The sequence below is a fragment of the Ruditapes philippinarum genome, unplaced genomic scaffold (assembly GCF_026571515.1).
Source record: "Ruditapes philippinarum isolate M1 unplaced genomic scaffold, ASM2657151v2 ctg202_1_1_1_1, whole genome shotgun sequence".
NCBI lineage: Eukaryota > Metazoa > Mollusca > Bivalvia > Venerida > Veneridae > Ruditapes > Ruditapes philippinarum.
Genome location: NW_026857221.1, coordinates 15,248 through 591,963, shown reverse-complemented (window position 1 = coordinate 591,963; position 576,716 = coordinate 15,248). Strand labels below are relative to the sequence as shown.

Genomic DNA, 576,716 nt, shown 5'->3' with positions numbered 1-576,716 from the left:
AAAACAGGAACTATAGCTTTTCAAATTCAAAAAATTGTCATTAAAGTATTATAACATTTAACAATCATAAACACTGCATAAACATAAGCTTTCATTCTCTAATCCCAAAAATATACACGTGTATGTAATTGTAATCATTCACATGATACAATGTATTATAACAAAATTTAATCATTAACATAACTTTTCTTCTCTTAGATAATGATACAGCAGTCATTCAATAAATAAATATACACAACAAAAACATGTATAGGCACATAATGGAAATTTAAGTGCACAAAATAGGTGTATAAATAACACAGACATATCTCTATATGTGTATATAACAACTGTACTATATCAAATATCTGATAATAAAAACCCTGATTTTAAATAAAAATTTTGGAATTTTTTCAAAGTTAAAATGAAACTATAGAACAAAAAGAAAACATTATTTACACAGCATATCAAAGAAATTATAGCAAATCTTTACTATATTCAAAAATTTCATTTTGAATAAAAGCTGGATGGTTGTTTTTCTTTTCTTTTATTTTTTTAGATAGGTGGGTATATAAAATGCCAGTCAAAAAGGAATGTAAAAGAAATTACGGCAAGTAGCTGGATGACTTATAATATGTTACAGAGGATTTTACCCACCTACCAGATCATTAGGAAACCTGTATATTATATATCTATAAATGATATATTGAGAAAAATTGATGAAATAAAATGCATATTTTCCTTTTCACTGCAATGAAACATTTTTTCCATATTTTCACTGGTATCTTGCCAGACTATTTTTTTTCTAAATTCAAATAATACACAAAATTTTGGTGGAATGTCAAAGAAATAAACAGAAAATTCAAGTTTTTCTTTAAAAAAACGGGACTTATTTTCATCTTTTGGTATGAAAATTATCATTTTTCACTTGTAGCTAATGCCATTCTAAACTTTTTATTTTCATAACACTCTATGTAAATAAGTCAGATACATGTATTTATAGAATAAAACTTGAATCCTCTATTTATTTAACTCTCATCTTGATCATTTTACACTTAAGCAATGATTAAAATCCCTGTAGATTTTAATAAAATATAAAAAGTAAATTGATATGTTTATATAGCAACCTCATTTCTTCAATACATGATTTATACAAAAATACTTCATATAAGTATATCTTATCAAAATTTAACTGTTTTTCATTACACAAATAAAATTCCTGTCATACACTGTTCACAAACCATCTTTCATGTAAAACTTTTCATTTTTCAAAATCTTGATCTTGAATAACATATACTCTGATGGTGTATGCCTTTTAATATGATACTAAACCAATTGTGACATATTTCAAAATGGAAATGTTTCAAAATGGTGACATGTTATAAATTGTGACATGATGTTAAAACCTGTGAATTTATTAAAAATTGTGACATGTTTCAAAGTGATGAGTGAAAAATGTATGCCTTAATGATTACACAACTTCCCAGTATTTTATGATACATCAAATATTGGGTCACATGATCCAGTGTCTTATGATACATCAGTTATCGATCATGTGTCCCAGTATTTTATGATACATCAAATATTGGTTCACATGTTCCAGTATTTTATGATACATCAAATATTGGTTCACATGTTCCAGTATTTTATGATACATCAATTATTGAGTCACATGTCCCAGTATTTTATGATACATCAATTATTGGGTCATATGTCCCAGTATTTTATGATACATCAATTATTGGATCATATGTCCTAGTATTTTATGATACATCAAATATTGGATCATATGTCCTAGTATTTTATGAAACATCAATTATTAGGTTACATGTCCCAGTATTTTATGATACATCAAGTACTGGGTCACATGTTCCAGTATTTTATCATACATCAAATATTGAGTCACATGTGGGTCATATGTCCCAGTATTTTATGAAACATCAATTATTAGGTTACATGTCCCAATATTTTATGATACATCAATTTTTGGGTCACATGTCCCAGTATTTTATGAAACATAAGTTACTGGGTCATATGTCCCAGTATTTTATGATACATCAATTATTGGATCATATGTCCCAGTATTTTATGATACATCAAATATTGGATCATATGTCCTAGTATTTTATGAAACATCAATTATTAGGTTACATGTCCCAGTATTTTATGATACATCAATTATTGGATCATATGTCCCAGTATTTTATGATACATCAATTATTGGATCATATGTCCCAGTATCTTATGAAACATCAATTATTAGGTTGCATGTCCCAGTATTTTATGATACATCAATTATTGAGTCACATGTCCCAGTATTTTATGATACATCAATTATTGGGTCATATGTCCCAGTATTTTATGATACATCAATTATTGGATCATATGTCCCAGTATTTTATGATACATCAAATATTGGATCATATGTCCTAGTATTTTATGAAACATCAATTATTAGGTTACATGTCCCAGTATTTTATGATACATCAATTATTGGATCATATGTCCCAGTATTTTATGATACATCAATTATTGGATCATATGTCCCAGTATCTTATGAAACATCAATTATTAGGTTGCATGTCCCAGTATTTTATGATACATCAATTATTGAGTCACATGTCCCAGTATTTTATAACACATCAAATAGTGGGTCACATGTTTCAATACATGTCTTTTATGATACATCAATTATTATTGGGTCATATGTCCTAGTATTTTATGCCAGTTATTTGGTTACATGTCCGATATGTCAGTTATTGGGTTACATGTCTGATATATCAGTTATTGGGCCTGTTGAGTCACACCATGGATATCTTGTAAACAAGACTGGTCATCATATCCAAACTCTTTGAAGATTTTTCCCAACAAAATCACATATGCTCGGAACGGAACCTCATACCTCTTCATTTCTTCTTCAATCTGTGGATTATGAAAAATAAACAAGATTTGCATAAAGATACATTATATTGCTACAATCTTTCCTTTTATACATGAATCAGTTAACCAGTTAATATGTTTAGTGTCATTTATAAATTATATTGATACAAAAATAAAGTATACCAAATTTTGCCTGCTCAGACTTGCTGAATTACATTATGCTTTTATTTCTAGAAATATTTTTCATAGGATATCAATATAAAGATAAAGATGGGACAGTAATGTTCAGCCTCCTTAATCCCCAGCTATATAATCACCAAAACTGCATTAACACTTTTAAATGGTTCACATCAGGGAGGAGGGTGGCAAACATGTAAGACGGCCTGAGAGATTCAAATAATGACAACGAAAGCCTTCTGTTCAAATCTTGGCACAGGATGCTATTCAGTTGGTTTTTAGACAGACAAAGGGGCAGCATGACAATGAGACAAACAGACAAGGAAAATCAGTACCCTACAACCACTAATTAATGATCACATAAATTGTATATTTTAACTGGAATCTTACTGGCAAATATAACAAAAATACTAAGTTTTCCCATACTGTTTTACATCTTTTTCGACAAATTTTGAAAATAACTTGCAAGTAAAAACTTAATCAAAGTGTGACAGAGGCACCAATGCCTCTGCAGCCTGAGTGAGTACAATAGCTCTCCCTATTCTACAAAAAGTCAACAAGGAAAGGCTGTGTAATAATTTATCAGTATAACATTACCTCATCATCCTTTTCTTTTTCACCTTTTGCCAGATTTGTCATCAAAGTCTCTTTATAAGGTGATGCCATCAAACCAGTCTGTAACACACATACAAATATTAACATTAATAATTCAAGAAAATTCTTGTATATCAACCCTTAACCTGCTTAAACTGAAAGTGGTTAGCTTATGCTACCAGTATAGAGCTCTGATTTACCAGAAGCCCCTGGTTTACACAAATGTACCAACAGAGGTCTCAGATTTACACAAATGTACCAAAAGACGCCCCTCATTTTCACAAAAGTACCTAACCATGATAAATATACCAGTATGTAACATTCATCTTATGACTGAATTTAGGAAAATTTCTTGAACGGGGCTTGAAACCCCACAATAAAATACTTAGTAATTTTTTTGTTTAATCAAATGTAACATGAAGGAAAAGGAAATAAAATTTAAAATTTGATTTTTCATAAAAAATCTTTGACTTGACTGTTTACAAAAAAATTATCAATTTTTAATCTGAATAACAATTTTTTCAACCTTTACATCAATTTCTGGCAAATTAGGGGTTTTTTAAATTTTTTCTAAGCTGCCTTGCAAGCGTTGACACTGCACTACTTAATTTTAGGCCAACTTTTTACTCCCTTTCATTCTAAGTTTTATTTCCCAGAAATTTCCCAAAAATACCAGTCCCGAAAAGTCAAACTAAAATATAATATCCAAACATATTATTGCTTAATTGTCCTTCAAAGAAAAACAGTAAAAGAAAGCCCAAAAACTAAATGCCCCACAAGGAAGACACTCATATTCAGAGTCAAATTTTTCCTTTCCCAAAACAGAAAATTTCAATTTAACTTTAAACATAAAATTTTAATTTAAGTTTTGTCCATTTCAAAAATTTAAAAAAAAAAATATTATAATTAATCAGAAATGACAAGGAAGAGCTAAAGATTCATAAAAATATTTTAAATTTATTGAAAAAATAAATAAAAATTTTTTGTATTTTTTAACCCAAAATTTTGTCAGAAAATTTCCTGTGAAGTAAACCGTTTCAGGTATCATGTTCTCACCAAACTGTTAACAGTTCATCAATCAATGATGAATTTGTAAAATAAACTTATTCAGATTTGACATTTAAACAGTCCATTGTTGATATAGGGGCATTTTCATAAAATCAAAGCACTTAAAAGTACTGATGGAAGACAATTTTCCAATTTCGAAACATTATCCATTCATACTTTTTAATTCACAAAACTTTAACTGTAAATGTAACTGATAAGCTGCAGTACTTATCAGGAAAATATTCTAACTAAACAAAGTCTTTGTATGTGTTTGAAACAACTATAATGAGCATTGTAGTATTTGCTGTTTTAAAAAAAAATTGTGTTTTTTTTAGTATTTCTATGAAACAGTATTCCAGAAATTGATTATAAACTTCTTCAACAATATTTGAAAGTTATATGTTCTTACTTATTAAGATGACATGGAACTTTATTGTGTACTGTACTTCTTGAGTCTATGCGAGGTAAATTAAATAAAATAATAGTAAAATTGAAAAGCCAACAGTACACAGTCTGGTAAGGCATCATAGATGTGTAGACTGGTTCGACACTTTATTGATGGCCCAAGAAAGTCATTATCATTTTGAGCATAGAGATAAACAAACCTTTTCAGCCATAGACCACCCACAGTAGCAGATTTGTCTTTTTTATCAACATTGTTGTCTTTCTCATCTTGTAGAACATCTTTTAATTTCCTGTACTTTTCCTTGTTTGTTACATATTTTTCTTCAATTTTCTGCAAAGGATAAAGACTCTTTTTTAAAAGTTTTAATGATGCTACAAATGATAAATGGGGTTTTTATAAACATAATAACATACCTTCAAAATGCTGTCAAAAAAGCTTACATTAATATTAAAAGTTTACAAGAAAAAAGACTAGAAATGTGTCCATAGGACACGAATGCCCCCACATGCCACTGTTTTGTCAATCTTATGATTCTAGGTCAAATATTTTTTGGACTACATGTGCCACAAGTTGAAAACTAAAAATCTTTTACTAAGTAAAGGGCAAGAACTTTACAAATACTGAATAAATCCACAAGGAAACCCCAAGGTGCATAAGTACACATGCGGACCAACATTCTTGTAAACTTTCAGGCCTACAAGTCAAATACTTTTTGAGCTATGCATGAACAAGTTGAAAATTGCAAATTTATACTACTGTAAGTCAAGGGCAATAACTCTTAACAAAACTGAAAAAAATCCACATGCAAAGTCCCAGGTGCATAGTTTAACAGTGATGTTGATCATTATTCCTGTAATTTAGTGATGTTGATCATTATTCCTGTAAAGTGGGTTGATTCTAACTCAAGCACTCAAGGAACAAATAACAACATAATGAAACGGTTTTTACTAAGTCAAGGGAAATAACTCTACAAATACTGGATAAATCCACAAGCGAAACCCCAGGTGCACAACTACATTATGCTGAGCAACCTTCCCGTAAGGTTTAATGACTCCAGATTCAAATACTTTTTGAGTTACCTTGCGACACAAAGTTTAAAAATTGCAAATTTTTACTAAATCAAGGGCAATAAACTCTAGAAATACTGAATAAATCCACACAAAAATAACCCAGGTGCCAAAACTGCACATGCTGATCAACTTTCCCTGTTAAGTTTCATGACTCTAGGTCAAAATACTTTTTAAGTTATGTGGCGACACAAAAAAAGAAAAAGAACGGAATGGATGACGGACGGGGAAACAAGGCCGCCAATAAAAGTGGGGGCACAATAATGATTTGATGAAAAATATTTTTCCTCATTCAAAGGACTTAGTGCTGTGAGAAACAGAAGTGAATGTAGGGACTGACAAATTTGAAAAGAAAGTAAAACGTCAACTTAAATATTCTCCACCTGAAAAAATTTGGGAAAGCATTAATTCTTGCAAAAAACCAATAATGAATATCTATGCTTTAATTAATAAGTCAGAATGATTACTTGGTTTAAAACCCTCTCCTTTTATAATGCTTGTAAGAAGATATTTTAATTTTTTTTCATCACAAATTCAGTCTTTGATGAAAAAGTATACACAGTCACCATTAACTCATAATACTCAAACTGAAGAGGTTGTCTCATGTAGTGAACGATCCCTTCTACTAATCATTGAATAACTAAAGTATATTTTACTCTACCTTTATATTTCCAAGCATGTCATCTTTTGTCATTGAGAACTGAGCTCCCATTGATGCTACAATGAAAAGAAACATTTTTACTAAAATTCTGTTGCGAAACTAAAAATAATTTCCCCTCTTAAATGTTTCCACTCATGAATATAACTTTACAATGTGACTTTTTTGTCCTTTCTTTTTGTAAATAATTTCACTATCCAGCTTTAATTGTTAGATAATTAAGTCATAACAAATCTAGTCTGCAAATTTAGCAGTAGCCTGCTAGCCCATTGCTAGTAAAACTTTGTTTGCGTCAAAACACAGACTAACGGGCTGAAAAAATTAGCACCAATCCTTTATTTTTTTAAAAAAAATTTTAAATAAATATAATTTTATCAATGATTCAAAAAATTTGTATTAAAATTATTTTATGTTTTATTTTTTCACCAGGAAAGTTAAAAAATTAGGGGCTTTTAAAAAGCTATTAAAACAGATAACTTTTGTAGGCTAGTACATTTCCCAACGGCCTGAATATTTGGGTTTTTGTGATCAAAAATTTTTTAGCGCCCAAGCCAGGTCATTTGTCACAAACGACATTAATGGTGATAATTAATTGAAAATTTTAAACCCCTGTTTTTATTTAAAAATAAATGACCGGGTCACAAAAACCAAACAAAGGGGTTTGCGCCCCAGCAGGCCCAGCCACCTTCACACGGTTTTAATCCAGCGGGCCCCAAAACCCTTAGTCTTTTTTGTCGGAAAAAATGAGTCTAAAAATATTTTATACCAGGCAAGTGCAAAGCCCTGCGCCCGCTTGTCCTGTTTGATTCCCTAAAAAACTACAGTTTAAAAATAACGATAAACGGGATTCTTTACACCAGCCTCTTTCTTACTAATTCACGCGGGTGCTTTGTGATGCAAAACAGGATGTTTCGGCCCCCAAACCAAAATTGGCCCCTGTGCAAAAATTGGCCCTTTACGTTTGGGGCCATTTCGCAGACGTTTTGGCCCTTTTTTTTTAACTTTAAAAAGGATTTTTTTTACTTAAAACTCCTGTAAAAATTGTATTAATCTATTATCACTCAAGACAATTAATTAACATCTTTATTTCTTAATTTAATAAATTAATAAGTTTTTCAAAATTAATTAACAATAAACTATTGTGATAAATGCATTTGTTCAATGTTAATAATTCTTAAAGCAATTTTTCTTAATTTAAAGACAGTTGACAAAACTGCAATAACAATGTTAAAATTTAAATACAACTGCACCTCAAAAATCATTATCTTTAGATCTCTATTGATTATTTTACAGCTATTTATTTAACTATTTATATTAATATTTATTTTTTATTTTTTCAAGGTGTAACAAATTAATTATTTATAGCTTATTGCTATCTAGCGGTTAGTAATATCAAATTGTTGTGTATCGCTGAAACTCATCACTTACTATTAATTTAATAGTTGTTGATAATAAATGTTTGTTTCATGTATTGTTCTGTGTCTTGCTTTTTCAATTGTTCAAATTAAAAAAGTGCTTGTTGATAATAAGCTTATAAAAATCTGTTTCAGTGTTCGATATACTATGTTTTGTTTTACAAAAGTTTTGTTCTGTTCTGTTTGTTTTGTTTGTTTTGAAACAAACAACAGAAATTGGGAGGTCGTCGTTGGGGAAGTTTTCATTTGCTGGTTCCCCTTTCCCTTTTTGGGAGACTGAGTAATTTCCTAGCATCCCCTACCCTAAAAAACCCGGGCAACGGATTTTAAAAAGGAAAAACACGTGCAACAACCCCCCAATTTTAAAATCGGTTCCGGGGAAAGAGGAAAAAACAACAAAAAAAATTGTAATTGCAAATTTACATTTTACTACACGTATCATTTTAATCATGCACGATTAATAAATCGATTTTTCCCAAAGATCAGATTTTCCTTTTGTAAATTTCAAATTTTATAAAGGTTTTGCGATAGTAAAAACGAAAAAAATTTTTTTTAAAAAAAAACAAAATTAACTAAATTAGATCACAAGAACAAAACACTATTTTTATATTATTTCCCCTAAAATTATCATGATTTATTGTAAATACCAAATTTTACATCAAAAATAACTCAAACCTTTATTCACTCCCCCACGGGTTTAAACAGGGATCGGGAAATCCAAATTTTCCAAAAATCTTTAAAAATCTTGTAAAGCACCCGACAAATTTGGTAATTGATCAATTTTCCCCCGGGGGCTAAGCTAAAGCCCGTTTCCAAAGATACCTACTTTTCTGTCCAAAATTAGACGAAAGAACACCGGAAAATTTGGACGGGGGCTGCTTTTTCCAGTCCAACCACGAAAATGCATTTTTTTGCCGACGTCCCCAATTTGAAGTTTTGGGGGGAAAAAAAAAGTTTCAAAAAACGGTTAATTTCCTGAAAAGAGAAATTTTTATGCAAAGGTTTCCCAATTTTATACTTTTAAAGTCGAACACAAGTCTAAATATTTTCCCCTTTAAATTTTTAAAACGTTTAAAATTATTGAAAGCCATATTGGGAAAACGGTGTCATGGTAAAAAAACCCAAAATTGTAAATTTCCATGGTGTAACACAGGTATCGGCGGCAATCGATTGTATTTGCCAACCTTTATTATACAATTTGTTTATGTTTTTTTTATATGAATTATTGCAGGAATAACTCTTTTATTCACACACAAATATTTCAGCATTAAAAAGAGAATGTGAAAAGGAAATTCTGATAACCTTACTTAGAAAATAAATAGTTTATGATGTCCGATGTCAGATCATACTGCATTTAAGTCCGTTTAAATTGTCAAATTAGATATTATTAAGTTGGATTTTTTTAACATCTGTGATCATTAGGTGAAATTTCTGAACTACCTTTTTATTTTATAACCCTGCCATGATTTCCCACATACGAAAATACAATGTAAGTGTAGGTACATCTTAATGAATTATAATTATACTATACATGATGAAGCAAAGAAGAATTTCAATTTATATTATACTCCATATCAATTTCTAGTTTATTATCTTTAAAAGAAATTGAGGACGGTTGTGTAGGGGAAGAAGTTCAAAACAACCAAAAATAACTTTAAAATTCTGAAAAAAAAAATTCTTAAACTTTCAAATTATGAAATGGAATTTCAGACAGTCCTCAGTAAAATACAATTGTCGCACAGATATGACGGGGTTTATGATAAAAACGCAGCAAGCAGAAATTTAGTGACCGTTATTTAGACGTTGAATAGCATAACAATGTAAGACAGATGGGAGAAATGTTAGAACGACTGTCGCAAAAGGACACCAAAACCTCTGATACCAATTTAAAATTCCATGTTATCTAGTTCCCGCTTTTCATTGAACGGCACCTCGAATGTGTCACATTGAAAGTTCCATGATTACCGTCGTATTATGTACACATCTGTGGATGTTGATTGAAAATTTCAACATTATTATGTTTAAGTGATCAATTCTGTTTAAACCGGCGAAAGGGAGCACTTGCACCTACCAGCCGTCTTTGGCACTCATGTGTATTTATGTTTCGATTTTGCAGTTTCAGGCGTTTTTGGTGGGTTTTTTTTAGGGTGGATACATGTATGTGGATAAGTTTTTTCTGTTTAATTTACATTTCTTTGCTTGCTTGCCGAACCTTGTATTGATAATCATTATCTGCTACGGTTCGGTATACATGTATACAATATCGATGATAAACAAGATGAACAAGGAAAGGCGACGTTCAATGAACGCAACCCCCACACGACCCAGGAACAAGAACCATTGGCAAGGATCCCAGGAGGATCCTAAATTAAAACGGGACAGGGCGCAAGGGAGAGCACGGTCAGGCTTATCACTAAAATGTAACTGAGAAGGAAATCAAAGAAAATAAATAAATGAATGATTAATAGGACCACTAAGTTAACGGGCACAGGGGAAGGGGATAAGAAATTCGAAGATAGAGTAGACAGTACAAATTTGAAATAAATCGCATGTATGCGTTAAGACAGGTACAATCTAATATTTTTTCTAGGAGAAGTTAGTACTAAAATTTATATTCTATTGATCTTTAGAGGACATGGAAGTTACTTTCAGGTTTAAGCAGTAAAAATCAGTCCAAACTATCGATAGTGTTGCCGGTAGATTTTCCGTGCGTAAAAATGACAGTTAAAATTAGGCGTAACGGTTTGACAGTAAGAAAAAAAAAAGTCTGTAAAATGGGTCAAACCGTTCACGCCAAATTAATTAGGCTACTACTTTACAAAATACAATATTGAATATAGCTCTTCCATTTATTATCCAATTTTGGAAATTTAAAGTTTATTTTGAAGAAAAATACTTGTTTAATTCAAATATCTAATTTATTTTTTAAAGGTACAGTTTATCTGTCCGCAATGATGATTAAAAAATTAACTTGACGAAATCCGTGGTAAATTTACATTTTTTTATATAAAAAGCAGGTATTTGAAATTTATTATTATAGTAACATTATATTTTCAATTTCAAAATAAAAAAGAAGCCGATGTAAGTTATTCACAGATGATTAAAGATGCAATATTTAATATTTATTGGGTTATGTTGTCAAATTTGTTAATGCGCAATTGTTTTACGGGTAATATGTTTTGCGGGCTTTACAATTTGCTCAACACGTGAAGAAAATTTATTCATTTTTTAGTACAAAATATTGCCGAGATTTTAAAATTGCCATATTCATAGAATATTTAAATTTCATTCATCATTTATATCATTATTATTTTTTGTAAATCTGTTTTCAAAAGTCGGTGCAGTGAAGTAGACAATCATCATAACAGTTTTAAAAGTACTCTCGTGTGGCTGTCTCAATTCCGGCCTTTTTAATGTCACTCGTATATTTTAATTACTAGTATTCTTTTTATTTGAATGCCTGTAGAAAGATATAATTTCTGATATTTTTTAATGTAACGCTAGAAAAACATTAAAAATCTGTACAGTTTGAGTCAGAATTATGTGAAATAAAAGTAACTTTTGATGATTTTTTACACATCTCTTAAATTTCTTTGAAGTTTAATTACTTTTGAAGGGGGTAATTACCAGGTAACAAGTGATTATTGAAAAAGTTTATTTTCAAACTTTCATTACCAGGTTACATGTGATACTTGCAACACTCAATCTTCAAAAACAAATAGAAATGGAATTTATATTTTGTATGTGCGCGGTCTTTAACTACAGTCCATGGTATGTGTGATAAGAAAATGATTCTGAAGAGGATATATATAAATACAATGTAATTTCTTTATTAACATTTATAAATGAAATAGAAAATATACAACTAAATTTGTATAGCCCTTTCTTTGAAAAATAATGAAATAAACATATGACAAATAAATCAATTGATGTGAATTGTAAAGGATAACTATGAAAAAAATCTGATTCAAAATAAAGAAAAATATTATAAAACAGCTGTTCTGTATGCCAATAAAAGTTTCTTCCTTGCCAATCTAATGAATTAATTTATATATGAACGCTTGTCTAGAATGATCTGAAAATATATTTAATACACTAATTAGAAGAATATTTACTATATTTATACTTATATACAGGTAATCAAATAAAAAATGTACAAATCATTTGGAAATAATTCACAGAAATAAAAACAAATTTCAAACATGAATTTCTTTAAAAGTTTTTAAGCAATCGAGAAACTTTTTTTTTGCAATGCACACATTAAACCATGTGAAAAAGAATTATCTTAATCTGAATCACCGTAATAATTAGTGCTTGAAGTAAAAGGGCGTCAAAGTGTAGAGAGTGTGCCTAAACAATAGGCGAACATGTTTTTAATTAGGTACTTTTTAAACTAAGCATTGCATCGTTCTATCGGCATATTTTCATATATTAATACTTTAGCGGCACAAAATAATACTGTATCAATACATTCATATGTGTATAATTTTTCACAAAGCTGCAATAACATCACATACTCTTGTGAAAATATGTCATATTTCGCACTCCTTGCGTTCCGCCATCTCTCATTCTGTCCACCTTTATCGGATGTGCGATTCCGCGCATGCGCGCAACGAGACATTTAGCTAAATGAAAGTGTCCGATCCTTGTAATGTAAATCCATGACTCCTGCAAACAGGACGTTTCGCCCTCAAAGTGAAACTAGCCCAATATCAGACATTAAATGTTTTAATGCGATGTCATATCTTTAGTACTAGCAAGACGTTTCAGCCATTTTTCGCAAGAACTCTGATTTAATATTTGTGGCAAAATACGTATATTGAAAGTCCATTATTAATTTTTAATATATAATATTTTACCATTATTAGCTGGACTTTTTTTTTTTGAAAAAAAAAAAGTAGAGGTATATTGTTATAGTCGCGGCGGCGTTGCCGTCCGCAAACTTGTACCTAGATCATAACTTTTTTATTTCTTGGTGTATTGTCTTCATACTTGGCCACAACACCCCTTCGGACAAGACCTTTCAGTAGACCACACTAACCTTAACCTTCATCCATAAATGACATTGACCTTCAAGGTTAAAGTCCAAATTTTGCTTGTTCATGCTGTTATTGGCTGTAACTTTGTTATTTTTGAATGGATTGTCTTCAAACTTGAACATAATAATCTTCAAGGATATCCCTTAAAAATAACCCAACAGACTTTGACCTTCCCTCATAAATGTTCTTGACTTTGAAGGTCAAATTATTGAAATGTTCATGTTTTTGGCTATTATTGGCTGTAACTTTGTTATTTTTGAATGGATTGTCTTCAAACTTGAACATAATAATCTTCAAGGATAACCCTTAAAAATAACCAGACAGACCTTGACCTTCACTCATTAATGACCTTGACTTTAATGAAATTATTGAAATTTTCATTGTTTTGTCTGTAACTGGCTGTAACTTTGCTATTATTGAAGGGATAAACTTCATATTATAACAGAACATACTTAAGGACAAGACCTTGTTGTTTATCGTGACTTCACCACGTGACACCACCACGTGACTTCACCACGTGACTCCACCACATTACTCCACAACGTGACTACCACGGTGCTCCACCACGGTGACTCCACCACGTGACACCACCACATGACTACCACGGTGCTCCACCATGTGACTCCACCACGTGACTACCACCACGTGACTCCACCACATGACTCCACCACGTGGACTTCACCCACGTGAATGCCCCATGACTACCACGTGACTCCACCACGTGACTTCACCACTATTTATCTATTTATAGAATATTCTATTTATAGAATTGTGTGTTTCTATTTATAGAATTTTCTATTTATAGAATTGCGTGTCTCTATTTATATATATATATAAATTAGTATATTTATATATACAAAATATATAGACAAAACTAATGTGACAAGACAGAATGATTAATTTTATAAAAAGGAAACGTTAAGATTTTGTTCAAACATTTCTTTGTTTGCTTTTAGAGAAAGTAAAAAGTCGACCGTTGCCCCCGCCCGGCGGTGGCTCTTGTTTAATATGGAATTGGGCAAAGCCTATGGACGGGGAAGTCGGTAAAAAAAATCATTCATTTTTCCGGTTAAAATTAAATTAAAGGTGTTATTTGGTATTTCATGCACTGCTTCCATTTTCACTCAGAATACTTCACTGTCCTGACCTTTGACTTTTATTTGTTATTGGCGGCGCCTAACTAGAACTGACACTGAAAATTTCATTGATAGGTATAGAATTCTATATATTCTTTAATTGTGTTTTTATTTGATTTTCTTTTAAATATACATGTGTAGTCTATAGCCAGGCAAGCCAAAGCCTGGGCCTGCTTGGCAGTCCCGGCCTTTGACATCCCCGTGAAAGAAGCATAATATCGTCTGAAAATAATAATTATACCCCCGCACAACAAAGTTGTAAGGGGGGTATACTGGAATCAGCTTGTCCGTCCGGCTGTCCGTCGGTTTTTTCTTGTCCGCCCAATAAGTTAAGATTCCTTTGACCCTTAGTCTTCATATTTGGCATGGAGGTTAGTCATGATTAGTAGATAACCCCTATTGATTTTGAGGTCACTAGGTCAAAGGTCAAGGTCACAGGGGCCTTGACTTCAAAAAGCTTGTCCGCCCAATAACTTTAGATTCCTTTGAGGCTTTGACCTACAGTCGTCATATTTGGCATAGAGGTTAGTCATGATTAGTAGATGACCCCTATTGATTTTGAGGTCACTAGGTCAAAGGTCAAGGTCACAGGGGCCTTGACTTCCAAAAGCTTGTCCGCCCAATAACTTAAGATTCCTTTGACCCACAGTCTTCATATTTGGAATGGAGGTTAGTCATGATTAGTAGATGACCCCTATTGATTTTTAGGTCACCAGGTCAAAGGTCAAGGTCACAGGGACATCAAAAAGTTTGTCTGCCCAATAACTTTAGATTTCTTTGACCCACAGTCTTCATATTTGGCATGGATGTTGATCATGATTAGTAGATGACCCCTATTGATTTTGAGGTCACTGGATCAAAGGTCAAGGTCATAGGGACTTTGACTTCAAAAAGTTTGTCCACCCATTAACTTAAGATTCCTTTGACCCACAGTCTTCATATTTGGCATGGATGTTGATCATGACTATAAGGTGACCCCTATTGATTTTGAGGTCACTTGGTCAAAGGTCAAGATCACAGGGACCTTGACAAAAAAAAAGCTTTTCTTCTCAATTGCTAAAGAATGTCCTGTCCGCAATGTATTGATTTTGACATTTTCACATTTGAAGCATGTAGAATACATAACTTAGCAATGCACTGGCTTAGTAACCTCAGATTTGGTAGGGAGGTTGTTCTTGAGCTCTAAATGGCCACTGTTGATTCTGACAAAGTGGTATGCAGGGGTATTCACGCTGTGATAGTGGCAGTTCTAGTTTGATTTAATAAAATATACTTTGAAATAGTGTTTAGTTTCGGACTCAAAAATCACTGTCGATAATCATACCACCACAATCGATTGTCTGCCGATAGTATAATCGAGTTTTGCATTTATTGGGACCGTTTTTTATTAAGATTCCAATTCTTGTAAACAGTAGTAATTGTAATTCAAAACAAACAACACAACACTTAATACAACTTTATGAAGGATCAAATCCAAATATTCAAGGGTCAGCATATTTTAAGTATTATTGATCTAAATTTATACAGTTTATTTATCACCTTGTATCAACCACATGACTGTCATAAGGAAAAGTTTGAAATTGTGAAATTTTGTTGTTTTTATTTATTTCTATATTATAATTTTTTTTTACAAATTAAGATATATTCAGCATAGTCAGACCTTTGTGGTTGAGCTTTGTGCCATTTGTTTAGCTTCTTGAATTTTAGAATTGATGAGCATTCTAGCATTTGCCAACTCCAAGTGATCTGGATTTTTGTTTGATGTCTATCAATTGCACTATGCTTTAAATTTGTGATGTAAGATTCTAAGAAGTGCAGTTCTTATTTGCTTTACGATGACATGTATAAAATAATTTACATTGTCCATCAACAACTTTCAATTCCAACCATTTAAATTGTTATATAACCAAGTTTCCATGAATGTTTTTTCTTTGCTTTTTTTTTGAGAATGTTTAGTGCCAGAAAATCCTAGGTTAAATAGGCTTTTTCAGCGATAGTCTAATGAATTGCTAGTCAACAGCACATCAAAGATGGGACTTGCCCACGTAAACGCTAAAGCCCCAGTCACATTAGAGCTTAAGACCAGTGAAGACCAGTTCACGATCACCAGTGACCCATGGTCGCGGACAATCTTTAAAACGTCTTATGACGGTCATCGATGATCTTTGACAGTCCCAGGTTATCTTATTTAGGTCCCACGACCAATTTCAGTCGTAGAGAGGTTTTTGAGCTTGGTGATCGCATGTTTTGTCACGGGTAGTCGTAAGTAATCCCAGGCAATCTTGAGACCATCGTACGTTTACTTATGACCCGTCATGCGATTGTCAATGATGACTTGTCTTACGGTACTCGCAAAAGTAAATTTATCTGTGCAAAAATGGTTTCGGTCGAAGACAATCGCTGATGATCGTCAGTTTTACAAGTCGCCGGTGGTCGCAAGTAATCGTAAGCTCTAGTGTGACTGGGGTTTAAATGGACATCAATTCAAATATGCTGCGAATCTTGAACAATGAAAATTACCAAAACAGTTGCATAGTATTCTGAAAAAACATTGTTATGATTTTAAATCGGCGGAAAATAAAAGATCTTACAATACTTGTAGAAAGGTGTTGGTAATTAACAATAAAATTAGCCACCTGCAAAAAAATACCTTAAAATAATAAAAAGACCGATGAAATATATATAAAAGACCGATGAAATTAGAATTTCCGCAGTCCAATCTTCATACGAAAGTCTGACAAATCAGCACACATACACCAATTAATAAAGATTATTATATACACATTATATGCCGTGTTTATTGATGAGCGGACGACTTCAGTTATACGTCTCCCTAACAAAAGCAAACTACGAGTCAGTGTACTCATCAATGAATAGCTTAAACCGTTTTAATGCGGATAATTTGTCACGCCTACTATACCTGTAGGCGGGGCTAATTGCTTTGTCAATGCGAAATTCTTGCGTTGGCATTTATTGATTGACAAACAGTAAAATTTCCATGCATCCATCTGAAATTATCATGGGTCAAAAATGAAATGTGAGCTGATTTTTTCAAACGAGTGCATTTCAGAATTTTCACGATCAAGAACACATAAATAATAGATTTTTAAAAAGGACTATTGATTGTCATCGACTTCGGGGTGGTCTGATTAGTTTTCAATTTTCAGTGATAATCGGGACAATACTACATGTACTTTGAAAATCAAAAAAAAAAATTTGGGCCGATTTAACCAATTTTTGGGCTGCATTGGCCAACTAGAAATAATGTGGGGCTGGATTGACCAATATTGGGACCGGATTGAATTTGGTCCGGGTAAACTTGGGGCTGGGTTGACTGTAATTTTTCATAATACCTATATATAAAATATTTGAATCAGTTTATATTTATGAATATATATCAAAATCAACTTTTACAAACTGAAAAAGTAGCAAGATTTTAGCTTTATTTTAATTGGTGATGTGGAATATCAGTGAAAACTACAAAGTCTTATAAGATAACTTTAATAATTGAATGAAAATATTTGTTAATTATTATTTTGAGGTAATGATTGATTATAAATCAAAATATAAAGGTTACTTATAAGTTAACCTATAGCTCTTCAGCGCTTCTTATGTAAAATTCTTCCAAGTATAATTTTCAATAACCGTAAATTATACCATACCCAGACTATGGTATAATTTTCATCGAAGTAGTAAGTGTTTCTGGGCGGAGCTATAGGTAAAAACAGATACACCATTGGTGCGTTGGCGATTTCTGGGTTTGCGTAAATTATACCATAATCACGTGATCTTTCTTATGCAACCTCACTTGACTTCGTCTCGTGAGGTTAAGGCATAAGAAAGGTCACGTGATTATGGTATAATTTATGCAAACCCAGAAATCGTCAACGCAGCAATGGTATATCTATTACTTATTGTTGAATACACGTAATTTTTAATGATAAATATATTTTATTGGACTATTTTCTGTTAAAAAAAGCACACGTTTTATTCATTAATCCAGAGTCTTTCAAATTTGAAAGACCCTGATTATTCTATTTCAAAAATATATTTATATATATAAATGCATAATTTTTTATTTTTAGCTCACCTGTCACAAAGTGACAGGGTGAGCTGTTGTGATCGCTTTTCGTCCAGCGTCCGTCCGGCGTCCATAAACTTTTACTTTAAATGACATCTCCTCATAAACCACTAGGCCAATTTCATCCAAACTTCACAGGAATGTTCCTTTGGTGGTCACCTTTAAAAATTGTTCAAAGAATTTAATTCCATGCAGAACTCTGGTTGCCATGGCAACCGAAAGAAGAAACTTTAAATATCTTCTTTTAAAAAACCCTAAGAGCTAGAGCTTAGATATTTGGCATGAAACATCTTCTAGTGAGTGTCTACCAAGTTTGTTCAAATAAAAGCCCTGGGGTCAAAATTGGCCCCGCCCCAGGGGGTCATTGATTTTCCCTATATGCATATAGTAAAAACTTAAAAAATCTTCTTTTAAAGAACCCAAAGAGCTAGAGCTAAGATATTTAGCATGAAACATGTTCTAATGAGTGTCTACCAAGTTTGTTCAAATAAAAGCCCTGGGGTCAAAATTGGCCCCGCCCCAGGGGGTCATTGATTTTCCCTATATGCATATAGTAAAAACTTAAAAAATCTTCTTTTAAAGAACTCAAAGAGCTAGAGCTAAGATATTTAGCATCAAACATGTTCTAATAGGTGTCTACCAAGTTTGTTCAAATAAAAGCCCTGGGGTCAAAATTGGCCCTGCCCCGGGGGTCATTGATTTTCCTTATATGTGTATAGCAAAAACTTAAAAAATCTTCTTTGAAAAAACCCAAATAGCTAGAGTTTAGATATTAAGCATGAAACATCTTCTAGTGAGTGTCTACAAAGTTTGTTCAAATAAAAGCCCTGGGGTCAAAATTGGCCCCGCCCCGGGGGTCATTGATTTTCCTTATATGTGTATAGCAAAAACTTAAAATCTTCTTTGAAAAAACCCAAATAGCTAGAGTTTAGATATTAAGCATGAAACATCTTCTAGTAAGTGTCTACAAAGTTTGTTCAAATAAAAGCCCTGGGGTCAAAACTGGCCCCGCCCCAGGGGTGTCATTGTTTTTAACTATATGTGTATAGTAAAAACTTAAAAAAATCTTCTTTTAAAAAGCCCAATGAGCTAGAGCTTAGATGTTTAGCATGAAACATCTTTTTATGGGTGTGTGTGGGGGGAGGGCTATATACAGGTGAGCGACCTCAGGGCCATCATGGCCCTCTTGTTTTTTAAGTCTGATAGATTTTGTTTAATTTTTGGAATTCTAAGATAATTATTGTATAAAACATAGTTACATATTAAAATGAAACTTATTTTGAAATATTTTACATAGGGCCGTTTTGGTAAAGGGCCGACATGCTGTGGACGAAACGTCTTGGGTTCTTTGGGGCCGGAACATCTTGGTGCCGAATTGACTCAAAATCTCACTCCTGAGCTGTTTATTTTTTGCTTGAAAGCAAAATTATCTTAAAGCATTTGCCTGCATCATGAAGAAACTAAAAATGCTTAAATGCCCTTAGAAAGTCCTTGGATAATCACTTCATGGGCTGAATAGTAAAATTTCAGAGATACTTAAGATTTAGTTATTAAATTTCAGCCAAATTTGACAGAAATGTTAAAGGTTAAAGTATATCTATAATCTACAGGGTTTACATTATTAATAGATTGACGATCCATATCATTGGTTGACACTGTGTTAAAATTGGTAATGAGTTGTAGATTAAAATATTCCCCTTGGCCGAATTGATCGCTTTTGTTGACACATCTCTTGCCTCAGATAAAAATGGAAACCCTGTATTAGGTATTATATATATATGTGAAGAATTTTTTTAAAGATATTTTTCTATTGATACAGAAAGAGGTATAGAACTGGTTTGTCCTTGAAATTTGATGAAAGATTCTCACCACTGACTTTTCGTCCATTACTTGCCCACTTCAGTGACGATTCGCCTCACTTCAATATAATTATTTTAAATGCCCTTTAAATTATGATTATCAAAATTTAGAAATGATAAGATAACATGTAAAAGTTTATTTTGGTTTATTAGTGAAATAAAGTGTTCTTTATCTTTATATTAACCATTTTAATTGACTATTTTAACTGTTGGGTTATCCATATTAAAAACCGATAAAGATTCTCCACAGTTCAGTTACATTTCGTCCCAATTTTATAATCATTAGGGGCGTCTGTGGCCGAGTGGTTAAGGTCGTTGACTTCAAACCACTTGCCCCTCTCCGCTGTGGGTTCGAATCCCAACATGGATTCTTTCATGTGAGGAAGCTATCCAGCTAGCTTACCGAACGTCGGTGGTTCTATTTAGGTGCTCGTTCGTGCCTGAAATAATGCACGGAAGGGCACCTGAGGTCTTCCTCCACCAGTAAAGCTGGAAGTCGCTAAATAACCTATACTGTGTCAGTGTGACGTTAAACCCAATCAAACAAAAACAAATTATAATCATTACTGTTATTTATGCACATGTTTCTGAAAGAAAAGAAAATGAAAAATTAAATATACAGTTTGTAATGTAAGCTATTGAGACAAAATGACAGCATTGCTACATTGAATACTTTCAGACTTATGAAGTGAGGGTTGCACAATAGACAGTGAGACAGTGATCTGTTGCGATGGATATTGAAGAGAAAGCATTGAGGAAGAGGAGACGCTCGGTGAGAAATCTGCGTCGTACATCCGTAGTTATGCCACTCAATCTTGACACATTGGATGAAAATGTTGAAGATGATTCATCAAAAGGTATTAAAAGATGTTTTCTTGTATTGTCATGGCCAAATATAAAAATATGTATAGTTTGGAGAGTCTGACTGACCCTTATTTTTGCCCCCACCCTTGACTTTCTGATAATGATTGTTTGGGTACATACTTTTGAGAACATTTTTCAGTGCAGCATTGATTGGCATCATTGTAACACTTTGGTTTAAGTTAGTCACATCTCATTAACCACTTATAAAATGATGTTTGCTTTTAACTTCACACACTAATTTGAATGTATAATAATTACTAATAGGATGTCACTTTCATAGATCCATAACTCTAGCATGGATTTTGATGGGGTTATTGCCCTTTTTGAACTTAGACAATTCTTGGTAATAGTTTGCATGCAACATCAGTCTTCTAAAATACTGAAAATATTCACTTCTTAATACATGTCTATGGGATCATAATTAGGCCTGTAAGTCTATCATGAATTTTAACTGAATTATAGCCCTTTTTTGAATTTTGAAAATTCTTGATTAATGTTTTGCATGCAATATCATCTTTAAAAATATTGTAGGCATTTACTTTAAACTTTATACATCACTTTGGGATCATAATTAGAGGTCACAATCCAAGGTCCTTAATCCTAGCATGGACTTTGATTGAAGACAGTTGACTCATACAGGCATCAGTATCACACTTTGGTAAAGTTTTTGCACGCAAGTTGTTATCTCAAAAACTACTGAAGGGCATTGGTTGAAACATTTATTTGAGAGCACAATAGGTGGTCACTATTCAAGGCCCATAAATGGATTTTGACAGAATTACAGTCCTTTTTTTACTTAGAAATTTCTACAGTATTCAGGCTCTTGTTTTACTATCAAGCACTGAGATTAGATGAGCACACTGTCCTACTGAAAGCTCTTGTTAGACTTACATCTGTAGGAATAAACAACACTTCTTGTGCTAAACTTCAATAATCAGAGCTTAGATTCTTAGTATGAGGATTGCCAAGAGAATTTCTACAAATGACAAAAAAGTCATGAAATCATAATAATACAACTGACCTTATAGTTTAAACTGACCTTTGATTACATTTTCCTCTTAATAAGGTAAGCCCATTTGATCGAGCATCTTGTTTACAGGTTTTTTATATTTTTTTCAGAAATTCAGTCTAATGGGAACCAGGCGGTGTTTGGTAGTATGTGGTGTGAGAGCTTGGAACCAGTTGTTAAGAAGCGCAGGCGTAGATCCAGTCTATTGGTTGGACTGGTACCAAGACTGAATGACCCTGATGTAGAAGAGAATGTAGAAAACCACATTTTAAATACCCAGAATGCATACATTACAAAAACATATCGAGACCAGACATTAGATAATATTGAAGAACCCATAACAAAAACAAACAGTTTGACCAACAGTAGAGAGACTTTAAAAACTGAAGTCTCTTCATCATCATATGATGCTAATTACTATAACAGTAGCCTTTCAAAATCGTGTGATGATGAGAGGTCTGATGGCTATAGTGAACCTGTAACCAGAACAAACAGTTTGAGTGAGAACTTAGATACATCAAATGAAAATGCACTAGTTAAACAAAGGAGTTCAGGGTCATGTGAAAACAGCAATGAAAGTGAAGAGCAAGAGCTCAATGAAAAAGAAAATACTTTAAAAAGAGAAGATGGGGAGAAATTTAATGACTCTCAAATACTAGATGAGTCCTTTACTGACATAAACATTGAAATTCAGGGAGATAACTCTGCAGAAAAAATATCTCTTAATGCGTCAGACTTAAGTAATATCACGCCTCCATCTGAATGCAGTCTATCAAATGTATCGTCATTTTCTATGTCACCTGAATATACAGGTACATACCAAAAATACTGTGAAGGGAATAACACATACACAGAAAACAATACTGATGAGAAAACAGTTTGTAATACAAAAATGGCATGTGATGCTGAAGAGGATGAAAGCTCGTCTTATACCAGGCCTGCTTATACCAATGTTAATGGCAAGTCTTTAAACGAATCTCCAGGAATAGACCGCATGTCAGATTCCTCTCAATCTGATAAAGAAAACAGTGTTGTTAATGAAAATACCAGTATGAATGTCACTCCACAAGGGGATTTTACTGACAATGTTTCACCGGGATTCATGTCTATGTGTAAAGCTTTTGCAGGTAAAGTTGTGAACTTTGTGAAAACCAGTCCATCTTTTTTGACTGGTGGGTTCCTGGATAGCAGTAATACAACAAATGTGTGTGCATCACCAGATTTAAACAAAAATTCCAGTCACAACTTGGTGTGCAATGAACTTAGAAAACATGCTGTAAAGTCTGATGTTAACAAATCACTTGATCAGTTAGGATCAGAAATTGATAAGGAATATCAAGGATTTAAAAACACTGAAACTGGTGCAGATTGTAAGGGTGATAACAGTGCTGGAAATACTGGTAAAGAAACAAATACAACATTTGAACAATCTTTAAGCTGTAAGAAGTCAACAATTGAAAAACCTCTAAGTGCAAGAAAGTCAGTGAATCAGTGTAGGCCTGGTTCTGCTAAAAAAACAAGAGACAGAAAATTGTTCTTTGATACCTACAATGCTGTAATGGATGTGTTAAGCAGTGACAAAAGGAAAAGCTCTGTGACTGTAGAGAACAAACATGAGATTGGTGAAGCAGGCACTTCATATAATAGAATCATTGTTGGAGAACCTGCACATGCATCAGTAAAACCAAGCTGTTCTAGTATATCAGATATGAACTCTCCTGATGCTCCTGGTGATGAATTAGATGACACTTCTTCAAGGGTTTATAATGAAAATGTTGAATTTGCTGTCACTCAACAGTTTGATATAACTAACCAGGAATCTTTAAAAGAATATGAAAGTACTGAACAAAAAATAAACACTGCTGATGAAATTAAAGTTGGCAATTCTGATGCCAGTAAAACAATATTAGATAATGTCAGTAAAGATACTGGTGAGGTTTGCAAGGTGTTTGAGGATAAAACTGATCTAAATAATGCTTGGAGTAGAAACATACCTGAAAGGAAAAGTGTAAGGAATGAATGTCAAGATGAATTGAAAACTATTCCTGAAATTGAAGAAGAGAATTCTTGTGAAAATGTAGCTAAAAATGAATTAAATACAGATATTTGTGTCATTGAAAACACCCATGTAATAGAAAAAGAGAAGAGGCGAAAAAGAAGAGCTTTAGATATTCCTATTATTGAAAACAGTGAGATAATCAAATCAGCTGAAAATGAAAAAGACATAATGTTGGAAAGTGGTGAAAAAATGGGTGAAAACCACATAAAAATAAATGAAACACCTAAAGAGAATTTGGTAACAAGTCCTGAGCATTTAAATTGCTTTGTAGCAGATAAAGATTGCTTGATAGATACTCAAAAACACATTGATGCTGAATGTATTAATATGGAAAGTCAAGTTGAAGTGGGAAAGAAAACTAAGAAAAGTTTGGCCAAAGTTAGAAAAAGTAGAAGGCAGTCTTTTGGGATTCAAAACTATGGTGCGAATGCTGAAGGAATTTCAACTGGTGCCCAGGACAGTACTGGGACAGATATAAATGTTGCTAGAATTCCTTCGAGAGATGCTGATGAAGTTGATGGAATAAATGAAAAACATGATATAGAATGCCATACTAACATAGAGAACAGGGTAGCAGCACTTGATCTTGGAAATGAGAATACAGCAGATACAAATGATAATAACAATGTATGCAACTTAGAAAATAATGTGCTCTCAGTAGATTTAGAACCCTCAGGTAAAAGTGAGATTGAAAAGAAAGACACAGATTTAAATGGCTATATGGAAAAAAAGAAAAGAGGAAGGAGAAGAAAGTCAGCAAATTTAAATGAGATTTTGAAGAGGGGAAGGTCTAAGAAAGTTTTGATTGAAGCAGTTGTAGATGAAGCAGAAGAGTCTGGTATGAGTCCAAAAGACATAGTTGAAACAAGTAATGTCTCTGAACTAACCGATGAAATATCTCAAGTCCAAATCATTGATAGTGATAAGAGGGATATTCCAGTGGAAAGTGAGATAACTGTTGAAAGTTTAGTTTTACCTGAAGATGACATAAATGATGTGAAGCAAAATGTTGAACCGACACGAAAAAGGCGAAGATCGGCAGAAGCAGCTTCATTGAAATTGCAAATGATAAATTCAGACCAGAGTCCTTCAAGTTCTGAAAGTTTAACTGCCATTAAAGGGAAAAGAGGCAGAAGAAAATCAGCTGATGCTGCAAATTTGAAAGTTCACATAGATATGACTAAGGAAACTATTTTTAACACAACTGATAATAGTAGCCCAAATTTTGAAGAGTCAACAGTTACCAAACGGGGTAAAAAACGAAAATATAAGGAAGATTCCGCTGAGGAATTAGAAAAGATTTACAAAAATAAGAACTTTGTGAAGCCTGAAGAAAAGAAGCCTTGGCATACAATATTAGAGAGTCCAAAAAATTTGTCTGAAGGATTTGGAAAGAAGAGGCTTCAGAGACATATAGACTTTGAGGCACCTTCTCAGATGAAACTTCGACGAAGATTACAAAAAGCCGTTAAGAATGGTTGGGATCCGAAGAAGAGAGTAAGGATGGAATTGGAAGATGAGTTTGTGAAAGTTAAATTAGTAAAACTGTGGTCAGAGTTAGATGATGATAATGAAGATGACTCGGAATCTTTGCAGAATAAACTGAGAAGTATTGTAGAAACCAACTAATACAAAAATAAAAGAAAACATATATGACAATAACCAAACACTCGTGTTATGAAATAAAATGGTGTTAAAAAAATATAAATTTGTTACGATAAATCATCTGTTTAAATGAATGTAAATTTTAAGCAAAAAAGAATCATTTTTCATTCGGGAAAAATTCATGTTTGTACTTCAGGACAGACTTTTCTTTTTTGTGAAAGAAAATTTCATAGAAGTAATTAAGTTTGCTTGTGGGAGAAAAAAACATACAAAACATGCATCACTATCTGTTATGAACAGGAATTGAGGTGATAATATGAAGGGCAGTAGCATGTACATGGTGATACATGAACTACATTTTGTGATTCAATCACAATATTAATATTAATATTTAAATAAATATTTCAAATAAAGTAATAGAATCACATAATAAGATCATGTATTGATCAAGTAAATACTGTCCTGTAATGTAGACCTTCCTTCACTAAATGTTTACTTAAAATCTTAAATACACAAAGTATAGTCATTGCACTGTTTGGGTTTCATTTTTGTTGAAAATCATTTTAATTAACTTTTAAGCTTGTGTTTATTTTACATGTTAAAGTGGCATTATAATTTATTCCCATAACCTTACTCTTCACCTTTGTTTCTCCATGTCTGGAGCAAGTTCGGTTATGATAAAAGTGCATTAATGTACTTGTATGTACTTTTTGATCAAGAACATATGAGCTGCGTCATGACAAAACCAACATAATGCATTTTCGACCAGCATGGATCCAGACCAGCCTGCGCATCCGTGCAGTCTGATCAGGATCCATGCTGTTCGCTTACAAACCCTATAACAAGTAAAGAAACTGATAGTGAACAGCATGGATCCTGATCAGGCTGCGCGGATGTGCAGGCTGGTCTGGATCCATGTTGGTCGCAAACGCATTGCGTTGGTTTTGTCGTGACGCGGCTCATGTATATTCTTAAAGTGGTTATATATACTGATATTTTCCAGAGAGAGATATTTTACATTTAAATTTCTGAACTGGTTAGATTTTTCTTAACTTACCAGAAAAGTGCATTTAATGATTTATTGTTTGTTCGAAAATGACTGTTTATAAACTTGAATACAGTATTTTTACAGTAAGTAAAGGTTATTCATAGATTACTAGTACACCTATCTTTTGTATTCTGCAAAAATGACTCATTTTAGAAGATTAAAGGTTAATGTAATTGAGTATCAATCTTTTATTTGTATGATTTATACTTATATTTAATTAAATTTTGTTTCTATCTGATTTTCTCTATAATTTTCTACTAGTGAACTGTGGTAACTGTAGAAACTGTTTATTTATTATTTTTTTCTGTTGAAGTTACCTCCCTTTACATGTAACTTTTAAAAACTTGAAACAGTATTAAATGTAACTGATATGATCCCTATTACTGAGTGGGTTTTTTTTTTAAATTTTTTTCCTTATGTCTGTTCTGCTCTGTTTCTTTTATTCCTACCCTTGTACTATTATTGAATGTTAAATGCACATTTACTTTAGTACATGTTTGTTTTTAGTTTTATGTATAAACTAAGTTACAGCACAATGATTGTAATTAGATATTATAAAGTTGTGAACATATATTTGTGTATTATTTACTTGATTATATAGCATGTAACAGTGTATATAATATCATATAAAGATTAAATTACTTTATTGTAGAAAATATTGATCTGTTGTGGTGTAACCTCAAACTAAATGTATATATTAGGTGCCTATAAATATCCAAACTTTCCATATAGATTGATAGTGACCTTGATTTAAGCATTTTAGTTTAAATGTTGACCTTGATTTAAGCATTTTAGATATTATGTCAGTTTGTACAATTGTTAGTTTATATGCCGATTTTTGCAAATGCTTGGTCATATCAAAGTGATCGGTCGACCTAACAAGTTCTTTTGGAAATTCTCTGCAATTGACCCACTTCTTATCCCACACAAATTCTGAATCACCTGTGAGAGACAAATAACCATTAGACTCAATGTCAGAGATTTATTTTATGGAAAATTTTAGCCATGCTCGAGGATTGAACCAGCAACTCTGAGTCTTTCCCTGTTGAGTAAGTAGCGGGCAGGAACATTATAGACCTTTTTAAGGCCATTTGACATCTAGTGCCACTTGAATAAATTTGAGCCGCGTCACAACAAAACCAACATAATGGGTTTGCGACCAGCATGGATCCAGACCAGCCTGCGCATCCGCACAGTCTGATCAGGATCCATGCTGTTCGCTTACAAACCCTATAACACGTAGAGAAACTGATAGCCAACGGCATGGATCCTGACCAGACTGCACGGATGCGCAGGCTGGTCTGGATCCATGCTGGTCGCAAACCCATTTTGTTGGTTTTGTCATGACGCGGCTCATTTGACTTTTTATACCATGCCGGACAATGACAGGAATCAGTCTTTGCATTTCATTTGTCTGGGGCATAACTCAAAAACTGTTACAGATATCAGATTGAAACTTCATAGATGGATAGATCTTATGATGGTAAAGTTCAGTACCTAAGAATCATAACACTATTTTGCGTAATTTTACAGTATTAATACAGCACTCTGTCGTTTGATACTATTTTTTTATCCGGCTCATCATTCAAAAAGTATTGGGAGATATCAGCATAACACCTTATATAAGTGAATTTATCTTTCTAATGAGAAGTGCTGTGTATAATAACTATGAATTTTGCACACACAAAAATTGGAGTCATTGCCCTTTGTAATTGTGCAAATTTTATTTTATCTCGAAAGAATTTAAAATATCAGCCGGAATTTCATAGATGAATAAGTCTCACTTAGGAGTTCAGTGCCTAAGACCATACAAGTATCATGAATAACATTGGTGTTACTGTCTTAAGTAATTTCCATACTTATTTTATGTATGGTGCTTACATGTAGCTCAAAAGTATTGAAGGCAACAACTTGAAAACCTTATCAATAAGTAGGTCTCCTGAAGGAGAAGTACGGTGCCAAAAAACTTAATTTTCTTTTGCCTTTGGTATTTATCGCCCTATATAATCATGGCCTGGGCGTAGCATAGAAACTATTTAAGGCATTTACTTAGGAACTTTATAGATGGGTCGATCTCATGGAGAAGAATTGCATAATCACAGAACCATAATTTACTCTGTTTTACATGATTTGTGATTTTCTTGCCTTAAGTGCAAACATTTTTGTCCATAGTATAACTTAAAAAAATAATAGAGATATCAACCTCAAACTTCGTATATTAGATGAATTAATCTCATTGAGGAAAGAAGACTGTCCAAGAGCATTTTTTTGCCCTGAGATTTTTTCAGTCAGTATGATGTACATGTGCATATTAACATAATTATATTTAAAACACGAAACTTCATAATGCCCTACTTTTGGCATGTGTTAGAATATTTTCAACAATGCCAAGACCTGATTCAGACCCCATATATTTTATAACATCGGAGAAGAGCGTTATAGCAGAAGCGGATCTGATCTTGTCGCTTGGACGAGTCATTATCGTTGCAACCGATGTTAGGATTAAGTTACATAAGATATTCATTACGGAAGAGATATTTTATATATTCAAACAGTGAAATGTCAGTTTTTTATTTCACTGATATATTTCTATAAACTACCGAAAAGCATGTAATAAAATATATTCATTACGGAAGAAATATTTTATTTCACTATTGTACTGTTGTTCCTTTATTTAATCATTGGAATGAAGGAAATATGATATATACATTCCACAAGAGGATGTGCGTATTTTAAATATTTTTTTGTTAAAATTTAAGTTTTATAATCAATTGTATGTTGAGAAAGCAGAGAGAACAGCATGTGATCCCATTTCTATCTGGTTAGTTTCTGCTTATTTCGGACTTCTGCCTTAAGAATTTTGTTAGGGTTTGTGTTGGGTGATTTTTTTCTTCAAATATTCAGGTAAATATTTAGACAGTTCGAAGTAAGGAGACTGTAACTATCGAACGCCCTTACTTTATTAAGGGTGCGTTTTCCAGTTCATTGCGTTGAATTCTGACATCACTCGGGGTATTCGTGCGTTTTCAGGTTAATTACGTTAAATTTTGACATCTCTCGGGGTATTCGTACGTTTTCGGGTTCATTGCGTTGTTTAAATTTATGAACTGGAAATATATATGAGCCGCGTCACGACAAAACCAACATAATGGGTTTGCGGCCATCATGGATCCAGACCAGCCTGCGCATCCGCGCAGTCTTATCAGGATCCATGCTGTTCGCTATCAGTTTCTCTACTTGTAATAGAGTTGGTAAACCCTGATCAGACTGCGCGGATGCACAGGCTGGTCCGGATCCATGCTGGTCGCAAACGGACTATGTTGGTTTTTTCGTGACGCGGCTCATATATTGATAGGCCGAAAGATGCTTATTATCTTTTAAATCTGAGTAGACTTGTTGTTACCGTCCAAACCTATTTTATTGTGAATGTAAAATGGTGCTTGGGTCAGACTTGAACAGTTCTTGGTCTGACATGTAAACACGTACGTGTTCACTGACATGTGTTTTACATATATGAAATATATAGAGGATACTCAATTCCCAACACTTAAAAGTGCTGGACTCAGTGATTCCGAAGGACCAGCAAAATATAACAACAAGCCGGTGTTACATAGCCATTAAACACCGCTGAGACCGATATTATTTCTAAAATTATACAAGTGAAGCGTGTGCAACCATCTAAAGTAAATAAATTCTGATTTCACAGAATCGAAAACAAATGTTTTATAAAGTGAGAGGGTTATCTAGATATTTGGTCGTTGTTCATAATTATTACGTCACATATTGGTGTTGACATAAACAACAATACGGCCATTCATCACAACATCCCGTCAATATGAAAACTAATTGACAGAAATTATATAAATTATATTGGCAAGTCAATAGCCGCATTTCTTCCCTTAACTTAATATAAAGATGACATTTATAGATATAAAAACAACCCACTAACTGATTGATTGGCTAATTTTATTACTTTGTATTTTTATTACAAGTGGTTATCCTGGCTAGTATTTGCGGATTGACATTGTTTTTGTGTCCCCCTTTTTGTATTTGTCCGATGTTTAGCTTATTGTATGTCTACATTTATAATAGCAGCCCAAAATGAACTGCCGCTGCACTCGTATTAAATTTGTTTTTTCATTAGTTTTTTTTTCTATGAAAGATTCATAATTGAATGAATCCGGCTGAAATGTCGCTAATTTATTTCAAAACAATCATAAAACCAGTTTTATCAATAAATTGATTATTGGACATTTACCTTTAATTATTTAGCAATTGCATGTTTCGGCCGTTTCCGTCATCATTCGTTCCGAAGATTAGGTGTCCCGAATGAACATTTTGATGCATACAGGATTTTTACTTACCAGCCAGTTTTATGTGCACCAGATTGAATAATTTCAACATAGAAATACCTGGAAGCTGTATATTATGTATTGGGAGGAAAACAAGAATAAGATCGGTCAAAAACTGTATAAAATGGGTTCATGCACGCTATCTTGATTTGGCGAGTTTTGCTTTAATCTGTGAATGGAACCGTCCTGTTTTTCATTTGGAACAACCTACTGAAAGTTTAAGGTAATTCAATGTAGAAACACAGCAAATGTGCTTCCTGTTACATAAAGCATAGTAAGAATGTACGACTGTGCATTATGGCATTTTTCTTGCGTTTTGTGTTCTACAAAAATGTTTGACGCTAAAAGGCTTTGTAATTTATCACTCAGGCCTACCGACCTTTTGGGTTATATTCCTGCAGCCGTGCATTATTTTACAAATTGATATGATATATTTCCTAATTGTATCAAATTTGTGATTATTCATACGTCTTGAAGCTGCTTGCTTAGTGTATAATATTATGCTGCATAAACAAATGATAAGGTACACAACATTTTTAGTTAATAACAGTTTATATTGTAATGTAACTTAAATGTTCCTGGTATATGATACCTTACTAATAATGTTGGAGCCAATGGGAAAAGAGATTTGTTGTAGATTTTTTCGGGGGAAAAGTATGATCGTATGAAAAAGAATCTGAATAAATAATCATACAGATGTCTTCCGCGTTCAGTTTAGACATTGTTAATTTTAGTTAGATTGTGTAGAAAGCTATAATCTTTTAGAAACGCTATCAAATTCTTTTCTGAAACTATTCAGTACCAAGCAATAAGTATAAAGTTCCTTGTTTAGGGTATCAACAACTAACCCACGATATAGGGTTTTAACCCATGCGGCCAACAATCCCTTATATTACTAGTCCGGCGTGAATACCACTCGGTCATGTATATAATTAAGCAAAAACTAGTTTGTAACTACTGCGCATACGCCTATATTTTTAGAAATTTTTAAAAACAATATTTCTCTTCATTTTTTGAAAAAGATGGAAGCGTTTAGATATGACAATATGACTGATAAATTCTTCTGCGCGAATGTTTTAACGTTGGTTATAACTTGAAATAAAAAAAAAACGTCATTAAATGATAAACAAAAACATTTTTAAGTCATAAATCATTGTCAGTTTTCTGATATATAATATTTTGATTCTGATCGAAGTATAGTTGATTTTTTTTCTGTTTTGATGTTAACATAATTTCGCCCTCAGAATTTGTGTGTGGACATTTATACTTGTTGAAGTATTTAAACTTAAAGGAGTGTAGGTCCTATTCTGTCAGATGATATGGGTTAGTACGGTCAGATTTCATAAAACTATTGCAATAAGATGGTAATATAAAGGCAAAAATGACTGGTTTCCATGACAACGGTTTTTTTATGATGTACATAACATCCCTAACATTTAAATCAACATTATGTGAAAATTGTTGAATTTTATTAGGTAATGAAATATGAGTGGTTAAAGACGGAACAGCCGTTCTTTATCATGTAATGAACAAAAGAATGGTTTAAATGTAAATGAAAATGTTTATGTAACATCGATATAAAATAGTAAAGAATGACAATTCGCATAGAATAAGCCAAATCCAATTTAGGTTTTTAACTATACACCATAAAATGCACCAATATTACTTCCTATGTAAGAACATATAATGTAATCAAAGTATGCAATATCCAAGGTCTAAGTGCAGTATCTATAAGACTTGGACTTTAAAATGTCAGCTTTTATATTATTGTAAATATATTCTTAATGATATCGTGAAAGTTCATTTCTAACAATGAAATGAAATAAGCTACGAATATTTTACACGTTAATTGAAATATATCAAATTTTGAATTTTACTGAATAAATTAGCTTTTTGTCAATTGTCACCTCGGAACGCTGAGAACATGATTTCGAGTCCTGCTGTACTCACAAGTGTACTTTGCTAACTGTACTCACAAGTTTACTTTGTTAAGGGCAGCCAGTTCCTGAAGTAGATTTTGATCTTAGTTTTTTAATAATCACTATCAACACCATAAGACTTAATTTTAGGGTTGACAAAAATTGCCCCCCCCCCCCCCTCCATGGTAATCGTAGACACGAGGAGCACCACCGGACTGCTAAAGTTACATGTATGGCATGCTGATAGTATCGTAAGTAAACGCGGCAGTTAGGAACAAAAGGTTCTCAGTAAATGGCCTAAACTTATCGATCTGATCATTTTTTTATGTATTACTAAATGTACATGTTTGTTTGAAACATAAGCCTTTTAAGCAGTGACGGTGTTAAACGTTTGCCAGCAGTATAGTCGCACACTTGTTATCTATACTATTGGTTGTTTAAGGTCTCACCTCAGTACGAATATTCTCAGCCCGTTACAGTCTAGAAACCAGTTCAATTTTGAAGTACCCCATTAATTATTCCTAGTTTCCTTGGTCATCTTTTGTAAGTGATGTATTTTTTTGTAATATCTTTTGACTTTTAAAAGTTGTTTTGTGTGTATTCTTCAGGACCTAATTTCTAGGCGGAAGAATTCAATAAATATGTTCTAAGCGCAAGTAGACATGACTTTTTAAACTGGACAATTTCAGGGTTGGCCCAACACAATAAAAAATTGAGAAAACAACGAGATGGCTGCTATTATATATTTCTGGCCTCATATAACTTTAAATAGTGTTATATATATATATATATATATATATATATATATATATATATATATATATATATATATATATATATATATATATATATATATATATATATATATATATATATATATATATATATATATATATATATTATATCATATTACTTAAACAGGGATTTTGGCATCAAATGACATGACTGATTTAGTATAGAACATAGAGATAATTGAGTGGGCCGACACCGGAGTTTTAGCATTTTGATACTGAAACAACCTATGTGAGTAGTTCTAAATACACACATTTTTTTACAGAAAGTTGTAAAGGTAAATGTTAAAAGATAATATGAGAGGTGAATAATGGCATACGTTTGCCATCAGCAATTTTTTAAGAAGCTTGATAGAACGCTCGTCGTGCAACGATCTCCTCCGTTCATCTTACCGGCTGTCTGTAATACAACACAAAACATTTTTGTACATTCTTGTTATTTAATATATTCATATACATATTATATCAGCATAAAGATAGATGTATATATGACAAATGTATGCAATTATAATAATTAATTAACATTCAGCACGTTCTTGTATATATCATAAAATAATAATACTCTGTGTTATAAAATAATAACAATGGCTGTTTGTTTTAACATTCATCATATAGATATATGTTCTCCTAAACTAAAGATCTGTCTTGCACTCGTAATTTATAAAATATAACAAACATTTATACAATAACAAATTGAGGGCTTGCTGCAAAATGGCTGTAACTCATTCTTTTTTTAAGTTAAAACAACTTTTTTGCACAAAATCTTGAAAGGTAAACATATCAACTTTACAAAACAGACCACTTCGAAACTTCAAAATTATGTAAATGATTCAAGCGATTTCAAGGAACTATATTGTGAAATGTAGTACAAAAAATTGTCCGTTATTCATGTAGACCAATTCACTAATACGACAGTCATATTGTGTGGTCATATTTCAAAAAATTACTTCGTTTAAATCTTCATAAGAGTTATATTTACATTCAGTATATTGTGTGTATTTTCTCAAAGGTTTTTTACATATTAACCTTAAAATAGATATAAATGCTACACAAAAAATCATGATAGAACATAAAACCTCACGTTTTAGGATAATTGCGCCTATAATTTTATGACGAAATAAAAACCCGCTTTATTGTTAAGTTTTATTATTAGAAACTGTATACCGACACACCTATACAGATGACTCAAATATGCTGGTCAATATTTCGAAATAAAAAAGATAAGATATATTAATATATAAGATAATACTCAACAGTAATAATGTTAACAATTAACCTGCTAAGTGACTGACGTTCCCGCCAGTGTACAACCAGGCCAGCCTATACATCCTTGCAACTTGACCAGGTTCCATACTGATGAACGCTTATTTTTTTGTATAATTATATATTGAAATCCCTAAATTATTGAATGGATTGTTCCAAAATAAAAGTTAGACGCATCCATTACATGAATCTGGTATTATAAAAGTAAATAACTTGTTTGAGTGGCATATCGAAGATACAAACAAATATCTAATACAATAGGGATATTTCCATACAAACAAAAAGTAGCCACAAAAAACTTAACAATTATCATAAAATGAATATATCTCAAACTCTGCATGTACAACAATTTTTAACAACTCTAAGTGCCAAATGTAACAAATCAATTACGGAAGGATCAGAAAGGAAATGACAAGTGTTGGCAACACTATTAAATTTACTGAATACCCCTTGAAAAATGCAGCACCTATACTTTGTAAAACTGCATTGTAACTAAAATCAAGCAGACGACATTGTACCAGATCTTAAAATATTTAAACTTCCTGAATGTATGGTGTTATATCAGACGACAATAATTGGCTAATACATGTTCATGTATATACAAAATATAATTAATAGCTGATTAAACTTTGATTTATTAATTGACTTAATAATAATGTGCATATACAATGTATACTTAAAAATTCTGACATGTTAACATGATAAAAGTGACTTTATATATACATAATGAATTATTTTCTGTTTGATTATAACTTTTAAATTTGCATCGTCATCAATAACAGATGCAATGTTGCGTATTAACAGAAACAGGACAAATCGAAGATTGATCGCAAAACTGTTGTAAATCCTTCTTTATTTTATATAAGTTACTACAGTTTTGCAGTCAACCCTCGACATATATAATCACATGTTTCTATAATTAAAGGTATACATCAAAGATTTAAAGTGATTGATTACATCTAAATCAAATACAAATATCAATGAAACATAAAATATACATAATGCTATTAGCTATACGTGTAAATACTGTTTAAAACATATTTGCCCAGGCTTTCTTGCATCAAGTTTGATAGAATCAATCATAAAACTTTCACATGCAAAACAACGAAGATCTATATGAGATGATCTTCAAATTTTGTTTATAAAGTTGACAATTTTCGATATGATGTATATATAAAGATAGGATAACGTTTCACTAAAAACATTACAAAAGAATATAAACGGAATTATTACACGCACGTGCATAGTACATGTAAATAATTCATGACATTTACAAAAAACATACAATGGCACAATAATGGTACCTATCCGACACCATAGTATTTAAAACGCACTTTAAATGACTATGGTATACACTCATGGCCATGCCTCTAATAACTGATTTCATAATCGTTATGCAAACATCACAACATAATATTGTCACAGCAGTTACCTAAATAAAGAATGCTGTCGTTGAGGTGCTACTAATTCACATCACAAGTTCAAACAAAGGCGTGTCAGAAGGAACACCTTAGAGATGTATACAATATCAGTCCTTGAAGTGCCTATTATGGTCGTTGTGATACGCCTGCGTCAAGATTTAGTTTAAACACTCCCGCGCCCAAAAAAAAGCACTCTCTATGAAAATGGTATAGAATTTGTATTTGTATAATGAAGGGCAATGCGGCATTTTTGTAAGTTAATAGAAATATGTTATATAGCACTTTTATCTTCTTTAATTGATGTAAACAAGTGCAGTAGTCCCCGTGGTGACACCATGTAGCGTGAAATACTCCACGTGCTAGTGTTTGTCTTATGTTCTGTACCTGTTTCTTCTTTGAGTAGCTCTCTGAAATTATAGTAAAATACTGATGTATAATCAAATAAATGAAACAGAATCCACATGAAAGTAACATAACTTATAAAAGTATCATGATTTTATAGTTCAGCTTCAAGTTGCACCTTTCATGCGAATAATTTGCAGTAGGGTCGGAAGTCAATTTTATGCTTTCAGATGTATTTGCTTACTCGGCAAGTAACTCTTCTTATGAAAGTTACAAGGCGTGCAGAAGATAAATCAACGGACATAAATTTGCAACAGATAAAATTTGATCCGGCTCAGACGAATTTCTTGGGAGAAAAAAAAAAGATTAGAAAGTTCATTATAAATAATTAACTAATGCCCAGCTAGGACCGTCAGTGATTGGCCTTTGCCTCCAGTAAAGTGCCATACCAACCTTACACTACTTGTTACGTTTTACCATGAGCTAAATATATGTACATGTTTAATATTGAACTCCCTTAAACGTTAAATGAACTACCCCAAATTAAATACAGGACACATTCATTACATAAATTCTGCAGAATAAGGGTTAAATGGCGCAATAACCCTCCAGTTTTTACATTTTTTTAATATTTTATATTGTGGACACCATTAAGGGCGCGTTTGAGGATGCAATACGTCTCTATTATAACATAGACGAGACGTTAAATAGCATGTGTGCTGAAAAAATGAGATTTTTTTATTTTTCATTCTGTACTAACTACTATGCGCTTACTACTAAAATTACAAAAGTCAGTGAAGCAAAAGTGGGTTTATGAACAAGATAAAGTATAGAGCAATCAATCCTCATTCCTGAATACAATTAATATAAACTCGGTTGTCAAATTTCACGTAGTATTTTTTTTTTTTTTTTTGAAAAGAGCTTCAAAAATGTCATTATATGAAATGTCAGCCATGCAGAAAATATTTTAATGTTTCACCGTGCGAACATTTTGGACAGCTGTTTTAAATAAGTTTGCAATTAAATGAATAAAAATAAACTGAATTACCTACAACTGGGGAAAATATTGTATATATTTAAACCAAGCCTAATAATATTTTACGTGGTATACCTTGTTTAAAGACCCATTATGCTTAAGAAATGCTATTTTTATTTATTAAAAGCTTTTTATTTTTTTGCGTTCTTTAATATCCAAAATTATTGAATAATTCTAATTTACCTGAAATCATCTAGCTTTATTGACCTTTTTCTAGCACATTTAGTATTAGAAATTATTTATGGCAAACTTCAAGTTAATTTTGCTACCAATACATAGTTTTTTTCACAATACCGTACTTTGTTTTGTATAAAAACATTAACACATGCTTTAAATCATTAAAACGTTTTAAACCCAATGTTGTAGTTTCATAGAATGCGAAAAAAATTTTATTGATTGTTGTCTTTATTGAGATCGGTATATGAAATTAAATCTTCTAGACAAAAGTCGGAAATATCACACATGCATCAAACAGGACAGATTAGAAAGATTTGTTTTTTTTGTTTTAGGCACTCAAACAGTTTAGGATAGGATCGAAAACGAAATGAATTGCTCAAAGTGAGAAAAAAATCAACTAAAAACTCATGCTTTATATAGAAAACATTTTTACTGCTTTTACTATTAGAGAAATTATATATGCAAGCAGTTCCAAGAGTAAAATGACATCAACATAGTTGTTTATCTGACGGACAAATACACGTGACTCTGTTTTGTATTAAAATAAACATTAACGACTGCTATTACCAGTCAAAACATTTTACACAATGGGTGTAAGGTTTTACATTACAATCGTAAAGATTTTATGTGATTGTTTGGTGCATTTTTTGTCAATAGCTTAATGTAACATTTCGAAACTTAATAGACAAACAAAACGTCGGTAATATCACACGATGACAGTCGTGAGAAACAGGACAGATAGAAAGATTTGTTTTTGTGTTTGATTTTACGGCACATCAACACAGTTTAGGTCATATGGATCCGAAAACGAAAATGAATTTGGCTTCAAAGTGAGAAAAAAACTTCCAACTCAAAACCACCTCATCTGCTGGAGCTATGAGGTACAAAGACTCCAGTTGTTCAAACCCATTTTGTCGCATCTTATATACAATCACACAGGGACAAACGGTGGCTGCTATTCTGATGTCTTAACTCTAAATGGCAATCCCTCAGCCACAAGGGATAGGGGAGGATTCAACGGGCTACTGTTAAATATACATATAATGTAAAGCAATATTTACATTAAACATTGTTACAAATACCATCAAATTGTACAAATAATACTATAGTTATTGGGCATGGCAGAAAATAAAATTGATCGATTAGTACATAAACCGTAAACATGGCCTCCGTGACCGAGGTCCTCAGGTCACTGACATAGCACAACTTAAGTCTGACCCATTACTAACTTCAAAGATGTTTGCTCTGAAAAACGCTTCAATCGTTACATTGGTTAAAGACCATCTTACAGTGAAAAGGTCCCCCTTCATTCTATTTATACCATTGGCATCAAAAACGAACTACTTTGCTCCTTAATTTCTATATATGTACTTTCTATTTTATGACAAAGTATGACATCCACTATGACGAAAGTGACCTTGACATTGCCCTACAAACCGACACTGTTGAAACAAGCTGTTTTACTTTTTTTACGAATTATAAAACCAAATACAAAATAAAACGGGGAAACAAGTCTAAAACCTAAATTGTGCCAGCTAGAGTTCTTAGGTTAATACTGAAAATCAGGCTGAATAACAATAAATACTGCAAACTAAGTTAACTCAAAACCCCTTTTCTTGCCTAATCCCACATCGCCAATACACTACATGTAAAGTTTACGCCACCATTCGTTCATAAAAAAGAAAAATGGTTGATAAAAAAAGAAAAATGGGTGTTTCACGAAATGTTCTCACCAAATACTCACGGAAATACTGTTATTTATAATCTATCAATATTTATTTCAGTGTCAATATTATGATATGCGTTCATACAGTGACATGAAATGACTGCTTTATATTAATACATCGTCAAATAAATTAGCGTTTGCTCATAAAACTGGACGTACTGATTAATAAACACCGCAGTGATTGTCACAGACTGACCAATACTTGTCGAACCTCTACTTGTTTTTTAGCGTTCAAGGTATTTTTTCTCTATTTGGACATCCTAGATACTTTCAAATTGTAGCTGACACGTGATCAGTCAGTCAATAATTATTAAGCCTCGTGATAGAAATAAGCAGATTAGAGTTTGACAGCAGCAACGAAACAAATAAGAAAAACATTCCTTGTACATCATGTACCTCGTGAAATGTATATAGAATTGTCAAATTCATATATTTTAATTATAATATTCTATGAATAAAATTTGAATAAATAACGGACCCTTGTTAGCTTTAATTCCGCGGTTAAGTGATATACTGAGTATGTACTTCATGATGTTGACAGTAATTTACTTTATTGTCGCCTAATTTCCATATTGCTTACATTTTGTTAGCAGACGATATAAAGCGTTCTTAATTTAGTATACCTGACGTATGACTCATATTAATTCTAAGAAATTGACTTGTTCATTGATGGAATGAAATAGTATGTGGCCTTTTAATAAGTATTCAAATGACGACAAACAGGGAATGGAACGCACACATGGCAGACCATAGGGCATTTAGGTAAATTTATTGCGTCGCTTTCTAAAATGGAATCGAACGCCCCTGGTATTCCGACACGGGGTTAAAAGACGGCGACCATGATAACCCTTTATTAGTTTCAACTGATACTGATGAAAAGTTGTCGCCATTTCACCGTTATTTTTAATAGTTTACGCTTTCTATATAATCATGGACACAAAGTCAAGAAAGCTAATGTCTGTTTCAACTGCATCATTAAACATTGAAGGTTCGACTGAACATTAACAATTATCTGATCAAGTTACAGAATAACAAAACAGACCTCAAATCACATGGTATGTGTTTGATGTGCGAGGTCATCTGTAATTTTAGTAATTGCACACCATAGTGCGTTGACTATAATGTCAACCCCTTAAGGTATATATGGTGGGGTTTGATGACCAAAAGATCTTTATCTTCTGTACCGTCTTTCGCTTCGTTTGATTAACCCTATGGTCACTTTAAAATTATTTAAGACACTCATTTACCTGAAGTATGATACAAAAACTGTTGTTTATATAAGTATTGTACCGATTATAAGGTTGTTTACTTAACTAAAACATGTCACTCACATGTTGGAATTATGAACGCAAAGATTTAAGCATCAAGAATGGTTTGGTTTACTGGAATTTACAATATCACCCATATACTATAAATACGTACCTAGTACATATTGAAATCAACGTCCTCATTTCTGTCACCGTCACCTCGAGTTAATGCATCGTTCAACTCATATGCCGTCGGATAGGCCTTTGAATCACGTGACCGCCGAGTTTCCTCTTTAATACTTTTAGAAAAGTTTCTTTCATTCATATGCTGGTTTTCGTTCCGTCTGAAATCACGTGGTGGGTAGAACTGGTACCCGCTTGTACCATCTAATGGGCGGTTTGCTCTAGGATTTTCTGAATGGTACCCAGCAAAACTGTCGGTTGAAACATCACTGTTGGCAGGTTGCCGTCTTAACCCCTCTCTAGGATAATACATATACTGCGGATTAGGCGGGGGTTGTTTATTTTTCTTTACTTTTTTATTCTTTTTCTTTCCCTTCTTCTTTCGCGGAGACTTCGATCTTGCTCTATCATACCCTGGTACCGACCTTGACCTTGCGTGAGGATTGTACATTGTGAATGGCGCATAGCCACCGTGTCGTGGAGGCTGGACATAATAATCATAACCATATGGTGGAATTACATCAGGAGGCGGACCATATCTGTATGGTGATGGCTGTACACCATATTTAACTTCATAAGCATCACGCCGGCTCACTCGTTCTCCCTTACGTCTGTCGTCGTAGTCTGTTGGTGGGGTGGATGGCCTTTGTCTATTCAACACTCTAATTTCAGAATCACTCGAGTCGTCAGCGTTCGGTATTCTTTTCGGTTCTGTTTCTTCGCCATTTACTTGCCCCGTTGGTGTTTTTGACCGCGAGCCTCGAGAGCCGGAAGAATTAGACCTTGACCTGCTTCCAGCAGACCCACCTCTTGGTCGGCGAACATATATCGGTGGAGCCATCATTGGCGGAGGTCCACCGGGCGGCATCATATACGGCTGAGGTCGAAATCTTGGTGGTGGTGGTGAGAAAAACCTCGGTCTGGCGAACATGGGAGGTGGTGGAGGCCCATAAAACACTGGCATATGTGGGGGTGGTCTTGGGGGACCAGCAACATACTGTTGACGCGGAAGACGAACGTAAATTGGTTGTGGGGCAGGTATTACCCTTGGAGCCTGACGCTGTGCGGTACTATGTGGATATCCGTTTATAATAGTAGGTGCCTGTCTCTCACTAGGGGCCGACTGAGTAACATCAATATTCTCCTTGTTACGATTACCACCAAGTTTAGCAATATTATATTTCTTTACTTCTGCGCTGTTACTGCTGTAGAAATATCCCTGTGTTGATACAGGTTCGAAGAATTCAGGGCCTGCAGCCACATGAGCTATTGGTTCACCAGGTATGAGTCTCATAGAGGTACCGTTTGACACTCCATTTTGCATATTTGATGTAGGCGTGAATGCTGATCCATTTGAAATCCGATTTAAAGTTGATCCTGCATCGAGAAGAGGGTCAGTGGTACCGTTTGATACAACAGTTTGTTGTACAGGTCTACTTGACTTAATTGTTCCATTTTGTTTATAGTTTTTCCCAGCAATTGACGCATATTTGACTAAGTTAAGCGCGTCCTGAGCTGAAGCACAAATAAAACCATGGCATTCCAACACTTTTCTTCCTTGGGTACGACGGGTCATTGCGGTAAATATGGCCGGACGCTTAGCATTTTCTCCACCCGCCAAAGGGTCATTTAGAGATACGAACTTTGCACCCTTTTCACCGGTTGCCGTATTAATAGTTGACACGCACCTGACTGCTGCACAAAGACTTAAGGAAGAAACAGGAAACTGAACTACCTGATCAGAGTCATTCAAATATTGTAATTGAATACATTCATTAGTGATAGAAACAAACGCGTCTATTCCTTCTATACTCGTATCATCGTCCGAGTCGACCGGATAACGTTCCCTCAGTGGTCCCTGGATGGCATCAAGTCCAGCCACTGTGTCCAGGGGAACAGCGCTTCCTATATACAACACTCGTAACCTTATCATTGGGCTATTACTGTTTAAAATCACCATTATGACTTCCTTTTTAGTTATAAAAATCACACAAGTATTTTCTCATAAGAATAAGGAAGTTTTACAACCTGTTTAACAATGAATTACTCCGCTGAATTAATCCGCATCATACCACTATTAAACCGACTTGTTCACATTCCGATACAGAAATTAACTGAATCAAAGATCAATATCTTATTTTCACTAAATGTACCCGTGAAAATCACTGTATAAAGTGAACAACCTTGCTCTCTCCAATAGAAGAAACGCGACACCGAAATTGTTGAATGTCACTAGTGCGTTCATGTATGATACCGTCAAACGATTTTTCCTCAATCTGTCAATTGTAACTCGATTATTGTACATTATTCCATCCTCAAAATCTACCTGGCCCAATTCCTTATCATCACTGTTGCACAAAATATAAAATTATTCAACTATGTCAACTTTTTGAACCGTAGAATTTTCTTAATCAGTCCTGTGTTATTATGAACCCATATCGAGCAGATATTTGTATGTAAATATATACTATTTTTGATCGTCCGTGCAGCCATGCGCAAAGCTTCTTTTCAAAACCGGTTTTGTTCTATTGTACTTCTAAAATTACAATTATTGCTTTTTCAGCGACGAGAGGTATCCTTAAGGGTATTTCAAAAAGTGTTTCAAACGTTTTTAATAGCACATAATCCTGTATGAAATCTTTTATCTCGCGTCTGGTTACCTCAAGGTATAACGTTATTTTGTTAGGTTGTATATATAAATGCAACAATAATTGTTTGTTATCGATTACCAATATTGTTTTACTGACATAATCGATCAGCGCATGTATAACATGATCTATTTATACAACGAGAATCCCTCTGGTCACCCTCCAATAATCATCTTTAACCACGACCGAATGTCAGATTTTGATGCAGTAAATTTAAATTATGACATCAGTGAATAGTGTATGCGTAAAAACCTACGTTTTTACGCTTTAAAGTATACGCTCATACTAGTAAAAGTACCAAATGATCAAAAGTACGGAATGTTTTGTTGTTGTTTTTTTCTTTAGTTAAAAAGCAGGCGAGCATTGAAAACTCGAGGAATGACTAAAGAAAGCGAGCTTTGATTTAGATGTATTATTAAAGAAAAAAGAGAAGATGTATCGATTGTAAATGATATTCTATTTAATGTATTTAACAACTATAAATCAGTTTAAATATCAAGTCTCTCAGATATTGGATTTTAATAATAATGTAGTTTTTTTAATTGCGCATTGGCTGGTTATTTAAACGTTTTTTATATTTCCGAAAATTTTATCTATTTCTCCGTTAATTTCGTATTAAATCTTTCAAAGAAAACTGTAACAAATGAAATTAAAAAGACAACGCATCTTTCACTGCTAATAATGTTAATTGACTTATTTATTACATCTTAATTATATACTTCTGAAACATATAAAACATTTATATAAGAATCTGAGACAATTCCATCCTCTTCGTTGTGTTCTTCTCACAGTTGATCTGTCCATGAAATTCAAGGCTCAATAAAACGCTTTATTTAATATTTTAATAATGGGAACATCGGAGTCTGAACTTATCTCACGTACAATTTTTCTTTTTATTTCATATAAGGCTTTTCACATTACTACCAACCTGTTAACCTTCAATTTTGGTGTTCCATGTACGTGGCTTGTATTCTATAAGTTCCCTGACTCATCAAAGACATATGAGCCGCGCCATGACAAAACCAACATAGTGCGTTTGGGACCAGCATGGATCCAGACCAGCCTGCGCATTCGCGCAGTCTGATCAGGATCCATGCTGTTCGCTTACCAAATCTATTACAAGTACTGATCAGACTGCGCGGATGCGCAGGCTGGTCTGGATCCATGCTGGTCGCAAACGCACTATGTTGGTTTTGTTGTAATGCGGCTCATATGTTTTATAGTACAACTATGTATGTATAATTTGTGAGTAAAGCATTCAGGTTTTTCTTTGCAGAAATATAGAATCTTTGATTTCTTCTAGTAGACTTCCTCTTATGACGTCCATTATAAGTTAGACAGGAAGTAACGTCACATAGTTTGGTGCAAATATAAATAATATTGACGTGTTTGCTTTTAATGTTGCTATATGAAAATACGTACAATGGATAAAAAAATTACAGAACTGTATTCATTATTTACTGAACACTTGTGAAATCCTAAAAGAATGAGTTTTAAAAAATTGTCTATTGTAACTTAATACAAAATATTATAGAGATCAAATCAATAAAGGATTCAATTTTACATGATTAAAAAATCTGTCTAAAGCATATTATGAGCGCATTATTATAGAAAAATAAAACTATTAGAATCCGGATACCTACAGAAACGTTCTTTGGTGTTCTATTGTTTTAAATACATGTATAATCGGAAAGGAACAACTTTACGTGCTAATACAAGGGAAATAATCTGTACAGGTGGACATTAAACAACGGAGGCGGTTATCCTTCTTGCTTTAAAAATAAGGAACGTATCAGAAAAACAACAAACTAAAGATAAGTAGAACTGTTCGATAACATTGCTGCTGTTTTAAATAAGAGCAAAATATGTACAGAATTTGTAATTCATTTGTTTGGAAAACGGAAGACAATCTTTGACTTTACAACTAAATTTCTTTTGCTGATATGTAGTCAACATAATCTCCCAAATTTTAGACAGATCTATGTACTGTGTTTCAGATAGTATTTATTATATGATAATTGTTTTGGTAATAAATATATCGTAAACTGTTTGTCATGAAACTGCAAAGAAAGCCAAACTGCCAAAATATGTGCCAATACGGTTGAAAAAAAATCATATTATTATTTTTACAAACCACACACAGAGGAACCTTATATCCTCGACCAGTACTGTTTATTAATGGGCAATATTGACCTGACACATTTGAGTATTCAGTGACATTATAGCGGTATTTATCGTATTTTTATTTATACTTTGCAAAACCTTGAACACTATGTTTATCTTTTTTGTGATACGCCAATAATTGAACTTGATGTAAAACATAAATACATAATTATATTTATCAAAATTATGAAAATAAGAAGAACAAGAGCTGTCACAGGAGACAGCGAAGCTCGACTAATAAAATACTGGACGCAGTAAGGAGGACAAAACTATGAACGAAAAATCAATTATGTATAATTATGTATTAAGTTATAGTAAAACAATAACATTTGTTAACATAAATTCCAAGATCAAGGGGAATAATTCTAGAAATAGTCACGCTAGAGTTATGAACCTTGTCACACGACATGTGTGTAATGATAAGAAATATATATTTGAAGTTTGAAGTAGATACCTTAAAAAGTAAAGAAGTTATAATATTTCTCAAAGAAAATCCTAAGTACAACTATGTATGTATAATTTGTGAGTAAAGCATTAAGGTTTTTCTTTGCAGAAATGTAGAATCTTTGATTTCTTCTAGTAGACTTCCTCTTATGACGTCGATTATAAGTTAGACAGGAAGTTATAATATTTCTCAAAGAAAATCTTAAGTTCAAAGAGAGATAAATCTGTAATTATTGCTTCAAGAGTTATGAACATTGTAACATAAAATGTAATTGATGATAAGGAATAATATTTGAAGTTTGAGTTAGATACCTTTAAAACTAAAAAAGTTATAGTAAAAAAAATTACAATTTTCTAGTAAAAAAAGTTTATGGGGAGATAATTCTTGCAATATTGGTGCTAGAGTTATGAACCTTGTCACATAAGATGTGGATGCTGATAAGGTACATATATTTGAAGTATGAAGTTGATCTCTTTAGAAATAAATAAGTAACAGTAAAAATAATATTTTTTAAGGAAAATTCTATGTTCAAGGGGAGATAAATCTAAAAATATTGGTGCTAGAGTTATGAACCTTGTCACATAAGATGGGGATGATGATAAGGTACATATATTTGAAGTATGAAGTTGATCCCTTTAGAAATAAATAAGTAACAATAAAAAAATAATATTTTTTAAGGACAATTCTAAGTTCAAGGGGAGATAAATCTAAAAATATTGGTGCTAGAGTTATGAACCTTGTCACATAAGATGTGGATGATGATAAGGAACATATATTTGAAGTTTGAAGTTGATACCTTAAGAAATGACAAAGTTATAGTGAAAAATATTTTACTGCACCAAAACTTTAATCTGAAATCTGGACGAGACGCCGGGGCCAGTAGGACAGCTCTCCATATACTTCGTATAGTCGAGCTAAAAACGGACATCAGAGGTTACACAATCTATCCATTCATGCTTCATTTAATTTGAAAGAAGAAAAAAAACAATTAAAAAAAACATTTTAAACATATATTGTCGAGAATTCGAACTTGCAACGTTGCGAATACAGTTGTGTCGTACTTCAGTAAGTATGAATTAAGGTGTCTATTAAAGTATAATGTTGTTCTAGCAATAAAATAAATAATTAACGGAAACTAACGAATCTCCTCTCGAAAATTGATTAGTCTCAGGTCAATATTGACAGGGTTCGGGCGCTAACAATGGTTAGACTATAATTATACAAATAATGAGCGCAAAACTGAATAATAAAAGGGAGGTAACTGCGTAGAAAACGCAAACTGATTTAACATTAATTAATGGCCTAATATACGAAATTCACGTGGACGATATGAAAAAAAGCCAAAGAAAATACTCTCAGTGCTCTTAAATCTTAATGCCACTAATTCAAGGTAACACACTAAGAAAAGTAAAGTTCGAGTCGGTGGGTAACCGGCGCAAGAGTATGTCGTCTGGACCTCAAAGTTAAGAGGCATGTCTATATTCATTACACCGTCGCTCCCAGTACATGTTCATTGTCGTTATTTGTTGTTTTTTTTTTTTGCAGAAACAAAATACTTTAAACCATATCTAGCATTCAAACGCTGTATATTTAATTAAACGCGAGTATTCAAAAGTAATTGGATGCCGTTGGTTTCATGACTCATCATTCCGGCGTCCAGATTCCCGGTGCAACTTGAGTTGTTTTGGAGGAGTATTTTCTTTATTTTCCTTTTTTTTTCAATTTTGCAACCTGAGCTTGAAATGAGCCGTGTCACGACAAAACCAACATAATGGGTTTGCGACCAGCATGGATCCAGACCATGATCAGGATCCATGCTGTTCGCTTACAGATCCTATTACAAGTAAAGAAACTGATAGCGAACAGTATGGATCCTGATCAGACTGCGCGGATGCGCAGGCTGGTCTGGATCCATGCTGGTCGCAAACGCACTATGTTGGTTTTGTCGTGTCGTGGCTCAAATAGTCATAATCAAAATAGCCGGAAAGTACTCTCTTCATAGCGTTCATCGATCATTATCCGGCGACAAAAATGAGCTTGGCTATATCATGGTCTTAATCCGGGTGATTGAAAACTAACATCCCTTTAAAATAATAGTACCTTTCAAAAAGCTTAAACATTGTAAATTTTTCATTATGAACAACTCGAAAAAAGAGAGACTTTTCATTATTATGACATTATAATGACATCCCGGCATATTGAACGTCATTCATACATTACAGTAGATGAATAAGTAGATTTCAAATAACGATAAAAAAGGGTGAAACTACCTATAAATACGTAAGATTAACGCTCGAAGAAACATAATGGTAGTGTTCAACCCATCAAATTATTAAGTATACAAAAAAACACCAAAAAAATCAGTGAATCATGGAGATTTTGTTAAGTACACCGCCCGGAATGATGTATTTTATCTGATAATTGTTTTATGACAGGGAAATAAACCATTTCTGCTCGAAAACAATTTTGTACACATATGTAGACATATGCAATATTTTTACTTTAATACTTCACTTGCATCCCATCTCCAAACTCAATCAAATCATCTCTCGGACTTTTCCCGCCAAACTTCGAATTGTTATGTATAATCGTCGAGATGCTCCAATTGCCTCAACCTCTAAACGTCGGTTACTTCCCTTGCAGTATCTTATATTACAGTGAACGAACAATGAGGGGGAGACAACTACATGGAGTTTGTTTCTACATAATATGCTAGCATGTCACCGTGCATTTTTGACAAATCCTGATTCTTTATACAGTCGTACATTCCATACAAAAATAATGTAACTGAAACAGCTTCCGGAAAAAATAAAAGATAGGTGCAAAAGAAATGCTACTTGTCATGCACTGCACATATTATAAACAGTTTCCCCAGTTTTCGCTATACCCGTAGTGAAAAACAATGGTATATCAGGATAAAGAAATCTTTAAGTAAAATAATTAGAAGAAACTCTAGATAAAACAATTAGCAGCATATGCACTGAAATGCTTCAATATATGAGCCGCGTCACGACAAAACCAACATAATGGGTTTGCGACCAGCATAGATCCAGACCAGCCTGCGCATCCGCGCAGTCTGATCAGGATCCATGCTTTTCGCTATCAGTTTCTCTACTTGTTATAGACTTTGTAAGCAAACAGCATGGATCCTGATCAGACTGCGCAGATGCGCAGGCTGGTCTGAATCCATGCTGGTCGCAAACGCATTATGTTGGTTTTGTCGTGACGCTGCTAATATCATTATGTATAGAAAATAATTCCCCTCAATGACCCCTCGTTCACAGCCATGTTTATTGTTAAAAGTATAAGGATATTATATCTGCAAGTAAAGATATATATGTATTACAGCGGTATTGTATAATTGTATATTTAACTAGCCTACTATAGTTTCTTTGATCACTGTATTTGTTCACCACAATCCGATTAAAATTCTTTTACACAGTCTTGTATTCATTTCCTTGTTTAAATGTTAAATCTTCGTACATAAATGCGGTCGAAAAGTAGAATATTACCCACTTTTCTAATTGTTTAAGGGTAACTCCGAAAATTCTGTTTTTCAAAAGTAAACAAATACTTTGGTGACGATAATCTTTGCTTGTAAATCAAAGACCGGGAAGATGTAAAAAGGTATACAGTAGGCATATCAACAAAAGAGTTTACGCTTAAATCTACTTATGCCTGACAAAGATACAAATGTATTCTAAAAAAACATTGACAAAATGACGCGGTTGAATGAGAAACAATTTCACCCTATGCAATATCTGATCTTCACAATTGTCACCATCAATGGTCCTTTAGGAGCATAATTAAAGTATGTTACGCGAAATGGTCATGTTAATATATAATGGGTCACAAATTGACAATATACGATTTACCTTTGTATCTTATAAATTATTTCCTGGCATAAAAATCACTCTCAAGTTGACCAGTACTTTTCTCATACAATGCAACAGACGTCATGACTCGAGGAGACCCGAACCCAAAGCCCATTGGATGGGCGACAAGAACCATAACAAATGATTACATGTATATGAGCCGTGTCACGACAAAACCAACGTAATGCGTTTGCGACCAGCATGGATCCAGATCAGCCTGCGCATCCGTGCAGTCTGATCAGGATCCATGCTGTTCGCTATCAATTTCTCTATTTGTTCTGGATCCATGCTGGTCGCAAACCCATTATGTTGGTTTTGTCGTGACACGGCTCATATTTCGCTGCTCCTAACTTTATTTCCCGTCTTTAACTATCTGTTTCAATGTAATTGCAAGATTTTTTGAATTCAGGGTATCAATGTTAATTACCTAATCACATCATAAAATATAGCTTGACATTTTTCTAACCTGAAACTTTGGAATATTTATTGTTAGTCGAAAACGTAAGGTTTGAGTTACTATGTTTTATAATTGCTTGAAACATCTACATACATCATTTTTAATATACGACAAAGACCATTCAAACTACTGTTGTCAAAGCGGGAAGATTTCATATCCCATTTATTTAAGAAAACATTTTTTTGGTTTTTAAAAAAGGTAGATGTAACTTGACACGACTTTTCGGAAGTTGACACTGTGTTTATCCTCCAAATATTTCAAATATTCAACATTCATGATACGCGTTGCTTGGTCGAGTATATAGTTAATATAGTAGTTACCATAATCGTTTGAAAATTTTGGCCTATAAAAAATAAGATGTTAAACAAAATGATATTAAAGTGTTAATTTTTAGAGTTTTAGATCCATTTTGAGATTGTTAGCCTGGTCAATTTTTAGGTTTTTGTTTACACCTTTCTAACAATAACTTCGCAATATAGTGTCACCTTCTCAACATGAGTAAGAGGCGGAGAATGACCGGTCGTATTGTACAGTTTAACGTCTAGGAAAGTTTTTGTCCGGCAGATGTGACATTTGTCACGACAAAACCAACATAGTGCGTTTGCGATCAGCATGGATCCAGACCAGCCTGCGCATCCGTGCAGTCTTATCAGGATCCATGCTGTTCGCTTTCAGTTTCTCTACTTGTAAAATAGTTGGTAAGCGAACAGCATGGATCCTGATCAGACTGCGCGGATGCGCAGGCTGGTCTGGATTCATTCTGGTCGCAAACGCACTATGTTGGTTTTGTCGTGACACGGCTCATTTCCATACACACGAGTATATAATCAAAGCACAGAAGGCGCTGAATTTGTTTGGGTCTCAGAATGTCAGAAAGGTGGAGGTTGTGAGATTATAAACTAATTTGTTTTTGTATAGTGCCACTAATGCTTTCCAGTGTTTTAACTGTAGTAAATTTGCTATAAGACTAATTGCAACACTGATAGTCAATTCAATGTATATTTGACTTAAAAAAAATAAAAAAATAAATTGAGTTGTCTCAACTGGGATTTGAACTTCAGACCTCTCGATTCATAAACAAGCATGCAAACCCCTCGGCCACGGTGAAATTATATGTTAAGGCCTGAAGGAAACCATATTATTCTAAATTAAGGCTTGTAACTCTTATTATTTCGACGCTAAACCTGTTGTTTAACACAGATGTAAATAATCATGGAGCTTACTGTAAGCATGTATATCTATAAAGAATGAAACAATATTAGAAATCTTCGACCATTCGGGAACTACTTTGCTTGAAAATTAATGCGCCTGTCATTTGACAATCTTTACGCATTTATCTCCCCTGAATTTTTCGGCGTTAGTGTACATATAAAGGGAAGTAACCGCTTCAAAAAAGTGGACTACTTTAGGCATTTGCAATTAACAGCATTAGGCTCTGAAATTTCGCTACCATTATTTGTTTGGTCTGACGACCCAAACAAATAAAAACTCAGTTGAGAAATTTTAGCCTATAAAAATGATAATGATCATAACTGTATGATTTATAGAAATTGAGCTGTAAACATATCGATTACATTCCAACGATAATATTTTCCAACTTTCTGTTAGGGTATGATAATTTGATGATAATCAGTTGGGGGTTGGGGCGGGTAATTGATAGTTTCATATGTACTGGTAGTCTAACTCTATTTATCTTTATAAGATCAAATTTGTAAACTTGATAAAATACAAAGCCCAAATTGACATGAAAAAAAATTTATATACAAATTAAAACCACTTATAATAATTATCAAACCAATGAAGCTAAGAAAAAATTTAGACATAAAGATTTAATGCTATTTCATATATTATCAAGAGAACATTTCTAAACACATATCCCGAAAATTACTGTAAGGAGTTTTATTGCGTTTTCTTTTATATGTAACTTGATAATGTTGTTTTTTTTTGTGTTTTTTTCTTTCTTTCTTTTTTTTTTCTTTTTTTTTTTTTGGGGGGGGGGGGGGGTGTAGATGTAAGGACTAACTTATGTATGTAAAACGTTTCCATATTTAAGGTAGGTAGTATGTATCATCTAAAAAGCATGCGCAACGAGCGAATGACGTCAGTTGGGTGTGTACTACCGATATACAATACTTAATGGATAGTTCATAAAGAGAAAAAAAAATTATTATAAACTATTTGAACGAGAAATGAAAAAAGAATATATAGAATGATTTATGCGTTAGTTATAATTAAATAATTTTTGACGCTGTACGAAATAAAATGACATCACTGTTTTGTAATGACGTACATCGAACTTAACGTGTTTCAGACTGGATTGGTCTTTAAGGCCCAATATACAAGTAATAGAAACGAGGCTATCTGATTTGTACGAGGGGCATTCTCTGGAGTGCTGCACTCCAGTTAACGCACTGTGCATGAACGAGTATATGTATACTATTTAACTCTGACCACATTTTCAACAGAAAGGCACCCAAACTATGATACAAGTAATATATAAATCTCATATGATCGATTCTACACGCCAAATTGTCCAAATTCTTAATATTATATCACTGCTCATTTCATGAACGTGTCCAAAATCATAAGGGCGAAACCCTATCGCCCTAGATCATTCCAAGACCTAAATGGCTCATAGGTTTACAATAGGCTGAGCCTTCTTTAACATTAGGACTTACTAGCAATATGTCACCTTTTGTATACAAATGGTATGATATCAAAACAGGTTTCTGTCTTTTAATGACTTGTGCTATAAATGTAAGTAATTCTAGGAAATATTCTTGACCAAAATATCGTAATCAGATTTGAAAAATTTCCTTGCGTTGAAATGATGAATAAGACTTGTCCATATTTATTTTTATAAACTGTATCTTTACATTTATATATATGTTTAATGTATTGTCATCATAAATTTTACATTATAATTATTAGTATTTATAACGTATTCAAGTGGTTAATATTAATTAATAGTGACATTATGCCCATTCAAGGGTATAAATGAGTGCACAAGTGTATGTCAAAATAAGGTTTCATGTTGCCATAATTCCTTTTTAATATAAAAATTCATTTTACATTAACAATAAACAACGCATGGATTCAAACGAAATTTTCGTAAATATCCATTAGAATTTACTTGTAACGTCCATTTCATAAAAAGAGAGGGGCAGTCTTTTTATATTTCAGGACAGATTTAAATTTTATCCTAAACATTTTCCAATATGAACTGTTGGTCAATCACCATTTTAACAGTCAATACTTTTAAATATATAGTCAGTTCAGCTCAACTTGACTATGAAAATTTGAGCATAATGTCACTTTAATAATTTCAAGATGTAATAAAAAATATAGAAGTATTTTCGTAAATATATATACTAGTATATCAGGTTGTCAACTAAAATATCATGAAAATTTCAGGCATCAATAAACATGTAAGACATGTACACAGTCAGCGTTCATTTTTTTCATTATCATCAAGAACAAAAAGAATCTCATGACTTCCCCCTCAGCAATTAAAGAACTAGAACTGGGCACTGGATTCTTGAAGAGAACATTTGCCTGCATCAAAACTCTAACTTCAATCCCAGAGTTCCAGCATTTCGAAAAACTCAATTATCCATGGTAACTGATTAATTGTTTTTAAGTTTTCTCACAAATAATTATAAGTTGAAAAATCCATGCAATTCTTCAACTACAATAGTTATGTTCGTTACATGCAGGTCATTTTCCCTGTCTCCATAATCTTTTAAAAAATACAAATTAATATGCAGTATCGTTTATTTGTAATATGGCGATTGTGAATTTTACTCTGATACTAGGCTATCAGCTTAAATTACACCTGTCACCAGTAACACTTGTTTGCTAAGCAATCATATTTTTCATAAGATTTACACTATGTTAAGGTTCGAAACATTCCCTGAAAAACCATCATTACAATACATCATTCATTTTCAACAATATCGGCATGGTGTATGCAAAGCCTTTTCTGATAAAAATATTTAAAATTTGATATATACATGTATATGAATTTATAAACACTTGAAACTGTCCTTCAGCACATGTAAACAGCAGGTAAAATCTTTTTTATATCCTCATTCATTCTTGCTTTCTTTCTTTCTTCACAGTAAAAAGGAATATCCAATAACATATTATATAACAAACAACCAACTAATAGGTAAATCTTGATTTAAGTTTCTTCGTCTGCATGCATGAACAAATCCAATCTCCATCATAAAAGTGGTTTTATGTGTCCCCAAGGCTGAAGAGAAGCTGTTATGATCTGTACTATAATTTATGGAACACTGAACACGCTCACTTTAATATTGCAAATAACTTACATATATGAACACATCTCTCTCCTTTATAGACATATTGATCATCTACATGTACAAAAATGATAGCACTTTGGATAAATGAACGAGGCTCGCTCTGTATTTATTAGTACGGTTTACATCTGTGATTACATTAATGATACGACTTACGTATGTCAACGCCTCGAGCTTCTTAATCGATTATTTCTACCGCCTTCGTCCGAGGAGCCTGATGAACTACTACTGTATCGAGGGTTAGATTTTGTTGTCGGCCTGTCGTACAGCATTGCTGAATGTAGGTCGTATGCTGTCGGGTAATTATAACCATGATGCTCTCGTGATATTCTATTATCAGCATGCATTCTGCGTGAGAAAGCTCTCTCGTTCAGGTGCATCTCCCTCGGAGACCCAGCTTGTTGGAAGAACTCTATATTCGGGGGTGGTGGGGGAGGGTAATCATACATGTCACGTCTAGACATGCGTGTTGCTGCTATGTCACTTTTTGGACGTCCGATTCCCTCCCACTTAGGTTGATAAGTGCCCTTTTTAGGAGCGCGTATTTCTGAATTATACCGGCCGATCGGAGAAGCCGAACGTGCACGGGATCGAACTACCATCGGAGGCTGGGAAATAAATCTCGGCGGCGGAGGTGGAGGAGCAATCACTCTCTTGGTGTACATTCTCTGTGGTTGTCGGACCATCATTGGTTGTGGCGGTGGAGGGGATCTGATAAGTACCGGCCTTTGCATCATGACTGGTTGTGGTGGTGGTGGAGCGATGTGTCGTATTGCGTAATTTGGGCGAGGAGGTGGACCATTCATATACATTGGTCTAAATACTGGTACTGGGGCGGGAACCGGAGCTTCAATATATGTTGGTCTGATATGCTCCTCACTACGTCGTGTTTGACGAACATTGTGTGTGACCTCCATATTGCCATCACCTTTCGGTTTAAGGTTGCTTTTATCGAAAGTTATATAGATAGTTTCTGGTTCCGGAACCGATTCTCTCGATTGTTGTATCTGGTAATGCCTTGATTCCAAATTACTTTCATTAGTATCAATGCGGACAGTTTCAATGTCCGGCTGTCTGTATGACTGTGGCTCGTAATTTACTGTAGAACCATGCTCACCATCACTGTAACCATTGGCAATTCCCGATTTTACAACGATGACGTCATTTCCGTGTGTTGATGTTTCAACCCTTTGACCATGTTGTTTTCGAAAAGCCATGTTAGCTGTAGCTGAAGCATTAACGAGATGTAGTGCATCCCTGGTTGAGTTGCAGATAAACATGTGACATTCTGCTATTTGTCTTCCTTTTGTACGTCGAATGATAGCGGCAAAGATGGCAGGGTGGCTAGACTCTTGTTGTATATTATTAACAGGGACAAACTTTCGTACTTGTTGCCCTGTGCTGCCATCAATAACGTTTACAGCGCGAACACCTGCGCATATACTTAACTTCTCTAATGGGAACTGGACAACCTCGCCGGAGGAGACATAACGCATTTCAAGAGCTGTAGGAAGTACACATAATGTAGCGTCAACACCCGACACTTCCTCGAGATTCTGAGGATACCGTTGTCTTAACGGTTCCTGAACGGCGTCTAATCCTTTCAAAGTTTCTACAGGGGGAGCACTACCAATATATAGAACACGGCATTCATACATTGTTGGTTCTTGTCCTAAAACTACCATCTTCTAAAAGTATCGGGGTTAGACCAAAATCTTTAATCTTAAATCCAGGTGTTACAATAACAATCCAGTTCCGACTACCACATAACAATACTGCATTCAAGATCAGTCGGCGGTGAAATTTGAACTACCTCTTGGCTTAAAACGTTAAACCGAAATCCTGCAGTTTATTTCTGCACTACACTGTTGCATTAATCCATTCAATGGAATCAAAGTTTAAAAAATCCGATGAAAGTTTATATGTTAACTTGTAATTTTAACTTTGCTAAACATTCTCATGATATAACCGGTTTAAAATGTAACTTATTTTACACGCAGCGGGCCACAGCCCATCAGATACTTTCATCTAACTAAACACTCCCAATATCCATAAATGATCGCTTCACACCCGACTTCACACTCGGGTTAAAAAGAAACTACATTTACAGTAGCTTTCTACACAACGTTCGGAAATCGATTAAAATTTTATACGGGTGGGTGAAAACGGTGACAATGTACACAACAATGTCAGGTTGATAATTACCTTTGGTGGTGAAATTATCACAGTTCTTATTTTCTCGCCTACATCGACTTGTTTGTTGTTTAAAGTATTAATACTGGGGAAGGAATTGCTTGAAACATTTGTGTTATGTTGTTTTTCTTGGACCCATTCGGAATAATGCCAATGAGATTGTATTATCTTAATTAAAGATGGACCGAAAGAAGCAATTGGGTCGCGTATTTGTAGTTATATATCTTCAGCTTGAGTTTCATAATAATTGACTCTTTAAACTTACCTCATCTCCAGATCCGTATTACCTAACGTTACATACCGGTATGTTGTAAATCATCTTCAACAATTATAACTACTGCTTTTGTTGTTGTTGTTGTTGTTGATGATGATGATGATGATGATGATGATGATGGTGGTGGTGGTGGTGATGATGATGGAGGTGGTGGTTGTGGTGGTGGTGGTGCTACTGCTGCTGCTATATCTCGCTGGTGAAAGTTTGTATTTCATTAAACGTATAGGATGTTTCATCAAGTGGAAAACGACAAATGTAAAGTAAATTAGTGAGATACTTAAACTATTTAAACAACAAAAGCGATATCATTATTATACAGAGGGGATTGAAATTGTTTTTCAATATGACCTATGTCTAGAAGACGCTTCTTATCTGCAACACAAACAATGTATATTAAATTTCATAGGAAAGTTAGATTTATATTACACTCTGGTATATTAAAATCATCTTGCTTTTATTGTCAATAAAAGTTACGATGAAATCGAGTTAAATTTTTGCTATAAGCATTTCATTTCGAGGCATTGCTATGAAGTTCTATGGTCTACGGACATAATTGTGTCATGTTAACATTTATATTTCATTCTACGAATAAGAAAATGTATATTGTGTAAAAAAAACTTTTATTTTTTAATTCGTTTCTTTATTCAACCATGTCATGCAATGATAGTATATCAATAAAATGATATGGAATGACTCAATGTTAACAATGGTGTCCCAACACACCTTGATTAAATAAAATAAATATATGTAGATAAAAGAAGGTGCCCTGTGCAGTTATTTCTAAAATCTTTTATGATAACATGTATAATTTATACGTGAATATTATTGCCATACATTGTTTGTATGTATATATTGTTTGTATATGTCTAAATGGCTGTACCATACATACGACGAAATAAACCTTCTGTTTTGTTCTGTTCTGCTAAACCATTGCATACAATACATTTGTAATATATAGATCACGGTTTACAAATAATTATGTTTGTTTATAGCGAGATTAAATGCCAAAATTCTACAACCATTGTGTGTATGACAACGTTACGAAATGTCTGTGCTGAATTTATTCATTGACTAACGTAAATCAATATTTATATTAATACATTGACCGCTATAGTGACCTACCTTACAACAAGACATACAGAACCATCTACCGCAAACTTACTGTTACATGACCGTGATAAAATAAACATTGTGAATCGAAATTATAAAATAAAAATATATCAAAAGAGGGTCGCAAAGAATGTTCAGGTCACCGGAAAATGACGGTCTGCAGAACTACTTTATGGCGAAACTCCAGAAAAAAATGTTGTTCGGTGAACCACACCATTGCAAACTATATAACTAAACGGGCTTAACGACGCGTTCTTTCGCGTGTATGAACTTTTTAAAAACAAAGCTGTACAAAGAACTCATAGATCAGGATCAAATTCATATTTAAAAATTTCTTCAATTTTTACGCTTCAAACTATAGGTTTTCAAGAATTGTGTTTAAAATATATCACTGAAAGATTGACAAATAGTTATTATAGTGATCTCCACATTATACGTGACAATTTGTATTGTATATCCTGAATTTATCTAAAAGTGAGCGGGTCTTATTGCAAATCAACAGTTTGTCTAAAATGTATCAGCTAAATATAATCAAAGTAAAATAAAGTTAAGGAAACAACAGGACCATTTTATTCTGATCCTCATGTTTCTATTGTGATCTAATTTCGAATTACTTGACAGTATTCTTTCGGTCACAGTAAAGTATAAAGTTAATTGGAGTTTGACATTGAATATATCACAAACAGTTCATTAACGAGTTAAAATTGATGCATGAAGTGGTGAAAAATTATTTCTATCTAAATTTCATAAGAAATTGCACAAGAAGATAAGGTAATACTACCACTCAGTAAAAATCAACATCTTTGGAGTGCAACCACTCACTGTGCCACAGCAAAAGCAGCCAATTGCAGCTTACATTAGTTTGTACTATACCTGTTTGTGTCGTTGTATACAGTTGCAATTACATGTAAGTGCTTGGGTCCGCTGCTTATGTAACTGTCAATACATGGTTCTGTTAATATATCTGTCCGTTAAGCTCAATATTTAGAACGTTGGAATGTGAATAGGGCGACCCGAGTTCGATTCCCAGACGGCGCAGGTTACTCTCGTTGTGATTGATCATGAAATCCTTTCTACGGTCTATGCTCTGACATATACAAAAGTAATCAGTTCCTTGCGAAAATGAAAGCAACTTGTACTGGTAAACTACTTGACAGCATGCCCAGGAACGATGAGGTGACTGAACTGTGCTCTGGTAAATTCAATGTGACTTACTGTCGTGATCCGGAGTGAAAATTATAAACACCGAAACCTCTGTTGATATAGGATATTACTGCTGCTTATGGTTATTGTTTGTCACTTCTTATAATTTATGGCACAAGTAATAGCTATTTTTTAATATGTCTAGGAACGCGATACTGCATGTTGTTTATAAGTGTTGATGAGAGTTTTAAGTGACCGGTATTGTTGCATATACGTTAAAAAGCAGCACTGTTGCCAGTAGCTTTGAGTGTCTTTGTGTGTACACGTAACGGGAGTTTTGCTTATGTACATGGCGTTTACTAGTAGCTAACAATAAGCAGTTGTCCTGCTTAAAGCTTTAAAGAGAGCGATGTTGTTGCCTCATGTCGAATGTTGCCAGTTGCTTCATTTAGCCGAGCCAAAAGTATCTTGTTTGAAACGTAATTTGCCTAAGTCAAAGCAACTGACGCTTACAAGACTATAAAGTGAATTGGTCTATAATGGAGGTTCTGTAAAACAATGAATAATTACTCTAATAGTAATACCTGGAAGTTGTGAAGTATGAGATATATGACGGGATATTTCATATATTTATATAGCAGATTAATACAATCTATCATTGGGTTAGATAGACGATAGGGAAATCCCAACCCGAGGGCGCTATGTTCTTTCGGGAACGAGCCTTGGTGAATTCCCGATGGAACCGATTCCCCGAGGGTTGGTATTTCCCTTTCCTCTACATAACCCAATGATTAATTATTTTTCTCACTCACCTGGACACACAAAAAACTTTATATTAAATCAATGAAACTACTTTCCATGCGCATTACAACCTTGTTTGAAAAGCGGGCTTGACTTTCTATGGTTGACAAAAAGCACTTTACCGTTCTCAAAAAAAAATCTATTTATCCAGTTAATGTGTCAAAATATAATTGAAATTAAATTCCAATGAGAAGCAAAATTATAATGATAAAACATTAATGTTAAAGGTGATTAGTGTTTATGATACTTCAATGGTTGACAAAAAGCCTTTTACCGTTTGCGGAGATTTTTCCACTTTTTTAGTTATTTTGGCAAAATATTCAATTAAAGTTAATTGAAATGAGTTTCGTCATCAAGAAGCATCGTTATCATTACAATAAAAACATGAATGTTTTCTAGGCAAAGTGTTAAAATATCAGTTTTTACACAGAATTTCGCGAAATTTTAAGGTTACACATCGATTAGGGAAATTTCGGAAGCATTGAAGCATGAAATATATTATCAATTTATTTTTATTCCGTTAATAATTAAAAAGACATGTGTCATTTTTTATATATTTGGCCCTCACGTCTCATTTTTGTCAAAACATGAGTGAGTATCGCAAATGTGTAGGAATGCGTAAATAAGTGATGCACGGGAGTGTGAGATAAGCCCATGTGAGATTAGATATTCCAGCACCGCTATTATTAGTATCTCTATCTGGTTAGTAAGAAAATAAAATGTTCTGGGACAAAATATTATTAATATTCATATAAATGTTCTTCTACATCACTTAATACTTGATCGACATTTATTTTTCAAGCAACAATCAAAAAAAAATCTGAATGATACACCTCTAAATTGTTATTATCAATATTTGAATTTATTATGGAAAATAATCCCATTGTAGACCTATCCACTTAAAAAAAACTATTTGTTGGTAGTTGCAGTTTGATAATCTGGGGCAAGTTCGCATGCATATTTATATTAGTGGCATGGCAATGTCCACCGTATCCCCCATGACGTCACCAAAGGGCGACAAGTTGAATCCTATCCTAAATTAATAATTAAAGTGTCTTCACATGTATCAAAAAGCTACTTCTCAGCAAGATAAAAAGTTTACGATATTTTGTATTGGTTTGCAGATCTAGATCAACATCGATAAAGTTAACCAGGTACGTTCTGCATTTGTTTGCGACACTGTCACATGTTCGTCGATTGATTTCTGGTAATCAATAAAAAAAAATCTTCCATTACACGATCTATTGACAACTGGAAGTGTTAACGTTGAGTAGATTTAAGTGGAGCCAAAAATTCAATACACTAAATATATCTTGTATATGAACACAAACTTGAATATAAGTTGCAGCTCAAAAAGAATGTTTGTTGCGTTCATTGAGCGCCGCCTTTCCTTGTTGATCTTGTTTATCATATTGTTTACAAACTGTCTTTTTCTAGCTTAAGTTTTGGTTAACAGCGTGCAATCTTTTCTTCCTGGTTACATTGTCACTTAAGACTATATCATATTAATTGATATGTTGTTGATCAAATATTGCTGAAGTCTGGAGTGCCGAGAAATACCGGGTATATATATGCTGGTGAAATTGTATAACTAAATCATTTAAACTACCGAAAGAAATCCTGATAAAAATGTCCGTCCGAAAGTCGCATGTGATAATAATTAAATGGACGTATCAACAATCGTAGTATTTGATGAATTATACACAGACACTTGGGGTGTGGAGCTGAAAACGCCTTTAAATTCCAAATAAAATGCATATTTGTCAATCCCAGCACATGCACTGATCATATACAATGTATATCAAAAAACTGAAAATAAGCCGTTTTGAAAAAAATTCATATTTCAACGTCTATGATTATAAATTATTATTATAAAAAATGCAAAAAAGATTGGAGCCATATGTATGTACAAGATCAAGATACTCATTTAATAACCGTTTTTATATTAATTTAAACAACATAATCAACCAATATGTAATTGGCATATCGCCAAAAACATTATTCCGTGTCACGTGCATGTCATACATGCATTAAATGTAAAAAAAAAATAGGTACAGGTATATAATTAAGTACCTTATCACCATACGTGACAGTGTTATCTCGTCTCGGAGTTGCCAAAAAACCCAAACCACAACTGTACAGCCATTTATTGATGTTTTATGAAATACACCATCAAGAAGATCAATGTTAAAATAGCTTATGTACAGTTCAAAACTATTACTAATAATGGAAAAATGTATGATAACAAACAAATTTGATGAATTTATATCCCCTGCAAAATATTGGTTATTATACAAACCACAACAAGTGAACAAGAGATCCTGGTTTCTTTTCTCTTAATAAAGTAATGTTTTGTCAAAATAAGTAATATATATACCATTGCTGCGGTTTGCGTAAATTATACCATAATGAATATGTATATGTATAACAAAGTTTTAGCAATTTTAGCAAAAAGCAATTTAAATTAACCTTGAAGATCAATGTTATTTCAATGTCAAGTTCACAAATTGATTAATATGCCGTTTATGTCATAAATGTTGTCTTGTCCGAGCATAAATAAAATCCGTCAATAACAAATTTATTGCCAATTTAGCAAAATTCAATAATTTGACAGGCAATTAATATGCGCCTCTCCTTTTTTATTGAATGTTCCTAAAAGATTTTGATTGAAATCCAATCAGTAGTTGTCGAGAAATGACCTGGAAACGAAATTGGACGGATGGAAGGACGAACGGACGGAAGGACAGGGGCAGCGCTTAAACAATATCCCCTCTCGATTCCATTTGCGTGGGATTAAACGACATTTTTAACTTAACAACAATTAAGAACCAAAAAGATTGATACCATACCTGCAATGCAATAAAACATTGAAAAAAATAAAATCAATGAACAAGGTGACAAAAAATGTACAAATATTATGAACAGAGAATATGCCCCTGTTCGTTTATTAAATTCCATCACTCCCATAGTCACATGAAGGAAAATGTAAAACTGTTTCATCATATTTTATTGCTTTTTTTTCTTTCTATACAAAAACAGATACAATGTACACATGTATACATGCAAACATAAGACAATACATTATCAAATAAATGTACAGTATTTTTATAGATGCTGCAGTTGTTCATGAAAAGCAAAAGGGTCGGACCACAGGTTTGAGTTGACCCTTTTCATGTAAAACAACATATCACATGGTAGTAAAATGAATAACGAGGAGTGATGATAATAATGTATAAATGTTTCACAATAATATGAGCGTCCATAATGTGCAAATTAATTGTATGTTTCTCGATAAAAAAATCATACCAATCCTTAATTGAAATAAATAGGAATGGCTAAACCTACTAAAATCGCAATAGAATATTTAGATTGTGAATGTTGTAGACCAGTTTGTCATAATATTCGTTAAAAAACATAGATTTTTTAATAAAAACTATCTCCAGATATGAAAAACAATAGGGTTTTTTTTATTTCATTTTTCGCTACCATTATTAAAGGTATAGCTCTGTTGAAGTCTTAATTCGTATACATTTATTTGTATACGTAAATAAATATTTTCAAATGTAATTGTTAAAAAACTAAAGAGATAAAAGGTACAGCAAAATTTGTAAATATTTGAAATATCCACAAAAGTAAGTTGACTCACCGTAGATCTAAAAATCTATGTACAGAATATGTTAACTGCAAAAATCATAGGCCTATCATTGATTGAACGTACAAGTATCTGCATGTATATAGTTTTTCACAAAAAAATGTGTCAGTATTTATCATTTGAATAAACTAAAAATATGTTGATTTTTATACATTCCTAATACTACATTTCATAACAATGATAACAAAATGATAAACTTGGAAACGTTATCAAAAAAATGAATAAACAATTTATGTATTATGATAATTCTCTTTTATGAGTTGCTATGTAATGTTTTAGAAGGAGAAAAAAAACGATTTCTGTATTATATACCTCATGTTTGTATCATGTATGATTCAATGAGCGAAAATAAACTTTAAAGGGACTCCACTGAGATTTTTTGACATGATGGGACTGGAAATATTTTTTTGAGATTATTACTTCACTTCATGTAAATCTATACTAATAACTTATGTGCAAAATTTCAGATCATTAGCTCGCTCCGTTTTTCCAGAATAATAATTATTATAGTGAAAAATGACCAAAATTGAAAAGCGTTTAAACGCTTTTCACTCAAATCGGACTGAGAATAGCACAACCATAATTATGATTTTCAATCTATTTCTAGAATATTTCTTGGTTATATTTCATTTATATTTCTGTTTTAAGTGCTCATGTTTATCTATGTGAAAAATCAAAATTTTATGTTTTAAGGCTTATAAACCTCAGTGGAGCTCCTTTAACTTTGATAAAAAAATTGTCTTTTTTTCTTTTTCATCAGTAGATCTACCTAATCTCCAATAGACGAGTACGAGTATCCACCCCTGTTAGCCTTCCTACTCGACAGTAAGAAAAGCGCGGCCGTGATGAATGACGTCACAACTGTGATGATAGCGAGGGCGAAACCAGCGCTGTTTGTCGTGTTGCTGTGTTTGTTTTTCTCACTAAACACGATAACAGCAGACAACACCAGAAATCCTTCAAAAATAAACGCACACAATAATGCAGTAATCCTTGAAAAATAACATACAAGATAATGCAGTTATCCTTGTAAAATAAACACAGCAGATAATAACGAAAGTTCTTGGGGAAAAAAAATAAACACAACAGTTAAAACCAGAAGTCTCGGCAGTAAACCACATTGAATTAACCAGAGCAGAGTCAGCCACCACATCGTTTCTGGGCAGGCTGTCAAGCAGTTTGCCAGTAATAATTGCCTTCATTTTCGCAAGGAACTGATTACTTCTGTACATGCCAGTGCAGAGGTACAGTGCGAATGACCGTAGAAAGGATTTCATGATCAATCACAACGAAAGTAACATGCGCGGTCCGATTCACATTCCAACGTTCTACCTAATGAGCTACCCGGGTAGCTATTTCAACAGAACCATGTTTTACAGTTATATTAGCAGGGGTTTCAAGTACTTACATCTAATTACAACTGTATAAAACGACACAAACAGGTATAGAACAAAATGAGCCGTGTCACGACAAAACCAACATAATGGGTTTGCGACCAGCATGGATCCAGACCAGTGTTCGCTATCAGTTTCTCGACTTGTAAAATGGTTGGTAAGCGAACAGCATGGACCCTGATCAGACTGCGCGGATGCGCAGGCTGGTCTTGATCCATGCTGGTCGCAAACCCATTATGTTGGTTTTGTCGTGACGCGGCTCAAATCATCTCTCAAGAACAGACTGATCAAACCTTTTCTGCAATGTTCTCTTTAAAAAATCTTTCTTTTCACTGCTCTTGACGAATATCCCTTTTTCCATTGTTTTTTTCAATATTATATTGATCACCAAAATCAAATATTTCTCTGAGTAACATTGTATTTGATATTGAAACTATGACTTGCTCACCGCAAATAGCTTATCATCCAATCGGTATAAAACGTTAACTTATACTTGCTAAAGCACCATGTGTTCAGTGTGTACACCAACAGAAATTTGTGTACAGATCTCATTTGGCTACATTTGCACTCAGGACTGACATTCATGCAATAATTTGCTTAAACAATTAACCTACCTCCAATCAAAGCAGTGACTATAGATGCAAAGGCGCTCTTTTTTCTTGATACATCGCCCAGAGTTCGACCTCCAAATACCATAGAAATAAACAGTGCTAGTGTAGCCAGTATCATCAAAGCCTGAACTGCGTGAATCCAACCTGCGTAAAAATTAAAAATATAAGGATGATGATAATGTCAACAATATATTTCGCTAGCAACACTAGTTTCTCTAATAATTTTATATTGATTATCTGGAGTATTACGCGTTACATGGTCCATTCTATTCGAATGTTTTTATAGAAGAATCGCTAATTTACAGATCAGATCTCGAAGAACGTGTGTTGGGTTTTAAGTCACACAAACAAGACAAATTACAGCTTTACTGGTAAAAAAGTTTAATTGAAATCTATTTCAGGCCTCAACAGACGGTAGGATTTTGAAGTACAACACCAATTAAAACTAAGATGTACAAGCAAATCTTAATGTGTTAAGGCTACTAGTTCTTGAATTCGTAAACCTTAAGTCTAGATGTAAGGGATAGGACATGTTCTATTCGTACAGATTTGTACAGGCATCCTGCAATGACAAGTAACAGATTACCAAATAATCTTCTGATAATGGGTGTAATGAATTAAATTTCAGAACAATTAGGGCTAATAGGTAAACATAGTAGAACGATGGGGTAAAAATTATGTTGAAAAACTCTTCAGGAGACCCAAAGTTGTGGTATGTTCGAATCCCAAATTGTTCCGAAAATGATTATGTCACGGTATTTTTTAGACCTGAGCATTATTTGGGACACGAGCGGGAACCCGGTGAAAAAGATAACTATATATTTACCAGATTTTTTTCAAGCAATTGAATGGTCTTACATGAATAGTTGTATTTCTGAACAAAAAAATCAAGCTGATCACCTTCTGACGGTACAACGCAATTTGTTTTGTCATTTCTCACTGTACAGTTTGTCCAAAGGCCAGCATGGATTGTTTGCCGTCCCTGCTTCAGATAGGACCAATACGGTAATACGGTACTGATCAAACATAACATCCAGGTATACACGCTTAAACCCAAACCGACGTATAACGCACTCATAATGCAAATCTGCAGTAAAATATATCAAATATATTTAAAAAGAGAGATCATACTTAACAAAAAATAAATAAGTGAAACTCGTATGCTATTTCATCGTCAGATATATAATAAATTAACATTTATCATTTTATCTCGTGTTATGTTACATGATACCGTGGGTATCCGACGATGCTGCTATTTATAAATGACAAGAACAGGGAATACCGCATGTTTTATCTAAACGTCATTTTGCATGGTGTTTTAATGACCTTTTTATTTTGTACCGTGGTAATGCTATATCATGTTGTAATACTGGGTTGGGTTCCATATTAAGTCCTAGACTGTTTAGAAACAGACAAATTTGCGTTTAAAAAAATATTCTTACTTATGACTCCTATTCTATGACTCCTTCAGTTTTTAAATAACAATGCAGATGGACTTTTTTTTTTACAAATTGCGGATTAAAGTGCGCGCCGTTGTATTTCTTTACTTTTTCTCAGCAAGTTGACTGTAATCAAAGTACAAAGTCTTTGATTAAAGATAAAAGTTGTTACTTGAACGTTTTAAAAGTCCTAAAGTTGGACATACTATGAATCACAGCCCAGGTTTTCGTGAGATAAACACGGCTGGTTCATAAATTCTAACTTAAATTTGCGTGCAGATCAAATAAAGGAACTACATTTCAAGTGAATCTTTGAACTAATAAAATCACTGCAGGTAAGGTAACAAACAATTCATGCGACACTCTTACTGTGAAAACCGTTATCAATACAAAAAATTGAACCTTCAATAAAACTGTGTGAATGATTTAAGTCCTTGTACCGAAGACATCTAAATTATTTATACAATCTCAAACCATATCTTTCACATAAAAATTAAAATGAAATGATTGGACAAAACGGTACCTGACTTTCAGTATGTGCATGTGTAGTAATTAAGTATTCAATTCAATTTGTAAATTTTATAATGGGTTAATTCACCAACAAGTAGATTAAGGACGAACACTATAAACAGATTTATATACATAAAGCTTGCGTTTACTGGGTATGCCCCGCCTTAACATTTAACATATAATTAATAATAAATTTTCAGTGAGCTGTTATTGAATGACATTAACATAACATTGTTTTTTTATTTTGTAGACTTCTGAAGTTTACATTCAGTTCTGTTAGTGTAGTATAGTTGTGTTTGATTTTCCTGTCTCAAGAGATATTCTTTCTGTACCATGATATGTATGAACATAGACAAAATGCTGGCACATTTACAACACTGGTCTCCCAAATGGTGAGGTAGATAAAAGCAAATGTGTGACTAACACCCCCATTCCCCGCCCCGCCCGCCTTCCCCTACACACACTTACTCAATAAAAAAAACTTGGTATCGTTATGATAAAACCTAAAAACGATGAAAAAATATTTTTAGATATAATCTGGGACATACGATATAATACATGCATATGACATAATTTACAATAGAAAATATATTACATACTGGAAACAGTTCATACAAACTAGCAATGTTATGCATGCTTAACCTTCTTAAAGCATAATGATTTTTGTGAAGAAAAAAACCCAATTAATACAAAAGAAAAACGAAAGGTCGACAAAACCTCTTCACGTGTTATGTATAATGCCTATCCAATAATTAAATGATATTATAATAATAACACTGGAATCGCTTCGTCTCAAGGTCACATTGAAACCGAAAACAGGTTTACACTAAAAGTTTTGTACCTTAGAAAACTAAATGTCAACTTAAATAGCTGAGATCTATCGACATTGTTTCACAATCCGCATGAAGTTAATTGTACAATTACTTTGATATCATATCACTGGTTACTTATTTGAATTTGTCTAAAAATTAACAACATAAAACATACCTGTAGATACTAGCCTGCAAATATAAAACACAAATCTTTTTCTTAACCTTCAATGAACAAGGAAGTGTAAATATAGTGTTACGTAAATATAAGGGGAAGTTATTGTATAAAATATAAAGCAGTATATAAGTGTCTACGTTCAAGATAAATCATACGAAAAAAGTAAAACGCATGCTTATGAGTATGGTTCCTTCCTTACTTCACAAATCTCGCATAATTTTACCGGATAAAAAGACGACTAAGGTAATTTTCATGTTCATTGTTACCGAAACAAAATTGCACGCTACGGACTGGTGCAATCAAATTTTCGCAGTTTAAGACCAGCCTGCATGTTTTCTCTTTTGACGCGCTGTGCGTTCTTTGAGGTTTCCTTTTTCACTATTTTATCGTTACGTTCTGTGAGGCCCTAAAATGTCGCCCCTACTGTCAAGCATAAATGTTATATTTTTCATCCTTGAAGATCATTCAACATGGCATTATTGTTGGGTTTATGAGTACAAGTGTTTCATGAGTTGTTTTGTATCGTTCAACCCCGTCCTTTGCCGTTATTATTCCACTTCCTTTTTCCTTTTATATAGCAATTTAATGCTTATATAACTACTTGAACACGCAAACATTTAGTTTTAATGATGCATCTCTATCCACGTAGATCGCGTATCCACATAAATTTTACATTTTCACACGTATAGTTCATGTTTTCATTTATATTTAATCTTCACTTTAATATAATAGTGAAGAGCCATCTTGCTTCAATTTGGTCTGCGCAACATCAAAGTGATTTTTATATTACTGAGTGGCGACATATGTACGCCGAATTTTATTATATTTTTAGTCATAATTATGTTTTCATGTGCCTTTTTTCTGTGATAATGCAAAACTACTGTGATAATATAGCATACAAATGTTAATATACCGAAATCCAGTGAGTATTATTCCCACTTGCATCTACTAAATCTATTGTGAAAACCTACCTAGAAATTCTAAGATTAATTCGCAGTTTATCTCATTGTCTATTTTTTTTTGAGAAATGAATGTCTCTCTGGTTTCATCTTGTTTCCATATATTTGGTTAACAGGACCCCATTGGAAATAAGCACACCAGCTTAATTAATGGGCTATCCATGTAACCATAGATCACTATTAGCAAAACCATTGTATTGAAATTTAATATTATTTTTTATTTATTTATTTATTTATTTATTTATTTATTTATTTATTTATTTATTTATTTATTTATGTATTTATGTATTTATTTTTTTTTCTTTAAAAATCTATGTTAAACTATTTAGTTTTTATGTATCATGTCTATCAGTAACTTTAAACAATATTCTGTGCTAATTATTATTCTGACTTGTTGTAGTCATAATCTGAACTGTGATTTTTTTTTTAAATAATTTTATCCAATGCCTCATCTGATTTCAGCCATTAACTTAATGAAACGATATTTTAATTTGTTAAACTGTTATTTTATATATATGTACATGTATATCCTTTTTATGTAAATGTGATCTATGTTGTTGCAAAAATAAAACAAATAAATAAAAGTGCTATTTACTACGCAATGGAGGAAATGAAAAGTAACAGTCAACTGTATAGGAATCTTTATCATTTACTTGTGCAGCTTTTACCATTTAGCAAAAAATTTAAGTATGTTATTTAATGATATTTAAATAAGCTCTCAAATAGTGATTTTATTCTTTTCTGTTGTCAAGAAAATAATACAGATACAGGTGTACTTTCATATTACTTATTAGTCTGTCAATAAATTAAAATAATTATATAATTTGTAAGCGAGCAGGAATAAATTCAAGTCAAGTCAAGTCAAGTAAATTTTATTTATAAGTCGGATACATCAACAATAAACATAAGCTCTGATGAGCTTTTTACACCGACTACAATAATATAAAACACGTGTTTAAGATATGATAAATGACAAAAATGGTTATGATAAAATAAGACAAATAGCATTGCATTAACAAATAGAGTATACAAACAGCACTGTACTAGCATTCATCAATAGCATACAAAAGTAAGAGGTAATACATATTAGATCTAATAAAAAAACCATTAATATACATACTAAAAGTTAAGATCACACATCACAGCTTATATAAGACACATAAACATTTAAGCAGAGGAACATCAGGCATACATACCTGAATTAGTAAATTATAATTACTAAAGTTACTTCCCTTTATTTCAAGCGCGCCATTTGTACGAGGAATTTTTTTATCATGAGGTAAAGGCCATCTAATCTTTGATTTCGATCATATCAGGTGAAAAGTAATATCACCGACATTTAATGTAGTGATGAAGGTTTCGTTGTGTCTTGATGTAAATTTAGATGATGTACTACGTGGCTTTTATCGTGCCAATTTTAACTGTATTTTACTTGTATCGACTGTTAACAAGCTCATCAGGATCTGAGTTTACTGACAATTCAATAGATGCTTTTATATCAGGTGGGTATTTACTTACACAAAGAAATAAGATTATCATCTCTTTTTAATAGCAAGTAATTTGTCATTTGCAAACATCATTCATGAATCAATAGTTGTGTTTGATTTTTATAAACCATGAATAGTTAAATGCCACTTTTTATTAGATATTTTGTTGTCACGGTTCAGAACTGTTTACTAATTTGGGGAGAAGATGTGGCATTAAAGCTTTGGACTAGACCCTTTATGAAACACATTTGAAACATATATGTGTTTAACATGTTTTTACTGGCAAATACATTTTTCACAATTAATACTTGTAGAGTCGCCGTACCAGTGCTCAACCAGTTTTTCACAAAATTACATAAAAACTCTTTCAGAATAAAAAGTTTGCTGGGAAAATTATTTTTGTTACAAAGCTGGCCCTTTCAAACTCACAATAAGCTTAAGCGTTTTAATTACACAGATCAGGATACAATTTACCACAGAGTTGTATATAGGGTATAAAACTACTATATTTTTCAGGCAACCAAACCAGTGCTCGACCAGGTGGTTTTATCTCTATCAGAACTTTTATTTTTTTAAAACAGATATGACTTTTTATGTTCAACAATTCTATTTCAAAAATATTTTGAAACATTTATGTTTGAGGGTCTATAAATGTTAATATGAGAGCAAATATGATACGAAGGAAATGCTATACATTGACAAATAGTGTTTATAAGAGTTTTGGTATTTACATATACTGGGGTGTTTGAGATTACTTATTCTCATATTTTTCTTTACTAAAATCACTCTGCAAACATAGTTAAGTGTGATAATTGGTGTAATATACAAATGGTTTACGCTTTCAGTGGTGTGTTCCTGATTTGTTTCCGTACAGCTGCCATATTTGTTTACATGTTCATAGCCCCTGCCTTTTATGGAAAGCAAGGTCTTGATAATTTTTGAGCACATTTCCTATGGGAAATCATTTGGAATCATAAGAGTAAAGGCAATTTAACAAAGTATTGTCCACATTTGCCCTAAATTATCATTATTTTAGTGTTTTAAATAGTTTTTACTGCTACTTTTATTATAGAATTGCATTTTGTACTGTTAAATATTGTCTGCAAAATGGCAAAACTTCTACCAAACTTGGAGTACTTGTACATGGTGTAGAGGTTACAAGTCAGGTACAAATAGCACACACAAACTCCCAGGGTTTTTCCACTTTAATGCATAAATCGTAAACAAATAGAAGTATTGGTCGAGCATTGGGCTGGTCGAGCACAGGTACTGTGACTCTATACTATTCAATTGAATAAAATCATTAATTTCAACATTGTTCATAGCTTGATTTAAATTTTCGAGCTACATTAATTTCAACATTGTTCATAGCTTGATTTAAATTTTCAAGATGTAGATAACATCTATCTATGTCTGAAATTTCCTCAAAAAAATTGGATTGTATTTTATTTTCCACATTTGACGTAAAAATCATTAATCATAATTATGATGAAAAAAAAATGATGCCATACCTAAATAATTCTTGTTTTATTATTATATCTATCAATTTAGATTGTTAAGATTTAATATTTTGTTTTAGATGATGCAGTAGAAAAGAAAGATGAGCCAAAGGAAAGATCCAATAAGTACAAGAAAGATTACACGGTTGAAGGTAGACAGATTCTCATATTGTATGGTACCGAATATGGATGTAGTGAAGAAATTGCTAAATTACTTTATGATAGGTATGCCATAATACAGCAGATATTTCTCCAGTTAGCTATATGAAACTTTATCAAACAAAATGTAATGTTAAACCAAAAGGACATTTTAATTGATATTTTCTTAAAGGGTATTGTATATATACTGCATGTTTTATATTTTTAGACCTAATATGAATATATAAATACGCAGATGATAATTACATCTTAAAGAATTTATACTTAAATTATGCTTTATATGTACTTAATGTTCAATTATTCATGATAAAATCAAAATAATACAGTATAAATATAAAGATATGGCATGGGTTGTCAATTTGTATAATCTTCTTTGAAACAATGTCAAGAAAATGTCATTAAAGCAAGCCACTTCTTTCAAGTAATCTTTTATTCATTGACATGCATATAGTGTAAAGCTAACATTTATGGCCCTTTTACAGTTTTACACTAAGTTTTGAAAAGGCAAGTGACGTCAGAATGTATTCATTGCTGTGTTTTACCATTGTTTTACCATTTTATGGAGTTGCAAAAGTCCCATGGGTATGTGATAAAAAGAAATATATGTAGTACTTGTAGTTATTTTACATAGAAAACAAGGGAAGTAATGTGAAAAATACATGTATTGAATATACTTTTCCAGGATAAAAGATTTGAATGCAGTTAACAGTGAATTATGTTTGCAACCCAGAGTGATAAATATCCGAGATTATCAAATGCTAGATTTCAGCAGGGAACAATTATGTTTTATTGTGATTTCCACCAGTGGGGATGGTAAGTTATAAACACAATGTTAGCCCTGTGGTTCCAATAAACTCATTACAATATCTTCATCACTTTTTTTATTCAAATCAATTATATATCTCTAAATATTGGATCAATATAAATCCAATTACCTTTTGAAATATAACAGTTGTAATATGTAACAGTAGAGAACTGTTTTCTTGGGTTTTGTATGTGAAAGGCACTGTAGAAGCATTATTTTACCCTTCCCCTGCTGAAATCATACATGTAGTGATAAGTCTTATCAAATTTTATAACTTCATGTTGATACTCCCAAAATTGATGATGGACTGTCCAAAAAATGAAATTTGGGCAAGTCCATTTAAGAAATTGAGCAGATAATTGGGTATGATTTAATGCCCTGATTGAAGTGGATGATATGTCTCATGCCCTCTTGTGTTACTTTTATTCTATAGACCACTTTGATAACATAATGTGACATGAGATAATACCACTTGTGTCAGGTCACGTTGAGTTAAATAACAAGTAGGTGTATCACTATTTCATTTGAGACGCTTTTAAACTTTTCATTCTTAATGATTCTTTAAGGTGGCTTGAAATTTGTTCAAGAACTGAATAGTTGAAAGTTTTATTGTATCAATAAAAAAAAAGTCTTCAATTTCAGTCAGTTACTGAGATGTTTTCTTTGTTTAAGGTGTGCCACCAACGGAGGCAAGACCATTTTATGAACATTTACTGTCTACAGATATACCTGTTGACCATTTGAAGTTCTCACTACTTGCCCTCGGTGACTCAAACTATCCTCAATTCTGTAAGACTGGGAGGACAGTTCATGAAAGGTAGGATAAATTTTATATGTAATTATGAGTGTCACACTTGATTATTTAGTTTATACAAAATTTATTTTACATGTACATGTAGTTTGATTGTGTAGAAAGCTTTAAAAGTATTACCATACTCTCACATCTGTTCTTGGAATCAACCAATACCAAGCAATGAGTGGAAAGTTTCTTGCGCAAGGAAATGATAACTCACCCATGGTGGGGTTTGAACCCACGCAGCTAGAGATCCTGAGCTAACTAGTCTGATTTGTTAATCACTCAGCCATGACGCCACTTCTTGATTCGTTATAGTTACATTATAATGCAGTTCTCTGTGGGAGGGGGAGGGGATAGAAAAGTTGACTAATCTTCAGTCTTTTCAGATTCTCCATACATTGTACATACACATTTTGTAAATATAGTATACTGCAGAACAGTATTTTTTTACAAAGTATAAGAAGTGTTACAATATCTGTACAATCATGTTGGAGAATTATAATGAATGATGTTTCATTTAATCACATGAGAAAACATGATAATTCCTTCCCTTACAAAATGTTTCTATTTTTAATGTGCCACTCACTGTATCAGAAATTTACAAATATTATCCTTTCAGTTTAAGTACTATATTAACTGGTGATTTTTTCATAAGGATACTTACAGATTTTGCTTAAACTTACAGGGATGAACAACCTTAAGGTGTAGATGGTAGTAAAGGAAGGAATTTTTGCTGCAACCAAATTTTACAGAATTATGGCCCTTTGTTGATTTTTTCACTATGTACTATGTAGAAATTTTGTGAATGCAACTCCTCTTAAACCAGATGGCAGATTTTGCTTAATCTTCCAGGGATAAACAACCTTAATGTGTAGATGGCAGTAAAGGAAGGAATTTTTGCTGCAACCAAATTTAACAGAATTATGGCCCTTTGTTGATTTTTTCATTATATACTATGTAGAAATTTTGTGAACGCAACTCCTCTTAAACCGGATGGCAGATTTTGCTTAAACTTCCAGGGATTAACAACCTTAATGTGTAGATGGTAGTAAAGGAAGGAATTTTTGCTGCGACCAAATTTAACAGAATTATGGCCCTTTGTTGATTTTTAGTTTTTAACTTGTGGCACATCATAGTAGTCCAAAAAATATTTGACCTAGAGTCATAAGATTGACAGAACAGTGGCGTGTGGGGGCATCCGTGTCCTATGGACACATTTCTAGTTTTTAATCTTTTAACTTGCACCCATGGACATAGCTTTAAACATAATACATGAACTTATATTCTTTATTAGTCCCCTACCAGTTTAACCTTGAAATATGGGTAGATGACAGTCTCGAAATTATGCACATCTTTTTCTTTTCTTCCTGTATTGAAAATTCTGGTGTCTATGGCAACAAATAGACTGAATTTCAAGATTTCTGATTTGAATCTTTATGCTTTTTCACTATAAGTTTTTTTATTTCTTAAGGTGTTTACTTCAAACTTTAAATATAAGTTTCTGGTCATCAACCACATCATATGTGGCAAGGTTGACAACTCTAGCACAAAAATTATCAGAATTGCCTCCCTTGAACTTAGAATCTTTATGAAAAAAATGTTGTCGTTTTTAAATAACTTGTTTATTTCTTAATGTATCAATTTCAAACTTCATATATATGTTTTATATTATCACTGAACATTTGTGAGAAGGTTAAATACTATAGCAATACTATTTCTAGAATTATGTCCCCCTTGAACTTAGATTTTTTTCAAATAATTGGTATTTTTTACTCGAACTTCTTCATTCCTTATAGGATTTACTTTAAAATCCCACATCATAATAATATGACAAGTTTATAAATCTAGATCCATATTTCCAGAATTATCTCCTTCTTAAACTTTGAATTTTTCTTATTAATTCTTTAAATTTCTTATTTAATTCTTATATCATGGATTTCTTCATCAAATTCAAAATAAACATTCATTATCAACACCTACATTATATTTTTGTTTTTAATTTTCATCTTTGTTACTTACTATACATTATAGTTAATGCTATAGTTGAAAATTGTTATTTTTTTTACTTATCTTCTTTGTGACTATAAATGGTATCTTTAAACTTAAAGTAAAACTCGCATCAATGTTCATAAATCTAGCATCTTTATTTCAAAGAGTTATCTCCTCTTTAAGAATTTTGTATTAAAATATGTTATATTTTGGTAACAGGGATGTTTAAAAAAATAACTTAAGAGTCTCCTTCAGTCTGTCTGTCTGTCTGTCTGTTTATAAACACTGTTTCCTGAGATCATTTTTAAAGATTTTTTCCAACAAATTTACTTAAAATAGAGAAAAGTTGAATCATTAGTTATACTTTATTCATCCTGAGAAAATTGGACCTTTTGATTATCTGTTGTATAAACATAATTTCCTTACAAGGCAGGGAAACTTAACACATTACTATTATATAGACAAACTTAGAACTCAAAAGATTTAAGTTCATTTATGACATTCATTCACTGGTAAAATTGAATGGCCAATGTCCCATCAGAATGTTGCTTGGGTTCTAACTGGAAGGGGACTTATGGATTGCTTGCAATACTATGATAATTGCTTGTTGTATATATTCTAGGATGTTACACCTGGGTGCTGACAGTGTAATAGATAGGCAGGATGTAGACATGGAAGATTGGTCTGTTATAAACAAGTGGATAGATTCAGTCACTGTATACATACCATCAGCTAGCCTTAACATATCACTGGACTATATACAACATAAACATATCTCTGAAGAACTGTTTTCTAGAAACACACCTTTTATGGCTATATTAAAAGTAATTTCTTAACAAAATTTTATTATATTGATTTGGATGATTAAATCATGTTTGAATCAGCTATATAGATACATAAATTTACATGTACATAGAGCATTACATTGTTATGTCAATGTCCTTTGTTGTTTGCTTGATTGTATTTTATCATTTACTTCTGATGCAGACCTTTAATACAGGACAAACATACTTTCTATAGTAAATTTTTTAACTAACTAACTAATTACAATCGTGATTTGCTCTGATATTAAAGCTGCATGCCTCTAAATGGGTAAAAAATATTTCAAGAAAATCAAACTTTGGAAAAATGTATCAAGGTTTTAAGAATAAAAAGAAGATTCAAGTAATTATTTATATACAGTTTATGTGTAATTATGTCTCCCAAAATTTTTGGGAGACATATTGTTTTTGCCTTCGCCGTCCGTCCGTCTGTCCGTCCGTTGGTTGTCCATCCGTCTGCATTAAGCTTGTCTGCCCTTCACAGGTCAAACTACTTTTGGGATTTCTACCAAACTTTACAGGAGTGATCAGTACCATCCATAGTTGTGCACATCACCGGCATGTTCCGTTTTGTGCACAAAATGGCTGCCAGAGCTAAAAATAAAAAAAATCTTGTCCGGCCTTCACTGGTGGGATTTCAACCAAACTTTACAGAAGTGATCAGTACCATCCTTAGTTGTGCCTAATACTGGCATGTTCCGCTTTGCTGTACAAAATGGCCATCAGAGCTATAAATAGAAAAATCTTTCACAGGTCAAGCTATTGGTGGGATTTCAATGAAACTTCACATGAGTGACCATACATAGTTTTGGGAGACATATGTTTTTGTGACAAAAACCCTTCTAGTTAATGACTGATTTTGCAGCAAATTGTATTTATTACCTTATTTGTTCTACGTGACTAATGCAGTAAGGGCTATGTTTGCATATTTTGAACTCTTTTTTTGTTTTACCTTTACGGAGTAGTGGCGACATATAGGGATCACTTCTCCGTCATCTGTCTGTCCGTCAGTCTGTCCTTCCGTCACAAAACTTATGGCTATCATGAGGCGACACATGTCATCACTTCAGATGGCCCTTGTGGTAATTTACTTGGATTTTGCAATGTTTTACTTTTAAATACATTTTCAAAATTTTCATAAAAATTAGCATTAATCTAGAGGCATGCTGCTTTAATCATACAATTCCTTCACAGAAATTACTTAAAGTAGTTATATATGTTGTATTTTATTCGTGAAGTGGTCTACTTGTTCATCTGTGAAGCTTTTATAATAGTTTACTAAGAAGTATGTACATCCCTTCATAAGTTTAATCATATTCTAGTCTCAAGTTTGTTCATATTCTAGTTGTAGATTTATTTTACTAACATTTTTCTTCATTTTACCTCAGACCAAACGTTTACTGACTGTCTGTGATGGTGAAAATGATAAAGAAACAATACATTGTGAGTTCGACATCACTGGAAGTGGCCTTACATGGACTTCAGGTATTTTACCAGCTTGTAATAGTATGTACTGGTGGGTGTTTATGTGGTCGGTAAAGTGAACGAATTCCAAAAATGGAAAGGATATAGATGATATTGAATGAGCATCGGTTCAATACTGAATTTATTGAACGAGTTCAATGAAATTATGTTATGTGAGCCTCTGGCAAGTGCATCTTTCATTGACACGCCTATAGTGTAACACTAACTTTATACACTATAACATTTTACACTATGTATAATGCAAATAACGTCACATCAAAATATATGTACAGGCGTGTAATACAATTTTTATAGAGTTGCAAAATAAGCACAGGTATATATGTGATAAAATTGAATGTTTGATTGTAAGCTTTAAAGGGACTCAACTGGAGTTTTTTGACATGACAGGAATGAATATATTTTATCAAGATTAATGTTCCATCGGATATAGGTGTAGGCCGAAAACTTTTGTACAAAGTTTTAAGTGATTTGCGCATGCAATTTTTTAGAATAATTATTCTGATTGTGAAAAATTGCCCAAAATTGAAAAATGTTGCAACACTTTTCACTCAAATGGGGACGATAATAGCACAAAATATCCTCTGCATATCTTTCTATATATATACACGACCAAGCTGATCTGTGTGAGGAATGGAATTCTCTTTTTCAAAATTTTGGATCACAGTGGAGTTCCTTTAAGTAATCAAAGTTAAATGTTTGATCTTTGACCCTGTCATACCTTAGACATAGAAATGGAAACCAGTGATCACCTTCTGTTGGTTTCAGCATACATTGTCAGGTTATTATCTCCCTTCTCTTATTCTCTGATACTGACATGCAAAGACTTTAGGTTAAAACCTTGATTAGATATTAATTGATAAAAAAGTTTCTATTTACCATCAAAATCCTTTAAGGGCTTGCCAGATGACTCACAATGACATACTATAATGCTTAACGCTCTCTCTTTTCTGCCACGGAAGCATACATATTTAAACATTTGGCAGGGTGTCATTGATAGAACTTTATATATTTCTCACATATGCATCAGTTGAAAATGGACTTGGAATGTAATTATATTTTTCTTATTACAGTATTGAAAGTACTAAATATATGTGTTCACCTCTGTTACACTTTTAATTCTTTTGAATTGAAACCCTGTTCATTCTTTGTAAATTGAAATTACTTCTTGTAAGCCGATGTATAAACAATTAATAAATTGGCATTAGTTGAACCAAAGTGTTCACATACCTGTTTTCTTTTTTATCAAGGTGATGCATTAGGAATATATCCACAAAATAATCCTTCAGAGGTGAATTATCTTATACAGTGTATGCATTGTACTGGTAATGAGAAAGTGACCAAGCCTTCATGGGCTTATCAGCAAAATGATGATACAACTGAATGTACGTATTAGGTTAAACAGACTTGGGTAATATATACATTTCAAGTGACGTAATGCTCATATTTGTGCCCCCACTTTAGTGGCGGGCATTTAGATTTACCCTTGTCCGTCAGTCCGTCCATCCGGACGAACAAACATTTAATTATTATGAGCTTCATTCCGTAGTTAAACAAAGAACAAAAACTCATATAATTCAAATTAAGAGCTATTTTTTTGTTTTTATGAGCTTATTTTGCTTATGGACGTTGGTCCAGGTGGTGTTTATGACCTGATTTGCCTCATAAACATCAAAAGTTGGTATGTCCGTTCTTCCGTCTGTCCGTTCTCTTTTGTGACGCATGTAACTCAAAAAGGATTTGACTGAGAGTCATGAAACTTTACAGGAATGCTGATCAGCATGTGTAGTTTTGCACCTGGGTATTTTCGTCTGGATATTTAAAGTATTTTTAGAGTTATTGCCCTTGTCTTAGTAATATTTTGCAATTTTCAACTTGTGTCGCATGTAACTCAAAAAGTATTTGACCTAGAGTCATGAAACTTTACAGGAATGTTGATCAGCATGTGTAGTTGTGCACCTGGATATTTTCGTCTGGATTTATTTAGTATTTTTAGAGTTATTGCCCTTGACTTAGAAAATTTTTGCAATTTTCAACTTGTGTCGCATGTAACTCAAAAAGGATTTGACATAGAGTCATTAAACCTTAAAAGGTTGCTCAGCATATTTAGTTTTGCACTTGGGGTTTCGCTTGTTGATTTATCCAGTATTTGTAGAGTTATTTCCCTTGACTTAGTAAAAACTGTTTCATTATGTTGTTATTTGATCCTTGAGTGCTTGTGTTAGAATCAACCAACTTTACAGGAATAATGATCAACATCACTAAATTACAAGAATAATGATTCACAACACTGTGAATTTATGCACCTGGGACTTTGCATGTGGATTTTTTTTTAGTTTTGTTAAAGATATTGCCTTTGACTTACAGTAGTATAAATTTGCAATTTTCAACTTGTTCATGCATAGCTCAAAAAGTATTTCACTTGTAGGCCTGAAAGTTTACAAGAATGTTGGTCAGCATGTGTACTTATGCACCTTGGGGTTTGCTTGTAGATTCATTCAGTATTTGTAAAGTTCTTGCCCTTTACTTAGTAAAAGATTTTTAGTTTTCAAAAAATATTTGACCTAGAGTCATAAGATTGACAGAACATTGGCGCGGTGGGGGCACCCGTGTCCTATGGACACATTTCTAGTTTTCTAGTATCACATGATCGTACAGGACCAGTATTTACCATTTACTTGAAATTTTATTTCATTTTTTTCATTTTACCATCTGGAGGTCAATGGCTTTAATAAATGATGAGTAAATGATACTTGTCGGTATGAACACATGCACCATTCATTGCACAGGAAAATTAAACAAAAACATAAAACTCGTTTGTTTAATAAAATATTTCTATATACAACAAACACATACTTAAGTCTAAAACTTGTTATAGTTATTGTTCAATTAATCTTTAATACACTGAATATCTCCATCTTTCAGTCTGTACAAAACAAATCATCATTTTAGGGAAATTTAAAAATAAATACTGACTGAATAGGAAACAGTGCAGACCATGATCAGATGACACAGTTAGCTTAACAGACTGGCTGATATTGGTCTGCACTGGTAGCATGGATATAGTCAGTTGCCACCAGAAGGCTTTTAAAGTTTTAATCAATACAGTATGGGCTCTTACAGATTCATGCTATATACATGTATGTTATGATAAAATAGTAACAAGAAAATTGTTGTCTTATGAAGAGATAAAATTATTAGAGCTATCATAAGGCACTTAAACTCCACACAGATGATTACTTGATATTATCAGTCAAAATCTTGCGGAAACTCTATTAGTAATGGGATACGATTTGGTGATGAAAATAGTAAATTCAGTCAAATTTTCCATATGATATTGTACTGTTATACAGTATGGGATCTTACAGATTCAAGCTATATACATGTATGTTATGAAACAAATAAAAGATTAAAGTCACAATACTTCAATTTCTTATAGAAATATGCTTTAAAATAGTTAAATGCAGCATTATAATATGGCATAAAATATACAAAGTATAACATATGTTAGTATAATATATATAATAATAAACATGGTGATTGGTAAAAAAAATAAAACTCTAACTGCAATCCCATTTTGATTTTCTCTCTCTTATATTTTTTTTTTCTTTTCTGGTTTTGTTTCTTTTTTTTCTTTTTTGTTGTTGTTGCATTACTTTACTACATTTTTCTTTGAATACACAATCACAATATTAATATTACCGCTTCTTTTTTTACATTTTACTTCTGTGTATCTATACATCAATAAAAAATACAATACATACAATTTGATCAATGAAGCATAAATTCACCTTTGCACTTTATGTTAAATGATGAACATTAAAAAGTAAAAAATTATTTTGTCCTGAAAAATATTTAAATGTTTTGATTCTGATGTATTTAACAAGTTAGTGGTCATATCCTTGTATGTCTTTTTACACCCTTTTATTAATTTGATAAAAATTTTTATCACTGTCATCGTACTATTTTTAAAATCTGCTTAACAAAGGACTACTTTCAAGACACCAAAACATTACAGCATAAGGTCTATTAAATTTTCTCCAGTATAATCTTTACTTTCTTTTACAGTCACACCTACTCTATGATAACAAAAACTGTCGTTCCATTCCCCAAGAGAAACCCATATCAACCCCAGTGTTTTTTCCACTGGGGGTCTTCAATTCCTACTGATCCTATTTCATCTCTCCCTGCCAGGTTTAAAATCGTAGAACTACATTTTGCGACTGTCAATACTTAGATTGAATGACTGTTTGTTGTGACATGACCAAGGATAACTGAATATTTGCCACCATTGGGGAATCCTTTTTTTAACTGTAATTTCAGATTACCATTTCAAAGTCCATGAATTTTGTTGTTTCCAGGTATCTGTAAATGTTACTGCAAGTTTTTCCCTGAGATGGGGACTGAGCCATGAACAATATCCATCTACCTTCACTTTGTTCTTTGGGGAGAGTGAGTGTGGGCGAGAATGAAATGAAACTGTATTGTTTTACTGTTATGTAAAACGGCAAGTGGAACTTTTGGAAAAGGGTTTATTTCCCAGGGGTGGGGTTTAAAAACTAAGTTGTATTGTTTGAATCTCCATATTGATGTCTATTCTTTTTAAAGAGTATTATAGAAAAATCGCTGCAAATATTTTTATTTTTGGGGTTTTAAAAAAGATACCAAAAATACAACAATTTTTCTATTGGGGATAAAATTTTTTCCCATAAATTTTCTGGGGGTAGAAAAATTTCTTTGCAAACTGCCCCTTATTCTTTTGTTCAGCCGGCTTTTTTATTCTTTCTGCTCAATTTCCAAATACTTCTCACCCCTAAGGACTTTCTTGATACCTTGATTTGGTTCAAAGATTACTCATCAATGTCACTGATTGTTGGTAGTTGTGATATTATATTTTTATTATCTGAATCAGTTGTTGAGCTCTCTTAAGTTCAGTAAACAGTTGGTCAGTTTTTTCTTGTGTTGAATTGAGATGTTTCAGAGTAGCAGCTGATGCTTGAAGTGATTTGTTGATGTCATCACATGTTGTTTCTGTTGTTTTTCAACTTTTTAGTTGTTGTCTTGTTGGATTGTTTGTAGCAGTATCTTTAAGCGTCCTTTTTTCAAGTTCATCTAATCTCTTGTTTATCTCTTTTCTTAAGTTTTCAATTTCTGCTTAAAGCATCTTGAAGAGAAAGTGTTGATGTTAGCAAACCTCTTTGTTTCAGGTCACCTGTAATCTTGGAGCATTTGTTAGTCCCAATGTGTTAATATCTTTCAGAGCTACCTTGAACTCAGTGCTGTCTACAATCTGTCCTGATATATCTGGTATGTAGTCAACATGGCAGGATGTTGGTGTATGTTCAAGGGTCACACATACATTACATATAAGAGCATTATGGTCATGACAGTAGAATTTGATCACTTCTTTCCTGTGTTTAGTACAAGGCTTTGTAAGATCACCAGTCTGTAGACTGGAAGTAGATTTTGATGATCTTTGGAGTTTTTGTTTTTGTGGCATGTGATCTTTATCTAAAAGTTGGTGATGGCGTAGTGGTTTTTTTGGTAGTCTGTGAGTTTTGAAGCAAGATGGACATAAGTGTTCCTCAAACAATCTACACAGTAAACCAAAGGGCAGGAAGCCTTATATCAGCTCTGTCACATATTTCACAATAAATGTCAAAATCTTCAGCACCACCTTGAGTTAGTGTAGATGAGAATTTCTGGGATGCCTTTTTACCAGGAACAGCCATTATTCACCTGAAATACACAAATAGCATACAGTTATTTATGACCAGCAGTGAAATTGCCAGAAGAAATTTAACATTGAGGGATATTGCCCAATATAATATGTTACCACCTGATCTAAGCTTTCATGTAAACTTCAAGTTATTTGTTGAAATCATGATTTCAGATTATTTTATCACCTAGGAAACTGCTTTCACATTAATTATAGCAAAAACTTTTATGCTTACCTTTACCCCATCTAGAAGAAGTTACATTGAAAATCAGGAAAAATGTGGGTGGGGTACAGGAAAATTATTGTCAAGGTTATTGTAGGTCAATGTTATTATGTTCATAAATAAGATATTGTTAAGTTGAATTTTATTAACTTCAAAAACATAGATGTTAAATAAGATTATAAACTCACCATTTATCCCGCTAATGCTATGATATTTTAAATACACAAAGTTTAGAAAATGTTTCTCATTTGACAAGTGAATACCAGTGTAGTCTATCCACTTTTACTGAAAACTTACAAAATCAGTTAGTAAAGATTAGGTTATTGATTCACAAGCTAAAACTTGTTCAATATTTGAACAAGTATGTTGTACAAAGGAATTTCACCTTTTGTAAATGCTATAAATTTTACATTTTATGTTATCTTGCTGTTGATAGCAAAATAAATATCTTTCTTCACAAGCCTTGCAAGGATAGCTCTTGAAATGAGATTTATCTTCGCTATAAAATCATAAATGGAGATATAACAACATGTTTTGTCTCATACAATAAAAGTGTGACGAATTTTATACAATATTTTTATTGAATTTTTCTTGATATATTTTTGTCTTTTTTATGAGTATTTCCACATCCAGTAGGAGTGCAATTTTTTTCTTCACAAAAAATTGCAAACTTCTCCACATGAAAATTTTTCAAAAGTGAGTCTATCAGTGAGTAGCATTAAACAAATTGTCATAAATCAAATTGTCAAAAAAATATAATAAATGTCATAATCCAAATTGTCACAGAACATATCATTATGAATGAAATTGCCACAGAATATAATGTCATATAAATAAAATTGTCACAGAATATAATGTCCAGATCCAAATTTTCAAAGAATATGATGTCATAATCCAAATTGTCACAGAATGTCATGTCATAATCCAAATTGTCATAGAACATATCATTCTGATTAAAATTGTCACAGAATATAAAGTCATATAAATAAAATTGTCACATAATATAATGTCCAGATCCAAATTTTCAAAGAATATAACATCATAATCCAAATTGTCACAGAATATTATGTCCAGATCCAAATTGTCACAGAATATGATCATGCTGAATATCTCAAATGGACTGTTCCATCTTTCAGTCTGGACAAAACAAATCATCATTTTAGGGAAATTTTGAAATAAATACTAACAGAATAGGAAACAGTGCAGACCATGATCATATGACGCAGTTAAAACAACTGACTGGCTGATCTTGGTCTGCACTGGTTGCTTGGATATAATCAGTTGCCACCAACAGGCTTTTAAACTTTTAATCAAAACAGTTTGTGAACTTACAGATTCATACTATATAATCATGTATGTTTTGATAAAATAGAAAGTAGTGTTTTAAACAGCAATATTGTAGTCAAACTAACAGATACATTAAATTTTATTAAAGCTATCATAAGGCACTTATATTTCACACAGATGATCACCTTATATCATTAGTCAAAATAATCACATTTCCCCTAAACTCTGTAATGGGATTAGATCTAGCGCTGAAATTGTAAATTCAGTAAACATTTTCTTATAAATTTGAACAGTTGTATATGATTTATGAATATTTATACATTTCTTTAATTTGAATATTATATTTTACAAAGGTGTGATTTCCAGAAATTTTGTTTACTTATTTTGAGGTTAGCAGCATCCAATCAGGTTATAAAAATTTCTATACATCAATGTTGACTAAAAACAGATTATGAATAAAGCGTGTCATAAAAATTGGTTTTTAATGTAATTAAAAAAAAATTAAGATGTATAATCATTTTAGTGTACATGAAAGTGGCATAAAATTTACAAAGTGTCACATGGGTTATTATAATTTATATATATAATATAGATACATTTATAAGATAAGCAGAGGGGAAAAACCTGTAATTTATACATATATCATATATATACTGTCCAAGTTTTTCTTACCATGTAGCAAGGGATTGACCAATATAAGATACATGGTTGATTATAGTAAAAAAACAAAACTCTTGCTTCAATCCCACTACTATTATTTTCTCTCTCTGATTTTTCTTTCTCTTATTTTGCAAATTTGCAACATTTTTCTTGTAAACAAATTCACTATATTTATATAACATCTTTATTTTTGTAAAATGTTACTGCTGTGTATCAAGTCATCAATTAAGAATAAAATTATCTTTTATAATACTAATACATAAAATTCCAAAAATTGATTAGTGCAGCATATTTTTTAGTTTGACAGAACAGTGGCGCGGTGGGGGCACCCGTGTCCTATGGACACATTTCTAGTTTTCATTGTCAAAACAAGGTGATTTGATTGTATATTTCAAATATTGACTGTTATTGACCAACAGTTAATATTGAAAAGTGTTTAGGTTAAAATATAAATCTGTCTAAAATATATAAAGACTCTTTTTATACATAGAATGTTACAGGTAAATTCCAATGGAAATTTAAATAAATTTCCTTGGACCTTGTGAGTTATTTATAGTTCATACAAAGTTACGGCAATATTATTTTGAATTTCACCCGTTAATTCACCATATACCCTTGGCATAATGTCTCTTTCAGTTTAAAAATTTGTCACAATTAGTTGAAGCGAAATTTCTTTATGAATGTATGAAGTACATATGATTGAAATTTGAGCTGAGGATATTACTATGCGATCTGACAGAAGCATTGTTGCTAAAAGATGTGACAGAGATAAATGTCAATATTGTGACTCACAATTTTTAGCATGTATTATATATGTGGGAGAGCTTTCATACTTTGGCATGTGGATATCTGTGTCTCACTTTTGGTTAAGTTTTTCATTCCACCTCACTTATTTCCTATACCTTTAGAGGTATTGCTATAAAACTGTTAATATTTTAATGACGATCATTCCTTCTTCCAGGCAGTAACTTATAATAGATGAGCAAATAGACAGCTCTAAGACTTGTTCATTTACTTATTTGCTTAGAGTAGCCACAACTATCAAAAGATCATTACATTTGATACTGTACCTTTATTTTTTACAACATTTTTATGTGAATAGTAACTTTACAATTAAAATAATTAAAATGAAACCCTATTCAGTATTATAACTTTTGCAGATTTCATATTAATCTGTTTTCAGGTGAGTCTACATTGACATCTATTCTTACAAAGTATTATGATCTTAAATCTGTGAAACTTGAATTACTGAAAGCTTTAAAATTCAACGTCACTGAATCAGAAGAAAGGACAAAGATAGATAATTTGATTAACAAAGATGTAAGTATTTTTCTCAGATATATGATCGAGTTTTGATGTTTCTGTCTCCCTCAATGACTTATCATTAAACATAGGAGACTGTTAGCAATAAGCACCATGCCAAGTTTGGTAGACTAAATGACTCTTCACTGTAAGATAACACAGAAACAGTAATATGATGGTCCAACCAGTTACAATGATAACATGGACAAGTTAGTCCTAAAGTCATCCATTAAATGCTAACCTCTAAGCAAGTAAAAAGAACAATTAAACTCACAAAACCAGACATTGTTGGGACTGAAATAGTAAAGTACTACATTTGTATTACAGTGATATTTGATATGACATGCCAGTGATTAAACCTATGTCAGTTATTAAACCTGCAACCTCCTCATACATTTTCACATGTCAAGCAATCAAATTAGTTATTTTCTATAATTCATTGTTTATAATGACTCACATTTTTTAGGGATTGATTTGTTTTCTGTGTTACAGACATCTCAGGCCAGTGAGCATGTACAGAACTATTTGAAAGAAAGAGAAGTAGCTGATGTTCTAGCTGATTTCAAATCACACTCACTACCAGTGACTGACCTGTTAAAGTGCATGAAATCCCTACAACCACGATACTACTCTATTTCTTCATCACCTAAAAAGGTAAAGTTTTATGATAATCAGTTATTAAAAGTTTGATAGAATGGAATCTTTGTTTAATTGGGTTTTACGTCACACAGACACATTATAGGTCATATGGCAACGTTCAAGCTTTACTGGTGGAGGAAGACCTCAGGTGCCATTCCGTGTGTTATTTCAGGCATGAACGGGAACCAGAATGGAATCTATCCCATTTGATAATAAAATAAAATGTTACAATTTAAAATGTATGGACGGTGTCATGAAATGCTTATAGTCAAAATGAAAGTCTTTCTTTTCATTTATTTGTACTCTTACCAAATAATGTTAATTAATAATGCTATGTATTGTTATTGGCCATTTGACTGTGAAATATGTATACTGTGAACACATGAGCACAATTAAACTTAAATTGAATGTGATTGTTTGTATTGAAAAGGTGCTAGATTGCCAAGCCGAGCACATTTTCTTTAAATATCTATTATATCTAATATTAAATCTAAACAGTTTTCAAAATTGGTTTGATCCTTCGAGTGACATGTATAATTTTCATCTTCCTTGTAAAGCTCAATGCAACCAAAATTTCTGTTTGCTTAAAATATTTTTTATCATGTGAGTGTATATTTCAGTCTGACTTATATATCTTGGCTTTTTTATACCACAGAATTGTAACAAAGTTTGTGTTACTGCTGCTGTAGTGAGGTACAAGACTTTAGGAAGACCAAGGACGGGTGTTACTACTACGTTCCTTAATGACAGATGTGAAATTGATGATTGTTGTCCGATTTTTATGAGTCGCAATCCAGATTTTAGACTGCCTGCTGACAGTCAGATTCCGATCATTCTGATTGGACCTGGAACAGGCATTGCACCTTTTATTGCTTTTATCCAAGAAAGAGGCAAGTATATATTATTTTTATTACTCTATTTATATATTATATACTGCAAACTAAATGATCCCAGTTTTTCTCTTGAGTTAAATATATATCAAGTAAGTTAAATTGTATCATGTTTATAAAGATAATAAATACATTTGTGTATGTGCATGATACTGAAATATACTATATGTAGTAGTTAAATGATTTTTTGAAATCTGCAGGAAATATTTTTTTGAAATGGGTAGTAAAATTCTTCCAACAAATATGAATATATGGTCGGGATAAGTTTTGATTTCTTTTAAATATTTGGGATTAGTGAGCATTTCCACATGGAAAATGCTTTAAAACTTCTGAAGTTGTGATTTCGCAAATATTTTGACATGCAAAAATATACACTTATACAGGAAGTTTTCTAAGAAAATTTGGTCAGATGTGTTGTATAATATAGCTAGAGATCAATTCAACGAATTAGATTGTATATTCTTACATGACTGATATTTTTATCTTGATGTTTAATATAGAAATGGAGGCATCAAGTGCAGCAACATGGTTGTATTTTGGATGTAGACATAAAGACAAAGATTATCTGTATAAATCACAGCTTGGTAAGTTTTTACATCTTTACATTGTGCTTGTTTCACTCATGCAATACAATTTGTTGTTTTATTTAATTTTTGTCAAGTCCTGCTTGTGGTGAAACTTTAAATTTTTGTGTTTAAATGTTGAATTCTGCTTAAGCCAGTGCTAGGGGGCGTGGACGGTAACCTGCACTTTCCATTACCGTCCATGAACAGGCTCAATCAAACGGAGCTAACATTTAACAATATTTGCCGTGTTGGGCTTTCTTTAAGGATTCTGTTTTTCACTATTTAAATCATATCGTATTTCAACCTTGCCGAAGGAAACTCTTTTGAATGTTGTTTAAAGTTTAAAAGAAATTTTCAAAATAATTTTCTTATTTGTTTTCATTTGTACTTTATTTAAAACAATGTTTTTATTGTGTGTTTTTACAGAGAAATGGAATTTGGATGGCACTATTCGTTTATCTGTTGCATTCTCAAGAGATCAAGATCAGAAAATTTATGTTCAAGATCTTCTTCAAAGAGATGCAGAGGAAATATGGCGTCTAATTAACAAGGTTTACATTATAGTCAAAATATTTCTACATTTATTTAAACCCTATAATAAGATGTTGAAGGTAATGTGTTCACCCTGTACGGAGCTTCTAGTCTTGATACATGCGTCTCATAATATCATGACCAATCATGGTATTCAGTAATCCCAAAATTTTTTGATAATAAATTTTTTTAAATTGTAAAAAAAGGGGGACAAAACGCACAAAAATTAAAATTTGGGGGGTTTGTGAAACATAAATTTAGGGATCAAAACTTTTCGGTACCAGTGTATAGCAAAATTTTATTTAAAACACCCCCATTTTGGGTGCTAAAAGTCACTTAAATACTAACAAACTCTCCCCAATTTAAAACCAGGATAGCAATCTTAACAGTGAACTAAGGGATTAACAAATATCGTCACATCATCTCATTTTATGCTATATGTGTCCATGAATAAGAATGGACATAAGTGACCAATAATGTTTTAGGAAAGGATATTGGTCATTAATGTGCACACATGTAGCAGTTGACCTTAATTGTCTGTTTGTCCAAATAAAGAAAACATAAAGAGAAACACGTTTAAACCTTACAATTTCTGATTTCAGGAAAATGCAAGTATATTTGTATGTGGAGATGCTAAGCACATGGCACACGATGTTCATCTGACACTAACGAATATTGTAACAGAAAAGGGGAGTCTTGACAAATCAAAGGCAGCTATTTATTTGAAAGAAATGGAAGAAAACAGTCGGTATGAGAAGGACGTTTGGGTAGTTTAATATAATATGTATATGAAGATATTTTTATATGAGATTTTATTGCATGTTTTAGATGTTATAGAAAAGGGGGGAAAAGCGCTTTAATAATGAAAATTAATGAGCAATGTTTAAGTCAAATTTTTACTTTTAGAATATCTCTTTGAAAATCAACTGATTCTATAATAATGCAAAGAATAAAGAAAATTATCATAAACGTTTTGCAATACTTGCTAATGTTAACATTAAAGACAAAAGGCAGATTTCTGTCAAAGACTAATGCCATTTTAAATTTTGCTGCGTTGAGCGGTTTATTAAGGTCTCCGTTATCGTTTAATCTATTTTATGAAAAAATACTCTTAATTTTAAGATGCTATTTCTGTAAAGTTTTGTTCTATTTTTTTCTAGAATGTTAAGTATCACTATTATTTGCTGTGGCTATGGTAAGGCAAATTACTCCTCTGTAAACTTGAAAGTAATATGTTTGCCCTTTTAATTTCCTCCAATACATTTGTTTTTTATTTTTCGAAAAAAGAATTTAATCATAGGTTAAATATTTTTCACATACCATGGCAGGAATTTTTATGATCCATTTCATGCGCACTTCACATGTCAATATTGTTAAAGTACCAACCGACATGCGAAAACTTATTTACTTATAATATTATACTCTTAGTCATCTTAAATCATCTTAAAAAAAAGTTATCAAAATAAAGTAGCACCTTAAAAATATAACATGGAGTAGCACCTTAAAATATAAACATGGAGTATAAAATAAAATGTGAAGTAGTACCCTTAGATTAATATTTAAACATTTTCCTATTATCCCACTTTGTCGCCGGTATCGTTGATTCTTCACTAGAAGAGCTTTAGCTCGTTATAGGTGCTGGTCAGCGTGGCTCTTTCCTTGGCGCTTCAACATGTTCCACTCTCCTCTCCATCCTTTGGATCAGGACCATCCTTTTTGTCTTCTTCAATAACTCTCTTCTCCTGAGGAAACAATACACCTAAGATGTCTGACTCACCATCATTGACCGTAACCTTAAGATTTAGGGGCTCTCACTGATCACCCGATTCCCCTGCCCCTGCAACTCAGGATCTTTGGTACGGGACCTTCCTCTTTGTATTCCTCAATAACTCTCTTCTCCTTTGGTAACAATACACCTAAGATGTCTTTCTCACCAACATTAACTGTAACCTTAAGATTAAGGGGATCTTGTTGATCTGATCACCTGTTTCCTGCCCCTGCAACTCAAACATACTCAAAGTGTCATGGATGGCTGACATTTCAGTAACTAAATCTGGCGTAGAGCTGGAGGTTCTTAAACAGCTCCGCACTGCAACTGAAAGTGGAGAAAGGGGCGCATAACTCGTACCTCTCTTCTCACCGCACTTCTTCCTCTTGAAATGCTCTAGAGACCTTTCCTTAGACAGAATTACATAATCTGCCGCTCCAAGTACATAATGCGACTGGTTGAACACCAGATACCTCACATCCTTTCCATCAACATTCTGCTCACATGTCTCTGGTAAGATGTTACATGGTTTTCCGGGGTCTTTCGGTCCCAGCACCGGAAAACACTGCCTACAGTTATGGGCACACTCGCCCAGCCTCAAGTGATACTTGGTGATATAAGCCTCAATTCTCCTCTTCACATCGATCACAGCCTTCCCCTCCTTATGCATACAACGCAAACACTGGCAAGCCCTCCCATAGAGCCTCATTTTCCTACCCTGCTGTATTTCCTGTGCTGTTCTAAATTCCATTGTTTGCCTGCAGAATACAATAAAAGAATTGCATTTGCAAATATAACGGCTGTAGTTGTCTTCCCTTCATCATCTGTTATGTCTTCTGTTATCGGAAGATAGGGTGATCTTACTGGTTTTGTTTCAAATGTGTTGTAAATTTCTATAATTTCTGTGTTGTTATTGTTTGTCAATTTCTTTGCATCATTCTTTGTCATTTGATGTACATTTTCTAAATGTTTTATGAGGTAGTGTCTTCTTTTAAGTTAAACTCTGCACCCAGTTATAACGCATGTGTATATTTTATTTTCGCAATAAATATCCAAAATCTAATGAAGTAAATATGGAATGAATAGCGATTTTTATAATGTTTGTATACCGTTGCACGTGATTTTCGTGGATTTGCATTGGCAATTATTTAACCCCTAAGCAATTTATGGTACCATTGCACAGAATTTTTGCATGGATGGTCAGCAGTCAATTATCAAATTTTACAAACATTGTCACCATGGCATGATTTTTTTCATGGCAATTAAAACAACAGTTCCGCAATACCGGGGTATATGATACATTTTAAACCCTTCTATTACTGCATGGTCTGTTTGCTCCAAATCTTCTCGTTTCTCTATCATCTTCTCTTTCCATTCCTGACCTGTTTTCTTCTCCTCGACTCTTTCCTTCTGTGTTTCTCTATCGTTTCCACTTACTCTTTCGAAATCTCTTTTCTTCTTATCCTTATTCTCCATCTCTCTTCTCCTTCGTTCCTCTTCGTCCTTTTGTGTCGACCTTGCCGCCTCCTCCATTAATTCCTGTACCGCCTTTCCACTCCTTGCAATCACCTCTTCTGCCTTTGTAAGCTCCTCCATCGTTTTCCCCATACACCTTTTCGCCCTAGTATTCTGTTGTACCGCTTCCCCAATTTTAGTAACCATTTTCATTCCAATTTCCTTCCACTATGCCGCCGGTATCGTTGATTCTTCACTAGAAGAGCTTGAGCTCATTCTAGGTGCTGGCCAGCATGGCTCTTTCCTCTGTGCTTCGACATGTTCCACTTTCCTTTCTGTCCTTTGGATCTTTGGTACGGGACCTTCTTTTTCGGCTTCTTCAATAACTCTATTCTTCCGTGGTAACAATACACCTAAGTAGTCTTCCTCGCCATCATTGACTGTAACTTTAAGATTTCGGGGTTCTTGCTGATCACCTGATTCCTATCCCTGCAACTCAGACATACTCAAAGTGTCAAGGATAGCTGACATTTCAGGTCCTAAATCCGGCATAGAGCTGGAGGTTCCTAAACAGCTCCACACAGCAACTGATTGTGGAGATTGGGGCTCATAACTTGTTCCTCTTTTCTCACCGCCCTCCTTCCTCGTGAAATGCTCTAGAGACTTCTCCTAAGAGAGAATTACATAATCTGCAGCTCCAAGGACATAATACGACTGGTTGAACACTAGATACCTCACATCCTTTCCATCAACATTCTGCTCACTCGTAACCCTTACACGTCTGTGGTAAGACGTTACATAGTTTTCCAGGGTCTTTCAATCCCAGCACCGAAAAACACAGCCTACAGTAATGGGCACACTCGTCCAGCCTCAAGTGATACTTGGTGATATGAGCCTCAATTCTCCTCTTAACATCGATCACGGCCTTCCCTTCCTTATGCAAACAACGCAAACACTGGTTAGCCTCCTATAGTGCCTTGACTTCCTATCCTGCTCTTTTTCCTGTGCTGTTCTAAGATCCATTGTTTGCCTGCAAAATGCTATAAAAAATTGCATTAGCGAATATATCGGCTGTAGTTGTCTTCTCTTCATCATCTGATATGTCTTCTGTTATCGGAAGATAGGGTGATCTAACTGGTTTTGTTTCAAATGTGTTGTAAATTTCTATAATTTCTGTGTTGTTATTGTAGACAGCTTCTTTGCATCATTCTTTGTCATTTGATGTACATTTTCTAAATGTTTTATGAGGTAGTGTCTTCTTTTAAGTTGAACTCTGCACCCAGTTATAACGCATGTGTATATTTTATTTTCTGAAGAATGTATTTCTTTAACATGTCATTGCAAGGATTTATAATTGCTGTAAAAGTGTTGAGTCAACAGAATTTAAATTTACAATAGTACATCTTGAATAGATTATTTCGCAATAAATATCCAAAATCTAATGAAGTAATGTGGAATGAAAAGCGATTTTTATAATGTTTGTATACCGTTGCACGTGATTTTCGTGGATTTGCATTAGCAATTATTAAATCCCTAAGCAATTTATGGTACCATTCCACAGAATTTTCGCATGGATGGTCAGCAGTCAATTATCAATTTTTTACAAACATTGTCATCATGACATGGTTTTTTTCATGGCAATTAAAACAACAATTCAGCAATATATGATACATTTTAAAACCTTCTGTTACTGCATAGTCTGTTGCTCCAAATCTTCTCCTCTCCCTTTCTGGATCATCTTCTTTTTCCATTCCTGACCTGTTTCTTTTTCAAAAATAGAAAAATTTTGTTAACTTTTGGCTACTTTTTACTCAAAATATCCTGGAAATTTGTCTGCAAGTTTGTTTTGATGATTTCTAGGTCAAGTTTGAATATAGGTCACCTGGGGGTAAACTAGAACTCCGCGAGTTGGATGGGTCGCCTTGTGAACCGTAAATCTATCAGTTAGGCATTTTTTTCTTTAATATAGGTTTTTTTTAAAAAAATGCTATTGTAATGTACATGTACCTTTAACTATAGTTACATTTGAACTGTGTATTATCAGAAATAAAAATACCATGGAAAGGTTTTCACTGATAGATCAAATGAAGGACTCTGTGATGGACAATTTCTCAATCATTATGGATTACAGTTTACTGTCTTGATCAATTGGATCATTGTATGTGATTTTTTAGCTGTTCTGATTTGTTCAAAGACTGAGTACATCTGATTGAGTACTTATATCTCTCCTTTTATAAGTTAACATTTTTACTTTAATTAAAGTAACCAAGCAAATGTCAGAATTTACTTGGCAGAGATTTTATATACACAGAGGACTGTTATCACTGTTATCATTTTTCTAGTCATTAATATATCCTCTGGTTTGTCTAAGTACCATGTTTGCATTATGGATGTTGTGAGAGGTGATAGGCTGCTCTGTTTGAATAATGCTGTTCCTTGTTGAGCTGTTCTTTCTGTTTTATCTCTTGAAATCACTTACTTTGGTTTGATCTAACAGACCTTTATTATCTCACAATAGCAGGATTAAGACGTTGGTTTGATTGCTGTTGAGGGACTGACTTTGAACCAGTTTTTTGTCTAAACTGCTATCCAGACAGGTTTGTGATGACTGTAGTAAGACTCCAAAACACCAACAGATTTGTAACTATTAAAGTTGACAAATATTAATCAATTGTAGTGTTGTTGTTTGTGGTAACACCTTTAAAATTTGAATAAACTGGTATTTCTTCATTAGTAAACACAGTCGCTGGTAAGTAGTATTGTCTGTGTTGAAGTCTTTTATGATAATAGACTTCTGTGAACTACAAAATGATTTCAACTTTTGTTCAACAGTATACTAAAATTGTTTCCATCTTTGATTTGGTGGACAATATAGACTCAAAATGTTAATTGAGTGAGGCTGCAAATCACTAATAAAAGTCATTTAACCACAGCAGCACTAACACCTCAACATTCACTTGATGTTATGGTTTAGTTACTACAATAGACCCATTTGGTGTTCTCTGAACTGAACTGAAAAATCCTTTCTATGTAGAGTGCGTCTTGTCTTTTTCACATAGTTTGGATTCTGTGAATATGAGAATATCAGGTCTTGAAAAGTTTTATTCAGAGACAATATCATTCAAATGAAGTTTTACAGACTAACATATCATGACATTATCTGCTGGCAGTGTATACATAGGTGTGTAGCACTTTTGAAAATGACAGCGTGCTGCTAGTCGTTCCATTTGTTCCTTTACATCTGCAGATACTGTTATTTTTTAAGAAAAAATACGTAATCGATTCATGGCGATGACCCGACTCAAGGAAACATAATGAACAAAAGGTCGTTTTTATTTGGGTAACTGTACTACTACATCCTGTAAAATGTCTCCCTGACCTCTCTTGAAAATGCGTATAAGTGTTTGATTTTTTCTTATTTGGAATTGTTCTTTAATCTTCCAGACCATTTCTAGTTTCATGAGCAAATCAGCAAATTTTTCGACTATACTAGAATTTTCACTTCTTATGGTTGGAAATTCAGCCATTTCATCAAGGAATTTACTAATTAATCTTCTTTTTCCTACATATTTTCTTTCCATTCTTTCTTTTGCCTTTTCATAGGCGATGGCAGTGTGGCCAAGCCCTTGAATTGCTTCTAAAACTTCACCTTTCAACTATTGTGTCATTTGCAGAAATTTGTATTCCCCACTAGACTCAGTACTGTCTATACATGCAGTGAATGCGGCTTTCCAAATTGATAGTCCTTTTTCTTACCATTAATCTCAGGAATTTGTACTCGCTTCATTTGAGTTTTCAAGTCATTATCCAATTGTTTTTTAGTTCCTTTTGTCTTATCCGAGCTTTTATTCATCCTTTTTACTAATAACTTTATGATACTGATTGACACTTTCATTGTAAGATTCTTCTATAGTGTCTATTTCTTTCATGGTTAAGGGCATTTCTTTTGTCTTTTCTTGATTCTTATACTCTAATGCTAACACATTTAAACTATTTACAACTTCATCCATTTCACTTTCAACAGCATCCAATGACTCTTTTCCCATATCTCTTATCTCTCTTATTGACATGTCTTTGTCTGTAGTACAATCCTTTAATTTATTCCTGGTTCTAGTGAATTTAGTTTTATTCTTTGTTTTCCTCATTTTTATTCCATTATAGTTGATTCTTGAGCATGGGACAATTCATCGTCTGTTACGTCGTCTTTTTTAGCCAAGATTTTCACAATGAATCTAATGTTTATACGTGATAAATGTTCATTTGTTTTTGGTACGAAAATATTCGAGTCCGAATACCAAGTCCGATTTTTTCGTTATCACTCACATTTCAGTAAAGTACATCTATTTTCACCTATATACACTTGTTCTAACCTCCCTCTGCTACCATTTTTGTAAACTATAAACTATAATGCCGAATAGAATAAACGACTTATTGTCTATTTTCTTCTTTTTATTTTTATTGTACGAAACGTATATAAAACGTACAAACTGCACTGTAGCTCCGGAGTATATTCGAATCACACAAATGAGCGGAAACTACAGAAAAGAATGAACGAAAAGAATTAACCGAAAAGAGCATTATATAAACCAGAACGGGTCCTTGTTTTAAGTAAAATTTAAAATACAATTATCTTCAGCACACTTTTCCTTCTGTTTCTTTTGAGTATTCTCCCTGAGTTTATTTTCTCTGGTTTTAATCTTGATTGCCTCCTTTTGTCAAGTTCAGTTAACACGAAAAAGCAGAAGCAATTGCCATCACTCCAAATATTGGTGATGAGGACTATTGTGTCACTTTTTTAAATTTAATTCTCTGCACACTACGCTCTCAATGATAAGCCTGATCTGTTGTGTGTCTTGTCTTAAAGATATACTATGCTCATCCTTTAGTTAAATATTTTCATCAAAGAAATTTATTGAAAGCTATGAAATTCTAATTTAATATGACAAATTTTAATAAAATGAATAAACTAATGAAGGAAAGCATAAGAGGTATCAACAAAAATCTTTGTAGGTCTTTGCCTAATTCAGGAACTATCGCACTTTGAACTTTGTCCAGGTACATTACTCTGAAACTACAAGTGGTGTTCTTTTCTTTGTCAAAAATCTATTCGGGGGAGCATCACCCAGTTCAAACTGGGCTCTTCTTTCAGTAATGCAACTCCCCCTTTTTCCAGTCATAAATGAGGCTCCATCTGATAAAAAAAAAATTGGAAACATCAAGTCCAGAGTCTTGGAGCTCCTTCAAAAGCAATGATGTGATAGACTTAGCATCAGCACTACTGTGATCAGCCAGTATGTTCTTGCAGCTAAGAAACATAGTTTGAAATAGACCTATGCATGGCCCCACAGCAAGACTGCAAGTGACATACACTACGGTATTTATAAATGTAATCATTCTACAAATATTTTTTTTATTTAATTGTCATACCCTTTGGTCTTCAATATAATGACATTTTTGTTAAAATATTGTAATGACATCCATGTCTACTGATGTGAAAGGCGCACCAGGAGAGAGTCTGTCTTCAGGCATAACTGACATGATCTGAGATCCTGCTTTTCCACGAAGTTTCCTGAATTTTACACACATAAATAGATCATAGTGCGGACCAAACACTTGATTCGGACGATCCAAAAACCTCTTGACCCAATGGCACCTTCGGTAAAGTGCCATCTTTGGTGTTGAATGTAGTGTTGTCAGAGAATATTTTGACATGCACGTTAATTAAATGTTTACAGAACGTGTATATACCAATTTCGCATAATCTTAATTCAAGAATATTAATGTGCGATTTTTATGCCCCAACAAAGTGGGGGCATATAGCGTTGCACTTGTCCGTCCGTACGTACGTCTGTCCGTCCGTACATCCCGAAATCTTGTGAACGTAACTCCTCTTAAACCGGATGGCAGATTTTGCTTAACCTTTTCCCTTATATAAGCGTGTTTCGACGGCTTTTTGCCCCCCCCCCCTTTTGAGGCCTTAAACAATGAAAAAATGACCTATTTAGACCCCAAACACTGTTTTTCGTTTGAGAAATGTCGTTAAAAAAGTGACCACTTTTTCGGCGCCGTCCCCCATCCAAATGTTACATCAGGGGGTTCAGGGGGTTGCCAGAAGGGGGATGTGCCCCCTTCTGTTTAGGGGGGGGGTTGAAGGGGGGGCCGGAGTCTCCCTCATCTCCAAGAAAATTTTGGACATGTGACAGGCTAAAATGGCCGATCTTAGGGTAACTAGAAACCGACGTTGAAAAGCCTTTTACTCTATCTCAATTCATTGAGAAGTTGCAGCACTTTGAAATCAGTTTTGATGGGAAAAAAAACAATGCAAAATAGTGATTTTTGGCAATTTTGAGACGTCCCCCCGTTGCCATGGTAACAGGAAATTTACGATTGAGCATGCTGTTACAGAGGCTATGGTCTAGTCAACATTTGTGCCAAGTTTCATCAGCATTGAAGCATTTTTCAGTTTCATAGCAGTTTGAACTTGTTACAGGAGGCTTTTCAATGAAAATGGCCATTTTTCGCAATATGCTTATGGGGTAAAAGGTTAAACTTCCAGGGATGAACAACCTTAATGTGTAGATGGCACTGCCAGTGACTGTTTCTTTAAATGTCTTTAAGCCTATTCCTTGTTTTTGTGTATACGGCCTTCGCACGTGACTCATCTTCAACTCAATTTATTAATCGTCCTTATTTCTATTTATTTATTAAAATCTAAGCGGTATTATTTATCGATCATTATTATACTTTGTTTAAATAACAAAACCTTCAATTAATGTATGTTTAAATTTATTTTTAAGCATATCTGAATAAGGTTCTTCTACTGAAAACTGTTAATTTAATTAAACTTTTATACAAAAACGAAAAACAAAAGCCATGGATCCTTAACTGTTCCTGTTGTTGTAGGTTTGGTAATCATGTGTCTTTGCCCATACCCGTTTGTGTAAAAAAGGTTTTTTAGTTAATAATGTTGTTCTTAAATTCGTTTGTGTTCATTAAATGCTGTTGTTTAATTGGTTTTCGAGTCTCATAAGATTTTTGTGTTCACTTGACAATTGCCCCAAATAAATTCGTCGCAGAGGGTTTGCTTATACACAAGGGTCGATAATAGATCTCTCATTTTTAGCATCCATGAATCGTGTGAATGAAATATGCCAGCATCTTGAAAGTGTTCCCCATAAGCTCCCATAATTCTGAAGATACAGTCACACTTTCGTATCCGGTCCATAACTTTGTAGTTTATCAAAGGAATTTGAAATTACTTGGCATAAATGTTTGTTATAATAAGACGATGTGTCATGCGCAACAACCGGACCCCTACCTCCAGGGTCAAGGCCGCTCATTCAAGGTCAACATTGTCTATTTGAGGGTATATGTCATGTCCGGTCCATAACTTTCTTATCTTTGAAGGGAATTTGTAAATACTTGACACAATTGTTCACAATAATGAGACAATGTGTCGTGCGCAACAACCGGTCACCTACCTCCAAAGGGAAGGTCACACTTGCAGGTCAAAGATTAACATAGTCTGTTATAGGGTTTATTTTGTGTCCAGTCTATAACTTTTTTCATAGATAAAAGGATTTTGAAAATACTTGGCACAAAGAGTCACATTGATAAGGCAATGTGTTTGCGCAAGACCTGCATCCCTACCTCCAATTTCAAGGTCAAAAAGTAACATAGTCTGTTTCAGGGTATATTTTATGTCAGGTCTATAACTTCTTTATAGGTCAATAGATTTTGAAAATGCTTGGCACAAACAGTCACAATAATAAAATGATGTGTCATGCACGACACCTGCACTCCTACCTTCAGGGTCAATGTCACACTTAGAGGTCAAAGATTAACATAGTCTGTTATAGGGTTTATTATGTGTCCGGTCTATAACTTCTTCATAGATCAGGGGATTTTGTAAATACTTGGCACAAATGTTCACAATAATGAGACGTTGTGTCATGTGCAATAACCAGTCGCCTACACTAATGTCAAGCAAAGATTAATATAGTCTGGTATAAGGTGCTTTATGAGTTCGGTCTTACAAGGTCACACTTACAATTAAGATACCATAGTCTTTGTATCTGAAAACATACAGTGCACTAGTTCAGTGATTCCAGTTTCTTTCACTGACCATTTCAAATTATTTTTTCTGTTTTCTAAGTGGTTTGTATAATTTTGTTTGAAATATTGATAACCACATAAATGTATTTCTATTGACGCATACGGTACATAGGAGTTATTTCATTTTATTTCATTATTAAATGAATTTATTTTTGCATTTGCAGATCTAGCATTGATCAAAATTTTTGACTGAAAGTCCTGATCCATACCTCAATCTTTTGAAATAGCACAATTTTATGCTTCATATAATACTTCCCTAAGGCAGAGGACTTTGGTAACTCTGTTACAAATTCTTTTTTATATTATTTTAGTACGGGGACTAGCCTGGCATATAGAACCGTGCATTCTTTGCATAGCTTAATTGAACGCCTTATTGAAGCGTTTTAATTGCCACCGTAATTGTTCTTCAACTTTGGGAGCTTGTATTGGCGTTTGTGTTTTAATGCCACAATTTTGCTTTATCCTCCTTTGGTTGGCTGTTTAGACTTTGTAAGCCAAGTTCTTCGCCCGTCTCTTCATTACCTTCCACTCTTTTCCAAATTGAAATTCAAGGACTTTTCCAGGACCTTCCTGGATTTTCAAGGAGGCCAAATTCGATATTACAACTTTTTAAGATCTGTTTTAAGAGACTTTTCAAGGGCAGGGGTTATCGTGATAACCCATCACAGTTGCTATGTGCAGACGATTTCCGATACTTTATGTCATATTGGTAACCTGATAGGAGTATTGCCCATCTTTGCAAACGGGAGGCTGCTAAGGTATGTACTCTTGTAGTACCAAATATTGTTGCCAACGCTGTATGATCAGTTAAAAGTGTAAAGTTACGTCCATAGAGATATCGGTTTCTCTGTTCCATCGAACATGACATGGGAGATAACTGCACCAAGACCGTATGCCGAAGAGTTACATGCTGAAATCACAAGCTTTCTTTCATCATAATGAACAAGTACGCCTGTATCTGAAAGTTCTTCTTTGGAGCAATCAAATGCTTCTTGGCACTTAACTGACCATTCCCATATTTCTCCTTTACGTAACAATGTATATAATGGATGAAGCATTTTGGTCAAGTTGGGCATGAATGAACAATAATAATTCAAGAGTCCCAGGTAAGATTTTTTTCCCCATCTGTAGGCACGGGCGTCATGAAACACATTTGTTTACGTTCAACTTAATGTTGTAAACATGAAGTCATCGCAACACCTTCTGAGGTCGCTATAGGTGGACCTCATCAGATGAAGCTGTAGTAAGGATGTGATCTATACGGCACACAGCCCCAGAAATACCAGCTAGTACGGTGTCCATTTCTGACTGAAATACCGCAGTAGCAGAACTCCATAGGCTAAACGATTATATTTGTACAATCCCATATGTGTGTTGATTGTTAGTAAATCCCTGGAGTTCTTGTCAAGTTCAAGCTGAGCGTATGCATGCGTAGGATCCAATTTGGTGATTTTTTTCCCCAGCAAGTTTGGCGAACATATCATCAACATTTGGTAGTGGATATTGGTCTTCACTTATTTCCCTATTAATTAATGTTTCAAATATCCGAATACTTTTGTTTAATAAAAAGTCTAAGTAAGTATCTTCTCCGGGCACTAGTATTCAACTGCACCTGACCCAACATGGTCAATGAGTCAGAAATCAAAGTTTTGATTTCAGGAATTTTACCTATATGAGGTTAAAGTAATTTTGCCAAAGACAAAATAGAAATCATACCTGCCGTTACCAGATTTTGAGTGTCCCTTAACAACTTGTCAGTAGTTTGAACCCTTCGGTTAGTTGCTAATTCACCCCTGATTTCTTCATTTACTTTTGGGGGAGTCATGAAAGTATAATTTGATGGTACTTTGTATTTTGATACTAAATCATTGATTCAACACATCTGAGTGCTCGAGTCATTAATCAATTAAGCCAGTGATTCTGAAATTGGTTCACCTCTATCAGGGGCTTTAATCTTGGCTTGCGGCCAGATATCAGACTCGTTCTCAGTATTGTCATCTTCAAAAACAGAACTTTCATAATTATTTGAAACGGAATTTGCTTCGGAAGTAACTTCCCAAGCATTGAAAAAAGTACTTTCAATTTCATTATCGCAGATTTCATGATTTTGAACGGATTCAGAACCTACCTTCTGTATTGGAAGTCTTCAGTCCTTAGACAGATTTCAACTGATTTACATTTTCTGCCGGTTATTAATGTTTGGCTGAGAAGGCTGCAAAATGACAATATCGTTGCCTTTGTTATTTTCTTCGGGACTGTCAACATGTGGTTGATCATGTGACTTGTCATTACGCTTCGGTCTAGTCCGGACTTGACGTCTTTTGTTACTTTTGTCATAATAGATTTTACTGTTTCTGATTTCGGAGAATTGTTAGGGGAAAAACCCGAAAAACTCTTGTCGGAGGAAGAACCTCCAAAAAGTGACAAGACATCATCTTGCCTATCACTTCTCTTTCGCATTGACATCGTCAGCGCTATGTCAAAAATAAATGGGCGAGGAAAAGAAAGCTCGAGACAACTCATAGCTAAAACAAAAACAAATAGTTTAAAAACACAAAAAGAAAGAAAAAATCAAATTTCAAAACTTTCCAGCCCGATAAAGGAAACAAAAAAGCCTTCACAAGGCCACGTGGTCATTTACCAAAAGTGATATGCTTGTATATGAGAGCTGAAGGCCATTGAAAATAATGAGGAAAGGATCTACTATTCATGCAGATAAATGCCGTGAAATAATATCAATGTATGGGAAAATGTTAGCTAATTGATGTGATGTCCCTGAATGATAATGCTTATATCAGTCGCATTGATACTGAAAAATTTGATCAGATACTCTTCACTTATATGGCAAGTTGTTACCATAATGAGAAATTGTGGATTATAATGTCATAGACACTGACAAACCTAGTCCTGTTTAAAAATCAGTATCTGTTTAAATCTTGTCTGCTGTAAATTCAGTTACTGAATGTTGTGTTGATGCTTTTCTTGTTTTGTTGTTATCCTTGTACCAGTTAATATGATCAATTCGAACTTCAGTACTTTTGTCAACTAATTTGGGTTTAACATAATTATTGTATAGTGCAGGTTTCATGTGGCATCAACTTGATTCACATTGTTCATTCAATGAAATTTTCATCAAAAATATTAAGCGGTGTTTCTATTAACTTCTCTTTGCTGATGCTTTCAAGTTGATGACTGTTAACACCCAGTTTAACTGGTGCATTGAGTGCCAATGTTCTTCGAAAGGGTGGTATTCCATCAGGAGTAGGAACATTTATTGCATATACCATATGTAGGGTTGGCACTGGAGTTCTCCCTAGCTAAGGGTTTTCTGCCCTAAGTGGCGAAAGCAAACCAACACGATCCAAGTGTGTACGGTTTAATACTGAAAATACAGTAAAAAAATCTTATAATATAATAGTCAAACTATGACTTTTAATAACAATTAAGTCTACTGTAATGCAGTATAGCATTATTCTAAAATACCATGAAACCCAATATCTATATAATACCAGCTATTATGAGCTATTAATACGAGCTATTAACCGTACAATCTATTACAAGTGCGAAAACTAAAGTACGAACCTTTTGGGTACGAAACCATATAAGATGTTTGATAAGGATTTCTACTCCAAATTTACAATAAATGTTAACAGAGAATAAAAGGCAAGATGTGTGGGGAATAAATACATACACTGTTGTGGTGTACAACTTGCACAAATGACAAAAAACCCAGCCTGAAAAGACTGAAACACATGAACGTTAAGAACACGTTGTCTCGTATAAAACTCTTACGAATAGACACAGCGTACCGGACGGATAACCGGTAACATACCGCCAAAACTGAACGGTCATAGACACCTAAATTAGATATTTCTCACACTCCCCCCTGTTATTTGTCAAAATAACACTTAACAAAAAATACCTAAAAATTTGAACACGAAATTTTATATAACAAGAGTATGAATAAACATTACATATTTCAACAGATTTTGTTTTTATCCAAAAATAAAATAATCAGGAGACCTGCATTAACAATGTAATCCTAAATTGTAATAATTATTGTGAAACTGAACACTGTCACTTTATAATACATCAGTTCCATATATCTGAATCATTTATCACTTCACAAGTAGAACTAATTCTACTATTGGTCTATTGTAGTAAGTCCTCTTACTGTCTTTCATAACACAAACCTCAACCTTGCGATACGACCATCCTGACTTGGAAAGGTTTTTGTAACCCTAGCTAAAGGCCAAAAAATTACGTGCAACTTCTGAATCTTTGAGAAGAACAATATCGCCCACCTTGAGAGGGTCCTGGTCTTTATGGCAAACTCTACGACCCTGTAAAGTTTGAAGGTATTCTCTCCGCCAACGGACCAAAAACTTACAGGCAAGGTGCTGTACTTGCTTCCATTGTTTTTGTACAGATCCTTAATGTCTATATTGCTTGGAGGGGTTAGATCACACTCTAAATTTTGAGTGAGAAGTAAGGAGGGGCTTAACACCTCAGGGATATCTGGATCATTAGATACAGGGACAATAGGTCGAGAATTGATGATCGCAGACACTTCGGCCATTAGAGTAACTGAAACATCATGTGTCAAAGTCTTAGCTTCAAGTAACATTGCCTCAAGGATGCGGCAGGCGACACCTATCATCCGCTCCCAGACCCCTCCCATATGTGAACTATGGGGGCTATTGAAAACCCACTGACAATCATGAGATTGCAAGAAGCCTTGAGTTTTCTCATCTTCAACATTTATAACTTCAATATTGAGAAGACTAGTTGAACCAACAAAAGTTGATCCACGATAAGATCGGAACTGTCTGACCTTACCACGCAAAGAGATAAACCTACGGAGGGCATTAATAAATGCAGATGACGACATTTCAGCGATAACCTCTATATGAACGGCACGAATAGTTAGACATGTAAACAAAACTGCCCATCTTTTGGAAGCTGCATGCCCACCCCTAGTGCGTCTAGCAACGACTTCCCCGGGATCAAATGCATCAACCCCAACATAACTAAAGGGCGGAGCCTGTTCTACTCTTTCAATAGGCAATTCAGACATTTTCTGACATTCAAAACTACCTCTTAGCCTTTTACACAATACACAGTCACGGATGACAGTAGAAACCAAACGTTTCCCTCAAGTTATCCAAAAGCCAACTGACCTAACTGCGCCTTCGGTAAAGGATCTACCTTGGTGATGTATCAACTTATGGTAATGTTCTACCAAAAGTCGAGAGAGGTGGTGCTTACCAGGTAAGACTATAGGGTTTTTTTCTAGTTTGGGCAGTTTACTCCTATTGAGGCGACCACCAACATGAAGTAAACCATCAGAACCAAGCTTAGGATCTAGAGACAAAATGCTACTATCTCTATGTAGGGCCTTGTCTTCTGAAGCTTTAACTCCTTACTGTAAACTTCGTGCTGGACCTTACTTAACAGGTGAAATTTGACCTCATCCCTAAACTTAACATCCTTCAGCTTCAGGACAAAGATGCCATCCTTTACAGGGTATCCTTTTGTGGTATGATATTATAATGTGCCTAAGAGTTGACACAACTCTGACCAATCTCTCAAAAGATGAGAACTTATCCACAATGCTTGCAAGTGACTTCCCTACAATAACTTTGGTTGACAGAATGCAAACTTCAGGGCGAATTTCCTTGTCGTGCTCGGGACTAAGGAGTGGAAAGTACTCGGGTGTGAAAACCTGCCCTGGTAAAGGTAATCTTGGGCCTTGTAACCAAGAACCTTGTTTCAATTGCTCAACGCTTGCACCTCTGCTTCCTATATCTGCAGGGTTTAACTTAAAGGGAACATAGTTCCACTGTCTTGAATTGCTAACATGAAGAATTTTCTGAACACGATTACTAACATACTAATAGAATCGCCTAGATTTGTTACAGATGTAACCAAGAACTACTCTACTGTCTGTGTAAATTTTTACATTACCTAAATCAACGTCCAATTGCTCACTAACAGTCTGATATATTTGAGTAGCTAACACTGCAGCACACAACTCTAACCTTGGGGTACTGTGACCTTTTTCAGGGGCAAGCTTACTCTTTCCTAACACAAAACCTATCTGACACTGGCCAATGGATGAGTATCCTACAACATATGCAACAGCTGATACAGCACTTTCTGATGCATCTGCAAAAATATGCAACTCAAGTCTAGACATTTGACTAAGTGAGCCGACAAAATAACTTCTACGAATGTCGAGAGATGCGACATCTGCTAATCTGCATCTCAAACTTTCCCATTTCTTAGCAATATCTAGAGGAATAGGATCATCCCATTCTACCTTGGTAGATATTATCTCTCGAAGGATTAATCTTCCTTCCTTCCAGTACTACTGGGGCCAAAATTCAAGCGGATCAAAAAGACTATTAATTGTCGACAAAATACCTCTCTTTGTAACAGGCTGAACTGACATGTCCACATGAATTGATCATTCTCAATATTCCAAACGATACCTAGACTGCACTGACTTGGTAAACAACCATACTCAAGATCAACATCCTTCAGACCTTTCCCTAAGTCATTTACAGAAAATTGCTTCAAAACTTCAGGTTCATGAGACACAATCTTGTGGAGGCGCAACTTGCTAGAGCTCAAATCTCTCTGAGTTCTTTTTAACAAGTCTACAGCTTTTTCTACAGAGGGTTGAGAAGATAGCCCATCATCTACATAGAAGTCCCTATTTACAAATACTCTAATATCTTCATCAGAATTGTCAACAGATTTTCTAAGGCAGTAGGTGGCTATAGCTGGCGAAGGGCTGTTGCCGAATACATGCTTAGCCATTTGATACTCGACCAATACGTTAGTGGGGTCATTGTCCTTAAACCAAAAAAAATCTGAGATAATTTCTATGGATCTAAAGGAATAGAACATCTGCTCTATGTCTGCTACCACAGCAATCTAATTCTTTCTGAATCTCAATAAAACACCTATCAAGCTATTGGTAAGGTCGGGACCTTGTAGGAGGACGGAATTTAGTGAGACACGCTCTAACTTGGCTGATGAGTCAAATACAACTCGGATTTGGTTGGGTTTCCTAGGGTGGTAAACACCAAATATCGGTAAGTACCAGCATTCGTCATATGGACCTAACTTGGGGGCCAATTCAGCATGACCATTGCTGAATAGTTTATCCATGAACTCAAAAAAGTGAGCTTTCTTAACAGGATCTTTCTTAAGACCTTTGAGTGTCTCAGGACCTTTGAGAAGAGTGTTGGTCCTTTTAACAACCTGTTTCTTATTGTTGGGTAAACGGTGCCTACCTGAGCGAAGAGTCAATGGGGCTATCCAGCCTCCATCTGGATTTTTATGAACCTGCTCATCCATGATACGTAAGAATTCTCGATCATCGACTGAGAGAGAGACTTTATCGTCAGTAGGAGTTTGACCAAACAACGGATCATGCACGGACAAAGGGTGATCACAACAAGGCTGAAACAGAGATGCTCTGCCATCCTCGTGTACATACGTTTTGTTTACATTCACAACATCCTGAGCATGGATTTGACCAAGACATAGCTCACCAACAACGACCCAACCCAGACCTAATCGCTGAGCAAAGGGCGTTCCTGGAGGGCCTAATACCTGGTCAAATACATGATGCGCTTCAATAACATCTCGCCCTAACAATAACATAATTTCAGACTGAGCATCAAACTCTGGTATTTGATCAGAAATGTGTTTCAAATGATCATGATGTCTAGCATTAGCTGGTGTGCAAATTTCATTGTTATCGTTAGGTATATGAGAACACTCTATCAGAGTAGGCAGATTATAAGTGCAAGAACCATCAAGTGATTGAACCACTATGTTGCTAGCCCTGCGGCCGCTGACAACCATACTACCGTTACATGTTTGTATTAAATACTCATGATTTTGACCACAAATGCCTAACATAGGGAACAGGACTTTGTTAATCTACAATACCGTAACTTTTTACAACATTTTCATTATTGTTTTGTGAAAACACATTTACAAGTACAATTTTTGAACATGATTTTCCCCCACTAGAGTCACAAATCTCAGCACAAGAAGTTGTCACTGTCACGTTTTCCTTTGAGGATCTTGGGCTTCTTTTGTCTTATGGTCATCTGCAGATGAATCGGGTTAATATTAAAACTTGGAGCATTTTCATTCATGTGACACTCACTAGCCCTGTGTTGACTAGAATAACACTTAAAACACAAATGTTTCTCAAAGAGAAACTTTTTCTTTTCATCTTGAGACATTCCTTTGAAAACTCGGCACTTTTCCAACTTATGTGAAGTTCTGTGAATTGGACATTCATCATCTATTACCGTGGTTTTCCTATCAGAAACAGGTCGTACGAACTACGTGTGGGTCTTGCAGTCGCGGTTGCAACCGATAAAGGAGCATCAAAGTTGAAGCTTGGGTCATTTCTGATTCTACTTTGCTTTCGGACAAACTTTGCAAATTCACTAAAAGGAGGAAAGGCTACATTGAATGATTGTTTATATTTTGTGGCTGTAGTCATCCATTTCTCTTGCAAGAAATGCGGAAGCTTGCTCACGATTAGATTTACCCCTATAGCAGCATCAAAGTATGCCAGAATTGACGAATACTTAGGATCACATTTAAGACCTTCAATTTCAGACAATATATCAGAAAGATCATACAACTATGGAGACGTTCTTGCAGATATTTTGGGGAATGATGACAATTTTGTCATAGTGGCGTGGTAAACATTCTCAGGAGTGCCAAATCGTTCATCTAGCCTTTCCCAAATTTTACGCAGATCTTCTGTTGGATTATATTTAAAGGCAGCATCCAAGAAGTTGCTTGACTCTTGGAACTGGACCCTAACCATTTGATAAGCAAATCTGTTTCCTCACTTGGGTTCGCATCTATTTCTTTCATCACTGACTTTGTTTCCATGAATGGTAAGTTTCTGGTTTTTCGTTAAACACAGTCATTCTAGTCATTAACAAATCTTTCTTCAGTAAATATTTGGTAAAGTCATTTCCAGAACTTGATGGTTGGAAACTTACAGCTTCCGGATTCAAAGACTTCTCTTGTTTACTTTTGAAATAAATGCTGCTGTTCTAATCTTTGGGTCTGCAATAGGTATATCATTCAATTTGGATGCTAAATCTGCATCACTATCTGATAACTGTTCTAGCTCAACTATAGCCAAGTCCAACTCCTCCTTATCCTTCAACAATTGCATTTCTATATGAAGTTCTTGTTTCCTCCTTGTTGATTTAGCTGCTTCCTTTTTCTCCTTCTCTTCCAGAGCGACACGCTGGAGTTCCAATCAGGCTGCATTTTCAGCATATGCTACCTTTGCTTTAGCTGCGTTTAATCTTGCACGAGAAGATTTACTTGTTTTTGAAGATTTTGAGGACAGATCAGACTTTAAACCTTTAAGAAAATCCATAAATGCATTTGCAGCCTTTCGTTTGTCTGCAATATCTGCTGTCACTAATGATTTTTTAGAAAGGCTGTATTCAGTACCGGTTCGAGACAGATATCTTAAGAACTCTGTTGCTTTGCTATCAAAAACTGAATAATATTGAATAGTTTAGATTTGACTAATTTCAAGTGTAAGGAGTTAATATCTTGTGTCAGGGTTTCATTATCTGAGATGAATTTTTCTAAATTTTCCCAGTGTTCTTTTATCTTTACTTCATACCTTTTAACAGTCTCTGCATAGGCCTCCATTGCCTTAGATGTTAATTTCTTGATGCGTTCCGGCTTTGTTGATTTCATTCACGATAACGACGGCTGATGTAGACACATCTACAGAAGTGGTGTAGGAATACACTAGTGAATAATGCTCAACAGTACTGTAGCATTAGTGTACAAAACAGTTATTAAACTTTTCTGCCCTAAGTGGCGAAAGCAAACCAACACGATCCAAGTGTGTACGGTTTAATACTGAAAAATACAGTAAAAAAATCTTATAATATAATAGTCAAATTATGACTTTTAAGAACATTTAATCCACTGTATTGCAGTATAGCATTATTCTAAAATACCATGAAACCCAATATCTATATAATACCAGCTATTATGAGCTATTAATACGAGCTATTAATCGTACAAGCTATTACAAGTGCGAGAACTAAAGTACGAACCTTTTGGGTACGAAACCATATAAAATGTTTGATAAGGATTTCTACTCCAAATTTACAATAAATGTTAACAGAGAATAAAAGGCAAGATGTGTAGGGAAAAAATACAACTTGCACAAATGACAAAAAACCCAGCCTGAAAAGACTGAAACACATGAACGTTAAGAACACGTTGTCTCGTATAAAACTCTTACAAATAGACTCAGCGTACCGGACGGATATCCGGTAACATACCGCCAAAACTGAACGGTCATAGACACCTAAATTAGATATTCCTCGCAAAGGGTGATCCATCAATGAAGTAACAAACCTGCAGAAAGTCTTTATAGCCCATTAACATTTAAGTAGCTCACGAATTATAAAATAGTATGTAATAACTGGAAGGATACATTTTTCGTATAAAGTATGAGTATGTCTCTTTATGGAACTTGTCAGGATTGATTTTCTTTATCAATTTGGCTTAACTAATTTAGCTTTAGTAATTAACCATGAATGGTCTGGTCAATTTTACAGACTTTTTTTTCATACTGTCAAACAGTTACTTTAGCCTTCTCCTGTCCAAATGTTATCTCGATGTTTCTTTGAGAAATCTGTATCGATGGATTTCAACTTTTAAACATTAATGAAATATGAAATTCCAGTTAAGCACACCAAAGATTTTAAAGATATTAAAATCCTTTAGATTCTATGACCTTAGTCAAGCTCTCGTTATCCCTCGTCCTTTGGAATATATTGAAATTTATATACTGCTCTCAACACGGACAGTCTTCATCTTTCATTCCATGTTCATTGCTGATTGAATCTTTTAGGAATTTGTCGGGGTATTTTGTACATCCAAATACAATACACTGCTTACCAGCATTTTTTGTTAATATATTTATTAAATTTATCATTAAAATCACAATTCATCAGGCGTTTGCCGTCCGGCATCCGTCCGTCCTTCTGAAACTTTTACTTCAACTGACATCTCATAAACCGCTAAGTCAATTTCATCTAAACTTCACAGGAATGTTCCTTTGCTGATCACCGTTAAAAGAATTGCATTCCATGAAGAACTCTGGTTGCCAAGCAAACGAAAGAAAACACTTTAATATCTTCTTTTAAAAAATTTAAAGAGCTAGATCAAAGATATTTGGCATTAAACATCTTCTAGTGAGTGTCTACCAAGTTTGTTCAAATGAAATCAGTTAGGTCAAAATTGACCCCGGCCTGATTTGCCTTACATGTATATTTTAAAAACATAAAAACACAAAGAAATTGAGCTTAGATATTATGCTTGAAAAAAGGCGACATATAATGGTTACTTTTATCGGCGTTGTCGGTGTCGCAGTGGCGGCGTCTCCTAAGGCTTGTCAGGAGCATAAATAAGTCAAAACGTTATTGAGAACATTTTACCTGGACCTTTGAGGTTGCAACCAGGATGCCGAGTTCTGCACATCATGCCATAATGGGAATCATTTCTGCCAAGTTATTTCCTTTTTTCAGAGGTTTAAAATTATTATGGAGCAGACCCAAAATAAAGACTTTTTAACGTTTGACCTTTAAGTCTGACCTTGACCTTAGGGGTAGCAACCCAATTATTGCACTCTAATTATTGTCTCATAATGGTGATCACTTGTACCAAGTTATTTAAAAACAATTTCGTTATGGAGCAGACACTAAATGTAGACATTTCAACACTTGACCTTTAAATGTCACCTTGACCTTGGGGGTAGCAATTCAAATCTTGAACTCTGCATATCGTCTCATAATGGTGATCACTTGTGCCAAGTTATTTTAATTTTTTGCGGCAGTTTAAAAGTTATGGAGTGAACACGAAATGTACTTTTTAATACTTTTTCGTGTGACTTTGACCTTTGGGTAACAGCCCAATTATTGTGCTCTGCACATCGTCTCATAATGGTGATCACTTGTGCCAAAAATTTATTTACAATTGATACAGCTGATTATCTACAGCTATGAGCTCGGAAAATATTGGTATCTATATCTGCATCTTTCATAACCATTTTTAACCACCTACCTATTGTATCTTTTGTTACCTTTTTATATGGCCTACAAAAGAGCAGTTTCTGTATTTCTTAGATTCTTTGTATCATTGAGATAAAGTTTTAGTAGGCTTGCTAATCATAATCTTTTGTCCGTGTATTCTTTAAACATCAATTCTTTTAAATGGTATTAGGTCTGGATTGCTTCAAAAGATCACCGAATCTAATTTTTACATGATGTGTAGAAAACTCTATGCTCCTAATATCTATGCAATGCAAAGATTGTAATCTTTGTCCTGATAAAAGACAAGACAGCATAACAACAGTTAATATCAGCTGTTTCAAATTATTTACACTAGCCGAAGCAAGATAATCAAGTACCTTTGAAGCATCCCAAGTAACATTTTACCTAGGCAGAGCTGGTCGTAATATAAACACACCTCTCATAAATCTTTTCACAAGGAAATGTTGACCAGCATTTTCTCCTAACAAAATAAATGAATTTATGGCTAAACGAGCCGTACACAAAGCACTGTAACCAAGTCCTTTCTTATAAAGCATTGCCAAAAATTCTAAAATATTTACATTTGGTGAAATGGAATTAATGTCCCTTTCAACACAAAAAGACATCCATTTCTGGAAATAACTCTTATATTGCTTGATTGTTGTATTTCTCCATGAATGCAGTATGATTTCTGTAACATCATCTGATAGTCCCTGTTCTTTATGTTGTTGCCAGAGATACGGAACACAGCTAAATGATTTTTGTCAGTAGGGGTTGTGGGTACTGATTGTTGGGTAATGTTAGTAGATCTTCCTGTACTGGAAGAAGATAAGGACATGTTATTGTCATTTTCAGTAGCTGCGGGAACCACACTTGCGTTGGCAATACCGGTGATACTAAAACAGCCTCTGCTTCTTCTTGTTGTATTTTCTGTAGAGCTTGACTGATACAACTAAATGGAGGAAATAAATAGTTCAAATTAGAAGTCCATGATTGTAAAATGCATATACAGCTATTGCATTAGGGTCATCCCTCCAAGAATAGTACCGAGACAATTGACAATTTATTATGTTTGCAAATGGATCAATGCCAGGATTCCCATAAAGCTTACAAATCATTTAAAATACATTTTTGTTCAACATCCATTCGGTATCTAAATTAAAACCCCGTGACTCTGAATCTGCAGATACATTATTTGAACCTTTAATATGTTCACAGGAGAGCCATTTCTCTCTTTCTATAGCAAACAACCAACTTTGACGAGTTATATCATTGAGATTGTATTTCTTAGACTCTTGTTCATTGATGCAGATGACTGTAACTGTATTATCAGATCTTATTCGTATATACTAATTGCGCATTTCTTTGCAGAATGATTGAAGTGCCAACAAAACAGCCTAATTGATATGATTTGTACGCACTCTTTCATCCCATTGACCACCTGTTGCTAGGTCATTCATAACACTACCCCACCCCTCTTTGCTTGAATCCGTAAAGATCACAGTATCAGGCTTTGTGCTATTCACTGTTTTTTTCACATGTAGGTAGATTAGATATCCACCATTGAATATCACTTTTACACTCTTCATTCAAATGAACAGTTACATCAAAGTTCCCTTTATTGACCCTCAAAGCCTCATTTTTCGTAATATCTAACCGTTTGTAATATATACAGCATGTGGCGCCGCAAGAGAGCTTGCCACCTATTTCCCTATTACTTGAGATAATACTTTGATAGTACAAGTAGTCATTGATAATATAAAAGCACAGCGGGTTCTTCATATGTATCCCTATTTAGCAGAGTATCGTCAATGTAAAATACATTTAAAAATGATCTTTTCCTAAGTTTAGTGGAAACACATTTTAATAGTTTCGTGTAGTACCGAGGTCCTAAATTCAGACAATTTGGGAGGCAAGTATACTGGTAACATACCTCATTGAAAAAGAATATCAGATGTTTTCTATATGGTTTTTTCACATTGACACTGTAGAATGCGTCCTTTAAATCACAAATAGCAAAGAAAGATCCTGGTTTCATTAATATTATAGCTGACTGCAATGTTTCCATTTTAAAATGCTTTGCGTCAATAATGTAATTCAATCGTTTTAAATTTAAACTCAATCGAATGGTTCCATCTTTTGTATATCTTATAAGCAAGTTTGAAATAAAAACCAACATATTTGCTTAGTTGTGTATCAGAAACCTTTTCAATCACCTGTTTACACAAAAGTACATTTATTTCAGTTTGAATTAGCAAACATTTTTCGGAATTAAATGGTATAGGATTAGGAATAACGTTTTGACACTGTAATTCAAGAAAAGGTATTTCTATTCCTTTAACGGTATTGATAATCCAAGGCTCAGACGAAATATTTTCCCAAGATGAAACAAAATTCCATATTTTACTAGCTATAAAGTTATTAGGTGTATTCTTAATGTTAAAATTATGTAAAATGCTAATCTCTGGTTCCTCACAATTTAATGTATCTGGATTATTTATTTCTACCCGTTTTCCTCCGTCTTGTACTTTGACTTCTGGAAACGACGTTTGCCTAAAAAAAGGCTTCTTGTACAATTGTTGTTTCCCTTTTTTGGAGTTTGAGTAAGGGTGACTGCGATGCTTGTTGAAACTTCCTCTTTCTAACCTTATTGTAAATTTTGATGACACAGCCTTTGTGTCATTTATCTCTTTTATTTTCTTGCCCAGTTCGTCCCAAAATATCCTCTTAGTGGATGGTTCGTTGTCTGTGCTACACAGTCGAAATTTAAACTCCTGATACATTCCAGACTTGAAATTCTCTCTTCATATTTGAGTAAGCTCTGTGAATGCTGCCGATAGACAGACTTATGCATTTGTGCATTATTTCGTTTTTATTTCTTTTTAGCTCACCTGAGCACAAAGTGCTCAAGGGTGAGCTTTTGTCATCACTCTGCGTGCGTCCGTGCGTCGTGCGTCCTTCAAAAAATGGCGTCAAACTTTTCAAACAACATCTCCTCCTAAACCACATGGCTAATTGCAACCAAACTTTACAGAAATGATCCTTAGGTGGACCCCTTTCAAAGTTCAAAAATTTAAATTCCATTAAAAACTCTGGTTGCCATGGCAACCAATAGGAAAAACTTAAAAAATTCTATTTTAAAAAATCCTAAGAGCTAGAGCTTAGATATTTGGCATGAAACATCTTCTAATGAGTGTCTACCAAGTTTGTTCAAATCAAAGCCCTGGGAACAAAATTGGCCCCGCCCCAGGGGGTCATTGATTTTCCCTATATGCATATAGTAAAAACTTAAAAAATCTTCTTTTAAAGAACTCAAAGAGCTAGAGCTAAGATATTTAGCATGAAACATGTACTAATTGGTGTCTACCAAGTTTGTTCAAATAAAAGCCCTGGGGTCAAATTGGCCCCGCCCCGGGGGTCATAGATTTTCCTTATATGTGTATAGCAAAAACTTAAAAAACTTCTTTGAAAAAACCCAAATAGCTGGACTTTAGATATTAAGCATGAAACATCTTCTAGTAAGTGTCTACAAAGTTTGTTCAAATAAAAGCCCTGGGGTCAAAATTGGCCCCGCCCCGGGGGTCATTGATTTTCCTTATATGTGTATAGCAAAAACTTAAAAAATCTTTTTTGAAAAAAACCCAAATAGCTGGAGTTTAGATATTAAGCATGAAACATCTTCTAGTGAGTGTCTACAAAGTTTGTTCAAATAAAAGCTCTGGGGTCAAAACTGGCCCCGCCCCAGGAGTGTCATTGTTTTTAACTATATGTGTATAGTAAAAACTTAAAAATCTTCTTTTAAAAAAAAGAGCATTGATGTTTAGCATGAAACATCTTCTTATTGGTGTCTACCAAGTTTGTTCAAATACAAGCCCCTGGATTAAAATTGGCCCTGACGGGGGGGGGGAGTAGATCATTGTTTTTCATTATATATGAGTAGTAAAAACTTAACATTGTGAAACATCTTCTAATAGGTGTCTTCTAAGTTTGTTCAAATAAAAGCCCTAGGGTTTAAACTGGCCCCGCTCCGGGTGCCTTTATACAGGTGAGCGACCTGAGGGCCATCATGGCCCTCTTGTTTTGTTTTGTTAGGTATTTAACAACACATGAGCACGCTGTTAGAATTAAGCCCTGGTTTTTGATAAATTCATGTCTTTATTTCTCAGATTTTGATGGGCATCTTTCCATAGTTCAATGTTAACCTTAGGAACACTCATATTAATAACATTTGCAGGTCTGTGAAATTTTTCAAGTATGTCTTTTTTATCTTTCTTGGAAAAGTTTTTTTCTAAGAGACAAATTGATATTACTGGCAAGTTTTCGTGGATTTTGTCAGTGACATTGTCGCTTTCATTGTAGAGTTTAATCATTGAGCGTAAATCTTCACAGTCACTTGTGTCTCTCCTCTGAAGAAACGTCATCTAATTCATATGACGCCGGAGCATTTGAGGAAGATATACATGTATTCCTTACTTGTTTGGATTCATTGCCACTTTCATCACTCACAGTCATTTTGTCATTTATTGTTTTTGGTGCAATGCCTGGACTGTCTTTAAAAGCAATGTTTGCTGGTAAAGCATAGCTTGCAATATACCAGCAGGCATACTTTGGCCCGATATAGTGGGGATACATTGCCCCTGTTTGTTGGGGATACTTTGCCCCTGATCGGTGGGAATACTTTGACCCGCAAGCTCAGCAATATCTGACGGACAAGATGATTCATGTTGAGAATTAACACTTTCCATTTTTAAATTAAAATATTTTGTCACAAGTTTTCTCACAATTTCTTATAAAATCCGTTATCTTTGAAAGTCATGTAAGACATAAAATCCAAAAAATGTTATTAAAAAAATCTTCCCTAAAATATTTGCACACTTTTATTTTCAAACACAATATTCCAAATATATAACCACTACATTGTACATGATATCACAAATCTTTAATTAATTAATCTTATAAGCCACCGCTATTTATAACTGTTTCTTTTAATGAACCTACTTGTAAAAAGGGAATTGACCTGTCTCTCTCCTGTTAGTTCTCAGCATGTATATAGATGTAGTCCAATATACATGACACAGCATCAAGATCATGGTCTGTTAAAGGTCAAGAAGTACACATTGATGTCTGCTGCAGAAGGAGATTTATCTGTTCTTCAGACTGCGTTATTCTCTTTTAAATTCGTCCTAGAAAATTTCAGTTCGTGTTTTTCTTCACCTGTCATTGGAATGTCAGTCTTTGGGACTTCGTTTTGCAATTTGACTTTCTTGATATCACTTTGCCCAGTTATTGAATAGTGTGTTGTTTCATCCATCCCGAGATTGTGTTTTCTATTATGTTCAAGTCAATACTTATGATTTTGAAAGAGGTCTGACATTTCATTGTTGTTTTTTTATCAGATTTTTCTGGCTGTCTGTTACACTAGTCTCTTGTATAGCAGATATTGTCGTTTTCGCATTCTCTATTTTTAATTTTAAAAATAATTAATTTACTGCAAGAATTTTCTTTAATACACGTATTTGCTGTGCAATCACAATTTACTAATAAGTTACTGTCTTCAAGAATGACTAAATAGTCTTCTGATATGCTTGTTTCTCTCCTTTGTCTATGTGTTCCTAATCGAACTCCTGACTTTGCTTATTTTCCTTCTTACAAACTATTGGATAGTCTTCTTCTAGATCAATTTTATAGTCTCTTCATTTTTGCTTTCATAATAGTCTAAGATTGATTGCGCAACTCTACAGTCAGTTTTCTGATCCTCTGTTTTCTGTGTTACTGGACATTCTACACTTATTCTGATTTCCTCAGGATTCTTCTTCGATGGTGTCACAATTGGCGAGATCCATGGAGTTGGTTCATTTTCTACCTTTTCAGTTCCCTTTCTTCACACATCTTCACATATTCTTCATGCACTCTATACATCTCCTTTTGCGTAGATTTTAATTCCTCCCTGTTAACAGAAAAATAACATATGTTATAACAATTAAATATCAAACCTAAAAACACAATAAAAATCTTACATTCACATGTCAAATTTCAATTTGGACGCAACTGTTCATCATTTTTTTAAGCAAACACTGCAGACAAAGATCAAACAGCACTGAAGTAAATGGTGATCTTGTTCTGCAATGGTTGAATGGATAGAATGATAGAATCAGTTGCCCCAAGGAGGCTAATGGTTTCAATGTATAGGGCGCAAATTATGCAAACTCAGTCATTAAGAAATGTCCTCATTCAATAATTTTGTAATTTCTTTTTCGACTTTATTACACAGATTAAATGGTGTTCTTCGGTATCTTTGAGCAACCGGTTTTACATATCCATTAATATGTAGTTTCACTGTCTTGTCTTTAAGTTTTCCTATCCCTTTGAAAAGATTTGGATATGTGTCTTGCTTCACACCCTCTTATTTTTTTCTTGTATTTGGTTTACTATTTCAATGATATTTAGATTGCATGCTGCTTGGTAACTGATAAGGCTTCCATGTCTGCCATGTACAATATAGAGTGTATCGACACTGATTATTTTTTGTTTTTCAATGGCAAGTTTGCATTTCCGATTATTTTCAAAGGTGATGGGCTGCCATATGGTAATAATTTAGACAAATTTTAATAATTTAGGCAAATTTCTGTTTGACAGTTCAGATTTACCAATTATGCTATATATATTTTCACCAAGAATATTCACCGGAGCGCCAGTGTCCAAATACATAATACATTCACTTGCTCGTCGTTGACTTTTTTTTTTTTGGGGGGGGGGGCATTTAGATTTACCCGTCCATCCGTTCTCTTTTGTGCCGCACGTTGCTCAAAAAGCATTTGACCTTGAGTCATGAAACATTATAGAAATGTTGATCAGCATGTGTAGTTGTGCACCTGGGTATTTTCGTGTGGATATATTAAGTATTTTTTTAAAGTTATTGCCCTTGACTAAATAAAAATTTACAATTTTCAACTTGTATCGCACGTAACTCAAAAAGTATTTGACCTAGTGTCATGAAACTTTATTGGAATGTTGATTGGCATGTGTAGTTGTGCACCTGGATATTTTTGTATGGATATATTTAATATTTTTAGAGTTATTGCCCTTGACTTAGTAAATATTTGCAATTTTCAACTTGTGTCGCACATATCTCAAAAAGTATTTGACCTAGAGTCATGAAACTTTACAAGATAGTTGATCAGCATGTGTAGTTGTGTACCTGGAGATTTTTTTGTGGACATGTTTAGTATTTTAGCTCACCAGAGCCGAAGGCACAGGTCGAGCTATTAGTATCAAAGGAGGATACTCCGTCGTCCGTCGTCATGCGTCAACAATCGTCTTCTTCTCTGAAACTGCTGGGCAGATTTACCTAAAATTTGGTCTGTAGCATCCTTTTGACAGTCACACGTAAATTTGCTCATGTCATTTCAATTGGCCCCTTTTAGGGGTCAACAGAGCTAAAATAGATAAACCTTTAGACATCTTCTAATACAGAACTAAAGGATGGATGATCACCAAACTTTGTCTGTAGCATTCTCGGGTAGTATTTTATCATGTTTGCTCTTATTAATTTGAGTGGCCCCTTTAAGGGGTCTATAGGGCTAAAAATAGGAAAAACCTTTAGACATCTTCTTCTACAGAACTAATGGATGGATGATCACTAAACTTTGTCTGTAGCATTCTTGGGTAGTCTTTTATCAAGTTTGATCATATTAATTTGATTGGTATCTTTTAGGGGCCACTATAGCCAAAAATAGAAATACATTTAAACGTCTCCTTCTACAGACTTAATTGATGGATGATCACCAAACTGTGTCTGAATTATTCTTAAGTTGTCTTTTATCAAGTATGCTCATATTAATTTGATTGGCTCCTATTAGGGGCCGCTAAAGCAAAAATAGAAATATCTTTAAACGTCTGCTTCTATAGAATTAATTGATGGGTGATCACCAAATTTTGTTTGTAGCATTCTTTGCTTGTATTTAATCAAATTTGCTCATATTTATTTGATAAGACTCTTTTAGGGTTCTCAACAGCAAATAATAGAAAAACCTTTAGACATTGTCTTCTACATAACTAATTGATGGATGATTAAACTTTGTCTGTAGCATTCTTAGGTAGTCTTTTATCAAGTGTGCTCATATTAATTTGATCGGCCATATTTTTGGGCCGCAATAGCTAAAATTAGAAATATCTTTAAACGTCTGCTTCTACAAAACTAATTAATGGATGATCACCAAATTTTGTTTGTAGCATTCTTTGGTAGTCTTTTATCAAGTTTGCACATATTAAGCGGCCGCTTAAGTTAAAAAATGTTAGGAGCAACTATATCTAAAATGCCTTTGACCATGGCATTTTTTCAAATTATAGTTTAAAAATGAATGGAAAATAACTCATGTTGGAATGTTTCCATAAATGTGTTCATGCAAACATGTGAACTCCCAAATTTGAGTGGGAGACACCCTCTTTCTCCTGTGACATTTTTAAATATTTTTCTAAGAATAAGGGGTGTTTTCAAAAAAATAAAGAATCTCCCTCCTTTCCATTTCAAAATTTCCTGTCAATTAAAAAATCTCCCTCTTTTTGAAGTAAATTCTTCCTCTTGAGCATTGAAAAAGTTCACATGTATGTACATGTTATGCATTAAAAAAGATTGAATGTGTAAATGTCATGACCTGTTTCCTTTACAGAGATCTTGAGGAAGTGATTTAAGGTCATGTGCTTTGTATCTTTCTGTTTGTGCCCTAGAATTTCGATGGACATTGCATCATTCTAAGGTTCATTTGTAGGTCTAAGTAATTTTCTCCAAGGCCTAAAGAAATGTTTCATTTGTTTCTCGTACCGTACTAAGTTTGTGAAAGCACAGTTCAATATATTATTAGTTATAAAGATTTTTGACAGGTTATATGGCCCTATATAAACGGCTGTTTGTAAATATAACCAGAGTTGCTAGGCGAGGGTTATATTGCAAACAACCGTTTATAAACGGCAATATAACCTGTCAGAAATATTTATAACGAATTTATAATACAGCAAGCATCATTTTTAGAGGAATCAAGCGAGAGTTCTTTATTAATCGACAGCAGCCGTGTATATAAAACTATATAAACGTCATGATTATCAAATGAAAAGTGATGTTACAAACATGCAGTATTATAAAACTATATAAAAGTCATGATTATCCGATTCCATTGAAAAACAACGTTACGAACATGCAGTATTTTAATATTTACATTGGTATTCCTCATTTAACACATATATGTAACAGTTTATTGATTTTCCTCATTGAATACAGTTTAAGTAACTGAAAATGTATTCATGTCTTCAATGAAACACTGTATAACATTACAATTATATTTCTAAGTATAGTATAAATTGTTACAACTGTACATCCTCGTTGAATATTGAACACTGTATTTAACACTACAATGGTAGTCCTTGTTGATGATTGAACACTTTATTTAACACTTCAATGGTATTCCACGTTGAACACAACAACTGAAGAGTTCTGGGATAAATGCTTTTAAATAGAAGTCATTCAAATGAGGCACCATATGATTTATGAAGAAATCTTTATCAGCAAAGATTCTTTCCACTGATATTCCCACACATGTCCAAACAACAAAATCGCACCACTTCCGTCCACTTATTCCAAGTTGCCCTTGAACCTGATAATAATAATTGTGAGTTTGTTTCAAAGTAACCTTTCCATCACGCAAAACACAAAAGAACTTTGAATCAGTTGCACACTCTTCTGGTGTTTTCATTCTCCAGCTTAAAGAAGATGGACATTTAATTTCAAGTAAACCATTGTGGCTTTCACAGTGAGTACAGTTAATAAATCCATCTGGACTTGCCCCAAGATGGGGATAATCCGGTGTCACTAGCAGTCCACATTTTTTCACAGTAAGTCCAGGATGTGATTTTCTCATAAATTTTTCGTAATGTTTCCTAGCCACATTTTCATGACTCTTTCCATATTTTGTATGGATGGTATCAAATGTTCTGTATTTTAAAATGTCTTTCAATGTGGAATCTGGTTTTGTACATTTCTTTAATTTACAAATTCTTCCAAAGTTTGACGCTGTTAGCCTCTCTTCTCTCGCGGTTGCCCATAAATCTGACCCACTTTGATTTCTAGTGAGGCATTCAATACTGACACATTCACTTGATGTAATTTTCAATGAGTCAAAGTATGTACAAATGTACTAAAGAACTGTCTTTCCATAACTCCTTCCAGATTCACCTTATCACTATAATTAAATTTTATGTCATGCAGTTTTGGAAGAAAAATCTGATCTGATTTTAACTCAAAGTTCTTCAGCCACCATGCATTTGAATTAAGACTTAGAAGCTTGTCCTTGAACTTTTCAACATCTACTGGATTTTTTATGTCATATACAGGAATTAGCATTTTTTTCCTAATACTTTCTTTACCGTGAACTACCTTCTTAAATGTAGGGTCCTGTGACTTTTTAGGTGTCAGTTTCCTCTTCCGTGGATTGCTCCATGTACATTTCATTGATGTGGGTGCCAATTTTCCATCCCGTTTCTTCTCGGTAATGTCTGCAATGGCATAAAAGAGGGCCGTGACATTGTTACAGCCTTTACCTTCCCTAAATAAATAAAAAAAAAAAGAATATATTTTGTCAGATATATAATATTAACCACCTTAACTGAAACATCATGATAAATTTTAAAAAGCTATCTCATCAATAACAATTGAAATGTTATGTGCTCAAATGAAATTTCCAAATTTCCCCCACTTACATAAAATGTTCATAGTAGATATAAACTGTGAAATGGGCGGCAGTCGTAGTGCCAAAATGTATGTATTTCTCAATTAACTTAAACTATTAACAGCGTTTTTCCCCCTTATAATATAACTAAAACCAGAAAATACACTGTTCCGAATAGAAAATTGACAGCAAATATTCCTGACTGATAAATTCCTAAAATATTTTATTAACTATGAAAATTTCCTTAAAAAATCGACAAATTTAAAGGAAAACAAAACAGTAATTTTTTGGATGCTTCCATGTTGATAAATGATATAAGTAACGATAAAAACCAAGTATGAGCACATGAGTGATATTCGTCTCAGTTCATTTCATACTTTTAGTGTTTCACACCTAAACATTATTTATGTACAATTGTTTTCAGTTTCTTTTTCAATCTCAAGTGGATAAAAATCATTAAAGTTAATAATACATAGTTTTAAAGTGCATAATTTTCATGTCTCCCTGTGTCATGATAAAAATGTTCCCAATGAATATTTTGCAAAATTCCCAATTTGAGTCAAACCGAAGGATCTTTTCCCCATTCGGTCCTGTACCGGCATCATTCCCAAAGCAGGGAAAAAAACACTGATCAGTAAAAGTGGTTGAATCATACACCTACCCGCCACTTAAAGTTTTTTAAAAAAAATACATGTAAGAGGTCTGAAGCCAAATTTAAAATTGACCAAATTTTTTTATGTTTCATCTGTGTCCCAAAATAAAAATTTACAAAAAATTTCCCTTGCAAATAGGGGACAATTTATAGTGTACAGATTAAATATAATTAAACGCGCAGTGCAACTACTTTCTGGGAATTAAACATCCATCATTTTTGACAGCATAACCCATACATTGTAGTCTGGACACTGTTTCTTATTTGTTGTTGGCATTGAAGAAATACCTTTACATTTAACAAAACAGTGACTTTGGTTTTCATCTGTCTCATTTACCTGAAAAAATAAATGTTTATCAATTTTTCACTGATTTCATGTAAATTTGATGATAATTTGTTTAAAACAAGTCCATCATACAATCATAGAGGAAAAATAATGATGTTCGGCCATTTTTATTTTGACAACGTTTTGGATAGGTTTATCAAAATTAAATTCACCTTAATTAGTTTTTGTGAGAAGATTAACTGCTTTGTTATTTACCAGGGATTTTTTTAGCTTATTTTATAACGGATATTCGGTCATAAAATATTATATATATTTTCAAATAAAAATATGTATTATTTTCCTAATCCACAGGGAAAAAATCCCAATTGAGTAACACAATAAAAATATTGAATAAAACAATATAAAATCTTGGGAAATAAGGCCAGGGCTTTTGAAATTCCCAATTTCTTAGGTATGGGTCATATTCCCAAAATCCTGGTAACTGGTAAAACAACCGGTTAATTTACAAGTATAATAATTATTAAAAAATACTGTCGTAATCTAACTACAGGTGGAAATTGACCCACAGATATGTCAATTAAACCTGTAACCGTTATACTGAGAATCTGGGTCAGCACGGCCCTAAAATGTAATTGGCCCATATTCAAACTCAGCAATGGTAAACAAATAGGTTGGATGCACAAGTGTTTCCCCTAAAGGCGTGTTCAACCGCTCATATTCTCTTTTTCGAGTGTCCTGAATGTCCGATTCATGAGCCTTATAAACATTCCCAATGTCCAGCTTACAAGCATCTTTCACCCGCTCTATTAAGTCAGACTTATTTCCCGACACACGTTGTCCAACACTACGTAGGTACTCCTTTAGTTCGTTGATTTTACAAGTGTTTAACGTTTCATTTTTCCACGCATCAACAACTCTATTGTCTTCCTCCTCCTCTATAAAACAGGAAGTACATGTAGTCCCCGGAAGTAGAATAAGACATATCAGGGGACGTAATCAACGCATCGCTAAGGGCGATAACCTTGTTACGGGAAAGGGCTATTGGGACACACTGTTGAACCTGATGTTTCATGTGCATGGGATATTGTCACTGTGTAACAGATAGGTGATTGTTTTTCACTGAGACCCATTTACAGTATCTGTTGTATATAATATATTGATAATATATAGAATAGCCTGACCGATAGACCTGTAATTGTCTGATTAGCCTGAACAGCTGCATAACCACTTTCCCTGATCTTTTTTTCTTTCATAAGGCAATATTCAAATAATTTTTCAATAGAGAAACACTCAAAATAATAAATCAAATGTTAATAAATTAGAATTTATTTCATAAATGTAGATATGGCTGAAATTAATTTTCATCTTATTTTGCTTAATAATCTTTTTAATTTAGCATTGTACATTAAGGACCAAAACTTAAGTTTAAGTGAACTCATGTCAACTTTAGAAGTATTTCTTGCTTGTCTTTATGTAATTTTGCCATTTTTTATTCTTTGTGCTATTTTAGTATCAGTTTCAATTATTTCTATTCAGAAGCACATTTTGCAAACTTGGTAATCACTTGTTGAAAGTAATTTTGCACTGTTTCATTCAATGTATGTAAAGTCGTTTTAATGTTCACTAAATACATTTCATCAAACAACCTTTTGCCTTTTTCCTCTTTGTAGTTAAAGTTACAATTTTTCCCATTTCTATTAGAGAGTAAGATAATTAACATGAAATGTTAACTTTCTGGTCGAGTTGACTAGTATACCTATGTTATCTTAAATAAATATTGACGGGTAGTGTTATCCTGACAATTAAATAATTAGATAATTAAAAAAATAGAAAGATCGCAATTTTGAAAAACAGTCCTAGGCAAATTTTATCACAAGTTAATGAATGGATGATCACCAAACTTGGTTCCTATCATTTTTACTATAAAGCAAAAAACAATCAGTGTCGGGATACCTTAAACTAGAGAGGCAAGTTGAAGTTGACCTGGACTTGTCTGTCTACAAGTTTATTTGAAAAAAATATTTCTATAATCACTGATAAACAGTTGTTTCTGGTGAGCGATTCGGGGCCATCATGGTCCACTTGTTAGAGGTATTGCCCTTGCCTTCGTAAAGATTTACGATTTTCAACTTGTGTCGCACGTAACTCAAAAAATTATTTGATCTAGTGTCATAAAACTTTACAGGAATATTGCTCAACATGAGAAGTTGTGCACCTGGGGTTTCACTTGTGGATTTATTCTGTTTTGTCAGATTTATTGCCCTTGGCATAGTGAAAACCGTTCCATTATGTTGTTGTTGTGTTATTTGTTCCTCGATTGCTTGAGTTAGAATCAACCAATTTTACAGGAATAATGATCAACATCACTGTGAAGCTATGCACGTAAGGTTTTGCATGTGGATTTTTTTCAGTTTTGTTATAGTTATTGCCCTTGACTTAGTATAAATTTGCAATTTTCAACTTGTTCATGCATAAGTCAAAAAAATTTTAACCTGTAGGTCTGAAAGTTTACAAGAATGTTGGTCAGCCATGTACTTATGTACCTTAGGGTTTGCTTGTGGATTTTTTCAGTATTTGTTAAGTTCTTGGCCTTGACTTAGTAAACGATTTTTAGTTTTCAACTTGTGGCACATGCAGCCTAAAATTACTGACCTAAAGTCATAAGATTGACAAAACAGTGGAGGGTGGGGGCACCCGTGTCCTATGGACATATTTCTAGTTACATTTGATTTTGGTGTTTTCGACACATTGGACTTTAAAGCGTAGCAATAATCGTCATCTGATAAACAAGAATCAGTTTTAGTTTCTTATAATACCTTCTTGTCTGAATGTACTAGGCTTTGAGGTTTGATATTTGGTATGTGTTATAATCTATAGGTACTTTACCAAAGTTGTTCAAATTTGCCTCTTGTGTCAAAACTAGCCCCGCCCCGGGGGTCATAGGTTTTCTTTACATGTATATAATAAAAACTTTAAAAAATCATCTTCTCTAATTGACAAAGGCTAGAGGTTAGACATTTTGCATTAAACATTGTGTAGTAAACCTCTAGCAAGGTTGTACAAATTATAGCCTTGGGTCAAAATTGGCCCCGCCCCTGGGGATCTTTGATTTTCAGTCATTATATCATAAAGTAAAAAATTAAAAATCTTATTGTCTGAAGGTACTAATCTGATAATAACAGATAGGTAAGTGATCTATGCATTATGGCAATATGTATAGAAAAAAAATTGTGTTCCTACATTACTATTTAGTGTTGTATTTATGCGATGGCATGGCATTTTTTACAAATGCAATCTTGTTTCGGCATACTATCATGAAGTAATTGGGCTTTTTACAAAAGTTGCAAGTTTTGCCACGGGCTGGACATTGTCTATTGTGAGGGTATCTTCCCCCACAATTTCTGCATTTGGTAGTTTCAATATTTCTTGGGCAAAACTGTTGACCGCCTTCTGTAGGTCTTCTTGCGCCTCTTCGTCCACGATATGGTGCGTCTTGTGAATGTTTGACCTTATTTATGGCTGCCGGTTTAGGAGATTCCATAGCAGCAGCTTGCTCATTTGAAATTTCCGATGAGCGTCCTAGTGAAATGATGTCAGTCAGTGTTTTGCAATTGTCACGGAGGGCTCTTCGATGCTGTCTACTAGATTTGCAGTTTTGAATTATTTGTTGTAATATTTCTTCAGTGTCTCCGCAATTCTGTGACATATTCATCTAGTGATTGGCTCTAACTTTGATTACAGGCCCTAAATTTATAGATTTCCATTTGTTTATTTACTTTAAGGGCGAAATAGTCCGTGAGTGGAGGTATACCAGCCAAGATGTGTTTATGCTTCAACCTTTATAAATTATTTTTAATCTATTCTTCACTTTTCATCTCGTTGCCAATGATATATCTTCAGGGTGTAAACATAATGATCTAATAGAAACATGTGTGTACCATTTTGGTCAGTAACAATCTATAGTAACACAATCTGTTTTTTCGTTACAGATTCAATGAAAGTTTTTATATTAGGTAGAACTTCTATGGCTCTTTCTAATTAGTCCCCTACCGGTTTACCGGAGGGGACTTTAGGTTTACCCTCCGTCCGTCTGTCCGTCCGTCTGTCCGTCCGAGCAGACGAGAGCTCCATTATGAGGTTTAGGTTTATGTACAGGCACTCTGTATGGGGTTCATTCCGTAGAGACATGTATAATGTGGTTAAAAATGCTCTTATGGGGTTAAAAAAATTTGCTCTTGTGGGGTTAAGAGATCAAAGGAATAACCCCACAAACAAGTCTGCTAAGTATGTCCGTCCGTCTGTCTGTCAGTCCGTCAGTCCGTCCACAAAACTGGATCCCGCGATAACTTGAAAAGTACTGAAAATATTTTTATGAAACTTGGTATATGGATAGATGGCAGTATGGAGATTATGCACGTCTTTTTCTTTACTTCCTATGTTGAAAATTCTGGTTGCTATGGCAACAAATATGCTGAAAATATGGCAAATTTTACACATAAACTGGATCCCGCGATAACGCAAAAAGTACTGGAAATATTTTTATGAAACTTGACACATGAGTAGATGGCAGTCTTGAAATTATGCACGTCTTTTTCTTTTCTTCCTATATTGAAAATTCTGGTTGCTATGGCAACAAATATGCTGAAAATATGGCAAATTTTACACATAAACTGGATCCAGTGATAACGCAAAAAGTACTGGAAATATTTTTATGAAACTTGACATATGGGTAGATGGCAGTCTTGAAATTATGCACGTCTTTTTCTTTTCTTCCTATGTTGAAAATTCTGGTTGCTATGGCAACACATAGACTGAAAATATGGCAAATTTTACACATAAACTGAATCCAGTGAAAACTCAAAAAGTACTGGAAATATTTTTATGAAACTTGACATATGGTAGATAGCAGTTTTGAGATTATGCATGTCTTATCTGTTCTTCCTATTTTGAAAAAATATCAGTTGCCTTGGCAACAAATAGGCTTAAAACATGGCAAATATAACAATATTTGTGATTAGTCAAAAAGAGCTGAAAATTTTTATGAAATTGCATCTTTAATTCAAGAGTTATCTCCTCTTTAAGAATTTTGCTTTTAAAATGTTATATTTTGGTAACAGGGATGTTTCAAATATTAACTTTAGAGTGTCCTTCAGTCCGTCTGTCTGTCTTTTCATAAAAACTGTTTCCTGTGATCACTTTTAAAGAACTTTTCCAACAAATTTACTTAAAATAGAGAAAAATTGAAACACTAGTGAATGGCCAATGGCCCATCAGAATGTTGATGGGGTTCTAACCGGTAGGGGACTTATGGATTGCTTGCAATACTATGATAATTGCTTGTTCACCAATGTTCTCCACCCAGCGTACCTGACAAAATATAAGGATATAAACATTGCTTAGTGACTTTTTCATAATCATGTTTTCTAACTGGAGAATCCACAAATAAAGTGTGCAAGGATGTTAATTTATGCGAAATGTCCCATTCCGTATCTCTAACTCCTTGATGGAAACAATTATGCATGGTATGTAAGCTACACTAACCAATATCTAAATACTTTTTACGATTTACTGATTTCTGTAAGATATCAAAAGTTGCCAAGTTCACATTTGGTTAACTGAACGATATTACTAAGTCTTTTTTATTTTCAATGCAATTTTCAAAACTCTGAACTAAAGCACAACTATGCCCTAAATAGTCTTATGTGAAGAAACGACTGGTTGCACAATTATGATCCCAAAATCTCACCCAAATATCCAGTTGTTTCTTCTGTAATTCTCGATTCAACGGTTCATCAAATAGCAGTACATACTCAGTACCTTTAACTTTGTTCTCTAACAATGAATTAAGATATGATGCAATCCCATAACATGCTAAAATACACTGACTTTGTTTGTGCTAAACTCATACTTTTAACAATTTCTGAATCACTGAACATTTTTTTTGAAAAACAAAATCTGTTTCATCATTTGATGAAATGAGTTGCCATCACTGATTCAAGCACCACCAGACTCTTGCATTTAAAACTTCAGTCGTTCTAATAAATGAAGAAATTGTGCATGTTTCCGTTTTCTTTGCATGCAAAGAAACATCATCTGTGACTGCTGCAGCAGAGCTATTACTAGTACGGAAATAACAGTTAAATGTCTGTGTATTAGGAGAATTTAAAGATGACAAGTTGTGCTTATGTTTTTCCCATTTTGGTGTGATATAAGGGCTGCCCTTCCCATTGAAGATATATCATTATTTTGGTTACAAGCCTTACAATATACTGATTTGTGATCATTTGATTTGTGCAGCCACAGCTTGAAGTGTTCCTCTTGGTTGTGGCTCTTCTCTGGCTTCAGTTTGTAATTTGCAAGTTTATAGTTGACTGTATGTTGACAATATCGTAAATCTCGAAATTCAGGCCAATAATAGATAATGACTTTAAGTTCAGCAGACATTTTCACAAAAAATCTTACGACAATTTTTTGTCGTAAGAGAAATCTTACGATAAATCTCCTTTTCACAAAAAAATCTTAAGAAAATCTTAAGTGCAAAATCTGTCGTAACTTTACGATAGGTCTTCCCCGTTCGTAAGTGTAATTTTTTCTCTCTTAAGGGTAAAATATCATGTATCTCTTACCTAAACTGAATAAAAAACAACAAAAAGTTGGAGGACAACTAAATATTAAGCAAACAGTATGCTATAAATAACACAAATTGAGGTATAATTAATTTTCAACATATACATTTGTGACGTCATGACTTGATGACGTCACGATGGAGAGGGTTATGAATAGTTTAAAATAATGTGAACTATACTGTAGACTTGTATTAGAAAACTTATTATTTGTACAATTGGTGAGTTCGATTTCATTGCCAGCATGTACTAGTGGTACCTTTTTATTTATTAATAACATAGTATACCTTCTTTCTGAATCTTTTAGATATATATAATTATCTTCAAGTTTGAATCATTTTTTGTTCTTATTGAAATTTGATTGTGTTCAATAGATATTTCAAGCTCTTGATTACTTGATTTTAAAACCGGAATCAAATATAGAGCATGCACATCACTATCAAATGAACGTTGCTAGGGATGTTTTTGTCGTAAGATTTATCGTTAGTGAATTTTTTATCTTAAGATAAAATTTTAACTTACGAGTGACTTTGTGAAAATGACTTAAGATTTAACTTACGATTATCGTAAGTGAAAAACTTAAGATAAATCGTAAGATTTTTTGTGAAAATGTCTGCTGAGCGACTGATGCTCTTCCGATTTCCTGATGAAAATGTAAAAAGCATGATGCTGATGAAGACGAAATGTAATAATGATCGCTGAAACGCTTGAATTGCGTGTGTAAAAGCGGAGCTCCATAATAATTACTCTTCAGCAGGATTTTAATTCTTTCGTACCCAAACTTTTTCGTACTTTTTCCCGGAGTTTTCCTGGTTTTGGTCAGTTTTCGCGAAATTCAAGACATTTTTAAGTCCGGGCTTTTTCAAATTCCCGACTTTCTCCCGATTTCCCGGTTCCGTAGGAACCCACATGCAAACACTATGCAAGTTCCTTTTATGAGAAATCTGGGATCTCCCGATTGCTCAGAGTTGCCGTTTTGTAACAAATCCAGGTCCCGTTTCATTGTTGTTGTGGTTTCAGTGATCGTTTGCAGTTATACTGTTTTGCTCCTCGGTCTTTGGTGTAATATCCCTGTTTCCTTTTTCCAATAAAAGCTCAAATAGGTTTGTGTGGTTCCTGTCTTCTTCATTTCAGCCGTAGCATGATGCCAATATAGACTGAAAAGAAAATGGGACCATACGTAAAAATTATAATTAAACTTTTATAATCTAGAATCTCATCTATAAACTGACAATGTCTTTCACTTCTTCCACTCAATATAATAGTTTAAAAAAGTTATCCATTTTAGCAAGAAGCGTTAAATATCTTCAAAAAATCATAGCATATATTTGAGAAATATGATATTCACTTTATACATTCTCAGTGTATTATAGTTATGACACTTAATATAATAACTTCAACTTGCGAAACGTGGTATCCATTTCATCATAAAACCGAATTTTTGTTAAATTTCGAAGCATATATTTGAAAAATGTGATATCCATTTCATCAAAAACAACTTTTTTATACAACGTTCAATTTTTGTCATTCAAAGATTGTGTTATTTTTAACAATCATATTCTTCAGTTTGTACCTAATCTCTTCTCCCATAATCATCCCAAAAACCCTGACCATAATCATCCCAAAAACCCTGAATTACAATAAACTGACAACTAAACCAGGAATTCTATGATTTTGGCTGAATAATTGAGTTTCTTTTTCTCAGAGTTTGAATATACGTCTAACTTTAACAGCTTAAGTCTCGTAATAACTGACATGACTGCTGCATCCCTAATCTTTTGGGGCCTTTAAGGGGGTTAATATTAGCAAATAAATTGATATACATAAACATATCTTTAATGATAATAAAGTTTAAGTAAGATTTTTCACATTTACTAAAATATCTTTATAACAATAATTTCTTTTTACTTAAATTCCTTTTTAAGAACCATAACTAATAATCCTTGGCTACTTATATATCCTAATATACAGTATATACATAACTAAATATACAATTGGCATACATGAAAACAACAAAATGCATTTTTTCACTGGTTTGTGCATTTTTTGAAAAGTTGCCTTTATACAATATAGTGAACTACACCAAAATTGAAAATGAGATGACATCGCTTCTATCTAAGTCCATATTCTATTTTCTATATTTGATATTTTATTTACAATACTCGTACATTCCATAATCTATAATGATTGTGATAAACTATTGTTCATTCAATTCTTTGTGTGGTCTCCTTCATAAACACTTAATTTTAAAACAACTTTACGATTCCATAATCAATTACATGAAATTAGATGGCCGCCATTTTGTTAGCTACATGACCATCGGCCATTACGTACTGAATCTGAAAGTCTGTGAATTCCAATCAAAATTATTTTTTAAAAATGAGCAAATGATCTAATTTTCATGCAGATAAATGCTGTGCAAAAATATCAATGACTGTAAGCTAATTGATGTGAAATGTCAAATCCTTGTGATATCCCTGAATGATAATTCATAATTCTTCTACTATTGGATGTAGACCACAGTCTGAAGGCTCTTGTATGGGAAGGTGGGCAGAGAAGGGTCATCTATAGAAATTTTCAGGAGATTGTCAAGTGAGGGGAGAGACAGACAGTTTCTGGGTGAAGTTTTTTTTTATTTTGCTTGAAGAAGCCCCTCTCACAATCAGATGTTGACACAGGCAGAATAAGGAATCTCTGGACAGCCTCTGCAGCAGCAGGATAACTAGACTTGTTGTTGATTGCTAAATTGGCACATGAAGTAGAATCAGTCACTGTTTGGTTGCTTGGATCGGACCCTAAAGCTCTAAAGTAATAGACAAAGCCCAGAAGTTCATTCCTTCTCCTTGAAAACCAACTTTGCACAAATAGTCTGACATATTGTCAATATCTGATCCAACAGAAGAAATTGGGGGGTGAAAAGATTCCCAAGGGCTTTCATAACAGCTGAATCCTCATTGTCTGCAAATCTGGAATGACGACTGGCGACCATTGAGTTCAGTATAGGGTTTTTAATGAAATCTCTAGAATTATCATCAACATCATTTACGGTTCCAAAGGCTTGTAGCAAAGCCATGTGTTCCTTTTACAACGGTTTGATAAATCGTGTGTATAGGGTCAAAATGTGTGTCGCCCCTGCTAGTTAACATAGACTTAAATATGAGTAGACATTTTGAATTCTTCTCGGCAACTACTGGTCCTAGGGTTTATATATTTAGCACATTGTATATAACTAGACTATTGTATATACTAGACTACACTCATAGTTATATAAATCATGTCCAAGATGTTGTAAATTACTACGGCAAGTCACTTTTGCTACATTTTCATGTATATAAGACAGACTGAAAAAAGTTTCTCCTCAGAAAGTACAATAAAAGCGCTTTGAATTGGGCATAAAGGATCATTTTGTGGTTTTTCTTTAAGTTATATCAGTCATTTACCAAGTGGAAATAATTGCTCGTCTCAAGGTGACTTTTTACATTGACTTGAATATTAACATGTAGGAGCGTAACATTTATCTCATAAGCACTGCAACATTTTCAATTTTGTTTTTTGGGTTTTTATATGGACTCATTATTTGACATGTAAGCTCACTACCTGGCCCTCTTCATTGGTCGTGAAATAAATTACGCCCAAATGGTGAAAATTGGATTCGCTCTGATGTCGCTTTATTTATGTGAGAATATAAACTTATGCAGCGTCAGTGGTTCTGCTCAGTTGCCCACTCAAACCTGCATTAATGCTCAAAGGGGCATCTGAGTTATTCCTTTACCCGCTACCAGTAAAGCTGGAAAATGCTTTTAAATCTTCTAGTGGGATAGCTTGTCACAAATATTATATACTAGGATTGTAGCTTAACCTTCCTCAAAAGTAATATTAATCATGCCCGACGTCAAAGATGACCCTGCCTATATAATGAGATTGTCAGAGCTTAGATAAATATCACGGGGCATCCACTTGAGGTTCCATATGAAACGTATATAAATCATGGTCCGGGTCAGTTTGCCCCACCTTATCTGTCTTTATGTTTACATAGTCTTTCCGATGATCCTTTCTTTGATTTGTTCGGTGCTCTGTTTGTGAACGCAACTTTCCCTTGTTTATCTTTCCTTTCGTGTTTTATATTGGAAAGCACTTTTAAAAGTTCCTGACGGAAACTACATCTCAATGACTTATATTTGCATTAAAGAATTATAACATATTCTAACATAACAATGAATCACATGTGAAATATCGGGGGTCATCTATACATTCTTTGTTTATGCTTTTTAGGGAGTGGGGGTTGTTTTTTTTTGTTGTTGTTTTTTTTTTGTTTTTTGTTGGGGTTTTTTTTGTGTTCTCTTTTGTCTTTTTGTACACATGCGCATAAATACATAAAATGTATGAAAAGAAAATACTTTGGAAAAATAAAATGATAAAACTTCTACATAGTGTCATTTGTTTATTCATTTTATGCTCGTCGGCATCATATATTTGTTGTTTACATTAAAGGTCTGATGTTGACCTTAGACATACCGGTTCCTGGCTTTTTAAGCTGGACTTTTTTTGGAAAAAATGGAGGTATTGTTGCAGTCATGCCGGCGTTCCCGTTGCCGTCCGCAAACTCTAATAGCCTTAATCGTAACTTTTTTAAGTTCCAGGTGTATTGTCTTCATACTTGGCCACAATAACCTTTGGGACAAGACCTTCAAGTAGACAAGCCTTGACCCTCTTTCAAAATGACCTTGACTTTCAAGGTCAAATGTTTTTTGGCGATTTTTTTCTATTAGTGTCTATAACTGTATTATTTTTTAATGGATAGTCTTGAAACTTGTAAACACAATAATCTTTTAGGATGGACCTTCTGATTGACTAGACAGACTTTCACCTTCACTCATACGTGACTTTGATCTTAAAGGTCAAATGAAGTTTTTAAAATTGACTGTAACTTTGTAATTGATAATAAATAGACTTTCTTCATACTTTGACAAAAACAACCTTTTGGAAAAGACCTTCTAAAAGGCTGAACTGACCTTGACCTTGATCTTTAAATGGCCTTGAGCGTCAAGGTCAGAGTTTTGAATTTTGTTTTAGTTGTCTTTATTTTGTTATTTTTGTAGGATTTGATCAATTCAGTGGAAATAGGAAATGAAAACAGGGTAAAAGGGTGCAGAGATTTCTGCACAATTTTTTATTGCTGTCTCTAGAATATGATATTTGTTTAAACCGTGTGTGTCAAAAGAGAATAAGAACAATTTTGCAATCTAAATTTCATAAATACAAGTTTTTAACCAAACCTTGAAAAGGAAATTATGCATAAATCACTAACCTGTTTAGTTCTTATTATCAGATAAGGAGTTCACCACAAATATTTGTTCATAATAAAGCACATGTTAAATGTAGTGTCAATAAAATTGGCTTTAAATTTGAAATAAATCAGTAGACTATTTCCATACTTGGACAAAACAACATTTTGGACAAGACATTTTGAAAGATTGAACTGACCTTGACCTTATCGTATTGACTTTGGTTAAGTTGTCATAAGTTTGTTGTTTTATGTACGAATTTCATTCATATGTCGACAAAACAACTATTGTGACCAAGCTTTCATGTGGAATAAGTTAGATATGACATTGGCCGTTAAATGTCCTTGACCTTGAAATAATTAAATGTATATTATATTTTCTTAAATTTGTCATTTATCTATTGAAAGGATTTATGGCCCCTGATTTAGCAATAAATTTTGACGCATTACTCCAAAAGTGTAACAGCTATGCTTTTACTCACCATAAATTGTACAAAGTTTTGTTTGAAAAAGAAAACAATGGATATATTGGTGTATCTATAGAAACATTTCTAGTTGAACATTGCTTAATATACAACAGATAGATAGCCACTTGCAGGGAAAAGATTTTCCTGATGAAGTACCAGAACATAACATAAAAAAACTTGTTACATCGATTAAGATATAAGGAGGTTCTCCGAATGTCTTTCAGGCGTGTTGATGGTCTTCTTGCCTAGGTTCGATGCTCAAATGGCTTACTATATGGTCTCCACCAAATAAAAAAGTGCTAACATTTTTACTTTAAAGCGGTCATCAGCTTTTCCAAAGGTTAAATATGTTACTTTTAGATCAATTGGTTCATGTAATTGCCACATCAAAAGAATTTAGGTGGAAAATGAAATTTGCCATCGATAAAATACGTAAAGAATAAGGAAACCCCTCATTACCTATAATCTACTGGTCTGATCTCTATATGTAAAAAAACATGTCCCCGATGTTCTATTTTTAGAAACGAACGTCACTGGCGCGTTATGAATAGCTCTCGGGACGCTGTTTTACAGGCTACAGTGTTACGGTACACTTTTCCAAAATAAAATTATTGATATACTTAGTTTGAAACAACACTGAATTGTTTTCCCAGATAAAAACAAAAGCTCGGGGCTGCTTTAACCCAACATACACACCAATAATCGTGGCACTTGCATGCAATATAATAGTAGTCGTAGTGTATCTAAACATGTTTGTACTGTTTATTCAAGTAAGAAGTACAATTTATACATGAATCATATAAATAAATAATTTACATAACACAGGAGATTTTACATATCATATAATGTCAATGGATTTAAATGTCAAAATAAGATGCTGGTGGGTTGTTTCTGGTTGGAATTCGTCTACATATAAGTGTTGAACAGCATTGTCCAGATCTAGGTGACAACAACGCACACCCACTGGGCACGCTTCTATGCACAGGACATCTGGAAATAGAAATATTTTGAAAATTTATTTTTAGGATAGAGTGCCATTGATTTTCGTTATTATTAATATTGTTCAGTTTTTCAAGGTAAATAAATTGACAAGAACGACAAAATAGAGAGAAATAGAATCCCTAAAGAAAGTCCAAGCTAAACAAAGATTATTGTCTGTAGTTAAAAAACACTGGTACTTCGAAGGATGGATCTTTGTACATATACTTATAAGAAAATTCATTTAGATGTATTCTGATGGAAAAAAAACATGCTCTCCAGCTTAACTATTTGGCATGTATCATTTCAAAGTGAACATATATAAAAGTATTATTATAACCCACGGTTCAGTTTACTCAAGTTCAGCTCGCATATATGAAGAAACAATATCTTAATTTACCTTTGTTTGCAGATAAATTGGCCACTGCTTTGGCAAATACACTTTCTCTCACAACCATCAAATAACGTGTCGCCTTCCATATATCGCCTATTTCTGTACTGACAAAAACCTAAACAAATACGATATGTATTGGTAATCAGGCACTTTCTGCCGAGTGTTAAGTCTGTATTAATATATGAACAAATAGATCTGTTATGTGGGCGCTGCGATTACAGCTAAAACATAATCACACATGTTTTAACATCATGTAATTACTAGTAATTTATAATTCTTCCAAGATGACTCTAACAATTCACACGTAAATAAACGGCCAATTAACATCAGTACAGTAACAAAACAGTATCACATTGTACTAAACATTAAATGAGATTCAACTAAAGATGAAAAAGGATAAACAATGTATAAACTGTTGAAGAAAGTTGGTTCGAATCCCGACAAGGACTTTGGATTCTATCATGTAAGGAATCTATCTAGCAAGCATACGGAACGTCGGTAGTTCTACTCAGGTGCTCATTCATGCATGAAATAATGTACGTAGGGGCACAACAAGTTAAGCTGAAAGTCGACATGACCTTTTCTGGGTTGGTGCGACGTAAAACTCAACCAAATAAAGTGTTAATGGCACAGAAATAAATACATATTTTTACAATCTTTCCAAGTGCAGATTTCAGCTCTATTATGTTGTCAAAGTGGATTTAAGCATTTAAATGCTTATCACTTGACGTAAATTGCAGCAGACGTGAAATTATATCTGATGCAAACAAAGTATTATTTTGACTTCCACACAAAAATTATTTCAGAAAAAAGACGGCACATCTATATGACGACTTGGACATCAACAATGAAAAGCTTTTTAAAAATGAAAATATTGTCATTTTTTAGACTTAAAGGGTGTTTTAGAAGTTGAATTAGTCAATCGTTGAAGGTTTTGCAAAATTGAACACTGTTATTTTATGAAAAATCTACATCTATTTTAAAAATTTAAAAAATTATTCTTCATAAAAACTACATAAAACATCTGTGTTTTTGGATTATGTTAATCTAAAAAACAAATCAAGGACATACCTTAAATGTATTGTTTTTACCCTCTTTTTCTGGATAAACGAAAATTTTTAACGGGTTTTACTGATTACATCTTTGGGGGTTAGAGTGTCAAAATTGAGGCGAAAATAACCCCCGTTTTTTTCAAAACTTTGTAAAAGTCCATTTTGGGTGTTGCTATTGTAGGGAAATGTTTGGGTTCCCTCTTGGCATTATTGTATCTTCTTTTGGACCTTCTTTTAAACTCCCGAGGGGAATTTTAAATTAAAAGGGTTTTACTATTTTTTGTTTGGGGTGTAAAATTTGTTAGTAGGGAAAAATTTCCCAAATTTATTTGGGGCTCTTTTTTGGGCGGGATAATATTTCCCGGTTGTTTATAGTAATTTTGTAGTTTTTAAACGGAAAAAATTTGTTTGATCATCAAGCATTTTTCAAATTTTTGGGAAGTTCGGGCCTATGTGGGGTCCTTTTTCATTAAACGTTTGGGGAAACGTTTTGTAATTTTGCCCTTGTTACTTCAACACCTATCACTTTCTCTTTATCGGGAGATGCCTGTTTGTTTCTCAACTTATTTCGATGATTAAACATCTTTTTCAACAAGGACATTTCAGTTTTTCCTATTTGTTGAATTTTTGATAATACTCTAGAACTTGTGAACACATGGTTCCCATTGGCAACGGTTGCATGGCGACAGTCTGGCACGAAACAACAATTGTCTATATTACTTTGACGCATTGTGCATCCAATAGGAAGGGCTTTATATTCCTTACATCTGAAAATAAAGTACACATGTAACAGTTATGTTAATCTTATAAATGTTTTTGCAGAGTTGGACTATTACTTTAGATCTCATAGATTAAATCCGGTTAGAATTTAGTGCCGTTAGTTAGAACATACAACAACTTAAAAGTATTGAGAATATATAATACATCACGTAAGATGATTATTCAATTTAACTACCAACGAGACTAATTGTACGGCTATAATTGTTATCTGAAGTTGATTTTAAAATCAAGCAGGTGGTAATTTATTGAATACTAGCATAAATTACTCATTAGCATTAAATATACTCTATTGAATAAATGAACCATGGTGCAATTGTTATTCAGTTTAATGACAATAAATATGCTCGGGACAATAGTTTATATGTTTCATAATTTTCACAGTTAGAATAGAAGACAAGACACAAGATTACATATACTGTTTTTGATAATCAATTTTTGTATCTCTATCACCAAAATACTTAACGTTTTATCTTGAATTTCAAATAAGTCATGTACATTATGAATAATCGTATTCCCATATATACGGTACAGAAAGATCTTAATTAACATAGAATTAACGTACATACAATTGTTCCAGTTATTTCCACTTCCTTAAAAGGTTGACAATGTGGTAAGATCTGATTGTAAAGCAATTATTAAGTGACAATTATTGTACCTGAATCACGACTTGTTATGTAATATGATTTCATTTCCCTCAAACTAAATGTTTTGATTTTCTATTTCTTTGTCATCCCAAAAAAAAACAAAAAATTTTTAAATTGGGGGAAAAAATAGACATCAGTGTCCTCGGTTTAAAATTTTTTTCTTTTTTCTCATTTAAATTACATTGATTAAAGGGGAATTGATGAAAAGGCTTTTTAATTTTTAATCCCTTCAGGGTTTTTAAATTTGTTATTTTAAAATAACTTTAAATTCCTTCACCACTTGTAAAAATTTAGTTTTCTCTCACCTTTCTACAATTTAAAAGATTCCCCCGTGCAAACGTTCTCAAAATACACATGTAGGGGTTACAACCCCCATTCGCAAAAGCTTTATTTTTGTTTAAAGGGCTTGTTTTATATTTACATACTCCCACTGGAACAAAATAAAATGTATAACTTGGGTTATTTCAGATCCACAAACGATAATAGATAAAGCAAGCAGATATTCTACAAAATGCATTTTATATATGAAAAAGATGTTTTTAAAAGTTTAAAATAGATAGAAGATATCTTTGCATAAATTTCATTTTAGGTTAATAAATGTATCATTTTGCGCGTTGCAAATGTTTTATCTTTTTTACGCTTTGCAAATTTTCTATTATTAAAACTGTCATTACATATGTTTTGGAATTTCTTAACTTTAAAAAGATAACAATGTAAATTAAACATAAAAATGTTGCTTGTAGTTCTGGTATTTCTTCGGATATGGCTTCTCTTTGCCTGCCGACAACTGATATACAATGAACATTTTGACTTTGACACAAAAAATATTATAATATATCACTAATATTGTGAATGAAAAGTAAAACATTACTAAACCTGTAACAAGGTAACTGTTATCTGATACAAAATCTTTAGTCTGTATTATAACTTGTCTGTGACCGTGATGGTTTCTGAGGTTGTTCTTTCCTGTCACATTATTTATTTCGTTGTGCTGTTCGTCTTTGTTAATAGATTCAATATTAATATCCTTCTTAACTGTGAATAATCTTATAGGACCGAATCTCGAAAATATGATTGCCAACTTTTCAGTTTCCGTTGCATTAGCTACTTCTGAGTTTCCAAAATGGGTTTCATTGATTCCCCTTTTTTAGCTTTTTATCCCCTTTTTTTTCAAAGTGAGAAAAATTTTTTTTGCTTTTTGGGATACGGAGGGTTTGGGGGTAACTTTTGGAAAAATTTTTGTTGCCTTGGGGTTTCTTTTTACCCAAAAATTGGCGGGAAAGTTGTAGGTGTAGCTGTTGCTATGTCAGTTGTTGTAATAAATGTGTCACTATTTATATAAGTTGTATTATTTTCAATGTTATCCATGTAAGTTGCATTGTAAAAATGTTCACTTTTTGTTATATAGTCTATATGCTTCGTATTTATATAATTGGTATAATTTTCTGTATTGTTTATTGCTTCAGTGTTGTTTGTATGTTCTAGGACTGTAAAAATCTCAGTGATGTTACATTTTGGCACCCAACAGCAGTTGTCTACTGACGATAACTTTAGAGCACATCCGGGTTCAATGTCAGTATATTCACGACATCTGTAATTTGTAAAAACAAGTTATAGTTGTCTATGTCATCTTGTGTATAATTTTAATTTTTGAATTTAAGGCAAAATAATGAACCCATTATGGCCTGTTTACAACACGTCTGAACAGAAATAGTCACCATACATAAAGCATGAAGATGTCATTTGTTGGCAACATTCAAAAAAACCCTTTAAACGGGGGTTTTGTTTTCCTTTTTTCAGGAATTTTCGTTAGTTCATTTCATTGGGGTTTTGTTGTATTGGCCTTTAATAAATTTTTTGTTTTTTTAAATTTTAAATTTAAAATTTTAATTTTATTCCCAAGGCAAAATTATCCCGGGGAGTTAAAATTTTAAATTATAAACTTAAAGTGGTAATTATGCCCAAAACAAGGGGGGTGTAATAAAAGAGACAAGGTTTTTAAAAGCCAAAAAAAAGGGGATTCCCCTTTTTCAGCTTTAATTTTTATTTGCTTTAACAATTCATTTATGTGTTTAAGGAAATTTTTTTTTTTTTCCAAACATTTTTTAACCCCTTGGGAAAAATTTTTTGGCTTTTAACCCCTTCCAAAATTTAATTTTAAAGGAAAAATTGGACAAATTTTTTAATAAATTTTTGGGAAGGAAATTTGAAAAATTTTGTTTTCCAAAAATAAATGGTGGGTTGCCTTTTTGCCAAAATAAAAAAGGCCAAAATTTAAAATTTTGGGAATTCAGGCCAAAATTGACAAAAAACAAAAAGAAGCTTTTTCCTTTTTTAAATTTTTGGGCAGGGGAAAAAAAAAGCCAAAGGAAAAATTTTGAAAAGGCTTTAAACGGGGGATTAAAGTTTGGGCAAAAGAAACCCAAAAAATTAAATCATTGCAAAAAGTTTTAAAACCAAATTTTTCAAAAGAAAAAATTGGCCTACATTTAATTTTTTTTTAATTTTCTTTTTCCCCTTTTTTTTTAAAAACCCTTTTAAATTTCCAAAATATTTTGGAAATTTTTTCCAAAAAAATTTTCCCTTCTTTTTTTGGCATCCTCGTCCCCCTTTTTTTGTGATAGTTCCTTTAAATTTTTTCACCTTTTTCCCTCAACCCTTAAAAACCAAAGTAAAATTTTTTTTTTAAAAATTCAAAAAAATTAAAACAAACCTTTTTGGGCTGTTCAACTTATTTGTTTGTTATATTCCTCCAGGTTATGAACATTAAAGTTTGAAATTAAGAATTATCGGCAATTTATTGATTATTTGGGGGGTTTGATACAAACTAAATGACCGTCGTGCCATAAATTGGATGTCGTTGGTAATGTCGTAAACTAGGACAACCTGTTGTTTACATCACGGTCAAAAAGATTTCAGGCAATAGTACATGTCATGTCCAATATCAAGGTGAGAAAGGTGCCGCGCCGGTCGTATTTGTAGTTTTCCAAATGTAGCAGAATTGTACGAAATGGGACTGATTTACTGGTCGTATTACGGAATAACGGGGTGGTCTCAAAATACGGGTTCAGGGCGACCATTAAAATAAAGAATAAAAAAATCGGGTCTTTTAAAAATTCGTTCGTATTAGCGGGTTGGTTCTCGAAAACGGGGTGGTCGTAAAGCGGGTTTTTTAAACTGTATAATGGAATACTTCATCATTTTATGGAATACTAAGTTAATGACATTTGAATTTACCTTTTACAGACGTTTTCACGTTGGATGCGCTTGTTGTGGTTAAAACTTTATAATTAGGATAATCATTGCTGACACTGTTGTTTTGGTTGGTGTTATTGTTGTTGATATAGTCGCTACTGTTAGAAGTGGTACTGATATCACTATTGTTACTAACATTTGACATTCTGACATCGCTGCTGTCGGACGTATTATTGATTTTGTTAATATGATGGTCGTTCATGTTACTTGTATTATTATTGTTTCCATCTTTTGTTCCATTATTATTCCTGTTAACTCCGGTATCACTATTGTTATCATTTTTATTGTTTTCATTATTACCACTGATGTTATTTTTTTCATTATTTTTGTTATTATTTCCGTTATCACTAGTGTTACTGTTATTACTGTTTGTGGTGCTTTATTGTAACTTCCGTTATTACCGCCGGTAATGATTGTATATGGCACTGTGACGGCACTACAGTCCGGTTGACGGCAGCATTCCTCGCCAATAGGTAACTTCAACACGCAACCATGTGGTAATTGATGATATACTGGACATCTAAATATCATTAGAGAAAAGAAGTTAATTGTTAACTTGCAACCATGTGGTAATTGATGATATACTGAACATCTTAATTATTGTAGAAAAAAGTAAATTGTTTACTTGCAACCATTTTCTTTAGGGAAATCTGAATTTCCGAATAGTAACAAATCAATGATAATTCTAGAAATATAACTTAGAGCAACACGTATTTTACTTTTTGATAACTATTTATGCAGCTAAATATACTATACTCATATGCAACAATAATTTTTATTTTTTTACTGAAGTTGATATGATATCAAATTATGTCTTGTTTTTACCGTGTTTTACATTTGTAATGGCCTGTATCTATATTTAGACAAGTGCATGTGAACTCACAGCCATCTGACCAGTTACCATGGTGAAATGACCCCTTGTAATAACAACCACTCCCTTTCGCTGAAATAAACATTTCACATAATTCAAAACATTTTAGTTCTTAATGGAATCAAGTTAATCAACTTAAAAATGCTGATATAGTTTAGAATTTAGGAAAACGTTTTTGTTTTCTTTCTTTCTTTCTTTTTCTTTTTTTTAATTACGTCAAATAAAAGATAATTTCATGCAATTATGGTTTCCAGCTTCTAAATGTTGCCTATTGACTTAAGTTGAGATTTTATGTTTACATAAGAAGATTTGAACTTTTACAAAATAAGATAAGCTTTATTCTTCAAGTAAAGTAACTCGAAAATACTTACTAATATTTTTCGACTGGACGACCGATAATATGATAGTTAATGCTAGAACTACACATGTTAATTTCAAACTTTGCATCCTGCAAGAAACAAAACAATTATTTAAAAAAAAAACGTTCTGTGAATTCCAGCAATAAAAAAATGTTCAAAAATTAGTTTTGAAGATCTTTGCTCATAAGAGCCAAATTGTACTTGTTTAAGCAAACAAACGATACTTTAAAATTGAACATAATACAATGATCGTTATCAAAGAAAAGGATATATTCATGCAAAAAGAAAAATTACATAAACAATTACATCATCCATCCCTTGTCATTTACAAATCAACATCTTCTATGATTTACAAACAATTCATCATTTGCAAACCTATTTAAATAATCATAATTTAATTAGCAAGCACTTACTCCATTTCTTTATACAGTGCATGTATATACAACTATAAATCGTCGTATGGTAGATCAAAATATGAGTACACATTTATTTTAAAGGGACTCTACTGAAGCGTTTGACACAACAAGAACTAACAACAAGAACTAGAAAAAAAATTATCGAGACATGTACCATTAATTATTTGATAAAAGTCCGAACCAATCATTCATACTAAATTTCATATCATTTACTTGCATCTATTCTCTTGAAAAGTCAATTTTTATTGTGCAAAGTGACCAAAAAAATGAAAACGTTTTTTACACGAATAAAAGAATGAAACAATTTTAACTGTTTAGGATTTAACTCTGAGTGTTTTCTAATTATCGTATGCATACTTTTATTCTTTTCTTTTCTACATACGTATACAATATGCTCATGAAATATGGGGAAAATACACTAAAACATACGCTTTTAAAAATATCCATGAGTTATTGAAAAAATACTAAGATACACAAGCCAAAAGAAACTTGAGCATGCGATCTCTAAATATCCACGAGCGCATGCGATCTCTAAATATCCACGAGCGAATTATGTGTACTAATGATATAAGAAACATCTAAATATATAATAAATATCGATCACTGTTTGTCCAAAAATATAGATAAAAAACATATACGACCACTAGATATTCATCAACAATATAAAATATTATTGTTCCGAGTACACTATTCTTCAACCATCTACTGAGAGGGAAAAAACATAAATATGCGATCACTACATACCCAACTAAAGAATCAACATAAATATAATAATATAACAGCTTTATCTACGTACCATATATAAGACTACAGTATTATCAAAATAGTTCCGTTTTAGCGAAAAGTAAACAAAGCATTAAAATATGCCACAATACTATTTTTTTCACAAAAAATAAAATAAAAAAAGCGTAAACAATAACTCCTTCTAACAAAGAAAAATACTAAACTACTTCCCTATGCACATACATGTTTAACGTTACGTTTGTCACCTTTTATACTTCACGATGTTTTGTGTCATTAATATTATAATAAAATTTATAAAACACTACGATTGAGGATGAATGATGATAAGTGTGTTATAAGGTCCTAGAAACAAATAGTCCTTTGTCTAAATTTATATTTACATACATAACAACACGCTGATATCAAAACGTATCCGCCGTTCTCCTGTAAATAAAAACCTGTAAATAATTTGCTTAGCATAAACTTGAAAACACATCTGAAGTCTGGACAAATTATAAATTATTAATTGTTAAAATGTAATTTATATATGCACATTTATATTTATCATTTTCAAAAAAAAACGTTCTTTTACATTGGAGATTATTATGGTATATTCAAATAAGTTTATTTTAGTTGAAATTATTTGGCCTTGAATTAATCAAACACATCATAAGTTCGTTATTAAATTATTCAAATTCACAGTACCTGTCCTTAATTTCTCTATCCAATTCTATAAATAATAACTTCATGCGCGGCTATTCAATACATTGTTTAAAATAATTGATATATTTTACGTAAGATCAGTTGCGAAGTATTGATTACTTTTACCAGTTTGAGGTATCAATTTCAGTAAAGCAAAAAAAAAACAAAACTTTAAACCTATCCATCTTAATTGAGCATGTAAAAATAGTTGTTGTTTTTTTTTCTTCTTGTGACTTTGAAAAAAAATCACGTTCAATGTAAGTACTCCGCACAAAATTATGGGAGGAGTTCGAAATTGATACAATGCATCATGATTAGGAGAATATCAATCAAATAAGGTTAAATTCTTCGTTAATGAATTTCCTAAATATATTTATATCAAACAAGCATAAACTATTTCCATATAATGTGTAAATAACATAGTTCAGTGCGAGTTTAGTTGTTAATCGTTTATTTACAATCGGTTCCCACCTATCGTTTACAAGAAGAAGACATCCGCCCTTCTTGTTCATGGAATTTATGACGACCTTTGTAAAAGTTACCCTAAGTATAAACATATGTATTATAACTCGATTGTGAAACAAGGTCTTACAGCTTATATGAATCATGGCCCAGGCCTGTTCCTGATCCTTACCAGTATTGTTGCCATATGAACAAATATGCCCGCCTGTAACCAGAGTTAGGGGCTCCAAATCACGATCCCTGGGTTAAAATGCGTCTGTCCATCCGTGTGTCCGAGTGTATCAATCTGCTCGCTTATTCAGTCACAGTGTTGCTGGAGCATTTTTAGCTCTAAGATAAGCTTTTCCCATTGTTTCTGATATTATAGGTCAGTTACATTCCTGACTTTTTTTTCACAATTAGAAATTATGCACTTCAGGAAAAATATTTCAATATTTTCCGTGACAACTGCTTCAGTGTCAGAAAGGCCAAATTAACATTCAAATCAGAAAAACTGACCATAATGAGATATTTTTCATCAATGAAAGCGACTAAATTTGGTTTTAATTTACTATAAGCTGTAAGTCATTAGCTCGACTAGTAAAGAATTATTGTGTGGCCATACATAAATTATATGAACATTGGCTACACTGGTAAAGTATCATTGTGTGGTTCTACATAGAATATACATGTATTATAAGCATGTGCTGTAATTTGCCAATAAAGAATTGTGTGGTCATACATAGGCTATAAAATCTGATAAATATTTGTCTTTTTGCCAGTTATATAATGGTAAATTCAGTGCAAAAAGTGTAAAAAAAAACGCATGTATATGGTATAGTTTAAAATTTACATTTCAAGTATGATTCAGAATGTATTAGTTAAATATCGTTCCAAATGAATACAAATAGGATTTTAGAAAAAGCAAACCATTTTAGTTTAAAGTGTTTGTAAAGAACATATAGATGTATTTATTCATTATTTGTTATTGTAGCTTCATTTTCATGATAATGAGAAAATGAAATATAATGTAAGTAATAATTAATGACGTATTTGGAAGGAAATCACGCATTTTTATGACGTCGGAAATAACGTCAATCAACCGCATTATATTAAAATTATTTCTCTATCGTCATTATTTAATAGCATGTTATTTTGTGTAAGCATGTTAGAGATTACAGATGTACAAAATTTTCTGTTTATAGTACTGAAGTTTGATATTCTAAAGGATCAAATATTTCATGCTTAAACTCACGGTAAATATTATTCTAGACAATGATATTAAATAGTTAATATTAAAATCTTCCCTCGGAAGCAATGAAATTAACAATATATGAAAATTACAGACTCTGATTCTGTTCATGAGGGATAATGTAACTATGCAATATCTCTCAGGCCACCTAGCACCATTCCATACCCCATAACCTTTTTAGGAGGCATGAAATTCTCCATAACCTTTTTAGGAGACATGAAATTCTCCATAACCTTTTTAGGAGGTATGCAATTCCCCGTATACCTATCGTTTTCGGAGACATGACATTTCCCGTATTCCTACCTTTCTCACTCCCGTATACCTATATTTTACGAAGGCATGCCATTCCCCGTATAGATACATTTGTCAGAGGCATGCCATTCCCAATATACCTATTTTTCAGAGACACGCCTACTCTGGTCCTTTCAGTTCCTTTTTCTGAGACATACCTTTACCGTATATTCTTATGCATGTTTTCTGTATTTTATACTTTTTTCTCCAAAGGCATGTTTGTCTCTGTATACTATACTAGTCTATATCTTTTTCAGATATCAACTGTCATTTTCATCTCGTAGAATATTGCAATAACCAATGATTTATATAGTTGAGGTACACGTACTGTGTTTTATAATGACGCTGCATTATAGTGCCCGGAACATTTCATTGTTGATTCGTCCAGATTTTCTGACGCATGGCTGCGAAAAGAATAAGACGAGCTACTTAATATTCTATTATCGAAGTGAGAACTTTAAAATATTACCATTCGACCGTTTGAAGTATAACTCATTAATATTCATTTGATATTTATAACCGACACTTTTATGGCATTGTTGTTTCATTGAAATGTTATATTTGTTAACGTAGCGTTCGTTAGCTAGCTGTACATAATTAACATTCTGCTCTAACGGTTTGGCAATAGATCATCGTGTCCTTTAAAATGCTTTTAAAAAATCCAAGATAATATTGGATAGGTATAAAATATGTCATTTTAAATCTCTGAAAATACCAATAAAATATGAGTGATCAATGTACAAAGTACGATCTGATCTTTAATAAAAAAATTAAGTAATCTATTTCGATATTAATGTTAAAGCTTTTGCTTTATTTACTTCTTATTCTTAACTATTTATACGTTTTACACTTTATTGCTTTGTTGCTGCTGCTGCTGCTGCTGCTGCTGCTGCTGCTGCTGCTGCTGATAATGATGATGATGATGCTTTTCTTCAGTAAAAGAAGTAGGGTACCGTCAGCCGTGTCGCCTTTACTCAATGAGGCATCACGGTGTGCAGTACCCTCCCTTAATTATCGCCCGTCAACCAAAGTAGGGCCTCACCAAGGATACCAAAAAGAAAATAAAGAAACCGTCACGAAGTCGGATGAAGTATTTTCTTCTTTCTGTTTTCCTTAGTGCCGAGAATCTTCTATTAGTGTCCTGTGTTTTCTCATTGCCTTGCACACTCCGGGAAAAAATTGACAATCAATATATATTTGCAAACACATTACTTTCCTCCTATCTGCGTTTTATAACATTTCTCTCTAAAAAAGACAAGTTTATGTGGAAAAATGAGGGCAATGCGTAAATGTCTTTAGTCACAAAGACGAAATGAACTCATTTGTTTATCTGGAATGACTTACAAATGTTATTTAACATGTATTTTTTTACGAGGGCGGGGGAGTAAGCGTTAAATAGCTGTGTAATTTGCAATTCATCTTCATAAAACCTAGACCATTCAAGTTGGCATTTAACAACTTTTGAATCGATGATAAACAATGACAGAACGCATGCACTACAGTCTAAACAGTTCAACTTAAATATATAAATGTTTAATATTCAGTTCACTCACCTTCTCATTAATATATGCACGTACTAAAGTAATGTGTAGGACACATATATCGTGTAACTTTACCGCGTTACGTTGTATAGCGGTAACGCGGTAAAGTTATTTCTTCACGTTAATATGAGAGAGTGACCACTGACCAGTACTTGATTGTTTTGTTGAAAACTAATCAATGAAAATGAATAGTATGTTTATATAGAGGTAAGTAGGGTTACAGTCGTCAGGAGGTGTATGAATTAAAAAATCTTAATAATTTAGAAATTTAGGATATGTTTAATTGCAATGTTGCAAAACGTGTAGTTAAGTAGTACTACATTTTTTTGAAAGGTTTCAAAACGTGTAGTTACGCTGTAATACATTTTGTACTTCTAATGCATCAATATCACTAGTGATAGTCATAAGTTGAAAATAAATTGTTGAACTTAGGGGAGGATGACCGGAGAACTTCATTTGCGTCAACTTGCATATCAAATGAAATAATTTATTATTTGCATTTTCTGATAGTCAATGCATAGCAACGTTGCTCCTTGCTCATTTTAAGGGGGTAGGTAGAAAATGAACATTTAAAAATCTGTGCGTTTGTTCGTTTTTACTATTGCGATTGTAATGTACAAGTAGTTGTCAATCAAGCTTGCGTTATAAAAATATTGACAAGTTTTCACGAGGAAAATGTGAAAGAATCAGTGAATGAAAGTCCGTTTATCAACTTTACCGTTATAATTCGTGGCGCATTTGATATACAATGTATATTTTTGGCGCTTATGGTAATTTCCAGTCCTTTCCGTCAAAATGCGGAGTTATAATGAAGAATAGCCGGGGATTGTGTCATTTCTTGAGTGGCTAATTAGCGCAATTGCAATTCACCACTTATATTTTTAATCTACGTCAATACTATATTAGGGGAGTTGTTAAGGTGTCTGTGTTTCCAGAATTTTGTACTTTCACAACAGCAGGTGTCAAGTGCCGTGTGGAAGCCGTAAAAAGTTGCCCCGTACTTCACTTCAGTGTTGTTATATTTTCTGGTCCTTCGGGATCATTGATGCCAACACTATAAAGTGTTGAGAATTGAGTACCGCTCAAGCCGGTGCTAGGGGGCGTGAGGGATGTTGCACTTATTCATTATCCCTCATGTACAGACTCAATCAAACCGAGTCTGCAATTCTTATGTTATTTTGTTGTGATTAATGCTTCCGAGGGATCACTTTGTTTCCAGAATTTTGTCTCTTAAAACATTGATCATGGGTTCGAGTCGACTATGTTTTTTTTCCATAAAACACGAGTATAGGTAAGTTCCAGAAGACTGATTTTAGAGTGTTTCAAACAACTCAAAGCTGCCATCATGATCTAACTAAATGAATATGCTTTAAATAAGTCAGATTGGTTTATACAAATTTATTTTAGTTCGATTGTGTTGGAAGCTATAAGCTTATTGAAACACTCTCGAATCCGTTCCTGGAACCAACCAGTACTAAGCAATGAATGTAAAGTTTCTTGCTCAAGGAAACAACGGCTTGCCCCTGACAGGGTTTGAACCCACGCGGTCAGCAATCCTTAGATTACTAGTCCGATGCGTTAACCACTCGACCACGCCGCCACTTAAAATAAGTCTTTCAAAAAAATGTAGTACTACTTAACTACACGTTTTGCAACATTGCAATTAAACATATCCTAAATTTCTAAATTAAGTAACCAATTATTAAGATTTTTAATTCATACACCTCCTGACGAATGTAACCCTACTTACCTCTATATAAACATACTATTCATTTTCATTGATTAGTTTTCAACAAAACAATCAAGCACTGGTCAGTGGTCACTCTCTCATATTAACGTGAAGAAATAACTTTACCGCGTTACCGCTATACAACGTAACGCGGTAAAGTTACACGATATAAACTTAAATAAGTCAGATTGAGAATATTATATGAAAAAGAGTGGGTCTTTTTTCTCTCTGGGATACTGACAGTGGTCAATATTATTCAGGTTTCTGAGAAGGAGGAGACACATTGTGTCTTTACACGAACCATTATTTAAAAGAAAAAGAATGCGTGTAAACAAAACAAGTATATAACATAATGACTAAGAAATTATTTTTCAGCAGGAGTAAATATGGATACATAGAAAAGTGGTCACTTTTTGTATAGAATGATGACAGTTGTCCCAGTATTTTATTTCGATACAATGGACGTAATTTCGGATAAACGGGCGGACAAAGCGATTTCATTTAGCACAACTTCAGGACACAATAAAAAGTTTGCAAAAGTTCAAAAGTGTTAAGGTCAATTTCTATTAAGTTGGATAAGGTTAACTATTTGTGCAGTTTTACAGAAAAAGCTGTCTCTTGTAAATACTTTAAGTATGACAATAAAGTCCGTATTCTTTAATGAAAATGACTCTAGGAAGTGTTACCACCGCTCCTAAACAATCTGAGTATTGTTAAAGCACGCACTAGCAAAGCAAATATTTCAGTACTTCATCTGAGTATTGTTATATCTTTTCTGCTCCTTCGGATCGGTATCACTAATCCTTTACTTTCACTTATTGAAGATTGAATACCATATAAGCCACGGCGGTGCTAGGGGCGTTAGAGATGTTGCACTTTTTCATTATCTCATGAACAGACTCAAGCAAACAATAAAGCATAATGTAATGTATTATATTAAAGTAAGTTTAGCCTCTGTAAAAGTTCAAGTCTGTCAATAGACTTGAACAAAAGTTAACTTTTAAGACCGGCATTTTGGTCAATTGAAAAAGACGGTCGCGGTAACATCAAAATTATAGAGAATTTTCTACTAATGCTTCCAGTAGGTAAGAATCAGTTAAAGATCGATTAGATAGGGGTCAATATTCCAATGGTTTCATAGGGGAGATCATTTTTCTTAAGAGGGAGTCAGAAGCTATCGTTTTTTTTAAAAAATGGTTACTTTTCCTTTAGAGTAATGATCGGGTGGTCATTATTCTATGGTAGTAATTTACTTCGTTTCACTGATATAGACCGGAATATTAAGTTAAAAGTGTTTGAAAAGTTTTAAACTTAACAGTTTGGATTAAGAAATAATATCGGTCTTAGCGGCTTTTATCGGCTATTTAACGGCGGTTTGGAGTTTTGATTCATAGGGATTGACCGCTTGTTGTTACTTTTTTCGCAACAAAACGACAAAAACCGGTGTTGAATAGCCGATAAACACCTCTCAGACCGGTATTATTTCGATTCTAACAAGATAAAATGAGGAAAAATTACTAATGTTAATTTTTCAAGCGGATATTACTTCCGGTGCCGATTTTCGTATAACGTTGTTCGATTTCTCACCCTACAGTTGCAAAGATATAGAAATTATTAAACAAAAGAAATAATAAGTAAAAAAGTTTTCAAAAATAAAAACTTACGTCTCAGACTGGATTGTATTGTGTTTACAACAGTGTTTTTTTTTTAAATTATTCTTGCATTTTTGAAATGACGTCATTCTGATGAATGAGTTGTATACTTAGGGAGGACGTCGTTTCTTTTCTTCTTTGTCTATAGAGACAAAATCACGAGGAGTATTAGAATTACTAATAATTCGTTGTAGTACGTTGAGCTAATAACTTGATTTTAAATAAGTACCTTTGTCGGTGCTGTTTCTGCTGCTGTTAAATAAGAAAAAAATCTAGAAAAGTACATGTATGCATGGTTTTGAAAGCAATTTAAGTTCCAAGAAAAGAATATTTTCAGTATATCTTTTCAGTTTATCCAGCCTAAGTCTAAGCATTCATATTACAATGATTACATGTACCGGTTTTGAATGAAACCAACGATTATAACATAACATGTCATAATTAAATTCTCATAGCAACAATGCAATTGAAAAAAGCAGGGTTGGTGGAAGGAATGTACAGCATCTTGATTACAGTTCAATCTTCAACATTTAACGAATTAAAGATGAAAATGTTGTAACATGTGAAAAGATGTGCGTGAAACATGCATTAAATATACTTAGAAAAGAATGGAAGTGCCCATATGGTTTATTACCACAATATATATGCAATTGGTGAACATATAAGATAGATACAGTTGCCATTGTCATTACAAACATAGACCAAAAACATGATTTTGCAAACATGTATGAATTGCTATCAAAAATAAATACTTTTAAGAATCTTCCACGTGCAATATCAAGAATAATATTTATAACTAATCGTGTAACTATCATACAAAACACGCGTACTTTTTACAAAACCTTTATAATATATTCTTTTTGAAATACCCTGGTCAAGTCAAGTAACATGTATTTTAAAGTCGGATAAACAACATAAACTTTATAATGAACTTCAAGACATTTTTTTAATTTTAAATCTAGGCCTTTATTTATATTTATCTACATTGTAAACGGACAATTTAATAATAGAAGCAATAGAAAACAAATGTTGTTCCTTTAACCCATTACTTAATGAGCATTTTGTGAAAAATGGCTGTTTTCATTGAAAAGTCTCCCGTTACAAGTTCAAATTGCTATTATACTATAAAAAATGCTTCAGTACTAATCAAACTTGGCACAAATGTTGACTGGACCATTGCCCTTGCAACAACATGCTCAGGCTTAAATTTTCTGTTACCATGGCAACGTGGGGACATCTCAAATCTGCCAAAAATCACTATTTTGCGTTGATTTTTTCCATCAAAATTTATTTCAAAGTGCTGCAACTTCTCAATGGATTGAGATAGTCAAATGCTTTTCAGCGTTGGTTACACGTTACCTTATGATCAATCTGGGGTAAGTTTTAGCCTCTTACAAGTCCAAAATATTCTTGGCGATGAATTGGGACTGCCGCCTCCCTTCAAACCCACCAAACAGAAGGGGGCACATCCTCCTTCTGGCAACCCCCTGATGTATCTTTTGGATGGGGGGCCGCGCCGAAAAAGTGGTCACTTTTTGTAACAACATTTCTCAAACAAAAACAAGTGTTGGGGCCTAAATAAGTCATTTTTTCACCAATTGAGACAAAAAAAGGGGGGTGAAAAAGGCGTTTAAAGGTGTGTATATCGCGTAATGGGTTAAACTGGCTACTTATAGTTTTTGATTTAAAACATATTCAGATGGATGACAAGATAGTGGTGTTTAACCTGATATGAAAATAATTTAGTGTATAATAACCTAAACTTCCGGAGCGAGTGCAGTGCGAAAATGGAAGACGCAGAGGAACAGCAAACTCTGGTATGTTTTGATATTATATAACCATTTTTTACCAATCAGAATTTAGTTTTAGGATTTTTTCTATAGTAACATTATGTATATTATTTTTGAAATATGTGTCAACCTCTTGAAATAGCATGTAGCGTCATTGATGTATTCGTCCTTAAAATATTTCGTACCTTATTTTAATTGTGCTCCAATTTTTTATGTTATTGTTTGTGTATTAAATTTAAAAAAATCAAACAAGTGACATTGCTATTTTCATAACTTCTTAACATTCATGTTCGCTATTATTGAAGCCAGAATGGCAGGGTTCTCGGGGACGCTTATTTCGGCGTCCCGGTACGCATGTTTATTACAGCTGGACGCAAATATTTCAGAGCAAGGATTCCACGTACGCTTAATTTTGCCTGGGGACGCATAAACGATTGTTTACAACCACAAATACACAAATACGTCAGCGCGTGTCAGTCTATAGGTAGGCGGTCCTATGCATATCGACCCGTGAAGCGATTAGCCAATCAGCGATAACGCTTCCGATCATTATCACGCAATAGTGATTAGACAAATGTATACACACGCTGTACAGTACATGTAATTACCAGATATAACACGAGGTGATAATTTTATGTCTTTGATCAACAGTTGATTGGAAATTAGCAAATTTTACCGACAAAAGGATAAAATTATCGACTATTTATGCCGCAAGTTTAAAGACTGTTTTCTCAAATGACAAATGAGTGTAATTTTGAATGATTGTCGAATATTTTCGGCATTTTCTAGGCACAATTTCGCTTTAGTTTCATTCTTGCAAAAACTTTCTATAAGAGTATCATGAATTTAAGATATTGTGCCGAAATGCCAGGACTACAAACCAAACTACGCTTTTATTCTATCCGAAAATTGATCCCGAACATCGGCAATTTCACGTTCGCCAGAAACCCTAAAATTTCGCAAAAATTCTCAGTTTCCAAGCCAAACATGCGAATGAATTGTTCCTTTATTATTTAATCAACATTAAATCTTTAAATATCGATCTTCAATTTGCCCCCTTTTGAAGATATTTGCCAAAATAATTGTCGATCGGATGAATCTCTTACACACTGTGTGAAGCTGTACACGATTTTCCTATTCATTCCGCTAAACGCTGCCTATATACATTTACGTTTTTTTTTACTAATATAAACTTTTTGTCTTTAGAGTGGACTTATTTAACCAGAATAAAATTTGATTTGGTATAAAAGTGAAGAAAAAAACGATTTCCATTTGTTGATGCATTATAATGAAATAATTTCATAATAAATATTAACAAAACAATAATTATACTATGTAGTTCAGAGTTTCTTTTGAATAACTATAAACATTGGAAGTCTCTTGAAGATTCAAAATATCAGCAATGCTATTGTGAGCATTGAATGACTAATCTGTAAACATATTAATTGCAATGCGCTTTTGGACTCCAACTTTTTCAGGGTTGGGAGTCCATGGACTCCATGTTTTAAAGTCCTAGTGAGAACCCTGGAATGGCTTATTAACCTTTTCGAAAGTCAGTGGCTAGCCTAGTTCTGGCTTCCAAAACTTTATTAAAGTTTATATCAATAAGCCACTATTTAAACATGGTTTCCCTTCATATGATGCAGCTTTAAAGTTTTGGATACGACCCATTATGAAACCTTACAAGAATAAGACACATCGGTACCTTGTTTAAATTTGGAAATATCCTTTTCCTAATTAATTCTTGCACATTATCTCATGAAAATATCATTTCAGCGTAGTTCTAGGCTATCTAAATTATTAGAATATTAATACTGTCAGTAAAATTGCATATCAAACTGCGAAACATCAATTATAACGGTTGATGTTGACCATGACACTTAGGAGTTATACGAGACCTGATATGACGTAATTCAGGGAACCGCTTCGAGTACTGGCATGCGATATATTTACATGTAGAATATCTTTCTTGACATGACATGTCATTTCAATGCTCAAGATTTTATATTTTTTGTGCCCCCACGTTAGTGGCGGGTATTTAGATTTACCCTTGTCCATCCGTCTGTCCGTCCGTCCTTCCGTCCGTCCTTCCGTCCGTCCGTCCGTCCGTTCACTTTTGTGTCGCACGTAACTCAAAAAGTATTTGACATAGAGTCATGAAACTTTACAGGAATGTTGATCAGCATGTGTAGTTGTGCACCTGGGTATTTTCGTCTGGATATTTTTAGTATTTTCAGAGTTATTGCCCTTGACTTAGTAAAATTTTGCAATTTTCAACTTGTGTCGCACGTAACTCAAAAAGTATTTGACCTAGAGTCATGAAACTTTACAGGAATGTTGATCAGCATGTGTAGTTGTGCACCTGGGTATTTTAGTCTGGATATTTTTAGTTTTTTCAGAGTTATTGCCCTTGACTTAGTAAAATTTTGCAATTTTCAACTTGTGTCGCAAGTAACTCAAAAAGTATTTCACCTAGAGTCATGTAACTTTACAGGAATATTGATCAGCATGTGCAGTTGTGTACCAGGTATTTTCGTCTGGATTTATATAGTATTTTTAGAGTTATTGCCCTTCACTTAGAAAATTTTTGCAATTTTCAACTTAAGTCGCAAGTTTCTCAAAAAGGATTTGACATAGTCATTAAACCTTATGGGCAGGTTGCTCAGCATATTTTAGATTTGCACCTGGGGTTTCCCTTGTGGATTTATCCAGTATTTGTAGAGTTATTTCCCTTGACTTAGTAAAAAGATTGACAGAACAGTGGCGCGGTGGGGGCACCCGTGTCCTATGGACACATTTCTAGTTTTTATTTTACAGTACTAAAATAAAACAGCAGATTGTAAGTCAGGAAATCACCTTTATAATTTTGGAGAAAAAAGTATTTTTGTCAAAAGATAAAAAAAATTAAAAGCGCAATTCATGGCATTATCTTTACCGTTGAAGCATATTTAAATGATCCGAGGTCAATCTAGTACTTGTGTAGTCACATGATCAAACATTTTGGCAAAATGGCGGCAAATTGGCGAACATTGCACCTATAGGTAATTATTAGGTAGTTTCGGTTCGAAATAAGTTTTGAAATTGGCTTATTAACAGATTATATATAGTTTTATCAGCATATGTTTCACTTTACTCAGTTGAGTGCTTCATGAATAAATATGAGTCTGCTAGATTCCTGGCAAGATTATCATACATGTGACAAAATTAATGAAATGGGCCAAAATTAGATTTTTCGACTCAAATTTCAACATGTTTTTGACACATTTGGCATAAAGAACCTACATGTCAATGACAAGTGTTGTTATGATCTTATTTATGATCAATATTAATTTATTTTACAACAAAAAAAAGTCACATTTCGTCATTTACATTTTGCACAGTTATATTTGTAAAACAGTTAAGTCTTGTTTCAGACATACAATAAATCAAAACACATAAATGAAAAATGCAAGTTTTGGCATTTTCAGCAACAGGCAACAATGTGACATGTATAAAGTCATTTCTTAGTATATTAAAAGTAAAGCTATTTGAAAATGTTGATAACTATTTACGATCATAAGACTCTGACAGTGAAATAAATTAACACAAGATAAATAAAAATCAAAATAAAATCTTTTTCTTCTTTAAGTAAGAATTGTTCTGTGAATTTAATCCACATTTTTGCCTGAACGATTGTGTAATTCTTAAACAAAAAAACAAAACAAAAAATACCGACTTGCTATAATCAGTTTAGTTAGACATGGTTTTGTTGCATCTCAACAGGTTTTTGAATAATCCATTTTAAATGATTCTGCCAAACTTTAATCTTTATCAGTGTGACAGTAATGAAAGAAAACCAAAGGTGGTGCTGACTTTAATACATAAGGCACAAATGTGACTATCTACACATCTAAATCACAAATTTGTTGTTTATCTGCTTTAGAATGCTTTAAGGCATGACACTTGATTTCACAAGGTGTCAAAAACAGAAGACGGACAAAACCCCACATGTTGAAACCCCACACCTAAAAATTTTATAGAGTGGACAAAACCCCATCATGAATTTTATAGAGTCGACAAAACCACACACCTTTGAATATATAGAATGGACATAATTATGCTGTTGGATGAAACCACTGACCATACAGTACAGAATCATCTATCTATCTGTGTTTGATATGTGAAAGTAAGTGAGCCAGTGAACATGTTTCTCGGAAATATTCCAATTAAAGATGGAAAAGTGCACATAATTGTGCAAGAAGTGATCACATGTCTTAAAAGATAGGGTCTTGAAGAAGGAAATTAGTTTTTAGTAAGGTCCCTAACGTTACATATTTGTTTTGATTTTCATTTGTACACTTTTGCGATATTTTTTACCATTTTAACGAAATAACCACACAGTCTTATCAAAAGATCTTTATAAATACCTTTGATCAAAAATTTTATCAATTTAAATTGATTAATTCCCAGTAAATACAAGATGAGATGGAGTTTATAGGCTATCAAAAGAAACCTTACGACTTTTTTGAAGGGCATCATACATTTTTCACTTTGGTTAAACGCTGACAGTACAGTGCTAATTGGTTAATTAGAGAATAACACTCATGTTTACTTTATCCACTACCAACAATGCATAACCCATGTTTAGTAAAAATTGTCCACGTAATCAAGCATGTGTCAGACCAATAGTGTTGTTCAGCTTCTATATAAGTAAAGCTCTGATTGGGCAATGATAGTCCACAGCCCAGAATAAGGGCGTTTACAACTCTCCGCGCAGCACTACTGTATAATAATCTTAAAGACCAATTTTTTTTTGTAAAATTGATTTTTCTTTGCTGTTAAAAAAGAGCCAAAGGGGATAAGTGCAGAAAATTTGTGCCGACTCCCTCGCGATGAGCCCTGAACATTATTTATTTGTACATGTATTAAAGATTGAAAGTAAGTAATCATTTGGAAACTCTAATGCATGGTATAGATAAGTAATTGTTTTGGTTTTTTAGCAATCTTGTAAACATTTACAAAAAAATTGTAAACATGGAAGCCTTATTTATTAGCAACAGATGGAATATGAATTTCCTTGTTTCCATGGTAACTATTAAATGGAATAAAATAGTAAAAATATGGGTATGATGTTTCAATGTAGACATGAGTAGAAAAACTTTTACAAGAAGTCTATGATTCTAAATCAAGTTCAACACATTAATATATTTACAATAGCTTTAGGCAGTGCTTAAACCTAAGTTAACCTTCTTTATTTCTCTCTATTAGGTAAACTGCATGTTTATATATAGACAGTAACAATTAAATAGACCAAATATAACATGATGAATTGTTTCATCAAGTAATTGATTAATCAATAAAATAAACGAATTATTTTAATAATTTATATTTTTTAATATTTCATTTATTTATTCAATCAATGAAAACTGTATTTATGTACCGTTATACATATTCTGAAAAAAAAATTTAAAAGATAAATTATATTGTATTGTATTATTTTAATCAAAAATGAATATTCAATGCAATTTATACAATATAGATAGTACATTGTATGGCTTATGAGAAGTGTAATTGATAACAGACAAGTTATAAGTGATAATAATATTCCATATAATAACATGGATGCTTCTTACAAATGAATAAAAAGATATAAAATAAAAATTTTATATATATTCAACACTATCATTCTTGTTGTGCCTATCTGAAAACTGTTCCTGAATCAGTAAAAATGCCTGACTTTATTGTATTAGACAAATGAGAATATTCAAAGAAAGTTGATGAAAACACAAGACTTGTATATTTTTAACCAGAACACTACCAATTTCTACATCAGGAAGTTATTTAATATGAACATACAACCTTCCTTGTTAAAATTGAATATTTCAAAGAAAATTTTTGAGCAGAACAGAATGATCTTAACATTTATTCAGATTTGCACATACCAGTACATCATCTTGTTTATACATAATATACATGTATGTCAACATGAGTTACAATAAGAAAAGACTTGTGTTTAACAGTATTAATGTTAGAAATTTGGTACATAAATATTAAAACAATAATATGGAATAAGGAGTTAGAACAAGTATCAGAATTATCATTCTACAGATTATAAAGAATTTCTAAAAGCAAGGGCATTTTTGATGAACAGTGATTATTGTATGAGCTCAATTTTATCATTAGAATTCAATGATAATGATAAAAGGAACACTTTTACAAATACAAATAGTCAAGTGAAAATATCAACAATTAAATAAAAGAAAAATATCAGCAAATTAAAAACATGATAACTATGTGTGGCCCACGTCAAACATAAGACAGTGTCATACAACTACCTACATTACGCATGCTCTCTCTGGCATTCTACACATTTTCTGGATCACCCCATTATAGCTTGCCCATTGTCAGTTGTTTCCATTTGTCTGTTCCTTATTTGTTTCTGGCATTATTAAATTCAAATTTCTCGAGATAAAGTCATCATGTCACCAAATATTAGAAATGGACTTAATTTATTTAAACCTATACATAACAAAGTGACAAAATTGACATGCACTGGGAATTCAGGGCTATTTTTAAAAATGAGAATTTTAAGGTAATTATAGGTAAATGTTTTATAAATGACTTTATATAATAAATATTTTAAGTAATTTATACTTTTATGGATAATGTAATGTGTAGTTAAATATACTGGCTTTGTCAGGGAATTATGGAATGGCCCTGATATGTTTGGAATGGACATTTCGTCATTTCTGTCAGTCAATGTAGCTAAAATGGTTCTAATGGTTCAAGTATTTCTAGAGTTTTATTCACATAGTGTTAAGAGGTATTCTAGCACTAAAAGGAGTTTATTATTGCCTAATGGTTGAGTCTATTAATGCTGGCTAGCTGTTAATTACACTTGTTGAAACATTTAACCTACTTAACTAAGTCCTCAGCCTAAGGGGTAAAATAATTGAACTTTATATTTTATATATTTTCTTAAATATGCAACTTGCTACCACATATATAGAAATAATTCATATGCATACTCAAACCCTGGCTTTAACTACAATAATGCCCCCACCCCCAAGGGACTTGGATGGGGGTGGGGACATTTTAATGTAACCATATTGAATATGTATGGTTCTATTAAATTATAAACACAGTTGACATACACCCGTACCTAAATGACTCTGTATCTTTATTGGAGACAGACTGTAATGATAATAAAATGATAATAAATATCAATGTTAAGTTTCAGTGTTATCTACACATATGTTGACAACACAGATATTGTAACATACTGTGTAACATATACTTGTCAACCTGTGAACCAGTTTTAAAAGTTATAATGACATTTCAATCTAGAAATTAACTAATTACTTGTAGAGTATGGACAAGTTATCCAGATCTAAATTAGGAACCTGATATCCATCTACCTGATACATAGTTTAATGTAATAATAAATTTAAAATAGACTTGCTTTTACCATTCCTTTCAGGTAATAACAGAAGAATATTCAGTTATTTATATTTTGTTGCTTTAGTAAAGATAATTCACGTTTTCTGGAGACAATTATGTTGTAATGAAAGAACATGGTTCTTATTTAACTTGCATTTTATTTGCTGAATGCTAATATACTGTGAAGTGGTGTTATAATTTTTGTTACTGAAGGGTATCACGTTCCTGTTAAGATACATCACTGCATCTCAAATGCAAAGTTATCAAGGGGCAGGACGTGAAGTGGTTGCACACTAATGGTTCAAGCGAGCAAATTACTTGCAAACTTGACAAAATGGCGAACACGGCGTAATTTTTTGAAACGGGTGAACGAATTATTGCCAGGCAAATGGGTTTCTTTTTTTTATTTTGAAGTTCATTAGTATGTCTATTCCATAATGCAATATATATTCCACACTCGGTTAAAGGTTTCAGCATCATAGATTTTGTTTTGATGAAGTTATTGAAGATATAAACTGATCATGTAGATATTTTGAAATTTGACATGTGACTGTTCTGGTCAGTTTTTCTCCCAATTTATTCGAATTTGTAAGTTTTGAACTGCATTTAACAATAACGAAATATGTTTCTGTCAATGCTGTACAAGTGGTTTAGTTCGCAAGTCCATAGATAACGTTCAATACACAAAAATATCTTGTTCAAGCACATTTTGGTTGCTGACTTACATGTATGCTTAAGCTTTTTTGGTTGCAAACATATTTTGTTATTGTTAAATGCAGTTCAAAACTTGCCTGGCAAAAATTTGTTCACCTGTTTCAAAATATCACACCATGTTTGCCATTTTGTCAAGTTTGCACTTGAACCAAGTGTGCAACCACTTCACGTCCTGCCCCTTGGTTATAGACGATGAACACTGTCTTTATATGTACCCACCTTGATGCAAGGAGTACATAGGTTTATAATTCTGATCATCAGGAATTCTTGTTAACTATTTATTTCAATACTGAGTTTCAAAATGATTTTTATGCTTCCTGAATTTTGTTCTAAGTAATAATGGTATTTACATATAAATAGTTGCTGATTTGTTCATCTATCACTTTCTGTTACTTTCCCTTTTGTCATTGTGTTACTATATCTTCAAATGAAATCAGATACATGTATGTAGTTTATTTGTGGAGACATTGAAGCTAAAATTATAAATTTTAACTTACTTTGTAAATACATATATTTATGTGTACCTGTTGGTATTCTTTTTAATATGGAGCTGATATGTACAATTATGTGACTTATTTATATATGATTGATATTCAAATACATGTATGTATTGCATGTATTGGCAAGTCTAATGTTAAAAGGTAACTTGCGATATAACTTGAGCTTGTTAAATACAAAAGTCTAAATATCGTCATTATGTTTCAGGAACGAGAACTTCGCTGGTTATTAGAAGAGCAGGTACATAAAGATCTTGTAGAAGTTCATCATACTCTCTTGGTAGGACATTTTTTGTGCCATTGTTTTGTATGTTTGTGTATAAATAAGTTATCTAAGTAGTAAAGTACTGTGTTCTGTGTCGTCAACTTTCCCCCCTAGGTATAAATTATAGCAAGTTTACTAAGACTCCTCAGGTTTGAGTAATGTTGAAGGTAGAGAATTGCACCCATGGGTCTTTGTTTATACCTACATTATACAGACATTAATAGAATTTTTTGCCTTAAAAATGTATATATTTAATGGAAGTCCCAGAGAGCCGTGCTAAACACCAAAAATACACTTTTGATTGAGAGCCAATTTTCCATTGATAATTTGAAACTATCTCAAGTCTGTTTATAAAGGAGGTTGCTGAATTAAATACCAATATATCACAAAGTTATTCATCTTATTGAGAAGTGAAGTGTGTGACAGCCATAACACCATAACATTCTTGCATTTATTTTTTTAGTCATTGCCTCTGACAGACAAGGATTTGCTCTGCATTAAGTGCTCTTGTTTTTCTGTCTGTTTTAGAGTTTGTTTTATTTCAAGAAGAAAGATATAACTCTATATTGAATATCTTTGTTTAGTGTAACTGATTTCTTCTTCAGGAATGCAGTCGAAGATTTCCATACAGAATGGGGTTTGGTGAGTTTTACAAATCATCAACTATAGAAATTAGTTTTTGTTAATATATTATTATTCAATCTTGTAATTTATTGAGCTCTCTGTAATAATAGAAATGTCATTGTTAATCATGTTTATCATCCCTGTCTCTAAGGCTTACATTGTTCAATTTATGTCAACTGGTTTGAGTACTTTGTTCAAACAGTTAACTGTTAGCCATTTTAAATTTTATATCCGAGTCCTAAATAATAAGCATTGAAGAAAAGAAAAATCTGGGTTTTTTGAAAGAAGCGGTTTGTCAGGTTTGGAAATTTTCTTTATGCATATGGAACCCAAAGAGTAAAATTCAAATCAAAGATGTAATTTTCATGGGTCACTGCTTAGAAAAGTTCTGTGTTTCAAAGATGAAATTTTAAGTAAAAACTTTAATCAGTTTGAGAATCATATTTTAACCAACTTATGGAAAATTAAAGAAATACACTTAAACTCTGTTTGCTTGAACTCAGATCACTCAAATACCTCTTTATTCGAACACATTGACAAAATTCCTATATAATATTTATTGTTCTACCTCGGATCACTCGAACAGCGATCACTTGAACTTTTAAAAGCTGATCTCTGGTCGCTTTGGCCGAAATATAGTGAAAATCACACCTCTTTGGTCAAACATAGAAAGACACGGGTTGACATGTAATTGAAAAATGTTTATTGTCTTGCAAGTTTATGAATGTAACTTATTGTTGGCCACAGATCTTAAGATGAGGTTAAATATTTTCTTAATAATGAAGGAAGATTTTTATTTATAAATTTTTAAGTTTGAATTATGAAAAAAAAGAAATTATGTCAAACTTGCTACTTGAAGAATTCTCTATCTGTTGATTTAAATTACAGCAATTTACTATTCAGGTACAATGGTACGATGTTACACAATAAGTTGCCCAATGTAGCTCTTATTGAATTATAAACAACATCTAGAACTATCTTCTGAACTTGTTGAAAATATATTTCCAAACATTTCCTAAGACAAGATTAGACAAGTATAAGGATTTATCATTTGCTCCTCTTTGCTGGGGCCGGTTCAAAACTTACCAAGGACTTTCATTTTATTTCTTCTATTTGCCAATGCTGTCAAAAATTTTGATTCTGCCCTGATATTCCAATCTCTTTAAAAAAAGCTCTTCATTTTTAGCTGGACTATTTGAAGAATAGGGAGTGCAATTGTACTGGCCCTGTGGATAAGTTTTTCTATGTACTAGTTGGTATTTCCAAAACTACTGAAGGGACTTCACACACTTGTTTGAGAGCGTAATAAGAGGCCACTTTCCAAGGCCCGTAACTAACTTGATTTTGACAGAAAATAGTCCCTATTTGAACTTTTAAAATTTTACCTTATTTAACTGTCAAGCAATGAGAAAAGCATGCTGTCCAAACATAAGCTCTTGTTCTTTATCAGTAAGTAATTTGATTTGATAACCAATAAACAAAACAATTGAATGTAAATATTTGGATCAGATCTGTGACGGGAAATATGATCAATATGCTAGTATGCTCAACAATTTATTCCATACCTTTAAACTGGGATAATTGATACATTAAACTCTGGTAATCTATACATTAAATAGAAAGTTACCCTCTTTGTTTACTCACACTGTTTCTATTTGAGCAGGAAATTTGTTTTCTAGTGTCGCTCATGAAATGTTATGGATCGTGAAAAATGATAGTCGGTGCTAATTGGCTTAGACAGGAAACACATGTCAATCAATATTGTTTGTCTTTTCGTGCTAATTGTAACTGTAGAGTGACAAACAGTAATTGTTCCCTTGTTTTTAGTTCGCAACTACAACACAAAAACTTGCAGTTTCTTTCATCATAAAGAATTCAGGAAAAATACTACATGTTGTTTTTGTACAAGGACCATTCATGGCTAAATCTACTAACACCTTTAAACTTTTAAAGGTCTCTGATCAAAAAGAAAATGTTCCTTGTGTTGATAAGGTTATGGATGGTTGTAATAGGACTTGAGTGGTTTTTGTAATTGCTTATGTTAAACATTTATGTTTACTTGTTGTAGGCATGCAATTCCTTTACTCCTTGAGGTAATTAATCCTTAACATGCTCAATATCTTAAATGAAAGTCTGCACAATTCCATTTGCCATTTTCTAGGAAACTTTCAAAATATGTTCTTGGTGAATAGTAAACAGTGCAGGCCTCAATCAGAGAATATACTTGTGTCGGCTGATCTTGGTTTGCACTAGTTGCATAGGTAAATTCATTTCCTGCAAGCAAGGGTTAAGATGCGTTTATAGAATAAGGTCAATGTTTACATCCGTGCAGTCTGGCCAGCTATATACTGATGAACGTTCAATTTTGGAATTTTGATATTAAAATCCCAATTCAAAGCAGGGCGAAATTGGCAGGGCAAGTGTTCAGAATCCTTACTTTGACCGTTGGTTTGCTGTCATGATGTGACTCCTTTAAAGCAAAAGAAATATCAAATTGTTGTTCTTTGTTATAAGCCTGAGTAACTCTTCTGCATGATACAGAATGAATGAGGACAATTGTTTATGTGTTGTTGTACCAATCACATAGTCATAACATAACATAGCAACATGAATCCTTAATTCCTGACTTAACAAATACATGTATTTTTCATTTTATAATGTAGATGACAGAACAGTTGTGAAACCACAGCGCAATCTTCTATCAAATCCAAGGTAAATTTTTAGCCACTTTTTTTTCTGGCCAAATTAAATCTACAGTGTTTTGTCTAAAATCCATAGGAATAAAACTGATTTTAAAGGGACTCCACTGAGGCTTTTTGACAATATGGGACTGAAAATATTTTTTCCAGATAAATGTACCATTTGATGTAGGTTTAGACCACTAATCTTTGTGCAAAATTTCAGATCATTCTCGCACTTCGTTTTTCCAGAATAATTATTCAAATTGTAAAAAAGTGACCCAAAATGAAAAGTGTTTAAACGCTTTTCACTCAAATCGGGCTAAGAAAGGCATAAAGTATGGATTTTAAATTTATTCCAAAGTATTTTTCTTAACTATCTGTGCATATATTTCTGTTAAAAATGCCCCAGCTCATTTATGTAAGCTATTCAAATGTATTGTTTTTAGGTTTTTAAACTTCAGTGGAGTCCCTTTAATACTGTGCAATATAGCAAAGGTTTCATCTTCAAAAATAAAATTAAAATAAATAAAATTAAATAACCAAAACAACCAAGACAAACTGGACTAATCTGATACTATTCAGCAATATCATCTGCCAGTTTTTATCACTAACTACTAATAGATATAATGTTTCTACCAATGATAAAGTGACAGCATAATGAATTGCTGATTCCTACATAGTTTACCATAACAGCTTGTTGAGACATTTGTGGACACAGGTTAGTACTAGTTAAAAATCTAGGAATGGTCATGTAAATATTCCATTTTGGAGAACTTTAACACTGTTCAAATGTATTATTCCCAGTTAAATAGCAGTGATTTTTCTCACTTAATTGGGAAGAGGCCTTAGCCTCTTGATTTTGGGAAAACTTATCGCTAAAATTTTTGATTTGGGAAGTAAAAAAGCTGGTTTAAGTTAAGATTTTGGAAAACTGCATGATTTTAAAGAAAATTTCAATTGGGAAGAGGCCTTTTTTCGGAGTCTGTTATATAAGTAGGAAAATCTGGAATAGAGGTAACTGTAAAACTGAAAGAAAATAGTGAAACAAATTTATTCTATATCTCTGTTGCTTTTTGATATATTCCAAGCATTTTTCAATTTTTCACTTGTGAATGTTAATATTAAACATTGTAAGGAAGCAGTTTGTTTGGTCTGCATGATTTATAATGTTGTGCATATTACAACATTACTATATAAGTAGGTGTCTCAACGTATAATATCAGTCTGAACCAGTCTGAAAACAAATTTGTTTTTGTTTTACTTGAGATAAGATAATGTTGGTGATATGCACTTTGCATTAACAATTGATTTATGATCAGATTTATTGTCAGAAACAGTGTTAGGTTATCCTGAAATTGCTTCATTTTACATCCCCATTTAGCCAATGGATTTGGCATTGATGCGAGGTAGAGAATAATTAGTGAAGTAATTGTCATTTGTAGTGTCTATTTTACAATTCACAATGAGGCTTAAGTGATATCTCTGTTAGTAATGAAACCTCTCTCGAATTATTTACCATGTTAATTGTAAACCTGTTGGATTTGTGTAATGACTTTGCTCAGCTTTTAATTTTGGTACAGTTCATTTGAATATTAAAGTGACATTATGCACATTCAAGGGTACTTTATAAGTATACAGTGAGTGAACAGGTGAGGGTCAAAATAAGTTTACATTTTGCCATAATTCCTTTCAATTTTATAATTTTCGTCACATATATGTTAAATAAATCACTTGGCCGAAGGAAATTTCTATAAATAACCATCGGAATTTACCGATATCATAACATACAATTTATAAAATGATTGAGGCAGTCTTTTTATATTTTAGGCAGATTTATATTTTATCCTAAAAATATTTAATACCAACTGTTTAGCAATTACCATTAAAACAGTCAATCTGTTAAAATAGATAATTAATTCAGCTCAACATGAAATGAAAAATATGGTTATTATGTCACTACAAGACATTTCAGTTTTAAAATACAAAACATTAAGTTCTAGTGTAGAAGCCTGGTCATACTGCACAGCTGTGTAGGTTGGCCTGGCACTATACTGGTGGTAAAGGCTAGTTACCAACAGTTCCAGCTAGTTTAGGGGTAAGTGGTTTTATGTATATGTAAAATGTTGATATTTTTATTTCACACAGCAACACGGGCCAAATTAAATGTGTTGTCACTCTCCTGGGAGATAGTCTATGTGATGCTGTAAGTATTTGTCATTTGTTTATTTTGTATTCTAATATTAAAGGGACTCCACTGAAACTTTTTGACATGAACAGCCTGGAAATAATTTTTTAAGATTAATGTTCCATTTGATTAGGTCTACACAAATAACTTCTGTGTAAAATTTCAAATAATTTGCTCACTGTTTTTTTTTTTTTCAGAAAAATTATTTCAGAAATTGTGAAAAATGAAACGAAATTGAAAAGTGTCGCAATGCTATTCCTTCAAATTTGGTTAAAAATTGCACAAAAATATGATCTTTAATTTATTTCTGAGTATATTCCTTAATTGTTCAATGCATATCTTTCTGTTCTTATTTCCCCAGAAATTCAAAGTTTTTAGACTTTTGGACCTCAGTGGAGTTCCTTTAAAGAGATAAAATATATCTTAATTAATTGGAGTTACTTCACACATTAGATTCTACCTATACCTTTGTAAGCATAAATCTGTTTTGAGTGTGTATGTTAAAAAAAGATAATGACTATGTATGGTACTGATACAGATTAAGCAATGTTTGATTTGGTTACAAAGTGAATCTGATATTGTTATGGTCATATAGCAACTCTCTATAGCTCTTCTTGTAGAGGAATACCATTGGTGCCACAAACAACCCACCAAACCCCTCCCCCTCAAAAAAAAAATGTAAAACAAAAAAATGTTTAATGAACATAGTATATCTGTGTAATGAATATAGTATATCTGTGTAATGAACATAGTATATCTGTGTAATGAATATAGTATATCTGTGTAATGAACATAGTATATCTGTGTAATGAATATAGTATATCTGTGTAATGAATATAGTATATCTGTGTAATGAATATAGTATATCTGTGTAATGAACATAGTATATCTGTGTAATGAATATAGTATATCTGTGTAATGAACATAGTATATCTGTGTAATGAATATAGTATATCTGTGTAATGAATATAGTATATCTGTGTAATGAACATAGTATATCTGTGTAATGAATATAGTATATCTGTGTAATGAATATAGTATATCTGTGTAATGAATATAGTATATCTGTGTAATGAATATAGTATATCTGTGTAATGAATATAGTATATCTGTGTAATGAACATAGTATATCTGTGTAATGAATATAGTATATCTGTGTAATGAACATAGTATATCTGTGTAATGAACATAGTATATCTGTGTAATGAATATAGTATATCTGTGTAATGAATATAGTATATCTGTGTAATGAATATAGTATATCTGTGTAATGAATATAGTATATCTGTGTAATGAATATAGTATATCTGTGTAATGAACATAGTATATCTGTGTAATGAACATAGTATATCTGTGTAATGAATATAGTATATCTGTGTAATGAACATAGTATATCTGTGTAATGAATATAGTATATCTGTGTAATGAATATAGTATATCTGTGGAATGAACATAGTGTATTTGTGTTGAGGATTATTATTACTAGCTAACTAAGAAACAATTTGTTACAAGAGCTTGGCTGAGCATAATTTACTTAAAGACAAGAAAAACAGATTTAAAAAAAAATCACTTTTGAATCACTGAACAAAATGTACCCCACCCATTCAGCAGATACATGTTACAATATTTCAGGAATAAGAATTAACAAATTGCACTTTTCATCCTATTTTATGTGAATATTATGTTATTTTAGTTTTCTTTTATTGAGAAAAGATGTCATATGACACTTTGTTTACAGTTCAAATTTCTGTCTGCAAGATGTAATAATTACATGATTTACTGAATGCTGTATTTGGATTTCTTTCTTGTTTGTCTTAGAAATATCTTTGATACAATATGATTGATTAAAACAAAAAAAAGAGAAAGTAATATGTCTTGGAACATTAAAGAAACCTGTTATAAAGAAAAATTGATTAATTTCAGTAAATAAATTTGTATCTGCACATCCCTATAGTTCAGTTGTTATGTTAAATTTTACCTTACTGAACGTGATTGATAGACTTCTTGTATTAGGGATTGGTCTGTGGTTGATTAATTTTGAATGTCCTATAATCCATTTGTAGAAAGTTTGGCTGTACACTGTTTAAGGGATTTCATTGACAAATACCAAATATGTGTAGCATTAGAATAATGAAATAATGGGTTATGAAATAATGGGTTATGTAGTAATGGATTATGGAGTAACAGGTTATGAAGTAATGGGTTATGAAATAATGGGTTATGTAGTAATGGGTTATGAAATAATGGGTTATGTAGTAATGGATATAATGAAGTAATTAGTAATGTAGTAATGAGTAATGAAGTATTAGGGTAAGGAAATAAGAAGTAATGTAGTAATGGATATTAAAGTATTAGGTAAATAAATGTAGTAATGAACATGGCTGAGTGGTTACAGTCGTTGACTTCAAACCACTTGCCCCTCACCCCTGTGGGTTTGAATCCCAACATGAGTTTCGGATTCTTCCATGTGAGGAAGCTATCCAGCTAGCCTACAGAAAGTCAGTTCGTGTCTGAAAAAAATGCACAAAAGGGCACCTGAGGTCTTCCTCCGCCAGTAATGCTTGAAATTCACCATATGACCTATTTAGTATGATATTGTTTCAAGTATCTAATATAGATATTACAACTATTTAATAAATTCAAAAATTATTGACTATTTATGTTTTCAGGATATAAGCTTCAAACATAAATCAGGGAAAGATAATCATATATACAAAACTAAAATTGGACCAGACGGTCAATGGAGCCTTCAACAGGTATGCTCTTTTTACTCTCGGCTATTTATTATATCTATAAAACCTAGACAAAAACTTAACAAAAAACAATTGTCGAAAATGTTAAAAAAAGATACTTATTAGAAATGCTAAAACAAAACATAAAATTTGAGAGTAATTTGATACACTTATATCTCTCTGATAATTGTTATGTAAGTGTTATCATATCATCATTGAAAGAAAAGGGTTATGCTTCTGATGATTTTTTATGCAAACAATATTAAAATGTTACGTAAAATTCCTACAATTAATGTAATTGGTCTGCTCATTGTTTGTATTTGGATGGGAAAGGATATAAAAATATTAATATTAGTTTATTGATCTCTCATCTTTATGTTTAAATTATTGTTAAACGTTACAATATATTCAGTTTTGTTTAGACCTGTTTATTTTAGTTGAAAAAAGTGCTCAAATCTTATCTAAGTATTTTTTAAAGTCTTCTGCATGCACAATATAACACTCGGGTATCATACTGATGAACATGAACTATTATAGCAATAGTCATAACTATCATCATCACTTTTTTGAGGAGATAAACTGCAGGAATATGTAGGCTGGCCTGGCTCTATACTGGTTAAACTGCTGGGATGTCAAGGCTGGCCTTACTCTATTCTGATCAAACAATTTTTGTGCCCCCACTTTAGTGGTGGGCATTTAGATTTACCCTTGTCTGTCCGTCTGTCTGTTCTCTTTTGTGTCGCACGTAACTCAAAAAGTATTTGACCTAGAGTCATGAAACTTTACAGGAATTTTGATCAGCATGTGTAGTTGTGCACCTGGGTATTTTCATTTGGATATTTTTTTAGTATTTTCAGAGTTATTGCCCTTGACTTAGTAAAATTTTGCAATTTTCAACTTGTGTCGCACGTAACTCAAAAAGTATTTGACCTACAGTCATGAAACTTTACAGGAATGTTGATCATCATGTGTAGTTGTGCACCTGGGTATTTTCATCTGGATATCTTTAGTATTTTCAGAGTTATTGCCCTTGACTGTGTAAAATTTTGCAATTTTCAACTTGTGTCGCATGTAACTCAAAAAGTATTTGACCTAGAGTCATGAAACTTTACAGGAATGTTGATCAGCATGTGTAGTTGTGCACCTTGGTATTTTCGTCTGAATTTATTTAGTATTTTTAGAGTTATTGCCCTTGACTTAGTAAAATTTTTGCAATTTTCAACTTGTGTCGCATGTAATTCAAAAAGTATTTGACCTAGAGTTATTAAACCTTATGGGAAGGTTGCTCAGCATATTTAGTTTTGCACCTGGGGTTTTGTTTGTGGATTTATCCAGTATTTGTAGAGTTAGATCCCTTGACTTAGTAAAAACCGTTTCATTATGTTGTTATTTGTTCCTTGAGTGCTTGAGTTAGAATCAACGAACTTTAAAGGAATAATGATCAACATCACTAAATTACAGGAATAATGATTCACATCACTGTGAAGCTATGCACCTGGGACTTTGCATGTGGATTTTTTTCAGTTTTGTTAGAGTTATTGCCCTTGACTTACAGTAGTATAAATTTGAAATTTTCAACTTGTTCATGCATAGCTCAAAAAGTATTTCACTTGTAGGCCTGAAAGTTTACAAGAATGTTCGTCAGCATGTGTACTTATGCATCTTGGGGTTTGCTTGTGGATTTATTCAGTATTTGTAAAGTTCTTGCCCTTTACTTAGTAAAAGATTTTTAGTTTTCAAAAAATATTTGACCTAGAGTCATAAGATTGTCAGAACAGTGGCGCGGTGGGGGCACCCGTGTCCTATGGACACATTTCTAGTTTTTATTCTTTTTCATTTGCATTTAGATTCAGGATGCAGCCAATCATCTGGGAGAAGCATTATCTATATTCCATTGCCACGGTGATGATCATAAGTATACATCTGCTCGAGAAGTCATCTTGGTAAATATATTATGACAATCTGTTTATTAATCTTTGTCATATTTGATCACATATGAGTGTTGTATTTTATGACATCATAAAATCATGATATTACCTGGCTTTGCATACAATATGTAAATGAGATTGATTGATCATGTGTGAAACCTGTGTTTTTGTAGCAAATGACTGGCAGTTTACTTTTCTCTTTATTGTGTGTAACTGTATATTATATATTTATAAGCTGAATATTTACACTTTACTTTGAAAACTTAATCATTTGATTGAATAAAATACTAGTGGACTTTACAGAGACATATAGGGGGATAAGAACAAATTATCCATGATATAAATTGTATGATTGTATTGTGCCCTTTTCTGTTAAACACAGCCGGAAAAGAATCTAACTAATAGTGATACATTGATCGTAAAAATCAAATAGAATTGATGAATTAATTTATAGAAAGAAAAACAAAATTAATTAATTGATATTTAGAATCCAAATAGAACAAAATTGATTTTTAAAATTGTAACAAAATTGTTAAATTTACTTTAAAGGAACTCCATCGTGGTCCAGAAACAAATTTTAATTGTCACATAGATCAGCTGGTGTACTTGAAACAGAAAGATATTCAAAATATAATTTAAGAAATACGTATAGTCATAAATTCATTGAAAATTATATTTTTGTACTTTCTGCTTTTTATACCAATTTAAGTGAAAAGTGTTTTCAATTTTGTTAATTTTCGCAGTTAGAAAAATTATTCTGGAAAAATGGAGCGAGTGAATGATCTGAAATTTAGCACAAAAGTTATTGGTCTAGACTTACATCAAATGAAACATAAATCTCTAAAAAATTATTTCCAGTCCCGTCATGTCAAAAAACCTCAGTGGAGTACCTTTAAATCAATTATGTAAATGATTGATTCATGGCAACCTTTATAATGTACTTAAAAAAAAATAAGAATATAAACAGTCAAATGAAACAATTCAGTGAGGTTTATTCATTAATCTTGGTAAGAAATGATCAGGAGAAGAACTGATTCTAGATATCAGTTTAATGACTGTATTGTCCCTGTTTCTGGTGAAACAAAACTGAAGTACATCTAATGCTGTAATTGACTTTCCTATTTAAAAGGTTGCTAATGGCAAGTTTAAAAATAATTCTTGTACAGAAATAAAGTGATTTTATAGAGACACAGATGTCTCCAGTCTGGATCATAAAATAGCCTGTCTTTGATTTTGTGATATAAACCCATTACAGGAAAATTTTATGTGCTTTTTATACAATTTTGTAGAAATTTTCATCAATTTTGTGCTAGAAATGCATATCTGATGTAGAATTAATGTCATTTAGTTGTATAATATGGTGAATGTTGTTAGTGACATGCTAATGTATTCACAGGTTTTAGAAGATCTCCTTAAATTGCTCACATCTGGGAGGACATGTCTCTCCTTTCCCAAGAGAAAATCTATAGAAGAATTAGTGAAAAATACATCTATGGTAAGTTATAATTCTCTACATTTTTGGTCTTGAGAATTGCATGTTTGTACCTATCTTAAAGTTAAAGTCATTGACTTCAAACCATTTGCTCCTCACCGCTGTGGGTTCAAATCCAGACAGGGACTTTGGATTCTTTCATATGAGGAAGCTATCTAGTTAGTTGACTGAACTTCAGTGGTTTTACTCAGGTGCCTGTTCAAGCCTGAAATAAGGAACGAAAGGGCACCTGAGGTCTTCTTACACCAGTAAAGCTGGAACATTGCCATATTACCTATATTGTGTCGGTGTGACGTAAAATCCAATCAAACAAACTTATCTGAGGTTTGGTTGCTCATTCTCAGTTGTTTTAACCGGATCATACCTGACCTGGCGTTATAATTAATGTATATTTTATACAATGTCATCCTTGTTAAAGTGACATGCTGCTTATTCAAGGAAATATGGTGAGTGAACAGGTGCAAGTCAAAATAAGTTTATATTTTACAAAAATTACTTTCAATTTTATAATTTACTTCAAATGATCAAGAAAACAGCTTATAAAGCCAAAGGAAATTTCTGTAACTATCCATCAAAATTTACCTGTAATGTTATATTTGTAAAAGAGTGGGTATATTTTATCCTTAATATTTTCCAATATCAGTTGTTACTCAATCACCATTATGATAGTCAATCTTTTGAAATATATAGTCAATTCAGCTTAACTTGATAATGAAAAAGTGAGCATAATGTCACTTTAATGTATACATGTATGATTGTCAATATTGTCAAGCACTACATGTTTTTCCACAACCTTTGCGTATAACCCATTGTTTCTCAGTTTTTGTCCTGTTAAAATATACAGTTTTAAAACCTTTTGTACCAGTCCAGGACATATGATTTATTTGCTTTTTGCACTAAACCCTATCTTGTAAGCTTTTAATAAATGGGTAAATTTTTAGTTTGTATTTATCAATATTGAAGGTGTGAAATACAGATAGGCTAAGGCAGGCCTCGACACTAACTTTTTTAGGAGGTGGTAAGCCGGACCACTAGATTTGAAATTTAGGTGGTCCTTCCGTAAGTCAGGTGGTCAGTTATTATAACCATATTATTATTTTATTGTTTTTGAATTTTGACTCTTTGACTGCAGATTTAGAAAAAATGCTTTGAATTGATGACAAAGATGTATAATTACCTTTTACAGTAAAGAAAACAGATATATTTAAATATATATTTTTTCATCTAATTAGAAATGTAGGAGAGCAAGTCAGTAAAGTAAAGTTATCTGGTTTTTTTTTTATCTCATTCAAAAACACATAATAGGGTTCGTATTTATGTTATTTTTATATTGAAACGACTACTCCCTCAACTTAAGTTAGGGAATAGTGAAACCATTAATTTTGTGTCTGCCTTATTTTCTTACTGTTATTCAAATACTCATTGCTGATACATGGTATGTCTAACTCTTATAATCATGATCAATTATCTTTTATAGATTAACATTTTTAATAAAGCTATTAAATTATCTAATTCTTGTCTTTAAAAACAAAGAAATAACTAAAGGATAAAAAAATAATAATACCAACGTTAAATATAACTATACTCAAATGAGCCTTGCACCAACCAGATAATTCAACTGGTCCAACGGACCAGTGTCTTTTAAAATTAGGTGGTCCTTGCCAAAATCAGGTGGTGTCGGACCAACTGACCACCGCTAATGTTGAGGCCTGTAAGGGATTACCATATGAAACAATAGCATAGCCAAACATCAGAATAGAATGTCAACTTGCACACATTTGCAAGAGCAACTGCCATATATTTGTGGATCAGGCAAGTGCTGCTTGAAATAAAGTGTGACCTATTACTTTTCAAGCTTTAAACCTGTACATGTTTAAGTTAAAAGAAATTAAGATGTGCCTTGTTTTTGTTTTCAGCAAAATTTCCAGCCACCTGTGCCAAACGATGTAGCTGTCAGTTTTTATGTGCATTCCTCAAAACTCATTCTTGCCATTTATCATTTATATCATGCCGCCCCCAACTATATAGAAATAGTGAGTAGACATCAGGTAAGTGTTTATTATTGACTAGTTGTAAACATTACCTCCCTTGATTTGTGTAAAGGAACATCCACTGGCCCGTCACTGCTTTGGGTTCAAATACCACCAGGCATTTTGGATTCTTTCATGTGAGGAAGCTATACAGCTAGCTGACAAAACGTTCTACTCAGGTGCCCAGTCATGCCTGACATTATAAGTGGAGGGGAACTCAAGGTCTTCCTTCAACAGTATAGCTGGAAAGTTGGCATATTATGTTGACTGCGTTGTTGTGACTTGAAACCCAATAAAAAATATTTTTTAAAAATTGGGTAATGAACATGTAATACTTTGAATACATAATTGTATATTATAAGTTGGATGGATTGCAATAGAGTGTAAAGAATTAACCTGACAGCCTTTAGGTTTGGTCTACATTCACAAATCTAAAATCTGTATTGAATTCATAGACAAGTGACTTTGGCCACTAGAATTCAATTTTTACTAGTAATCCAGGGGTTGGTTGGTTTGATCCTCAGCCAAGAGAATTATTTCCTGTGACACTTGATCACGGACATTTAGTCTAATGGCCATTTGTCTCTCACCAATGATTAACAAATTATTTGGGATTACTAGCCTGTCATTTAAGGAGAACTTGGTAATTACTTGTTAATTATCCAGGAAAGCCGGTGAGGTGTATCAGGTGCTGAGATATAAACAAAATGTATTAAATTGGTGTTAAACAAACAAATATAAGTAGATTTATTAAGCTTCATTGAGAGATATTAATTGAGGGGTATGTAAAAATTTAAAATTAAATTTATTGTCAAAACTTTGTATTAGTAAGTACAAGAGTGTACAAATTAGAGATTGTAGTTATAGTAAGATGTTGACTGGTGTATGATTACAGGTAGAATGTACAGTACAATGGTTAAATGAAGCAGTGGTATTGTTTACACTAGCTATACAACAATGTCAACAACTTTATGATAAGGTAAGCAATGGTTGTTCACACTAGCTATACAACAATGTCAACAACTGTATGATAAGGTAAGCAATGGTTGTTTACACTAGCTATACAACAATGTCAACAACTTTATGATAAGGTAAGCAATGGTTGTTTACTCTAGCTATACAACAATGTCAACAACTTTATGATAAGGTAAGCTATGGTTGTTTACACTAGCTATACAACAATGTCAACAACTTTATGATAAGGTAAGCAATGGTTGTTTACACTAGCTATACAACAATGTCAACAAACTTTATGATAAGGTAAGCTATGGTTGTTTACACTAGCTATACAACAATGTCAACAACTTCATGATAAGGTAAGCAATGGTTGTTTTACACTAGCTATACAACAATGTCAACAACTTTATGATAAGGTAAGCAATGGTTGTTTACTCTAGCAATATACAACAATGTCAACAACTTTATGATAAGGTAAGCAATGGTTGTTACACTAGCTATACAATAATGTCAAAACTTTATGATAAGGTAAGCTATGGTTGTTTACTCTAGCTATACAACAATGTCAACAACTTTATGATAAGGTAAGCAATAGTTGTTTTACACTAGCTATACAATAATGTCAACAACTTTATGATAAGGTAAGCTATGGTTGTTTACTCTAGCTATACAACAATGTCAACAACTTTATGATAAAGGTAAGCTATGGTTGTTTACACTAGCTATACAATAATGTCAACAACTTTATGATAAGGTAAGCTATGGTTGTTTACTCTAGCTATACAAAAAATGTCAACAACTTTATGATAAGGTAAGCAATGGTTGTTTACACTAGCTATAAAACAATGTCAACAACTTTATGATAAGGTAAGCTTATGGTTGTTTACACTAGCTATACAACAATGTCAACAACTTTTAAAGTTTATGATAAGGTAAGCAATGGTTGTTTCACACTAGCTATACAACAATGTCAACAACTTTATGATAAGGTAAGCTATGGTTGTTTACACTAGCTATACAACAATGTTCAACAACTTTATGATAAGGTAAGCTATGGTTGTTTACTCTAGCTATACAACAATGTCAACAACTTTATGATAAGGTAAGCTATGGTTGTTCACACTAGCTATACAACAATGTCAACAACTTTATGATAAGGTAAGCTATGGTTGTTCACACTAGCTATACAACAATGTCAACAACTTTATGATAAGGTAAGCAATGGTTGTTTACACTAGCTATACAACAATGTTCAACAACTTTATGATAAGGTAAGCAATGGTTGTTTACACTAGCTATACAACAATGTCAACAACTTTATGATAAGGTAAGCTATGGTTGTTTACACTAGCTATACAATAATGTCAACAACTTTATGATAAGGTAAGCAATGGTTGTTTACACTAGCTATACAACAATGTCAACAACTTTATGATAAGGTAAGCAATGGTTGTTTACACTAGCTATACAACAATGTCAACAACTTTATGATAAGGTAAGCAATGGTTGTTTACACTAGCTATACAACAATGTCAACAACTTTATGATAAGGTAAGCAATGGTTGTTTACACTAGCTATACAATAATGTCAACAACTTTATGATAAGGTAAGCAATGGTTGTTTACACTAGCTATACAACAATGTCAACAACTTTATGATAAGGTAAGCAATGGTTGTTTACTCTAGCTATACAACAATGTCAACAACTTTATGATAAGGTAAGCAATGGTTGTTTACACTAGCTATACAATAATGTCAACAACTTTATGATAAGGTAAGCTATGGTTGTTTACTCTAGCTATACAACAATGTCAACAACTTTATGATAAGGTAAGCAATGGTTGTTTACACTAGCTATACAACAATGTCAACAACTTTATGATAAGGTAAGCAATGGTTGTTTACACTAGCTATACAATAATGTCAACAACTTCATGATAAGGTAAGTCATTGGAGGACTGCTAGTGATGTGGGAAAACAGCCATTAGTGACATAGTTACAGTAATCTCTTTAGTTTGGTAAAACTGTCAGCATAATTGTCATTTACCTCAAGTCTGAGTTACAACTTTATGTTTATGTTTGTTAATTTAACAGTTCTAGAGAGTATGCCTTGAACATACTCTCTAGAACTGTTAAATTAACAAACATAAACAAGACATTGGCTTTATTTTATAACCAATTAAAGCAGTTTACAATACAATATTGATTTACAAAGTTTGACAACTGACATGATTGGGTAAAAATAAGAGAACCATAGTTGCTTCCCTTGATAAGCCCAAACTAGAAGAATAAATAAGATTAAGATTAATATATTGAGAGGCATTTACTCTTTCATGATATTAATGTTCACAAACTTTTTACATATCTGTGTTTGTTGAATATCATAAGTAGTATGCATATATGAATTGTTTGTAAATAATAAAGTTCCCAACGAAAAATGGCATTTTTTTCCTTGAAGAGTTAACTGAATTACTTTAAAGAGTTAATTGAATAACTTTAAAGAGTTAATTGAATAACTTTAAAGAGTTAATTGAATAACTTTAAATAGTTAATTGAATAACTTTAAAAGAGTTAACTGAATAACTTAAAAGAGTTAACTGAATAACTTTAAAGAGTTAATAGAATAACTTTGAATAGTTAATTGAATAACTTTACAGAGTTAATTGAATAACTTTACAGAGTTAATTGAATGTATTTAAAGGATTAAATGAATAAACTATGTTAATTACAGATTAGAGCAGTTATGTTATCAAACCCACGGAAATCATCCTGACACCATGGATGTATTTAGAAACAAAAGTACAGACAGATATGGACAGTGCGATGACAATATATACAAGAGAAAAGAAAACACAGTAAACTACACATGCTGATAATTTTGTGATATATTTATACAAATCAGTGAGATATGAATGAGACTTAAAAAACCTGTTGACGCACCACGCTAAATATTGTTGTATTCCGGTATAAACTGGTCAAGGCACTTGAATTATTAAGTTCTTAAATCTCACCTTTTCACCCAACGAAATGAACTTTAAAACGTCTAATTCATCTCTTCCCAATGATTTATATACGATAATGAATGAAAATTTTAAGAATCAGCAAAATAAGTGATATTTTTCTACTTTGTGATCATGATTTCTGCAAGGGACCAGAGGTACTGCTCCAACACTTGAGTGAGTTAATTGCATTAAATATAACATGTATATCAGCCATTGTATATCACATACAGTAAAAACCCGCTAATGAGACCAATGAAGGGACTTTACAAATCTGGTCTTAATAGCGGGTTGGTCTCATTAATGAGTTTGGCCAAACAAAAAACTAGGCAATATATTAAGGGATACCATGTACTGTACACATGTTTAATTCTGGGCTAACCTATTTCAAATGAGAATATATTAATCATGCACTATTATTTTTTATTTCCATTTATTTTCTTTTACTTTTTAACATTATAAAAATTTTTAACTTTTTTAGAGGTACAAAATGTATTATAAATGTCTTTAAACACAAACATATTTTTACATTCTTGTTAAAAGAATGACACGACTTACTCTATTAAATCACCATTTTACTACAAAGCACACCGAACAATTAACCTTTAATTATTTTCACAGTTTTCATCGCCGATAACAACTTCAAAAACCTAATCGTATTTGTTTAAAATTATGGAACGAAAGAGATAATGATAGCAGCAACACCTCTAAAAAACTTATTGAAAGTTTTCTGTTCAATACTTTGCGTTTTAATCCACCAGTTATGACATTAAAGGTGTGAAATTAAGAAATTATCGACAACATTATTGATCATTTCCGGGTTTGATACAAAGTAACCTTGACCTCTGCCGTAAACTGGATGTCGTTAAATGTCGTAAAACTAGGACAACTGTTGTTTACATCACGTGTCAAAAAGATTTCAGCAATATACACGAATGTCAATATCAAGGTGAGAAAGTGCCCGCGGTCGTATTAATTGGTTTCCAAATGTACAGAATTTACGAAATGGGACTGAATTTACTGGTCGCATTACGGAATAACGGGGTGGTCTCAAAATCGGGGTTAGCGACCATTAAAATAAAGAATAAAAAATTCGGGTCTTTAAAAAATCGTTCGTATTAGCGGGTTGGTCTCGAAAACGGGGTGGTCGTAAAGCGGGTTTTTACTGTATATACAATTCAGTGAGATATAAGATTTTTCAAGTGAGATCTTACATATATGTGTATCAATCACTATATAATATTGTTGTATATTTTATACTGAGCAATGAGATATTAGATTTTACTAGTGAGATATTACCTATATCACTCACTGTATATCACATTTTCGTATATTTTATATGATTGAACAAGATATTAGATTTTACTAGTGAGATATAACTCATATTATTCACTGTTTATCACTGTGTAAAATTACTCTTTTACATCAAACAGCAATGATATGAAAAAGAAAGCCTAGGTTTGTCCATAAATATGGAATATATCTAATCTTACACACCTCCTCTATTGTTTGTGACAGGTCTATATTTTTCGGATAGACCTGTTTAACAAAAGAAAATCCGTTATGAGGTCTATCTTTTGCACGTGCACAGGTCTGTTCAAGTCAGACAGACCCGGTCATGAAAAGCACGTGAAAAAATAGACCTGCCTATGCACAGGCAAAGAAAACGTGAAACGAAATCAAAAAAATAAAAATTGAAATAAAATGTAAATGATTAACATGATGTTCCTGTCTTACAAACAAACTCGGGATACACTTTTTAAACAAGATATTGTTTATTGAATGCACTAAGCAATTATTCCAGCATCCCTATATTTAATCTTTGAATAAAAATAATGGATAGCATATGAAAGTTAGGTCACATTTAACATTTAATTAATTGCGTCATTTTTCAAAGAAAAGAGATATGTAAGTGGTTCTTCTGTCATTTAGTTCACAATATAACAAAAATGGACGCTTCTCTATGAAACTATAGTAGTAATCACAGCATACTTATTACGAGTTTGAATCACCTAATCCAAAACATCTTAACATTTCTAGAAAATTCACAATACATAAAATTTGTACCTAAAATTCATACCGAAAAAAAAATACCAAACGTATGTCCGATTCACAACTTTTCACCATTTCATGTACGCTTCGCATTTGAAACCGCAGCTACCCACCCTGGTAGTATTCCCACCCGCGGGATCAATCAGATTGTTAAATCCCTGTTAACCCACGCCCCCTCTCTTTTATCATGTTTTTTTATTAAACCGGAGAAAATCAAAACTGATTTACCCTGAAAACCTTCGAAGCCAGGGCTTGTTTCAAAGAATGATACACAACAACGTTAAAGGAATTTTATATTGACAGAATCCAAATCTTGCTTATAGTGACATGCATATACAAGTATACTTAACGTGGAGGCACATCTTCCATTAGTATTTCAAATATCGATAGAAACGATAGAAATGTATTATTCGTATATCATTAAAAAATTCTTGAAAAAAAAAGAAATGAATATTATAAGTGATTTATTATGAAAAAGTTATGATGAACGATCATATTTTATTCTAGAACACTTCATAATCTGCTACATAAAATATAATTTCGGTTCATGTATCATACACTTGCCAACAATATACATATGTAAGTCATTCGTGGTCTGCTAGGTATCCGGACATTGCCCTTCGGACAGTTGCCTCCTCGGAAGTTTGCCCCCTTATGCAGTGGAAGCCATATGCCCCCCTCATATCTTTGGAAGAGGCGGACAGTTGCCCCCCTCCCTGTTTTCAAAAAAGTAAAATATTCAATTGTTTGCTACTAACATTCATCGCCTATTGTCGATATTTCATTGTGCTTAAAACTGCATCAAGAAAATCAATATTGAGAAATTTTAAGGAAGGTAAAAACATTCAAGGCCCAAGTTATATTTTTCATGTGGTTTAAGACTGATTTTGCAGTATTTTATTACAATATTTCTTCTGCGTTAGTAACGCAGTACGGGCTACTTTTGCATATGTTGACACTTTTTGGTAATTTTCTTGGATTGTAAGTGCCAATTGTAATATGTCAATTATTATATTTGTTTACCTTACAATATTTTACTTTTAAATACATTTCCAAAATTTTCATGAAAATTAAAATGGATCTGGAGGCGTGTTGCTTTAAATACACAAAAACTCACGCGCAAATTTGTGAAATTCAAAATAGCATCCATAAATAAATGAACTATAATGTTTACATTGACATACAAAAAAATATATACATGTACACGAGATGACCTCTGGCAAGTGACAAGTCGCAACAGCAAAAAAAGTGGGAGCAAACGTCCGAGGGGGCACCTGTCCGGATTTAAATGTCATAGAATTTGTAATGTCCGATACTAAATACTATCAACATAATTATTCATACTTTAGCATACCTTCCATTACAGACCTATTCACTTTATTATTGACAAACTGCTGATTTAGCTTTTTGATTATTATTTTAAAGGGAAAAGCAAAATATATATTGTATTTAAGAAGAACGTTGATAAAAGCTTACCTCTATATGCGTTGTGTTAAAAAATAATATTTGTGCATTGCATCAAATGCTTCAGATCAGCCATAGCGCAAGCCAGTATAGTTTTACGGTGTGTAAGTTGGATATCGGCCTCGTACATCGATCTTTCTGTTTAGGAAAGACCTGGTCACGAATTTCATGAAACACCTCGAGCGCTACGCGCTCTCGGTGTCACATGAAATTCGTGACCAGGTCTTTCCTTAACAGAAAGACCTCGTACTCGGTCGATATCCTATACTTAAACAATATATTTTCACTGGAACACTAATTACTCTTTGATATTTAATCAGTATTTACCTACTTTAATATATCCATATTTAGAGAGAAATTCATTTACTGCATGTTTAATAGTTAATTTTCAATGTTTTCAATTTCTAACAAGATTTTTATTATACATGGAAGATAAAAGAGGGATGTTGAATTTAACTGTTCGATCAAAGAGCACCTTATTGTATTATCTAAATCTTATTGGCCTAAGATATTTTGACCTTTGACCCTTTTAATTAGGACCAGGAAAGCTATTTGTTAAGTGTATTGTAAATAATGTTTTGTTTTGTTTCTAATACGTGTTTATATGAAACCTGGACAATTCCTCTCCAGGATGATTCCCTCTCAAATATTTTGAGCAACTTTTGACAACCCGGACAATTCTGCTCCTGTTATTTTGACAGCACTGACAATTCCCCTTTGTGTAGAGGTTAATAAATCGAGGGCTGCTGTTTTTATTTGGCTGATGATAATTTGTCAGTTGATGTTGTTGATTGTTTTCATTTAAAGCCCTATCATAAATAATTTCTGAACAAAATAGGTCTCTTAATAAAGGAGAATTGTTTGAGTTGCCAAAAATAAATGAAATCGTAATCACCTGGAAGGGAATTTGTTGAGATTCCTGTATGTACATGTGTTAAAACATGTGTTAATTCTGTGATATTATTAATTATGATGTATAGATAAATGTATATAATTTTAATGAAAGGGACCAATACAGTTTATTATGTTTAAAGCATTTAAATGATATATTGTAATTTATTTTCTTGTTTATATATCAACAGTTTTATTTTGTCTCAAAAACAAAAACACTTGTTATAAATGCAATATACCTCCGATTAAGATGCATATCTACATGTATTTTGTTTTATTCTGGATTCATTTAAGATTTTGGTTTGAATATTGAATATTCAAGACAAAACTGTTGTACTTTGATGAACTTAAAACCCTTTTCTCTGTGTTATGTTTGTAAATTTCTTTTTAGTCCTTACTTAAGTCACAAAAGTCAAGAGAGGTGATCATATGACCAATACACCCTCAGATATTTAGCTTCAGAAAGGAGAAAGTCTTTTTTAAAAATAAAAAAACATATTTTTTTATAATATTTTTTTTGCAAAATTTGAACTGAGCGTGAATTAATATCAAACTTCATTAGGTTAGTCTCATTTAAAGTCTCATATTTAGCATACAAATGTATGTGTTAAAGAATTTCTTTACACTGTATTTTCAGACCTCCCATCATTTGCAACGTCTTGAATACTGATTGAAATGAATCAGTAATGTTGTACAATACCATTTCATTTGCACCCTTTGAAAACTTTGTCCCTTTCCATCAATGTCTTTTCTTGTCTTTTACTTTGACTTATGCATTTTATTCACAGCTTAAAGAAATGTAGTTTTTCTGGTTGGGTTGTCTTTATGACTTCACCATAATCTGACGGCCCAGATCCTCTGGAATAAGGTAATGCCTTCACCGTTTCAGTGAAGGCTGACATGGTATTATTGAGGGTTGAAATGCATAAACTCATGTCTATGTTGTTTCCTTGTTGACGTAGTGGCAATCAAGATCGTTCTCTTTCTGTGTCAATGCTAGGTCCCGGAGATTCATTTGTTTTTTCTTTATGTGCATTTTCTTTGTAAAGAGCTTTCAAAGTACTTTTGTTCATGGATGCTGGAACATTAATTCCTAAATTACTTAAATGTTCTCTGTATTCTTTTACGCCCCAGTTGTGTGGCGATGACATATCACAAGATTTTCTTCTCCATGTTCTGGTATTCAATGCCATTTTTGTCCGATATTTAAATCAGACTCCCTTTTAAAAATTTTTATAAACCTCAGTAAAATAGCAATAAATCCTGTATAAGAAAAGGACTATATGGAATTTAGGTAGTCAATGTTTGTATATTCAATGTTTTTTACAGTAAACTATATCGATTAATTCCGTTATTTGTAAAATATTTTTCTAAATTAATGTGCGTGTAAACAAAGAGCTCTGTGGAAAATTAATAATCAATGTTGAACATTCTAGAATTTATTATTCAGTTTTCAAATATTCCTAACACAGTCGTTGCTGTAGTATGCTAGTGTGGCTTTCTCTATCTAAATGTAATTCTTAATGTTACCTATACTCCTCTCTTTGGTAATTCACATTACCTTAAGTTCATCATCTTTGTCTAATTTTGGCCTTGACCATCTTCTGTAGAGCTTTCTTAGGTTTGTTGGTAGCCCTAGCAATGGCATCTAAAACTCCAAAGAGCTAGAGCTATTTAGCATGAAACCTGAGTAGTCTAGGCAAGTTTTGTGACAGACAGACAGACAGACAACTGAGTAGTGATCTCTAAATGTCACCACTGCTCTGTAGAGCTGACAAAAAAAAGCAGACAATATATCCTAAACCAGTGCAACAGTTTTCATATATTTGCAACTAACTAACTTAAACGTGATGCTTTGAATCCCGTGTATTGTACATATGGGTCAGGGTAGCGGTCCCTAATTGTCCACACACAACATGATGGGATTACCATCCAGACACCTTCCCCGAGTCGCCCATTCCTCCACAATGTGAACTGCCGGTATGCTGCATGTCTATTGGCTTTACACAGGTGACAGTTCATCTGGATAAACCAATATCTCCCTACGATAGAGTCTTGCTAAAGAAAGAACTCCTTCATCTAGCATGTACTGTTCTATGTCCTGAAACGTCACGTTCATCTGGATATACCAATATCTCCCTACGATAGAGTCGTGCTAAACAAAGAACTCCTTCATCTAGGATGTACTGATCTATGTCCTGAAACGTCAGGTTCATCTGGATAAACCAATATCTCCCTACGATAGAGTCGTGTTAAAGAAAGGACTCCTTCATCTAGGATGTACTGTTCTATGTCCTAAAACGTCACATTCATCCGGATAAACCAATATCTCCCTACGATAGAGTTTTGCTAAAGAAAGAACTCCTTCCTCTAGCATGTACTGTTCTATGTCCTGAAACGTCACGTTCATCTGGATATACCAATATCTCCCTACGATAAAGTCTTGCTAAAGAAAGAACTCCTTCATCTAGGATGTACTGTTCTATGTCCTGAAACGTCACATTCATCTGGATATACCAATATCTCCCTACGATAGAGTCTTGCTAAAGAAAGAACTCCTTCATCTAGGATGTACTGTTCTATGTCCTGAAACGTCACATTCATCTGGATACACCAATATCTCCCTACGATAAAGTCTTGCTAAAGAAAGAACTCCTTCATCTAGGATGTACTGTTCTATGTCCTGAAACGTCACATTCATCTGGATAAACCAATTTCTCCCTACGATAAAGTCTTGCTAAAGAAAGAACTCCTTCATCTAGGATGTACTGTTCTATGTCCTGAAACGTCACATTAATCTGGATATACCAGTATCTCCCTACGATAGAGTCGTGCTAAAGAAAGAACTCCTTCATCTAGGATGTACTGTTCTATGTCCTGAAACGTCACATTCATCTGGATAAACCAATATCTCCCTACGATAAAGTCTTGCTAAAGAAAGAACTCCTTCATCTAGGATGTACTGTTCTATGTCCTGAAACGTCACATTCATCTGGATATACCAGTATCTCCCTATGATAGAGTCGTGCTAAAGAAAGAACTCCTTCATCTAGGATGTACTGTTCTATGTCCTGAAACGTCACATTCATCTGGATAAACCAATATCTCCCTACGATAAAGTCTTGCTAAAGAAAGAACTCCTTCATCTAGGATGTACTGTTCTATGTCCTGAAACGTCACGTTCATCTGGATATACCAATATCTCCCTACGATAGAGTCATGCTTAAGAAAGAACTCCTTCATCTAGGATGTACTGTTCTATGTCCTGAAACGTCAAGTTCATCTGGATAAACCAATATCTCCCTACGATAAAGTCTTGCTAAAGAAAGAACTCCTTCATCTAGGATGTACTGTTCTATGTCCTGAAACGTCACGTTCATCTGGATATACCAATATCTCCCTACAATAAAGTCTTGCTAAAGAAAGAACTCCTTCATCTAGGATGTACTGTTCTATGTCCTGAAACGTCACGTTCATCTGGATATACCAATATCTCCCTAAGATAGAGTCATGCTAAAGAAAGAACTCCTTCATCTAGGATGTACTGTTCTATGTTCTGAAACGTCACTTTCATCTGGATTAAGCAATTTCTCCCTACGATAAAGTCTTGCTAAAGAAAGAACTCCTTCCTCTAGCATGTACTGTTCTATGTCCTGAAACGTCACTTTCATCTGGATAAACCAATTTCTCCCTACGATAAAGTCTTGCTAAAGAAAGAACTCCTTCATCTAGGATGTACTGTTCTATGTCCTAAAACGTCACATTCATCTGGATAAACCAATATCTCCCTACGATAAAGTTTTGCTAAAGAAAGAACTCCTTCATCTAGGATGTACTGTTCTATGTCCTGAAACGTCACTTTCATCTGGATAAACCAATATCTCCCTACGATAAAGTCGTGCTAAAGAAAGAACTCCTTCATCTAGGATGTACTGTTCTATGTCCTGAAACAAGTATTGCTTATTCATTTCACAATATCAAAATGTCAGTTTGGAAATTAAATAAATTTTATGACATGGTTTACAAAAAGAGACATAGAATCGAAAATAAATGTAGTAAACCCTGTCTTTGCAGCGTCTTGGAACTACCAAAGATGTTTATGTAACAGCTCTAATGTTTATTTACATCCAGTGTGTGCATAAAGAAACCATTTAATAAACATGTAACTTTATTTGTTTATCTAGAATTTTTTTTTATTTCATAATGTCTATGAGTTACTTTTGAAGTAAGTTACTTACTGGCAATTGACTTAATCAATACTCCGGAGTGTATCCACAACACACACGTTCTTCCACTGTTGGCATGTCCCTGCACTTACTGCAACAGCACCATGAAGGACTTGGACTTCCTGGTTGGGGATGAGATCCTGCGGGTTGGGCTGGCTCTATCCTGTCCAGAATGTCTAAAATAAGACCTGGCTGGCGGTCTACTGCCATACAAAGAATTTCCTTTACTTTATCTCCTCCCAAACTTTCCACGAGTCCCTGAAGTATTAATTACATGTAAAAGCAGAGTATTTAACCAGAAAAAAAATCAGTAACCGCAAGTTATTTTTCCATTATATATATTATAATATATCAGAATAACATTCATCAGTAATTATCTTTCTTAGCTCGACTATATGAAGTATATGGAGAGCTTTCCTTCTTGCCCTGGCGTCCGTGTCCAGATTTCAGATTAAAGTTTTGGTGCAGTAAAATATTTTGCACTTTAACTTTGTCATTTCTTAAGGTATCAACTTCAATTCCTTATCATCAACCACATTTTTTGAGACAAGGTTCATAACTCTAACACCAATATTTTCAGATTTATCTCCCCCGGAACTTAGAATTTTTTTTTACTGTTACTTCTTATTTCTTAAGGGAAAAACTTCATACTCAAATATATGTACCTTATTATCATCCATATCTTATGTGACAAGGTTCATAACTCTAGCATCAATATTTTCATATTTATCTCCCCTTGAACTAAAAAATATTATTTTTTACTGTTTCTTGTTTATTTCTTAAGGGATCAACTGCATACTTCAAATATATGTACCTTATCATTAACCACATGTTATGTGACAAGGTTCATAACTCTAACACCAATATTGATTGATTCGTTTGCGTTTGGCTTCAATCGGTTTGTTACTATGAGCCCCTCTCCAGACCCTCCTTGGCAAAATATCCACCCATATTAAGGTCGCTTGCGGGAAGGCCTCACGAAGGTAGCTAACTTCTGACTCCATTATTCTTTTAAGCTTTATTAAAGAAAGACTCGTTAAATCATTACCACCAAGATGGATGATGATGACAGATGGTGGAGATGATAATAAGACTTGTGTCTGCACTGAATGTCTGAATGATGCCCATCTCAGCCCTCTAACACCCCACCAGGCTATGGTCTTGCCTTGTATACTTAAGTTGACCTTTCCAGTCGACTCAGCCCGTTATCCAGCCCAAAACGAGATGGAATCACCGACCACCCAGATGTCGGCGTTATCCTGCAGGAACCTGCTATCTTCCCCACCAATATCCTCTGTCTCTGGTCTCGAGCCACGTGCCACCACGTGCTCCGTGTCTCCAACACAAGCTTCCTCTGGCGCTGCGCTTTCGCCCCCTTGTAGTTGGCAGATCATTTCGTTGGCATTCGTCACTGACCGCTCTACCCTGAGTCGCTACTCTTCCTCGTCCGGCACCTCATCGCATGCCTCTACCTCGTGGCGTATTTAATAATTACGAAGAATTGTTAATGCAAATTTTTCCTCTGTCCAAGCGTGTTGAGCTGTCGATTAAAACTAGCTAACTGAGAGCGTTTGCTATATCAATTTTACTACTTGAAACCGTTTCCTTAACACACCTACATAACATGCAATCATTTTAACGGGAACCAAACGTATGAATGAAGCGGAATGTGTATATAAAAAACGGAAAGATCGCATGGTTATTTCTCAAGCTAAATAAATGAAATTATTTTGTATAAAAATAATTTCATTTATTTAGCTTGAGAAATAATATGTGATTGACTTTGGGCGCACAATATGTTTCCAAACCTTCATAGTACGTCTGAAGCAGTTTTCTTTGATCAGCAGTAACAGGCCAGGTTGAAAAAAATTTGGCGACCCTTCTCACCAACCCATAGAATAAAGTAGTTGCACTGAGCTTCCTCCGTTTTCTTTTCTAGTGGCCCTCCAAACATAAAATCTCAATGTTTTTTCAATTTTTTGAAGATGTTTGGAATGTCTCTAGCTTCCGAGTTCAATCACGTATTTGTTTGTGAATTTTTCTTTTAACAATGGTTCTAGATTAGAAAAAGTATTTAATTTCTTAAAATTTGATAATTATTATAAAGAATTTAATCATTTTATTCTGACACCATGTTTTATGTTTGTTTGTTTGGTGTGGATGCGGAGAATATGAGATGTTGATTCTTAGACTGTCTAACAATTAAATGAAAGCTGTCTTTTTCTAATATTTGTAATGAAAGCTAGTAGCTGCTTTTTAAACCCTCTTGGGGCCCAATGTTCTAAAGGTGATTTTTTGGTTGAGGGGCCCTTTGGGCCCCGCCCCGTCCTTTTTCCCCCCCCAAACCCTGTCCCGTGCACCCGTAAAACCCCCCAATTTTTTACACAAAACAACATGATTCCCCAAAAACACAGGGCCCAAATTTTTTTTAAAAAACTTTGCAGGGATTTTCTTCCAGAAGTTTTTCTTTTTTCAAAAAAATTTAAAACCCCCAAAACTTTTTGAGTTTTATCCCAAAAAAGTTGCCCAAAAAGAAAGGCACACCCCTGTTTTTGCGGGGTTTGGGGAAAGCATTTTCTTAACCCCCCCCTCCCCCAACACCCCCCCAATCCTCAAAATCAAACCCAAAAATTTTCCCCAACATTTGTTAAAGGGCGATTTTTAACCCTTAGCACAGTTTAAAAAAATTCTAAAATTTTAAAAAAACTTTCATGCAATGTTACTTATCATAAGGATCTTATCAAATGAATAAAGCGTATAAATACTAGAAATAATTACTATAAAAATACTAATTAAAAAGGCAATGTATGTTCCAGTAAAAGAAATATAATTTACTGGTTCATTAAAAAGAAATGCAAAAAGAAAACGTAATAATTTACCTTCTTATAATCTCGTCTCTTCTTGCCGACTTTTTTGACATTTTCCCCAGACTTTAAGAATGCTTGAATTGATAACAGTTGCTTAAAAACGGCTTGCGGACGACCCTTGAATGTTCCATCTATATACCATGTCCCCCTTGGCTTGTTGAAGAAGGTCCAATTGACAGTCTAATAGCGTAAATGACAATATCTTCGTTCTCTTGCTGGTATTCTCACACAATGAAATCGTTCACCCAAACTCTCCAAAAAAATCGTTCACCTTAAATTCTCCAAGAACTGCTTGTCTACCTGCAAATATGTAATAATTAATTTGTTACATAGAACCAAATGAAAAAAATTTTAAATAAGGGAACTAAAGTTAAACTTCACTCAGAAATAAATTGTACAAAGTATTTTGCAAACCCTTTTATTTTTCCAATATTTAAAAGTAAAATTATTTTTTTAAACTTCAAAAATCTTTTTGCCCACGGGGTTCTTCAGGTCTCATTTTTTTGTCGGGCCCCCTTTTTAAACATAGTTCAAAAAGACCCGTCTCCCCCCTTGGTTTTTAAAAAACGGAGGTTGTTTTCCCTGCCCTGAGGGCTTTTTATGGGGGGTTAAATAAATTTTTCAAATAGTTTCTTATTTTGGCTGCCCAAACGTTTCCCCCCATTGGCAAAAAAACTACATTTCCAGTCGATTGCCCCCCCCCAATTTAAAACTGTCGGGTTTATTCCCCCCCAAAATGGAATACCCCTTTTGGATGACACTAGCTTCAAATTTCCCACCCCCAACCCCGGAACCATTGGTTTGACAATTTCATATTTTGATAGTGTCTATGTTCTCGTTTACGTCTTAATCAGGAGTTTTTGGGAACGATAGTCCATTGTCAGATATTCAATGTCCTAAATCTCTTGAAAAATGGTTGGTGTTCCCCTTACTGGGATTTCAAATGGTACACTTTAAAATTGTCGATTTCTTTTCAGCAATTAGTTGTGGGATTATCTGAAGTTCTGATATGTCATCAACATCAGGGGAGCATTCAATACATGTAAAGTCACTACCATCGTGACGGCTTTTCTGGTAGTCTTCAAACTTATACCTAAACACACGTATATTTGGACAGGGTCACAATCGTCTCAATGTCTGCCTGTCCCCCATAATTCATCATGTATATATAGTAAAAAACTTAAAAAAATCTTCGTGTGAAAATCCTAAAGACCTAAAGCTTAGAAATGTTTTTGGCATGAAACATGTTCTCGTGTATGTCTACCATGTTTGTTGAAATAAAACCCCTAGGGTCAAAATTGGCCCTGGCCCAGGGGATCAAGGTAGACAGTTTAAATGTTTATTTTCCCTCTCTTTTATAATCATCATTTTATTTGCTCTGACCGCTCACTTAGTGACAGGCTGAACTGTTAAATAAAATGGCTGCCAGAGTTAAAATTAGAAAACAACAACATCTTAACAACATCTAAACACTGGTTCAGTTTTGAAATAATTTTACACAAAAATTTCCTTGGTGAAGTGTACAAAATTTTTTTCAGATTTAGCTGTCCCTTGTTTTCAAATTGTGCTTCTGGGGTGAAAAGGGGCTACACTTTGACCTTTTGTCTTACTTCTCGGGTGAGCGATCCAGGGCCCTCTGGGCCCTCTTGTTTTCTGATCCTTTGGTTAAAGGGCCACTTAGTCTTGCCAGTGTAAGCAAAATTGGCATGTAGCTATTTCAAGCTAATTTAATGATCCTTTTATTGTGACAGTATTCATTGTTACTCAAACCACACACCTGCAAACACTGATGTATCTTTTAGGACCACTACTGATTATATAATAGCCCTAGCAGTATAAACATCCTGGCTTGAACATACCTGAAAATGACTTTATCAATCTTCCAAATGACAGGTTTTGATTTACTTTGCCAATCTTATCTTTCTTCTGTGGCTTAAATGTGACACCTTACATCAGATTAGTTCACCTTTTATTTCTTTATATCTACGGTATATTTGTTCTGGTTTCATTTCATTGGATTCTTAAATTATCTTTGAGTAAAAACAAATTCAAAATGGACTTAAACACTAACACGGCATAGAAATGACCTTGATCTATAACTTGTCAAAATGTGCAGAAAATTCTCTCTGTTGCTTGTAAGTAATAATGTAGAAATGTAGTGATAAAATAGTAAACAGTGACATATTTTGCATTTTAAATTTGATTCTGAATACCTGTACTTATACAATTTTTTAAATGTTTGGTTAAATCTTGTGAAGATGTAAATCCAAAATAATTAAAGATGCGTTTCTAGTCTCTGTAACAGCATCATTCTCTGAGGGGTTTTGGTCATGTGATTGAATCTGCTCATTTCTGGTGATTCCAGTTATATAGATACATAATGTAGTTATATAGATAACCAATTTGTCATTTTAAGCTCATCTGTTTCAATGAAAAAATTGAACTATTATGAATGCTGCCTTGTGTTGCAAAGACTTCAATGTAGCACGTTATTCTGTCATTTTAAAAGTTATCAACATGAAACTTGGAATACTTGCTTATCATGATGAAAACTATAATTGAGCAGCGTCACGACAAAACCAACATAATGGGTTTGCGACCAGCATAGATCCAGACCAGCCTCCGCACATCCCACGTGCAGTCTGAATAGGATCCACAATACTGTTCGCCTTATACCAAACTCTCTTACCCAAGTAGAGAAACTGATAAATCCAAAGCGGATCCTAATTAGCTGCTTTTCAGATCGTAGGCTGGTTGGATCCCATGCTGGCGCAAACGCACTTATGTTTGGTTTTGTTCATGACGCGGACTTAACAATTATTTTTTGTTAAATATATTTGATGTATTTGAAATCCATTCATATTTAGTTTTCTATATTATGATCTCATTTTACCACCACCAAGTGTGTTGAGAATGAAATATTGTCAGATTTTTATGTAAGAAAAGTACTTTTGATTAAATAAATCGGACAAGTTAGACTCGCAGGACATAACTAATATTTTAGGGATTTCTTTTTTTGTATTTTTTTTAAAAAGAGGAGAAACAAAAATAGAAATAAAAATAGCATTATTGCATTCTCATGGCATTAGATTTTTATGTATGCAAATATTTTGTTGTTTACTTTGTTATGGAAACATTTTATTTTGTTGTCAATTGTTGATAACAGTAATTCAAAGCAATGGGAAATGTTCTTTGGGCCTCTCTGTTTACATTAATAGAAAAAAAACTTTCTGGATGAAATTTATTTAAGGCATTATGTTCAATCTAAGCAATCATTAGTTTATATCTGTCAGATCTCTGTCTTTAATGTGCAGTACATTTTAATTTTACAATCATTTCTTATTTGCATTAGAACTTAAAAAAATCAATTAATATTCAATTAGTTACGTACCAATCTTTTATGATTAAACATGTGGTGTCAATCAATCTTTAGAAAGATACAGTAGATAAAATTTTATATACATATACAAATATTCTACAAAGATTATTAAATGTTATATATTTTGTAGCTTGTCTTGAAAAATAGTGAGTTACTTCCCTTGAAAATAAGGTACATGTACATGTAATAAGTAAACTCTTTAGTTAAAAGTTGAGAATTTTCATCAATTTCTTCACTATTCAATATTTCAAGTGTTTAAGTAGCATTTCATTACTCATAACCAAAACATTTTGTCTTTACTTCTGTTTTATTAATTTAAAGTAATTATTTTTTGAAAACTTTTAGATTTATAATTATGTATATCATGCTATACAGTATTGTTTGATTTTTTCTTTTTGTTAAAATTTTAAAATAACCCGCAATAATGATTTGCCTTTTTCCACCAGATTCTAAATTTTGGGTTTACTATTTTCCCTATTTATAAACCTTTTTAGAAAAAACAAAGTAAAAGGGGGAAAGTCAAAAGACTTACCCCCGAATTAAAAATATTTTAAAATTTTTTTTTGCCCAAAACTTAGGAAAAAAACAAAACTTTTACATTTTCGGCTTATAAAATAAAATGCAACCCGGTTGGGTTAATCCCGTTGTGTACATAGTGCATCATGGAGCTGTAACAGTAAAAGTTTATTTGTAGCGGGAAATTGCCGAGTTCTGGATAAGGGCTATCTTATAATGTAGATAGATACAATGTCCATTGTACAAAATTTTTCAGGGGTAATGAACAACAATTATTTTTAATACTTAAATGTAAATAAATTTTTGTTAACCCGTTTACAGAAATTTATATTAAATTTAATGTAATAATTTTAAATTTTATGAAATTTTGTCAGAAAGAAAAAAAATAAAAAAAAGAAGAAAATTTTAAAACTTTGTTAAATTTTATGCCAAACCCTAATAAATGTATTTGTTTATTTTTCCTGTTTTGGGAAGTTTAATCCCCCCTTGATATTTTTGAAGTATTTTTTTAAGGGAAAGGTTAAAAGTGAAATAGTTTAAATGTGTTTTATAATTTTTTACCAAAAAACCCCGGTTTCAAATTTTCCCTTTTTATAAAGGTTTTTACTTTCAAAAAACCCCTAAAATTTCTTTAATGTTTAAAAAAATAGTAAAGGGTCTTTAACTTTACCTCGGGTTTTCATAAATTCAAATTTAAATTTTCGTTGGGAAGTTTGTAAATTTTAAAAACGGGAAAGGGGAAATTTGGGTTTTAAAAATTAAAATTCTTATTTTAGAGCATGGTAGGTGATCATTTTTTGAGGCTCATATCTCTTTCATGAAATTTGACTGAATTAAGGTCCTTTTTAAACTTAGAAAATTCTACATTATACTTGCTCTTGTTTTACTACCAAGCACTGAGAATAGTGGAGCAGGCTTTCCTACTCGGCTTTTGTAATTAAATAAACTAGAATAGAAAGTTAAAAATTTGAAGATGAATTTCATTTAATAAACCAAATACCAGAGACATTGGTTTATCAATAAAGATGGTTTAAAAAAAAAACTGAAAGTGGTTAGATTTCAACATGAAAAAGGCCACTTTATCACATACCCTTGGCCCTTTGGCGACTCAATAAAAATGGAGTGCATATATTTTGACATAACATTTGCATTATACAAACATAGTGTAAAGATGCGCTAAATATTACCATTATACTATAGGCACGTCAATGAAATATGACTTCAAATCACTTGCCGCTCACCGCTGTGGGTTCGAATCCCGACAGTGACTTTGGATTTTTCATGTGAGGAAGCTATCCAGCTAGCTTACAGAACGTCCGTGGTTCTACTCAGGTGCCTGTTTGTGCCTGAAATAATGCACGGAAGGGCACCCGAGGTCTTCCTCCACCAGTAAAGCTGGAACGTCGCGATATGACCTATACTGTGTCGCTGTGACGTAAAACCCAAAACAAACAAACAAACTCTCCCAGTATTGGCTAGGTGTGTCATTGATAACATGGAATATGAGAAAGTCATTCAGGTAACTTACAGAGGAACCAGTCTCAGAGAGGGTCACATGTCCTTCCACCAGTAAAGGTAAAAGTTGATCAAACAATAGTGAAAATGTAACATTAGACCTGTCCGTGTACAGCACACTCCACTTATCTCAGTGCTGGATAGTTAAATAAGAGCCCGGTTTGAACGAGGTGATGCTCCCCGAATAGGTTTTGGACACAGGAAAGTACACCTCTTGTAGTTTCAGAGTTATGTCCCTGGATAAAGTTCAAAGTGCAATAATTCCAAAATTAGGCAAGGAAGAGTATCACTTCTTGTGTACTGCACATTTATTGATTGAGATCTATCTACCTACAAAGTTTTATGTTGATATCTCTTATAGTTTTAGAGTTATGTCCCGAACAAGATTTTTCTAAAAGGGGAGATAATTAAGAAATGGGGCTAGACAGAGTTACGGTTCTTTTGCACTGCACTTCTACCCAATGAGATCTACCTACCTACAAAGTTTCATCCTGATATCACTTATAATCTTAGAGTTATATTCCGGACAAAATTCAAAGTGTAAAAAAAAGAAAAGAGCAATAACTCCAAAATTAGGCAAGGCAGAATTATGGTTCTTGTGCACTGTACATCTACTGATTGAGATCTATCTACCTACAAAGTTTCATGTTGATATCTCTTACAGTTTTAGAGTTACATCCCGGACAAGAATTTTCTAAAAAGGGAGATAATTTAAAAAATGGGGCCATAACAGAGTTATGGTTCTTTTGCACTGCACTTCTACCCAATGAGATCTGTTTCATGTTGATATCTCTTAAAATTTTAGAGTTATGTTTGGACAAAGTTAAAGGTGCAAACATGAACAAAGGACAATAAATTAGACAAGGCAGAGTTATAATATTTGTGCACTGCACATCTACCCATTGAGATCTATCTACCTACAAAGTTTCATGTTGATATCTCTTATAGTTTTAGAGTAATACCCTAGACAAGATTTTTCTAAAAGGGGAGATAATTCAAAAACAGGGCATAATATAGTTATGGTTCTTTGACACTGCACTCTGGCACAATGCCCTCTACCACTGTGTGAAGTTTAAACAAAATATCCCTAAGGGTTTTCAAGTTACGCTCCGGACAAGTCAATGAACGGACAGAAGGACAGACAAGGCGACAACTATATGCTCTCCATTCGGGGAGCATAATAAAAGCAATATAGAAAATGGGGCATAATTCTACAAATGTGCTATAAATTATTGAGCAAGAGACCTTAAAGAAAAGGTTAACCAATGCCAAAGCTAATACAGACTATAAGAATCTTACACTGGCTGCTGGTACAGACTGGAATATCTAGCTTGAGGTAACTGTTTACGGTGGTAACGAGGCTCTGCCAGTTACCCCTTACATGGGAGTTGTAAGACAGGTTTTTCTAGCACCGGTGTAAACAGAAAATTCATAATCCTGTCTTATATGCAAGAAAAGAGGATAATGCCAATACTTTTGAAAAATTGACTTAATAAACTAATGTGAATATTACTAGGAAACTATTTTCACGGTATAAAACGAAAGCACTGTACCCCGTCTTGCAAACCTATACAATTTATTGTTTACCATGTCTTGCACTTCTTATTTCCCATCACTGTACCAAAGTTTCTTTTCTGACTTGTATCTTTCTTGCAATAACAGGTACATGTAGTAAGTAGAATTTTTTGGTTTATACAGAATTTATTTTAGTTCGATTGTGTAGGAAGCTATAAGCTTATAGACACACTTTCGAATCCGTTCCTGGAACCAACCAGTACTGAGCAATGAGTGTAAAGTTTCTTGCTCAAGGAAACAATGACTTGCCCCTAATGGGGTTTGAACCCAAACAGCTAGTGATCATTAGATTACTAGTCTGACGCGTTAACCACTCAGCCATGCCGCCACTTTTAGAAGACTTGTTAATTCACTATGATTTTTGCAAACATGTGAAGTATGCAAAAAATTAACTTCAAATATAGAAATAATAAAACAAAATAATTATGTATTTAAAACCTTTATTATTTCCCACAGTATGATTTCACTTTTACACTGACATGCCTTGTGATAACTTAAAAATTTTGTTAAAACCAAAGTAAAGAATGAAATATAAGACTGAAAGTTTCAATTAATCTGTTAATCTTCGATACTCCACTGTGTTACTTCTGCATTAAAATTGGCATGTTAATAGTCGTACACACATAAATTTTATAAATAGGATTTATATTTTATAATATCGTCAGACTATATGGAATAATGATCTAACAAGTGATTTTTTAACCAATGGACCTTTCCAGTTTATAACAGTGAAAAATTTAGCTCCCATTTTTTTTCTCTATACATTATTGGATCAACTGCTCACTAAACCATATGTTCTTTTGTATAAAGCATGTCAACCAGTGACTGTGTAATATGCCAAGGGAAGCAACTCTACATGATTGTAATTAACCAATTCATAAAATTGTAAACACTGGAAAGGTCCATTGAAATATATAAAGCAGGTATATAGAAGCTACATAACAATCGTTAAAATTTTACTTTATCTGTAATGATACTATACCCATATAAACAAACACCAGACATATTCCAGCTCGAATACCACATTTATTAAAACAACACAAACTATTTCAAACATGATTTTAGAGTAATGTTTAGGCCTGCTCAAAATGCAAAAGTAAAAAAAAAAGAAAATTAGCTCTCATTCAGTTAATACAACTAAAAATCATTCTAAATGTCCAAATGAAATCCTCAAATATTTACAGCATTTTAGGTATAATAATGTTCATTTAATGATAATTGGTCAAATTTGAGTTGTCTTTCTTGATGAGAAATGAAGTATTAATTGTCTCCCTTGGTCCATTTTATGGATGTTCATGTCCATGTAGCCAGTCTTTTTCTCCATGTGCCTTCAACATGTGCTCAGCAAATCTGAAATCATAAACATATAAATTTAAAAGTGCATAAAAATGTTGAGTCAAGTATAAATACATATAGAGATGTTGAAGATAGATACTTTATTTCCTTCAAATTGTACATGAAGAGCTGAACATATATACAAACATATAACTACAAAAATTAACAAAACAGTTTAACAGCTAGATACAATAATAACATGTACTGTAAACATAAAGCAATATCAATTTACAGAAAACAGCAATTCAGAAATCAATATTTACCATATTTCAGAAGCATACTCATATTTAAGGTAAATAGATAAATATGTAAGCTATAATAACAGACACATAAATAATTATTGATTGATTGAATAAAGGATAGAAATGTATCACAATGTCAGCTCTGTATTACAGCTTTAAAGAATTTGTCAGGATGCTTGTAATTGAATGTCAGTCAATGACACATAGATTAATATATGTTGTAAAACTTGTAAACAGAAACATCAAAATTGACATTCCAATTACACCAGTATGAGGCCAAGCTGCACACACTTTACTTTTTAATGTTTTGATACAATTTCAAATTGACTTCAAACCATTTTCCCCTCTCGAACCCCAACAAGGACCTTGGATTCATTCATTTGAGCTAGCTATCCAGCTAGCTTATGGAATGTCAGTGGTTCTACTCAGGAGGGAAATCCGAGGTCTACCTGAAAAGTCTCCATTTGACCTTTAAAGTGTTGATATGACGTTACTTTAAAAATCAACCTAAAATCCTTTTCATTGATATCTTTTACATAACAATTTAATGATCAAAATTAAAGTATGACAAATACATTTAGCAGGGTAAAGGCTAAGCATAATGTTAATGTGTAAAAATTAAAACTTTAATCTTTGATTTATCCCTCCTCATCAAATCTACAAGTTCCTACTGAAGACAACCAAAATATTGGCTCCATGCAAAATGGACTACCTCATGGCAGTTTGTCTAAAGGATAAATTAAATCTGGGTAGTAAGACCAGTGATATGATGTGAAGTCTACTTATAAATAAAATTTTGGTACCTTACTTGCTTTTCTGGAAACTGCACAAAACAGATATTTATTACACTTACTCGTTAGTGACAAAATATAAGTAAAGAGATTTGTATACCGGTAATTTATATCAATGGGTAAGGGATAGAATTTACAGGGCCTGTTTACTGGTGGTTCCTATTGTGTGTGTTGTTTGTTTTTTGTTGTTTTTTTTTAATTAAATATAACACCTTGTGTCATATTATGCCTAATACTATAAGAGGGGACTGTTTTTAATAAAATCCCTATTCTCATTCATATTCTCTCATTGGCTATTTAATTAAAGAGAAAGTTTAGAGTGTAATTAACAGTGATTAATAGTAACTGATCAGAAAGATTGTCACTTTTACTTTAGGGTTTAGAGCATCATAAGTTGAAAAGTTATAATAACATAAATATCTTACTCTTGGTGACATTCCAGAGATGTGTCACGCTTCACTGACTCCATATGAGCTAACTTGTATAGCACCTGTAATATAATAAATTTTCTATCAAAGCACTGAACTGACTGTCCAAGATAGAAATTTCTCAAAGCACAAGTAATGGTATTAACATATTTGTCACAAATTGCAAAAGGGGCTAGGGTTTTGATGCCAAACGCTCAACTGCTACGCAAATGCTGCACAATAAAAAGTAATTCAAATCTAAAATCATCATTGCTGTGTATCTTTTAACTATTTTTCAAACTGACATCCGAATTGCAAAATATATCATTTAGTACAAAACACAATAATAAACTTTATGTACACATGTAGAGATGCATTGTTACATGTGCACAGTTCAGTTCTTAAAAGTATATATGACTTTTCATCCAGTCAGAATTCCAGAAATTTACTTGCTTCATTTTATAACCAGTCAACAATCTTTATATCTAATAATATATTGAATTAAAAGACTTAACTATATAGTATAGGGTGCACAAAAGTTGACAGCTCAAAACACACTACCAGCAAATCAAACTAAAATGAGCCGCGTCATGACAATACCAACAAAATGGGTTTGCGACCAGCATGGATCCAGACCAGCCTGCGCATCCGCGCAGTCTGATCAGGATCCATGCTGTTCGCTATCAGTTTCTCTACTTGTTATAGGGTTGGTAAGCGATGTTGGTTTTGTCGTGACACGGCTCAAATATCTTCAACATACTTACCACAAAGACTAGAGAATGTAGTAGCACTGTGTAGAAGAACGCAAATGTACGAGCTGTCTTGTTTCCCATGATAAACTTGCCCTGAAATATAAAATATATATTTATTTATCTGTGAAATATTTGTTATTCATCTAATATTAAAGGCAAACTAACTAGTTAATAGTAAGATAATAAATGAGGTAATGCCGCAGAAATATTAATTTTTACTTCTTTTGGAAGGCCAAACATGAAGTTCAAGTTTAAATAATGGCTTTAGAATAAGTTATAGATTCTTGATACTTGAAGAATGCAGTAATTTGTCATAGAAGTAGAAAAAAGTAAACAAAGTAGTATTTTGACTTCCATACAAAATACTAAATCACTTTAACTGAACTAATTGCCAAAAGGCAACAAAACAAATAGATGTTTCTGGTTCTAGGTCAAGTAATTTTTTAGAAACTACACAAAAAATAACAATAAAAACTTCTGAGAAATAAATAAAAGCATTTCTTAGGCATAATGGGCCTTTAATTGTTCATCTGTCAACATAAATATGCCAGCATAGTATTCCACCTCTTTGAGTGATAATTAATTGCACAGTTTGAAATTAATTAAATATTTTAACATTGCATCAGTTTATTTCAATACTAACTGGACTGCGCATTGATTCCAATTTTTACTAACCATTTGTCACAGAATTTATTATGAACAGGAATGTAAACAGCCATATGTCTACTCACTTTGATTATTTTATCATAAAAATAACTTATCCAATTCAATATTATTCAGCATATTCTTATTGATTTTCTTTCTTTTTTATCAAGAATGAAATTAGATATGATATGAATTTTTCTACATATTATGATACATGGTTTATCATTTAATAGATTTTTTAATTAATCACTCAGGATGTCATTTGGCTTTTCTGATTATATATACGTGTAAGTGTATTTGTAGATCTGAATGATGCATTATTCTACAATCTAACACCATCCACACTACCCCCTTATCAAACAGATAGGGTAGTCAAGTGCATATTTTACATTATATGCAGGACATAAATATGGAATGATTGTACATTATATGACATCAGATATGACATCAACTAACCAAATGACATCAGGAAAATTACTTTTTACGCCATTAATGTAGTTCAAAATATTTTTATCAATTCTCCTTTTTAATTAATAGCATATTGGAATGGAAATAGATATAAATTTTTCTTGCATTGTAGTATAAATGCATGGTTTATCATTCAAATGCTTCGTAATTTATCATGAAGACATTGGCCTTTGTGAATATATTCCTGTGCATTTGAACTCAAACCATAAATGCACTCAAAATTTATATCTATTTCATGAACAACATATTCAAAGTTTGTTTTGATACTATTGTAAGAGTGAATTTTAAGTGTACAGTTAAATAATAAATTTAACATACCATACTGAGAGTTATTTTATCATACGGTTTGAGATTCATATAGCGCTTAATCTTCTCCTGAAACATCAAAATCAAAACAGAAATGTATCTAAGATCTTAGTTTGGATCAAATGATTAAACCATTTATTAAACCATTTAATCTATGAATACATTAAATTGCCATTATATGTTTAGCTCTTAACTTTTCAACAGAATTTACAATTTATAAGAAGTGTATTAAAATTACATCATAATTATATAATAACATTTTAAGATTTAAAAGTCAAGACTAAAAAAAAATTGTTTCAATTTCACCGAAGATTGACTGCACATGAATTACGACAAAATCATCCATTTCAATCATTTTAAATTCATGACACAATTTAAATATAAAGGGAGGTAATAACAAACCTTCCTGTTAAATGATGAGAATGGGTCGAGACGTTCCTCGTACTGGGTAGAATACTTGGTCAGTGTTCCATCGTCATGGTGACTGCCAGACTGAAATATAAAGGTATCAATCTTAGTCTACATGTATACAATTTGTAATTGATATGATGGTACAACATTAACTAATACCCCTAATATTGGTGTGCATAAGTTAATATATGATGGTTCAATTACTATAACATTAGTTTAGTTTTGTGTATACAAATTCATTTTAGTTCAATTGTGTTGGAAGCTATGATAAAGCTTATCAAAACACTCTCAAATCCGTTCCTGGAACCAACCAGTACTAGTAAGCAATGTATGCAGTTTCTTGCCCAAGGAAACATTACGGCTTATAAATATAACATTGGTCCACGTAACTGGCTTTTCTGGATAACTATACAGTAATTACCTAGTTTTTATTTGTTTGGGTCGTCAGACCAAACAAATAATGGTAGCGAAATTTCAGAGTCTAATGTTCTTAATTGCAAATGCCGAAAGTAGTCCACTTTTTTGAAGCGGTTACTTCCCTTTTGTATGTACACTAAAGCCGAAAAATTCAGGGGAGATCACTGCGTAAAGATGGTCAAAGACAGGCGCATCAATTTTCAAGCAAAGTAATTCCCGAATGGTCGAAGATTTCTAATATTGTTTTCTGGTATTTTCTGATCGAAAATAACTAAATACAAAGCGGACATTCAATCTCTGACACAGAAGTTTATGACAAACCTAACAACAAGTAGTTCTCAAAACAGCTTAAAACTAGCGATTTAAAAGAAAGAAATATTTTATTTTGTTACAAGTATCCAACAAATTACAACGCATTTAAAGTTAAACAATAGCGTTGGCTTATAGAATTGTCAATAAATGCACAATCACAAATTACGCGGATGAATATGATTTTATCAATGAAAATACTATTTTTAGCCATGTAGATTACCGAATACTACACAAACCGAGTAGTGGAATATATAGATTCTACATGTCGGACTGTTTGGGCGAGAGGATTTTCGCTAAAATATTTACTGCAATTTTAAACAACAGGTTTACCCTGAACAAAATACCTCGAAATTAATAAGGATTACAAACCTGAATGCAATGGAAGTTCTAAATTTAGAATGACTTGATATTATTCAGACATTCTGTGTATAACTTCTCCGTGGTACAGTGGTAACGCGCTCGCTTTGTGAGTGAGAGGTCTCGAGTTCGAATCCCAGTCGAGGAAATTTTTTTTTTGTTAAATTCTTTTTTTAATTATTTTTGTTAAGGAAGTTAGTAGCCATGATTTACAAGGATAAAGTGTGGCTGTCGTAAAAAAAGTACATAAATGATTTTTTGATGCAACTCTAGTTATGCAGAATTCCGTATGTGCCTTACAAAATGAATTATAATACATAAAAATAAACTTATACAGGAAAATGCATACATATATACAGTACGATTTAGATTGCAAAGATCAGAAAATACCAAAGAACTTGAAGCCCTTTGATTCTTTATAAATATACATGCTTATAGTAAGCTTCATGATTATTTACATCTGTGTTAAACAACAGTTAAAAGTCGTTACAAGCCCTAATTTAGAATAATATGGTTTTCTTCAGGCCGTTCACATATAAATTTAACCGTGGCTGAAGGGTTTTCAGGCTCGCTTAGGAAGCGAGAGGTCTGGAGTTCAAATCCCAGTAAAGGTAAATCATTTTTTTAAATTGTTAAAGTCAAATAAACATTGGATTGAATATCAGTGTTGCAATTAGTCTTATAGCCAATTTACTACAATTAAAACGCTGGAAAGCATTGGTGGCACTAAACATATAATCTCACAACCTGCACCTTTCTTACATTCTGAGACCCAAACAAATTCAGCGCCTTCTGTGCTTTGATTTTGTATGTGACCTGCTACTGAAGTAATTTCTGGATCAGCAGTGAGAGACAAATGACCAATAGGATTCAATGACAGAGATCAACTGTCACAAAGAATTTTTGTCTTTTCTTGTCTGAGAATCACACAAGTGACCGATGAATTACAGTACTGATGCTCTCCCTTTTATGCTAAGGGGGACTTTTGGTGCAGCTTACAGATGATTTTAAAGTTTTGGTGTACTCAAAAGCTTACAGATAACTTTAAAGTTTTGGTGCATTCAAGAGCTTACAAATGATTTTAAAGTCTTGGTGCATTTCCAAAGCCAGCAGACACTTTTGAAGTTTTGTGTATTTAAAAGGCTTACAGATGATTTTTAAAATTTTGGTATATTCAAAGGCTTACAGATGATTTTAAAGTTTTTGTGTACTCAGAAGCTTACAGATGATTTTAAAGTTTTGGTGTACCCAAAAGCTTACAGATGATTTTAAAGTTTTGGTGTATCCAAAAGCTTACAGATGATTTTAAAGTGTTGATGTATTCAAAAGCTTACAGATGATTTTAAAGTTTTAGTTTATTCAAAAGCTTACAGATGATTTTAAAGTTTTGGTGTATTCAAAAGCTTAAATTGTAGATAGCATTGATATGCAAGAAAGATGTAAACTTACATGTGCTGGTAATGTATTAGATTACAGTACAGTTTTTTAAAGACAATTAGTGAATTCAAAATGATACAGATGTTTCCTGAAAATACATACACTTCTGATTAATGCTAACTTGAGTGAATTTTTATTTCCCTTTTTCCATCTTTTTGTCTTTCATTTCATTCTTTTAAAACTATTACAAATGTTTATTATATACTTATAAATGAAATATTGATAAAATAAAATGCGTATTTTCATTTTCTGTATTTTCACTGTAAAAATTTATTTTTCACTGCAGTGAAACATATTTTCCGTATTTTCACTGGTCTCTTGCCGGACTACTTTCTTTTAAATTCTGCCAGTACACAAAATTTAAGGGAAAGTCTTTCCAATTTTATTGCAAAAAAGAGAAAAAAGTATATAATAAACAGAAAATTCAAGTTTTTTCTATAAATACATGATTTATTTTCATCTTGTGGCATGAAAATTACCATATTTCACTCGTGGCTACTGCCACTCATGAAATATTTATTTTCATACCACTCGATGAAAATAAATCATGTATTTATAGAAAAAACTTGAATATCCTCTATTTATGGTACATGTAACAGTGTGTAGCTAACAGTGACACATGTCTTCAAAACATTTTTTTTTTCTAATAGAATAATATACTTATGTAATTACATTTTAAGTTTACTAAAATTTATATAATATGACTTAAAAGATAAAATGATCAGTGTAAGCTGGAACGTCGATGTCACTGGCGGAACTTTTTTGTCATAACCTTTAACTTAATGACAAAATGGAAAAATGAAAATATTTGAGAGATAGGCTGTCAGTCTTACATCCTGAACTGTCTTCACAAGAAATTATTTTCTGCATTTTTATGCTAGTTAATTATGCACATTTTAATGCATAAACCCTTCAAAATGCTACAGTGATTTTATGACTGTTTTGCAAAATTTTGATTGATTTATAATAAAATTATATCTTTCGTGATTTATATACGCGTGATTTACATTTTAATGTAATTATTCTCAAAACATGAAATTAGAAATAAAAATCACGTTTATGTAACTTTACTTTGCATCAGATTTTTTTTTTGAAGATGATTTTTTATATCATTATTAACATTTTCGCAAAATTTTGACTTTAATCCCTAAAACTTAAAATATTTCTTAAAATGATTGATGTAAAGAAAATTAATGTAATACTATTTCATTCTGTCAATAACTTGCTTTAATGCAATTAAGTGAAATATAATTATACATATTAAAATGTTATTCCAATTTTTACTGTCTAGCTGTTGGTTATAAATCTAACAAAAGCCACTAAAATGGTGGACATTTGATGTATTTTAATGTAAATACTAGTACATTTGTATTTGGAAAAATTTCAAATTTAAGTTTATGTTTTTTTTATTTACTTTGAGTACAACACTAACAGAATTTCCACATAAAATCTTTACCTTATTCATAATGTAATTTATATACATGTCCAACAAACTTTGACTGTTCAGTTTTAAAGGGCTTATTGTAAAAGATTTATGAAGGTTTGTTACTTTAAATTAAAAAGTCTTACATTTGAAATAGACACAAATCTCAAACTTGATAAGCACACAAGGTTCAAGGTCAAGGTCATTTTGAAGGTCAGAAGTCACACAAATTGACAGCATAGCATGCCTAAATAATACTAGCATAGCATGCCTAAATAATACTTTACGAAAAGAAAGGTTAAAAAACAAGGTTTATTTTTTGATGCCTTATTTTATATCAACATCATATTTATTTAAGGAAACTTAATTTGCCGCGTTATAAATAGACATAGATAATTTAAGAAACAGCCATTAAACAAAACTTTCTTCAAGAAGAACTTTATACTTAAATTTAATTAGATTTCTCCTGTTTATAGCATAACTGTTTACAATTAAAATCACATAATGGTGACATAAATTAACTAAAATAAACAAACTAGCCTAAAAACAACATAATGTTGCCAGCAAAACTTTAACAATATAGATATTAAACTTTATAAAAGGACATAATTTCTGTCAAAATACACTAGAAACACAGCTGTTACAACTTTGCATGACTTCAAAACTGATGAAAATTAATGTGGTTTTCTGTGCTGAAAATTTGACATAATTTGACATAATATTGTATTATAAATGTTTCCTTTCAATATGACAGACAGACTGAGCATAAACAAAGGTCTTGTTATATGAAATATAAATTAATATGATAGGTAAGTAAATCTAAAATATAGTGAATGAATCGATATCTCCATACAGATCAAACTAAACATGAACACCATAGATATCTAGTAATTTACATACATGTACATACAAGTACTGGCCATACTTTCGTAAATTCAAATATTTTAAATCTAACATAATCTTTAGCAAACTTAATTACATCTCAACTAAACCAAACTAACAGAATCTCAAGTAAACATAGTTCAGTGAAAAAAAGTTCAGTGAAAAGCAATATTTTATTTCTAAAAAACAGAAAGGCACATTATGCCTCAGAAAAGAATCCTTTTTCATCTTTTAAAAAGGGCAAAGATGATATAATTATTTTTAAGTATGTTAGATTCTTAGAGTTTAAAAATTGTAACACTGAATGCCAGATTATTTGTCATATAAGTAACTAAGTGTAAACAAAGTAGTATTTTGACTTCCATGAAATTTTAAATTCTAAATCACTATTACTATACTAATTCAAAGAAAGCAACAGAAGCAAAATATTATTCAGGTTATTATCCTACTATAAAGTGTTTTATCTTTCTAGACATGGATATATTTTTATTTACCTTGGTAGAGTAACCTGCGGACTGTAAGTAACGAACTTTCTCGTACAGTTTAACGTTGTCCGAGCGAAGCTTGTCAATCTCATTCTGTAACATCGTAATCTGTTGTTGTTGTCCGATCGTTTGCTGAAATAATTATTTATTAAAATAAACTTACTTCCTGTCAACTGACATATACAGTGTTGATATGACTCAAAATCTAACCAAACTTTTCTGTACAACCTGGGACTTCTACACCTTTCAAAAATGTTTTACCATTCTTTTTGCATGAAAATCAAATTTCACTTGTTTTAAGAAATATTGTTTAATATTTTTAACTGAAAGATTGTGATTTATAAATCTTATTTTTGTTATAATGTGTGTTGTAATTTTTTTTTATAAACAAGTTGGCAAAATAGGATATTTAATACAGACAAAAATTAAAGATGGTCCTTCATGTGGTAAAAGATGGGGATTTAGGAGACTTAAGCAAGTTCCCATAAGACAACAGGCGATAAATTGTAAATAAAGATTAATTATAAGATAAATTGTACAAATGACATTCAAGCTGCACGTTTCCAGATGAGCCAAAATATTTCAAGAAAATCAAAGTACAAAGATTTTTAAAAAACAATTAAAAAGTTACATGTTATTTGGGATTAATTACTGGTTTTGCAGTGGGCTATATTTGCATATTTTGATTTCACAAGTACTGGATAGTTCTATAGAGCATCCTCAGGAGAAGTACAACAAGAGCTGTCCGTAAGACAGCGCGCTCGACTTTTTTATTGCTTGCCAATAAAAAAAGTTTTTGCAGTAAAAGGCAATACAAGAATCTCTGTATTTTTAAAGTGAACTAGTTGTTTGATACCCTTGAATATTACAACAATGTTTATATGACATAATTTATGGTAAAGTGAACAAGTGGATAGGAATGAATTTTTTTAGATTTTTTAAGTTTTTTAGTGCTTGCCTATAATACAAAACATTGACAGTTAAGGGCCATAATTCAAATAAAATCTTTGACAGAATTACCTTCTCCTGGACATGTTTGGGAATCATGATTGTAAACAAGTATTCCAACTTTCAAATTAATATCTCAAACAGTTCAGTCAAAAAGTGGACTGGTACTAAAAACTTAACCAAGATTCTAAGTCGATAAAAGGCCTTAATTTTTAAAACAAATCCTTGACAGAGTTTACCTTCTCTTGCGTACAGATGGGGGTAATGATGTGAAATAGCATTAAAAGTTTCAAAGCAATATCTCAAAGGGTTAAGGCAATAAGTGGATTTTACCCATATTCAATGTATTTTCTAAGTCAAAAAGGGGCATAATTCTGTCAAAAACCTTGACAGAGTTATGTCCTCTTGTCTGTTGATGAAGGTCGTGATGGTAAACAAGTATGGTCAGTTTAAAAGCAATACCTCCAATGGTTTTGAAATAAAGTGAGGTGGTACAAAAAACTTAACCAAGCTCAATACACTTTCTAAGTCAAAAAAGGGCCATAATTCTGTCAAAAACCTTGACAGAGTTATGTACTCTTGTCTGTAGATGGAGGTTATGATGGTGAACAAGTATGGTAAGTTTCAAAGCCATACTTGTAATACTTCTGAAATAAAGTGGGGTGGTACGAAAAACTTAACCAAGGTGTGACGCCAACGCCGACGCCGACGCCGACGCCGACGCCGGGGCGAGTAGGATAGCTCCCCTTTTCATAGAAAAGTCGAGCTAAAAACGCAGAAAGCTTTCTTGTGTATCAAGAATAAAACAAACTGGCACACTCTAACTCACAACTCTCTAACAAGCCTATCAAGATAAAGTTGTATCAAGAATGTAAGTATATTTACTGCTTCAAGTTCCTGGGCTCGCACCCTGTACCTCTCTCTCTGACTCTGTACTATGGGCAGCAAGGAGTCGGCGGCGGATTTGGAGCCGTCAGGTGACTGTGGTGGTGCTGCTGTAATATATCAAACATCCATTATGTGGTGTATACATGATCTCTTTTATGAAATGTATTACTTCTACGATTTTCACGAAATAAGAGCTGCCACTTTGACTTATGCTTAGAACTAAATGCAATTTATCTAAATGAAATAATAATGAGAACAGAACTGGTGCTAATAGTCTGTCACATCAGTATCTAAACATTGAAACTTTTTAGGATTGTAATTAAGAAAATATATTGACAGCTGCAGATTATTCAAACATATCAGACATAAAAAAGATAAAACTGTGAAAACAACATAATAAGTATTCATAATAATTATGATATAATAAATAAACTTTCAATATTTTAAACTGAATCCCAAGTATGTTTACAGTTGTAATTGTCTTTAAGTACTGTAGTATTTCAAAGTCAAGGCCACATACCTGATGTAGTGACTTCTTTCACAGCGGAAGCAACCATCTCGGCCCCAGGGGTTATAGACTCGACTCCCTCCCCCTCACCACGGAACATTGACGACAGTGCATTGACGTTACGGAGGTCCTCTTCTAGCTGACTAATCAAAAGTTTTTGCTCTTGAACAGTGGTTCCCAGCTCAACATATTCTGTCTGTAGCTGCTGGTACTTGGCTGTAAACATAAACAAATAATTTTTCAAAAAATATGGCCCTCAAATCTGATTTGCTTTTTTAAATAGTTTGCATATTTCACTTCTCTTATGTGTCACATATCTTTTTTATCTGAAACTTATTAATTAATATTCTATTTTACATGAGCATGGATTATATTTCAAGGTGAAATGTAAGGAATTTGAAATTTAAATCTTAAACACTAGTTTCATAAATTAAATAGACCAAAGGTGACAGTAATATATTCATGCTTTTAATGCAATTATATTCCATACTTTTGAAACTAAAGAAAAAATTTCTTTATTCATACTATGAGTTTAATCACTATGTAAGTTGCATTTTTTTGTATGTGTTTGAACAAGCACACATTTAACTTTAGGTAGTAAGTGAAATCTCATTCATTTATATGGATTATTAATTTTAAACATTGACAGTGTTATACTGAAAGTTTTACAAAAAAAAGCCAAGAAAGTGGACATTGCTAGCATTGACCTGATGACATTGACCTTTCAGCATCAACCTTTAGCATTGATCTGATTGCAATGACCTTTTAGCATTGACATTTTACAGCTGATAGTTCTCAAAACAGGGTTACAATCATTTATAATTAAAGTCTAGGCATTAGTTTTAAACAGAAAATACATGTATTTTTGAATAACTTCATACAATATTACACAATTATTAATTAGTGAGCCATTCAATATGATGTGATATTCACCAATTTATGTCATATTGACCAAGGTGATATGTCATATTGACCAAGATGGTAGCCAAGGTCAATATGACATATCACAGGTGATTATCACATCATATTAAATGGATCATTAGTCAATAACTGTTTTATTATATCATCTGCTAAAGATAAAAAAGTAAAGGTCTTTTCATTCAAACACAAGAAAAAGATGCATGTTACAGGATGATGTCAGATGTTAAATGGCTACAAACAAAAGTAATAAATGTACTTATCATTGAGGTGTAACTTTTAACTTAATAATTTTTATACTAGTAGTATTATTTTAAAATAGTTAGATTTGAATCAAGAAATATGCCGTAAAGAACAAAATGAAAAAATTAATTTGTATGCACTTGGGCAGTTAATGGTCTACGCTGTATGGTCATTGAATACCAGTCTTATTCTATTTTTAAATTGGAAAAATTCAGCCATAAAATATGACACTTCAGACTGTGAAATACCGGTACTTACAGATTGTGAATATGATTCATGTAGTTGCGTGGACAACTTTATTTGCTGTATGGTCATTGAATATGAGCCTGATTCTATTTTTAGATTGAGAAAATCCAAATCAGTCAGTAAATATGACACTGCACCCAGTGAGTATGATTTTTTATAATTTGTTCTTTTGATTACTGTTTGGACCAATGAGATTGCAGCTATTTTTAGATCTTATAATAAATTGTAATGAATTTTCTTCTGAAATGAAATCTTGACTTTGTAAATTCAAAACTGCTGAATGTAATATTTTATGGGAAAAAAATGTAATTTGATAAAAATAAATTTCTGTCAATATATTTTCTTAATTTCATTTTTTTTAAAGTAACAGCAATAACAACAGGTGTGTGAAAGGGATACAGCCTGGTCAGTATGTAACATAAATGTGCGAACTCTATAAATGATCAGACTTTATATTATTGGCTAAGAACTTAATTTTAGTATTTTGATACTCAGAAATCAAAGAATGGACTGTTCTAAATTAAAAGAACTGCCTATAACTTCACAATAAAAATTCACCAGGGCTTAAAGATATACAGTTTAACAACTCTCTTAGAATTAAGAAAAGAACACATTTTGAACACGCATTCATTCTGATTCAAATTTTTACAAACGTTTTTTATTTTCTTTTTGACCATTATTATCATAATTTTCTTACATAATTATGAGACACAACATTATTTATATGCATGAATTAAAAATAAGTTGTTATTTAACCTGTAATTAATTTCCTGAATTTATTACCTCACAAACTGTCCCCATGACAACCATACTTATAAATTTACATGAAAATTGAATTTGAAATTTTCTATAAAATGAAAGCTTTATACACAAAATAAGAACAAGAATAACTTAAAGTTTTTTTTTGTTTTTTTTTAAATATCTATATTAATTTACAAAACAATAGATTTGAAATTATTAGGAAAACGATATCAGCTAATATAAAAAAATACTACCCGAGTTGAAAATAAAGATTTTATTTTACAGTTAATATTCATAATGAAAATTATTAATACTTCTTTAAATGCACGGAATTTATCACTCAAAATTCATGTAAAATTTTACATTTTTATTGTTTGGAATCGATGTATTAAATATGTATTCGCTTAAAAAAAATTGTTTACAAGTCACAAATGTAATAAAATATTTTATATATTGTATCATATTAGATCAGGTTTAAAAACATAATTGGTTTCAGTAACTTTTGATTTATGCAATTTTTTTGTGATACTAATTTTCATGAAAATGTTCCGTCTTGAGAGAGTTAATTTATTTGTTTCAACAAAATGACGCAAATGAAGATAAGTTGACATAAAACTTCATTTCATCTAGTTTTGAAAGTAGTTATTGACACATATACAATAACTGTATTGTTTTTGGTAATTAAAAACATAACTTTTAAATTATAATTAATTATACAACTTATCAAAACTGCATATTCTGGTGAACACTGGCTTCCATTTTTGTGGTCAAATATTTTGAAATAATTAAAATTATGGTCACCACAGTTAAAATAAATTTACATGTTACAGTGAATTAAACTGATTGTACATTTGATTTGTTTGTATGACGTTTTTTGTTGCTGTCTTTTCTCATTTTGGGGGACAATTTAATAATTGTTGCTTTACATTTTTGGAATTTTACATAAAATCTATTTTATTTAATTTTTCAGAAGAATCTTAATTTTTAAAAATAATATTATATTGATTTTTTAGATTTAAAGCTAATCAGTGTGAAAAGTTTGGTTGTTTTATTGAATCTTACTAAGATCATTATCAGATTAGTTGATTCAGTTTTTATAACAATAGTTCAAGAAGTATGTATATATTTCATTACACTTAAACCATAACCTGCTGAATTTCTTAAAATGAAATTTTCCATCTTCTATTTTTGGAACGATCCATTTTCAGATTTTGGGATATTTAAGATGTAAATTTAATTTAATCAGTCAACAGTATTGAGCCTGATCTGAGTCTGCACGGACATACAGGCTGGCCTGGCTCTATACTTGTACAACAGAGGCTAAACATGTCACCTTAATGCAGAAATAATAAAATAATACTAATAATAAAGAGTTTATTTAAAGTGGCAACACAGTTGGGGGCATGCCCTGTCTTCCCTGTGAGCCTCTATGCAGTAACAGGTTAACTCCTATAAAATAATATAAAGAGATAACCCATTACTGCATCAAGGTGACGATCATCTTCAGTTCTAGCAAAACAAATGAGTATAGAGATTATTTAAATAAAATATTCCACAATTGTTTCTCTGTTGCGAATTAAATTATAGCTAATATATCTAAATTAACATGTATTTATTAAAATAATAATACAATAATATAAGTGTTGTTTTGGCAAAGGACAGAAGTGTGAGTTAATTACTTTTATGTCAATATTTTCTTTTTTTTAAAATTCCAATCCAAAAGAATTGTTTACGTTCAAGTATTGTTAAATCTCATATAAAACAAAACAATACCAAGAAACGATCGGTTCTGTTTAGAATTTACAAGTTGGTACAGAAATTAAAAACTATAATCCAAATTAATACCAGAAAACAAATTTCATTTATGTATTCAATAAGCATACCTTTAGATTAATTAATTAGCGTACCTTTAGTTTAATTATATTTTATGATGAATTTTTAAATGAAACAAATTTTCTATTATTAATAATTTGCTCTAAAGATCAATAACTCTGCTTCGGAAAATTGAGCCAAGTTTTTTCTGAACAGTCAAAGGAAGAGTTCTTGATTTGGTATAGAACAGGAAATTATATTAATCTGCTCCTATTAAATATACTTAAATAATTATTATGTTTTTTAAATTATATTTTTATCTCTTTTTTATGCACATTCCATGTAATGATTGTTAACAATGTTTAAGCAATGATCGCAGTTAAAAAAAAATTGTTGACAAATTTTTTACAGAAAAATTTTTTTGTAACAAACATGATGTTCGCTTTTTGAAAGTTTTAAATTTTTAAATTTTACCGTGTGGTAAAGCTCAAATGCATGATTAAATCTTTCATAAAGAAAATGCCCCATAAAATAAAGTCAAGATTAACTTACAATGTTTAAAACTTCATGATTTGAATAATTTTCATTTCTCACAATCACCATAGCAATTGATAAAAAATTTTTTTGTTACAAAAATTCTGAAATAGTTTATACAATCACTGTGGAATGTAAATCAGCCATTGAACAATAAAAATGGGGAAGTCATCGTGATTTTTGTGTTTTTTACTCGGAAAACTACAAAATATTTGTGATGTATCAGGTACAAGACAATGAAATAAACCAAACTGAAATAAAAGGCATATAATCAATTTGTATCCATCAATTATCAGATGTGACCAGAATTAACAAATTACACCCCCACATTTGTACTACCAGACCAGTTAAATCATTTAAAATAAATCATCTATGTCTACATTCAAGTTTCACGAAATATTCTTCAAATTTTAATATTATATTTTGTAGAAACATTTTATAATGAATTCAAGGGAACTCCACTTAGGTTTTTTTGACATAACGGGACTGAGATTTATGTACCATTTGATGTAGGTCTTGACCAATAAATTGTATTCAGTTGTTCAATCACTAACCTTATTTTAAATGTTAAAAAATGAGCATTTAAATGCCTTAAGCTTAAATCAGGATAAGAATTGCACAAATTTTCAATTTAATTATTAGTTAATTTGTTAATTATTTTTTGTATATCTTCCTGTTTTAAGTGCCCATTAGTTGATCTATGTACAAATGTATTAGTTTTAAATTATATATTTTGGCTTCAGGACCTCATTGGAATTCCTTTATCATTTTATGAACTATTGTTATTTTCTAAAGGTTTGAAAAAGATAGGGAGAGCATCCAAATGAAACACTATTGTTTATCAGATAAGAATATTTTTTAATAATAAATATTTAACCATGTTTTAAGGGTAAAACATATTCTATATAAAATAAATCTTTTGGTATATCAACACCAAAGTGATTGTTGTATGTACATGACTGTATATATAGATATGGTTAGTCTGTCTACACACAATTATATGTCTGAAAAAAAAAATCACTTTATTTGTAATTTCCTATTGATATCACATAAGAAAACATTCAAGGTTATTTTCTGTTATCATTTTTTTTCTCAATATTATTATCTTCATTTTCTCAATGTGTAAAGATAATAAAAGTAAGATGAAAGCGGAAAAGAAAATTAATATTAATTAAATTACAAACAATTTTGAAAATTTATTGCATGATTTTAAAGAGAAAGTCTAAGACACTTACCAGTGAAAATGGCATTTAGACAATTATAATAATTATATTGTAAATTATATACCATTCTGGTGGCATGTATATAGGTGTGTTGTGACGGCAGGTGGCCCTCCCAGGATTATAATTATGTTAATATAATATAGTATGTTGACATATAACTTATTATATGTTATTTATCATTGATTTATCCTTACAGTATATGTAATACTAGCTTACATAAACAATGAATTTTTATGTCTGACAAAAAAAAACAACAACAACAAAACACACAATGAAATATGAGATTTTTTTTTTCCCATGCAAAATAAATATGATATATGTTGAAAAATAGTACCATAGCATAATCCTGGTTAATTGTTTCTTTTATTTTCAAATTTATATAATGTATCAAAATGATGCTAGTTTTAGTTATGATGTTCAATTTATAATAATTTTCACTCCAAGAACAATTCAAATATACGGAAAATAAAAAAATATATATATATTATGTTTATGGCTTCAAAACACCAGTAAATATAATGTTGTTTGTTTAGTTAGGCTGTTTTTTTTTCCTTTACACAAAATAAGCAATATCATTTTTTATATCAAAATATATTTGACGCTTGGAAAAAGACAAGAAGTTAAAGACTGTTTACAGGCAATGGTAAAATGTTTCGGCCAATTTGACTAAATTTTAAGACAAATATCAATTGATATAATTAAATGGCATGTAAAATAGAACTTTGTCGTATCTTGTTTCTATGACAACAATACAAACCATTTTTAAAAAAAAAGTTGTTCTTTTGATTAAATGATATAAATCACTATTTAAAACAAAAGTAAAAGGAGGTATATAGGCTGTAAATGAATATCAATTTTTATTCACAAAACTGAAACTGAGTTGTTTTTGTATGCAGAAAATAATATTCATGCAAATAATAATGTTGAGACAAATTTAAATTATAACTGAAATTTCCTATCATTTATAATGCAAGCTTCATGACCAACATAGAGATGATTTGAGCCGCGTCACGACAAAACCAACATAGTGGGTTTGCGACCAGCATGGATCCAGACCAGCCTGCGCATCCGTGCAGTCTGATCAGGATCCATGCTTTTCGCTTACCATCTCTATTACAAGTGAAGAAACTGACAGTGAACAGCATGGATTCTGATCAGACTGCGCAGGCTGGTCTGGATCCATGCTGGTCGCAAACGCATTACGTTGGTTTTGTCATGGCGAGGCTCATTTGAATAAGACTGACTAGAGGTTATGACCTCTAGGCCTGATGTCTGGCCAGATTCTATATACATCTATTTGTATTATATTATATGTTTCTCATTCATATAAATAATGTTAAATTTAGATTCTTGTATTTTGGAAACTCTATAAAACAGATATCTGTGTAGTATTAAATCCTTTTTTTTATATGAATTGTAAATGGGTAGACACTGTGGCAATAATATAAATTTATATGTGCTCAATCATGGTCTTTGAAAAAGAATAGAAATTTGCTCCATTTATCATGAAATAATATGTCAATTTAGCATTATAACAATCCTTTTTCTTAAATAATTACATTTATTTTCAAAACATATCTTTTGGTGGGTATTTTCAGTTTTGTTTTGTTCTTAAATATAAAAAAATTGATGGATTTATCTTTAACTTAGTACCACATTAATTTCATATAACTTTTAATAACTTTTTTTATTTGCTACAAAAAGTTCAATGTTTATTGCCGAACTTTTTTAAAATGCTTGTTCAGCAGACGCTCAGTTTCACTTACCTATAAATATTTGACACTTTGCCAAACGCCTTTCAGAAATTATAAAAAATGAACGAATAAATCAAACTGTCTTACCCTATCCATTAAATTCCTGCATTGCTAAATATGGAAATCCCTGGATTGACAAGCAAAGCTCAAAATCTATGGGTCGGACAATATTTCACGAACGACTTTGACCCAAAATTGTCACTTTCTATCAACCATTTGGTAAACAGCCATTTGTTCATTAAAGTATAAATGTTCGTTAACGTACAATGAAAATTAATTAAAGCTATCCTAGCTTGACAGTGTAAGAAGTATATTTGACGTTTTAATTGCGACAAGTGACATAATTTTATCAATTAAGTGAATGTGGCAATTTAACGACTTTAAACATTTGGTGGTATGTTTTAATTTTGTAACTTATGTCTGCATATGCAATGACGATGTACCGTTTCTAATGGCAGACAGGAAAAAAAACATGCAGGGCCATAAAAATCACAATGTGTTTTTTGGTAAATGGAAAATAGAATGCATATGCCAAGAAGGCTTCAGAATTTCTTAATTGTTTGTTTTGACAAATATAAGACAATGTTTGGGTGGTGAACGCTGGGACATTTAATAACAGGGCATGCAGTGTAAAATAGTACAACAACATCTGTGAGCCTCAGTTTGAGAAACCTTACTACCCAATGTTCCAACTATAGAAAACTAGAACACATCTAGTTATATTGTTGTCAAATAAAATATATCTTTCCCAAAAATTTAATTTCCAAAAGGAAGGGGGGTTTAAATTGTCACCCAAAAATAATAAAAATATTGTATGAAGATTAAAAATACAAATGTTTTAAACAAGAATATATCATTAACTTCAGAAACCATATGATTATTATTCCGCCCCTGTATTAAATATAGTAAAAAAAGTTGGTTTTAATCATCTAATATAAAAACTATTCTTTGTATTTAAAAAATTTAATTCAAATTTGGGCTTCTTTTATTAAATTTAGAAAATAGTCTTTCCTGTTTAAATTTAAAATATAGCCCAAAAAGTATCCCCTGTATTAAATATAGAAACAAAATATCCTTGTTTAAAATATAGTAAAACAATTGCTCCTGTATTAAATAGAGAAAAACATTGTCTTATCTAAATTTAAGTAACAACAATCTGCTCCTGTATCTAAATATAGTAACAACAATATGCTACTTATCTAAATATAGTAACAACAATCTGCTCCTGTGGTGATGTCTAAAATGTGCCGGATATGGGTTTATATACCTCTCTAAGAATAAAGGCTATTTTACCAGATAATGGTGAATTTCTCTCTAAGAATGAAGGCTCTTGTACCAGGTATTGGTTTATATCTCTTTCAGTGAAGGCTATTGTACCAGAAATTGGAATGAAGGCCATTGTACCAGATATTGGAATGAAGGCTATTGTACCAGAAATTTGTATATAATTAAGAGTGAAGGCTTTGTTTTTTTGTTTGCTGATTGGGTTTCACGTCACACTGACACAGTATAGGTCATATGGTGACATTCCAGCTTTACTGATGGAGGAAGACGTCAGGTGCACTCCCTTGCATTATTTCAGGCATGAACGGGAACCCGAGTAGAACCACCAAGCTGGATAGCTTCCTCACATGAAAGAATCCAAAGTCCCTGTTCGGATTCAAACCCACAGCAGTGAGGGGCAAGTGGTTTGAAGTCAACAACCTTAACCGCTCGGCCACAGATGCCCCTAAGAGAGAAGGCTATTGTACAAGAAATTGATTTGTACCAAATATTGGTTTATATCTCCAAGAGAGATGGCTATTGTATTTGTACCATAAATTGGTTTATATCTCTAATAGGGAAGGCTATTGTATTTGTACAATATATTGGTTTATATCTCTAAGAGAGAAGGCTTTTGTATTTGTACAATATATTGGTTTATATCTCTAAGAGAGAAGGCTATTGTATTTGTACAATATATTGGTTTATATCTCGAATAGGGAAGGCTATTGTATTTGTACAATATATTGGTTTATATCTCTAAGAGGGAAGGCTTTTGTATTTGTACAATATATTGGTTTATATCTCGAATAGGGAAGGCTATTGTATTTGTACAATATATTGGTTTATATCTCTAAGAGAGAAGGCTATTGTATTTGTACAAAAAAAGATAAGGCTATAATTGTATTTGTACAATATATTGGTTTATATCTCTAAGAGAGAAGGCTATTGTATTTGTACAAAAAAAGATAAGGCTATAATTGTATTTGTACAATATATTGGTTTATATCTCTAAGAGAGAAGGCTATTGTATTTGTACCATATATTGGTTTATATCTCTAAGAGAGAAGGCTAGTGTACCAATCTGAGTTTAAAACATAATTAATTACAGCTGAAGTGCAAATGATGGAAAATTAAATCTTTTTTTTTCAAGTACTCCAATGTTTCTAGAAATTGGCAAAAACAGAAAATTCTTAAGAAATCTATGACTGTCATAAGAGTTTACCAATTCAACTTGTATAAATTACACAAAACAGTTACAGCGGAAATTGTGAATTTATAGCAAAATGTTACATTGCACTAAATTGGGAGATTTTCTATTATAAAACAAAATAATTAGCATAAATTATTTTTTATATAGAGTTGATTATCTGACATATATTCCTATCTTTAACTGTTTTCACCACAAATGTCAAACACTATAATACCACCTAAAAATTAAAAAATCTCCACAGAAAAAACACACACTTATTTGCGTGTACTAATTGAATATTTTGAATGATATTAAAGAGCGTATGACATGGGCTAAATTTAATGGCTGACACTGAATAGGTGACAAAGTAAATGTATAAATTACTTACAAAACAGAGGTATATTGTGCGGATAATGGGAACATTTTTGACAAATACTGCTGAAAAATTATTTATTTAATATGCATGTTATGATATAAGATGGCACTTGAAGCGTGCGGACCAGTCAATCTGACAGAACAGTTTTCCGCCAAATTTTTACAGATTTATAGCAAAAACTCACAAATTTCTTGTTTTATTTGACGGAATATAACAACAGGCAAAGATTTGAACAAACACTAATTGCATGGAAATATACAAAACATAAATGACTTGAAATTAATTTTGTTCTACATTTTTTTTTTGTATTTACAACTCGTGATTTCATTTGTATTTCACAAGTTAATAAAACACTTAAGGTCATAATCATGTCAGAAATCAAGTATATTCTGAATTTCTGATCTCAAAAAATATATTTTCATTACCTAGTTTAGCGCAATAACAAGCTCAAGGGCACCAAGTGCAAAACGTCTTTTTTTAAATTTTGGTTGGGCTTTAATTAAGTCACACCTTTAACTGTTAAGGTCATATGGTGAAGTTTCAACCTTTATTGGTAAAGTAAGAATCTCAGATGCCCTCTGCATAATTTGGACACCTGTTTAAACATCTGGTTTCTGTAATGTATCCAGACAGCTTCGTCACATGGAGGGGGGTGGGGGGGGGGGTGTAAAGAGGTTCACCTGCCTTTTAAGGCACTTGGTGTACCAACACCTTAGGTGTTACTGATAAGCCACTTTAAAAATGCAGCAAAATAAAAGCCTATAATAGCTTATCAGTAAAAAGTTCAACAGATATAATATTGGTGCTGCCTTTAAACCTATCAAATTACTGTGTTCACTGAAAGGCTCCATTTCTTTTGAATTTGTCTCGACCATTTCACGATGGACCCAGTATTAACCATTCTTTTCCGCTTGAACTGAAAAATGTTAACCCTTTGCCACCAGTATAGAGCTAGGCTAGTCTGTACATCCATACAATCCTTAACCAGACTCTAACTGTTGACTGACAAACTCTAGCTTTACACCGATGGCATAATTTGTCATAATGGTTACAATCATTATTTATGTCTTGAAATTACCTGTAGTAAGACTTAACTTTAAAGTTATGTCTCAACATCAAAACAGCAAATAGTTTTTGTACAAAAAAAATATAATCAGTGTTATCATTATTATTGACAGGTCATTGGGTCATTAGACTTAGATTTACTGCTTGGTCACCAGCCCTAAGATTAATGTTTGTTTAACAGTGTTCTTGATTTATCACTAACTAGACTGAAGATTTTTTATTGGTTACCAGTCTCAGAATTTTCAATTGGTCACCAGCCTCCAGATTAATGATTGGTCATCAGCTCTGGATTCATTTATTCATCACCAGCCTGCTGATTACTGATTGATTACAAATATCAACATTATAAATTGGTCACCAGGCTTAGAATTATTGCATGGTCACCAGTTTTCATCAGTTCTGAATTCATCCAGTCAGAAGATAATTTATTAGCTACCAATCTAAGAATTATCAGGTGGTCACCAGGCTTACAATTATTCTTTGGTCACCAGTCTTAAGATTACTGATTGGTTGCCACTTCTGGATTTATTTATTACTCACCAGCCTGAAGATTACTCAATGGTTACCTGTCTAAGAATAACTAGTTGGTCACCGGGCTTAGAATTATTGGTTGGTTACCAGTTAGATTTTTTTTTTCTAATGATAAAATGATAAAAGAAGAGATAAACAAAGATAACATAATAAATTTATTTTATTTGAAATAAGCACCTGGAAAGGTTACACAGAGAGAAAGAGAGGTACATTAATTTGTAGATATACATTATTACACTTGTACATACTCAACACTGGTCATGTTCCCTCCACCCACTCTATGTCAGCCATGTTTTACCAAAATCTTCTCAATATTACTATATGTATATGCACTATTATAAATATTATAGTGGTAGCTGTTAACTAATTCTACGACCTGACAGAAATGAGCCGCGCCATGACAAAACCAACATAGTGCGTTTGCTACCAGCATGGATCCAGACCATCATGTCATCGCAGTCTGGTCAGGATCCATGCTGTTCCCTATCAGTTTCTCTACTTGTAATAGTGCTTGTTGGCGAACAGCATGGATCCAGACCAGCCTGCGCATCCAGGATGCGCAGGCTGGTCTGGGTCCATGCTGGTTGCAAATGCACTATGTTGGTTTTGTAATGGCGCGGCTCAAATAATCTTTGAGCAAAAGTACACAGTCTATCTACTGACATCAATACAGCGCCACTTTCATTTCTTATAACATTCAAATTTATTAAATCATCAATTTACTCGATATACAACTACAAGTATTTCAGAAAACCATAAAAAATACATGTACTTTTATCTAAAAATTATATTCATCTATTCTTGTTTCATTTTAAAGGAAATGAAAAAAAAGTAATTTACAAATTGTACAAACTGATTTTTTCTAATGAACAATCTAAACATTAATGTAACTGTGTATTGATTTACTCATTTTTCATATGATAAGTGAAAATGAGATATTGAAAAGTATCCGTTAATATTTGAGAATTTTAGAAAACATGGCTGCAGGAACATGACCTAATTATGAACACGAATATTTATCGACTAGACATACAGATTGACACAAACCCTTTGAAAATTCCAAATACCATTTAAAATACTCATTAAATTCTGTAAAATAAACAAAAAACAAAACAATAACTACCTATTTCATCCAAAAGTTATGGTAAATTAAAATGTTAGGTATCATTAATAAAACATACAAAATTTTCTTTCATTAACAACCTATTAGAAAGAGAAGAAAAAATATCCAAGTAATAAATTCTGTTAATATACTGTTAGTTTATATAAAATTTGTTTTCATAACAAAAACAAAATTCCATATTTTTTTTATAAAATAAAAAAAAAACTGAAACAAAACAAAAATATAAGTAAGAAAAATGGTAAACATTGTGGAACATATTCCAACATTAAAATTTCTGATTAAAATACTGATTACTAATATATTGAGCTTAAAATTAATCAAACAGAACTATAGTATGTCAAATATAAATCATCTGAACTGTGTCTGTATTGTTCTAATACATAAAAGTTTTGAGTCAAATTTATAGCACTACCAAGGCTTTTTATCAACAACGATAAAATCAAAGATATTTCGTTTGCACTGTAAGGTGTAAGAGTGAACAAATTAAAAAGCAAAGAATTAAAACATTTTTTTTAAAGAAATAGATTTACTTTCTATATCTATTCTCAATAAAAATATCATCTGAACTCTCATTTCTAATTTTGGAATGACTTTTTTTAAAGGAAAAATTCACTGAACTAAGTGATTGTTTGTACAAATGAATTCTATAATGATTTGACCTTGAAATGCATGTTATCTGACCTTTCTATGCTATTTCAATGACCTTGAAATGCATGACCTCTAATTGCTATATTATTTCAATGACCTTCAAATGTGTGACCTCTAATCTTGCTATATTATTTCAATGACCTTCAAATGCGTGACCTCTAACCTTGCTATATTATTTCAATGACCTTAAACAAAATGATTAGAGACCTTTCAATGTTATTTCAATGACCTTATAACACAATGACCTCTGAATGTTGTAATATAATAATGACCTTGACCCGGTGTTATTTCAATGATAAGTGACAGGGGGGTATATGGACATAACAATTGCAAATATTAACAATATTTTGTAGAATGTTCAATGATTAAATGGCAAATTTTAGTAAAATGTTACGATAGTAATGTTATTATTTTGTAGTTTAACAAAGAAAGGGAGGGTTTAAGAGCTTATATTTACAGCTTCACAAATAAGTAAACAAAACAAAATAAAGTTATGATCAAACAAGATGCACAAATTAGATAAAAGAGCCTGCTTTAAGCTTAATATATAATCTTTGGCTATCATATTTTTCTTTATATAATATTTCTGCTTGTTATAACACAATAACATTTCAATGCAAAAAAAAAAACAATGCAAGAAAATGACCAGGAATAGGTCCACAATAAATGCATTATATATAGTTCTTTACACGGATATTAACAAAATTATAGTACAGTAAATTATGAAGACAAAAAAAAAAGATATACATCTACATGAACAACCGTGTGACAATCGTCAGTCACAAACTGTTTTAAAAAAATAGCATAAAACATGCACATGTCTACTTCTCTAAATTCTATGTCAAAGAAAAAAACCAAAACGTGCACAAACTACCTAAAAGCAGGTAAAAATACAGAAAAGAAATATCTGTGCACTTTAATAAAGGTGATTTCATATTCCCATTAAGAACTATGAAGTTAATACAAATATGAACTAGTTAATGTTTCAGTCATTTAATTACAAAACATTGATGTAAATTACATGTACATGTCTCTTTGATGTATAAAGTTTCTATAATAAAGCTATTTTTAAAGCACAAATTCTTTGTACAACACATAAAGAGAGAGAAAAAAAATATTTTTTCAATAAAATATATTTATATATAATTAAAACAAAACAACTTTTATAGTAAATGGCTGTGAATTGTATTAATAAAGTGTAAGTATGTAATAGTATGTACATAGATAAAGCTATCTTACCAAAGTTTACATAATTAATAAAACTATTTCTGACTATATAATATATACATGCAACCTAATTTAAACATTAAACCCACTTAATTATAATAAATGAATATTCATATTCATCTCATTTGCATAAACCAATGATTGTCAGGATAATTAATAATTGAATGCTTGAAACATACCATTTTTTTGGCACTAAGAGTCCTTGCACCTTTTCAAAAGACATTTTAAAATTGACATAGCCACTTATCATTGTTTATTTTTTATGCACGGTAAAATAAAACTGTGAAAAATATATGGTACATAAAATTACCAATTTTTTTACAGTTGGAGTCAACTTCTTTTAAAGGCACATTATGCCTCAAAAACCAATACATTTTTTATTTCTTTAGAAATGGCATACATGTGTTTAATAACAGTAAAATAATGGTTTTAGAGCAAGTTTAGATGCTCAGACTATCTGAACAAGGTATTACAAAATGTGCAATTATTTGCGATAAAATTAGCAAAATGTAAACAAAGTAGTATACTAATGCTAAAATACTAATTCAACATTACTGTACTTAATGCCAAAAAGCAACAGAAGACAAAGATGGTTCAGGTAACTGGCCAATGAGTAACTATTTTGAGACTGTAAAGGTCCACCAAAAATTAAAATGTTTTTAAGAAATAAAAAAAAAAAGCATTTCTGAGGCATAATGGGCCTTTAAAGTTAAAGCATATAATTCATACTAATTTATTTCACATGGCAATGATGTATATACTACAAAGCAGGTATCATAGAGAAACATTAAAATACAGTAAAACAGTGTATATATTTTGATTATCTTATATAATGGAAGACACACTTCTACAAAATTCACTCAAATACTGTCTTATAAAATAACAAGTGTCTAATTGTTCTAAAAACAGCATTAAAGGTGACCCATTTTTTTTTTTATTTAAGAACAAAACCGTGTCTCTCAAAAAGGTGCTTGGACTCATATGCATCACAATACATGATTTGTGTTTCTACAACTACCTTTAAACATTTTTATCTAGAAGTTTATTTGTAATATTTAACAGTTTCCTTCTGTGTTTAAAATCAAACAGGCAATAATAAGTTATGGTATTTATAAAAAATTGATAACAAAGTTATCAGGCAATTCTGTACATAATATATAATTTCTAATTCATAGGTACTTGGATCTTATTCAGGAATACATTCTTTTAAAATTAAAAGCAGTAACATGATAAAAACATTAATAAATTATACTGTAGATAAATTTGTTTCAATTTGTAGAACATGATTTAATTCTCAAAAAATATAAAATAAATCAATCAGGAAACAAAACCAGATTTTGTCCATAGCAACATGAAGGACCTTAAACTTGCTATATGCTAGTAACAAGAACATTCTTAGTAACTATTTATAGAATTGTTACCATGGTAACAATTTAAATTTGATAATACTGACATAATTTCTGTAGCTATATACATTGTCAAATTGTTTCAAGATTAAATCAAGGTTTACTCAAGGTTATACTGATCGTGTCAATAACATAGTTATCAAAATATTTTTTGTAATAGCTTGTATAACAAATTAAAATGAAAACTGCTTACTAACAACGATTGAAATTTTAATTTTTCAAACACTAAATCCTAGAATTATAATACCCTACTAACATATACCACTTTTGTTAAGTAAACACATTTCTATGCTAGATTTGAGCTGAATATAATAGTAAAGATGAACACAATTTTAGTTTGACTACTCTGTATTGCACAGTTAATTAACATCTGAGAATTCATCGAGTAATATCATTTTCTACTGTTTAATGCTATTTTGATGTTTTTTCCCTATTATGTTGCAAAGAAAATTTCATGCACATTTTAGAAAATTGGAAACTAAGAATATATTTGCAAACAAAATGTGTTATAATTGATTGAAAATTGTAAAATCAGCAAATATGTTTATTCTCCTTGTAAATTCTAACTGGCTTTAATAAAATACACAAAATATGTTTCATAATTACAATTTAAAGAAAACACGAAAATGATTTATTTTATCTTTGCCAGCAAGAATAGTTAGCACATGTCAACATAAATTCAACTAAAACTATATGCTTCCCCATTTTGGGGAGCATAAAAATAAAATAAAAAATCTATTTGTAGATGTGAACCCAATCAGTACTTTGTGTCAAGGCATAAACAAATGGTGGAAAATACTAAAGTAAAATTTGTATCTATTTGGTTTGTAGAAATCTACAGTAAAATAAATAATTTCTCTGTAAAACATGAGAAATTAGGTCAATGGTGACAACAATTTGAACCCTTTACCCTGCTGGACCCTAAGCCTTTGTTACCAGTGTATCAAGTCAGGCCAGCCTGCACATCCGTAGAGTCTGACAAGGCCCTATACCAATGTTTGTGACAAACTAAAAAATAATCATCGTCATATCCTCAAAATTGGTAATCACCAGTTTCGGAAAATGGAAACTGAACAAGTTTGTTTAAGAAATTCAACAGGTGAAAGGTCAAGTTGTACAATCCCCACTTTCTGATGAAACATCTACCGTATCTAAACTGTTAAAAACCCTTAAAGCTAAAAAATAATCAACAAAACTTAGAACACATTGTGATTAACATAAAATATACGAAATAAAATTGAACACTTTTCATATGAACTAACAATCTTTGGTATTATAAGTTGAGATATTTGGACAACTAAAGCTTGGTAACTATGGATACATAACTACCTGAACATAAAATATCTACAACCTAATCCCCGTATATTGCACAGGCAAAAAAAAAAAAAATTACAACTTTTAACATAGCAAACATTAAAGCATTTATATGACCCAATTAGCAACATTATAAACAATTGTTTAAGATTTCCTCATCACCTACAACAATGATAACCTTCCACACCAAGACAAGAAAATCTTTATGAAAAAAATTAAAATGGCATTCAAATTTTCATCATGGATAAATCCTAATATTCTTGTTAGTGATTCAGAAAATACATTTCCAAGATTAGCACAAAGTAGATTTCCATTTCCAAAATTGTCATCTACGGAGCTTCAAACAAGAACTCCTGAAAAAGTTTGACTTTTCAAATTTCATATGGAATTAAGCCTTTGACTGTTGAAACTAAACATGAACCAGTTAACAATAATTATGTCAATTTTTGTGTTTCTTTTATATACACACACAGAAGAAATATAATTACAACTTTCCACTTACCTATAATTTTCAATTATTTCAACAAAAAATAAATCAATTAAATTTGTTTAAAAATTGTTTTTCTATAACAGTATGTTTTTATAAGGACAAAATCTTAACTTTTTATTTTGGCAAAAGAATAAAATAAATTTGTGTCTTTAATAAACTGTACAACAACCCATTTAACAACTCTATTAATGAAAATATCACCATTTTTTTATATTTCAACCTTATTTTATAAAAATAGGGATGTGTTACCATAGCGACAAGTTTATAGTCACTACAGTAAATTATTTACATTTATCAGATAACAGCAACCATACTCAATAATTGGACCACTTTATTGGAATGCATCTTTCAAGTGATTTTTCTAATATAGGGCAGTGAAAGTTACATATCGCTCACCAGCCAAGCCATATGTCAACCATGATTTAATTTCTTAAAACACATTAATAAAAGGGGCAGTTACGACAGAAAATTTTGCAATTATGTAAATATATGCAAATATAACTTTAGTTGACACTCCTTCTGTTTATACTTTTAATACTGAAAATGAATAGGTGATGCATATCTGTTAGAATAAACTGTGGTGGTGTTGGAAGTGTTGGTAGTTTACCCTATGGATCAGGGCATAAGCCACTTAAAATTCAGCAGAGCACAGTTCAGCATTTACACCACAAGGATTATACAGCTCGATTTCTCGAGTATATATATTGTAGAGCATACAAAAAATTCAAAATTCTTATTTCTAATAAAGGCTGAACAACTGAAACTAATCTACTTTTTAAAAACATTTTGTAATATAAATAATCAGAATATGTAACAGTCACTGCCCTCTTTTAACTTCTAAAATTTTTGCCATTATTTCTAATCTGACTATTCAAAAATCTAAAGCAAATCAAATTTTTTATCTCTAATACCAAATAGGATGATGTAAAAGAACAAAAATTCAGCTTGCAAATTCAGTAGTGCTGGAGGTTAACAAAAAAACCAAACACAAAAATACCATGTTACAGTCTAGCATTACACAACATTTATTTTGATTCTGAGGAGTTGCATAAGCCATTCATAATACTTTTTTACTTCTTTTTTTATGGACATGCACAAAAACTGAGAGAATGAACAGTATCTCAGCTGATGTTGTTAACTGACTTTGTGTCATATATGGATGTATGATTATATATAATGTATATTTTGTAATGAGATATGACCATGTAGAAAGCAAACTGATCTAGTTTATGCGACCTATCTAAAATAACAGAACTTTTTTTTCTCTAAAATCCTACGGAAAATTTCATGAAACATTCAGTAGTTTAGGTCGATATATAAAATGTAAAAATAGGTCTGTATAAAAATAGGTTACACATTACCCTTCAATGTACACTTCTCAATTAGCATATATACATAAAAACAAACAAAAAAAATACAAAAAAAAAAACACATGCAAAAAATATCAATCAAATAATTTTTTTTCTTATCAGAAAAAAATGTTTACGGTTTACAGAATAAGCACTGTTATTTACTGAATAATGAATATATTTTCTCTGCTTAAAATCTTTGTTTTTATATTCAAAAACCATGAATAGTCATCTCATAACACACTGCTTTGCTGCAGTCCTGAACGAAAAACAAAAAAAACATCCAATAATACTAGGAACAGAAAATAAACTGTTCTATCTCATTCCCATTTAAAATGGTATTTTAATCATCATCTTTCTTTTTGAAGACTTCAGCAGCTGTCAATACTTCTTCTTTAAAGTCTTCATTTCTTCCATTTTCTAACAACACATGGATCTCCTTTCACACTTTTTATCATTTTCATTATCAACTGTTTATGAAAATTTCTGTTTTGTAGATGTTTCATTATCTATATAGATTGTATTTGAGGAATAAAATATTTCCCCCGCAAGTATATTACTAAAGCCCTACTTTAATAACAAATATAACAAAAACAAAACAGTTTCTTGAGCTCCCATATGAACACAACAGAACTCTCTTAGAGTTCATATTTCAACTTGAGTCACAAAGTGTATTTTTCTCATAAAAATATATAAAACCATAGGCTATCAGAACATTTGATAAACCTGGGTAAGTCACAACAAAACATAAACTTTAAAAGGCATGAACAACAAAGGTAATTGTAAGTAATAATACTTTGTAGCGTATATAAGCACTTTAAAACTCTGTCTTCACTAACACGTCTCAAAAATAAACATCAGCACAAAATAAAAGTTTTAAACTGAACACCATTATAAAGTTTTCTTGTATAACCTGACCACTACAACCCAAAAGCACTACTTCTACATTTTGTAGATAACATGTTTGTGAAGCTATCCAGGAATCAGTATGATACCACGGTAACCAGTAATGCTGCCTAGAACTCCCAATCTTCACCAGAATGTTGAGAAATACTTTTCTGTATTTTGTTAATATTTGAGCTTTTGTCACCCTTTTCCCATAAATCTTCCCCATTTTCTCGTACAACTACTTTCGCAGACTCGCTGTCGTTCATTTCTAAATCATTCAAAGAGTTATCATTTCTATTGTCTACAATATTCTCACTTGTATTTTCCTTTTCAGTCTCACTCACATCATTAGTGAGAGCAATACCTTTCTGTAAATTTTCTATTCTATTTATAGTCCTGTCTAAATGCCGACCAGCAGACACATACTGCGGATGCGATCGCTTTCGCTTGTTAGCTCCTCCTGCTTGTGACATGTTTTGCACCTGCCCTTTCGTATACTCAGAATCTTTATCATTCTTATCAAAAGATTGATCTGTGTTTGAATTTTCATCACCTTCAATTTCATCATCTCCATCATCAACATCATCTCCACTATCATTATCAAGATCATCATCTCTACCATTGTCATAATCTTTGGCATTTTGTGTGTTTCCTTTGGCAGAATTAGGACTGGATGCTTCATCCATTTTCTCATCATCATTATCATCATCAAGGTCACTTCCATCATCCATATTATGTTCCGAACCATTGCTGCTTCTCTTATTCAGACCAGCCGGTTCAAACCTTGGGAACATCCACTGATTGGAATCTGAGTTAATGAACCTGGAATGAAAACTGAGAGCATTGAGAGCTTCTCTGTTATCTGACATGCTAGATATGTCACTGTTGTTTGAGTTATCATCGTTAGACTCCTCTTTATTAATACTTTGTTGACTGTATTCACTGTAAGGGGTTGTTGGGCTGGTTGCATGCTGTTGTTGTTTTGCACGCATTCGATGATTGTGGAACCAGTTGATGACGGTTTTAACACCAACACCAAGCGTGTTTGCCAAGGCCTCAATAGTGTTCTGATTGGGATATGGATCTCTGTTGTATGCCTGCCGCAATCTCTCTTTCTGTTCCTCAGAAAAGAACACTCTTGGTCGCTTTGGTAATGCTATAGAAGCATCATATCTGTCCTCCAGACTGTGTCGCCTTCTACGATTGGCTGAAATTGAAATAAAGTTAAATATGTCAAGCTGGGTGTCTCATATAATATCGTAACAGCTGAAAGAAAGTGATTTTTCCAAAAGTCAAAACATTTGCTTATATATACATATACACATATATTTACTTTAAATATTTATCTACATAATGTCTGTTCTGTCCATTTCAAATCTTCTTGTTTATTCTGTTTTGTTTTTTTTAAATCTAAATTGCTTAACCTACCTTTCATTTCATTCTGGTAATGCTTGAGTCTCTCCACATTGTGTGGATCAGACAACCATAGATGCATTTTAATAAAGGGTTCTCTCCCCTTAATACTCAACATGTGCCACGGTTTTGGCTTTGACAACAGCTCACTCACAGAACCTTGTGACAATCCCAAAACTGCCTCTCCAAACAGTTTCTGTCCCAAGTTATTAAACTGTAGCACATCTTTAACACGTCCAGTGAGTTCCAGTGTATCAATTTCTGACGTCATGGCAACGACTTCCAACATGGAGGATGGATACGAGAATGAGGCCCAGTTAGGATGGTGAAGTTGGTGGTGCGGAGGTGCTTGGTGATGATGATGGTGGTGCATAAATAGCGGGTGCTGAGGCTCCCCATGGGAAACAGGTGGTGCTACACTGGGTAACATTAAAGGAGGCACATTTTGGGGGCGTGTTGAAGGTGGCGGAAGTGGTGGTGGCGGAGGTGGTGGTGGTGGTGTGGGTTTCATTTCAGTCTGGGAAACTACAAAGGGGAAAAATAAAAAAGATTTTTTTTAAAGGAAAAAAAAAATTACTAAAAGATGCCAATATAGTGTGGTTAGACGAGTTAGAAGGGCAAGTTTAATGCAGTGTATGAAGTTAAAGCAGAGGTCACTATCATTCAGGACTATTATGTGTGTCATGCAAAAAAAAAAAAATGGAATGTATTCAAGCAAAGTTCTATAGCTAGTGTATTTACTAAAAGTTTCAAATTGTTAACAACTTGTGAGAAATTTCCTTAAACATTTTACTTTGCGAAAAGAGTTTCTAACAAAATAAAAATTTGAACATTTGTGTAAAAATATTTGTTACTTGAGGTTGTAAAGACATAGGATATATTAACCCATAAAGCTAACAGAACTCTTTAATCTAAATTTGAGGTAAAAATATTCAAGAATTAATATGACAAAATTGTAATGGTCTATTTGACTTTATTTTTATAAATGGCTCTAGCAACATGCAATACTGAAATTTTTAAAATTTGATCTAAATGCATAAATATCACTTTTTTTAGTAAAAATTTTAAAAGCGATAATAAAAATGTAGATTAAATCTTTATGGAAAATAACATCAAAGAGTAAATTCAAAACTAATTTGTTTTCCTTCTAACTTTACTTAATATTAAGCAATGGTTTAGAAAACAAAAACAAAAAACATTGAAAAAGATGAAAAAATAGCTGAATACACTCCATGAATTAGTTTGAACAGCATTTTGTAATATAGATATATATATGTATAAGCCAATGTATATGTACATGTATATATGGTTTAGTTATTTATAGTTCCATTCCATGTAATACTGGCTATAGAATGCTGGTTAAAGGATATAGGTGTTGAAATATTAGTACAAATTGACAATTGGATGAATGATGCAAGACACAAGGAACAGAGCCGAGGTGTTTCAATCATTTACCAAACAAGAAAGGGCAACGTCTAAGGAGCAGAGCCGAGGTAATTTAAAGGGGGACAAGAACTGTGCAGAAAAGAGGTGTCAGGGTCTGAGGAACAAAATAGAAATTTTCCAATCAGGGGGCTGGCTTTGACAAATCACATAGCTACATGCTTCCTTACAAAGTTGTGAAGTTAGTGCTGAGGTGGAAGGTAGCCATTTTCATGCAGGCCTTTATAAAAATATTTAGAATTTAACAGTGTATCATCTTATGTCATGCCAGATGGCTTTCTACAAAGCTGAAACTGAAATAAAATCGGGCTTGTTCCAGGACCTGTGGAAATATTAATGCCTATTTTAAAGATTTTTGTTTGGTAATAAGTCACTTAAAAAATTGCTTGGCCAATTTCTGCTGGTCATATGGAAGGACAAGAAAAGAGATTTCATCAGACACAAGCCAGGTCTAAGTAAAAAAAATCATCTCAATTTTTTTTCTTGAATAGAATATGATTGCTAATATAGACTGAGGCATACCAACAGTGATGGCAAAGAGCGAGATCCAAGTCAACAAATGAGCCGCATCATGACAAAACCAACGTAATGCGTTTGCAACCAGCATGGATCCAGACCAGCCTGCGCGTCCGTGCAGTCTGATCAGGATCCATGCTGTTCGCTATCAGTTTCTCTATTTGTAAAAGAGTTTGTAAGCAAAGAGCATGGATCCTGATCAGACTGCGAGGACGCACAGGCTGGTCTGGATCCATGCTGGTCGCAAACCCATTATGTTAGTTTTGTCATGACACAGCTCAAACTTAACTAACTTTTGATGGCTGGTACATTGGGCTGCAGTTGAAAGAGATAAACACTTTATCTGATTTGGTATTGAATAGTTTAGGCGTTCTCCAAAAGGTGGATGGGGGGAGGGGTAAAAATTAATTTATTAAAATGTTTAGATTGATGACAATATATGGAAATGATGAATAGACATGAAAATTTTTATTGTCTGATGCTATATGTATGATTTTTGTAACATTTGTTTTCCAAACATAATCTAAAATAGTGAAGTTTTCTTCTTTAGCTCAATTTTTAAATAAAAAGATAAAAAATAAAAATAAAGTGTATGGTTTTTGTAACATTTTTTTTAAAACATAATCTAAAATTGTGAAGTTTTCTTCTTTGGCTCATATATAAAAAGAAATGAACATGAGGTCAATATAAATACTGCATTTTTTTCATAGAAACATAGCATTAGACAAAGGTTATGATTGTTAATACCTGGATATAGAGGTATATTGTAGTTTACATTGTTATATTTTAAGGCCATGGTGCCATGCATCCATCCGTCATGTTAGATTTTTACAGCAGCTGCTCATGAAGACTGTCAGAAAATGTACACAAAAAATTAACACACACCATTATTAAAACATACACACAGAAGCTTTATACAGTATCATTTTTATCAATAATTCCTTCCCTTTTCAGCTCTTCATTTTGGAGGCAAAATAAGTATTTGTAGCTCTTTACTTTGGAGGTAATTTTCAATTAATTTATTTTAAAATATATGTCAACAAACATCGGTTCAGCAAGGACTTAAACTACCATAATAAACAAGATTATCCAATAAATTCTTCAAACTGATTTTTTTTCTCTTTAACTTCTAAAGGAATTTGGCCTTGAATATTGCAGTAAGTGAAGAACCATTTTAATCGTTTGTGTGATAAAGGCAAAGGTAACAGGCCTGTGCTGTCACATGTATAGACTAAGGACAGCCTTCCTTATTGCCCGCCAGTCTGACCAGCCATTAAAATGCTGAATTTTAATACTGAAATCACTCCCAGCTTCTAGTGGACTGTTCCAAATTCAAACCAGGGGGCCAGTCCATCATAGAAAATCTGCATTGAAAGGGGGTGTTAAATGAATAAATTAAATATACCCAGTCTAAGACAGATCATTCATTAGTTTTAAACATATACAGAATATTCTGACCACCCAGAGCTACATTGATTAAAACTTGACATATAAACATATTACAGTATAGTAATAAAAGAAACAAAATGGACAAGAACAGACAGTGTTATATGTATATATGTATCAATCCTGACATGCCATTTAGTATAAAGCAAGTTAATTCTCTTTTAGTATTTCCAGTATGTAGGTACATTAATTGTAATAGTCAATACAAAATTATCATCAAATATCAACAATAGTTCATCAATAATAATAATCATTATAATAACAATAATAATATAACTGTATAAAACAGCTTTTTTTTTTTTGAAAAAGAAAGTCAATACTCTATTCAGTATTGGTTTAGAAAACTGTGCTTTATTATGTTTATCAGACCTTTTTTTATTTTATAACAGACATGTGCTTTGTTAATTGAACTGTCAATTTTTTTATTACTTTTTTTTTTTTTAAAGAAAATTTAAAATCAACTCCAAAATCAAAAGTGTGGATCTTAAGTACTTTCTTCAGAAAATCTTGAATTAATAAATTATGTTTTAAAGCACAGTTTTCTTAACCAATATGCTGTAAAGACAAAGTTTAAAATAAGAAAACTAAGAAATCTAATTTGCAGGGTACTTTCACAAGCTAATTTTTATTCTTGTGTGACTAAAGTGAACTTGAACATTGAAAATAAACAAAAATGTGATAACACATAAAACCATCGACTAACACTATAACAGAAATCAAATGTGTCTTCCTCATTCAATAATTCAAAGGTGAAATCTAACTTTGTAAATAAATTTCAAGCAAGTTTTTTTGTTGTTTTTTTTTAGCCAAAATTAGTTATATGAAAAATTTTGTATAAAAGGTACAAAAAATAAATAATAATATGAGAACAAATAACAAACACATATAGTAAAAGAATGCATACATAGAGTTTCACAAAGCAAAAGCGAAAAACTGATTTTCTGGAATAACTGTTCAAGTACCTGAAAGTCCCAGTGACAATGCTCCTGGAGCGACCAATGGCAGTGAACCTCCAGGGATGTTACCCCGGAAACCCTGCCATAAACTTTGTACTTCACAATCTAAATAAATTTCAGGTATAACAGTTTATAATACTTGGGGAACATCATATAAATTGCATCATTTTTTTTTTTTATTTTTTTTTTTAAATCCGAGTTTAGCTTGGAAAGTACCCTGGAAATTAGATCATTTAAGTAAATGTTCGTAAAATTGATGAATTAACTTCTTTTTCTCTGTAAAACTAAAACAAATTTTAAAATATCTATAATTTCATAAACAAAAGCTTAAGTAAATATTGATGTGAAGTTTGATCAAGTATAATTTTCTTTTTATTCTTTTACATTGAAGATTATAAAGGAAGGATAAGATTTACTAACCTGTCTCCTTAGACATAGAGTTGCTTCTCATCAGTTTATCTGGTGCTATGTGGTACTGGGAGGCCACTAGTTTAGGAATAGCTTCAGCGTCTTCCAGAAACAACTGCATTCTGATGAATGGCTCTCTCCCCTTCTGTGTCAACATATGCCATGGCTTTGGCCTTGCAAGTAAATCACTTACACTGCCCTGTGACAAACCTAGCACACTTTCGCCAAACAATCGTTGACTTATAGAATACTGGCTTAAAGTTTCTTTCACTTGTTTCACGAGATCTTCCGTATTGATGTTGGCATAACTATCAAACTCCTCTTGAGTTATTGGTGGTAGAACAGCTTTTAATGGCTTGCTACAAGGTGCTCCAATCTGTGACCTGTTCATTAATGAGTTAGCAATGTTCTGCATTCGTTGAAGTGGTGAAGATGATGTGTCAGAAGGTGAGAAATGGTGAGGGAATGCTGTATGAGGTGCAGGCGACGTAGGCGGATGACTTTCTGATTTCAATGACTTCTCAGTGACCTCATGGCCATTGATCTTAGCATGCATTTGAAAGAAGGCACTTCCAGCATGAGCAGAACTGTTGAGCGATTTATCAGAGCCTCCTGAGGTCGGGGTACTGGGTGTTGAAGTGTTACGTTTACTGAGATCAATTGGACCGTTCCCCTGATTGGCCAGTATATCTTCCGACGTACTGTCTGGCGGCTCTGATTTAACTTTCATTCTTTCTGGCGATCCACGTATATGTCTTACCTCCCCTGGCTCAGGCTCATCACGCATCCTAGCATTCTGTGCAAGTCTCGCAAGCTCTTGTTGGTAGAGGGCGCTAGCTGCAATATTACCAGCATTCTCCGCAGCCTGAGCAAGCTTTATGAGCTCTTGCCGGTATATTCTCTCCACCATATCCTTTGAAGACATTTCTGGATTATGTTTATCTCTGTGTCTGTCCGAGTCACTGAGTTTACGGTAACGTTCTCGATCATTTACAGATGAAAGAATAGAAGGCATGGGCGATGTAGGGCTCATCAGTGGCATTGATTGACTCCCCTGTAACTGGCCATATGATCTTGCCATTTCCTGATAGATGCTGCTCACCATGGCGTTCTGGTGCTGCAATCATACAAATTTTAAGTTTATTTTTAAGAAAAATACTGTAATGCTGTGTCCTATATTTACTTGCCTAAAAATATTTTTCCAAATTTCACATATTAGTATAATTTCGCTTGTCCTCTGATTTTTGTCATTCACTGTTAAGACTAGATGTATGGCATCACCAAAAATATTGACCTAAAAGATCTGACTTAACTTAAGTAATAACATAGGTTTCTTTTCCTTATTCATTTTCAATTAAATTTTCTATTGTTGTTGCTTTTTTAAGTATTTCTTCATTGCAAAGGAAGTGTACTTCATAATTGTTACTTTACTACAAATGCTACATTACCCTTGTGTTGACTATCTGAAGACTTAAACAGACCATTGTGTCTGAGTGGCTTCAAATCACTTTCAACTAACCACTTTAGGTTCGGATCCCATCTGGGGCTATGAAATTTTTTTGTTAGGAAAGTTCTTCAGCTAGTAATAGAGCCTTGGTGGCTCGACCTAGGTGCATGCCCATGGCTGAGATAATGCACAAAGGGACACCTTAGGTATTCCTCCAAAAACTGGGAAAGTCTCAATGTGTTGTGACTTAAAAGCCGACAAATAGACACTATGCTAACCTCTTTACTCCAGACTTGTTCTAGATTCTTCTTCTGTTGCATGGCAAGCTGAGCCTCGTTCAGAATGTGAGCAATTCTTTCTTCTGTTGCAGCGTCCTCGCGCTGTATACTTGGTAATAATGGCTGAGAACCTACAATAAATATAGACATAGTCTCAGGAAATATAAATAGCAATTTATTGTAAACATTTATTTACAGAACTAGTATGATAAAACCATTATCCTGCTGACTCTGTGTAATTTGGTTATCCTGATTTGAAATAGGGATCTTGTTTATACAGAATTTATTTTAGTTCAATTGTGAAGGAAGCTATAAGCTTATTAAGATATTCTAGAATCCGTTCCTGGTGCTAACCAGTACCAACCAATCAGAGTAATCTATTCCTGGAGCTAACCAGTACCAACCAATCAGAGTAAAGTTAGGAAACAGCAGATTGCCTTTGATGTGGTTCGAACCTATACAGCGATTCTTAGATTACTCGTCTAATGGATTAACCACTGAGCCATTTTACCACCTAAGAATTTCAATGTCAAGAATAATTATCCAGTTACCAACAAAATAGAATGTGGTCAGACTATACAGATGAGCAGGTTGGCTAGGTTCTAGCATGAAAGACCAATCATTGGTTATGATAGCACTCTAAAGTTTAAGTCCCAGAAAAATATATCATGAATTTTGTCATACTACAAATTTAATATGACTCCATGACTATGCTCAAGGAATAAAAGATGGCCAATCAGTGCTAAAAGATAGATAAGCTTTGAAATTCAAGAACAAATTTTCACAGGAGCAGACTTAAAATATATACAATGGTCAAAATGAGGTGTTGCATTAACTTGTGTCATTTTTTTTTTTATATAAGTGAATAGTAAAGCAAAGATTTCTTAGAATAAAATTTACAGAAAACAAAGCACTCACACATATTATACAGATAGGAAATTATATCTAGTCACGGACAACATAAACTTACTTCTTTCATAGAAATCTGGCTCTATGTAACTGGCTACTTTGTTCTTTAAATAAGCATCTAGCCAAATATATAAAAATAATAAAATATTTAAATTTTTGGTTCTTAGAATCTGATTGGCTATCTTTATAAATTGACTCCGCCTCCTTATTTACTATTATAATTGAAACATGATGATGAAATGTTATTCCTCCTTGTTTTCGGTCTTCCCTATTTTAATTTGATCTGAGGCCATAAGGTTTTCCACAATTATTCAAAATATTTATATTGCATCATTTCTGAGCATTTAAGGAATGACAGATATCTCTGTGGGGGAGTGTATACCAAGAAACAATTAAGAGAAAAGTAAAGAATGTCCTTCATCAAAAACATGCTATTCACAAACATTAGACTTATTTCACTGAATTTTGTTATAAAGAAAAAAAATTGCATTGATAATTTATATACAAACACTATTTTCAACAGAATAAATAAAGAAAATTTAATAATTTCTGAAGAATTAACAGAAAAATTTAATCATTTCTGAAGTAAACAAAAAATAACAAACAAACATAGTGAACTAACCTTTCTTTGGGGAGATAGCTTTTAGGGCCATGATATTTCTATCATCGACAGCCCATGAATGCATCTTGCGGTACGACTCCCGACCTTTTTCCGTCAACTTATCCCATGACTTTGGCTTTGAAAGTAGTTCCGACACAGTTCCTTGAGATAATCCGAGCACATGTTTGGCAAACAAACGTTGTCCAATATTATGAATACTGAGCAATTCTCTCACAGTTTTGGCTACCATTGCTGTATCTAGTCCTTGGCAACCGTTCACATCAACTTTTGGCGGATTGTTATTGTTAAAATTCATCCCTAATCCCATAAAGTTTGCCATTAAATGGCTGTTTGAAAAAGCAGGGTGAAAGAAATGAGGGGATTGAGGGGGAATTCTGACAGTTTCGTTACTTGGCGGTCTACCAGAACGACTTGAATCACTAAGAGGAGAGCTCGGCACTTGTGGGGGGATGTCTCCAGATTCAGGGCTCATTGATTTTTCTTCATGATCCTTTTTAGGCGAAACTGCAGAAAATGATGGTGAAGAGGAAAGTCCTGTTTTAGATGATGATGACTCAGCGATTTTCTGCTGATAAGTTTCTGCTATTTCCTCACCGAGCATACTCGCAAATTCTTTGGCATTAGATGAGAGAGCGGGTGATGAATTTCCTGCAAGAAAGGTGTATATGCACATGACATTAAAGCTTCAAACTTCATTTTTACCTCAAAACTCTTTAATCTTAATTTTTCATTAAAAAACAAATTTTTTTGTCAAACAAATACAAATCAAATAAAGCCATGCAGGTCAAAAAAAAGGTTCAGAAAAATCAACAGAAATCTGAACCATTTGAAATAAAAAAAAGTATCGCAAAATCCATACAAGATACAGCAATAAACTTTGGGTTTAAAGCTAGGAGGGTGATGATAGTTACACTTTGCTTTGAAGATTATTTTTGGACACCATTTGGAGAGTGTTTGCAACAGGCTTCTGAGTTTTATGAAACAAACAAAGTACACAAAGAATAAGATGGGTCACAGAATTAATGGTTGTAATACTGGAAAAAAAAATGAAGCCAATTAATTTCCGGCATATTTATGAGTCTGTCAATTAGCAACAAAATAAAGTTTATGAATATCTACAATATATGCCAAAATTAGAACAGATCATTTGCAAAGAACAGAAACAAAACTGGGTATGATTTCAGATTTCAAAAAAAAAATATAAAAAAATCACACTTCAAGAAGATAACAACAACAAAAACAAAGACTTTTGAAAAGATATTTGGCCATGAACATTTCAGGGTTGTTTCTAAAACAATTTCACACATCTTGTTTCATTTTAAACAACTTTATGAAATATTTCAAAATTGCAATTTAGAGAGATCATGAGCAATTACACCTTTCTTGAAGAAAATTCAATGACACAAAATGTTGTTCTTGTTGGTTTGTTTTGTCATGAAAAAATGGTTACAAAAATAAAAGAAAGAAAATCAAAACTTATAATCACAGATAGAGGTTAGTACTGAGTGAGAGAGAAAACACCAGGTTGCTAGATTATCTAGTTTTAAACCACACTACATAATTTGGTGAAAAATCAGTGCAAATTTCATTTAAAATTATCAATAGGTATGTCTTTGAGCATATATGCGTTTGTGAAATTTCAAATATAGAACAGTTATTGTCAATGACTAGTTACTCAAACAGATGTTTACCTACTTGGATGTTCACTCAAATGGCTGTTTACCCCTAAAGATGTTTACAAAATGGCTGTTTACCAATAAAGTTGCTTACAAATTGGCTGTTTACCAATAAAGATGTTTACAAATTGGCTGTTTACCCATAAAGATGTTTACAAATTGGCTGTTTACCAATAAAGATGTTTACAAATTGGCTGTTTACCAATAAAGATGTTTACAAATTGGCTGTTTACCAATAAAGATGTTTACAAAATGGCTGTTTACCAATAAAGTTGCTTACAAATTGCCTGTTTACCAATAAAGATGTTTAAAAATTGACTGTTTACCCATAAAAATGTTTACAAATTGACTGTTAACCATAAAGATGTTTACAAATTGACTGTTTACCACTAAAAATGTTTACAAATTTGCTGTTTACCCCTATAAGTTGTACTTAATCATTACTGACTATTTACCAATACAAATGTTGACTAAATGGCCAATTCCCTACACAGATGTATACTTTAATTGCTTTTTCAGAAGTGTAAATGTTTTTCTATTCTAAATTTATATAAGGTTTCATTTTTATTTATTCATATTTTTCTCATTTTATCTTATTTCAACTAACTTTAAATTATTCTATGCCATAAAAACAATTTGGAAATCCATGCCCAGTTTAAGCCATGCAAAACAATGAATTTCTTATTTATATTGCACATGACTATGTATAAGCAAAAAATATGCTACTTTTCATGGAAAAAAAGAGAGCATTTGTTTATAGCTTTAAATATTGTATTCTTTAATTGATATGCTTCTACCTTAAAACTTATTTTTAATATCCCATCGAAAAAAAAAAAGGCCTGGAAAATTATAGATCAGTTTTGATAATATGATCCACTTTTAAACTTTCCAAGCCTTTTTCTTTCTATTCTGAAGTTCAAATATTCTATAAGTGAACCTAGACACTGTAACTATGGTGACATGTGACTTACCTGAGAGGTCATTTGAGTTCACTTTGAGCTGTGTGTTTTCTGTTTGAAGGGTTTTATTCTTCTCCAGCAGGAGGATTTCCAAGGATTTTGTCTTCCCAACGTCACCATCTACTTCATCCGTTCCCGACGACGAGAATTCTATAGACTTTAGGACACTGTGAAAGAAATATATCATGATAAAAAGATCAGTCACTGTAATGGTTGGTTGTTGGATTCTATGTGTCAACATTCACTGTAAAGGTCATATGGCAACTTTTGACATCCTATCAGTTTTGCCTACAGAATGTTTACAAAATTAACTTGTACTGGCATGCGAGCAGTTCCCGTACAAAAATCATAGTTACTTAAACATTATTTTTTATTACGCTCACTCACCAAAATTTGAATGTTACACATCAATATTCAGCTCGTCACACAAATCATGGAAATTTATAACAGTAAATCAAGTGATCTTTTCACTTTTTTTCACTTAATCTTTTCATTTACATACATTATTACAGTTTTTCCCCCAACTCCATGATGTGATTTAGTTGTTTTTTAACTTCAATACTTGATTTATCAAAAACTGTAATGGTCACATTTCTTGACAAAATTCCCAATGTCAATACAGTTTTATACTAACACTGCTGTATCTAAGCAACAGATCAGTCATGATTCATATTGTAACCTGTCCATTGTTAGTTAGTGGGACATCAATATCCAAATACTAGCAGAGCTATCCATGTGACCAGTGCAGACCAAGATTAGCTGGAGCATCCTTGCCATCAAGATCATGGTCTGCACTGTTCGATATCCTGTCAAGACATATTTTGACATTTTCCCTGAAAATGGTGATTGGTTTGTCAAGATTCAAAGATGGACAAGTCTGTTTATGATATTTAGTGTGGAAAGGTTAAAGAAAATTATTTATTAATAGGATAAAAATCTATACCCAAGTTCACGCTTGATTTCCTCATAGTCCTCTTGTGTTTTCAACTTCTCCTCCAAAATCCGGAAAGCCTTATTCTTAGAGGCAAGTTCCTCCTCCAAACGTCCAACCTAAACGTGAATTCAACAAAAAATTTACTTAACATTCTCATGCTATAGTTTAATTGTTTTAATAGTAAAGTTTTCATTGTTAAAAATGTAACAAAGATACTAACATTTTGTATCTTGTAGTAATCCCCAACTCCATTTAAACAGATTTTACTAATACTTCATAATTATTCCAGAAAAACTTAAGGTGTGAAAAATCATTTAAAGCTTACTTTTTGGTTAGTATTAGTCCTTTTCACTTAATCAATTTTTTTTTTTAATTTTTTTCTTCATTTATCGCAAATATCTTTATTCCATTTAACAATGTTTGCACTAATTTCGCATGGAAATCACATGCATACTGAATTTAGCAGTTTATATTTTACTGTTGCATTATTCATGGTCTGTCAGGAGTTTGATCATTTATTTGACACCACCTGTCAAATAATCTGTTATTGACTGTTAATTGATAAAATTATTTAATTAGCGAGACAGGGAAACATGGACAGGTATACGTTTATCTAACATCGCAACATTATATGCTGCATATCTCAGCATTTTGTTATCAATTAACGAGCATTAAAAGCAATAATTGTTTTGTTCTTATTGCAGCTAGCCTTGAATGAGACAGAATTTTTTTTTTGTTCAAGAAATTATAGAATCATTATCCACGCAATATTTGCATGTCTTATCTTACCTGTTGTGTAGTGTTTTCACGCAGTTTCTGTAGAGAGCCTTGTAGTCTTTGTACATCTTCAACTAACTGACTTATCTATGAATATAAAAAAAATTTGAAATGATTTTGCCATTCCTATTGTATACTTTGATGTTTGTTTCACAATCATACGCAACAACTTAAAATACAATCTAGAAAATAAATGAAAACAGGTTGTTGTTGAAATAAAGAATCAATTACAGAAATATGACACATTAAAGAATAAAAATTGTATGGCAAAGAAATAATAGTTATATTCGTATTACTAAGACCAAAAAAGACCGAAATAGTTGGTCATGTTACCAAAGACTGACCAAACCATTTGGTATACCTCTTTTTCCTTAGCAGCTAGTTCTGCCTCAAGATTTGACCGCTGAAGAATCTCAATAGCTTGTTCCATGTCTGGACCTTTTTGTTGTTCCCCTCCTTGATTATCCGCCAAACTTGCCGTCAAGTTACTCAACTGGTGTTTCAGTTTTTCTGCTTCTCGTTCCGCAGCTGTTGCTCGTTCGTTCGCTCTTTCCAAGTCGGCCATCACCATCTCCATTTCATCTGCCCTATAAATATACAAACATTAACATTTCTTAATTATCATATATCGATAAATATTCATGTAAACTTACAATGCAACCATAACCCTTCAAAAATTTTTTTTTTATTTCAATGGACTCATACAGTTTCCATTTTTCCGATCTAACCACTAGCTATTTTGAGGATACCTTGATGAAGATTTAGAAGCTCGTCTTCGAACATTACAGAAGGTGATAGGATTGTTTTGAAGTACAGACTGGCCTGCCTCTATAATGTTAGCAAAGATCTGTTATTTATAGAGAATGGTTTAAAGGGACTCCACTAAACTTCAAAAGCCTAAAAAAACTTAAATTTTAGTTTCTTATATTCATCAGTCGAGGTACTTCAAACTGAAAGATGAATTGATAATTAACAAATATACTCAGAAATAAACTGAAAAAATAATTATTTAGCTATTCTAAGCTAGATTTGAGTGAAAAGCATGACACCACTTTTCGATTTAGGTCATTTTTCAAAATCGGAATAATTATTCTGGAAAAACGGTGTGAGCGAATGATCTGAAATTTTGCATAAAAGTCATATGTCAGGACCTATAACAAATAGAACAATTATTTTCAGCCTCGTCATGTCAACAAAAAAAAACTCAGTAGAGTCCCTTTAACCAATGTTGTATCAGAGAACAACTCATGAACACCATAGCAGGTATTCAATATTCTTATAACAAGTCAACATTTTAAAAGCTTACTAATAGATGCATTATGGTTTCACTTAGATAGTTATTTATGTATGGTGACAAGATTTTTTGTATCTATATCTAGTTTATAATACAGCTGTTGTATCAAAAGGTAAAAGAATATAAATGACCTTAACTACTCCATATTTTTACTCAATGTTAAATGTACAAGTTTAGCCAGGCTGACATTAATATTAAACTGCAAGTCAACATCTTATATTTGTACCAGTTTTTATACCCCCCTATGTATTTCCTTATTACGCAACAATCAAATCATAAATAATTTCATCTGCAATCAAAAAAAAAAAGAAAGTCCATAATTATGAAATTATAAGTGTCATCGAAAAGAAAAATTGTGTCAGGTTTTTTTTTTAAGTTTGATTGTACAATTTTCATTCCGCTTAAATCATACATAAAAATATTAATCTTATTTACCAAAGTGCACTCTGTCAGTTAAGAGGTCCTTAAAGGCAAACAAAAGCATTATGTCACCAGGTCAATATTATTCCAATTAGCAAAGTTCTGTTTTGTAAAAGTGATCGCGTTTCATCCATATCCCCCTAATGACGAGAATTCCAGCAAGATTATTTTATGCATCCTTCAACAAAATCCACTGTTTTATAGACTTAATCCAAAAATCCATTAAGTATTAGCATTAAAAAATCAAAGTCATGTGCGTTTATGTCTGTAATTTATCCGTTTCAAATTGATTTCCTGTCTATATCAGCACATCAAGATCTTTTCTGTTCGTTTATGGAACAGTGTTGTTCGCCCTCTCCCTCATCTAAATGACTAAAAATCAATATTTTGTACGAAACCAATATTGATAGTTTTGTATAATGATCGCCTCTGGATTCACCAATACGTCAGGCGACAGCTTGACGATTCAAGTGGCAAAATTACGAACACACAAAATCACTGACATATTTTCTCTCGTATTACGGAATTATTATGAAATAAGTTCCAATTCAAATAAATTTCTCAGAAGTACTGAGTTCTCTAATAAATCACTGTTTTTCTTTTCCAAGAAAAATACCCCCCAAAAACCAATGTATTGTATATATTTATTGTTTATGCTTAAACAAATAAAAATTTTTTTAATACGTAAATTTTCAAATCTTTTTAAAAAATCACAATATTCAAAAACATATCAAATATTTAAATTACTCCATCCAGCGTGAAAAACTGTTGATCATTTACTTCAGAATTCAATATTAATTACTTGAATCAATGCAATAAATATCAGTTCTGTAAAATTTTAATCAATGTATCAAGCAATTGATCATAGACAAAGCGTTTAATCTATCAGTATTTAGATGAGAATACCATTACTTGATGCCATCTGATTGTCAATAATCCATAACCAATTAGCAGAAAATGTCTACTAAGTCAATACAAAGTGGAGGACAAAGGCTCAAGAGAGAGATCAATAATAAAGATAGTCTAGTTTCACCCCAAATAATCAATACATAATCATGAAAAGTTATTGAACACCAATAATATCTAATATCCAAATAAACTTTTATCATAAATGCTACACACAATGTAGTAAAATATACTTAGATATCCTTTTTAAAATCACCACATTAATTTTTTGTAAAGATAATGTTAATATTAATGATGATGAAGACAATGATATTGATGATGATGATAATGATGATGATAATAATAATAATGATAATAATGATGATAATAATAATGATGATGATAATAACGATGATAATAATGATGATGATAATAACGATGATAATGATGATGATAATAATGATGATGATAATAACCATGATAATGATGATGATAATAATAATGATGATGATAATAATGATGATGATAATAATGTTGATGATAATGATAATGACAAACTGATGAATAAACTTTAAAAAGAAATTTTGATTTTTTTTTTCCATTCAAATTCCTACAAGTTCTACAATATGTAATCAAACATTAAATTCAACTCAAAAAATGTTTCTTCAAAGAAAGAAATAAACTCTTTGAAATATGCTTTAAGCTTTGATAATAATAACAATGTTCATAAACTGTCATAAATTCATTACTCATTCAAAAATACAATGCTTGAAACGATATGAGAGGAAAAAAAACAACAACAATTTTTAGATCAATGAAATTTTTCTAACCACATATTTGTAAAAAACTGAACACATGATGTCTAACGTCCATCGTATATGATGTTAAAGCTGACAAGAACAGTGTATTTGATGCATTCCCGGTCTTTAATCACTGATATGTTCATAATATGATCGGGCATCTGTTTGCTTTACAACCAAAATGATTTTCTTTTGACGACAATTTGTCTCAAATCGCAACCTTGCCATGACAAACATCTAGAAATGATGTCGTGTTTAAACAACACCAATAGCCAAGTGTCGTTACACTTGATTATGTTTCTGACAGGAAATGTTAACAGCGCAGATAAACTGCTCCAATACTTCAGTTCAATGCTTTAGTTATGTAGCGGCAATTATTTGAACATTCGCTGATTCTGTTCAAAGCATCGTAATAAAGTTTTAACGGTAATAATGATTAATGTATGTAATTTTTACACCATGTTCGTGAAAAGATAACAAGATATGTTTATTGGCCCTCGGAAGTGGTAGATTTCACGTACAACATGTTCAAAATGTTTGTAAAGGCGTGAAACATTCGGCACACTGATTTTCCGCAATAAATATTGAAATAATCAAACTTTGATGTACCGTTTTTGTCCATCAAGAACATTTCAGCTTAATCTTTGTCTGTAGTATGACATAAAAAACATTCTTTTTTTAAAATGACAAGATAAAATGTATTGCTCCTGTAATTAAAATACATTTGCAGTTGGTAACTTTTGTTGGTTACTTCTTTGATGGTATTCTTTAAAGTTGCAAATTAAGTTTCATAATACATGGGTACTGTATGCATTGTTCAATTTTTTTTTAACTTTTAATTTTTGCCTTTTTGACTATTTTTATAGGTAAAATGTAGAAATATAATGCTGTAAGTAATTTATTGTAAATATACTTGTAGCGTTAAAACTTTGTATCAAAAGTTTTCATTTTGCTGACAATATTAAACCAATTTTGTTCAACTATATACATATAATACTGAAGCAACCTTTAAAAAAATACACATAAACTAGATCAGATCAACTTCTAATATAAATATCATGTATACAGCAATATTTGTCAAACTCTGCTCCTGTCAAACCGTACATCACATCTACGTATAACCCCAGCTTGTCAACATATTTATTAGATATGAATGAATATTTTTATTGATAACTTCTCAATATAGAAATCATTAATGTCAGTTTAGCCTTGGAGATTTGCACAAAACGTTCATTGTCTTTACACGCTGGCTACAGATCTGTTTTAATTAACCTCCACCATGCTTAATTGGTGTATAATGGACTTGTCCTGCTTTGATATAGAATTGTCCATTATTAATATAAGGGGGTTTTATAAACATGAGGGTCACTTTGATATCGGCCCCCATGAGCATGGTCCGACTAAATCGATGTACAGGTTATCTAACGATACACTAGTGGCATACAACACCAAAAATATAGTGCCTGGCCCAACGGCATCGATGTACATGTTGTCTAATGATACACCAGTATAGAGCCTGGTCTGGCTGCATGGATATGGTCTGCTGGTATTCTGATATACTGGCGACATGGGCAAAGTAATTATCACCATTTAGATTCCCATGTTTGAATTATAATATATATCTTTCGTATCTTAGTTTTACGATTCAAAATAGTGCAGTGGCATAAATTTTGGTAATTGATATTCAACACACCTTTCAAAAAATTTTCATCAACTGTGAAATATTAACTAATTTCATAAGCTCTGATATTTTTGGCTTAAAATATTCTTATTCTGAAGAAATTGGTTCATGAAGAATTTTGAACTAGAATAATCTTGCAGACAAGTATCATTTGTAAGTTTTACCTTATCAGTCATTACTTAATATTGATCATGATACACAGTGAAAAAAAAGAAGAAAAAAAACATGCAAAAAATTTTCAGATAAAAGCAAGCCATTTCTTGGTGTAAATAAAATATTAAAATGGCAAAAAGAGCACTTATGTGTGGTCAAACACGCCATAAAGAACGTGGTAATACCCAATTTCTGTCTATAAAGTATATGTTTGATTGATGGATCATAAAATCACTCACGTTATTGATAACGTTCAGACATTTCTTTTGCCCAATTAGCGGTGACCAATCATAAATGTCACACATAATTGTCAATAGAATACTAAAGAGCTCGTCAGGTATCTTCAATTATTATATACTCTCTTTCTCATCTTTATTTGTATTTTCTTATTGACGAGAAGAGAAAATAATTTTTTGATGTTTTTTATATAGATCTATATGCTGAAAATGAAATACTCTCATAGAAATGTATAGCTTGAGTTAATGAATTTGTATTTAGCATTCAAAATCTTTGCCATATTCCATTGGAATCCATACTCTCAGTGCTTGAAAGGGATCCTCATTAAGCCTAGAATTAAATGCCATATTCCAACAAATTTGAGAGAAATGAGAGTTTAAAAGGACCCTTAATCAGAATGCATTTTTGTTTCAATGGAAATAAGAATACTCAAAGAAAAGTATTTTCAAGAATTTTTTTATCATTTTTTTTTAGATTAGCAATACTTTGGCCCTCTCAAAATGCTCAATCATTCCTAATTTATACTGCAGTTAATCAATGGTTCTTTTATCAATTTGTCAACCAGCTTTTATAGATTGAACAGACTCTGTCCAAAAAATATTGCATTGATCGTTTGATGATCAATACTGCCTGCTAATCAATTGTATTACCAACACTAATTTCTCCCAGGAGTCGTTCTCTCTGTCCCAAATTTATTGATCACGTTCCTGTTCAATAATGGAATTGTAGGAATCAATTTTGAACATTCGCTGTTACCGAACGTTACCGAAACACTACAGATCAATAGCTGGTTTCCGATGAGCTCCTTGAGTAGATGCTACATTTTACGGATAAAAATCCATACAATTTCTCCATTGTATAACGACAAAATGTCAATTTTTGGTTCAATAAAGATCCATAAGCGATGTATTGTATTGCGGTAAAGCACTAAAAATCCTCTATTGATCGAGATCAGCAGCTGTGCCAAGCATTGTCTTCCTGACTTACAACCTAATCTTCTAGAGAATATGGTGACAAATTTGCGACATATTGATATCGATTTTTGCCGATAGAAAATCTTCACTTATCTACGAAACATATCAAAGATATATCTGCTATACAATCGTTATTCTACATACTGGTATACGTTGATTTTTTTCAATAAATATACATACTAGTATTGCAATTTTTACAGCTAAACTTGTACATGAACATCTATTTCTTTATTATACATACTATTATATAATACACTGGCAATTTTATATATAATAAATAAATCTGTCAAAAAAGGGTCTTAAAGACATACGTTTTCTCAGAAATGGTGTTTTATTTACCCCTTATAATTAAATACAAGCCAACAATGTCTAAAAAAAACTCACTGTTGTTTCAATTAAAATTATCAAAATCTAATATCATAATAATGTGTAGGTGTAATTTTACATACAAAAGAGACATGTTTTTGTTTCTAAAATATTTCAGAAATGGAAATATCTATAACTAATCTAAACTGGATTTCATGCAGAAAGGGAGATAACTTACTTGGCTGAGGTGGCCTCGTCATATTTTGCCTTGACTTCAAACAGCTCTGATTGGACATGCTCTAATGCTAAAAATAGAAGAAAAAATGCGTACATTTAATAATGTTATTAAATACATGAAATACAAGATTTTAATTTTTTCTTCTGGTGTTATTTACTACACAAGTATAGAAAGGGAAGATGTCCACTGATGTTTATATCTGTAAACAATATATTAACAATCTTGCTACTTTCAATACCACATCCTGCATATAGTTTATAACTTCTGCGAGGCGTGAGAAGACAACAAAAAACAGGTACAAAGTAGACATGTATGAGTTGGGTTTTTCCTATTATAAACTGCTAGTACATGTAATTATTACATGAAGATATATATCTCTGCTTTAAAACAATGAAATATTTAATTGGATTTTAAAAGAAATGAAAGTATTTCAATATTTCCCTCTAATTATTTCTAAGAATTAATAAATAAAAGAAAGACATTTTTTATATAAATTCCTCAAAGTGAATTTACATGATGCGATTTAATATAATAAAGGGAAAAACCAACAATAACAGAAATAGAGACAGATAAATCCATATGATTAAGTTATAAATAAAATAAAACAATTAAATAACAAATGTATACTGTCAACAGCCATAAGTGAAGCTATATTATACAACTAAGACGGGGACAACGTATTTTTTTTCCGCATTACCAATAAAATGTAACGTTGTTTCTATCACATTCATCTTAACATTAAAATCACATGAATATGTTTAAAAAATGACAGATTATACAAAATATGGGTTTTCCTTGACAATTTCGATGTTGAAATATGAAAATATTCGTGAAAACTTACAAAATTAATGAAAATGTCATAGAACTAAAATCTAATTGTAAACCTACGTGCTCCTGATGTCATAAATTAGGCAAGGATTTGAGTCGTAGAAAGGATAAAAAACAACACTGTTTGACATTAATTATATAATACTTAATTCCCCGATTGTTCCCTACGAATACTATTTTGTTGACAATCTATTAATAATACTCGCAGAAAATTTATCTAAAAGCATTTAAGTTTCAAATGAACACTCCACTTGTCATCGCAAGTGACAGCAGAAAGAATTCTGTTATGCAATTAATTATTTTATGCAAAATTATAGCCTGTTGCATTTTTGTGTGTGTGTGCAAATAGTATAAGCCGGCATCTGGTTGGACAACATCAAATATTATGTAAAACAGTGAATTATTTGCATGACCTTTGACTCAATAATGTAGGGGAACTGTCTAAGTTATCTGTAACATAAATTAATTGGCGATTATAACCCGATTTCTTACATGCATTTCCTTAAAGACATTGAGAAATACCTGAATTTTAAAATAAAACTTGCCAACAATGAGAAATATTTACAAACCTTAATCTAATGAATTTTTTAAATGGAATTTATCAGCTTTTATTTCTGAAACTGTCCGTTAGCAATTTCGGCGATATCAAGACATATCAATATAGTCAGCCCACAGTAACGCCGAATTTAACCATTTCCTTACTGAACCTAACGCCACAAGTATATATCTGGGCCAGCCCATAATTACCTGAAGTCTGACCATGCAGGCTCTATATTGTTGGCTGAAAAAACTTCAAATTTTTCATCTTGATATCCCCGAAATTGATAATGGATAGTTCCAAAAATATAATCTGGACAAGTCCAATTGATAAAAAAATTCTTTTATGAACTGCAACAACCTAACATATTACAATGCATGATAACTTTTAGTTTTAAATTTTTCTTGAACAATTTTTAGGTTTTGTAACTTAATATTTTTTTATTACAGACCACACTAATTAATCAATTGCAAAAATCAAGATGTCACAGCCTTGATTGACTTTTACCTGTTCACCTCTATCTTTATTTATTTATAATTTTTCAAATAAATCAAAAATAGATAGATCGCGGTTATCGCCATCATTTACATTATCAAAACAGTCAAAAAAAATATGTGACACTTTAACAAACTAAGATTATTTATACAAAGTTAAGTATTGCTTCAAAAAGTAATCGAACATAAAGTTGGTTTTGAAAACATCAATCATTGAGCAATAACGATCAATTCTAAATTGATCGGAACAATTGATCAACTGTTAACTATGTATTGGTTTTCTATCCCGGAAATATTTAAACAATACATTTTTTTTTAAACATTAATCGATGGTAAAATGCAATTAAAATTCAACTATGATGTAAGAATTATATGTCTTAACATACCAGTAACACAGTTCCATGAAATGAAATAAGACTCTGAATTTCATGTATACGTGTTCATTTATATAAAATATGTAATGGATAATATGTAAATATGTAGATGTAACAAATTTATATATTAACAGTTATTTATTTCCCTTATTAAAGCCGCACACCTCATGTTTTACGTTATTTTTTTTCAAAAATTTTAACGAGTGTTCTAAGGTGTAAAAATATTACCAAGTGTACAAATTAAGTCATTTGACCGTAGCTATTGTTACGAACAGAAATTAGCTAAAACTTAGTCAAAATACTGAGAAATTTCTCATTTTATGTTTTGGTAATAGATAAAGATAAAAGTTTATATCATATTTTGCTAACTACACATATAATACACTCAAAGTTTCACCTGGATTCTAGATATTTAAACATTTATTAAAACCATAATTATAATTTTCTGAAGTTCACATTTTTAAAAATAATAATATATTTTACACATCTGGAGGTGTGCTGCTTTAATATACAAACTGTATTGGCCATCTGTTATCTAATACAAGAATTTTGTTTGCAATTTTGCTACAATTCTCATTTACATAAACAAATTATCTATCTATAAACAAGTTACATAAAACTAGCATATTGATTTAGATAAAAGAGACAGCCTCAATAACAATATATTTCAAAAGCCGAATAACTCAAAATCACATAAAATTAACGGAAACAAGTAAAAAATCATCACAAAATGTGTCTTCATAAAATATATAACACTAGTTCTTGCATTAAATACATTTGTATCATTAATAAACACATTATTAACTCATTAAAAATATAAAAACGTAACCTGCACAAAGCCATGCAATAACTGATCAATCACAACTCCCAACAAAAACAATGTTTCATTTTTTTTTTGTTCAAATTCATCAATAAAATTTATTCATAACTTTGCAATTCCTCAAAAAATGGATCATTTGTCTACATTAGGTAATGCCTCATTTCTTCTTATATCAATCATAGAAATTTTCAAAACTAATATCAAGGCCAAATAATGTTAATCTTTTGTTTAACGATGATTCTATTTAACAAATTCAAGAGAGATTCAAGTACAATTAAGTTGTAACTATTTTCTTTAACGGCAGCATTAGGATGTTCATTATGCATTATTAAAAGGTTAAAGTTTATTATAATGGCACACAATCTGGAAAAACTTTTTAATGAGGAAAAATGTGGATATTCATAATTTTATTCACATATGTATGAAACAGTCTTTATAACATCAAAGTCAAAGTAGAGTGCCTGAATGAAGTAATACATCTGCATATTATAGTCATAACTTGTCTATTTTCAAGTAAAATCAGCAGTTGTCAAAAGGCAACTGCATGAATCAAAAGAGACAGTGCTAAAAAGGCATCTGCATAAATCAAAAGAGGCATTGCCCAAAAGGCATCTGCAGAGAACAAAATAGGCAGTGCTAAAAAGGCAACTGCAAAATCAAGAGGCAGTGCAGAAAGACATCTGCATAAAGCAAAATAGGCAGTGCTCAAAAGGCAACTGCATTCATTAATTTGGATATAGTAAAAAGGGATCTGTATGAATTAATCAGTCGGTTAGTAAAAAAGTGTACGTTCTAAGTAATAAGCAAAGTTTTTCAAAAGGCAACAGTATTCAAAGTAATGGGCATAGTATTCAGAAGATGTATACACATAATCACAAGTGGTCTATATGAAATAAAGTGGTTAAAATCGTATCATTGTTGCAATAAAATGCTTGATATTTGGATTACTTTCAACCGAGAATATAATTCTAATTCTGAAGTCACTAAAAATAAAGTTATTCAGTGAAGAATACCAGGGGTTATTGATATCAAAGATAATCATTACTAGGATGGTCATTTTTTATGGTATTGATAAAGTAGTAAACAAGTCTCAAATTACTTAGTATGTATATATTACTTAAGAGCTTTTACCAAAAAAAAGATGCTGATAAATGGTCAATTTCATCATTCAAAGAGGATTAAAATCAGAAATTAAATGTCATTCAAACAATTTTAAATCAATGCCTTGCTCTTAAATTTTCATTTTTGAAATCCAAATTTTTCTACCCCTTTTTGTTCCCGTAACAAGAAAAAGACTTTCCCCGTGCCTATGCTTGTTTTAAAATCATACAGATCTGAAGTTTATCACAGATTAAAAGCTCAATATTCAGGCTTTGATGAGTGAAAACTTGAGCAAAATCAATGACCTGATATTACAACTGGTGTTAATTTACACTACTCTAGTTTCCATAGAAACCAATAATAATAATCTCCATTAACAATTTTTCGAAAAAAAAAAAAAAGGGGGAAGAAGAGAAATTATTTAATGAAGTTTATTAAGAAGATTTTGTCTCATCAATCTATAGGGCTGGTTTCACCAGGTGAACTGTTTCAAACTTAATAACAATAATTATTGATCCACTGTCCTGATCTGAATACTAATTTCATCATAACGTTTTATCGTTTTGTCTTTGATTTCCCTCGCAGATTCATCATGTAATATAAATCATCAATAATATAACCATCCATTTTAGCAGCATGTGCAGGAATGCTTAGATTTGTCTTTTCCCCGTAGTTTATATCTCAAAATAAACCGTGCATTGCCTTTTAAAACAGAAGGATGTGTTGAAACGCAAAAATATTGATTAAAAGGAAAAGTTTTAATTTTAATCTTCTGGGGATTTTTATTTTTGTGCGTAAAAAAAATATATAATGATCCAAAGTTAAAAAAAATTTGAGGTGATTATTAAATGAGTAACGTTAAAGTTCATACACGTTAATATTAAAGTTTAATTCATACAATTATTTACAATTTTAAGTTTCTTGAAGATTTTTTAAAATTTGTTTGACCTACTTATGCAATTTACACACAATGACATCTTTTATAAATATTCTGTATGAACAACGTACACTTGTCCTCGGTGGGGTAAATTCTTTTTAAAAGAAAGAAGCTGAAACAAGAATATCATTAATTTTACAATACCATGAAAGCAAGCAAAAAAAACAAAAAAAAAAAACAAAGAAAAGAAAAAATATAAGACGTATATTTTTCTTCCTGAATAAGATTTTTTTTTTTTTGAAACATGTGTTCTGTAACTTCAACATCTAAAAATAACATGACTAAACGTGATTTATGGATACTAGTGTTAGTATATAAAAACTTTTCGCAAAAACAAAAATAATTCTTACTCCATCGCATAGATCAACAAAATAATAGATACATCAAGTTCACATATAAACAATAAATAACAATTAACGTTACTGTACGACAGAATTCATTAGTTATCAAGTGCCAAAATACGAAACTTTAAACTGGTCAAAGGACGTTTCTAGACGACAGTACGATGATATAGCACACCCTTTCAATGACTTCGAGGCAAGGAGTTTCAATCTATGACAAATCATACTTAAATAGATAAATGACCATCTCTACATGGCGATGCCCGTATTTGATCCAATTTGACAGTTATTGGCCATTTAATAATGAAAGAAGTGTGACCGACGTTGTTAAAAAATAATTCCCCCTGAGGGCCGAAACAATTAGTTTAGTACACAATTTAACAAGGCTATCAACCACTTTAAAACATCTTAATACGTACAAAGCTTTCAATCTAAAAATGACTTACAACAGCTGATCCTGAAAAGTCTTATGTTCACTAAATAAGAAACTTCTATAAATTAAATACATAAATCTCTTGCAGGAAAAAACATCATGACAATTTTTCTTTTCCCTTTGAGGGAGATTGCATGGTGTACATATGGCAAAATCCCAATGATTAAAAAAAAAACCCAATTCTATCTGTAAAATTAATGAACAAAAATTCTTTCTGTGAGAAGTTCATGAATAAAACTTAACTCATAATAAATTAAAGACATATTTTTTGTATATTAACAGTCAGATAATAATAATGAAAAAAGAACAACACAAGTTTGATTGTAATTTAAAACTGCATTGGTCCCGCATCAACAAAGAGAATTAATTGCAGCTCGCCTCCTAGTGCATCATCCTTTACTATGAGCTGATGATTAATCTATCAATATTACAAACTGTCTATGTAAGGTACATTTACCGGTCAGTTTCCTTCACTAAATAGACAGTCCCTGTCAATGGTCATTTGTCCTGCGTACAGACCACAGCAGTACCTCAGCCTCGGGCAATCCATTGTCAATTGGCCAGTAGTATTAGAAAACTTGTACGATGAAGGGTCACACTCCATGCTGATTATTAAATCATATTATTTCAATTGGCCCTGTCAAATTTGTCTCTTGTACAAAAATCAATTAGTCAATATAAACAATATGTTTAAGACAAAACAATAACCTATTCACTGTATCTGACTAAATCACTTGTCAGTGTATGAATACACAGAAAAATAGATCCAGTGTTCTTTAACATAAAAAAGTAGTTCATGATTCTATTTCAGTTTCTGATGGACAACATTTAAAATTAACATTACAAACAAATTAAAAAATCAAATAAAATCATTTCTATTACATGGGTATCAGTCAATTTATATTGCAAGATCCTTTCAGTTTAATATATCACCATGGCTTAATTTTCTTTTGGACCAAAAAAATGACAAAAAACAAAATAAATTCTTCGAATGATTGAAAAAATAAAAATACAAGTGTATATTAAAACACAACATAATATTACAAAACTTGTTAGAAGACTAAAAAATACTTCAAGACTTTTAACAATTAACCACAATTTTAGAAGGAAAAAAAGAATACAAAATTATTTAAATTTGACAAAAATGTGATGAAAGGGGACAAAACAATATTGATATTTGACAGTATTTGTGTCAATCAAGCTGTATCAAGTTTAATTGAACATTTATTGGTATTAAACAGGGAAACATGCACCTTTGTTAGAATCTCTCATTTTCTTAAATAAATTTCATTAATAATAAATTATAATCTTGTTATTTTGAATCATTGATATTTCTATGAATATGGCAATGACTTTTATAAAAAGAAGTGATTTTTTTCAATCACTAAAAAAAACAAACTTCTTCAAATCAAAATACTGTCTAACAATTCAATTTCTACAGTCCCGTAAGCTGAACACCCCCACCATCCCCATTTCTTCTCCCACTACCTCCTCCCCTCACTCTATATATATTCTTTTTAACACCAAATCTGTGTCTTTAAATGAGAACACATTTTAATTATCTTAAACCAAATTTGTTTTAATTCATAATAAGCCTGTGTGACTATAGCACATGTTTAATCATTTTAATACAAACATAATAAATAGACAGTATTTTGTTGATCAATTAATTACAGGAAGTCATGGTTACATTTATAATTAACAGATGCATGCAGCGTGATAAACATTTCATTAACACACAATTATTAAAAAAGATAAACATAGATACCAAATTCAGCCTCCATTTATAATAAATCTTGAATCTATAATATGCTACCCACCACAACATGAAACAACATAAATACATTGAATTTTACATTGGAATAAATTATGGTTATAGACAAAACTAAGGAATAGTTCCACAAGGTTTATGAACGCTAACACCCCTCCCTGCTTCCTTTCAAACCTAAAATTGTCCAACAAAAATCAAATATGCTGTTCCGAAAAAAATATAAAGATAACAACAACAAATTAAACATGAATATTATTATGTTAATATTTTATTTTTTAACAATTTTGTTTAAACAGTCACTGCCTGTATCAGTAATTTCTGTGTTATAATGATGATTGATCAAAACAAAGCATTTTACATTCTTATACTTTAATATGACTTACTAAACATACAACTGTATCATAAATTATTTCTACTAAATAAATATAAACAAATAGTTGAAAGCTTGTCTTGTAACATTATCATTTTAATATTTGTACTTAAAAAACAAAAAAATTGGTGTTATTGTTTGTTGTGTTTTAGAAAGACTATAGCCACATGACCACAGAAAATCGTAATGAAGAACCGCAAAACATGGACAATAATTAAAAGCATGGTATGAAAAATGATGGTGTTTATTTATTATGTTAGAAAATATTAATCAAAAGTGTTGAATAATACGAGATATGTAAATATATATTTTTTTAAACACACCGTAAATCTGTTATTTCTGCATCAAAGATTTGATAGGTAACCTGAATTTATCAAAATCTGCGGATCACAAATAATTGTCATCATTCTAAATTTATCATAATTTTAAATACAAAAACAGCTCAACCTCATGAGAATCGGTGTTTAGGAACAAAATAATTTCATTTTTTGTGAATCTCGCAAACTCCAAAAATTACTATTTGAAAAAAAGTGCCTTGATGTTTCCATAAGTAGTAAAAGGTTTTACGCAATTTACTAGAATGTCTTCATTGCCAGTATATGAAGTGTTTTACTGTAAATAACTACTTGTTTTTCAGAGAATTTTGGATCCTGCTGTATTAGTGTAATAGACTTGTCCTTTTATGGATTTAGAACGGTCCATTAACAGTTTCAGTGATTTTTATATCAACATAATAAATCCATCAAGCTTTGGGTATGGACTCCAGATAAACTGAAATATCCTGATATATTGGTATATGCGTACCCTTAGCCTGGTAGTGGCGATTGATTGTACCTATGTGACCAGGGCAGACCAAGATCAGCAGGCCTTTCTGGACTGTCTGATCATGGTCGGCAGTGTTTGCTATTCAATCACTTAATATTTTTTAATTTTCCCTTAAAATAACAAACAGTTTTGTCCAGAATAAAAGATAGACAAGTCCATTTAAGATGGTTAAGTGTTAAAGTAATGCTGCCAAGCACTCAAAATGATATTCATAATTATTTTAAGTAAATGGGACACAAAAATAAAATTCCATTCTTTTAACAAAACAAAAATATCAGAATATATTTGGTCGTTGTTTAACTGATAAGTTATCAATTTCTAACCCTTCAGAACTGACCATGTTTACAGAACTGACCATGTTGTTTTGTTTTTTTAACAAAAAATAAGCGTTGATATATTCCAATTAAGTTGTTTGTTATTATTTTGTGTCTTTTTCTCTTATTATAATCAAACTTTTTTCAAAATATTTTTTTCCTAAGCTAGATCATAACCATACTTGTTAGGTTTTAAATAAAAAAAATATTGTTTCCGTCACTGAAGCTTTGGTTCACCATATAAACATTCTAAAAACAAAATCTCAATTCTCCCCGACTTTAATCATTAAAATATTATGATGACTGCATCAAAATAAAAATGTATACGTACTATTGGTCAAACTTGTAACCCTCTGTTCAGCTTCTCCGAGTTTCCTAGCAACAGAAAGTTGAGTTTCCTGTAATTGACGCTCTTTCTCCGCAAACTGTTTCTGCAGTTCCCGTTCTTTTTCTTTCGTTCGAGCCTTAAAAATTTGATGGACTCCAATTACCAATGATCAATTACAGAAATCATATACGAAATTACTTTTTTTTTCAAATACGAATGAATCTCCTTGAATTCATTCCCTATATATTAATAAAATAATTTAAATCTAAATTTAAAACACATTTGATAATAGTCCTCCTTCATTCATATGTGAAATTAGTCGATAAATACAATTATGTCTGCCTAAAACAAGGTGTTACAGATCTATGGTCAGGACGTGTGATATAAAGTATCGTAAAGAAACAATCAAGCTTGTCATTGACACAGCTCATCAATGTCAAAGAGACGCATTGATCTTAAATCCCACCCTTCTTCTCCAAACTGTCATCTGATTAGTTGACTGGTCCAAAATTAATCAGTCATGCATGACTGGTTCTCGTTGTTTAACAGTATCAAAGAATTAACACCATATAGATGTAATTCATTGTCTCTCTAGATGTCGTCTGCTAACAGGTAAAATTTGGCGTTTGACAAATGAGTATACTTCATTCGCACATATAAAATGTTAAACTGCCGTATCTTACATACAAAAGCTTAACACATAATTCATTTTAGCCAAAAGCCATATCAATGAAAAAAAAAAGAAACATAATTTTTATGTATGCGCTGCAAATTACTTAAATAATTGTAAGGCAATAGTATCTCAACTCAAAAACCGACAAACTGACAAGGCCGTATTGTAACTGTTTTCTAGAAAAGATTTTTTGCCCATTGCTGCATATCATGCTTTTAAACAGAAAGATTGAGACTAAAAATTATGAAGCATTTTCAATATTTTTGAAAGTTCATGCTTATCTTGCCGATATTTCAAAATTCAAACTTTGTATTAATATGACTGTGTTAACTGTATTTGTTTTTTGGAGTTCTTTTTGGTTGACTTTATGCGCACCAACACAATTTAGATGATATGGCGCCAAAACAGGAAAGATGTTTTTGGCTAACCAGTAAACCTCAGGTATTACAAACTTACAGCAACACCAGGGGTAAAAACCCTTCACCTCATAGATGCATAGACTCAAGTAAGATGGACCCATTTAGTCGCCTCTTACGATCACGCATACATGGATACATGGTGGCTGCAATTCTGATGCCACAACACTTAAATGCAAACCCTCAGCCACAAGGGGAGTGTTAAAGTTTACATGTCAATATACAGGTGAATGTATGTACAAATCTCTAGAGAGAGAATCATTCCTATTAAATGTCTTGTTAGCTTGAATTTGGTCACATAACCTGAAAAATTTATTTATGATGGAAAACCATCAACGGCATGTGTTTTTGTGTAAATTGTATGACCCTAGAGAATTCTCTAAACATACTTTAGACAGATGTAATAGAAAGGAGAAATGCTCTTTTATTTATCTATGAACAGAATGTGATTGATGTTAAAAATTGTAAAAATATTTCATTTTGTTCACAGAGTACTGTGTTTCCATTCTTTTTATTGTAATTCTGTAACTGAATGGAAAAGAACTTGCAGGACAAATAAATATTGAAGCACACAACTTTATTTTTAATAATTGTAAATAAAAAATAAACACAATCTTGATAATGAATTAAAAAAAAAATAAATAATAAACTGAGAAATGTAATGACTTCATATTATATTCTGTTCTGTTTTGAAAATGGTAAGTGATTAGGGTGAAGGAATGTAGCTGAAGCAGGGCACAAGTGTGAATCAATTTGCACTAATTAGCATGACAGTACGGTTGAAGTTAAATGTTTTTTCGAGCAATTAGTGAACAGGATTGCTATATTTCAAGTGTCATTGTTTTAACCTAAGGGTACAACTCAAATCAATTTGTAACTGTTCAACACACAGTATGATCAACAAAGGTAGATTTATAACCAAACACATCAGACTGGCTTATTGAGGTATACTCCCCACGTATTTTAGATAGGTCATTTATCCATATCTTAACAATATAACGCCTTAATTAATGCTTCAAAAATGTTATTGTATTTACTAAGGGCAAAACTAATTTAACTCTACACTATATATTTGGTGTTCCGATAAAAAGGAATTCAACTGAAAACCATATACAGTGTAGTTGATGATTAGAATTAAAATAACTCAACAACACTAAATATTTGGTTTTCAGAAAAAAAAAATCAACTCAACATCATATATAAGGTGTTTAGAAAATAAAGATTTCATTACAAAAAATAAAGATAAATCATATATTTAGTGCTTAGAAAATGGTGTTTAGAAAATAGTTTTCAACAAAACACCGTACATTTATATTTAAAAAATAACGATTCCATTAACAAATAAAGATTTCAACAAAACACCATGTATTTGTGTTTAGAAAATAAAGATTTCATTAACAAATAAAGATTTCAACAAAACACCATGTATTTGTGTTTAGAAAATAAAGATTTCATTAAGACAACAACAAGATTCCAATTAAACATCATATAATTGGTGTTCAGAAAAGGAAGAGTTGAACATTGTTAAAATAAGCCATTTGGATTTTTATATATTTTAGAAATCTGAAATTTTGTTTTCCATTTCCTTATTTTGATGACATAGAACGAATTAAGTTTTTGCTAAGTTTATATTATGAATATACATTATTTTATAAGGTATAATCTTACATATAATTTATCATCTGGTAAAAAAAACCCAGTAAGTTGAAGTTTTTTGTGTGTTTTAAGCCTTAGCATGATAATAAACTTGAATAAAATGAGAAACTGTCGCATTTTTAACAAACCAAGAAAGGTCAGGAAAAAAGATCATGCATAAATTGTCTTGTAAATGAGTGACATAACATGTAAAGTTTTGTAAAGGTCATTATACAGGTGATTCTTGTGGCCACATTTAGTGAAGAGTTACATGAACAATGTTATTTTACTTTAGATACTCATGAAGCAGAAAATGATTAAATTCCGTGTTCAGTTTATAAAAACACACTCGTAAACAAGGTGACCGCCTTGTCCAGCAAATTGACAAACAGAAAAAATTCAAAAAAATATTGCGTGATTTCGTATAATGATTTAGTCTAATGTGGAAATGAGACAATGCTCACTTTTGACCGTTTTATACTCTGGTATTATATTCGTTTTTTTTTCTTCAATCAAAAAATTTCTAATATGTATGAGGCCGCTGGTCACTTAACAAAATTCTCAAACATAGTGCTTTGGGCCAGAATGGATTCACCAGAGACCAGCTGGGGGGCAAACGCGCGTTAAACTGTATCAGGGAATCCATGCAATGTAATTCTGGTCAGTTTATCTGTAACTGGTGACTTGTAAGCTGACAAGCAATTGGACCCCTGAATTAAGTCTGAATGGAATGCACAGCTGTCTTAGATCTATGCTGTCGCAAACGCTTATGTGGTTTTTCGACCATCGCTCATATATATGTTTTTTTATTGTTGGGTTTTAAGTCAGACAGACATTATAGAACAGACAGTAATATGGTGATTTTCAAGCTTTACTGATGGCCGAATACCTTCATTGACCATTCAAACATTATGCATAATGTACGGCTAAAGAAACCACGTGAGAAGAACCACCAACCTTTCACAAAGCAAGCTGCAAACTATTTTAATATCCTTCACTTTTACACATCATACACAGATACTGAATTCTGATATTCAAAGTATTTTTTTCTTTTGTCAAAATGTTGTCATTGACTTATGACATAATTTGTATTACCCTTAAAAAAGTTGGAATGAACACTGATTAAAAGTGATTAACCTTTGCCTACAGTACAGAGCCAAACCAGCCTGTATATATGTCTCAAAGCCTGACCAAAACGTTATACTGTTGGTAGCTCAATTTTTTCGTATTTTTAGTGTTAAATAATCGTAGATGTATATTAAGTATTAACCAAATTTGGATATTATATACCTCCGCTACAGCCTCAACCTTGTCTTCTCCTTCTTTCAATCGTTCCCGGAGCTGTTTTATTGTCACCTCTGAAATATACATTACATATATACATTTAATATTAACAACCCATACTGCCAGTATCTATAGACAGGTCTATATATCTTAATAACTAATTTTTTACACTTTAAAACACTATACTTCAAGCTTATGATATTTAACATTTATAAACAAACAAAAAATATCCAGTAACACACAAAAAAAACCCCAAAACTTTTTGATACCTTACTGCATGTGACAGTAAAACTGTCACACTCAGAAAACCAAAACCCCTATCACTTAGTCGAGATTCTTTTTCACTGTATAAGCATAATTTAATAAAAAGTTTAAAAAAAATTAAATTAAAGAAAAAAGCTTATCAAAACTATCCTACCGTACGAAATATATCACATAAATTCGACTAGCAAATAATGCTTTTAGTTGACTGGTTCCCATATTTTTCCTCTAATTTAACTATTCAATATATACTAGTTTATCTAGTTCCTGCATCTGGTGACTTTATATTAATTTCTTGATCAATATGAAATGTGGATAAAAATCAATGTACAATATACATATATATACGAAACCTGTCTATATGTACGAAAACCTGTTAACTAGATACTATTGATTTCTGAAGGAGCATGAAAATACAGATTCAAATATCGCTATAGCTCCGGTTTTAATATTAATTACTTTAACAACAGTAACAATCGAGTTGGTTGTATTTCGTTACCATATTTACGATGTGTTGAATTTTAAGTCTTAGCAGAAATTCTCGAGAGCGAGCGTGAGGGACAGAGAGTGAGAGTTTATGTCACATGACTAAGTTTATCGCTAAGTCTGTAACAACGTAACGGAGAAATCATGCTCACAAAATCAGTAATTTCACTAAAATCTAGATATTTTGAAGAAGTATAACCTAGTTTACATCAATTACGTTACAATAGATTTTGTCTGTGACTGACGACACTGATTTACTTAAGGCAGAACCAATAAATGCATGGTCTTAAAAAATGAAATTGGGGGGAAAAACAAAATGAAGAGTAAACAAAATGAAGCGTAAAAAAGTCAAGGAAAATAATGACAATCCTCTTTTCATGCTCTGTTAGAACGACCAGGTAATAGTCATGATCTCTTGCTCAAAAATCCATTTATTTGTTTAAAAAAAAAAAAAGTAACCTGGTTTCTGAGGAATCTGTCCTGCCAATTACTCATTCCAATACAAACAGTTATTACACAATACCCTGGCATTTATTGTCATTATACAATTGTTTGACAATAAATCATATTACAATATCATCTCACACTTGTGATTCCTTCTGAAATATCCCCCTTTATGATGCCGATTACTTTTTCCTTTTTGTTTTCTATGATATTGGAGATCATTATATGGTCTGTTTTTGAAGTCTTACAAGTTCATACTGGGTCAGAGAAAAAGAATAAAAGGTGTGACTTTGTAACATTAACCAATATAGTATCAAAGAGGAGAAAAACCCATTCAACATGAAATTCCATTTAGGGCCATTTTTTGTGTGTGCTTATGCAATTTTAGATTATAGAGAAAAAGAAACCTACCAGTACTTCCCTCTAACAAAACAAACTTCCTTTTCATTGGTCATTACTTCCTATTGTTTGAAAAAAAAAAACCAACAAAAAAAACAAATTGACATAAGCTTCCTGGAAGAGTTAAGTCTATCTTTTCCCCATGTCTTCATTAAAGAAATCCCTTTCCTTATTCCTGCAATCTTTTATCGGGGAAAGATGACATCAGAAATCTATAAATGATTTCTCGAGGGTCCAGCAATTGCATATTTTCTCCATTAACTGAAAGACTAACTCTCAACGTTGAGGTGCCTGTAATCAGTTTTTCTGTAGACCATCGGGAGATTGTATCATATATGACTTACAAAAATACATCTGTAGCTTTTTCACATCTAAGAACACAGGCCATTTCTTTTTATTTTATTTTTTTAATTTGGTACCAGTCTCCATATGCAGTGATATCATTGGATAATTTCAAAATGAAGGAGAATAAATAAACCAATCAGAATCTAGACTGATAACAATAGTTTCAAGTATAACCTCTATTACAATTTAAGGTTTGATATTCAAAATGAGTACTCATTTTTTTTTTTTTTTTTTTTTCTTATTACTTGAAATAGGCAAAACACTTTTTTTCTTTTTTTTTTTTTATAAATTACCGATAATGAAAGCAATTTAATTATCACTAAAATACAAAAGATAAACTTCCCAAAACAAATCATCTTTAACCAGTCTGAAGATCCCTCGACAACAAAAAAAAAAAAAATTTTTTTTTAAAAAAATCATCTTAAAACAGCCTACGACAAAACTTTCTCAAATCAGCTGTCTAGTGTGTTAACGCCACATCAATTCAGTGATAGCCCGAAACTTAATATATTTCCTCAAGGAGATTTTACTGTCACTGTTATATATAAATTATCATTTTCATTCTATATTTCATTTTTTTTTGTTTAAATGCATATCTTAATCAAACTGACATTTTAACAATACAAACTTTTAAATTATTACGTAGGATATAGAAATGCATCTCTCATCTGTGATGATAAAAGGAAAGAACTATTAAAAAAACTCAAAATCTTGCAACAGTTTACACAAAAAACACATTTCACTTAAGAAAATACAAATGTAGATTTTTTTTATCAAAATGCAAGTTTATGATCCTTTAATATTTATTATAAAAATGTGAATCAATTTTTTTTCAGTTGCAAGACAATACCGTTCATAACTCGGTCACTTGAATATATTCAGAATAATCATGTACATTTAAGTACCAGGCAATATAGCAGACTGTGTATAAAATACATTTTACATAATTTGATTACCTCCCTTGTACTGATATGAAATACAGTATTTCATAAAAGTCTGGGATTCAATGAAGCCATCAGATTTAGTCGTAAATCTTGCAAAATAGGTTCACTAGACAAAGGCTGTAATAATGAACTATAAACGCCAGTTGGAGATGAAACATTTTCACACAATGCTGAACTGGAAAATTTATCAATTCATTGCCAAACTGTAATAACACATGAACTTTTATATTTCTCACTTGATCATCAAATTATACACTTTCCAAAATTCGCCAAATGTCATATTTAATGTTTCGATCATAATAAACTGAAACAAATGGGGCAGTTCCTGTGTACAGTAATCTGGTTTAAATGTCAAAATTTGTCACCGATCATTTATGGCAAACAATTGACAAAAATCAATGGGCTTTTACAGAGGAAAAATCTGTCTGAAAATGTCACATGGATCATTATTGTACAAATGATTATCATTTTCAATGCTGGAATAGCTTTCTTATTCAAATCAATCGTAACTAATTCACTCTGTAGATTGTAAACGGTATTTTATCAGCGCATGCAAAATGCCTCATTGCCTTATTATATGCTTAAAATATCAGATTCATGAAAAGGCTATTGTATGACATTGTTTCATCCTATAATATCAAATATGTGTTAGTCATAGGAAAAATTGTCAGCCATAAAAAATTTCTTTACTAACAAGAAAAAGATATTATACAGTCCCTGTTCTCTAACTGGTCTCTAAATCTTGTTGTAAATACAAATTAAGATCAAAACAGAGCAAATACATCTACTAGTCAATTTTTTTGTTGTTGAAATAATGGTGATTTAATTTATCTACAAAGGCAATTGTCATCTATTCATATTTTTTTCCAGTTTATACTCAATATGAAAAGTATAACATTTTTTACTTCAGGTTCACTAGTTCAAATACATGTACCAGGAGCATCTGAGAGTCTTAATATCCTAGGACGAACATTTGACCTCCTTCGTAGGGAGCTTACTGTTTACAATAACATCAAGAACAAAACAATTCCACAACAATTTGAGACACACAAATATAAATAAGATAAAAGCAAATCATTATACATTACAAGTTTAATTAACCCTGCAAGCGACAACTGAATCTACCCCATGCAACCAGTGCTACACCAAGACCAGCCTGCACATCCGTGCAGTATGATCATGGTCTACACTGTTCGATATTCAGCCAGTTCTTATTTTGAAAATTTCCCTAAAAATGATGAATGGTTTTGTCCAGATTTAAAGAGTCCATTTAAGATATTTTGCTTAGTAAAGGTTGTTAAACATGTTATCCTCATATTTTCTTGAAAGCTTTAAAATTGAAATTGAAAATTTCAAATATGGTTCAATTTATATAATCATGTTTAAAAGTTAGTAAACTTACTCCAATTACATGTATTACAGTCATACCTTGGTTTTTCACTTCAGCAAACTCGTGGTTGTACTCATCTAATGTTTCCCTCAACTGTTTGTTTTCTATCTCAAGATCTCCAACACGATGTGCCTTCTTCTGAATCTGCTGTGCATACTCTAACACTGATACTGGATCTGAAATAGTAAACAAGTAAACACTGATACTGTATCTGAAACAGTAAACACTGACACTGTATCTGAAACAGTAAACACTGACACTGTATCTGAAACAGTAAACACTGACACTGTATCTGAAACAGTAAACACTGACACTGTATCAGAAACAGTAAACACTGACACTAAATCAGAAACAGTAAACACTTATACTGTAACTGAAACAGTAACCACTTATACTGTATCTAAAACAGTAAACACTTATACTGTATCTGAAACAGTAAACACTGACACTGTATCTGAAAAAGTAAACACTGACACTGTATCTGAAACACTAAACACTGACACTGTATCTGAAACAGTAAACACTGACACTGTATCTGAAACACTAAACACTTATACTGTATCTGAAACACTAAACACTTATACTGTAACTGAAACAGTAAACACTGACACTGTATCTGAAACAGTTAACACTAACACTGTATCTGAAACAGTAAACACTTGCACAGTATCTGAAAAAGTAAACACAGACCCTGTATCTGAAACAGTAAACACTGACACTGTATGTGAAACAGTAAACACTTATACTGTATCACAAACAGTATATAATGAACAGTAAACACTGACACTGTATCTGAAACAGTATGTAGTGACACTAGAGCAGGTAACAACACTAGTAAACTATGGCACTGAATCTGAAACAGTCAATATATGACTAATTGCACTGTAACTCAAATAGTTAATGTATATCATACAAAATGCACCTCTAAAACAGTAAACATACATATACACTTAATATACAATCTAAACAAATAATGAATCTGATATTGATCTGATATATTTATTTTCCACAGCTAGCTATTCTGCCAAATATGCATATCATTAATTAGAATTACAATATCCCTTTTTCTGTGCTTAAATCTTGACTTCACTAAAAAATGCCTAAATTTAAGCACACATTGAAGAATTTCCCTTACTTAAAATGCTTTTAAACGCTTCAAAAAACAATAACATGTTGAAACTAAAATGAATTTTACAAAATTTCAAAAACATTATTTTATCTACTGTAGTATTACCACAACCTTGATTGAAATATCTTTTTTCTAATCAAATGAAACAAACTTTTTTTTATAGTTTTTACTCAAACTGAATGAACAGTAAACAAAATCTTTTTTATCAGAGTCAAGTATCGCAGTTCAGAAGTAGCCCTTTTCTTATGACAAAATGTAAACACTTAAACATCAATATTATACATGTGCAAAAATCAGTAAAGAAAAAAAGGTTAATAAGATAAATTTGTACAAACCAGTAAAATTGTCCTCTCTTCAATAAAGCAATATCCAATATGATTAATCTGTCCTTTTAAAAACTCTAATATCTCTAATTTGCTCTACAAAACTTAAACATTTGAGTCAACCATAAACTATAATTATCTCCGTACAATTGATAGTTTTATAACACCGGAACTACCAAATTTAGTCAATATTGTTCAATAAAAGCAAACATCACTGAATGCCATTTTATTCAATATATTGACAAATGAAATATTGATTATATTATAGGAACTCCGTTTCCATGACGATTTGTAGGTCTAAGAATTGCTAGCTATTGATTGTTCAATATTGAGATTTAGCTAAATATTTTCATGTAGAAAACACTCATTTACAACAATCATTTTCTCATACACAAATCATGCACTAGCGTTAGTACAAAAACACCTTGAAGGCTTCTAAGTGGTTTTTTTTTAAAGCAGTACAGTAAAACCTGCATAAAAGGATCCTCTCTACGGTAAGGCCATATTGATAAATAAAGAAATATAATAAGAATTAAAATGCTATTATTTTGTTTTCCTGTTTGATTTATAATAATCTGACCAGCCTGTTATATAAGAGCACTTGTCATTAAAGACCTCCTTGCAAAAAATGACCATCCATCTATAAAGACCACTTGTGAAGACAATCAAATTAAGGATACCCACTGTATATCTTATACCTTTATATCCCAATGTATTAAATTTGCAGCACACATTATCAGATTTCTCCCACAAACTTAAAAATGTTTGACTAACTTATTTAATTCTGCTTTGCTTTAATATCTTAAGACAATAAATACCTTCTTTTCAAAAGGCTAGCTTATACTGTAAAGGAATTTTCACTAACAAAAGATGCCTTTTTTCTTGACAAAAGTATCATGTTTTCATCACCTCACAGACAAAATAAGCAGACGGTAGGGAAGTTTATAACTTACTGTACTAGAACAGCTAGTTGCCAAATTACCTCTGATTATCTGAAGATCAATAGCAATTTCACAAATCAAATAATTAAAGAGCACAATCAATACCAAAACTCCCCAAGACATCACACTCTTCCTACATGGCTATATTCAAAACTAAGCTGTCAAAAAATGTCGATTTTTTGGCTTCCTGCGTTTTTTTAGCTAATATAGAGCTCTGAGTGTGTATGTGACATATAAAAATGCAGGGGTACAAAAGACTTGATAATGACATTCCTGAATGTTTTATTGAAATTTTCCTTCTTTTTTCTTCACATCTACAGACACTTGAGACCTAAATGATGATGTGTTATATAACAAAAGTTAGACAGTTTTGACCATTACCTTAACACTGGATTATTGAAAAGTAAAGCAAAGTGATAATCTATCATTTAAATCTGATGCTTCTAGATAAGTACAGTTTGGCCTTCAACAGTGTCTGGATTGTTTAAATCTAAGCCTGTAGACAGCAACTTATTCTTCCCATGCAACCAGTGCAGACCAATATCAGCCGTATAATCTGTGCCACCTAATCATGGTCTGCACTATTTGCTATTTGGAAATTTTCCCTAAAAAGTATGAATGGTTTTGTCCAGATATAAAGATGGACAGGTCCATTGATATTTAGCAAGGTAAGTATTAAAAGATTTCTACCAGCCAATAGTATAGAACATGAACAGACTGCATATGAGCTAAACCATAGGATACTTATGCATCATAAAAGCCCATATGTGGAAGGGCTTAATAGATGTTAAACAGAATTCTGCACCATCTTATCCCAAGGTGCAAAGAAACTTTTACAGTTATAGCTTCACACTGAAAGGGATCCACCTGTTATATGCTTTTGTATTGATATATTGACCAATTTGTAACTGTAAAAGTTTGTTTGTAACTCATGACTTAATGGGAAAACATCATATTTTCAGAGTTGTGGAGCATCGATATAAAAGTATGGTAAACTTTAAAGGGCACATACCTGGAAGGTCTATAAGTTTCTTGTAGACAGACAAAAAGGAAGCTTCGGCAGCCTTACTACGTTTCGAAAGTGCATCAATTTCTCCCTGGAAACTCTTTAATAATGGTGCTACTATTTTTCTTATGTCCTGAAAATACAGAAAACAAAGTTGCGTTTATATATCAATCATAACATATTATATTGATCAAAGGCTCTAAAAATGTAATATTATTCAGTGAATTATTCCCTGCATAAGTTATGTGCCCCTTACAAAACATTTTATCGGATTATTTTGTGCTGTCCTTGGTGTTGGTGCGCATGTTATGGCTGTATGTTTAAAATGTTTGTACCGTACATGTTGTTTTAAATGTCCATGTTTATGTATTCCATACCGAAATAAATCTATCTATCTATATTAAATATCAAGCGTTGCGAGGTAAAGTTTCAGGCTGCAAAAGATTCATTGACGATTTAATTACTCCAGTCTTAAAGTATTAGTATTAGATACTAAATATATAATAAACAAAAACTTTCTTTGTTTTTTAGTCTTGGAATGGGGACAAAATTTCTCCTCATACCTGAAAGTGCCTCAACATAATTATATTATTCTAGAATCAGGAAATACATCAATTATACATCTCCCCAAATCAACAATCAAATAAATCATGTGCCAAACAATACAAAAAAGAATGCTTCCACGAAAATTTTATCAAGATTTGAGAATGCCACAAGATCATGTAATAGTCAATAGTAATTACAAGTTTGGGTACAGTGAAAATGTTACGTTTTTGCTACGATCAGTTTGTTTATCGTTGCCATCTTCCTAGAGAATAGGGAGTCTGATTAACCCTGTCATTTTGAGGATTAGTGAAAGAAATTTTTCGACAGCTGAATCTACTTGTTTCACCTCTTATATTTCTTATTCTCTGATATTACTTTTTTATAATCACCAGAACAATGGTGGTTAAAAATCAGTAAAAAATATAATCTTTAATACCGTCTGCAGACTGTGGGAGGAGTAACTTTGTTATATCTAATTTTGTAAATTCCAGGATTTAATGAAAGACTTGTTATTTTATTCAAAGCAAAATCTGTATCATTCTGTGTAATTTTTTCAATTTATCTTTGTTACAAATACATTTGTGTACAGAAAAGAACAGCATACTGGCTATTCTGTGCTCCTCCCACGTACAGACAGCATGACACTATATAGAATATATATTATTTTTTTTAATTTCATGCAAGTGTAGAATTTAATCATCTTGACACATATAATAAAACAGGATATATCATACATTTAAAATTTTATCAACATGTAAAAGATTTAAAAAAACAAGTGAAGATTTGGAAATGATAAACTCTGCAACATGAATGCGAGTATTTATGTTAATGAACATCTAACACCTTAATCTATATATTTCTTGTGTTTCTTAAGTCTCTCCCAATAAACAACAATCTAATCATGTTTGATATCTCATCATTTGGCAAAAGAAGGCTAACTGATACATGCTAGCTGAATCACAAACAATAAATCTTTGTTCACGCATTTTACTGCACATGATGCATACGATTTTGATACGAAAATGAAGAAAATTACGTCAAAATCTGTCAAAATGTCAAAACATGAAACTTTTCAGCGCAAGTTTTCATCTTAAGTAGAAAAATAAATATGCTCTTTTCAATTTTAACTATATAACAATACTTAATGGAACTTTAAAAAAAAAAATTATATACTAAAAATCATTTTAAAATCTGCAAATTGTTCTACTTTTTGGTGTTTTTTTTTGCCGAAGTATTTTCTTTATATTTCCTTTCTTATTACAAAAGGGTTTCAAATTACATGTGTCATCTTCCTTGCATATTTTTGCTTCATAGTTTTTAAAGTATTTCAAACACAAAATGAGATTAAATGCACTTTTCGTTTTCTGGTGGAAAGTATACATAGGTAGATAACAGGTACATGTATCTATATCTATATATAAAGTAAGATGTTGCAGCCCTTATAATATTTTACCTTAACAATGTTCACTGTAGGTAAATTGGACTTTAATTTTTGCACTGAATTTTGAAATGTTCATGTCTTGACCAATTAACAAGGGATTAATAAAAAATATCAAAATAATAAAATATAACTTACAATATTATCAAATCATAATTTGAGTATTTTTCTGAATGATGTTCAGGCATGTAAAAAGATTCAATAAAACAGATCTTACATAATCAATACCCATTCAAGAAACAAGAGCTGTCAGTAAGACAGTGTGCTCGACTATTCTCATTGTTTGACAGTAAGAAAAGGCTCATAACTCTGTTACAAGGTAACTCAGAGTAATGGGACCTGTGCCTATCACAGAGAACAAGTGGGTAAAGTTTTAACCTATTCCAGTGATGCCGCAACTAACTCCAACACTGTAGTGCAATAGTTCTCCCTATTCTTCCAGCAGCCAAGCTAAAAAAAATCACCAATTTTCATGGCTGATAAAATATGTTGCAAGTAAACATTACTTCAGGATTATAATCATTTTACTTATATTTCTGATATTAACAACAGCTTTTAGATGCTGCACAATGTTAGGCTGTCAGACTTCTACATAATTCTCTCTGTGTTTAATGGTAAAACAGGGGCCATAACTTTCACAAAGGGGAATAACTCTGTGTATAATATTCTTGAAAGAGTTATCTGTCAATGTAAGGGTCAGTTAAGGATAACACCACTATTCTTAGAAAAGTCAAGCTAAAAAATCCTCCACAAATATATACTTTTTTGTCCTTAATAGTCATTTAGTTAAAGATAATACCTGTATATTAAAGACCACTTGTCAACATAGACCTCTTTATATCATCTACACAGAATTGTTTATACAGTTATAAGGAAAAATACCTGAAGTTGACACCCATGTAAATATAAATTACCAAAAAATAAGGAAAGACCTAAGAGTCTCTCAACACATCACCATCTAACAGGTTACATGTAAAATAATTTCTTTTAATACTAGTTTTGATCCTAATAATGATCTTCAACAGGATTATATAAATTACCAGCATAATAAAACCACAATGACTTGCTCCTAAATTTTGGACTTTTTTCTCGACATTTTCTGCAATCTAATACACATTTATTTTAAAATTTCAATGAATCACTTGGGTTTTTTTTTTCTCAAAGGTCATTGTTTGCAATGATGGCTAACCTATTATAACTTGTGAGAGATTTATTTTCTGTTATAGATATATCAAGGAGATCAAATGGCATAAAACATCAATTTTATTATCCACCACTAAACCAGGAAATTCCTGCCATCTTCATGTTTCCATGATTTCTGGCGTACACAACAATAAACTCAAGGTCTGGATATTAAAGATTTCAATTTATGATAATAAAAAAATCTACCTGATGTACACAATAAATTAAAATTTTAACTCTTAACCTGCTGAATGCCTTAAAATAGATTTGTCCATCTTCAGTTTTCGGACCTGTATACTATCAATTTGAAAATATTTGTAGTTAACAAACAGTATAGTGGTGGTGGTGTTGGTAGTTTAACTCCGGATCACGGCAGTATTGAGTAAGCCACATTGAATTCAGAGGAACACAGTTCAACCACCAAATTGTTCATGGGCAGGCTGTCAAGCAGTTTACCAGTACTAGGCAAGGAACTGAACATGCCAGAACAGAGGTACAGAGCGAATGAAAGGATTAAATATTTAATCACAACGAAAGTGACCTGCACCGTCCGGGAATCGAACCCGGGTCGCCCGATTCACAGTCCAATGCTCTACCTACGGCATACAAACAGTATACAGCCCAGTCTGCCTTACTGAAATGCTGGTTTGCCTTAGCTCAAACTGCTGAGCCATTGATGCAAGCTGACCAAGCTACCTTTTCCTTGTTCATATAGTACTATAATAATATAACATACAACATCAATACTATACATATTACAAAAGAACCGACCATCTACAGATTAGTAACTTTCTACAAGACCACACATTTTCTGGGCAGAGAATTCCTTTAAAATTAAACTAAATTTGAAGTACACCTGACTGATTTATTCCCACAGCAATATCTTGGCTTTGTAAATCATTTGCTTATATCAGCCTGCAATTGATGTATTATGTTTATCAGAATTTGATACCAGAAATTACTCTTGTTAGATAAGCCCACTCTTTGTGACTCACAAGTTTATTTTTTGGCATAATTGAATTGATCAATCATAGGAGATCATGTAACTTTACCAGAGAAACATCTAATAATGTTTATCTCTCTAAATTCTTACAATGGACTTGCCCAGGTTTGGATTTAGTATAGTCTTCTGATAATTAAAGGGAGTTCAATATGAAAATATGTAAATCGAACAGCTAAAAGTACTTAGTCTGGACAAGCTGCGAGTCTGGCATAGTGCTATTATTGGTGGCCTTCGCAAGTGAGTTAGCAGTCAGAGGGTTTAAAATATAAACAGGGTGAAGTAGGAACACTTGATTACTCTACAACTCAGATGCTATACTTACAGCCTCCAAGATTGTTCTGTAATCTTCACCATGTTTGCAAATTAACATTTGATTATTTCAATAAACCAGCCACTTAATGTTACTTTTTGTGAGTTATTAAAAGGAATCAATGAAGTTTGTATCAATGTAATAGTAAGAATCATAAAGTACCCAAGACATTTAAAGAAACTCACTCTTTTTGTCTTTATGTTCAACTAAACTCACTGAAATGTTTTTTTTAATCACTAAATGTCAAACACTACCAATTTTTTTTTTATTTATTTTTTTTTCATTTTCATATTTAATAATTTTTAGTCAAGACTCATCACTGTAAAATCAAAACAGCACTGACAGTTATCAAGAAAAATAATGACTTCATGAGAGGGGGGGCAATAACTCTAACATAATGAATTGATTTTCATAATATTTACAAGAATTAACTGAATTTACTGTCCGCAGAATGCATGAGAAAACCTAGGCACATAAATTACATATTCCCATGAATATGATACTATTTCAGGAACACTGCATTTAAAATCTTAAAAATTGATATGGTCAAGAAACAAAAAATCTGCTGGTTAGACTTGGAGGTCAGTAAAAAACAATTAGTTATACTGCTTAGAAACAATTAAAAATCATTTTAGAACATATGCATGCACTTACAGGTATAAAAATTTGGTTTTGGGATAGATTATGACAATTTTTTTTCTTTTTTTTCTTTTTGCCTGGAAAATTATGTATCTTACAAAAAGAACATAATTCTTCACAAGAAGCAAGCTATCACTACAAGATGAAGAATTCTTTCAATGAGTCAAACTTTGTTTAATGTTGTTTAGCCCATAACATAATCAAACTGGGATTTACACAGAACCTTTATGACTGCTCTAAGTTTCACCATAGAACTGGAGAATGAGTATATATGATATATTAATAGATATTTGACTGGTTTTCTTAACATGTGTTTTTCATTAGAATCACAGACAGACTGGGACACAAAAAAACATTGAACCAGTCAAAAACCAATTTGAAAACCAGAATCACGATTTCTGCTTAAAAAAACATGAGGCCCCTGATTGAGTTTAAGATTGGGATAAATAAATTTTCTGTCAAATGAGACCGTTCACATGAGATGTAGTGAAAGAGAGGTAGGGTACTGCTGGAGAAAAAAAATGAGCAAAGGGTTATTTTTCCTAAATGTCTTAGTTAAATCCATGTGTTTAAGAAATTATCAAAAGTCAGTGTTAATGATGTGGCAAAGTTTTCATGTAAAAAAAGTGATTATTATCTAATTATCAGAATGTACAAAAATAATCGTTCAAACATTATGTTTGTACTGAAACTACTTTTACATAATTTTCTCACAAAGATTTTTTTTGGGGTTTAATACATTAGAGTTCTCATTTTATGAACAGATAATTATGTCTTTTGGCCCTTAATCGAGATAAATTTGTTAATAAAGTGATGTTAGCAAATTTTGAGAAAAAAATCAATTTTTTATTTGAAATATAAAGTAATAATAAATTTGCTTATTAGAGTAAATGTTATATAACAGACCTTATGAACTTATCTTGTAATGAAGATGAAAATGTATGTTTTTAAGCTAAATTAAAGGATTTCTATAACAAATACTAGAATTAAGCCAATTGTTTATTGTCTTGTCAGACTGGTTAAGCAATAAATCAGTTTGGTCTAATTGAACAATAGGACAGAGTCTGGTCAGAATGAACAACAGGACAGAGTCTGGTCAGAATGATCAATAGGACAGAGTCTAGTCAGAATGAACAATAGGACAGAGTCTGGTCAGAATGAACAATAGGACAGAGTCTGGTCAGAATGAACAACAGGACAGAGTCTGGTCAGAATGAACAATAGGACAGAGTCTGGTCAGAATGAACAATAGGACAGAGTCTGGTCAGAATGAACAATAGGACAGAGTCTGGTCAGAATGAACAATAGGACAGAGTCTGGTCAGAATGAACAATAGGACAGAGTCTGGTCAGAATGAACAATAGGACAGAGTCTGGTCATTGAGTTACAATGATATTCAGACACTTTTAAAGCACTATTGAGTATTATGTATCCTTTCTTTTCATTATTTGTGTATTTTTCATTAGCTATTTATTTAATATTATCATTCACTGACAATGGATGATCTTTTCAACTATTTTTGGGGAACTTAGTTGAGGATATTGACTGTCCAGTATAACTATATCATAAGATACAGATATATTAAAATTGTTACTACTAACTTTATAAACTTATATTTCCATTATCACTCACCTTATAGCTACTATTAGATTCAATGATTGTTCATGGCAAATTTATTTGTAAAGATAAGTTTATTTATTGAGAGTGATAACCATTTGTCAAAAACGTATTTTTTTTAAAGTATTTTTGTTTAAATATTAATATATTATAAAAGTTATATAACCATTATGTAAACTAATCTACAACTGCTGATTTATTTATCATATTTACTTATCTACTTAACATGTTGATTTTTATAAAACCTTTTTTTAATTTCATGAAACATAATTCTTATGTATAAATAAAAAATAAATTTTCCAAGTAAGAAAACTTATAAACTTCAAGACATCCCAGTCATGTTAATTTTGTTTGTCATCATTATACAAGCACTGAGCTTTTATAAAGCCAGACATTGTCAAGCACAACCAACAAAAATACTGGTGTTGTTTTTTCCTGTTCACCTTTTTTGAATATTACATCAAAACCTGCATTACCATGCACTGTTAACTAAGATGAGCTGTTATTTATTCAGGAACATTAATTATTAATATACATTATCTAGTTTTTTTGTCATAACTAAAAAACAGAAGTTTTTTTTTGCTCATCAAATGTTAAAACACCTGTCATGAGCTTTGATCTAAGTATAAAAACTCTCATTGTCATACTGACAAAATGTCCACCATTACAGATAAAGGGGGATAACCCAGTGAGATTAGAGTTTAATAAACAAAATTATTATACAAAAATTACAGGACCAAATAACTTAATGTATATATATATATATATATATATATATTTACAGTAAATATCACAGTCTCAAGTACTATAAACACTCGAGCACTTTAGCTTCATTCTATGTAATACTCCATTTCTTGATAATGTATAAAGTATATATATATAGTTTAAGTATATAGCATAATATATATTAAGATTTGATTTTATCGCACCATGAACAAACAGGGATAAATAACTAATTGTAAAAGGTCAATGCTCATGCAGCACATTAATTGTTCACTTAAACTTGTTAAGAATAATTATGTTGTTGTTTTTTTTTTCACAAGAGGATTTATTTTTCAAATCAATTATATTGTTCTGATTATTTTATACAATTATTTTACTCTAGATTATAAATAATTCAACTGTTACACAGAATAATCAGGGTAAAATATGTAACATTAAGGTTAAAAATAATAACCCCATACAAATCTCAGTGTTATATAATAAATATAAAATAAAGTTAAAAAAAAAAGCAACATTACCTAAGTTTATCCAAGGTATCCACTGTTGTTATAAACTAAGCACCTGATTTAACTTATACTAGAGTCATTTCAAATCAATGACAACAAAAAAAAAATGTGCTTTTTGTTGTTTTTTTGTTTTTATTTTATTGTAACAGTCAGCCACACTAGAAGTCATAACATAAAAAGATTAACACAATAAAACGTTAGCCAACAAAATATCAAACTATCAAAAACTAAAAATATCAAACTAAAACTATGAAACAAAGGTTTATCAGGATGATAATTCTCCTATTAAATGTATACACTATCGGAAGTATCATGTTTTTCCTATAATCTATCATTAGCGTAAACAAAAAGCAACTAAAACTCACAAAGGCTCTAAAACGTATCGAAGCCAAATCAAAACCGGCTCAGCTTTTTTACAGCATAAAATCAGTGTGTGAATCAGCGTCTTTTATTCTGATTGGCGACTGATAGGCCGAGGTTTGTGAACGCTGTAAACATTGCCACGCTGAACAGCAATCGTATGGGAGACACATCATTAAACTTGATTGAATGTGTAGCTTTGGTTTTCTCCGCAAAAAATAAATTCTCAATACAGTGCTGTGTAGACTCGCTAGGTAGCTAACTTGCTGCTGTTTTACAGAAAACTCAAGTTCCGTCTGCTTCACTGTGAAATTAACAACTTTTGAAGCAGACGCAGCTACAGACGACCTTAGATATCAGATTGATAGGTGTTTGTGGCAGTAAGCGTATGTCACCATGTCTCCAGCAATAATTTAACTATGTAGTGTTTCATTTTTAGTTGGGACGTAGTCCCAACTAGTGCACTTACAAACCCGAAATTTCCAACCATACAGGGTAACGCCCACTGCTGTGACGTTTCATCGCCACTCTAAATGCTATATTGTATTCTAACATATCAAGGTAAGCTGAATTCATAGTGATCACCCGACCATGACCGACGCATAACCGCCGCGAGTGAAAAATAGTGCTCTGAATTTCTGAAAACTTCGATTTATTGCGAACAGAAGTGGAGACAAGAAATTTATTTTTTGAAAATAATGTGCAATTGAGCTTGAATTACGGTATTAGAAACGTAGCGGATATAATTTGAAAGGTCACATAATTCTATGAATGGGATAGTAAATTAATTGGGTCATAGTGCTTGACGGCTTGCAATATTTAACTTACTCATCCGCCTTATCATCACATTTTTTTGTATTATATTCCAGAATTTTTGAAAAAGACATTATTTATCGGATAAATTTTGTAGTTTATAATTGCAAAGTGGATATTGAAATTTAGAATTAGCCAATGATGTAGATAATCTATTCGTCTCTGAATTAGCCGATAATTAGGTTAAATGAATCCGACAACTTCCGGTATATTTTTCGACCTACTTCACGAGCATAATTATCAGCCTGTTAAGCTCATAAGGTATGTTATAAAGCAAAATATGTTATGAATTTGATGACTAATAATATTATGTTTATTTATTGATGCCCATTTGTTTCCAAGGACTAAAACTTTCGTAAATAATTTCGAAGTAATTTGGAGATCTCGAGTCTTTCGTACCCAAGACATTTCGATCATACTTAGACTGCAAAACCGACAGATTTTACAAATTGATATTACACAGATGTCTGCCTTTACAGGAAAACCGGCATATACGCCTACAATTTTTTGGTCTTGTCACGGCCGTTACGTCTCTACCAAATGGGGCACATTCTTGAATATTTCAGAATAATTTTATTTTGACCTTTATAAATTATTATATATATCCGGCGGCACGAAATACCCAAATATACCCAAATACACCCAAATATACCCAAATATTGCCCAAATATACCCAAATATAGCAATATTTATTTTTGTTTGTATAAAATATAGATTATAATGAGAAATAAATAAATATTTATAAAATAATATGACTTAGCCTGCTATAACTTTCATTCATTCCGTTGAAATGGGCAGTTAAGATGTTGACTGTAAGAAAATAAAGTTGTGACATTTTCTTATCTACAATATCGCTTCTTTATGAATGCAATTTTAATTCAAGATAAGATATTTGTTGTCTACACTTACATTTCTAAGGTGTAATTTTGTTGAAATTTCATATCATATAGAAGAAGAATGTCCATAATATTAAAAAAAATAGCTTTAATGGAGTACATATACTGTATCTCACAGGCGCTAGTCACATAATCAAATATTTTACATTAACGGTCTATATATGTATATAAAGATATATAATATATCTTATTATAGTATATAGCCCATATAAAACTTTAAAAAGTTTATTTCAAGCACCTGTGCTGTATCTTGGTTCAAAACACAATGATAGGAAAATGTATATTTGGGTATGTTTGATTTTATCTTAGTGAAAGTGTATTTTGTATTCATGATTAAAATAGCACTTTTTAGTATAAAACATTTATTTTTAGTATAATTGGACAATATTTGGGTATATTTAGGCAATATTTGGGTATATTTGGGCAATATTTGGGTATATTTGGGTGTATTTGGGTATATTTGGGTATTTCGTGCTGCCCTATATATCTATTTAAATTCTAGCCATTTCATTTTGGGTCATCTTTTTACAATTTGAATAATTATTCTGGAAAAACGAAGTGCGCAAATGATCTAAAGGTTTGTACAAAGATTAGTGTTCTAAACATTCATCAAATGGTACATTTATCTGGAAAAATTATTTCAGTCCCATCATGACAAAATACCTCAATGGAACCCATTTAAATTGAATTACACTTTTTTTAAATGTATGGGTAAATTCCATTTTCAGTGGTTGAAATTTTTCCTCTTTTCTGATTAATCAAGCTATAGTTTCCCATTTATAAAGCCACAGGTTGTTTTGAAAGTTGAAAAAAAAAATCACTGCCACCTTGATAATTGTTAACCTGAAAAATCTTCAGGCACTTAAAGGGATTTGAACCCCAGACCTCTTGATTACAAGGCAGACACACAACCATGTCGCGAAAATGTCAACACAACAGCAAGACTGTTGGAAATGATCTATACCTGTTCTCAATACATGGTTGAAGTAATTTATCAGTTTTAATTATCCCCCGCCGATGAAATCGGGAGGGGGATATAGTTTTGGCGTTGTCCGTCCGTCCGAATTTCGTTTCCAGAGTAGTTCTCTGCAACTACTGGCTGGAATTCAACGAAACTTTATGGGAATCATCAATATCAAGAGGAGATGCGCATCTGACCGTCCGTTCGTCCATCCGTCCGTCCGAATTTCGTTTCCGGAGTAGTTCTCTGCAACTACTGGCTGGAATTCAACGAAACTTTATGGGAATCATCAATATCAAGAGGAGATGCGCATATCGTCGGCTTGTTGCAGTCAGACACTTTAACTCAGAGTTATTGCCCTTGATTAGTTATGTAGTATGCATATAGAGTAAAAATCGTTTCCGCACTACTTCTCTGCAACTACTGGCTGGAATTCAACGAAACTTTATGGGAATCATCAATACCAAGAGGAGATGCGCATATATTGTCGGCTTGTTCCGGTCAGACACTTTAACTCAGAGTTATTGCCCTTGATTAGTTATGCAGTATGCATATAGAGTAAAAATCGTTTCCGCGCTACTTCTCTGCAACTACTGGCTGGAATTCAACGAAACTTTATGGGAACCTTCAATACCAAGAGGAGATGCGCATATCATCGCCTTGTTCCGGTCAGACACTTTAACTCAGAGTTATGGCCCTTGATTAGTTATGCAGTATGCATATAGAGTAAAAATCGTTTCCGCGCTACTTCTCTGCAACTACTGGCTGGAATTCAACGAAACTTTATGGGAACCTTCAATACCAAGAGGAGATGCGCATGTCGTCGGCTTGTTCGGGTCAGACACTTTAACTTAGAGTTATGGCCCTTGATTAGTTATGCAATATGCATATGGAGTAAAAATCATTTCCGGAGTAGTTCTCTGCAACTACTGGCTGGAATTCAAGGAAACTTTATGGGAATCATCAATATCAAGAGGAGATGCGCATATCGTCGGCTTGTTCCGGTCAGACCCTTTAACTCAGAGTTATAGCCCTTGATTAGTTATGTAGTGAGCATATAGAGTAAAAATCGTTTCCGCCTTATTCCGGTCAGAAACTTCGTTGCCGCGCTACTATTCTGCTAATATTGGCTGGAATTCAACAAAACTTTATGGGAACCTTCAATACCAAGAGATGATGCGCATATCATCGCTTTGTTCCTGTCAGACAATTTAACTTAGAGTTATGGCGCTTGATTAGCTATGAAGTATGCATATAGAACAATATTCGTTTCCGCACTACTTCTCTGCTACCACCGGCTGGAATTCAATGAAACTTTATGGGATACTAAGAGGAGATGTGCATATAGTCGCTTGTTCCAGTCAGATACTTATAACTCAGATTTATGGCCCTTGATTAGTTATGTAGTATGCATACATCTCATTGGCATTTCCAGATTTTACTATTTAACACAAAGTTACGGCTCTGTTATTTCCCTGAATATTTATCAAGTTCAAAGAATATTACTGTTTATGCCATGATTAATATATAAATAAAGCCTTATGTCTTCAGTTGTTGTGTTAATAATAACCAGTACTCGGCGGGGGATATAAATTCAACGAATTTGCTTGTTAGACATTTTATATGATTTAACAATTTTTGACACTACTGATATTCACATTTTTTTCACAAATCTACATGTAAAAAATAGATATCATAATAAAATGATAGAACATTTTCTATTTTAGTGGTAATACTGTGGAGTAATATGAAGAAATATTATTAATATTTTATTATCATAAATTTTTCAAATTTTAATTATGTCATTACATGCTGTACACAATCATATTATAGTGTAAACATATATATACATTGTATAGACACATATATACATTGTATATACCAGAGACGTTAAAATACATAAAATGTATTTATATGTCTCTGTATATACACACACTAAGAGAGTAGTATTGGATGATTTTGAAAATGAAATCTCTAAATTGATATTTTCAGGGAAATAAAAGATTATTTACTTTAATATTCACTTGGAAAGGCTGGTACATGTAGCTAGAAAAAAGTACAGTATAAGATTAAAGAAAGACTAGAAGATTATTACAAACAACAGGTACTTATATAATATTTAATGTATATTTCACAAACCAAACTGTTTTCCCAAAAAAATAATGAAAACATGCATTTTTACCAGTGTCACCACGGGTCAGATTAACAGACCCATTCCCAGTGGCAAATAATGCCAAATATGCTTTTTTTCTTTTCCAAGTCAAAATTCCGTTATCAAAGCTGACAATATTTCTTCATTCCATTTCAATCCAATATGGTACCAGACAGATGATGTTCAAAAACACATTCCATTGTCAATTTTTTATGTATTTTTTATGTATTTTTTATGCTTTGAATGATATACAATTTGTTGGATTAACAACTTTGTACATGGTACTAAATATTTTTCCCAATCAAGATGCAAAATTTCTTAACCCATTACTTCATGAGAATTTTGTGAAAAATGGCTGTTTTATTGAAAAGTCTCCCGTTACAAGTTCAAATTGCTATAATACTATTAAAACTGCTTCAACACTAATCAAACTTGGCACAAATGTTGACTGGACCATTGCCCTTGTAACAACATGCTCAGGCTTAAATTTTCTGTTACCATGGCAACGAGGGGACATCTCAAAATTGCCAAAAATCACTATTTTGCCTCGATTTTTTCAATCAAAATTGATTTCAAAGTGATGCCACTTCTCAATGGATTGAGATATAGTCAAATGCTTTTCAGCGTTGGTTACACGTTACCTTATGATCAATCTGGGGTCATTTACAGCCTCTCACAAGTCCAAAATTTTCTTGGCATCATGCTTAGAATGGTTTCACACAGGTCAGTAAGACCGGTGTACACAATGTACTGTCTGCACATATGTGTCAGAAAAAATATCACAAAAAAAGGAATTTAGTATTACTATGAGTATTTATTAAAGAAATTGTATTTCAAATATATTTAAATAGTATTATTGAAAGTCATTTTGTATGACAGACACACAAATCTAGTGCTCTGCATTATAAATGTAAGAAGAGACAAATAAGATAAGCATTTTTTTTGCAAATTATTGCACTTCATATAATTTTTATTGCTTTTTTTTAAGGTGGACATGTGTCACTGTCAAGCGAATGAAGATAAGCATCACACTCGGTGGGAATCTCCAGTTTCCAGATGTAGTGATCATAACTGTATAGGCACCATTAACACTTTGGACTAGTTGGAGTATTTTAGAGGGCTAGTCTGAATTGAATCCCCTGTCAATAGGAAAGGCCAGTCATGAACATTGTGTTGAAGGAAAATGTTAAAACTCGGATTTTCCGCTTAACCAATCATTACTTTACCTTATATTCAGTGCGGTAATGTAGGAAATGGTTACTTTCTGGAACGGAGCTGTCAATTATTTTTAAATTTTTAGCTTGTTAGTGTTATCGTCGGACAGTTGTGAAGTAAAGACATCGCAGTTTGACTGTATACAAGTTGCCTTAAAGAAAGTATGTCAAAATCTTAACAGTTATTCGTTGATTTTGTAGAAATTGACCAGAATTCACCTTTGTTTACACGCATCGCTTGGACGTCAAAAACAACATGCAATGACATTTCAGTGAAATTTGGAAACTTGCTCGTATTTTGGAGCATTTTGTAGGATTTCGATGAAGTAAAAAGTGTTTCTGATACGATACATTATTCCTAGAGACAACCACAAAGATAAAATAGTGATCTGGTGTATTTTGACCGAACAGTTCTTGTTTGTTTTGCATGATATTTTTCTCTCGTTAGGGACCTTTATTCTTTATATATAGTATTATGAGCGTATATATGGGTAAATGTGGTATATAGTGCCTGTGGTTTTAACATGTATCTTAGCTTGCCTGGTGTAATGATAAGTAATAAACCTGAGAATTGAAACTATGAGAATAAATTGTTGTTATTAGTCCCCTTCTATTTTCATTAAGAGGGGACTAAAGGCTGACCCATTTCTGTATGTCAATGAAAGCTGAATTTTGCTATAACTTAAATGGTACAAAAGTAAGGTTCATCATACTGGTATCTGATATAGAACTATACAGAGATTTAGCATGTTATTATAATTTATGCTCCTGAAAGGGAGAGAATATAGTTGCGGTCTTAACCATCTGTCGGTATGGACTCAAGTAATATTCTGGATAAATATCTGTGTTCATTCCATACAGACTTGTACTTTTGGGGAAAAAGGTTGCTCATGGGAGGAAAATATGTTTTTAATGGTGTTTTTGAGATTTTAGTTGATAAAGGAAAAAAAACATAGTCTGTACTTAGGAAGACATTTGTCCTTCACACTCTTGTCCGAAATATGAATATAACTAGATATGTATTGAAGGGATTTTATGTAAACTTCACAAAGTGATAGAGACTTTTAAGAGGAAGTGCAATGTTCAAGAAACATAACTCTACCTTGCTTCATGTTTTAATTATATTCCTTAAGTTAAAAATGCTTATTCCAAACTATCACTGAATCTACATCAACTTGAACGACTCGAATTTTCCAATGTGTCAAAGAACCATAACTCCATTCCTTAGTTTTTAGCTCACCTGTCACAAAGTGACAGGTCAAGCTTTTGTGATCCCTTTTCGTCTGGCCGTAAACTTTTACTTTAAATGACATCTCCTCATAAACCACTACGCTAATTTCATCCAAACTTCACAAGAATGTTCCTTTGGCTGTCACCTTTAAAAATTGTGCAAAGAATTTAATTCCATGCTGAACTCTGGTTGCCATGGGAACCGAAAGAAAAAACTTTAAATATCATCTTTAAAATACCCTAAGAGCTAGAGCTTAGATATTTGGCTTGAAACATCCTTTAGTGAGTGTCTACCAAGTTTTTTAAATAAAAGCCCTGGGGTCAAAATTGGCCCCGCCCCAGGGGTCATTGATTTTCCCTATGTGCATATAGTAAAAACGTTATAAAATCTTCTTTTAAAGAACCCAAAGAGCTAGAGCTAAGATATTAAGCATGAAACATCATCTAATGAGTGTTTACCAAGTTTGTTCAAATAAAAGGCCCAGGGTCAAAATTGGTCCTGCCCCAGGGGGTCATTAATTTTCTTTAAATGCATATAGTAAAAACTTAAAAATCTTCTTTTAAAGAACCCAAAGAGCTAGAGCTAAGATATTTAGCATGAACATCTTCTAATGAGTGTCTACCAAGTTTGTTCAAATGAAAGCCCCGGGGTCAAAATTGGCCCTGCCCCAGGGGATCATTGATTTTCCCTATATGCATATAGTAAAAACTTCAAAAATCTTTTTTAAAGAACCCAAATAGCTAGAGTTTATATTATAAGTTGAAACATCTTCTAGTGAGTGTCTACAAAGTTTGTTCAAATAAAAGCCCTGGGGTCAAAACTGGCCCTGCTCCAGGGTTGTCATTGTTTTTAACAGTATGTGTTAGTAAAAACTTAAAAAAATCTTCTTTTAAAAAGCCCAATAAACTAGAGCTTTGATGTTTAGCATGAATCATCTTCTTATGGATGTCTTCAAAGTTTGTTCAAATAAAAGCCCTTGGGTTAAAACTGGCCCTGCAGGGTGGGGGGGGGTATATACAGGTGAGCAACCTCAGAGCCATCATGGCCCTCTTATTTAATTATCTACCTTTATTATACATGTACTTAATTATGCTTGTCCAGAGAAATGCTGGAAAAGAGTTGATGAAATTTGATTAAACTTTTACACAGCGAAAATAATCAAGTGAAAGAAAGTGTTTTTTCAAAGAACCCTAATTTTTGTGTCGCCTTGAAAAGGTGACATAATAGGGGTTACTTTTGTCGGCGGCGTCTGTGTCGTTGTCGGCGTCCCCTAAAGCTTGTCCGGAGCATAACTCAGTCACTATAAGTCTGATTGACTTCAAACTTGGTATGCATGGTTCTTTTAATAACCCGAAGTGCAGTGCACAAGGACCGGTACTCTGCAGTTCTTATTTTTTGAGTTATTGCCCTTTGTTAATTTTCATACTTTAATTTTGTCCGGGCCATTTCTCTTCAACTAAAAAAGCTATGGACTTGATACTTCATAGGATGATAGATCTCATTAAGAAGAAGTGCAGTGCACAAGAACCAGTACTCTGTACTTCCTAATTTTTGAGTTATTGCCCTTTGTTAATTTTCATATTTTATTTTTGTCCGGGCCATTTCTCCTTAAGTATAAAAGCTATGGACTTGAAACTTCATAGGATGATAGATCTCATTAAGAAGAATTGCAGTGCACAAGAACTGGTACTCTGCATTTCTTCTTTTTTGAGTTATTGCCCTTTGTTGATCTTCTTTCTTTATTTTTGTCCTGGTCATTTCTCCTCAAGTATGAAAGCTATGGACTTGAACCATCATAGTATGATAGATCTTATTGATAAGAAGTGCAGTGTTCAGAAACTGCTGCTCTGAACGTTTTTTAGTTATTGCCCTTTGTTATTTTTCATACTTCATTTTTGTCCTGGCCATTTCTCCTAAACTACATTGTTCACAAGGCGACACATCCGACTCGCGGAGTTCTAGTTTCTAGCTTAATTTTACAATTATCATCTCTTAAAATACATGTACAACAACTTTTAAAATAATGGTTGTCTGGAGTAAATCTTTTCAATGATATCACACTCAAACTAAATACAGTTGTAGAGACTAGTGAGCAGAAGTCTTGTGTCAAATAACCAAAATTCTACATTACTTAGTTTTTGAATTATCTCCGTATATATTTCATGATACTGTTCTGAGAGAGGATTAAAATATTGAAGGAATTTGATTGAAACTTTATAAACGTTATACAGTGAAAGAGATTAGCATGAGAATTGCAGTAAACAAAGGCCATTATAAGTTCTAATGACATGGTCACATTCATATAATGTGATGCAAAAAATATTGACCATACTGATACAGAAAATTTGATATATATACACAATTGATTATTTTTTCATAGCTTTGTCTCCCTTTATAATGTCATGTGTTAAAATAGTCAAGCTTGCAGTTTCCTCTGGTAGCTCTAATTTCACTTGTTGCTCTTGTCAAAAAAGGCCAATAACGGTTTATGATCGACCTACACGTACATGTAACCTAAATATTATATTTGAACATGTGTGTCATAGAATAATTGTATCAACTACTGTTCATTTACTGAATTGTGCACTTTATATTTATCAACCGGCAACACCCTTCACTCATTGAAGTATCTGCCCCGAAATAGAAAAAATAGTTACTTGATCCTTCATACGTCCCAACTGCAGTGCCTTCAGCACTTTGATTTATAATCTACTCATTAAGATATATTTGAGCATAAAACAAAAAGATTAATTTTAAAAGCATAAGCTTCTGGAGCAGCTGTCATGTTAAATGATACTACAGAATATTTATTAGTATTACATTTTATGATTATTTGTTAAAGAACAGTACGATCATGACTATCTGTAATGTATGATAAGTGAATTTTACTCAGTTTTAGTGTTTGGAATTATTTTTTAGCCAATAGGATTGCAGTATTTCAAATGTATCATAACAGATTTAATTTGGTAAATCAGTACACTGTTAATCAATCTTGTAAATTAACTGTTTATAAAAATAATTTAAAACACTAAGCTGGTTAAAATTGATTTGTACGTATTTACAAAATTAAATTGGTCGCTCCTGACCAATTTAATTTTCTAAATAAGTGCTAATAAACTTTAACCTATTTGTTTTTTACATATCGAGTGAATTTTATTAACATAAACTGTCATACAAAGGACGTCAATAACTATTTATATTACATATCAGGCACAATTAGAATGTTATCATTTATATAACGTATCAGGCATACTAGTAGTTAGAATGATATCACAAAGAAAATGCTTGAATTTTGAAGACTTATCACAGCTGTGATCACTTGTCACGTGACCAGCAGTTGCTGATCATGTGACCTAAATCATGTGATCGATATGAACAATCAAAGAAATAACCTGTAAACCTTTTCCTTGTTAGATCCATCAGCAGCATTTTATTACAATGAGGGTAGACTAATGTACCTGTTTTTGTTATTACCTGAAGGGAAAAAAACAGCTTTCCAGTAATCATCAGATCAATTGATGAAGAATAAAAGATCTACCAAGCATAGGGTTTCCCTTAACTGAACAATACTTTTATCATTCAAATATCTTGATAGATAGCATTAATTAATGACAGTTTTATTCACTTTATTCAGTACCTATATATCAGATATAATCAAAGTAAGTGTATATATCTATATAATACAGGTTGCTACACTGTTTCTATGAAATATTAGATGTAAAATACAGTGTCACCTGTATAAAGTTAAACATTATGAATACCAGTGACTGTATGATGTATGGGTTTTTGAAGGAGATTTTAAATCATCACTTTACATGTATAGTATTAAAAAATCAGTCATGATCTCTTTACGAGCTTATATTTATGCTCATGTTAACATCATTAACTACGACTTGTGCCCAAAGGATGCAAATGTCCAACCATTTTTAACCTCCATCCTTTCTGATGTTTATGCTATTTACACATTATAATGTGCCTGAAAATCAAATTAAATCAAGGGCAACAACTTTGGCATAATAATAATTTTGCTGTAATTGGAAAATAAGTCCTGAACTTGCAAAAGATGCAAGTTTGGTAATTTATTCTTTTTTTTTTAAGGAGAGTGAACAGAATAATAATCAAAGTTGATCTCGAGAAGAATTAATTGTGGTCATCTGTAACAGTGACTGTATAGAATTATACCTAAGATTTAACATTTCTACCTAAACTCACATCATAACTTTAAAATAGCAAAGAAATATTTCAATGAATATCTCAAAAGATTATTTCATAAATGAGGCGAAAAAGAGCAACCTAATTACAGTACCATGTCAGAAAAGAAATTAAATCATTCATGTAATATCTTATTTTTTCTATATACCACCATAATTTATCTACTTTATTTTTTCCGACATCAGATAAGAAAAAAAATCCAGTATCAATCTGAAGTCTGTAAAAAGACACTTCATTTTTTATGTGATTAAACGAGGCAAAATCTATATACAATTTTCTGTGATTTATGTATATTTGGATTCAATGAGGAGGATGGGGAAATATTCAATTTGATAAAAATTTTGACTATGATCTATTCAACCTCATCTTTAATGACAGTACACTATTAATGATACCTGGAGAATCAGATCACCTCCCATGATAAAAACATGGGCATCGGTAACAAAAGCGGAGAAAGAAATAAACTATCTATTGAATATTTATCAGCCTTCATCATCAGCGTAGCACAGGAAATATCAAATATCTTCTATACATAATGATTTCTTCTCGATATTAACATAAACATAATTTATATTCACAAATATATTGATAGTAATCAATGGTATGGCCACAAAATGATGGATTTTTGAAAAAGTTGATCTTCGACTTATATTTCATTTAAAAGATACCAAGCAATGCAAGGGTCTTGATTTTCTTCACGATTCACATGATTGAAAATGGATAAAACCTAGAGAAATTTAGCAGTCTTAACTGTATTTATTGAGTATTTATCTAGTATTTTATTTGAAACCTTTGATAAAATACAGAGTGATACAGTATCAAATAGGTTAATAGAAGATAGCAGCCACCTGCTGTCAGTTATAGAAATGTTTATAACTTACTTCAATTTTAATTAAATCAGAAACTGTGGGTCTTAAGAACTGTGGTATTAGGAAAATATAACTATGATCTAAGTCTAGGGAGTCAATCACTTCTGATAATTGAGATCAGTAAACTGGCTCGGAACTTGATCATTTGATAGACTGTGGTAAATTTTCAAATAAAATACTGAAAATTGAATCACAACATAAGATTACATAGATAAAGTCTCGTCAATTAAAACATGAATCTGAAAGCAGTTCTAGGGTATTTTCACTTAACAGTCAGTTCTCTGAAATATCACCACTCATAGACACATTGACATGATGTCCCTGCATCATATCATGTTATTCTAATAACCCAATGAACCTAGACTAATATTTTATCTAAAAATTTCAAGACTTTTTTTACTGGTAATTTGAATGTTTGGTTTCAAATGTTTTATTTCATGTTGAATGATGGTTTCAATGTTTCGTTTTGGTTTTTAAGTCACAAAGACACTGTATTCAAGGACAAATGGGACTTTCCAGTGATTATATAGTGGAGGAAGATCATGGACATTATTTCAGGCATCAGCAGGCACCTGTATTGAACAACCAACAAGTTCCCTTAGCTACCAGTATAAGAGTCCTAACAAATCCCTGTGGGAATCAGACCCCACAGTATTATAATGAGGGACAACTGATTTCAAGACCACTACCTATTAAACACTTAACCATGGAGGCCTCTTGCTGATAATAAGAAATAAGTTGAACATTAAATTTATAAGAATAAATATGACCACATCTTTTTGTTTAAATAAAATAATATCTCTTTCAGGATAATTAAAGCATTGAATGCTATATCTCTATATCATAAAACAATGACTGAGCTATATAAAATTTCCTAACAACAATATAAGATTTATTCATCAACAAAGATGGGCTTTTTATATGAACATAGATATTTGTTCTTTAACTTTGTAGGGATTATTTTTTATATATAAATTTATAACATTGGTTATAGATGTAGAAGTAAATAAGTGTTGACAGTTCAAATTTACTCTATCTCTAACATTGAGAGACCTTATCACTCCTGCAGCCAATGTTCATAAGTTCATTGAACTACTTTTTTTTCTTTGCAACAATTTTCTTTTCACAAGAGGCTCTTAAAGTAATTGACAAATGGTCATTAATTAACTGTCTTGCGAAATAAAAATCACTGTATTGTTCTGGTAAATTAAGTGTTACACATCAGCGGGCTGATAAACACGAAACATGGTATCGTACAGAATTTTGATGCTACAATGCCAAAATATTTACAGTTTTTATCAAAATATATCACTAAAATCAATGAAGGAAAACGTTGATCATAAAAAAGCCACTATTAGGTAGAACGGTGCAGACCATGATCAGATAGCATGGATATGATGGGTGATCTTGGTCAGCACTGGTAACATGTGTAGATTTAGTCAGCACCAGCGGGCTAAGGGATTACGATTTATTACTCGATACATTTACCTTTCAATTCATTGTAGTTTAATTATGTATCACAATTACACAGGGACTTTATCTCATAATCTTACATGCGTTTCAAGATTATTAAAGACTAATATTTATAATAATTACACAAACTGACTTTTTTGTTTCATTTCAGATTTTGTTCATTTAATAAAATGCAAAATTAATAAAGGTGTCATCAATACATTTACGTTAAAACTTTTAAAATCGGCCAAAACAAAAAAACCATTCATAGATATAATGTTTCATATATTATCTTTGCCTTACATAAAATCAATCATTAAAATAATTGTGTAATTTCTAAAAAATTATCAAATTTAAAAACTCAAAAAAGGAAATCACAGTAACAAATTATATTCAACTGAAATTGTATTTTCATTATAACGTGTTTATTATGTGTTAAAATATTCGTCCGGAATGAACTGCTCATTACAAGTTCTTCTTTTTCTCGTCCTAATCACCATTTATATATCAACAACCTTAGCAATAATCACGAACAAAGAAAAAGAAAGAAGCAAAATAGATTCTTCTAATTTCTTTCCTCATAATTTGTTTGACGTGTAATGATTGTTTCTTATTTATCTATACCCGAGTTTGACAGGTTCGTAACTGCCAAAATTCTCCGGCTGTGTTTTACGTTTGGCAATGAATGATCACCTAATATTGCCTGATTTTGTTCAAGTTGCGATCACATTTACATGGGAACGCGATCCCAATGTCACTTTCAAGAGATATGATCGACTGATAAGCGTTTCCCATAATAATGCCGGCAGTAAATATAATACACTTCACCGATTGGTTGATTGGTGTAGCAGACTTAGAAATAATTACCGACGCTGAATACTGATGGGTACCAATAAACGATATGTTTTCAATTATCAAAATGGTTTTGTAGTGATATTTGTGAAGAGTTTATAGGAATAAACGAGAATAATCAGAAATCTTAGATCAACAAATGAAGAGATTAAATTATTCACGACACCAACATTACTACTTCCATGAATATTAAAAAAGTTCTTTATTTAAGCAGTTTCAAAATTGATATACAAAATATATCAGTCCTATTTTTTATTTAAGACTTTTAATTAATTTACTTTCTGTTTAAACAAAAGAATAATTAAACCTTAAAATTTAAGTAAGCCCGCTGAACAGAGATCTACATTCACAGTTATAGCTTTACATGAATGACCTTTAATTTTCAGGGAAATTTTCAGAAAACCATGCATTACAAAACGACCATTGTCAGATCATTAGAGTGTGGTAATAATCAAAATTAATCAAAACCAATCCCATCACATTTACCCTACTTAACATTGAGCTAGTGATTAGTTAATCTATTGTTAGTCTTTTGCTGCGACTTAAATACTTCCCATGATGCAACCAGTACAGACCAAGATAGGCAGACACATCTCTGAAGCAGTTCGATCTTGGTCTGCACTGTGGCTGCGTTCAGTCAGTACTTATTTTGAAATTCCTCTGATCAATATACCTACTATCAGCATTCATAGAGTTTAATTTCATACAATTAACTGTAAGTTTAAATAAAATTGTTGACCGAACATGCATAAATATCAATAAATAAATTATACCATTGATAAATCATCGTACATCGAATGATTATCACTTTATTAATTACCAATTAACAAATTAATTGCTTAAACTTAATAACTTCAAATGACAATGTTAAAGCATCTAATTAATGTTTGCTTTCCAATTAAAAACTTAAAACTAATACATCAATATACAAATATGTAATTAAATTAAGTACTGGACATTATGCACATATAGTAAAAAGCAGTTCAATGTAGTACAAACAGTTTCATGGAAATGAAATGCTTTTTTTTATTGCGACTTGAAATGAAAACCCCGGCACATCATACGGCATTAAATGTCTCGAAAGTGTCAGGTTCAATTTTCAGTAATCAATGCCAGGCTTGCAGAAAAAACCTGTAACTTCTGTAGCCACACCAATTTCTCTAAAAAAATCCCTCAAAACAAACAACTCCACTCTCCCAATGCTTAGTTGTTTTTCCTGAAAGATAAACATGTGCAATACCACTGATAATTGAAATATATAAAAGATTGAAAGATGAATTTGATCAAAATTGTGCAATCTGCGACATAGAACAATGCTCTATTTGTTCTAATGCACTTGTAATCAAATGTTCCATGATTTAGACAAGAATATTGCCTAAGTGACGGAGTACAGTTGCTCTACATCTTAAAAGATCTTCAACTATGTGGTACTTGAACGTTCAATTACAGTTTAGAAAAATATCATTTTTATTACTACATATAATTTAGAAAAAGTAGTATTTTTATATAGCATCAATATTTATACGAGGGGTGATCCAAAAATTCGTGGACACGCTGCATTAAACAAAAAGTAATAAAGCAAATCACATGAAATTCTAGTATCTTATTAAGTGAGCATATGTCGACAAATTCTTAAAATATTGTAAAGATTGTACAAGAATTAACGATTCTGCACCAGTTTATATACATAGACATGACAAAACGCAGCGCAGCTCACGACGTCACAAACGACGTTATGCTATCATAGAAAGTAATCTATGTTACCGTTTTGCCTTATAACTTTTCAAAGTATTCCCGCACACATTTTTCATGGCGGCAGACCCAGTCTCTAAATGTACTCGCATACCATTCCTGGCTGAATGATGACAGTATGCATTGGGTGGCTTCTCTCAACTCGTCCAGATTGTCAAAATGTTTCCCTCTCAACTCTCAACTCTTTCTTTAACATGGGAAACAAGGCGTGGTCACACGGGGAAAGATCAGTTGAATATGGTGAATGACTGAGTACTTCTGCTCCAAGCTGAGAACTAGAGAACGACACACTGACGGTTTATTTGTCACACTTTCGATCATTGTTTTTGTCTCGCCAGGCGTCTTTCCAAGATTTACACAGAACTGTATAACTGTCCGAAGTTTTGCTGGATCCGTGACGTCCATTTTTGATAAAGCTGTTTTTAGCACATGTTCTTTAAAGCACGAGCGTAAAATAACAGCAACTTCAAAATGTCTTCTAATACTGACAGAATGACACATACAATCATACACATCAAAACAACGTTATTATAAAGTTTCCCGCAATTTTTTTTCTGTGTTTGCACAGGTTTTACATATGTTTAAATGAGATGAAAACGTTTACATCACAGAGAAAAAGTAAGCTGCGCCGCGATTTTGATACTTAATGTTTTTATGTTGTCATATATAAATAAAAAATGCAATTGGTGTTTAAAAATTTGGTCAATTTATTAAAAAAGCATTGATTAATAATATCCAAAGAGTTCACCTCGGTAGGACGTCACGTTATGGAGATACACACATTGTCCACGAATTTTTGGATCGCCCCTCGTATATTTCAGCAAATAAAAAATAATTGTTACGGCCTCAAAGTTTGTAATGCACCATTTGGTAAAATAAACCATGGCTATTTTGGCGCCAAAGCAAAACCAATGCAATGACATGGCTTTGCCAAGAAAGAGACAGGAAGTTAAACTATGACTCTTTACTGCTATATATACCCATCATTGGCCTAGCTGTTGAAGGTGAAGGTTACAACTGACTAGAATATATGCAAGGGATGATGCTGTTACCATCAATGCATAATTCTGTTTTTCAGTCTGAGGAAAACCTTTGTGAACTATATTCCATGCATTATTTCAGGCACAAGCAGGTCATCTGAACAGAATAAATATGCTTCCATCAGCTAAATTGATAGGTTTGTCCAACAACTAGCCAGAGGATCCTCTAAATAAGAGCGTTCAAAATATATACTGGCAGAAATGCTGGGCAACCGATATGGAACCATCTAAATCAGAAGTAAATTTATTTTTTAGGTTCCATCATACGAGCCTAATAACTGATTCCTGAGACTACATCAATATCTTTATATAACATACATAAAATCATAAAATCATAGGAGTAATAACAGGATATGATAGCTATACTCTATGGTATGATTGATTATTTGCAGTGGCAGCATATGTTGTATATATCCATTCCTAAACTCAATAAATCAGATTTGCCCATTGGAAACAACAGCTGTGGCCATCAGTTTAAAATCAATCTATATATACATGTAATCTATTATATCTATACAAAACATGTCAATTCAAGGGAGGTAAGCAGGTCAGAAATGTAAAATATGCTCTTTTTCTTCCCCCCATACAATTTTCCTGTTTGCTTCGTAATTTCCACAGTCTTCTGTTTCCTTTGTACATTTTTTTTTGCCATTATGATTAATGTTAATCAGTGAGAGAAGGAGAAATGAATCAATCAAGTGATTGATGACTGTTCACTGATAGAAATCAATCAATTTACTAAACTGATGGAAACAAAATCACCATAGATTTAAAGTTGTCCACTGGGTCATAACCTTAAGCAAGTATAGAATTATGATACAAAGAAAATACTGAAGTTTGTGACCTTTAACAGCAATAATGACTTGATATATCCTTTTACAGGAATTTGGGAGCAAATATAACCAGGTAAATACTAGTAAAGATGCAGGCCAGTCTGCACTTCGATTGACAGGACTCCTATGCACTTCGGTTGACATTACTACTGCACTTCAGTGTTTACGTTTTACAGGGCCGATAAGCTGTTTCCTACCAATAGGATATTCCAAATGAATTTTCCCTAAATGCCTTTGGCATCTACAGAACAGGACTACAGCATAGCTAGAGCAGATCTTCGCTATAGACAGGCCTCTGCATGTCCATGCATGAAATGATGAATTATTTTTCTAATGTGTGAATTAATCCATTTCGTTGTTGAATTTGATTTCAGTTTCCCTTTTCTGATTTATCGGCTTTTTCCTTAGAAAGACAGTGTTTGAAAATTGGAAAAAAAATCACTGACTTCGGTTGACAGGACTCTACTGCACTTTGATTGACAGGACTCTACTGCACTTCGGTTGACAGGACTCTACTGCACTTCGGTTGACAGGACTCTACTGCACTTTGGTTAACATGACTCCATACGACTGGATGCTTCATTTCTTCATAATAAAGAACAAGACCTGTCAGCAGGACTGTATACTAAGCTGGCATGACTATAATAAATCTCAGAGCTTAATAATAAAACAAGAGACTGGTTAATGTAGAATTTTCTAAGTTTGAAAACAGCCATAATTCTGTCAAAATCCATGTTTAAGTTATGGGCCTTGGAAATTGACCTCCTATTATGCTCTTTTTTAAATAAGTAAAAAGTTTTAACCAATTCCCTTAGTAGTTTGGAGATACAAAACTTGCACAGAAAACTTTAACCAAGGGATTGATACCAATGCAGGTCCTGGGCTTTTCTTTGGAACACGTCAGCTAAAACTTTATAATGTACAGGGAGACTAGTCTGTTTATGAATTAAGTTATTTATGATTATTCTTACTTTATATTACCAAAATGAACCTAAAGGAACTAATTCGAGCAAAACTATTTTATCATCATCTTCATCTTTGGAATAAACAGAAATTATTTTTTTCAGCCTATAAAGCATATAACATCAATCCTCTAAAACCATTAAAGCAGGAGAACTAATTCATGCCGGATAATCTGATTTAAACATACTCATGAATTGCTCCGCCCACCTACAGTCGTAAAAATCAGTAAAGTCTTTGTACTGTAGCTAGTTTCGATAATCAACAAAGTTCCAAACCTTTATCAAAGGTTCATATATTCCAAAGTATCTTCAGTTAATGGCTTTTATAATCACTGCCAATATTTGTCATAATTAATAACCCTATCACGGAGCCTCAGTCATTTTTTTGCTAATGTTTGGTTTTAATTAAGGTTTGATCAACTTCTGAGGGTTCGACCATAGCAAAGTGAGATGGTGAGAGAGGGGAAAAAGCTTAGGGGGTTAATATCCAATAAAGCTTTCTGTAAGTGTTTAATCATACACTATGTTTGCTTTTTTCATGCTTAAAGAAGTGTTTTTTATGATTAACTAAGTTAACTGCATAGTTTCTGTTTGAACAAAATTTTACGCTGATCAAAGAAATATTTTTTTGGTGTATCTATAAATAGGCCCTGTTGCTTTCAAGACCCTGTCTCTTTTATATTTTCAAGTTTTAGCCAGATTAAACTTCCTTGCATATTCATTTACCCAATATAATCTTAACTCAATAAATAAATCTTCTTTCTTTTATATACATAAACAAAATATATCAATTGATATGATCATCCAATGAGCTGAAAATTAACTTGTTCAAATTAAATTATTTGCTGGACCACATTCCAAAATAAAATCACATATGTCTGACATTATAATTTAATTAAATTTTGTTGCTTTTCAAGGTGGGAGGAGGATAAACTTGGGAGGAGATGGGGAAGATTTTGGAGGATAAACTGGGAGGAAATGGGGAGGATTTTGGAGGATAAACTGGGAGGAGATGGGGAGGATTTTGTAAAGTCACACAGAAAATGTCAAGTTTATTCAGTGACATTCCGGAAAAAGACTAATGTACCCCATTGACCATTATTTCTGGCATAAGCAGGCATCTCAGTAGAAGCACTGACCTACCATAAGTTAGCTGCTGCATGTAAGAATCCTAAGCCACAGACAGAATTCAACACACAAAAACAAAATACAAAGAATTACTGCCTGAAAACTCATATTTGTGGCTCCAATTTCATTCTACTGAAATACATTATTTCTCTGTTAATATTATTCATCAATATAAAAACCAACAAGACAACAAATTGATGAAAGTATGTGTTTCTTCTAGAAGTGTCGCATTGTAAAGTAACAAGATGGCTGTCACAGGGGTCCTATGTCACTGTATACCTAGGAAATAAAGCAGTGTTATAATATAATTCATACTTATAAACTCACTATATAATAGGACATTAGACAAGGTGGAAATAACACGGCTAATATGAAACAGGGGTGATAACTCACAATAAACAAGGACATATGACAAGGTGGAAGTAACTGGACAACTAAAACAGGAGCAATAACACCATTTAACATGATGGAAGTAACTAGACAACTAAAACAGGGGCAATAACTCCCTAGCTATATACTGGGCTATCACAAACAAGGTGGAAGTAACTGACAACTATAAAGAAATAACTCCTAATCTTCATAGTATTAACAGGTTTGGCATAGCTTATTAAACAATAAACTGCAAATAACATTACTTTGACGAACATCTTACGCTAAATAAGAAATATCTTTTACACTTATTTATCAAATAGTTAACAGGTATTAGAGCAATGTCACGCTTCATATTAACACAATACAACTGCACAGTGGGTCAAGTAATATAAATAATGGGACAAGGTGACAATTCAACAATGAAGATTACATAATAAAGCTGTTACAAATCTCTCCCCCCCTGTTTTACCCTCCAAGATTCAAAAGCTGTTAATGATCACGCAGGGCCATCAAAACTTATAGATGATTATAAGTCTGTAACCATAGGTAATGTAGCACTTGAAAGTACGAGGGAAAAAAAAACCTAAAACAATCTAAAACACAAGTGTCTCGCTACACCACAGAGAAGCAGGCTGATTCTACTGCTGTCAACAATAAATGTTGAACAAATTACAATAAATGAAAGCAGTTTTTAAGAACTATGAAGGAATGCAAGCATTATTCAATCATATCTATGATTAACACTAACTGTGAAGAATTCAGTTGATTGTTATTTTAACTGGCAGATAAATTGGTTGCACAAAACAGCAAAACAGATTATAGTAGGACAAATGTGTAAATATTTACAATATTTTGTTGAAAATTACTTTCTACCCTTTCGAAAACAAACGGTTGTCCAAATACAAACCATTCATTAAAATTCATCATGGCAGTGTTAATATCAGATCAAGGGCTATTTCAACAAATTTATAAAAGAATTTCATGTAAATTCCTAATAAAATTGAATTCCATTTTAACCTGCTGAGTGTATGTTGAATCTTTATGCTGATAGTTACTTCATAGGACTTAAATGCCTTGGGTTCCAAAAAACTAGGTAAGAGCATGGGCTTTGACTGCATTGACCTGTCAATGGCTGTCTTCTGTGCAGTTGACAATGATCTGTTAATGGCTGTCCCTCTAAGTTGGCATAGACCTATCAATAGCTACTCTTGTGCAGTTGGCAAACCCTGACAATGACTGTCTCCTGTACAGTTGACAAAGATCTGTCAATGGCTGTCTCCTGCGCAGTTGGCAAAGACTTGTCAAATGCTTTTCACTGACCAGTTGGCAATGACCTGTCAATGGCCATCCCCTGCGCAGTTGGCAAAGACCTGTCAATGGCAGTCTCCTGCGCAGTTGGCAATGACCTTAGTCAATGGCTGTGTCCTGAGCAATTGGCAAAGACCTGTCAAATGCAGTTGACAATGATCTGTTAATGACTGTGTCCCTCTAAGTTGGCATAAACCTATCAATGGCTGATGATTGTACAGTTGGCAAAGACCTGTCAATGGCTGTCTCTTGCACAGTTGGCAAAGACCTGTCAATGGCTGACTCTTATGCAGTTAGCAAAGACCTGTCAATGGCTGTCTCTTGCACAGTTGGCAAAGACCTGTCAATGGCTGACTCTTATGCAGTTAGCAAAGACCTGTCAATGGCTGTCTCTTGCACAGTTGGCAAAGATCTGTCAATGGCTGACTCTTATGCAGTTAGCAAAGACCTGACAATGGCTATCTCTTGCGCAGTTGGCAAAGACCTGACAATGGCTGTCACTTGTGCAGTTGGCAAAGATCTGTCAATGGCTGAATCTTATGCAGTTAGCAAAGACCTGACAATGGCTATCTCTTGCGCAGTTGGCAAAGACCTGACAATGGCTGTCACTTGTGCAGTTGGCAAAGATCTGTCAATGGCTGAATCTTATGCAGTTAGCAAAGACCTGACAATGGCTATCTCTTGCGCAGTTGGCAAAGACCTGACAATGGCTGTCACTTGTGCAGTTGGCCATGACCTGTCAATGACTGTCTCACAGCTTAGGCTCAAACATAAAGCCTACAAGTTATATTATAAAGCTATATTAATAATTTATGTGCAAGAACATTTTAAATCTAAATTTCTCAAAGAATGAAAAAAACATTATAACTGAGCTAAAGTAAGCTTATCCCAGTACATGCCTTGGTTGTATAAAATTTAAATGAATTAACAGAACTTCTTGATTAAATAAAAAAAAATTCCCCCTGAAACATATTATTTTAGAGGTTAAATAAAGGATTAATACAAAACACTTCTTAATAGATTATCATAATTATACACATAGATTTCCACTATAACACAATCAACTTATGGTGCTCTGTTAACATTGATAATCTTCGTTCATCTTATTATACCTCATTATTATATTGTAGAAGGGCCTCTTATAAAAAGCCTTACAGAATTAAGCATTCAAAGCAAAGTCCATAAATCATTTCTTACGTCTTTTTCCCCCTGTTAAACAAAGCAGGAAATATGTGGAACAACTCCACGCTAATCTATCCTAAAATCAAAAACACGCATAAAATCTCAAACGAATCAATTACCAGAAATATTTTTCAATACAAAATATACTTGTTGATAATTCAATGTTCCTATTACCTTGAGCAGATCCTATAATTTCAATTAGTGGCAAACGAGACTTGATTCTTGAGAAAACATGAAATGCCGTTGCCCCGCCTACTGATTTCAAAGCGATTTTTTACTGGCACAACACAACAGGGGTTTGATTTGAATGTACCTAGTCGAGTAAAGTGTCTTTGTTTAATGTCTGCAAAAATTAAATGGAGAGTTCTATGCTGATAAGCCAGGCTGGCTTGCATAGGATGTATAGATTTATTCAGACAAAAGATGGATTACTACATATTTTTTACTATGCACTTCACAGATATACTGTTTTTATCTCATTGTCCTTGAATGATAAGAAAGTTACTTATCCTTATTGAGGCTTAAGGAAAATCTATACATTGGAAATTCTTTGAATGTAACCTAGTAACTGTTGTAGTTTTTGCTTTCCTTCTTTGGTTGGCTTTACTGGAGAACCAGCAGGGTCCAAGGTTATAAAGAATTTTTCTAAGCTTAAACTCAGATCTCAAGTATTTGAATAGTTAGAAACCATCACAGGAAGTATACTGACCAATGAAAATACTGAGATTTGAAACAGAAGTCATAAAATAGTTTTATATACTGTTGTGGGAATTGCTTCTGGTCCCACTTTCTTGCAATATTTCAGGCATAAGAAGGTCCAGACTAGTATAACCAAACTTCTATAAGCTTGTGGGACAATATCCAGAACAGAGAATCTGAAATTTCAAACCTTGAGGTTTTTCAAACCCAGAGTGAATAGATGAACAAGTTGTTTAAAGTCAGAGTCCTGAACCACTTTGTCACAAAACTGCTGATGATTTGCATTCTAAATTTGGTACATTGATACATGTTTGATTGTGTTTTGATTGGGTTTTACATCACACCGACACATTATAGGTTATATGGCGACGTTCCAGCTTTACTGGTGGAGGAAGACCTCAGGTGCCCTTCCGTGCATTATTTCAGGCACGATTCGGCACCTGAGAAGAACCACAAACATTCCGTAAGCTGGCTGGATAGCTTCCTCACATGAAAGAATCCAAAGTCCCTATCAGGATTCGAACCCACAGCGGTTAGAGGCAAGTGGTTTGAAGTCTACGACCTTAACCACTCGGCCATTGACGCCCCGTTTAATTTTGTGACAAAGTGCTATAACAAGATAGAGAACAGATTTCCGGTAAAGTGTTTTCCATAAAAACAAACGAATGCATGCTTGTTTATCATGTACAAGACCGTCCTGTCATACTCCCACAATTCACTTTCAAATCTATCTAATTCACTTACCACATTATGTTTGAATGTTTTGTGCTTTGATTTATGTTGCACAAGTGATACATATTGATATCTTTCACAAAATTGACTAGGAAATGCCTAGAATGTACAGTTGTGCAACAACACTGTCAATTATCTATATCCTGTTGTCATTGTAAGTTTATTCACATACCTTCTAATGAAGGAAATTTACATCACTCTAATTGTTTGATTAACTGAATCTGTCATGCAAGTACTTCTAACAAATTCTGAATTCTGTCATGGGTTTTTTTTTTTGTGCAGCAGAAGCAACAACAACAACATGATTTTCTTGTTGAAAATCTTGATGAAATACTTAAAAGACTAAGAAATAATAAATGATAATAACAAAGGATATTGAACAGCACATTTGTTTAGTTCAAATATCTAAAGTCATGCAAAACGCATTGGGAATAAAGGGAGATAATTCTAAATGAAGTTTTAGCAGAGTTGTCTTTCTTGATGGATATTGGTAATATTTATGTTGTACTGTTGTTTTATTTTGTTGCTTTCTTTTTTTTTTCCAAATTACTAAGTAACTAAGTTATTTACCATATTCAAGGAAAAAAACATTGAAAATACAAAACATTACTTGATGCTCAGTGTTGCAACCCATTTTGAAAATTATTCAAGCATAGCTGAATCAGCCACTGCAGGGGCCCTACCCACATGAAAACCCTGATTAATGAACACCAAATAATAATATATATTCTACTAAAATAATTTTGATGCATTTTACATGATAAGTTTTTACTTAACTACTCAACTTTTTTAAACCAGACTAATTGTCATAATACATTGTCTAAATCAACCATTGAATCATTTGACTAAATTATGCCAGGAATGCACTGCATTTTTTTTTAAAGATTTTAAATGTTTTATTTGCTGACCAAGACTTTTCTTACTTGAAAATCACAATGACTTCATTATTTTCTACTCAATCACAACACAAGATCTTTCAATGGATTATATACAAACTCTAAACCCATATATAATGATATGCACATGTGGAAGGAAAATATGCACTTGAAATTATTACACTTTAGACGAGTGTTTCACGCATTAAAATCAAACATATATTGAATGTTAACACTGATGCTATGTTCCTTATACAAAGAAGTTAGAAATCTTATAATTATGATCAAGTGCTTGAAAAAGAAGTTTCCCCCTTCAAATTACCAGTAAAAATCTCGTTTGCAGGCGGAATTATGCCTAAACTGTACTATATAAGAGATGTTAATTCATTTAGCTTGTACTATAGAAATGTTTGTGTTCAAGCAAAGAGCAATTTATTTAGTAGAAAACTTCTGTGGGTGATCAAAAAAAAAAAGATTTTTTTTTTTTCATCACCATGCTGTTCTATTGCATTTTTTGTCCGCTTTTTGTTTTTGTTTTATTATACAGTTACAATAGTCTTGCACTGTGGTAATGATGTACAAAGATATGAGTTATCATATTGAACAAGTTTATATTGTTTCGTAAATATAAACATATCTTTCCAATGCACTTTAGTGAAATACACAAGTGGGAGATAACTCTAGAGTGTAAATTCATTCATCCGCGCAGTCTGATCAGGATCCATGCTGTTCGCAATCAGTTTCTCTACTTGTTATAGAGTTTGTAAGCGAACAGCATGGATCCTGATCAGACTGTGCGGATGCGCAGGCTGGTCTGGATCCATGCTGCTCGCAAACCCATTATGTTGGTTTTGTCTTGACGTGGCTTATTTATCAATCAATAAACCCTATCAACACAGTATAGGTCATATGGTGCCAAAACAGGAAAGATGATTTTGGCTAATCTAGGGTGTTACAAACTTCAAGGTCAAAACCACCTCACCTGCTGAAGTAAAGAGATGCATAAACTACAGTTATTGGAATCTATTTAGTCAACTTATACAATTATGCAGGGACAGACGGTGGCTGCAATTCTTACCGTAAGCCTTAACCATTAAAGGCAACCCCTTTGCCACAAGGGGACACAATCATATTCAAAAATTGTCCCATGATACCAGTCTTGACATTGTTTAAGTTTAGGATGTTTTTAAGTTATTTATCCCATGGTCACTCCCATTGCTAGTGCCAACAAAAACCTAGAATGTGCCATCAACTGCACTTCTGTGAAGTGTCAAACCATGCTGGCTCTCATTCTGTTAGTAACACAATTTTGATACTGAAATACCTTAAGACATAAAATGGACTGTTCCAAATTCAAAGCAGGCCAAGTCCATTATTTAGATTCAGTGGGATAAGGATGAAATATAGCATTATTCAAAGATGCTATGACAAAGTTTTTCAATATCTCTTTTTTTGCAATCTATCTTACCTCAGGTGTGTTCTTCTTAAATTCTCGGCTAAGTTCTACAAGTTTTTTTCTGGAAGCATCACTTTCGTCTTGTCTGTTGGCCAGTTCAGTGGCAGTCGAATCAAGTTCTTTCTGAAAGTAGAAAATACGAAATATTTAATGTTAAAGTAAACCTTTCCCTCGCTAAATTTATGCAATGCACTTGCCTAAAAGTTGCCTTGCTATGAAACTGCAACTGTCCCTTGTTCATTAAAGAGACTTTTTATTGTTCATTAAAGTGACTTAAATATGAAAATGATAAAACTAACATCCTCAAACTAAAGTGTGATGTGAAGGTTGAACAGGTAACACAGGCAAGTCACTTTATCACTGTATTCAAAAGTTTAACTTGCTAGAACCATTTGCCACTTGTAGGCCAACCTGCACATCCATGCAGTTTGACCAGGCTCTATACTGTTGGCTGACTACTTTTAAATTTTTATCTTAATCACTTATAGACATTTCCTTCAAAATAACTAGTCAAGTTCATTTAGGAGTTCAGTTTTTTATGGCTTAAAATGTAACTAAAATTCACCCTGGCAAAAGACAAATTAATGAATCAAATCATTATTTCCAACCTAATCAATATTCAGAAACTAAATTTGATATAATTTTAAAGTTTTAAATGTCTTAAGAATCCTCCCACAATCACTATATAGAAAATAGAATCTAATACATGATTTAATTCACTTTCAATCTTTCTATAGAAGCAAAACACATGCTCGGTAGAGACAGAACATAAGGTTATGCCTTTTTGAAAACTATAATTGGATTGAAATTTTAATTGAAACATTAGCAGACATAAAGTCTTACTAATAGTTACGTTTTACTGACATCTTTTTTCTGACATTTTCTAAGGGAGCAAAGAGACACACCTTCCTTAAAGCATTCAAATCTTCTATGAACGAAAGAAATTAAACCATTATGTGGAAATTCCATCGTTAATGCAGGAGCACATTATTCATTAAAAAAGCCACTTTCGCACCTGTGTGCATGTGGGGAAATCACTGACAATAGCTATTTTGATCCATTTTTAAAAATCGAGACTATAGGTATGTGACGGGAGGTTGAACAGTGTGAAATCAATCATTGTTACGAGGGTATTGGATTTTACAAAAGATTCATTACAATGGGACGATACTGAATACATGCTCATTAAATCAGGTCAACGGAAGATGCTGAAGTGTACGATATCGCAATAAATGCGTAGATCAACAAATTTTGCAATTTTATAGCGATGGTTTAGCATTTTTATTGAAACCCAATGATCTTTAAAATGACACTGGGATGTCTGCTGTATCACATATTCAAAAGAAACATCCAATATTTACCGAAAGAAATGAATTTCAATCTCAATCGGGTAGAATTTCAGAACATAAAATTTGCATTTTCCTTTACTTGATTTTTAATTGTAGAAATATAGAGCTTAAGACTTATACAACAATGGTTTTAACAGTCAAATAAAAAAGGAAGAATTTAAGTTCAATGGGGAAACATCTTATTTCTTGATTCAAGAGACTTAAGTTTCTGTTAAACACATCGTGCAGCAAGTTTTACGACTGATTAATGCCGTTTATCATTTTCCGCAACTATCACTTGGAACAAAAGTCCTTCCTACTTTTTAATTTTCGCACAGCTGCGACCATCGTGTTTACCGATACCTGCCACCATCTCGCATCAATATATCTATACACAAACAATCTATTCGTACCTTTGAATACATTATCTTTAAAAGGTCGAATTCCATTTTTCACCCCGAAATCTGATCGATCTTTTGATATGCATGGAAACGTTTTAAACCTTTATTATAAAATTTTGAAATCTATACGTGTAAATTAGAGTTTGGTTGAAGAACGATGCATCTACCTCCTTTTTCAATAATCAGTTACAGTACTTTGACCACTATTATAACCAAATACCTTGAATAGATCAGTTTTTATACCACAGACGATCACCATAGAAATTGGAAAATTTAAAAGGAAGTTTTAGTTGTCAATTAAATAACGACGCAATAAGTAGCCGACTAGGATCAATATTTAAATGAAGTTTTAATCCTTGTATCGTTAAGTAAAACTTCTGTAACTAGCCTAATTATAACTTTATAAATCACTGTTATTAGAAAAGGAAATTCTTATGATTAGTAACTGTTAATTTCTAAGAATTTTCAATTTTTTTCATTCCCTTTTTTTCATGCCAAAAAATTGTAATGACAACTATTATATAATGATAAAATGACAGCTACTGCATATACTGTTAAAATGACAACAGCTAGACATAATATGTTAACATAACAGCAACTAGACAATCATAATGAAATAATGACAGCAACTTCATATAATGATTAAATGACACAACTAGACTTCATATAATGATTAAATGACACAACGAGACAATCATAATACTAAAATGACAGCAACTTCATATAATGATAAAATGACAGCAAACAGACAATCATCATGCTAAAATGACAGCAACTAGACATACTGTTAAAACGACAGCAACTACGTTAAAACAATTACAACTGTATACACAGTGTTAAATAGACAGCAACTGCTATCTAATGATAAAATGACAGCTCGTAAGATATCCTCTTATCCTGACGCACAAAAGACAATTTTCATGGTCTTTTAAAAATCAAAAACTTACAAAACTGAGACATGATTAGAAGAACAGCATGATTATAATGACAGATTATGTTACCTTTACTGAATAATCAACTTGTCCAGCTTTAGAATTTGAAATTGCCTGTTGTTTTTTGTAATTAAAACTGAGCAGATCTGGTTCTATAGTTGTGCCAGAACTAATTACATTTCCGGCATTCGAAAAATTTAAATAAAATAACAGCTCTATGGATTCTATCAATGCAACCAGTGCAGACCAAGATCAGCCGGTACTCTGTCTGATCATCATGCTTTGTACTTGTTTGGCCTAAATAAATTTTCGTTAGATAATTTATTTAAGAAATATTAATTAAATAATGCTAATTTTTAATTTAATGCAAGCACTGACCATTTCTTAGCATAAAAAACAAATAAACAATTCAAGCATAAAAACAACAGCTCTGTGGACAGTAACAGTGTAACAGCATAACAAAACAGCTGATAAGTAAAATAGGGTAAAAAGACAGCACAACATGGAGAGCCCAAATTATGTCTCTCAGCATAAAATGTCTGGCATTTGAAGGGGAGAGGTGGCCTAGTGGTTAAGGTGTCTGCCTCTCAACCCAGAGATCATGGGTTCGAGCCCTACTCGGGTCACGACCATGTTTCTTCATATGACACCAGTACTGGTTGGTTCCAGGAAGCGGACTCGAAAGTGATTAATATAAGTTGCAAGAACTTGTTTCGCAATCGAGCTTAAATAAATATGTTTAAACCAAAATGTCTGGCAAAAGACAGGTGAAAGCATGAAAAACAGCAGGCCTTCTGCACAATAAACATATAATCAGTTAATAATAGATCAACAGTGTTACAGCATTGATTTGGACTGACTTAAAATAGTTACAGCATAAATCATATTCTCCTTCCAAAAATTCTTTAAAAAAATAATCGAAAAATATTTTCGTTGGAGAATAAATAATGTTTGTTCTCAAGAACGAGGCTATATTCATTCAGCAATAATATATTCTATTATATTGCCTACATATTACTTCATTTCATAATTATATTTTATTGCAAACCATCAACTTACATGTGCACTCAATTTTATTTTTCCAATAAATTTATTCCTACATATACAGCTGATGTTCTAATCAGTGTATCATGTACAAAATAAAACATTATGTCAGCATCAACATTACATGTATATTGTTTGTGTGTATCAAATTAATTAAACTTAAGATTGTATATTAAGTATATAGTTAGTTACCTTTTTTACTTTTTCCTTTCACAACAATGTATCAATAAAGTCCATGTGTCAATGACAATCAAGTACAAAATTTAAATCAAAATCATACTTTATAATCTTGAAAAAAACCCATATTAGTCAACAAAGTGTTATTAATTTGTGAATTTCTGATTAATCCAGAAAACTTTGAAAGTAGAACACTTTTTTTTTTATTTCTTGTTCAAAAATCAATATATTTTAATTGCACAGTATGATCGCTATGGTAACATTTTTCAATCGGTAACTATCTATGTAACAACGATCATTATCGAGAAATCTTATAAAATCTTTACAATACCTTTTCTTGTTCATTAAATCTCAAAGCAATCTATCCCTTGTCACCACGACAATCAAATAAACGCCACTCTGCGGGTGAAATTTTTGACAAAATACCAAAATCGATCAGACAGAAAATTATCAGTGAAAATCGTCAACCGTCCAATCGTGAATGACAATACATAGATTTATAAGGATGCATCCTCCTCTTGAAAGTTGAGAACGTCACCCGACAAGTTTGCTAAAATATAAATCTAATATGACAATACACGATTTGCTAGATAAAATTTGATCAGTATGAATTTGAACTGAATTAATTTACACCAGGCACAGATTCAGTGTATATTTATTTATCACTCGGCAAAGATTCGGTTGTCTTTATACATTATCTATAAGTTTTAAGTCACGCTCCTTCGTATCCAATTGCAACTACTAAAATGTTACATGAAACTTTAATGCACTTGAGAATGTCTTAAAAAAAATATTATCATTATCAAATATAAGTCATCAAAATCCTATTAAAAATGGACCACTTGGAAGGAACTTTACAATTTAGTTTCAAACGGTAACTAACAAGCATCATTATAGAAACTTCAACCAGTATTGTCCAAAGTATTTTTGCCCTACCCTAGAAATTCTGTAAAAAAGCGTACATGATGTCACTGCACAAGTATAAAGCTATAATAAATACATTTTCTGCTTTATTTAAAACCAGGTATAAAACTGACTGCTACCAATGACTTTTATGTCTGTTACAAATTCAAATCAACATGCAATTTCAAATCATCAACATTTTTTTAATCCCTCCCTACCCCAATTTATATGATTGTCTAAAATCTTGGTGTTAAGTCTTTGAAAATATTGATAATATTAAACATAGATTCTAGCCAGAGGTCAGCAACAACATCTCAATTTCTTGTCCTCAGATAACATTATTATGAACTTGTCAGGAATTTACAGCAGTGCAGTGGGGGGAGAAAGCCTCAATGCTTATCAGATGTGTATTGACAAGGTACATGATTTATCCTATAGCATGTCCTCAGCTGACCCCTTCACCTTAATTCCTCTCTATGTTCCAGCTCTAGTTCCAATCACTGACATACTGTATGGATCAAAACCGATTAGTTAGTGAACAGTGTTGAACAACACTAGGCTTTCTTTATACAAAGTGATCTCAACAGAACCACACTTACATATAAACCAAAAACATGGCATTAGGTCAATATCCCAAAAGATGAAAATGATATGATGATGGGGATGATGATGATACTGTAAAAGCAGCAATCAGTTTTAATTAGACCTAACCTATATATATTTTCTTAATCTCAAACCCAAAGATACTAAGATATTGAATGGCTAATATATCAAGAAATAGATAGGGGAAAACAATGTAATCTTTATAGAGAATTAAGGATCTATTTTATTATATTTGTGAAGAGAATAGGCTTGATGTTGATTGCCAATTAGTTGGGAACTGTTGTAGATAGGTTATCTAAGATGTAGAAACTTGCAGAGATGTTGTGAAGTGTATTTGACACTAAATAATATCATCATATATTGAAGGGGGGAGAAATACTGGATAACAAGTTTTCCTCATTTATTATTTTCTGACTTGGTTTAACAAATGGTACTGCCTTTGACTGATTATAAATGCCAAACAAATTACATGAAAACCTTGAGTTTTGATAGGTAAATTCTTTGCCAGATACAAAATGGTATAAAGGACATTCTGTTTAGCTTTCTGTGATGGAATCTAAAAGATTTGATTAAGAATAAAAACTTACTCCGGATTTTTAATATATAACGTTTTGCAGTGTGGCAAAATTAAGAAACACTGTAATATACAAAGGTCATAAACAGCAACTTCTCAGCTTAACTGGTGGAGATATGACATGGGGTATGGGGTATGGAAGTACAAGATATCTCATGGCACAGAACTTTACATGAGGTATGAAGGCACCAGATATCTCATGGCACAGAACTTTACATGAGGTATGAAGGCACCAGATATCTCATGGCACAGAACTTTACATGAGGTATGAGGGCACCAGATATCTCATGGCACAGAACTTTACATGAGGTATGAAGGCACCAGATATCTCATGGCACACAGAACTTTACATGAGGTATGAAGGCACCAGATATCTCATGGCACAGTACTTTACATGAGGTATGAAGGCACCAGATATCTCATGGCACAGTACTTTTCATGAGGTATGAAGGCACCAGATATCTCATGGCACAGAACTTTTCATGAGGTATGAAGGCACCAGATATCTCATGGCACAGAACTTTTCATGAGGTATGAAGGCACCAGATATCTCATGGCACAGTACTTTACATGAGGTATGAAGGCACCAGATATCTCATGGCACAGAACTTTACATGAGGTATGAAGGCACCAGATATCTCATGGCACAGAACTTTACATGAGGTATGAAGGCACCAGATATCTCATGGCACAGTACTTACATGAGGTATGAAGGCACCAGATATCTCATGGCACAGTACTTTTCATGAGGTATGAAGGCACCAGATATCTCATGGCACAGAACTTTTCATGAGGTATGAAGGCACCAGATATCTCATGGCACAGAACTTTACATGAGGTATGAAGGCACCAGATATCTCACTGCACAGTACTTAATGAAAAACTCTGCAACATACCAGCTTCTATTTACTTGAATAAACTCATGAAAATGCATGTCTCAACAACATCAATCAAAAAGTATTTCAGTACCTATACATGAACTTTCTGTAATTGCTGTTAGATTTATTTAAGTCGCTAACTAAAATGATATGTATAAGTATAAAAGTTGAAAACAATGCTTATCAGGCTAAATATCTTAAATGGTTTTGTTCTTCTTTCAATTTAAACAAAATCATCCAATCAGTTTAAATTCTTTTAACAATATGTATTGTCTGAATAGGAAACAGTGCAGACCATGATCTGACAGAATGGCTGTGCCAACTAATCATGATCTGCACTGCTCCCAATGGTAGAATGACAGACAGCAGACTAAAGGGGTTAAATGAAATTTGAAGTATATGTACTTACATTCAGAATCAAATCCTTTAGTTTTATCGTAACAATTTTATGTATATATTTCTATAAATTGTATATTTTGTCTGAGCTGTATCAATTTAAACCACAGACACAAAGTTAGACTAAAAAAAAACAACTTAAGGACACAATAGATAGAGACATAAAACATTACTATGAAAATTCAATACATTAGCCAGATCACAGTTTAATGATTACACCCCCTTCACTTATCATTTCAAAAATGCCAATTAGTCTCTCTAATTACATACCATCCCATAAAATTAATTCCGCCTTTGAGATTTTTGGTGACCCTCTCTTGCCTGAACAATCAATAATAGATAATCTGTAGAGATAGAATGGGGATATGAGAACAAGTTTAATTATTATCTCTCGAAAACAAACTCTGAACAATACATCTGTTTTAACTAATGCCAAAAGTTAATCACCCACCAACTTTCTTATTAGCCTTACAAATTTTACAGATTTGTTCAATCAAGATGGACGTGCTTCACTTGGATAATAACAGAGATCAATTCTAGGTACATTGAGGAGGAGAAAAAAACAACATTAAACTGATGGTCTAAAGCAGGTTTGAATCTAAAAGTACACAAACAATTATCATATTTGGAAGGTTAGAGACAGTAACTGAATCCTAAATGTTTAATGTCAAAACATTTTTTTTTTTCATCACTAAGATTCCAGGTGTTTTTTTCCCAAATTTCAGAAATTTTCATTGTGGCATTTGTCATCTGAGCAAACATTAAGAGTAAATGTCCATATAATATTCTTACACTTGTATAGCAGAGGTCCAGTGTCCGAATCATTACCAATCATACATTTAAGAATGGTTAAATTACAAACACGAAAGTTCGATAATATAATTTATAGCTTTTCCAATTAACATATGATTCAACATATCAAATTTTGATTACAGGATCATCTAAAATTTGTATTATCAGATTATTGTCTTATAATTCTGTTCATTTATGTATAACATGACAATATTGTAATACAGTCACACCTTAATAAAACAGCACAATTAAATATTATGATTTATAGACCACTTCCAAATAAAGACCACCCTCTTAATAAAAACCACTCTTTGACAAACCTACATTGATAAAAATAGAACAGAGTAAACTTCGTATATTTAAGACCAATTGTCCATAAAGGCCACATTGAATGTTCTTTGGATGGCCTATATTTACAGATTTGACTGTATGTTCATAATAAGCACCAAGGTAGTCTTAGATTATTCTGTTGTTTGTTTGTATTAATTATAAAGTATAAGCAAAGTTAATAAAAACTAATTCAACTTATCATAAATCTTGTACAGCAGATTAACACTCTTTTAGTATTTCTGAATTTTGCCTAATTAAATAGACATTGGACTTTAGACACTTCATAATGTCAATGAACTTGGCAGTAAAAAATCAGGCCATTATAACAACATTAAAGTCTTTCTTCCTGTAGAAAAAAACCACCCATCAAGTGTGTTCAATTACCAATCAAAGAAAAAACAAAAAGATTTTGCACTCACTGTCTCATCATTGAGCCGCGGCTCTGATTTTTCCAGGCTCTGCCTATCAATCAATCAATAACAGAAGCAACCAAAAAAAAAAAAAATAACAAGAAATTTGGCAGTAGCTTAAACACCTCTGATTAGCCATCCTTTGATAGAGCTAGACTGTGCCTATACCAGTAATGTGATTTGCATTAAATTGATATGTTTGGGAAATTTTGGCTTGATAAAGGGCTGTTTCATCGAAAACTATGCGATCTGATGCCCTACTTTAATCAATCGTAATGATCCGAACAAAGGAGTGAAGTTCATATAACCTAAAATAAATTGATAAGAAAAACATAGATAAGACTATCAATTTCATTTAGATTTACTGAAGGAATTCTTGTACCGGATCTGGCGTCTATTTTTGTATCGTTTAACACAAAGCTCTCAAGTTGCTAATAAATATTTTTTTCAGTGATTATCCTGACTCAAACAGTATGGTTTATTGAAATTTATATTCTATTTAGTATTGAGTCAGACTGGAACAACCGTTAGTTGAAGACTTTCAGAGTTTATAAGAATTGCAAATATTTACATGTGTATTACATATAAGCAAGAGTGTGTTGTTTTTTTCACCCCATTCATTATACCCTGGTACTTAAATATGATCAATATTATACTTACTATATTCTTTCAAGTTGACAGAAAATTCCCTATAGTCTAAATCAAATATTTTTTCAAGGGGAGTAACTCTAATAAAAAACTGAAATTACAAGAACTTAAACTCTGTAAATCTCAAATCAAATTTACAGCTTTGCATATAAGACTGAAGTTTACGGGGTCTCTTCAACAGTAAAGGGAAGTAACTGTACACACAACATGATTTAAATGCATTTTAAGAACCACAACTCTTATCATTATTATAGGGCAGAAAAACAGAAAGTTTAGTTAAACATTGAAATAACTTAAATGAGAGACAAATTAGTTACAAAAATTAGTTTAGTGCCCTTGACCCATACCTTGCTGACACCAAAAATGATTGGCCTTTGCCACGACCTTATAGAGCCAGGCCAGCCTGCACACCTGTGAAGAGCCAGATGTTGACTGACCAACATTTTATTTTCATCTTTATGTCCATGCACAGTTTTGAAAAAAACAGGCATGTACATTTATAAAATTCAGCACGCTATGGGATAAGCAATTCTTCATACATGTTTTTGCAATTTTGCAGCTCTTTAATATCCTTACACCTTAGAGGTGATTTGATGTTTTTTAAAGCTATTTTTAACTATTTTTAATATTTAAAATCTTAAACATTGAAATAACTTTGGTTGCTATTGGAAGACAATTTTTCCAATGAAATTTAATATAATTGTGCTTACAAACTATAATATCATTTATCAAGAAGCCATTGAAATTGATGAAAAGCTAAAGTAATTTGCATAGAGGTAACGTTCAACGATTAAATTTCTATCTATCTGCATCCATTATCAGGCCTGAATGATTGTGCATGTTTAATACAAAAGGTGTATGTAAAAAATATTGAAATATTAGATCTAACTAGTACCAAGTTTAATATATATGATAGGCACACAGTTAATCTACTTTAGACAGATGCTTTCTGTACTATAAGGGTTATAAATAAGTAAAAACAAATATATATATAGTGATTAATATACTTATTTAAGTTAAACTTTTTATCCACACATAAATAACCCATCTTGATCAATGCATCTTTTTGAGCATTTTAATTTAAACTAGCTTATATAATAATACATTATTGAAGTAATTAAGTTTTATATAAATGTTATAAAATTGTTATCCCTTTTTAAAGAAGGAAAAAAAATTTTTCTTAGGTATAATGTGCCTTTCTTCATTTTTTTATAAACAACAACAAGTAAAAAAAATTCACACTTTAAGTTATTTTTCATTAAAATATTTAGTAAAAAAAAAAGAACATTACGACCGATTGAAAAAAAAATGAAATAGAAAGGCAAAACTGGAAAACTTCAATTACGTCACCACAAGATTATCATTTTGTAATTGTTCTTTCGACTTGAAATAAATAGGGCCATTCAATTGAAACAACTTTTAATATGTCTATTTAGAACAGTGGATCAAATGAGTTATTGGTTGCTAAAGGAAGAACCTAATTATTCTCAAGTTCTTGGTAGGAAAAGTGAAATATATAATTTTATCATGCAACTGCTATGGTAACTGCCCGATAACACTTGCCTGATAATTATTTTTGATATCAGGTCAGTAACCTGATATCAAAAATAAGCCCCGCCCATTTTAACGGACTTTTTTTCAATTGCTTATATTCTCATTTTCATCAGCATGTGAATTCTACAATGTAATCTCATACCCTTACAAATCTTGAATCAAGATGCGATATTTATTTATTAATTATTTCGATTTCAATTACGAATAAATTAGATAGCGAATAGTTTTAGCACCAACTAAATGAAGTGACGTCATAATTTATATTGCAAATGACATCATCGATGTTCACGTCATACTATACTGTATACATGTAATCATAACAAACAAGCTGGACGATTTTCTTTGAGAAATTGTAAATGTTTACTTTATTTCGCCGGATTATAATTTAATAAGTGAACAAATTGTTTTGTTTAAAAAAATAAGACGCATGTTTGTGTAGCTTGTGTTTGATTGCCGATTTGACTTTTCTTTGGTTGAAATTATCGTGAACTTTTGAATTTGACAATTCAAGACAAAAATTGCAGTAAAGTTTAGTTTATGTGATTCTAAGTGGAATTGGATCGTTGTTTAAATTAAAGGTAAGAATTTTATTGTATTAGGCCTACATTCTGTTGTATCTTTAATCCGAGTCGAAAGAAAAAAATGGCCGCCATTTACAAATTCTAAGTTTCAGGGGCGGAAGAATTTGTTTTCATGAATTATTTCTTTGAACAAAAATCCCCCTTTTTAACGAAATTCGCTATTTAAAAGTAGATTATTTTGTTATTTTGACAGTTATTATGTAATACATGATAAATAGAAAAACATGCTACTGTCTTTTGATATCAATTTTATCAGGCTCGGCTGATATGGGCAGAAAGGGCTCGGCAAGCCTCGCCCTTTCTAGCCCATATCAGCCGAGCCTGATAAAATTGATATCAAAAGACAGTAGCATGTTATTCTCTATATACTACAACTTGACATGATGATATAATTCCTAGAAAAATACAAGATTATTGTCAATATTATACTTTACAATTGTTTCTTCTCAGCCAATCAGTTTACTTTCATTATGTACAAGATAATGGAAGAGGAAGAATGGTATATAATACAATAGTTTTCCAAACAAACCATCACCATTCCACAGCAGTGTTTGGGCCTTGTTTAAACTACATTGTGCAAGTTTAGCTTTGCTGATTGCCAATACTTTTGGAACCAGATAACCAAGAACATGGTGACAGACCAAGCACATGGAGAGGGTTTGACAAGAGTACATTCTCGAAATCATTATTTCTAACCGTTGTCAAGTTTTCAAGGTGTCCAGCCTATTATGACCATAGTTAGTGCCCAAACCCAGCACAGTCTAACTGCTTTGGTCCAAGCTTAAACTCATCTTAATCTACAGTCCAAAGCCCTTGCTCTCTCCCTGATCTCAATTATCTGCTCTTCATTCAATGGAGGAATAAAAGATATATATAGGCCAGTTTGACTAAAGATGCATGTAGTAGTTATATTTATGTATGTAAATTAATCAAACTGTAATTATATAATGTAAAGTAATGGTGCCTGAACTCTATCTATATACCATCTACATCAAACACACTGCAGTTTCCTATACATTACCCTGTTAGAAAATCACATTAAAGTATAAAATTGATGATATTTTAATTATTAAAACTTAATCTGAGCAAGTTTCAATGATATAAGAAATTGCTATGAAGTCTTATGTTTCATAATTTACTACTGTGTTCCGCAGTTCCATTGATAATTGACTCCAATATATAATTTATATATACATACTGAAATTCAATTAGTTCTTTCATAATTAGAGGTTGCATTAACGAAAATGATAAATGTTTATTTTTTTACAAATCACAAGTCATTTAACATTTTCACTATCCATAAATTTGACAAAGACATCATTGTACTCAAAAGTACAAAAATTTACTTTTTATTTACTTTCCCCGAAAGAAAAATAATTGGAGGGACTATTTACCACTAGTTTATAATTATTGTTTTCTTTTAAGGAAACAAATGATTGAGGCTTAAGTAACCAATACTGTGTAATACTGATTTCATAGTACGAGTGAAAAACACTTAAATATTCATCGAACCTACAATGTGCAGCCCTCTCAATAACTAAATCGAGAAAAAGAACACTATTGTTTCAATTAATTGCCAATTTAAGTAGCACTTAATACACAGGGAATAAAAAACCTTAACATTACCAAATCTCAAGTTGTCCAAATATCCGGCAATGCAAACTTAATAAACAAATTTAAAATACCATCCATTCCAAATGAATCTGATCAATTGTTAACAATTTGTTCACTTATAAGTCTCTTGTACAAATGCTTAAGTAGCCAATCAGACACTCTCTTTACATGACATAAGTATCGGCAATATTAATGATCAAGATTTAAGGATAGAAATTTAAGTAGGGTTGACAGGGGATAGTTTCACCTTCAATCTGTTAGATATCACCATTTGATAAATGGATAAAAGGCTTAAAGAAAAGGGGCTTTTAAGCCATGTTTCAATTACGGAGGGGTTTATATAATGACTATTGACCATTTACTGATAATGTCATATTCAAGATTTAGGTATCATTTCAAATAAAGCATTTCTACAGCCAGATAAACCATATCAAATTAACTGTCACCCTGCCGGTAATGAACGTGAGCAGCCTATGCCACCAGTATACAGCCAGGCCAGCCTGAACATCTGTCTTACCTTAGATCTGCAGGCTCTACAAGTGTACTGTTGGCTGACCTATCAATTATGAGTTTCATTTTTGATATCCCAAAAATTGAAAATGGGACATTTCTCGAAACTCAAAAAGTTCAAAAGGTTTATCACAATTTAGTAAAAAAAAAAAAAGAAGATACTTAGACAGTCAGCCAGTTAGTTTACTAACCTTAAGACAGGAAAAAATGCATTAATAATTATTGGCCCCTTGTGCCCCTCGATTGTATAGCTTTGAATAACATTTTGGTCGCCTGTTTTTGTTTTTCGCGGATCAATTAAGTAAGAAATTAAAGGCGAAGGGTGGTATCATTGATATAACAAAGATACAAGAGATGATACCATAAAAGTGAACTTATCAAAACAAATCCATAGCAAAAAGTGCTAAACTTTCAGTTACATAGAGACAATCACCGATTCAAATATGCACGATTCTTCTAAATTGACTTAAGATAACACGATACATAAATCACGAACATAACAGTTCAGAATTCTTCCGAAGTCAAGAAGCAAAATTCGGCAATAATCACCCAGGCTCCACTTGTCTATATGTCTTCAAAATTATTCCAGAGAAAAATTATATCTTAATAATTAATATCATAGTCTGAAATTGCACAAAATCGTCAACTTTGCAGACAAAATGGGAAAGGGACGCCAAATTTATGTGGAGCTATTATGATAATTCACGTAAACTCTGTCAATTTAATATATCTAGCATGCTCAGTATATTTCTCTGCATTTTTTTTCCTCATATATTTTTTTATATCTTTGTTCCTTTTTCATAATCACTCATCAAGATTCAGACTGCCGCGAAGTCTTTTCCTTAAACCACTTCATGATTATTGTTTTCCTTCACTTAATTATCAAAGATTGCTTTTAAATAAGTATTAGAAACTCCTTCATACAACAAAAAATTATCCTATTAAACTTAATGGGAAACTATTATTATATACATTTCTAAAAGGAAATTTTGATTTGTTGCTTTTTGGGTTACTCTTTATTAAACAGGAAAAATAAGACACAAAAAGCTGCGCAAAATCATTAAATAAAATTCTAGACAAAAATCAATTGATAATTTTATAGGATTTCAATATTTAACACTACCTACCAATGGGCTGCAGAATATCAAATTTAACCTCCAGTCATGTCACTTAGTCCAATGCTCTTTACCAAGTGAATTCCTATCAATTACTGGAACCAAGTGACACAAGAGTGCCTAATCTAGAATTCATTCATGCTCATGTCCTGTTACTGTGGCCATGTACCCTTTGCCTGCTTGCAGTTAAAGAATCTACCCATGCAACCATTGAAGATGACCATCAACTGACAGCTGATTTTGGTCTCCCTATGTGTGCTTTTCAGTCAGAACAATATTTTGAAGAAAAAAAAATCCCCCTTAAAGTAATATCCAGATTGAAAGATGAATACATCCATTAAATTCAGGTGGTAAGGGTTAAAGTACCCCAAAATATTTAATGTAAGCCATCACATGTTGCTGCAGGTCGAGTTTGTTGGTTAATTTGGTTCTTATTGTAAAAGTTTCTATCAATGTCAATTAAGGAACACTCTTAAGCAAGTTGTACATGTAAGGATTAATACCATTACTAGCAGAACATCATTTTTTTAGGGAGGAAACATCATGACAATTCTTTGCTGAATGGTATCATCATCATATGGTAGAATAAGCTTTTAAATAAGTTTGAGCTTTAACCCTCGATCGTCTAGAACCTAAAGTGATTGAGCCTAATGTGTTGCTTGTGTACAGTCAAGCCAGCCGGCACATTACCACAGAATGATTAGGCTCCTTACTCAATTTTTGCATTTCGATATTGAAGTCACTTAAATGACAAATAGACTGTACAAAAGTCAAAGCAATGGATTTTCATTATGCAAATTCAGCAGGTTAAAGGTTAACAAATGTTTCTGATCAAAATTAAACGTGTACATACAATTAATACAAAACAGCAAACAAGTAAAATATCGGAAACTTACAAAAATAATATATACTAGTACAAAGAATCATATGGCCACAAAATCAATGGCAATGAATCATTTTCTATAACTATATGTACATATCTCTCTAAAATATATTTCAAAATTACTTAAAAAGGTTATAAAACAGGAGAATATAAAGAAAGAAAACACCTACTTGTGACAACACACAATTTTCCTTGCAGGGCCAATGACTGCTTTATCTGGGTAAGATCATATATGTATTCGCAAAGGTAATGTACATCAAATGAATATTGATAGATATGATATAATTTTATCAATACAATCATGTAAATAATCAGAAGAAGTTAATAAACATGACATCTATCTATTTAATTTATTTATCTACTTTAATCTTTGATCGGATTTAAGTATCCTTCAGAGATTATCAAAGTTCATCCCTAATCATGTAACTTAAATGTTCGCATGGCGGGGCGCAACCGGAATTTCGGTGATTGCCAATCAATTATTACTAACTGAATGCTTTTGATACCATAACTACATTGCTTCTGAGTCCAGATTAATTCCGTAATATAAACAAACACATGGATAAACTTGATTCTACATTCAAACATTTTTATCGGAATTTCACCAGATTATTCGAATTAGCGTCAGCGGTGATCCACTTTCACTCAAAATAAAAAGGATTTAAAATTGATGACACCCATGTAAACATCGGAATAAGTGATTTGCTAAGTACGAAAAGAATCAGTCAGCTTGTATCAGAGATTAACCCTTGATCTGATCTTTAAATCGGCCCAAGAAAATCTTTTGATTTGCGGAATTTTTAAGTGCAGACATTAAAACATACTGATAAACTTAATTGATCAAGTATATATATTCATAGGAATGTTAGTTTTTAAAAAGTTACGTATCACTTTTCCTCGTTACTGTCACCTATAACAGAGTTATGTCAGTGATATAAGGTCAGCGAAATCGGTGATAAACTCGCACTTCCTTCGCACATTGAAGACTACAACATTACTGGTTATAAAGTAATGCAATAACTTTGGTTTTTGCTAACATAATACAGTTGATGAGACAACAGCTTATTTAAAAAGCTCATATATGGATAATCATAAATGCTATGCTAAGTTGACACTTCTCTTAAAACAAAAAGCTTCACTGCCAACAGCTTCCATGAGAGAGTGGCTTTTCTGACAATTGTTTCACTACGACATTATCTTCACTGACAACAGTTTCAGCAAGACAGTTATTCTTCTGACAATTGTTTCACAAATACAATAGCTTCACTGACAACAGCTTCCATGACCAGTGGCTTTTCTGACAATTATTTCACTAATACAATAGCTTCACTGACAACAGCTTCCATGCGACAGTGACATTTCTGACAATTGTTTCACAAATACAACAGCTTCACTGACAACAGCTTCTGAAGCAGTGACATTTCTGACAATTATTTCACTAATTAACAAGAACCGGTTGAACCGGATGATGCTCCCCGAGAAGGTTCTGGACACAGGAAAATATAAAAAAATGAACAAAGGGCAAAAAACTCCAAAATTAGGCAAGGCGGAGTTATGTATTTTTGGCACTGCACTTCTATTCAATAAAATCTATCTATCTATAAAGTTTCCTGATGATATCAGAGTTATGTCCCGGGTAAAATTCAAAGTGTAAAAATGAACAAAGGGCAATAACTCCAAAATTAGACCAGGCTTTGTTTAGGTTCTTTAAGCATTGCAGTTCTATCAAATTATATCTAGCTACCTACAAAGTTTCATGTTGATATCTCTTATAGTTTTAAAGTTATGTCACGGACAAAAATCAAAAAGTAAAAATAAACAAAGGGCAATTACTTCAAAATAAGGCAAGGCAGAGTAATGATTCTTAAGCACTGCACTTCCACCCAATGAGACCTATCTATCTAAAAAGTTTCATGTTGATATCTCTTATATTTTAAGAGTAATGTCCCGGACAAAGTTCAAAGTGTCAAAATGAACAAAGGGCAATAACTCCAAAAGTAGGCAAGACAGTGTTACAGTTCTTGTGCACTGCAAACTTACTCAATGTGATCTATCTACCTACAAAGTTTCATGTTGCTATCTCTTATACATTTAGAGTTATGTCCTGGACAAAGTTCAAAGTGTAAAATAAACAAAGGGGGATAATTCAAAAATTAGGCAAGGCAGAGTTACAGTTCTTATGCACTGCACACCTACTCAATGAGATCTATCTACCTACAAAGTTTCATGTTGATACCCCTTGTTGTTTCAAAGTTATGTCCCGGACAAATTTCAAAGTGTAAAATAAACAAAGGGGGATAATTCAAAAATTAGGCAAGGCAGAGTTACGGTTCTTGTGCACTGCACACCTACTCAATGAGCTCTATCTACCTACACAGTTTCATGTTGATACCTCTTATACTTTTAGAGTTATGTCCCGGACAAACTTCAAAGTGTAAAATAAACAAAGGGGAATAATTCAAAAATTAGGCAAGGCAGAGTTACGGTTCTTGAGCACTGCACACCTACTCAATGAGCTCTATCTACCTACACAGTTTCATGTTGATACCTCTTATACTTTTAGAGTTATGTCCCGGACAAACTTCAAAGTGTAAAATAAACAAAGGGGGATAATTCAAAAATTAGGCAAGGCAGAGTTACGGTTCTTGTGCACTGCACACCTACTTAATGAGATCTATCTACCTACAAAGTTTCATGTTGATACCTCTTATACTTTTAGAGATATGTCCCGGACAAACTTCAAAGTGTAAAAATAAACAAAGGGGAATAATTCAAAAATTAGGCAAGGCAGAGTTACGGTTCTTGTGCACTGCACACCTACTCAATGAGATCTATCTACCTACAAAATTTCATGTTGATACCTCTTATACTTTTAGAGTTATGTCCCGGACAAACTTCAAAGTGTAAAAATAAACAAAGGGGAATAATTCAAAAATTAGGCAAGGCAGAGTTACGGTTCTTGTGCACTGCACACCTACTCAATGAGATCTATCTACCTACAAAGTTTCATGTTGATACCTCTTGTTGTTTCAAAGTTATGTCCCGGACAAGAAAAGGGGACGGACGGACGGACGGACGGAAAGACGAACGGACGGACAAGGCGGCGCCTATATGCTCCCCCGAAATTTTTTCGGGGAGCATAAAAATAGCTACACTGACAACAGCTTCTATGTGACAGTGACTTTGTTTAACTAATGAAATAGCTTCAGTGACAACAGCTTCTATAAGACAGTGACTTTTCTGACAAGTCTTTAACTAATGCAATAGATTCACTGACAACAGCTTCTGAGACAGTGACTTTTTTGACAAGTCTTTAACTAATGCAATAGCTGAACACTAATGCAAAATCATCTTCTGTGAGACAATGGCTTTTCTGAAAATTGCTTTGCTAAACAGATACTATTTAATTATGAAAATTGTTTTAACTTATGTGAAAAAAAAGGAAAAAAATTATTTCAGTTTGGAAACCAACAAGTAATTTGGGTGTTAAATAGACTTCAATATATAACTAATATACTAGTATCACAAAAATATATCACCTTCTGTCAAAGTCATAAAATAAAATTTTACAACTAAACAATTTGAAGATTTAGATATAAAAATCCTGAAATAAAGAATTAATTGTGCTTAAAATGACAATTTAATTTAACTAAAAAATTGTAAAAAAAGCAACAAATTAATCTTTAAAATACCTTTTATGAATATAAGAGTTGCAAACTCCAACTACTTTGCATTTTAATAGCCTCTCACAAGAATATTTTCTTAAAGGGGAAATTGTATTTTCGTAAAAGCTTATATCTCAAATGCAAATATTTTATGATATCTATATATTAAAAGTGAGTGTCATCTCTAACACATAAAAGGATAATCAAAACGACCTATCGATGATGCAATGAGGCTTGAACAAACTTAAATCAAATTCAGTTTTAATCAAACAAACAGTAAAAAAAAGAAAGCTGTAATGCAGTCCTGTATAACGATTTAGCACTCGCTGTCACTTACTGAGCCTATCAATTGGAGCAATACTTTTACGATTACCGCAGTAAGTTTGATTCAAATGACGATGCAAATCTAATTTCACGCTTCATTTGTCTACAAACCATGAAATATAGGGCCATTATCAATTTTAACGTCCATATGTGCTCTGTTTTTCTATTTTCTTCTTCACTTCAACCAAATTCAAAACAATTATTTAAACGAATGCATAGTAACTGTATAAAATTAAGTATATTGATAAATTGATTCAAGAATGTGACTTTTTAAAATGTTAGATCAGGTCCGTCATACACTATGCTACAATCGTACATATGAGCCGCGTCATGACAAAACCAACATAATGGGTTTGCGACCAGCATGGATCCAGACCAGCCTGCGCATCCACGCAGTCTGATCAGGATCCATGCTGATCGTTATAAGTTTCTCTACTTGTTATAGACTTTGCAAGGGAACAGCATGGATCCTGATCAGACTGCGCGGATGCCCAGGCTGGTCTGGATCCATGCTGGTCGCAAACGCACTATGTTGGTTTTATCATGACGCGGCTCGATTATAAATTTGAAACGCAAAATTGAACATGATATCAGAACACTGACATATTGTACCCTGACTTATCTGTCCTCATTTGATTTTCAACACATATATTAATTAACCATCTTTAAAATTAATACCAATTGAGGTGTCAATCAAACAGTATAATATTGTTCCATGACATATCAACTCTGTAAGTATACCATTATTCAAGTTGCAAATATTGACAGGCCTTTGCATTTCGTATGTTAAAACTCACAGTGACACTTATATGATGTTTTGTAAGCACTAAAGCAATAGAGCTGCATGCCTCCAGAGGAGTCAAAATATTTCAAGAAAATCTTACTTGAGAAAAATATACTAAAATTTAAAGAAAAGTATTAAAAGATTTTAAGAAAAGTAAAAAGGTTCAAGTACCAAATATAATTTACATGTTACAAGTGAATAATCACTGATTTTGCAATATTTATCACCATATTTCTGTTGCGTGACTAATGCAGTAAGGCTATTTTGCATATTGGTAATTTACAAGGATTGTAAGTGCCATTTGTAATGTGTAAATTACTTTTTTCGTACACTTCACAATATTTTACTTTTAAATATATTTTCAAAATTTTATGAAAATGAGCATAAATTTGAAGGCGTGCTATTTTTGGCAATGGACCGTTCCAGTCAAATCAACAAATTATTACTGACAATCAATACATAATCATAGAACTGATTTAAACGAAAAAATTTCAAAATATAATATGTATAAAAATTGAATATATTTTGTTGAAAATTCACATCATATTCTATTCTTTTTATACTATGTGCAGCAGAGAGTCTTTACACACAAATGGTGACAGTATTTTTTTGTTATCTCATTTTTTTTACGACTTCTACCTGTATTTTATAGATGTTCAAAATCACCTGCCTGTAAAAATTACTTGATTAAAAAATTTTCAATTTTGATAAATTCACTCACGATTCACTGGGTTAGGCAATAATAAATCACATTTGATTTTAAAGATACATTTTGAATAATGACTGAAGCAGAAAGATTCATCAATATTCAGTACCTCCTAAAATTGTTCACTTGCAAACTTAAATTGACAGTACATAAAAAAGGAGAAGAGAGGTGAGAAAAGTATGATTATTGATACATTCACAGCTTAGTGATCATAAACCAGTATCCTACCTTATGAATAAAAAGGAGCCTTGTATTTTTTTTCCTACTCAAATTTCCAAAAACTAAAAACAACCATGTTCTCAATAAACTACTATATATTATATAAAATTTTCCAATCGGCAAATCTTATTCATTGTGATGAGTATGGCTCTCTTGATGTGAAAGAACCACGGTTTGTTTGAAAACATTATAATATGTACGTATGTACCATGGTTTTAAGACATTGAGATATGTACGGTTCCCTTAGTGGTTATGACCATGGTTTGATTAAAGACATTTTCTATGAGATACTACATGGGTAAGACATTAGTATATGTATGCTGAACATAATGTAGGAACAACCATGGTTTGTTTTTAAGACATAGATATATTATGCGTTTTCTTTCATAAATGGACCACTTGCTTGATTTAAGACATTGATATATTATGCATGCTTTCTTTCATGAATGGACCATGGTTTCTTTTAAGGCATTGGTATATATAATTTAACTTGATGTAAGAACCATGGTTTGTTTTATGAAATTGACACTGTTTTAAGATATTGATATTATGTATGTTTTCTTCCATGAAAGGACCATGGTTTGTTTTAAGACATTTAACTGTTTATGTGAACAATACTGAAAAGTAACAACATTTATAAGGACCTTTATGTGTGTTAGATACAATACATTAAAAAACAACAACAAGTAAGTGTACAATTAAATTTTGGAAGAAATAAATGCATAACAGAGTAAAATAAAAAAAAAATTCCAGCATAAATCCAATGGAGCATGGTACAATAGATCTTATCACTATATTTCCTGCATAATTTCAGCATTAAATTTTAATGTGATTGAATTACAAGGAATAAAATATCACAATTTATATTGTATACATAGTTATAGTACATTATAAAGTATATCGGCAAGATAGATATCATCGGCAACTAAGTTGATTTTATATGTTTTTCATTGAGCCAGGATAAATTCTATAGATGTCACCTGATATCAAATTTTCAATTAATCTAGATATTCTACAAGCTGTCAAAATCATAAATTTCAGTGAAATACCTAAAACTGCATAAAAGTGTGAATTTTTATCCTTTTTTGTAAAATTTACAATTTTTGTAAAATTCATTAATATATATAATTTAATATTCTAAACAGGTATCTGAGAAAGTTCAATACATTTCATATAACAGAAAACCAGTCCAACAACCAGTTTCTATCAAAAACTTCAAGTTAATTGAAATGAGTAGAGGTTAAAATATGAACTCTTTTGCAAAAGGCGGCACTTTCGATATAAATAACAAGAGCTGTCGGTAGGACAGCAACGCTCGACTATTCTTAGTGCTTGATAGTAAAAAAAAATGCTTGATACAGTTACCTCCTCCTGTTTACAGGTTGGGGTCATGATGGTGAACAAGTGTGCAAAGTTTCAAAGCCATATGTCAATGGACTTTGAAAATATTTGAACTATTACAAAAACTTTAACGTAAATTCTAAGTCGAAAAAGGGGCATAATTCTGTCAAAATGCTTGATAGAGTTACCTCCTCCTGTTTACAGGTTGGGGTCATGATGTTGAACAAGTGTGCAAAGTTTCAAAGCCATATGTCACTGGACTTTGAAAATATTTGAACTATTACAAAAACTTTAACGTAAATTCTAAGTCGAAAAAGGGGCATAATTCTGTCAAAATGCTTGATAGAGTTTCCTCCTCTTGTCTACAGGTTGGGGTCATGATGGTGAACAAGTGTGCAAAGTTTCAAAGCCATATGTCAATGGACTTTGAAAATATGTGAACTATTACAAAATCTTTAACGTAAATTCTAACTCAAAAAGGGGCATAATTCTGTCAAAATGCTTGATAGAGTTACCTCCTCCTGTCTACAGGTTGGGGTCATGATGGTGAACAAGTGTGCAAAGTTTCAAAGCCATATGTCTATGGACTTTGAAAATATTTGAACTATTACAAAAACTTTAACATAAGTGGTTACGCCGACGCCGACGCTCGGGTGACTGCAATAGCTCTACATATTCTTATCGAATAGTCGAGCTAAAAATCCAAACTGTATTATGTTCAATTAAACATTTATTTAAGCTTGATTGCGAAACAAGTTCTTGCAACTTTATTAATCACTTTTGAGTCCGCTTCCTGGAACCAACCAGTACTGGTGTCATATGAAGATACATGGTCATGACCCAATCCAAGCTCAAGCCCATGATCCCTTGGTTGAGAGGCAGACACCTTAACCACTAGGCTGACCTGTTAAATCTACGTTATGTAATTATATAAACACAATAATATAAACACAAAGATAAGATGTTATCATCAGTGATTTAAAAATTTTGCAAGCTGATGAAATTTCTATTTCGCTAAATAGTTGTTTCCTGAATATTCGGAAAGTGATAAAATACTTTAGAAGCAGACAACCAAATAAGTGAAGCATCAGATGGTGTAAGGTAGCAAAAAGGTAATACATAAAATATAGTAACAAAGTAATGCAGTAGATAGCAAAATAGTTATATAATGTACAGAAACGTAATAGAGATATATATATAAAATACAGCAAAATAGCATTGTATAAAATGTGGGTATAAATAATTATTTGGTATGTATAGAATGGGGTAAAATAGTAATGTATAGAATATGGTAAAATAGTAATGCAGAAGACACTAAAGTATTTATATATAAAAGATGATAAAAAAGTAATGAAAAAGATGGTATTTTAGTAATTCTGTAAATGTTGTAGATAAGTAGTAGTTAAATTGTTATTATCACAGCTGTACAATATGATCTATTACCACTATGCTGTTAGAGGCTTTATTTTTGAAAAAATTTATGAGATTCTGGACAATTCTAAATTGAAAGCAGGATGATTCTCGTGCCATTAACAACATATTTAAGGAAATGTAAGAGTTGTCCCCCTTTACAAAACAATTTAGGCATGCTTAGCATAATAATGTATCAGGTATCAAGAAAGTTGTTATCATTTAAAAATATACAATTTATCCCCTAAGCAGTTCATACATAGAAATTGTTTATTATGCATTATCCATTTTAAATGGAAAGGGAAATACTTTCTTTCCCATATGTAACATTAAACCTGGCATTATTTATGGACTGAAAACTTAAATTCAGCAAAAACCTTCATAATTGATCTGATTTTGGATCATTATTCAACAATCAATTACATTAATAGCAATTATGATATCAATCAATAATCATTAGGGTGTGTTGGCCTGATTTTAAATTCACCTGCGAATGTTACCAAATGAAAACTCGCTTGATTTTTTTTTTTTTATAATCAGAAATTTTGATGTATCTTCCAATTTGCAATACGTAATTATATTTGCAATACGTAATTATTGATACGAGTGTGTTCTGTATCTTTCATCTACCTGTTAATTAGCATAAAGCATTTCTATCATTTTATTACGGTAAATATTACATGTGTCAATATAATTAATCATCACAATAACAATAACATATTAAAAGTTTGCAGCCGACACTTCAAAATAGGATGACATCTTCAAACATTTAAGTACTATTACAGTGGAGAAGCCCTTATTTTCAAAGATTTTAGAATTCTTTATTCAATATTTTTATTTTGTAACTTTTAATTGGGAATATTTTCCTGTGGATTGGGAATATAATATACTATTTTCAATTGGGAATAATAATCAATATGACCGAATAACGGCTATAAAATAAGCCAAAAAAATCCCTGATAATGAATGGGCTTGCCCCTGGTTTAAATTTGGAACTGTCTAAGCTACTGGTGCCAAAATGTGACATTGTAAGTGCAGACCAAGACACGGCAGGATGTCAGTCCCATTTGAATCTTTGATCATGGTCTGCACTGTTCACTATTTAGAAAATACATATTTTTAAATTTGATTATTCTATGGGATTCTGTTTCTGGAATATACATATTTATGAATGGTGGCTATTTCATATCTATAGTTTCATAGATGTTGTAATGCTATACTCAAGGTTTCATTAAACATGATTCCACACTAAGCATTATACTAATATAAAGGAGAGAAAAATGTTTATTTAATGGACAGTTTTCTTAATGCCTGTAACCTCAGCACCTTAATGGTCTTTTATAATATCTTTGTTAATTATTTTATGTCAATTAAAGACCTTTCAACATGATACATATTTCCTATATAATCATTAAAATACTTTTTCTTATCCCTTCACTTATAGATTACTGTAATCAAATAATCATGCTTCACCGTTTACTTAAAGATTATATGAGCCGCGTCATGACAAAACGAACATAGTGCGTTTGCGACAAGCATGGATCCAGACCAGCCTGCGCATCCGCGCAGTCTGATCAGGATCCATGCTGTTCGCTATCAGTTTCTCTACTTGTTATTGGGTTTGTAAGCGAACAGCATGGATCCTGATCAGACTGCGCGGTTGCGCAGGCTGGTCTAGATCCATGCTGGTCGCAAACCCATTATGTTGGTTTTGTCATGGCGCGGCTCATATACATTTAGATCATAAGTTCATCATTCAATGATGTATATATTTTTCTCATTTATTTCTAATTTCAAAGGCTGATTGTTAATCTAGTTGAGTCATGAATCAGAAAGATTAAAACAAAGGGGTATGTTGTCCTCCCTGTTTATTCTGCTGTCAAATAAATTATGCTATCTTCACTACCATTTTATATCATTATTTCATATCAACCAGTGCCACTCCTATTACAGTATGATGAATTTCCCTCAATATAAACTCAGTCCAATTCAATTTTCAGACAATATGAGAGAATGATTGAATTGTGAATTAGGGTAGCACCTCCCCTTCATCATGCTCCTCCCATAACTTCATTAAAAGTCACTCAGTCTTTGCTTTTTTCCAGGTACAATCAAATATTTCATAATATGGTTCACATATTATTTTTTCACTGAACTTGAGAACAAAATATCTACAAATATTTATATACATATAGACTGTACTATGACATTACCTGAACTGAGAAGCATTTAAAGCAAAAAGAAAACAACCATGACATCTTAAGAGGTGCCTGGCAGTCAATAGTTGCAAGTGGTTAACACAACGGACTAGTAATCTAAGGATTATACAGACTGCATGGGTTCAAACCCTGTCAGTAGCAATCTGTTGTTTGCTTGAGCATGAGATCTCGGAAGGTACCGAAAATATTTTTTTACAAATACCATATACCTACCTTCTCTACAACATGTGGGCTCCAAGGGGAATTAAGGTAAATGCTCAACACACCTTCCATGATTTTATGAATCATAAAATGTTCTAAATACTAGATCAAAGGGAGGTAATTTACTAAAACTTTACTGTCTCAAAAGAAAAGACATAAAACCTATACAGCCAAAAAATTTGTTCTGGCATTAGAACAGTTGGAATAGATGTATCAATGTTGTCTAAGGATGATTACCTATAGATAACAGGTGAGTCAATACATTTCTGTAATTCCAGCTACATGTTGATCCAATATCAACACTTGAACACTGATTGATTGTATATCACACAGTTTATATATTACAAAGGTATTATTACAAAGGTATATTACACCAAGCTACAGGTACAACATCAACTTCAAGCATTCTGTCAAGTATATTTTAACTTTTGCACCACTTCATTTGTACTTATTTTCATCCTGATACAGTATATTGTTAGGCATTAAATATCAAAAATATTAAATTTAGGGGAAACGCGCTTCAGTGGTTAAGGACCCTAGGGTGGAGGGCTTGAACCACACCACCGTGTCTTCTTTTAAAGGCTTTGATACTGGAAAATTTCAATAGCATGAAACTTGATAAAGCTTTAAAGGCTTCCATCAAAATTGAGCTAAATAAAATAACACTCACTTTTTTAGGAGAACATCTCAAAACAAGACCCAAATTAACCCTGGCCTAGCACTTTTCAAAGTATGTCAAAAAAATGGTATACATGTAGTGTAATTAAATTAGAAATCTGGACATTTTAAGAAAGAGTACATTAATAAAATACTAGTATACAAAATAGTGGCTAAAATTAATTTATGATTTAGTATTTGTTTAAAATATTTAGGTGAGCGCTTGTAACAATGTAACAATCTATCCTAAAACAGTCATTATTTTCATACATTTTCTGCATGAATATCTACTAGTAATGTATCAGGTCAAAACACAACAAGATATACATATAAAACCATTTAAATGCCTAGCACAGGTAATCAATACAATTCATCTAGAAGGAAACTTATTGTTAAACCATATAACAATTGAAACCATAGAGCATCATTACAATCTACTTCACTGGCCAGCCTTATCACCCATTCTTTAATTTCAATACACACCCATCATTTTACCAATACACATAAAACGGTTGCCAAGGTAACCAAATATCTGGATTACAATCAATAGATCAATATTTACAATTCAGCCTTTTAAGGCTTTACTTGTACCCTAAGGTATCGCTAAGTGCTGTATATTACATCGGGAAAAAGTACAAAATTCGCGCACAATACATTAAAAGAAATTGTCACAGATTCCTGATCAATACGGCAAAATTACAGTGTGATAATATGGGAAGAAAAAAACAGATAAAATCTCAAGTAGTATTGGTAAATTTAATTCTGATATGAATGCATCAAAACTACCCTGGGGTGGTAATTTGTAAAAAAAAATAAATATCGAAATCAAGATTTCAATTTTTACTGATAAAGCAATATAGAAAACTAAATATATATTGCAATTTCACAATTAAAATGTTGAAAGTTTTTGAAACATCCAAAAAAAGTAAAGAATTAATCATTTTCACTCTCTCGTCACGACTAAATTAAACATTTATAAATAATTTATACTTTAGTGGAAATTCATTTACATGCTAATACATTTTTCAAAAATCTCATACAATGTTATAATTGTATATATCTGAAGTTTTCAACAAACTAAAAAAATTCTGCAAATCAACAGATTTGTAAGAATGAAGGAAATCATTCTATCTTTTGAAAACCTGGATAAACTGTCAACGTAAAAAATCTTTGAAATGTCAAGTTAGCTTGTGAATTCAATCAGCTCACAAAAAAGTCTATCTCTCGAGACCTGATGATTTTGTAAAGATTAGATGGAGTATTGATTTTCCTGAAATTTTCTGATTTTGACGATTTATGATGCACCCATGAGGGACACAGATTATCGTGAAAACTGTCAACGTTGTCGCCTACCATGACTTTTCTATAAATCTTTAACAAAAATCGATACAGCACTTCATCAATATGTCACCACGGCAACATATTAAACAGTTTATTTAGATCAGCTTTCCAATATTTGGCAGTGAAATTCATATGGACTGCGTCAACTTTAGTAAAACATAGGCTGATAGATCTAAGAATGTAAAAACATGGCTCTCTCTGTAGCGACTTGGTAAATGTTACAAAAGTAAATAAGTAAATGAGCTTAAAATAATGACGACAACAACAACAGTACAAGTGTGAAAATAAGATCCTTCTTGATACTCCTTTAGTAAAATTTCTACCTAAATTTTTTTTCATGATAAACTTGCCTACTGTTTATTGCTAATTTTTCAGGGACTAACAAAATCTTTGCAGCCAGGTCAGACTACAGGACTGTACCACAAAAAAGTCCACAATCAATCCTCCTGATTCTTTACCGATGCCATAGACAATTCATTATTGACATACAGACTTAACAGTAATAAATAAATAATTATAATGTAGAGCACTTTTAACAAATTAGAAATTTCATGGGTATGTTTTTTTGGACAAATGTCGCACAGTACAGAGAAATGGTTAAAATTTATAATAACAAACCTATAATTTAATATTACCTCTACTGTTCTCAAAATCATTATCATGCGAATAATATACATGTATTATATACATGTATATAATAAAGAAACATATATATCTGTCTATCTATGTTAATCTTGTGTATTTTGACAATACCGAAAAAAAATTTGGACGTAGATTAAAAAAGAAAATGTAACTAAGTAACCGATCAATTGTAGTTAAGTTTGTAATTGAATACCTCAGGTCACCGAGCAAATCACAATGGTAAATGTATTGGTATAATCTACATCACACGACAGAACTGTTCAGTTAAAGTACCTACGAGGTTTGCATACTAACAATAAGATATTCAACAAGAAAAACATTCAACTTCACAAAAATAACACATAGGCAGGATGATATCGTTTACTTGATTTTTGTTATTTATTTTTTGTGATCATTTTATTACAGTTAGCATGCAAGCTGCAGCTGACAGCGTCACTGAGTGAGAGAAAGAGATGTATAGAAGCTGGAGTTTTCATATATAGACTTAATAATATTAAAACCAGAATGAGAACAGTTACTTTTCCATACACAGAATCTTTTTAAACTTTGCATGATTATAGTATACAGTAACAGAAATATTTTAAGCAAAAGAAAATCAGAAGTTACCAATCTTGTTTTTGAATTACCGTAAAATTCCTAATAAACACCCCTCCCCTAATAAAGGCCCCCCAGGCCTTTTGATAGGGAAAACAATCTACTCATCAGTGCTGAACTCATAATTAAAGCCATAATTTTATAATCCATAGTATTTTATATTAAACACAAATATGTATAATATGAACTTTAAAACCTTAACATTTTTTAATGTCATTACCAACACTTGCTAACACTTAATGTATTTACAGTGATTTTTTTATTTAGGAAAAACTGTGTTGTAATAATAGCCCCCCCTTTTGGAAAATGTTTAGCCCCCGGGGGCGTTTATTAGGAATTTTACAGTATCTGCCCTGGGATGTTTGTTTGTTTTTATTGGCTTAATTAAAGGGCAGATAATTCACAATCAAGGTAACCAACAGCTTTTAAGGTTTTTCAGACTTAATATGTACATTAATTGTCTGCCTCATAGAAATGACCTAAAATTAGCAGAAGGAACTGAATTCAACGGCAGCCAACTGACAGAAGTTAAATGTCTATTTGAAGACTGCACTAAGCCCTTTCCCCAAAAATGGTGTTTTGGCCCTGGTACATGTTGTTATCTTTTTCCAGATGGACTTAAAGTTAAACATGGAAAAAAATGTCCAGAAAAAGCAATGTTCACAATACCCAGCCCTAAAATAACAATTTGCAGACCGGGCCATTGTGGCACCATACAAGTAGTAGTTTAAACACTGATACTTTTTTTGATTTGAATTTAAAATGGACTTGTCTTGTTTATATAAATTTGGAATTGTCCATTTTGAGGATATATCAGGTATTTTCTCATTAAAAAAAAATAAAACTAAGTGACAAACAGACCAGAGGCTGTTCAACCTGTATACAATTTTGGCTCTATACATATTGTATAAACAAATCACTATGAAAATAAGCATTATAAAGCAGCCAAAATTGATCAGTATTTGTGTCTTACCATCATTATAAGTTAAGTATTGTTGAAGTCTTGTTTCACTGAATTGGTACCTCCTTAGATGTTAATTGTTCAAGGAAATGCAAATTTACATAAAAATAGACTACATGTCACAATTGAATCTTAAGAGGGAAAGTTATAATCTATATTGAAAGATGCTTCAATTAACAAGGAACAAATGTTCATTGGAAAATAAACTTCAAAAACTCAAATAAGGACAGAATTTGTTTATCTAAATGATTTGGATTAACTTGTAGAATATTAACGTAATATTTTATTTTAAATGCTTCAAATTATGAAAATGTCAAAATCAATACACTGTGGACAGGCATTCTTAAGCATTTGAGCAGACAAGTTTATTATAGTAAAAGCCCCAGTGACCTTGACCTTTGACACAGTCACCTAAAAATCAATAGGGGTCATCTAATAATCATAACTAACTTCAATACCAAATATGAAGACTGTTGAACAAAGCATTCTTAAACTAAACTGAACTAAAAGCCCCTGTAAACCTTTGGCCCAGTGACTTGAAAAATAATAGGGGTCACTTAATGGTCATGATCAACCTCTATGCCAAATATGAAGACTGTGGGTCAAAGGATTATTATGTTATTGGGCGGGCAAGCTTTTTGAAGTCAAGGCCCCTGTGACCTTGACCTTTAACCTGGTGACCTCAAAATCAATAGGGATCATCTACTTATCCTGACCAATCTAAAAACCAAATATGAAGACTGTCGGTCAATGGAATCTTAAGTTATTGGGCGGACAAGATTTTTTTAGTCAAGGGGCTCTTCTGTCCTTGACCTTTGACCGAGTGACTTCAAAATCATTAGGGGTCATCTAATAATCTTGACTAACCTCCTCCATGCCAAACATGAAGACTGTGGGTCAAAGGATTCTTACGTTACTGGGCGGACAAGCTTTTTTTAAGTCAAGGCCCTGTGACCTTTGACCTGTTGACCTCAAAATCTAAAGGGATCATCTACTAATCATGACCAATCTAAATACCAAATATGAAGACTGTGGGTCAGAGGAATCTTAAGTTATTGGGCAGACAAGGAAAAACCGAGGGACATCCGGACACTCAAATGCATATATAAAATGTATATGCTAACATGAATGATGTGAGGTTTCTGGCATGGTTGCCTTGGTAATGACAAGTGTAGACTGCTTGATCTTGAAAAAAATGGTTAGCAATGGTCTTGCAATAAATTGTCAGCCAAAAAAACACACAGTGAAACTTCTACATACATAATAATACTATGTCTCATGACCGTGAACATTTGTATCAAGTAACACTAAATTCATGCATGAATGTAAAAAATATGTTCCAGACAAAATCTGGGCATGTCATCATCTCTTATGCCACTGACCTTGCATTCATTTACCTAGATTATGCAGGACAGACTCAGTGAATATTTTTTACATAATCCTTAAGACTACAAACATTTTCATCAGGGTTCTCACTAGGACTTTAAAACATGGAGTCCATGGACTCCCAACCCTGAAAAAGTTGGAGTCCAAAAGCGCGTCGCAATTAATATGTTTACAGATAAGTCATTCAATGCTCACAATAGCATTGCTGATATTTTGAATCTTCAAGAGACTTCCAAAGTTTATAGTTATTCAAAAGAAACTCTGAACTACATAGTATAATTATTGTTTTGTTGTTGATATTTATTATGAAATTATTTCATTATAATGCATCAACACATGGAAATTGTTTTTTGTTTTTTTCACTTTTATACCAAATCAAATTTTATTCTGGTTAAATAAGTCCACTCTAAAGACAAAAAGTTTATATTTGTAAAAAAAAACGTAAATGTATATAGGCAGCGTTTAGCGGAATGAATAGGAAAATCGTGTACAGCTTCAAACAGTGTGTAAAGAGATTCATCCGATCGACAATTATTTTAGCAAATATCTTCAAAAGGGGGCAAATTGAAGATCGATATTTAAAGATTTAATGTTGATTAAATAATAAAGGAACAATTCATTCGCATGTTATGGCTTGGAAACCGAGAATTTTTGCGAAATTCTAGGGTTTCTGGCGAACGTGAAATCACCGATGTTCGGGATCAATTTTCGGATAGAATTTTAATATCAAAGAAAAGCGTATGTGTATTTTGGTTTGTTTTCCTGGCATTTCGGCACAATATCTTAAATTCTTAATAGTCTTATCGAAAGTTTTTGCAAGAATAAAACTAAAGCAAAATTGGGTGCCTAGAAAATGCCGAAAATATTTGACAATCATTCAAATTACATTCATTTGTAATTTGAGAAAACAGTCTTTAAACTTGCGGCGTAAATAGGTCGATAATTTTATCCTTTTGTCGGTAAAATTTGCTAATTTCCAAATCAACTGTTGATCAAAGATATAAAATTATCACCTAGTGTTATATCTGGTAATTACATGTACTGTATGTACAGCGCGTTTATACATTAGTCTGATCACTATTGCGTGATAATGATCGTAAGCGTTATCGCTGATTGGCTAATCGCTTTACGGGTCGATGTTTGCATAGGACCACCTACCTATAGACTGACACGCGCTGACGCATTTGTGTATTTCTGGTTGTAAACAATCGGTAATGTTTATGCGTCCCCAGGCAAAATTAAGCGTACGTGGAATCCTTGATCTGAAATATTTGCGTCCAGCTGTAATAAACATGCGTACCGGGACGCCGAAATAAGCGTCCCCCGAGAACCCTGTTCATATTACTATCTGACCCATGACCCTGACCGCAACTTGCAAAGGATCTACATTTTGCTCCCGGCACATCCCGCTACAATGATGAACAATTGTGCCAACTTATTCTAATAAAGAATTCATGTAGAAGTTATAAAAAAAAAAAAAAACAAAAAAAAAAAAAAAAAAAAAAAAACAAAAAAAAAAAAAAAAAAAAAAAAAAAAACAAAAAAAATCAAAAAAAAAAAAAAAAAAAAAAAAAAAAAAAAAAAAAAAAAAACAAATAAAAAAAAAAAAAACAAACAAAACAAAAAAAAAAAAAAAAAAAAAAAAAAAAAAAAAAAAAAAAAAAAAAAGCAAACAAAAAAAAAAAAAAAAAAACAAAAAAAAAACAAAAAAAAACAAAAAAAAAAAAAAAAAAAAAAAAAACAAAAAAAAAAAAAAAAAAAAAAAAAAAAAAAAAAAAAACAGACCACACAAACCAAAAAAAAACAAAACAACCGAAAAGAATCTGGACAAGCTTTTCCCTTGAAAGTTGTTCCCAATGTGTGACCTGTTACTTTAACATTTGACCTAGAGACCTTGTTCATGCCTGGAACCAAACATCTCATGGTGATAAACATTGATATTAAGTTATTCTTACATCCCTCCATGCATGTAGAAAATATGCTCTGACAAAACTGGACACTGGCAGTGACTGGATGCCAGTCCACCCAGAGTACAGTTAGCTAGACTTATTCATGGGATTATTTTCTGGGTGTTGTTTTATTTCTTTAGTATATTTGGACCATATATTATATTTTTTCTAAATTATTGCTCATTTAAGAGAAAAACCAAGACAGAAATGTCAATAATAATATTTAATTAGGTTAATAAATGATCACGAATTATCACTAGATAACTGCAAAATTGGTCAACACTAATAAACTATAGAATGATATATTAATCAATCCACAAAGAATTACTAATCATTGAAATTATAAATATTTACCAAAACGCAGTACTAATATAACTAAATGCAATAAAACTTATTGCTAAACCAAATGGGCTAGGATGGGTGGGCAAAAAAGACTAGAAACGTGCTCATGACTACAAAATAAGTAACAGAATGGCGAGCAAGAGCAAAATAACCTATATATAGGTAGTTAAACAATCTATCAAATTCAATAACACAAATTTAAATTAATCCAATCAGAAGTCCAAAAAATAAACCGTTGACCAACGAGATAAACTGATATAACCAGAGGTCAACTTGATTGAAGTAAAAACTTTATCACTCACAAGAATTAATCGATTTTAACAGGTGTATAAAAATTCGCAATTTTACTAAAATTAGAGAACTTTACAATCATGTGAAGTGATCAACTAGTTTTCTAGCATGTATGAAACATTTGCCATTATCTGCAGATAAAAATAGCTTGCACATTTTACAACAGATTTTGAACCATTTAGTCTTAATTAAGATTAGGAACTTTTTTGTTAGAAATATCAAAATAAAAAAAAGACATTGTACCATAAAGTTCACGATACACAATAAATATATTTTTTTCATTTTTTAACAAATTATATGCAACTTAATTGGCCCATACAGACATGAAAAAGACTGGAACTCCATCAGTTTTCAATTCATGCAAATAATAGGACTTAACAGAGTCCGTCTTAACATCCTAGGCAAAAAAATAAATAGTCTGACTCGATGTTAATTCTATTGATAATTTCACATTTTTTGCACAAGAATATTTAAAAACATGATGCAACTAAAACAATTTTCAAATATTTCTGTTGATTTGAATTAACAGTTGTATTGGGAATTCAAGAGGACCTATAACAAATATTCACGCCCCTTATTCTCTTTATCAGTGATCATGCAGTTACGTTGCAAGATTTAGATCACTATTATCAGAAATAATTGAACATATGACAGTTTTCCCTTCGATCAACTGAATTGTTATCTACCACTTGAACTTTATGAGATATTGATAAAAGAATAAAAGACTTCTTGTATGATGGGATGAAATTAGTTACGAGATATTTAATCGCACTCTGCTAACATTTTAAACAGCAGGAATAATATCTCGTCAATAAATGCACTAGATAAAATGCACTACATCTAATCCAGTATGCTAGACAAACCGGATGTTTATTTTATGCTAATTCACTGAAGCATGAATCTCACAATAAAACATTATGTAGTGGATTTCTCCGATACTGAAACATATATTCTACTGACAACCACATCAAATGAAATAAAACAATATATTGAATACTATTCAATCAGACTTTTGATAAGAAACAAACCTGTAGCTCTTGTAAATCAAACTTCTTCCAGAAATCACACATCGACTGCACACTGGCAGCCATTTTGAACTGAATTACTGGCAGAGCGGTCACATGACCAGTTCTCTTAAAAATAATCTTTAAATATCAATTTTATTCATCTAAAATATCTTTTATGCTCTCTATTATAAATAATTATTATTTTTTGAAATAATTTCGGTGCTAAAACTTTAATAAATTTAACCTAATTTCTTTAAAAACAAAAGAGACATTTTGTGTTTTAGATTAAAACAAAAATGGCTGAAGTTAACAAATGGCGCACGAGTTTAAATGAAAGTAGTTTTAGCAAAAAGATTCGTGAAAACAACGCCAGGGAATCACAAAAAAATTGTCAGCTTGAATCTAAAGGCCTGATTGCTGTTAATGACAATGATTTATTTATATGGGATAACGCATCCTGTCATCTTATCAACTACAATTTGCAAAATTTGAACGAATTTTCAGAGAGAAAGAGTCGATTTCAGGTAAAGCGAAAGTAGAATGTTGACAAGTATTAGCATTTCCAAGAATGCTTTGAATCACCGTTCAGCCATGAATATAGAAATAATATGAAAAAGGCAAAGCCTCAAAGCGAGCTCGATGTACTTTTTACGTGAAATAGTATGAAATAATCGCTCATTTTTATTTCAAATGCAGTAACGAGTGCGTGTAACGTCACACGTACTGTGTTTAATATGGTTCCGCCCCTGTCGTGAAATGAATAACGAGTTTTGAAAACGTTGAAAAAACTTTGTTTATTTTATTTCACTCTATAATTTTTCAAGCGAAATAAATATTATTTAAAGTGAAATAAATGTAAAACTTAATACGTTTGCGACATTAAAATAGCGTACTTGATTTGTTTGTTTTGCATGTGCTGTTTGGCGCTACAATGTGACGTCACGTGAACAATACTTTAAACGTCTGTACAGTGTTAACGACTGAATAAAAGATATTGGGGTTCGGATTCATTTTCTTAGTTAGACCATTTTCTTTCATTCTAGATAGTTTTCACAACAAAATTCGACAAAAAATTGTTTTTATTTATCAGATTTCAAACAAAATGGCGCCTTCGATTTTCATTTTGTATACACAGCTTCCGCTATTCTGGTTCCCTGTCCAATTATGGTTCCCATAGACGTGCGCGGGTGACCAGTCTACACATCCGTTTTCAGTCAGAATTCCTCAGTTTTTATCGTTATCTTTAAATTCGAAAGGTTGCGATGTGTCCAATTTGGTACTTTGGACAAAAGTTTTCAAAACCATCACTTAGCAGGTAGTCGCGTTACCGTAAAGCTTGCTTTGCGAGCAGGCCCTTCGGGCCAGCTTGTCGAGCTCGCTAATATTTCATTCTTGCCTAATACTTTATTGTATGTGGTCAACACATAAAGCCAACAAAAAAAAACTTTATTATCAGTGATTATATGACGCGCTCAATTAGATTCTGCTGGGTTAGATACTCAGTATTGCCCATGAGTAAGATTTTATATATCGCCGTCCAGGAACGGCGAAAATAAACATTAAGAATTGTGACAATAAAAGAAGAATTACCGAAATTATAGATGTTAAATTTTTTTCTAACAGTTAATAGCATACAGAGAAATAAGAAGCAGAGCTTTCATTACATGTGTATTTGTCATGTAGGAATTACGGACAGGGCGGACCGCGAGACAGGGCGGACTGTACCAGGGCGGACCGTGACTCGAGACTAGGCGGACCATATTTTGGGACAGGGCGGACCGTCACTCGAGACGAGGCGGACCGTAATTTTTGTGGATTTTATATGTGGATTAATGTAGCAAAAGTATTAAATTATTGTTGTTTTTGTTCTTGGTATTAATATTTCAATGCAAATATAATGCAAATATAAAAGTAAGTTTTAAAAGTTTAATGTGTAATTGTATATTAATTTGCTGAATTGACTATGTTACTCGAGACGAGACGGACCGCGATTTAAGAAAAAGTATTTAATTGTGGATGATTTTGGTTTTCTTTATAATATTTATGTAACATATATATTAGAGTAGTTTAAAACTTTTTTTTTTTCAAAAAAGAAATTATTTGTAACTGCGTCGACTTACGCAGGTGTTAATTGACCAATTATCGGGATAGTACAATGTCATTGTTTGTATAAGACGCTAACGGTGCTAAAATTGATAAACTTTATTACACAATAAGACACATAAAAAACACATATTTTGTTGTACAATGCACGAAATAACAATGATAACGAATTACATCACATTAAAATTATTTGCAATACAACACAATAACAAAAAATGAAGTGACATATTTAAAGAACAAAACTATTATATTAAAATTTACATAATAAGCACAGACACATGAAATAGAAAGAACACTGAAATAGAATTTATTAAACAATAAGACACATCAAAGCCTTATAGTTTGTATCACAATACACACAATGATGAGGAATGGCGAGTTTATAGACACATTTAACATCACAGACGAGAAGAGACACATTATTTACAATACCAATACAAGATAAAATGACATGACATGATATAAGATACAGATATACGGAAACGAAATGATGAACATGTAACAATTCAAAACATCAAATATATTCACGTACATTGAACATTCATATACAATGTATCTATATATATTTATATACAAGCACAGCACTTTTTTCCTTATACAGGACCGTAAAGTCTGGCACAACTGTCTAGACATTTCTTTGCTAAAACTGTCTTATTGGAATATTCTGTCCATAGCTCCATTAATTTAGATTGTATGGTTCTTGTGGACTTTCGTTGAATTCTTCTAAGTTTGGATTCTTTCACCAGAATTGACACTTAATTATCATTCTTATTTTTATATTACTACTGTAAACTAGTTTATATCATAAGTGTTTCGTGTTTTGTCTTAATTGCATCGTCCATTCAGCAAATTAATATACAATTACACATAAACTTTTAAAACTTACTTTTATATTTGCATTGAAATATTAATACCAAGAACAAAAACAACAATAATTTAATACTTTTGCTACATCAATCCACATATAAATACTTTTTTAAATCACGGTCCGCCTCGTCTCGAGTCACTGTCCGTCCTGTCCCAAAATATGGTCCCTCTAGTCACGGTCCGCCCTGTCTCACGGTCCGCCCTGTCCTGCAGGCGTCATGTAGCTTTTACTGGCAATTGTCAGTGCTTATGTCAATTAGAACAAATAACCAACATTAACGATAATATCCAAAAAAAACCTTTATAGTAATATAAAATTAGGCAAAGCCTAAACGGTGAAGTCTGTTAAAATAATTGTTCTTTTTTATTTTATATTTTCCATTTTAAAAATGCCATTCGAGCAGAATTCAATATATTATGCACTGCTTCTGTATATTCTGGTTCCCTGTCCTATTATGGTCTGAATAGAAGTAACCAGGGAACCAGTCTGCGCATCCGTTTTCAACATTGGCCATTATCGGAATACTCCACTGTTTATCATTGCGTTACGGCGCCAACAAGAAATGATACTGAAAATTTCGCTGATAGCTATAGAATTCTATATATGTTTTTCTTTTTAAGTCTATAGCCGGGCAAGCCAAAGCCCCGTATGAACAGGGAAGTCGCTTAAAATGAAGTTCATTTTTTTCCATTTTAAAGGTGTCATTCGGTATTTTATTTACCGCTTCAGTTTTCATTCTGAATACCCAATGATTATTATTAATCGCAAATTTGCGATTGTTCGTTATCGGAATATCAATATCCCTCCTATTATAATTTACATTGAAAATGGCGGCGGCTGACTTTGTCACTAGAACCTACACTGAAAATTTCATTGATAGGTATAGAATTTTATATATTCTTTGATTTATTTTATTTGATTTCCTTTTTGTGTCACCTCTACGGAGTAGATGCAACATATAGGGATCACTTCTCCGTCGTCTGTCTGTCCGTCTGTCTGTCGGCACTCACAGGAAAGTAATTATGTGGCTAGAGGGACAACTGTTCTTTATCTTTGATGTCATTCATTCCGTAATGCTTTTATGTGGCTATTTTCTTTTGTGTGGCTAAAAAGAACAATAGAGAGAACAATAGAGTAGCCACATAATTACTGTCCTGTGAGAACGTGCGTCTGTCTGTCAGTCACAAAACTTGTCTGGACTATTCCTCAGAAATTACTAGTGAGAATTTATCCTAACTTTACAGGAGTGATCAATACCTAGTCTAGTTGTGCATATTGTCAGCATTTCCCAGTTCACTTATTTTTGTCAGAGTTATGGCCCTTTAATAATTTTTATTTTTAAAGTTTGTCCGGACTATTTATCTTATACCACTAATGCAATTTCAATGAAACTTTACAGGATTGATCTGTAGCTCTAGTCCTTGCCCATATTGCACGGATCTTCCGGTTGAATGATTTTTTGGCCGAGTTATGGCCCTTTGATAAAAGGTGGTTTTTTTCTGTGTGTTGCCAGATACACAAAAGCTTGTCCGGACTACTCCTCATAAACTACTGGTGCAATTTCATCCAAACTTTACAGGAATAATCAGTACCAAGTCTAGTTGTGCACTGTCCGTCTGTCACAAAACTTGTCCCAACATGAAATTAGCCATCATGAGGCCACACATGTGATCATTGATCGCTCTTGTTAATATACATGTTTAGTCTATAGACCAGCAAGAGGCTTTGGCCAGCTTCAGTGGTCCCGGCCTTTGACTTCCCCTTATGAATAAACAAGGAATGAAATGCCCTTTCCCCATCCCAACATAATTAAACTAAAAAAAATCAGCAAAACAACTTATTTATACTATATAGGGGGTATTTTTTTGATATTATCGTTAATATTAGTTATTTGGTAGAATTTCAAGTTCCTGTGATTAGAATTGATAAATTTTATTATAACAGGTAATGATTAGGACAGGATATTGTGAAAAGAAAACCTGTGATTTTGTTGAAAAGGTCACAAATATTGTAAATGTTATAAACTAAATTTGCAGCTTGTTATGTTTAACCTTAATCATTATAAAGAAATAAATAATTTGTAGATTATATACAAATATACAGATATTTTTTGCTAGGTTCTTCTGTGTACTGACAGTCCAAGATTTACTGTGGATTGGTTGGTTTGGAACATTACAAAAACACATCTAGCTCTATGGGGTCAACTTGGTGTCACAGTCATAGAGCTGCCACAGAAATGTGGAAAGTTTGCCGAGTTCCTTGGTGGTAAAGATAATGTTGCATGCAAGTAAGTATTGTCATAAAAAAAGATATTAAGTTGTGAGATTTATGAAGTCAAAGACCAGTTAATTATTGGTCAAGGCATTGAATTTCCAGGCAGATTCCAAGTCAAGTCAGATTTTATTTTTATTCGAAATAACAAAACATTAAAGTTTTCCATCATAGTTTAGGCTTAATATCTTTTAAAATTTGGAATGTGTACCTATACATTAACGAAGAAGAAGATAAGATAATTATCAAAACATAACAGTTTGAAAAAAAAAGAGCTATCATCATGACCTTCTGGTCAGCATCAACGTTGCTTAACCTTTTCTTTAAGATCCATTTTATCAGGAACTGTAAAAGGTTTTCTCTTCAGCTCAGTATCCAATGGTTGAGAAACAGAATCTGTAAACACTTGGACTCCTCACTTTAACAAGCATATGTGTAATGTTTGATATGATGATGTGAATGAAGCATTAGGTTAACACAATGTTAATAATAATTTATTCCAGGAATGTGACAATAGGAGAATATTATTTCTCCACTCATCAGAATGTACGACTCCTGCAGGTATCATGGCATCCAGGCAGTACGACTGACACTCATGTTGTCCTGCTCACATCAGATAATCTAGTGAGGTAAAAGTCATCATATATTAGCATTAATACATATTAGCATTAATGACACTACCAGTGTTTATATTGGTGGTAATAATAGTATTTATGACATTATTTTTACCAGAATTTGTGACATTTTTAACCACATTTTTAACGAGTACATTATTGATGCTAGAATTTATGACATTATATGTTTTCAATGTTTACAATTCTATATATTTCAGTTTTCATGTCTTTCTATGATTCTGTATTTTACAGTATTTGTGGTGTTTATGATATTGTATATTTTATTGTTTATGACCTTGTACTTTAATAAAATTCTAAAATTAATGACACCGGACATTTCACTTTTTAAGACATTGCGTCCTTGACTAAGTTAGAATTTTTAATGTGAAGAAGCTATCCAGGTAGCTTACAGAATGAATGGTTCTACTCAGGTTGCACTTTGTGTCTGAAATAATGCGCAAAGGGGCCATTGAGGTCTTCCTCCACTAGTAAAACTGGAAAGTCAATGCCATATGACCTTTACAGTGATGGTGTGGCATAAAACCAAACCAAAGAAAATGACACTGCATATAGTATGTAATATTTCAGTGTTCAAGACATTTTATGTACATTATTTCACTATTTATAATATTGTTGTGTCGCCTCTACGGAGTAGTGATCACTTCTCCGTCGTCTGTCTGTCCATCCGTCTGTCTGTCTGTCTGTCTATCCGTCTGTCACAAAAATTGTCCGGACTACATCTCATAAACTACTAGTGCAATTTCATCCAAACTTTACAGGAATGATCAGTACCGAGACTAGTTGTGCATATTGTCAGCATTTTCCGGTTCAGTGATTTTTGTCAGAGTTATGGCCCTTTAATAATTTTAATTTTAAAGTTTGTCCAGACTACTTCTCTTATACCACTGATGCAATTTCAGTGAAACTTTACAGAATTGATTTGTAGCTCAAGTCCTTGCGCATATTGCACGGGTTTTCCGGTTGAATGATTTTTGGCCGAGTTATGGCCCTTTGATAAAAAGGTGTTTTTTCTGTGTGTTGCCAGATACACAAAATCTTGTCCGGACTACTCCTCATAAACTACTGGTGCAATTTCATCCAAACTTTACAGGAATGAACAGTACCAAGTCTAGTTGTGCATATTGTCAGCATTTTCCGGTTAAATGATTTTTGTCAGAGTTATGGCCCTTTAATAATTTTTATTTTTAAAGTTTGTCCGGACTACTTCTCTTATACCACTAATGCAATTTCAATGAAACTTTACAGGATTGATCTGTAGCTCAAGTCCTTGCACACATTGCAAGGGTTTTCCGGTTGAATGATTTTTAGCAGAGTTATGGCCCTTTGATAAAAAGGTTTTTTTTTCTGTGTGTTGCCAGATACACAAAAGCTTGTCCGGACTACTCCAGTCCTCATAAACTACTGGTGCAATTTTATCCAAATTTTACAGGAATAATCAGTACCAAGTCTAGTTGTGCACTGTCCATCTGTCTGTCCATCTGTCACAAAACTTGTCCCAACATGAAATTGGCCATCATGAGGCGACACATGTGATCACTGATCGCTCTTGTATATTTCACTATTTACATGCCATCATATATTTCACTAATTATTGCATCAAATATTTCACTATTTATAACATCATATATTTCACTATTTATGACATCATATATTTCACTTTTTATGACAATTATTTCACTATGACATTGACACATTGAACATGCATATTCACTATGACAACATATATTTATTTATTTATGACATCATAATATTTCACTATTCATGATATCATATATTTAACTACTTACGACATTGTACATTTAAGTATGTATGTAAATAAATTTGTTTTCAATATCATATGTGATTTTGTGTATTTCGTTCTATGTAATAGTTATATTTTACAGTATTTATGACATAATGGATCCAGATCGTTCTGTACAGACAGTTTTCCTGGGAGACAGTGAGGTATCATACAGTTTATCATTATCTCACCCCTCACCTATCAGTGGAGCACTTGGTGACTGTGTCATGAGCTTTGACTTTGGGCCTTCAGAGGTTGTAGAAAAAAAGTCAGGTTCATATAGGGCAAGCAAGATGGACACAAGGACAGTTTGGCCGGTATACTGTGTACGGGGCAATGGTGATGTAATAATAGCTTACACAGATTTATCTCATAGGTCAGTGATTAATGCTGTGTTATTCCTTTTTCTGATAAATATAGTTAAGATACAGTAAATTTATATTTTGATAATTCTACAATGAAATTTTCAAAGTATAATTTGCTGTTATAAGCCTTATATATTAGCTATTAGCAGTATATATTAGAACCTCGTTATAAGCGGTGTTGAAACTTTCGACCCCAACATGAGCGTTATAATGGGCTGCAGTGTATATTTCTCATTTCTTTTTGTCCTTATATTTTTTTTTACAATATAGAACATTACTTTCAGCTTAAACATACTAGTTTACCACATACATGTATATAAAAATGAAAGAAGTCCTATGTTATCATTATTACATTTTTAGGCAGAATCAGATATTTAATAACTGTGGGACACTATTACATCGCTATTTTGATATTTCAAATATTTTTCATTCATTTTAGCAAGCAATCTTTTATTGTTGTATATTATTTTAGCCCATTGAAGTTACCAGTTCAAGGTCCACTGTTAATGAAACCTCCAGCAGAAGATAACTATGGTACTGATGCATGCTCTATTCTTTGTCTACAGACCACACCCACTGTTGTTGTCATAACAACATGTGATGGCAGGCTCCATCACTGTGTACTCTTACCTAAAGATCTTAGTGAAATGACATTACAGGTAAAACTTTGACATTAAAGGTAAAACTTTGATATTACAGGTAAAATTTTGACATTACAGGTAAAACTTTGATGTTACAGGTAAAATTTTGATTTACAGGTAAATCTTTGACATTACAGGTAAAACTTTAATATTACAGGTATACAGATAAAACTTTGACATTACAGGTAAAACTTTGATATTACAGGTATAGAGGTAAAACTTTGACATTACAGGTAAAACTTTGATATTACAGGTATAGAGGTAAAACTTTGACATTACAGGTAAAACTTTGATATTACAGGTATAGAGGTAAAACTTTGACATTACAGGTAAAACTTTGATATTACAGGTATACAGATAAAACTTTGACATTACAGGTGAAATTCTGATATTACAAGTAAAATTTTAAGTGAGACTGATTTTACCTTGACTATTTGAAGGATACAGAGAGCTGGTAGACGAACCCAGGCATCATTGTCACTGTCACACTTTGGTTAACTTGTGTTTTAAGTTGGTATCTCCAACACCTAAAGGGAATGGGTTGAAACTTCACACACTATTCAGGAGCATAATAAGTCACTGTTCAAGGCCCATAGCCCTAACATGGATTTGATAGAATTATGGTACTTTTTGAACATAGAAAATTCTACGTAGTCCTGACTTGTTTTACTATCAGACACTGAGAATAGTGGAAGCATGCTGTCATTCTAACAGCTCTTGTTTATGTTCTTATTGGTCATCTCTAGAGAGAGCATAGTTGTTTTGTAATACATAAATTTGATAAGAAAACAAAATGTGTCACTCCCAAGCAAAATATTCTGCTATTCCATTAAGTAGTCTAAGCAATGATTTTGCATGTCAACTATCAGCTCTGTCAGAAATTCATAAATATTATTCTTTTAATTAAGGTACTTTGGTTTGAATTGTTTGGAGATAGTTACAAATATTATGACCATAAATCCAATATTGTTTTTTATGCTTTTAAGGGGGCAATTTAGAACCCATTGCTCCCTGTCTAGTGCAAATATCTCTCTTTATTTGTCTGAAAAGTGATCACTTTTCCCCTTTTCTTAGCAAGGTTGAACCATAAATTTTGTTTTTCAAAGGTCATTGAGATATTTTAACAAGAAAATCCACTTTATTTTAATACAGTAATATATGTTATATATTTGATGACTAAAATAAGCATGTATTTTCCACAGGACTTGCTCTTTAATTTGATATTTCCTCTATATTCGACTGTTGATAAATCATTACAGAATTAACCATCTGATTACAGCCTTAGTATAGATTGTTCATGAATGTCTTGTGACAAAACTATAATTTTAAGGCTCCTAATAGTCAAATTGTTCTGTTGAAAATGATGTAGTTATTCATTTAACTTGCCATCCTTTCAATGTCTCTATGGACGAATATTGAGGGGTTTCTTTGGTGAACACTGCTCTCTTTTGTTTATCTTCAGTTTAATATTTTGTATTATGAAATTTCCAAACGCATTCTTCAAATGATCAGTCTTAGGTTGTTATGTATTTCCATACAATAAGAAAATACCTATTGTTGAAGAAGTTTTAGTACTTTTGGAGGAAAGCTTTGAAATGAAATTAGAGCCAAGTTTGATATTCTGACATGCTGTTTATTAAAGGTTAGCTGTATAATAAATATATATCATATAGCCCTGTTTATTTACTTTTATTTCATAGTCGGAGGATTCTTTCACCAGTTTCTCTTCCAGGAACCATGTGCATATAGATGTCCAGATGAGAAGTTAATGTATGTTAATGAAAGTGTTGAACTAGAACTGTCTCTCACTACACCATCACTACAGGGAGCCCAGTCACTTGATGATATATTCACATGTCCTTTGAGACTCATTAAAGGTAATTCTTTTTTGTTGAAACTAGCTTTTATGAATAGTTAACTTATAACAGGCTTTAAACTGGTTGCTAACTTTAAATTTTCATATTGATATCATATCCCTGACATTGATAATGGACTGTTCCAAAAACAAAAGCTGGTCTAGTCCATTTAAGAAATTCAGATTAAAGGTAAATAAAAGTGGAATTGAAACTTGAGGCATCCATGACTGTGTGGTGACTTGGAACCACTTTCCTCTCAATACTGTGAGTTCGAATCCTCTTAGGGACTTGGGAATTTTCCATGTGAGGAAGCTATCCAGCTAGCTTACTGAACTCAGATGTCCACCTTTATCTGAAATAATGATCAAATAGGCATCCAAACAGTCATATTTTAAATATATTGCATTGATTAATATGTGTATGATTGTATTCAAAGTACAAGTAAAATTAAAATCATGTTCTACTTTGTTCTATGACCTCTGCAGTGTCTGTGTAACTTAAATAAAACCCAACCCAATCAAACCACCTACCCACCCTGTATTATATACAATTTACTCTGTGAAATATGATTTATTTAAGTTACATTAATTGGTGGACAATAGTAAGTTGAATAAGAGATTCCCTAATAACTTTATGAAGGTAGTCAAGTATTGTAGATCTAGTTGTTAGTATCACACTACTAACAGTTTCCTTATTCACCTGCCTTCCTTACAACTTTTTAGTATTATAACACTAAATACCAAGAAAAACTATAAAATTTAGAAATAAAAAAAATTTATTTTTTTTCTTCTAAGATTCAGTCTTTGGAGAGAAAAAAATTTTGATTTAATATTTTTGAGGCTGATTGCTTGAAATATTTTGTCATAATTTAAATCAAATCCAAAAAATCAAATCCCAAAAAAAGCCAGTTTGTTAAAGTATTAGATTTCAATGAAATTCACAAACATATTTTTTTTTACCTCACAGGTAATCTGACAATTTCCACAACAAATAAAAAGTGATAGGATATTAATTTTCTCCCCATCCTTTACATATTTACTAGACAACGTTAATTAATTACGTCCGATACTGTTTAGCGGTTTCATTAATTATCTTATTATACCTATCGTAAACTCATTCAACCAAATGAATGTAAAAAATATAAACAATAGTTATTGTCGTTTACCGAAACCAAATCGACCTTTGACCTCGCCGTCATGACATAAATAAATGTTTTATCACCCGCAGATCGCCGAGAGATCGTTTAAGGTCACGATTGTCAAAACATATCACATGTTTACACGTCACATGACAACAATATACATGTAATACACGCGTTACATCTTTACAACAAAAGAAACCTGACACTAACTTTGCTGATAATTTATTTATGTGCTACAGATATGTAAAAAGTAAACACTTAAAAAATATTTTACTTTGATGATGTATTTTTTTATCATATTTAACATGTGCCTCATCTATTTGATATGTAATAGTGTATTTGACTATTGCCAAATGTAGATATTTATTACTTCTTTCCATAATGATGCTGAAACCATTATCCTAAACTTTACATAGCAGAAAATTGAAGTTTACATCTAAATATAAGCCTATATGTAATAATATAGTTAGCTGTCACACTAAGTGCTATTAAAAAAAAAATAATAAAAAGATAATAAAACTAAATTTTCTTATATCCTGTATGAGCAAAATTTTCATTTACGGTACTGGTCAGGGACCATCAACCGGACACTTTTTGAACATTTTTCTTTACAGATTTCATAATTTCAAATCTAGAGACCTGAAAATTTGACACAGTACAGCTAGGTTCTTCTCCTCACTTTCAAACTAATTTGTTTATTTCTGATTATATTGACACTTAAATCTGAGGCCTATGAAGGATGGTATCAAAATTACCTTAATTGTCCACTCTACAGTACCATGTGTCCGGACGGATTTGTACTTGCCGTGATTTAATTCAGATAAAAGCTTGGGTGTTTTAATTTTTTATTTTTAACATGATGAAAAATATATCATCAGCAAATGCTGAAGTTTTGGATATTCTTTTGTTAACTCTGCAAATGATTATAGGTGGTATATGAGGTCAGGTATTGCACTCCTGATACCCCAATTTTCAGCGTATAGACAATAAAATATTACCGTTTACGGAAGTTGAAATAAATTTTATTAATCATAGAAGAAACATGCATGTTGATAATAAAGAGACTGATAGATTGAAAACCACTGAACAAAGAAAAAACACTAAGTTAAGCATTTTTGGTGCCGTCCGGGTTTCATGGTTGTCCGGTTTTGGTGGTCTCCAACCAGTATGTACGCCTGTTGAATAAAGGATATTTGTTTGTTTTGCATGTAAGATCAAAATATATTTCACTGAGTTTACACCAGATATAATATTTTCACGAGTGCCATAGCCAGGAGTGAAAAAATATAAGAGCTTGTGTTCACAAGTGAAATATAATTTGATCTTATATACGAAACAAACAAATTTTCTCTTTATTTCATGCTTTTTATGGGTTTTAAGTCATTCTTATTTGAGTTTTGCCGAGTTACAATATGCACTCTCATTCATTACCTTATCAAATCATGATATCACATTGTTCTTGTTGTAAAATAATTCTGTAAAATTTTATAAATAAAGTTGCATTTTTTAAAATGATTGATGTAGATATTTATATGCTTCTCGTAATCAAGCACATTTTACTCATGAAGATATTTCCACTTATTTAAGATATATTTTTTTCATCCATGTTCAGATATAGTCTGGCGGCTGTGAAATTTATATTGCATTATTTCACTGTGAAATTATCAGCATATTATTTCACAGTCCACTGAAAAACATACAATGCGTATCTCCATAGATGTAAAGTAAATGTCCTCTAGTTCATATACATTTAATATTTCACTCTTGACAATGATAAATCTGCATAAAATACAATTTCAGACAAAAAGATTATTACAATTTATATTTAACTTTGGTTTATATATGTTTCACTGAATGGTATCAAATAGCTTTTATTGCTGCCTAAACTCTATTATACTGTCTATTTGACTATGTACAATATTTCATTTGATTATCCAGTTTGGTTAGTTCTTTATATGTATATCCTTTGACATGATTTGTTAGCAGACAGAATTTCTTTAACCCCATACCTGCTGAATTTGTATAAGGGATTTATCTAGCTTTGGATTTGGAACAGTACATTTGAAATTTAAGTCACTACAAAAATTAAAAAAATTGGAGCTCCCAACATGGTAGAGTGTGGTCATACTGCATGGATGTACTGGGTTGCCTGGCTGTACACTTGTGGCAAAGGTCTCTCACTTTTGAGATTAAGGGTGATTGATAGAGAATTCACTTACAGTAGATTTTGAAAGAGTAAGATTGTTTCCTAGTAATAGTATTCTTAGAAAATTAACATGGAACCTGTAATTGCCCCAGTGCTTGGACATTAAACAGGGGTAACATTCTCCTTATTTATACCGTCATGAAAGTGGACTCCACTAGGAATGAAATGGCTTCAAATGTTTCACATTTGTCATAATGAGCTATATACAAACTAATTTAGACAAATAAATTCTTGTCGTCCGATGATTTTCCTTTTAAATATAAGCAAAAACTGATAGAGACGTTAAAATCATTTTCATGCATCGTAGATGAGGGTGCACTAAGTATATTGTATATTGTCATTATACTGAAGTTTTTCATTTTAACTTTCACCTTACAATATGACAGTTAAATGACTGGTTGTGACAGGTAGCTAGTGCTCCACTTTAAATTTAATTTAAATCATTAAACACGGAGTTAATTGTTTTACTGACAGGTTTATCATTGTTAGGTTGAAACATCTGTGTTGTCGTGTATAAATCATGTTATACTGCATTATAAACATGCTAACTTTACGTTCACACATCCACTGCGTATCTGTATCATATGTAATTATTTCTCTGGGGTCCGACATCAGGTCAGTCTAAACTTTGAACATCTGTTAATATGATGAAATATTATTATCTTTTGTTCTTTGTTGTTATATTCATTTAGCTTATAGAATAAAACCTAATTTTGAAAATTTGAGGTAAAGAATTCTTGCTAGGGAAATTAATAAGAGTCCTGTTTATCAACTTCAGTTAATATTTAGATATATGTCTGTCCAACATTCAAACAGTAGTCAGTCGGGCTAGCCAGATATTTAAACATGTCAGTTTATGGATTTATTTTGGACATATTAATATTTTAATATAAATCAGTTCATAGCTTAAACCTAGGTCAAATAAGCATTCTAATAAAGGTCACTTTATGTCCTATGCATAGGTCAAATTAGTATTCTAATATAGGTCAGTTTATGGCTTCGTCAAATTAACTTTTAGGTCAAATTAGCATTTAAATTTAGGTTAGTTAATATCCTATGCCTAGGTCAAATTGGTATGCTAATATAGGTCAGTTTATTCCTTATGCCTATGTCAAAGTAGCATTCTTTTATAGGTTAGTTTATTCCCTATTGTAGAGATAAAAAAAAAACATTATATTTGCTTTATTTTTTGTTTTTGCAGATATATCAAGTCCTGATAAATACCACTGTGTGCATGCTGCTGGTGTACATACTGTTGTACTGCCTTGGGTCAATAACCTTCAAAGATTCTGCCTAGATGGTAAACCTGGTTTTTCTCTACATAGACACTATAGTATTCTTATTTTTTGTATTTGTTTAAACAGTATAACATTTAGACTATTATAACATTCCTATAGTCGGTTTGTCTGTTTAAATGGTAAAACAATATTATCTGTTAACATAACATAAAAACAGAGTGGATCTATAGTCAAGTGCTAACGTGCTGGACTAATATTTCAAGTGTGACATGTTTGATCCCCCACTCCTCCACTGACTTTACTAATGGTCTTTGGATGAGACCTTACAAATTAAGGCCTTGTGTCCGTCTATTTAGCTCAATAGGGAGAGCATTGGGTTTGTAATCCAGGGTGTTGCTTGTTTGATCCTTGTGAGGAGAAATTTCCTTGTGATCTTGGACATTGATATGGAAATTTATAACTTGTTTGAATTGCTTTACAATTTAACTACATTTTTGAATTGCTTAATATTGGTCTGTATGAGTGGACACCTACCTCAGTTACATATGATATAAAATTTCTTTGGCTCAGTAGAGTGTTACTCTTATTTGCTCATCAGGCAGTGGTCTTGAATTTGAATCCCACACAAAATTGACTATTTCCAGATGCACTTACATCTTTTTTGATACAAATTTGAAATGGTGTCTGTTGAAATTGTTATTGTTATATATAAAAGCCAGTTATTGGTATATTTGTAAAGAATGAATTGTTTTACCATTATAGAAGAGGATGAGGATATGTTACCTTCACATCAACAATCTATAGTGGAACATCTTATCTGTACCAAACCTCTTCCAAACAGGTAATTAGCTCTATCTTTACCTTGTAATCCATTTTAAGTGATCATACATCCAGATAATTACTTCACTGATAAAATTAAAATAATGTATGTAAATTTTCCCAAGCTAAAAACAAATAAGATAGAATCATTACAAAACTGAAGAAGTGTAGAATATTTTGCAAAAATATTTTCCTGAGTTTAGATTTAAAAAAAAGACAAAGTTTGTTACATAAATAAAAACTGTTAATGATAAATATGTCTTTTAGCAGCAAACTATATGGTTTGTTTGGATTAAGCCAGTGATTTAATTTATTCTCTGCTACGGAACAGGCATAGCTTCTTTCATGAGGAAGCGATCCAGCTTTTGGAAATTTGGTGGTTCTACTTATTATAGCATGAGACACATAAATTTATTTCACCAATGAAACATGCGTAGTGTGATCTGCAACAAAGGGAGGTAACTGACCATTAGGTAGTAAAAAATATTCCTATGTATAATATTTTTTCAGTCCCCCATCCCCTGTGTTAGGACTGTCACAAGTGAAGGATACTACTATAGGAACTATATTGATAGCACTTACCAGTGACTATGATTTTCAATGTTTACGATTAGGGTAAGATCATTTTAATTACTGTATATTGTCTTACATAGCAAATAAACATAAAATAAGTTACTTCAGATTTTTCAGCAAGAATTTCTTCTTGATATCTTCATTTTAAATGATATTTTGATTATTACATGATTTGTTTTGTTTACAGATACATGTACTTAATTTTAAGCAAAACATTTTTAGCTCCACTATTCAAGGAATAGTGAGTTATTGTACTCACCCTGATGTCAGCCTCACTGTCACACTTTGTTTAAGTTTTTACCCCTTTTCTTACTGTCAAGCAATGATGATAGTCAAGCGCAGTAACGGACAGCTGTTGTTTAAAACAATTAATTAATTTTGTTGTATTAGGTTTTTTGATTCTTGGAGAAATAAAATAATGAAGGTTTTCTTATCATTGTTTTTATTAGCAATATTTGAGCTTTTTATTGTCTATTCACACTATTATGTTTAAGAAATGAAGCTTGATTATTTAGTTTTCTGTCTGGTTATAGTGACATGAGGTATATAACTGCTGACTCAGGTTTACAGTCAACTTCTCGAGGTCAGGCCATTCCATCGCCCCTTAGAAAAATTTCTAGGGAACCATTTGATGAAAGAATCAGAAAAATACTCCAAAAGAAAACTTCAAATCCACTACTTAAGTAAGTTTATAAGATGTTTGTTATAATATGTTGTTACAGAGATTTTGACTCCTTGGGCAGCAAGGGCAACTTGATGTAACAAGTCTCTACAAAGAAATCACAAACTGACTTTATGAATAAAAATTGTTATACCAGTATTTATCATTGAATCTATTCACTCTATTTCTCAAACATTACTTGCCTTCAATTTTTAACTGTCCATTGATAATTTCATTGATATCAAGGCCTGAGGGTCAAAAATAAACGTTATTACATGTATATAACTCGATTAAAAATAGTTTATAATCCATGTACACACTTTTTTCTATGAACATTTCTTGTCCCAATAAATAACTGTTCATTGTTATTTAGGTATTTTATTTTAAGGCCAAATTAGCTAGGAACATTAAAAGAGTGTGTCAAATGTTCCACAATTGAGGCTGTCTAAGCTCTCTCCTGGTGGCACAGGCCTGGCTTTAAAATTCTTTATACTGTTAATAAGTATGCACATATCAATGTATTGTTTAGTTAATTAATGAAATGATCCACAATATGACAAAACCAACATAATGGGTTTGCGACCAGCATGGGTCCAGACCAGCCTGCACATCCGCACAGTCTGATCAGGATCCATGCTGTTCGCTTACAAACCCTATAACAAGTAGAGAAACTGATAGCGAACAGCATGGATCCTGATCAGGCTGCACGGTTGCGCAGGCTGGTCTGGATCTATGCTGTTTGCAAACCCTTTATGTTGATTTTGTCATGGCGCGGCTCAAATATTGATGGTTTTAGATCTGGATCAAACACACAGATGAGCCAGCAGGAATGTTTTCAGCTTCTCAGCCGGGCAACACAAGTGTTTAGAGAAGAGTATATACAGAAACAAGACTTGGCTAGACAAGAAATAGAGAGGAGGTAATTTACTGTGTTTACTATTGATTGATATTATCCTGTATATGACAGGTTATTTAAAAATAAAAGTTAAAATTATCTAAATTGTTGTTGAGGGTTTAAGTAAGTAAGTAAGTAAAGCGTTTATTTAACGAGGTTGACACATTCGGTTTCCAGATCTTCCATGTGGGCCCTCAGGTTGGGGGATAGGTTTTGGAGGAGTGGTTCATTTTTGACTGGTTAACTATCTTGCATCCTGTTCTGGTGGTATACATTATATCTGCCAGTAATTACCTGTGTATTGACATCAAATGTATGGGTCTATGGTTTATATTGTCTTCAGTCAAATTATCCGGGAAAACTTACATTGGAATTTTAGGTTAATACTTAATAGACCTTGTTCTCCTCTTTTATAAACATCCATGCAGAATTCTTCAGAATTTAGAGTCAGAAAATTAGAATATGTATATAGTTCTGACATAACATATTGGGAAAATGTTTATTATATCAACTTATATGTGTGTGTATATTTATAGAGTTGATATGTACAAGGTACAGAGATCTCAACAAGAGGATGATATACAGGAACTACAAGAATCACGTAACATACTCTCTAATAATGCTGAACAATTAGCTGTAAGCTGTGAGGAGTGCAAGGAGAAATCAGAGGAAATACTGACCAGGTAATTCTTTTTACTTGTTCTTATATATAGTCTTTAATTGTGCTATATCCATGGTTTTAAGTTTTTAACTTCAAGGGTTAATAATGACTCCTATGACTATAGTAAATAGCCAGGCCAACCCTGCATTTATGCATGTAGTCTTGCCAAACTTAAGTGGTGGCATGGCAGTTTAATAATTTTCAGTATTGCTCTTAAAATATTTATGTACAAAAATAATCTCGTATAAAATGATATTCATCTTCAGTACATTCATTACAAATGGTACATTTTATATTTCTAGGATAGAGAATGTAATGCGTAAACTGCAGGCCAGAATACCATTTTTATCAGAAGCTGAGAGATCAATGAAGAGAGAACTGGAAAATATAGAGGATAGATTAGAAACATATCAACGTAGTTTAAAACAGGTAACTTATTAACATATGTGACACCATGTTTCCCTCATCTCTTTAAGGTATTGATATATCGATTCAAACTTTCCATTTCTTCAGGAATAAGTAAGGATAGATATTCAATAATGCAGGGTTTACATGTGGAATATAAGAATCATACACCAGTTACCATAAGTGACCACAAAATCTAGCTTCCTCTTGTGGCTGAGGGGTTGCCTTGAAGGGTTGAGACATTAGAATTGCAGCCACCGTTTAACCCTGCGTAATAGTATGTGGCAATCAAATGGGTTAGAATTACTTGAGTCTATGCATCTCTTAGCTTCAGCAGATGAGGTGGTTTTGAGGCCTGGTATTGCTTAAAGTTTGTATCACCGGAGGTTAGCCAAAATCATCTTTCTTGTTTCGATGCCATAATTGTGACCGAAATTGTGTTTGTGTGCCATAAAATCAAACAAACGAAAATCTAGCAGAAGGGTATTTGTTTAAATGGTAACAAGGTAATGGTGGAGTGTAGGACAGGTTGAGACAGAGATGTTTCACCTTTCATTATCTCCCATTATTATACTCAATGAAACCAAGACTGCAATTTTCACCTTTCTACATTTGTTGTCTTTGCCTAGAGACATTTCTCTTTTACAGATTTTTATATACATGTAAGTTTTGTACATTACAGTTGGAGGTAAAGAGAGAGTATCAGGAAAGACAGATTAAACAAAGTAGGAAATGTAATCAGCCAAGTCCTGTTATCAAGGGAAAACAGATGTCACAACTAAAAGATGTCCTCAAACAAGAGTAAGTGCATACCTGCATACAGTTCTTTTATTTGGAAACATGTATTTGAGTTGTTTATAGCTACTGTTATTGTCAGATATGAAAAAAGAAGAGTTTTTTAACTTTTAAACCATTTGCAAAAACAGTAAAAGTATTGATTTCCTGTTAGTCATGTAAAAATGCAATAAGAAATTTTCTCCTTGCTTATGTTATCTTTATCTAGCTAAGTATGTATTATACAGTTTGACATTTTCTGCATTGATTATTGCAATATAAGGTATTTATTTAACATTAGAATAGTAAAATAGTGAAGCTAATAGGAACCATGTGTAATGACTGCACATATTACTTGGGCGTGCGACTTTAGTCAATCTGTTTTACGGTATACAGACATAACACCATATTGCCCTTCTAATTACCACTCATCACCTATATCTCTGAAGAATTCTATTTCTTAGTTAACCTTTCAAGACCATGCAGTAATAATGAGCATTTCTGTGAGATGTTGCCAGTTAATTATTACATTAATTCAGTTACTTCTATCTTGGTAACCATTTAAAAACTGAACAAAGCAACATTTAATAAAATATTGGCATACATTACAGTGTTATGTTTTGTTTTATTTTCAGAGGCGATGAATTAGAAAACCTTATGAGGAAATTAAACCAGCTAAAGATGGATGCCAATGTTAGATAATGGTTGGAAAATAAATATAAATTTGTGATATCAGCTTTAGTAGTATCGGTGAAATTTTGATTCTACAAATAGGCAATAAAATCAAAATCTGATTAGCTGACCAGTTAGATTTGATCGATTTGAGATAGAGAAGATTCTTGTGAAATTGATGAGTGAAATATTACTATAATTAATATATCGCTTGAACATTTCTGAAAATTTACTGTTGTTACAGTCTTACAAACGGTTGCGTATTGTCCACTTTATATAAAATATACAAAACCTATACTTTTAGGGAAGATAATGAACAAATTTATAATAAAATGAATGCTCAATCAAAATGTTAGAAAAATACCATAATAAAGATAGAACTAGTGTACCTGTGAGGGAGATAGGTATACCAATCTTGAAGGCAGGAAAAAGGTTTAAATAAGTTAATAGTTTGTAAGACATGTGATTATGAGAAATATGTTAGTGTAAAAAAAAATATGATAGAAATGTGTTTTGACAATTATATTGTGTACAGACTTCCAACAGACTTGCAATGTGTTTTAATGTGCAGAAATTATTATAATTCAGTATACTGGAAGAAATATTATTTTGGAACCATGTACACTGAAATTATGTCTTTTCAGATTATGAATATTGATAAACTTTGTCAAAGTTGTTGAGAAATTACTAGCATTTATTCCTAGCAGAACTTTTTTACAGTAATATCATGTAAAAATTTTGAAAGAACTTTCATAGATTTTGGTTAGCAACAAAAAGGAAATTATGGTTTGTTAATTTAACTTTGTTTGTAAATATTAATGTTCAATAAAACTTCAGACAAATGTGTTGTCTCCCATTCTACCTTTTTTTTCCGGAAGATTGTTTTTAATCATTCAAAATATTTTGTTTCTTGCTCCCTAATAAAATGGTCTCTATGCCTTTCCACTGACTCTGTATTTTTATCTTTTTCTACTAAAATTTAGAACTATAAAGAAATTTGTGTGAGAAGGTTAACCAGCTAGTTTACTACCTACAGGTCAATGGTTCTACTGCTTGTGCCTGAAAAACTAACAGACGAAGCCCTTGTATCTTTCTCCACACATAAAACAGGATACCTGGAACACCAGAGTCTATATGAGACAATATTTTTCTAAGATTGAATTTAAGCATATTTAGTGAAGCCGCGTGTCTTATATGGATGAAGGAATGAAAAAATACGAAAATACATGTGCGACAGACATAATTATTATCATTTCAGAGAAAGTATAGCATATAATTATTGACACTTGTCAATAAAAAGGTACTTGACACATTTGGATAGGTTTTGTACACAGTCTTCAAATTTTGCATTGTAATCCTATCTAACAAAGCGAGTTAGAAAGCCAACCAGTGTCTCTAAGAAGATGTAAATATATATAGAGTCGCAACTCTTAAAGCATGTATACACACTGCTTCAACAGGAGATCAAAAAGTACCTGTCATCTGCAAAGTAGTGGGTTATGCTTAATTGCTTTTTCATTGAACATGCAGTTTATCCAGCATTCATGTGATCAGCTAATATAATTCATTTTGGGCCCCAATCTTATCAATTTAGCAATGTTTTCACTTTTCCATATTTATCTGTTTCCATTTTCCCAAGTCTAAAAACATTCATATTAAATTCCAATAATGTTTTTTTGTCTTGTTTTGTTTTCATCTGACGAGTCCAAGAAAATCATTTCAAAACCTTTTTGTACACTGAAGTTTTTTAACTAGGTGGGACTGGAAATAATTTTTGGAGATTAATGTTCCATTTGATGTAGACCTATGCTAATAACTTGTGTGCAAAATTTCAGATCATTCACTCACTCCATTCTTCCAGAATAATTATTGTACTTGTGAAAAATGACCAAAATCGGGACAATACAATTTTTAATTAATTTCTAAGTATATTTCTTAATTATCTTTAGGATATCTTTCTATTTTAAGTGCCCAATCTGTTCTAAGTAAAAAAAATTCAAATATCATGTTTTAGGCTTTTGTACCTCAGTGGAGTTCCTTTAAAATTTTGATTATGCCAATATGCATTAAGAACTGATTACAGGGGACTTGAACACAAGTGCAAAATAAATATAAGGCTCAGCTACGCCTAGTCAAATGTAGGTTTGACAGCTATATCCAGTGGAAATCACTATTGTACTGAATAATGAAAAATAATTTAATTCTAAATTGATAACACAGGATTGCCTATCAGTTTGTTATTTTGGTTTGTTAACATTTATGAAATTTAGAACCATACAACTTCGCTGTAAATAAATATATCAAACATTTTAAATGATACATTTGATTTCATGAATGTTTGTTAAGATAAACCTTTAACCCTTTACCTCATATATACGTGAAACAACACACTTTCGACCCGACCCCCCCCCCCTGTTTTAGGCCTAAAATAGTGAAAAAATGTCCAATTTTGGCCCCAAGCACATGTTTTCATTTGAGAAATGTTGATTAAAAAAGTGAGCACTTTTTCGGTGCCGCCCCCTATCCAAAAGACACATCAGGGGATTACCAGAAGGGGGATGTGCCCCCTTCTGTTTTGGGGGTTTGAAGGGCGGCGGTAGTCCCCCTCATCACCAAGAAAATTTTGGACTTGGGAGAGGCTAAAAATGACCCCAGGTTGATCCTACGGTAACGTGTAACCAACGCTGAAAAGCCTTTGACTATCTCAATCCCTTGAGAAGTTGCAGCACTTTGAAATAAATTTTGATGGAAAAAATCAAGGCAAAATAGTGATTTTTGGCAATTTTAAGATGTACCCTCGTTGCCATGGTAACAGGAAATTTAAGAATGAGCATGTCGTTACAAAGGCAATGGTCCAGTCAACATTTGTGCCAAAAAAGTTTGATTAGTATTGAAGCATTTTTCATAGTTTCATAGCAGTTTGAACTTGTAACAGTAGGCTTTTCAATGAAAACGGCCATTTTTCACAATATGCTCATGAGGGAAAGGGTTAAATAAGCTTTCCTTGCCTTTAAAGCAGACTGCTTGATTATACAATGCTTAACAACAATGCCCAGCTGAAATATAGACTCACATAAGTAAAGCCTACAAACACTTTGATTGTATCCACCTTTTTATCTTCATGTATTGTTTGATTCTATTAAACTTTTATTCTATTCTTTATTAATAAAGTCTATACAGTTTTTAAATAGATTCTCTAACATTTTTTAATAATTAATTCAGTCAGAATGAAAAACAATATCAGTAAAATACAATATATACAAAACAAGACAAAACAGTGTTGACATCCATGTCTACATTTTGCAAAGACTTGGCCATTTTCCATAAAATAGAAAAGAAAGAGAAAAACAATGACAATAGTAAGCATTCAACCACATAACTCCCTTATATTAAGCAATCACTTGTGAAACTGACTATGCTATTGCAGATGTGATGCTGACCTACACATAAAGCTTAACTGACTTTTCAAAACATTATCTATAAATTCCATATTAATTTTTGAAAATTACATGGGCAGAACCAAAGTTGGATCAAATATTTAAATCAATGTTATAATGTATTCATATTGACCCCTTAGTCAATACAACCAGATTATACTTGTCCACTTTAAACTAGTTTTGTTGTGTTGAAAATAATTTCCTTGTCAGCACAAGTTCTTTCAGAGAATTTAGAATTGCAGAACAACAACTGTGTCAGATATTAGTGCAATATCATCTGTGAACATTAAAATAGCAGCTAATGAAATTTAAGAAACTAAATATTGTTTTCAGGGGAAATCTACAAAAGCACTTTAAAGACAATAACACCATCTGGTAATGCTTGGAGACATGGATATCCTGAATACTCACCATGTATCGGTAAAACTCTTACTTGAGTCTGGTTAAAATGTGTGACTATGATACCCACAATGTCACATTGGCTGGCCATTATGACTTAGATTTATACAGGTTAATACAACTTCTTCTGCATATAAAATAATCAATTTAACTGGCTACCATTATTACCACAAAAGAACAGTACTGTACAAAGAAAAGTGTAATAAAAATCTGTCTATCCAACCATCCAATATCCTTCTGACTCAAATTTCCGGAGCATTAAAATCAATTGTTACTATTTTGGTTTACACAGGGTACAAGCACTTTTTATAAACTTTAAATACTGTAGACCAGTAACGTGTTTGTGAAGTTTAACTTTTTGAAAAATACAACAAATCAATTAAAAACTTTGGAAAGAAGGAAAACATTTGTGCGTGTTCAACCTTAATAAGTAACGGTAAAGAACGGGTTGTAGTCTGGTATGAAACCGAAAGAATTGCAGACAGAAAACCAACAATTTACAGTGAATGTCATTAATTATATGTACATTGCAAGCGTTGATTGCTAAAGAAAGACACTAAATAAGCACATCTTTATAATAGTAGTTAAAAGAAAAACTCAATATAAAAGTGAAAGTTAATTTGTCACATGATTTCGCGACACATCCAAAAATCTTAGATTATCTGTTCCTAATTAAGAAGCAAATTTTGGTTTGATTTACATTATAAGTAAGTAATATAGATCTATTTACCAGAAATTAATGTTATATCATATAATTGACACTACATGGAAATATTGGGTTGGTCAGTCTCATTTTTGCAATTTAGGTGAAACCCTCCAATACACCGATAAACACTTTCAGAACTAGCAGACGACCGGATATTCTTATCAGTAATATTCCGAGTAAAGATAACAGGTTGCGTATCTCACTGTATAAATCATATGTAAAATGGTCTGTCATATGGTAGGTTTAACAGTAAATTTAAATACTTTGGAGTAAAAAGATGTGTTGAAGTTTATACTGTGATGAAGCTAAGATCTAAAGCTTTTAATTGGTGTAATACATTTTAAAATCGGACATTTAATCACAACAAACTAGCGGTTTAAAAAACGGCCTATTTTGTATTGTTTTAGCATAAGCGATGTCGATTTTACTCGAAGATAAGGGAAGCAACTCGTATTTTTTCACTCGATATACCTCAGTTATTTATGTAGATCATATTGAAAGTGTTTATAGGTGTATTTTACTAATAGGGCGTGTCTAACATTCCAGTCAGTTAAAAGCTAAAGAAAGCTAAACCAGTTAGCTAAAATTTGCAAAAAAAAAAAAGGCATTGTTAGTATGTTTAAGATAAACAATGTAACTTATTTTGTTTGTGTAAAGGATAAAAATCTAGTCCCAATATATCAGACTTTACTGGCTTGTTATAGTTCATAGTAAAAATATCCCAAAGCAATGTCATATTTATAGTTACTACACAGTGTATATCCAGTAATGCAGGAATGTGCAAATAACAGAGGAAGTGTGCAAAAGCAATGCAGAATTGTGCAATTTAGTGACTAAAACAAGCACAGCGATAAATAAATGAACCAATATTTTTTATTGTACACCAAAGAAATGACTTGGACAAAACTCTGATACTTTAAGAGATACCAACATGAAACTTTGTAGGTAGATGGATCTCATTTGGTAAAAGTGCAGTGCAAAAGAACCATAACTCTAACTTTCTTAATTTTGGAGTTATTGCCCTTTGTTCCATTTCTTTTCACTTTGAATTTGTCAAGGACATAGCTCTGAAACCATAAGAGCTATGAACAATAACTAAGGTAGATAGAGCTCATTGAATAGAAGTGCAGTGCAAAAAAAACGTAACTCTGCCTTCCTTAGTTTTGGAGTTATTGCCCTTCATTCATTTTTTCTCTTTGAACTTTTTCCTGGAGAAAACTTTGAAACTATAAGAGATATTAACATAAATGTTTATAGGTAGATAGATCTCATTAGGTACATATGCAGTGCAAAAGAAATGTAACTCTGCCTTGCCTAATTTTGGAGTTATTGCCCTTTTTCAATTTTATGCTGTGAACTTTGTCCGGGACATTTCTGTGAAACTACAAGAGGTATCAAAAAAGAAACTAAGTAGGTAGATAGACCTCATTGAGTAAAAGTGCAGTGCAAAAAACAGTAACTCTGCTTTGCCTAATTTTGGAATTATTGCACTTTGAACTTTGGGACATAACTCTGAAACTGCTTTCCTTTCTACTGTACTTTCCTGTATCCAAAACCTATTTGGGGAGCATAACCTGGTTTAAACCAGCTCTTGTTTAAAATTGTCTGGGAATGTAAAGTCATTTGTTTTTTAACCTTTTTTCAACATTTTAAAGGGCACCTAATTGCTTAACATTGATGTGTAGTGTGCACTAGCTTGAAATAAATATTTCTCAAAAACGATATCAATATGGAATTATCTATATGATTTGCAATAATAGTAAACGAAGATCAATTGAATAGAGATGAATGGTGTAAACAATGTGTCTTCATGCATTAAAAAATTTGCACATGCTATATTTGATAGTAAAAATAATCCTCTGGTGATTATTTTATGATCAAACTTATAAAATTCTTTGCACAATGAATGTGCTAACTTTATATATTTATTTACTCTTTAGATACTAAAAGAGAATTCTTTAAGAAATATTTTGTTATACCTGATAAATCGTATAAGATCTACTTGTTCTTATTTAAGGTTCTGATTTAACTTTGTAATTTCCAGGCGAGTATGAGACTCAAGGTGTGTCATCTACTGGGTACTAGTTTATTGAGATCGTCGTCAAGGATACAGTTGAGCACAGTTTCATACAGTGTTTTAAATAAACCTGGTGTAATTGGTCCGCCCAGGACTGTCCCAGACCATATCAAGAAACCACCATATGTTGCCACAGGTAGGGGTCTTATTAATAGAACAATTTTTCTTTTTTTATATTATAGATACATGATTATAAATACATGCATCACTAATCAGCAAAATTTATACATAGTTTGTAATTTATACATATGTTTGTCTATAATAATCCTACAATAAAATAGATAAATGAATATTTACTTTACCGTATAGTGTATGTGTGTTTCAAACTTTCAATATAATGTAACATTTCAAATAACTGAACATTTGAAAATAATATTTAAAATTGTAAGTTCTGCCTCTACAACTAACTATGATTGTGATGAAAAGTGATAGAATTGGTGAAAACATTTGCAAACATGATAAAGATTTGTTTTAATTCTTCATACATTTCGATCAATGATAATTAAGGCACATGTATGCTAACTGGCAACATATAATGTTTATTAAACCAACTCATGATGTATTGATTGATCAATTTAAGTACTAAATTTTGTTTACAGGTGTAGTTCCTGCCAGTCCATTAGAGCCAGAAATTAAGAGAGATGTAGACATTCAAGGTACATGGAATGCCTGTAAACTAGCTAGATACGTACTGGATCGTGTCTCCAAATCTATAAAGGTAATGTACCTTATAATTAGTGTACAGTACGCAATGTATTACTGTTCACAAATGTAAAAGAACAGATAGTATTTTGATATAACCAACCTAATTACACTGTCTGAAGGCCCCCTCTTATGTTTGATGTTTTTTTTGTGGAGTTGGGGTGCTGCGGAGGTGGGTTAAATTCCTCTTTTTCAAGAACAATTGAAAATTGTGCAATAGAAAATTAATTATTACAAGTTTCCAGAAATAACAAAAAGAAAATAGAAAAGTCTATAGATCTATCAGACTATATATTTGTCCTTTATAGGATGGTCACTGCTCAACACGGTCAATGACCACCAAGTAACCAAAATTACTAGAGCAGATGGCCAGTGCAAATCACGGTGGCTGCCATAATGTATTATGTACTTTTTCCGGGTAGTCAGACTATTCTCACCCTTACCAGTTTCTCCCCGATATGTATATATGTGATAGATATGTTTTAAAAGTTTAAATAATTAAAAGAATTTTCATTCAATCAATAATTGTACATCATATGCATTAAAGCAAAGAATCTTAAGTGAGTGATCTTTGGTCATCATGGACCTCTTGTTTATTTGTGTATAATACATGTTGTTAGATATTTCAAAATAACTTTTGATTATGTTTCAGGTTGGCACAACTACAGATCAAATTGACAAAATTGTACATGAAACATGTATAGCTAACAACGCCTACCCTTCACCTTTAATGTATAAAGGTTACCCGAAGTCGGTTTGTACGTCTGTGAATAATGTACATTGTCATGGTATACCTGATGATAGGCCACTAGAGGATGGGGATATTGTAAATGTTGACGTTAGTGTAAGGGAAATGTTTATATCATATTTGGTTATAATATATTGTATCTTTTGCATCTTTTTTATGCTCCAAGAAATGTTAACACATGTAGTTGAGCATACAAATGTATAATTTTTGGTACGCCTTTTCCATCAAACTGTTTCTCTCCCCTTCTGTTCTTACATCTCACTATGTAACCATTTCTCATAAATGAATATCAACTAATATTGGACATATTTGATGCATTTTAATTTCCATTTATCTGAACCATTTAGGGTGGTGTCACGTCAGTTTTGCCTAAGCCAAAGTCATTGAGCATAATAATATATTTTCCTACTTTTAGTAAAAATATTCTTTTAACTTTACCAGAATGATGTTGAGCCAATATTCTTCTTTGCCCTGTATTTACATACCTTTTGCTTTACTTCTTGCCTTACTCTCAAAATAACCAAATTGCCTAGAAAGCATTGAGAAATATTTACTTTATTCACCAGGTGTTTTTCCATGGTTACCATGGTGATGTATCAGAGACATTCATGGTCGGTGATGTCGATGAGGCTGGTAGAAAACTATTGGAAGTTGGTCGTCAAAGTTTAATGGAAGGAATAAAAGTTTGTAAACCAGGGACTAGATTCTGTGATATTGGAAACGCAGTTAGGTAGTGTAATTAATTATTTATTTGCCTCAGTTTGAAACAATAAATGATTATACTGTAATGTCAGTGTACTTGTTTTGATTAGTGGTGATCAGTTTCATTACCCAAAGATTTATTTCTGCTCAAAAACCAAACAACCTCTTAATGTGTATAAAAGAAAAACTGTATCATACATTTATACTGAGAATTGATTTGAAGATCACTATTGTTTTACTAATTATAGGTCAAAGGCAAAGTTCACATATTGAGATTCCCTTTCTACCAAACTTTATAATGATACAAATACTGGTTACAGTGGGTTAAGTTTTCATGCAGACATATAGGCATACTTTTTACTGTTTCATAGATTTTCTATAAACTTTACAATTAGTTTCATTCTTATACTGGTTTAAATACTGGCAGCAGTGGCTGTTTTTAGTTTCAGACAGACAAACTGTTTCATAGATTTTCTATAAACTTTACATTTAGTTTCATTCTTATACTGGTTTAAATACTGGCTACAGTGGCTATTTTTAGTTTCAGACAGACAATCTGTTTCATAGATTTTCTATAAACTTTGCATTAAGTTTCATTCTTATACTGGTTTAAATTCTGGCTACAGTGGCTGTTTTTAGTTTCAGACAGACAAACTGTTTCATAGATTCTCTATAAACTTTGCATTAACTTTCATTCTTATACTGGTTTAAATTTGGCTACAGTGGCTATAGTTTCAGTAAGACAAACTGTTTCATAGATTCTCTATAAACTTTACATTAAGTTTCATTCTTATAATGGTTTAAATACTGGCTGCAGTGGCTATTTTTAGTTTCAGAGAGACAAACTGTTTCATAGATTTTCTATAAACTTTGCATGATCTAATTCTTACAATACGATATAACGTTAGGTAGTTTAATTCTTATACTGGTTCAAATACTGACTACAGTTATTGTTTTCATAGTGACATATAGGCAGAATGAAACTGCCTTATGTTTTATCTTATTCTAAGGTAATATAAGATCATGTAAAGTATATAGAAAAATCTATGAAACTGTTTGAATTATGCCTATATGTCTGTATGAAGACTAAGACACCCAGAAAGAAGTCATCAAGCTACTATATCTAGTTTCTAAAATAGATTTTTTTAAATTAATTCATAAAACCAGCAAACAAACAGATAACAATGTGATCTCCAGACATGATTCATTTTCCTTATTAAGAACATTGTAAGTTTTCAAGCTGTTTAGAATATTAACTTGTGGTCAGTAGGTATATGCAATTATATATATATATTGTCATTTTTTGAGGTAAACAACTTTGAAAATTAAAATTAAATGTTGGTCTTGGTGGGTCATAAAAGGCTGATTCTATCTTGAATAGATTTAACTGTCGTTACAAAATATATTTCAGTGAATATGCGTACTCTGAGGGTTTTGTAGTAGTACCTGAAATAACTGGTCATGGTATTGGCTCGTATTTCCATGGACCACCAACTATTTTTCATATTCGTAAGTATTTTTCTAAAGTATTTTAGCTTGACTATTCAAAGAGTAGGGAGAGCTTTTGTAGTCATTTAGGTGTCGGCGTCACACTCGGGTTAAGTTTTTAAGTGCAAATTGGTACCAAGGGAATAGGTTGAAACTTCACATTTATTTGAGAGCATAAAAGATGAAACTGTTTAAGGGCAATAACTCTAACATGGATTATGACAAAATTATAGTCTTTTTTTGAACTTAAAAAAAAAATCTACATTATACAGGCTCTTGCTTAACTAATAAGCGCTGAGAATAGTCGTGCAGTCATTTGAATCACTTTACACTTCTAGAGCATTTCAGTCAAATATTTCTCACTGGTACCTTATGTTTTTTACAGTTTGTTTGAAGTCCTCATTAAATAATAGTTTCTAAAGCATGACTGTGTGTGAGTTGTTTTCAGTATATGTTTTTAATTTAATTATTACACAGTTTTAACTAAATGGAAATTTTTACATCTATTGCAGCTTATGAAATCGATGAAACAAAGTTGTATATGCAGCCAGGGATGACCTTTACCATAGGTATTCCATTTAGTAACACAGAGTATAAGTAACATCAAATTTGTTGTAGTATTTTCTCAATAAAAGATTACATTATAAAACTTAAGGTTGTGGAACTAATTTTTGGCCGGGTTGCACAGGTGCAAAAAGTTTGTAACCGTTTTCTTAGCAACTACTTATCACAGCCTCTTGATGTTTGGTATACAGAATTAACACATGGTCCCATACCGTCGTATTTGATTTCAGCTCTGTTGCTTGTCCACTTCCTCTTTACCGACTAAGTTAAAGTTTTCACATATATTTTCAGAAGTAGCAAAATACTCTAAGATAACTCTGTATAATGAAAGTAAGAAAATCAATTTTATGCTCATCATCGTAAAGGAATGGGGTAAAAAATATGTTCGCCTAGTTCCAGATAACATCTTTACTGGACTTGGGATGTCTCTTAGAGCTCAAAAATTCACAATATTCATGACATGGCTTTATGTATGGCAAATTGTTTCCTCACTTAAAACATACAAAATTTTCCCATGTAAAAAGAATTTACTGGCTTAAAATAAAATATCATTAATAACATTTGAGCTGCGTCACGACAAAATCAACATAGTGCGTTTGCGACCAGCATGGATCCATACCAGCCTGCGCATCCCCGCAGTCTAATCAGGATTCATGCTGTTTGCTTTCAGTTTCTCTACTTGTAATAGAGTTGGTAAGTGAACAGCATGGATCCTGATCGGACTTCGCGGATGCGCAGGTTGGTCTGAATCCATGCTGGTCGCAAACATACTTTCTTAATTTTGTCATGATGCAGCTCATTTATGGTGTGTTGTTTTATTTTTATGTCTCACAAACTCTTGGGATTTACCTAATGAGAAACATGAGGGCAAAATAACATATATACCGGGCTTTAGGTATCTTAATGCTCTTCAATTGAATAAACATATCCTCTGAAACCCAAACCTGTGTTGCTCTCTCAGACATTTTATATAATGTAAAAGCTTGTCTAACAAAGAAATAATGTAAATGTATATAATAACATTTGTTCTTGAATTTTAGAACCGGTGATATGTGAAGGTACTGAAGAGTATAAAACGTGGTCAGATGGTTGGACGATAGTGTCCAAAGATAACAGTAGATCTTGTCAGTTTGAACATACAGTACTTATTACACAAACAGGGGCGGAAATCTTGTCAAAATGGTACTACAGGGACTATGGAGATATGTAGCGTGAATTTGTAAGCTATGAATGCCATGGTAATAAGGAAGTGAAAGCTGGATGGCTGATTATTTAAAGAGAACAAACACAGTAAATGGTTTATTTAAAGAGAACAAACACAGTAAATGGTTTTATCATAGGAGTACAGAAAAGTGTTTTGTGGTGTATGATTCAACTGTATTACCATTATGTAAAGAATGTTGACAATTTTAGAATTGACTTACTGTCTTAGTTATAGCATATTTATTGTAGATAGGAGCATTTTTTGAACATTGATCATTCCACTCTCTGAACTCACTAGTACTAATGTTATATTAGAAGGGCTGTGACAAATGTTTGTAGAATAGAGAGACGGACAGTTTATACCAACAGGCCATGTCTCCCTTACTTATTTCTAAATGCATTTCAGTGTAAATGAATGACTCTTTTAAAACATGACAGTAACAGTATTTTTTGATGCATGATATTTATGAAAACAACAGTAATACCTCTACACGTAAACGCATTTTTTTCAAGTTCAATATTTTTCCAGTACTGGTGGATGGTATATAGGTGATATGTAAAAAAATCTGATGATAATATTTAGGGGGGGCACCTCTTTTTTAGACCCCCCGCCTTGTTTGGGCCGGGGTGTTTTAGGCTATTTGAACAATCTTTTTTGTGCATGCATGTTTGAAATTAACAATAAAAATGCAAAATTGAAGACATGAATTTTATTATGTCAGCAGACGGCATTAAGAGATCGTGACATACAATATACTGTTGATATAGGTCAGTTTCCATGACAATAAGATTAAGTGCTCGAGGGATCAATAACAGATAGTGAATTTATGGAAATATCATTGTTGTGTTGTTTTTTAGTGTTTTTTTTTTTCATACTGTAAAACATTACATTAATTACATATGTATTCTTTTTTCAAAAAAGAAAAAAAGGAATAATGTAAGTGCTTACACAGCTGTAATTGCCAAGCTTATTGCTTAGTATACATTGTTATGTAGTGTACATATTACCATGAGATTTGTTATATTTACTTCTTTCTTAGTATGTATGTTAAGTCTTTTTATAGTAATTCTCATTATATTTTTTTTATTTGTTTAAGATTACTATCTGAGAAAATTTCTTTTTTATATATATAATATTTTGGTGTTTGTTAACAGGTAGATCTTGTATTTTTCCATGTTGTGGTTTCATTCCATAGCTTCCATTTACATTTTGTACATGTATATTTTCTAACTGCTGACTAAAATTGTTAAAGGTATACTGTTTAAATAATAAACTAACATATGATTCATTCAGGAAAGCCAAATTTGGTTGTGAGTGTCTTTGTTGTTTAAATAATGCAAGAAAGGTAGTTCATTGTGCGGTACATTGCAAGAAATGGAGTTTATATGCATTGTATTGTAGTCATAAAAGGCTGTACTTCTTACGGTGTGATTTACTACAAACATCTAAGCTCCATGTTCAGCAATATTAGATGTATGCCAGTCATTTGTGCTTATAAAGGGAAATCAGTGACAAGTGTTAGAATTTGACCAATTGTAATGCAAAAATTTCACCAGTTGTAATGCAAAAATTTCACCAGTTGTAATGCAAAAATTTCACCAACTGTAATGCAAAAATTTCACCAACTGTAATGCAAAAATTTCACCAATTGTAATGCAAAATTTTCACCAATTGTAATGCAAAAATTTCACCAACTGTAATGCAAAAATTTCACCAACTGTAATGCAAAAATTTCACCAGTTGTAATACAAAATTTCACCAGTTGTAATGCAAAAATTTCACCAATTGTAATGCAAAAAATTCACCAACTGTAATGCAAAACTTTCACCAACTGTAATGCAAAAATTTCACCAGTTGTAATGCAAAAATTTCACCAGTTGTAATGCAAAAATTTCACCAGTTTTAATGCAAAATTTTCACCAATTGTAATGCAAATAATGCAAAAATTTCACCAATTGTAATGCAAATAATGCAAAAATTTCACCAATTGTAATGCAAAAAGTTCCCCAATTGTAATGCAAAAAGGCACGAAGACCAAATGACAATATCACTAAATATGAAAAACAAGATCAACAAGGATGGGTGGCATTCAATGAACGCAACCCCCGCATTACCAAGCAACACATGGCTTATCGCGATAATTATCTTGTTTTATCACGTGACTTGTTTTGTCACATGACTTACATGACTTGTTTTGTCACATGACTTGTTTTGTCACATGACATTGAGAGATTGAAATGTAATTGAGAGACTGTATGGATGAAAGTTTTATACAAACATTATACATGGATTTGAATCTCAATTTTGTTATAAATATACATGTCATCTTGGATGTACATACTGCATAACCATTGTTATTTGTAGGGCACTAATTTTCATGGTTTACGTTGATAGGTCAATCAACGAATTTAAGATCCAATGAAATATTATTTTGTCTGCTGTACAGTTATATTTATTATGTTACTAGTATGCATTTTACTTTTTTGCACAAATAGACAGTTCGTGTATTTTAATTTTTTTAAGTATCAACAAAAAGGACTTTTTTGACAAAACCAGGTGATTTCATGCACATGGATTTAAGTGAATTCACAGTTATATATGAGCTGCGTCATGACAAAACCAACATAATGGGTTTGTGACGAGCATGGATCCAGACCAGCCTGCGCATCCGCGCAGTCTGATCAGGATCCATGCTGTTCGCTTACAAACCTTATAGCAAGTAGAGAAACTGATACCGAACAGCATGGATCCTGATCAGACTGTGCGGAGGCGCAGGCTGGTCTGAATCCATGCTGGTTGCAAACCCACTATGTTGGTTTTGTCGAGATACGGCTCATATATCAACACTAGCATATATAATCAATTTTCAAAATACACATGACATACACAAGAGAGGGGGATTGTGGAGGCCCTAATGACAGGAATGTAAACTTTAGATAGGAAATAATAAATTGTGTACAAAAGTTTTCCTGTTATAATGATTATAAACTGTGATATTTTGTAGGATAACTGGAATGACATAATCGCTTTGTGTGTAAACAGTTGATGCTAATTTTACCTTCTCATCACCTTAATTGTACATCTGACTTAGGTAAATTATCATATTATTTTTTTACGCCACGAGAAACTTTGGGACATATTATGATGTGGCATTGTCAGTCTATTCATCTGTCAATAGACAATTGATTTCCACAGGAAAACTTTTAAGAATTTCCATGATTTTGTTTATATTTGCCATGTAATTTGGATTTTGTTATATCAAAAAAAGTTATTTTTCCAGCAATAAATTTATTATTGATAGAGTTATGCCCCATTTCATCTAAATTTTCTATGTGATTATTGATTTCCACAAGATAACTTTTGAGGGATTTCAATGAGCGTGCTTATATTTGGCATGTAATAAAAGACATGTTAAAGGGATTAAAGCGATAATTATGCCCCCCTTCGATGAAGAGGGGGTATATTGTTTTGCTAATGTCGGTCTGTCTTTCTGTCGGTCTGTCTGCCGGTAGACCACATGGTTTCCGATGATTATCTTGAAAAGTATTTATCACAAAGTCTTCATAATTCACCAGCAAGGGCCTTGAATGGTAGTATGATTTCTGCTGATTATCTTGAAAAACTATTTATCACAAAGTCTTCATATTTCATATACTGATTGGTCATAACTATTAGATGACCCCTATTGTTTTTGGGGTCACCAGGTCAAAGGTCAAGGTCACAGGGGCCTTAAATGTCAGAATGGTTTCCGCTCATTATCTTGATTACCTTGACCTTTGACCTAGTGACCCCAAAATCAATAGGGATTATCTACTAGTCTAGTTATAACCACTCAATATGTGAAATATGAAAACTTTGTGAAAGATAGTATCCAAGATAATCAGCAGAAATCATACTGCCAATCAAGGCCCCTGTAAATTCTCACCTTTTGTGTACCTATGGTTATGGTAAATTATCACCTCATGATAGTGTGCTTGTAAAGATAAATTATCATTTAATATGTACATTTGGTTATGTACTCATCTCTTTTTTGTACATACATTTAGATAATGATTATCACCTAAAGTGTACATATCACTTTTAAGTACACAAGTAGTTGTAATGTTATCACGTTGAGTATTCAAGCAGTTGTTATGGTTCTGTAACTGTCTTCAAGTTTTTTTTATGATTTTATAACTGTGCAAAAGCATTTCTACAAAAGCCAATGTAGTTAATGTCCCATAACTGTGTCCATGTATCTAATGGTTCTATAACTGTTTGTGTACCTTTGGTTCTTTAACTGTATGTATGTATCTGTAACTGTGTATTGACTATGCATTTATGGTTCTATTACTCTGTGGTCATTTGTCTATGTTTCTATAGCTGTGTCCACATTCCTATGGTTTTGTAACTGTATTTCCATGTACCTATGGTTCTATTTCCGTGTCCATGAACCTATGGTTCCTTAACTGTGTGTCCATGTATTTATTGTTCTATAGATGTGTTTTCTTCTGTTTATGGGTCTATAACTGTGTGTCCATGTACTAATGGTTCTGTAACTGTGTGTTCAAGTTGTTATGTTTCTAAAAAAGTGTCCATGTATTTCTGGTTCCATAACTTTATTTCTATGCACCTATGGTTCTATACCTTTGTCCATGTACCTATGGTTCTATACCTTTGTCCATGTACCTATGATTCTGTACCTGTTTCCATGAACTTGTGGTTCTGTACCTGTGTCCATGTACCTATGGTTTTATACCTTTGGCCATGTACCTGTGTCCATGTACTGATGGTTCATCAACTATGTGGCTTTATAGTTATGGTTCTATTCTATAACTGTATTCAAGTTCTATGGTTCTATAATTGTTATGTCCATGTATTAGTGGCTTTATAATTCTGTATGTGTGTAATTTAGATTTTCATGGGATAATCATGACAGTTAAACTTTGCTACATTTTTTTATCAATATAAAATGGATATAGAATAAATTATTTATTGTTTTGTACAATACAGGATATATTTGGACTTGTGTACAGATCTTGAGCACTGGTCTGATTTTTATGCCCCCAAAAGTGGGGAGCATATAGCGTTGCACTTGTCCGTACGTCCGTCCGTCCGAACATCTGTCCGTACGTTCCGAAATCTTGGGGAACGCAACTCTTAAACCGGATGGCAGATATGGCTTAAACTTCCAGGGATGAACAACCTTAATGTGTAGATGGTAGTGAAGGAAGGAATTTTTGCTGTGACCAAATTTAACAGAATTATGGCCCTTTGTTGATCTTTTCACTATATACCATATAGAAATTTTGAGAATGCAACTCGTCTTAAACCGGATGGCAGATTTTGCTTAAACTTCCAGGGATGATCAACCTTAATGTGTAGATGGAAGAATAGGAAGGAATTTTTGCTGCGACCATATTTAACAGAATTATTTCCCTTTGTTGATTTTTTCACTATATACCATATATATGTTGTCAGTGGGGGCATCCGTGTCCTTTGGACACAGTTCTAGTTTTATATGAAATTTCATATTACGCATTTTTGGTGTTATTCTGCCGTGTTCATATGCTTGTTAATTACAAAAACACAATAATAAGATTGTGTTAACCTATTCATTGGATTAAAATTAATTCCTTTGTTTTTGCTCAGATTTTCTTTATGCATTTAATGACTGTATGTTATAAAAACTTATTCTGATAAATTGCACCACTTGTGGCAATTTATGTGTTTGAAATCGTCTCTCCTGATACAGCCCTTATCAGAATTAACTTAACTTATGTAGTTATTACTTCAAGATTTTTAAAAGAAACAAACAGAGATAAAAATTGAAAAAAAAAGAAGTCTTTTGTCATTTTTTATGATCATATCATTTAAAACATGTACAGTTTTGTATAATGTGCAGTTTTGTATAGTTAAGAGTTAGGACTATTGGTAATAGGACTATTGGTAAGTTTCATGTGTTTAAGACTAAAGAATACAAGTCATACAAAATATTAACTTTACATGCAGTTTATAATTTACACAACCAACAATATTTTGGCAAAATACTTTAATGCTGTCCCAAGATTCAAGAGATTTTACCTTAAATGTCTGTAGAATTACTGACTCCTGAATAAAAAAAACTTACTAAATGTGCATTTGTGTGGAAGTCACACCCAGTCTCTGTCTGTATTTCTTGGTTCAAGTCAGTGTATGTATTTGACAGGGTATTTATTTTTCCAATATGCGTAACTGTTCAAGTCATACATCAGTACTGGTTAGTTCCAGGAAGCAGTCTTGAGTAGTTTAAGTAAACTTCAGCAAAATCAAGCTTAAATAAATAGACACTGTTTAAATTAACAGCATGTTAGTTGCTAATATGTGATACACTGTAAAAGAAATGTCTTAAAAGTTTGTCTTGTATGTGTTACGTTTCCAAAGATTTATGCATCTACGTTGAAAAAGTCCAAATAAGTTAATGATGGTGTTAGCTTTATCATGGCTTTAACTGAATAAATCTGAGTGCTATTATATATATGTAAATGAAGAATGTGAGCTTATATTAAAACGTAGAATGAAAGAAAATAGAACAAAGTGACTACTCAAGCTATTTTATCAAAGGTGTCCTTGTACCTACCAGAAACCTTAATCATAACTGTTAATTTAGTCACCTATCTCATACCATTATAGAACTACATGTACATTAATTTGTAATTTCTTCTTTCCACACCAAAATAGACCTATGCCTAAAATCTAGCCACTGTCTAGGAATAATCTGTGAAACTGACAGTGGTTCACATATTATACTACATTGTAACTCTTTACTTTACTCTAGCATACTTTACTTGTACTTCCTATTTTAACATAAATCACTTTTATAACTGTTTCTCCAACTATTTGTGCCATCTGGTCATAATCTGAAATTGAAGTTTGGATTTGGAAGTGAAATGCTTGCATTCATGGTATATCTATGCAATTTTTCATCTATTTGTTTTGTTTCAATTGCTTCTGAGGTGGTCTCCTTTTTTCCAGTTTTTTTGTATTTTCTGATCGCAGATCAGGAAATACAATGCTGACATTCAATCTCTGGCACAGAATTTTACGACAAACCTAACAACACACCTTAAAACTAGAGATGTAAGAGAAAGAACTATTTTTATTTTGTTACAAGTATCCAACAAATTACAACGCATTCAAAGTTTAAAAGTAGCGTTGGCTTATAGAATCGTTAATAAATGCACAATCACAATTATGCAGATGAATATCATTTTAATCAATGAAAATGCTATTTTTAGCAATGTCAATTACCGAATACTTCAGAGCATAGTACACAAATAAATCTGACTGTCGAGTAGTGGAATATATACATGTCGGACTGTTTTGGCAAGAAGTTTTTCGCTAAATTATTAACATAGGTGTGAAACAACAGGTTTGTCGTAAACGAAATACCTCAAAATTTATACGGATTACAAACCCGAAATGGAAATTCTAAATGTAGAATTATTCGATTTTATTTAAGCTTTCTTCATATAACTTCCTGTGGTGCAGGGGTATCGCGCTCGTTTAGGGTGTGAGAGTTCTTGGTTTCAAATCCCAGTCAAGGCAACTACTTTTTTTTTAAGTGTCTTTTTTAAGGAAGTAGCCACGATATGCTAGGATAAAGTGTGGCTGTCATAAAAAATGAACATAAATGATTTAGATTCATCTCTAGTCATGCAAAATTTCGTATATGTATCAAACACAAACTGTTAAAGTAGCAAATCTAAACGCTGCATCTCGGTGCCCTGTAAGATGAATTATAGAATATAAAAAATAAACTTATACAGGAAAATACATACAGATATACAGTACGATTTAGATTGCAAAGATCAGAAAAATACTACAGAACTTGCAGCCCTTTGATTTTACAGTGTGTGCAAGCAAACAACATTTAGTGTCATATAAGCTTAAATATTTAGTAGTGTTTTATGTATAGGTAATCTTTTTCTAACGGCATGAAAATATTACGGCGCCGAAAAAAACAAAAACAAACAAACATGGACGGGCCTGAAGAAAGTTGCAAAGAAATAGAAGAAAAAGATACAAATTTTGCATGCATTTTGGAATTGCCAGTTGAAATAATTGAACATATATTTACATATACTATTCTTGATTATAAAGATGTTTTAAATGTATCCGAAGTATGCTCTATTCTTCATGAAGTCGGCAGAAACAACAAAATATGGAGACAAAAACTTGGCCAAAGGTTATATTTGTTACATAACTTCAGGACTTTAATTGACATAAATTGACTATTTTGTCTACTCTGATTTAATTTGTAGTGTAAGAATTGCTATGACACCAATATTTATGCATGTCATCTGATTCTTTTCAATGTAGTCTACAGCTAGTTAGGCGCCAGGGATTTTTATTATAAATATAGATGATGTGCTCCCTACATTAAGACCGACATCTATGTAATATCAGTTTTTCAAAATGGGTCGGTCTTTCTGTCGAAATTCTGTTAATGTCAAATTTTAATAGCAATGGTGTGATCATGATATATGTATTGTATATTCATTTGAATACTTTATCTATTTTCAATATTGGAAAGGAAGGCCCGTACGGCTAGCCAAAAGTTCTAGCCGTACGTGAGTCACGTACGACTAGCCTGGACACACTGTATTGGCTAGCCGTACGGCACTTTTCAAAATTATATGGAAGACGAAAATGCATATGTTATTTTGTGTCTTTAAACGACGATTTTAATCAAATCGCCGCATTTGTCCTAGTGTGTTCACTTTATCACTTTAATAAAGATGCTCCGCAATTTTGCAAAAAAAAAAAAAAAAAATGAATACGAGTAAGCGTTGTATTATCTATCATAATAAAATTAAGTGTCAAAGTTGCATGTTATAACGTCCTTAATTTTCATGCTTATGATTTGTATGAAAGATGAATTGTTAAATCTGTTAATTAAGCACATGGATGGAATAAATAATGATTGGAGGGGAATAAATAAATAAATAAAACAAATATTTAAAAAAAAAACGGTGAAAAGGAGAAATAATAAAATAATGCAAACTTTCCGTAATGATGGACGATGGACAAACTTCTATTATCAGAGTCTAACAACAATTATTTTCGGTGTTTTTTTTGTTTGTTTTTTTAATTTAAAAATTAAACTTAATGAAACAAAAAAGGATTATTATCAAAATTTTGTAAACTATTTCAATTGATGTTATTTAACTGCAACCAAACGCTATTTTTTCTCGACGTCTTGAGATGACAAAGTACATACTTTACTGTAGCCAACACGTCGATTAATCTCTAAAAAGTAAACAATCTTGACTAAAATCCTCGCTTAAAGTCATAATTAACATATGCACTTTCGCCTTCCATATATTTCTTAAAAGTGCCGTACGGCTAGCCAATACAGTGTGTCCTGGCTAGTCGTACGTGACTCGCGTACGGCTAGAACTTTTGGCTAGCCGTATGGGCCCGTACGGCAAGCCACTTCCTATTGGAAATTATATCACAAATTTGCAATTGTTAAGCAGAATAATGCACTGAATGTCATGAAATGAAATGTGCAGTAAATGTTGGTGTAAAAAACCAGTTGTTTATGCTACAAACTGTACAAAGGTATAGCAGCTAGACTGATCAACCCAACATATTTTTTTGTTGAGTTTTTGCATGAAAAACATGTTAAAATCGTAAAGGGGAAGGAATTATAATAAAACTTTTTTCAGGTTCACATTGTTAATTTCCAATTTATTTTCAATTTACATACAGATGGCCACGGATGCTTGCCAGATATCAGAGACTCAAAGTCTATGATTGGTACAAGGAGTTTAAAAGCAGGCATAGTTTTGGTGTCCGGGTTAAATCAGCAGTTGGAGGTCTTTCAAGCCAACATTACCTTCATGATGAGGTGTCCAAGGAAGATTTTCATGAATTCACCACCATGACACATGAACATGAGCAAGCTGGAGAGTTTCTAATTGATGAACTCATGAGTATAGTTAATGATGGAGATAGGTGAGATATATTAATTTCAAAAAATAATCTTTACCTAATACGACTGGACAAAACCATTCATCATTTCAGGGGGTATTATCAAATGGCTAAGGGAAAAAAAGCTATTCTATTCAATTTTGCATTATTTTCAACTGCATTAAAGTTGTGATGTTCTAATAGCAGCCTGGAAACATCAGGGTCCTTTAATATTATACTGTGCTCCTCTTAGTTCACGGTACTTAACGCTTTGAAGCAAGAAAGAAAACAACAAATGAAACTTCTGGTACAAAAATTGTCATAAGCTGTAACATATAGGTATTTTCTGCTGTATGACACAAGAAAACAACAATATATTTAGTCAAAATCAGTTCAAATGAGCCAGAAGTATACCATATGCTAGTCATTTTGAAAACAGTATGTCATCATTTAAATTGCAGTAATGGTTTTTTATTGCAGTTTTTTCATGTTTCAGTTAAAATTTCTGCATGTTATTTTGCATAATTTTAAATATCTAAAGTATCTTTACTTTTTACCTCAAAATTTATTTTTTCAACGAACAAAAACATTTAGAAAATGATGATTGTTTCAGACATATGTACAAATTTAACGGATTATTGATGCTTTTTGCAGAAGTTTGTAAAATGTTGTTCTGTTTTACGTAAAAATCAGTAGATTTAAACTATTTTGTACAAAAACTTTGTTGTTTACATGTTTGAATAAAATATGACAATTCTGACCAATTTTAACACTGGTCACATAAAAATATGCCATTTCCGTGAAATAAGTGATGACGCGGAATTAGTGATGTTGAGTATAGTATTTTGTATGCATAATGCATTAGCTTTTACTAATTTTCTTCAAATACTAATACATGTAATTTAAAACCCTAACAATGCTAAATTTGTATAATAGAAATGACCTGCTTTGACTTTGAAACAGTTCATTATTGTTTTAAAGGGGTTCAATGTCAAAAAGCTTGAACTAAGTAGCAAAGAGTCAGGTCAGACTTCATTGATGTGACTGAAATTATTGATAGCTCAATTTTAGTATTTTGATTTAAAAATCCCCTAAAATGATAATTAACTGTTCCAAATTCCAAGCTAGGGGAGTCCAGATTGTGCAGGTTAAGGGATAAACTAGTGGTTTTAGCAACTTATTATTGCAACATGCTTTGAAACGAGTTAAAGAAGTATTAGTAACTGATGTAAGATACATCAATTGTCTTCTTTCAGTGATAAAAATTTGACTCTCAAATACTATGCAGAAAAAGTTCTTCGTTTTATGCAACAAACCCTCTTGTCAAAGAAAGTTCAGGCATTTACAGAGGTACCTCCAGAGTGTCAGCTTCTTGAAACTGGTAATGTTTGTTCGTTTATGTATTATACATGTATCTGAAACCTTTTTGTATGCCCAAAGGGATGTTTATTATATGTCCCAACTTGTTTGCCTGTCTGTCAGCCTGTTTGTTATACAGTTACATACTATTTGATGCATCTAATGCCTTTCATATCAATTAAAGTTAAAGATAATTGTGGTGCATGTATTCTAAAAACCTTGAAGCACATACAAAAAATAGTTTTACAGACTTAAGGTTGGAAATTTTCAATGTTATTTTTTTTTCTGAAGATATATCAGAAATTTGAAAAAAAAGTGTATTTGACATTGACAATGTAATAATGTATAATGTTATGCACTTTAACCAGAAGTATTTTAAAATATTATACTTAAGCATCAAATTTAACATGGTAAGTGTACTGACTGGTCTCTATGTTTAAACTCAGGGGTCTTGAGTTTAAACTCTTCTTTTTCTGACTTGACAACAATATTTGTTAGCAGGGCCTACATTATATAACAGAGATATTGGAAATTGCTTTCCAATTGAATCTTTTTTCAAAGCATTCAGAATTCCCCAAAAAATTAAAGAAATTAGTATAGTAATGGTGATTAAGTATTTTGAATGGAAGTGGAAGTACTGCTTTGTTTATATTTTTGTACTTTTATGACAAATAATTTCATATTGCGTGCTACTATCTTCATGCGATAAGCAGCCTGCATGCTCTAAAACCATTATTTACACATTATAAACTCATGTTTGCTCCTTCTAAAGGATGCAAATCTTATTTGTTTTCGAGGCATGATGTGCCTCTACAGCAAAATATATTTGATTAGATAAATCAATTTCACTGGTCGATGGTGCTCCAAAGTTAATAAAAGAAGAGGAGTGCCTGTATCTTCATCTATGTTAGCAAGATAGAGGTCAAGGTCATAGCAATCAAGGATTCAGTATGATGAAGCAATTGTGTGTACTAGACTTTAGTAAGACTCTTAGCCTACATCTATATTTCTTACTTAAGCCTGCTGGATCTCTGCTACTCACAGTTACATGATACATTATTATTACAGAATATTTGTGTTTATGTTTTTAGGGGCTTGTCTACTTGCACAGTGGTGTCAACCATTTGAGAATTTCACACAAAATGATATAAGTGATCAGTTAGATAGCCTGGCATCAGAAGTATCGCACAATTTAAAAACAACATGGCCACATCATCCAGCTGTTAAAGCTGACATCAACATAGAAAGTATGAAACTTATTGTATTTTTATTTTAGTTCCAACAGTGGTAGTCTTACAAAGATATATATTTCTTATACATGTAAATGTATATACATTTGTGTATTTTACTAGGGTTTCAAGTTCAGTGATTTATTTCTGCTCGAAGTTGTCAACCTCTAGTGCAAAGAACTGTACAAGTTAAAGCACAAAGTACTATTCTAATATAACATACAAATGGAATTTTATACAAGATTGACATTGCCACTTTGTTACTGACTTCAAGATTTGTTAATTAGTTTAGTGTTATGGCATATATAATAACATTAACTTAAAAGTTAATATAAATACTTTGTGTATTATCTTAGAAAATTCAATGTTCAGACTAAAGGTTAATAAGGTGTGACACCTATGTTTAGACTGGAGTGACATCTGTGTTCAAACTGATGCTAGATAAGGTGTGGCATCTATGTACTGACTTTAGCTATATAAGGTGTGACATCTATGTACAGACTTTAGCAAGATAAGGTGTGACATCTTTGTTCAGACTTTAGCTAGATAAGGTGTGACATCTATGTTCAGACTTAAGCAAGATAAGGTGTGACATCTTTGTTCAGACTTTAGCTAGATAAGGTGTGACATCTATGTTCAGACTTAAGCTAGATAAGGTGTGACATCTATGTTCAGACTTTAGCTAGATAAGGTGTGACATCTATGTACAGACTTTAGCAAGATAAGGTGTGACATCTATGTACAGACTTTAGCTAGATAAGGTGTGACATCTATGTACAGACTTTAGCTAGATAAGGTGTGACATCTATATTTAGACTTTAGCTAGATAAGGTGTGACATCTATGTACAGACTTTAGCTAGATAAGGTGTGACATCTTTGTACAGACTTAAGCTAGATACGGTGTGTGACATCTATGTTCAGACTTACTAAATAAGGCGTAACATCTATGTTCAGAAAATAGCTAGATAAGGTGTGACATTTTTTTTACAGACATTTGCTAGATAATGATGTTTTTTATTATAGGTGTGACATCTGATTTGTGGAACAGTGAGCATTGTAAGATGGTCCTTGATTCTATAAATAGAGTGATGTTTAACAAGCATAAGTTTGAGGGCAACAAGACAAGATACTATGATATCAACAATTCATATATAAATAAGGTAATAATAAGTATGGTATATATTTAGTTTTTATAGAGATATTAATGTCAATCAATTCATTGTTATTTTATGTAGGGAATTTATTAAACATGTCTTATGTATTGATGTATTCAGAAGCTTTGGCAGACATTTTAAGAAGCTGCATTGTATACTGGGGGATTAGCTGTATGGACATCAAATCCTGTTCTTTTACCACTGTTTTATCTCATGCAGAATATTGATATATATGATATATGATTATAACTTGATTGAATTTTCATATGTGTTTAGCATTAACACCATAATACTACAGGACAGTATCAGATATCTTTCTTCTTAATACATGTTACAAGTAGTAAGTTTAGGCTGTCAAAATTCAAGAAAAAACCCTTGGAATTTTGTGATACATGTTAAAGTAATAAAGTTTATATTCTTATATCGTTATTTATTTCAGGTTTTATCTTCTGAGACTGGTATACCAATTACATTATCAATAGTTTATTCAGCAATAGCTAGAAGACTAGGTGTTATATGTGAACCAGTCAATGCACCATCTCACTTCCTGCTTAGGTGGAAACAAGATCCATCGTAAGTATTTATTATTTTCAAGATATACTTTAGGAAAGCTAGCACTTGTTACTTCAGTAAAGCACTGAGTTTGACTATAAAGATCACAAGCTGTTTACTGTATCTAATTTGTTACGTCTCATCATATATTGACAGAGCTTTATGTTTATATATCAATTGGATGTATTAATATATACAAAATTAATGTTCCGAATGTGTTTATCCAGCAGGGCATTTTCACCATGTTACCTTGGTTACTTAATTTGATGAACACGCTGAACATGACTGTGATATTTACCTTTGCATTGTACTTTTAGGCAAAGTTTAGAACACATGTATACATACATAGATGTATTCAATGGTGGAAAATTTCTCAGCTATGGACAGTTACACACTGCACTCAATGTTCCGGAGACTTTGATAAACCTAAACAACATGAAGATAACCAGTCCTGTACAGGTATATTATTAAACCAGTCCAGTACAGGTAATTATTGAGTGTGTGTATTTGAGTTTATTTATACTCGCCACTGGTTGCCCATAGGGGCAAGTCCTCCAGAAAAGTATTAGAAATTTTATATGTTTGAAGGATAGTGTAAGATATGAAAAGATGCCCCAATTCCAGAAGCTTCTCCTGGTTCTTTAACGTGTCAAGTGTTTAAGCACTCATACACGGGACCTCGATATAAAGTGTCATCTGAAAGCCTGATTAGTAATTAAGTTGTAAATTTGTTCTATTCTTACAATATATTTTTTATTATGGTCAAATCCAGGCTGTTTAAACTAAATAGATGGCCATTTAATTGTAAACTAAACAAAAGAAGACAATAGACTTTATAAAGCTGCCTAAAGTAAACAAAGGAATTTAACAAAAGAATAACCCCACATTCCATTTAAGTAGCATGAAAGGTGTTTGTTCATCCAAACATACAGATATTTAGTTGGTTATGGGGATAATAGGTAACAGTTTATTTCCTTTGATGCTATTCTTTCAGTTAGCTGAAACTAACTGTATGTGGCTACTTTTTTTCTTATGTACTAAAATTTGAGGAATTCCATCCAAAAATATGTCCTGTTAGAAACTTGAAAAGTTAAAAGCAATGGTTCATGATACTTGTTAGGGACATTGCCCATGGCCAGTTGATGAACGTTTTAGATTTTGAGGTTAACAGATCATAAGTAAAGGTCACAGAAACTCTTTGCAAAAAACCTTTTCCAATCAGTAACTTGAGAAGGAATAAGCCTTTGTTTGAGAAACTTAGTAGGGACATTTTCAATGGCCAGCAACTAACTCATTATAGTCATATTGGTTTTCCCTATTGATTTTGAGGTCAAAGGTCAAGGACACAGTAAAAATTTGTGTAAAGTCATGCCAGATCAATAACTTGAGAAAGAATAGCTAAGGTTAAGTAAGACTTCTGACCTATATCAAATATGTAAGTATGCAAATTTGTCACTCTTACATGTAAATGAAGTTGGGACATAAGACTATAAGTGTCCTTTTGATACATTTCTATTTATTTTTGTTGAAATTATTAATTTTGAAACAACTGTGTTTCAGGTTTTGGAGAGAATGATCAGGAATCTTATTGCCATTGGACGAGAGCAGGGCAGAATGGGAGACAACTTGCTTTGTTTACGTAATGCATTAGAGTTCTCTCTCTTGATCTCACCAGATGATTTTGAAATGCGTCTGCTGTTAGTCAGGGTGAATTTACATTTGAACATTAACCTGCCTGATGTAAGGATACGATTGTATTTTATTTGTGTGCATTTTTATCCCTGCTAATAGAATAAACTGTTTCTAGCTGTTTATCAATTTCTACAACCTTATCTCGCATAATTGTGGCTTAGAATGTTGTAATTATATAATGTTTTTGCTCCTGTATTTGCATATATGCAAACTGGACGGTATCATTAAACGATACAAAACATAAACAATGAGCTGAAATATTTGCTTTAAAGATTTATGTATAGTTTTATTATTAACAGATGTATTTTTGTCTGAATTGGTATGTTTATGTGTCAGCTAAATTGCTAAATGTTTGAAACTTGCTGTTTTAAGGGTTTTCAATATTGAAAAGCTGAAGTCAAAGCAATATACAGTATAATGTCTGACAAGGCTTCATAAATATGCCAGCCATTCAGGTCTTGTACTGGTTGAATAGGCATAGCCTTATAGTAACTAGCATTTAAAGAGTAATGTTCATAAATTCTTGTTCTATAATTAGGTAAATACAGTAAAGTGTTTTTCATTCCACTTAATTATACCCCCGCACAACAAAGTTGTAAGGGGGGTATACTGGAATCAGCTTGTCCGGCCGTCCGTCCGGCTGTCCGTCGGTTTTTTCTTGTCCGCCCAATAACTTATGATTCCTTTGACCCTTAGTCTTCATATTTGGCATGGAGGTTAGTCATGATTAGTAGATGACCCCTATTGATTTTGAGGTCACTAGGTCAAAGGTCAAGGTCACAGGGGCCTTGACTTCAAAAAGCTTGTCCGCCCAATAACTTAAGATTCCTTTGACCTACAGTCTTCAAATTTGGCATGGAGGTTAGTCAAGATTAGTAGATGACCCCTATTGATTTTGAGGTCACCAGGTCAAAGGTCAAGGTCACAGGGGCCTTGACTTCAAAAAGCTTGTCCACCCATTAACTTAAGATTCATTTGACCCACAGACTTCATATTTGGCATGGATGTTGATCATGACTATAAGGTGACCCCTATTGATTTTGAGGTCACTGGGTCAAAGGTCAAGGTCACAGGGACCTTGACAAAAAAAGCTTTTCTTCTCAATTGTTAAAGAATGTCCTGTCCGCAATGTATTGATTTTGACATTTTCACATTTGAAGCATGTAGTATACATAACTTAGCAATGTACTGGCTTAGTAACCTCAGATTTAGCAGGGAGGTTGTCCTTGAGCGCTAAATGGCCACTGTTGATTCTGACAAAGTGGTATGCGGGGGTATTCACGCCATGATAGTGGCAGTTCTAGTTTTACTTGATTTACAGGTGCCTGACATCAAATATCCCTTTCATACCTTATATCTATAATAGACATGTTTGCTGGTGGTGTTGGTAGTTTTCACTCCGGATCACAACACTAAGCCAAATGATTTTATCAGAGCACAGTTCAGTCACCACATCGTTCCTAGTCAGGCTGTCAAGCAGTTTGCCAGTACTTGTTGCCTTCACTTTCGCAAGGAACTGAAACTTCTGCACATTTCAGAGCAGAGGTACAGTGTGAATGACTGTAGAAAAGATTTCATGATCAATCACAAGAAAGTGACCTACACCGTCCGGGAATCAAACTCGGGTCCCTATGTCTTGATTTATGAGTTTAGATAAGACATCACTTTTTAATATAAAAATGATAAGTCATGCTAGAATCTGTCTGTTGTTTGATACTATAGTCAGATTGATGTATAATGTTGGTTGTTTTTTTTGTAGGTGCTACAAAATCTGCAGGTAATAGCTGATGAAGATCAGAACAGGATGGGTCTGGTAGCTTACCTCATGGATGCTGCACAAACACAGATGGAGGATAATAAAGTGAACAAGGACAAAAGAAAGGTACTGTGCATACAGTGCATACAGTGCAACATTAATTCATTGTTATGTATTCATTTCATTTATAAACAAAGACTAATTTTTGTTTTAAAGTCAGCATGTTTTTGTTGAAATGCACTAATTTTCACTTATTTTTGTGACAGACATCAGGGGAGGTTAATTTTTGTGACTGTTGTGACAATTTTGTGACAAGAACGTGAGGGAAGGTAGTTGAAGTCATGTTTCAAACTTTGTATTTATCATACATTTTAACATGTACATGTATTTCTGATATCAAATCCTGATTCCTCTCTAAAAAGACTTAATGACAGTTGCAAATGAATTGAAATTGCACATGTTAAATGTATGAAAAAATTAATATGTATGAAAAAATAATTCAATAATACAGTGTTGGTTGTGTGTCATTTTCTATGGCTAGTTTTACTTACTTTGCTATTCATTTTACTGTTTCATGTAAGCACATATCATTGAATTACTAAAATTCATCAGGTAAATAAATCATGGTTTTCACATGAATAGTGCATGATTATTGCTACAGTGAAATAAATTTGAGATTCTTATTCTGATTTGTTATTCCTGTTTAATTACTCAAATGTTTAAAACAATAATAATTGAAAACCAGAAAAAAGATTTCACCTGCATTTACATTGTAAAGTGACATACATTGACATACATAAAAAAGGACATTTATATCAAGAATTGTCAGGACTGTAAAAAAAATGGTTTATTCCTGTGAAAAATACTTAATTGTAAATAGTAAACATGTACTTTAGTGAAAACATGGCTTGTAAAACTGTTTATTTTAAGATGTATCAAATTATAATTATTTTATCCCGGAAGACAAACACAAAAATAGATTTTATGATGGATAGGTCAAGAATTTTAATTAATAATTACATACCTTCTTTTATATGCCTTTGATTTAAATTAAACCATATTTTCATGAATATGTTTCTGTTTGTTTTAGATCAATGTAAAGACTAGAAAGAAACCAAAAGATGCCTTGTACTCTGTTGGCCTTATAATGAAACATAGAAGGTAACGTGACTTATCATTCTCATATAACATCTGTTATCATTCTCATATAACATCTGTTATCATTTCAATATAACATCCATTATCATTTCAATATATCATCTCATACCATTCTCATATAACATCTGTTATCATTTCGATTTAACATCTACCACTCTCGGATAATATCTCTTACCATTCTCATATATCATCTGTTATCATTTCGATTTAACATCTCATACTACTCTCGGATAATATCTCTTACCATTCTCATATAACATCTGTTATCATTTCGATTTAACATCTCATACCACTCTCGGATAATATCTCTTACCATTCTCATATAACATCTGTTATCATTTCGATTTAACATCTCATACCACTCTCGGATAATATCTCTTACCATTCTCATATAACATCAGTTATCATTTCGATTTAACATCTCATACCACTCTTGGATAATATCTCTTACCATTCTCATATAACATCAGTTATCATTCTCATTTAACATCAGTTACCATTCTTATATTGCACAGGTTGTCATATATTATATTTTGCATTCTCATATTACATCTGTTACATATCATTCTTATATAACATTTGTTAAACTTATCATACAAAATCTGTTACAATTTTCATATTATTTAACATAATCTGAAGTATCTGCATATTTCTTCTAAACTATAAATAGTATATCTGATTCTTGAGTACATTTACACAATAATGTTTGTATGAAGATTATAGTGCATTGACAATTTACAGTGATGTCAGTTTTGTATCAGAAGGAAAGTAAGAATAATCACATTTCTGTGTTGTATATTTTATTCAGATATGACTATGATTGTGTTATATATGGCTGGGACGCTAAATGTGAGGCTACACATGAATGGATTATACAGATGGGTGTTGACCGTTTACCTCACAAAGATAAACAACCTTTCTATAATGTCCTTGTATCTGATGGTACTAACAGATATGCAGCAGAAGGTAGGATAAATTTTGAGGATATTTATTCCTTTAAAAATAAAATGAGCCGCGCCAACATAGTGGGTTTGCGACCAGCATGGATCCAGACCAGCCTGCGCATCCACGCAGTCTGATCAGGATCCATGCTGTTCGCTTACAAACCCTATAACAAGTAGAGAAACTGATAGCGAACAGCATGGATCCTGATCAGACTGCGCGGATGCGCAGGCTGGTCTGGATCCATGCTGGTCGCAAACCCATTATGTTGGTTTTGTCATGACGCGGCTCAAATGTCTAAGTGATATTGCAATTATAAGAAGTATATGTAAGCCGTGTAGAGTTTGGCTTGCAAGAAACCTGTGCAGTCAGACCAGTCAATTGTCTTCTCAATTATAGTGTTTTGATATTGAAATTCCTTAATTTTATAACCTGCTGAATTTCTTAAAAAAACTAATCCAGCTCCCATTCTTAGACGTGGTCCATACTTTCAGTGCCTAGAATACACACATATACAATTTTTAGAACTATCCTTTATTAAAATACGATAAAACTAGCAATGAACTTTTCTAAATTCAAAGCAGAGCAAGTAGAATTATATTTACAGTTTGCTTAATCTGGTAAAATCTTTTATTACCTACATATCTTGTGAAAATATGTCTGTCGGTCTATCTAACTGTGAAAATTACAGAGAAATGACTATGTTTTAGGCATATTGAAAAGAACATAAATTTCTGTTTACTTTACTGCTTTATGGGATTTGTAATCATTTGTCATATGAAGTAATGATTATTTAGTTATCTTCTTTGTCTATCATATTATTAATGATAGTAATAAAATACAAAAACCACATAATAATAAACCATGCAATGTTAGTATTTGATTTGATTTAATAGTCAGTTTCTTGATGGACTATTATTGTTTTTAAAAACTTGTATGATTTAATAAATGTTCACATATCTCAAAATCTGATAATAAACTTGATTTTTTATAATGACAAGACATTTTCATGTGTAGATTATCCTTTACATATTTTTTCTACATTAATATATTTTCTTTGTTTTGTTTTCCAGAAAGTTTAGAGATGCATCCTGAATGCTGTCCTATCACTCACCCTGAAGTTGGCAAATATTTCACATCATATGAGAAAACTCATTATATACCCAACACAGAGAAGGCCACAGAGTATCCTGAAGATATTGAACTGACTGAAAAATTAGTTCATGAACACCATCATACATGAGGGCTATATTTTACCTGTAGTCTGTGATTACTCAAAATCAGTGTGAAAAATTAGTTCATGAACTCTGTCTTATATGAGGATTAAATTTTACCTATAGGCAATAATTTTTCAATCGGTGTGAAAATTAGTTCATGTACACTTTCATACATGAGGAATATATTTTACCTATAGACCATGATTACTCAAAATTAGTGTGAAATTTAGTTCATGAACACTTCCATACACGAGGGATTTATTTTATCTATAGGCAATAATTTCTCAAAATCAGTGTGAAAATTTGGTTCTTGAACACTACCATACATGAGGAATATATCTTACCTGTAGTCCATGATAACTCAAAATCATTGTGAAATATTGGTTCATGAACAGTATCATACATAAGGGATATATTTTACCTATAGGACATGATTACTCAAAATCAGTGTGAACATTTCATGAACACTATATTACAGGAGGAATAATCTGTTAATGCTATAGATAGTCTATGAACAAAGTGAAGTGTACTGGTTTGTGAACGCTATAGTCCATAAACACAAATTAAAGTGAAATATTGGTTTGCGAATTGTTTCATTCATGAGCGACACAGTAAAATATGTTTATTAACACATCTTATATACAATGGTTAGTCCATGTTTAATGAAAAACTTTTTCATTTGCCTCATTATATTTTTCCATGAACATTGGGAATTACAAGGGATTTTTCTTTACACTATGATAATTAATATGATAATTATTGGCTAATTTAAATTGTCAATGTTTGTAGCTGCCATACAAGAAGGTTGGTTATGAACTAAAGAGAAAGGTTTATTCATGAACATTGACATGCATGGTAAAATGTATTTGTAAATTATTACCTGTAGTCACTGTAAGTGTGTTAAAGAGAGAAAGACTTATTCATGTACACTGAGAAAAATTTGTTGCATGAAAATTTGAATTAATTAAGAAATATTTATGAACACTTTCATTGTCTATTGCCTACAGTCTATGTCAATCTGAAATCACAGATAATGGGAAGAGATATATTGATTTTCATTCATAAATGGTTAATTAGAAATGGTTGTTTATTAACCCCTAACCTGCTGCAACTTAAAATGATTTACTACCAGTATAGAGTTAGCCTGTCTGCACCTCTGTGCAGTCTGTCCAGGCTCTATACTGCTGGTAGCTGATTATTATATTTTGATATTGAAATCCCTTAAACTTTTGGATGAACTATTCCAACCTTATAGCTGAGAAAATCCATTGTACAATATTCAGCAAGTTATTGGTAAGGAAATATTTTTTTATGAACACTCATACCTGTATTTGAGAATGATACTAGTGAGATTAACTTGTACATTATTTATATAATATAGTACAGTCTATATTGATTTATATTTAACAAAATCAGGTTATCTAAGTGTTCTTAAAACATTAACTCTAGGACATCATTCTCATTTGACTTTATTTAATATGATAATTATGCATTGTTTTATTATGCACAGTTTCTTGTAGACAATATTTTTTGTCATTGCCATATATATACAGGAAAATAAAATTTGTGATGGTTGAGGTACATTCTACAGTGATTGTCAGCTTTTAGGGAATGGTGACTGGTTGCTTTTAGAGGATAAAAATTGCATAAATTAACAAATTACAGCAATACTTTTGACAATTGCCTTGACTTTTGATGAAAATAAGTATGAAAAAAGAACAAAAGAACATGATTTTGTCCTTAAGTTTCAGTTGTCCTTCAATTTCAAGAACTGCAAAAAAAAAACCTAGAATATTTTAGTTTGAATATTTTTTTTAAAAATATTTTTTGTTTTGTTTTGGAAAGTTTGCCAAAGGTAGAAGAAAAAACATGCTTTTTGAATATGGGATACGGTCTAGTTTCAGCCCCAATAATGATCCTGTACAATCAGGATATAGTTAGGAGAATATCTGGTCTATAGACATCAGTAGATTGCAAGTTTGAGTCTTAGATGAAGCATACATTTTGTCAATGTTCTTTCTCAGTGTCTTCCATGTGTGTGTTAATATAAGTCACATTAATATTTGATAAACAATATAGTCATTTGTTACTTAACAATTCTAACATGCATAAGACTACTTTTGCCTTATTTAATAGTTAAAATCACTATTTAAATCACTTTAGCACATTACAACTCAATACTGCACTGAATAAGGAAAAGGAGTGTTGACACCCAATATAACATCATTGGGACATTCTAATATACCAACCAAATGACATCATAAAAATGTGAAAATTACATCACCACATAAAGTAGTTCAACATGTTATCTCTTTCTATGTTCATGTTAGAATAAAAAAGATATTAAATTATTCTTGCCTTGTAGTACCATATTTCATAGTTTATCTTTCAGATGTTTCATAATTATATACATGTATTAGTGGGCATTGAATGTGAACCATGCACTGTTCTACAACATCATATTGAATGTTGATATCTGTTAAATGAATCTTTTTAACAGCACTTTAATTTACATGGAATAAATAAATCTGAGCTGGTATCAGGGATTGTTACTTATTTTGTTTTATATATCATAACTGTACATTGTTTTATATATCATAATTGTACATAGATTTTGATGGTTTTGAATGTGAATTATAACATAATTATTACTGCAAGTTTAAATTTTTGTTGTGCCTGTTTAGTTGAAAATATTAAAAGGAATGTATTAATGTATATCAAATTGTTACTTGTAATTTGGAAGAGACAGAATTTCTGCTTAAATATATTTTGATATATTTATCACCAAACCTCTAAGTTGATTTTGACCAAACTTCACAGGAATGATCCCTAGGTGGCCCTCAACAAAAGTGATATTAATGGTTCCAATCAGATGAATGATCTTAAAATAGACCAAAAATGAAAAGGCACATTATGTCTCAGAAGTGAATAAATTTTTCCTACTTTAGAAAAGAACAAACATGTGCTTTATAGCAGTTAAATAATGTTTTTATAGCATGTTAGATGCTAATTACCTCAAGAAAGTAGTGTGTAATGTGAAATTATTGTTATGACGTAATAAAAGTAGCAAAATGGAAACAACGTAGTATTTTGACTTCCTTACACAACACTAAATCATTAAAAGTGTACTAATTGCCAAAAAGCAACAGGAGCAAAAGATGGTTCAGATAATTGGCCAATGAGTAACATTTTAGAAACTATAATTAGATACAAAAAATAAAAAAGTTTTTGAGAAACAAAAATTAAAGCATTTCTGAGTCATAACCACCAAGTCTTGAGCTTAGATATTTGGTATGTAGTTTCACCTTGTATATTTGTTCTGCCCCTGGATTCACTTACTTTATATAGGCTTATTTGGAAAAACATTTGAGTCTTCCACTTACTTTATATAGGCTTATTTGGAAAAACATTTGAGTCTTCCACTTACTTTATATAGGCTTATTTGGAAAAACATTTGAGTCTTCCACTTACTTTATATAGGCTTATTTGGAAAAACATTTGAGTCTTCCACTTACTTTATATAGGCTTATTTGGAAAAACATTTGAGTCTTCTTTTATGAAAATGCAAGAGCTTAGATATTTAGCACGTATCAGTGCTTTAAATTGGCAGATATTTTACATATTTTTAGACTTCTCCTGGTACCAATAATCATGTTGCTATAGAAACCTGCATATCTGGGTACAATATTTAGTTTTGTTTTCTTTACAGAACTTATTCCTGAAATATCGCAAAATTATACAAACTTTCCGGATGACCCTAGTACATTGTCAAAGCATGGAAATTAGGAAGTCTTTATTTTAGTGACCTTTGTGAAGTATTCTAACACGACCCGCATTTTTCCCTATTGAACATAGAAGAACCGAAAGTGTGTATTATTATGCTATAAAATCACTGTTTGACGTTCTATATTTAGATATGTGACATAATCGTTATACACGTGACGTAACCACTAAAAATGTGACGCGCTGAAAATAAGTACGAAAACAAATCAGGCGCAGTTTATCTTATTATCATGTACGGCAGCATTTATTTGTTAATGTGGTGTTAGAATCGAAATAATATATCCAAATCGGTGATTTTATTGCTTGATAACATCACTGTTTGTCGTTCGGATGCGCATCATTATATCACTCGGGCTACGCCCTCGTGATATAATTCCCCGCATCCGAACTCCAAACAGTGATGTTATTGAGCAATAAAATCACAGTTTGGGATATATTATTCCTTAAATAGAGCGCATTTCTACCCTAATATAAAGTCCCTCATAGAAAATGTGCTCTATATTGAAATACTTTTGTATAGTTCGGATTATTTCCCATAATTATCTTTGCTGCATGGGGGTAAACAAGAAACAATTGAATGTTTAATAGAATTTATTTCATATAACTGATTTATAACTCACAAATTTAAGATAAGTCACATTTTAACAAACTAAAAATATTGAAAGGGAGGTAAATCTTCTCAAATTATAAATACTGTAGAGAAAAAATGTATTTCTGGGCATTAACTTATCACAGCATATTGACTTCAGCAAATAAAAGCTCAGTTATGGGCAGCCCACTTATAAAAAAAGGAATTTGGTGTATGGATGAAGCTATATATCTACAATACTTAAATTCATTCTATAAACATACATACACATAACTGATATGGTTTTTGGACAAACATCCAGAAAAGTCAGTTACAAATATAGTTACAAAAACAAAGGAACAAACATAAATATATACCAGCATGATCAACATAACAAAGATCTATTGTAAAACTTGTAACATGTGTAATGATAAAATGCAACAAAAAACATTTTCTCCCTTAATTTTTTTTATACATAGAATTATATGAGCCATGGACATACTCTATACATGCATGAAAATATCCTTCTTTTGAATTAATAGCATAAAATTAATAGAAAAAAGAAAAAAAAAATCACAAAGAACTGGTTAAAAATAGGCAGTATAAAATCACATTTCATTCACTTCACATTTACAACAAATATTTAATGAAGGCTGGTTTTTATAAGTGAAATTTAAGAAAATTGCTTAGAGAAAATAAGGTAGTATACAAAAAAACCCACTCAAATGATTGTAACTTGAGTAAATCCAAAAAAAAAAGAGATGACGTGAAAATATCAATGTAAAAACGTAATCACAGGTAACTATTAAATTCACCTATCTTACTTTTATCATTCATTTAATTCCGTATGAAACAGAAATCAACTGTTAGATTTTCATTTTTTATTCCAACAAGTAATGTATATCCTAGTATCAAAACATTATTTATAAATTCACTATAGTTAAGAGCCAATAGTTCCCTAGAAATTCTGGATATTTATGCTTTTCCTCATGCCCATGCATTCAACTTCATCAATAAACAAGGTGTTTGATTTAATTTCAATGTCCTCCTCCAATGAAAGCTGGTTACGGATCAAACCCTTCAATGATGACTCGGCCTCGGCTAGACGTGCCTGGAGTCCGGCTACTGATCCCTCTATCTCATGAACCTCCTCAATCAGTCTGTATTGTACAGGGTCACGGCAGAGCTCAACGTTAGGTCGCTGGGTGCGAGTATCGAGTCTGGTCTGTGCAAGCTTCATCGGTTGTTCCTTGTCCTGAATGGCCTTCTGAAGACGTGAAATGTTCTCCTCCATTTCCTTGATCTGGGCAACAACCTGCATGGGAACAATAGTAAAAGTAAGTTATTTAGATTGGTTTAAAGATAATTTCATACTTCAGTCTGCATTGTTATCATCTATGACATGCTATAAAGTGAATAAACTATAACAGTGTAAGAAATTAGAATTTGAATCGACTAGGCTGGTCGGACTACCAGATTGAATATTCACTAGCCCCCAAAAACATTTTATAACAATTCATTGTTAAAAAAGTTGTTTATATTTCCTCTGAAATACGTAGCCTGGTCGGGGTTTTATGTGAAAAGTGGGAGCCCAGGAGAATTTGGGAGTCAGGGGCCACGGATACGCTAATTTTGAACACTGCCCTTTAAAAGGCAACATGTAAAAAGATTCGATCACTGGGAGAAAATTCAGTAAAAGCGCCGTCACTTGTGAGCTTGTGGCTTATTCACAGAGTTCAATTATTCAAGAAATTTTTTACAATGTATAAAAATTTTTATGCAAAAGTTTAGTTTGATTTTTGCTGGAAATCTGTCAATACAATGTACCCAACACAGTGTGCCTTAACTATGCAACATTTACATTTAAGTATATCTAGTCATGTGTTATGGATACATTGAACATAATATATAGCAAGTATCATATTTGATACAAAGCATAACTGTTTAATCAAATGGTTACACAAATTTGATGAAATGGTTCATTTTCTGAGATAATATACACACCTTGTTGAGATGGTCTTCAAGCTTGCTTTTGGTATCTTTACACTCATTGATTCTCTTGTTGAAGGCAACATTAACCTCACTGCATTCTTTACGCATGTCATTGGAAGTCTGTTGAAGAATGCCGTCGATCATGGACCTCAGGTCGACAGAACTCTGGCGTTCACGCTCGGCTTTCTCAATGTTTTTATGGGAGAAATCCTGCCAGTCTTCGGGTGTCACAGAGCTGAAAAAATATAAATGTTAGAACAATTAAATCTTCTTTTTCTTACTTTGGTCAAGTTGAACCTGAGATTGACCTTGTTAAGATCAAAGTGTGAATAAAATGCCTTATTTGTGGAGGAAAAGCAGACATGTCTCTGTGTATATTAACCTCCTAGTTATGGGAGGTAACCACCAATCTAGATCAGTATTCTGTTAAAACAAAAAAATCAAGCAACATACTTTTACAAAGAGGTATATTTTTTTTCTAAATATTGATAAAATTACAAAACTAAATTACAAGCATTTTGAGAAAAGTAGCTTAAATAAAATATTGGCATTTAAATAAATTTCTCTATTTAGTATTTCAAAGAATGGTATGAAATTCAACAAAACCTGCCGACTATTCTCAGTTCTCAAAGGTAAACAAAAGCCTGGATACTGCAGAATGTTCATAAATCTGTCAAAATCCACATTAGAGTTATAGGCCTTGCACAGTTAGCCCCTCATATGTGTTACGTTTCAACCGATTCCCTTCAGTAGTTTTGGAGATACCAACTTGCAGGCAAAAACTTAACCAAAGTGTGATAGCCAGCCCATATTGCTATTGTGTTTCATTATTCTCTAAGACTATTGATAATATGTATTTACTTACTTTGCTTCAATTTTGGCTGTTCCGTCCTTGAATCCAATATTTTGAGAGTTATTTTTGAGACTTTCACAATACTCATCAATAGATAGTACACTGAACTTGTCCTTCAAATCCTTCTCCAACTGAAACTTGGCCTTCCTGTTCAACCTGTATATTAAATGGTAAATGAGATTGTGTTTCCAAAAAATTGTTTTGTAATTACATGTACTTCTTGTTCTACTAGATATACTGAAATGAAAAGTATCCTAATATCAAACATTTTTAAATCTTTACAATGAATCTAACATGCCTGTCATTTCATTCTTGTGTCCGTTTTGAATACACATAACACATGATTATTTCACTGGTCACAATTATACATATATATTACACACAATTACCTGACTTGTTCTGTAGCCTGTTCTAATGACCTCTGTAGAAGTGCCTGTACTCCTTCAATAGCTTCAACCTCTTTGATTAATTCTTTCTGTACATCATCATGTACCAAGTCAATGCCCTTCCTCTTCTCCCTGTTATATATAAATTTTATGATGTGATGAAGTTCACAGGTAAATGTTTTATCAAGATTATATATAAATAATTTATCAAGCTCACAGGCAAATGTTTTATCAAGTTACAGTTAAATGTTTTATCAAGCTCATAGGTAAATAATTTATCAAGCTCACAGGTAAATGATTTATCAAGCTCATGGGAAAAATCTTTTATCAAGCTTACAGGCAATTGTTTTATAAAAAGCTTATCAAGGTCACAGATAAATGTTTTCAAAATAAGATAAAAATGAAGAAATACAACACATCAAGACCAGTGCAGGTGTAATTAAATAATCTACAGGTTCGGTTTTAACAATGAATGTTTTATCAAGCATACAGGTAAATGTTTTATCAAGATTACAGATAAGTGTTTTTTATCATTTATGATTGGTATTTCATACCATTTCCAAGCATATATTTAATAAGAGGAAAATCACATTGTTAACATATCACAGAGTAACTGAATGAAAGGAAACTTGTTTTTGTCAAAGCTGTATATTTTGTGTGTTTTTTTAAAGAAATAATCCTTTGGTATAGTGATGAATGTCAAATTTGTGTATCCCTGTACACAGTGTATTTTCTGGAATTAAACTTATGTAAAAACTTATCAATTTTAATCTATTGTTTATCTGTCTTAGTCTTAAAAGAGTCATATCATATGTAAACAGCTTTGACTTATGATTCCTACATTTGAAAAGGGCTGATAAAACATAAACCAAACCTTCATTGGGAGATACAGAGAATAAGGGATTATAAGCAAAATTATTGGTTTAGAGCAGATATTATTCCCTTCCAATTGATATTAATTAAGTATATTTGTTCCATGCCAATGGTAAATACAAATATGAAAGGTGAATTTTGTCAAATTTATTGAAGCTGAAATTTGGAAAGACATATAGTTATATTGCATGATCCTTTCGAGGTTAAATAGTTTTAATTTGCGCTTCTTTAATCAAATTTACTGTATGGAAATATGCCAAGCACAGAATTCTCTACTTTATAAATTTCTGTTTTGAAGAAGTGTTTGGTGCCAAGGTTTTGATTAATACTAACCTGTTCATCAAGCACTGTCTAGCAATGTGTAAAGGTTCATGGGTGGCCTCTAGAGCTTTCTCAACTCTTGTTTTAAATGCTAATAGATTGTCTATCTCAGTTGTTACACCGGCTAGTTTGTCATCAAGTTCATTTTTCCAATAACGAATATCATCTAGTCTTTGTTCTGAAATATTAATAACAAATTTTCAAATATGTTTGGCGAGAACTCCTGTCAATAGGTTAATTCCAAAAGATGTGTTCAAATAAATTTGGGACAATACTGCCACACTTATCATTAATTCCACTATGCATGTAAAAACATGACCTCCACTTAACATGTCCACCTTTCACAATAATAATCAGTGATTTAATATGTAATGATGTTGTTAGTTTAACTTTTTGTTAGATAAAGCTAAATCTTAAGTTTGTAGTAACTGTATACACAAATTTATGTACAGATTTAGATATCAACTTACGGAATTTTTTGTTAACATCCCTCTGGGTCTTTTCAGTTCTTTTCTCAGTTTCATCAGACAATCTCTTGGACTCATCAACAAGACGTTCAGCTGCTGCACGCTCAACTTCAGCATTTGCATACTTTGTGAGGTTTGAAGTTGTCCAGTCTTGGTGTGTAAATCTTGTTGGTGGCTGTACAAGTTTTGCCATTTTGGACAGATATATTTTTCTAGGAAAAAAACAACAACATTAAGTTGAATGGCTACTAAAGAGTAATAAACAAATTCCAACATAAATGCTGTATTCTGATAATTCATGCTCCAGCACAGAATGATATTATAAATAATTTCTGAAACAATATTAAGATAAATGTACAGTCACAAGGAATTTCTATAAAATAGGGTCTTGTTCTCTTGCTTAACCTGTCCTACACTTTTCAAAATACAGTCATGTCTAAAATTTAATGTTTTAAAGAAAAATACAAAACATATCTTGATGTTCATATGAATGAATGAATGAATGAACGAACAACTGAACGAACGAATGATGCAATATATGTATATGTTTAACCCTTTACCACATATATACGCGAAACAACGCACTTTCGACCCCCCCCCCTTTTTAAGGCCTCAACTAGTGAAAAAATGTCCTATTTGGACCCCAAACATAAGTTTTCGTTTGAGAAATGTTGCTTAAAAAATTGAGCACTTTTTCGGCGCCGCCCCCCATCCAAGAGATACATCAGGGGGTTGCCAGAAGGGGGATGTGCCCCCTTCTGTTAGGGGGGGTTTGAAGGGGGGCGGAGTCCCCCTCATCGCCAAGAAAATTTTGGACTTGTGAGAGGGTAAAAATGACCCCAGGTCGATCATAATGTAACGTTTAACCAACGCTGAAAAGCCTTTGACTCTATCTCAATCCCTTGAACAGTTGCAGCACTTTGAAATAAATTTTGATGGGAAAAATCGAGGCAAAATAGTGATTTTTGGCAATTTTGAGATGTCCCCTCGTTGCCATGGTAACAGGAAATTAAAGACTGAGCATGTAGTTACAAAGGCAATGGTCCAGTCAACATTTGTGCCAAGTTTGATTAGTATTGAAGCATTTTTCATAGTTTCATAGCAGTTTGAACTTGTAACAGGAGGCTTTTCAGTGAAAACGGCCATTTTTCACAATATGCTCATGGGGGAAAGGGTTAACTAAAAAATCATAAATGTTACAAAACATCAATTTTTCACCAAAATTAGGTGAAATACGACATGTTAACATGGAAAAACTAGTTTTTACGTGATTCCAAAGTTTTTCATCATTTTTTGTTAACCTTTTACCACATATATACGCGAAACAACGCACTTTCGACCCCCCCTTTTTAAGGCCTCAACTAGTGAAAAAATGTCCTACTTGGACCCCAAACATAAGTTTTCGTTTGAGAAATGTTGCTTAAAAAATTGAGCACTTTTTCGGCGCCGCCCCCATCCAAGAGATACATCAGGGGGTTGCCAGAAGGGGGATGTGCCCCCTTCTGTTAGGGGGGGGGTTTGAAGGGGGGCGGAGTCCCCCTCATCGCCAAGAAAATTTTGGACTTGTGAGAGGGTAAAAATGACCCCAGGTCGATCATAATGTAACGTTTAACCAACGCTGAAAAGCCTTTGACTCTATCTCAATCCCTTGAACAGTTGCAGCACTGAAATAAATTTTGATGGGAAAAATCGATGCAAAATAGTGATTTTTGGTAATTTTGAGATGTCCCCTCGTTGCCAAGGTAACAGGAAATTAAAGACTGAGCATGTAGTTACAAAGGCAATGGTCCAGTCAACATTTGTGCCAAGTTTGATTAGTATTGAAGCATTTTTCATAGTTTCATAGCAGTTTGAACTTGTAACAGGAGGCTTTTCAGTGAAAACGGCCATTTTTAACAAGATGCTCATGGGGGAAAGGGTTAAACAAATTATTTGAAGCATTTTGTTGCTAAATAAAATCTTTTAATTATGGATATATAACAGGCTTTCTCATTGGTCCTTGTTAGGTTAAAGGTTAATTTCACGCTTGACAGTTTCCATAGTATTTGTATTACTACGCCTTTTCTTTTAAATAGTCGTTTTTGGCGCTATTTTGGTTACAGTTTTGTCAAAATTTTGAAAAATTTGCCACTCCCTCCCACCCTTTTTTCTAATTTGTGTGTATTGTATGCTTGTATTTTGTTTGTTTCTTTTGCCATGTTCTTTTGTTAGTGAATTTCTTCCGCTTAATGTACATGTGCATTTGTTGACCTTTGTTTTAGCTTTCAATGTATACTGTTACACGTATATGCAGGGGTTAATCATTTGTGTGTATAATGCTTGCCTTCAGGTATATTTGTATAGTCTTGTATTATTTAGGTTGTATTGTCTTTTATATGTCTTTATTTCTGGCGGATTTGTAGTATTCATATTAGTTATTTAGCTGTTAATGGTCACTGTTACTTAATTCGATGAAGTAATGTTATTCATCATGTGACTATCTGTTATAATAGAATTGTCATAACTAGTATGAATTATTTAGGATAATCATTTTGTGTATTATTCATTTTATGCCTTTGTGAATTAATAACGTGTCTTCCTGCTCTATTAAAATTGATTATCTCTTATTTCGAGTTTCTGGTTATGACATAATTGAGTGTCTGTCGAAAGTATATGAGTTGTCTTATTCTAAAAATTACATATTATATATTCATTTTTCTAACTATGCATGTCCTGCTGTTGTTGATGTTGTTTTCTATTTCAGAAGGCCACATTGGAAATAAGATATATATGATTGCTATTGTAGCTTCTTAATGTGTATAGTGGAACCCCATTGTATCGTGCTATTCATTGTATCAATCTATTTACAAATCTCGCGATATTTTTCAAAGTGCGCCACCTACTGACTGTTTACATTTACAACAGTGTCACGTCATACTTTCGCTTTCGTTTTCTGCCGTAGAAATCATCAAAAACATGTTTCGAGTAGTGGTAAGTCATTTTCTGTAACATTTTAACCTAAATTTCATATATATTTTAAATATTTCATGCATAAAAAGTTAAAAAATACTCATATCAGCAATTGTTTCAAAGTTCGTCTGCAAATGTCAACCATTGATAATTCACGTGAGTGCACCTGTCAAAAAATAAAACTATGGAAAGCCGTTCCTGTCGTCTTTTCCATCTTGTGCTTTGCTTTAAAAAGCTTTATTAGACAGCATGAGTTGATACAGATTAACATTCATGCTTGTTTCTATTTTTAGGAACCTGAAGTCAAGAAGAGACGTCTGTTGTATGACAGATCTAATCTCCAGAAAGCATTTGAAGCCACTCAGAAGGGTATTTCTGCATATAGGGCTGCAAAGATGTATTCTGTACCTCCAACTACATTGCGGGACAGGATAAGTGGCAGGGTTAAAGCTACTGCTAGAGTTGGCCATGAGACCATTTTCACTCAGGAAGAGGAGCAGAAGTTGTACAACCATATAACCTACATGGCTGAAATTGGATATGGCTACAACAAGATGTCACTTCAGTACTTGGCAAAGGACTATGCAGATTCTTTGGGCAAAGTTGTAAGGGCTGACAAGTCACTGAGTGATAATTGGTTTTATGGGTTCACCAAAAGATGGCCAGATCTTAAGACTGTAAAGGCACAAAAATTATCCATTGCTAGGGCAAAATCAGCTTCAAGAGAAACACTTAACAAATATTATGAAGAGCTTGAAACAGTCTTAATATCAAACAATATTAAAGATAAACCAAACAAGATTTTTAATATAGATGAAACCGGTGTAAATACAGAACATTCACCTCCCAAAGTAATTTGTAAGAAAGATACTACAGCCCAAAATATTACATCTGCTAGATCGTCAACAATCACATTGATAGCTGCTGGAAATGCATTAGGTCAAAGTATACCACCTTATTATGTATTTCCGGGTCAGAGGTGGAATGAAGATTTTCTGAAAGGGTCATGTCCAGGGTCAGCAGGAGAGATGTCGAAAACTGGTTGGTCAAACTCTGATGTATTTTTGAATTACCTGACAAAACATTTCATTTCCTATGCAGCAACAACTGATTCTGACACACCTACCCTCCTGTTATATGATGGCCACAGATCACACATTTCATTTACTTTAGCTGAATGGGCCAAAGAACATAATATTATTTTATTTGTGTTGCCTCCTCATTCCAGCCATCTAACACAACCTCTAGATGTTGGCATATTTGGACCCTTTAAAAAAATGTACAACCACGAATGTCAGAAATATTTGAAACTTAATCCTGGAATAAATATAACCAAGTATGACATTGCCCAGCTCACATCTAAACCATATCTTAAAGCTCTTACACCAGAAAACCTCATCTCTGCTTTCAGACGTACTGGCATATTTCCCTTTAATAAAACAAATATTGCTGACTCACAAGTAGCTCCATCAATTATTTATTATAAAGAGTCTGAGGATAATGTCAAGGAGTCTGAGGATGAAACAACTTCCACCAATATTGTCACTACCTCTGTTGAATCACAAAATAAGTCTCCTGCCACCACTTTCTTCTCAGTAAGAACAATTAAAAAGGCTGTAAAGCCAAAACAAAGAAAGTTTGTACCCCCATTTAAGGTTTCTGGTAATCTGTTACTTGACAAGAACATTGAAATTTTGACAAATGCGTCAGTCAAGCAGAATACCAGTACTACCAAGCACAAGAACCAGCTTAGTACTAGTGAGCCAAAACCAAGCACATCTGGTCTTGTAAAAAGTGGTGGTCCAATCAATTTGGGGGCAGAAGATGCTGATGAAACTGAAGATGAAACAACAGATGATGAAAGGTGCTGTGTATGTAATAAGTGGGAGCCAGCAGACTTACATAAACACCCGTTTGTCACTATTGTTTCATGGGGAAAATGTGACCACTGTTCCCACTGGACTCATTTAAAATTTTGCAGCACAGTGCGAGTGTTAAGACGTAAAAGTGAGTTCAGATGCCCTCACTGCCTGCCAAAAGATAATTAAATAGAAAGCAGAAATAGACTTGTAAATAATGTGTTCTTGTTACAGACTGTTACAAACTGTTAAAAGTTCAAAAATTTATGTTGAAATTTTTAAGACAGACATCTTTGTTTCTAATTGACTAAAAATGTTGCATACGGTTTAGGCTTTCCATACTTTGACTTGCTGAGTAATTCTCACAATGCATCGATATAATGGCGTGACCTAATTCTTCAATCTGTTTGACATGGCATTAAATATCAGTATATTCCAAGCTAAAGACTATGTATCAGTAATGTTTGCCATGATGCAAATATTATCAGAAAAGGATCAAAATAAATGATAAAAAATAAAGATTCAGGTAGGTTAAATTTATTTAATTGCAGTTGTTATTTATAAATAACTAGATCAATACAACGGGGTTCCAGGCTAACCTTCTTTAAATAAAGATATTATTATTATTATTATTATTATGTGTATATTTGCTAAGAATTTGGTTAACAATAGGTATTATATAAAAAATAAAATGAACATCAAGAAAATATCGAAAATTCAGGTAAGTTTAACATGACCTTTGTCTTTTGATATTCTTAAAATTAACACAGAAAGTCAAGCACCAGTTAACAACTGAGAGGTGAAGTGCATGAAAACTGCAAACTACGAATAAATAAGAAAAATTCGCACAAACATTTAATAAATCACTTAATCACTTCTCAACAGTACTCAAAGAACATTATGAGACTCGATATTATAGTTTTAAGTCGATGGTTATAAAAAAAATATCATGCTCATTCATTTTGAGAACACCACAGGCACAGATGTCTACAGAAAAAACAAACCGTTTCTATATGTTGGAAAGAACAAATTAGATTTTACCATCGTAATGACTGAATGTTAAAAGAATAATTGTTAGATGTAATTTTCCAAAGAAAAATATTCACCTGTTTTCCTTTCCTCTTTAAATGTGAAAAATGTTGTTGACAATGCACAGCAAGATGTACCAAAACAATGGAGGCTTCCTTAGCAACGTGGTTACCGCTTAGTTGTTAAAAGCCTTTTCATTGGATAATTTACCGGATAGTGCCACTTATTATAAACTATATCTTGATTGGCCCATTCGTTCACGCGAGGTCAGGCGAGGTTATCTCGCGTCGTTTCGTCAGCTGTCATTTTGACGTTTCATGTTGGAGCAAAACAATTCCTGTTTATAAAATTTGAATGTTGTAATTTTATTCAGAATGGATAGAGCTGATAAGCCTCAGAATCAGATAAACAAAACTGTATTAAGCAGTGTAGCACCGGTTCAGAAACATGACAAGACTCTTCAAAAAACTTTGAAAGGGATTATTGCAGGTAGGCTTGTTTGTTTTTATTAGAGTAACACATAATTTCGCGACAATACAGGTGTGGTTTCACTTAAAGTAGTTTTTGGTGACTATTTTACTAATACAGGATATTCATTCAATGCTACGATATTCAGCAAAGCAAAATTATGTTTAAAATAAAGCGATTGCAAATTTATAAGAAATCTTATAAACAGTATTTTCAGGATACAAATAACTTAATTAAACTTTAATAACAGTTTTAAGAAATTCTAGTACAGTATACATTTAGTTCAGTTCACACTTTACTCAGTATTTTCAGGATACAAATTATTTACTTAATAAACATTAAGAAATTCCAGTATAGTTCAGTTCAGTTCACACTTGACTTATCAACCTTGTGCAAACTGTGTGCACTAGATCTGAACTGGAAAAGAGTATTTTAATTACAATTGATGTGTATATTATGACTAGATGCAGGCAAATAATTGTACTGGAACTCCAAGATGTGTTGCAATATCTTCTCTAAATTAATATGGACCTTAATTTTGACTCATTTTGCATGTCAATTTTACTTAATTAACTTAAAATGTTGATTTAGAACTGCATAGATCTATTCATATACTTTGAAATAAACTAAGAATTGCTAGTGATATGTAAAGCAACATTATTTTCTTTAGAAAGAAAAAAGACAAAGCTGTCACCTTGGCCTAAATTTGATAGATCTTCAGATAATTTAGTTTATAAGACTTTAGAGTTTCAATGTTTCATTCATATGACAAGGGCAGATATTAACTAACTCTAGCTTTTACCAATGTTCATAGGGTTACTGGAACTTATCTCACTTGGGAACTTTTCAGTCTGCTAAAGGAAACCCAAATAATTGTGAGCCAGTTCCGAATTTACAAATTTTCAGCTGGATGAAACTTAAATGAGGCAAAGTAGAAGTAGTCTCTTGCTTATTTTTGGTTATTTATACTTGGTGTCATGCTGAGACTTACAACATCCTTGCTAGTCAACTTCTGTGCCTCATTGCGGACATCTTCTTCACTCTGGTCTATCAGCAAATCCTGTTCTTCGTTCATTGCTAGTAAAGCTGGAATACAGTTTGTTCAAGGCATTCTTGTTCCATAACAGCAACACTACTGGGTCAACCAATCATTCCTTGTACTTAGAACTACTTGACTTGCCGTGTGTCTTCTTCATGACAAGCACATCTGACACGGAAATGACCAAAATTGATGCATGTATATATAATGGTATCCTTTAAAAGACTCTAACCTTGTGGTAAGCTGTGTCAGGGATCAACTATTATAAATGAAGTTTTCTGATATTTAGACTGAATATTCATTTAAACAATTTAATAATGTGTCCCCTGTTTGTGTATATGATATGTCAGAGTTCTATCATTTATTGATTTCAAGGTGGTTTTTGGAATTTTCTTCCATTTGTTGGACAGAACAGATGTTGCCAAAGGTGGTGGGTTTTTTTTGTTGTAAAATGTGTTGGTTCTTCTTATCTACAGATAAAGATACCCAGATCTAATTGGCCACCTACAATATCTTAATTTTCAAAGCCAAAAATTCCCAGTCCTAAGGGTATAGAGGTCATGTTTTCAGAATACTAAAAAAGGACTCTATACATTCTCAGTAATAACAGTTTATGAAATAGATTGAACATGTCTATTTCATTTAAAAGATATAAATATCTAAAAGATGAAATAGATTAAACATGTCTATTTCATCACTATACTGCTGCACAATTTATGCCTAGGTCACAAATAAAACGGGCGCCGTCCGATTAAACGATTTTTATAAAATCGGCAGATTTTTTGATGTCGTGGACGCCGGGCGATTTTTAATCTGATACCTTTCGTGGTCATGAATGAAATAGTCGTCGGGCGATTTTTGCCGAGTAGATTTTACAGAAAGAATTGAACGGATCAGGCGGTCGCCGCCCGATGTCGTACGGCGCCTGTGCGATTTAAAAGTGAATCGGACGGTTGCCGCGCGGGCGCCGGGCGACAACGACTTTACATTTAATGACATCCTAGATAAATCAGCTTGTTGTAATTATGCCAGCAAAGAAGTCAGCTTCCAAAGCCAAGGGGAAGGCCAAGGAGTTGGTCCGTGTTGTAGACAACGAGTCACCAACGACCAGTATCGAGGCCGTAGAAGGCGAAAATCAATCAAACATTCGCATGGACATTGAGGAAAAAATTCATGTTTACTAGTATTCAAAAGAAATTCACAAATATATTTTTGAGGCAATTACAACTTCTTACTTCTTACCGGGCGATAATCGTTTGACTACTTGGCTCTATTCAGGCACCGGGCGGGGCCCGGCCGATGTCCGCCCGGACGCCTTTTAAATCGGACGCTGTTTTAGTAGAACAAAAAATCGCCCGATCAAAAAAATCATCGCCCGGTCGCCGCCCGGCGACCGAACGATGTCCGCTCGATGATATTTATACTCAGTGACCCCAAAAATTATCGTCCGGCCGCCGTAAGGTTTTAAGTATTACTTAAAACACGAAGGCGCCCGCCCGATGTGCAAAATTTTCAGCTGCTGCCATCCGATAGTCACTGCCGCCGGACGGACACCGGCCGATATTGCGATTTTTTGGAGAAACAGACGCCGCCCGGCGGCATTTTCTTATTTGTGACCTAGGCTTTAGGTAGGACCTTTGCAGCTAATTTATTTAATTAAATTAATTTTGAAAGAAACTACAGAATTATGTTGTTGGATTAAAGTTCTAATTGGTTACATTTGTCAATCATTACTTCATTAGCATGGAAATAAATGTAGTATAATAATTGAAGTCCACAAATATAATAACGTTTTATTCCTATTATCAGCATCTTAATTATAAATATAAATTTGTTCTGTAAAAATACAGTAGCACAGACCTTTCATTTATAAATATAAGCAGTTTCTTAAAAACAACTCATTGAAATTATGCATGCTATAAATATATGCCATGTTAGTGACAGTAGGCATGCTGTAAATTATCTTTATTTAGTATGTTCAGTGAAAATTTTTATCCAACTACTGTATGTTAATTTATCACTAAATTTGTAAACTGTTTTAGTTTATGTTTTCATCCTTGTAAATGTAAACGATTTTTTTTTGAGACATTAAAACTTTTTTATTTTCCAAGTAAAAATTTCAAAGAAATTGGAATCTAATTCTTTAGAACATTTTGCAATTTAGTTGTATTTTCTTCTTTATTTTGTATTATGTAAACCAGTATTGCATCAAGTCCACAGCTTGTATTTCTCTGTAACCTTATAAGTTAAAATATTTGCAATATTGAAACTGTTTATTATCTAACCAGGAACTATATCATGATGTACAATAGATGAAATACTATCTTTAAAACTGGAATGTGAAAAAGTAATCCAAGCATACAATGGGAACAATAAACAATATTCTTTATTAGTCTTTAATTATTAGGTGTATAAAATTTGTTTTTCCCTGATTTTTCTTTACAAAGCTAAGATTATCTCAACACTTCCCTGTACTTATACACTTTTATAATATTCTTAATATTAGATTAAGTTGTATGTCTTTTTATATCTTTTTTATATACTAGCAATATATTCTCTAAACATAATTCATTTTACCCATACCTATATGATCTTAAATAGAATTGTCATCTTACAATCTGGACTGACTCATCATTGTTAGGGAAAATTTTAAAATTAGTACTTTATATTGTTGTGCCTTCCGATATTGTTCTACACAGCATGGATTCATTGGTAGAATGAGTGTTACTGCAACCTTGCCATGGTTTTAAGTAAAAAAGAAGTTAACTGCAAGATCAATAAAAATTCATAGTTATTATATAACAAACCTTGTCTTCAATGGAATATTATTATATTATAATTTTTACTTCCTAGTTGAATTTGTAAACATGTTATTGAAAGTTTATTGTTACTGGAAATCTGCATTGGTCCATTTATTTACAAGGTTAAATTCTTTTAGTTATGCAAAATGGTTTTTTAAATATATATATTGCTAAAGAGAAAATAAATAAGGATCAGTTGTTACAAAAGTAATTCATTTTGTCTGAAGATCCAATGCTACGGTCATTGTCTTAAAAAGTTTTACCGGTATTGTTTTATTCAATTTATTAAAAAACTTAAGGAAATGGAATTACACAATGTTGTAATGGGTGGTTTAAACCAGCCAGCATGACTGAACCCTGTTACCTGTTATCCTTATAATGGACTTGTCCAACAATAAAGTGGAACAATCCATAATTAATTTTAGGGGTTTCAATATAAATATACTATATTTTAGAGGCAAATACATTATGGTACAGAATGTGAATTCTGGCCTGCCACTGTACAGATGGCCTGTATGACTAACAGAAATTATAATTGCTACATAGAACTTTTTATAGGGTTGACTGTTTTACATGTAGGACATAATCTCCTTTGAACTGACTGTCCATGTATATCATGAATAACCCAGTCCATGTATAAAATAAGTAACTCATTTTATTAAAAAGATGCACATTACATAAGTATATGAAGGAAGTAATGTATTGTATATTTGGATTGAGGAAAAATGTAAAGGTAGGCTAGTCCAATGTTAACAAACATAATTTTAACCACATTTGATATTATTATATTTAGATTTGTCTCATATTCTGAATTTGTCTTTTAGCCATTTATTGTGCCTATGCTAATTCTAAAATGATATGGGAACTTCCTCTTAAGAAAGACATTGAATTTTATTGTAAATTAGGCAATGTAAATTTAAGCATGTAATTTAAGACTAGAATATTACAGCATGTGTTGGGTAGGTTTACAAGAATCAATGGTTTTTAATTAATAATAACTTCCTCATTTTTATAATAGATATATGTTTCTAACAGTATTCTATTTCTTTAAATTGGTATTTAAAACCTTTTACTTTTTGGTGTAAATATTAAATCAATATAAGTACAGAAATGATAATTTATGGAAGATATTCATTAGAAATAAGAATGACTTTAAATCGTATTTTTAATATTACATAATTGATAATATTTTAAAATGACTGTGCTGCATTTTGTATAAGATATTGGTTCTTCAAAGAAATAACAATGTACAATATAGATTATCATTAAGGCAAAATATACATTATGATATCTCTTCTTATGTTTTATTCTAAATTTATTGGATCTTCCAGATAGGTTTGGCCAATTGCAAAAAAATGAAAAAATAACAATGAAGATTATGTTATACATATTTTTTTCAATTAAAATTCTTCATAACTGTAAAAGTTTCAGATTTGGTTTGATCAAGGGTCAAAATCTAGGTTACAGACAGCACATATATAGACTGGTTCAAAGTCCACATTGTCACCTTAACACAGATAGCACCCAAATACTGTACATGTACCATGATAATGATGAAGTATGAATTATTTTAATCATTCTGACCTAAATGTGATAATAAGGTCAGACTGTACTAAATTGATTTTCCTATAGACTTCCATTTTGAGACTGTCACATACAGAAGTCCTTTAAATTGAGTATATTCAACCTAAATATGTGATTTTTTTCTATGAGAATGATATGCCTGAAACAAACATAAGAAATTATCTTGTTAAATAAACATGAGCACCTGTGATCAGATTAATTGCTTTAATTAACCTGGTTGTTCTTTGAAATTAAAATTTGGCATACTGTAAACAAATTCATGCATTTTGAACATAACAAAATAGATTTGTATGGATGAGAGGGGGTGGGGGATGTGCAATATTATCCTGTTAAATGGACTTTCTTTGGAAAGGTTTAAGCCCGGTTTTCACTGTCAGAAATATATATCTTAAAATTTAGATTTGGAAAAAAACAACAACATGTTCATTAGAGGAAAATGTATTATCATGAAGATTTGTCTGATGTATTCTGTTTGTTTTGTTACATTGACAGTTTTATAAACAACATTCTAATTTGTAACCTTGTACTATAATAACAAGTCACACACTGTGACAGAGTTGTCTAACATTAAATGTTCAGTGTGGAGGACTGATAAATGGGATCAAAGTAAAACAGTAATTAATTATATTAGTGTTAAACAGGAAATATAACTGGCCTTATAATTCAGGCATAAATAGTGTCAGGCTAAATTTTGTAACCCCCAGCCAGCCTAATTCATCTGTAATACTGTCAGCATACAATTGTATTTATATTTCTATATATATGTACTGAATTTGGCAACTTACATTTTGAACATCATATGGTAATACCTAGCAGTAAAAAGCCCATCATGTCCCAGAAATGCTTTTATATTTCATGTCCCGAAAACCTTATGCATGAATCATTTTTTGCTTCTGTTGCTTTTTTTTGGCAATTTGTTAAGTTAAAGTGATTTATTATTTTGTGTTGAAGTCAAAATTACTACTTTGTTTACATTTTGCTACTTTTATGACAAATTGTTTCACATTCAGCGCTACTTTTTTTAGGTGATAAGCATGTATTTCAACATTTTGATTAAAAAAAAGTCATCATGACCCTAAGTCAAATATAAATGTCTATTTCACAAAAATGAAAATTATTCTTTCTCTTAAAATTGTTTTTGAGTATTTGTTATTTTATTTACAATATAACAATACTGTCAAGTGTCAACAGTAGTTTTTGCATATGATTAGATGGCAGTAACAATTTAAACATCATAATTATTGTTTAAATTTTACTTATTCCTAGATAAAAACCGTATTTGTCTTTGTTTATTTCATGGGTATTAAACTTTTATGGAAAGTGCAGATTTCATCTATACAAATGTAGTGATTTTATGATTTAATTGTAAAGTTAAAAGACCATCTAATGAAAATCACTGCCCCCAAGGCAGCGCCAATTTTGACACCAGGGGAAAAATTTGAACAACTTTGGTAGAGGACCTACAGATGATATTATATGCAAACATCAAAGCTCTATGCCTTGTACCTTCAGACAAAAATAGTTTTTTTTTTTTTACTTATATATATGTTTGCAATGAGCTGAAATATTGATTAAGTCTTAAAAAACCCTCTGTAATATGTTTTCAATACATCTGCCATGAATTCACATAAATAAATCTTTGCTTCTGCATAATTTCCACATTTGAACAAGATTGAAAAATTAAGCTAATTTTAAACTTGTGTTATTTTGAGTGAATAGTATTGTTTTTTTGTTAAAATTTTTGATTAGGATATGAATATTATTTAAAGAAATTGGAAGTGACACTAAGATTTGATGTTAAAATATGACCGTAGTATCTATTGATAGTCACAGAAAGCCCTATAAAACTTTTTTATGTAGAATACAGAATGGTAGATTTTGTTTGCTTGTACCCTGTATAAAATATGTGGACACATTCTTGTGAAAATTTGCTTGATTTTATTTAACTATTACTTAACAGTGGTGTCCCTGAAAATTGACAATGGATTTTTCATACTGTCAAGTAGAACTAAACCATTTATAATCAATTTATAATATTATAACAATCAGCTGAGTTAGATTTACCAGAATATTCAATTCTAAAAAAAAGAGAAAAACGGAATTGCAAAAGAATGCCTTAAAAAATAAAAAAATATTGTAGGATGGTACTGGAATGTGCAAGTTACTGTCCTTGCCCACGAGCACAGGCTTATAATTAAGCAGAAGTCAACATTTAAAGATGAAAATGGTGGGAATTATGAACATACAAAATTATTTCCTGTATTTAAAGATAAATTTTTTTCTTCATTTAGAAAAAATTTACATTTGCTTTAAAAGGAAAGGTTTTTTTTACTTGTAATTGAACCTTTAAATAAATAAGAATATAAATTTAAATTGGGGTCCCATTATGGAATATTAGCTCCTATTTACACATATAACTCTTTTAAACCCAGCATTCCCTCTGTTTTTATTGCTTTGTTTAAATTTGTTGTTTTGATTTTAAAAATTTAAAAGTATAGTTTTTGGGTGGCGGGATTTTTTAACCCAAACAGGCCACCTATATTGTTTTCCCTTTGTCATCCTTATATAAAACCGTTATATGGTTATCTGAGTTTTTCTTTCATTAGTCCATTTGACTTTCATACTGGGGTAAAATTACATTAAAAAGTTTTAAATTTAAAAGCCTGCTCCCGGCAACAGAATTTTGCCCATGAAAACCAGTCCAGTCCATAGTCAGCACTATTAGCAAATATTTTTCAGTAATTTTTTAAAAATATTCCCAAAAAATTTTAAATGGCTTTGTCCAGATTTAAAAGAAAAAACAACCCAAATTTTAAAAGGGTTTGTTTTTATTTTCATTCTTATAAATTTAAAAAAATCCCCTTTTGTTTATATTTTTATGAAATTTACATCTAAAAATGAAAAGCTCTAGTAATGGTACATTTTTGATTTTCCCTGACATTTTCAAATTTTTAAAACAATTTTGAAAATTTAATTTTATCGGGAAAAAATTTTATTTTCCTGAGTGTGGTTTGGGAATTTGTCAGAAAACTGGTTTTACATTTAAAGTAAATTTTAACCCCAAACCCGTTAAAAACCAGACCATTTTGCCCCCCTTAAAGAAATTTCCCATTTGTAAAGGGGACCCTTGGTTTTATAGAAATTGGGTGGTGTGATTTTTTAAGATAAATATTTCTAAAAATTTATTTAAACTTTTTTGCTTTAAAATAAAAGAGTTGGCATCCGGGAAAGGAGCCCAAAATCTTAAAATTTCCACTTTGAAAACATTATAATTATTGAAATGGGATCTGATTCCCAACAGTGTCTTTTCAGGAAGTTTTTTTAATTTTTCCCACTCATAAAAAAGGGTTCTTTTGTCTCTATAGGGTTTTAAAAATGTTTTTTTAAATAAACTAAAATTAAACATGAAAACAATTCTTAAAACTTTTATATATTTTTAATTGAACTGAAAATTTGTTTTAAAAAACATGGTAAAGTGTATATACCTAATTTGTACATGCCAAATGATATGAAAGGAGTTTCCAGATATAATTCATGGAAATTAATATTCTGGGGAAGAGATTTCTGCTCAAGTCAAAATATTATAGAATGTTATTGTTGCAGTGTATAAGTTATAAGAATTATTGATAGGGTTATATGGCTCTTTATAAATAGATGTGCAAACAATCATTTATATATATGGTCAACAAATTTATTTTGTTAGAGAAAAAATGAAATTATGTAACTGTCATGATTATCGAATGAAAAGCGACATAACATACATCCTGAGAGAGAGAGAGACTTTGAATCTTCATGCATTTTAGACATATTTGCAGTAATTAGCAAATTACTGTCCAGTTAAAAGCACATTATGGTAAGTTTTGGTATAATCTACTTGGAGTCTATTTGATGCTGTCACTATATGATGATTTAAGCTATTTTTGACAGAGTTACAGCATTAGATACTTCATTAATGTCACTGTGAGGGTCATTAATACCACAATTCTCTGGAACTTGACAATATTCCTCTTGACAAGAGTCTCGTTCAAACTGTCCATATTTGATATATAGTATACACCACTATGACTTGATTATAAGGTTTCTCTTTATGGACCAGTCAGTAATAATGGTGGCCTCCCGGCACCGTCTATTCATGAGTTTTTTTGCTGTCCCACTGGTACTCTTATACAAGTTGTTTAATCAAAATGTCATAGATCTTGCCCTTCTTTGGGAATAAGGTACATTTCATGAATTGTAACTCTTCCATGTTGGAGAGAAAGTCAAGCTATTATGATATCTGCACCATTATTCAATTATTTTAAATATTACCAACATGAAACGTGGAATACTTGCTTATTATGACAATATGCAGTTGTTAGGCAAGGGGCATAGTTCTGAAAGGTATATTTTTGGAGTTATCTCCCTTTTTCACTTATAATTTATTGATAGTCATTGCCCTAAACGGACCCGCATTTTTATCCAAATGTTTGTGTTTGTTTGATTATGTTTAGCTGTTTTTGATTCAATTTGTCAAAAGTCCCTTACAACCTGAGGAACTGTTTTTAGTACTTAATGTTAAAAGTTATTTCTTTTAAAGAAACTTGATCAAATTTGCTGAAAAGTATATTGTTTTGAACAATTTGATATTTGATTTTTCTGATTTGAATAACATGCTTAATACTGTAATGCTGCAGCAGAAAACAGAAAGTTTTATGTTTCCCTAAGTAAATAACTGTTTTTTATGACACAGACAAAACTAATAAAACATTCTCCCAGGGAAAACTTATACAAGGCTTGATTTGGATAATTGGCTTTACCTTAGATTGTAAAAGATTTCACTAGACATGTTAAATGATAGCCATATTATTTTGTAGACTTTCTTGGAATTAGTTTATTGATCACTGGGTTAGATTTGTTAGTTAAGTTGTCAATCAACGGTATTGTTAGAATCAGGGGAAAATTTACACGCCATGATTGCTAATCTAAATCAGCTGTTTTGTAAATCAGTTCATTTTATTCTTTAATTATTTATTTATGCATTCATCTGTGACAGTGAAGGTAATTAAAGGTTAAATCAATAGAGTTGATGGTAATTCTTTTATTTCACCAGCATTTTTTTTTATATACATAATACATACATACATACATACGTAATTATGTACGTGTACGTACATATGTACATACATACATACATGTATTATTAATTATTGCAGCAGATATATAGCTTCGTTCACTTTAAACGAACAGGGCAATATTAGTGCTTTTTTGTTTCAGAATAATATAATAACAATATGCACCAAGTTTCTATGATTTGTCCACTTAAGCAGAATCTGAATTTAAATGTATTACTTTGTACTTTGAATATATTAATAGAAACTAAAATTGGAACATTTCAAATGCATTATATTGCATTATATTGGCCTGCACTGATAATTTATGATAGCAACCACAAGCAAACTAAGTGATAAAAAGATTTAAATTAAAGACACCTGAAAGATCATTTTGAATGCTCAGAAACTGCTATTCATAAATCAGTAAAAACTTTCATTCATTCTTCTAGTGAAAATTCTGCTAGAATTCAATAAAAGAACACAAAATTTTATTATTTGAGTTGTATGTATTTTTATGGGTAATTTACTACAGTATAAGGTTCATGATATTGGTTCACGGTGCTAATATAAGCCAAATAATACAGGAGAGTTAACACTAATAAGATGAGAAAAGTGAAAACTTTATTGTCTAATGTAATGATATCCCGACAAATTGGACAAGTGCTCTACTGGGAGACTTTAAAACACAACTTTATAGGGATAATTTGTATTGCCTTATATTGTAAGAGATTTCTCTAGTCTTGTTAAACGAGAGGTCTATAATTGTAGAGACTTTCTTGCAATCGGGTTATTGATTGTCAGGCTCGTTCTGGAAGTAGCTGCCAATCAGTGGAGGTAGTTAACTCTTCAAGCAGCACTCCTCCACATTCATGGTGTAGAAAATATTTAAAAATGCTTAAACTATTTGTCCATTTGATTTCATCTTTTTGAAAAAATTCTGATCATTGAACATGAACTATATTTTTGTATTGTTAATTATATATAATTATATATACATGTTGTTTTTGGGGTTTTTTTTCCACAGTTTCTTTTACAAGTTTGTTACCCCAGACGGTATAAAACATATCATGTTGTGTAAAAGCATTCAGACATAATTATGCAATTTATTTAATGTCAAAGAAACAATTTTTCTAAATATAGACTTGTTAAGATGTATCTCTAATTGGATCTGATATTCCATGGATTTTCACTAATTTTGATAACTCCTTTATGCTTCGTTAAGGAACAAATTCTATTGATGTGCCTAAATTGCATTAAGAAACCTGTCTTTTAAATGTCGTTTTCATCATGTGCGTTTTAGTTTTCATGTAATTCTGACCCTTGAATCTAAATATTTTTAAAACAAGTAAAGTATTAAAGCAAATTGATGTAGAGCTCATCGAGCAGAAAACAGAACAAAAGAGGAACAGAAATTGTTCTGAAAGGAAAATTGAGGCCCATCACGATAGATAATTACTAGTTATAGGGCATAAGAATGAATAAATGAGAGTATATATGAAGTCTTTGTTGATTTCTATGAAATGTACACTGTATCGTGTAAGATTACAAGACTTATATATAATGATATCAAGTGACAAAATGACCCTTTGACAAATGTTAATTAAAGGGACTCCACTGAGGATTTTTGGTATGATGAGACTGATTTTTCCGAGATTTTTGTACGAATAGATGTATGTCTAGATGAATAACTTGTGTGAGAATTTTCAGATCAATACCACACTCAGTTTTTATATAATAATCATATTGTGCAAAATGACCCAAAATTGTAAAAGTATTGCAATGCTTTTCACTCAAATTTGGCTAAGAACAGCACACAAAAATTGATATTCAATTTATTATTTTATTCAAATTGAGTATACATGTATTTTGTAAATTATCGTTTGCACATTTTTCCAATTTATGTTTTTTCAGTGATATAATTTTGTAAGAATGTTTTTAGTTGTTATTTTGTCCTGAGACAATATAGGTCCTTTAAAAAAAGAGTTTAGTCACAGTAATTGGTTAATAAAGAAACATTGTCACATTAATTTCTGGTTCTATTTTCAGGTGGTATTACAGGTGGAATAGAAATATGTATCACATTCCCTACAGAATATGTGAAAACACAGCTTCAGTTAGACGAAAGATCTGGCAGAGCCCGCAGATATACAGGGCCTGTTAATTGTGTTCAATTGACTGTTAAAGACTATGGTGTTAGGGGGCTTTATAGGGGTCTTCCAGTACTTTTATATGGTTCAATACCTAAATCAGCTGTAAGGTAAGTGTAACAGATATCCCAATAACATTGATTAGAATACATGTTATCACCTTAGTGCAGAAATAGGAAAAGTCCTTCTAAATCAAATTGGACTTATTCAGTTATTGCACTAAGGTGAGGATTTGCAGTTTTTATTGGATAAATTTTAGTTAGATAAATAGATATTATCTTACACTGTTGTAGAATTATGCACAGTTGAGTTCATATGAGTAGTTCTATATAAACACAAAAGTCAGGAGACAGGGTTTGAATTACATAGCACAATTAGCATTTAACCATGCATTACTACAATTGTAAGTAAAGTTTTAAGAAAAGTTGATATATCTATTTCTATTTTAACATGACAGAGAATCGATAAAGATATATTAAATTACATTTAGCAGAGAGTAAGTTATTTTTAGCTCACCTGAGCACAAAGTGCTCAAGGGTGAGCTTTTGTCCTCACTCTGCGTGCGTCCTTCAAAAAATGGCGTCAAACTTTTCAAACAACATCTCCTCCTAAACCACATGGCCAATTGCAACCAAACTTTACAGAAATGATCCTTAGGTAGACCCCTTCCAAAGATGTTCAAAAATTTAAATTCCATTAAAAACTCTGGTTGCCATGGCAACCAATTGGAAAAACTTAAAAAAATCTTCTTTTAAAGAACCCTAAGAGCTAGAGCTTAGATATTTGGCATGAAACATCTTCTAATGAGTGTCTACCAAGTTTGTTCAAATCAAAGCCCTGGGGTCAAAATTAGCCCCGCCCCAGGGGGTCATTGATTTTCCCTATATGCATATAGTAAAATCTTAAACAATCTTCTTTTAAAGAACTCAAAGAGCTAGAGCTAAGATATTTAGCATGAAACATGTTCTAATGGGTGTCTACCAAGTTTGTTCAAATCAAAGCCCTGGGGTCAAAATTGGCCCTGCCCCGGGGGTCATAGATTTTCCTTATATGTGTATAGCAAAAACTTAAAAAAATCTTCTTTGAAAAAACCCAAATAGCTGGGGTTTAGATATTAAGCATGAAACATCATCTAGTTAGTGTGTACAAAGTTTGTTCAAATGAAAGCCCTGGGGTCAAAATTGGCCCCGCCCCGGGGGTCATTGATTTTCCTTATATTACAGTGTATAACAAAAACTTAAAAATCTTCTTTGAAAAAACCCAGATAGCTAGAGTTTAGATATTACGCATGAAACATCTTCTAGTGAGTGTCTACCAAGTTTGTTCAAATAAAAGCCCTGGGGTCAAAATTGGCCCCGCCCCAGGGTGTCTGATTTTCCCTATATGCATATAGTAAAAACTTAAAAAATCTTCTTTTAAAGAACCCAAAGAGCTAGAGCTAAGATATTTAGCATGAAACATCTTCTAATGAGTGTCTACCAAGTTTGTTCAAATAAAAGCCCTGGGGTCAAAATTGGCCCCGCCCCAGGGGGTCATTGATTTTCCCTATATGCATATAGTAAAAACTTAAAAAATCTTCTTTTAAAGAACTGAAAGAGCTAGAGCTAAGATATTTAGCATGAAACATGTTCTAATGGGTGTTTACCAAGTTTGTTCAAATAAAAGCCCTGGGGTCAAAATTGGCCCCGCCCCGGGGGTCATTGATTTTCCTTATATGTGTATAGCAAAAACTTAAAAAATCTTTTTTGAAAAAAACCCAAATAGCTGGAGTTTAGATATTACGCATGAAACATCTTCTAGTGAGTGTCTACAAAGTTTGTTCAAATAAAAGCCCTGGGGTCAAAACTGGCCCCGCCCTGATTGTCATTGATTTTCCTTATATGTGTATAGCAAAAACTTAAAATATCTTCATTTAAAAACCCAATGAGCTAGAGCTTAGATGTTTAGCATGAAACATCTTCTTATTGGTGTCTACCAAGTTTGCTAAAAAAAAAGCCCCTGGATTAAAATTGGCCCTGACAGGGGGGGGGGGGGGGAGTAGATCATTGTTTTTCATTATACATGTATGTGTGTAGTAAAAACTTAACATTGTGAAACATCTTCTAATGGGTGTCTTCTAAGTTTGTTCAAATAAAAGCCCTGGAGTTTAAACTGGCCCCGCTCCGGGTGCCTTTATACAGGTGAGTGACCTCAGGGCCATCATGGCCCTCTTGTTATGACGTATTAACATGGTCTGGTTCTCATTGACATCATATCTGACATCATATAATGTGTAAAACATTCCTTTTATAATTCTGTGCATTATTGTGAAATAATGAGGATATAGTCACTGAATGAGTACTTGAGGAGAGGTTCAAGAAAACTGCCAAAAGTTTTTATAACCCTACAAAACATAGTTTGGGGGAGGGGGGCTATATAGGAATCACTTTGTCCCGTCCCGGCCTGTTTGTCCCATCTCAGGAACCAGTAGATATCAGCTTGGCACATCAAAGCAATATCACAATGCAACTGTCTGTAATTTCTCCGCTTAAAGTGATTTTATCTGGTGTACGGTCCCATACTGTGCATGTTAGTATATACATGTAAAATATTTTTAAGGCTTAAATAAGAAAAAATTTGATTATGCACCCATTTACAGCACCCCTGAACATGAGAGTTTCTTCCATATAAAGCAAGGGTTGTTTTTGTATGTGTGTAATTTACATCAGGTTTGATATTGTTTGACATTTTTTCTATCTATATTAAATTTTGAACAAACAAATAATGTAATAAAGATAGATAGTAAATCAAATTGTAGCAACGAAATAAAAAAAGAAAGAAAAAAACAGATTCTTACATTAAATGTTAACTGCTTCTAGATAAGAACAAACTTTTAACTTTGTTTGCGTAATAAACTACTCAATAAAGCAATGAGACTGAATTGTCTGTTTCACCAGACAAAAATTTTCCCGAAATATCTGGATTCTTAATTTCACGATCAAGCTGGCTCATTTATAAAATCGTCTTCAGGCCAGCAGGGTTTGCACGGAACTATAATTTTGTGTCTGAGATTTTACGAAATAATGTTCTGAATCGATATATAGCTTGGGAACCTTATCATTTTTGTTCTGCCAATTCTAGAAGAGATTGATAACCCCTTTTATGGCAAAATCAATGCTCGTCCTAACTGAGATATCGCCATTTCATGTCAAATATTGTTCATGATATTTACAATAGATTTTTGTTATACAATTTCCTTTTCACCAGAGCAAAATTGACTTCTGAAGGAAATGTACTTCTGTATTGAATATGAAAGAAACATGAAAGGCGGCAAAGATGTCCATTTTCTGTGAGGAATTGATTTTTGATCAGAAACAAAATTGAAGATATGGTTGGTTTGAAAATGCATTGAAATCTTAATTTATCTTATGTCAAGAGGTGACACAAAAGATAGCAAATGCATTTTGCATTGAAATAAGTATAAAGGAACTTCTCAAATTCTCTGCCATTTTTATTTTAGAATGTAAATTTAAGCAGAATTTGATTTGAAAAATTGCAATTATTTTCAAGCGCTGGCCTGAGCTTACCTGGATAGGTAGAAGGTCAGGAACAGGAGCACTTCTGACCTCTGATATGTGAAATTTTTATATTGAAGATCAATATAAGGTAAACTGATTTTTGACTTGTGCTCAAGGGTTTGTTTAATAGTAAATGATGTTTCAAGATGATGCAGAGAAGTAAGCTGCTACTTGTGGGGGAAGAATTGGTTAGCATTAAGTACAAAATCTGAGTGACCACTTGTAAGGCCAAACTACCATGAGGAATAATACAACTGAAATAGGTTATAAACACTTAATTAATGTTAAAAAATTAACTTTACTCAATCATGATACAAAATATAAGTGTCAAAATAGTAGTCAAAAATGGAAAATTTAAAGGTTTTCCAAAATATCAAAAAAGTAAATGTTGAAGGCTTGTTTTTTCTGGGCCTGCTCATGAAGAGCAATGGTATATGCAAGCAATCCACCTTCCACCAGTCCTTGCAGTAAAGCAGAACTTGTTAATTTTTCAATCTGGACAAAATCATTTGTCAGTTTTAGAGAAATTTTCAAAAACGGACTGACTGAATTGCAAAAAGTGCCGACCATGAGCAGACAACTCAGATCTCTAGCTGGTCCTACCTGCTCGCATGAGTAGTCTACTGTAGGGTAAGGGTTAATAAATCATTTCATTTTCTGTTACAAAGTTATAAATCTGATTCTAGTGTTTGTTTTTCTATCATTGTTTATAAACATAACATCTCTACCTTGACCTATATAATATATTTTACACAATTACCTATTCAATGTTTACATAATGAATGAGCCTAAATGGACTGAATGAATAAAATTAATGTTCTTAACTTTGAAAGTGTTGTTAACATGCATTACTTGAATATGTTAATTTAAAACATAAAAATTTTATTTCTTGATGAAGTTGTTTTAGGTATGGATTGTGGGAGGAGTGGGAGGGGGGGGGGGGTGGAGGATCATAACCTTCCTTGAGATTAAGCCACTGAAAGTTTACATCAGTTTTTGGGGTTTTTCTTTTAAGTAAAAATCACTCAAGAACTAGTGAAGGTTATGTACATATTCTTATCTAAGCACAATGTGAAAGTTTTCATTGAAACAAAAACCCCTATAATTATAATCTGTCCAGTAGTTTATTATTATATGTAGCAATTGTTTATGGTTTAAATATTTATGACAGAAACATTTTGTAACAAAGATGAGTAAGTTCTTTATTTGTTTGTTTGTTCAGTTTGTTTCTCTGCCAATGTTTACATCATTTCAGTCATGTACAAAACAAGTGTTCCAGAATTCTGCACAAATGTTTACCTGTTTCCCACAAGTAACTGCCAACTTCTCAACTATATCATTTGAAACAATGGTGAAGTACTGATGTAGTCAATTAACATGTCACTAATTGATATTCTTACTTAATTGTATGGATTTAGCTATCCTTAATTATTTGTATGCATTCAATTATCCTTTTAATAGTTTTGGCGTTGTCCGTCCGTCCATCCTTTGTCCGAATTTCATTTCCGGACTAGTTCTCTGCAACTACTGGCTGGAATTCAACGAAACTTTATGGGAACCTTCAATATCAAGAGGGGATGAGCATATCGTCGGCTTGTTCTGGTCCCACACTTTAACTTAGAGTTATGGCCCTTGATTAGTTATGCAGTATGCATATAGAGTAAAAATCGTTTCCGCGCTACTTCTCTGCGACTACCAACTGGAATTCAACAAAACTTTATTGGAACCTTCAATACCAAGAGGAGATGCGCATATCGTCGCCTTGTTCCAGTCAGACACTTTAACTTTGAGTTATGGCCCTTGATTAGTTATGCAGTATGCATATAGAGCAAAAATCGTTTCCGCACTACTGACCTCTGCAACTACTGGCTGGAATTCAACAAAACTTTATGGGAACCTTCAATACCAAGAGGAGATGCGCATATAGTCACCTTGTTTGGGTCAGACACTTGAACTCAGAGTTATGGCTCTTGATTAGTTATGCAGTATGCATATAGAGCAAAAATCGTTTCCGCGCTACTTCTCTGCAACTACTGGCTGGAATTCAACAAAACTTTATGGGAACCTTCAATACCAAGAGAAGATGGGCATATCATTGCCTTGTTGGGGTCAGACATTTTAACTCAGAGTTATGGCCCTTGATTAGTTATGCAGTATGCATATATAAAAATATTCGTTTCTGCGCTACTTCTCTGCAACTACTGGCTGGAATTCAATGAAACTTTATTGGAACCTTCAATACCAAGAGGAGATGGGCATATCGTCGCCTTGTTGGGGTCAGACATTTTAACTTAGAGTTATGGCCCTTGATAACTTATGCAGTATACAACCAGAGCAATAATTGTTTCCGTGCGACTTCTCTATAACTACTGGCTGGAATTCAATGAAACTTTATGGGATATGAAGAGGAGATGTGCATATAGTCGCCTTGTTCCGGTCAGACACTTATAACTCAGATTTATGGCCCTTGATTAGTTATGTAGTATGCATACATCTCATTGGCATTTATAGATATTACTATTTAACACAGAGTTATGGCTCTGTTATTGCCCTGAATATTTATTAAGTTCAAAGAATATAACTGTTTATGCCATGATAAATATATAAATAAAGCCTTATGTCTTCAGTTGGTGTGTTATATATAGTAATAACCAGTACTCGGTGGGGGATATAAATTCAACGAATTTGCTTGTTATTTGTATGTTATAATTCAATTATCCTTTAATTATTTGTATGTTATAATTCAATTATCCTTTAATTATTTGTATGGATTCAGTTATCCTGTAATTAGTTTGCCTTGAATGAAATTCTGTGCTTTATTTAATATTTTTATTTTTATTTCAAGTTAAACTCCTGAGTTTATCAGGATTGTAGGGTCCTCCTCAACTCACAAGTATATATAGGAAACTGTTATGGCTTAATTTGCAAATGTACAAGGACATTTCTTATAATGTTCTTTTGTATGATTTGACCAGGAATGACCAATAGGTCTTCTTGATAAAGAGTTAGAGGTTGCATATCACTGGGACATAGTTATGTCAGAGTTCTGAGCTACTGCACACTGTTGTATCTTGACTTGCCCACAGAAGTACATGTATATATAGAGTGTAGGCTTGGACTTTTGCATTTTCAGGTACTCTGTACAGGCTGTAAAGTTACAATTAATTGCTGCATAGAGAACATGTGACTGTGTTCAGTATAATTACATTATAGTCCCTGTTTTTTTGTGTCTCCAGACATAATATCTTTACTTACCATTGTCAGTTAATGGGATGATATTTTATTATTTTGATTGCTGGCATGTTAACAACATTCTACAGCTAGAGGTGACACCACCTTGATGTATAAATGTTTCATGGTCATGTGATTTTTCATTGCATATTTTGTAAATGCCTTAATACCATGTGACCGACTGGTGTGACATTTGCTTGCCATAAGTGCATGTGACTTTGGTGTTATTATCTACATATCAGTTTAAGAGTGCACGAGATCTCAATTTCATTGCCTTCATAACTGTCTATGAGATCATAAAAAACATATTTCTTTATAAGTACATAATTATATGATTGTCAACACTGTCTCCTTATGCAGTTACCTCCCTTTGGTTTTATTCTGTCATGTGCAAGAACAATGAATATTGAATAAACATAATTATAATGTAATTCAATTGAAAGATGTTAGAGCTGTGTTGCCTACAACATAATAATAATAATAAATAAAAAAAGCCATTAAATAAATTATATAGTTTGAAAAAAAAATACTAAAATATTCATATGTCAACAATTACTGAGCCTTTGCACAGTTTAATTGTAACATATAATTATACAATGATTTTACTCTTTTTATCATCATATTTCACCTTTGACAACAAAGTAAGGACTGTTCCTACATATCATATTTTTATTATACATTAATGTCTATGTACACTTGACAAAATATTTACAAATTTAATTTGAACATTTTTTTACATTTGATGAAAAGATTTAATGAATCTGTACAGTAGGCATGCTGCTTGCTCTAAGAAGAAAAACGTGTGTATTTTAGTTTATTTATGCTCGCCACTGACTACCCTTATGGGTGAGTCCTCCAGAAGAGTATTAGTCGTTTAAGATTTTGGAGGACAGTGCAAGATATAGATATAGAAAGATATATATAAGCTTCTCCTGGTTCTTCATCGTGCCAAGTGTTTATGCACTTGTACACTAGACCTTGATTTAAAGATTCATCTGAAAGAATATTTGACTTTTTTAAGTTGGCCAGCTCTGAAATCAAACCACAACATTGAAACTACAAGATTACATTGTCAATCCCATGCTTAAACCCATTGAGCTATGCAGGCTGGCTAGAAATTAAGAAAATAAACTTTCTGGTTTAACCTCGTATTTGATATGTGATTTGTATTTCACAGATTTGGTATGTTTGAAGAATTAAAAAGACATACATGTGATGAAAAAGGACATTTATCACCTCATAAAAGAGTTTTATGTGGATTAGGTAAGATTTCTCAATAACTTGATGAGTTCTTGTCGAAAAATTTGTCTGGCCATAAATGGTTATTACAGCTGAATGTACAGTTTGAATGACAAGATTTTAGCATAGTTAGGCCTTTTATTGTAATATTTATTGCAAGACACTGTCGGAACTGTTCCTATGATTGGGCATTGTTCAGTATAGTAGTAAGTGTGGAGATATATAATTTAGACTATAATGTGGAATCAATATAATCTTTCTATATTTGTATCCAACATTAACTCTGTATGACCACTGCTGGTTGGAAGGTTTTATTTATTTGTCTATAGTTGAAATCTCAGCAATACCGAGACAATATTTTCTGTGGGCATATAATGGTACCTCATTAATTTATTAGTGTTAATATCTCATTATTGAAAGTTTTAAGGCTTATGATCGTAACTATTACAAGAATAGATAGGCTACCCTACTCACCCAGGCATCAGAAATAGCGTTGGCATAAGACTTAAGTTTCAATTTCTTACCATAAAGATAATGAGCCGCGTCACGACAAAACCAACATAATGCATTTGCGACCAGCATGGATCCAGACCAGCCTGTGCATCCGCACAGTCTGATCAGGATCCATGCTGTTAACTTACAATAGAGAAAAACAGAATCCCTAAAGAAAGCCCAACAGGGCAAAATTGAAAATGTTGCAGGCTCGGTTTGATTGAGCCTGTTCATGGACGGTACTGGAAAGTGCAAGTTACCGTCCACGCCCCCTAGCACAGGCTTAAGCAGAATTCAACATTTAACACGAACAACCCTATAACAAGTAGAGAAACTGATAACGAACAGCATGGATCCTGATCAGACTGCGCGGATGCGCAGGCTGGTCTGGATCCATGCTGGTCGCAAACCCATTATATCCCATGTCATGACGCGGCTCATATATGTTTGAACTATCCTGACACTGTTCAGTACTAGTGTCATAAAAAGAAACATGTTTGCTACCCATGTAGTACTTAAACCCATGATCTGTGGTTGTTTGAGAGGCAGACTACTAACCACTAGGGCACAGCTCCTTTTAGTGAATGTTGAAAACCAAATCGTAATTTTCCAGCATACACAATCTTTTTATCATGGTAAGAAATGGTAATGAAATAAAGTTATTGTTTTTACATTATTTATTTCTTGATTCAGTGAAACCTGTGTTAATGACATCATCAGATAAAGATCACCCTATAAACATTGAAAGCCATTTGCTGACAATCCTTTATTGGTGAAAAAGATCAAGGTGAACTCCAAGTATAGCCTACTTGTCTAAAAAGGCCATGTTTGGTCTCTTCCGTAGATGACCTTTGTTCACAGTTTTGACTGTAGTGGCTTTAAAACTTATTTTTTTTTCAATTTGAAATTTATTTTTACTCCCCACAGGTGCTGGTATAGCAGAAGCCATTTTTGCAGTAACTCCTATGGAAACTATTAAAGTAAAATTTATAAATGACCAGACCTCAGCGAATCCTAAATTTAAAGGATTTTTTCATGGTGTCAGGGAAATTATAAAAACTGATGGTAAGGATGCACTTAGTAATTGTACATATTTATTTATTGTATTACAATATATATAAAAATCAGGATACTTAGTCAATATATTAATTTTTGTTGACGAAGAATAAAAAAGCCTTAAGTGATTGACCTTTTGACTCAGGAAGCTATGAATAAAAGAAAAAATACATTATAACATTTTGCACCACTTAAAGAAAATAAGTGGATCTTTTACCATGATCTTCTGGTTAACTTTGGTTGTTGGTTAAACTTTTCATTACTGTCTGATCATGGTCTGAAGTGTTTGCTATTCTGTCAGTTATTATTTTGAATTTTGCCCTTAACTAATGAACGGTTTTGTTCATTGTGAAAGGGAATAAGTCCATTTATGATGTTCAGTGTGATAAGGTATAAATAAAAAAAATGAGGGCAAGTCTTTGTCATAAAATGCCACAGATGTAATAATATTTTAAGGGTATATATCTTATGCAATATTTTTTATAAAATTTATCAACAGTATAAATTATGTTTGTTTCATAATTTATGGTTGAGTCTCTCGAAAGTGTTGTAACATAGAATGCCTCAGTCATTTAACATGCATAAATATTATACATAAACTGAATAAAACTGAATAAAATGATCCAGAACAAAATATTATTCTGCTATTTAAAGTAGGGTTTTATCTGTTTATAGCAATGATTTTTTTTTTCAAGACAATTTACTACCATATTTTTTTGATACAAGCATTTTGAAAGTATAATTTTTTGAAAGTCAACCATTATAATTTTGCTCTAGATAATTTTTTAGCTTGATTCCTTTAAGGTGAATGGAAATGTTGCTATTTTAATTTTTTTAGGTATACAGGGGTATACGGATTGTACCAATTTTAAAAAACAGTAATCAAGCTTTGTTTTTTTTTTTTGGGGTTTAAAAAAGGGATCGAGGGGAGGACCACAATAAACGGGTACCGATGTATGTTGTTGGAGCATTTGGTGCTTTTGCCGGTGCTTGTTCTGTTTATGGAAATACACCATTAGATGTTATTAAAACTAGATTACAGGTAAGTCGAGCTCTTTATTTCCTTTAGTTAAACAATTAAATAAAAAAATGTTAAACATATGATTACTAACATATGATTATTGAAGAAAAGTTAACAGATTTTATTTGATGGAATTATGCCAAACTTATGTTACTGGTGTATCAGTATTGATGTACATTAAGCTGATCTTGTTTTCTTTTTATTATTTTGTAATTCTTATATATAAGGGTCATTTATTTGTACATTTTTGGTTAGGAAAGTTTAACATTAAAAAGAATAAATGTATGGTCGTTTAATATTGTAACAAATGAAAGGAATTACAAGGAATTGTGTCTTCACAATTTGGAAAAATGCATATAATTTGGTATTGAGGAATTTTCTCTCTTTCATCAGAGGTAACTTTTAAAAGAAAATACTAAAGATTATGCCTGTCTTGAGACTGTTTAGGGGTATATAACAGAATGTTTTTGAATCATTCTCAGACAAAGGTGATTGTTTTAAACATTTTTTGACATTTTGGGATTGAAAATAAGATTTGTGTCCCCTTTGATGTAGGTTTAATCAATAATTTAATTTTTATTTGCTTTTTCTATTTTTCCAGAATATGAAAAAATAACCCAAAATTAAAAACTTGAAAATGCTTTGAACTCAAATTGAGCCAAGATTTCGACTAAAAATCAATTTTCAATTTAATTCTGTGTATATTTCTTTAATATATTTGAGCATATTTTTCCATAATTGTATTTTTGGTGCTTTTGAACCTCTGTGTAATTCCTTTAAGAATTATTACTTTTCAGACATTATTACAAAATAATTATAATCTCATATATTTCTTAGAAATTTTAATTACCTGACATTGTAGTCTGCAGCAAAATTATTCTGTATTTGAAGAATCTATTTTGACATTTTAAAATCTTAGGAGATACTCAGTAGCATATAATGATTTTACATTTATTCAAATATAAGTTTAGTAGTGTAAAATATCAACAGATAGCTATTATGTTTTTCTTAAATGAGAAATGAAGTAATAAACCAACACTATCTTTTACCTTTAAATGATTTGTTCTTTAATATAGAGTTTTGCACATAAAAAAGTAGTCTAAGATAAAAGAAGTTTTTTTTTTTTACGAGTGTCTGTTTGATAAGATAGGCTTCTTTGAATAATTATAACTTGTAATGTTGTTCACTGCGTTACCCTGCTGGAACTGAATGGGATAATACTTCATCGCCAGGCCAGCCAGCATATCCTAGCAGTCTGACCAGAGGCTGTATACTGTGGGTAGACAAATTGATAATGTACAGTTCTATATACATGTATTGAAATAAAGAAATTCATCTGGTGAAGGTTCAACTTAAAATTGCCTGAGGACACCAATGCAGTGTGTTTAAATTGTGTTTGTGATCATGAGCAACCTTCATATCTATGTTATAATGATAAATAATTATATTTATTATATACCAATCCATATCTTTAGATCTACATTAAATGCATGTATTACATGCACAAATATGACCATACAGTAATTGTGATCCAGTATGACATAGCTGTTGTTAAACCAATTATTTTATAGTTGAAGATCTTGTTCAAATTTGACAAGGTATGCAATTGAAGGGTTATTATAACAGTTTCTTGATCTATTTCTAATATTTGGCTCAAATAGATTTTACTAAAGAACAGATCCTGCTGAGCTGTACCACGCCTTGTTTGATCCCATCCTTTTATAAATCTACTGGAGTCAAATAAAAGTTCCAGATCAAGATAATCCTCTCACAACCCTATCATATTAAAAGTCAGAAGTGACAATGTTAATTAAAAGACGCTTTTCCTTTTACTAAATACATATTGTTTTCAATTACACAGTGGATTTCATGTATTTGATCTATAAGTGGTTATATTATATATTTTAGGGTTTAGAGGCACATAAATACAAGGGAACAATAGACTGTGCAGTAAAAATATTCAAACATGAGGGACCAAGAGCGTAAGTTCATTATTTTTCTGTCTAATAAACATGTATAAAAAACACACACAAAAAACAAAGTTAATGTCATCAAAAGAAAATCTTCAAAAAACAACCAATCCATTGGTTCAATTTCAATTTACTAAAGGTTTGTTTTTAACATCTGCAAATAAAATTAGATTAGGGCTGATAAAACCAGAATTCATCCAGTATGAACCAAGACATTGTTAAAAAATTGCAAAGAATTTGCACATACAAAAACGATGTGCCTGTTTTGAATCATGGAAGATTCTGATGGTCCAAGAAAACAAACAAGCTAAACATGTTTGTGGGCCATATATTGATTGATTTAATCTGGCATGTAGTTTTCCTGGGGCTCATTGTTATAGTTAACAAATAACAAAACAGAGAGATTTGACATGTTACATACAGAGTTTTATTGTGAATGCAAGTAGCAATAATGACTTGTCTATGATACCACTGACAATTGGTCACTCAAATTACATTTTGACAACTTAAAATAACAATGCAAAGTTCTTAATTCACTATCAGACAGGTTTAGGATGGTAAATTATAAAATCCTTGTAGGCAAAAATCAAAACAAAACAAACCAGTGGTCATTTCTAAAGTCAAAGGAGAACAGATCCAACTTAATACAAGTTCAATTTTATGATGGTCAATTAATATATTATTTGAAATTTTGAACAATAATAGACAGTTCCAAATTTAAACCAGGACAACTCGATTTTACAAGTTTTGCTTTGGTTAAGGATTAATCATTGTTATATCTGACCATTAAAATCCTTTCCATTTTAAAAGTTTAGGGTGGTAGATTATAAATTATTTTGTGGAGCCAAAACACATTAACAATCACAATGTACAGCAGGGTTAGTCCATTTTAAAAGTTTAGGATGGTAAGAATAAAATTTAATGTTGTTCACTTGATATAGAGTTTCAAGTTAACAAACCTGAATTACATAGATAAATGCACAAGTTCATTTAGCCTATATCTGGTTGTGTTATCAATCTATCCCATTTAAATCTAGTCTTACATAATGTCTCAGCCTTGTGTTACATTGTTTGATCTGTTTAAGATGATAGTGTGTTAGCAAGATATCTAAAGATTAATTGTAATCCAACTTGTATCCTCAATTTTTAAGTTTCTTATGTTTAAGATGAGCTGCAAAATTTTAGCTTATTGTAGTATAAAGTATTATTAGAAAATTTCTTATGTCTAACGCAATGTGATGAAAGGGTTTATGTTTATATATATATATATATAAAGGGTTTACAAAGCTACTGAAATTTCAATTTCTGTTATGTGACACTATTTTCCAAAACCTTTGATTATTTTTGTTAACTTACAAGAGCATAATGCACTCAGGAAAGCTAAGAAGACCAAGATACTGTGCATGGTCATCCTTTTAAAGTGAATAGAATTCAGAGTGCTCAAATATAATCTAACCCTTGGCCATTATAATGTTTGTCTTAAATATAGACAATATCATAATTGGGAGAAATTGCACAAAATCACTAAAAAGCCTTGTAAATTCTAGAGATCACAAATTATATTAAACCGGGAATTTAACTAGGTTAGAATACTCTTGTTTACAATGCCCCCCCCCCCCCTCATAACCATAATACAACACTTTTTTTCTTTAACATATGAATATTTATACTTATACTCTTATTTGATAAATTTTTTATATTTAACAAATGACAATTTTTCTTGCATAGATAATTTTTATAAAGTGTTGTTTTAAAACTTAAGCATGTTGTTTTTGTTTTACAGGTTTTACAAGGGTACTGTACCAAGATTGAGCCGTGTCTGTCTGGACGTTTGTATAACTTTCATGATTTACGATTCATTTATGGAATTCTTTAACAGGGTCTGGAGAACCGATTAATTGTGAATCATAATAACTGAAATTCTACTATACCAACACAGAAAAACCACAGTTCATCATCTTCTAGGAAACCAGCAAATTGTAGAGCTATAGTTTGAACAAACAACCTTGAATGCAACCATAACCTGAGATTTTCTGTCCCCATTAAATATTGTTTTACCCTGTAAATAAATATAGTTTAATATGATGTTTGTAATTCAGAATGTCTATATATGAGTCATTAAAGTTACTTGTTTGCATTAAGACCAACATTTTTCAAAAGTCATTTTTATTTAATTTATACATATAAATGAAATAAGAAAACATTTTGTATACAGAGAGCGATACATTTTTATGTTACATACAAAGAATTACCATGGAGACACACCAACTTTATTTCAGTGGTGTCTTAATCACCAGTGTATAAATACATCTGCATATATCACCAAATTCAAAATTACACCATTTTCACATTGAAATGTTGATTTCTGCTGAAACTGTTGCCAGGGAACATCATTGGTAACTAGCATATACCACTAAATGCTTACAGGAACAGGCTCAATTAAACCAAGTTTGCAACATAATTAATTTTGCGATGTCCCCGGGTGACTTATGGCTCCGATTTTAGCTTTTTTTGATGGCCTTATCCTTTCCCCGCACATATTTCTACTCTCAGAAATAAGCAGTTAAAAAGTGCAGGATTTGATTCAGTTTTCAAAGAAAACTTTGCATTGATACTTGAGGCCTAAGTTATTCAATTTTCTGTCTTGCAGAATCAAAACTTTTTTTTTGTATTTTTTAATAGGCCTACTAGTATTCCTACTAGTTACCAAATTGAATTGAAGCATACAGTATAATACATGTTTATCATTTGTTTGTAAAGTAAAAACCTTTCTCTTTCTTTACCTAAAATATCACAAAACATAAGGTATAAACATTTTTTATAAATTTCAGGCACCTTTTAAAAGGATAAATTTTTATCTTAGTGCATTAAAGGGTTAACTTACCGGTATATAGATTATATAAATACTTTACCAGTTACTGCATGAGTATTTGCTGAAATCAAAGGTCCTAAAGGTTGATATGATAGTAGAATGCTGAATATCAATTTAATGTTTTACAGCAGTTTTGTTAAAGAGTTATTATTATATTATAGTTAAGGGCATAGCGCTTCTTGTTGTTTATATATTTGATGGCTCATTGTATATATTTTATATTATTGTTATTTAGTTTAGTTTTAATTCATTAAGGATAATGAAATCACTCTATATGTGCTATAAATTGGTCTCACATATTCTGATTATTCTAAAAGTTAAAAAAAACACCATAAAAAGTACTCAAAGACAAAATTTGTGATAAAATTAACAATTTGGTTTTGCACTTTCTTTTAAGGTTGTATTAGCAATTTGTTTCTCATTGTCTTTGCATAAACTTAAGCTGAAATAACATGAAACAAATTTACATATTTTGTTTTGTTCTGTCCATGCTGTCATCATTTACTCTATTTCTGTGCTTACATCCTTACAATAGTGCTCTGATGATATGACTGATTGCCTCCCTTTGATATTTTACCACCTTTTGTATTGTGTATTATTAGGAGTTCTATCCAATCATTGTAGCCATACTTGTTAAGAGAAACTTTATTATGTTTACAATTGTTGCTCATTCTTTGTGTTCTTGACTTTACATCTTCTAACAGTGTTCTAAGATATTCAGTGCTTTCTTTTATTTTTGTTAGTGATTTTGTTAAAGTCTTTACCTATAACCTGATGGAAAAAACAAAACAAAAGTGATTTGTCTTTGCTGTCTGTATAAAGTCGGGACAGCCTGTACCACACCACTGTGTTTATACTGTTATAGTTTTTGATATTGAAATCCCTTAAACTGTGAATGGACTGTTCCAAATTTAAAGTAGACAAGTTTATTTTGAAAATTTTGCAGGTTCAGGGTTAGTAATATAGTTTTACTTCTACAGACACTTAAAGTACCATGTATGCTTTTCTTGCAAGTTAGTTAAAGTCTTCAACACTTATTTACATACTGTTATAGTTTATTAGCTAACAGTATTAAAAGTGCAAGTATGTTATGTCAGATAATAGTCAGCTGATTGTCTGTGACCAATTGATATCTCCTTTTATAAGTCAAATGTGCTAGACCGAATATTGGTTTGTGGCATTGTTGGGTACCTTCTTTGCAATGTTGCATAAAACTTTATAATTGTTGATATTCAGACAATAACAAGTTTATAACATCAGTTTTCAAAGTGTCTCAAGCATGGAAAACCTTATATTTGTATTTGTTTTTTGCCATTTGAATTGCTTGTTTTAAGTAGGATAAGGAAATACATAAACCCATAACTTGCTGAGTATCTGAAATGGACTAGTCCAGCTACCATATTTGGAACTGTCCATTATCAATTTTGGGGAAATCAAGGTGAACACCCAATAGTATATAGTCTGGTCAGACCAAATATATGTGCTGACTGGCTAACAAAATAGTTTAGTCAAGTCTGCATGAAAGTTCTAGAATAGAATAAGTATAAGCCCATCATTTTCATTGTTCACAATTGAAGGGTTTTTAAAGTTTTATATTCAAGATATATCAGCATATTTGCCTTTTTATTTTAATGCCATTAAAGAGTAAATTGTAAGTTTTGATAATGAATGATATTCAGTTAGTGATATGAATTTTATCTCACAGATAATATACTGTATTTCATTGAATGTCACAAAATTATAGACCAAATTTAATACATATTTCATAAGTAAATTGTTAATTGGTTGTGTATGGTGTGTAAATATATAAAGTCTAGCTAATGTTAAATATAAGTCTTGATTTTAGAGGGTTTTAGTGCAGATCCTGAACAGTAAATGTATGTTCTGTCTCTATTGTTGTTTATTGCTATTGTTCACACTGTTAAACAGTTATATAGTTAACATTGTTGTTATGGGATAACCGATATGTAAATAATTATACTGATAGATTAGTTCAATAATTATTGTAGAATCATTATATGATGTAGGCAAATCATTATTGTTTTAAAGGTTTCAAAAATAGGGCTATTTGTGATCAATTATTTATATATACTCTCGAAGATTTCTGTGAAAGTTACAATTACTTTCTTGCAATTAGTATGGAGCCATCCCCTGCAGGTTGGTCAGAGTCTATACTTTCTGATGCTTGATTTAACCACTTAGATTGCATATCCCTAAAATTAACAATGGGTCATTCCAAAGTGAAAGCAGGGTGAGTCCATAAAACAAATTTAGTTGTGTAATGAATGAGTAAAAAGTAATGAGTACAAGGAAGGAATGGTGTTAAATTAAACTTGAATCACAAGGGCATTCTTATATACTAGAGTTGTGCAGTTTGTCAAATTAAAAAGACACTGAAATAAAAAAAAATTCATAAAATCTGGGTTGGCGGCGGTGGGAGCTTCTGTGGCCGAGTGGTTAAAGTCATTGACTTCATACCACAAACCCCTAAACACTGTTTGAGTCCTGTCAGGGTCTTGGATTCTTTAATGTGATGAAGCTGTCCAGCTAGCTTACTGCATCTCGGTCAGGTTGTACTCAGATGCCTGTTCGTGCCTGAAATAATGCATGGAGGGCATCTGAGGTTTTCCTGCACAAGTAAAGCAGGAAAATAGCCATATGACCGATACAGTGTCTAGTTAAAACCCGACCAAAAATATTAGGAACATGTAATAGGATTTTGTCAATAAAGTACACACCTGGAATAAAAATATTTTGAAATCATTTTCATGTATAATCAGCAATATGAAATAAAAGCATCATAATGTAAATCTCTTCCCATAAAATGTTTTGTTTTTAGCTCGACCATTCAAAGAATAGGGAGAGCTGTTGTATTTACCCAGGCATTGGCGTCACCCTTGGGTTAAGTTTTTGTGTGCATGTTGCTATAATCTCCAAAACTACTAAAGAGAATGAGTTGACTTTACACACTTACTTGAGAGCACTTAAAGGTCACTATCCAAGGCCCATAACTGGAACATTTTGACTTTTTTGAACTTGAGAAATTATTCAAGCTCTTGTTAGTCAAGCATGCTGTCCTACTGACAGCTCTTGTTACTTCTATAATTTACAATTTATCAGCAGGTCAAAGCATTCCAAGTGATTTTATAATATGAGCCGCGTCATGACAAAACCAACATAATGGGTTTGCGACCAGCATGGATCCAGACCAGCCTGCGCGTCTGCGCAGTCTGATCAGGATCCATGCTGTTTGCTTACAAACCCTATTACAAGTAGAGAAACTGATAGCGAACAGCATGGATCCTGATCAGACTGCGCGGATGCGCAGACTGGTCTGGATCCATGCTGGTCGCAAACCCATTATGTTGATTTTGTCATGACGCCGCTCATATGTATGATTTTAGAACAATGTGTTCAACCTGCAATTTTATGTATTTTTTCATGGTAATTTTGGCCAGTTTGATGACAGAATTATTTGTGTGACAATTTTTCAATCAATTTTTGATATTTTTTGTGTTACATCATTGTTAAACAAAATTTTATACAATAGTGAGGTCAGGTAATTGGTCATCTTTATGATTTTTATAACTGTTTCTAAATGTATGCAATGGTATTACTCATTGATATACAATATGTAGTATTTTACAATGTATTTGTGCTCCATCAGATTAACGTATGTATGTACATGTACCAAATGTAATATAGGGGGTTATCATAATGTAAGGGGAATTCAGCAGTGTTAAATTGATATATTTACACATGTATAGCTTAGTGATGTCAGCCTGTTAGCATAAACACCACAGGTTCGTGCATTACTAGGGTCACAATCACGCTATATGTATGTCACTTCAACTGGCGAGTCCTGAAAGCGTAAGCTCTACGCTTTCGTCACAAGTAAGCTAAAACTATATACATGTGAAATGTAAATGGTTAAATAAAACTATTTTGTTATAATTATTTAAATTTAATGGAAAGCCTAAAACATAAACTTTGCCATACATACATTATATTAGACTACATCATTATTACACTATGTAGAAAAAGAAGTTCTTCACAATTAATTTACTTTCATTGTGTTCCTTTGAAATCATTTATACATGTACATGTATATTGTTTATACAAAATAATTAAATGTTTATTTTTAGAAGAATCTTTCTTAAAATGTTCAAGAGTTATTCACAAGATGGGCAGTCAAATGTGTGTGGAAATGGAAATATGTTTGTTGACAGGTTGTTTTCATTGACCAAGAGAGTATTAGATGCATATAGCTTTGTATGGAAGGTTTTTTTCTGTATGTGATTTTTATTTCACAATCATGTTTAACTGTATTGGTTTTTATTTATTATTTAATGTTGGTTTGTAGTATTAAAAGAAAAGATGGTGCGTAAAGTAGTCAGCCGGTGCCATAACAACATAGATAATGTACTTACATGATCTCAAACATGTATTTAATATTATAATACAACTTTACATTTATCAATTAAGTAAACAACATGGTTTGTGTTTCTAGTTTGTTTAATGCCATTGCAGTGACATTACCTAATCTTACAATCACCTCCTGATATTACAGATAAAACATGTAAGGGCCTATATACCAGTGATAACATCAAATCTTTAACTTCATATTGTAAAACTTAAATTTCTTAATCAACATATCAAAAGAAAATCAAGACTATTCAAGACTTTATACAAATTTATGTGAGGAGGTGATTGTAAGAGCTTCTAAGTGTACAACTTTAATTTATAATATGTCAACCGAAAAAGTTCAGAATCAAGACAAAACAAGACGGTTATACAAATTTGTAGACAAAAACAGAATATTTTGACTTCTATATAAAAAAATCACTATAACTGTACTAATTGCCAAAAAGCAACTGAAGGAAAACATTGTTCTGGTAATTGGCCAATGAGCTTCTGTTTAGAAACTATAACAGAACAACAAATTAAAATGATTTTGAGAAATGAGAATTCAAGCATTTCTGGGGCATAATGGGCCTTTAAAGACTCCTAGGTTTTTTTTTGCATTGTACAATATTAGTATTGTACATGTGTATATGTATGCTTGTATTGCCATCATGGGCGAATAGCCTTATGGAATAAATGAAATAAACTCTCAAACTCTCTTAGTGCTTCCTGAAATAAACTGTTGAAGTATTATATGTAAATTTACCTCGTTGATTTAAATATCTGCTATTGGTTATGGTATTCATATTTTTTTCATGGGGAATTTTTCATTGTCTTTATTTTATATATGATTTACGATCCATATTTTATGTAACCATGGATACCACTGATGTTTTATTTTTGACTTATTACAAGTTTTCATTTATCTACAAAAATGGGAGGCGATAATTATCTATGTAATTATCTATATATTAAGTTCCATTAAGTGAAAATCTAGTAGTCTTATGTCTTCAACCACTGTTCTTCTTAGTTTTGCAACTATGTCATCACTCGAGAAGTAATTTAAATATATTTCTATACAAGTACGTAATACAATGTTTTGTTTGGGGTAGAAAATGGACAATCGAACTGTACTTTATTTCTTACAAAAGGAAAAAATAAAAATTTTTTATGTCTTCTCCTAGCTATTAAGATATATCAAATATTTATAGATTGTATGATGTTGAAGATTCAAATGTTTGTGAACAGCCACTGCTAAATTTCCTCATTTTTTACAGCTCAGATGTAACAGATTTTTTATTTATAATTACCGTAGCAATTACATGTATATTTAGTCTGTCATCTGTTATTATGTAAGGGTTGTTAACTTCACTTATCTGATAGAAAAGGGGTAGAAGCAGCAAAAGCTGTATTATTGTTATAGCATGGTACTGTGATGGTGGTCAGTGCCCTTTGCTGCCATTATTTGGGTCTATTCTTGATACTTGTGTTCATTAACATAACCAACCATTACAATAAAGGCAGGAGCTATTTTTGTTCTATTAATGCATGAAATGTGATATTATGTTTTATTTTGTGAAGAAAAGTTTATTTTTATTTTTGGTGATACTATTTTTCCAAATACTGCTTATATATATTTTCTTTATGTGGTATACTACAGGACCATTTTTGCATATGTGTAATCTAACTGTGTAATGTTATATATACTGGTATTTTGTGTACAGCAGATAGACGGGCTTGTAACATAAACAATTTGTATCCCCATTATTCATAAATATGCAATACGCAATACAAGATTTAGATAAAAATAATATGTTGTTGTTTATTCTAAAGTCCATTGGTCCATATACTTTATAATGTTAAGATGGCATATAAAACATATTGTAAGCTTATACCAATTTAGCTAATGGCAACACTTTTGAATAAGTTCCAGGAGATAGAAAGGGAGATAAAACCACTGAGATCATGAATTATATAATACTCTTATATATCATTAACAGTCCAGAGACCTATAACAAATCGTTAATGGGCATACATGCACCTGTATAGAACCCCAGTTTTTGTTGTTTGTTTGGTTATACAGGTACCAACACAATTTAGGTCATACAGCGCTGAAACAGGAAAGATGATTTTGTTACAAACTTCAAAGCAACACCAGGGGTTAAAACCACTTTAATATCTGCTGGTGCTAAGAGATGCATAAACTGGTATTTCAAACTCATTTAATTGCCTCTTAGGATCATACAGGGATAAACGGTGGCTACAATTCTTATGCTTCAACCATTAAAGGCAACCCCTCAGCTATAATGTGTCAGTTTAGTTGTAAAAAGTATTAAGTTGTTGAAGAGCAGCAAAGGATCAAAATTATTACCACTAGATGATATACAGTGTAACTGCAATTTTTCAAATATCTAATGAGAAGAACAAATATTGCCTAACATTCTGAATGCCCTATAAATTTTCTTTTTCTTGTTTTGCTTGTTTAGCAGACATTCAAGGGCAACTTTTTTCTTCTTAGTGTTTTTTTTAACACCTTTCTAGTTTAACATGTTATTTAATTTAAACATGACTCGAAATGAGTGCACTCCCTAGGGGTGGGTCAGTGGGTGACAAAAGCATTATTATCAGAACAGATGGTTTGAAAGGGAAAGAAACCTTGGTGGTTTATGTTTCATCCGTACATTAGAGTTCCTTCCCTTTGTCCTTATAAATTCTTATATTCTTAAACTGCATAGTTGGTCAACTTCATTTGAAACAAAAAGTAAAAATATGTAATATGTTCCAGACTGAATTAGAAGATGCTTGTACTTTTACATTGTAATTTTCTGTCTATTTTTAGTTTCATAATCAAACTACCGACATATTTTTTTCTTAAAAATATAAAATGTTCAAAATATAGCGGTATAAATTTTATGTAATTTTTTTCATATTATGTTGATATCTCAATGGTTCATGCTTTATGTGCACAGTAGGTTTTTGAAAGTAAGAACTAAAATCTATTTTAATGGTGTTTGATTTACTGTTAATGTTCATAGACTGTTAGATAAACCCTCACAGCAATAAACAAATCAAAATGCACATTTTGAAAACAAAATGGTTATAACTTTTGTCTTTAAATTACCAGCCAAAAAAAAACGTCAAAGGTAAGTGGACTATATGCAACTACCAGGCAATAAAGGGAAGCAACTATGACTGAGCATCTAGTATTATTTTACAGTATACACATTTGTGTAGTCTGAACAGCTAAGTAAATTCTATTGATGCCTTAAACTGTAGTGGCAGTTTCTGTAAGAATAAACCAAATTAATTTGACAAGTAATATAGAATGCAGTTTCCCAATCATACATGTAGTTTATACATTTACTCATTCAAATTAAACATAATCAGGAAGAAACTTGTAATATACAACGCAGATAAATGTTGCTAGTTCTATTGTTTAATGACCACTAAATGTTCCAGGAATATGAGTGGCGGAAAGATAATTAGCATATGCATTTCAGTATTAGATAGTATCATGAATTTAGAATATACATAAGCTTGTATCAGAAATAGACAAAATTTAAAATTAAAATCAGGTTCAGATCACTGGTTGGGCTGGGTAATTCGAGATGTAATATTTTGGATCATCATAGTCAAGGGCATATACCGGCAGTATAATTAAAACTAAACTAGACTCTCTGTCTATTAACCTCTATAATTGTTAAAACTTGAATATTTCATGATATTTGAAAATAAACACTTGGTAACTTGTATATGATTTATTTTCATTAAAAAGCAATATAAATAATTAAAATTAAAAAAAAAATCAATCTTAATTTAATCATAATCTTTTCCTGATTAAACATTATAGTTTTCTACATTTCCCTGAAATGTTAATTTGAACAAAAAGCAATCAATCTGAGTGTACATGTTTATATATCAATAATATCATCTACAGAATTGTCAATCTCATCGCAACTTTTCATAATATTAGAAATCTTCGAAACTTTGTAATTAAAAAAATAAAAAGTGTTAGAGATTGAGAGGTTAAAGATATTCTAATATAATTTAATTGTTCCCACTTTATCAACATTTACACACTGTAAATATCAGGTTATAATCACAGCACCATTATAAAATATATTCATTAGATATGGTTTTGTATTTACAGCTTCGCACCTAACTTTGGACCTAGAGTTTTATACGCTTCTCTTGTACGATAGGTTATACTGTGACCATCATCAAAATGTGGGTTTAGTCGTTCTCGTACTCTCTCCATCCATTGTTTCACGTTTTTATTGTTCATGTAAATCTCTTCTTCGAACACAGGATACAACTGTGTAAGTTCACAGACACCGAGTAGATCTGCTACAGAAATATCTTCATTCCCGCCAATATATTTCCCGTCCTTCAGAAAATACTTGTCAAGTTGGTCAATAATTTTTGGCAGTTGATCTTTAAATCTGTTCACTTTAGCCTCATCAATCTTTCCCTGCCTTGCTACAGGCATTATCAACTGAAAATCATCAAACATGTTATTAATTACAAAATATCTATCTAAGTTCTTCTTTGTGCTAAAAAAGAAAATTGATAAAAGCATGCTTAAAGGTGGGTGTTGAAAATAGACAAATTTGCAACAAACCCATTTTTTTATATATGGATACAATCACTTGCCCCTCACTGCTGTGGGTTTGAATCCTGACTTCTTTCATATTAGGAAGCTATCCAGCTAGCTTACAGAACATCTGTGGTTCTACTTAGATGACCATTTGTGCCCGAAAAAAAGTTTGTCCAATTGTCATGACTGGGCTATTTCTTAGCAATCATTGAATGGAATACTGCAAAAAAAACTTGAGACAAAATTATTCTCAACTTGCATGTAACATTTATTTGACTTAAACATTGATTGATTTAAACAGAGCTTGCATAAAAATATGAAATCAATATCTAATATATCATTCTTATAACAATTTCTGTAATGTTACCTTTTGCCGGAAGACCATTGCAGCTTGCATGCGTGTGTTAAGATGTTGCCAATGAAGATACTCTTCAATCCTTGCTTGCCTTTGAAGGTCATTTTTTGGATACCAATGTTCAGGTAAGTTATACTTTGATGTCAAGTAACGCAGGATTGCAACACTAGAACATAAAAAAAGGTGTCATTTTTTTAAAATTTCAAGAAGTAAAATTTTACTTCCTAGATATAGTTTTTAATTAAAGTGCCTAGTAAAATTCATAATATACAAAAGTAAGATTAAACCTCACAAGAAAACTTGATTCTAAATAATATATCAATTAATGATCCCGTCATTTGTAAACTGTTACATTGGAGCCCGCTATCCTCAGACAGATACTGACCAGAGCAGGAGAATAAGCAAGAATTTCACCATCTAACTATTCAAACATTGACTAAACCATAAAATGGTTTTATTTTCACACCAGAAAAATCGCATGTGAATAAAGCAAAATCCATAGTCCAGGGATTTGGTATGGATTTGACAATCTAAATTTCCATGCAGCCCAAAGAGTTTCAGGTTTTGCAAGACCCAATGAAGTCTATTGCATGTTCTAGCTATTGTCCACTAGTGATGAACAATGATTTTATAAAAATGTTATTTTCTCATACTTTAAATTCAGATTTGTAAAAGAATATAAATAGATACCCAAGTACATGTATAAGAGATTTTCACCTTACATCACCAGAGGCCTTTTGGTATTAGCTCATTCCTAGTTGAAAATAACCTCTTTTTCTAAATTTTAAACTAAGTTTCAAACACCTACCAAAAATTAACCAGTTTCAAATGTTTTAATTTGTTTCTTACAAAAAGTAACAGAATATTTATTAAAACACGCATATAAAACTCTAAGTAATTCATTAGATACTATTTCATTTTTTCTCAAATTTCCTAAATAAACATTGCCACATAATTATTCCCCAATTAAATTCACTCAGTGGCCTTTTCCTAATATATAATTCCTGAAACAATTGATCATACCTTTCTGTAAGTACAAAGCCATTATCATCAAGAACTGGAACTCTTTGCCATGGATTAAGCTTTGTGAATTCTTCCTTAAAATTTTCACCTGTCAGTAAAGAAAGAAATAACCAAAATAACATCAAGTACACTACATAATTATTTGATAAATGTTATTCAACATACAAGAGGATGATTTGTATATCAAAAGATTCTCTGGATGCTATTATTGAAAAACGAGACAGCAATTCAAAATGACAATGATCAGCAGTTACACTTTAATATATGTAAAACTGGAGTTGATGCCAGTATGTTTAAAGTTTATTTTATATTCTAATCATATTAAGGTAAAATCAAGTTATAAGCTTTCAAAGTCTAAAGGATCAAGCTAACAAACTACTGACCCCCAAGGCTAAGTTCTTGGACCCCTCCTGTTTCACGCCTATATAAATCACAAAACATAAATTTTCAGGTCTGCTTGTTTGCAGACGATACTGCAATATACATTACTCTGACATCTGCAAACCAATCAGTTACTCTCCAAAATGACCTAAATCGGTTAGAAAAGATGGAGTTGGAGTGGGATATGGATTTTAACCACACCAAGTGTCAAGTTATCCATGTGATAAAAAAGAAAACATCCTATGCCAACACAATACTTCCTTAATGTAGTCCAATTAGAGTTGGTTACCTCAGCTAAATACCTAGGCCTGGATATATCAGAAAACCATACATGGGATACACACATTAACAGGACATCTTAGGATTCCTACCCAGAAACATAAAGGTTAAACCCAATCCATTGAGTCCATTGCTTACCAGATGTTAGTCAGACCCCAGCTTGAATATGGTCTACCCACACCAAAATACAACCAGATCAATTGAAAATGTCCAAAGAAGAGCAGCTCGATGGATCGAGCTAGATTATGGTCAGACCTCTAGCAACAGGGACATACTTCACTCCCTTTAGCTTCCAAAACTGGAACTCAAATATATAGATGCTATAGGTAGTCCCTTTTCTATAAGATTCACCGTGGTCTGATTGCTATCCCCATAGAAGAATATGTGACACCTCACACCATGGCCATATTCCCTTTGTTGAAGGTTATTCACAGCAACTTCAGACTATAAAATATTCTTGTTCTTTCCTAGGACAGTATACCACTGGAACCACCTACCCCCTGCAGTTGCCCTACCCCCTAACCCAGAGCAGCTCAGTGCAACCATAGCTTGCATTTAACATGTCTCACCCTAGTTTTCCAGCCTCCTGTGTTTAACATATTTTATATTCTTCTTTTATCCTCTTTTAAAACAACTCCTTTTAACTTTCTTGCAATTTTGACATGCAGATAATTATGTCTACATCCCTGCGAGGAGTTTGCCATTAATGGAAGATAGATAGATAGTCCTATAAATATGACGTCGCTTTGAGATATTTTTGCTTTTGGGCAAAGCAAGTCAGGCTTGATCGACATAAACTATAACAAGTCTGTACTGGTTTCCTAGCAGTTTCCGTCCTCTAGCAGTTTTCCGGCCGTTTATCATTTTCGTCCAGTACAGTCTATTTTTATCAGTAAGTCATCCACATTACTTCAGTCAGAGAAACATTTGTTTTCTATGCTTTAAACAGCATTTAAAATAGTACAACGTTTTATATATTTTGAAGTTTTGCCTGTTATTAAAAGTTATATATGAGAACTTGCGACATTCAAAAATAAGCAACACCTGTGGAATTCTTCTTTGAATATCCATGCGCATCAACTAAGATCCCATTTAAGGTAAATGAATACTTCGAAAAATATTTTTGCAGATGACACGGAAAAGGTTGGAAAGTTCTGTTTGTCTGATAAAATCATCTTAATATTGCTTTATGGTACTGAATTATATTTAAAATAAAAAAGGTCCGGAAAACTGCTATGAATTTTTTAATAAAGGTGAAAAAAAGTGTTACATTTCAGGCCTATATTTAAATTAAAAAGTAAAATGAAAGTGCAACATTAAACACATGGCAATGCTGGACAGGTACTTAACTTTGTCCTGTCAAAGTTTTGTACCCCTACGTAGACTGCATGATTTTTATTTTATTTGTTAAAAAGTGCAATTTGTGGCCGGAAACTGCTAGGAAACCAGTAACGTCTTATATATTGGACTAATTTAAGCTTGATTGCGAAACAAATTCTTGCAAGTTTTATTTATCACTTTCAAGTCTGCTTCCTGGAACCAACCATGCAGTACTGGTACAATTGTATCACATGAAAAAACTTGGTTGTGACACTGTTAGGGCTCAAACCCATGATCCACGGGTTGAGAGGCAGACACATTAACTACTAGTACTAGGCCACCGCCCCCTTGTTATTGTAATGTAAACGTCACTACAGTAAGGAGGAGGTGTAAGAACTTAAAAATCTTTGAAATCACATTTTTGTATCGATACATCAAGAAATTTTGCTGAAATCATGAAAACAGTTGTTAAATTCAACCGTTGGTAATGCTCGATATATTTATCTATACAGTATTGCTATATACATGTATTTGTCACCCGATATCGATATATCGTTGATACACTTTTATTCAGAGTGAATCATTGACAGCTCTGATAAATTTTGACGTCGTTCTACTTCCTGACCTATTCCAAATTTTTCAGCTAATTTTAAACTTCAAAAGATGTCACTCTATGACAGTGAAGACAAGTATATACCTTTTCGAAGAGCTACTGGTTTAGCTTCAAATTTTATGTTATTAGCTTTCAGAAAAATATAAACAGCTCTTGAAGGCTGTGACATGAGATCAAAGTAATATTTCAACGCCATTTTGGGAATTCCATGTGCTAAATTTAGAATCAAACAACAAGTAAATTAAATACCAAAAAGACATTTAATCTCCTTGGCGTCTAAATAAACTCGTAGTCAATGATAAACCAAATGGACAAGGCAGGGTCTTTCAAATATTTCTATTTGAAAGACCCTGGACAAGATAAACTTGTTTTAGTTAGTGAAATTGTGAATATTGCACAGAAAGACAAGTATAAATAAGAAAAAAAATACATCCCGTTCAGCCCAGTCCCTTAAAAATGATCCTATTAAATTAAGTGCATATACAGTGTAGTAGAGTCTGGACAAACACATTAATTTACAAAAAAATGTATGTCTTTCAAAATAAAGTGTACCAAACTCTTATAACATCGTTTATGGAGAATATAACCTGCATTTATGGAGAATATAACCTGTTTCAGATCTTAACTGACAAAATGCAGTTTATTCATGAAAATATTTCAAATTTTTCTAAAAGCGTCAATCTGCAAACGTGTCTTACAAAACTGTAACCAAAATAGCGCCAAAAAACGACTATTTATAAGAAAAGGCGTAGTAATACAAATACTATGGAACCTGTCAAGCATGAAATTAACCTTTAACCTAACAAGGACCAATCAAAATACCAATCATAATTAAAAGATTTTATTTAGCAACAAAATGCTTCACATTGTTAATTGCAATTAATATATCGGTACTTTTCCACCGAAAACATTTCTAGCCCCGTCCTGTTAATACTGTGCAGACCTATTACAAGTGTGGTAACACGGATTTATATTGCATATAAATCCGTGGTGGTAACTATCTGACTTACATGCTCTTCTGTTATTCTATCCATAAATCAGTTTTTTTAACTCAGCATTTATTAATATTAATCTAAAAAACATATATTGTGGTCCTCTTAGTTCTCATTACTTAACGCTTTAATTGAAGCAAGAAAGAAAACAGCACATGAAACTTATGGTACAAAATTGTCGTGAACGTTCTAACATAAAGATATTTTCTGCTGTATGACACAAGGAAACAACACTATATTTAGTCAAAATCAGTTTTAATGAGCCGGACGTAGACCATATGTCGGCAATTTTGAAAACAGTATGTCATCATTTAAATCGCGGTAATGCTGTTTTATTTCAATGTTTTCTTGTTTCATTTCAAATTTCTACATGTTATTTTGCATAATTTTAAATATTAAAAGCATCTTTACATACCAACCGCTACGCTCTTTTAATTTATAAATGCATCATGTGGTACTTGAAAATTATCGTGCTTTTCGTGCGGTTCCATTATGTAATAATGTCAGGTAAATGTACTTGTTGGGTTGAGATACAGAAGAGAAAAACTGAACTTGCCAAGATTTTGTTTCAAGTCATTACCATAAAGAGGGCAAAGGTATAGATCATTATTTAGTAATATAATCATATACATGATATGATAATACATGTAATTGAGGCTGACATTAAATTTTATTGACAAAATTAATGCGTTCTTGGTCATACATGTATTAAAAAAGTGAAAAACTGTTTCTTTATATATACTGTAATTCATTTCATGGTAAATACGTGATCAGGCTATTTTTTAACATAAAATATACGAATATCTATGAATAAATTAGGTATTGGGACCAAAATTTTACATACTTTTCACAAAACCTGTCGGCGAAATTTGTCGAAAACATGGTCTGCAATGTCACTTCTATGCTGACGATTCTCAAATATACATTTCTTTCAAACCGTTGGACAACACCAAAACTGAACTTGTACTTGATTCTGTCTCAAACTGCTTAAAAGAAAATAACATTCTGGATGAACAGCAACATTCTCAAACTGAATTCAGAAAAACAGAAACTTATAGTCTTTTCGTCGGGTAGCAATACAGACTCAGTGAAAAAATATAACTGTCAATGTGGACCAAGCTGAAATCAAACAGTCATCAAGTGTAAGGAATTTGGGTGCATTCCTTGATTCAAGGGTTAATATGGAACATCATGTTAGCTCCGTGTGCAGATCTTCGTATGCCCAAATAAGTAAGATAGGACGTATTCGAAAATATATCAACGAAGAAGCTACAAAAACACTCGTTAACTCTCTCGTGACATCAAGACTGGATTATTGCAATGCTCTTCTATATGGTATACCTCAACAAACCATGAAAAAACTTCAACTTGTTCAAAATACTTCAGCCCGTGTGATTAAACGTACATCTAGGAAAGATCATATTACACCAGTGATGAAAGATCTTCATTGGCTGCCAATCGAATATAGAGTGAATTACAAGATCTTATTACATACTTTCAAGTCACTGAAACAACAATCTCCATCATATATGCAGGAAATGATTCAAGTTTACTCCACTTCCCGAAATCTGCGCTCTTCAAATGCACCTGTACGATTAGTGCAACCAAAAACTAAACTGAAATTTGGTGAAAGGAGTTTTTTCGGCATCAGCTCCTAAGCTATGGAATTCACTACCAAGTCATCTTAAAAACTGTAACACAGTAGAAAGTTTCAAAAAACATCTTAAAACACACTACTTCAATTTAGCTTATGGAAAATAATCAGTGACTGTTATGAATGAATTTTATAAACAGTGAATACGAAGTATCTGTTATTTGAATATTAGTTTTATTAAAAAGTTTTTTTTTTAAACAAACAATTTTTTAAATCAATTTAGTATTTCTATTGTTTTATAACGATGATTTAGCAAGATCTTATCTATTATTATAAATCCATTGCTAGCATTTTTAAGCACAGAATATTTCTTTTTTTTAAATAAAAAAAAAAACAAAACTAACATTGATTTATCATAATAATTTACATGTGTTATATAATATATGGCTCGTGAATGCAGAGGGGTCAGATTTCAAGAATATTTAGTGTTAAGGTGTGGGGCGTGGCCCTTTCCTCCTGTGGTGATAGAAGTGATGTCATCCTGGGGGTCTGCATGCGCTGTGGGGAGGTATCTGACTCCCTCGTACTGGACCTTGGTGTAGCAGTACTCATGCTATCCAGGTTCGTTAGGTTCAATATTCTTTTTAGTCTGATGTCGCTGTATTCATTCTTTTATCAATCGTTCATATATTTTCTGTTGTAAAGTATGACAACAAAACAATGAAAATCATCAATATGCATTTAAAGTAGCTTTTAATATTTATTTATGAGTTTATGTTAAAAAGGCACATTATTTCTTACACATTTATATATTGAAGACAATTTTAATGTATGACAATAATATTGTAAAGTGAGTTTTAAGGATCTTTAAGTTATATTGTATTAATATGTAAAAAATAATTCCATAATTTATACTTTTAATTAGTTAATGCAAAATATTTTTAATGTTCATAATCCTGTTCATTTATATTGTTTTTTTTTTTTTTTAGACATATATGATTGATGTAAAGCGCCTTTGAACATTTTAATGAAAAAGGGCGCTATATAAATGTGGTATTTATTATTATTATTATTATTATTATAATAAATACTACTAGTAGTACATGTAGATAAATTGTATGATAAGTTTTTGTGTCTTTCTATGTTGGCGTTTTATAGAAAGCTGATGTTAAATATGTCTAGAACCGAAATAATTTTTCTTCCAGGATATACTAAGTTAACATCATCCCTTCTCCCCATGTTTGATAAGACCGCACAGTAAAAACGTGACCTTTAACATTAATGAACTATTTACCATACAGATCACCACAAAAGAATAGAGAAAGTATTTTGGAATGGCTTTAAATAAATGTAGAAAATTTTTAAATATTGATAAGAATAATTATGAAAAATACACTTTAAAAAAATCAAAACTTTTAACTTGAGTTAATTCTAAATATGAAGAAAAACAAAAACATTCATAAAGTTTGCAAAAATAATGTGGTTTGTGCGATTATTTAATATACTAGATTGGTGTTTTCATTTAAAATATAAAAAAATAAAACATTTTATATTTTAAAAAGACGGTAGATTAAAAATTGTACTCTATGTGGGTGCAGGGATGTTGGACATCGGAACAAATGGGGGATAAACTGAATATAAGCCAAACACCAAAAACACAAATAAACAGTTTCAAAAACCGCAAATAAGGGACCCATCAATTAAAAATAAAATTTCCTTTAAGTTCAAAATTTGTGGGCAATGGCTTTTTTAAATTTTTTTGTATTTCCCCGGTTTATAAATTTTCATAACACTGTTTTTTTTAAAAATCAAATCTTAACAAAAATTTGATGCCCGGTGAACACTTACTACTTTAAACATAAAAATTGTTAACTTTTTGCCCTTTTTTTAAATGCTGGGGAAATTTAATGGCCTAGGGGGTAAAAAATTGGAAACTGCTCCCGGGGAAGCATACATTTTCCCTTAAAAAATTTAAAATTATGAAAAATAAACTTAAACTTTAAACTTTAAATATCTATCTTTTGAACCCAAATTGCATGATATAAGGTTTTTGGTTTTTGGGCAAGAAAACAAAATTAATTTATCTCCCAAAAAATGTTCAACTTTTGCCCTGGGGCCCAAAATTTACGCAAGCATTGGGGGTCAGGGGTTTTTCCCTTTTATGTGTAAATTTTTAAAATTTTTAAATTTTAAATACTTCTTCTCCGAGCCTTAAAAAGGCCAGAGCTTACATATTTGGGGCATGAACATTTTTTTTAATGGCACCCCCCGGGGTTTCCTGGAAATTTTCTTTATATAAATTTCAGAAAAAATTTTCCAAAAAATCCCCCTTAAAACTCCCCCCCAAAAACTACTAATCCTTGGATACCGGTAATTAGCATGAAACATGATGTAGTAGACCTCCTACAAGGTGGTTCATATAATGACCTTAGAGTCATTATTGACCTAGTCCCGGGGATCATTGCCTATTTCAAGAATTTAATAGACGAAATCAATATTACATGTAACAGCGAAAGTGAAGAGTTTTGTCGGCAGGAGTTGTCACCAGATGACCCCATATTGAAGAGCTAGATACTATTATAACTATTACAGAGGTGCAGCATGTAATTAGGCACTTTAAGCGCGCGAAGGCGGGCTCACGTGATGATTTGATTAATGAATATTTCATTGAGGCTGGGGATATAATTTCTTCACATTTGACTTGTTTAATCTTATATTTTCGAGTGGTCATTTTCCGTCAACTTGGATAGAGGGGATTTTTATTCCATTGTTCAAAAAGGTGATAAAAACGTTGTGGATATTTACAGTGGAGTTACGTTAGTAAGCTTGTGTGTTATCAAAGATTTTTACATCTGTAATAAATACTAAACTAACAGACTGGTGCGCGGCAAATGACATCATCACCGATTCGCAATTTGGATTTAAAAAAGGTTTCTCTACAACAGACGCAATATTTTGTCTTCACAGATTAATTGAAAATAGTTAATTGTGGAAAACGTTTTTATGCAGCATTCATTGATATGAAAAAATGCTTTGACAGCGTATATAGAAATGCACTGTGGCTTAAAATATATAAATTAGAAGTTAACGGTAAAATGTTAAGAATCGTGAGATCAATGTACGATCAGGTGAGGTGCCGCGTTAAAACACTTAAATAAATACCCCGAATTCATGAAATACTTGTAGGTTAAAAGCAAGGAGAAATATGTTCTCCATTATTCTGGTCAATGTTTGTAGAAGACAAGCTCTCATCCAGGCAGTGGTCTTGACTTCGGAGATATTACGTTAATCCTCTTTCTCTACTCCGACGATATGGTTTTAATGTCTAACTCGATAGAAGATCTTCAACAAAGTTTAAATGACCTTCACACATACTGTGATCGATGGGGATTAAAAGTGAACATTGGCAAAACTTAGGTGGTGGTATTTCGACGGCAGGGAAGACTGAAAAATAGCCAACAATGCACTTATGAGGGAAAACGTCTGGGGATGCATACTTACTTAGGCACTGTCTTTCATTCTAACGGTCTTTTTTATTCCAATGTAAAAATGCTAGTTGGAAAATCGCTAAAAGCAATGAATACCTTATTATCAAATACTAAGACTTTGATTTTACACTAAAAACTATGTGCAGCCATTTTGACGCTTTTCTGTGTTTCTATTTTGAATTACTCTGCTGAAGTATGGGGTTATACAAAATGTCAAGAAATTGAGAGAATACAATTTAAATTTTGCAAACATATTCTAAATGTTAAATTGTCCACTAGTAATGTAGGTGTATACGCTGAACTTGCCCGTTTTCCTTTGTATATTAATCGCTATGTCAGAATTATCAAATTCTGGTTTAAAATTTTGAATACGAAAAATTGCGTTGTTAGAAAAAAATATGATTTTAAGCTGGAAGATGAAAAGGTAAACTGGGCTCATAACGTAAAGAAATTATTATATACCTATGGTTTCGGCTATATTTGGGAATCACCACAGAATGTTGATATTAACGGTTTCATTTCATGTTTTAAGCAGCGGTTAATAGATACTTTTGTGCAGGACTGGAAATAGTTGTTTGACTAACAATAGTACTATTTGTTTATAAGAATGTTAACCAAGACTTTTTGTATGAGGATTACCTGAGTGTTGTTAGATAAAAAAAGTGTAGACAAGTTTTAACGAAGTTTAAACTCTCTTCACATAAACTAGGTATTTAGGCCGGTAGATACGGACAGAATAGGATAGAAAGGAGAGAGAGTTTGCGAAGTACATGTATTTGGATCAAATGACATTGAAGATGATATAATTTTATTTAAACATGTACAAAGTATAATGGTGTAAGAAAACGATATATAGACAATTATTATTACGAACGTCCTGGTGTGTTTAAGCTCACTCAGTTGTTTAAATCAAAGAATGTACACACTTTGAACAATCTAGTTTGCTATCTGAATTGTGCTTTGAAAATAAGGAGTAATTTGTTAACATAGTCTCCTTGTATAAATTATTTGAGTCTGTAATAGTTACATACTTCAAAAGAAGAAAGTACATAGTACATTGCTTTTGTCTCAATATTATATTGCTCTACTAATATTTAGTAGCTTTAAAAGTATAACAAACATAGCTTATGCACTCTTATTCAGATTAGACATATTCAGATAGATGTCTTAGATTTCAATACGCTTTTGCAATGTTAGTACATGTATTGGGCATAGTTGCTTTTGTATATTGTTAGAGACGTTATTCGTGAATGTTGCTCTGCTTTGTTGATCATCATTTTCAAATTCTAACTTTGCAGTGTCGTTGTCTCTGCACACATAAAGAATCTGCATAAATTAGACCATATGCCGTATATAATTCTTCATATCAATAAGAAAATTATCATCTGTGCCAATTATAATAATTTATTTGCTATCTATTTTAAAAACATAACTTCGTCAATGATACTATCTTTTAAACTTTCTATTGGGTGTCCGTCATATTGCCCCCTCCCCTTTTACGAAACCCATGTAAGAATGTATGTACATTTAAGTGTATTTATAAATAAACATGGAGAAATCAGACTCAGATGAGCGAGTAAAGATCTCCATGTCCCTCTTGTTTAATTTGCTTTTTGAATGTTGACTGTGATGTGCAGTTTTATATAATAAAGTACGCACCCTCTCAAAATTCCATTTTATTTAGTAACGCCTATTGTATTTCTTTTTAAATATCTATCTATAAATGAATTGAGGAAACACTCATTCTTTTACATTCTATTGTCATTAAATGTGGGGGTTAAAATTTGAAAAAAGGATTGGGTAAAAAAGGTTTTATTTGGTTTAGATATTTCAAATTTTCAGATTTTTATTAAAAATCCGTAAAAATTTTAAAGTTTTTTAAAAAGGGTGTAATTTTTTTATGCTTTTTTTAACGTAACAATTTTCAAATTTTAAATTTTTCCCCTATTTCGGGGGTTTTCCGTTTAAAAAAAAATAATGGGATGACTACCCGGGGGTTAATTTTAAATTTTTTGCAAACCCTTCTGGGCATATAAACAAGTTTCAAATCTTTTTAATCGCTTTTCATAATAATTAAAAGAAAAGTAATTTTTATTCCCCCAATTGGTCAATTTTTTAAAACTAAAATTAACCAGAAAAGTTTTGTACTTTTGGCAAAATTTTTTCCCATTAAAAAGGTTTTTTCAATCCCCAAACCCCACTATGACAATGACAGTTTCCATATCCTGTATGCATTGTTTGCGATCTATTTGTTTACTTTTATCTTGTATATGATATGTGAACACTGAAACTTTATGACATGAAAACGTATTATTCATATTTGTTCCGTAAATTCTTAAATATGACCTCTACCCTTACATATTTTAACAATAACAATAATGATGGCAAAAGTATTGAATATCTTAAAATGGGTGGAAAAACTAACAATTATCTCCAAAACGCCACAATCTTTATATGCCAGTTTTATTATAAAATTACACATTCAAAAATAAAAAAACACATTTCTTTCAAACAAAAACATTCTAAACTTTTCCTAAATAAACCAGTAAAGCTGATTTTTTTTATTTATACATGATTCATTTCCATAATTTGATACTTTATATATATATCATTTTTAGTTATACGAGATTCATCCACGTAAGATCAGACAAGTCATTTTGTTACATAATGCATTTACCGTAAATGCATTTTATTTTCGTGAAAATAGTTCTAAAATAGAGAGAAAACGGAATTCGCAAAGAACTGCCAAAACGACGAAACCGATTCTCGTGCGTCTGCCTTCAGCAAATAGTTTATAATAACTCTCCGGTGATGCTTCGCCCTTGAGCCTTCTACTTCCTTTGTTTGCTCGCGGAACATTGTTCTGGTCTCATTGCCGCTGGCCTTGTGTTATTGAATTTTGTTTTGGGACGCTGTCATTAAATATCGCCCTGTTTTGTTGATCTTGGTTTTCATATATTATTTTTTGTTTTAAAGTATGATGACGTATGATATCATAAGTTAGAGGACAGTTTTTCCACTCTCTGTTACACCCCCTCTTGTACGATACACCGCCTCTTGTACGGTACACCGCTAAGAACCTTTTGGGCCTTAATAGTGTCCTCGTTCCATGGCGAGAATATCACTCTACCATATTGACATTTTATGTCATACTTTAAGCAAACAAAACAACAAACAAACAAAAATATAGAAACAAACAAACAAACAAACAAACGAAAACAAAAGAATGATTTAATGCAACTTATTTTGATACACAATTTTAATTGCGTCTGTCATTGCAAGAATTCTAAATTGGCTTGTTTACAACATTTCTCTTTAATAAACAAACAATTATGCCTAGCCATTATCTATAGCTTATTTAACTATGTAATCTATTATTTGTAACCTTTTTTTGGAATTTTAAAAGAATGGCAAATACATTCAGAAATTATTTGTTACAGGTTTACAATTAGTTATATTGAAATGACAGCCAAAACACTCTTTTCAGATACTAATGCTTACGCTGAATGACTCAGCATTTTTGTGAAAATGTTAATCATGTAAAAAATGTGTTTTAGAAAATTATAAATTAAAATATAAAGATAAAATGTTAACACATTGGCCGCACAACACTGCAATCATTACAGTCTCAATTTGATTTAAACCAGACATGATGATGAACGGCATTGATAAATGAAATGAAGCACCACCTTTGCACCTTAGCAGAACACAAAATAAAAACGTTTAAACATGGCGATTCATATATATTCGATATTCGATTGAATGTATAGGACCATTCAATATAATCAACATAAAATGTGCCCAAATAGTCGATTGTTGAAGATATCCTTTTCCTATTTCACAGTTTTTAACTTTTAACCAGTTACATTATTTTATTTTCTTATTCCTTAATAAACAAAATCATTCTTATGGTGTGTTACATGCTTTTTAAAATTGTGTTTTGACATCTGTCAGTTATATACAGACTTCACAATCTCTGATTCCATACAATTTACTGCCGAAGAACTTTCTAAGTTTCTATTTTGTTTTCACTGTTCTTGAGGAGCCATTTCTTACTTAAAGGAACTCCACTGAGGTTTATAAGACTAAAAAACATAAAATTTTAATTTTTCACATAGATAAACATGAGCACTTGAAACAGAAATATAAATAAAATATAACCAAGAAATATACAAGAAATACATTGAAAATCATATGTTTGTGCTATTCTCAGTGAAAAGCGTTTAAACGCTTTTCAATTTAGGGTCATTTTTCACCATTATAATAATTATTCTGGAAAAACGGAGGGAGGTAATGATCTTAAATTCTGCACATACCTTATTAGTAAAGATCTACATCAAATGGATCAATAATCTCAAAATTTTATTTCCAGTCCCGTCATGTCAAAAAACCTCAGTGGAGTCCCTTTAAGATTGATATGTAAATACGTTTAGTATTCTAGAATGTCAAAGTAAAAAAAAACAACAACAACAAAAAAACAGCAAACATTATAGCTACATAAATATGCAAATATGCATTAATTGCGCAAATAATATAAGATTTATTTACACCATTTATTTTATGTCTTGTTGATAGGTTTCTACTACGTCTTTAGGTATATTCTTCTGTTTTTGTACAAGTTTAGATCCTCGGTAAGATATATCTCATTATAAATATTATCAAATATTTTGATTACGTATAGGAATGGACAAAAATCTTTCGATCCGGACAGTTTATGTGCGGTAAGCTACTGGAATAAATTTTGAAGATAATCTTAATTGCTAGCCCTAAGTACAAAAACCAATCGGTGGCCCTCGTGAAATAGATTCTCGTTAATTGTCAAAGATTTCCATAAGATTACACTTTAATAAATACAAAGTATTTTCACTGATGAGAAGCAAAATAAAAATCTTAGGCAAAATAGGATTTTAATGTAATGAGACATTCTTGAAGAATGAGATTGGCAATCTATTTCATTGTATCTCATTAAGATCCCTAATCTAACAGAAGATGATTATATGTTTACAATGACGTAAATTCAAGATTCATCTTACTTTGTTAAATTTAAGATCAGTATTACTTTAATCGAATACTATTAAAACTTTATGATTCTTTTCGGTACACCAGCCTGTCTTTCATGTGGTAAGTCATGCATCATTGTTGTGGTCCCAAGAGTCTCATATATAACGTGTACTGATTAATTTACGTTGTAAGAAGTGTATTTGGTATTTAATAATTGTAACCAACGCATACACCGGAGCTTTCAAATATGTATATTTGTATTAAGTTTGGGCGAAAAATAGTTTGCCAAAAAGTGAATAAATTGAAAACTGAATAAAAAACACAACAACAAACCCACCACACCCAACCCCTCAACTAATAAATAACTAAATAAATAAATAAATAAATAAATAAATAAATAAATAAATAAATAAATAAATAAATAAATAAATAAATAAATAAATAAATAAATGTGGAGATGACTTGCTAGGAGCGTGGACGGTAACTTGCACTTTCAAGCACAGTCCATTAACAGGTTCAATCTAACCAAGCTTGCAACATTTTCAATTTTTCTATGTTGAGTATTCTTTAGGGATTCTTATTTTTTTCTTGAATAAATATTTAGTTTAACACCGTTCAACAATGCTCCATCAGCCGTTTATAATATAACATTTAATTGAAATTAATACTGGAAACTGAGAGTGTAAAACTTAAGTTTTATTTCTTATTAAATACTTGTACTGACCTACATGTACATATCAACATTTTAACCCTACATCTGATTGTCGAGACTTTCTAATGTCACGAGTAAATTTTTGTAACATTTATCTTCATTAAAAATCTATTCACGTAACATATTTAGTTTTGCATGATCGATCATCAATGTTAAGAAAAACTATTATAAAATAAGGCATAACGGAATTAACGATACAAATTTGAGATAAATTGATTAAAGCGTACACGTTCTTGAATTTCTAAGTTGAAATTTTTAAAAGTTTTGCAAACATACTACGATCGACTATTTGCTAGCTAAAGTTAATTGAATATCATAATGAAAATAATGCAGATAAACTTAAGATTGTGAACAAACACCGGTATATATATGTAATATCAAATTAGTTATAGATAATACAAATTAAATCAGTATATCTATATTATCATGGTTATAACTTCAGAATTTTGGTTTAAAAGGAAAGCTAAACAATTGCATGATTGTTATTTTTAACATTTTTACTGGCGTTAATCTTTATGTACCGGCTGTCAAATATCAGTTTGAATTATAATTATGAGTTGCTTTCATATTTAAAATTTTTTTATTACTGCATTAGAATGTATCAGGGGCATGAGAAATTAATATACTAGTACTTAATGAACAGACTTCATCTTACTTCCAAATCTCAGATTATCTTTTACCGCCATTATTTTATTTTTATACACTAAATGAAAATGTTTTTTCCAGTTTGATTGACTTTTCATTGAAGTTTTCCCCACATTAGCTTTTTTATTGCACGGGGTGATTTCTACATGTACGAAATATAATATATTCAATTATTTATCTTGAGTTGAGTCTAAAACTAATGGTGACTATCAATGGATAGTTTTCAACGTGTCACATTGAAGGTTTCATGATCACATCTGGGGATGTTTCTAAATTCAAATTGTCACCATTCTCGTGTTTAAATGCCAAAGGTCGTCTGCTTTGGGCGGCTCATAAACAGGATAAATCAAACTGAACCTGAAACATTTTAAATTTTGCCGTTTTGGGCGTTCTTTAGTGATTCAGAGTTGCTCTATTTACTTGCAATTGGTACTGTGATGGTGGAAGCTTTTGCTGACTGCATTCAGTGAATGTCGCATTTCCTTGTTGATCTCTGTTTGACTATTTTGACATAGTAAAATATATTCAAAGCATGCATAACGCAGACTTTATGAGTGTAAGAACAAGCCACATGCATGGAACCTACATAATTCATTTTTAACGAACATGAACTATTTTAAAGTCATTATTATTTGTTCATATCGAATTGAGAGACAGCAACAAGAATGCAATGTAAATTTATTCAAACTACATTTGTATTTCATCTATTGACATTTTAAAAGATTTACTTTTGACCTGCAAGAAAATATCTATGGAAAATTAAGAAGTCTCACAATCAAACTGTTTTAAAGTCATTATTATTTGTTCATATCGAATTGAGAGACAGCAACAAGAATGCAATGTAAATTTATTCAAACTACTTTTGTTTTTCATCTATTGACATTTTAAAAGATTTACTTTTGACCTGCAAGAAAATATTTATGGAAAATTAAGAAGTCTCACAATCAAAATAATTGTTATGTTTTGCAATTTATCATTATATAAATAAATAGATAAATGAATAAATAAATAAATAAATAAATAAATAAATAAATAAATAAATAAATAAATAAATTAATAAATAAATAAAAATAAATAAATAAATAAATCAATAAATAAATCAATAAATAAATATAAATAAATAAATAAATAAATAAATAATGGTAATAAAAATCGAACAAATAAACAAAGCAAAATCGCCATGACAGTGGTCTGTGCGGCGAAGCAATTTTAAATGAGGACCACTGCGTAGGAGTTTGGGTATGAGAACACATCGCAATTGCAAGGAAGTCATCGTGTACACTTTTGTTTATTGCACTTAATTACATTTTAGAGATATATCAATTCTTTATTATCTTTGCAACTTCTACGTAATTTGAGGTTTTAAAAGGAAAAGAATATTTTGATAAATATTTTAGATTAATAACAAGTATGTTTATGAAGATTTATCTCAAAATAAATTGTCTTTTTGGAAGATCTGCCTTTATCAAAAAGTTTTTATTCAAAACAACAGGTGTATAGTGTAGTGCGGCAGCTTAAAATGATACCAAATACTTCCACTCAGTGGGGTCATGTAACTCTTTTAGGTTAATTGACGCCGTTGAAAATTGAATATTTTATAAGACGGTACCACGAACATCAATGACAGCTTCTTTTGTCCACAGAATAGCCAAGATCATCTTTTTATAAGCCGGCTGTTGTATTTTTGATTTGCAACAAATTACTCGTATTTAGGGAAAATATTCATCCATAGCCGATTACATTCCATTGAAGTATTTTTTGCAGTATATAAGTATAGAACATTTTAATTATTTTCATCATAGTTTACATAGAGATGTATACATTTTATAAAGGGAGGTTACTTTCTAATATAATATGATTAATGAAATGTACAGTTATCTAGATCCCTACTCGGCCTTTTTATTTGAATAACAATAGATTTTACCTTTATTATATTAACAAATTTGGTGTGGTGAAAGTCTTACTGTATCCACTAAACTGATAGAATAGATGTTATTCGGAACTCAGCAAATGCGGTTTTTCCATGCAGTAATCCCATTGTATAAACACACGTTTACCGTTATAACTTCACGGTGCACTATAGATCACAATAGATTAGTCAATCTTTTAGCTTATTTTGGAAGCTGTAACTGTAAAACTTTGTTTGCACCCCCGAATTAGCTGGAAAAAACCCCAAAATATTCTAAATTCCGGCGTAAGTCTATTAAACAGGTCAGGGCTCTGTGCATTCATCTTGATTACTCTAATAAAAGATTAGGTAAGGTTATGATAACTTTTTTAATTAAGTGAAGATTGACTATATTAAGCTCTTTCTAAAGGAATAATATTATAGTAATGGAGTTTAAATAGATATGAGCTAGAATTAACATACTTATAGTGTACGTAATGTCTTTGATGTGATATGCACTTTAATCGTACACATGGATTACTTTTATTTCAAGTATTCCTTTGTAGAATTCAGATTTACCTATTTTGTAATTATATTGCAATACATAAACTGATTCAGAATAAGTGCAAGCATATGGCAAAACATGTTGTGCACTTTTGTTAGGTGCAAAATTACTTTTCTTTGAAATATATACAGCTTTTTATCATGCAACTGCTATGGTAACTGCCTGATAACACTTGCCTGATAATTATTTTTGATATCAGGTCAGTAACCTGATATCAAAACTAAGCCCCGCCCATTTTCACGGACTTTTTTCAATTGCTTATATTCTCATATTACCAGCATGTGAATTCTACAATGTATTCTAATACCCTTTATAATACAAGTCTTGAATCAAGATGCGATATTTATTTATTTATTATTTCTATTTCAATTACGAATAAATTAGATAGCGCATCAACTAGATGAAGTGACGTCATAGTTTATATTGCAAATGACATCATAGATGTTCACGTCATACTTTACAGTACATGTAATCATAACAAACAGGCTAGACGATTTTCTTTGAGAACTTGTAAAAGTTTTCTTTATTTCGCCGGATTATTATTTAACAAGTGAACAAATTGTTTCGTTTAAAAAATAAGACGCATGTTTGTGTAGCTTGTGTTTGATTGCCGCTTTGACTTTTGTTTGATTGAAATTATTGTAAACTTTTGAAATTGACAATTCAAGACAAACTTGCAGTAAAGTTTATGTGATTCTTAGCCTTAGGGATTTTTTTCGATCGATGTTTAAAGTTAAGAATTTTATCGTGTTTCATTCTGTTGTATCTTTTATCACAGGAAATAATCTCGAGTTGAAAGAAAGAATGGCCGCCATTTACAAATTCAAAGTTTGAAAGGGCGGAGGAATTTGTTTTCAAGAATTATTTCTTTGAGCAGAAATGCCATATTCTTCGAAATTTGGCAAGCCTCGCCCTTTCTAGCCCATATCAGCCTCGCCTGATAAAATTGATATCAAAAGACAGTAACATGTTATTCTCTATTAATAGCACTCATTTTTTAAAGTAGCGATTGTCATAGACCATTGATTGTTGAATATTATGTATAAATAGAAAAACATGTACAATGTTAAAGTGATATAAAACATCAATAATATCAGTACTCTAAAAGTGCACATGTACACTTTTTATTTTAAAGAAACTCCAATGAGGGCCAAAAGCCCAAAAGCATAAAATATGATTTTTTACACAGATCAGATGGGCACTTAAAACAGAAATATATGCATATACAAATAAAGGTAATTGACAAATATACTAAGAATTAAATTAAAAATGTTATTTTTTTGCTAATCTTAGTCAGTTTTGGGGTATTTTCCAAAAGTAAAATGATTATTCTAAGAAAACAGAGTGAACATTTGTATACTCGTTATTGATATAGACCTACATTTAACGGAACACTAATCTCGAAAAATTGAAATCTATTTCCAGACCTGTCATTGAACTTTATGGCTAATAAAAAGTCCTGGTGATGACTGTTGTTAAGTAACATTATTAATTCAATGTTGCTATGCTACCTTATTTTGGTTTGAAACCTCAATGGTCATTTAATTATTTAATAAAATAGAGATGTTCAAATTTCATTGGCCATTGTAAAAACAACCATTTGAAATTTTTTGTAAAGAGTTGGAATTAGGATTTCCAAGATATAACATTGTGTCTTTCTACTATAAGTTGTTGATGCTGTGTCTGATATTTATTTGTTAGAGTTAGAATTTGGATTTCAAAGATAAACATTGTGAGACTCCATTAGAAGTAGTTGATACTGTTTTTAATATCTATTTGTTAACGTCAGGATAACCTGTGCATATTTTTTATACTATTTGTGGTATATGTGGAGGTGATTCAGCATTGTCAATCATGTTTGTTTTCACTAAGTTGGTCCAAAGTGAAAGTAGGCAAAAATACATATAACAACAAAGGGCACAATGTAAAATGAAGAACAATTTGCAAATACACTTCCAGGTCTATGTTTTAAGGATTATTATAAACAATAAGAAAGAAATTAACAATAAGAATATTCAACTTGAATGTGCTAATTTTGCTGAAGACCAATAACAATCTTTTGCAAAGTTTTATGCACTTTTCATGAATGGCAAAATCCAATTTAAAGTCAGTTTTAGTGCAGGCAATTGCCATTTTTAGCAATAAATACAAACAATTGCAAATTCAGTTCCAAAAAGAGCAGTATCTCGTGTCCTAAGCATTTTGAAAAAGACATTCAATTGGTATACAAGTATGACAAATCGAAACATTAAGCGTATCTTTTTCTGATATTAACTTTCAGTGGTGTCGGCTTAAATGTAAATTATTTAAATGCTTCATAGGTGACAAGTAAACATTATCATTTACAAACCTTTTTATAATTTATGCAGAATTGTGAAAGTCTATACATATCAATGCGTAGGTGTTGAAAAGCAAAACTGGCTTAATATTATGCTTACAATTTAATAAAAAGGAACAGAACCAAAAAGTAAATGATATCTGTAAAATGTTCTTGAGACATAGTTGTGGGAAAAAGTTATCATTCATGCCTGATTATAGTTTTGTAAAGCTGGAAAATGGTATATCACTACTGATTCACTAGATAAAACCGGCAGTTATTTATAAAGGTAGTGTGCCCGTCTGTTTATAATACAATTATAATACAATATAATACAAGAAAAGCATTGATGCAAAGCATCAAAGGGCGTCCAAGCAAGAAATGCAGCAAGTGAAGATGAGCTAGTACACATATGATGACAAGATATTCTTATAAACTACCAGAAATGTATACCACTTATGAATGAGCGGACGAAAGACATTGTTCATTATGAACTTTGATTGGCATGCTAGAGATTAGAATATTACTTGTTATTTCTTTATGATCGTGGTTATTAATAGCAACGGATATACATGTATGCAATCATTTATAATCCATATGTGTAACGCATGATCAACACGTACCACACATTTGTCCCTTATTATGTACATGTTATCGCTATTAGCGAAGACCCCCTTAAGGTATCTGTTCACACTTTAAGTTAGTAAAAATATGACACTGGTTATATTACCATGTTGATCATGTTGAGCATAATTGTTTATTATACAATAATTGTAATATCTATTAATTTTAATTTAAAAAAATACAAATTTTATGAATATTGTTTTCTTTTATTCTTTTTTGTGTTTATGTGCTATTTTAATACTGAGTTTTTACTACTCTTTTTTATTAAAATTGTAAAATAAATTTTAAGAATTCAATTGTCATATTGACCGACGATTATAAGTCAAAGCTTAACTGGAAAAAGTCAGTAAATTATGGTTTATCTTTCAATATATAATATTGTTTATTCTTAAACCATGTACATGTACATTGTATTTTTCTTTACCATTTTTTAAATTATCGATCAATTGAATAATTCATAAAATCTAATTTGTAACTTTGAATAATTCATCGGCATCTTTACTAAACACGGATAACAAATTGAATAATTAAATAAAATGTTTCAAAATTGATAATGTCATTTTAATACCATAAAAAATGTACCTTTTTCTCAATTATTGTACATATCACGGATTTATATTACATATAAATCCGTGTACATATTTATTGTTTTTATCTCATATAGATAAAATGAAACATGCTATTGTTGTTTTTTTCTAATTGTAACGATATCAAACATCTACTCCAAAACCGGGAGAGACCGGACAATATAACGTGTGGTACTATTCGCCGGTCACTAGTAAATCCTGGTCAAAATAGACCGGGAGAGACCGGCATTTACCGATAGGAGTGATAAAAAGATATATCTATAAATAGGTTTTTGGAATATTTAGGTCATCAACTGATCATTCTAGGATACATGTACAACAATAACATACCATGACATGATAACCGACTGTGTACTACAAAATGATAAATAAAAAACCCCGAAGAACGCGATTTATTGACGGAAAAGGTTATTTCATTTGTAAATGTTTGCATTGCGAAAATTCATTGTAACATATCGCGACATTTCTTTCTTATTTAATAATCAAGCACCCTCATACCGATCGGAATTTTCGGCTTTTATTATGACCGACTAAAAGGCTCGAGAAGTTGCTGTCGCCCTTTCACAAAATCTGATCTCATTCCATGCGCGGCGCGGACGCCAATAATAGTAGTGGAAAGCAGCGTTCACGTGACGCATTATATTAACGTAATTTATGGTATATGATTAAAAAGTTGAAAATCTAGCTTCTGTCAGTCTGTGGTTTTCCAATGAATGTTCCACAATTAAAATTTGAATTTAAATCAAGTTGAATTTCAGGCTTATACTATTTACTGCATTACGCGATGTGTTCTCATATTTTCTATATCCTGTTTCTATACAAATATTGGAGGGACTTATTATTGAACATTATTAATGCTTTTATTTGATAATGAGATGCGCATGACTCATTTTTGAAAATTCTTCTATTAATATCTCTGACAAAGATCATTAAAAGAATGTGTTCAAATATCAGTATCATATAATTCAATTATCAAGAATAAAAGATAAAATTTTATCTCTTAATTAATCATTTTGTTCTTTGTTGTACTAGCCTATCCATATTAACTTGATAAATATTTAGATACCTTAAAGAACGTCCAATACATTGCAGGCTGGAGCTCCAGTGAGGTAAAAAAAAGCTTTAAAAGATAAAATTTGAAAACCTAAAATAGGTCAGGTAAAACGCTAAAAAATAATAAAATCTACAGACAAAAATAGAGATATATACCATGAATTAAAGTAAAAACCGATTTTTGTGCGATTCTTAGCCCAATTTGAGCGAAAAGCCTTGTAACGCTTTTTTTATTTTGGGCCTTGTTGCACAATGAAAATGATTGGGAGAGAGAGAGAGAGAGAGAGAGAGAGAGAGAGAGAGAGAGAGAGAGAGAGAGAGAGAGAAGAGAGAGAGGAGAGAGAGAGAGAGAGAGAGAGGGAGAGAGAGAGAGAGAGAGAGGAGGAGAGAGAGAGAGAGAGAGAGAGAGAGAGAGAGAGAGAGGATGATCTGAAAATGTGCACACCTTAATGGTTCAGACCTACACCAAATGGTAAACAAATATTTCCAGTCCCGTCATATCAAACAAACCTAAAGTCTTTAATACACAAACGATGGTGTTAACACCCTCAGCATCGACTTAATTACATATGCATGATAGTGATGCTAACTTTAAGATCAATAAGAAGCCACAGATGTGTACATGTGTCATGTAACCTTTCATGTGACGTCGACATAATTTTTCCATTTTATCCAGCGCTGTATGTTTTTCCCGTGTTAAAGAATGTTTCTGTAATAAACTAATTGAACGGAAGAAAAACTAAATGGAATTTTGAGAGGTCATTAAAACCTAACCTAACAGATATCAAGAAACAAATTTTAAGTATCAGGGAACATATTCTAATGTTAATTAAACAGTATACAAGCAGGAATATTGACACAACCCAACAAGAGAAAGATTCTAAACTGACGGAACTAAAATAACCAACTCCTTTTAAAACTGTTTACAGCCGCCATACAACACACAAATGTTGATGTTATAGAAAAGAAACATTTTAATTAACACGACTAAATATGCTGTAGAAATGTTATAATTATAATGCAAAAAAAGAAAATAAGAATCCCTGAAAGCTGTATGCCTCCAGATGAACTTCAATATTTCGAGGAAATCAGACTTGAGAAAACTGTTCTAAGATTTTATGAGCAGTAAAATGATTCAAGATTCAAGTAATAATTTTCATTTTTAAATGCGATTAAAAACTGATTTTGCAGCATTTATCACTATATTATCATCATATTTCTACTGCGTGACTATCGCAATCAGTAAACAATTTACATATTTTAAGGTAGACCATGGGTAATGCATTACCTCCACTTTGAAGAGTATTCAAATAGGCTAGAATCGCTTGTAAACTACATTGAAATTGAGGGGCGTGGGTTCAATCCCCAGAAGGGGCAATTTTTTTTCTTTCTTTTTTTCTTTTTAACATTATTTATGTATCTCTCTGATCCCTTATGGAAGAAAAAAAGTTTGATTTAAATTATATAATTATTTTAGGTATTTTTTTTGCTAAATAATGCCAAAATTTATAGCAAATATGATACCAGATATTTTCAAAGTTCGATAAAATAAAAACTACACGGTAAAAGTATTTTATATTTCGCATGATCAACTAATATACCTTTGAGAAAATTTAGGCAAACTTTGAAAACAGACCCTCATTTCGATAAATTTTAGGGATATTTTGAATAAGGCATTTTAGATAGGGAAATGGTAAAATTAGTGTTAAAAGTGGGTGGGGTAGGGTAACATTTTTATACGTATTAAGAACATTTTGTTTAGAAACAAACATTTTGCTTGTGTAATGTGTTACCTGAATGTTATTATTTGTTTCTTAACAATGAGCAATAGAAAAACATTTTTTATAATGATGATATTACAGATTATTTACAGTTTCCTCATTTCTGAAAATAAGCCCTTCTAATGGCAAAGTCTTAGTTCAGAAATATATCCATAACTCATAAACCACACCGTAAATGTTATTTACATTTTGCATACAGGTGACCTTGAAGACATATAACTGTCCTATGTTGTCAATTTTACAGTTCCTTATGGTGCCCATTACCCATGGTCTACCTTAACCACGTTTAAGAAGTTAACGTCGAGTGAAAGTGCCATTTGCAATAAATGTGTAAATTTCTTTCTTTGTTCATTTCACAATATTTTACTTTAAAAAAACATTTTAAAACTTTTCATGGAAATTGCCATTAATCTTGAGACATGCTGCTTTAAGAAAACCCAACATGCAAGTTTATTTAAATTGTATTCTTCTAAAAAATAATTCATCAATGTGCATATTATTTTGGGTACAACTGTGTGCATGCTGTACAAGTACAGGCCCTATAGAAATTATTACTATTTTATTTTATTCTTCTGAAAGTACTTATGATATTTTACAGATTTTATGAGTGAATAAAATAGCTTACATAATTATATTTTTATCTTTTATTTCTGACAATTTGTTACCGTTTACGTTTTATATATAAGGGCGGTTATCTATCATCAGAGGATGCGTTATATGCACTGTGTTAGTGTCGTGATAATTATCTCTGAGTTTGGGTTTTGTTACATATTTCTGGTATCAAACTTATTATCACATAATTTTACTTCAAAGGAGAAGTAAACGCCTTTTGAACATATATTATCAGTAAATAGCAAGACTGAATTAATTGCTAACAAGTATGTATGCACACCTACGCAGTGCACGAAACTAACTTTACATGCTAATTGAGCCATATGCCCATGTTTAAATCATTAAAGTTCCCCAAAAATACATTAATATAATTATATATAGAAAAATACCGCCGATTTCCCAGGGATGTTCGCAACATTTACATTCTAATTTATCTAGGTTTCCTATAACTGTTTAAAGCAGTAAAGTTCCCAAAAGTTCAATATAATAATTATATATATATAAACACCCACTTCCCAGTGAAATTGAAAATATTGAAAATGAAATGATGAGCAGCAATGCCAAAAAGTAAAAATGCATAACCCCCCCCCCCCCCCAAAAAAAAAAAAAAAAAAAAAAAAAAAAAAACAACAAAGACCACAAAAATACAAAAACAAGAGGCGAAAACACGACAAATTGTTTAGCTTTTTCGGATCTTTGTGTTAAGCATTTTCATAGATTAGAATTGTTTTAGGACATAATTGGGCATTTAGTGTTTTATTCATTCATACGAAATATTTCAAATAACTTGCCTTCTTATACGACTTTAGATCCTCAGTGAAAACTTGTAAAATATTAATTTCGGATAGGAAAATAAAACAGACTCAAATTAATTTAAACGATAATCTTTTTTAACCTGGTTAAACTTCTATAACATAAAAGGTGGCTCTTAGAAAATTGTTAAATATCACAAATGTACAAAAGTAAATTATTTAATAATGAAAGTACTTATTTTTCAACTTAAACAAAAATGGCAAAAATTACCCTATATCGACAAATTTTTCTATTAAAACAGAGTAGATTTCCATTTTAGGAAATATTCCTGCAACCTTACCACGAGCAAAATTTAAACATTTGTTTAGACTTAATAATGGCCAGACTTAAAAATGTGAAACATGGGTATGACCTTTCACTCCAACTTTTATTGTAGGTGAAATGTATGTCAGGAGAGTATGATAAATAATGATGATAAAACTATACGAACATCATTATTATAATTATATATTGTTTTTTTATGATTCTTCTCGGGGCACGTTGAACTAATCTTTCTTTGATGTGGCTGGGCATACATTCTATTTTCTTATAAATTTTGTACTTTAATAAGAATATTGCGTAAGCAGTCAGCAGAAATGCTCTACTTTTTTCAAGTTTTGTGGCAGATGTTTGTATTTTTGGCTTAATTGTATAGACGAAATATCATAAATTATTCTGGAGTTTGTGAATTAAAGTACTTTAATTTAGGTTCGCTTATCTCAATAGGGACAACATCAGATAAATAATACAAAAGTCGCTAGTTCAGTCCTCGGGCGAGGCTAAATTTCTCAATTAGTACATAGAATCTGATGGTCATAAGTCTCTAAACGCTGATGGGTTTAGTAGTCGGTCAGTTGTGGAGAAAAAAGTAATAACTGGTTAATTGTCCAGGAAAATCTGTTAGGCGGTTCGAGGTATGATCAATTATGTATTTAAACGGCCTTAATACAAAAAATAAATCCGAAACAAAATGAAGAAAAAACCTTTTTATACGTGTGTCTATTAGAGGTATTAATCCATTTCTAAATTCTCCTTAAATTATAAAACTAAAAAACAAGCCAAAAACCCGGTAGCTGACTAACACCAATCTCAAATGAAATAAACAAATTTTTAAGTTCACCCTGTTCAAAAGTACTCCATTAGCAATGATAAGTAAACCATTTAATTGAAACTGAGAACCGTAGACTCTGCCTTTATTTCCAATTACAGCCCGAACTGACCTTTTATGTTGACATTTAACTCTGTAACTGAATGCCCAGACATTTCAATGTCGCAAGTACAATTTTAACATTAATCTTCATTAAATAACCATTCACGGGACATATTTAGGTCTGCATTATCATTAATGTTTAAGTAAAACTAGCAATAATAAAATTAGGTATACTGATCCCAAATTAAGACGAGTTATTTTTAATATCTAGGTTGTTGAACGTCACTATGAATTCTTCCAAGTTTTGCAAGTTTGATATGTTATCTAATGTAATTAGATCAATTGCAAAATGTTGACCTTATATCGGTAACTAATATTATTAAATTCATATTCACTGATGATGTTTTTATGATTCAATACTGAAGTATGAAACAGACTAATTTTTATCGTTATAGAACATGTAACATAGATATTTTTAGATATTCATATTAATAGATAAACATGTACAAAAAATGCCAATGCCTTCCATTTTGTCTTTGCCTTCAATTTTTTTTGAATTGGTCGTTCTTACGGCATTCTTAATCTACTGTGTATATATTCGTTTCGAGTAATTTTTTTGCTAATACTTTAAAGATATTTCCGTAGAGTAATTAGATTTTTCTTCTATAACTTTCTATAACGTTCGTCTCTGATCATTGAGTCACTGAGACTGTATTAGTATTACTTTTCTAATTGATACAATACCACTAATGAACTTTCATGTTTCATAATATGAAGACAGAAATAGTTAACGTGCATTCCATTTAACGAATAACAAATAACCGACACGTTAAAAGACTATAAAACATTATAAACAAATATGAACAGCTGATAGGTTTCGAGATGGTTAATGATAAAAACACAAAAACAAAACATACATCAACACCCCCAAACAAACACACATGATTCTGATCATTTTTAATTCTGTTAAGGCATGGACAAAAGTAAATGCTTATAATTCTAAAATATCACGACAGAAAAAGTAAGTATACCGCCTTAACATTTATTTTTGAAATGAGACTTTTCAATTGGTATTTAAGCATCATTTATTGCAATTGTATGTATCCTTCTGAAATTCAACCCTGTCGTCTGAAACGTTAATCATTTTAATTCTCTTGTTTGATGATAAGAGAACAATATTTTATCGTCACCATTTATGCAGATTTTTGAAACACTATACTCATTTAAACGCTTTAGTGTTGAAAACCAAACTTAGCTTTTTACTGTCTATCACTTTATAAACTTAGGGTGATTTAACAAGAATCAAGTTGAGTAATACTGAAACAGTAAAGTACTGCGGCTACTGAAACCACACAACAAGAAAGGGAAAAGTAAAAGAAACTAGAATACCACAAGCGCAACAAAAATGTCGTGCTAAACTATCTTTACAAAGAAATAAGATATTGAATGTACAAAATCTCGACTGTCTGTGAATGCGCGGGTTAAAATTAAAAATTTGAATTGAAGTGCAAAGACAGATGTTTGACATAAAAACTAAAGATTTGCTGTATAACTCGACGTGTTTTCATGTTTTCCACTTCCTGTCTCTATACAAATATTGAACTGACTTGATTATTAATGCTGTTATTTGATTATGTAATGTAATTTGATTATGTAATGTACGTGACTCCTCATTAAATATGTTTAACAAAAATATCCGTGAACCGGAAAAGATAATTAGATAAGAATCGAAAGCATAGGAAAATCGTCTCTTCTCCTACACGTAACGGTTTCAGTCGAATCATTAAAATAAACCGGACTTACTCATAAATGGAATTTATTAATACATATTAGTTAACTTACTCATATTTTCCTGAAAAAATCCTGTGGTAAAACAATGCACTAAAATAAACGCACAATTTTGTCACCAAAGCAAATATGCTCTGCAGTTTGGCTTAATAAATATCAATTTTCTAAGCCAGTACATACTCATGTATTGTAATTGTTCGTGTTTCTGACACTTGAAAAAATATAATAATTATTATGATGATCACGTTATTGTTTGAAACTGATTGTTTTAAACTCTAACTAGCGCGTCACTCACACACACCAATGCTTGAATAAAAAATTCAGGGACTACAAGTTCGAAACAACAATGTACCAACTAAAATTAGTATCAGATATTTAGGATGAGGACCCCTGTCATTTGGCTTTATACATTGTCAGGTCCGTAGGTGTTTCCGCTGTCTACTATAAACAGACATATTCCACTCATTGTTCAACTGTTGGTTACATAAAATTTCATGTTTTTAATTTAACATTAAATACGATATTCCGCAGGTTACAATCTTCTGTGAGACAATAATGTATTTTTAACTTGTTACTCTAGAATCTCTTAATGACATTCAAATATAAATATATCAGGAAGATACAAATTTGTAATATAAACGAAACAGGCGGAAACAACTGCGAAAGGTGGACGGATAGACATACATGCTTTGTACCAAAGATAGATGGATAGACAGGCAATTTATGTTGGCTTTGTTACGTAATATTTATACTTATAACTTGATACTTACTAATTTATGAAATTATCACATGCATCATTCAATTAACCCTCATATGTAAGGTTTTTACTTCTTTTCAACATTCGCATGATAAATGATTAATATTAAATTTACTAAAGTGCTCCTTAGATGATATCATAATATATACAGATATCTGAATTGATATGCATAATTATCTTCAATGATAAAAGGTATCCGCACTGAACATGACACGTGTTTTACATTATAGATTCAAATATAATTTAGATAAACTATAATAATTTTTAGCTCGACTTTTCTATGAAAAGGGGAGCTATCCTACTCGCCCCGGCGTCGGCGTCGGCGTCACACCTTGGTTAAGTTTTTCGTACCACCCCACTTTATTTCAGAAGTATTACAAGTATGGCTTTGAAACTTACCATACTTGTTCACCATCATAACCTCCATCTACAGACAAGAGTACATAACTCTGTCAAGGTTTTTGACAGAATTATGGCCCTTTTTTGACTTAGAAAGTGTATTGAGCTTTGGTTAAGTTTTTTTTGTACCACCTCACTTTATTTCAAAAACCATTTTCGGAGGTATTGCTTTGAAACTGACCATACTTGTTTACCATCACGACCTTCATCAACAGACAAGAGGACATAACTCTGTCAAGGTTTTTGACAGAATTTATGCCCCTTTTTGACTTAGAAAATACATTGAATATGGGTAAAATCCACTTATTGCCTTAACCCTTTGAGATATTGCTTTTGAAACTTTTAATGCTATTTTCACATCATTACCCCCATCTGTACGCAAGAGAAGAGGAACCCCTGTAAAATTTGTTTTAAAATTTCAGGCCTTTTTCCGACTATAGAATTCCCCTTGGTTCAAGTTTTAAAATTTCAGTTCTATTTTTAACTTAACTGTTTGCAGGTTTAATTTTGGAAAATTGAATTTTAACTTGTTCCCAAAATTCAATGCATTCAAAACATAATATTCCAATAAACTTAAACATTTCAAACAAATTTGCTGACAATGTTTCCAAGGGGTAACACAGCCAATTCAGTTAAAATAACTTTCTTCACTAAAAAAATTTAATGCTCATTCTTCCCCATTGGGTTTTACTTTAAAACATTTAAAGATTCTTGTCATTCTCTTTTATGCAAAAAACATTTTTGATTGGCAAATCCAATAAAAAGGTTCCCGAGCGCCGGCTTGTTCTTATTTGACAACTATTATTTTTATAAACATTATCTATATACATTGAAGATTTGCCATCATTTCCCTTTTAGTAATGTCAAATTAATTATATTAGTTCAAACATAAAGTACTTATAACTTTCAGATATACATGTTTGCATCGTCGGTTACCCACGGTATATATTCCGAACATACTACATTATCTATAATATAGTATGTACGGAATATATACCGTGGGTAACCGACGATGACATGTTTTTAAATAAACTAATTACATTTTACAACATATTACATGTTATGTAGCTTTTAAGTTCGGAATTATCAAACAGTTGTACCAAAGGTTTCAAAGGTTTCAAACTTTATTGGCTATCGACATGCAAAATGTCTGGTCATTTTAACAAAAAACATATATGACAAAAGACAAACAATAACATAGGTATTTCACTTCGAATTGCCAATGCAGAATGACAATTTGATGAGCAATTTCAGCAAAATTATGTGACAATATGATATTCATGTATAAGGTAACAGGAAATTCATTAAAACTGCCACAATGATTCGTATGACTAGAAAACCTAATAAGTATATAGAAATTATAGCAATGATAACAGTACGTAAATAAAATCATTTCCATGCATATTAGTACAAAACAATTACAATTACAATATATTGTTAAGACATTTTTTGTTTTAAACAAATAATGATAATGAAGTATCATTTAACTTTGTATTTTGTTCGGTTTACTTGAAAATTATTATATCATTTATATTTAAAATGAACACATACGTGGACGCTTGAGCCAATGAAACTAAGAAAACAGATTGAAAGACAAAGTTAAATTGCAATCTGTTATGCTTATGTAAATTTAGCAATTGTTAATAATGTAGCAGCTGTGGTACGTCACCGAGACAATATTAATTACATTCTTTTGAGTCATATGTATATTTTCATTTATATCAAATGTTTTAAATATTTTGCAACTGACTGTTATTATGTATTATTTGAATTTATCTTAATACAGATGTATTTCCTATTCAATATCTCAAATATTTTTCTTACTTTTGTGTCACATATATTTAAATTTGGCGATCATCTTATTTTTAAGGCAAATGTAATTTGTAAAAACAATTATTATTGCATAATAAAAAATACCTGCAATTATTTTATAAATGAAATTGCACAAAATAAACGTGCGAAAAACGGTTGAAACTTAATTTTATCGTGTAACTTTATATGGATTGTAATTGGTATTTGTTATGTTGATTATTTCGATATGTTTTGTGTTTGGTAAAACTTTGTACAAGAAATGTGAATCCGTAAATTCTTTTTTTTCTTCAAACAATTATAATGAGCTCTTATTTTCTAATGTAGATTACTTACAGATTTGTAGTTTGCTTAAAGATATTTGAGCCGCGTCATGACAAAACCAACAAAATGGGTTTGCGACCAGCATGGATCTAGACCAGCCTGCGCATCCGCGCATACTGATCAGGATCCATGCTGTTCGCTATCAATTTCTCTACTTGTAATACGGTTTGTAAGGGAACAGCATGGATCCTGATCAGTTTGCGCGGATGCGCAGGCTGGTCTGGATCCATGCTGGTCGCAAACGCACTTTGTTGGTTTTGTCGTGACGCGGCTCATTTGTAGTTTCAATTTCAAATCAATCCGTATATCAACAGGTTGCAGTTTTCCCTTTTCAAACCTCATAATCTTATGCACGATTTCAATACTGATTTTGATTTGGCTGGTCATAGCAAAAAATATTCAAGTATTATGATTTCTTCATCAGATCAAAGTATCGCTACAAGTGTGCTGCACTAACATATAGATCATTCCGATTCTTATGTAAGCCTACTCTATGATTCATATATTGATTTGTAGATTGCATCATACTGTATAGACATATAACTATTCAAGTCTTTGATTTGCTTAAGGCATCATGCCTCTTGAATTGTTTTTGCAAAAAAGCTATTTTATCATGTTTATAGAAATCACTTATTATTTATTAATAATTTTTTAAAATTGTAAAAACAGCTGATTGTATTTGCACAAAGCCATAAAATGTTAATGATGCAAGAATGCAGTTATATTCAAAGTTTGTTTCATACTTAATAATATACTCCTAAAAAGTATGGTAAATAATATATATATGTTTTTCAGCTTTACTGATATATCTTACATGATTGATTTTTCGCTTTGATGTGTTGTTTTTCTCTTTTCTTAACGGCTTCACTTTAAAAATCTGGAAACAAAGTGATCCCTTAGCTGCACTAATCACAACAAAAATACATGAAAATTGCAGACTCGGTTTGATTGAGTCTGTACATGAGGGATAGTGAATAAGTGCGACCTCCCCTTTGCGCCCGCTAGCACCGGCTTGAGCGGCACTCAATTCTCAACACTCAATTGTGCTGGTATCTTGATTTACGTTGGGAAAAAACCTTCTTGATTTACTTTGGAAAAAGTGAAAACGCCCAAAACAATGACAACAAAAGCATAAAAGAACACAGACCTGATTTTCATGAGAGTCACCAGGAAATGGAGCATTCCCATCGCCCCCTGGCAACCTAACCAATATAAAATCCACATTAAGAAGGACTTACAAAATATAACAACATTCAGATGAAGTACATGGCAACAGATACCACTTGACTATATCAGTATAATAATTCTGGAAATTGAAGATCTCTTGAGAACAATTAGATTTAAAGCAATTCACATAAGAAACTATATCATCGTTATGATTTTTATGTTATTCTTATAACCCACTTTTGTAGCTACGTTTATAGCTGAAAAAAGTTTAAAAGAAATAAGATGAAATGCAGCACAGTGAGCATAGCAAAGCATATGTTAGTATTTATTTGTATGCATAAAAGCTGCAATTTGTTTCAAGTGTTTCTTCAGGGTAAATATTGCGGTCGTTCAGGTAGAAAAAAACATTTGAAGTTGAAGCATAAAACAATATATTGCTTGCAAGTTTTGCCATCTTGTACATTTTGGCTTTAGTAGGTACTAGGTCAATTGCTATGATCTCAAACTTCAAAAATGTGTACACATTTAAATGTGTTATAAGTAAGAAATAAGAAGAGAACATACGAATAATAAGAAAAGCAAAGAAAGAGAAGTTTACATACAAATAAAAAGCTGTCTTTATATCAATTTTAAACAAATACCACATGACTTCACTGATGAAAGTTTAATTCAATGTCTGCAATACAAACCTTTTTACATGCTATGAAACTGTTTTATCTGGATATGTTTGACGTTCTCCATTTACATAAAAAACAAGTGTTAGTGTTTATTCTGATATTAATATAACAATACATTTTTAGCTCGATTATACGAAGTATATGGAGAGCTGTCCTACTCGCCCCAGCGTCAGCGTCCGCGTCCAGATTTGAGATGCAGTAAAATATTTTTCACTATAAATGGCATTTCTTAAGGTATCAACTTCAAACTTCAAATATATGTTCCTTATCATCAAACACATCTTATGTGACAAGGCTCATAACTCTAGTACCAATATTTTCAGATTTATCTCCCCTTGAACTTAGAATTTTCCTTCAAAAATACTATTTTTTACTGTTACTTCTTCATTTCTTAAGGGATAAACTTCATACTTCAAACATATGTTTCCTATCATCAACCACATCTAATGTAACAAGGTTCATAACTCTAGCACCAATATTTTCAGATTTAGCTCCCCTTGAACTTAGAATTTTCCTTAAAAAGTATTATTATTTTTTTACTTTTACTTCTTTATTTCTTAAGGGACTAGCTTCATACTTCACATATATGTACCTTATCATCATCCACATCTTATGTGACAAGGTTCATAACTCTAGCACCAATATTGCAAGAATTATCTCCCCATAAAACTTAGATTTTTTATTAGAAAAATGTTATTTTTTACTATAACGTTTTTAGTTTTAGGTATCTACCTCAAACTTCAAATACTTATTCCTTATCATCAATTACATGTTATGTGACAAGGTTCAAAACTTACAGATTTATCTCTCTTTGAACCTAGGATTTTCTTTAAGAAATATTATAACTTCTGTGATTTTTAAGGTTTCTACTTCAAACTTTAAATATATATTTGTTATCATTACACACATGCTGTTTGACAAGGCTAATAACTCTAGCGTGACTATTTCCAGAATTATTCCCCTTGATCTTGGAATTTATGTTTAAAATGTTATTTCTTTACCATAACTTAATACATAATTATACATAATTGATTTTTCTTCCATAGTTTTGTCTTCCTTACTGCGTCCAGTATTTTATTAGTCGAGCTTCGCTGTCTCCTGTGACAGCTCTTGTTGTAATATAAATAAATTTGTTCACACATGAATTGTTTGGCGATTTCTTCAAACAGGAAAATAAGCTTATCTTTACTTTTGTTGATTAAGTTATTGCCGATGAACCATAATGAATAATTAAAGTAATGAAATCATTTTCTATTTCATACTTACCACATATAATTTTTGGTTGACAAAATGATTTAGTTCGGACAAATTTTATATAGCACAAGACTTCAGGTTCAACTCTTCGAACTAAAAATGTCAGAGGAAAAACTGGCACGTGTTTCCTTCAAAACCTGTTTTTTTAAGAACATTGTAAACCTTGCTCATTGAGACAACGAGGAAAGATAGTGCAAACCTATTGAGCAAACTATTGACATAAATATGATAGTTACTTTAATTATACTTCATTCAATTATACTACTGTTTACTCTTAGAAATAACAAGAACATATCCTTAAGCGATCCTGGAATATCAAAAAAAGTCATAGGTGAAATACTTATTACATTAAGAAAACAAAATGTTCTCGTATATCATACATATTTGCATTATTTATTTACAATGAAATAGTGAGAAATATTGATGATATAAAAAACGTACTTCCATTTTCCGTATTTTCAGTGTTAAAAATTATTTTTTACTGTTGACACATATTTTCCGTACTTTCACTGGCATCTTGCCGGACTACTTTCCAATATACAAAATTAAAGGAGAAGTATTAAGAATTGTAAAAGTAAAAAAAGTGAAATAGTATAGAATAAACAGAAAATTCAAGGATTTATTTTCATTTTGTGATAAGAAAATTATCATATGTTACTGGTGGTAACCCCACTCAAGAAATATATATTTTATATCACTCGATGAAAATAAATCCTGTATTTATAGAAAAAAAATGAGTTTCCTTCATATATAATAAATATTTTGACAAATTTAAATGTTAACAGATCATGTGAATCGTGAACGAAGCACTTCGTAATAATGATAATTAATAATTGGACAAATGATAATTAATAATTGGACATTAAAAAGGTGTGATGAACTGTAATGATAAGATAATTTTTTTTAATTCAATACATTCATTATGAAACTTTATTAGACATATTTTGACTTCAAATTATCGGATTAATTCTGTAATATTGAAGTAATTGTTAATCAAAGAAAATGTGTGATGAACTGTAATGATAAGATAAGTTTTTTTTAATTCAATCCATTCATTATGAAACTTTATTAGACATATTTTGACTTCAAATTTTCGGATTAATTCTGTAATATTGAAGTAATTGTTTATCAAAGAAACGCCCACAATTTAGTTAGTGTTACTATGACTCAGTATATACACCATGTCTGTTGTTATATTCACGTGACATATTTGAACTGTCATAGAGCAAGTGCAGTATGCTTGCCTGCAGGAAAGGCGAACAAATTCAGACTTTATTTTATAACTTTACTTACTTTACAGGTGTTTAATGTCTTCCAAAGATAATAAGTGTAAGGAGGTGGTTTTTATGTAACTGTCTTGATTATCTTAACGACATAGAGGAAATAATTCCGTCATATAAAACAACGAAACCTCTTTCATTTATTTATACTTATTTCTAAACCGTTAAAACACATGCAAAAAACTACACTGCTGCCAAGATATTTGCAATGTACTTTAACAGACTAGGTGACAAGGTGGATTTGTTGTGTGATCACTAATGTAATATAATAATCTAATTATTGATGTAAAAACCCGTTAATTTGTTATAAGTACACAATGTACGACGTACACATTCCTTGCAGTGCTAGTATTAGTGCAACTATGAATATAGTTCATTTGAGCCCGTGAAATAGTAATCCTACATTATTAGAATCGAATTTCTTTGCGGCAATATTTCTAAATTAAAGATTACGAACATTAATGGAAATTCTAAATTTAGAAACATTTGGTTTGCTTTTTACATTTTCATTATTAACATATAGGAATTATGTGGTCCAGGGGTAACATGCTCACCAAGTGTCCAGCAAATAATTGTAAGGTGAAATTTATAAAGAAAGGGTTTGGTTGTGTTTAGAAAATTAAAAGAAAATTCACAAATGGTATTTAATGTTAGAAACTCAAGGCAGCATGTATTAAACTCAACAGACGTGTCATTCTTGAGCCTTTGTAAATGGGAGTCTATTTTGTGTACATGTAATTTTTTTCAGATGAAAATAATTAAATAATCAGTAAAAACATAGACTATTTCTACAACAAATTATATTTTTATGCAATAATAATCCTCCTGAATATGCCTGAAAATGCAAAGTGGGGTAAGACACTTAAATATAAAACATATAATATAAAAATTGACCGTGGAATTTTCTTATATTTGAAAAATAATTGTCTTTTACTATCTAGAAAATGATAAAAGTTATATATCCGTGGCCTGATGATGGAGCTTTACGGTCAATTTGATAATTAAACAAAGAGAAGAACATTTTCACTAATGAGGTATTTAGAAACACATCTGTACTGTCTCACCTAATCTGCTATATTTTAGCACTTTGCCTAATTTTTTACTATGGCTTAACCTCCTCTAAAGAATGGAAAAATCGAAATATCCATGTAGTTATGGGACACAAGTAAGAGGACAAAAAGAAAAAAAAAAAGAAAAATAAATCACATGACAGCAGGTAAGAACTTTTTAAGTTTTTGGAAAAGGAAAAGTATCATGGGAGTATGGTTGGTGTGGCAAGACCATAACCTAGGACTTCAAAAATTACTTGACTAGCTCAGATTTAAGAGAATTATCATGAAGCAGACGAAACATGCCTAAATCCTTACACACGGCGTCATTTCTGATACTATTTCTTGAGCTAATTTAAGTATAACATTTTGGTTACACTTTAGGGTTTCAATGCCAGAATATGGCTGTACTATCATAAGAGAAAAGTATGCAATCAAGTACCTTTTTTGTGCATATGGTCCGCTTGGCAACTACTTGCCTTTTACCGTGTTTGGTAATTTATTTTGTTTCAATTTGTTTTTGACTGGCTCGACATGTTTCTTTACCAGTAACAAAGTTTGCAAACTGTCTGCAAATTGAAGTTTGGAAACCTTTTGAACAAATGCTTAGCGATTTTTACTCAAACCTTTTTTGGGTCCTATGTCAATATATAGACTATCCATCTGGCAGAAATATTTCGTACAAAAGAAAAAAAGAAAAAAAAGAGAGAGAGAAAAAAAAAGAAAAAGAATAGCAATGATTCACGAATCGTATATCTGCCATCACCATGACTTTTGAGACAGCCGCAGGTCGGCCAGATTTTGCTGCATCTTTGACGGACTCCAGTCAGAAATTTCTCAACCTACGAACTGTCTCTTAAGAAACCTTATCAGACCCATAAACGTTTTTCAATTTAGTAAAAATCTGCTTTACAGATGACCGAGTTTTGTCAGAACTTTTATAGGGTATATATGTTTTTTCTTCGGTGGCTTTATTTCTACGTATTCTGTGGTCAGTTTCAGCCCTGCAGAAATAAAAAAAACCGCAGAATATCTCTCCATGTTTTGGTGTCTAACCAATTACGATATGTGTCCTACATTATGACCTGTGTCGTCTAAAGTAATAACGACTAACGGATTATACCGGTTGGCGGGTCCATCGAGTTGTATAAATTGCTGTCGCCTAATTAAGTAATCTGTGTTTGAAAGGATGAACTTATTGTTAATTATGTCAATTCATTAATAAAGATATTTAAACATCATATATACCAGTAAGTTATTTCTGCTTTTTTTGTGTTCTTCAGTGAGCTACCTGAGCACTTTTTATATGACGCTTAAGTTTTTAGTTTATAATTTGCTAGCGTATACAGTATGTTCATAAGGAGTTTATTTCGTATTTTGTGCCTTCTAATCTAAAATGAGTATAACAATATTTTTGAAAAAGGAACCCGTTCCATCTGCTAATGATGATGGCCTACGGCAATTATTAGGTCCAGTATTGCTTAAGGAGATTAATTTTTAAATAAGACAAACTATCACGAATACTTTTGAGACTCCTGGAACTTTTCTGCTAAGGGTACGGTACGAGTAAGGGCAAAAGAACTGGCAAGAGTACAGGAAAAAGTATAATATGGTTAAGCCAAAGGATAGAGCGGTTTGGAAGTATTGTTTTGAAAACGGGCCCACCCGAACTGTTATAAAATTGAGTGATATATTACCTAATTGAAACGAGAGCACTGCAAGATTCATGCGAGAACATTTCAAAACTAAGACATCATAAAAATGCAAACTTGATTTTTCTAATGTCACCGAAATTCAACTTAAAAAAGAGACGCCTTTAAAACTTGACGATGATCTTGATTTAAAAGTTCAAGCATACATCAAAGTCATGCTCAGCAATGGGTGTGTTATTAACAGTTCAAATACAAAATCTATCCGCAAAGGTAATGTGCTTGCGACTGACAAGACGTTGTTTATTGAAAATAGTGGGGAGAAAAAAAAACATAACAAAACCTTGAGCGCGACCACACCTTAATAGAATGAACTTTGTTAAACGAAAGGGAAGCACGGCGTGCAAAGGAGACAAGGTGGACAATTTTGATGACCTAAAAGTATGTTACCTAAGCAAAATTAGAGAGACAGTAAACAAAAACCACTTATCGGTATAAGCTCTGATTCCTTCAATATTCTAAATTCGTTTCCTAAACATTGCACAAAATTGGTCAACGACTGGCTCTGTTAAAATTACGACTAGTTTTAAATTTTGTTTAGCTGAAAGCTCGTGGTAATACCTTTTGAAATGTATCGAAAAGAGCTATTCTGGCGTTTCAACAATCATAAAACAGTGCAAAGCGTTACCGGACTGTGGTAAAAAACGCATAGCTTATCGAACAACCCTCGTTCGTTTTTGTGTCGCCTGCTACAAAGTAGCAAACAGCATTTATTTCGGCTAGGGAAAGGAAAGATCCGAAAGAATAAAAGATGACTATTTAATAAACACTTGCTTCAAACCATAATTTGAGAAATACACTTTCATTTTCAGTTATAATAAATACATAAGAAATATTTTAAAAAATCAGCATTTTTTGCAATTTTATCTATGCAATGTATAAGAGTGGAATTATTCACTTTCAAAAACATTTTTCCAACTGGCATCGCAAGTTATTGTTTTGAATTAGGGAACAAATGGAAGCCGTTAAGAAAAACCAAAAGCGGCATAGTCAACCTATTTTCAGTGTCATTTTAATTCATTATTTTTGAACCATATTCTTTCTGAGTGGTCCTTGACCATTTTCTACATTACCTAGCCATATAAGAACACGAAACACCATACTAAATTTATTTAATATTCCTTGGTGAAGCTGAAATTTATCTATTCAAATCATTAATTGAATTTTATATTTCAACTTAATTCATCTTGGTTATTTTTTTGCACTATCCGATTTCACCTTTTCGTGTTAAATGTTGAATTCTGCTTAAGCCGGTGCTAGGGGGCGTGGACGGTAACTTGCACTTTCCAGTACCGTCCATGAACAGGCTCAATCAAACCGAGCCTGCAACATTTTCAATTTTGTTGTGTTGGGCTTTCTTTAGGGATTCTGCTTTACTCTTTTTTATTGCCTTAAAAAATTGTATCCATCATTTTAAAATTGTGTGAGTTTTATGAAAATTTGCAACAGCTTTTCTAGCAGCGGCAGACCAAGATCACGATTTGCACTGTTTACTAATTCTGTCTGGACACATTGTCTCTAAAATAATGAATGATTTTGCCCAGGTTAAAAAATGGACAAGTTAAATTGAGATTTTTAGCATTGTAAGTGTTAATTCTACTTGAAATGAAAAATCCGATTTAGAAGATGGCTGCTTAAAGCAAAAGAGCATCATATATGGTCATATCACTCAAATGTCCTATATGCATAAAAATAAAATATGAATTAAAAAGGGACATAACTCTTTGGAGTCATCAATAGAATTAGAAGGACTGCTGTTATCACTAATTACGAAAATATTTTATTTTCGTAATTTGATTTAATTCCAAAATTCAATGGTGATGCGACAAGGAATTAACAAGCCTGACTTTTATGGGGACGTGATTTTACTTCCGTGCCTTTCCCAAGAATACTTAAGATAAAAAAATTAATAGTTTATTCAACAGATTTGATTAATTGAAGACTGGTTAACAATATATATTTTAATATCTATAACCGACATGTAACATTTACCGGTATTTGATGAATAGTTATTCATCTAAAAAAATCACCACATATCAATTAATGACATTAAATTTAATTGAAAAAAAAAGAACATCTCCACAATGGCCTACTGTAAGGTTATACCTCATAGAATGTTATTGATATTTAAGAGACATAATGTTCATATAAGATTACACATTCATTTACATTTAAATGTTTAAAATTACAAAAACGCGATTGCATCTATCTCAATTAAATATCAATTTACTCTTATCCATAATAGCCATATGACGTGTCAACTACAACCTAACGTTATGTAGGAAGTAATACATTCCCGTAAATATAACTAGCTTAGAGAAGTTTACTATGAGATCGGAATTCATTTTCAAGCTGGCTTTTTATTTTGATCTGGCTCCGAGGTGGGGTCCTATAAATAAAAAATGTCATAGTTTCGATTGCCACCGGACTTCATTCATGGTAATCTAGAAATCTAAAATAAGTATCAGAAATCTTTGCAGACCACTGTTATAGACTCGGGGGTGTAATATAATGTCATTATAACGAATGCTGCCGGGGTCCCTTGAAGTGTACAATAATTCAAAGAAGAGTACAGTAAGACTGAAAACAGCTGCAGACCTATAAAATAAACTCTGGATTGTCCTTTGAAATGAAAAGTATCATAATCTTGATTGGCATTCAGATTCCTTGAAGTCTGCGAAGTCTTTGAAATAGTAACCGAAAGGTGATATCGACATTGAAAAATCCAGGAAAACACTGGGATGTCATCTGAGTAAGTAAACCTATGCGTCGGATTAAAACCCTTAAACAAAAATATCGTTACCTAAATTGGCAAAGAGATTCCAATTTCAGAAAAAAACTTGCAGGCCTTAAAGTGTTAAAAAGGCAAATATGACATTTTCTGGAGTGGCAGAGTGATTGCTTGAGGCATGCATTACTGCTATTCGCCTTTTGTTGATAACATGTTTATATAACTTAGGTTTTCGATCCTTGTAGATTATTCAGCACGACATTATTGTTGTGTATACATGTCATGTGGTATTTTAGTTTCTTCTATTTGGCCTTTTTCAACTTAGGTGGTTCCAGTATTCTTACTTGAATACTGTATAATCATGCTTAGGATATGTTGCCTGCCTTTTAAATTTGTCTTTTGCCGTCTATTGTTTTCTCGTTTAAGGCACACAGTTTCTTTTACTATGCCGTTTTTCATGGAATAGTACTACTGTGTTAGGGGGCTTAGACGTTTACTTGCACTTTCCAGTACCGTCCATGGACAGACTCAACCAAACCAAGCCTGCAACAATTTTGCCGTGTTTGGGTGTTTTTGGGATTCTGGTTTTCTCTATTTTAGAGCCAGTTCGAAATAGCATTGCATGAATTTGGAACCTTATTTCTATGAAGATGTGGTTTGTTTTCTTTGAATTCCTTATAAGTTACAAATTATTTATCATTTAGTGATTAACTTGTCCGTGCTCTGTCTTGTACCCTGTCCTGTTTTTGTTTGGGGTCCGCCTGGGCTCCTTGCCACTGGTTCTTGTTGCTGGGTCGTATGGGGGTTGCGTTCATTGAACGCCGCCTTTCCTTGTTGATCTTGTTTGTCATATTTTACAAACTTCGTATGGTCATGGGTCATAGTAATTTTTCTGCCGTCTTCACTAAAATTATCAAACGGTTTATTAAAAGAGGTTATGACCCAATTACTTTAAGGCATACCGCATGCTTGTTCAACCCTGTCACAGTTGGACGCTACGCTTTCCTTTTTTAATTACATCTGACGGACTTAGTGGAAGACTCTATGATGGACAGTTCTTAAAGCCCTTTGGGACTGAATTGTTTTAATGTTAGTCTTCTGTCATGCTTTGTCGGGCCCTTGTAGGTGATTTTCTTGTTGCTCTGCCTTCCTTTAAGGCATCGGGTACCTAGATAATGGTCATTAGGCTGTACGTTTTTCTACATATTTACACAATCTTTTACGTGTTTTATTTATTTGCCTAATGTAAGCACGACCTTTGTTAGAATTTCACTTGGCAGGGATTAATTTAATTTACATTTTCGTGTCATTCAGGAACATATTGGGGCTATGAGTGAGGTTTGGCGCGCCTAAAACCGGTTTAAACTCCCCAGTGGTTTAACAACCACTGGCCGTTCCAAGGCGGTACCCTTCTGTGTTCCTTCACGTGTTTTTTCATGTCTGTATTGTTACTTGTTTTGGATGTTTACATGTTTTGTGATGTCTGTCTTGTTGGATTGTCGTTGACGGTAGGTATTTTCTCACACCCCCTCCTCTCCCATTTTTATCCCCCCTTTTCACGCTTGCAGCCCTTATCCCTTTAATTTCCATATGGGCCTGTTTTAGGTTATATTATTTCACAATTTACACGTCCCACTCCTTTCGCTGCCCTTATCTCCACTCCAGGTTTTTGTTTGGTGCCTTCTGGGTGCCCTATTTGGGGTGTGTCGGGGGCTGCGTCCTGTGAACGTTGCCTTTACCTTGTTAATCTTTATTTTTCTTTTCTTTTTTGAATACTGGTGTCAGAACTGAATTCCATGCTAGAACGATGTTTTATTTTTCAATATTTATGAACATCGACATTAAAGCTGGCTCTGAATTCAATTTCGAAGCTAGCACGATATTAGTTTGTTATACTGTATGAAGATCTATAATATGGCTATGACTTCGTCGGAAGCATAATATTAATATTTTAAAGAATTCAATTTTGAGCGCAGAGTTGGCTCTGAAATTGATGCTAGCTCGAAATTTCAATCTATATCCCCAGAGCTGGATATAAGTTCAGTGCTAGCACAATACTCTCCTTTTATAAGAAAATGAATATCAATCTCAGAGCTAGCCTTTTGAATGACTGTTTAAGACTGTCTCTCATATCGATCGTTGCATTATACAAAATAATTATCGATTTTAAAAATGGCTCTTATCTCAAAGCAAAATCGAAATTAGTTACTCTCTATCGAATTATTATCTACGAACTAGGTTTAAAGCAAGCTATAAATTGAATTTACATCTACAATTTTAATTTCAGAGCTAATAATATTTTTTTCCTTTCTTCATTTATGCACTTAAATTATAGTGATGCATACTAACATCTGCCAGCGAAAGTGTCCGTTACAAATAATAATTACATGCACTGATAAACAACATATTTACTTTGAAACATATTTTTTTTTTTGCAAAATGTTATTTAAATTGTAGGGGTCTTCGTGGCCGAGTGTTTAATGTCGTTGACTTCAATCTTTGCTTCTCACTTTTGTGGAATAAACTTTTTATTCCTTTACGTGAGACAGGTATTCAAACAACTTACGGAACGTCAATGGTTCTAGTCAGTGCCCACTCGTGCCCGAAATAATGCAAGGATGGGGACATGATACCTTCCTCCACCAGTAAAACTGGAAAATCGCCATATGACCTCTTCTGTGTTGGTGCGACTTAAAACTCACCTAAAAATCTTTCTCATTGTAAAAATTGAAAGTCAACTCGGGCTAAGAATAACACAAATATACATTTGTTTCCGAGTATATTTCTGTATTTCCTTTGCATATCTTTCCGATTTTGTTGCCTAAGATGATCTGTGTAAGAAATTCAAATTCTATGATTTTAGACATTTGGACCTCAGTGGAGTGACCATAGCATACATGTTTATATGTTATGACACAATACATACAACAATGATAAATGTGATAAAATGGTATCAACCTGCAGTTTTCCAACTATTTATTGGTGTTTTAAACAGTCTGCGGTTTTCTAACTACTTGTTGTTGTTTGTATTGCTCTCAAGGATCTCTCTTTTCCATGTAATATCTTCTTTTCTGGTTTATACAAATTCATTTTAGTTCGATTGTGTTGGAAGCTATAAGCTTATTGAAACACTCTCGAATCCGTTCCTGGAGCCAACCAGTACTAAGCAATGAATGTAAAATTCTTGCTCAAGGAAACACAAGCTTGCCCCTGACAGGGTTTGAACCCACGCGGTCAGCAATCCTTAGAGTACTAGTCCGACGCATTAACCACTCAACCACGCCGCCACTAATCTTTTTTACAGCAACATTTGATTGTAAGTGAACAACACATAGTTTTTTAATAGACACGTTTATTCATAGAATGTTTTTACATTCAACATATGTATGTACAAAAAGTCAATAAAAGTATATAATAAATAATACAAAAACAAATTGTCAGTTAGGATTTAACATTTATCAGATATGGACATATCAACAGTAATGAAAATGTATATGAAATATAATTACAATGATCGGGAAATAACTTCCAATAGTTTAACAAGACTTGATGAAACAGTTATTATATATATTCAATGTACCTTTATAATCAATACGTGTACTATAGAATAAAACAAACAACATCATTTAAACAATCTTAAAATTGTTCTGTCAAACACCATTCATACTACTACTTGATCCGTCTGCTTACATCATTATTGCTTTCAAATTTCTATATTAATATTATCATCATTTAGTCATCTGTATTATGGATTTATTTACTTCAGCATATTGGATTTGAACTAAGTTAACTTGTGTCAAAGTAGGGTACTTTTAATTCCTCCTCAATTAAAAAGAGACATTCCTCTGATATGATCATAATTTATGCAAGAAGTTAGTAAAGCTATGTACATATACTTAGTATGTAAATGGTATGATATTGTGTAGCAAAGAAACAGCCTATTTAACATACACATGTTTGTCATCATTAAAAATTCGGATAGATGATAAAATGTAATTTATTCTTTTAAAAACCTCTGAAGTTTAACATCATCATTTAGAAAACTATTTCATGGTCTATATTTTTTAAGAAAATTTGAATTACACTTTCAAAGGCATAGAAATACACGTTGACCTACTGTTTTCAGTCATCCCTCTACGTGCATTTATAAGGTATCTATGAATGTTGTACACGGTATTTATATATTTGAATAGTCAAATGATAAATGCATAGCCTGTGTCAGGCTGTCAATGGAGGTAAATAAACTGAATTTATAAGACGTCAATATTTCTAACGATTTAACAAAAATTACAACAATTATTTAAAAAGAATCATCGTAGTAAGAAAACAAATAATTTAAAGAGGACTGCATTATGAAATGTCTTTGAAAAATAAATGGCATATATGTCATAAGTTTTCCGTCCACCTTAATGTCTGATATGTATCAAACATGCTTAAAATCACCAGGATTCAATCTTTTATTAATAGTTCAAAGTAATCATGTTGATAAAGACAGCAGCCCTCAATAAATCATTTAACCTTTACCACTGTCTTCCAGGGTGAAAAGCAGCAAAGAATAGCGCAAGTCACCATGTGACAAGAAGCAAAGAAAAATAAAACATCGTCATTTACATAACATGCGTCTATGATTCTACTGTCTTATTTTTTTAACAATTGAGAATAAAATCAATGTCAAATGCCATCGATGTATTCTTAATAATTTTAACACATCAATAATAAGACATTAAGCATTTTATCATTTACATCTTTAATAAAGTCTCTAAATAAAAAGTACGTATCAATTTCTATAATACAGCGATACTGTTACATCATACTTGGATCAATGTTAAAAGGCTTGCAAAGTGATGATATTGATATCATCATTTATAATGCATTAACATTGACATCCACATTTTTTTTCAAAGCCAAATATTTGATTGTATGACTACTTATTGCACATACCCATTTTGTTTACTACAAATATACTCATTAGTGTTCTTTGGTCAAATAGTTCGAATGTAGAAATTAATTAAGTTACTCATAAAACTGAGTGGTGTAAAATGTATTTATAGCTTGATTCTTTGTACGTTTTTACACAAAATAATTAATTCGTAGAAGAAGACACGCTGCACATTTACCCTTTAGAATAAGCACATATATCACAGCGCAAACATAAATGCAAGGTGTGGTCTTTCAAAGGTAGATTTACATGACCTCCAGAAACGACCATTTCTGTAACGATTTTGTCAAATATTCCCCTTTATTTTAGAAGCATGATCAGTTCCGTCACAAATGGTTCATTTTCTTGCTCATTTATGCTGTAAACATTTCTATCTTTGTCTTTTTTACAGCTTTTTTTATACACAACGGTCCGTTGTTTGGTCTACTTCGTACCTATAAATGCAACTATATGTACATCGTCACCTTGTCTACACAGCCTGGCTGTGACATTAATAACTCTTCCTTAAACAGGCCGTAGAATCTACCCTGAGTCGTCGAAATGTTTGGAATTTGGAATCACAGATAAGCTTTACACACATACCACGTCTCAAGGGTTGTTTTATAGTTCTGAAAACATAAACGATATACATTTTATATTCAAAGCTGGCAAAGATGAATTTGTCAGTATCAAGATCAAAGAATAAATACAGTGGAAAAGCAACTGACTTTGGGATATACATTATGATACTTTTATATTAATTATTTAATGCTATTAATCAATAATGGTAAAGCTACTAAGTAAATACTAACCATCGCATAATGACTGTAGTAATCTATCCTTCAATTTTTCCAGGTCTTTGTAAGATTTTACATTGAAGAAATGTTGATTTGATGACTCATCACACATCATTCGTAATTCTTCTTGTGGTTCGTCATCACCGACCTGATCAAATGTATACAGATAATATGTCAATTTGTTGGGGGTTGTTATCATTTGTGGTAATGATCATATTACTCTAACGGAATAAACTTGGAAAGATATTCGTGTATGCTATTGAAATTGAAGCAAAAAGTAATGTTTAAACATATATAGCAAGATGATTACGGTCAACATAATCTGTATATTCAACTGTATGCAAATCATCAAAAATATTTATTCAAGCAAGGTTCTTTGAAATGACGAATTTAGAAAAGACAAATACTACAATGTATCTGTTTTAATTACCTGGACAACATAAACTTCTATGCCGTGAATTTTAGCTCTTTGGGCCTCAGTCAACGCTTTCAGTGGTTCTTCCAAACTACCATCAATTATCAGTATCGCTATTTTCTTGGCATGTTTTCTCGCTCCGTTAGTACTTCTGAAAGATCTACGTCTCATTGTATGTAGGATTTTATGAAAGTCTGTGGCTTTCATGTTTGTAAAAGTCTCCTCAAACTCTTGCTTGCTGGAATGTGCCCCTAAACCGAATCCAACAGTGTCTTCCTCGCATTCTGCCGACATAAGTCCTATGTGGATATTGTCGTTCTCAATATCCAGTTCGTTAATTAGAGACTTGATAAATCCAAGAGCTGTCCTTGTATTCCGTTTACCAGCATTCAAACTGTCCAGCAAAAACATTATGTCTGCTTCCTGTTTACTTCCACATCCTATTTATTAAAATAAAGAAAAAGACATTCAGCAATATATTTCATATACCTGTACTAATAGAAAAATGATTTATTATGTATTTTGACTTTTTCGGAGAATGATATATTCATAGCCAAACAAATAGCCAATAATATAAGGATATTCATAGATTTGCTTTCGTAAGAAGCAAAATTAAGCCGAATTTGCTAAAACAAAAACAAAAAAAAACATGTCTATTTAAATCATTTTAAAAAGTGCATTAGTTTTTCTTAAAACATCTTTTTCTACGCAAGTATCTTTCAACAACTTAACAACGGTAATGTGAGCCAAAAATATGGATCATTGTACTTTATCTACAGATATAGTACAAGATATATATTTAGCTAGTAATAAAATTACAAGGTTTTGCAAGTAGAACTAGCGTTTTTAGCTCGGGGATAATAAGGAAAAATGCAACTACTGCATTGAGGTTACATGCTGCTCTTGAAAATTCATAACTGTAACCAAATGTTTTATATCATTTACTGCTGAGAAAATTGTTTTTTAAGTAGCATTTTGTCACGTTTTGTTTTCAGAATGAGAAATTTGAAATTTTTAGATTCATTTTATTGTGTTGATAAGAAAAATGATAAAACTTACGTTGGTCTTGAACAGTTGGAGGTGGAATAGCAACTGAAAAGAAAGAACATAAATCATGAAACTTCCATTTTGAAGGTAATGAGCTCATGGTAAGTTAATTTAGTCGTAAACTCTATAACAAATTACATTTGATTGAAGAAAAAACAGTTGAGCATTTTGTAAAATTGCTAAGTTTCCACAGGAAATAATTTTTTTGCAGCGAGAGACGACCAGCAAATATATAGAATATGACGGCGTAATATTTTCTTTTTCTTTTTGGTTAAAATCTGAACGATTTAGCTATTATAAGCACGGCTTCTAAAACAAGTCGGATGAAAAGTATTTATAATATATGTATTTAAAATCCTTGTCAATTTCAAGTTATGTGTACCTTGACAAGACTGCAGTGCCACCCGTGCAACGATATCCTTAAGTTCATCAAAGCTATCTAGTTTGTAGATACGGCTTTCGTCGGAGGCTGCAACGATCCTCAGTTCTTCGTCATCAACTTGGTCTCCCACTCCAATAGCAATGTATTTAACACCAGCCTTTAATGATTTCTTTGCGATATGTTTAGATATTTCCAAGTACCTTGAAGGGCTTCCAGTTATAATGATGCCAACTTGAGAAGCTTCTGGACGAGTAAGTGACCTCCTTTAATAACAGAAATGCAACAGGTTATTTAAGTGTATTCAGAATATTTTGATTGTTTCTTAACGATCCGAACATGAATTGTAATTCATTTAAATGTGGTAATTTAGAATTTAAGAGAACATATATATAAAGCATTTATGCGTAAATAAAACATTACCACAAAGAGCATATATAGAAATAATGTAGAAATTAGATTACCTGAAGCTTTTTGTCAGCATTTGCTTCAGTGCAAGGTCGACACGGTTACCACCGGCAGTCATCCCGAGTTTACTCAAACCTTTCTGTACACCGGCGAGAGTATCATACTCATCAACATTAAACATTTCTTGAATCTGATCACTGTACATGAAGGAACCGATTCTCGTGGATTCAGGGGAGATGTCAAGTGTTTCAGCCAACTTATTGTAAAACTCGGCTTGTTTGATGTAATCGGCGTCATTGATATTGTCAGAGGAATCGATTGCAAATACGATATCCGTACGTCTACCAGCACAAGCTGAAACAAATATTGAAGATGTGTTCTAATAATTTGTTAACATGAGACTTTTCTTTGGCGGCAGTGGAAATTGCAATATAATAAGCACATAATCAACATCCAAAAACCCTGTTTTACAATTAAGAGAGGACATTTTCTTGACATTAATCGTTCTTTTTGACATAACATCTAAAATTGTATTTTTTTTTAATTAATAACCCATTTTGTCTATTGGTTACATCAGCAAACATGTTTATTCTTCTTTGCATGTATATTTATGATTTATATTCGACCAGCCGTATAGGCGAACTGTAGAATTTATTTCATTATAAACTTATATATACTTCCATTGGATTCATATAATATCACCTACTCAATGTGTAATTGCATACATCAAAGAATAAGATAACAATGTCCATCCTTCTAAATGATTATTATGAAACCACAACCGTGATCTTGTTTATATGTTGATATATATTTTTCTATCAAACCTGAAGTTTCAGTTTATATAATAGTTTGTATTTGTAGTGAATACATTAATGAATAACAAATGAAGTGTAATGTTGTAATATAGGTTTTAATAAACAAAAAAGCATCTAAGGAAAATGTTTATATCACTGTATAAATCATAAGTTGTGTCTCTTGATGCATTTTTGATATAATTTAAAACGAACATTCAGGTTTATAACCATGCACATAGAATATGCATAACTAATTAGATTAGAATGGCGTATAACAAGAAAAAAGAAAACAAGATAACCTCCAAAAGCGTCCCACGTATTTATATTCTAAATATAAAACACCTTTTATAAAGCGGTTAATGTTATTTCCTTATTTAGTCATAAAATTCAAATTTCTCATAAATGGATTACAAACCAAGAGGCGTTTGAAATATTTCTATTTTAGGTCTGATTTGAATTTATTAGTCATATTTTATTCAGACAGTTTTATCCTGCTGTGATGGAAGGATAAGAATTTCTTTGACATGATGATATGGTAAACTGATACTGCAAACACCTACAATGAGCTTCTGTGCTTAATCTAACTGCCTCAACATGCATTTAGCTTACATTAATTGATTTATTATATAAAATCTACCCCAGGGTACCCACAATTAATTGGTACTTGTGTTGTAAATTGTATCCGACGAAATTTATACATAATAAGACATTTGATGGAAGAAATCCGTTCAGGCGCGTAAGTTTCGTGCAGTTAGATATTTCTTCAGAATAGGTGATACTGTATAATTATAATTGCAATTATTATGAGATAACATTGGAGGGAGTAAACATCACCTGTGTATGCAGTATGCCTTAGTTTTAAATTACACTTTAATGGTGGAATAGATGATGCATAATGCAATGTAATCATTAGACAGTAATTAGTGTTTGTCGATTTTTATCTGAAATGCAAATTGATATGATTTTTTTTATGCAAACTGATATCATTTCTAATCGAGACAGTGACTGAGTCTCAAAAGAAATTACTTGTACGTGGGCCTTCAAAGAAAAACCGCACACTCTTTGATATAGTTATATAATTATATGAGAAGGAATTCATTGCATGCGAGATTAAACATCATATTTATATGCCCTGACAGTGAAACATAAAATACCTGAAGATGAGATAGCCATACAAAAAAGCAACATGATAATGTGTTTCATTCACGGAATGAACGTAATCTGTTTGTCTCCGAGCAAAAGAAAATGTTTTGTAGTACAATCTGATATTACAGTTATGCAGTTAATGATAACAGGTGTCTTTCTTGATCAACAAGTTAAAGCCATACGAAAATAATTCATGAAGTAATTCAGATATAAAAGCATTTTATTTATTAAACATTCTTTAGGACTAAATAGTCACACATTATTTGTGATCAAATCGTTTTCTGTGTGCATCTTCATTAAGATAACTTCAGTATTTGATATTAAGGTTGCAAAAAGTAAACATTGTTTCTTATTCTCTCGTGCCAATATTGAGCAAATTTTTATTTTCTATTTTATTTTGCCTTATTGATACATTACTTTCTTTGATGAAGATACAAGCCAAAAATGACGGTTCGTCTTTTTGCCATTTAAATGGTATTTAAAGTCGGTAATATTTTATATATAGTGCTTATATATAGTACATTTGTTTCCTATTTGACATGTTCGCTTCATCATGATTAACTTGTTGTTTTTTGTATAATCTGATCCGGTTAGATATTATCGTATGTTGAAACCTATAAAAATATTATTAAAAAAATCTCATACTCAAATAGAAAGTTTCAAAATTGGAAACAGCTAATTTATTTCACAGATCAAAACATTTGAAATGCTCACCTCTTTGTGCAACGTCATACAATGAGGTTGTAGTTGTAGACGGAGTTGTTGTTGTTGTTGTGGTGGTGGTAGTCGTAGTGGTTGTAGTTGTAGTTGATGTTGTTGTCGATGGTGTCGTCACTGAAATTGAGAAATACGACATTAATTTAGATTCAATATTTATACAAAATATTATAACAACGAAATACATATATACGAGGTATATGTTTGGTACGATAGTTAAACAATTATGATCTGCCGGCGTGACCGAGTGGTTAACGCGTCGGTCATGTAATCTAAGAATTGCTGACCGAGTGGGCTGAAAACCCATCAGGGGCAAGCCGTTGTTTTCATTGAGCAACTTAACAATTAATTGCTAAGTACTGGTTGGTTCCGGGAACAGATGGGAAAGTGCTTCAATAATTTTATAGCTTCCAACACAATCTAACTAAAATAAACTCGTATAAAACTAAACTAACCAATTAACCTGCATTAGCTGTTGTTTTCATCGAGATTAATGAAGTGCATCGAACTATTATCCTACCATGCAACATTATAATGCATAAAGTAAGTGCTTACAAGAAAATGCTTGCGTGAATAGTATTTGAATGCTTTTTAATTATTGACATGAAATCATTACGACATTTTTCAGCATATTGTTAAATAAAGTTTTGGTCTTAATCTCTGATGAAAGTAAATTTAATCATAGTTTTACAATCACGCTGCATTTGTAAATCAACAAGTTTTACATTCTTTAGACTTTTACGTATTATAAACAAGAAATATTTGACAACTATTTGAAATATTGTATGATAAATATGGTGTTTACAGTATCCCCGCGAATGATATCTGATTACAAAATCTTATTTGAAATTTAAATAAATTACATAAAATATTCATATACAATGCACGTGCCTAGAATGACAATTTTACCGACTTGTTTCAGATTAATCGGATTTGAAAGTACAGTTTATGATATTAACGCGATATTAATGTTTTACTACACACGGCAATTAAGATCGGCGCGTGGTCCAGCGGTTACACCATCTTACAGTAACTAAAGAAGAAGCAACCACAATCCACTTCCTTACTAAAGGTACAAATAGCCCGTTGGGTTAGACTCAATTATTTGTCAGTTTACGCTGGTGAGTAAAAAATTAACATACGTTAAAATACCCAACAATGATAAAGGCGGGGTCGCATGCACAGGTCCATCCTGGAAGTGTCCTCAAAATGATTTACGTGTACATTAATATACATCTATATACATTTAATAAGTAAGCTAATATAAGTAAGCTAATATTCTAACATACTAATCGTTCTTTTTATTATAGCTTATTTCTTTCTTGAGTTTTTTTCATCATAATACCGCTTTTATTATGATAATTAACAATTGTGTGCTATTGCGTGTATGCCCTAGAAGCAACGCTTTATTACGAAAACAAGTGTTTTCATTTTTTGAACACGCAAAAACATGTGCAAAATACAATTAAACGATTATAAATAAGAAATTATATGATTAAAATTTCACAAATGTTCTAACCAGACATGATGAGTATATTAAATATAAATGTAAGGAATAAGTAACCTCAAATTTTCTCAATTTTATGTATCATTTTATTCATTTAAAATTCAAATACTGAATGCATTAAAAATGATTACATGGCGACGGTAAACTTGATTGAAATGCAGGTTTTATTAAGCCTGAATATCATTATAAATTCAATCTCGGTAATACTAAGCAAAATAGTCAATATCTAATAAATATCTAATCTAGGTTTTCAAAACTTTTTTCACTTGAGTCAGCTATTTTCTTATCTTTATTTATCTATAATGGCAAATGAGCGCCAGAGTTCAAATTTAGGTCTAAATCCCATTGTTTCAGTATATCTTAGGCAATCGTGAAGGTTAAATTTTTTAAAACGTAAGATTTTTCAATTAGCAAATTAGATGTGTTTTACGCTGTCTGAAAACGGCGCATTCACACGCCTAGGCATTCTTTGATATTGTTAGACTGTTTAGTTAACCGAGCGGCTGTCTCGTTAAAACTTCATTTATTTTAATGTAATGTAACAGATACTAAGTTTATCTGGAAGTTTAATCAATTATAAAACAACAACAAGGCGGATTATATCTTTAAAATATTTCTATAACGATAGCAGATATTGTTTCGCGATAATGAACAATCTGAGCGTGAAAATATGATATCTAATCAAGACTGAATTGTCTTGTTTGAAAAACTCTGGCACATGGAACACACTATGAAAACATTCTTTATATTGCAATTTTGTTTTAAACACAATACGAGACTTACGTATAATAACTGCAAATCGACTCTTACTCGGCAGTAATTAGTGTAGCCGCTATTTCATGAAGAAACCAGTGCTGATATTGAAAATTGTGATTGGCATATTTTAATTAGCCAGGTCAGGTGTTTCTAAAAAGGCTGATAACACTGTAGCAATGTGAGGATACATTCAAATTTATTACATAGATAATGCACGTGGAGCTCAGCTCGCAGAGACAAATGTGAACACAGTAACTTTTTGATATCCTTTAAACTCTATGAAAAATGTCAATTATTAATTGCTGACTGTTTTATATTTTCTAGAAAAAGTAAGCAAAACATTATTTTGTTTCATTAACAGGAATGAATTGCATTAACAATCCTAGGTATTGTTGAAAACTCATTGTTTTACATGCCAGATTAAGTAATTGGACCCCATCCTTGTTTGTACGTGACTGCTGGGGAAAAATAATGTTATGCTTAATTAAAGAGGAGACACTTTCTATATTTTTATCTGATATCGAGTTGTAAGAGCCGATTTGCAGTTATATGGGTAAGAGTTCGATAAGACTCCCTACGGTCGTCTTAATACGAACTCTTACCCATACTTAACGCCATCAACAATTATAAATATTTTTTCACCTGATATTATAAGAGCACAGTATATTTACAGCCGCAAACCATTTTCTGAATGGTATACATATACGAAAATGGTACTCACCTTTACATGTTCGAACAGCTAGGGTTTTCTTGATTTTCTCCAAGGCAGAGTAACTATCAACTTTGAACATAAATTCAGAGGATGGGGCACTGGCGATGGCCTGCAATTCTCGTTCATTGATTCGACTTCCTATACCAATAGCAAACATTGTAATTTTCTTCATCTTTGCTTTGGCGGCCTCGTACATTGTACGAGAAACGTGTTGTGACTGTCCGTCCGTCAAAACGATTGCAATCTGGAAATGAACATCTTTTGTATATAACTTCTTATTTTCGTAATTCTTTCTATATAATTCAAATCCAAGTTATTGTACTTTTATTAGTAACTGTATTAATCGTCGGACTTATTTATAAAGAAATAACCCTTTTTTTGATGAATTTAATATTTACCTTGGCAACATCAGGTCTTGCACCATGCCTTATTGTGAACATTCTTCTGCGCATGTGCCAGATAGCGAGCCCGGTGTTAGTTGAGATACCATGACGTTGAGTTATTCTAGACACAGCATCTTGCATATCCTCCTTGTTATAATAATCATTCAGATAAAATTGTCGGTACACGTGGGAACTGCATAACGGAAAAAAGATGTAATCATTATGTTAGTTGTTCACTTATTGTGCTTATAACATTTTTAATTATTTTAAGAAAATGTGAACATTCATATACTGATAAAGACAAACAAACATTAGTAATAATTGAAAGTTGTATATGGTTTTATATTCCTAACATGATTTTATACACAAAACTGTTATGAAAAATCATTTTAAGGAAAATGACAGATGCCTTATTTTGGCACAAAGGTCCAATATGCCTTGTTTACGAAGACAACTCTTACGCACTTTACAAAATGAGTTATCTCACCTGAACGTCGTTATTCCAACACGAGTGATGTTGTCGGCAATTTGAAACATTCCAATAACGTCTTTAACAAAGGCGAGTTGCTTCTGAAAATCTGGCCTCCAAATGCTGTTCGAAACGTCGAGAATAAAGAGAACATCAGCGGGTTTGTTTCCGCAATAATACTCAACATCTGGAAGTAAAACAATTACATTTAACTTATCTATCTACAAAGAGAATGCATTGTTACCGACATCCCAATCTCTTATAAACTAATTGATCGATTAGTATTTGCATCAAATAAATCAAAAATTAAATCTTTTGTTCAACCCTGAATTGTTTTGCCTATCAGTTTTGCAAGCGCAATGTTGCATGCGTCCATATATGTGTTTGTTAAAAGCGAACCGAATTAGGTTCTTGCATAAATTTATCTTTAATTTGACGCGACACATAAATCATATAACTGCTTCTTCATCCGCATTGTCAGCTGATAAATAAGGAAAGAAACGAAATGACAGACAAAATTGAACATAATTAAACAATCACGCCTTTATGAATATGTGCATCAACTCGTTTAATATAGTCTTTTATTTACATCTTCCAAAAGAAAAAAAATAGAAAGAACAGCGGCCTTCACTTAGATATCTTACGTAAATATTAACTTAACCAGCTTTTTAGCATTGGATTAATTTTTCGTTTACTTAAGCACATATCAGCAGTGTTTATTCTATTTTTCGTCAAGGTTAAAGTAACTTCAAAGTATAGGACAATAATTCTCTTCCGCTTAAAATGCTTAAAAGCTTAGACGTTTATTTGTTAAATAGAGAACGTAATTACGTTGATTTACGCAGTATTTTGATAAAATAGAGGCCATTGTCAAAGTCGTAATTTCTTATCATGATTAATATTATCACCCAACCATCAATTTCCATCCATCTTAATGAGTATGTAAATATAATACACTTTTTTTCTGTAAATTAGCGGTGGTATTTCAAATATTTACTTTTGAAGATTTTCACGTTGATCCACTCTGAGTGTATTATAACATAAAAAAAGAACCTGTCAAACTGTGCAGTAACTGCGCAAATATGATTGCATAGGACCGCAAGAATCTACGAGGCGAATTCCACTTAATCGTTAAATACTCTCACTGTTGGCTGACTGACAATTTAGAAAATGCAGCATTTGCCTCGTGGTCGTCACTACTTGATTTTATTACTTTTTGTCATTCATTAGTTGATGATATACCTGATAAGGGATGCAATCGTTATTTTATTGAGATTCCCCTTTTTACTGTTTAAAGTAATATTTAAGGTATTACAATAACAAAATCAAAACAGAAAGAAAAAAATCAAAACAAAAACAAACAAAACGAAATCAAAACAAAACACAAACGAACGCGCGCGCACTAAAACCCTCTACTAATATATATAACACGAGCGTTTTCTTATATCAATATATGAATTATATTAGATTACATAGAATAATACTAAATGAATTTTATTAGATTATTTAGTTTGTAAATGTTTCATGCATTTCAGATAATGTAAAATGAATTATCAGTGTTTATGTTGAAGGATCACATACATTGAATGTGCGTCAGATAACTTTCAGATAACCTACCCAAGGCCACCGATCTTCTTGTGTGTTTCAAACCGGATAACTGAAGAAAGTCTTTGCCCTTCGCATGATTTAGGAAATTAAAGTACATATCGTACGAATATTAATAAACAATAAAATGTCAAATACGATCTGGTATGCTTGAGCGTTATTGAGTGGGCTGTTTTATGTACTGCATATTTTCGTCTGAATTCAAAAATTGTTTTCAATATTCTATTTAAATTAATTGATGTGTAAAAGTTAAAAGAAATTTTCCAACTTACTCGCGAAATATGGGATGTAATGCGGGCGGGAAAGAGACAGATTTAATGGTATATGGTATATTTATTTCACAGTTCATCTACTCACCTAGATGTATATCTGACTAACGAGATTGCATCACACGAAATGGATGTAGCTGGTGTATTTATGTAGCATTACTCTAAAATTCAGATTTTATACAGATACTCATACACCGAACTACTTTTTTTCAAAATATACATAAATCATGATTACTTTAACCTGATTCATAACCAAGCCGAAACCGCCTCTATCACATTCCTAATTGATAACATTAAGATGGGTATGTAAGATAGGTAAGCTTAGTATTTTTTCATTGAGTATTTTAATACCAGCAGATAGAGAATTAGCTAGAAAACGATATCTCATTAAGTGAACAGTGGTATGTCAGAGTCACTGAGTCAGACCAATTTGTTCTCGCTTAATCCTGTAGACATAATTAATAGTTTTCATGGGGTATTTGATGAATTGTTACAGCAAATATTATTGCCTCTTTAATACTCTATTGCAACTATTTGATTCATCAATGAAATTGTGCTGAAATGGCTTAATTAATACTAAAATATGCATGTTCGTAAATATCCCTGTACGCGTAATATTTGCTTTAATTTATTGTTTCCTCTTAAATTGTGTTTCATTTCAAAAGAAAGATATACATGTATATACAAATTTACGGCAGGTAAAAAAGGGGGAACTCCGTGAGAATTTCACTGAAGTAACGAAAATTAAAAGAAGTCTACGGCTATTTATAGACATATTGCATCATAAGTATGCTCAACGACATCCTTATTGTGGTATGACAAATCATAAAACAATATTGGGTCTGAAGTACTTGACTTAAGTAGCCATTGCATTTCACAACTATAAATCGTAAACTACTTGAATAACAAGTATTAACTACCTTATCTGTGTCTACTTCTATCATTTAGATAAAACAGTGTAGCATCGTGAGGCAAATTTTGATGGGAATTGTCCCGAAAGCAAATAGTGCAATGCGTAGAAAAAATGACCCGACAAATGTTACAAGAGAATACATATAAAAGATGAACTTTACTAGGATAGACGAGATATAAGCATAATTTGATAGTTTTTATTCTTATTTAAACATTGTCATCTAATACCATGTCCATATATATATTCCTGTAAATATTTGACAATCGATATTTATATATAAGAAAATAATGACTTTGCAAAAACATTTGAATTAAAAAAATACAAAAAGCGGCACAAAAACGAGTTCAACTTCAAGGACATAAACAACGATTTACAGTCCATGATTTAACTCATGGATTACAAGTGCACATATTGAGAAAAAATATAAATAGCTACGAAACCGGAATTAAATACAATTATTGTTATTAGAAATAAGCTAAATTTTTAAACTATCAAAACTCTTCTCATAAACTTTTTTTTATACAGTTTCTCAAATGATTTTCCCCATCCCGGAACTTTTGAAGAACGCACAAAAATAAAAGCTTTTCGTTTTCATTTTAAAAATAAAACAAGGGACAGAACAGCACAATAGTCACGATATTTATATTGTCTCAACTTTATAGTGGTAATCAGATGATGACATGGAAAAAAGACCTGAAATGCCCTCCGTGTCCCGACTTTCCGAGCTATAGATGGATACTTCATCACACGAAATAATTCTAAGTCTGTGGTGGGATTAACCCCAAAGCGGTGGGGGAATGGTTTGAAATAACAGGGTTACAGGGTTACCTCTATAGCCACATACTTTATATATAAGCTGTGAAATGATGAATTTATAAGAAACCAGACTGCAGCTTAAATTAAACTAAATGCTTAATACAACTTAAGTGGGAAAGCAGTTAAAAGAAAATGTTCATGCAACCCAAAAACCACATGTTTGCTGGAATAATCGTTTAATAAAACCTTGAGCAAGTAAATACCTGTTGGAATCATTGATAAATAGACCAGAACATCATTTTATGTTTCCTGAATGGTTAATGACTTACGCCTTCAAATATTGCAAAACAATGAAGCTTGTTTATTTTGATAGGCACTGTTATATCACATTCATCCAAATGATTTGTTTGCTTAAATTAACACATTAAAATACTTTTAGTCTTCGGAAAATACAATTCTATAATTTATAATACTGACGGGTATATTACATAATGCATGTATATTACATAATTATAGTCAATGAACCGGTGCATTTCATTTTCATGTTTTCATTCTTTATAGAGATGAAACTATACCAATATTATGGTAATGACAAAATGAACACCCATAGGAGATACCCTTGGAATAAACTTCTATCGTTTTTCAAATTTTGGAACAGGTTTTTAATGACAATTACGCGATACTGGTTACTTTTTTATGATTTAGATTTAATGAGGATTCCCCTAGGAAGATATTATCTGGACATGTATCTGTTATCGTAATCTAACTTGTCAATTAGTGTGTCAAATCGCTTCTCGTGTAATAGTTGTCCGTGATACCGCAGTTGTCCTTCTTATACAATATACCGCTCGTGTTTAATCTTGATTACCTTAATTGATAACAAACAACGTTGCATGTGGAAGATCGGGCGTCACAATGAAAACGAAGGATGTATACATTGACCTTTTTTGAGACATTCGACAAACAAGGCTAGATAATATCGAAGAATCTATGCATTCCACCGAACGTCATAAATGTAACTGACAGATACCAATGGCAAACAGTGTCACACAAAAAGAACCATAAGAGACAGGAATGCGTTGTTATCTCAACGGTTTATAGAAGATTGGAACTTAAAAAACAATTCAAAATATTACAAAACTTTAATTCTGATCATAGCCGGCACAAAAATAGATCACATACTCTGAAAAATAATTATTTGCGTTTTATATCGAGGAAATGTTCTTCAGACTCATGCGATCCACAAATTGATACAGTTATTAAACAAATAAAAATTTATTTGTCTTCTTGTTTTTTGATATTCTGTGGCAAGCGATGACAATAAAGGACATGTGGTCCGAAGATAAAAATGGACATACATTTAAACGCTTATCCAATCTTTAGTTTGTTGTGAATGTTTAATTGCACGAGTTGAATGCTTTGCTCGTGTAATACTGCGCAACATAATGAGATATATAGTAAACTTAATTTCTATATGTGTGGATCGTTTAATTTCCGATTAAAGTTTTGTTGTTAAGTCACTACAATAAAATAAGTATTTACGTAAGCAAATCATTTTATAGAAATTTAAGAAACTTACCACTTAGGGTCATTCTTTGTGCAACCTGAAATAAAAGCAGAAAAGAATGTAGATAAACGTATTTTAACAGTAGTTTGATACATATCTGATACATTGAAACAAAATTTGTAAAGCTAATGGCGGCAACTTGTCATTATGCGTTCAATCTGCTCATTTCGCCTGACTTAACCTCAATGCTTGCTGTCGTTACCTGTAATTCTTGTATGTAACAATATACTGTTGATCTTATTTCCCTTTACTTATCACAGTCTGACAGATTGAGGGTTTTGAAATTTTGTAATTTAATTAGATAGTTTCCCGTTTGCTATATAAATCATCTAATTGTGAAAACTATCATAACATCATTTTCATTCTTTGGTTAGATAATTGCCTTTAACTAAACGGAAAAAAACTCACTAAAACCAAGTGTAATTACAAAACGCGGAACGATACGAAACCTGTTACTTTAGGCCATGTACTTTTAAAATTAACAAGGTCTTCTTGAAGATGATAAATTACGGTATAAATCAAGGTATTCAATTGGTTACATGTCCTCAAAATCTCTTAACAAAACAAGACTTAGAATCCTTTTTCTATGAAAGACCCTTGAATAAGTGTGCATATCCGGTTATAACTTGGTCTATAAATTATTTGTAATGGAAAATGTTACCAGCTGCTATACAACCTACATGATCTGCATTAATTATTATAAAAAGCGAAGGTATATTAACTCCCAGAAAGATTTATTTAAACAGAATAGCTGTCGCATAAAAAAACAGGTTGATCATGTTAGGTCACTAGATTTTTTTTTCTTATTGATTTCATTTTCTATATCTTGGACGGCCATGTGAGATATACAGATGCAAGATTTCGTTCATGTCTTTGCATCCCGCTTAATGTTTAACAAAAATGTGAGAACACAAATGTGCATGTCAAATTAGTTTGCTTTCATTATCATCTGGAAATAATGAAAACAAGAGTTATTTATGTACAAAGTGCAAAAACATTTAGACAGTCTGTTTTCAATATGATAAACGTCTCGTCTATATATATATATATTCATTTCTTCCGACGCTCTAATCAAATTACCTGTTACGACGATTACTTAGCACAAAATTGAGGCTGGTGCGCTCAAAGCGTAACATTAAGCATGACATTTTACATCAGATATATTAGGAAGGTATGTTAACACGGTGTCCGTATCATTATATTCCACTCATTATTCATCATTAATATCACAAGTCTATGTTATTTTTCTCTTAATTACTTTACAATTGGAAACAATGCGACCTAGTTATTCAGAAGCAGGTCGTAGCAAGAATCTGGTTGATTGCTTTTTAAATACCGAAACGTTTTAACGATGCAATGTTTGCACGACATTAATTTTTATATCGACCTCAGAATTTTATTAGATCTACAGCGACCACAGAATTTTATTAGATCTACAGCGTGTTGCAATTAAAATTTAATTTACACGTTTGTTTCCCGCACAGACAATAAAAAAAAACACATGCTATATAATATTAGTACTGTTTGATGTTTGGTGTAAATTAATGGTTTAAATATAAATATATTCATAAAAGCAGATATTTAATTTCGCTTTTTTACAAAAAAGAATCTTTTAACCATATGATATAAAGTGGCGAATGATGCTGCAAAATGTAAATTTCTGTACATACACATGTAAATGGAAATTAATTTTTTTTATATCGTCTTAAAAAAGTTAAATAAGTCTAATGAACAGGCTCAACCAAACCGAGTCCGCAACATTTTCATTTTTTGTGTTCGGCTTTCTTTAGGGATTCTTTATTTGAGAATGTATCGGGAAAGGGGGGAAATAGTAAATGGTGTTCCATTTATGTAAATAAAAGTAGATGATATTATTAATTTTTGTACACAATTTTATATTTTAATGGTCTCTATGACAATGGTATCAAGGTAACAACATTGTAGCAACAGGTAGGTAATAAAACATAAGATACCTTTGTTTATCTATAATTTGATAACTTGGATACATCAGCATTAGCATTTACGAACTCTAATATTTCAGGCTGGCATCGCGGGGTGCTTTAGATTTGCGTTAACGGTATTTAAAATGGGATTTATTTTTATTGTTTTAAACCTTGGTAATAAATTTAAATTTGGTATCTTTGGTATGTTAAGTACAGTATTGAAGATCGTCGTGATAATGTACCACGTATAGGTATATCAGATAACAGTTACAAATCAATTAGACAACAGTCATTCTTAAATAAATCATATAGGCTATTGATCAAAGGTTAGATCAATGAGACCATTAATAGATGGAAACTTTGTAACGTATCATTTTGACAGTATTCATTTCAGAAGCTTATTTATTTTGAATATTCATTTAACATTTTGATTTGTAATGGTTTACTGACTTTTTAAACAAAAATTTGGCTTAAGGTGTTCGTTATGTTAAGTTAAATGTATCAACAAATGAATATGTGATCAAATTGAACTAAGTTATTTTAGTATCATAAATTTAACTTTGAAGTTTGTATCTTTTGTTACTGAAGTATCTGAAGATATAACATAATCTTTATTTTTCAAAACTGCATTTTTTAATTAATGAAAAATTATATAGATATATTAGAATTATTGTATAAGTACAATTTTACCTAATTCATTATTGTTTAAAGCTATTTTTATTTTATGTAAATATTTTATAAATAAATCACTTACTGTAACAGTGCACAATATAGCTAAAATATATATTTTTATTTTATGTAAATATTGTATAAATAAATCACTTACTGTAACAGTGCACAATATAGCTAAAATAGATCCTAGAAAAATCATTTTCACTTCGGTTGAATCACACACAGTATTAGATACTGATAATCAATTTTAAATATTTAAACGTTCTCTAGTAAATGCTTCAGTAAATTACGACTTAAACCGTCTTTGCAATATGCAGATTATATAATAGTACGAGAAATATCGTTCCTTTTATACCGTGGGATTTGTGGGTACCTTGACATACAATGTTTACTACGTTTCAGTAGTAAAACATACAGGTGGGCGTAAAGTTTATCACTTTTGACACGCGCTAAAGCTTCCCAGCGAATAAGATCGTTCCTTTCGTTCTAGAGGCGTACTCTCGTTCCCATATTTAGATATATTGTACGTTTAATGTATAGTGCGGTGTCGAAATCACGTTCCGCTCAATGAAAGAACGCTCGTGCGCAATGTTTTCGGAAGAAGCGTATTATATAACCAAGGGTTAATTAGTTGTAATTAGTCTTGTCAAATTTGTTTTTGACTGGTAAGTAAGTGCACAAACAATTAGCTAGAAGTCTGAAATACCGTGTCACGCACGAATTTGGATTAAGCAAATACTGCAGTAACATATAAACCACTCCTCGGTAGCGACACTTGGAAATCTTTACTTGAGAGTTCTGTTGAAAGGAAATGTCAAGGTATATGAGATATTCCGGATGCATGAATTCCTTTAATATCTTCAAAACATTAAAATAGCATATCTTACAGGGAAAAAATGTAACACCAAGTGTGAAAAGAAACCGTTTAGAATAGAATGGCATCATCTACTTAAGAATTCAAAATGTCATAACAAAACGTGTATATTTAGCGATAATAGGGTGGGGAAATATTGCTATGGATGCTGAGCCACCAACATGGTCATACGACAAATATTCATATTTTTCCTGCGAATTGTTGCGTTTAAAAATCGATAGAATCTTCATGTTAATTTCTAATGGGCTATTAACTAGAAAGAAATTGTCTTCAAACGTTTACAATGCAGGTGTGGTGTAAAATGCATTCAGTGGTTTATATTAGTTAAACATTGTGGTAAATTGTTGATATAAACGAGTCTTAACATACCAATAAAATGGATATTAATTATGCAGTACCGCCCCCTACATGTAGATAAGAATAGTAGGTTACAGACATATAATACAAGTATATTGTATATACTGAGTTGCAAAATAAACTGGCACTTGGTTACAGGAACATTTTGTATACTTATTTTAGAAAAATGATGGCATATTTGGTACATTAATTTGCAGGAATGCTTTTAACACGATGTTTCACATTTAATTGAGTTTGATCATTTAAAGAACTAAAATCCCATCACCCTTATACAATTTCTACGGGACCGAAATTCTGATAATCATCAAAATTTGATACCAAGTAAGCCATTGTGTAGCCCACACATTTTTGCAAAAAATCATCAAGTATACACCTTTCTTTTGCAAACGAGAATAGCACGAACGTTTTGACGTAAATCTCAATAAAATATTTGTTCGTAACTAAGATTTATATTCATTATTATTTTTACAATACGTAAGTATGGAAATTAAAAAAGCTTGCAATCATTTTACTAATGGTGACGGTTAAATTGTATCAAAGAACAATCTCTTGTATTAAAAGGTTTTGAAGTAGGAAATTTCCCTAAATAAAAACAATTGAATAAAACTGTGACGTCAGGACCTTTGTATCAAGTTTGCAACTTTGCTAATTACAATGTTTGCAAAATGCATGTTGAACTGCTTTTAACAAAGCACGTTATCAAAGGAGCAATTTAATTGGCACTCTGTGTTTGAATGTACCTGTACATACTACTGAAATATTCTCAATGAAGTTAAAATAGAGAGTAAACAAGACAAGGCTTATCATACTGTATGATACAGACATGAAGATATGCTAGCTATTCCGTGTATGCATAAAATTATTCATACTTTAAAAAAACATACATAACAATCAGCGTTGCAGGGGTCGTTTTCGTTAAAAAGGTATACAGGTTAATTAAAAGTTATCTTGGTATGGGATAGTCCCGGTTAAAATTCGTGCTGAGATGCGGAGGCTGGATACATTATAAAAAGGTTAAAAATAGACAGATTGTAGCTGTTGTTATCACTTATAGTAATGGCACAGTTATTTATGTAAGAAGAATCTGGAATGACTATTATCATAAAAAATATAAGTATATCTTTATTACTAAATTCCTCATGAATGATATTTTCTAATCTATCTTTACATTTCATTTATGGCAATACCAATGATAAAAATGTCATTATTGTGTCTAAATTAATGTATGATGTTTGAAAAGTAAAGTAACACGTATGGAAGTGTTTCGTAAAGGAAACATTCTTATATTTTACATTACCTCTGTGAAAAAAGAGTCACAAAGATACCATCAGGACAATGCTGGGACAGTCTATATGTCCATGATTCAATGTTTGATTAGATCATTGTTTTAATTGAAATCCTAATAGTTTTTAAAAATAGTAAGGTGCGGAAATATGAATTTTAAATAAGAAGAATGAATTATAATGATGAGGAAATTATTTTATAAGACAACAGTTCAGACTTACAAAACTCATTTAAACTAATGACACTCAAGTTAAGTGTTAGTATAAAGGAGAAACCGGTACAAAAAAGCTATTACTGTATAAAGTAACTACTAAATTGAATATGTTATCTATGTTAATAGAATGACATTCGCCAGTAGAAAAAGTAAGGTTAACATAAGAGGATGGTGTAAGATAAAACAGATCAAATCTTTTGTAAACGATAAATTCATGATAAAAAAGTTCAGTGACTGTTATAAAAGGCAAAATACAGTATCTGTATCAGATATAATACACGAAGAAAATGGACATACGTTACACGAAAACTATGCCTTAAGTCAACAATAGCGTTTCTTTTTAAAACCACAATGTTAGGCGATTTTATAAAAAAAATCGAATTAGAATAAATTTGGGTGTGATGAAGAAATTCGATCCCGTCAAAAATGCCTCCGAGGAATTTATTGTCAATGTTTCATGACCAAATATAGACAGGTTTAAAGTAGGAAGGTGGATAGATTATAATTTGATTAATGAATCAAGCCTTTTGTAATGCGAGAGTTGGCAAAACGAAACTGAGCTAAACCCCTCGACGCCACCTTTTTGCATTAAATGACATTTTTTGTTGAATAGAATAACTGCGCACAAACTGTTCACATAAAGCTATCTGAGATTTGGATTAAGAATGATGGCAGCACGAAAAGCCTTTTTGCTGATAAGAAAGTATATCTTTATTAAAATTAAATTACTGCGCACTGAAATCAATTTGCTAAACTAAACATTTTATTGCACATAACGTTCAAGTGTGAGAACATCAAAACAAAGGAACAATAAATTAAACCTGATAGACACTTGATATAGACTTTTAATACATTCTCTAGACACCGTACTACTTCATTTAACTTTATAATCCTCTCTGATATATCTTTATTAAGATTTTGCCTGAGGTGATCAAATAGGTATTGTAGACGGTTTAAACTCTGAAAGCATGTCCGTATGATTTACCTATCTAACACAAATATAATATTTCTCTCTTTTTTTTGCAAAAAGTAAACAAAATAATATGTTATAATTATGTTATTGTATGATATATATATTTAAAAGTTTACTTTCAGGTATGTTGGTATAATCAGTATCTATTGCCTTTTGCAGTTTTATGAAATCATTCTGCATTTCAATAAAAAAAGCAATGGCAAATTGAAAGTAACATATAAACATCTTTGTAAATTTTAAGTTATATGTAAACATCTTCTTATTTATAAATTAATATTTTCACATTCATATCTTAATACTTTTTTTTAAATTTTAGATATGGCGATATTTACCGATTTTTTAAAGATTTATTTCGGTATCTCAGTCGGCATTGTTTATCAATACTACATAATAATTCAAAAGTTATACAATACATTACGAACTGCACAGAATATGATTAATTATTTTTAAAAAAACCTGTATACCATGAAAGTTTATTATTTTCAAAACTATTTTTATAGTGCTCTTAACGGCCATGATACTTATCATTGTTGCATTCGTTTATCTCTAACAGTACAGCCACTTTAGAATATTTCTTTCGTGTTCTAAATTTATCTTTAACCTCCCTGCTATTTGTGGTTTTCCTTCCAATGTGCTTTGCATTGAAATTCTAGAACTAATACTAGGTCTGTGGTTAACCAAGGTTAGAAATGTTTTATTAGAGTATGTAGGACTGTTAATGTGGTTGGTAAAGATACATTAGGAACCTTGACAGGATATCTCCAACTGATAATGTCTTTAAATCCTTCAAATCTAAAACAAACTAAAATGCAATGAGGGATAGTCAATTAAAGCCTAAATGAGATTCCTTTCTGAATCATGATCATTTGATTTTTATTTTTTATTTTAGGTATTAATGGATACAGTAAAAACAAACCGAACGATGATAAAACCCAATTTGGAAGACATGATTTTATTCCTGAAATTTTTTTTATGAAATTTGATTGTTCAAAAGTTTTGTTGTGATACAAAGCAGATTATTGATAACCAAATTGCTTTTATTTCACCACATGATGATTTTTTTTGTCAGTTAAGAAAGTGTGTATTTTGTAGAAACATATTTCCTCATGAGTAAAAACAAATTTCTTGTTAAAGCAAAAATAGTAATGGATAAAAAAGAAAAATATTCCATCAGCGCTAGCTCAAATTTGTTCGGCAAATAAATTTCGTTCGTTTCTGCATATAATGTTTATTAGTAAGGCAATATTTGCATTTCGTTTTGTTTCATTATCTAAGGTCTATTTGACAGGCTCGTGTAAGTTGGAAAATTAGTTCGTTCCTGTATTAATTGCTTTTTGCAAGGGCAGTATAAGTTGGCAAACCTCGTTTGTTTCTGTATCTAAGGGTTATATGAAAGGCTTGAAAAGTTAAAAAAAATTCGTTTGTTCTTTGTATTTGAGTAGATAAGTTATTTGAGAGCTCCTGGTCACAACTACATACAGCACAACCTTCATGAATGTTGATAATTCTAATTTGTTGAAATCTTGTCAGATGTACAAATGAAATGATTCAAACTAGCTTAAGTCACTTAATATTCATTATCCAAGGATATTATCCATATTCCATGTCGCAATAGGCAGAAAAGAGACTTACTTACTAAATAAACATGACCAACCAGCGTAGAAAATGATAATGAAATGTTTAGACCACCGGCATCAGAGTCACCCAAATTTCTCTATTTATATCATAGATCAATTTCTGTATTTTATGTCTGTACTTATCATTTTTGAATGTATGCAAGGAGACATTAAACTTGTTATGATAAATTGTATACATTGTAAAAATATACTTCCTAGTCAAATACAAAAGTATCAAGAACTATAAATGTGAAAATGGCTTCACATAAGACCTTCTATTCTTTTCCCAACATAAAAGCATGCCTTTATCTTATCACATACTCAGCAATTAATCATAAATTTATATTATACAAGTTTATGTGATTCACATCCTATATAAAATAGAGTGAAGAGATAACATTTGATAACATTAGATATGAGTGGATAAAAGACTCCCCGCCTTGCGTATGAATAAATTTAAACTCATGTTGTTTTTTGGCTCCTGTACAATCATTCATTTTTTCTTCATAACTTCATAACTGGTATGCGACATCGATTTGCAGGATGAATAACAAATAAAATTAAAACATTTTACATAGTTTTTGAAAATTAAGAAAAGAAACGTCGTAACAATATTATTAGTTAAAAAACGAAAGGAGTAATGGAATTGCTTACAACGTTTTTATTTTCATGTTTTTTTCATTGTTAAAAAGAAAATGCATTGCCTGAAAACGTGTCTCTATTCTTATCCAAGTCGTGTCCATTTATGCAATTTGTATAACTTTTAAAATGTTTCTTTGAAGTTAAAAAAAACAACTCATTTCTCTTGAACCTAAACAATTTAATGTAGAGATGAAACTGGAATCAAATTCAGAATTGTTTTCATATCAACACTTGTCTTCTTGTCATCCGCTGTTTGGAGGCTAAACATTATCCTTCTTCTATTGCTATTTCAGCCCTTTCAGAAAAAATACATCATTATTTGTTATGCTTGTTTTGAAAGCATATGTAGCGTTTGTATAGCAAGGAAGTAAGTTATTAGAAGTGTGATTTTTATACTTCACAACAGCAGATGTGTGCTGTAAAACGTTGCCCCGTACTTCACTTCAGCGTTGTAATATTTTTCTGGTCCTTCGGGATTATCGATGCCTGCACTATTAAGTGTTGAGAATTGAGTACCGCTCAAGCAGGTGCTAGGGGGCGTGAGGGATGTTGCACGTATTCATTATCTATCATGTACAGATTCGGTCAAACCGAGTCTGCAATTCTCTTGTAATTTTGCGAGTCTGCAATTCTCTTGTAATTTTGTTGTGATTAATGCTTCCGAGGGTCACTTTGTTTTCAGATTTATATTCACATGGAGGAGTGAGACCAGAATGTAGAAGCTATTTTGAATGACTTCAGTCTTACCCTACCCTCCCTTCAAAGGTAAAACCTAAAAGTTCTAATAAATAATTTTGCAAAAAATATACAAATTTACTTCCCCCATTAGTACTTAAAATACTTTTATTTTACGTTGGCGTGTTCCATTGTTTCCTCACTTTTTCAACACGGCCACTGCAGGCTAGACGTTTATTCAACAAATGATCAAAAATGAGAAAATAAAGACAGCATAAAGACGCCGTTGGTGAAAAAGACAATACAGGATCTGTATAAAACGTTTATAAAATACTTTCAAATGATATCAAAATCAGCCAAATAAACAAATTGATTCGGTGTAATACAAAATAGCCGATCCTTATTGATAACAACGTACTTAAGTTACAGTGTCGGAAATCTTAGCCGCTAGATAAACTGCTAAGTGGCTACAAAAAACTACATGTTATGTCATAGATTGACGTACAATCAAATTGCAGATCAACAGGGGAAATTTCAATCGTTTTTCTTTTAAATGCATCTGAATTTCATATTGAATTTATATCTTTATATACAAAAAGTTTAATAATAACTCTTTTCTTGATGCAATGTAAAAAAAGAAAACTTTCAATTACGTATGTTGTATGTTTGTAGAAATGTTTTTGTACTAGTAAACAATTGAGTTTATAAGCTATGATGATTATCCTATTTTGCTATATTACACTGGACAAAGTGGCAACTGTTAATTAACTCACTGCCCCTTGCCAGATACAACCGGACATCACTCCTGCAAAGATACTTTATTACCTGAATTTACAGTACTGCACGATTTATAATTTTATGTCAGAATGGTAGGTTTTTTAGAATTCAACGTTCAAAACACACCACACCTAAAATCATATATTTTCATTGGCTCTCTGACTTATTAACATGCTACCTTTAAACTATTTAAAAGCAATTATTACATTTAGATAATTAGGACATTGTCATAAAAAATGCTATGCCTATTCGTTCATCCATATAAGTAATAACTTCATTAAATGTTCACATCTATTTTATCTTTATAGAGTTTTGTAAAGTTATATAGCTATGTTTCTATCAATATGGTTGATATATATTTATTATATTTTGGATTATATACTTATTAGTTGTGTGAGATCGATGTGAACAATCTGACGACAATAAAATTGCATTGTAAAACACTTTTGGTTCGACTGATTCAGTGAAAACATTATGTGCAAACATGTACTTATAGCATTTGTATCCTTTCAATAATTGACTTAAATAAAAGATCAATAATTATATCTGTTTTTGTCTTATTTCATTTTTTGAAGTTTTAAAATTTTAGGTTGTTAGCGTAATCATCATTAAAGATTGCGTGACTGAATGTTTTGATTTTGTGATATGACGGTGCAATTTTTATAATTTCACCTCAAGACTAGACATAAATTAAATGTTACAATCATGAATGATAAAGTAAAGACAGTATTACGACGCCAGTGCAGAATACAGACATATGATCGTTGTAAAATGTTTCTTAATTACTTTCGGATGAAATCAAAAATCAAAACAAACATAAATCTCTACGATTAGCAGACTACAGCGATACTATCCAGTGAATAAAATGTACTAAATTACAAATTAAGAAATCTAAGCTGTCTGATTAAATCATTACTTATTTGTTTGTGGCTCAAATGCCCTGTCATTGTAATTCATACTTTTAAAATGATATCTTATACCTTGATAAGATGTCGACCAAATTTTTCGATTACAGTTTTTCCGCAATTCTTCAATATTAGTTTTACCCTTTAATTGTTTACACTTTACTTCACATTGATTTCTTTTTTTTATGGGTTTCTATTTAATTTCTTATATCTTTATGCAAGACATTCGTTTTAGTTACATCTGTAAAAACAATACCTAGAAGGAAAGATGCCAACTAACGATGTAAAAAGGGTGTAGGACATGTTTGTACGAACTGAGTCTAAAAAAATACACATTCCATTTACTTTGTCTTTTTTTTCCTTAAATTGTAAAATCAATTTCAATTCAGTATTTCTTGAATCTTCATTTTAATTTTAATGTCTAATGTCATTGCCACACCTTGTCTCGTTTTTCACAGCATCTTTAAGAATTTGAACAATATTTCATAGGAATGTTTTGTTCTTACTTGTCAATCTTACTTTCATAATTAACGGAATTGCAAAGATGTTGCAAAAAATTGAAATAATAAATTAAGGCTTATTTCATCTTGGACATCTCATTAGTTATACTTAATTGCCCAATTAAAACAGGCGTCTCTCTTTCATTTACCTGATCGGTAGGTATTGTTAGCAAATATTGATGACTGTAATGTCATAGTACTAATGATTGCGACAACTGTGTATTATGTTTGCAATGTAAGATTCCACACCAGCCAATTTCATATTGAACAGAATGAATATATTTTCCATAACACACACTCTTTGATATTATACTAGAATAACATACATATATATTAACTTTCTTAAAGATCACATTGAAATGTGTGGGCTACTTGAAAAAATTGTTTTCGATTTGCCATTTGCGATAAAATATTCACGTATACAAATTATTTTGCTCTGAAAAAAAAATTATGAATGAAAACAAAAATGTTCAGTTTGTAGAACAAAGTTACATTTTGCCATTTTTCTACAATGATTTAGTGTTATGTTTGCCTGCATTGTTTTTTTTATATAATATTTTTTACATAATATAATTATTGTAAAATACGACCTTTATATTATTCATGTTTCTTTCCCATATTCTTATCATTTTTTCTGAAACATCTCTTGAATATGCAGGTAAAAAATATCGTAACGAAATCTCTTCATTTATTGAATAATATGTGATAAGTATAAAGTTGGAATTCGGGAACGGCGGGGCAAACCTCCCAATATAAAGTAGGGTGGCTTGCCAAAATTCCTCCACTATTATCCCTTATTTACATTCGGATTTTTTCAGATGATGAATTTCCTGTCCACAAAAAAAACCTATTTCCTGTCCACAAAAAAACCTAAAATATTCCATTCACAGGTTTACGCCCGCTTGAAATATTTAGCTTGCATAGTATTAAATTAAAATGTTGTCTGCTGATGATCTCAGACGTGTTTTCTCACAGAACATTTATTTATTGACCGATATCATTTAGTATGTCTGTTGTTTAGGTAGCACGCAAATACGTCTAAATTAAGACGAGATTTGATGGGGACAAAGTCGAGGCTAATATCGTAGCGGCTTACGCAAATTATTTTACTATTCGTTTTTAGACCCCACGCTAATTGATCAATGCCTCAGATAATATTTATTTGGTAGATAGATACCGGATAGATACCGTGCATAAACGTCTGTGCAAGAATTAAAAGAGTAGTTCTTTTTTATACTTTTTCTTCATAGTTTTGCAATATATATTATTTAGCTGTGTGTCACACATGTTCGTGTAATATACAGAAATTATAAAACATTGATCAGTTTTTCAACTAAAAAACGCAGTTTATATGCACTTCAATGAACACATATAACATTTCATTATAAGTGGACAAATTTCAAGTTTGTTATTATCATGTCAAAATATAACACGAATGATTTTTGAAAGAAAATTTTTGTCTGCGATGTTTTTAATTCTATAATTTGTTGTGTTTTGCAAATTTTTTTTTCTCTTTATAATAACAAATTGAAAAAAAATTTCACAAATCGTTTTGTTCATTCTGGATGTTTAGACAATATGATTTGTTTTGACGATGTTTCTCATAAAAATATGTCTGGCATGTCTATCACGTTAATCACACGGTCACGAAGTTTTACTCAACTCTCATGTTTTCTTCTTTGAAATCTATTTTTAACATCCACAAAGATATTTGCGGTTTTTCCCCCGTGAAATACTCACCTGCCCCGAATTATTTCAGATTCATGGTTGATTACTTTAAATGACGGGGAGCCAATATTGCGTTTCATAAGATGGAATGATAAGGAAGGTTTTTTTTTAACGCCAATAACGAACGCACGAATCCTTTCTCTAATAAATATAGGTCAGTTCATAATTAAGGAGGTTCATGTAATTGTCAAGAATCCTTATAATTCGATAGAGTGTATAAAAGCTTTTTTTTCTATAAATGTGGTATAATATGCCAAATGACTAGTTTCAAGACCAGTCAATGCAGTTTGCGTTACTTAAACGCTAAAATACTATGTTTATTGATGATATTTTTTAACAACATTTACCTGATTTATACTTGACTTTGAATTCTGAATAACCTAAAATATGTACAATTTATACAATGCCGTGTATTTTTTATGTCTGTAAATTTTTCAAAATAGTATAGAGAAAGAAATTGCATGCATTGATTTATATAGAACAATACTGACTTATCTTTTGATATAAAATATTTCGTTTTTGTATATCGTTCAAGGTATTTGTGAATCATGCGAAACAATATGGTGAGGAAGAGTAAACAGACAACCGGCAAGAAATATCTTTTCACACTCACGATGTCTGAATGCAAGCTGTCAAACAACTAATGTTTTAATACATTTTTTGTTCAAGTACTACCGATGCTTTTTCCACAAGTTTATCTAATTATATAGAGATATTACGAAGTAAATAGTTCATATAAATCATCTGAAATGTTCTTTTTTTATAACACAAGTGGCCAATAAAGATTTTCATTAGCAAAGCGTGAACTATGAGCACTGTAAGTAGTGGAGAACTACGTATTACGGAGACGGCTATGTAAGAACATATCTGCGGATATATCTGAAATATAAATTTTACCACGTTGAATTTTGCTTAAGACGGTGCAAGGGGTCCGTGCTCTGTCTTGTGCCCTGTCCTGTTTTTGTTTGGGGCCCGCCTGGGACGTTTCTGAAAAGTGCAAATTACCCTCCACATCCACCCCCCCCCGGTACCGGCTTAAGCAATATTCAACATTTAAACATGAAGATGGTGAAATTTTGAATTTCGAAGCCTGTAAGGTCAGTCGACATGGTAAAAATATTTAATGTTGCAGCCTAAGTTTGATCGAGCCTGTTCATTTTCAACAGTGATAAATGAAAACTACCGTCCACGCCCAGTAGCAACGGTTTAAGTAAATGGTGATATTTTTACTTTAGAACTCGACTGATTATATAACGAAGTTGCTGCCGTGTCATAAGAATCTTAAACGGAGTTTACACGGTATCTTATGATGACTACAGAAAAGCCAATGTTTGTGTACTTAAATTGTCCCGTTCTTTGCTTAAGTGTTGTGATATTTTTCAGGTCCCTCGGGACATTAATTCCAGTACTTTTAAGTATGGAACATTGACTACCACACAAGCCGGTGCTAGGAGACGTGAGAGATTTTGCTTATTTTAATTATCCCTTATGTACACAATCAAACCGAGTTTACAATGTAATGGTAATTTTGTTTCCAAATTTTTAGACAATTGCCTCGATGGACGATTTCGCCAATTTACACCTTTTCTATAGCATAAATTATATTTAATATATGGCTATAAAGGAGATTTGTTGTAAACAAGGATATTTACTTTGACTTGGCAGGACTTGAACGGCTATGTGACAGCTATTTCAGGACTTTGAACGGGTTCTGATTTATCGGCAAAATGTATTTTAAAATGCTCATGACTCGACAATATGGCGTTTACTTTTCAAGAAATTTGTTGATTAATAGACATGCATATTTTCAATGGGGTTTCTTAATTGTTTCCATTTTTACTATTTTCGTAAAAGCAAGAACAACATAGATATCGCCGACTTCTTGTGTATATTTTAATTCAAAATGAAAATTAATTTGACATTTATTCGCAATATATTTCGTATTTACAATTTTATTTTAAACACTTATAAGCAGGCGATGGTATAGCATAGGATACATATCTGATAGTTTTTTTTAATTAATTTCTGATGAAGCCATGATATCAATTATGTATCATTTAGATTAGGGTAGTTTTGTCATTTAATCGGAAAAGGACTATTTCACACATTAATTACACGTATAGACTGCCAATCTAATAAGTGTGTTTTAATTATAAAAGAATACTCTCGAATGACAAAATTTAGTCAGTGAATGTAATACGAGAGAAAAGCAAAATCCACAAAGAACGCTCAAAACTAACTAACTAACTAACTAACTAAATAAATAAATAAATAAATGCATAAATGCATAAATAAATAAATAAATAAATAAATAAATAAATAAATAAATAAATAAATAAATAAATAAATAAATAAATAAATAATAATAAATAAATAAATAAAATAAATCAATAGATAAATGATAATTAAATAAAAATATTTTTGTTGTTGTCTTCTGTCTATTTCGAAATAAAAGTGACTGTAATCTTCATTCAGGTGAACAATATAAGATTTATCATGACCCTCTTGATCTACATGTATGAACGTCCTTGTGAAATTTTAATTAATATCAAAACTTCTGTAAATCATTGTTTGAGCCAGACCTTGCTTGGCAAGTTTCCAGGATTATATGCTCAAAGTGCATAACATTTTGGCACTACTGAGTACTGTTCTACAATAAAAAAACATTAATTTCAAAGAACTATATTTACACATTCCGCTGCTCATAAAATCGCTTACATCTCTTTGTTTTTTTAAATTTCAATATGTATAAAACATTTTTAAATTCTTCGATTTAATGCTAGTTAATGTTTGTTTCACATGTGTTTTTATTTCTTTTTTGTTTTAAAACGTTTAAGTTTGTTCTCATTCAAATGAAATAAACGTGACTGTTAAGTTCTATGACTACTGAGACTTTTATTTATTAAGAAAATCCCTCATAATGAACATGTGCTGGAAAACGTTTGAATGGTAAATGAATTTCACACGAAATTTGCAAGTGCAAGGGATATAAAAATCAAACATCGTGTTTGTCTATCTATCATTAGTGTAAATGATTGCATATTAGATAGCCTTCAAGTCATTTGCATGCATTGCTTTTAATTAAAAAAGATGAATGGGACGCATGATACTTTCTTTGCACAGTTATACATTTCTTCATTAATGTTAACAGTGTTATAATATGTTAAGAAGCACTATAACTTGTTAGCGCATAGGTGCAGTCTAAAATATAAAAAAGCTGACCTCGTCTTAAGATATCAATTTCAATATCGCAAACGTTTAAGTACATATTAGGAAGTGGCTAGCCGTACGGGCCCGTACGGCTAGCCAAAAGTTCTAGCCGTATGTGAGTCACGTACGACCAGCCAGGACTCGCTGTATTGTCTAGCCGTACGGCACTTTTCAAAATTATATAGAATTAGAAGTCGACCATGTATGTGTTATTTTGTGCCTCATGATTATGATTTGTTGTTTTATTTGACTGTAAGATGAATTTTTGTTAATTAAGCACATGGATCGAATAAATAATGATCGGAGTGGAATAAATAAATAAATAAATAAAAAGAACATTGAAAAAAAAACGGCGAAAAGCAAAAATAATTGTATAATTTTCAAATACAGTAGATAAATATCGAACATAAAAGCACAAACAATTAATAAGCCTTAAATAAAGCCTACCCATGCATGGACTGACAATAGAATTTTAAAATGCGTTTCACGGAACATGCAAACTTTCCTTAATGATGGACAAACTTCTATACCGTCGGTAATTGACGCAAATATCAGAGCCTAACAATAATTATTATTATTATTATTTTTTCATTTTATAGGTGTCTAAAATTAAACTTTATGAAACAAAAAAGGATTATTATCAAAATTTTGTAAACTATTTCAATTGATGTTATTTAACTGCGACCTAACGCTATTTTTTTTCGATGTCTTGAGATGATAAAGATCGATATTCGTACTTCTTTTACTGTAGCCAACAAGGCGATAAATCTCTATTTAAAGTAAATATACGAAGACAATTACTATTTCTTGGTTAAAATCCTCGCTTAAAGTCATGAAATAACATATGTATTTTCGACTTCCAAATAATTTGAAAAGTGCCGTACGGCTAGACAATACAGTGTGTCCTGGCTAGTCGTACGTGACTCACGTACGGCTAGAACTTTTGGCTAGCCGTACGGGCCCGTACGGCTAGCCACTTCCTACATATTAACGCCTGGTAAAAAACTAAATAAAGAATAATATCTTAAAATTGTATTGATAACTAACTTGTTGAACATAAAACTTGATCATTGGTAAACAAAGTATCTATGCTAAACTACAAATGATATTGAAAATATTAAGGATACGAAAATAGTTTTTCTTTTAACTTGTAATATTTCAAATTCCTTGCATATCTGTTGTTGAACTGCACAAGTCACCTCATATAAATTAAATTCACCTTCAGTCTTTATCTAAATATAAAATGTGTACACTCGTGAGATTAAGTTATATTTACCTAAGGTTTGACAAAACAATCTTGAACAACATTTTAACACACATTTAAAACGACTTTTGTAATTTAGCAAACCTTTTTATATATTACGCAACGGTTACGATTTGGGACCGAGCACTGGATTGTAAATTTTAACCACTCATGGTCCTCAGTGGTATACTTATGAAAGAAGTCGAACACTCGTAGGATAATCCTTCAAAAGAGTGATAGAGAGGTTATCCGAAGTAAGCGTCAGATATTCAATATATTAAACAAACAAATAAAATTGTTACGTCATTGTAGAAAATGAGTAATTCATTGTACCAACGACTTTTTATTTTAACTACTCGAAAACTACAGACAAATTTAATATTAACAATCAAACAGATCGGTAAAGATAAGATAAGATAGTTCGACAATATTCATACAGGGAGACATTCAATAGTTACCTTGAAACCATTTTACGTATCTATGCCACTTGTTGTAGAGCCATCTTGCATATTAGTGTAATCTAATCAGAATATATACATTTTGACTGCTCAATTTTGATTTTTCTTCAATGAAAACCATAACAATACATTGATGTGGATTGATATAGATACGATGCAGAGAAAGCCACTTTTGTATATTAACCAATGTTTACGTGTGACTGTGGTAGCCCATTAAACTCGTATCGCTTATCCTTTACACCAAACTATGATTGCAAAGAACGCATATCCCAATCACGTGAAGATGCCCAATTCGGGCTAATAAATCTTCCCGTAGTAATGTAATAAATTATTGAAATAAAATATTTATTAGGATATGTTTGTATTTTATCATGCGTATCATGTCATTTTAGTTTAATCGGGTAGTGGATGTCCTGTTTTAGCATTTAAATCATCAACATTTTTATCCACAAAATCATCAACATCACCAGCATATCGATATAATTCACTAAATTTCTGTCTATAAAACTACTATGAAACTTTGACAACATTATCGAAAACTGACACCTTAACTGAAAGTTGTTTTTATAATTGTATTATAGTTAAGTACTAAGAGCCGTTGACCACATTCATTTACTTAAAGAGGGATTTATGATTGATTGTGGTAATATATTTGCTCTCAGATTATATTATATTGAGAAATAGATGCAACCAGTTATTTTATTCAATTTATGTCAAATATCTTTGCATTAAGAATGACAATGTGTATATCAACTGCTTAGGAGAGTAAAATGTCTTAAGCTAATTTACAATAACTTACAAATTATCTGTCAAATAATGTACATATTCGCCAAGAATACTCCTAATCAACTTGACAAGAATATTTGATAACATACCATCGCGAAAATATATATCATAAGTTTAAATGTTATTTATAGAAGAACTTTCAGTCCGGCGAAAATGTACATTTGAAAACTATGATTATGCAGTACTCTGTATTGAAAACTGAACCGACCATTGCAATTCTAGATGTCTCCTTTTAAGATATTTTAGATTTACAACAGCAGCTTTAATCACTGATTCAGATATTGTTAGTCCAGAGGGTTGAATACCACTAGTGCCAGTATATATGAGAGATGTTGCCATTATCCCTTATAAACAGACACAACTGTGTACGTGATTCGCTGTTTTCTCGTCAATGGTCTCCCCTTTTAGACATCTTTACCGATAAAGTTATTTATGTTCTTATTTAGTTGAAAAACAAGTAAGTAATAACATACTAGTAACACTTTTATTATTTCACACTCACATATATAATAATTCGTTATAATCGAATATAATAGTCGCAAAGAATTTTTTTCTTATCAAATTGGCCTGTTTATTAAAAGGATCTGCTATGAATAATTATAAGTAAACAGCAAAATTAATATGATATGGGTTTAAAAATTTACTCAATTTGCATACATGAACCATTTCCTTATAGAACATTCACCCTGTCGTAATTACATAATGCGCACGTGTATTTAATAACTGTTTGTGGTAATATTCTGAATTCCAGTCATATCAAATTATTTACTTTAAGCCAAATTTCTTTTAAATTGTTTAAACATAAATGTTTTATAGATGTAGCGAAAGGACTCCTGTGTGCAAACAAATATCAAATTATGTTTACTTTAGACTTGATTGATATCTAAAAATGTATTCGTATTCGCCTTAGAATATAAATTTTACAATTGTACACTATTTACCACACCTCCCTGGTGATAAAGTAGAAAGTCGAACAAAATTTGAGCTTTTGAGAGAAACGAGTTTTTTTCTTCTTCTTTTGTTGTTGCTGTTTTTATTTTGTACAAAAGGCACACATTATAATAATAACTGTACGTGTATGTCCTAATACAGTTTAATAAAATGGATGACCGCGATTATTTAAAATAAATTTTTTAATGTGTTTCAAAGCAACCAAACCATTGAATGTTTTCTATGCACTCAAAAGTAAATGGAAAAGAGTCACAAGCGTTGCTTTACCCGGATATCAAATTAGATGAAAAGAAACAGTATATAACTTTAGTCACGGATCTTAATGTAATATAAATCCGTGCTTTAGTGTACACAAATTATTTAATTATAAACTTTTGTTACCGAGTTTTAATTTCAAACTATCAATATAATGTTAACCAGCTGGAGGTTAAGGTGATAAAACCTTTGGAATCAAGTATAAAGCCAGAAAAACATGCACATCCGTGCATTCTGACCAGGCTCTTTAATGTTGGTAACTCATTTATTGTCCCCCGCCTTTTCGAAGAAAAAAGGGGGATATAGAAATAGGCTCCGTCCGTCCGTCCGTCCGTCTGTCCGTCCGCACTCACAGGACAGTAATTATGTGGCTAGAGGGACAATAGGTAACTGTTCTTTCTCTTTGATGTCATTCATTCCGTAATGCTTTTATGTGGCTATTTTCTTTTGTGTGGCTAAAAAGAACAATAGAGAGAACAATGGAGTAGCCACATTATTACTCTCCTGTTAGAACTTCCGTCCGTCCGTCACACTTTCGTGTCCGGTCCTTTATGAAAGGAATTTGAAATAACTTGGCACAAATGTTTATTATAATAAGACGATGTGTCATGCGCAACAACCAGACCCCTACCTCCAGGGTCAAGGTCGCACTTGCTCATTCAAGGTCAACAATGCCTATTTGAGGGTATATGTCGTGTCCGGTCCATAACTTTCTTATCTATCAAGGGATTTTGTAAATACTTGCCATAATTGTTAACAATAATCAGACGATATGTCATGCGCAAAAACCAGTCACCTACCTTCAAGGTCAAGGTCACACTTGGAGGTCAAATATTAACATAGTCTGTTACAGGGAACATTTCGTGTCCGGTCCATAACTTTGTCATTTATCAAAGGAGTTTGAAATTACATAGCACACATGTTTGTTATAATAAGACGATGTGTCATGTGCAACAACCAGATCCGTACCTTCAGGGTCAAGGTCGTACTTGCTCATTCAAGGTTAACATTGTCTATTTGAGGGTATATGTCGTGTCCGGTCCATAACTTTCTTATATATAAAGGGATTTTGTAAATACTTGCCATAATTATTCACAATAATCAGACGATGTGTCATGCGCAAAAACCAGTTGCCTACCTTCAAGGTCAAGGTCACACTTGGAGGTCAAATATTAACATAGTCTGTTACAGGGTATATTTCGTGTCCGGTCCATAACTTTGTCATTTATCAAAGGAATTTAAAATAACTTGGCACAAATGTTTGTTATAATAAGACGATGTGTCATGCGCAACAACCAGATCCCTACCTCCAGGGTCAAGGTCGTACTTGCTTATTCAAGGTCAACATTGTCTATTTGAGGGTATATGTCGTGTCCGGTCCATTACTTTCTTTTCTATGAAGGAATTTTGTAAATACTTGCCATAATTGTTCACAATCATCAGATGATGTGTCCTGCATAAAAACCAGTCACCTACCTCCATGTTCAAGGTCACACTTGGAGGTCAAATACTTACATAGTCTGTTACAGGGTATATTTTGTGTCCGGTCCATAACTTTTTCATAGATCAAAGGATTTTGAAAATACTTCGCACAAATAGTCACAATGATTAGATGATATGTCATGCGTAACATCTGTGTCCCTACCTCCAAGGTCAAGGTCACAATTAGAGGTCAAAGATTTACATAGTCTGTTATTTGGTATATTTTGTGTCGAATCTAGAACTTCTTCATAGTTCAAGGGATTTTGAAATAATTTGGCATAAATATTCACAATAATCAGACGATATGTCAAGTACAACACTTGCACACCTACCTCCAAGGTCACACTTAGAGGTCAAAGGTTAACAGAGTCTGTTATTTGGTATATTTTGTGTCCCGTCTATTACTTTTTTTTATAGATTAAGGGATTTTGAAAATACTTGACACAAATAGTCACAATGATTAGATGATATGTCATGCATAACATCTGTGTCCCTACCTCCAAGGTCAAGGTCACACTTAGAGGTCAAAGATTTACATAGTAAATAGTAAATTATTTGGTATATTTTGTGTCCAATCTATAACTTCTTCATAGTTCAAGGGATTTTGAAAATACTTGGCACAAATAGTCTCAATAATAAGACGTTATATCATGCACAACACCTGCTCCCCTACCTCCAAGGTCAAGGTCACACTTAGAGGTCAAAACTTAGCATGATAGATTTTTAAATTTCGTGTTTCATTTTATTTTTTTAACAAATTTATTGTTACATTTGCAGATCTAGCATTGATCATAATTTTGGACTGAATGTCCTGAGATCCATACCTCAAACTTTTGAAATAGCACAATTTTATGCTTCATATAAAACTTCCCGAGGCGGGGGACGTTGGTAACTCTGTTACAAATTCTTGTTTGTATATTGATATAAAATCCCTTAAAGTTTGAATTTACTATTTACACAAATTCAGCAGGTTAATGTAAACTGAGTGACGAAATCACAGAAAATCTGGCAATTGCAATGTTACATTATGTATTTTTGGAAGTAGCTTTCATATGAAATGTGTATCTTGTCTTTACGAAAAATAATCAAAATATTGTTGCAAAAATAAAGCATTATATTGTTGCATATATAACAGCATTAAATAAAGATAACAACTTCGTTTTGTGTAATTTGGTTCCCTGTCCTATTAAAGTTCCCATCCAAGATGGCTTCCCATAATGCCCATAATGGAAATATACATACAATTACCTTTTTGAACAATTGTTTATAACATACCAAGCATATTTAAAGTCAAAAGCTATAAGGTTGCGCATTTCTGTTCTTTTGTCTTGTTTTATCGGATGCTATCTGGGTCTGCGTTCCATTGCGTTCACCCTTGTTGATCTTATTTTATGATAGTTAAAAGAAGAAGTTTTTTTCACAAATACAAAACAATATGTCTTTACAACAATACTTTAGGACGACAAGAGCCTTTTTCATTGTGAGTGGTTTGAGATGATTTACCAAAAAATATAACATTTCATTTATACAAGTACAAAACCAAACACAAATCAATCTATTTCATTTTTGTATTTACCATTGTTTCAAACTTTTTAAACTGAATATTTAAATTAAAGCAGCATGCCTCCAGATTAGTGCTAATTTACATGAAAATTTTGAAAATGTATTATAAAGAAAACTATTGTGAAGTGAACAAAGAAAGTAATTGACATATTGCAAACGGTATTAACAATCCACATGAATTACCTTAAAAAGGCCAAAATAGGCAAAAATAGCCCTTACTGTGCTAGTCATGCAGTATTGTTTGGTGATATACATTAATCGTGCATAAAATGCCCATTAGTACCTTACTTAAATCCTTTTACTTATCTTAAAAACTAAATGCATTTTTCTTAAGTTTGATTTTCTTGAGGCTCATCTTGAGACATGCAGATTTAAAAAAAATACTTAATTAAATTTAAACACCACTAATGCTGCAAATCTAATTATTGTCGATGTATGCCCGATTTTGTAGCTTAAATTCAAATAAAAAATACTTCTAATAGAATGTAGCACATTCTTCATATTATTTTGCTTAGTTCCTGGCAAACATTCGGCATAAGAGAAATCCTCTGTAATTTAGAAAAAGACTGAGTTGCCAAGTTTGCCACAGAGTTTATTGTACCTTTAATTATTATCAGAATTTCCCTGGGCGACGAAAAAACAGAACAATTTATTTCTAAACTTTCGGTCCGCTTCTTTCCAGATGATAACCATAATGAGTATCAATGAAGAAATTACATAAAATATAAGTCGATAGCACGTATGACATTTTTTTTTTATCAATCACTTTTTCAAATAGATGCAGACTTTACTCTAGAAAACGTTTTTACAAGGATTGAATTTATCGTAGACATGTGCATCTGAAAAAGAGAGATATCTTAAAAAAGAAATGATAAAGTTTAAATCGGCGATTGATTGTGATACACGTCTATAGTCCCGAACCTAATCAATGACCAGGACTGGCAATAAGAACCTTACACGTGTAGATTTATCAGAAACAATTCAGACGACGACAAAGTTAGCATTGGAGTTAAAATATGAATATCAATGATCTTCTTATTGGTTACTTTGTCAGTTTCTTGTAAATATCAAATCGTGGCTCTCTTATATAAAATACTTATTGTTATTTAGTTAATCATTTGTTTGTATTTTATTTAAAGGACTAAATTAGAATTTGCATTTCAACAAAGCTATAGTCCGAATGTGGCTGAATATAAAACAAAACAATAAATTAGTCTTCTATCATCTTCTTAGTTTAACATTTAACAATCAATATGTATGTTGCCGTATATTCATTTGAAATGGCAATATAGCCATGCTATCAACCCTGATAACGAACATTGCAAATGGTTCTCTTTGTAATTAAGATCTAGATGTTTTTACCATACTTTTAATAAAGTGCAATATTTTATTCCAGAAAAATAATTTCTATTGATCTGATTTTAATCAAAGAACATCAATTCAAAAGTTATTCTTCTAATCTTAAATAGCTTCAAAGACTTTATCATGTTCTAAATATCTTACTTAATTATCAAAAGATTATCTCTTTAAATCTATGACATATCTTTGAAGATAATTTGTTAGTCATGACTTGTACTTAGTTCATAGCAGATCGGTGATGTTTACTTTTTAAAAAAAAGGCTATTTTTATCGCCAAAACCTTTTTTGTGGTTTCTTCCTAAGATTTCCAAGTCTGCAATGAGTTAAGCCAGGTTCATCCTTAGAAGAGATGTGGAGCCAAACTGTGCATGTAGAAATATGAGATTTCATTATTTGGTTTAAGATATAACAAAAGCGTGCATTTAGCACATGAGCACGAGGTATTGGCGTTTTAGTTTCAAGAATAGAAAATGGTTCAAGATTAAAATTAATTTAATAATTAATTTGACATGGCATTATTTATCAATTATTTCGTAACTGTCGGTTTCAAAAAAGGCAGTTATTTACTAAAAGACAATTTAAGATCTCATATGAATTCATATTGTAATAGTTTGATGACACGTTGAAGACGACCATACAGTGCGAAAGACCATACAGTGAGAAACTATCGTCACAGTTATGATGGAACAAATTGCAAATAGTTTTCATTTTCTGATTTAAATATATAAATTGAACAACTTTGTAACTGTTCATTTTTCACGGACAAAAACAGCATACTATTCATTCTCTTATTCTCCTTTTAATTTATATCATTACATGTACTGGTATGTAAAAAACTTTAGATAATTCATTAATAACAAGATATTTGTATTCTCATTTATGCCATAACTATTTGTTTTTTTTGCATAACATGAATTACACATAACTCATGGACTAGACTTGTTACATAGATAATTGGTAAGAATTATCTTTTTCACACACATTCATGAGATATGAATGCACGCGGTAATGAGATTACTGTCAACAACAAGAAGTTTTAATTATGTGAACTTACAAAAGAGTGGTTGTATTTGGCGTTGTTCTTTTTTCATATTGTATAATTATGGAAAGATATAATATATGGAAAATTGAAACATGATTTCATGAGTGGGTTTGAAATGTGTCTTATATCATCAGTATCATATAACATATGCAATAACATGTAACATTGACTTTGGTTAATGATTTTAAGGCAGTTAAAATGAACTTTGCCGGAATTTTAAACAGAGATTTTTTGTAGAATGTTTTTGTCTTATCGCAAACATTCGGTAGCCATATTAGAAATATGAAAAAGTTGATATAAGAAGAGCATTTCAATACATGCATAAAGCTCTAGGTCTAGAAACAGGAATAAATTACTGATACATATTAAAATAATAGCTTGGATAATGTCAAAGACATTAAAAACATTACAAAAACAAAATAAAACTGTTACCCCTTTTATTCAACACGACAAGTAATAGAAAGAGCATCGAAACACAAGGCTACCGATTTGTACGATGGGGCGTAGCCCCCGAGTATTAATCAGATTGCCGAGTGTTTTGATGTTCTTTTTCTTTTGTATCATAGTCAATCATTAAATACGTTACCTGTTGTCAAAATATGAAACCCCAGAAAAAGTAACCATTGAACGAGCATATCTATCGCTTCCCTTTCTCTGCCGTCACAATAAGTAAACCCCAAATCAATGGGCACGCTCTGGAGAGCGGGTAACTAATACCTGCACTCCAGTTAAAGCACTGTACATGTATAATTATGAAAACAATTTAACTCTGACACATTTTCAACAGAAAGGTCCCCAAACTATAATACAATGAGTCAAAAGAAAACTCAGAGCGAATCATACTTATTTAATATAAGTATATAGTAGAAAACAATTTAGAAACTTTATGATTAATTAACAGTTCCAAAATGAATTGAAATTTGAAGGTTACTTAAAGAGGATTGGTTTTACTGAAAAATATAACATTTTTTATTAAAGCATTATTGATGTAGTATATCGTTATGAATCTAATGTTTTCTCAAAACTGAATTGAGATTTCATCTTTTTTCAACATCTAAGGTCTATGCGAACATAGGCACAGCATCGTTATATTGGAATTATTGATATTCATAACAAGTCTGTTTTGATAACTTTAAATAAATTTATCGTATTAACAGTTTAAGATATAGCATTTATCACGAATAGTTTGAAAAGTTTTACTGCGGTAGATCTTTTTGAAATATATCTACCCTTTGACTTTTGAGAAATAACGAAACTATAAAATAAAACAATTTTCGTTGTCATAATTCACTCGCGCAGTTACATCATATAATTAATGACAAAATTCACACTGTTGTCGGATTTCCGGTGTAGACTCATCTATTCAAAATGATGCTGTTGTAGTTAAATGACCCAACTAAATGGTAAAGCAGTGTAATGAAAAGCCCAAAATAAGTCATATAAATTATCTGGGATGTTTCCTGTTTAAGTGATTATCATTAACGTTTTGATAAAAAACACACCAAAAGCTTTGAAATATTTTCCATTTTAAAATCTATTTTCTAATCAAAATGCTTTGTTATTGATGATTCATAATTTATACCAAGGATCCAATAAGATCAAGTTCAGCAGAATAGGGTTGGCTTGAGGTTTGACTAAACTCATAGCCATAACGTACCTAAATGTCGGCTTCGGTCTGTTGAAAATGTTTGCGGGGTTGTAGAACGGTCACTATTGTTCTATGAGGCCCTCAGTGCCGTGTATTATTTCTTAAATGTTTCATAGGACGGATCAGCCTCTTCATATCAGAAAAAATAGGTAAATTTTAAATGTTTACATTTAAATAACATATAATAAAATTTGATTTTTCAATGTTTCAGTTTAACCTATATTTAGTTTCCCATTTTAAATTATTTAAACACGTTATAGACATTAGAAATGTAAGTGCATATTTAATTATCAACTTGTTTCGAATTACTGAATATGAATGACATGTAGGATTTATATTTATCTCAATTAAAATTGAATTTGATGCTACCTAGTGATGAGTATACAGTATTTAATTTTTTTACATATAATGACACCAGTATTATGCATTACGAGTATATTAAATATTTTTTAATTATTTTAGATGGAGACAAGACAAGTTATTAATTGTTAATTGTGTGTATATGTTACACAAAATGTAGACTAATAGTTTCAGTAGTTTTAAAAGTTTTACGTCTTAGTCATTTATGAGTATCAGCATGTCATATCTTCAGTTACAGTTTTAAAAAGACTTAATATTACAACGTTGTATACACCCAAACAAGGAATATAATAGTTGAGATGTTATATTATACAGTTAAACGGTATGTAAACTTGACGCAAGCACAAAAAGGTTAACCAGAGATATAATTTGCTGAATCATAGTACCAGAATCTGCTGGTTTATCTTGTTGCATATCCTACAGTTTTTTCATCATTACAAATAGATTGGTAAAAAGAAATAATGAAACAAATCAGTCCTGTAAATTCAAAAACATGTACGCTTCTTTAAAGGGTGTAAAGCTATATCTTTTGGAATATTTTTATTAAATAAATTAACAGTTAAATTACATTGTTTCAATTATCTTAAAGTTGATTCTCGAAAAAGTTGTAACATAGAATGTCTCTGTTATTCAAGCAAATATGAATTGTGTATCATGTTGCTATTAGATTTTTGGAATTTATTCGTTTGTCAATGATGTTGTGCAAGAGTAATTCGCTTTTAAGGCTATTTACTACAATATTTCTATTAAACAGCATTTTGGAATTATTCTATTTTAAAATTCCAACAACATTTTTGGCAAAAATTGCATTCAGCATATTATAAAATATGTGATATCTTTTCATTTTAGATACTTAAATTTTATATATTATTTGTTTTAATTGTTAGTGTTGAGTATACGCAAAAGATATTTCCAAGAATTGTTGTGAAAGAATTAGCAAAACTCATGTAAAGTGGTATTTGACCTCGCAATGTTATTAAATACATGTAGTCATTTTGATATGAAATCATTTGAATAAAGTATATACAATATATATATATATATGGCAAGACAGTGTACAAAAATAAATTTCAAACAAGTTTTAAACAAGAACGGAGAAGGTTAACATTCAATTACATGTTGAAATATCTTAGTATTTATAATCCATTTCTAATAATATCTATATGTTTACAAAATTATGTATGTGGTGTATTCTATAAACTACCCCTGCTCTTCCTTGTCACAAAAGAACTATGTGTGTTAGATATATGAGTCCTTACATACTATCCTGATCTTGTCAAAACGAAACAAAAGACCAACATATGAGTCTTTAATATTTTAGGTAGGAATTTGCATACTGTAAGTATCCTGATCTTATCGAAAACAAAACACAAGATCAACATATAGCTTGATGAGAGATATTCTTTAAATGCTTGAAATCTTATGGTCAGTTAACAAAGAATACAAAAATATTATATATGTATGTTGCCAATGATATACTGGTTTGAAATGGCAATTGAACAATGCTATCAATCCTTCTTACGAACATTGCAAATGGATTTCTTTGTAATAAAAACTAGATTTTTTTGCCTTTTTTTTTTTATAAAACAGTGATATTATATTCCAGAAAATAATTTCTACTGATCTGATTTTAATCAAAGTGCATCAATTCAAAAGTTATTTTTCTCATCATAAATAGTTTCAAAGAGTTTATCATGTTTGTTTATAATTATCTTATTTAAAAAATCAAATAATTATCTCTTTTAATCTATGACATATCTTTGAAGATAATCTTTGAGTCATGACTTGTACTAAGTTCATTACAGATCTGTGATGTTTACTTTTTTTAAAAAAAGGCTATTTTTATCGCCGAATCCTTTTTTGTGGTTTCTTCGTAAGATTCCCTTGTCTGTCATGAGTTAAAGCAGGTAAGAGAAGATGTGGAGCCAAACTGTGCATGTAGAAATGTGAATAATCATTTGGCTTGAAAGATAACAAAAGTATGTACGTGGTATTGAAGTTTAAGTTTCAAGAATAAAAAAAGGGTTTATGGTTAAAATGAATGTAATTAAACATTTGACATGACATTATTTATCAAATCATTTTGTTACGGTCAGTTTTAAAAATGGCAGTTATTTACTAAAAGACAATGAAATATCTGTAAGATCTCATATTGTAATAGTAAAGACGACCATAACGTGAAAGTCAGCGTCACAGAATTCACGAGATTTTAAAAAATGGCACGATGAAATATAAATTGAATAACTTCGTAGCTGTTCATCTTTCACCAACAAAAAAAGAAACAACATAATATTCATTCACTTATTCTCCTTTTAATTTCTATCATTACATGTACTGGTATATAAAATACTTTAGATAATTAATTAAGAATAAGATATTTGTATTCTCATGCAAGGACTATTTTATATCATAATTGTTTTCGCATTTCATAAGTCACGTATAACTCATGGACTAGACTTGCTACATAGATAATTGGTTAGAATTATCTTTTTCACACACATTCATGAGATATGAATGCACGCGGTAATGAGATAACTGTCAACAACAAGAAGTTTTTTTTCATCTAGAACTTTCTGGTTTAATTATGTGAAATTACAGAAAGTGGTTGTTTTTCTTGGCGTTTTCTTTTTGATATTCAATAAGTATGGTAAGATATAATATATGGAAAATTGAAAGAAGATTTCATGAATAAGTCTGAAATGTGCCATATATCATCAATATCATATTACATAAGCATTTACTACGTTAAATGATTTCAAGGCAGTTTAAATGAACTTTGCTAGAATTTTAAACGAAATTATAAAATAAAACAATTTTCGTTATCATAATTCACTAGCGCAGTTACATCATATAATTAATGACAAAATTCACACTGTTGTCGGATTTCCGGTGTAGATTCAGCTATTCAAAATGACATCCTTGAATCTTAAAGACCCAATTAAATGGTAAAGCACTGTAATGAAAACCCCAAAATAAGGCATATAAATCATATGTTTCATGATGTTTCCTGTTAAAGTAATTATCAATAAAGTTTTGATTAAAAAGACATCAAAAGCTTTGAAATACTTTCCATTTAAAATACTTGTGTTCTATTTTGTTAAAAAATAGCTAATTAATAATCAATAAACATTTATGCGCCGGTTCTTTGAACTGAAACCTCTTAAAACTCAGAAAATAATAAGAATTGTTTGCAATTAGCAATTTTGTTCATTCATCAATAAATACCAAGTTCAGCAAAATAGGGTTGGTCTCAGATCCGATTGCACCCATAACCATAACGTACCCGGTCTGTTAAGTATGCTTGCGGGCTGTCTGACCGGTCACCAAAGTTCTATGAGGCACTAATCGCTGTGTATTATTTAGTAAATGTTTCATAGGTTCATGGAAGAGAAAATAGATACATTTCACAGGGATCATAGTATTATATAAACATATAGAAGAAAACTGTAACATATTCTTTCTTATTTGATTTTGATTGTTTAAATTTAACCTTTGTTTAATTTCACATTTTATATTTTCTTAAAAGGTTATAGACATTTGAAATGTTGGTGCCTATTGAATCATTCACTTTCTTTGAATTACTAAATATGAATGACATGTAGGATTTATATTTCTCTCAATTAAAATTGAATTTGATGCTATCTAGTGATGAGTATACAGTATTTAAATTTTTTTACATATAATGACACCAGTATTATGCATTACAAGTATATTAAATACTTTTAAATTATTTTAGATGGAGACAAGACACGTCATTAATTATTAATTAAACAAACAATAGTATGTGTACGTTCACAAAATATAGGACAAATATTTTAAGTAGTTTTAAAAGTCTTACGTCTTAGTCATATATCAGTATCAACATATCATATATACATTTTCAGCTTTAAAAAAGACATAATATCACAACGTTGTGCACACCCAAACAAGGAATATAATAGTTTAGGTGATATATCATAAGTAAACCTGACGCAAGCACAAAAAGGTTTACCAGATATAAAATTTGCTGAATCATTGTACTATAATCTGGCGGTTCATCTTGTAACATATCCTATTTTTTCATCATTACAAATATAAATTACAAGATAGATTGGCAAAATGAATAATGAGTGGATGCTACTTCAAAGGGCGTAAAGCTATATATATGAATTTTTTATAAAAAAAAATCAACAATAAAATCATATTGTTTCCATAATCTAAGGGTCGATTTTCGAAATATCAAATAATATTTACTTTAGACTTTATTGATATCTAAAAATAATAATAATATTCACCTTAGAATATAAATTTTACAATTGTACACAATTAACCACACCTTCCTGGTTGTAATAAAAAATAAGACTTTTTACCATTCTTAAAATACAGAGCAATATTTTATGCAAGAAAATAATTTTAATTGATCTGATTTTAATACGAATACGAACGAATTTTATCAAGCATAAAACAAAAATAAAATTTTAATCAAAGTGCATCAACACCAACGTTTTTTTCACATCTTAAATTGTTTCAAAGACTTTATCATGTTTGTTTATGATTATCTTACTTAATTATCAAATGATTATCTCTTTTAATCTATAACATATCTTTGAAGATAATCTTTGAGTCATGACTTGTACTTAGTTCATAGCAGATCTGTGATGTTTACTTCTTAAAAAACTATTTTTATCGCCAAATCCTTTTTTTGTGGTTTCTTCGTAAGATTCCATTGTCTGTCCTGAATTAGGAAAAATTATCCTTAGAAAAGATGTGGAGCCAAATTATACATGTAGATATAATTGGTTTGAAAGATAAAATGACGCTGTTGTTTCTAAAAGACCCAGTAAAATGGTAAAGCACTGTAATAAAAAGTCCAAAATAAGTCATATAAAGTATTTTGGATGTTTCCTGTTAAAATAATTATCAATAATGTTTCGATTAAAAACACATCAAAAGCTTTGAAATACTTTCCATTTTAAAGACTTAATTGTGTTCTATTTTATTAAAAAAAATAGTTAATTAATAATCAATAAAGATTTATGCGACGGTACTTTTAACTGAGACATCTTTAAACTCATAGAAAATATTAAGAATTTTTGCGATTAGTAATTTTGTTAATTCATCAATAAATAGAGAATATTTGTTAAGTTCAGTGTAAGAGCGGAATATATTTCACCGAGTGAGCACCAAAAGGTATATTTCACGAGTGGCGCAGCCACGAGTGAAATGTGAACTTTTGGTGTTCACGAGGTGAAATATATTTCGATCTTAAACTAAACTAAACAAATTTTCTTTTTATTACATGCAATCAAACGTTAAAAAGGACATTTTTACCCAATAATAAATTAATAGCGCGCCAAATAATTATACAACGTGACGTCACTGTTTCAAACAGTGAAATTATCAGTTTTAATTCACTGATATATTTCTATAAACCATCGAAAAGCATGTAATAAATACCAATAATCCAATGAAATTTAGTTCAGCAGGATAGGGATGGTCTCAAATCCGGTTGAACCCATAACCATGACGTGCCATGACGTACCTAAAGACCGGCTTCGCTCCGTTAGAAATGTTTGTAGAATGACTGAACGGTCACAAAAGTTCTTTGAGGTCCTCAGTACTGTGTACTATTTCTTCAATGTTTCAAAGGACGGATCAGTCTCTTCATATAAAAAAATGTCGGTAAATTTTAAATGTCACAGTGATAATATTTTAGTATTGACGGTCTCACTCAGTATCTGAACATAAGTTTACATTTACATAAACATATAATAGAACTTGATTTTTTCAATGTTCAGTTTAACCTATATTTTGTTTCACATTTTAAATTATTTAAACACGTTATATACATTAGAAATGTTAGTGCATATTCAATCGTCAACTTGTTTTGAATTACTTAATATGAATGACATGTAGGATATATATTCTCTAAATTAAAATTGAATTTGATGCTATCTAGTGATGAGTATTCAGTATTTATAATCTTTTAAACATAATGACACTTGTATTGTGTATTACAAGTATATTAAATACTTTTAAGCTATTTCAGATCGAGACAAGACATGTCATTAATTATCAATTATACAAACACTAGAATGTGTATGTTACACAAAATATAGGACCAGTATTTTAAGTAGTTTTAAAAATCTAACGTCTTAGTCATATATCAGTATCAACATATCATAAATACAGTTTCAGCTTTAAAAAGACTTAATATCACAACGTTGTGCACTCCCAAACAAGGAATATAATAGTTGAGGTGATATATCATAATGTTAAACGGTATGTAAACTTGACGCAAGCACAAAAAGGTTAACCAAATATAAAATTTGCTGAATCATTGTACTAGAATCTGGTGGTTCATCTTGTAACATATCCTATAATAATTATTTTTTTTCATCATTACAAATAGATTGGTAAACAGAAATAATGAAACAAATCAATCATGTATGTACAATAACATGAATGCTTGTTAAAGGGTATAAAGCTATATCTTATGTTTTTTTTTTATTAAATTAATCTACAGTAAAATAATATTGTTTCCATAATCTTAGGGTCCATTTTTGAAAGAAAATAAACATAGAATGTCTATGTTTTAAAACACACATTAACATAAATGTTTTATAGATATAGCGAAAGGACTCCTTTTCGCAAACAAATATCTATATTTACTTTAGGCATGATTGATATCTAAAAATGATAATAGTATTCACGCTAAAATATCCAATGAAGAAGCCAGACATCCGTGCATTCTAAACAGGCTCTATACCGTTGGTAACTCATGTTTTGTATTTGATATCAAATCCCCTAAAGTTTGAATAAACTGTTTACACAAATTCAACAGGTTAATGTTAACTGAAAGACAAATTCACAATTATGGTCATAATTAAAGAAAATCAGGCAATGATATAACAACCTTAAATGAAGATAACAACTCCGTTTTGAATAATCTAGTTCCATTTCTATTATGGTTCCCATCCAAGATGGCTGCCCATAATGGAAATATATAAAGACCAATTATTTTAGATACAGAGAATATTTTTTAAGCAAAAGCCTCTCTCCAAAGTTATAGGGCTGTCCTTTACTGTTGTGTTGTCTTGTTTTGCCAAATGCTACCAGTAACTGCAGTTTTTAAGCTTAATTTTCTTGTAGCTCATCTTGAGACATGCAGATTTATAAAAAGACTTAATTAATTTTAAACAAAAATAATGCTGCAAATCTAATTATTGTACAATATATGCCGGAATTTGTTGCATAGAGATTCAAATAAAGATACTTTTAATAAAATGAGGCGCATTCTTCACAGTATTTTGCATAGTTCCTGGCAAACATTCGGCTTAAGAAATCCTCTATAATTTAGAAAAAGGCTGAGTTGCCAAGATTGCCACTCAGTTTATTATACGTTTGATTAAAATCAGAATTTTCCAGGGCGACTAAAAAACAGAAATATTTACTTTTGATTTTTCTGTCCGCTTCTTTCCAGATGATAACCATAAAATATGTTGATGACACGTACGACAAGTTTTACTTTATCAAACATACTATTTAAGATATATGCAAGATTTACTTTCGAAAAAGTTTTCACAAGGATTGAATGTATCGCAGATATGTGGCACTGAAAAAAGCGAGATACCTGAATATCTCAGAGATAGAGAAATGATAACAATTTAATTACCGATGATTTATTGTGATACACATCAATAGTCCCCAATCTAATCAATATTAGAACTACATCACGTGCAGAATCAATCGAAACAATTCTAAGGACAAAATTAGCGGCGTTAAAATATGAACAGTAATGAACTTCTTATTGATTCTTTGTGGAACATAAAACAATATATTAGACTCTTATAATATTCTCTGTTTAATATCCAACCATCAATATGTATGTTGTCAATGGTATACACGTGTGAAATGCCAATAGAACAATGCTATAAATCCTCATGGATTTCTTTGTAACAAAAAGAGATTGTTTTACCATTCTCATAATACAGTTCAATATTTTATGCAAGAAAATAATTTTTATTGATCTGATTTTAATCATAGTGCATCTACTCAAAAGTTATTTCTCTTCTTATCTTAAATAGTTTTTACACTTTATCATGTTTGTTTATGATTGTCTTACTTAATTATCAAATTATTATCTCTTTTAATCTATGACATATCTTTGAATATCTTTGAATATAATCTTTGAGTCATGACTTGTACTTAATTCAAAGCAGATCTGTTATGTTTTCTTCTTTAAAAACAACTACATTGTGTATTAGTACCGCCAAATCCTTTTTCGTGGTTTCTTCGTAAGATTCCCTTGTCTGTCCTGTATAAAGCCAGGTTCACCCTTAGATTAGTTGTGGAGCCAAACTGTGCATGTAAAAATGTGAATAATTATTTGGTTTAAGAGATAACAAAAACATGCACAAGGTATTAAAGTTTAAGTTACAAGAATAAAAAAAATGGTTTATGATTAAAATGAATATATTTAAACATTTGACTTGACATTTTATAACAAAAAATTTTGTTACTGTCAGTTTTATAAACGGCAGTCATTGACTAAAATACATTGAAATATCTCAAATGATCTTATATTGTAATAGTTTGATGACACGTTAAAGACGGTCATACAGTGAGAAGTCATCGTCACAGAATGCACGAGATTTTAGAAAATGTTTCTTGTGTCGATGATAATTATCTCTTGTTTCTTACATTAAATGACTGTGTGAATGTTTTATGAAATTTTCACATAATACTTTATATATGTATATGTCAACATTGATGAGATATAAAAACCTACATTACACGTATATAATTATAATATGCAGTTGTTATTAAATAAATGAAATAAATTACATTTTTTATTTCCGATTAAATATAAATTGAATAACATCGTTGCTGTTCATCTTTCACCAGTATTCATTCACTTTTTCTGTTTTAATTTCTGTTATTACATGTACTGGTATATAAGATACTTAAGATAATCAATTAAGAATAAGTTATTTGTATTCTCATGCAAGGACTATTTTTATGCCATAATTGTTTTTTGCTTTACATGAGTCACATATAACTCATGGACTAGACTTGTTACATAGATAATTGGTTAGAATTATCTTTTTCACACACATTCATGAGATATGAATGCACGCGGTAATGAGACTACTGTCAACAACAAGAAGTTTTTTAATCCAGAACTTTCTGGTTTAATTATGTGAAATTACAGAAGAGTGGTTGCTTTTTTGCGTTTCTTATAATGTTGTCTCATTATGAACAACAAAATATAAGGAAAATTGACAGATGATTTCATGAATAAGTCTGAAATGTGTCTGAAATCACGTAAGCATTTACTACGTTAAACTTTAATGATTTCAAGGCAGTTTAGTTTAAATGAACTTTTTTAAATTCAATTTGGAAACAGTTAATTAAAAATTATCTACCACACAAACTTTAATTACTCTAACGTTTCGAGGGGTTAAACCCCTCTTTTTCAAGGAGTTTCTGTTTATTTTTATAAATCACATATTTATCTTCTTACATGTCTTATCTTAAACTAGATACATAACATAGCTTAAGATAAGACATATAAGAAGATAAATATGTGATTTATAAATGAACTTTGCTGGAATTTTAAACAGAATTTTTTTTTTGCAGAATGTTTTTGTCTTATCGCAAATATTCTGTAGCCATTTTAGAAATCTAAAAAAGTGGAGATCCTTGGAAGAAATCAGTCGCAGCTTCAGACGCACCAACTCTCACAAAAGACTGTGTTCATATTAAATCGACTACATGATAAAAGTTTTACAGTCGATATAAGAAGAGCATTTCCATACATGCAAAAAGATTAGTCTCAAGGTCAAGAAACTGGAATAAATTACTGAAATATATTGAAATTACATTATAAAATCTATACCCTTTCATTCAACACAACAATGAGACAAAAGAACACTCAGAGCGTTTACCAGATTTATTCAATATGAATATCTAAAAGGAAACAATTTATAAGCTTTATTATTAATAAACAGTTCCAAATGGTCAAGATTTGAAGGTAACTTACACAGGGATTGGTTTTACTTAATAATATAACATTTGTTAAAGCATTATTGATGTAGTATATCGTTATGAATCTAATGTTTTCTCAAAATTGAATTGTGATTTCATATTCTTTAACATGTAAGGTCCATGCGAACATAAGCACAGCATCGTTGTATTGGAATTATTTGATATTCATAACAAGTCTGTTTTGATAAGTTAAAAAAAAATTAAACGTAATAACAGTTTAAAATATAGCATTACCACGAATTGTTTGCTAAGTTTTACTCTGGTAGTTCTTTTATGAAATATATCTACCCTTTAACTTTTGAGAAACAACTAAACAATAAAATTAAACCATTTTCGTGATCATAATTTACTCGTGCAGTTACATTATATAATTAATTTCAAATTTCACACTGTTGTCGGATTTCCGGTGTAGACGCAGCTATCAAAAATGACGCTGTTGTATTTAAAAGACCCAACAAAATGGTAAAGCACTGCAATAAAAAACCCAAAATAAGTCATATAAATCATCTGGGATGTTTCCTGCTAAAGTAATTATCAATAACGTTTTGATTAAAAACACAACAAAAGCTTTGAAATATTTTCCATTTAAAAGACTTGTGTTTTATTTTCTGAAAAAAAAAATGCTTTGTTATTGAGCAATGAAACTTTATACGCCATAACTTTTAACTAAGACTTCTTAAAACGCATATTTATATAAAAAGAATTGTTTAAGATTTGCAATTATGTAGTCTTGATTCATAATCTATACTAAGGATCAAATAAAATCAAGTTCAGGAGGATATGGTTGGCCTGAGGTTTGACTGAACCCATACCCATGACGTACCTCATAGTCGGCTTCGGCCTGTTAAAAAGGTTTGCGGGCTGGCTGAACGGTCACTATCATTCTGTGAGGTCCTCAGTTTTGTGTACTATTTGTTTAATGTTTCATAAAACGGTTGTCGTCCTTTCAAAAAATAGAAAATAGGAAAATTTTACAGAGATCATAGTATTGAGGGTCTCGCTCGGTATCTGAACAACTGTGTACATTTGAAAAGCATAATAAGAGAACATATAAGCTTCTTATCTAACTTTGATTGTTAAAAATAACCTATGTTTAAAGGCCAATTTTTAAATTCTTTAAACAGGTTATAGATAAGAAATGTTGGTGCCTATTGAATCATTCACTTTTTTGAATGATTTAATATGAATGACATGTGGAATTTAAATTTCTCTCAATTAAAATTGATTTTGATGCTATCTAGTGATGAGTATACAGTATTTATAATGTTTTTAACATAGTGACACCAGTATTATGTATTACAAGTATATTAAATACTTTTAAAATATTTCAGATGGAGACAAGACTAGTCATTAATTATCAATTAAACAAACAATAGTGTGTATATGTTACACAAAATATAAGACAAATATTTTAAGTTGTTTTACGTCTTAGTCACATATCAGTATCAACATATCATATATACAGTTACAGCTTTAAAAAAAGACATAATATCATAAGGCTGTGCACACCCAAACAAGGAATATGATACTTGAAGTGATATATCATATAGTTAAACGGTATGTAAACTTAACGATAGCACAAAAAGGTTAACCAGATATTAAATTTGCTGAATCATTGTACCAGAATCTGGCGGTTCATCTAGTTACATATCCTATCCTATAGTCATTTTTTTCATCATTATAATTATAAAGAATAAGTCTAGACAGATAAATAAATAGAAATAATGAAATAAACAAATTCTGTATATACGAAAGCATGTGTGCTTCTGTTAAGTGATAATGAAAAAAACTTTATTGAGTATAAGGCCAGCGGCCCATACACACAAAGATTTATAAAACAAATATACACTAGTTATTCTACGGATTCTACAAATCAGACAAGATTTCAAGAATTTATTCCAAATACATGTGGGTATTATACCCATGAGCACACAGCATATGTACAAACAAACATATATACATACAGAAACATAATATCAAGGTCATTAAACATGTATAACATATATTTTAAATTTACTGACAAGTGTATAATGCTATATCGTATACATAAACTCATGAACTATTTTTATCAAATTAATTAACAGTAAAGTTATACTGCTTCCATAATCTTCTGGTCGGTTCTCGAAAGAAATGAAACTTAGAATTTATTTATTCTGTTATAATGCTCCCCGAAAAATTTCGGGGGAGCATATAGTCGTCGGATTGTCCGTCCGTCCGTCCGTACAAACCAGAGCTGCATTATGGGGTTTGGTCTATTGTTCTCATAACAATAGATGTCTTTTATGTCATTCATTCCGTTTCTCTTGTGGGGTTATTTTCTGCATTGTGGGGTTAAAAAGAACAAAAGAAATAACAAAAGAAAACCCCATAATGTAGCTCTGGTAAGACAGTCCGTCCGTCCGTACGTACGTCCCGAATTCGTGTCCGGCCCATAACTTTGTTATTTGAAGTCGGATTTTTAAACTTTTTCACAGAAATGATCACCATATTCAGACGACGTGTCGCGCGCAACATTTGGGTCGCTACCTTGAAGGTCAAGGTCACAGCATGACCTTGCAGCAAAATCGTGTCCGGTCCATAGCTTCATTATTTGAAGACGGATTTTTAAAAATATTTCACAAAAATGATCACCATATTGAGATGATGTGTCGGGCGCAACATTTCGGTCGCTACCTTGAAGGTCAAGGTCACAGCATGACCTTGCAGCAAAATCGTGTCTGGCCAATTACTTTGTTATTTGAAGTCGGATTTTAAAACTTTTTCACAGAAATGATCACCATATTGAGACGACGTGCCTTATGCAATATTTGGGTCTCTACCTTGAAGATCAAGGTCACAGCATGACCTTGCAGCAAAATCGTGTCCGGTCCATAACTTTGTAATTTGAAGTCGGATTTAAAAATATTTCACAAAAATGATCACCATATTGAGACGATGTGTCGCAAGCAACATCTGGGTCGCTTCCTTGAATGTCAAGGTCACAGCATGACCTTGCAGCAAAATCGTGTCCGGTCCATAACTTCATTATTTGAAGTCGGATTTTAAAAATATTTCACAGAAATGATCACCATATTGAGACGATGTGTCGCGCGCAACATTTGGGTTGCTACCTTGAAGGTCAAGGTCACAGCATGACCTTGCAGCAAAATCATGTCCAGCGCATAACTTCGTTATTTGAAGTCGGATTTTACAACTATTTCACAAAAATGATCACCATATTGAGACAATGTGTTGTGCACAATATTTCGGTTGTTTTTACACTTTGATCTTTGTCTGTGGCATTACTCTGACACTATTAGAGATATACCTTCCTGTGTCCAAAACCTATTTGGGGAGCATCACCCGGTTCACCCGGCTCTTGTTTAATCACACATAAATACGTAAGTCGAATATTATGTTGCTATTTGAAGTAGGAATTTATCCGTTCAGCAGTGACTTGTGAATGAGTCACTCGCTTTTAAGGCAATTTACTAAAGTATTTCTTTCAAAACAGCATTTTTGAAGTATTGTATTTTAAACTTCAAACAATAATTTTTGCAAAAAATGTATTCAGCATGACATAAAATATGTTATATCTTTTCGTTTCAGATGCTTAAATTTTATATCATAGTCGTTTTTAATTGTTAGTGTTGAGTATACTGAAAGGCATGGCCAATAATTGTTGGGAGGGAATAAGCGAAATTCATGTAAAGGCGTATTTTACCTCGCATTGTTATTTAATGCATGTAGACATTTAGATATGACATTATTTGAATAATCACATCAATGTTTCATATCGGCTGCCATATCTAACTGGCTCCAGAAATATTTATGTGTAAATGAAAAGAACCTGCTGTAAACGCCAAACTTTACACGTTTATTTATTCAAATAAAGTAATTAAGCATTCTTAACACGACGAGGGAACAAACAATTTCTCCTTGCGACATATGGCGTTTCAAATTCGATGTATATGATTTTAGAAACTGCAGCATTAATTGAATCAGTATATCGTATTTTATTTCAATTAAATTTAGGTAACACAAATAGTGTAATCATCAAAAGTTATCAAAATACATTTTTCTAAAACTTTATTATTATTTAACCTGCTTGAACTAAGCAAATGCTAGTAAATTGTCCAAAGAAAAGGAACTCAAGAATTACGGTTAAAGTACATTGTGCCAATTTATTTTTCGCTGTCAAGTTCAGCTAAATTTGTAATGTATTACAAAATGATTATGAAAATTGTGAACAATAAAATATTAAAACTACTTAAATTATAAAAAAACTGACGCAAATAATAAAACGTCATCAAAACAAGAAATTATGTGTATGTCATCCAACCATAAAAAATAGAAATACGTAATTTAAATTTTATTTGATTTCTGGAGCAGTCATTGGTAAATTTCTTTTCCAAATTTTGCAATTGGTCTTAAGTAGAGAAGCCAAAATAGTTTTAAGGTTTATACAAATTTTCTTACAATGTGCATCTACCGCAATATGTTAATGACATTTTTGTGGTTACGTTCGTGTTGGGCTATATAAATATTTCACAATACTTGTATATTGAATAATGTATGAAGCTATTTTAATACCATTAATATTCCTAGTCTATTCAATTAAACACGATTAACAAAATCAATGTAATTTATTACACGACTTCTTGTATATTGCGTTTTTATTACATAATTAATTCATTAAACCTCAATATCCTTTAACATTAAACACCCATATACCAATAATTTGTTCAGATCTAATATCACCATCAAAGAGAGTATTTCCCGAAAGATATTTCTTATATAACCCCGAGACACTTCAATATCGCCCTCATAGAGAGTATTTCCCCGCATAAATTTCTTATATAACACCGGAAAACTTTAATATCGCCCTCATATAGGGTATTTCCAGAAGATATTTCTTGTATCACCCTGGCGAAAATTACTGTTACAGAACTCCATATATAGGGTATACAAGAAATATCTTCTGAGAAATACTCTCTATGAGGGTTGTGTGCATGTGTGCGTGTGCGTGTGTGTGTGTGTGTGTTTAGCCATGTGTTAATATAATCTGTTAATATGTTATAATGGTTTCGTGACTTACATGTAAAAATAAAGTTCATGCGATTGTGAGAAACATAAAAAATAATAACTATAATAATAAATGCTTAATGATTATACAGTAAAAACATGTAGTCATTATATTTCTTTTAATAAATAAATCGGCAAAAAGTATAAGAAAACTAAGCATGCATGGTTCACTTGGTGTAATGGTATAATGTCATTGCAAATTAAGACAAACGAACGCACATTGATAACAGGTTTGGGAGGTATTTAGCACGTGTCATGTTACTTTTTTGGCGATTTTTTGTTAATAACAAATTTATCATCCTCGTCGGAAAATAAGACTGTGTGCCAATGTGTTCCAAAAGAAAAGAATGTTGCACTTAAAATCTGAATAACAAATTACCTTTTGTTTTGTCCGGGTTTCGTGGAATGGACAGAAAGTGTCAATAGATCAACACCATATGCACATATCTATGACCATATACACATATCTATGAACGCAACTAGATTAAAAAAGACCCACACCATTCAATATTAAATGTTGAATTCTTCTTAAAGATATACTATGCTAAATTTTGAAATATGCAAATATTGCTAATTGCTAAACAGTCTCTTTGTAAATACAAGACATGCCCACGGGCAGAATGTCGAGCCCGCTCGTCTTGTTTCAAACCGAAACCTATAAGCTTCAGATCGAAGAGAAAGACGTAAACATAGGTGAAATGTGCGCAACATATCCTCTTAATACCCAAGGCAAAATCTTGACATTTCATCATATATGTGACCTTGACCTCTGACCAGATGACGTGGATCATGTGCATGATACGAAGTCTCATGATGAACATTAAATTTGTGCCTAAAACTCAAATCATGTTATTTGAATATTCCTCAATGCACGAAGAAATTATGGCATGGCTAAGTTTTGACGCAAGCACACCCAAACAAACAAACACTTAACTTTTTTAACAACTATGTCGAGCTCAGCGCAAGCGGGCTCGACTAAAATTCTCTGACCACTAAGCATAATACTTCAAAACTTAAACAAGATACGGTGCGGACAAACAAAATTTTTATAATTAAATTTGACCTTTGACTTCTTGTGACCTTGACCTTCATTTTGCACAAGACAACTCAACTCCTCATAGAGAACATATGTTCTAAGTAATAATAAAATCCATCCATGTATATAGAGGTTCTACACACGATTGTTTGTTATTTGACCTTTGACCCTAAAGTAAGACCTTGACTTTTGCAACAGACACTTGAATTAACACTCCGCCTCACTATGGAGAACATTTGTCCCATGTTATTTTAAAATCCCAATTCGCATGTAGAAGTTACGCTCTGGACATGGGTTTTGCGCCGGTCCCCAAATGTGACCTTGACCTTTGTGCGGCGGACCTGGGTTTTGCATTTGAAACACGATCCCATCATGGTAAACATTTGTATCAAACTATTTTGTAACCCTTCAAAAGGTGAGCAAGATATAGACCGGACAAATCTAGACGGACGCACAGACTGACTTACGCACATACACCAAACATCCAAATGTTAAAAGTGGCGATTAAGTTGACCTCTTCCCAAGCGGGCTCACAAATTTAAAAATCTTCTTATCACCAAGCATAATACTTCAAAGCATAAGCAAGATACAGCGCGAACAAATTCATTTCATTATTCTTATTTGATCTCAACATGGAGAACATTTGTGCTAAGTTATATTAAAATCCATCCATGTTAATACAAGTTATACTCGCAAATTAATGTTTTATTTTGTTATAAGAACTTTGACCCAAAGTGTGACCGTGACCTTTGCCACAGACACCTTAATGTTTTACGCGACACTCCGCCTATGAAAAACATTTGCCCCAAGTTATATTAAAATTCCTTACTGAATGTAGAAGTTATGCTCCGGACACGGGTTGCGCTGACCCCCAAGTGTGACTTTGACCTTTGAGTGGCGGACAAGGGTTTTGTTCGACACACCACTTCATCAGGGAGACAATTTGTACCAAATTATTTTGTAATTCTTTAAAGAATGAGCAAGATATAGACCGGACAATTCCGGACGTCCGCACATATTCGTACACCGAATTCACCGCAAATGGACTCGACAATAAAATAAACATGTTATTTTGACTCCACACAAAGTAGATATGTAGTATAGGTAGTTACATTTTGAATATATAGTGTAATTAAAACTGGCAGTTTTTGTAAAGAAAAGACTAACTTTACTTGGCATGTAAAAGAGAGCGCAGCTTCCCATACATAGTTTATCCATTCTTAAAACTGGCAGTTTTTGTAAAGAAAAGACTAACTTTACTTGGCATGTAAAAGAGAGCGCAGCTTCCCATACATAGTTTATCCATTCTTAAAACTGGCAGTTTTTGTAAAGAAAAGACTAACTTTACTTGGCATGTAAAAGAGAGCGCAGCTTCCCATACATAGTTTATTCATTCTTGTATTCAAATAAAACAATTTCTACTATATATCCGAGAATTCAGACATCAATTGATACATTGATATAAGTTATTGTTGATATAAAGATAAATATCAAATACAATTAGTCTTATTTCATCATAAACATTTGCTAGTTTAAGTGTCATCATGCTGTAGTTACATATTATACATATTAACTTTAGGAGAATATCACTAAGACACGCCGAAAATGACATTGCATATAAATTGCAGACAATCATTTTCCCACATTTCAGAGAAATAAAGTTACAAAATATCCTATAAAACACAGTGAACGTTTCTCGGTTAAGAAATGAAATTTTATGAATTAAATTCTACGCAAATAAATTTGATAATGTGCCAACAGGGCAGATTTATCCACTAGAATTCTATTTGATTTTTAAAATAATGATGAGATAAATCAGTTTAAAGAGCTCTTACTTTTGCAATTTCATGCATTTATGTAATTAAGAAATAATTCGTGTTGTTTATGCGGCCTGTTTTGTCTCTATATATATTGAAACATGCCGGAATTTACTCCTAGTCGTATAGACACTTTATTATTAACGTATGACACACGGAAAATGGAGAGTTATACCGAACCCTTCATAGCAAACGGTATCTCTGTCTCAGTAGTACTTTGCTTACTAGTCAAGGAAACATTTTTTTTCTGGTCTACGTGTCAAATCGTAGGTAGCTGAAACATAACTTTATATACGCGTACATTAGTTTTCAGGCTGTAATTTAGGAACGGCCAGACAAATCTATCAAGGACTATTAGTTATGCTTGCTACACATCTCATTCCGTGATCACTAATGATTTGATTGATAGTTTGCAATTTCTGACCATGCATTCTTTGCAAAATATATATATTCTATTTAGATGTTTGTGTCCTCTTGAAAAATATTACGTCCCATTTAAAAATAATTGATCGGTACTTAGCAAGTCAAGAGAAAAATGTCAAGCATCTGTTTTATTTGGATGTAAAGAATATATTCATACATAATAAATTATCGTAATTTCTGGCATTTTCTTCAAATATGTAAGATTCTGGTTTTAATACAGTTTTGTAAAAAACTAAATATGCAAATTTTTAAGTAAAATTTTATATGCATTATGATTTTAATAGAGCAAAGAATATATAAATTAACAATAGCAGAATCACTTCTTTAAGCGATTTAAAAAGAACAGGCTAATTCATAGGCGATAGATATATGATTCTGAAGATAAAGACTATACATGTAATACAAATAAAAAAAATTTTGACGTGAAAGAATGTTTTGATCCCGTTAATCATTTTTTGTTTTACATTATCTTATACAAAGAAAACAACATTTAATTGAGTAATCTCTGGCATGCCTTTCACGTTAATCACTCAGTCATGCATTTTTTTCTCAGCGTTTATGTTTACATTTTTAACTTCTATTTTTAGCATCAATTGCGTTATTTGTGGTTTTTGTCTCGACTGAAACTCATCTGCCCTGAATTATATCAGATTCGTAGTAAATAATTTTAAACGATGTGGAGCCAGAACTCGTATTTATGATATATAGAAAGATAACAAGAATGGTTAGTTTAACTTCAACAACAAACGCGTGAAATATCTGCACGTTCCCCGCACATAAAGCTAATTCAGTCCTAATTGGTTGTTCATTAAAGACTTTGATATTACTTTCAATGATGCTTAACATCAAGAATGAATGTTTCACATGTATTAAAGCAGAATATTGATACTCTCTGAAGCAATGAGCAAAAATTAATATGGTTAGTTAAACTTCAACAACAAACGCGTGAAGTATTTGCACGTTCCCCGCACATAAAGCTAATTCAGTCCTAATTGGTTGTTATTAAAGACTTTGATATTACTTTCAATGATGCTTTCACAAGTTATTAAAGCAGAAAATTGATACTGTCTGAAGCAATGAGCAAAAATTAATATGGATACGAAGATAAAGATAGAAGAGAGAAATTACAGATCTCAGTCCAGACAACATCAAGTCACGCAAAGAATACAGTCCCAACAACAACTAGTCATACATAGAACACAGTCCCGACAACATCCAGTCACACACTAAGCGCAGCTGCGACAGGCCCATACAACATACATTCACACACTGAACACAGTTCCTCACACAGAACAAAGTCCCGACAACATCCAGTCACACACGGACACAATCCTGACATCAACCACACATAAACGGAATACAGCCCCAACAACATCCAGACATACACGGAATACAGCCCCGACAACATCTAGCCTCACATTTAACGTAGCCCACGACAATATCCAATCTCACACTGACACGGAACCCCCAACAACTTCCAGTCACACATGGAACCCCCGAGAACATCCAGACACACACAGAACCCCCGACAACTTCCAGTCACACATGAACCCCCGACAACACTCATTCACACAAAGAACCCCCGACAACTTCCAGTCACACATGGAACCCCCGACAACTTCCAGTCACACAGGGAACCCCGACAACTTCCAGTCACACACGGAACCCCCGACAACATCCAGTCACACACGGGACCCTCGCCAACTTCCAGTCACACATGGAACCCCCGACAACATCCAGTCACACACGGAACCCCCGACAACATCCAGTCACACACGGAACCCCCGACTACATCCAGTCACACACGGAAAGCAACATCCGACAATATCTAGTCATTTACGGAACGCAGCCCTAATCAATATCCAATCATAAAGCATATTTTAGCACGTTATTAATAACATATGACAAATAGGGAAGATATTTTTAGAATAAAATTCAACAGATTAGGCAATCACTGACTTACAAGAATATATCATTCTTTACAGTAACAAAATAACGACGATTGTTTATCTTGAGATCTCATTAAGAATTTTTGAATTTTGAAAAATGATAACAACGGCTCATTGCCTTGAATGTTATAGATATAAAAGATGCCATTAATTGAGGTATATCTAGTTGGTCTCTATTCATACCAACCTAATTAACATTTCATAAAAAGAGAAAACCCATGTTTAAAGTAAGCAAATGGAAGTGTAGTGTTTTAAATGCTTTGAATACATGACTTAATTTTTCATTTTACACTGAATACTTTCCTTTAATCCACTCTATTTTGTGTTTATTATATTTACCTAATGCATGACATTCTTTTCAATATAAATATCTTAAATGTGTCTGATAGGAAGCAGAACTAAAGTATGTCTTATTCAAAAACAAAAGGTATTTTACCAATTGAGCATGCTATTTATACGTTTTTAACGTACTTTCTTCGTGACGTTAATTAGTCTACATCAGCAGCCAGCAGAAAGTTTAAAAAGTCAGTATGTTATAAAATTAGTACAAGGTCTACTGTTTTGGTACTTCATCATTGGTTAATTAAACCTGAAATCCTTCCGATTTCATGTTTTCATAACTAATTTAAAACATTTAATCTACTTATGTAAACAATCGAAATTCAAAATTTCACCATTTCCATGTTTAAATGTAGAATTCTGATTAAGCCGTTACAAGCAGGCGGCAGCCTGCACTTACCACTATCGTCCATGAACAGACTCAATCAAATTGAGTCCGCAGCATTTTCAATTTTGCCGTATTGGGCTTTCTTTAGGGAGCCTGTTTTTTCTCTATTATATTGTAATATAAAATCTACGTACAGAAAAGTTTTGTTTGATTTCTGTTTAACTCTTTATATTTCTTTTTCTGTAGTATTGTGTATCTATTTTCGTCCACTTTAAAATTAGCAAATAAAAAATAATTTACAGAAAGCAACAAAAACAACAAATAATATCGATCTCGAAAAATTCACACAGCTAATGAAGCTAATGAAGTGTTTCTCAAAATACATTATTTCAAGCTTGCAGGGAAATAATAATATTGGTTTGAAAATTTCTCCCCGAATTAAGTAAATAAAAATAGAATATATAAATAATTTGGAATGTGTTCTGTATGCTACTAATGTGGTCAATTTAGTTTCTATGCAAAGTACGTGGAATGTTGGCACAAGTACGCTATTTCCATTAGCATTTAATCCGCCTCTGTTGTGTATAATTTACAATTCAAAGCTCTGTTTGTACAACTATTGGAATAGATACAAACAATGTGCCACTTAAGAAAAGCCCTATACAGCAACATTAAAAATGTTGAAGGCTCTGACGGTAGTGGTAAAGGAAAGCTACTGTCCACATCCACTTTCTCGTTCTTAAAGAAATCCAAATTCAAAGATGATAAATTTTGAAATTTAGAAACCTTCGCAAATATTTTCATTTAGCAGTAATTATGGTCCTACAAGGTGACATGGACTCATGCCATTCCATAAAAAGCGGTGTCCCCAAGAGAAGGAAAGATTGTGCCCCCAAAACGACACTAAATGAAATGGCATTTCGAAAGGGGATAAGAGGTTATGAAAACTGCATGTCAGACAAGCCGTCAAAAACCAAATTGAAAAGTCAGGCAACATATCTCGGTAGTCAAGTAGAAATATTTGAAGCAGCCAACCAGAAAATGGCCAAACAGAAAGAAATCAAATACCACAGGCACAACAGTAATGTCCTCAGCGATAGGCAGTAAAGTTCGCGTTTTAGGAGAAAACGCAAGGTACTTGTTCAAGTTATGTTCATACAAATCTGTATTTTTTATTGGAAAAAAATTGAAATTAATTATTCTAAATCAGTTTTGGTAACAAAGTAATGCTTTTTGGTAACTTTTGAGGTATCTTTTAAATATCACATGCAAACTTTGAACTCCTGTGGCGATTTTCATTAAATGACTCGTAAATGACAAACAGAAGTTTCCATGATCACCTCTGTAAGAGCACTTCTGCGGCTGTTTCTAAATTCTAAACTAAATATCATTTTTATGCTTAAATGTTTTCTGCTTAAGGGGTGCCATCGAGCATGGACATTAACGAACGTACCTCATGAATAGACTCAATGAATCTGAGCTTTCATCATTTTTAATTTGGTTGCATTCAGCGACCTCATCCCAATTTTGACTATTTTATTGGATACATGTTTTAATTTTGTAACTTATATTATGCTTGACCATGAGATATACGCACACTATATTTTTGAAGTGATGCAAACACAATATATATTAACAAACGAAACGTAACCAGTTTTGTAAATGAGTTGTGTTTTACTATAAAAAACATTGTCATTTGAAATTACGAATACCGAAATAAAAGGAATATCATAAGTAACAGACGACAAAATAAAATTTAAATTTAACAACATATTGAAAGAGCATAAAAAGATGCCCCATTTCTTAAGCATTAAGACGTTTATATCTAAGAATACTCACGCTTTTATTCAAAATCTTTAAAAAAAATGTACGAAATCGTTTAATACAATATGTAAAATAACACATTTATTTCTTTAAAAAAAGGAATACAAAGTATTCTGTGCAACAAATAATGAAATAATCTCGTGCTTTACTCATACAAAACAAAAATTAAACAAATTAAAAAGAAATACACTAATAAAAAAGTGGGTGCGGATGCTTGTATTCTATAGTCGTCTATGAACAATCTTACAAGCTTATTCAAAATGTACCTACAATTTTAATATTGCCGTATTCGGTGACCTTGACAGTTCCTATTCCTTTTTCTATTTCATAGATTTACATTTTTCTATACTTGCCTTATATGACAATGTTTAAACAAATCTCTCTTGTTACCGCAAGAAAGGTACATACTAAAATATATAATCGCATGACATGTCTGCAAGTCAAGGAACAGTGAATTCGTTTATCTGCTATTAAATAGTTTATTAATAAGTCTACTATCAAATATAGTTTTTTTGTTGCCGTTATTGATGTTAATGTTTTTCGATCATTTTTCATCATATGTGAAACATATATTCTGTCCAAACTTCAAACTTAACGGAGTCTGACTTTCCTTGATCTTGTATTATATTTTAATCAAGATTGTTCATACATGCATTTTTTTATATGAACAAGGACTTACATCGTTGCTGTTACAAACATATTTCACACGTGAAAAGACAATACTTTGCTATTCGTCATTGGAATAAAAATCAAATATCATTTGTACTTACCTCATGTCAGATAAAAACACTTGGTGCAGACGACCGTTTAGTGCACACAGATATATTTACATGCTTCTCATCAGAATTAATCTAAATTGACAAAAGACGTGTGGAATTTTGGCACGTGTATTCAAATATGACATGCTCTTTTAATTATTCATAATGTAAAGTATTCAATAGAATGTGATGTATAACAAGTGAAAGATACCATTACGTCGTAAGTTTAGCCTTGACATTCTCGAAAAGATGGTTTCATCCTCTTGAGGTAAGAAATAGAGCAAGCGTGTGCTTAAAAATTAGTAAATAGGAATATTGTTAATACATAACAACAGCAGGTGTCAAGTGCCATGTGACAGCTGTAAAAAGTTGCCCCGTACTTTACTTCAGTGTTGTTATATTTTTCTAGTCCTTTGGGATCATTGATTCCAGCACTTAAAAGTGTTGAAAATTGAATCAGACGGTGCTAGAGGACAAGAAGGATGTTGCACTTTTTCATTATCCCTCATTTTTCTGTATTAGTTCTTAAATAACATAAGTTAAATTCAGTCGTTCATAGAGTTTTAATTTTAGCAATGCTTCGAGATATAAAATCCACAAATTTAAAGTAAGAATAAGGTATAATTGTCTGCATATTTAGCAGCAGATATGTAAGAAACTTAATTATATGTTAATTCATTTTTTTTATAGAAATCGACAGCACAATTTAAAATATCAGTGATAGGTGTAATGCCGATTTTTTTTCAGACTTATGATATGGTATTTCTTTGTCATTTAAGCATTTTACATAACAAATATAGGTAGACAAGTAAAATGATTGTTGGGAAATTCCATAGAGCATCCGAAAAAGTAACATTTGAAATAGTAAAAGGCTAAATCATGTATGAAAGTCATGAAAATGTTATTTGAATAAAACCAGCTCCTAAATAAAGCTTCGCTATTTATTATCATTTGCGGTAACCTTCGTGTGATATTTCAATTATTTAATCCATGGTTAGCTTTAACGTTTCGGAAATTATTTTAATAGTTGGTTAACAAATATTTCTGGCTTGGTGTGGTGTTCACAATTTCATGATATCACGAGTGAACAAGAAAGGCGGCGTCCAAGTTAAATAACCCCTTTCCACAACGCTTATGTACCTATAAAATGAAAGATAGAAAGTATATTGAAAAACATGTTTGTGGAGGAAGACCTGAGATGCCCTTCCGTGCATTATTTCAGGCACAAACGGGCACCGGCGTTCCGTAAGCTAACTGGATAGCTTCTACATAAGAAGATCTGACTTTTAGTCAGATTAGATAAAGGTGCACAATAATTTTATTAGATTGTAATTCTTAATATAGATATTTTACGGCTGATGATTTACCTAAGACAATGTAAGGAGTGTTCTCACCATGTGACACATTGTAAACAAGAATATATCTGATTGTTTTTTTTTACTAAAACTCATGCAAGTCATTCATTTTTTTAAATAAGTAACATTCCAATTTCCTTTTTACGTGACTTATGGCGTTATAAATTCCTTGCAAATCATTCACTAAACTGCATGTAAATGGTAGTTAATGTTTATCCTTATTTAAACAAAGCTTGTGTGTTTCTATGTGAGAATTGATAGTAAATTATGTTTATTCAAGGCTTGATAGATCTACTATTACATGATCTGCAAACTGTAGTGTTTACAGTATAGCTTAAAATTTCCATTCCTTCTTCATGATAGTAGAAATTTATTATATTATAGTTTACATTGTGCGTTTTATTTAAAGGATAGAACGATTATTTTGTAATATCAATCAATTTATGAAGTGTTAAACTTATTTAGTACTGAAATCTTTAAGTTTAAGAATGTGATTGTATTTGCCATTAGGGTTCTAACGCTTTAATCACAAGGACTAAGATAAACATGTCCTGTCCCCTTGTGGCTGAGTGGTTGCCTTTAAGGGCTTGAGGCAATCAGAATTGCAGCCACCGTTTATCCCTGCGTGATCGTAAGTTGCGACTAAATGGGTTCCGATAACAGTCTATGCATATCTAAGCTGCAGAAGGTGAGGTGGTTTTTACGCCTGGTGTTGCTTTGAAGTTTGTAAAACCCGAGGATAACCAAAATCATCTTTCCAGTTTCAGCGCCATATGACCTAATTCTGTTGACGCGCCCTAAAACGAAACAATCATGTTATGTCCACATCTGTTCGCAGATTAGTTCGTCGTTTTCGAAAATGCTTGAATGCTATAAAACCAAACCACAATAATCTTACCACAACGAAATATTCAAATGATAAGTATTGAAATAAATTTGTCTATATATCTAACTTTTATTATTCTATAGAAGTATCATATATAGTAAAAACAGACAGACATACTTTGTTCCGAAGTCATATTTCAATTTTTGAAAATTTAATCTTTTATTAAAAACAACAATCTATAATTTTACACCACCAACTTGAAAATGTTGAAATTTGATATACGATTACAGGCTAGATTTTAAGAGATTATATGTAAACAAACGCTACCATTTGTACCAACCGCAACTAACTTAATGCCACTTTGCGGTAACATTTCTATGAAGCATCTGTTAATCTGTTTGTCAATAAAATATTAATGTCTATGTAACTTTAAAAGAAAAGCATTACTTGCATATATAATGACCATGGTGAAGAATAAATTTTAATCGGCAATTTACTTTTATGCTTTTGTGTATTTCCTCATATTCTTATACGGTCATCATCATTACAAAATTGTTCTGTAATAAAGACAATTTGAATACATTTATATGAATAATTAAACATAAATTGCTTAACTTAATACGACACACCTAAGTGTATACGTGACGAATTTGATTAGCTTAATGTTCTTTAATCTATGATATATATGTCAAAATTATCATCAAATGGATGGCAGCAAGCTTTTTTAGCGACATCATGTCTATTTGCATGCACAAATTGCATACACAAATGATTGTGTAATACAATGTATATTCAATGCTATCAGTACATAAAATCTTTAAAAGTGTGATAAGCGTATGTGACTATTCAAAAACAAATGCTGGAAAAAGGACAAATGATTTAAAATGTCAAAAGTGTCTGTTACCTAAAAAAACAACATTAAATCAGCTTAAACCAGCAGAGTGCTTTGTTTCTGAAAAGGATTAATTCATTGAAAATAATAAGACATTTTTACGTGCTCCCTAATCCATAACACTGCCAAAATATTTGACCAACATTGGAAATATTTGTATAGGACTATAAGAAATAAATTACAGTACATAAATTAACATTAAATATCAGTTCAAACATATATTTCTAATAAATGATATTACATTCGCATAAAATATAATACACAATTTGACATATTATTCCATGTTACCGACATATTATAAGTTATATTCAAATCAGAACAAGAACGCACACGACCGCTAAAAACTATTTTATCCCGCTTATTTATTATCAAATAAATCAAACATTTCACAAATGAATGGAAGAAAACAGAACAATACCATGTTAATACAATCACTACGTTTGCTATATTGGGTTAAGAGTGACACCGGCACGACACATGCTACCTTTCCAGCTTCCTCACATGAAAAAACATTAAATTTTTAAGTTCTTGACCAACAGCGACGAGGCCATATTGTTTGAAGACTGCAATAAAAGTAATAAAATTAAAGATACTCAATGATAATTATCTTAATACAAAACCTTTATTGTTTCGCTGCTTATTTTAGTGCAGGTTATGATATCCAACGATTAAATCATGAGTAGCATACATATCGGTAAAAAATGTTAAAACCGGTTGTGAAATACGGACCATCGTCCGACATAAGAAAACTCCACGTGATAACATTTGGAGTGCCTTGAACTTATTATTTTTGTTCTTATATATACAATGTATTTACACAATGTGTAAAACGACAGGAGGGTAAATTTATAGGTGACATATTTTGATAACCTGATACGGAAGGATATTTTAAAGTTCATTTATCAAATCAAAAGGCTACTTAATTATTGCAATGAGTACAGTTTATTTACCAATGATCGATAACCAATTGATGAATTACTTATCTACAGTTTTAAACGTGCTACAGTTATATGGAAATATAATTTATTCAGCACCAACGTGTTAAAAGATATAACAAGTGTAAAATATAAGACCTTTAAAAGAAATGGTGTTAATTTAAAAACATTAGTTATAAAGTGTTTTACGATAAGATAACCTAAAACAAACATTGCACAAACACATTTCTTAATGACAGCAATTAATTGAACATTAATTCACATATTCACATTGACAAAATGAATGTTTAGCTTATACTGGTTGAGAACGACTTTAATATGACTTAAAACATAATTAATTGACATATTTATTTAACATAATATGTACAGTAACATGGCCTTGTTTATATCAACACATACAAACAGCATCAATGTAAATATGATAATATAATCATATCAGGTACCATGATAATTATATCGAGGATATCACAGATAAGAACGTAGGAAAACTCTTATTTTCAACGAGGTCCTTAAGTTATATATAGTATTGCTTTACAATAAAAAATTACAGAGTAATCAATATTTCTATATAAATATTTAATTGTAAATAAAAAAGAAGATACACACACAATGTAGAAGACGAATAACATTTAATTAAAAGGAATGCTTATTGTCATTCTATAAATAAGCTCAATTATTGTTGGCAACAATCGTATGTAACACGTGCGCGATATTTAATTGCACGATCTTTAATTTAATACCGTAATAGAATACACCACATATTTCATGCTTTGTCAGCAAAAATGACTTTACTTTTTATAAAAATCAACTCAAAAAAAAAAAAGATTAAAGGGTAATAACCACCGTACTTAAGTGCATTCTTATTTCAAGTCTTATAATTAACACTATTTATATAAACCACAAATAAGTTTCTAAATAAAAACCTGCTTACCATATTTTAAGAAAATTAGTGTTTTTCAAGAAAAAGATTGATTTATTTAATGTCATTTTAGTACATTTGAGTTTAAAAACTAAAATGAAACTATATTTATGATATAATTTTAAAACTTCCCACACCACAACTTTATAAATCATTGGAATAAACATTTTTTTAGTTTCAATCAATTACATTTTATACAGGCTCTCTTCTGTCATTTCATGAAAATGTTTGACCGCATTAATTATGTATTTAATTTATATTGGTCGCATTAAACAGCTTTTTTCAAAACAAAGTATAAAATAAAAGAGGATAATTTGGGTTTACTTAGTGCGTTAAGACATGAAATACTTGCCATTACTTATTTGTGTGACACCTTATAAAACTAATATCAAGTCAAAGTATTTATTAGCATAAACATATATATACATGTTTTTCGCCAACCAAAATTGGCGGTTAGATATAATATTGAAAAGTATGAAAATATATAATATCAATATTATATAATCGGATGTCAACGTCACTTTAGTGACAAATCGTATGTTCCAAATACTAAAACTCAATATCGTCGTTTAAGATATTAAGACTTTGTTTCAAAATTGTCCGTACACATATTTTATTTTCTGCCGAGTAGAGTAGACAATTAATAAGATACAATGGAAAAATTTCACTTGGGTCTTTTTTAATTCATTCATTTTAGATACTTTTAGTGTTGAGGGTGGAATACCGTTTAAGCCAAGGGGCATGAGAGTTGTTGCACATGAGGAGACTCTATAATACCGAGTATACGATGTTCAACAATATATTTGTGTTGTCATTGCTCTCCATATATCTCCCATTTCCAGATTTTTTTCCGACTGTTTTTGAAGAAAAAAAAAAAAAAAAAAAAAAAAAAAAAACATGATCAGAATAATTCTAACGTAAGGCATTGCTTGCTATATGATTATTATGTAACCGCTAATGTTAATTATAGCTGCTGCAATATGGTAACAATATGTAATGGTTGAAAAAAAGATAGAAATAAAATCTTGAAATTGATATATTTTTTTAAGTTTTGAAAGCTGCAAATATATTTTTTTATTACCCTTCCAGATTTGTTCCGCCTTTTTGATTGGATATTGATCACCCGAAAGAAATTGATCTTACCGAGCCAGACGGTATACAACTTAATTTAATAAACAACATGCGCTGAGGTGATGCGCGTACGGTTCGATTTTACGCGGTGTAAATTCCAATTTACATGCACTTTTTAACTGTCAAATGATAAATATTTACCAAAGTAGAATAATGATACATATTCTCATCAGTATTGAAAACAAATTTGACCTCGTGAAAGCTTGATATTAATTCCAAAAAAGTGCGTTCAATAGACTACTCCTTTTCTCTTGTTTACATTCGTTAGGTACGGGAAAAATACGTCATGTATTTATGTGACGTCATGTTGTGATGAAGGGGTACCCTAAAAGGAATCTTATTTCGACGTTTCATTTGAAACAGCAATGATTTTTTAAAAAATCGTCTAAACTCGGCAGGGGAAGGGTAATAAAATTATTATTTTGGTTTTGGAGTGATATATGTGGATATATTACCTGCCAAGATAAAATATCACCCTCGCCTAACGGCTCGGGTTATATAAAATCTTAGCAGGTAATATATCCACATATATCACTCCAAAACCAAAATAACATATAATACAATGTTTCTTTACACTGATTTTGCATTTGCTGTAATCTTAAACGTAAAAAGAAATTTCATACATTTATTGTATAAGATAGTTTACTATGAAACATTTTATAATTTAGTAGCAATTTTAATGATAAATTCGATTAGGTAAATATCATCACCTCATTAAAAAGTATTTCCTTTTTGTCATTTTAGTTTATTTTAAGGAATGAATCAAATCTATTCATGTTATTTGTTTGGTTTAAAGTGATATATCTGACTGTTATCTATTTTTTGTCAATCCATTATCTCTTTAGACCTTTTAAAACAAAGCTGTATGTGTTATATGTTTTTTTGTTTCTAATATCTATTCTAATTTAAGGAGGAATGATGTGTGAATACAACGTGGTTAGGATAATGTGATGGATTAATGTTAAAGAGTATAGAAAGTGTAAACTTATTAACTTTATCAAGTTTCAAGTTTAACAAAGCAAATCGGAAAAAAGTTGGCCATGATGATCTGAAATAAGTCTGTAAATGAAAATGAAGACTTACAATGACCTATCCATAAAAAGCACATCTTATTCTTACATTTAAGTACGTAATACTTTTCGCGAACTTATTGCATTAATTGTTATCTTTTTTAATGTTATATAAACTTTACAGATTCCTTCAGTCCAATTACATTAATAATACCAACCGCGTTGTTGTAAACAGAAATGATTAACGCATTCTTCGTGTCAGCATAAAGGTGATTTTTGTTGTTGTTGAGGCTGCTCATGTAGTAAAATGATTTGAAAAATGATGGATAAAAACTGTTATTTAATAGAAACATTTTGTGGAAACACCTGCATAATATCTACAGATTCGGCAAATATGTGAATTCTCATTTTCCCTGACGTTAATTCAGCCCGATACATCATTTTATATGATAAAATTGCCATAATCAAAGAATAGAATTAACTTTTACAATGTAATACTGGAATTAGTTCAAATAATGTTAATGAAATTGACAATATACCCACGGTATAGTACAGGATATATAAGCTCTACTTATTAAGTGTCCAATAAATTGGTATACATTTCCTCACAATATAACCTCCAATTTAAAATACTTTAGTAAAGACTACACGAACAAATGAGTCTTTGAAAAAAATAAATGACAATGTTATTGAAATTATTTAGTTACTTTGGAATTTAGTAATAATTTTTATTATTTCACTTTTTATATTTCTATGACCAAAAGTGCAAGATTTTTACTTACTCCGAGAATATAGATGGCTGTACGCATGTATATCACAAAATAGAAATAATAACGAATAGTGTTACTCGTGTGTTGTTGTAGTTAATGCTTAATGAGGGTCCATCCACCCTTTCGGGCACAAAATGCAGCTTTCGCTGTCGAGTACGGACCCCGGACATGTCACCAGTCATGCCCTTAAAGAGTTAATTGTGAAGCTGTTGGTGCCAGCAAAAGGCCTGCCTTACAAGCCGTCTATCTGTACTAGGGGCTCACGCACCCTAGTACACCATCCTCGTCGTCTCAGCCTACTTGTAGGGCCACTCCCCTCGGCATTAGTCAGGACACCGGCAGCTGGTCCGCAACACAAGTTCCGATCTTTTTTCGCCGTCCCCAGTCTT

General features: G+C 32.0%; 19 protein-coding genes and 2 long non-coding RNA genes across 31 annotated transcripts; 8 read left to right on the top strand and 13 right to left on the bottom strand.

Annotated features, from left to right (window-relative positions):
• Positions 1-5,131: 5,131 nt before the first annotated feature.
• Positions 5,132-6,945, bottom strand: LOC132749088 (pleckstrin homology domain-containing family A member 8-like). Its single transcript, XM_060738767.1, has 2 exons — positions 6,812-6,945; positions 5,132-5,413 (listed from the first exon to the last, which is right to left on the bottom strand). The coding sequence occupies exons 1-2, from the start codon at positions 6,884-6,886 to the stop codon at positions 5,147-5,149; spliced, it is 342 nt and encodes a 113-aa protein (XP_060594750.1). The 5' UTR covers positions 6,887-6,945; the 3' UTR covers positions 5,132-5,146.
• Positions 6,946-20,982: 14,037 nt separating this feature from the next.
• LOC132749109 (calponin homology domain-containing protein DDB_G0272472-like) lies at positions 20,983-27,565 on the top strand. The gene is made up of 2 exons (XM_060738794.1): positions 20,983-21,195; positions 22,322-27,565. The coding sequence occupies exons 1-2, from the start codon at positions 21,069-21,071 to the stop codon at positions 25,897-25,899; spliced, it is 3,705 nt and encodes a 1,234-aa protein (XP_060594777.1). The 5' UTR covers positions 20,983-21,068; the 3' UTR covers positions 25,900-27,565.
• A 6,998-nt stretch (positions 27,566-34,563) lies between these two features.
• LOC132749108 (SR-related and CTD-associated factor 4-like) lies at positions 34,564-43,878 on the bottom strand. The gene is made up of 2 exons (XM_060738793.1): positions 41,373-43,878; positions 34,564-37,076 (listed from the first exon to the last, which is right to left on the bottom strand). Exon 1 carries the CDS (start codon positions 43,338-43,340, stop codon positions 41,373-41,375), a length of 1,968 nt encoding a protein of 655 aa, XP_060594776.1. The 5' UTR covers positions 43,341-43,878; the 3' UTR covers positions 34,564-37,076.
• An 11,573-nt stretch (positions 43,879-55,451) lies between these two features.
• Positions 55,452-56,975, bottom strand: LOC132749094 (uncharacterized). The gene has a single exon (XM_060738773.1). It carries the CDS (start codon positions 56,973-56,975, stop codon positions 55,452-55,454), a length of 1,524 nt encoding a protein of 507 aa, XP_060594756.1.
• A 6,743-nt stretch (positions 56,976-63,718) lies between these two features.
• Positions 63,719-69,544, bottom strand: LOC132749107 (uncharacterized). Its single transcript, XM_060738792.1, has 4 exons — positions 69,405-69,544; positions 67,369-67,555; positions 66,472-66,612; positions 63,719-65,420 (listed from the first exon to the last, which is right to left on the bottom strand). Exons 2-4 carry the CDS (start codon positions 67,544-67,546, stop codon positions 65,233-65,235), a joined length of 507 nt encoding a protein of 168 aa, XP_060594775.1. The 5' UTR covers positions 67,547-67,555; positions 69,405-69,544; the 3' UTR covers positions 63,719-65,232.
• A 2,055-nt stretch (positions 69,545-71,599) lies between these two features.
• On the top strand, positions 71,600-92,062 carry LOC132749106 (NADPH oxidoreductase A-like). Its single transcript, XM_060738791.1, has 13 exons — positions 71,600-71,865; positions 73,430-73,574; positions 74,191-74,321; positions 74,986-75,130; positions 77,721-77,922; positions 79,308-79,404; positions 80,652-80,786; positions 88,474-88,610; positions 89,085-89,246; positions 89,887-90,121; positions 90,622-90,705; positions 91,114-91,238; positions 91,821-92,062. Exons 1-13 carry the CDS (start codon positions 71,748-71,750, stop codon positions 91,992-91,994), a joined length of 1,890 nt encoding a protein of 629 aa, XP_060594774.1. The 5' UTR covers positions 71,600-71,747; the 3' UTR covers positions 91,995-92,062.
• Positions 92,063-118,568: 26,506 nt separating this feature from the next.
• LOC132749093 (uncharacterized) lies at positions 118,569-130,043 on the bottom strand. Its single transcript, XM_060738772.1, has 4 exons — positions 129,648-130,043; positions 126,276-126,388; positions 125,108-125,276; positions 118,569-124,868 (listed from the first exon to the last, which is right to left on the bottom strand). Exons 1-4 carry the CDS (start codon positions 130,041-130,043, stop codon positions 124,122-124,124), a joined length of 1,425 nt encoding a protein of 474 aa, XP_060594755.1. The 3' UTR covers positions 118,569-124,121.
• A 9,406-nt stretch (positions 130,044-139,449) lies between these two features.
• LOC132749087 (uncharacterized) lies at positions 139,450-140,982 on the bottom strand. Its single transcript, XR_009628368.1, has 2 exons — positions 140,090-140,982; positions 139,450-139,701 (listed from the first exon to the last, which is right to left on the bottom strand). It is a non-coding gene; the product is annotated as an uncharacterized LOC132749087 (long non-coding RNA).
• Positions 140,983-145,800: 4,818 nt separating this feature from the next.
• On the bottom strand, positions 145,801-148,686 carry LOC132749086 (uncharacterized). 2 transcript variants are annotated; one of them, XM_060738765.1, is made up of 4 exons: positions 148,427-148,686; positions 147,057-147,133; positions 146,640-146,757; positions 145,801-146,334 (listed from the first exon to the last, which is right to left on the bottom strand). In XM_060738765.1, coding segments are annotated over exons 1-4 (519 nt in total). In that variant the 5' UTR covers positions 148,429-148,686; the 3' UTR covers positions 145,801-146,012. The 2 variants fall into 2 exon arrangements, with proteins under 2 accessions (XP_060594748.1, XP_060594749.1); XM_060738766.1 differs by lacking the exon at positions 148,427-148,686 and adding an exon at positions 148,257-148,407.
• Positions 148,687-157,554: 8,868 nt separating this feature from the next.
• LOC132749104 (protein rogdi-like) lies at positions 157,555-184,329 on the top strand. Its single transcript, XM_060738790.1, has 11 exons — positions 157,555-157,608; positions 166,420-166,491; positions 167,082-167,118; positions 169,764-169,812; positions 171,927-171,984; positions 174,636-174,722; positions 176,546-176,641; positions 178,023-178,121; positions 180,035-180,166; positions 181,044-181,127; positions 183,838-184,329. Exons 1-11 carry the CDS (start codon positions 157,579-157,581, stop codon positions 183,877-183,879), a joined length of 786 nt encoding a protein of 261 aa, XP_060594773.1. The 5' UTR covers positions 157,555-157,578; the 3' UTR covers positions 183,880-184,329.
• Positions 184,330-190,348: 6,019 nt separating this feature from the next.
• On the bottom strand, positions 190,349-193,742 carry LOC132749092 (P2X purinoceptor 7-like). Its single transcript, XM_060738771.1, has 5 exons — positions 193,665-193,742; positions 192,789-192,996; positions 191,767-191,912; positions 191,088-191,195; positions 190,349-190,534 (listed from the first exon to the last, which is right to left on the bottom strand). The coding sequence occupies exons 1-5, from the start codon at positions 193,740-193,742 to the stop codon at positions 190,349-190,351; spliced, it is 726 nt and encodes a 241-aa protein (XP_060594754.1).
• A 10,131-nt stretch (positions 193,743-203,873) lies between these two features.
• On the bottom strand, positions 203,874-224,474 carry LOC132749091 (protein CASP-like). Its single transcript, XM_060738769.1, has 9 exons — positions 224,369-224,474; positions 215,617-215,820; positions 215,049-215,203; positions 213,270-213,392; positions 207,939-208,028; positions 207,549-207,605; positions 206,130-206,210; positions 205,384-205,448; positions 203,874-203,940 (listed from the first exon to the last, which is right to left on the bottom strand). Exons 1-9 carry the CDS (start codon positions 224,472-224,474, stop codon positions 203,874-203,876), a joined length of 948 nt encoding a protein of 315 aa, XP_060594752.1.
• Positions 224,475-227,644: 3,170 nt separating this feature from the next.
• LOC132749103 (homeobox protein cut-like 1) lies at positions 227,645-349,050 on the bottom strand. 7 transcript variants are annotated; one of them, XR_009628371.1, is made up of 19 exons: positions 348,918-349,050; positions 313,197-313,307; positions 277,876-278,002; positions 274,509-274,646; positions 270,208-270,275; positions 266,197-266,329; positions 256,720-256,786; positions 250,093-250,318; positions 249,744-249,818; positions 248,964-249,070; positions 248,033-248,187; positions 245,386-246,033; positions 244,825-244,881; positions 243,855-243,985; positions 242,142-243,246; positions 241,728-241,826; positions 237,376-237,885; positions 229,386-237,154; positions 227,645-229,343 (listed from the first exon to the last, which is right to left on the bottom strand). XR_009628371.1 is itself a non-coding variant. In XM_060738785.1 (18 exons), the coding sequence occupies exons 1-18, from the start codon at positions 348,978-348,980 to the stop codon at positions 236,076-236,078; spliced, it is 4,899 nt and encodes a 1,632-aa protein (XP_060594768.1). In that variant the 5' UTR covers positions 348,981-349,050; the 3' UTR covers positions 227,645-236,075. The 7 variants fall into 7 exon arrangements, 5 of the variants coding, with proteins under 5 accessions (XP_060594768.1, XP_060594771.1, XP_060594770.1 ...); XR_009628372.1 differs by having other exon boundaries at positions 229,430-237,154; XM_060738785.1 differs by having other exon boundaries at positions 227,645-237,154.
• LOC132749101 (uncharacterized) lies at positions 287,131-292,819 on the top strand. The gene is made up of 3 exons (XR_009628370.1): positions 287,131-287,267; positions 290,856-290,967; positions 292,004-292,819. It is a non-coding gene; the product is annotated as an uncharacterized LOC132749101 (long non-coding RNA).
• Positions 349,051-349,167: 117 nt separating the features above from the next.
• On the top strand, positions 349,168-370,304 carry LOC132749090 (nucleoporin 88-like). Its single transcript, XM_060738768.1, has 16 exons — positions 349,168-349,420; positions 353,985-354,154; positions 354,642-354,767; positions 356,657-356,929; positions 357,391-357,577; positions 358,200-358,260; positions 359,260-359,436; positions 363,964-364,062; positions 364,763-364,841; positions 365,330-365,434; positions 365,926-366,075; positions 366,850-366,972; positions 367,485-367,631; positions 367,912-368,038; positions 368,697-368,815; positions 369,424-370,304. Exons 1-16 carry the CDS (start codon positions 349,193-349,195, stop codon positions 369,488-369,490), a joined length of 2,238 nt encoding a protein of 745 aa, XP_060594751.1. The 5' UTR covers positions 349,168-349,192; the 3' UTR covers positions 369,491-370,304.
• A 3,428-nt stretch (positions 370,305-373,732) lies between these two features.
• On the top strand, positions 373,733-381,976 carry LOC132749102 (methionine aminopeptidase 1D, mitochondrial-like). 2 transcript variants are annotated; one of them, XM_060738783.1, is made up of 8 exons: positions 373,733-373,798; positions 376,047-376,215; positions 376,679-376,797; positions 377,434-377,625; positions 378,096-378,259; positions 379,643-379,740; positions 380,232-380,288; positions 381,324-381,976. In XM_060738783.1, the coding sequence occupies exons 1-8, from the start codon at positions 373,757-373,759 to the stop codon at positions 381,491-381,493; spliced, it is 1,011 nt and encodes a 336-aa protein (XP_060594766.1). In that variant the 5' UTR covers positions 373,733-373,756; the 3' UTR covers positions 381,494-381,976. The 2 variants fall into 2 exon arrangements, with proteins under 2 accessions (XP_060594766.1, XP_060594767.1); XM_060738784.1 differs by having other exon boundaries at positions 373,737-374,003.
• Positions 381,977-389,449: 7,473 nt separating this feature from the next.
• Positions 389,450-405,198, top strand: LOC132749100 (F-box only protein 21-like). 2 transcript variants are annotated; one of them, XM_060738781.1, is made up of 12 exons: positions 389,450-389,693; positions 391,223-391,468; positions 392,680-392,804; positions 393,874-394,029; positions 395,036-395,172; positions 395,606-395,739; positions 396,036-396,177; positions 397,279-397,425; positions 399,170-399,292; positions 400,257-400,327; positions 401,133-401,290; positions 402,340-405,198. In XM_060738781.1, exons 1-12 carry the CDS (start codon positions 389,485-389,487, stop codon positions 402,507-402,509), a joined length of 1,818 nt encoding a protein of 605 aa, XP_060594764.1. In that variant the 5' UTR covers positions 389,450-389,484; the 3' UTR covers positions 402,510-405,198. The 2 variants fall into 2 exon arrangements, with proteins under 2 accessions (XP_060594764.1, XP_060594763.1); XM_060738780.1 differs by having other exon boundaries at positions 397,279-397,458.
• A 2,468-nt stretch (positions 405,199-407,666) lies between these two features.
• On the bottom strand, positions 407,667-417,776 carry LOC132749097 (tektin-1-like). The gene is made up of 7 exons (XM_060738777.1): positions 417,641-417,776; positions 411,730-411,938; positions 411,272-411,437; positions 410,069-410,197; positions 409,692-409,835; positions 408,839-409,061; positions 407,667-408,149 (listed from the first exon to the last, which is right to left on the bottom strand). The coding sequence occupies exons 2-7, from the start codon at positions 411,917-411,919 to the stop codon at positions 407,793-407,795; spliced, it is 1,209 nt and encodes a 402-aa protein (XP_060594760.1). The 5' UTR covers positions 411,920-411,938; positions 417,641-417,776; the 3' UTR covers positions 407,667-407,792.
• A 48-nt stretch (positions 417,777-417,824) lies between these two features.
• On the top strand, positions 417,825-452,345 carry LOC132749099 (tricarboxylate transport protein, mitochondrial-like). Its single transcript, XM_060738779.1, is given in 7 exon segments — positions 417,825-418,052; positions 430,592-430,802; positions 438,658-438,743; positions 440,139-440,284; positions 441,106-441,309; positions 443,197-443,270; positions 445,042-452,345. Coding segments are annotated over 7 exon segments (951 nt in total). The 5' UTR covers positions 417,825-417,937; the 3' UTR covers positions 445,157-452,345.
• A 1,932-nt stretch (positions 452,346-454,277) lies between these two features.
• On the bottom strand, positions 454,278-459,328 carry LOC132749096 (glutathione S-transferase theta-3-like). The gene is made up of 4 exons (XM_060738776.1): positions 459,187-459,328; positions 456,510-456,597; positions 455,499-455,652; positions 454,278-455,029 (listed from the first exon to the last, which is right to left on the bottom strand). Exons 1-4 carry the CDS (start codon positions 459,296-459,298, stop codon positions 454,679-454,681), a joined length of 705 nt encoding a protein of 234 aa, XP_060594759.1. The 5' UTR covers positions 459,299-459,328; the 3' UTR covers positions 454,278-454,678.
• A 41,851-nt stretch (positions 459,329-501,179) lies between these two features.
• LOC132749095 (cartilage matrix protein-like) lies at positions 501,180-520,380 on the bottom strand. 2 transcript variants are annotated; one of them, XM_060738774.1, is made up of 12 exons: positions 520,175-520,380; positions 517,418-517,442; positions 512,314-512,482; positions 511,842-512,019; positions 511,453-511,687; positions 508,466-508,585; positions 505,868-506,165; positions 505,407-505,669; positions 505,037-505,069; positions 503,993-504,417; positions 503,578-503,710; positions 501,180-503,394 (listed from the first exon to the last, which is right to left on the bottom strand). In XM_060738774.1, the coding sequence occupies exons 1-12, from the start codon at positions 520,217-520,219 to the stop codon at positions 503,387-503,389; spliced, it is 1,932 nt and encodes a 643-aa protein (XP_060594757.1). In that variant the 5' UTR covers positions 520,220-520,380; the 3' UTR covers positions 501,180-503,386. The 2 variants fall into 2 exon arrangements, with proteins under 2 accessions (XP_060594757.1, XP_060594758.1); XM_060738775.1 differs by lacking the exon at positions 520,175-520,380 and adding an exon at positions 520,103-520,128.
• Positions 520,381-576,716: the final 56,336 nt, after the last annotated feature.

Coding starts and splice junctions, on each gene's coding strand:
- LOC132749088 (XM_060738767.1), bottom strand. CDS start 6,886: ATGTTTCTTTTCATTGTAGCATCAATGGGAGCTCAGTTCTCAATGACA. Junction 5,414..6,811: donor ACATGCTTGGAAATATAAAG/GTAGAGTAAAAT, acceptor TATCCTTTGCAG/AAAATTGAAGAAAAATATGT.
- LOC132749109 (XM_060738794.1), top strand. CDS start 21,069: ATGGATATTGAAGAGAAAGCATTGAGGAAGAGGAGACGCTCGGTGAGA. Junction 21,196..22,321: donor TGAAGATGATTCATCAAAAG/GTATTAAAAGAT, acceptor TATTTTTTTCAG/AAATTCAGTCTAATGGGAAC.
- LOC132749108 (XM_060738793.1), bottom strand. CDS start 43,340: ATGGTGATTTTAAACAGTAATAGCCCAATGATAAGGTTACGAGTGTTG.
- LOC132749094 (XM_060738773.1), bottom strand. CDS start 56,975: ATGGTAGTTTTAGGACAAGAACCAACAATGTATGAATGCCGTGTTCTA.
- LOC132749107 (XM_060738792.1), bottom strand. CDS start 67,546: ATGAGTGCGTTATACGTCGGTTTGGGTTTAAGCGTGTATACCTGGATG. Junction 66,613..67,368: donor TTGCGTTGTACCGTCAGAAG/GTGATCAGCTTG, acceptor ATTTTTACGCAG/GTTGGATTCACGCAGTTCAG. Junction 65,421..66,471: donor AGTCACTGCTTTGATTGGAG/GTAGGTTAATTG, acceptor TTATTTTTGAAG/GATTTCTGGTGTTGTCTGCT.
- LOC132749106 (XM_060738791.1), top strand. CDS start 71,748: ATGATGTACTACGTGGCTTTTATCGTGCCAATTTTAACTGTATTTTAC. Junction 73,575..74,190: donor GCTAAATTACTTTATGATAG/GTATGCCATAAT, acceptor ATACTTTTCCAG/GATAAAAGATTTGAATGCAG. Junction 74,322..74,985: donor GATTTCCACCAGTGGGGATG/GTAAGTTATAAA, acceptor TCTTTGTTTAAG/GTGTGCCACCAACGGAGGCA.
- LOC132749093 (XM_060738772.1), bottom strand. CDS start 130,043: ATGTCACAGAATTGCGGAGACACTGAAGAAATATTACAACAAATAATT. Junction 126,389..129,647: donor AGCCCAATTACTTCATGATA/GTATGCCGAAAC, acceptor TTATTTTTTCAG/GTAAATGAGACAGATGAAAA. Junction 125,277..126,275: donor TACAATGTATGGGTTATGCT/GTCAAAAATGAT, acceptor TTATTTATTTAG/GGAAGGTAAAGGCTGTAACA.
- LOC132749086 (XM_060738765.1), bottom strand. Junction 146,758..147,056: donor CGTCCAGTCGAAAAATATTA/GTAAGTATTTTC, acceptor TGTTTATTTCAG/CGAAAGGGAGTGGTTGTTAT. Junction 146,335..146,639: donor CATTACAAATGTAAAACACG/GTAAAAACAAGA, acceptor AATGATATTTAG/ATGTCCAGTATATCATCAAT.
- LOC132749104 (XM_060738790.1), top strand. CDS start 157,579: ATGGAAGACGCAGAGGAACAGCAAACTCTG. Junction 157,609..166,419: donor CAGAGGAACAGCAAACTCTG/GTATGTTTTGAT, acceptor ATTATGTTTCAG/GAACGAGAACTTCGCTGGTT. Junction 178,122..180,034: donor TAGTGAAAAATACATCTATG/GTAAGTTATAAT, acceptor TTTTGTTTTCAG/CAAAATTTCCAGCCACCTGT.
- LOC132749092 (XM_060738771.1), bottom strand. CDS start 193,742: ATGGAGTCAGAAGTTAGCTACCTTCGTGAGGCCTTCCCGCAAGCGACC. Junction 192,997..193,664: donor TGGATATTTTGCCAAGGAGG/GTCTGGAGAGGG, acceptor TTAATACTTCAG/GGACTCGTGGAAAGTTTGGG. Junction 191,913..192,788: donor AGTGGAAGAACGTGTGTGTT/GTGGATACACTC, acceptor ACTTTATTGTAG/GGAGATATTGGTATATCCAG.
- LOC132749091 (XM_060738769.1), bottom strand. CDS start 224,474: ATGGCCTTCATTCCAATTTCTGGTACAATAGCCTTCACTGAAAGAGAT. Junction 215,204..215,616: donor GAAAGAAGTCACTACATCAG/GTATGTGGCCTT, acceptor GATATATTACAG/CAGCACCACCACAGTCACCT. Junction 206,211..207,548: donor ATAAAATAACTCTCAGTATG/GTATGTTAAATT, acceptor TTTATATTTCAG/GGCAAGTTTATCATGGGAAA.
- LOC132749103 (XM_060738785.1), bottom strand. CDS start 348,980: ATGGCTGCCAGTGTGCAGTCGATGTGTGATTTCTGGAAGAAGTTTGAT. Junction 270,276..274,508: donor TGCTGAAGTGAAAAACCAAG/GTATGACTGTAA, acceptor TGTATATTTCAG/AGGTGACAATAAAACAGCTC. Junction 237,886..241,727: donor ATTGTCACTGGGACTTTCAG/GTACTTGAACAG, acceptor TCCCCTTTGTAG/TTTCCCAGACTGAAATGAAA.
- LOC132749090 (XM_060738768.1), top strand. CDS start 349,193: ATGGCTGAAGTTAACAAATGGCGCACGAGTTTAAATGAAAGTAGTTTT. Junction 366,973..367,484: donor AGACAAGAAATAGAGAGGAG/GTAATTTACTGT, acceptor GTATATTTATAG/AGTTGATATGTACAAGGTAC. Junction 367,632..367,911: donor TCAGAGGAAATACTGACCAG/GTAATTCTTTTT, acceptor TTATATTTCTAG/GATAGAGAATGTAATGCGTA.
- LOC132749102 (XM_060738783.1), top strand. CDS start 373,757: ATGAAACCGAAAGAATTGCAGACAGAAAACCAACAATTTACA. Junction 373,799..376,046: donor CAGAAAACCAACAATTTACA/GTGAATGTCATT, acceptor TGTAATTTCCAG/GCGAGTATGAGACTCAAGGT. Junction 379,741..380,231: donor ACCAACTATTTTTCATATTC/GTAAGTATTTTT, acceptor CATCTATTGCAG/CTTATGAAATCGATGAAACA.
- LOC132749100 (XM_060738780.1), top strand. CDS start 389,485: ATGGACGGGCCTGAAGAAAGTTGCAAAGAAATAGAAGAAAAAGATACA. Junction 395,740..396,035: donor AGGTGGAAACAAGATCCATC/GTAAGTATTTAT, acceptor TTGTACTTTTAG/GCAAAGTTTAGAACACATGT. Junction 397,459..399,169: donor TGAACATTAACCTGCCTGAT/GTAAGGATACGA, acceptor TTTTTTTTGTAG/GTGCTACAAAATCTGCAGGT.
- LOC132749097 (XM_060738777.1), bottom strand. CDS start 411,919: ATGGCAAAACTTGTACAGCCACCAACAAGATTTACACACCAAGACTGG. Junction 411,438..411,729: donor GGATGTTAACAAAAAATTCC/GTAAGTTGATAT, acceptor TTAATATTTCAG/AACAAAGACTAGATGATATT. Junction 409,062..409,691: donor ACAGCCAAAATTGAAGCAAA/GTAAGTAAATAC, acceptor ATATTTTTTCAG/CTCTGTGACACCCGAAGACT.
- LOC132749096 (XM_060738776.1), bottom strand. CDS start 459,298: ATGGCGTTGAAATATTACTTTGATCTCATGTCACAGCCTTCAAGAGCT. Junction 456,598..459,186: donor ACCAGTAGCTCTTCGAAAAG/GTATATACTTGT, acceptor CTTTACTGACAG/GTGAAAATTTTAAGGAAGAA. Junction 455,030..455,498: donor CAATGGTCTTCCGGCAAAAG/GTAACATTACAG, acceptor GATGATTTTCAG/TTGATAATGCCTGTAGCAAG.
- LOC132749095 (XM_060738774.1), bottom strand. CDS start 520,219: ATGATTTTTCTAGGATCTATTTTAGCTATATTGTGCACTGTTACA. Junction 512,020..512,313: donor GTTGGAATAACGACGTTCAG/GTGAGATAACTC, acceptor TCCGTTATGCAG/TTCCCACGTGTACCGACAAT. Junction 505,070..505,406: donor GGCACTGCAGTCTTGTCAAG/GTACACATAACT, acceptor CTTTCTTTTCAG/TTGCTATTCCACCTCCAACT.